This window comes from Homo sapiens, chromosome 3, assembly GCF_000001405.40.
Source record: "Homo sapiens chromosome 3, GRCh38.p14 Primary Assembly".
NCBI classification, from domain to species: Eukaryota; Metazoa; Chordata; class Mammalia; order Primates; family Hominidae; genus Homo; species Homo sapiens.
In genome coordinates this window covers 58712187-59288902 of record NC_000003.12, presented here as the reverse complement: position 1 = coordinate 59288902, position 576716 = coordinate 58712187, and the positions used below count along the sequence as shown (strand labels likewise).

The 576716-nt window shown below is 38.7% G+C and overlaps 1 protein-coding gene and 2 long non-coding RNA genes across 35 annotated transcripts in view, besides 12 other annotated features; 1 reads left to right on the top strand and 2 right to left on the bottom strand.

Annotated features, from left to right (window-relative positions):
- Positions 1–202063, bottom strand: part of CFAP20DC-DT (CFAP20DC divergent transcript) — a 724471-nt gene extending 522408 nt beyond the window's left edge. Inside the window, exons 1-5 of one of the 2 annotated variants that reach the window (XR_007095934.1) lie at positions 201981–202059; positions 198518–198570; positions 169814–169957; positions 164292–164366; positions 11505–11575 (exon numbers count right to left, since the gene is read on the bottom strand). This is a non-coding gene — a long non-coding RNA (CFAP20DC divergent transcript). Of the gene's footprint in view, positions 1–11504; positions 11576–164291; positions 164367–169061; positions 169958–198517; positions 198571–201980 lie in introns of those variants that run through there. The other variant, XR_002959675.2, reaches the window with a different exon arrangement.
- Positions 159603–160126: an enhancer, noted in NCBI's record as "OCT4-NANOG-H3K27ac hESC enhancer chr3:59114503-59115026 (GRCh37/hg19 assembly coordinates)". NCBI's record gives its function as "activates a minimal SCP1, AML or CMV promoter by ChIP-STARR-seq in primed H9 embryonic stem cells {active_cell/tissue: H9 hESC(primed)}" and the evidence as "EXISTENCE:reporter gene assay evidence [ECO:0000049][PMID:30033119]".
- Positions 160127–160651: an enhancer, noted in NCBI's record as "OCT4-NANOG-H3K27ac hESC enhancer chr3:59113978-59114502 (GRCh37/hg19 assembly coordinates)". NCBI's record gives its function as "activates a minimal SCP1, AML or CMV promoter by ChIP-STARR-seq in primed H9 embryonic stem cells {active_cell/tissue: H9 hESC(primed)}" and the evidence as "EXISTENCE:reporter gene assay evidence [ECO:0000049][PMID:30033119]".
- Positions 230294–230544: a silencer, noted in NCBI's record as "fragment chr3:59044085-59044335 (GRCh37/hg19 assembly coordinates)". NCBI's record gives its function as "represses an EF-1alpha promoter that drives an FKBP-Casp9 reporter gene in an ReSE screen in HepG2 liver carcinoma cells {active_cell/tissue: HepG2}" and the evidence as "EXISTENCE:reporter gene assay evidence [ECO:0000049][PMID:32094911]".
- Positions 238878–572730, top strand: CFAP20DC (CFAP20 domain containing). Of its 32 annotated transcripts, none has more exons than XR_001740051.3 (18): positions 238878–239292; positions 241649–241738; positions 242581–242674; positions 249274–249346; positions 351141–351255; positions 375039–375195; positions 404194–404358; positions 418594–418730; positions 419413–419575; positions 420967–421086; positions 422215–422337; positions 425011–425345; positions 439494–439871; positions 457014–457217; positions 482447–482508; positions 535040–535134; positions 554345–554431; positions 571275–572730. XR_001740051.3 is itself a non-coding variant. In XM_011533456.3 (17 exons), the coding sequence occupies exons 5-17, from the start codon at positions 351238–351240 to the stop codon at positions 546441–546443; spliced, it is 2070 nt and encodes a 689-aa protein (XP_011531758.1). In that variant the 5' UTR covers positions 238878–238968; positions 241649–241738; positions 242581–242674; positions 249274–249346; positions 351141–351237; the 3' UTR covers positions 546444–546895. The 32 variants fall into 32 exon arrangements, 21 of the variants coding, with proteins under 21 accessions (XP_011531758.1, XP_005264986.1, NP_001380992.1 ...); XR_001740052.2 differs by lacking the exon at positions 571275–572730 and adding an exon at positions 560766–565560; XR_001740053.3 differs by lacking the exon at positions 571275–572730 and adding an exon at positions 558893–560187.
- Positions 256399–257231: an enhancer, noted in NCBI's record as "H3K27ac-H3K4me1 hESC enhancer chr3:59017398-59018230 (GRCh37/hg19 assembly coordinates)". NCBI's record gives its function as "activates a minimal SCP1, AML or CMV promoter by ChIP-STARR-seq in naive H9 embryonic stem cells {active_cell/tissue: H9 hESC(naive)}" and the evidence as "EXISTENCE:reporter gene assay evidence [ECO:0000049][PMID:30033119]".
- Positions 269810–464432, bottom strand: CFAP20DC-AS1 (CFAP20DC antisense RNA 1). The gene is made up of 3 exons (NR_110820.1): positions 464328–464432; positions 318335–318545; positions 269810–271696 (listed from the first exon to the last, which is right to left on the bottom strand). It is a non-coding gene; the product is annotated as a CFAP20DC antisense RNA 1 (long non-coding RNA).
- Positions 289726–290925: an enhancer, noted in NCBI's record as "P300/CBP strongly-dependent group 1 enhancer chr3:58983704-58984903 (GRCh37/hg19 assembly coordinates)". NCBI's record gives its function as "activates an origin of replication core promoter dependent on BRD2, BRD4, P300/CBP, MED14 and CDK7 cofactors, with strong dependence on P300/CBP, by STARR-seq in HCT116 cells {active_cell/tissue: HCT116}" and the evidence as "EXISTENCE:reporter gene assay evidence [ECO:0000049][PMID:35650434]".
- Positions 333147–333746: an enhancer, noted in NCBI's record as "NANOG-H3K27ac hESC enhancer chr3:58940883-58941482 (GRCh37/hg19 assembly coordinates)". NCBI's record gives its function as "activates a minimal SCP1, AML or CMV promoter by ChIP-STARR-seq in naive H9 embryonic stem cells {active_cell/tissue: H9 hESC(naive)}" and the evidence as "EXISTENCE:reporter gene assay evidence [ECO:0000049][PMID:30033119]".
- Positions 389098–389337: an enhancer, noted in NCBI's record as "active region_20014". NCBI's record gives its function as "activates an Ori minimal core promoter by ATAC-STARR-seq in GM12878 lymphoblastoid cells {active_cell/tissue: GM12878}" and the evidence as "EXISTENCE:reporter gene assay evidence [ECO:0000049][PMID:35858748]".
- Positions 389509–390010: an enhancer, noted in NCBI's record as "H3K27ac hESC enhancer chr3:58884619-58885120 (GRCh37/hg19 assembly coordinates)". NCBI's record gives its function as "activates a minimal SCP1, AML or CMV promoter by ChIP-STARR-seq in primed H9 embryonic stem cells {active_cell/tissue: H9 hESC(primed)}" and the evidence as "EXISTENCE:reporter gene assay evidence [ECO:0000049][PMID:30033119]".
- Positions 397805–398344: an enhancer, noted in NCBI's record as "H3K27ac-H3K4me1 hESC enhancer chr3:58876285-58876824 (GRCh37/hg19 assembly coordinates)". NCBI's record gives its function as "activates a minimal SCP1, AML or CMV promoter by ChIP-STARR-seq in naive H9 embryonic stem cells {active_cell/tissue: H9 hESC(naive)}" and the evidence as "EXISTENCE:reporter gene assay evidence [ECO:0000049][PMID:30033119]".
- Positions 413599–414798: an enhancer, noted in NCBI's record as "MED14-independent group 3 enhancer chr3:58859831-58861030 (GRCh37/hg19 assembly coordinates)". NCBI's record gives its function as "activates an origin of replication core promoter dependent on BRD2, BRD4, P300/CBP and CDK7 cofactors, and independent of MED14, by STARR-seq in HCT116 cells {active_cell/tissue: HCT116}" and the evidence as "EXISTENCE:reporter gene assay evidence [ECO:0000049][PMID:35650434]".
- Positions 445844–446460: an enhancer, noted in NCBI's record as "OCT4-NANOG-H3K27ac-H3K4me1 hESC enhancer chr3:58828169-58828785 (GRCh37/hg19 assembly coordinates)". NCBI's record gives its function as "activates a minimal SCP1, AML or CMV promoter by ChIP-STARR-seq in naive H9 embryonic stem cells {active_cell/tissue: H9 hESC(naive)}" and the evidence as "EXISTENCE:reporter gene assay evidence [ECO:0000049][PMID:30033119]".
- Positions 481673–482173: an enhancer, noted in NCBI's record as "H3K4me1 hESC enhancer chr3:58792456-58792956 (GRCh37/hg19 assembly coordinates)". NCBI's record gives its function as "activates a minimal SCP1, AML or CMV promoter by ChIP-STARR-seq in naive H9 embryonic stem cells {active_cell/tissue: H9 hESC(naive)}" and the evidence as "EXISTENCE:reporter gene assay evidence [ECO:0000049][PMID:30033119]".
- Positions 572731–576716: the final 3986 nt, after the last annotated feature.

Genomic DNA, 576716 nt, shown 5'->3' with positions numbered 1-576716 from the left:
TAACACTGACAGTGATGAGGATGTTGGGAAAAACCTCTACTCCCTGACTGGCCAAAAATTTGATTGCAAAGAGGCTCAATAATTGTGCATAGGGCTGTGGAGTGGAGCTGCATTAGGCCCTAGGCCCTATTCCCTAGGTCTTGACTCCTTCATTCAACCAACCAGAACTGTTTGAGTTTGTACTGCTGGACCAGGCAGGGTGGAGATGAGAAAATGAAGCAGAGATAAATCCTATCATCAAGAGGTCTGAGCAGAAAATTTAACAGGAGTAAAAGGACCAGTGGTTTTCAAACTTGTAACAAAAGTAATCTCATATAGAACCTCACCAAGTAAAACAGACAAAAATGCAGCTTTTCCAGTTGAAGTCAAGGTCAAAGTCCTGGGTTCCAGCTAATTTAGCATCTCAAGCCCCAGAACTTTCGGGCCCTGAATTACACCCAGGGACCCCTTGGGCTCTACATAGCATCATTTGAAAACAGTCATTCTGACACAACCAATCAATGTAGAAAATGACATGTTTCATACAGGAGCAAAGAAGGTTGTATGAGAAGATAGAGAAAGTTGAGTTTCATTTTATTTAATTTTAATTAAATAAACAAAAATCTCTTTTTTTGGTGATTTTACAATTACTAGGATAGGGGTCTACTTTAGATAGGGAGCTCAGGAAAGGAATCTTTAGGTCGTATATTTGCTTTCAGACTCTAAATTCCAAAAGATGAGAGGAAGAACATTCCAACCACAGCTGGCAGCACATTCAAAAAGCTCTGCAATGACAAGTTTGATGGGGTTGTGGGAAACAAGAGGAGAAATGGTAGGAGATGGGCTCTGACTGGTGAGCAGCAGCCATGAAGGGAGTTTGGATTCTAGTCTAGATGCAGCAGGAAACCGCTGCAAGATTTTTAAGCACTAGAGTCTCAAGGTATGATTTATATTTCCAAAAGGTTGCTTTGGCTGTAATGTGGAGAATAGATTATAAGGGTCATGAGTAAAAGCAAAGGCTGCTGTAGTTGCACAGTCAGAGGCTATCAGATTTGAATGTATGAATGGAGACCAGCAGACAGATTCATGAAGTATTTTGGAGACAGAGCTGACAGACTTCTGGATTGGAAAGGAGGGTAGGGAGGACAATGGGGTAGAAAGTGGAATTAAGGATGACATCTAGTTACTGACTTGAACAATGAATGGGTGGATAGGTTACCCTTTGTTGAGGGGAGAAAGGCTAGAAGAGGAGCAGGGTTGGGGCATGGGAAGGAGAAAGAATGAAGAGTTTGAGAGAAAAGAAAGGTTCCTAGGTTTGGCTTGAACAAATAGCCCATTACCTCATTGACTCTTTAGAGCAACCCTAAAAAGTGATTCCCATTTTTCACCTGAGGAGATTGAATTTCAAGCAAGTTACATAACTAATGTGTCCAAGGACACTCAGCAAGGAAGTGCCAGGGCTTGGATTTGAGCCAAGGTGTCTGACTCTAGAGTTGACATGTGTAATTTCTACATACTACCTCCCACTACAGAAAGAGGTGGAGTTATACAGAGGTTTCATCTCAATGAGCTTATCTTTCCATACTGATAAAATTAGGCAAATCATCCTCACTGCATAGGAGTTGTGAAATTCACAGTGATAAATGTGGAAGTTCTCCCTGCACTGTACAGTTGTTTATAAGAATGAAAAATATATTTTCAGCCATTGAATCCTGGCATATATTCTTGATTCTGTGAACTCTGACTATTCTGGTTTTGACTATGGCCACATCCTAGCCTGGTAGATTTCTGCTGCCTTATTCAGTTTCCAGTCACAGGGCTTTCCAGATCCCACTCCTGGGGGCTCTAAAGGGGTCTGAGAGACTCTAGTCTGAGTCTGGGGCAGTGCCTTACTCTTAAGTATTTCTGGAGAACTTTGGAATCCCCCTGCTTCCAGGCTGCCATTTGTGATTTACCTTCACAACATAATATGTCGTGCTGAGCCTGGGGTTGACATTTCAACACACACAGGGATGCTGTCATGTCCACAGTGGTAATGACTCATGTCCTCTGTGGGAAGCTTTCTCATGACACTTTACAAACCGTAGGAGCCACTCTTAGCCTGTAGCTGAGACAGTCCTTGACAACTGCCAAGCCACTGTCTCCTTGAGCTAGGAAGTGAGGAGAAGGGAAAGGGAGAAAGAAAGAGGTGACCATCTGGCAAATCCTACTGGGTCCTGGGCCCCAATGGCAGGGACTGTTACTCAGATTGTCTCTTTTAACCCTTATAACAATCTTGGGAGACAACAATTAGTATTCTCATTTACAAAATCAAGAACCTGGAGCTCAGAGTTCATTTAGCTTGCCAAAATCCACAAGCTAGTTTAGAGGGAGAGTCAAAGCTCTGAACTACATAGACCTGACTCTAAAATACAATGGTTTGATTCCACTAGGCCATAGTGCCAAAGCATAGAATCAAGAGAGAGGGGAGGCAGAAAAGAGGACAAAAGGGTCTTCTTAGAGTGTGCTCTCAGAATCCTATCAAAAACATGAAGTCATGAGTCCACAGTGACTGAAAACTCATTTGATTTTCAGCTCAGGCATGTCAGAAAAAAAATCTAGTTTCAGTTATTGTTATACATATAGAATGTAGGCTATCAAACTATAATGAAAACCATCAGCCATATTTAACCAGCCAGATTTTTATTTCCCAAGGCCACGATAAGGAAGATGACTGAAATTTAGTTTGCATAACTATAAAGAAACTATGTTAGCAAAAGGACAAGGAGGGCAGCTTATTCCATTGCTAAGAGAATCAATTCTTCTACCCAAATGAGAATGCCAGGTGAGAAATGGGGATTTACATGGCTACCTTTCACCAGAATGATTTGATTTATGTAAGTAAATTCTATACTTTGCCGGCTCCTAAATCCAGAGTGGTGCAGTTAAGCTGATGCATATCAGAGCCGACTCCCTTTCTCATTTCAAGTTGATAATTTAAATGCTTACTAAAGTTTCTATGTTAACTTTCAGGGTTTTAAAAATGAAGCAAGTTTCTGTTCTCCACCAGACTCAGGAGCAATGGGAATTAATATAATATTGTCTTTAATGAAACGTAGTGGGCATGTGTGATTCATGTTTGTTCTCAATTCTTTCGTTCTCTTTAAAACATCATAAAATGAAAAATACAACAGCTGTTTCATATTAAAGAGAAATGCAAATGTGCACTAATGCAGCTCAAGAAATATTTTATGTGTTCAGAGAATTTATTATTTATATAAATGGAATCAATCTACATTTTCCCCATTCAATAAAATGGCATTTATTTCAATGGCTTAGCCAGTTATTTAAACCAAAGCACAAAATAGGGATGGTGTAGAATTTAAGTAAAGGGTGCATTTCTTTTTCCTAAAAGTACAGAATAAAGAAGAAAAGAATTCAGATGCTTTTTGCTCACCAAAGATATAAAAACACCACATTCTGTTTATGCCTAGTTTACTAAACACCACATTCTGTTTATGCCTAGTTTACTAGATTAACAAGTTTCTGTTGCATGGGAAATAATCTCATCAGAAGAGTCAATTGTTTAGGCTGAGCTTTGTCGGGGGGGTGAACAGTGTTCAAACCCAGGTACTTCTTGTGCTGGTAAATTGTGTTTGGAAAAGGCCTCCTGGTGAGCAGTAATGCTTTCTCATTATTACACTCCTTCTATTATCTACTTTGGATGCAGATATAAATTATTTAAAACAGGAGAGGTTTCCCTTGCTAATTAAAGGCAGGCTGCCTAACCAGCTCCCATCAATGCCGAGGGCTTCATTCCATGCACAATCCTTCAACCAGTATAACAGCCCACTCCCATGGTTTTCTAAGTAATTTTAATCAGTCATGTGTGTACCATGGAAACCCAACAGCTGTGCTCTTGGATGACCTTATTATCATTAGCAGCAAATTAGTTGTTGAGTGGGGAATTTTTCATCAGGAAAGACTACATGATTTCATAAACTTGGGAATGGCCAGGTTCTATTTATTTTTTCTAACTGTAATTTACAACGTAGGAAATGAGCACATTTAGAGTGAAATTCACACTTTAATGAAGAGGGATATATCTGAAGTTTCTTTCTAACACATTTTCTACATTCCTTTATTCTATTCTAGGGAATAAGAGAATTGCTATCATTTAGAAATTTTCCCAGTGAATGAACAAGAGGAGTTTTTTAAGTGTCGTTTGCTTTTGGCTTTGGAAGCAACAAAAGTTGCCTCCTGGTGGTCAGGAGATCAACAATTCTCTGGGATATTGGGAAAATCATTTAAATAATTGCCCCGAAAAGGAGCTCTATAGGTCCCCATGATGAAAGAAGCACATTTTGGTATTAAGATTACCCCAGAAAGAGTCACAAAACCTGCTGAAGACATGATCACTCACTAGATCATGTTTCAAACAGGTCAGTGGACATTAATTTTACAGCCCTGGTTGTACAGCCCAAACAGCACTTTTCTATCAGGCATCCCAACACTCCATATATTAGAACAGAGCTGTCATTGTTTTCACCTCTCAGACTTTTAAATTTTCCTGTATTGCCTTTAATTTCATATTTAAGCAAGCTCTTATGCTTCAAAAAATACTCCTAATGGAAGATTTCACTGCTATTTCTTCTGTAAGAGTAGCTTCTCTAGAGGAGGGAGCAGTTTTGTCATAATTAGCCCCTCAACAATCCGATAATTACCAAAAGCTCATTCTCCTGGCTGTTAGCCTCCATGTGCTATGTAGATCAATTTCTTTGTAATTGCACAGCAGTGTTGCCAAATAAGACAACAACCCCGTAAATATTAAAGACGACCTGTGGGTGTGCAGTTAAGGGTAGAGTGAGTGGTATAGACTGCACAACTGCCTTCCCTTTCTTTCCTGAACCCTCAAGGTGATGTCCATATTGTTACACCAGCCTCAGTTCTCTGTGAGCAAAATGGTGCAGGATGTAAAACAAGACTTCGGCCTTCTCCTGCATTCTCTGTAGCCTCTCTCTATTCATCTCTCATCTCATCCCAACACTACTGCCCTCAAAAGGAACCAGAGGCAAGCTGGAGAGTGCTAAGGTAAGCCCCTTGAGGGGAGGGGAGTAGACACTGTGGTGCTCTGTCATGGGCTGCTCTCCAGGACCAACACACTCATCCTCATCTGTTGGGAATGTCAGCTAGTGAAGGCTCCCCACAGCCTCCACCCCTGGATATTCCTTGCCCAAGTTTGCACCCACTCCCAGGGAGCAGCCCACAGTTAATGACTGGCTAATGCCGAGATACAAAGGTCTGACTCCTTAGCCTCATTTGGAACAACTCTAAAGGGCCATCCCAACTCCAGGGCCCCCATAGGGTTGGCTGACGCCACAGGTGCAATCTCCCTGCACATCAGCTTCTCCCTCTGCTCAGTGTTGCCTTTCTCACCTCCAAGAGTGCTCCCCAATAAACCTTCAGCGCCAAACTTCTCATCTTTAATTGTGTTTCCAGGAAACCCAATGGAAGGCAGAGGGTTACCCCCAGTAGTCTTAGACTGCTGTGTCATAAGGAGAGGCAGCAGAACCATTCCCTAAAGAGGTAAGACTCACAACCAGGAATACAAAGTGGTTAGATCCAAAACGTGAGCTAGGAACTAAATTCAATAATCCAAAATAAAATGAAATGAGGTTCAAGACAAGCAGAATCAAGTGCTTTAGGACTATTTGCAAAAACAGAGAGTACACAGGTTTTTACATCTGAATCTATCATACCTCCTTAAATGAGCTGGTCCCTTATGGCATCTTCTGGTTGCTCAGAACGCTCACTAAAGTGTACTTTAATCGACCTTCACTCTGAGGCTCCAATAGTCCAGGCACACTGAACATAACCGTTTCCACTGTCCACACCATAACACGGGATCGTGCAAACATGGCCCACCCTCCACCCCCTCCAGAGTTTCATTTGGAATTCCAAGGCTGAGTAGCCCATTCTGTCCTATATGTCTTCATCCCAACTCTCTGCCTCTCCTCACTGTCTTCCATAGTCCAGGCTATGGGTCAACCCCTCTAGACATCTGTCAAAATTCTCTGAGCACTTTGGAAGCTCAGTCTATTGCCAAGAAATTACCTTAGATTCTCAATGTTGCTTATTCTGCATACAGATGCAGGGGGAAGAGGACCTAACACATTTGCTTTAAATGAGGACATGTTTTTCTCTCAGGCATTTGTTTTTTCTGCTTCTCAGCAGGAAGGAGATCCAATATTCTCCTGCCACCTTCCCAGGCCACAAACAATGCTTATATCTCCTCTGAGTTATGATGGTGAATATTGACTGGGCACTTGCTATGGACTAGGCACTATTCTGAGTGCTTTACATGCTTTATCTCAGTGATCTTTATAACAACCTTGTGACACAGTTAATATGACCCCTGTTCTACTGATGAGGAAACAGGGGTACAGAGGGGTGACCTACCTTCTCCCACAATCAGAAAGTTGGTGGAGCCAGGTTTTGAACTCAGCCAGTGACCCCAGCCAATAAGCTCTTTTGTCTTGCCCCACACCTAGCATCCACTGACATCCATTTTGCCCTCCATATGTTGAGGGTTTCCTCTCCACTCTGGATGCTGCCAGTACCCAGTAATGACATCCGCAGTAATGTAATATCAACATCCCAGGGATGACCCCACCAAAGCCCTCGCTTTCCAGTTCCTCTGGAACTGTTTCAATGGTATACACCCTAGGCCTTCAGTAATTGACTCCCAGGGTCATACGCTTCTCAAATACTCAGCTCTGAAAGGTCCCTCTGACCACCTGCTCTCCTCCACTTGTCTTGCCTCCTCATTCCTTCCAAACTGCTCTTTGGCCCCACTTCCTCCTCTGTGGGTATGGCCTACCCTCTCTCTGCCTTTCAATTTCCTCCCTTCCCTGACCAGCCTGTGTTCCTATCTCCCCTTCAATCCCTCTTTCATCGGCACCTGAAAGTCCCTCACTTTCCTCTCATTGCACACATTATGCTAATCCCCTGTCTTGCACTTTTCTGTCTTTTTTTTTTCAGTGACTCCCATTCCCTGAGTAAAGGGAAAAATCCAAGTTCCTAAGCAAGACCTTGAAGCTACTGCATGGTCTTCCTCAACCTGCTCACATCCCACCACCGCTGTCCCCCACGACTTGGTATTCTGGCCACAGTGAGCACCAGTCTCAAACGTGCCATGCCTCTCCATATCTTCTTGTCAGAAATTGTCTTCCCTTCTGCCCCTCTGGAAAGAAGCAACAGAGCCTGGTGACTTCTTGGACAGAGGAATGGGGGAGAAGAAGGAGGAAGGGAGGGATGAGAGTAGTGGATGAAATAGAAGATGACTTAGAGATGTTTACTCTGAGCACCTGCAAAGAGGAGAGTGCCGTTATACTGCAGGGACTCCTTCAAGGAGGAAAAGCAGGCAAGATACAGAGTCAAACTGGGCCTTCTCCGACCAGAGGTGTAGATGAAACACCCATGTAAGAGCATCATAAAAACAATCATAATCACAGTTCAACATTGATGCCCCCAAACAATTATGCACATTTTACTCTGATTATGTGCCAATAATTAGCCATGACATATAGTTTATATGGATTACAAAAGCAAATCGGCCAGGCGTGGTGGCTCATGCCTGTAATCCCAACACTTTGGGAGGCCAAGGTGGGCGGATCACTTGAGGTCAGGAGTTCGAGACCAGCCTGGCCAACATGGTGAAACCCCATCTCTACTAAAAATACAAAAATTAGCCAAGCGTGGTGGCACATACCTGTAGTACTGGCTACTCAAAAGACCGAGGTGGGAGAATCACTTGAACCCAGGAGGCAGAGGTTGCAGTGAGCCAAAATTGCACCACTGCACTCCAGCCTGGGCGACAGAGCAAGACTCCATCTCAAAAAAAAAAAAGAAAAAAAAACAGCAAATGAATTTAAGAATATTTTAGAATATAATGACATTCAGATAGGTAATAAAATATGAAGAAATCAATAAAACTTATCTATATAGCTGCAAGCTACTTGGAAATATGATAAATATCCTTGATGAAAATAAATATGTTAGTGGACTAATAAAGCTAGTTATCTCACATTTCACTAATAATTTATGAGATGTACTTCCAAATACTTGTAATATTACCAGGAAATTTATATATAGATTATTATAATGAACTTCGCCATTAGGCCTAATGATGTTATATATTAAAACCAAATTTATCTTAGTCACTAATTTGAGATGCTTCAAAAAGGACATTTATGTATACTGTTTTAATTATCCATTGCCTACCTTTAAAATTACTTCAAAATCTTAGCTTTAGAATTTTATATATTTTGAAATTTTGATTTTCTAGAGAAAACATGGAAGTAAAAACATAAAAGGGTAAGAACCAAGGTCAGCTGACAAGCAGAAACATGCCCTTTATGCCCTAGAAACCAGGGACCACATAGTGTTTACTTATTGAAAGAATTTAAGCTTTATCATATGTCTATTTTTATCACAAAAAATATTTTCCTGCCAGAGGTAAAGTGTTCTTTAAATGCTTTGTGGACTCTCTTATATCAGAAGCTCAGAAAAGAGGTTGCTAGTTGTTCTTGCAGAAACAAGGGCCACTTAACGCCAAAGACTCACATTATGACATTGTAGTTAGTCTAAGTTCAAGGAAACCCACAGAGTAAACATGTTGCTTGTAAAAATCACATATACTGCAAAAGATTCAGGTTTTATTAGGTTAATAACAGCGATGTAGGAAAGTTGCACAATTACATACAAAACCATTGACAAATGAGGATCTGACAAAGCTAGACCTGTTAACAATAAAAAAGAAAACCTATAAGCATGGTAATAGAATAAAAATATCAGAGATGAAAAATATGAATATCAAAAGATCAAGGGAGATCTTTAAGGAAATTGATGAAGTCTGCAAACATTTTTGTGCCGTGAAGTTTAAGGATAAAGTAAAGGCTGTTGCATTATGCTATCATACCATTTCACTACATAAAAATATCAACACTAGATTTAGTCTCAACAAATATCAATTCTCAATAAATATCAATTGTATTATTATTGGTAATATTATCGTTATTCATTAGAGTAATGGGGGGATGAAGTTCATTTTGACTTAGTGGGGAGGAAAACCCTCGAATAAACACTGGAACCTCATTATCCTTCTATCCTCACATCTCCCCTTGGCTGAACCCAACCTAAAGCCATTGATCTACATATAGATCAGCATCTTCAGCCCGGAAGCAAGTAGAGAAGGGAAAAGAGTGGGTCTAGAGTGGCAAACTGAAGATGTCCATCACACACAAACACACACACACACACACATGCACACACACACCACACACAACCTGAGTTCCATGAGGCCAGATCCCCAAATTCTCAAGACACTGACATTTATCTGGATAACAAATGTTTTTGGAGGGCTTTCTAGACATCAGGTATAGTTCCAGGTGCTGGAGACACTGTGGCGAACAAAGTTGACAGACTCACTTCTATGGCTATATTATGATTTCTATCAGTCTCTACCTCCATAAAAAAAAATTTAAATATTATTTTATGGCCAGGCGTGGTAGCTCATGCCTGTAATCCCAGTACTTTCGGAGGCCGAGGCGGGTGGATCACAAGGTCAAGAGATGGAAACCATCCTGGCCAACATGGGGAAACCCTGTCTCTACTGAAAATACAAAAATTAGCTGGGCATGGTGGTGCATGCCTGTAGTCCCAGCTACTCAGGAGGCTGAGGCAGGAGAATCGCTTGAACCTGGGAGGTGGAGGTTGCAGTGAGCCGAGATCATGCCACTGCATTCCAGCCTGGGCAACAGAATGAGACTCCATCTCAAAAAAAAAAAAAAACAAAAAAAATTATTTTATGACCACATATGAAGACAAATTTACTCCAGGCTGAATTCATTATTCTGTATTTGTGATTCTTATATTTATTTTTTCTTCTAATTTTTAAGTAAATGAAAATTAAAACATTTTTGTGGACCCCAGAAAGTATCATGGATTCTAGGCACTGTGCCTACTGTGCCTAATGAATAAATTGGTCCACCCCAGCCCCTGCTATTACAGAACTGATGTTCCAGTCGGGGAGACAACAAAAAACAAGTAATAATTAAATCATGGCAAAAATATTAGAGAAGTGCAACGAGGGCCATTGAATAGGACATCTTAGAAGGTGACCAGTGGAGAGGGGCTGGACAGACACAATGTCCACAGCAGGCTACCTGAGGGGGTCACACTGCAGATAAGAACCTTGATGACTAGAGGACTCCATCTTCTGAAAATCTAGAGGCGTCACAGAAGGAACAGCTGGCGTAAAGGCCCTCAGACAAGAAAGAGTGTGGTGTGTCCGAGAAAAGCGAGAAGGCCAGTGAAGCTGAAGCATAGAAGATGGGAGGAAGGGCAAAATGAAAGAGGTGATCACGCAAAGTCCTGCAGGTAAGAACATGGGTTGTGCTCTATGCTGGGTAGTTACATGGCTTGATTTGGAGACTGGATTACAGGGAGAAACAGGGAGACTGTTGGCTACTGCAGGCTACCCAGGCAAGAGAAGATGCTGCCTAGTACCAGGAGGATAAGAGTGGAGACAAAGAAAGGATCGTGGATGTAAGATATCCTTTTGTGAGTTGACAGGGCTCCTGAAGAACTGGCCAAAGTAAAGAGAGGAATCAAGGATGACTTTGGGGGTTTGGGCTTGAGAACTTTGCGGGAGGTGAGTGGCATTTATTAGTGCAGACTTTCAAAAACAGTGTTTCTCCAGTTGGACTAGTAGCTAATAAAATATGGTCTGATGTACCAGGCTGTGACTCTCACACATCTTGTCAGGAGCATGTTTGTTGTGGGAGCACACCAAATTTGTTATTTCCAGTGTCATGTAAATGACTGCTTTGGCCACCATGCTGCTTGCTGCAACTCTGCCAACTGTTTTAGCAACAAAACCTTGACCCTTGCTTCCTCATCTTGCCTTTTAACCAAGTGTGAGTGCTTGGCTAGCCCACACTTGCTTTTTCGACAGAACTGTTCCTTCTAGAAGGACCTAATTGGTTCAAGATTAACTACCCTATCTGGTCTTCAAACAATCTTTTTTCCTGGCACAATGAATCTCCTTTCTGTGCTCCTGATAAGAATTTATTGTTTGGGGCTGGGTGCATTGTTTCGTGCCTGTAATCTCAGAGCTTTGGGAAGCAGAGGCGGGAGGATTACTTGAGGCCCGGAGTTTGAGACCACCCTGGGCAATATAGCAAGACTCTGTCTCTACAAAAAAATAAAAATAAATAAAACATTTTTAGAGAAATAATATTTGGATCTGAATTTATCTTTGTTCCTTGAAGTAAATTTCAAAGCAACTGAATTCTTATAGAACTAGAATACTAACATTCTAAGGAATAATAAACTCAGGTTTTTATTCTTATTCTTCTTGTCTTCTCATTCCGTATACTTTCTCTGAGTAATCTCATTGATTCATTCATTCTACAAATATTTGCTTAGCACTTTTTAGATATAATGACAATGATAATGAAAGCTCACATTCACACAGTGCTTACTATGTGTGTGCCAGGCATTTATTGAATCTTCGAGATGATCCTGTGAGATAGGTACTCCTGTTATCTCCAAGCTAAAGATGAGGAAACAGGAGATTAGGACATATTAAGAAACTCGACCAAGGTCATACAGCTGATGCCTGGTGGAACCAGGATTCAAACCGAATAATGGACCTCCAGTGTCTATGTGTTATAACAACCACCCTCTACTGTCATCTCATTAGCTTTGCTTGTGCATCTAAATTACAGACACAGAGATTCAATTTCTTGCTAGATATCTCTGTTTGGATGGCCCACAGAAACCTAAAACTCAAAGTACTTTAAAATGAGCTCATCCCTGTCTCCACAAGCCCTCTTCTTTCTCGCAAACCTCAGTGAAGTATATTACCATCCATCCAATTACCCAGGCTAGAAACCTTGATGTGATCCCTGACTTTGTCCCAGCAACTTCCATCCTCAGCCACCGTGCAATCATTTAAAATATTGTCTTTTACCTATTTACTATCTTTTGAATTTATTCACTTCCCTATGCCCACTTTTCAAGCTTCATTCCAACTCTCACCCTGTGTTAACTGACTTTACTGCAATAGCCTCCATCTGGTCTCTGCCAATAGTAGGATCTGCACCTGTGCTGAAAAATCCACTATGGCCATGACCAGAAGCAGTAGGAAGAGAGCTATAATTGATTGGTAATGTCTGTCATGGGAACAATTGCTGGCATTGGTACCAGGATGTGCCAGCCTTGCCCTAGCATCTTAACACAATATCTCATACATGGAGGGCACATAATAAATGATGTTAAATGGATTAAAATATTAATATTAATGTCTTTTTATCTCTCTGATCCTAAGCACAATGTTCTGTACTATATATAGTCAACAGTTTTGTGTGGGGCCATTCTTGACAATGATAATGAATAATTTTTACCAACTCAATCAAATTTAAAATTTTTGAAAGCCCATTCTTATTTCTTGCTATGCTCTGTTAATTTATATCAAGTCTCTAAAGTTTCTTCCTCCTCTCTGCTTATCATCATCCCCCACGTCCCCATGCACCACCTTCTGTCTTCTCCAGGTTTTGGGAGCCAGATCACGTGAAATTTTGACAATCTACCCATGGGAAATTCTATATATCTATTTTATTATATGCCCTCAATAATAAAAATGTTCCACTTCTCATGTGAACATACGACATACAGGAAGAACCAGTGATGTGCGGAAATCCCAGTCTCTTAGTCCTTTATAGGTTTAGATATGACTGTTATACTATAGATCTTCACCTTGATTTGGAGACATATGTCTTTCTGGCACCATATCCTATCCACTAAACTCTTGAAATTATGTTCTGACCTTATTATAGGGTTTTCTTCTTCTTTGACTATCAGTCTACTCCCTAAACATGTCAGATATTTCCCATGCATATGATGAATATTTTATATTTGGCTGACTGCTTTATTTTTACCTCTCAGGCAAAGCAAGCTTTTACATGTTAAATTATTTGGTAGATATAAAAAGGATGTTATTTTTATTCCATGTCCTTGTTCTTGATACTCACCATCAACACGCATAGTCACTAATTCTCATTTAATTTATAAAGGTTATAAAGGTTACAATGGTTTGTTGAGCTGCCTCCCAAAAGATTCAAGGTACTTACTAATAGTAAAGCAGAACTGCTGAACCATAGCATCTATTGGTCCATAAAACTAAAGACATTTTAGCATTTGCAGGACTCCAGTCTGCTGCAATTAATTCTGATGAGATATCCACAGTCCAGAGTTATTATCAGCTGGAGAGTGTCAGAAAGCTACTGGCCATTTTGAAGGTGAATCTTTACAAATGCATTTTGTTGTTGCCAAATAATTAGGAGTTAACATTCAAGTTTATATAAGTAATTGCGAATGGATAAAAAAAGTAATTTAGCAATTAGTCCATTTTTTGCCATTCTGAATTTTCTTTTGCAATGGAAACCCAACCTGCCTACATAACTCACACGTGTCAAACAACATAAGTGTTCTGAAGTTATGACTAACTCAGTTGACAGAAAGGGAGCCCTTCAGATATCAGGGAAAAGAGGTGGCATGACCAAAGAATTAAATGCACTGTAGTCCCAGCTACTTGGGAGGCTGAGGCAGGAGAATGGCGTGAACCCGGGAGGTGGAGCTTGCAGTGAGCCGAGATCGCGCCACTGCACTCCAGGCTGGGTGACAGAGCAAGACTCCGTCTCAACAACAACAACAAAAAAATTAAATGCATCCACATCTCTCTCTAGCAGGGACACTTGGATCATCATTAGCATCTGAAATGAGGTGTTGGGTCCTAGATTTCATACAGGGTCTTCTCTCTGAAGTTCCTGGGTGCTGGAGGAGCCCAGAGATACCAGGGAAATAAAGTCCGAGGACCACCTGCTAAAAATCAGACACAAGTTTAGAGTGGGGCCATGCAGTGTCAGACAGGTAAGGGACAAGTTTGGAAGCCGCTGGATGTTGTCAGGCCAGTGGATATGATGATATTTAGGAATTCTCATAACGTTTCATTGGTCAGTTATGAGGTAGGTGGGGGCAGAGTCAGGTACACAGAATTCACAAAATACCATGAGGAAACATGGAACTTACTATATGCAAGGAAGCTTAGTAGTTTAAGTGGAACATATAAAGGTGATTATGATACCATCCTGTCCTGAAGATGCTTCCAGACATAGTCAGGAAGACAGTGGTAAACAGAGCAGCTACAGAAGGGCCGCACAGGCACCAGGAAGCCCTTAGCACAAGGAGGAGCATGGTATCAGAGCCTCACCCTCCCGGATTCTGTTCCATTCAGTTCTGAGTCTGGCAGCAACTCTATGTGACCTCCAGCCAGAAAACAACACAATACCTGAGGCTAATTTCATGAGGTTAAGATTAAATGAAGTGAGGGAAGAGATTTTTTTTAATATTTTTTATATATATAAATACAAATACATAACACATTTATATAATTAATAACTATGATAACATAAACACTAGGGCAGTAGGCAGTGAGTGAGCACTCAATGATAGGTATCTAGAATAGCAGCAGCAGTCACTGTAAAAAGACTGACTTCTGATGAAGCAGAGATATAAACCAAGCACCACTTCAGCATACGAGCAGAAGAAATCTACTTAAACTAGGGTTTGTATCATGATATTTCACAATACCTAGTCTTTCCTGTCTCCATGAATGCCAATTCTATTTGCACAGGCCAAAAGCCTTTGACTCTTCTTTCTCTCACACCACATGCCCTAACTATCCGCAAATCCTGTTGGCTCTATCTTCAAATATTTTTAGAATTCACTCACTGCTCACTCCCTCCCCTACTACCACTTTCTTCAAACACTATCATCTTTGGTCTGGATTCTTCAGTGGCATCTCTGCTTCTGATCTCCCTGCCCTTTTCACCTATAACCTTCCCTCCATGCAGCAGGGACAACTATCCTTTTAAAATGTTGGATCATATCACCCAATCCTGGTCATCCCCTTCCAAAGGTGACCTCGTGTTACTCAGAGAAAAACTCCAGGTCCTTATGATGCTTGCCCGGCCCTCCAGATTTGACCTCTGTCTCTGCCTGTCCTCATGTTCTGCCACCCTGCCCCTTTCTAAGCCTGCTCCTGCCACACAGATCTTGCCGTTCCTCAATGACATCAAGCGTGCTCCTGCCTCGGGCCATTGCCTTTGCTGCTTGTGTTTGTTTGGGCTCTCCAAGAAGCAAATGCTAAGATGGAATTAGATGTGCGTGAAATGTATGGAGGGGAAGTGCAGGTGAACGATAAAAGGGAGGGAGGGGGAGAAGGTAGGAGGAGCCTTTGACAGCAATGCCAACCTGACATCTGTGAGGAAGAGGATATGGAAGACAGATTGTGCAAGAAGGGTTCAGACTGCAGTGCAGTCCTAAGGAAGTTTCCAGAAGGCCAGATGGGTGTCTATCCCTGCCTCACAAGAGTGGCCTGAATTAGGATCTCACTGTGCTCCCACAATGGGTTAGAGTGGCTCAGTGGAAATGTGGCTTCCACATGAATGTGACAGTGGACCCAGAGGGAAGCAGCTAGGATGTGGCCAACAACCAACACCGCTCCTCTCAGCAGAAGATCCATGTCAATCACGCTGTTTCCTCTCACTGGAATGCCTTTTACCTGATGTCAGCGTGGCTAGTCTCCCCCTTCCTTTAGGTCTGTGTTCAAATGTCACCTTGTCAGTGAGATCACTCTGACCACTCAAAGAAAATAGTGTCCTCCACTCTGGCATTCCCTACCCACCTTACCCTGGTTTATTTTTCTTTATAGTATTTTTCTCCATCTAATATATTATACAATAGCTTGTTTGTTATGTCTCCTCCCACTGGAATATAAGCTTCATGAGGGCAGGAATCTGTCTAGTTTGTTAACTGCCTTACTCCCAGTGTTTAGAATAATATGTGGCACATAGCACATACTCAATACATAGGAATTGTGAATAAGTGAACTTTAGAAGACACAGGTTAATTTCATCATTGCACATGCAGTTAACTTCCCTGCTGACTGTGGAACCTGACCTCACCACAAAATCTTAATCTCCCCAAAACAACAAACAAATCTATTAACATGTTTTCCAATTATTCAGGCTTAATACTAAAACATAATGAAATAAACCATGTAGTCAAGCAGAACCCTTTAAAATTCTCCATCCATCCTTATTTACTACATGAAATTTGCAAACTATCTTTAAGGACCTAGGCATCTTTACACAGAATCTTATCTTACTCTTTGCTTGATGTGTTTTAGTGGTTCTCAAGGTGTAGTGTGCGAAAACAATTTTTAGGGTTGTGTATGTAAGCTATGGGTCTTGTACTTATGGGATATACAATTAATTTCTTAAGGTGATTTTGACATTGCTCTCAGTAGAGCAGGTTCCCCAGGAGTGGATACTGACATGAGGATTCATGTGAAAATGATGTATCATAAACTGTTCCCTGGAAAAACTGACTGGGTCACGGGGAAATGTGGCCGAGCAAAAAGATGACATACCAAGCAAGCTCCCATGGAAGGTAACTTTGGCCTAATTCTGCAGGGGAGGTCAAGAAACAGAAGAGGTCACTCCTCAGAGTTGTCCTTGGAGTACTTATATTCTTGATCCATTCAGCCATTGATGAGAGGCTGACACTCAAAGGATGTAAATTCCCAGGTACTTTAACTCTCAGTGCATGCCAGCAAAGTAGGCGGCCCTCCAGCAAGAGATCCTGGTGCTAGCTGTTGGAATTGAAAGTGCAGTGAAAGCCTGAGGGCACGAAAATAGTAAAGGGATTGGAGATAATGTAGTAAAGGGATGAAGGGCATATGGGTGAAGCACTGATAATGCCTGCTGCACCTGCTGACTACATGTATGCCTCAATGGGCACAGTTCCAGAAGGGGAATATATATATATATTTGCAAACTATCTTTAAGGACCTAGGCATCTTTACACAGAATCTTATCTTACTCTTTGCTTGATGTGTTTTAGTGGTTCTCAAAGTGTAGTGTGCAAAAACAATTTTTTAGGGTTGTGTATATAATCTATGGGTCTTGTACTTATGGGATATACAATTAATTTCTTAAGGTGATTTTGACAAAAAAAATTATTTTTGCACACTACACTTTGAGAACCACTAAAACACATCAAGCAAAGAGTAAGATAAGATTCTGTGTAAAGATGCCTAGGTCCTTAAAGATAGTTTGCAAATTTCATGTAGCAAATAAGGATGGATGGAGAATTTTAAAGGGTTCTGCTTGACTACATGGTTTATTTCATTATGTTTTAGTATTAAGCCTGAATAATTGGAAAACATGTTCATAGATTTGTTTGTTATTTTGGGGAGATTAAGTAAGATTTTGTGGTGAGGTCAGGTTCCACAGTCAGCAGGGAAGTTAACTGCAGTTATATATATATGGGGAAAAAAAAAATACACACACACACACACACACACACACACACACACAGCAAAACTAATCAGAATTAAACTTGTAATACATTTTTCAGTTTTCTGATTTCCGTTATTATCCATGAGTGTGTATTTATGTGAGCAGTGGAATCTCTTTAAATCACTTGGTATAGCGATCCAAACATTGTGCTTGGGATCACATCTAATGCCTTTTTGAGTAGGGTTGTGTTACCACACATTTATATGAAGAAACCACACTAATGCGGTATGTATGCTTCCCTTTCCCCACTCAGTTGTTAACATGAAATATTACATCTTCTTATCATAACATGCTAATCTTAAGATCTCAGGTAATTGCTTGAGGCTACTAAACCTGAACAACTGCTCCGCTCTGAGCCAGATGGAAAGGTCAAACATCTTCACTAGTTTGCATCAAATTTTGATCCCATTTTCCGCACTTGGAATTCCATTCACAACTGTTTATGGGAAATGAAAGAATATAGTGATGCTGCACATTGTAGACCATGAAACAAGCATTGCTGCTAGCGGCAGAAGACCAGCATTCAGTAAGCAACCTCAAGCATGATAATTCCCAAAAGCTTCAGTATTTTGGGGGGTTAACAGAACGAACTAGATTCTCTCCAAATTTCTTTTTTGTGATAAAAGTACATTGTTCAATAATTCTGTAAGAAATGCCCCAATTCACTGCTCAATACTTCTGCAGGAGGTTCCCCCACTATAGTATCTATTTGGGGAAGCTTCTGTGGCCTTCTCAAGACCAGTGACAATTTTGCCACTGCCTAAACTGACAGAACATCACAGACAGGTGAAAAATACTAGTTGTTGAGTGCCAGGTGCTGTGTTAAGTATATATAGTAGCTCATTTAATGTTCACAATAACATTATAAGGAGGTATTATTATACACTTTTTATAAACAATGAACCCGGGGCCCAGAGACATGAAATAACTTGCACCGAGTCACATAGCTAGTAAATATGGAGTCAGTATTCAAACCCAGGGAGGTCTGATTCTTTGCACTCTGCTAATGTAATGGGAAGAATTTCTAGAGCAGGAGTCATTTCCAGGAAGCAACACAGAGCCCTGGTCAGGAAATGTTCTTGTCCCCAGAAAAGACAGAATTGATAAACTGTGCCTGGCTGGGTTTCAGAATTGCTGTGGACAACTGATTGCCATGTACTCTTTCCCCTCCTTTGGGATGGCATTGTCTACTGTGGTTGTACAATACCTTTTTTACCACTGAATATTGGATGTGTGGAGATATTATATAAATAGTTTGTTTCTGTAGTTCACAGGTCTTCAGAACAAAAAAAAATTGTATGCAAGGAGCTGTACTCAAAGATTCACATGTGAGGAGACACATCCATACCTGGATCTGATTTTGACAGGGAGAATCTTGACAGCCATCGTTGTAATAAGATGCGATTTGTGAGGGAGATTCCTTACAGAACAGTGAGTGTATTTTCCATGTGGAACATGGGTAAATAACTTGTGGCCAGAGGGCAGACTGTGGTAGATTAAAGATTGCCATAATATTTTTGCTACTACTCTCATTTAGGAATAATGCTCAAGTCCTTGATTTTGAGATGGCTTTAGTGGCTTGCTTGACTAATTAAATCCAACAAATATGACATTATGGGTCTTCCAAGTATAGGTCATAAGAAGCTTTGCAGCTTCCACCTCTTGAAGTATTTGCTCAGGGTAAAGCCAGCCACCAAATATGAAATCTAATTGCTCTGAGACTGCCTTGCTGCTCAAGCTGGACATATGAAAAAACTATGAGGAGAAAAAGAAAGAGATAGGTACCTGGTCAGCCCCAGATCTTCTACCAAGCCCAGCCCAGGCACCAGAAGTGAGGCTGAAGAAGCCATCTTGAACATTCAAGCTCCACCAGACACAAGGTGTAAAAGCAAGGAACTCATCTACAGCCAGAACCAAAGTCCTGGGCACAAGACCCCAGTGGAGCTCTCAGCCATCTCTTGCCATTGAGTATCCCTGCTGAGACCCCAGTGATCAAGGAGCTCTCACTATGTCCAGTCTGAATTCCTGATCCACAAAATCATGGGCATAATAAGATGGTTGTTTTCTGTGACTAAAATTTGGGGTGGTTTGTTAGACAGCAACTGATAGCCGGAACACACTGTTCTAGGGACTCCTAAAGGAAAGTGACTGAGTTGCTCAATCATTTACTAGCTGTTTGCAATGGTCATTTTAATAAAATTAGTAGTATTATATATATGATATATATATCATATATATATCATATATATATTATATATGTAAAGACTGGGTCTCACTCTCTTGCCTAGGCTGGAGTGGAGTGGCATATTATAGCTCACTGCAGCCTTGACCTCCTGGGCTCAAGCAATCCTCTCACATCAGCCTCCTGAGTAGCTGGGACTCTAGGTGCATGCCACCACCTAGCTAATTTTTTAACTTTTCTTAGAGACAAGTTCCCACTATTTTGCCCAAGCTAGTCTCCAACTCATGAGCTCAAGTGATCCTCCTGCCTCAGCCCCCCAGGTGCCAGGATTAGAGGAATGAGCCCCCACACCCAGCCTATTATTAATCTTAACATTAAAGTTATGCATGTTTATTAGAAAATATATAAAATTTTTAAAAAACAAAATTACCTACAATTGCACCACCCAGAAATACATTTACATATTTAAAGTGTCTGTATGCATATAGGCTGATCCTATATATAACCATTATCTATTCATGCATAAAAGCATACCCAAATTAAAGCTTTAAACTGATTTTCTCATTGCTCACAAGTCTGTGGATTAACTGGGTGATTCTGCAAGCAGCTGGTGGGTCAACTGGAGCTAGCAGTCCCAGGCAGTCTCACTCACACGAATGGGCTGTGGGCAGGCTGACTGGTTTGTGGAGCCTAAGCTGGGATGTCTCTGCTCCATGTGGTCCCTCACCCTCAAGGAGGCTAGCCCAGGCCTCTTTACATGGAGGTCTCAGGACAGCAAGAGCATGAGAAGATTAACTGCAAGACCTCCTGAAGCCTAGACTGGGAAATTCCTATGTCACCACTTCTGCCCCACTCTGCTGGTCCGAAAAGCCTCAAGGCCAGTCAGATGCAAGTGAATAGGGAGAATGACTCCAACTCTTGACAGGAAGGGCAGCCAGTTCACATTGCAAAAGTAGATGTATACAGGAATGAAAGGAATCTGTGGCTATATTTTTTTCTTTTTGCAATCTACAACACTGTACTTGAAAAAAAAAATTTTAAAAAAAAGCTTTTAGGCTTGAACAATATAATGAAAACCCTTTGAGTAAGTAAACTCTGCCCATTATCCTGTTAGGAAGACTCTGTACCATGTCTCAGATAGATGAGTTCTTGTCTCAAAATTGGGAACAGAGTCCCTTTTGTCTAAGGAAAAATCTCCTTGAAGCTCCTAGAGCCAATTTTTGAAATGAAGAGAAAAATTAATTTAATTTCCATTTTTCCTGCCCCAAACTGGTGGTTATTTATCTGGCCTGTTGAGTTACTACTGCATCACATAGAGGCATGAGGTCCCCCCACTAGAGTTTCCCCATCCTCTGAACTGGATAACTGAGAGATGTAATGATAGTGACAGGGTCACTGAGCCTAAAGATGACTTTTCTTGCCATATTCTGATTGAGCGTTTATCTCAAAGACTTGTAAATACCTTAAACTGCAGTACAATAGTCACCAAGATTTATTTCTAAGAGAAATGAATACCTCTGTCCTGCTTTGGGCAAAAACATCTCATGAGCTGAGGTTATACACCCTGAATAAATTAAATTCCAGAGATATATAAAGGTTAAATGAAAAATCAAAGTAAGTAGGTGATCCAGGTAAGTGGGCCACTTTGGCAAACGTGTGGGAAGTGAGGGTGAGAGCTGTATCCCTGTCTTCAGCCATAAAGTGGGCGCCTGTTCTCCATGGACAGAGCCATTAATCAAATAGGTTATTTATAGAATATCCTAGAAAAAAAAGCTTCCCTCTGGGTTGCAATTGTCCTCACTTAGGTCAATGATACATGACAGGCTTATCATAAAGTCTCTTAAGGAAAAAATCTACAATGTTCTTTGTTTCTTGAAGCACAGAAACTTCAACCTGGCTAAGGTCTATACTCTATCAAAATTCTTTCAGCAAACTTCTTGATCAAAAGCTTATTTTGACAGTTTGCAGTGTGCCCATTTTAATGTGATGTAGGTAGTCTAATAGCTCTGGTATTAAATGGTAACCAAACCAGGATGGCTATTATCCAAAAAACAAATAAAAAATGTTGGTAAGAATGTGGAGAAAAGGGAATCCTCCAACTCTGCTGGTAAGAATGTAAATTGGTGTAGCCACTAAGGAAAACAGTATGAAGATTCCTCCAAAAACTAAAAGTAGAATTACCATATAACCCTGCACTCTCACTTCTGAAATACATCCAAAGCAACTGAAATCAGTACGTTAAACAGATATCCGCACACCCATGTTCACTGCAGCATTATTAAAGTAGCCAAGACACATAAACAACCTAAATGTCCATTGATGAATGGATACAGAAAATGTGGTATATACATACAATGACTATTATTCAGTTTTTTTAAAAGAAGGATATCCTGCCATTTGTGACAATAGCGGATGAACCTGGAGGACATCATGCTAAGTGAAATAAGCCAGACGCAGAAAGACATATACTGCATGATACCACTCATGCGATGAGTCAGTAATAGTCAAACTCACAGAAACAAAGAGTGGAATGGTGGGTGGTTTCCAGGGGCTGGTAGTGGAGAGCAGGGAATTTGTAGTCAAAGGGCACAGTGTTTCTGTTTTATGAGATGAGTAAGGTCTAGAGGTCTACAGCATAGTGCCTACAGTTAACAATACTCTGTTGTATTCTAAAAATGTTCTAAGAAAGTAAATATTATGTTAGGCATTTTTAACACACACATAAAAATAATAATAATACATAAGGAGCAGCTGGACATGGTGGCTCATGTCTGTATTCCCAGAACTTTGGGAGGCTGAGGTGGGAGGATCACTTGAGCCCAGGAGGTCAAGGCTGCAGTAATCTATGATTGCTCCATTGTACTCCAGCCTGGGTGGCAGAACAAGATCTAAATAAATAAATGAATAAATAAAAATAAATTAATAAGAAGGGTGGAAGGAAGGAAATTCTTGAAGGTGTTAGATACGTTTACGGCATAGATTGTGGTGATAGTTTCACACATGTATACAGTTATCCCTTGGTATCCATAAGAGATTGGTTCCAGGATCTCCCATGGATACCAAAATCCAAGTCCCTCATATAAAATGGCATAGTATTTGTATATAACCAATGCATATCCTCTCATGTACTTTAAATCATCTCTGCATTACTTACAATACCTAATACGCCACAATGCTAGGTAAACGGTGGTCATACTGTATTGTTCAGGAAATACTGAGAAGAAAAAAACTGTACATGTTCAGTACAGATGGCTTTATTTCCCAAAATCTTTTTGATCAGCAGTTGGTTGAATCCTCAGATGTGGAACCCACAGACACAAAGGGCCAACTGCATTTATCTCCAGACTCATTCAGGCTGTATACATTACATGTGTATAGCTTTCTGTATGTCAATCATATCTTTAAAAAGTAGTTTAAATAAAATGACAATCAGAGAGAGGTAGTTGAAAACAGGAATGATAAGCGTGAGCCCTAGCAAGAACTGACTTGGTTTCACATTCTAGCTTCTGGCTTCGTGCCACTGTCTGTGTAGGCTTGAGTGTGTGCTAATTCACCTTTGGTTCTCCATCTGTGACATGGCAATAAGTCGGTTAGATAATTGATTAGATAATGCAAGCAAAGTGCTTAACACAGTGTCTGGCACATGGTGGGCCCTGAATAAATGTAAGCAATGTTTGTTATTAGAAAAGTAAGCACAATTTGGGGCCAAGGACCTCTTTGTCCCAGGGCTGACAGCGAGACCAAGAAGAGCACAGCAATAGACGTTTTCTACACTGAGAAATCCACTATGTGCCATACACACAGGACATGACATGACCTGCAGTGGAAACAGAGTCATGGGGACAGCCAGGTACATTATAACAAGTTTAACTAAGTTTGTGAAGTGCTAAGTCTCTGTAACTATAGAAATTAAATCATTCTCACTAGATATATATATAATAAAAATTGATAATAGAGAAATTGAACAAACCCTAATGCCATTTACTAAAATTCAGAAAAACAGGCCGGGTGTGGTGACTCATGCCTGTAATCCCAGCACTGTGGGAGGCCAAGGCAGGCAGATCACTTGAGGTCAGGAGTTTAAGACCAGCCTGGCCAACATGGTAAAACCCCATCTCTACTAAAAATACAAAAATTAGCTGGATGTGGTGGTGGGCACCTATAATCCCAGCTACTCAGGAGGCTGAGGCAGGAGAATCACTTGAATTCAGGAGGCAGAGGCTGCAGTGAGCCGAGATCACACCACTGCACTCCAGCCTGGGCACCACGGTGAGACTGTCTCAAAAATAAATAAATTAATAAAATAAAATAAAATTCAGAAAAACAAAGAAAACCTAGGCATTATGGCTCTGAGGAATCTAGCTAACACCAAAAGTTATTTTTTTCCCACTCCTCAAAATATTCACTTTCCCTCACAGGCAAGGAAACATTGTGCTGCTGCTCCTAACCAAACAGAAGCTCCAAGCACGAACTTCAACAGGTCAACTTCCCTCTCCCTCACCAATCAACCATGAAGAAAAGATCAATTTCACTAATCAAAGGACAATTAATGACTCGTGTTTATCTAGTGTATTAGTCCATTGTCATACTGCTATGAAGCAATACCCGAGACTAGATAATTTATAAAGAAAAAGAGGCTTAATGGACTTAGAGCTCCACCTGGCTGGGGATTTCTCACAATCATGGCAGAAGGTGAAGGAGGACCAAAGGCACATCTTACATGGTGGCAGGCAAGAGAGTGTGTGCAGGGGAACTGCCCTTTATAAAACCATCAAATCTGGTAAGACTTATTCACCATCACAAGAACAGCACAGAAAAACCCACCTCCATGATTCAATTACCTCCCACCAGCTCCCTCCCACAACATGTGGGGATTATAGGAGCTACAATTCAAGATGAGATTTGGATCAGGACACAGCCAAACTATATCACCTATACTCAAAATAATGTGTTGAAAAGTAAATATGTTGTTCTATGTAATTTTGTGGAGAGAAAACTGTTATTTTAGTGCATTCTAACTTACTTTTCCTCAGTTCATTCATAACATCTCATGAATATGTATATTTTAATCTGGGAGATTTATTTAGTTATTTATAACTATATCTCTCAGGTGTTATTTTCCCATGTTGCTCCTTCATTTTAAAACAAATGCATTTTTTGGGCCTGTATACACACTGGGGTTCCCAACTTGCATCCTATTATTGCAGCTATAATGTTTTTGGAGATTTGAACTTGTGTATGATATCATATCCAGCTTGGTTAAAGGATATAATTAAAAAAGGATTAAAATCATGAGTACAGCAGATTAAAGGTGAAAGAGGGGATTAAAAGCATGAGTATAGCATAAGGATATTCCTAGCTGGGAAGAGAATCCTGTAGTACGTGGAGCACAGAGCCGATGTCCAGTGTCTAATTTCCTCGCGCAGGGAAACTGCATAGAAGAAAATCAAGGCACCAAGAGTGAACTATCTTCTGCAGGCATTCATCAATGATGACATTTAGAGGAGTCCACTGAGAGACTCCAATGGGGGCCACCTAGGCTATCTCCTCACCAAACATTTAATGGATTTGTTTCCAGAGTGTATGTCTGTAGTTTTATAAAGTAAATCAATGGGGAAATGTGATTTACTTTATACAATGCACTTTACTGGCCATTCCCTGGAACGTACCTATTCCATAAATGTCAAGGATAGCTGCCCTGTATCTGATCCAAACTTTGAGAGAGATGTGGGTCAAACTCCATGAGCTACAATATGGTTGGAAGGTTTAACACTCCTAGAAAACAAGCTACAGCCTTAATGATGACAAATACTTCAGCTCATGTCTCATAAGTGCTGAGGCTGGCAATGCTGCCAGGCAGCAAGGCAACTCCCCTGGATGGGGTGCCGAAGCAAGACTCGTGGTACACACTTCCAGCAAACATTTCATCAGTGATGTCCAACCCACTCAGCAAACCATTTCTTTGCTCACTGATCTGTATCCTATTTGCCATGTAGACCCAGCAAAACAAACATTTTCAGTGACATGATTGCAAATGTTTCTGTCACGTAGGCCCATTCCAAACAATCCTGAGTTTGGATTTATTCTTGGCAAGCAGGAGACAGCTCCAGGAGCCTATGAGGATTTCTCTTAACCATCCACATCTCAGAGGGTATCTCTCCTGGGAGACCCATGAGATTTCTTCCACGGCAAAAACAGCAGCCTGGGAGCCTCCTGAGAACCGATGTCCCACCTAAAATATTCATGGCTCAGATTCCCACAGGCTGATAAAGCAGTGCCTCACCTAATGACATTTCCCCTAATACACCATCAAAAACATGGGGGTCCCAGGGATATGGTAAGAATGCTTTACTCTTTTGCAACATTATTAATCTTCAGTGTTTCGCTGCTACTGAATCATATCTTTTAATAAAAACATATGAAACCATGAAAAAATTATTCCAGCTCATTTTATGGACTGATCTGATTCTGCTACTCATAAATTATGGATGGTTACATCCTGTGGCATTTTAGTTCTGCTCACTTTATAATTTAGTCTGACATTTGGATAGCCCTGGCCTTCTGCACTAAAGTACTTTTGAATCACTTAATTATAACCATTATATCTTGGGGCAAAATGTGTACCTGTAATGACTTGCCACTATTAAGCAGCCAATTGACAACAGTAAAAGTAAGTTTTTTTATACAAAAGAAAGAAGAGTCACTCTATCTAAAAAGAATTGTCCAAAGTTAAAAACTTTGGGTGGCAAATTATAGAAACCTATTCAGACTGAAGCAAAATAAACAGAACTAACTTGGGGCATCCACTGCTGTCTCATTGAACCCAGAAGCAGCAAGTTCAGCCAAGCTTGGAGAACAGGAAGTTAGAATTTGCAAGCCAATGGGAACCAAAATAGCCAACCTCATCACCTCTCACTTTCTCTCTTTCCCTCCCTTGGATCATATGATTTCATGTTTCTGTATTCTTTATTTGCATTTGCTTTATCTTTTCTTTTGCCCATTGGTGTTTTCAGTTTCCCCACTACAGCATGAAAGTGGCTGCCCCAGCTTCACAGCTCGGGTACCTCCTAGCTCCAGAAAGACCACTGGTACCACACTCTGAGAGAGAATCTGATTGAGTCGGCTTGGTTTAGGTGTTCACTCCTGACCCAAGCAGCTATAGCTGCTTCACCAGTGAAACATACAAACCTTAAATCCAGTTAATCATTAACCCTTTGGTGATACCTTAAAGACAAATATCTATGTTTAAGGATAAAGTAGGAGACACAATACCTAATGAATGAAGTAGTAGAATCTTAAAGTTGGAAAGGACACTAGAAGTCATCCAGTGGATTTTTCCACCAATGTAGAAATTCCCCATCAGCTCAGCTTTCCTGATGGAAAGCCACAGAAGCATTCTCAGCTTGAATATGTTCTATAACTGGGTGCTTACTTTTTGGCAGAGGTCCATTCTACTGGTGGGCAGATTTCACCTTCAGGCAGGTCTTACTTGTATTGTACAGAAACTGTCTCCCTCCACTGTCCATTCAAACACTTGGGGCTGTTCTCTGGGGTTCACAGGAATCCAATTCTAACTTCTAGATGGTAAATATTTGAAGACGGCTGTCTCATCATATGTCCTCTACTCCAATCTTGACATTTTCATGTCCCCCGGACATCCCTTTAGATGACATCATCCTGATGATCCTTTTCTATTTGCTCTCTGGTTTGTCAGGGTTCCTCAATACTTGGATATGACAGTTTAAAATTTGTAGAATATCCACAGGGATGTTGACTGAGACTCTTATTAATTCTCACCTGGATGCAATATTTCTATTGACATGGCCAAAAACTGTGTTAGCTTTTTGAGCAATGCACTATGGGGTAGCATTAAACAGGCCAAACTGCCTGGGCTCATAGGCTGCCTCCTCCATTTACCAGCTGTGTGACTTTGGGGAAAAAAAGTCTCTCTACAACTCAATTTTCTTACCTGTAAAGGGAGACTATGTCCAGTGCCTACTCCAGATAGTTGCTGTGCAAATTATATAACTCATGTAAAGAGCTTAAAATAGTACCTGGCACATGGTAAGTGCTCAATCAGTGTTAGGCATTAGTTTGGAATGAACTGACTACCATTGTCTTTTATGTGACTTTCTAAAGTGGTTACATTTTATCTTGAAGGACTTAATCTGTTAGTTCAGCCTACAGATATCATTATATGTCCTGATTACCTCACTCAACAAATTAGTTATCCTTCCCAGGAGTGTGTCAGAAATTTGTTGATTATGACCTACATGTCTTTAAGATAATGAAAACATTGAATAAGATAGAACCAAGGAGAGAATTTGCAGCACGCTGATGAAGCCCATTCACAGAGTATCTTTAATTATAAAATGCTTTCCCATCATCTCATTCAAGTTACGAATCATTAGCCCTGTTTTTTAGATGAGGATATTAGGACCCCAAACTGTGAAGCTGCTTGTTTGAGAACACAAAAGTAGTGAGTGAGTAAGCCTAAACTGAAACCTAACTCTCCTTTTTACCTTACTGTCCTTTGGCTACTCTTGGTGAAACCGCTAAAAATTCTTATCAACTTTATCTCCCGCATTTTGTAAAATCTTCTTACAGGGAATAAAGGATACTGAGTTGAGAATGTTGAGATGGGAATGATAAAGATCTGCATCGAAATCTCAGTTCTGCCACTGAGTCACCAAGACAACTCTGAACATGTTAATTTATCTCAACCTCAGTTTTCTCATCTGTAAAATGGATATGATGACAGTGCCTAGCTCATAGGTTTACTGTGAAGGTGAAATGAAGTAATCACATGGACTGATTGATCATCATAGTACTTGTGCACTCATTACACAGTAATTGTGATCATCCTCGTTTTTATTATTATTCACAAGAGGCTGTCAAGTAGCCCACTAAAGGCAAGAAGCATTACTTCTTTGGGCATTATTCTGACTAAATTACTTGCATTAAATAAACAACAAGCAAATAAAATGTGAAAATCAACCCTTAGGGAGAGCCAGCTTTTTGGACCATACTGTCCAAAGTTAATCACTGAATATGTTCAATATCAATATGAAAGAGGAAAATGCACACTTTAACAATATACAATTTTTCATCTTTTAGAATGAAAAAATTAAAGTGATCATAATATCCAATTTTGTAGAACAAAAAAAGAAAAAAATACCAAAAAAAAGAAATTTGGTTATATTAGCAAATTCTCTTAAAAAGATCATTAATATCCAATTTCGTAGAGCAAAATAAAAAGAAAAGAATACCAAAGTTGTACTACTGAATTCTCCTAAAGTTAGAATAGTGTCCGTTTTTAAAGATAGAAGCTTGTTGCAATTTGCAAATAATTTTATTACCTTTCCCCACACTACTTCTACGATCAAATTTTCAAAAATAATAATGTCTACTCACCATTATTATTGTTATTATTATTATTACTGCTGCCATGGGCTAAAGTGTGACACTGCGGGATGGTTTTAAGGAACAGTATGATAACCAGGCTGGAGCATCATTTTGGACACAAAGCTGGACTCTAGCTTTAGCCATTCCACACATGTGTGTCACTGGCCATTCATTGTAAGAGCAACTCGTTAAAGAGTGTGTGGATATTGGCAGTAACCATTCCTACTACTGGAAATACAAGCCCAAAGCCATGTTCTACCAACTGTGGGCCTCTGACACCACTGGACACCCAACAACTGCACATGACAAAAGACCCACCGCTGCTGTCTGGGTCTCAAGTAATGGAAAACACTTTATTAATAGAAACTGCTCACCTAGATACACCGCAAAAACCAAGGAGCTCCTATTCATCTCCCCAGTATTTACTAAATAGATTGTGTGTGAGAAAAGGAGCAGGCCCTGAGTAACATGTTAAGGAGAAAATTAGAAGAAAATGAAATAATAAAAACTACTTTTATTTGCCTATGTGCTCTTATTTCTGCCTTATGTCTGAAAAGTGAATATCGCTTGACAGAAATAAAATTGTAATAGCATGAATATAAATTTAATATAAGGTTCAAATGCAATTTTAATATTTATTTTGTGGAGATAAACAGTAGCAGCACATATCTGGATAGAAAATGTATTATAAATCAAGCCAAGGACTCACAAACGAATCCCATTTTAAATATATTTATTCAGTGTGGCAGAGAGAATGAGGCAGTGTCAACAATTTGGCACTGAGGGCTTCCCTTGCAGGAGTAGAAAGGAGTCCTTCAACACATCATTATTTTACTCCCATGTACAGCCTGTGCTTTGTGGGGGAATCCTCTGGCAGAGGCAGCTGAGTCTAGCGGCTTCTACTCTGCTGGGGGCTGGAGACAGAGGAATAATGCGAAGGAGGGAGTATTTTATAATCTAAGGGCCTTTTTCCAGGTGGCTGCTCTGAAGACAGAGTTGAAAACCAGCTGGCCACCGAGAAGAGAGGGACGTAGGAGACCCCAGGCATGAAGATGACCAATACCTAAAGTGGCCATCAGGTGGACACAGCAAAGGACCAGTTCCAGGGAAGGCCAATTATACCAACATCCTCAGGTCACAAGCGGGATAAAAACTTAGCATTGCAAATAAAAAGGCAAGATGAGAAAGGGAGGATTCAGCCCCTGGCCGTCTGCTATGATTTCCTCAGATTCGGTTGGCTTGTACCAGAGCCTTTTCCAACAAGGAGGATCCACCTCTGTGAGAGAGTCTTTGCAAGACTTGAAATTGTCATTCTCTGTCTTAGCTTCATGACTCCTACCTCCCTAGGAAATGATTTTCTATATGGTGCGCATTTTCTTTATTTCTCTTTTTGTTAATTTCCCCAACTAGGTTCCCCAAAAAATGTCTGTTTTCTTTACTATTGTATCTCTAGGCTCTACAAGAGTGCCTGGCACCCAGCAAGTATGTGTTCATTAAATATTTGTCAAAGGAATGAGTGAATTCTCTATCTAGAGTACCTATAAAGTAACACCGTAAGCCAGGGATGACATATTTGCTTCATTTTGTATGTCAGGTTTGATCAGTCAGCAGCAGCTTCTAGGAGAAGGTGAATCTCTGCTCAGTGGAAAAGCATGCTGCAATCCCAAATTCCTGGCAGGTGTGGCTCTGGGGACAAGAACGGGACAGCATTCCCCCACGACTCCTATCTTCTACCCCTGTTTTTGCCTCTGCAGTCAGTGCAATCCTGGTAGCACATTGCCCTGAAATCTCTGGGGGTGGGGCCAGACATCTGCAGTTTTTAAAGCTCCCTGGGTGATTCTCACATGCAGCCAGGGTTGAGAACCACTGAACTACCAGCTACTTGGGAATTTATTTAGCTAAACCCAGCAACAATCTCTGTTGGAGATGGGAGGAGGAATGAGTTAAAGGGGAGAAAGTTAAGTTGGCCTAGACCAGAACCCTTCCCAGAGACACAGACCAGTCCACCGGGCCACAAAAGGGGGTTCTCTGTGTGTCAGCAGTCATTGAATTCATGGTTCGGCCAGTGTGTACAGCCCATGCAACCTCCATTCTCCACAGCAATAGCTCCTGCAGTAATGACAAAGCCTCGGATTTCTTACTACTAACTGGGAGTAAGAAAACAGCATTTATCTGAAATTCTTGACTTGTGGTAAACCAGATGTAAACATCAAGAAGAATTAATCTCATGTGTGTAGTGAAAATTTTTGCTCAAACCCACAGAATGTCCAAGAAAAGTAAATAATGAGTGTCTAATTTTCCTCTGTATAATTTGGCTAATTATACAACTCTCAGATTATAACAGTGCTTGGGTAAACATAGTGATATCGTATTTGAAACAGATTCCCTTAGTTTCATTAACCAATTACTTTTCTAATTCTTCAGGTATCATTAAAGCCATCCTAATTTAAGAATAAGCAGATGTGTATCATAACAGAGATCCAAATTTAACCCCAGATACCTAATAAATGTATAAAAGGGAAAAAATTATCTATTCCTAATATGCTATTTAATTACAAGGTTTGGGGAAGAAATAATACATGCTAATAATGAAATTAAAGGCTTTAAGATCTAATTTGATTACATTCTCTGAACATTGGTTATAGCTTGGCTTGCAGCTAAATTTATCATGATGACTTTCCCATTCACATGGGGCTAAAAGCAATTTTCAAGCAAGCAAAAGGCTAGAGTCATGGTGGATTGTTAGTGTTGGATAACTTTTATCAAACAGTACTTCATGTTCTGAATCTATTAGTTGGTAACAAGCATATACAAAACTAACATGAGCCCATAAATAGTGCCATTAGTTGCTTGTATATAAGAATAAAGGTGTCTAATGGACCAATATCACACACTTTCCCACAGCAGCAGGGCTTATTTTACGATGGGTTATTATGCTAATAGATTGTAAAATAGTATACAAGAACGCGGCTTTAATGTATTTACCCCTGTAGACAAGGAGGGGGAAAATGCTTTGCAAGCAATTATCATGAATTATTACACTATCTAAAAAACAATTACTATAGACTCATGTGTTTCAGTTTTCCAAGTTTATTACCGTTAGCATGCACACAGTGAAAGTAATTGAGCAAGCCACTCAAATCTGCACTTACAACACCCTGAGTAAGGTGATAAGAGTACCTATGCATCCATTCCCTCCTTCTGCCCCTCATCGATCCCCCACTCCAGAAAGGACTTTCCTTCTTGAATGCATCAAGTACTTTTAAGAAATTGAACAATGGATGTAATTTAGAATACAATTAGGTGAGCCACTTTTCCTTTTTTACCTCCAATTATCCACAGCAACATGCACACAGCCACCACTGTCTCCTTCCCTCAGTGCCAGCTGTTGCTCTTGAGCATCAGATCAGGGCGATGTAACTCAGCCAGAGAAGCCCAGTCAGAGAGGTCTCCAGAGGAATGTGGCTAAACTGAAGCTCTTCTCCTCCTCCTGCCTTACTGATAACATCTGTTAGGCCTGTTCCCTAGGGCCTTATGCATCTTCATTGAAAACCCTCCACAGATTTGGAGTTCACAATCTAGTCCAGCCAACTCTCTTCCCTGGCACATCTCAAAAGTGTATGCTCAATGAGAGGGAGTTGGCTGTGTGAAGTCAGGTTAAATAAACAGAATCTTTTCAAAAGATCAGTGTGACCATGGTTCCCTCCTCCACCCTTTTTAAAACTCCCTCATTAGCAGGGTGGTCTGCAAACCCTGCACGTTTAGATCTCTGCCGACCCCTGGCTTTTTCTGACACCAAGTTCCTTGATCTCTTTCACCACAGGGCCTTTGCACATGCTCTTTCTGCTGCTCAGAAAGCCCTTCATTTAGCCCCTGCAACTAGTTAACATCTAACCAGACTTCATATTTCAACTCATTTCCCTTCTGACCTCCCTAATTAGTTTCCTCACTCTCCCCTCACTGCCCCACCCATGATATTCTCTCAGGATACTATGGTCCTCCCCTTCAAAGCCCTAACCACATTTGCAAATTCGACTTTTATTTGTGTGATTATTGGTCTTCCCTAGCAAATCATAATCTTCATGAAGGCAGGAATTCATTTGTTTTACTCACCATTTTATCCCTATGACTAGCACAATGACTGGCACACAGTAGGTGCTCAATGAATATTTCTGAATGCATGAACTTATAAGCCATGTCAGAAAAGTAAAAATAAACATCATGCATAAGAGAAGAGTGCAGGAATTGAAAGATCAAAATAGAGTTAGTATATTGGGGCCTGGTTAGAGACCGAATGATGTAGATAGGAAAGAACAAATGGTATTCATTAAAAATATGGGCTAAATTATAACTATTTCAAAAAACGATCAACAAGGATGAAAGAGTATGAAGGATTTTGAGGACAGATTGCCTAGAAACCAGGTGGAAAATGAGTTTTAAATCATGAGAGGAGTGGGGGTAGTACCTGTGTGTCTGATATAGAAGGAACCAAGAAGAATGGCTTAGGAAAGAGCAGAGAATTTGTCTAAAAGGGAGAGAGAGAAAGGCCAACTTGACTGCAGTTTTTGACAGAATATTGGGGATAGAACCAGACTGCAAGGACTTTGGAGGAAATAAGAGGTAGGAAAATGAAAGCATCTGGATACATACGGAGAGATGGGAATCAGCCAATATTTACCAGGTGCATAGTGTTAAGTGAAAGAGTGTTTCAAGATGGAAGAGGTGGATCTATGAAGAGGCTGTTTGGCCACGCAGCAGATAGGGAGCAGCAAGGTCCCTCAGGAAACCACAGGATATAGACATCGATGGAAGGATTGGCTGTGAGAAGAAGCAGGCTGCCTCCCAGGAAAGCACTAGCAAGGAGAGGCAAGAGAAAGCAGGAGAGGCCAGAGGAAGCAATGGGCAGATCATGGCATAGACTTAGCCTTTTACAGGAAGAGACAAGGACTTCAGCTGGAAATCAAGTCTGGGGAGAGGAAAGGGATGGCAGGTTACCAAGAAAGGAAGCGTGAAGCATATGCTTTTCATGTTTTGTTCTGCAGAAGAAGACAGGAATCAACCCACCCAACGGAACTTGGAAGGTGAAGGCCTATTCTCGTCCATGCCAGAGACAAATAAGAACTTTTAGAAGTCATGTGTTGGAAGCACCAGTTGCTACAAAAGAGCCGAGTTCCCCTGGAAGGTCACTCTCGGCCATCTGTTAGTGGCAGGGCTGAGCATTAGTAACGTGGACAGCAACCCAGCTGCCTGAGGAGGCCCGGCCAGTGCTTCTCCACTGCCAGGATGTGTTAGCCGGGTAACCTCATTCTAATCAAATGATGGATGGCCAAGCTGTGAAGGAGAACTGCAGTGCCTCAGACCTGGAAGTCCTGGCCATCTGAACCTCACTTGGCACTGAGTGGGGCTGCACCATGCTCCTAGGTGGCATCAGGAAACATTAGGAAAGGAGGGCAGGCATTCCACACACAATGTGCAACTTGGCAGCCTTAAAAAGGAGGGTTTGGGTGAAGAAGAATTACAACAGACAGCCCCGGAGTTTTTTCCTAACCTACTTTTAATTGATGATTCCATTATATCCTTTCTAAAGGCATTTTTAAACTTAATAAATGACTGCTTACTATAGAGCACAATACAATCCCTTACAAGTTAAGCTGTTCTCGTGAATCACTTGTAATTACTGGGCATTTTCGAGCCCAAGGGATGTATAACTATATTATTGTATCCCTGTGATTTTTATGAAGTCAAGGCAAGGAAACAAATCATGGTGGCTGAATTAATCTCTTCACCAGAGCTCTTAATAATCAGCAGAAAACTTTAAAATAACATAAACCAAAAACCTATCACTATTAAATCATCAGGTATTTTACTAACTGCTACTTGGTTTGTTTACTCCCAAAAGGGAAAGGGTAAATAGAAGAAGGGGAAGGAGAAGAGGAAGGAAGGAAGGGGCTTAGGGAAAGAGAGAGGGAATGAGTGGACAGAGGGAGACAGAAAGGGTAGAAGAATAAGGGAAAAGGAAAGAAGGAAGGAAGGAAGGAGGGAAGGGAGGGAGGGGGATGGGGAGGGAAGGGGAAGGGAAAGGGGAGGGGAGGGAGGATATTCTATTCATTTCCAATTGCTACCGTAATAAATTACTACAAACTTAGTGGCTTAAAACAAAATGTATTCTTTTACAGTTTTGGAAGTAAGCAGCTTAAAATTTATTCCCTTACAGTTTTGGGGGTAAGAAACGTAAAATCAAGGTGCTGGGAGGGTTGCACTCCTTCTGGAAGTCTCAGGGGAGAATCTGTTTCCTTGTCTTTTGCAGCTTCTAGCAGCCACCTGCATTCCTTGGCTCCTGGCTCTTTCCTCCATCTTCAAAGCACATCACTCCAACCTCTGCTTCCTTCTTCTCATCTCCTTCTTCTACCTTTGGTTTTATTTCCCTCTTCTAAGAACCCTTCTGATTACACGGGGCCACTCAGATAATCTGCCCATTTCAAGATTAGCTGAATTACATCTGCAAAGTCCCTTTTGCCATATAAGGTGACATATGCACAGGTTCCAGGCCTTAGCATCTGAACATCTTTAAGGGCCATTATTCAGCCTCCCACAGACATTTAAAAAGGAAAAGAAGAGGGATTTCCAACTGAATGTGAAACATACACCATAGTAGAACCTCTAAGCCATTTTGATATCGAATGAACTTCAAGTTGTGCTGCAGGAATGGTCTTTTTTTTTTTTTTTTTTTTTTTTTTTGAGACGGAGTCTCACTCTGTCACCCAGGCTGGAGTGCAGTGGCACAATCTCGGCTCACGGCAACTTACACCCCCTGGGTTCAAGCAGTTCTCCTGCCTCAGTCTCCTGAGTAGCTGGGATTACAGGTACCTGCCACCACGCCTGGCTAATTTTTGTATTTTTAGTAGAGTTGGGGGTTTCACCATCTTGGCCAGGCTGGTCTTGAACTCTTGACCTCGTGATCCACCCACCTTGGCCTCCCAAAGTGCTAGGATTACAGGTGTGAGCCACCATGCCCAGCCCAGGAATGGCTTTTAAAAATTGTCCACTCCAAAAAAAAGCAGACTATGCCTTGGTGCCACTTTTATAATGTTTTCAAAACACATTCACACCTATTATCTGATTTTCTCCTCCAAAGATATCTTGTTAGAAAAAAAAGGCAACTTATCCCAAATTGTAGATAAGACTGAAGGAGACAGCCTGCTGACGTGAGCACAACCCTGCCCCCCATTCCCCTGATGAGTCACCAGCAGTTGAATAGGACCAGCCCACCTCTGGACAGTTGTCCACTTCTCTTCCCATTTCAGGACAACCTGTCAGACCTACTTCCATTATAGCATTGTGTAAGAAAAAACAAGGAATCAAAGGCTCTTAGGTCTTTTACATCATTTGAAAGAGAGATCATATAGTTCACCCTGGTTCACCCTTCTTCACCAATGTGCCCTTCTGGCCAAGCATTCTTGTCACCTGAGCATTGTCACCCTGCAAAGATATTTCCAGGGACTTAGAGCTCTGTGCTCTACAAGTTAACCCACACATAGGCATTACTCTCCAGGATCTATTTCCAAAAATGGACCCAATGAATCCTGGGGCCTGCACAAAGGTGGTGCCTTACAAAGAAGTGAGAGCCAGGCTGGATGGCACATAGATGTGGCTCAGGCCCCAAGGTCATCTTGCAGGACACGCCTCACAAAAGGACCATTGGCAATGCACTGGACAGAGAGTCTGAAGCCCAGAATCCGTTCCTTTGTATTCTCGTGCTAGTGACTCATTGATTGGTGCAGGTTAAACCACCCTCCCTTCATAAGGAGCTGGTCCAAGGCCAGGCTTGACAAGAAGCTTTTGCATGGTGGTTAAGAGGATGAAGCATAGAGCCAGCCTAGCTACTACTTACTTAATGCTGAGGAAATTCCTTAATCTCCCTGAGTTTCCTCAGCTGTAAAAGTGGGAAAGTAAACCTCACCACTATCACAGGATCCTTAAGAGGATTGAAGAGATGGTGTGTGTGCAGAGTGCTCAAAACAGAGTCTGCAATGGGAGCTCTTACTCAGAGACCTGGGCTCTCATTCTATGCCTGACTATCGAGCTTTTCCTCCTCCACCCACATAAATTTTAACTGGGGGTATCCTCCCTCAGCAAAGTCCCTTTGCTCCAGATGAAACCTCTCCACACACACACACACACACACACACACACGTGTGCACACACCATAACTGCTGTGCCTACCAATGCTGTCAGGATGCTACTAGTTCATTAAGCATTTTACTGTGCTGGGTGCAACAGGGCACACAAACTCTGCTTTCTCAGAATTCCAAGTTTAGGCAAAAATAGCCCATGGGCAAATAACTGTAGTGCAAGATAAAGTGTTACAAGTGTTCTGAACAGGTTTGTGTAAATAACGTGCAGTGGGTTCTCACAGGCCAGTGAGAACGGTATTGTCTGGGAGTGAAAAAGAGAGCATCATAAAACACAGCATGCGTTGGGCTTGACCCTAAAGCAAGGCTCGAAGATACACAGTTGACGGAAAGAACATTGCAAGCACGGTAGAGGCTCACAGGGAATGAACATTATGTTGCTATATTTACTGGAGCTCAATCCAGTCTTCCACTCTGCTAACCCAGAAACCAGATTTATTATATTCTGGAGCCTGAGAATCAAATAGACTCAGGGTAGACTCTAACTAACCACACTCAGGAGCCTGATGTATAACACCAGATGGTCAATATATTGTTTCCTATGAGCAGTAACTTGGATTAGAGTAAATTAGTACGGCCATCATGTTTTCCCTGAAGGCAAATTATAATTAAAAAGAAGATACTTGGACATGAAAGCAGATCAAGGAGAGTTATGTAACACGATTGTTTTCTGACATTAAACTGAGGTAGTCTGATATGCCTTTGTTTCCTCTGATAAGAACAGAGGCCTTAGAGAGATGGACCAAAATGTCCTCTCTCCTTCTTTTCTTTGTGGTTGACTAACACACCTCCTTCTCATCAATGTCATCTCTGTATTTTTTCCTGAGGTCAGTTATTTTAATCACCTCCTACTGATTTTGCTGATCTGGAAAACAGCCAATTTTTTGAAATGGTTTTGCATATCTCTGTTCAGACTCATAACTCTCATATGGAATTAGAAAAAAGTTCAGTATGATTTAGGGAGATAGGGATGAAAACTCTGATGAGGCCAGACCCCAGGGAGGAGTTGGACCTCACAAAGAGGGTTGTAAAAGGGGAGACCACATGGTATCCTAGTAACCCACTGATGGGCCATTCTGCTGCCTCTCCTACTGAACCACTGCTTTTCCACATGCAAGGGATGGCCCAGGCAAGGCCTGTGCCATTCCCAGATATGGGCTGACAAGAGGAGGGGTTTTTTCAGCATTTTGAGTGCTCCTAAATCAGAGGAGCATTTTCTGACCCATAAGGCTGTGTATTGCATCCTGGTTCACTCTATACAAAAGTTGGAAGAGCTATACTCTTGGGAAAGAAAGGAGGATAAGTGAATGTAGGTATATGCATGGGAGAGGGAATAACAATAAAAATGGCAAAATGTTCCCAGTCCCTTGTGTTACCTCTCAGACTTGCCTTCTTCAACCTCCTAAACACAGTTCAGACACAGCACCCTCTGGCAGCCTTCCTGTTCCCTCAGAGTTGACCCCTCCTTCCTCTGTGCCAGCAGTCAGCAAACATTTTCTGGTAAGGACCAGATAGTATGTGTTTCAGAATTTGTGGGCCATATGGTCTCTGTTGCAACAACAATCAATTCTGCTCTAACACTTGTTTAGAAATGTGCATTTGTTCCAATACGATTAATATATTAGGGAACAATATGGGCGTGACATGAATTTCACGTTTGCTTATGTGCAATTTCCTCTGTGAGAAACACTAAGTAAAAGCAAAAAAACTGAACACATCTGTAACAAGACACGTAAGAAATTATACAATGCACACACACACACCCCCATCAAACATCTGCCATCCACCCTCATTTCAGCATGAGTGTATAAGCCACACCATGCACATCCACTGCTACAACTTTCCCTGGGATTCCAGATAACCCCCTCTGACCGCTCCACAATAGCTCATGAGCTGCAGCGCTTCTCACTCCCACTTCTACAGGCTAATGCCAGGGCTTTTTCAAGGCAAGTGGCCATATTTGTGGTAGTATTGTTATATGTTTCTTAACCATTTTACATGTGTAGAAATATGTTGTCATCTTTTTCAGGTTATCCATTTTTTTATGTGTCACTGGCCAAGTTCTTGAGTGCTGTGCCCAGTGCCATTTCCCCCATAGGCCTTGTGTTTTTTATTACACAATCGTGTATAGTGTGGTGATTTTCAGAAACGCATGTGCATCCTTAGAGCAGAACCGACTGCACTCACCGTAAGGGTAAAAGTGGCCATAGACAATAGGTAAATGAATGAGCAGGCTATGTTCCAATAAAACTTCATTTACCAAAACAGACAGCAGATCAGACTGAACCCATGACCTTACATTGTTGACCTTACTTTCTTTGTGTTATCTCTCTACCCTGCACATGATTCAGTTGCTGCACTCAGCACCAGATAGTGATTTATTTATTTAAATGTCCCTCTCCCCAACCAGGCCATGAGCTCCATGTGAGCTGAGATTCTTTTATTCATCCCTCTCCCCAGCATCCAGCATTGTGCCTGGAACACAATGGGCTCTCAGTGAAGTTTGCTGAGTAATTTAATGAGGAAGTGCCCTCCTCACCCAGCAGATATGCCAACCCCACAAAACAAGAATTGTCCTCTTGCATTTCCCATTCCAGCATTACACTTTAACATTCAGATTCAGATGTAAGTAATATTTAATGAACCCTGTCTACTCAGCACATTGGAGTAACAACATGATTTTCTGTAATTTCATGTTATCCATCAAGAGAAACCCAAAAGATATATATTATTATTTTCATTTCATGGGTGAGGGAATTAAATCTCTGAGTCTTTAAATAATTGCCCTAAGTCACACAGCTAGCTACAGTGTACTTCAGAAATGTTCTGTGTAATAGTCCATTATCACGCTGTGATAAAGACATACCTGAGACTGGGTAATTTATAAAGTAAAAGAGGTTTATTGGATTCACAGTTCCACGTGGCTGGGGAGGCCTCACAATTATGGTGGAAGGTGAAAGGCACATCTTACATGGCAGCAGGCAAGAGAGAATGAGAAGCAAGCAAAAGGGATTTCCCCTTATAAAACCATTAGATCTCATGAGACTTATTCACTACCACAAAAACAGTGTGGGTGCAACCGCCTCCATGATTCAATTATCTCCCACTGGGTCCCTCCCACGACAGGTGAGAATTACAGGATCCACAATTCCAGATGAGATTTGGGTGGGAACACAGACAAACCATATCATCACTATGGGTCCTGGAGGGAGAACATATAACCCTGTCTGAGGGTACCCTCTCCTTGACTTCCTTTCCTCTCTCTCCACAGCAAATGTGTCATGGTGCTGACTTTCTATAAGATAGGTTTGCCTAACAAAAAGGAATGCCAAAGGAGGAAATTTTCCTACAGAAATAGTTTCTTAAAATCTCTTCCTTCAAAGCTGTTGAGGATATTATAGTAACCTAAACAAGGAAGCTTTTGAAACAAAATAGATGAGGTTCCTGTTACCTACAAAAAATAAAGGTTAATATTGTCTAAAATAATCATTAATTTTCAGAAGGCTCTAGAAGTTCTTTGGTTCTTATGCAATGGCTTGGTTTTATAGGATCACACTGGTTTTTACTCAGCCTTAAGCATTCCTACATTTTGTATACTGTTTACAGAATGCGAAAGGGTTTCAGTTTCACCTGATTTTCTTCAACACACAATAGCAAGAAAGTATTTATTTGGCTCATTCTTTATTTATGTAAGAAATTTAAGGGACTATGAACAGCATCTTGCCTGAAGTGGCAAAATTACCATCTGGAGTCTGCAAATGTGAGTCAAAGGAATCTCCGAGAAAAGCAGAATGCTTAAAACCCACCTGGCCCCATTACTGCTACAGAACCTTGTTCAAAGGCCCATGATCCAGCCAGCTCCTAAAGGTATGAAGTCTTGGCAAGACGGCCCAAGGCATTTCCTTGTAGGCCACCCTGGCCCTGCCTGGTTCTTAGCAGAGCATATCACCAATAGCCCGAGGGAGGAGAAGGTTTTCTGCTCCTTGGTATGCTTCCACCGTGGCTGAATGCCTGCAGTGCAGTGTGTACACAATCCACCTTATGAGACAGATGGAAATTGAGTTATAGCAAATAAATCATATGGCACTGCTTTTAGTGATGTCTTTCTATAGGGACTCTTCCTGTTGACTAAGTGTGGCCTTGTAGCTCCTTGATTAGCCACACAGATGTTTGGTTGATATTTGACTCCTGTGAGACATTTCTTACTTAAAGACTTGTGGTTTCTCAACATACAGAGTTCTGCCCCTTAGTGTGAGGAGTTTTGTGAGTGGGTTATTATAATTACATTCATGCTGCAGATACACACCCATGCCAACACACACATAAACACACAGTTATGAACCAAATCACCCACACCCCCAAAGTTGCCATACCTCACCCTATCCAAATATTTCATGGAAATGTTGGAGCTTGTGAAAGCAGATGATGAATTGCACTTTGTAGTTCAAGTATCTCTTTTACTATTCTCTGAATAGATATCCTACCAAAAAGCCAAAAGATGCCTACTGAAGAGGTAACCATTTTTGGAATCAGAGAGATAAGGGTTGGAATTCCAGCTTTACTAATTAGTGGCCGTGTATCCGTGGGCAAATTAGATCCTCTAAGTCTCAAATCCAAATCTATAAGGTTAGAATATTAATGCTGCCTACCTCATGAAGTTTTTGTGAGGAAAGTCCCTAGTAGCACAGTTCATTGAGTATTGTGTGTGTGTGTGTGTGTGTGTGCATGCATGCATGAGTGCACACACACGCATATCTTGTTTTATGGGGTGGGGTGGAGTATTAATAAATACTATTTCCCTTCCCAGGTGACTTGCAGTTTTAAGGGCTGGCCACATTCTGGGTAGTTTCTGGTCAGAATATACAGAGCTCAGGAAACTGCATTGTTGGGTAACCAGATCTATTTAATGAGAACAAAGATAACACAGTCAGGTTTATCTAAGTAGTGAATAGTATTTGAATCATGTTACACCAAATTTAGAAAAACCAAGAAAAAGAGACTAACATTGAGCACCCATAGTGTGCCAGAGACTTAAATTGCTTTATTTAGTCCTCAAACCAAATGAGGAGACTGAGGCTCAAAGAGATGAAGTATTTTAGCTCAGAATACCCAGCTTGTGCTGCCAACTCCAACACCGGCAAGTGGGTCTGAAAGACTGGGCTTAGTTTTGCCTGGGTGCCTCTCACCTCCTCAAAGCCAATTATTTAAAATGTGGGCAGTTACACAATAATGACGCACATGAATAGAGACAAACAACATAGGACTAGAATCCCGGGAAGGCCTGTCTGAGGCAGCAGAGACAAGGAATAACAAATCAAGCATCAGCACTGGTGAAAAAATACACACAGACTTGATGAAGAGGCACTACTAGAGTCCGAAGAAGTCAATTCATGACTGAACATTGCTGATGTGCGTACAACAGACAATTCCATCACTTTTCTGAGATGCGAGCATGAGAAGTAGCCACACAGTTGGAGACCTGGAGACGTGCCAATTCCTTTGCAGATGAGGCAGAAAAGATAAATGGAACAGTCAAAACTTTGTGCTTCAAAACTTTAAACAAAGAGCGGAGATTCACTGATTGGGGTCAATTCTTAGGATGAACCAAAAAAGAGTCAACCTTGATTAACATCCTTTTGCATCATCAAAAGGAGATAGGTCAAGATAAGGTAATTGTAAGGTAAACTGCTGACCACACACAGCTGTTAAAGGAGTCATGCGCCAGCCAAAAGTGGGCAGATTTATTTCCTCAGGGGGCCTAGAAGCTCTGCCATCCCATAATTCTTCATAAAAAGCTAAATTCCTCTGCAATGACTTTTAAACTCCCATGATTTTTTTTCTAACGACATGACAGGACAGCAAAACAAAGACATAATTCTTTTCTATCTTATGAGCTAAACTGCTCCTTCTCTTGATTAGTGGCTAATTGCATATTATTTCCTCTCTGCCGAGGGAAACTGCAATGGAGAACCCCTAAGCTGCATGGTAGAATCACCCAGGGAGCTTTTAAAAAAATGATTCCTGGCCCTGCCCCAGACCTAAGGACTCAGAATATCTGAGAGAGATGAGTCCAGGAATTTGTATTTTTAAAAATCTCCCCAGGTAATTCAAATATGCAGGAGGGTACAGAACACTGGATAATGCCAAGCACCTCGACTTCGTGATAAGAAACAGGTCTGTGGCTGGGATTCAAATTCTGGCTTCACCACTGATTAACTCTATGACAACAGACAAAACACTGCCCTTTCTAAGAACTTCCTCTCCAATGTCCAATAAAATAAAGATATTCCGGCTGCAAGGTCAAATGACAGAGCATACTGAAGACTTTTATAAAAATAGTTAAGTATTACCATAATGTCAATCATATGTAATAGTTAAATTGAGTATGTTTTACAGATAAAGATAACCTACCTTTCCTAGGAAACTGTACAGCAGCTTTTATTCCGGTAATTTTTTTTTATTTTATTCTGAGACTTTGAGTAAGGCCATCTTAGGCTAGCTGACTTGGATGAATAAATAAAAATAATTGGGATCTCTTTAAACTTTTAGTGGCAAGCAAATTAAAAAGTGTATTTCTCTAGATGACGAAAAGGATAGTCCCTGAAGCTAATGAAGCTCTGATTTATGCTCAGGTTCATGCTACTAAGGAGCTTATCCTCCTACAGAGAAAAACATTTCCCCTCAGGACACAGCAAGTTCCTATGCTAGTAACTGAGGCACGCAGTTCTTGTTGCATGCTAAAAGTGAGAACACTTAGTTATTCCTAAACAGTCACTTATTGGTCACTAGGTAGGAAATGAAAACAGATGTTTTCTCTAAATTGCCTCTGATCAATTGATTTGAGAGGTGCTAAAGATTAAGTCATAGGCAGGAGCTTCCATAAAATTAGCAAAATAAAATAAGCTATATTCCTATATTATCAACCAAAATCTCCTAAGGGAAAAAAGTTTGCAGTTTCAGCCCAGGATGCACGTCCTATTAGGCGAAGTATTGAAATGCAGTACTCAACAAAACTGGATGGTGGTTTGGAAAAGGAAAGGAAACCAGAGGCGCAACATTTGGGTAGCTATGGGAAGTTTATAAAGCAAGGAATCCAAAGGCCCAGAGACAATGCCACAAGTTTGTACGTGCCAGCAGAGCTCCAGGCCTGCCAGCTTTCCAGTTGCAGTGTTAGTCCACAGAATGAAAGAGAGAGTGCATCAGAAAGGGATGTGCGTTCAAGTGGTCATCTTTGTTATAAAAATTTTGCACACCATCAAAAGGGGCATTAGAGAATTAAATGAATTATTGTGCATCTCTAAAATAGAATATCGAGAAGTCATTATGCAAAATGTTATAGAATAATATTTTTGATATGGGAAATTGTTGACAATTTATTAGGTTTTAAAAAGCAAGCTATGTTTATATGATGCCATTTTATTAAAAGTGAATTGGATATATAATATAAAGAATACTAGAGTCATTCATTTATTTATTCATAACCACAAATTCTTACTGGGTCCATTTCATAATTCTGGACGTGGGACATAACAGTAGAAAAATAAGTTCCCTGCTTCACGGAGCTTAGATTCTAGAGACAGGCTATAGAAAATAAACAAATGAGCATGTAAACATGAAGTATGTTACACAGTGATACGTGCCATGGAGAAAAACAGAGCAGGACAGGGAGAAGCACTCCAGGAACTCCCAGCACAGAAGGCAAGACTCACTGCTAACAGAACAGAAGAAAGTAAGGTGGGGAGCCATACTGATGATTAGAGAAAAGCTTTGGCAGAGAGAACAGCAAACAGTAAAGGCTTTGGTGGGCAGGAGAGTGCTTGGTATATTCAAGAGAGAGCAAAGGGGCCAGAGTGGCCAGAACAGAGTAAATGAGGGAAAGTGGCAGTGAGGTCAAAGTGAGGTAGCAAATGGCCAGATCACACCAGTTCATGGAAATCATTATTTAATCACAGGGCTTTCTTGGAAGGCTGTGGGCAGTTTGTTGAACAAATGTGGATGTGACCTGTTTTAAGATTGAGTCACTCTGGCTACTATGTTGGGAATATGCTGGAAAGGGGTAAGGACTTGTCTTCGTCCTTTCAAGCAGCTATAACAAAATATCATAGACTGGTGGCTTATAAACAACATAATTCATTTCTCATTGTCTAGAGGCTGGGAAGTCCAAGATCAAGACACCAGCAGATTTGGTGTCTGGTGAGGGCCTGGATCCTTATAGACGGCCATTTTCTCACTGACCTCACAAGGCAGAAGGAGTGAGGGATCTCTCTGGGGTCTCTTTTATAGGGAAACTAATCCCATTCATGGGACTTCATCACCATGACCTAATTAACTGGCAAAGGCCCCGCCTCCTAATACCATCACCTTGGGAGTGAAGGTTTCAATACGGGAATTTTTGGGGAATGTAAACGTTGAGACAATAGCAGGGATGGAAGCAAAAGAGCAGTTAGGAGGTTACTGCAATCATCTCAGTCAACAGTGGGATGCCTTGGACCTGGATGGTAGTAGAACATGGGATGAGAAGGGTCAGATTCTGGGCGTATTTTGCAGGTGGAGCTGATGTGGTTTGGTGAAGAATGTGGAATGTGAGGGAGAGGAGTCCAGGGTGACCCCAAGGTGTGGGTGTCCTAATAAGGCTCCTAAAAAGGCAAGTAGGAAGAGCACTGAAAACTGTCATTGGATGTGAGGACCCAGATGGCATGGTGGAGAAGAAGCCCTGACTGAAGAGGACTGAAGGGAGGATGGGGGCAGAGGGACAGCAGAGAGTGAGTGTAGACGGCTCTTCTGGGGATTTTCACCAGGAAGAGGTAGGAAATGGAGTGGTGTGAGATGTGGGCTCTAGCAACTGAAACAAAACCTTAACAGGGATTGGTTTCAGCTGGTGGGAGTTTGAGTAAATATCTCCCTTCCCCAGGCCCCCCACCCTTTTGTGGAAAATACTAAATCCTGAAAAATATGATTTCTTGACTTAAAGGGGCTATCTGTACAATATACCAAAGATAGGGGGTTAGGAAATTAGAACAGAAGTAAAAACAGAAAAAGAGGAGAAAAAGGAGGGGAAACCATAACCCTCCTATGAAGCATATCATGCTAACATGTACGTACATTAAAAATCCACACTGTAAAATAACACTGATATTGTTTGGCTGTGTCCGCACCCAAATCTCATCTTCACTTGTAGTTCCCATAACCCCACATGTTGTGGGAGGGACCAGGTGGAGATAATTGAATTACTGGGGCAGTTTTCCCCATCCTGTTCTTGTGATAGTGAGTTCTCATGAGATCTGATGGTTTTAAAAGGGGCTTTTCCCCATTTTGCTCAGCACTTCTCCTTGCTGCCTCCATGTGAAGAAGGACATGTTTGCTTCCCCTTCTGCCATGATTGTAAGTTTCCTGAGGCCTCTCCAGCCCTGTGGAACTGTGAGTCAGTTAAACCTCTTTTCTTTATAAATTACCCAGTTTCAGGCATGTCTTTATTAGCATTGTGAGAACAGACTAATACAAATACTATAGCTATGGGTGCCAAAGCTTAAAAGAATAAACTAGAAGGATTTGCATCAAATCCACAACCATGGCTACTTTTGGATTGTGGGAAAAGAGTTTTGGCCTGGGCATGGAGAAATAAGAAATGATTTTATTTTCATTTTTTGCTCAAAAATCAAAGATCTGAAGCAAATATAAAAACTAAATGTAAAAATAATCAGGCCTGCATAGTGACTAAAATTTTTTAAATATTATTTACCATGTTTTAAAAAATCTCTCTGAACTTGCACCAAAAAATCAAACATATTCTTCCCACACCACATCCTCATCCCATCCCATCTCTTTATAATCTTTTCTTGGTTTCCAATAGAATATACTTATAATAAAATCATATGATGGCATCAAAGTAATTCATTAAATTAAAATCAACAAAATCAACTTTTTAGCATTATTCTCTCACTCATCCATTCGTTCACTAAATATTAATCATGTTCTCACTTATATGCAAACAAGGTCTTTCAGCTGTAGCTATATTGTAATGATCAGGATAAACAACTTCAGAAAACGAATGTCATATGCCCTTCAGAAACTTGGAGTTGAGAACATAAAAGAAATGAAAGTGAGTGAATTTATCAATAGAAGGTAAATTCAGGAAATTCTGCACAACATATAGGATTTTGATGAGATTAGGACTTTTGATAAATCTTCCACACGTAATTATAGTATATATTAGCTTGACAAATTGAAATTCAAGGAAAAAATTGTATATGCCTTGCTGATTTTTAAAACATTTCTCTCCTCTATTATAAAAGTCATTGTTTTGATTCAGAAAGAGAACATAAAATTATTTCTAGTGTGAACGACAGTAGCAGCTTTTATGGCTAGTCAAAGGAAGAGGAAAGAAATATTAGTGGAAATGTACACTTGCTAAACTTGTCCTTTTTTTTTTTTTTTTTTTTTTACAAAACAAAAGAATAAATATATAAGCTAATGAATTTCAGCAGAACTAGAATGGGGGTGTGCATGCATGTTTCCCTGCCCAGAATTTCTGACACCTGCACCAATCCCACTGAAAACTAGCATTTCCTCAGAAGAGAGCAGACAAGGTTGTGACTAATGTTTGCAGAACAAGAAGCTCAATAAACAGGATGACTTGAGTTCAGAGAAGTCCTGCAATCATTTCCTACCACACTTCACTGACAGGATAAAACTGAATAAATAATAGATTGGTGAGGGTTAGACTGCAGAAGGAACTACAGCAAGATCAGGAGCCCATGCCTTCTCCAGACTGTGTATACATTCGCATTTTATCCATTCCAGAGTGACTATGGAACCCAATAGTCAAACTCTTTACCATAATTTAAATCAGCTTTTTCATATGTTTATAACCTCTTATTCACTCATTCCCTTACCCATTCCCTTTTTTTTTTTTTTTTTAAGATGGAATCTTGCTCTGTCGCCCAGGCTGGAATGCAGTGGTGTAATCTCAGCTTCCCACAACCTCTGCCTCCTGGGTTCCAGCAATTCCCCTGCCTCAGCCTCCCAAGTAGTTGGGATTAGAGGCTTGTGCCCCCATGCCCAGCTAATTTTTGTATTTTTAGTAGAGATGAGGTTTTGCCCTATTGGCCAGGCTGGTCTCAGGTGATCTACCCACCTCGGCCTCCCAAAGTTCTGGGATTACAGGAGTGAGCCAAACCCATTACTCTTTCTTTCTCTCTTGCTCTCTCCTTTCCAATTTTTTTCCCATCAAGTATATCGTAACAGACTATTGAAAGAGCAGAATTCTAAACTGCCTCTTTAAGGAGCTTTGGTATAACTCACATAGATTTTTAAAAATTAAAACCTAAGTGACATAAGATTAACCTGAAAGAATATTCTCAATAAAAAATATTTCCTACACTTCTTGTTATTTCTACTATTAAAGTCAGAGATAAGTCAGTTTCTCTAATAAATTCTCTGCAAGAATTATAATTGCATTTTTTATTTAAAAATAATCTTTCTTTAAAAAAAGCATATTCTGTAATCACCCAGATGACCATTTTCTAGTTAAGTCCTGCTATGTGAATTCAGAGTCAGTATCTGCATTGGGACCAAGTAGTAACATTTTCACTGTCTTAAACAAATGAGAAAAGATGTGAAATTAGCAAGATTTCAAGGCAAGTAAAAGCCAAATTATGTCAGAGCATCCTATCTGTACAAAAATTTTATCACTATTTGGAAGGGGAAAGAAGGATGAATTGAGTTCTTACATAACAGACAATAGCATAGGCGTGTTAAACTCAGAAGAAACTGAACCCCTATGGTCAGCACCCTACTTATATTTTCTGATCATTTCCATTTTCAATAAAACCACATCCTCAGTCACATTAAATAAATGTACTTAATTTAAATTTTGTTCATTTTATGGCTTGTTTGTATTTAAGTGGTAAACTTGTTTTAGTTTTATTGTTGTATAAGAGTTACAAACATGAGGAGTTTATATGCAGTTTAATGCTTATATGTACATAACAATTTAATAAACATAAGTCAGTATGGAGGGTGTTCTATAAAATTCTATTGTTTTGAAAGGGGGTCTATATATTAGTCAGCTTCCAGAAACACTGATTTAAGAAGTATCTACCCTGAATAGTACTTGTAGTAGGCTGAATAACAGCTCCCAAAGATGTCCATATCCTGTCTCTGGAATCTATGAATGAGTTAACTTCTGTAACCAAAAGAACTATGCAGATATCAAGTTAAGGATTTTGTGGCCAGGAGGTTAGCCCCCCACAAGGGCTAGTATGAAGTCCCCTTACTTCATTAAGGTCCTCACAGGAGGAGACAGATCAGAGTGCACAGTAGGAGATGTGAGGACAGACACGAGGGTGGAGTGACACAAGGAAGGGTCCGCAAGCCAAGGCAGGCAGCCAGCCTCTAGAAGATAAAAGAGGGTTGGAAATAGGTCTTCCTCTGCAGCCTCCAAAAGGAACACAACTCTGCCAACACTTTGATTTTAGACTTCTGGCCTCCAGAACTCGGTGTATTGTTTTAAACCACTACATTTGTGGTAAATTGTTATAGCAGCTGTTTTATTCTTTTAAAAGGGGGTTTATCTATTGTATATTAGTGTACACTACTTAATCCACTTGCACAGAATGATTTTTAGCTCCACGTTTCCCACTGTATTTTCTGGCAAGCAGATCCGTTTGTGATCACCAAACAGGCTCTCAGATTGTGAGCAAAACAGAGATAGAGTTCAGTGGAGGAAAGAGAGGGAGATGTGGAAGTGCAGAGGAGGCCAGAAGGAGGCTCCACCGGAAGGCCCTTTGTGGGGAATGGAACTGGGTGCAAGTCCTGGGTTGCTCATTAGCCAGTGGGGGTTGGCACAGAAGAAAAGGAAGTTGGGGTCCATTGAGCAGTCAGCTGGAAGAGAGTGAAACTGGATGGGGCAGCATTGTCCTGGGGATGCTGACCCTCCCTCTGAATCTGGAAGTTTGCCCTCAAACTTTTTTTCCAGCATTTACATTCCCTGGGTAAGTGAGGCTCCCCCAAGATTGCTCTGGGGAACAAAGCAGATTCTGAGGGCACTCAAGACTTAAGGCAAATCCTCCCAAATCGGAGCTCATCCCCACTGAAATCGACAAAGGCTATCAGGCAAGGCCAAGGGCACCCAGGCAAGTGAAGGAAGTCCTTTTCTTGGTCCTGGCTGAGGGGTTTGGGCAGGAAATCAGGTTAAGGGCCAAGCGGACTCTGGGATAATTGTGCTGAAAGCAGGAGAAAATGCATCTCAGGCACCGCCATTTTGTTGTTTTATCCCCTAAGAAACTAGGAAAAACGATTACACCCTAGGGTCTGGCAAGATGCATGCAAAAGCCAAATAAGAGATCACATGGGCTGACAGGGAGACAGCCACGGAGGAAAGTTGATTTATTATGTGTAAGTTAAATGCTATCTAGCAACAAGTAGTGGTGTATCCTGCTGCCCTGGAATTCTCTTCTCCACCCTTCTGCCATTTTCACCGCTTTCTGGGCTTTCTTTGCCCTACCTACCCTGGGAGGCAGGATTAAATTGTCCTCAATTATCTGTCCTCTGATTCTGTTAGGTTTACTGTCCTCCCGAGCAGGCAATTGGGCCAGGATACACTGGTCCACTGTGCAAGGAAGGATTTCACCGCTATGGGCTTGAATAAAAATAGAGCTAACGTGTTCTATGTTGTCACTCAATACTTTCTCACTGCACCTCGCATCAGCATTTGAGTAAGAACCTATTCCGGGGCCCTGAAGTGCCTTTTCATTAGAGCTATCACTTAATAATCAAAAAATAATGTATTACCTAACAGGTAAAGATGCTAATTCTGTTCTAGAGCCTAAAATCATCTCATGTCAGGAGGCTATTTTAAGTTATGAAAACTCTAGTGACACCATAACTATCCTCTCACAACACAGAATATTTAGAATACAAATGCTGCATAGGCAATTCTGAATCCATTCTATAGATGGTTTAAACCCTTTAAAATATGACATCTTACTCTTAAACAAGTGTTTAAAGTGGCGATGATCATTATCATCATCATCATCCCTTTTCTCATTTCAAAAGCAAATTCATTAAATTTTAGCTACCGCAGAATCCCTGATACATTTAAATTTGACTAGAATGAGGTTTACATCATAATATCTAAGAAGAAAAGGGTTGTAAAGATCGTAACAGTAGAATCTGTGAAATATTTAAGAAAAATGATTTTCCTATGGAGTACTGGCATTCGTTTGGACGCTAATGACAAAATATGTCTCATCCTCTTGAAGAAATAAATCCAGTCCCATAAAACCACACAACATTTGAATTGGGAGGGACCTAGAGTTATTCTTCAATTGTTCAGGCATGAGTAAGTCCCTGCCACAATAACTCCATTTAATGCCCAGCCCTTCCCTGGACACCTCCACAGAAATGGAATGCACTCTGATCTTTGACGGCTCATTTTTCCTCTCCTTCCTTTCTTCACTTAGGGTCAGGTCTAAGTGAAATTGCGAAGACAGCCATGCAGTCAGCCTCTCCAGCACAGTTCGTCCTCAGTCAGAAAAGACTTAACACTCTATCTTGGTGTTCCTACCTTTCACCCTTGGGTCACACCTCTGTCCCCTACAGCCATGCAGAATAATGTGACTCCCTCTTAGCCAAGTGAGGTCTCCAAAGAGTTCTCTCTTTTGACCTTGCCCATGAGGTTTGGATGTGAACCTCCTCACCATCCTTGTCACTCTACTCTGGGTCTACTCCAATTTGTTTCTGTCTCTCCTGCCATCTGACACCCACAACTCAACCTGGTACTCCAGCTGTGGTTTGGCCCCTACTTGGAGCACTTGGTTGAACTTAGAAATTTCTATTTTTTTTAAAAAAGGATATGATTACATTCATCAGACACGACTTCTAATTCACACTTGCCATTGAGAATAGCCTGCCCTCCAATGACCCATATTTTCAGATTTTTTTTTTTTTACTGTGCCTCTCTCAAGAGTCCAAATTGTCTTTCATGTCATCCTGAGTTGTAAAAGTCAAAACAAAACAAAACTACAGTTGCCTAAGAATTACTCCTAGAAATACAGAAGTACAAAAAAAAAAAAAAAAAAAAAAAAACAAGCACAATCAGGTGTACTGCTTGCTCAGTGTACAGTCCCTGAAAAACAGGCTGGGGAGCTGGGGAGCGTCTCCTAACTTGATAAAGCTCCTTTTAAAAACTTTCCCATCTGGAGATAGATTGAAAGTAAAGTCGTCTTTGTGACTGAAGCTCAGAAAAGTTTATTTTGATATTTTCAACTTTTTTTTTTTTTTTTTGAGACACAGTCTCACTCTGTCACCCAGGCTGGAGTGCAGTGGTGCAATCTTGGCTCACTGCAAGCTCTGCCTCTTGGGTTCACGCCATTCTCCTGCCTCAGCCTCCCGAGTAGCTGGGACTAGAGGTGCCCGCCACCACGCCCAGCTAATTTTTTTTTTTTTTTGTATTTTTAGTGGAGACAGGTTTCACTGTGTTAGCCAGGATGGTCTCGATCTCCTGACCTCCTGATCTGCCCCTCTCAGCCTCCCAAAGTGCTGGGATTACAGGCAAAAGCCACCGCACCCGGCCAATATTTTCAACTTTTGAAAAGAACTCTGAAATGTACTAGCAAAATATTTGCTAGGCCAGGTTTCCAAATCATTTCTTTATTACTCTTGTCTTTAACTCTCAGAACTTAGTAGGGGAGGCAGTGAATGTTGAAGGTAGAATAGCAGATGAGAGAGGAAAGGGGGGCCACACTACTGGGGAGAGGCTGGGTCATTCATTCCTGATGGTGACTAGAGCTCCTTCTGGGAGTGGGGGCATGGGTTTGGCAGGTGCCCCAGGCTGAGAATGAGCAATTCACTTCCATTCTAACACTACGTTTTATAATGAAACAAAAGACAATTCCCCCCCTGAGAAGCTGGGTGTTGTGGTTTCACACCTTCTCATTTCGGTGTTTTTGCTTAGCCATAAACAAGGACTGATTGAAAAAGAAAAACTCACAGAAATTTCAATTACTGTTAATGTCGCTTGAGTGTTTTCACTGTCACAGTCTAGGGCTTCAACTTTTTAATAAGTTTACTGTAATTATTACAAGTTTTTGGTCTAATTCCAGCTGAGGATTTAATGGGACTCATTCTGACAAGATATAGGATATTGTCCCAATAGATGCTCATTTGGAAATGGGCCACTTGCAATTTCAAGTGTGCAGAGCTGTGCAAGATTAAAAGTACTGGCAGTGTAATTTCCACCTTGTGTCCCAGGCTCTGTGGATTTGTAGCTCATCCAGGCTGTCCATCTGGGGAGCAAACAGCATGTACTCCTTGATGAGAAACTCTGGCCAACCGACCAGCTGTGAAAAAAATAGATTACTCTTGTCATTTTTTTCTCCTAGGTAATTTGCTAGGAGTAAAAATATAATTTCTTAGAAGGTCTGCAGTTAAAAGCAAATTCTAGCGATGTGCCTGATTTTTATTTAAAACTTCACTGCACTTTTATTTGTTAAATTTAATTTCTCAACAATACCCTGGCTGTGATAATATTTCCTAACTCACAGGAAATAGAAAGGTTGGTTTCTGGTATTTGGACACTAGAGAAACACAGGAAGGAGGGTGTAGAGGAGGAAAAAGAGAAGTACTCAGCTGGCAGGCTAAGCTGAGCACAAAGAAATATACTGCTGTTCTCCCTATAGGTAAAGGAGATATTATGATGGAATTAAGTAACTGTTGGGAAAATAGATCTTCCTATTGCCACCAGGAAGCTAAACTGCAAACTGCATCTTTTTAATCCCCTGACATGTATCTTCATCCTTATGAGAATTCAGAAGGTCATGCTAGATAATCAGGGTAATTCTAGATGAATTGAGCTGAAGAGCTGAGAGAAGGATTGTTAATAACCATCTGAATTGTGAAGCAGTATGTAACATCTATAGGTTTAATATGTTCACCAGGCTATGTGATTTCAGCAAGCCAAAAGGAATGGAAGAAATGTGCCAAGTAAAATTAAGCTGTTCAGTCTGCAACCAGTGGAGAGTTAATGATATAATTTGAAATTAAAGAATTTGCAATAATACTTCTGCACGGTGAGTTACAAAATATTTAGACATCAGTGAGTGCTGCACAGTAATCTTCTGTCCGGAATTTCAGTGTTAAAGTGCTATACCTCGTACACTCTATTGTCCTGACCCTTAAACTGTTTATTTTAAAAATACAGCTCCAGCCCAGGTGCTCACACATGTAATCCCACCACTTTGGGAGGCCAAGGCGGGCAGATCACAAGGTCAAGAGATCGAGACCATCCTGGCCAATATGGTGAAAACCCGTCTCTACTGAAAATACAAAAATTGGCTGGGCGTGGTGGCATGCTCCTGTAGTCCCAGCTACTCAGGAGGCTGAGGCAGGAGAATCGCTTGAACCCGGGAGGCAGAGGGTGCAGTGAGCTGAGATCATGCCACTGAACTCAGCCTGGTGACAAAGCAAGACTCCATCTCAAAAAAAAAAAAAAACAAAAAAAACACAACTCCAAACAAGTGTTAGCATTTTTTGAAAATTGATGTACTGTTACACATTATTATAGTGTTACATATTATTTGATTTATTTTGATATTGGGTATAGTTAACTATTATTACTATATATGTATGAGTATATATGTATAAGTACATATATTAAGTATACATACACACAAGACAAAGGACTTTTGTCTAGAATATATAAGGATTCCTACAATTTAATAAAGGAAGGATTCTTACGATTCAATTTTTTTAAAAAAGCCAAACAGCCAGGCACAGTGGCTCACATCTGTAATCCCGACATTTTGGGAGACCAAGGTAGGTGGATGGCTTGAGGCCGGGATTTTGGGACCAGCCTGGGCAGCATGGTGAAACTCCGTCTCTTCAAAAAAAAAAAAAAATAGCAGGTTATGGTACCACACGCCTGTAGCCACAGCTACTTGGAAGGCTGAGGTGGGAAGATCAAATGAGCCCAGGAGGTTGAGGCTGCAGTGAGTCATGATCGTGCCACTGCAGTCCAGCCTGGGCAACAGAGCAAGATCCTATCTCAAAAAAAAAGAAAGAAAGGAAAAGAAAGAGAAGAAAAGAAAAGCCAAACAAACAAATAAAAAGAATAGACAAAGATTTGAACAGAATCTGTACAAAAAAAGACATGCTTATAGGTAATAAGCACATGAAGAGGTAGTTAACATCACGCGTTATCAGGGAAATGCACATTAACACCATAATGAGATATCACTCCACATCTGTTAGAATGACCAAAATTTAGAAGCCTGACAATACCAAGTGTTGATGAGGATATGAAGTAATGGGAACTCTCCAACATTGCTGGTGGAAAAATAAAGTAGTTCAATCATCTTGGAAAATAGTTTGATTCTCTCTTATAAAGCTAAACATTCTCTTACTATATGATCCAGCCATTCCACTCCTAGATATATGTGTCTCAGTCTTCTTGTGCTGCTATAACAAAACACCACACACTGGGTAATTTATAAAGAACAGAAATGTATTGTGTCAGAGTTCTGGAGGCTAGGAAGTCCAAGATAAAAAAGCCAGCAAGTTTGTTGTTGGGTGCAGGCTGTTCTCTGCTTCCAACATGGCGCCTTGTGCTGTATTCTCTGGAGGGGACAAAAATTGTGTCCTCACATGGCAGAAAGGACAGAAGGACTAAAAAAATGCTCCTTTCAACCTCAAGCCCCTTTATAAGGATGCGAATTCCATGCATGAGGGTAGAACACTCATGACTTAATAACCTCTCAAAATCCACACCTCATAATACTGTTGCATTGGAGATTCACTGCCAACATGAATTGGGAGGGAACACCATCATTCAAGCCATAGAAGTATTTATCCTGAATGAAAGACAAATGAAAACAGATGTCCACACAAAGACTTGCAGATGGATGTTCATGACAGCTTTATTTATAATAGTCAAAAATTAGAAACTGCCCAAATGTCCATCACCAGGTAAGTAGCTAATTAAATTGAGGTATATTCATACAATGGAATGTTATTCAGCAATAAAAAGGAAACAAACTACTGATAGACACAACAACATGGGTGAGTTCAAAAACATTATGTTGAGCAACAGAAGCCAGACACCAAAGGAAACAGTATAATTCCATTTTTATGAAAGTCTGGGAAAGACAAATCTAATCATTAGTGACAGAAAGAAGATCAGTGGTTGCCTGGAGTCAGGGATGAGGGCTGATTATTGACTAAGAAGGGCACAAGGAATTTACTGGGTAATGATAATTTTCTATATCTTGATAATAGTGGTAGTTACAGATTATATAAATCTATGAAAACTCATCAGTGTACATTTCATTATATATCAATGTATACCTCAATAAATTTGATTAAATTAAAAAAATTATAACCATCATTAAAGTCTTTTAAATGATTATCAAGCTTCTCTCTAACCTCATTTCTTTCTTTCATCTTCTTCTCCGTCAAACTTCCCATATTAGCCTTCTTGATAGCCTTGAACATGCCAGACACACTAAAACCTTGCACAACGGCCATTCCTTCTGCCTACAAAACTATCATCTCACATGCCCAATCAGCTTACTTTCTCACTCCCTTCTATTCTTAACAGTCATTTTCTCTGTGAGGGCTTACTCTGCCCACCTTACTTAAATTGTAACCCCACAACATTGCCCGTAACCTTACCCTATTTTATTTTTCTGTATAAACTTTATCATCTTCGAATATACTCAATATTTTACTTACTTATTATATTTAGTATTTTTAACCTCTCAATATAAATGTCATGAGTTTGGGATTTCATCTGTTTTGTTCATTGCTGAACCCCTAGTACATTTGACACTTAGTAGTCACTTAACACTTGTTTGTTGAATAAATGAATAAATAAATAATGCATGAAAAGAATGAAATCAACTACATAGTTGTGATACCAAATATGAGAGAACTGCATTCTCACATGAAAAAAAAGAGACTGTCATAATAAGGTATAAAGCAAAACCCTAAAACATTTGCCTAACTAAAATAAAAAAAAGGTTAAAAATCACTTTATACTAGACCAATGCAGACAAACAAAGGCAAAAGCAGCAGCAGCGATGTCAGTATTAGCAAGGAGACTTATATGGTTTGGCTGTGTCCCCACACAAATCTTATCTTATCTGGAATTATAGCTCCCATCATCCCCACATGTCATGGGAGGGACTCAGTGTTCTAAATCATGGGGGCAGGTTTTTCTTGTGCTGTTCTCATGATAGTGAAAGAGTCTCATGAGATCTGATGATTTTATAAAGGGCAGCTCCCCTGCACATGCCCTCTTGCCTGCCACCATGTAAGATGTGCCTTTGTTCCTCCATTGCCTTCTGCCATGATTGTGAGGCCTCCCCAACCATGTGGGACTGAGTCCATTAAACTTCTTTTGCTTTATAAATTACCCAGTCTCAATTATGTCTTTATTAGCAGCATGAGAACAAACTAATATAGTAAGTTGGTACCAGATAGTGGGGCATTGCTGTAAAGATACCTGAAAATGTGGAAGCAACTTTGGAATTGGGTAACAGGCAGAGGTTGGAACCTTTTGGAGGGCTCAGAAGAAGACAGGAAGATGTGGGAAAGATAGGAATTTCCTAGAGACTTGTTGAATGGCTTTGACCAAAATGCTGATAGTGATATGGACAATAAACTCCAGGCTGAGGTGGTATCAAATGGAGATAAGCAACTTGTTGTGAACTGTTCCAAAGGAGACTCTTGTTATGCTTTAGCAAAGAGGCTGGCAGCATTTTGCTCTTGCCCTAGAGATCTGTGGAACTTTGAACTTGAGAAAGATGATTTAGGGTATCTGCTGGAAGAAATTTCTAAGCAACAAAGCATTCAAGTGGAAGCAGAGCATAAAAGTTTGGAAAATTTGCAGCCTGACAATGCAATAGAAAAGAAAAACCCATTTTCTGGGGAGAAATTCAAGCCTGCTGCAGAAATTTGCATAAGTAACAAGAAGCCAAATGTTAATCACCAAGACAATGGGGAAAATGTCTCCAGGGCATGTCAGAGATCTTTGTGGCAGCCCTTCCCATCACAGGCCCAGAGGCCTAGGAGGAAAAAATGGTTTCCTGGGCTGGGCCCAGGCACCCCTGCTGCCGTGTGTAGCCTAGGAACTTGGTGTCCTGCATCCCAGCTACCCCAGCCATAGCTAAAACGGGTCAAGGTACAGCTCAGGCTGTGGCTTCAGAGGGTGCAAGCCCCAAGCCTTGGCAGCTTCCATGTGGTGTTGAGCCTGCAGGTACACAGAAGTCAAGAATTGAGGTTTGGGAACCTCTGCCTGGATTTCAGAGGATGTATGGAAATGCCTGGATGTCCAGGCAAAAGTTTGCTGTAGGGTTGGGGTCCTCATGGAGAACATCTGCTAAGGCACTGTGGAAGGAAAATGTGGGGTTGGGGCCCCCACACAGAGTCCCTACTGGGGCACCACTGAGTGTTGCTCTAAGAGGGCTACCATCCTTCAGACTCCAGAATGGTAGATCCACTGACAGCTTGCACTGGGCACCTGGAAAAGCCCCAGGTACTGAATGCCAGCCTGTGAAAGCAGCCAGGAGGGTGGCTGTACCCTCAGAGCCACAGAGGCAGAGCTGCCCAAGGCCATGGGAGCCCACTTCTTGCATCATTGTTATGTGGATGTGAGACATGGAGTCAAAGGAGATCATTTTGGAGCTTTAAGATTTGAGGGCTCTGCTGGATTTTGGACTTCCATGGGGTTTGTAGTGTCTTCATTTTGGCCAATTTCTCTCATTCAAAATGGCTGTGTTTGCCCAATTCCTGTACCCCCATTGTATCTAGGAAGTAACTAACTTGCTTTTTTTATTTTATATGCACATAGACGGAAGGGTCTTGCCTTGTCTCAGATGAGACTTTGGACCTGGAATTTTGAGTTAATTCTGAAATTCGACTTAGACTAATTCAGACTGAGGGACTGTTGGGAAGGCAAGATTGGTTTTGAAATGTGAGGGCATGAGATTTGGGAGGGGCTGGGGTGGAATAATATGGTTTGGCTGTGTCTCCATCCAAATCTCATCTGAAATTGTAGCTCCCATAAACCCCATTTGTTGTGGGAGGGACCTGGTGGGAGGTAATTGAATCATGGGGGTGGTTTTTCTCTGTGCTGTTCTCATGATAGTGAGTAAGTCTCATGGGATCTGATGGTTTCATAAAGGGCAGTTCCCCTGCACACGTCCTCTTCCCTGCTGCCATGTAAGATGTGCCTTGCTCCTTCTTCATCTTCTGCCATAATTGTGAGGCCTCCCCAGCCATGTGGAACTGAGTCCATTAAACTTCTTGTTTTAAATAAATTACACAGTCTCAGGTATGTCTTTGTTAGCAGCATGGGAACAGACTTAATACAGAGACTAAATCTAATATAGCGGATATCACATAATTATTAAAAGTATAATTTATGAAGAGTCTCTAGCAGTTATAAATCAGTAGTCATCAAAAAACAAAGCACCTAAAATATACAGCAAAAATATTACAAATAAAGTAGAGCTTGATGAACAAGAAAAACAGTGAAAAACTTTTTAGAGTTGAGTAGATGTAGTTATATTTAAAAAATAAGTATAAACATGGGGGAATTGAATGAAAAAATAAATTTGATCATATATTTCTTTCTCAATGGAATACTGTAACTTCATTAAAATGTAAATTCCATGAGGTGAGATATATGTCTGTGCTCTTCACTGCTGTATCACCAGCACTTTGAAAAGGGCCTGGCATGGTCCAGGCGTGGTGGCTCATGCCTGTAATCCCAGCACTTTGGGAGGGTGAGGCGGGCGGATCACGAGGTCAGGATATTGAGACCATCCTGGCTAACACAGTGAAACTGCGTCTCTACTAAACATACAAAAATAATTAGCCAGGCATGGTGGTGGGCACCTGTAGTCCCAGCTACTCGGGAGGCTGAGGCAGGAGAATGGCATGAACCTGGGAGGCGGAGCTTGCAGTGAGCCAAGATCAAGCCACTGCACTCCAGCCTGGGGGACAGAGCAAGATTCCATCTCAAAAAAAAAAAAAGAAAAAGAAAAGAGCCTGTCATGGAATTGAGTTCAATGAACATTTGTTGAATGAATATTTTCATTCATAAAATCTGACTCCATACTTGATTTTAAAAACTTTTAAGAAAATATTTTTTAACAAATGTTTTAAAGTAGAGCATATATAAGCCACTTGCTCTGACCATGACCCAATAATACTGAAAATAAATCATGAAGCAGAGAGTAAAGTAATATTCAATATTTGGAGATCAAGAAGCACAAACCCATATAATGCCTTGTGTCAAAGAATAAATCAAAAGTGAGATTAAAAATTATCTAGATAACAAGGCTAGAACACCTGTAGCCAAAAATCCACATTTTACTGGACACAGTAAAAGAAATACATATAGCATTAAATTCCTTCATTTGAAGCTATAAAATTATGTTATATCAAAATATAAATTATCAAAACTATCATAAGATAAAGTAAAAAATTTAAATTAACTGGCATACAAAATAATGTATTTATTATTAAAAGGATATTTTAAAAGTTACCAGGACTAGAGGGATTGACAGCTAAATTCAGCTAGGTAAAGAAGAGTTTGTTCTGGTGTGATGTAAATTATCACAATTCATAGAATAAAAAAAAAATTCATCCATTCATCTTTTAAAACAACTGAGCATGATTCCAAATCAAAAACAACAGAGAATTGTAGAGCAATACAATTTATGAATAAGGATTAAAATTGGTAAATAACATATTAGCAATGAAATTCAACAATTGACCAAAAAATAATAATTCCAAGTAATCAACTAAGGCATAGTCCAGGAATGCAACATATCACTAAATAAAGGGAAAAAACCATATGATTATACCAATATTTGCAGGCATTTGATAAAACAGGGCAGCCATCACTGACATGAAAGCTACATAAAAATAGAATGCAAGCCAATGCCTTAAGTAGAATAAAGATGATTTACCAATGACTGAAAAATATCATCCTAAATCATGAAACACTGAAAGCATTTTAATTGAAGTTGGGAACTGGACAGATACTTGTTATCATCTTTAGTGTTTAATAGTAATGTTGGGGTTTGAGAGAATATAACAGAGCAAGAAAATAAAATAATAGGTATAAATATTAGAAAATAAGAAATAATATGTTTTGGTTATAGGATTATGCCTTGAAAATCCAAGAGACTCTACTAAACTACTCATTAAAATTAATGAGAGAATTTAGCAAAGAACTAGATACCATATAAATACATAGAAGTCAAGATCTTTCTGAACAAATGGAAAGAACTATTATATTATTGAATGAGAAGACTTAAAAATAAACAAAAGACTGCCAAAATAAATATACAAATTCAATGCAATTAAAACTGACATGAGACACTTTTAAGAAATAGACCCATTCATCTTAAAACTTAGACCTAAGGGGAAATACCCCAGAATTAACTAAGAAAAATATGAAGAAGAACAATGAAGGATGACTTGTCTTATTATATGTTGGAACTTACTTCACTTCTACCATCATCAAAATCATATCATAATGACACTAGAATATATACTGGGATATCAGTGTAATAAATAGACTCCAGAGCCAGGTCCCTATAAGTCCTCTAAATACAAATATTAAACACACATACACACACACACACATGATATTATATATAAAATATGATGGGTATAAATATAGATCTACAGATATATGATATATAGAGATATACTAGAAATTTTATTTCAATTCAGCTAGGAAGGATGGATGGTTTAAATGGTACAGACCAAATTAACTATCCATCTGAAACAAAATATAGGTGGAATTTTAGATAAAGACTAAAATATAAAAAATAAAACTCATAAATCTTGGGGTCTTCCTATATAATCTAGAAGGTATGGAAGACTTTCCTAGCCAAGGGAAGCCATGACAGACTACCTGGAAAAACGGGACACTCCCGCTCAATACTGTGCTGTTCCCAAGGTCTTAGCAACTGGCAGACAAGGTGATTCTCTCCTGTGCCTGGCTCAGTGGCTCCCACACCCACAGAGCCTTGCTCACTGCTAGCACAGCAGTCTGAAATCAATCTGCAAGATGGCAGCCTGGCTGGGGGAGGGGCATCTGCCATTGCTGAGGCTTCAGTAGGTAAACAAAGCAGCCAGGAAGCTCGAACTGGGCAGAGCCCACCACAGCTCAACAAGGACTGCTGCATCTAGACTCCACCTCTGTAGGCAGGGCATAGCTGAACAAAAGGCAGCAGACAACTTCTGCAGACTTAAACATCCCTGTCTGACAGCTCTGAAGAGAGCAGTGGTTCTCCTGGCATGACATTGGAGCTCTGAGAACGGACAGACTGCCTCCTCAAGTGGGTCCCTGACCCCCATGTAGCCTAACTGGGAGACACCTCCCAGTAGGGGCCGACAGACACCTCATATGGGAGGCTGCCCCTCTGGGATGAAGCTTCCAGAGGAAGGATCAGGCAGTAATATTTGCTGTACTGCAATATTTGCTGTTCTGCAGCCTCTGCTGGTGATACCCAGGCAAACAGTGTCTGGAGTGGACCTCCAGCAAACTCCAACAGACCTGCAGCTGAGGGAACTGACTGTTAGAAGGAAAACTAACAAACAGAAAGGAATAGCATCAACGTCAACAAAAAGGTCATCTACACCAAAACCCCATCTGTAGGTCACCAACATCAAAGACCAAAGGTAGATAGAACCACAAAGATGGGGAGAAACCAGAGCAGAAAAGCTGAAAATTCCAAAATTCAGAGCGCCTCTTTGCCTCCAAAGGATCACAGCTCCTCGCCAGCAACAGAACAAAGCTGGATGGACAATGACTTTGATGAGTTGACAGAAGTAGGCTTCAGAAAGTCAGTAATAACAAACTTCTCCAAGCTAAAGGAGGATGTTCGAACCCATCTCAAGGAAGTTAAAACCTTTAAAAAAGATTAGATGAATGGCTAACTAGAATAAACAGTGTAGAGAAGACCTTAAATGACCTGACGGAGCTGAAAACCATGGCACGAGAACTTCGCGATGAATGCACAAGCTTCAGTAGCTGATTCGATCAAGTGGAAAAAAGGGTATCAATGATTGAAGATCAAATTAATGAAATAAAGCAAGAAAACAAGGTTACAGAAAAGAGTAAAAAGAAATGAACAAAGCTTCCAAGAAATATGGGACTATGTGAAAAGACCAAATCTACGTTTGATTGGTGTACCTGAAAGTGATGGGGAGAATGGAACCAAGTTGGAAAACACTCTTCAGGATATTATCCAGGAGAACTTACCCAACATAGCAAGGCAGGCGAACATTCAAATTCAGGAAATACAGAGAACACCACTAAGATATTCCTTGAGAAGAGCAACCCCAAGACATATAATCATCAGATTCACCAAGGTTGAAATGAAGGAAAAAGTGTGAAGGGCAGCCAGAGAGGAAGGTCGAGTTACCCACAAAGGGAAGCCCATCAGACTAACAGTGGACATCTCAGCAGAAACCCTACAAGCCAGAAGAGAGTGGGGGCCAATATTCAACATTCTTAAAAAGAATTTTCAACCCAGAATTTCATATCCAGCCAAACTAAGCTTCATAAGTGAAGGAGAAATAAAATCCCTTACAGACAAGCAAATGCTCAGAGATTTTGTCACCAGAAGGCCTGCCTTACAAGAGCTCCTGAAGGAAGCACTAAACGCAGAAAGAAACAACCAGTACCAGCCACTGAAAAAAAAGGCCAAATTGTAAAGACCATCGATGCTATGAAGAAACTGCAACAATTAACAGGCAAAATAACCAGTGAACATCATAATGAAAGGATCAAATTCACACATAACAATATTAACCTTAAATGTAAATGAGCTCAATGCCCCAATTAAAAGACATAGACTAGCAAATAGGATAAAGAGTCAAGACCCATCAGTGTGCTGTATTCAGGAGACCCAGGTCACGTGCAAAGACGCACATAGGCTCAAAATAAAGGGATGGAGGAAGATCTACCAAGCAAATGGAAAGCAAAAAAAAAAAAGCAGGGGTTGCGATCCCAGTCTCTGATAAAACAGACTTTAAACCAACAAAGATCAAAAGAGACAAAGAAGGCTACTACATAATGGTAAAGGGATCAATTCAACAAGAAGAGCTAACTGTCCTAAATATATATGCACCCAAAACAGGAGCACCCAGATTCATAAAGCAAGTCCTTAGAGACCTACAAAGAGACTTAGACTCCCACACAATAATAAAAGGAGACTTTCACACCCCACTGTCAATATTAAACAGATCAACGAGACAGAAGGTTAACAAGGATATCCAGGACCTGAACACAACTCTGGACCAAGCAGGCCTAACAGACATCTAGAGAACTCTCCACCCCAAATCAACAGAATATACATTCTTCTCAGCACTGCATCACCCTTATTCTAAAATTGACCACATAATTGGAAGTAAAGCACTCCTCAGCAAATGTAAAAGAATGGAAATCACAACAAACTGTCTCTCAGACCACCAGGCAATCAAATTAGAACTCAGGATTAAGAAACTCACTCAAAACCACACAACTACATGGAAACTGAACAACTTGCTCCTGAATGACTACTGGGTAAATAAGGAAATGAAGGCAGAAATAAAGATGTTCTTTGAAACCAATGAGAACAAAGATACAATGTACCAGAATCTCTGGGACACATTTAAAGCAGTGTGTAGAGGGAAATTTATAGCACTAAATGCCCACAAGTGAAAGCAGGAAAGATCTAAAATCAACACCGTAATATCACAATTAAAAGAACTAGAGAAGCAAGAGCAAACACATTCAAAAGCTACCAGAAGGCAAGAAATAACTAAGATCAGAGCAGAACTGAAAGAGATAGAGACATGAAAAACCCTTCAAAAAAATCAATGAATCCAGGAGCTGGTTTTTTGAAAAGATCAACAAAATTGATAGACCACTAGCAAGACTAATGAAGAGAAGAGAGAAGAATCAAATACACGCAATAAAAAATGATAAAGGGATATCACCTCTGATCCCACAGAAATATAAACTACCATCAGAGAATACTATAAACACCTCTATGCAAATAAACTAGAAAATCTAGAAGAAATGGATAAATTCCTGGACACATACACCCTCCCAAGACTAAACCAGAAAGAAGTTGAATCTCTGAATAGACCAATAACAGGCTCTGAAATTGAGGCAACAATTAAGAGCCTACCAACCAAAAAAAGCCCAGGACCAGATGGATTCACAGCTGAATTCTACCAGAGGTACAAAGAGGAGCTGGTACCATTCCTTCTGAAACTATTCCAATCAATAGAAAAAGAGGGACTCCTACCTAACTCATTTTATGAGGTAAACATCATCCTGATACCAAAACCTGGCAGAGACACAACCAAAAAAGAGAATTTTAGACCAGTATCCCTGATGAACATCGATGCAAAAATCCTCAATAAAATACTGACAAACCGAATCCAGCAGCACATCAAAAAGCTTCTCCACCACGGTCAAGTTGACTTCATCCCTGGGATGCAAGGCTGGTTCAACATACACAAATCAATAAATGTAATCCATCACATAAACAGAACCAACAACAAAAACCACATGATTATCTCAATAGAGGCAGAAAAGGCCTTTGAAAATTTCAACAGCCCTTCATGCTAAAAACTCTCAATAAACTGGGTATTGATGGAACGCATCTCAAAATAATAAGAGCTATCTATGACACACCCACAGTCAACAAATGGGGAAAAACTGGAAGCATTCCCTTTGAAAACCGGCCCAAGACAGGGATGTCCTCTCTCACCACTCCTATTCAACATAGTGTTGGAAGTTCTGGCCAGAGCAATCAGGCAAGAGAAATAAATAAATGGTATTCAATTAGGAAATGAGGAAGTCAAATTGTCCCTGTTTGCAGATGACATGACTTCATATTTAGAAACCCCATCGTCTCAGCCCAAAATCTCCTTGAGCTGATAAACAACTTCAGCAAAGTCTCAGGATACAAAATCAATGTCCAAAAATCACAAGCATTCCTATACACCATTAACAGACAAACAGAGAGCCAAATCATGAGTGAACTCCCATTCACAATTGCTACAAAGAGAATAAAATGCCTAGGAATCCAACTAACAAGGGATGTGAAGGACCTCTTCAAGGAGAACTACAAACCACTGCTCAAGGAAATAAAAGAGGACACAAATAAATGGAAGAATATTCCATGCTCATGGATAGGAAGAGTCAATATCGTGAAAATGGCCATACTGCCCAAAGTAATTTATAGATTCAATGCCATCCCCATCAAGTTACCAATGACTTTCTTCACAGAATTGGAAAAAAACTACTTTAAAGTTCATATGGAAGCAAAAAAGAGCCCACATTGCCAAGACAATCCTAAGCAAAAAGAACAAAGCTGGAGGCATCAGGCTACCTGACTTCGAACTATACTACAAGGCTACAGTAACCAAAACAGCACAGTACTGATACCAAAACAGAGATATAGACCAATGGAACAGAACAGAGGCCTCAGAAATAACACCATTCATCTACAACCATCTGATCTTTGACAAACCTGACAAAAACAAGAAATGGGGAAAGGATTCCCTATTTAATAAATGGTGCTGGGAAAACTGGCTAGCCATATGTAGAAAGCTGAAACTGGATCTCTTCCTTACACCTTATACTAAAATTAATTCAAGATGGATTAAAGACTTAAATGTTAGACCTAAAACCATAAAAACCCTGGAAGAAAACCTAGGCAATACCATTTAGGGCACAGGCATGGGCAAGGACTTCATGTCTAAAACACCAAAAGCAATGGCAACAAAAGCCAAAATTGACAAATGGGATCTAATTAAACTAAAGAGCTTCTGCACAGCAAAAGAAACTACCATCAGAGTGAACAGGCAACCCACAGAATGGGAGAAAATTTTTTGCAATCTACCCATCTGACAAAGGGCTAATATCCAGAATCTACAAAGAACTCAAACAAATTTACAAGAAAAAAACAACCAACCCCATCAAAAAGCGGGCAAAGGATGCGAAGAGACACTTCTCAAAAGAAGACATCTATGCAGCCAACAGACACATGAAAAAATGCTCATCATCACTGGTCATCAGAGAAATGAAAATCAAAGCCACAATGAGATACCATCTCACGCCAGTTAGAATGGCGATCATTAAAAACTCAGGAAACAACAGGTGCTGGAGAGGATGTGGAGAAATAGTAACACTTTTACACAGTTGGAGGGAGTGTAAATTAGTTCAACAGTTGTGGAAGACAGTGTGGCAATTCCTCAAGGATCTAGAAGTAGAATTACCATTTGACCCAGCAATCCCATTACTGGGTATATACCCAAAGGATTATAAATCATGCTACTATAAAGACATATGCACATGTATGTTTATTGCGGCACTATTCACAATAGCAAAGACTTGGAACCAACCCAAATGTCCATCAGTGATAGACTGGATTAAGAAAATGTGGCGCATATACATCATGGAATACTATGCAGCCATAAAAAAGGATGAGCTCATGTCCTTTGCAGGGACATGGATGAAGCTGGAAACCATCATTCTCAGCAAACTATTACAAGGACAGAAAACCAAACACTGCATGTTCTCACTCATAAGTGGGAACTGAACAATGAGATCACTTGGACACAGAGAGGGGAACATCACACACCGGAGCCTGTGTGTGGGGGTTGGGGGGCAAGGGGAGGGATAGCAATAGGAGAAATACCTAATGTAAATGATAAGTTGATGGATGCAGCAAACCAACCTGGCACATGTATACCTATGTATCAAACCTGCATGTTGTGCACATGTACCCTAGAACTTAAAGTATAAAAAATTTTTAAAAAGACCCCGAACTGTAAAATTCCTAGAAGAAAACATAGGGAGAAAGCTACTGACATTGGTCTTACGTGATGACACCGAAAGCACAGACACCAAAAAGAAAAAATAGACATATGAAACTGTCATTTGTACAGCAGAGGAAACAATAAACAGAATGAAAAGGCAACTTATGGAATGGAAGAAAAGATTTACAAACCATATATCTGATAATAGGTTAATATCTAAAATAACAAAGCGACAACCACAACTGAATAGCAAAAAACAAATAACCAATTTAAAAATGGGCAAATGATGAATAGACATTTCTCCAAATAAGACATACAAATAACCAAGAAATACACAAAAATATGTCAACATCACTAAGACTAGAAAAATGCAAATCAAAACTACATGTGATATCATCTTACCCCAATTAGGATAGCTACCATTAAAAAATAAAATAAAAATAAAAAGGTAAGAAAATAAGAGTTTGGTGAAGATGTGGAGAAATTAGAACTCTTCTACACTGTTGGTGGGAATGTAAAATTGTACAGCTGCTGTGGAGAAAGTATAGAGATTCCTCAAAAAAATGAAAATAGAACTAACACCTTATCCGGCAACCCTGCTTCTGGGAATGTGCCCAAAATAATTGAAATCAGGATCTCAAAAAGATATCTGCACCCCCATGTTCCTGGCAGCAGTATTTACAATAGACAAGTTGTAAAAATAACCCAAATATCCATCAACTGATAAAGACAATGTGATATGTACATCAAATGGAATATTATTCAGTATTAAAAAAGAAGGTGTCATGCTGGACCCCTATTGACTCATGTCTGAGAGGCCGAAGAAGAGACCCAGAGACAGTGAATGAGACATGGGGTTTATTGTAGGGGCTTACATACAAAGATAGTCCAGTGGTGGTGAGCTAGACAGGAGAAATGCTACTGTTTGTAAAAAACAGGCTGTTTTATATAGCATTTTTTACTTAGCGCCCTCCACCTAGCAACCTTCATTTAATTCAAAACAAAAGCCTCAATTCCCAGTATGTCCTTATTCCAAAGGGTTGGCCAGGATGTCCTTCATATATCGGAGTGAATCTCTGGGTGGCCACTCCCACATTCCTTAATTCAGAAATCCCAATACCATTCTTTTTAGACCATAGGGTCATCCTCAGGGTTTGCTTAAGTTACGCTATTGCTGTCAGATGCATCTTCCATATGGAAGGAAATCTTGCCATTTGCAACGACATGGATGAACCTGAAAGATTTTAGGCTAAACAAAATAAGCCAGTCACAAAAGGACAAATACTGTATAATTTCACGTGTATGAGGTAGGTGAAATAGTCAAGGTCTTAGAATCAGAGAATAGAATGGTGGTTACCAGTGCCCAGGGTAAGGGGGAAATGGGGAGTTGCTCTCTTGGTAGAAAGTTTTAGTTATCCAAGATAAATTAGCTCTAGAGGTACAGCATAGTGCTGTCAACAATACTGTATTATACACCTAAACATTTGCCAAGAGGGTAGATTTCATGTTAAGTTTTCCTAGCATGTGCACACACACACACACACACAATAGAGATACAATAAAACTTTTGGAGGTGATGCAATGAGATACCATCTCACACCATTTAGAATGGCGATCATTAAAAAGTCAGGAAACAACAGGTGCTGGAGAGGATGTGGAGAAATAGGAACACTTTTACACGTTGCTGGGACTGTAAACTAGTTCAACCATTGTGGAAGTCAGTGTGGCGATTCCTCAGGGATCTAGAACTAGAAATACCATTTGACCCAGCCATCCCATTACTGAGTATATACCCAAAGGATTATAAATCATGCTGCTATAAAGACACATGCATATGTATGTTTATTGCGGCACTATTCACAATAGCAAAGACTTGGAACCAACCCAAATGTCCAACAATGATAGACTGGATTAAGAAAATGTGGTACATATACACCATGGAATACTATGCAGCCATAAAAAATGATGAGTTCATGTCCTTTGTAGGGACATGGATGAAGCTGGAAACCATCATTCTCAGCAAACTATTGCAAGGACAAAAAACCAAACACCGCATGTTCTCACTTATAGGTGGGAATTGAACAATGAGAACACATGGACACAGGAAGGGGAACATCACACACCGGGGCCTGTTGTGGGGTGGGGGGTGGGGGGAGGGATAGCATTAGGAGATATACCTAATGTTAAATGACGAGTTAATGGGTGCAGCACACCAACATGGCACATATATACATATGTAACTAACCTGCACGTTGTGCACATGTACCCTAAAACTTACAGTATAATAAAAAAAAAACTTTTGGAGGTGATGGATATATCTATTAATTACTTTGATTGTGGTGATGGTTTCATGGGTGTATGCATATATGTCCAAACTCAGATTTTAAACATTAAATATGTGCAGTTTATTGCATATCAATTATAAGTCAATAAAGCTATTTTTAAAAATGAAGGTGAAATAAAGGCATTTGGAGATAAAAGAAAATGAAAAGACTCCATTATCAAAAGATTTTCACTTTAAAAGCTCACAGTTCTTAAGGCTAAAGAAAAATCACACCAGATGAAAACTTAGAGCCTCAAAAAAACAAGAAGAAGCATTAGAAGTGGTAAATGCCTATGTATATGCAAAAAATTTTATTTTCATTTTGCTTTCCTCCTGATTTAAATAAACCATACAAGTGTTTAAAGCAAAAATAATAACATTGTTTTACAAGGTTTATCACATATATATATCTAACTAATAAAATATTTGCTTAAAAACATAAAACATGAAAGATGAGGGATATGGAGTTGCAAGATTTCTACATTTTACACAAAGAGTTATGAGGTTAACTGTAGGTAGACTGTGAACACCAAAGGAGTTTCAGTATGATTCCCAAAGCAGCCACTGAAATAATAATACAAATAAGTATTGTTTAAAAATTAATAAGAAAATCCAAATGGAGCAAAATTCTACAAAATATTCAAGTAATCCCCTCAAAAAGACCAGAAATAAGAGTTACAAAAAAATAGAGCAGACTAGTTAAAACAGATAATGAAATGGTAGGTCTAACCTCAACCACATCAGTAATTACACTAGACATTAATTGTCTAAACACTCCAACGTAAAAGGAAAGAGTATCAGAAAGTTTTCTTTCAAAACCCATGTGTATATATGTATATATACACATACATATACTGCCTACAGAAGATGCCCTTTAAATATAAAGACACATAGAGGTCGAAAGTAAATGCTTGAAAAAAAAATCTATCAGGTAAACAGTAATACAAGAAGGATGGAATGGCTAGCTTTTGGATGCCTGTCTGTAAGAGCAGTGTTCCAACAAGATGGTATCCTGTCTTCAGGAGGTGGTTGCATGAGGTCGATCGGGACAGCTCTTGTACATGGTGATCTGCCCTGTACCACCAGCCTCAAATTCATCAGATAGTCCCTAAACTCCAAATGTGATAGTTCACACTTGAATTCATGCCTGAAATGTCTTTGAAATTCAAAAGCATTTTCTTTATTCTGGTAATCTTTGGAATCATTTACATATCAAATATCAATTCAATTCTAAAATATTCAGTAAGCATCAACTGTGCCCAAGGTTTAGTGCTACAAAGGAGCACTAAAGGAAAAACAAATTTTTTCTATACTCACTCAAAAAACACACCACCAAATGTTTAAGAGTTTCCACCACACCAACAAATTCTCCAATTCTTAGGGAACACCTAATGGGCATCCTATCACTTAATTCTGACACTAAATTCCCAGAGTTAGCACTGACCCCACAAGTGAAGGGTTCAATCCCATAAGACTACCTCTCACTTTAGATGCCAATCACAAGTAGTGGGTCCCGAGGTTACCCACAACTTCTGTCCAATTTGGTCACAAATCAGAGGTTCCCATGATCCCCTCCTCAGGTACCAAAATGTGCTAGAATAGCTCACTTACTATTACCAATTTATTATAGAGGATATTTTAAAGGATGTAAATGAATAGCCAGATGAAGAGGGACATAAGGTAAGGTCTGGAAGGGTCTTGGGCACAGGAGCTTCTGTCGCTATGGAGTCTGGGGTGCACCACCCTCCCAGCACATAGATGCACACTTTTTCACTGAGCCAAAAGTTCTCCAAACCTCATTTGGGGTTTTTATGAAGGCTTCATTACATAGGCATGGTTGACTAGATTGTTGGTCACCAGTGACTAAGGAGGTCAGAGGGTGGGGTTAAAAGTTCTAGGCTTCCAATCACACGGTTGGTTCCTTCGGCTACCGGCCCCCATCCTCCCGAGAGTACTTCATTAGCACTAGCTCAGGTATGGTTGGAAGGGGCTTATTATGAATAATAAAAGATGCTCCTATATTCCTTATCATTAATTTCTTAATTCCAAGGGTTTTAGGATCTCTGTGCCAGAAACTAGGAATAAAGATCAAATATATATTTATTATATCATAATATTACAGGTACTAAGTCTATAAGGCTAGAAAGATGACTAAGGAAATCATTTCATAACCTTTGTGAAACAAGAAATAAACAAGAATGAAGTTCCCCTTTGCTTGGTATCTAGTAAGAATAAGCTAAGTACATACCAATTATAAAAATTTTATATTATATATGAAGCACCATAACACTCAGTACCCAAGATTTTCAACTGTGGGTGCAGAAGGATATGTCTTTTTTAACCCAAACATATTCCACTGGAGAGTCGGATATGCCCACCACATCCTCATCTCCCACCAAGAGATGGAGAGAATAACTACCATAGTGGTTTACTACCTTTAAAAGAAGAGTTTCATATCCCTCATGTTTGACAGAGCTAAAAAAAAAATGGTGAAAATGTCAGCCATATATAATAATTTTCCAATTAAATACACATGTATTAATAGTATACTGAAGTTTCATATGAAATACAATGTAGTAATACAGAAAAAATTATGATGCAGTAAAAATGGGCATTTACCCTTTTGAATTTTTTACTCCTTTAACTCAAATTCCATGGTTACATTTTCAACAGAGCACTAATACCAACCACTGACCCATTAACGTTTGTATAAAAGTCTTAGGAATATCCAAACTATGTGTATAGATCCACAGGCAAAATGACTTAAATAGACCTTGGCGGGGGTTACCTTCATAGAGCAAAATGTATAACCTAGGTCACAGTTAATTGAGTGACCCTGGAGACCTTTGGGACAGCAACATCCTGGCTCACTGGCTGTACCTTGAATTGCCACATGTTGTAGAAGTCAATTTCCAGGAGAGATAAGTTGTTTCTATAAGTTGTGGTATTTACATACAAGCACACATTATTCACTGGAGTTTATATATATATATATATTATACATATAATATATATTTTATTATACATATATTATACATATAATATATATTTTATTATACATACATTATACATATAATATGTTTTATTATACATATATTATACATATAATATATATTTTATTATATATATTATACATATAATATATATTTTATTATATATATTATACATATAATATATATTTTATTATATATATTATACATATAATATATATTTTATTATATATATTATACATATATATTTTATTATATATATAATACATATATATTTTATTATATATATTATACATATAATATATATTTTATTATATATTATACACATAATATATATTTTATTATATATTATATACATATATTAAATATATATTTTTTATTATATATATTACATATATTAAATATATATATTTTATATATATATATAGTTTTGTTTTTGGTTTTTTTTTCCTGAGATGGGGTCTCACTCTGTCACCCAGGCTGGAATGCAGTGGTGTGATCTCAGCTCACTGCAGCATTTGCCTCCTGGGTTCAAGCGATTCCCTGCCTTAGCCTCCTGAGTAGCTGGGATTACAGGTGCCCACCACCACACCTGGCTAATTTTTGTATTTTTTGAGATGGAGTCTCACTCTGTCGCCAAGGCTGGAATGCAGTGGTGCAATCTCGGTTCACTGCAACTTCCACCTCCCAGGATCAAGTGATTCTCCTGCCTCAGCCTCCTGACTAGCTAGGATTACAGGCACCCACAACCATGCCTGGCTAATTTTTTGTATTTTTAGTAGAGATGGGGTTTCACTATGTTGGCCAGGCTGGTCTTGAACTCGTGACCTCAGGTGATCCACCCATTTGGGAGCGATCAGCCTCCCAAATTGCTGGGATTACAGGCGTAAGCCACCGCGGCCAGCCAGGAGTTATATTTTTATGGGAAACATAAACAGTCATGGCTTAACTATTCCCAGAGTTACCGATAAGGCAGAGACTAATGTGAGGCAAACACCTCACTAACTTTATCCTAGTCCCAGATCCATGCCTGAAAAATGCCTGCCTACTAGATCCACAGAGGCAAAATCAAACTTCTACCATCTACCTAGTGGGCACCATCCCAATAACAAGGGTTACTGTTCTTGTTTAGCTGCACAGGCCCAGTCTCCTGTGCATACCTTAAAAAAACTAAAACAAAATAAACTAAAATGGTAGCACAGGTGCTAGGGAGAGTCTGTTTGGTCATTAATTGATCCAAATATTTTTAGTTACTTGCATTGTGCTTTCATGATAGAGAGGTCATCAGTTGACTGGGTTAATTTAGTCCAAGAATTGGCTTACCCAAAAACAGAAAGAAAGAAGAGTGATACTAGCTATTTTATTGAATTGTAGTCAGATAGGTGTCAGCCCTTTAGCTGTGGTTACAGAATGCTGAATAGGGATGGACACTACTATGAAAATGGTAACTTCAGGATTCAAATCAATATTCATGTGTATGTAGCAAGGCAACCCTTAGAAATTGGACACTGTTGAGTTGAAGTTGATTTTTAAATGTTAAATCCATAAATGCATATGACCATTTACATTTTAAAACTTTTGCCTTTAAATGCTAAAATCTGGTATCTGTAACAAGATGATGTTGAGAAACTTCCTATTAAATTGCTTTGACTATTTCAGTTTGCACAGGACAAGCTATTTTTTCTTTTCTAATTATAAACATAACATATTCTCATTGTAAATAATTTGAACAGTACAGAAGTGTCAAAAAGCAGAAAGAAATCTCCCATAATCATACCATCCAGAGGCAATGGCATTGTTCATTTAGGCATATTTTCTTCTCATCTTTTTCCTTACATTTTAAACATAGATAAAATTATGATGAGCCATTCACACATCCTGAGGCTGATGTTACCATTTTCTTTGTACTTACTTTCTTATATAAGAGGCAACCCTTCATATTTTCAGATGTTGTTAATTAAAAATCATGATAGTATATAATTAGAAAGATTCATGGAAGGCCGGACACAGTGGCTCAAGCCTGTAATCCCAGCACTTTGGGAGGCCGAGACCAGTGGATCACCTGAGGTCAGGAGTTCAAGACCAGCCTGGCCAACATAGTGAAACCCCGTCTCTACTAAAAATACAAAAAATTAGCCAGGTGTGGTGGCAGCCACCTGTAATCCCAGCTACTAGGGAGGCTGAGGCAGGAGACTCGCTTGAACCTGGGAGGCAGACGTTGCAGTAAGCCAAGATCATGCCATTGCACTCCAGCCTGGGCAACAAGAGCAAAACTTCATCTCAAAAAAAAAGAAAAGAAAAGAAAAAACAAAAAAGATTCATGGGAAAACTCTGAAATCTGAAATCTGAAATGCACGGTGTTAACAAGAGAGTATCAATAAACTCCTAGCTGTTTACCATGTCAATTCCACACTTGAGAAATCTGACATTGAACATGTATTTCTGTATCTATGCAACTATAACCAAAAACAAATATATCTCCAAAGAAGTTTCAGACAAGTATTTCATGTATGTCTTGCTCTTTCCTTGCATGGTCTATGTAAGATGATTCATTAGCAATAAGCTTTCAGGATAAAGGGCTTTTTGTTATTGTTATTGATTCGGTTGTATGTGTGACTTTTTAAAGAATTAGTTAGAAAGGACAACACATACATATTTTTTCCAGTGAAAATCTAATACCTCAACAGTACCAATTTGGGGGCCTAAATAACATCTAGAGGATGATCGTGTCTTCCTCCTTAGAGCCAGAGTGTAATTAAGCCCCAAAACAATAACCCCAGTCCAGGAAAGCAGGAAAGAAAGTTGGGAATAAGCCAGCTGTACCCCAGATGTTAAGGCTGGGAACATTCCAGAGCTCTGCATCTGCAGGCATCTACTGCCAAACCTGTCCCATCTGTAACAAAGGTGATAAACTCCTCCCTCAGAGGAGAGAACATTTGGAAAAGGTAAGGCAATATTCCTTAGTCAGTTTTTCAACATGCTGGCAACTTCTTCCTCTGTGAACTTTCTGTTTATTCACTTGTACTAAGAAAGGTGTGAAGAGAATCCAGGAATTCAAGAATTGAACTAGGGTGCTAATAAAATTCAAAAGAAAAAGCAAATTACCAGGACATATAATGGTTGGAAAGAACATTGTTCTGTTCCTTTTCTTCCTCCCCACCAACCCCAAGCAATAAATAAGATACAACAGTGCACCCTTCTGGTTGAAATACAGAACTGACACTCAGATAAGGGTCTAGTTACTAGTCTGTAGTTGTGTGGGGAGAACTTCAACAAAAGAGTTCCTAGTTTCCTCATATAGCAAGACAGTTCATAGCAATTACTTCACTTGCAGCCTTTTTTAAAGTAAAGAATGCCAGAGATTTTCAAATACATAAACCTGTTTCCATAAGGGATCTTTTTGGCTCTGAATGAGGCAAACACGGTACCAAAGAAAACTGCAGAAATCTACGATGCTGTATTGATTTAATATAGGTATCTGGATCCCCATTCCACTGACTTTCTTGGAGCTTTCCCTTGAGGACTTGAAGGTGATAAATACTCATTAAGTATTTTTTAATATACTAATCAGGCAAGATTACCAATTTCTGAAAATGGTCCTCAGTAAAATCTGATAACCTACTGTATTTTGTCACAAGTACAATAGCTCTGGAACTTTCAATAAAGGGACTCCAAGTATTGTACGATGAAAAAGCAAGTAAGAAAATGCCTAGCCCTTCTTGTTACAAATCCAACCAAATGTATTAACAACAGCATGGAGTTTATGAGCAACAGAATCTGGTCTACATAGGTCTGGTTGTTATCCTTATTATCCTGCAAGGGAAGGACACCATTAATTACTACTAGAAAACTCTGAATACTTGCCCTGATGAAACCGTGCAAGGAAATTCACAAACAGCTTTGTGGGAAAAAGGCTGCTTCCAGCCCACCTGCCCACTTCTGCAATCTGTAGGTGATGGAGGGCACAAAGGGAGATCATGGAGCATCTCCGAAGAACAAAGGAGAGCGTTTCAGAAAGTCACAGTCCTATTTTTGGAAGTAGCTATAGGTATGCTGCCACCTACTTTCAAAAAGTTAAAGGGCAATGAGGACACTACTTCCTGAAGAGTCATTAATAATGTGAAAGGTCCACTTCCTCCCTAACCCAAATGAAAATAATACAGACAGCATAGTAAGCCTTCCTTCTCTTTAGGCCTGCCCAGAATAAACCTTAGTATGTTCACGGCATGTATTCCTTCACATATTATACTTTTTTGGTGATATAAATGAAAATATCAAAAGTCTAAAGACAAGATTGTAAAAAGACAGAAATACTTACAAAACATGAAGTATCACAAAAAATAATCATGTTTCACACCCCTATAGGAGTGTCTATGGCCATCCTACTACCCTTAGCCACCTTACACAACTCTCTCTGAGAACTGTTTTCTGCCTTGACCACAATCCCTTAGAATTAAGGAAGGTAAGAATCAACGTTCCAGTAAATGGAAACCCTTTCTTTGACACTAAATTGACATTATGCTATACTTTGAAATGCACGTTTGCCACAAGCAGCACCCCAAAGTATAGTGCATTATACGATCTGTTCAGGTCAACAATTCATGTGACAAACAACACCCTAACAGCAAAACTGTATGACTCAATGTTAGCAAAATTAAATTTTAAACATTGACCAAAGTTTGAGGACATTCCTGTAAGAAGTCCAGGCGCACCAGTTTAGAACCACCATATTGATCATATATAAAGAGAAAGGCTTATTAAACATTCTAGAGCTAAAAATAGTCTCAAAGAATTGACTGCTGATTTACAAAAAGAGATATTAGGCTGGAACTCTTTGCAAATATCACTCAGCCACAGGAAATCAATGAAAGCAGGAAAGAAGGTCTCTCCTAAAATCTACACCAAAAGAAAAAAACAGTTTCTTAAGACACTTTTGGGATTCAATTTTCCACAATAAATCATCTCACCTATAAAGATTACTGCCAGCAAGTCCAAGCCAAGCAGATATCAGACACTATAATGCTAGCATAAAAATGTATCACGGTGCAATGGTAGGAAGCAAAGTTCATCTGACAAAAGATCCAGACTTCATAAGGATATCAGCAGGATGTAATCAGAGAAGAAGGAGGAAGAGAGACTTCCTGAAGACATGAAAGCCTCTGCTCCCTGGCTTATAAGGGCAGTAGAAAAAAAAAACACATTTAAAGCTGAAAAATGCAGCCAAAGAGAGCAATCAAGAGTTAATGCTTATTGAAACAGCGATGAAACTTAGAACCATGAAAAAAGCAAAGAAGGTTTCAAGAGCAGATAACCTGCATCTCCAAATCTTCAGAATGCAGGCAGTGAAAGTATTCATATATTATAAAACACCCTGCCTATCTCAGAAACACCTGCATCCAAGGGCAACAAACCTGAAGTGGTGTCCATAGCAAGTGAAAGCTGAAAAAGAGCATCAAAAAATAGCAAGCCGGCTTTGTGGAGTTAGAGTGTTGTGATCGGGAAATAATATAAAATGGGCGACTGGAAGTGGGTCTATGGGGAATAGCCATGGACAGGTGGGGGAGATTTATTTCAAAGAGGTCATGCTCAGGAAATATTTTGTAAAATTAACTTAGAGGTCTGTCAGAAGTTAAACAGACAATACAATAAGCTAGGACTTTTAAGACAGTGATAATAGATGCTTAAGACTTTTAATTGATAAGACTTATTAAGACTTAATAGACTTTTAATACTCTATTAATAGAATGTTGCATGAAAGGTAAGTTGAGAGGGGTGTGCAAGTATAGAAACAATGGGAAAATATCTGACAAGATGCAAAAGTCTGACAATAAACTGAGGTCAATCTGTATGCCTACTGGGTGCTTAAGCACTGTGGTAGATGTCAATAGCATAAAGGAGTAAGACACTTTCTCTGCCCTCCAGCAACCTAGGAAGTAAGAAAAGTACAGTGATGTAATCCTTACAAAAATCCTGTGAAGTAGATATCATCTGAATTCTACACATAAGAAAACTGAGGCTCAGAGAGGTTAAGTATCTTGCCCAAAATGCACAGCTAGGAAATTGCTTACCCAGAATCCAAAATACATGATCTTTTCACTGTATCACACTTTCTGATAGATTTCAGAATACTAGGTGGCATTTTTTAAAGTAGCAACAATACAAAACGCAAGTAATACATTAAACACTAAGAAAAACTGGTACCTCATACCTGTAATCCTAACACTTCGGGAGGCCAAGATGGGAAGATTTGTTGAGCCTAGCAGCTCGAGAACAGCTTAGGCAAGATTAGGGAGACTCTATCTCTTCAAAATATGTGAAAATTTCGCTGATGTAATGGCAAGCGCCTACAGTCCCAGCTACTCAGGAGGCTGAGGTGGGAGGATCACTTAAGCGTGGGAGGTCAAGGCTGCAGTAAGCCGTGATCACACCACTGTACTCCATCCTGGATGGCAGAGCAAGACCCTGTCTCGAAAAGAAAAGGAAAAAGAAAAGGGGAGAGGACGGGAGGCAAGGGGAAAAGCTAGTATTATGTAGCACAGATGAAATGTATGAATATAATGGAGTGCTAATTGTGTCTCCTGGACATCAATGCTGGAGCTAATCAGAGAAGATGAAGAACAGAGAGGGCAGAGGTAATCAAGAAAAGCACTGGAAGAGGGGATAGTTTCCTGGGAAAGGAACATCTCCTGCAGTTAGAAAACTGAGCACAGCCTCAGGAAGTCAGGGGTCAGGAAGAGGAGTAGCCTGATCACCCAGCAAGGAGGGGCCACTATTGAGAACAACATGGGAAGGGTACACATAATCTGAAGAGCTGGGCAGGAAAATTGAGATTGAAAGCAGTGGGAAAGAGGATGCTAAAGATTTCTGAGCAGGTGCAACTCGTACTGCCTTCATGTAGTCTAAATCTCTCCCTATATTAGTTTTATGAAGTTGCTGTAACAAATTACCATAAGTTTAGTGGATTAAAACAACACAAATTTACCTCTTCCAGGTCTGTAGTCCAGCATGGGTCTCACTGGACTAAAATCGGGGTGTCAGCAGGACTGCATTCCTTTCTGGAGACTCTAGGGAAAATTTCTTGCCTTTTTCAGCTTCTAGAGACCACTCACCTACCTTTGGCTTCTGGCCACCTTCCTTCATCTTCAAAGGCAGCAACACTGCACCTTTCTTACTGTTCTCCTGTAGTCACGTGTCTCTTGGGCTACAGCTGTCAAAGTTCCATGCTTTCAAGCATTTGTGTGATTAGATTGGGGCCATCTGGTTAATCCAAACTCATCTTTCCTGTGATTAAGGTGCTTAATGTTAATCAAATCTGCAAAGACCCTTTTGCCATGTAAGGTAACATATTCATAGGTTCCAGGGATAAGGACATGAATATTTGGGGCAGCCATTATTTTGCCAACCACACTCTTGAATATCACCTGGCCACTCATGTATCTCCAGTCTCCATATCTGTAAGGCATCGTTCTCCCTACTTCCTGGATGACCATCCTCTGCTCAAAAACCCCAATCGTTTCCCACTCACTGAACACCAAGCTGCTTAGCTTGGCATTCCTGTCGAATAACTGGAAACACTCATTTACCAACCAAATAAAATAATAAAAGTAGTGTCTAAGGGAGACCTGTGAAAGGTGAAGACGAGGCAGAGGTGAAGGAGCGATGGGTGGGAGGCAGTGATCCAGAGTTGAGTTGAGAGGGGCAGACAGCCACCCTGTGGCTTTAGAGCCAAGCTCCATCACTGGGAGCTGTGACATCGGAAAGTGACATAATCTCTTTGAGCTCCAGTTACTTTGCCTATTGAAAAGGGGACAATAGTAGGACCTGCTTCACTGGATTGTTGTGTCAGTTAATAATACACAGCAAGCATTTATCACAAAGTAAGCATTCAATAAATGTTAGTTCTCTTTTCTCAGTACAAGAAAAAAATAAAGCAGTAGAATTATAGTAAAAGATTCAGGAGAACCATCTAAGGAATGCAGAGGTATTAAACTTCAGACTTAGTTTAGGATAATTGGTCTTTCCACATGGGTAGAAGATGCCATGTTGCTTCTTTTTATGTGTGACCATATTTCTATAAAGAACTAATGAAAAAATATCATTAGCAATGAATGTTTAATTGAAGAATTAAAATTTAGAGAAACAGAGCCTAAATGGATGTGATAAGTATGGAATGAAAGTTCTTAAACATGTGTGTATGTATGTTGTATAATATCATCATTAAAAACTGAATGATATTCATAACCATTGAGCATTAGAAAATTTGTGAATTATTTATTTATTCATTCAAAAATACTCATTGAACTCAGTGAGATGTAGCTTAAACACTTTAAGATACACCATGTCCTCTTGGAACTTACATTCAAGAGAAGGATGAAAGATAATAAATACGTATAAGTGAACTACTCTTCTCTCCAAGAATTTTTTCACAGGCCCTTAATAAATGAAGCATATATGCCGTTCTAAATTATATTCTAACTTCATACATTTTTTCATATTAAAGCAGGAAGAAAGCTTAAATATTATATCAAGATAAAATCTATAAATAAGGTAGGAAGTCTTAATAATCCATTACTGTTAAGAGTATTTGCACACATTAAAGTATACTTCTTATTTTTATACCCCCACATCATTCTTAACATGTTTAGAGATAGCTAAAAGAAATCCATTAATGCAACAACATAGAACCAAAGAAAGAGAAAAAGAAAAGAGAAAGAGAGAGAAAGGAAACAGAAGGAAAGGAAGGACAGGAGGGGAAGGAAGGAAGGAAGGAAGGAAGGAAGAGGCTAAATAAAAACAACAAGAAGGAAATAAGAAGGTTCCTGGAACACATTTCTTTTTGTAAAAGGTGCTGAAGATTTGGTTCTGAGCTACTTAGCAGTGAACATGAAGATGAAACATAACTGTTAGCAATAAGCATGAGGTTCTAAAAATAAAAATAAGCACGTACCTGAAGAGAAGTACATCTTTATTTGCTTTTGAGCCCTAAGGGGAATCTCTTCCATAGATTCTCTTAATCGCTGTAACATAATATCTTCAATAACATACAGTAGTGAGCTGTTAGATATTTCACAACTGGGTTTTGGGGTGTGGGGCAGGGTGCTGATTCGATGCACTATAGTGTGAATACTTCAACCTTGGCCAATTTCATGCTACCAACATGACACCTCTGAACTTGCAGTTGGACAGTGGCTTACTTTATATAACATTTCCTTCACACTAATACAATAGTCATGAACAACCTCAAGAGCATAGTTAAGAGTAAAATGTAGTCAAATAATTAGGAAGTGATGCATTTTACATATTTATTAACTTTCTTTTTGATATAATGTATTTAATGGTAACTTCATATAATTTATTTGTTAATAATGGCTTAGCAACCAGATTGCACACCACTGAACATCCTAGACTACATAGTACATTTCTCATGGTTATTCCTTTAAAGTTCCTCAACGTAGGCTTATGGTCCAACACCAAAGAGCAATTCAAAGGGAGTGATTTTATGAAGGGTCAAAACCATGCAGTCCTGCAAGATCAGCAACATCCAAGAATAAAATGGTAAAAGTTTAGATACAATCATTTTAATGATGGTGTTCTCAATACAATGGATGGCTGCAGGTGAGTGTCAGTGAAAGGGGTGGATTTCCAGCCAGCACTTCAAGATTGACACCTACTCGCTGTGCCACAGATTACACACAGCCAGCACCCTCAGCCATGCAAGTGTGTTGCACCATCCATGCTTTCCTCTGCTTCTCTGTGAGCAGAAAGCCTGGACGCTACTGATCTTGAAAAATGGATGGAACAGAGACCCTTTGGGCATTCATAAGTGTGAGTATAGTTAAGCCACTGAGCTTGGTAAGACCAGGGTAATGGGGAATTTGAGCGTATGTCCTCTTCCAGGAGCCTGGAAGATAAATCTTCTAGTCAACTGGATGCAGGCAGAGAGAGTTAGCATCCTCTTATGAAAGTCAAGGAATATCCCAAAACACCTGCCTGACCAGAAGACCGCCCTACCTGTGCACGGAGGGCAGCTGAACTAATATATGTGACCATAGCAGCGTCCTGTTGGGGACATTTGCTATAGGCTAAATGTCTCTCTTGAACAAGACATTCAAATGTTCAAATAAATCATATGTTTGGGGAAAACAGTCTCAGGAAAATTTAATTCTACTACCACAGTTTCATTGATTTTTTATGTTCCTTTACTTTTAAAAGACATTCAAAATAATTAACCCTGGTGGATTTTGACATTCGCTGTCCCTTAGAGTACTATCAACTTTAATTAGATTCTAGAAATGAAGTAACAATATCTTATCAACAGAAAGACATTTTGAGGATGGTAAAGTCAATATCAGATACGACTAACTTTAAGAAAACATTAAAAGCCGAATGTATAAAACAGATGAATTAGCAGGATATAACTTACGTTTCCAGAATTATTCCTGACTTTACAAAAGCATTCACTGCAGGGATCCTTTAAATAGCAGATTCGTTTTGTGCATTTGAAATATTAACTAATTTATACAAACTCCATTTTGAGGATGTACATATGATGTTAATCTAGGCACACTGCAATCAGCAAAGCTTATCTGTTCTACATGTTAGCTGTGTAATTGGAGGCAAGTGTGAATTTCTCTGATACGTGGTTTTCACATCTCTACCTGCACAGAATACCACTCAGAGTTGCTGTGTTAAATATATCTTATTTTTGCAAGTGTTTTATATAAAGTTCTTTTGGAATGTTCCTTGTTCAGGAAGGATGAAAGGGTTCTAGTAGTTACTTAGTGCCTCACATATACCAAGTGTGCTCACATACATTGTTTTATTTTCTCTTCACTGCATTGTTACTGAAGTCTCATCATTACTAAATTAAGACACTATGGGCCGGGCGCGGTGGCTCACGCCTGTAATCCCAGCACTTTGGGAGGCCGAGGCGGGCGGATCACGAGGTCAGGAGATCGAGACCATCCTGGCTAACACGGTGAAACCCCGTCTCTACTAAAAATACAAAAAAAAATTAGCCGGGCGTGGTAGCGGGCGCCTGTAGTCCCAGCTACTCGGGAGGCTGAGGCAGGAGAATGGCGTGAACCCGGGAGGCGGAGCTTGCAGTGAGCCGAGATCACGCCACTGCACTCCAGCCTGGGCGACAGAGCGAGACTCCGTCTCAAAAAAAAAAAAAAAAAAAAAAAAAAAAAAAAAGACACTATGACTCAGAGAGGACCTTGCTCCAAGTCACACAGCTAATCAGCGACAATGCCAGAATATTAGGCTTGGTCTGTCTGACTCCAAATATCACTCTTCATTCTGCTGCATCACACAGGTTCAAGTGCTTGTTCTGTCACTACTAATAGTGTGACTTGGGCAAATTAATGAACCTCTCTGAAACACAGCTTCCTTGTCTCAAAATTAAGATGATAAAATATCTAACCTGAGAGCGTCGCCGTGAGGACTGAATGAGTTGATGCACATAAAATCCATGGCACTATATCTGACCAACTAAGTACCCAATATGTGTGGATTACTTAAAATTTTTGAGCCCAAACAAAATCTAGCATGCTTGCCAGCATAAATAGAATTTAAATATTTATAGATGGAAAAGAATGCTTCTTCTAAGCAGAATCTGCAATATCAAAAGAATATGATTCCTGATAAGACTGAAGTATTTCTACTGTGTATATCAGATGAAAGCAATAGATTCTGTATCAGTAGTCCAAAAACTGGATTCTTAATTCAGCTGGGTCGTTAACTAGGAATTTAACCTGAAGCAAAATTTCTATTTCTGTTTTCTTTACCATCAAACAGAGATAAAAGTATGAGAAAATAACAGAAATGGGAACAACATAGAAATCTAAGCAGTGCTGACTTTTCCCTTCCCAAAAATGGCAGAGTAGCTTATTTGAAATGAAACTTACTGCTATTAACCATTAGTAAGGCTGAAGAAAATTAAAACAAGGAAGCAAACACCTGTCAAAGACATCAGAGAGCTGCTCAAATAGGATTTATAGGGCCAAGATCTTAGAGAGAGGAGAAACCCAGAATATTGAACTGGTATTTGACACCGCTTTTCCCTTTGAGGCATTTGCAAATTTTTAAGGAACAACTGAGATGAGAAAAACTGTGCAGAAAGTAGTGTCTGAAAGGCTGTAGAGCTGAGAGTATACTGAAATTTCACCAGGCTTGGGAGAGGGGGTGAAGAGGGGATTGAGTTCATACAGGAGAAGAGGCTCAAGTGAAAACCTGGGTTTTAAGTTGTTACCCTTGAAGTGCTGTAACTAGGGGTATGAACTCTAAACAGAGCAGCCCTCACAGAAACTGAACCCCAGTTTTGAATCTACTCAACTCATGAACGGATTAAATTAATATGTTCCTATGCTACCCACCTGCTAGAAACGAATAGAAATCCTCTCTAAAGTAAGATATGATCCAGATATAAATTGTCTCTATAATTTTCATACACAGCAACCAGCATTCAATTAAAAGTAACAAAGCATGCCAAAATATTAGCTAAAAATCAAAATAACAAAAGACAATAGAAATAGATCCATAAAAGATACAGATATTCTACGTATCATATTGGAATTCAAGATCAGCCTGGGCAACATGGCAAAACCCCATCTCTACAAAAAATACAAAAATTATCTGGGCATGTTAGTGCCCAGCTGCTCAGGAGGCTGAAGTGAGAGAATCACTTGAGCCTGTCTGGAGGTCAAGGCCGCAGTGAGCTGTAATCAGAGCACTGCTCTCCAGCCTGGGTGACAGAGTGAGATTCTGAGGAAGAAAAGAAGGAAAGAAGGAAGGCAGGAAGACAGGAAAGCAGGAAGGCAGGAAGGCAGGAAGGGAGGGAGGGAGGGAATTTCAGCAAAGACCTGAAAACCATAAAGAGAAAACCAAATGGAATTGTAGAACTAAAAAAAGAAATTCAACAAAATAAAGAACTCAATTAATAGGCTAAAAAGCAAAATAAACCCAGTCAAAAAAAAAAGAGAGAGAGAATCGATAAACTGGAAGATAAAGTAGAAGAAAAAATCCAACTGAAGAAGAGAAGGGGGAAATACTAAAGAGAATAAGAGCCATGTAGAACATGAGGAAAGGTCTAATATGTATAATTACAGTCCTAAAAGAAAGAAAGAGATAGAATGTGGCAAAAACAATATTTGGAGAGATAATATTTGAGATTAAAAAATATTGGATGCAGACATTAAGCCCATAGACTAAAAAAGTGTTACAAACCTGAAGCAGGATAAATACAAAGAAAATTACGCCTGCATATATCTTAGTGAAACTGCTAAAAACCAATGACAAAGAGAAAAGTTGAAAACTATCAGAGGAAAAAATTCACCTAACTTATGGGAGACCAACAGTAACACTAACAGCTTATTAACAATAAAAGCCAAAGACAGTGGTAACAGGTATTTGAAGTGCCATGGGGAAAATAAAAGCGCTTACCACATGTACAATTCTAATCCCAGCCAAAGTATTCTTCAAAAATGAAGTTGAAATAAAATATAAAAATTTGCAGACAAACAAAAACTAGAGAATTTGTCAGCAGCATCTTTGTACTAATGAGTACTGTGCAGTAGATTTGCACTAATAAGTATTCTTCAGTGAAGGAAAATGATCACATTTAGGAGCAAGAAGATAGAAGAAAGAACAGCAATGGAAAGAATTAGTTTTGGGGTAAATCTAAGTGAATAGCATCTCTATAAAACAATAATAAAAATATAGGGCTTAAAATATCTCCAACATTAAATATATTCACAACAGGTGGAGATAAATGGAGTTAGCAGGTTCTAAAGTTACTGCATTGTCCAGGAGATCGTAAATATATGAAATCATACTAAATGTAATAAATCAAGGATTTGTGTTGTGATTTATAGAGTAACTACTATAAGAATAGTAAAAGAGGCCGGGCACAGTGGCACATGCCTGTAATCCCAACGTTTTGGGAGGCCGAGGTGGGCAGATCACCTAAGGTCAGGAGTTCAAGAGCAGCCAACATGGTGAAACCCTGTCTCTACTAAAAATACAAAAATTAGCCAGGCATGGTGGTGGGCACCTGCAATCCCAGCTACTCAGGAGGCTGAGGCAGGAGAATCGCTTGAACCCAGGAAGCAGAGGTTGCAGTGAGATGAGATCACACCATTGCACTCCAGCCTGGGCAACAGAAGCAAAACTCTGTCTCAAAAAAAAAAAAAATATATATATATATATATAAGCAAAAAGAATAAACTGGAGGAATCACATTACCTGACTTCAAATTATGCTACAGAGCTATAGTAACCAAAACAGCATCATACTGGCATTAAAATAGATACATTGACCAATGGAACAAAATAGAGAGCCCAGAAATAAATTGATACATCTACAGCAAATGTATTTTTGACCAAGGTGCCAAGAACATACACTAGGGGAAGGGAAATCTTTTCTATAAATGGTACTGGAAAAAATGGATATCCATATGCAAAAGAATGAAATTAGACCCCTATCTCTCACCATATACAAAAAATCAACTCAAAATGGATCAAGGGCTTACATCTAAGACCTCAAACTATGGAGCTACTAAGAGAAAATATTGCGGGAGCCCCAGGACATTGGTCTGGGCAAAAATTTGTGATTATTACCTCACAAACACAAGCAACCAATGCAAAAATTGACAAATAGGATCACAACAAGTTAAAAAGCTTCTGCACAGCAAAGAAAACAATCAACAGAATGAAGAAACAGCCCACAGAATGGGAAAAAATACTTGCAAACTATCCATCTGATTAGGGGTTAATAACCAGAATACATAAGGAGCTCAAACAACTCTGTAGGAAATCATCTAATAATCTGATTTTTAAATGGGCAGAAGATTTGAATAGATGTTTCTCAAAAGAAGACCAACGTACAGCAAACAAACAGGTCTATGAAAAAGTGCTCACCATCGTTGACCGTCAGAGAAATGCAAATCAAAACTACAATGAGGTATTATTTTACCCCAGTTAAAATGGCTTTTATCCAAAGACAGGCAATAACAAATATGGGCGAGAGTGTGGAGAAAAGGAACACTTGTACACTCTTGGTGGGAATGTAGATTAGTACAATCTCTATGGTGCAGAGTTTGGAGATCCCTCAAAAAACTAAAAATAGAGCTACCATATAATCCAGCAATCTGACTGCTAGGTATATACCCAAAAGAAAGGAAACCAGTATATTGAAGAGATAACTACACTTCCATGTTTATTGCAGCATTTACAATAGCCAAGATTTGGAAATAACCTAAGTGTCCATTAACAGAGGAATGTGTAAGGAAAATGTGGCCCGTATACACAATGGAGTACTATTCAGTCTTAAAAACAAATAAGATCCTGTCATTTGCAACAACATGGATGCAGGTCATTACATGAAATAAGCCAGGCACAGAAAGACTAACTTTGCATGTTCTTACTTATTTGTGGAAGCTAAAATTTTAAACAATTAAACTCATGGAGATAGAGAGCAGGACAGTTACCAGAGGCTGGAAAGGATAGTAGCAGGGGAGGGAAATGTGGGGATGGTCAATGGGTACAAACATGTAGTTAGATAGAATGAACAATATCTAGTATTTGATAGCACAATAGGGTGATTACAGGCAACAATAATTTATTGTACATTTTAAGATAACTAAAGGGTATAATTGGATTGTTTGTAACACAAAGAAAGGATAAATGCTTGAGGTGATGAATACCTCATTTATCCTGATGTGAATATTGCATGCCTGTATCAAAGCATCTTATGTACTACATAAATATACACATCTACTATGTGCCCACAAAGATTAAAAATAAATTTAAATAAAATAAATAAAAATATAACTAATTTTTTAAATGAGAGAATAAGAGAAATAAGAGAAAAAAATGAGCCATGAAAAATTTTGCTGACACAAAATGTAACTGACTTTTTTGCATATAATCTTGAATCCTGACACCTTGGTAAATGTATTTGTAACTCTAAAGTAGTTTTAATGTAGATTCTACAGATTTTCTACATAGATAACCATATCGTCTGTGGATAAAAACAGTTTTACCTCTTCCTTTCCAATCTGGATAACTTGTATTTCTTTTTCTTACTTGATTGCACGGGGAAGAACCTCTAGTACAATGCTGAACAGGAGTGGTGAGAGTAGAAATCCTTGCTTTGTTTTTGATCTTAGAAGGCAGGCATTTATTCTTTTACCACTGAGTATGATATTAGCTGGAGGTTTTTCTTACAAGCCACTTACCCAGTTGAGAAAGCTCCCTTCTAGTCCTGGTTTGCTGAGAGTTTTTAATCACAAATAAATACTGGATTTCGTCAATTTTTTTTTCCTTGAATCTATTCAGTGGAAGTTTAAAAATATCTTAAAATTTATTGTACTTCAAATGTTGCATGTTAAAAAAAGATTATTATGCTGCTAAAGCCATACTTACAGGGAATTCTTTTGCCTTAAACTCACATATTTAAAAAAGAAGACTGAATATCATTCATCTATTTCAGAAAGCAGGGGAAACACCAGCTCCACCCACCCTGGATCCTCAGAGTCAGTGCACTTATATACCAGGAGAACTTTTGCTTTCCAGAGCAGCTCATCATACCTTTCAAGGGTGTCCTGGCTCACCTACTTGGAAATACACATTTCCAGCCTATCAGCCATGCACACAGGTCCCCAAATCATCCCCGGGAACTACCAGCCTGAACTCACAATGCCTGGAATTCCACCAAAGATTGGATAACTCAAAATTGAGATTTTTGAAAATAAAAAATATCTGTGAATTTCTCAGGAGTAATAGCCTCATCTCAAAACACAACAATATAAAAAAGTCTATGTATATTGTAAATTTTATCTTTTCTTCATTTTTTTACAAATGAAATTTTTTTATCCTAAAAGACACAATATAGTGTTTAATATGCTAAGGAGAAGGCAGATACTCACAGAAATATTAAGATGTAATTATGGTTAGACTTGTATTTATTAAGAAACCATCAGATCTTATATTTAATACTAAGTTCTTAAACAGTTTGGAAGGTATTTTGTATAGTCTTGAGAATCATGAAAGATATAGTATTTGTAATGTCCTTCGAATTAAAATATCTGTTTTTTTATCCCTCAGAATAAGTTCTGATTATAATGTTGAATGGGAATTTATAAATTGAATATAATAAAGGTGACATCAACAATGAATGTTTATAGTGTGACATTAATATTTCTTAAATAATAGAAAGTCTTATGTGTTTTAAACTATATTAAGCTATATAACTTAAATTTTTTAATTTATTTGCAAATGTGCATATATTTGAAGAGCCAGAAGATTTATACCTTCAAATTTAACAAAAATCTTCATATTTAATATTTTCTATCAAATTGAGTTATCATTGAAAAAATTTTTCAAAAAAAGAAGTTTTTAAAATAGCAAATTAGAGTGAAAGGAAGTAGAAATAAAGAAATAGTAAAGATAGAAGCATAAATCAACAAAATACAAAGCAATTTTAAGATAGAGAAGATCAACAAATTCAAAAGTTGTTCTTATCTAAAGAGACTAGAATTGGCAGTATCCCAGAAAGACTAATCATGTAAAAAGAGATAAAAGGATAAATCAGCACTATCAAGAATGAAAATGGAGAAATGACTAAAGATCCTAAGACATTAAAGTGATGATAAAGAAGTTATGATGCACAAGTTTATGCCAATAAATTTGAAAATGTATATAAAATGGGCACATTTCTCAAAGGATAGTTATAAAACTGACATAAGGCTGGACACGGTGGCTCATGCCTGTAATCCCAGCACTTTGGGAGGCCAAGGGGGGGCAGATCACAAGGTCAGTTCGAGACCAGCCTGGCCAACATGGTGAAACTCCATCTCTACTAAAAATACAAAAATTAGCCGCGCACGGTGGTGCACACCTGTAGTCCCAGCTACTCAGGAGGCTGAGGCAGAAGAATTGCTTGAACCCGGGAGGGTGAGGTTGCAGTGAGCCAAGATCACGCCACTGCACCCCAGCCTGGGCAACAGAGCGAGACTCTGCCTCAAAAAAAAAATTAAAAAAACCTGACATAAAAATAAAATATCTCAATAACCCTGTATATTAAAGAAATTGAGCCATAGAACACAAATCTTTACAGTGAACACAGAGAATACTTCCCAATTTGATGACAAAATCCAATTTTAAAAATATTACAAGAAATGAAATTAAAGACCAATATCATCCACAGGCACAGACACACAAAAATCTTAGCAAAAGATTAGCAAACCAGTGATATGTGAAATAAAAATATACTGTGATTAAATTGACTTTATTCCAATAATTTGAGGTTGACTTAACATTTGCAGACCAATCAATAAAATTATGACATTAACAGAGGAAAGGAAAGAAATCATATATCTCAGTAGATACATGACCAAGTATAGAGCTAATGCAATTAAGATAGGGTGATATTAGTGCAAGAATAAATAGACCAATATAACAAAATAGAGAGCCTGGAATCTAAACCATGGCATATACCTCTTTTATAACAAAGGTCAGGAGTGAAGTGTTGTGGGTAAAAGCAGTTCTTCCAATACATGATGCTGTGTCAAAAGGCTATCCTCACAGAAAAAAAAAAAAAAAAAAGAATTTCAGCATCTCCCCACTCATCATATTCACATGATACACAAAATTTAATTATAAATACCTCATGGATCTACAGGCAAAAGGCAAAAACATAAAAGTACTAGAAGATAACACAGGCAAATATCTTCAGGACTTTGGGATAAGCCAACAGTTCCTAAACCGAACATAAAAGCACTAGCCATAGAGAAAAGGAATGATGAATTACACTACATTAAAATTAGATTTTCGTTTATCAAGAGGCACCATTAAGACAGTAAGAAAAACAAGGCCACTGAATGGGAATATTTTTTGGAATCCCTGTATTCCACAAAGGCTCCAGGATAAAGAACCCCTATAAATCAACAAGAAAAATAAAAAGACAATCCAATAGAAAAATGAATAAAAGGTACTTCACACAAAACAGGATATCCAAATGGCCAATGCACTTACTGAAAGAAGTTAAACATCATTAATCATTAGGAAAATATAAATTAAATTAAAACTGCAATGAGATATCACCATGAGCCGACTGCAATAGCTAAACAAACAAAAGAATCCTCGAGAAGTGATAAGGACATGAAACAACTGGAGCTCTCACACACTGTGGTAGGCCTACCAATGATCAGCAATTCTTCTCTTAGAGATACACACATATCCACTAGAAATATGTTCCTGTGTCACCAACACCAAAAGACACATACAAAAATATTCACAGCAAGGCCAGGCACGGTGGCTCATGCCTGTAATCCCAGCACTTTGGGAGGCTGAGGCAAATGGATCGCTCGAGGTCAAGAGTCCAAGACCATCCTGGCCAACATGGTGAAACCCTGTCTCTACTAAAAATACAAAAATTAGCCAGGCATGGTGGCGGGTGCCTGTAATCCCAGCTCAGGAGGCTGAGGCAGGAGAATCGCTTGAACTGGGGAGGTGGAGGTGGCAGTGAGCCAAGATTGCGCCATTGCACTCCAGCCTGGGCGACAGAGTGAGACTCTGTCTCAAAAATAAATAAATAAATTATATATATATATATATATATATATATATATATATATATATATATATATATATATTCATAGCAGCCTTGTCGAAAAAAGCAAAGTAAGCAAACAAAGAATAAATGAATGGAATCAATGTCCATCAACAGGAAAATATAGTTTATCCATATTAACCAATACGTTAAAGCTATGAAAATAAACAGATTACAACAATCACATGCACCAACATGATAAATTTTACAAAGAATAATGGTGAGGCAAAGAAGCCAGAGACAAAAGAAGATATACTGTATAATTCAATTTGCATAAAGTACAGAACAAATAAAGAATTTAAAAGTTAGGAAAATCACCACCTTTTTCTAGTAAAATATACATAACATAAAATTTATTATTTTAACCATTTTTACTGTACAGTTTAGTAGCATTAAGTACATTCACATTGTTGTACAAGCATTATTACCCTTTATCTCAGAACTTTTTCATCCATCCCAAACTGAAACTCTGTGCCCATTGAAGAGCAATACTTGATTTTTGTTCTCTACCTCCCAGCCTCTGGTAACTGCTAGTCTACTTTCTATGTCTATGTATTTGATTATTCTAGATACCTCACATAAATGGAATCATACAGTATTTATCCTTTTTGTTTCCAGCTTCTTTCACTTAGCATAGTGTCTTTAAGGTGCATCCATGTTGTAGCATGTTTCAGAATTTCATTCCTTTATAGGGCTGAATAATATTCTATTGTACCTGTTGTAGGGGAGACAAAAACTTTATCTCTCCCCCTTCCCCCCCCCCTTTTTTTTTTTTTTTTGGAAAGAGTCTCACTCTGTCACCCAGGCTGGAGTGCAGAGGCACAATATTGACTTACTGCAACCTCCACCTGCCAGGTTCAAGCAATTCTCCCACCTGGGATTACAGGAATGTGCCACCACGCATGGCTAGTTTTTGTATTTTTTAGTAGAGACAGGGTTTCGCCATGTTGGCCAGGCTGGTCTCAAACCCCTCACCTCGGGTGATCCGCCGGCCTCGGACTCCCAAGTGCTAGGATTACTGACGTGAACCACCACGCCCGGCCATCTTTCCCCTCTTAGAGTCCTGGGCTGAGTCTGAGAATTAAGGTGACACAAGTAAGATTAACAGGAGAAACGCATACACATTTATTTAATAAGTCTTATGTGACACTAGCGAGTCATGATGATCTTTGATAAGTGAGGAGATAGCAACTGAACAAAGGCCTGAGAGGGGCTTCTGAGGTGCTGCTTGTCTTCCATACATTGATAATTTGTGCATTTTTCTAGTTACACATTTTGTGTTTATGACTGGCAAACAAGATAAAAGAATAGTCAAGTTCATGGGTTTGGCCTGGTTTAATGATCAATACAGATACTGCTGTACTAAGTCCATTTACTTTGCAGAAATGTGTCACTAAGTAGGACCAAAAATCAGACTTACTTAAAGAGAACTATTTTTAAATGCTTATTTTTAAAATATTTTAAAATAAATACATTTTAAATGTGCTTTTTACAAATGCATTGCTTAGGTAAAGTTATTTTGCTGCTAAATTGTAACAATTCGCTCTTCAAAAGGTTTTTATAGCTAAACATTGTCCTCTTAGCTTGTCAGTTTCCTAGCATCAGGAATTTATATGCCTCCTTCACTCTTATAGTGCATACTGAATACTCAATGAATTGTGTACTGACAGGCACACCATTTCTGAAAGGCAATTTGGCAAAATGTATCAAAAAAATTTTAGTGTACTTTCTCCTTGACTCATCTATTCTAGTTTTAGAAATCTATCTAGAGGAATAACTGAGCAAGTCAACAAACACATGTTCAAGGATATTCCCTGAATCATTGCCTATAAGAGCAAACATTTGGGAACAATCACAGAACAACAGGGAATTGGTTAAATAAAACTGGTCTATACATGGTATAGAAAAGTATACATCCATCAATTTTATTACATATATTAAAAAGAAAAGATAAAAGAAATAATTATATTATAAACACAGTTTAGAAAATCAGGCCGGGCACGGTGGCTCACGCCTGTAATCCCAGCACTTTGGGAGGCTGAGGCAGGAGGGTCACGGAGGTCAGGAGATCGAGACCATCCTGGCTAACACTGTGAAACCCCTTCTCTACTAAAAATACAAAAAAATTAGCCGGGAGTGGTGGCGGGCGCCTGTAGTCCCAGCTACTCAGGAGGCTGAGGCAGGAGAATGGTATGAACCCAGGAGGCGGAGCTTGCAGTGAGCCAAGATTGGGCCACTGCACTCCAGCCTGGGCCACAGAGCGAGACTCCATCTCAAAAAAAAAAAAGAAAAAAGGAAAACCAGTCTTTATGGTATAATCTCATATTCTAATGTAAGGGAAACATCTGGAAAGATATACGTTACCATTGTAGTGGGGTTCTATCTGGGTGGTGAAATTACAGTTAATTATTCCCTTAATTTGCCTATTTACAATTCTAAAGTTTCTACAGTGAGACATATCATTTGGTATTAAAAACACTCAAAAATGTCTTTCCCAGTGTCATCTTAGATCAAGCTTATCATAATGGAGTTAGATTATAAGCTGGCATTTTGTAATTTTCATCCAGTGGATCTGTATACACACTTACATGTGTACAGAAGCACACATATAAGTATGAGGAAAGGACAGGCTTCACGCCAAGCCAATTTTTTTTTTTTTTTTTTTAGAAAGAGTCTCACTCTTTTGCCCAGGCTGGAGTGCAGTGGCACGATCACAGCTCACTGCAACCTCAGCCTCCCGGGTTCAAGCGATTCTCCTGCCTCAGCCTCTTGAGTAGCTGGGATTACAGGTGCGAGCCACCACACCTGGCTAATTTTTGTATTTTTAGTAGAGATGGAGTTTCACCATGTTGGTCAGGCTGGTCTCAAACTCCTGACCTCATCATCTGCCCGCCTCGGCCTCCCAAAGTGCTGGGATTACAGGCATGAGCCACCACGCCTGGCCAAGCCAATACTTTTTTAGAATAAAATTTCAGTGCAACCTTGCAAATAAGTTCTCAGTATCTACAAGTCCATACCAGGGCATCACTAGTACATTAACAAAATCAAAAGAGAAAACAAAAGTTATTTTGATTTATTGCATGAACACCTAATGGGAAATGAGTATTTCAATTATAGGTATTCATTTTATACTCTGTTCTGATTTTTGTTTGTCAGTTGGATGGTTGTTTATCTGATTTATGACTATGTTGTTATGACTGGAAAACAGAGGACCAAAGGATAGCTAATTTACTGGGTTTGATCTGGTTTAAGGTCAATTCAGCTCATTGCTATGTTGAGTCAACTGACTTTGCAGAAACTTGCCATTAAGTAGACCCAACAATCAGATCAACTCTACCACATTTAATTTGGATGAATCACCCAGATACAACCTTTGGCAAGAAGATCTCACTTACTCAGCTTCTCCAGTCTTGCTTTCTTAGATTTTCCTTTCTTTATTCCTAGTTGGTAAGCTTGCTGCCACAAAGGACAAAAAAATAAAATTGGAAGGAAGGAATTACATATTTTTTCATTTCCATTACAAAATCTTGACAACACAAGGAGAGATCAAACAGGGGCCTTTAACATAGCAATTGTCTTTTCTCTCTCTATGGGGAATGGCTATCTTTGGTGAATTATTAGAATGGACAGATTCTACTCTATTTAGTTTCTGTCAGAAGTCATGTTAACAGAAAGACCATGTAGTTTTTACCAAAATGTCAACAATGTGGCATTTCCCTGGGATGTATAACCAATGGATTTTGTGCTGGGGGAAATGTCTGGGTGAAGGCCTGAGAACCATTTTGAGTTACTCAAAGCACAGAGCTGCGATTCTGTTGTTCCAAGTGTGAGATTGATGTCTTCAGAGGAGAGACTCACACTCTGGAATAGGTGGACTAACAGAAAGCTCATTTGAGGCTTATGACACTGTGGCTTACACCTAGATATCTCCTGGATGCCTTTATAACAAGGACTTCTGAATATAATAAATGGTAGCATTTATCACTGGAGTAACTCCCAGCTCAATTGCTTTCTGGAATTTATCATTTCCCAGAGTGTAGGTCCTTTAAGTGGTATATTCTTCTGTCAAAATATGACTTATCAACTAGTAATTCTACGCCATTCATCACTGGATTTCTCTCTGTGTCACCACCCAAACGGACAAGCCCATTACAAGTACTTATTTTTTAAATGAATCATTTTGGTAAATCCAGTGGATCTCAATTTTTTTTTAATCAAACTTTTCAAGATTTGGTGAATTATATTTAAGCAATACAATTACATTTTAAAACCTATCAGTGTTGATTTTATTTAGAAAAACAAGGAAAAATCCAGAAAATGAATGGAAGCCTGGCCTTGTGAATTAAAACCTCTTCTGCCATCAGTGCCTTTGTGCCAAGTTCCTAGATGAGCAGCACAGTGCATCACTTTACTTGGATATTAGCAAAGGGTGTTCCAAGAGGGCTCCTAGTAAAAGTGATCTGGGAAACACTGTGAACAATTCCTATCTTCATGAAAATTCGCATTTCTAAGTAACATATTAAAGACTCTGTGAATACAACGATAAACTTTAAACCTTTACTTAAATCTGTCTTCCTGTCTACTAAAAACCATATTTGAGAAACACCAGCTAAGTATAAAGGAGGTATCTAGAAGAATACTGCCCAACAGAAATATAATGTAAGGTATATAGGGACCAAACTTTCTTATGATCCCATAAATACAAATAAAAGGAAAGAGCAGAAACTAATTTTATTAATGTTTCATTTAATTCAATATATTCAAAATATTATTGAACATAAAATCAATGTAAAATTAAGAGATATTTTATATTACTTTCTTAAAATAAATCTTTGAAATCTAGTATGTGTTTTACACTTAAGAAACATCTCATTTCAGACTACTCACATTCCAAGTGCTCAATAGCTACATGTGACCAGTGGCTACCTTACTGGACAGTGCACATATAGAAGATTAATGATTATATAAATTTAAATGCTTAAAATATCATCATATTTAACAAAAATGATTATAATGTGATTATAATGCCTGACTGCTAATCCACAAATTATTGCAGGATAATAACTTATTAACGATGGTTATTTAGACAACAATACTAGGTTGCACCTTAACTCTGGTTTCCAAAGGAAACCAGGATCGGTTAGAAATGTCCAGTGGCTTTTTTGAAGATAGGAATTTTTAAGTATTTTGTTAATTGCCATATTCACAGCACCTAAAACAATGCCAGGGTTATAGTAGATGCTCAATATGTTTTTGTAAAATGAATGCCATTTTCACTTAGGAGAAAATCATGTTTTATATCAAAAGGCTAAGAAATGCTTTAAGCTTGCAGCACTCAATTCAATGAACTGACTGTGTCCTATTCAGAGCACTAACTATGTGCCATTTGCTAAGAATTGTGGATAGGCAGCTCCGATGTGGATGGACAGAGCAGCGTGCGAAGGCTCACATTGTGAATTTTAGCTCCAGATCGACTGGAAGAACAAACCAGCAATCCCAAGTGGACCCACAGACCCTCTGAAGGAAGCAGACTGCTCCTGCAGGACCTGGGAGAAACCTCAAATACTGTGAGTGTCCCAACTGCAGAAGTGGGAAAGGGAGAGCCTCCTCTCCCGAACACACACCCCCACTGGAGAAACTGAAGGTCTGTTTGCGGGAGAAGTTTCTGACCTTACCTGGAACTGAGTCAATTTAAAGAGCCGAGCAAAGTACAGGGGTAGAGGAAGCAGCAGGAAGGCCCTGGGAGCTCACTGTGTCCCCAAGCAGGCCATTCCTTTCTGGCACCAGAAGGATCCACTGGGAGGGTGGCCAGAGGAGTGGGCAAGGAACACCAGGGAGAAGGAAATCTCCAGCTGAACTTTGTAACAATTTCAACGGGGTGAGAAGCCTCCTGGCCAGAACTCGAAGTAGGGTGAGAATCTGGTGTGCACACTCCACAGGCAGGGGAAGAACCAAGGCTTTTTCTTTTGCAGCTGGGAGGCAGGTAGCCTGGGGCAAGTTTTCAAGGCCAGCTGATCCACCTCCTGGAAACAGACTCAGGGCTATTGCGGCGGCACTATGGGAATGAGACTGGCCCTTCAGTCTATTTGGGAGCTGGGTGAAGCCTGTGACTGCCAGCTTTCCCTGGCTTCCCTGACAGCTTGCATGACTCAGCAGAGGCAGACATAATCCTCCTAGATACACAACTCCATTGACCTGGGAACTTCACCTCCATCCCCCACAGCCGCCACAGCAACACCCGCCCAAGGAGAGTCTGAGCTCAGACATGCCTAGCCCTGCCCCCACCTGATGGTCCTTCCCTACCCACCTGGGTAGCTGAGGACAAAGGTCATATAATCTTGGGAGTTCTAGGGCCCCACCCACCACTGGTTCCTCTCCATACTACCACCGCTGATGCTCTCTAGAAAGTGCCACCTTCCTGCAAGAGGCCAACCACCACAAAAATAGAGTATTAAACCACCAAAGCTAAGAACCCTCAGGGAGTCCATTGCACCCCCCGCTGCCTCCCCTGGAACAGGTATTGGTATCTATGGTTGAGAGACCTATAAATGGTTCACAACACAGGACTCCATGCAGACAATCCCCAGTACCAGCCTGGAGCCGGGTAAATTCACTGGGTGGCTAGACCCAGAAGAGAGACAACAATCACTGCAGTTTGGCTTACAGGAAGCCACATCCATAGGAAAAGGGGGAGAGTACTACATCAAGTAGTAGTTTGTACTCCGTGGGACAAAAGAATCTGAACAATAGCCTTCAGCCCTAGACTTTTCCCCGGACAGAGCCTACCCAAATGAGAAGGAACCAGAAAATCAAATCTGGTAATACGACAAAACAGAGCTCTTTAACACCCCCAAAAAAATCACACTAGTTCACCAGCAATGAATACAAACCAAGAAGAAATCCCTGATTTACCTGAAAAAGAATTCAGGAGGTTAGATATTAAGCTAATCAGAGAGGCACCAGAGAAAGGCGAAGCCCAATGCAAGGAAATCCAAAAAAATGATACAAGAAGTGAAGGGAGAAATCTTCAAGGAAATAGATAGCTTAAAGAAAAAACAATCAAACATTCAGGAAACACTAGACACACTTATGGAATGCAAAATGCTCTGGGAAGTCTCAGCGATAGAATTGAACAAGTAGAAGAAAGAAATGCAGAGCTCAAAGACAAGGTCTTTAAATTAACCCAGTTCAACAAAGACAAAGAAAAAAGAATAAGGAAATATGAACAGTCTCCAAGAAGTCTGAGATGATGTTGAACAACTAAACCTAAGAATAATTGGTGTTCCCAAGGAAGAAGATAAATCTAAAATTTTGGCAAACATATTTGAGGGAATAATTAAGGAAAACTTCCCCGCTCTTGCTAGAGATCTAGACATCCAAATAACAAAAAGCTCAAAGAAAATCCGGAAAATTCATTGCAAAAAGATCATTGCCTAGGCACACAGTCATTAGGTTATCTAAAGTCAAGATGACAGAAGGAATTTTAATATCTGTGAAGCAAAAGCAACAGTAAACCTATGAAAGAAAACCTATCCGATTAACAGCAGATTTCTCAGCAGAAACCCTACAAGCTAGAAGGGATTGGGGCCCTATTTTCAGCCCCCCTCAAACAAAACAATTATCAGTCAAGAATTTTGTATCCAGTGAAACTAAGCATATATATGAAGGAAAGATAGTCTTTTTCAGACAAACAAATGCTGAGAGAATTCGCCACTACCAAGCCAGCACTACAAGAGCTGCTAAAAGAAGCTCTAAATTTTGAAACAAATCCTGGAAACACATCAAAACAGAATCTCTTTAAAGCATAGATCACACAGGACCTATAAAACAAAAATACAAGTTAAAAAGCAAAAACAAAAAAACAAAAAAACCAACATACACAGGCAACAAATAGCACAATTAATGCAACAGGACCTCACATCTCAATACTAACATTGAATGTAAATGGCCTAAATGCTTCACTTAGATACAGAACCACAGAATGGATAAGAACTCATCAACCAACTAACCTGCTGCCTTCAGGAGACTCACCTAGCACATAAGGACTTCCATAAACATAAAGTAAAGGGGTGGAAAAAGGCATTTCATGCAAATGGACGCCAAAAGCAAGTAGGGATAGCTATTCTTATATCAGACAAAACAAACCTTAAAGCAACAGTAAAAGACACAGAAGAACATCATATAATGGTAAAAGGCCTTTTCTAACAGGAAAATATCACAATTCTAAACATATATGCACACAAACATATATAGTATGTTACCATTTGTGTAAAGAAGAGAAGATAGATACTAACATATGTAACATATATGTATATATTCTTGTATATGCTAAAATATTTCTGGAAGGATAAAAAATAACATTGGTTTTGTTTCTGTTTTTTTCTTTTCTTTCTTTCTTTTTTTTGGGGGGGGAGTTGTTGTTTTTGAGATAGGGTCTTGTTCTTTCACCCAGGCTGGAGGACAGTGGCACAATCACAGCTCACTGTAGCCTCAACGTCCCGGGCTCAAGTGATATTCCTGTCTGAGTAGGTGGGACTACAGGTGTGCACCACCAGGCTTAGCTAATTTTTGTATTTTTTGTAGAGACAGGATTTCAACATGTTGCCCAGGCTTGTCTCAAACATCTGGGCTCAAGCAATCCTCCCACCTCGGCCTTCCAAAATTCTGGGATTACAGGCATGATCCACCGCACCCAGCCAATAACACTGGATTCTTATGGACAGAGGAAGTGGGCAATTGGTGAACAATGGTAGTGGGAGGAAGGCTTTTCACTGTATACTTTACCTTTTGATTTTGAACCTATTCAAAAAATATGTTGAATTAACTAATAATGAAACAACGTGGCATGAAATGAATGCTAAACAAAAGTACAAGCAGCATAATATAAAAGTGTAAAGAAATGAAGGTTACTTTGATGAGATGAAGCATCCTTCTGAGATCAGCATATTCCCTTCACTTGTAATGTCAGCTGGAGATGTTTCATGTGGTCACAGACAGAACCACATGTGAAGATGTGAAGGGAATCAAAAGATAGCCTCTATCCCTATCTGCCTTGCAACTCACTCCTGACTGTCCTTACTTGGCCTGAAATGACTGTAATTGACAGCTATACCACAAATTGGCAGCTATAAAATCATATGATAAATTTTTCCATCTTATCATCAAGGAAATAATGGGAGACTTTGTCAAATGCCTTGCTGAAATAATCACCATTTCTCACATGAATATTTTAGAGAGTACTTGCACCAAAAAAATGTACTTAAGCAATATTCATTCATTGAATGGGCACTTACTGAGTGCTTGTTGTGTGGTAGTACACTGTTTAAGATGGTAGAAATATAAAGAAGGCCAAAACACTTGGGATTTCAATTCCATGGAGTTTGCATTCTAGTGGGAAAGAGGCCAGACTGTCAACAAAGTCATTGCAATATGATATTTAGATATTAACAAATGTTTTTAACAAAAACCATAAAGTAACTTTTTATGGCTACATCTGGGTAACTGCTTAAGACCAGGTGCTCATGAATTGCTCTTCTAAAGAGGTGACTGTCCACATGGAGCTCTGAATGATGAGATTCTACACTATCTATGACATTTCCTTACTCCACTGGTCTAACAAATAATCATCAAGAGATAAAAAACAATACTAATTTGGCATGACTTGAGAAACCTATGTTAAGAATGAATCATCACCACTTTTTTTCCAGTTACTCACAAATAGTCACTTTGAATTACTTCAGTTCAAGGTCAAGCTTATTAGCCAGCTGTTTCTTTTATCCTTTCTTTTTGAAAATTGGAATGCTCGCCCCTCTCCAGGGTTCTGAAAACTCTCACGCTCCATGATTTCTCAGATTACCAACTACAGTTCTTTGATCAGGGCTATGAAATAGGAGCTGTCTATGACTTTTGATCTGGGCTCTTGTAAAGGCCAAAATGCTCTTCTCCAAATGTCTCTTGGACTTTAATTCTTTTTCACTGATTCTTTAGTTTATCCTTCTTACTTGAAAATTGTTCTCATGCATGGGGAAAAAAAAAAAAATCAAAGCAAAATCCAAGTTGGGAGGCACTGCCTTTCCTCCCTTATTTGTTAAACATGACATTGTCTGCCCCAAGCAGGTCCAGCCCTTTGTGCTGCAAATGGAGCTGGGAAAGTCCTTTTGGCTGTTCTGAACAAACATATTATGCTGTAAGAGTTGATCTTCTAAGAAATAAGCTCTCATCAGTTCTTTTCTATGAGGTTTCTTTTTAACCTTTTGAGGCAAGTTTGATCATCTCACAACTCTGATAATCGCATTAATAGATCATTCATTGTCAGGTCATTGTTTAGTATGATCACATATACAACCCCCACCCCAAACTCATTTCAAAAAAATAAAATTCATCAAAAAGGGAAGCCAATCTACCTGTCATTTTATTCACTCCCGTGGCCTTGTGTGACTTTTTCCTAATTACAACAAAATGCCTGGTGGGCACAATACGCCTCTAGAAATTTTTTTTTGTCTTTTTTAGAGCATGGGTATTGTTGGTTGAAACAAAGCACTGTGATCTTTCTGTTTCTCTCTGGAGCTTGCTTTCCTTCTGATTTGATACTTTATTAAGACAAAAGGCGAACAGATTTTCCTTCATTTTTTCTTCTTACACAGAAGTTCAAACACAGAAGTTCACAAGTCGTACCCAAAAGGATAATATATTTGACCTTAGGGAAGTGATCAGGCCTGAAGCATGTGTACCCTCTTTTGCCAGCTCTCTCTGGGTCTTTGCAGATGACCGTCTGAGTACAGGAAAGGGATAAAAAAACTCACATGAAAATAGGTTTTTTAAAATAGAGCTAAAATTAACTGAAGGGACCATCTGAACAGTCAGAAAAAATAAAGCTGCCTTTCATTGTGATCTCTCAGCTGAAAGAAAGAACTTTAGCAAAAAGAACAATAGGGCCACCCATTCCACCTCTGAGGAAGTATCCCCCAAGCCCACTGCAAATGCATAGACCAAAGCCATCTCCCATTCTGTTTGTCGGCCAATCACCCCGGCTCAAGCTCTCTATTCTCTCTCTCTTCTAATACAAATAATTTTCAAGACTCTAAAATTTTCAGAGAAAGAAGTTCATCTCTGAGTACTTTATTTCACCATACCAGAGTCACAGAGATGAAGCTGCACAAAATTTACTCATACATGAACAAAAATTTAATGTAAACCTCAAAGCTAACACTATTTATTGACATTCTTTCTCTGGAAATTTCTTACCAAAGAGAGATGCTATCTAGTAAAATAAATTGGCCTTTTAGCTTGATTTTGTTGAGAGATGGATTTATCTTTTTAAGTTTTTCTATCATCACCATGGATTCTTCTTTTCTGCATGCCTCCTTGCTTGCTTCCTTCTTCCTTCCTTTTTTTCACTTTGGGTGTCTTTGTTGAGGACAGTCTAAGTACTACTAGTCAGGCACCACACGAAAGCAAAGGGTGAATCCGTTAATCCAACTTGAAAGCCCTGACTCCTTTCGTTTCCTAATAAATCACATTTATTTGTTCTTAATCCAGATTTTGATTCCACTAAAACATCTCTGTGTATTTTGAGGAAGAAAATACAAATGTCAAAATTAAGGTCTTCGAAGAAAAATAAAAAGAAACATCTCCAAATGAAAAAGTCAAAAGTGGCTGGGCACGATGGCTCATGACTGTAATCCCAGCACTTTGGGAGGCCGAGGTGGGTAGATCACTTGAGGTCAGGAGTTGGAGACCAGCCTGGCCAACATAGCAAAACCCTGTCTCTACTAAAAATACAAAACATTTAGCTGGGCGTGGTGGCCTGGCCTGTAATCCCAGCTACTGGGGAGGCTGAGGCAGGAGAATCGCTGGAACCCAGGAGGCAGAGGTTGCAGTGAGCTGAGATCATGCCACTGCACTCCAGCCTGGGTGACAGAACGAGACTCCGTCTCAAAAAAAAAAAAAAGTCAAACGTTTGGAAGACAAATAAATGACTAGGATGAGAACAGATACTGCAATCCATCTTAATTCAAAGAATACTCACAAGAATCAAATCTACTCAAGCATCTCATTGTGAAATGAAGCCATACACTTAGTGAAGAGTTGCAGAATTAGCTTTTAAGTTATATTACAATGCATTTAAGTAGTCTTAAAAGAACACAAATAGAGGTTTGTATTTTCAGTTTAGCTAAGAAAAAAAGTCATTAAAATTACACTTTAGGGACCATGTTGTTTTTCAGTTGGTATATCTTTATCATAGGATATAATATCTCTGTGGGTCAGGTCATTTTTATTCCTCCTCTTAACCCCAGTACCTGGCAAATATCTGATAATACAGTAGAAAAATAGCAAACATGTAATTGTATTGAAACTGTGCCACCTCTGGCTCGAGGCGTGGTAGCTCACGCCTGTAATCCCAGAACTTTGGGAGGCCAAGGCGGGCAGATCACTTGAGGTCAGGAGTTCGAGACCAGCCTGGCCAATGTGGAGAAAGCCCATCTCTACAAAAAAAAAATACAAAAATTAGCCAGGCGTGGTTGTGTGTGCCTGTAATCCCAGCTACTCGGGAGGCTGAGGTGGAGAATCACTTGAACCCAGAAACAGTGAGCTGATATCATGCCACTGCATTCTAGCCTGGGTGACAGAGGGAAATCCTGTCTCCAAAAAAACAAACAAAAATAAAACTATGCTACTTCTTCTACTTACTGTAAGGGTCCCCTCTCTAAATGTAATCTGATTGCTGGATGTTCCCAAATCTTTTAGCCTTGAGGATAGAAATGGAGGGGAGGGGCTGTTCTTTGAACTTAAACTTAAGTGGTTCAAGCCCCCATCACAGGTATTACCAGCCCAATGGCCCATCTCACCCTGGTTTTTAGAACCCTGGTCCTTTTGGAATGAGTTGCACTTCCCATCTTAGGGCTGCTTTCTTCACTCCATATTATGGCAAAAGATGAAACATAGCCAGTTTTATTGGATTTCCCCCAAAGACAACTTTCAGTGGGTATGTATAAATAGCACTTTTACTATTGTTCAAAAGTAGCAATGGAGGAGAGCTTTAGACAGGGATATATTGCAGTGCACCACTGCCAACAAATTAAAACACAAGCTTAAACACACTGCAAGCCTTTCCCACTTCTGCACTATTTCACTGGCCATCTCCTGTCTTCACATTGGTTCCTCTCCGTCCACACCCTTAACTCTACTTCTTTCTAGACCCCTCAGCTGTTCTCTCTGGCTGTGCCCACCACCACTACCACTGCCTTCCAGGAAACTCAGAGTTCCTATATATCTTCTTTTTCTATTATTCATTTATTTTTATATTTTAAGAGATAGGATCTTGCTCTGTCACTCAGGCTGGAGTACAGTCACACAGTCATGGCTCACTGCAGCCTCCATTCCTGGGCTCAAGTGATCCTTTCACCTCTGCCTCCCAAGTAGCTGGTAGAATACAGGCACCAAGTAGCTGGTAGATACAGGCACACACCATCACACCTGCTAATTTATTTTTATTTTTATTTCTTGTAGACAAAGGGGTCTCACTATGTTTTTCAAGGTGGTCTCAAACTCCTGGTGTCAAGCAATCCCCTTACCTCTGCCTCCCAAAGTGCTAGGATTACAGGTGTGAGCCATCACAACCAGCCTCTTACACACTTTTGAATGCAGAACAATTCCCCTCTTTCTTTTTCTGACCTCTTCTTATTCTAGGCCTGCAATATCCAGTACATTAACCATTTGCCACATATGACTACTGAACACTGCTAGAAAGGTGGCTAATCCAAATTGAGAGGTGTGGAAGAGTAAAACACACACCATATTTTGAATAGTCTTCAAATAGGTAATAAAATATCTCATTAATAATGTTAATATTGATTATATCCTAAATGATAATATATTTTATTAAATAAGTATATTGAATAATAGGTTAAATAAGATGATAATATATTGCATTAAATTAAAAGTATTATTAAAACTGACCTCACCTGCTTTTGACTTTCTAAATGTAACTGTTAGCAAATTTAAAGTTACATGTGTGGCTTGCATCCTGTGTCTTTGAGACAGTGCTGGTCTAGACCCTAGGGTCTCAGCCTTCCACAGCAAGACAGACCCATTAAGGTGGTTTGTTAAACAAATTGCCATTTGTAACCCTAGAGATGAGCTATGCAACTCCAAGAAGAGGAAGGTTACAGCTAGTGTTTCCTTTGAATATCAACTATTTATTTTCTTCTATAGAACATTTCAACTATTGTTCATGAAAATGTATACATGTGAATGTTGAACTGAGCTGGCCAAGGCCACATTCTGTCTTCTCATTAGCAAGGACTTAAGGATGTGTCATGGATGAAATAGTCCTCTTCTGGAAAGAGAACTACACGTGGTTTACTCTTAAACATAATTCAGCATAATCTCACCTTTCCACCCCGCTCCCAAATACCCTATAATTTTCAAACAGTGGTAAAGTGGATTCTCATATTAATATCTATTCTCATTTTGAGAAAATGTTGAAAATACTCAACCAGCTGTGATTAAAAGAACTGCATTTTGATTCAGTGTGGTTCTTTGGTTTGGATAGGTATTTTAGTGCTGTGGTGAAAAGCATGGGTTTAGGAACCAGACTTTATTCTAATCCCAACTATTTGAATGGAGCTGACTTCTCCTCTAGGCACAATAGGCCTACTGCCCACAACAATGTTTTCATTTTATTTTTTTAATCAGAAGAAAAATGAATATAATAAAAATGAATCTAGCCTGGATTATTTTCATCTTTATACGAATGCATTCATAATATATATATTATATGTATATATAAATACATATATATTTGCCCATTTTTAAATCTGATTATTAGTTTTTTTTGCTATTGAGTTGTTTGAGTTCCTTATATATTCTGGTTATTAATCCCTTATTGAAGGATAGTTTGAAAATATTTTCTCCCATTCTCTAGGTTGTCTCTTCAACATAATTCAGCATAATCTAACTACATAAATATATATGTGTATACATATATATATATATATATATATATATATATATATATATATATATATTTAGAGAGAGAGAGAGAGAGTCTCACTCTGCCATCAGGCTGGAGTGCAGTGGCACAATCATGGCTCACTGCACCCTGAACCTCCCTGGGCTCAGGTGATCCTCCCATCTCAGCTTCCTGAGTAGCTGGGACTACAAGTGCGCCACCACCATGCCATGCTAATGCTAATTTTTGCTTGTTTTTTTTTTTGTTGTTGTTGTTGTTGTTTTGTAGAGATAGGGTTTTGCCATGTTGCCTAGGCTGGTCTCAAACTCCTGGGGCTCAAGTGATCTGCCCACCTCAGCCTCCCAAAGTGTTGGGATTACAGGAATGAGCCACCTTAATATTTAAGGCAGGAATGCCCAGCCTTGAATATTTTTTTTTAATGGAGGAAGAGGGCAACTGAAGGCAAAGTGCCTGGAACCCAAAAGTCATGATGCATCCCTGTAGCAGAGTGGCCTTGAATGTGTGTTTTTAATCTGAGTGTTGGCTTAACCATCTGTAAGGGAACATAATTATGGTACTTACATCACTGACAGACATAAAGATATTCTCCAAGATCTGGTTCCCTTTCCTTCTGGGCACTTCAGAGAACTGCACTTCCCTACTTTCCTGTTGTTAGTCATGGCCATGTGACTTGTTCTAGCTAATGAGATGTGAGCAGCTTTGATGTATGTCACTTCCAGGTGGGAGCATTTAAGCACAGACGTTTGATACTCCACCGCTCTCTTCCCCAGCCTTGGTGATCATGGCAGGTTGCATTGATATGGAAATGTGATATGACTGAAGCAGGCTGGAATTCCAAGCTGAAACAGAACACCACTTCCCTACAGAGTTATCTGGGACCTCCAACAAATTTTATGTAAGCAAGAAATGGGCATTTCGTGTGCTAAACCACCAGAATTTGAGGGTTATTTATTATTGCAGCATAACTTAGGTGAACCTAGTTGACACAATAGGGCTGTAGTCATGTTTAAATAAGATGATTATATTAAAAGCTCTTACATTATCAACATCATTAGATGGTGTCTAATAATACAGTACAAAATAATAACAGTTATTAAGCTCTTTGCACATAATTCGAGCTTAATAAATGGTTGTGTTTATTATTGTTGTTACTATTTCGCTCCTCCATGTCACAGGCTGCTCTTGACCGACTCTTATTTCCATTGTTAGGGAGTTTATTACAATGGTAGAAATATCTTGATCTCTTAGTACAGAATATGTGTCAATAGGTGTATTTAAGTAAGTCTGGCTTTGTTCCAGTGTAGCCTGCCAAATGCTAGTTGGAATTATCATCCCCTATTTATGAACCACAGCAATCTTCTCTCTCTCTCGCTCTCTCTCTCTGTCCTAGCTATATGTCCCAGTCCAGTCTGTCTTTCGGATTTTGCACCTTCGTTTTATGCCTTGTGATGATGGGATGTTTCCTTCCTTATTTCTTGACAAAAAGAGTCACTGTTAAGTAGAATCTAAATTAGAAAGCATCCCTCATTAAGCATAAAACAAGAATTCCATGCCATTGCTCTCAGGGTCCCAGAGGTTTCAATTTAGCTATTTTATACTCACCATCATATGGTGTATAAATGCTCAATCTAAGCAAAAGAGATGGTAGTAATGTCAAAAAAAATTGAGAGAGAAGGAAGAAGGAAGAAATTTAAAGTGGGGGGAATTGCATTTTTGAATATTTATGGATCAGTTATTGAATGTGTATTATACATACATTATCTTTTCTTTCTTTTTTGTATTTTTTTTTTTTTTTTTTTTTTTTGTAGAGACAAGGTTTCACTATGTTACCCAGGCTGGTCTTGAACTCCTAGCCTCAAGCAATCCTCTTACCTCAGCCTCCCAAAGTGCTAGGATTATAGGCATGAGCCACCACACCTGGCCTTCATTATCTATTTCTGAATAGAGGACTTTGATGGGCAACTCTAAACAATTCCTAGAACTGTTGGATAGACCTCTAAGTATCATAAATTAAAGCAAACACATGGGAAAGAGCCATTTGTCAGTGGTTGTCAAAAGTGACATGTGCCACCAGAGGATATGGAGAAACTTAAACTCTTAAGCATTGCTGGGGGGAATACAAAATGGTATAGCCACTATGGAAAACAGTATGACAGTTCCTCAAAAAAGTAAGCATTGCATTACTATAGGAATTCAGGAATTCTACCTCTGAATATACCCAAAATAACTGAAAGTAGGAACTCAAACAGACACTTGTACAGCAGTGTTCATAGCAGCATTATCGCAATAACCAAAAGACAGAAACAACTCAAATGCCTGTTCACAAATAAAAGAACAAACAAATTCTGGCATATACGTACAATAGAATATTATTCATCCTTAAAAAGGAAGAAAATTTTAGTACATGCTACAATGTGAATGAAACCCTGAAAACGTTAAGTGAAATAAGGGCATCACAAAAGACAAATATATGATTAGTAGTCAAATTCATAGAGACAGAAAATACACTGGTGGTTGCCAGGAGCTGAAGAGAGATGGGAATGCAGGATTTTTAATGGAACAGTCCCAGTTTTGTAAGATAAACAAAGTTCTGGAGATGAATGGTGGTGAGATTTGTATAATGATGTGAATGTAGTTAAAATCACTGAACTGTACACTTGAAATGGTTCTGCACAGCAAACCAAACAGTCAACAGAGTGAAGAGACAACCTAGAGAATGGGAGAAAATATTTGCAAACTATCCTTCAATAAGAAATTAATAACCAGGGCCAGGCGTGATGGCTTACACCTGTAATCCCAGCACTTTGGGAGGCCGAGGCAGGTGGATCACTAAGTCAGGAGTTCAAGACCAGCCTGGTCAACATGGTGAAAACCCATCTCTACTAAAAATACAAAAAATTAGCTGGGCATAGTGGCGTGTACCTGTAATCCCAGCTACTCAGGAGGCTGAGGCAGAAGAATGGCTTAAACCCAGGAGGCAGAAGCTGCAGTGAGCCGAGATAGTGCTACTGCACTCCAGCCCGGATGACAGAGCGAGACTCAGTCTCAAAAAAAAAAAAAAAAAAAAAAAAAGAAGGAAAAAGAAATTAATAACCAGAATATATAAGAAACTCAAACAACTCAATAGCAAATAAAAACTAATAATCAAATTTAAAAATGGGCAAAGGATCTGAATAGACATTTCTCAAAAGAAGACATACAAATAGACAAGAGGCATATAAAAAATGCTCAACATTACTAATCATCATGGAAATGCAAATCAAAACCGCAATGAGATATTATCTTACCCCAATTAAAATGGCTATTTTCTACACACGTATCTCCTCAGCACATGGATCATTCTCAATGATAGACCATATATTAAGCCACAAAACAAGTTCTTTAAACATTTTTTAAAACTGAAATAATATCAAGTATCCTCTCTGATCACGATGGAATAAGACTAGAAATCAATAATAGGAGGAGTTTTGGAAACTATACAAACTCAGGGGAATTAAACAACGTGCTCCAGAGTGACCAGTAGGTCAATGTAGAAATTAAGAAAAATTTAAAATTTCTTGAAACAAATGAAATTGGAAATACAACATATTAAAACCTGTGGGATACAGTCACAAATCAGTACTAAGAGGAAAGTTCATAGTAATAAGCACCTACATCAAAAAAGCAGAAAAACTTCAAATAAACAACCTAATGATGCATCTTAAAGAACTAGAAAAGCAAGAGCAAACCAAACCCCAATCAGCAAAAGAAAACAAATAATAAAGATCAGAGCAGAAGTAAATGAAATTGAAAAAAAATACAAAAGATCAACGAAATGAAACGTTGTTTTTTCTTAAAAAAAAAAAATTGAAAAACTGCTAGCCAGACTAAGAAAAAAAGAGAGAAGACCCAAATAAATAAATCTGAGATAACAAAAAGGGGGACATTACAACTGATACTGCAGAAATTCAAAGGATCATTAGAGGCTACTATGACCAACTATATGCCAATAAATTGGAAAACCTAGAAGAAATGGATAAATTCCTAGAAACATAAACTTACCAAGAATGAACCATGAAGCAATCCAAAACCTGAACAAACCAATAATAAGTAATGTAATCGAAGCCATAATAAAAAGTCTTCCAGGGAAGTAAAAAAAAAAAAGCCCAGGCCCTGAACTTTACCAAATATTTAAAGAAGAACTAATACCAATCCTACTCAAACTATTCTGAAAAATGGAGGAGGGGATACTTCTAAACTCATTCTATGAGGCCAATATTACCCTGATATCAAAACCAGACAAGGACAAGAGAAGAAAACTACAAGCCAATATTCCTGATGAACATTGATGTAAAAATCCTCAATAAAATACTAGCAAACTGAATTTAACAACACATTAAAAAGATTATTCATCATGATCAAATGGGATTTATCCCAGGGATAAATGCAAGATGGTTTAGCATATGCAAATCAATCAATGTCCTACATCATATCAACAGAATGAAGGACAAAAACTATATGATCACTTCAATTGATTCTGAAAAAGCATTTGATAAAATTCAACATCCCTTCATGATAGAAACCCTCAAAAAACTGGGTATAGAAGGAACATACTTCAACACAATAAAAGCCATATAGTACAGACCCATACCTAGTATCATAATGAATGCAGAAAAACTGAAAGTCTTTTATCTAAGATCTGAAATAAGACAAGAATGCCCACTTTCACCACTATTATTCAACATAGCAGTGGAAGTCCTGGCTGGAGTGATCAGATAAAAGAAAGAAATAAAAGGCATCCAAATTGGAAAGAAGTCAAATTATGCTTGTTTGCACATGATCTTATATTTGGAAAAACCTAAAGACTCCACCAAAAAACTATTAGTACTGATAAATACATTCAGTAAAGTTGCAAGATACAAAATCAACATACAAAAATCATTAGCATTTCTATAGGCCAAAAATGAACAATCTGGAAAAGAAATAAAGAAATCAATCCCATTTACAATAGCTACAAATACAACTAAATACTTCGGAATTAACCAAAAAATTGAAATATCTTTACAATAAAAACTTTAAAACACTGATGCAAAATTGAAGAGGACACCAAAAAAATGGAAAGATAGTCCATGTTCATGGATAGGAAGAATAAATATTCTTAAAATGTCCATGTACTCAAAGTAATCTACAGATTCAATGCAATCCCTATCAAAATACCAATAATATTCTTCACAGAAATAGAAAAAATAATCCTAAAATTTATATGGAGCCATAAAAGACCCAGAATAGCTAAAGTTATCCTGAGGGGGGAAAAAAACACTGAAGGAATCACATTACCTGACTTCAAATTATACTACAGAAATATAGAAACTATAACAGTATGGAACAGTCATAAAAACAGACACATTGAACAGTAGCACATAATAAGGAACTCAGAAATACATCCATACATCTACAACGAACTCATTTTTTAAAAAAGTGCCAAGAACATACACTGGGGAAAAGAAAGTCTTTTCTATAAATGGTGCTGGGAAAACCAGATATCCATGGATATCCATATGCAGAAGAATGAAACTAGACCCCTGTCTCTTGCCATTTACAAAAATCAACTCAAAATGGATTAAAGACCTAAGTCTAAGATCTCAACCTAAGAAACTACTACAAGGAAACTTTGGGGAAACTCTCCAGGACATTGGTGTTTCCCTAACGTTTTAATCCTTAAAGCACAGGCAACCAAGGAAAAATGGACAAATGGGATCACACCAAGTTACAAAGTTTCTGTGCAGCAAAATAAATAAGCAACAAAGTAAAGAGACTGTCCACAGAATGGATATTTGCAAACTATCCATCTGACAAGGGATTATAACCAGAATATATAAGGAGTTCAAACAACTCAATAGGAAAAAATCTAATAATCCGAATGAAAAACAGGCAAAAGATTTCAATAGACATTTCTCAAAAGAAGACATACAAATGGCAAACAGGTCTGTGAAAAGGTGCTCAACGTCATTGATTATCAGAGAGATGCCAATCAAAACTACAATGAGATAATATCATATTATCATCACCCCAGTTAAAATGGCTTATATCCAAAGACAGGCAATAACAAATGCTGGTGAGGATGTGGAGAAAAGGGAACCCTCATACACTGTTGGTGGGAATGTAAATTAGTACAACCACTATGGAGAGCAATTTGGAAGTTCCTCAAAAATACTAAAAAGAGAGCTAGTATATGATCCAGTAATCCCACTGCTAGGTATATACCCCAAAGAAAGGAAATCAATATATCAAAGAGGTATCTGCACTACTAAGTTTGTTGCAGCACTGTTTACAATAGCAAAGATTTGGAAGCCACTTAAGTGTCCATCATCAGAGGGATGGGTAAAGAAAATGTGGTACATATACACAATGGAATACTATTTAGCCATAAAAGAGAATGAGATCCTGTCATTTGCAGCAACATGGATGGAACTGGAGGTCATTATGTTAAGTGAAATAAGCCAGGCACAGAAAGACGATCTTCATATGTTCTTATGTATTTGCAGGAGCTAAAAATTGTAACAATTGAAATCATGGAGATAGAGGTGGGGAAGAGTAGTGGGGGGGAGGAGGAAGTAGGGGGTGAGGTGGAAGTGAGAGGAAATGTGTACAAAAATATAGTTAGTGGCTCACGCCTGTAATCCCAGCACTTTGGGAGGCCGAGGCGGGTGGATCATGAGGTCAGGAGATCGAGACCATCCTGGCTAACAAGGTGAAACCCCGTCTCTACTAAAAATACAAAAAATTAGCCGGGCGCTGTGGCGGGCGCCTGTAGTCCCAGCTACTTGGGAGGCTGAGGCAGGAGAATGGCGTGAACCCGGGAAGCGGAGCTTGCAGTGAGCCGAGATTGCGCCACTGCAGTCCGCAGTCCGGCCTGGGCGACAGAGCGAGACTCCGTCTCAAAAAAAAAAAAAAAAAAAAAAAAAAAAAAAATATATATATATATATAGTTAGATAGAATGAAGAAGATCTAGTATTTGATACCACAACAGAGTGGCTAAAGTCAACAATAATTTATTACACATTTTAAATTAACTAAAAGAGTATAATTGGATTGTTTGTAACACAAAGAAAGGATAAATGCTTGAGGTAATGGATACTACATTCACCCTGATGTGATTGTTGTATTGTATACCTGTATCAACATATCTCATGTACCTTATAAATACATACACCTACTATGTACCCACAATTTTCTAAAATGTCTGTTATCAAAAAGACAAAAAATAACAGACACTGGTGAGGATGCAGAGAAAGGGGAACACTAGCACCCAGCAGATGCGAATGTAAACTAGTACAGAAACAGTATGTAGTTTCCTCACAAAACTATAATTAACATATGATCCAGCAATCCTGATGCTGGGTATATAGCCAAAAGAAAGGAAATCAGTATGTCAGAGATGCATACCTATGTTTATTGCAGCATCATTCACAATAGCCAAGATATGGAATCAATCCAAGTGTTCACCACCACTGGGTTCATGGATTAAAAATGTGGCATATATACACCATAGAATAATATCTAATCATAAATAATGAAATCCTGCCATTTTCAACAGCATGAGTGAAACTGGAGGACATTATGTTAAGTGAAATAGGTCAGGCACAAAAATGCAAATATTGCATGTTCTCACTCATATGTGGGAGCTAAAAATGTTGACCTCATGGAGATAAAGAGTAGACTGATAGTTACCAGAGGCTGGAAAGGATTGGCAGGGGGTGAAGAGAGGTTGGTTAATGGATACAAAAATACAGTTAGGTAGAAGGAATAGATTTTGGTGTTCAACAGCACAGTAAGGTGACTATAGTTAATATCGGGGGAACCCGCCCCCAATATTTCAACGTATTTGGGAACTGATAAATTCCACGAAACCTTCACAATTTACGTTCCTCTGCCGCGGCTCCAGCCGGTCCCTCCGTTCGGGGTCCCTGACTTCCCACAACAAGTTAATAATAATTTAGTGTATATTTTGAAAAAGTTAGAAGATTTGGAAAGTTCTCCACACAAAGAAATGATAAATGTTTGAGATAACGGACATCCTAATTACCCTGATTTGATCATTACATGTGGTATGCAGGCATCAAAATATCACATGTACCTCATAAATATGTATAATTACTATAGATCAATTTAAAATTGTTAAAATGGTAAATTTTGTTATATTATATATATATATATAGTGGTAAAATATATATTTTTAATATATATAAAAAATATAGGCCAGGTTCAGTGGCTCAAGCCTGTAATCCCAGCACTTTGGGAGGCCGAGGCAGGCAGATCACGAGGTCAGGAGTTCAAGACCAGTCTGGCCAAAGTAGTGAAACCCCATCTCTACTAAAAATACAAAAATTAGCCAGGCGTGGTGGTGGGTGCCTGAGGTCCCAGCTATTCAAGAGGCTGCGGCAGGAGAAACACTTGAACCCGGGAGGCAGAGGTTGCAGTGAGCCGAGATCGTGCCACTGCACTCCAGCTTGGGTGACAGAGTGAAACTTTGTCTCAAAAAAATTAATTAATATAATATGTTCTATATATTTAAAAATATTTATTTTATTTTACATATAAAATATATTTTATTTTATTAATTTTATATAAAACATATATTTTATATTTTATATAAACATATATATTTATTATATGTATAAAACATATTTTTATATATTTATGTTTATATATGATAAATGATAATTTATAATAAATTTATATAATATATAAAAATATATTATAAAAATATATTATTAAAAATATAAAAATGTTTTATAGATATAAAATATATATTATACTTTTTTATATATTTTTTAACCACAATTTTTTTAAAAAGAAAACTTACATGTGTCACAGACAATGCAAATAGAGGCCGACAAGAAAGATCAGCCTGTGGGAGCCCAGCACTCTCCTCCAACGTGTGGCTGAATAGCAGTCATGAGGAAAGGATGAAGATGTGGACAATACCGGCTAAAGCAGAGTAGCCAGGTAATTCATTGGAAAGTATTTTGACATTTAATTTAACTGCAATTTCCCAAACGTATGATGCTTTCTTCTTTTAAGGGAAACAGACAATTCCATTTCCTTGACTGTTCTGTCCAGTGGAGTTTGTAACTTCTTTCCAGCTTCACTTCAGAAAGGAGATACAGATGGTATCATTTCTTTTTTGCTTGTCTTTATCACCCTTGCCAATAAATGCAGCTTCCCTTCCAAGGCACCCATGTTGCACATGTCATGCTTTTCCCACTCCTCTCTCCTTTTATTAATTTTTCTGCTGGAGACATATGGAGGGGCATGTGTTGGTGCAGGCACAGTTTTCTGTGCCACTGCCAAAGCTAAAGGTGGCTCTGAAACTTAAGGAATTAATCTTAGACCTGTCGAAGTAATTAAGAGGCTAGAATAAGTCTAAAAATGAGAAATAAGAGTGATAAGTGGCCAAACTGTAGCCTGCTAAAACCAGGAAGTAACTCAGGCCATGTTGGGGCAAAGACTCCACAAGTTAATCGGTGTCACCCACCATTAAAAATATCACAAGACTGTTCACTACGATGTTGGTTGTATTAGTGGAGAAAAAGGCTAGGAAAAATATACCTACCAATGAGAGACCCATTAAATATACAGGCATACCTTAGAGATATTGCAGGATCAGCTCCACACTGCTGCAATAAAGTGAATATCGCAGTAACAAGAGTCACACAAACTTTTTGGCTTCCCAGTGCACATAAAAGTTATGCTTATATTATACTGTCATCTATAAAGTGTGCAATAACATTATGTCTAAAAAACCATGTACATCTCTTACTTAAAAAATATTTTATTGCTAAAAAGTGCTAACAGTCTTCTAAGCCTTCAGAGAGTTCCACACTTTCTGCTGGTGGAGAGTTTTGCCTCTGTGTTGATGACTGTGGACTGATCAGGATGGCGGTTGCTGAAAGTTGGGGTGGCTGTGGCCTTTTTTAAAAATAAGACATGAAGGTTGCTGCATTGACTGACTCTTCTTTTCACAAAAGATGTCTCTGTAGCATGTTTGATGGCATTCTACACACAGTAACATGTCTTCAAAAACTAGACTTAACCCTCTCAAACCCTGCCACCACTTCATCAACTAAATTCATGTCATATTCTACGTTCTCTGTTGTCATTTCAACAATGTTCACAGCATCTTCCCCGGGAGTAGTTTCCATATCAAGAAACCACTTTCTTTGCTCTTCCATAGGAAGCAACTCCTCATTTATTCAACTTTTATCATGAAATTGTAGCAATTCAATCACATCTTCGAGCTCCACTTCTGATTCTACTTCTCTTGCTATTTCTACCACATTTCCACTACAGTTATTTCCTCCACAGACATCTTGGACCCTTCAAAGTTATCCACGATGGAATCAATTTCTTCCAAACTCCTTGCATTAATCCATTTTCACACTGCTACAAAGAACTACCCGAGACTGGGTAATTTACAAGGAAAGAAGTTTAACTGACTCAGTTCCACATGGCTGGGGAGGCCTCAGGAAACTTATAATTATGGCAGAAGGCAAAGGGGAAGCAAGCACATCTTACCACAGCAAAGCAGGAGAGACAGCAAAGTGGGAAGTGCAACATTTTTTTTTTTTTTTTGAGATAGAGTCTCCCTCTATTGCCCAAGCTGGAGAGCAGTGGTGCAGTCTGGGCTCACTGCAACCTCCGCCTCCTGGGTTCAAGTGATCTTCCTGCCTCAGCCTCCTGAGTAGCTGGGATTACAGGCACACATACCATACCTGATTAATTTTTGTATTTTTAGTAGAGACCGGGTTTCACCATGTTGGCCAGGCTGGTCTCGAACTCCTGACCTCAAGTGATCCAACTGCCTCAGCCTCCCAAAGTGCTGGGATTACAGGGGTAAGCCACCACACCCAGCCTGGAAGTGCCACTTTTAAACCATCAGATCTCATGAGAACTCACTATCACAAAACCAGCATGGGGAAAACTGTCCCCATGATCCAATCACCTCCCACCAGATCCCTACCTCAACACATGGGGATTACAATTCAAGATGAAACTTGGGTGGGGACACAGAGGCAAACCATATCACTCCCGTTAATGTTAATATTTTGACCTCCTCCCATGAATCATGAATATTCTTTTTGGTATCTAGAATGGTAAATCCTTTCCAGAAGATTTTCAATTTACTTTGGCCAGATCCATCAGAGAAATCACTATCTATAGCAGCTATAGCCCCATGAAATGTATTTCTTAAATAATAAGACTTGAAAGTTGAAATTATTCCTAGACCCATGAGGTGCAAAATGGTTGTTGTGTTAGCAGGTGGGAAAACAACATTCATCTCCTTGTACGTCTGCATCAGAGTTCTTAAGTGACTAAGTGCATTGTCAGTGAGCAGTAATATTTTGAAAGGAATCTTTTTTTTCTGAGCAGTAGGTCTCAACAATAAGCTCAAAGTATTCAGTAAACCATGCTATAAACAAATATGCAGTTACCCAAGCTTTGTTGTTCTATTTATAGAGCACAGGCAGAGTAGATTTAGCATAATTCTTAAAGGCCCTAGGATTTTCAGAATGGTAAATGAGCATTGGCTTCAACTTAAAGATGCCAGCTTCATAACTTCCTAACAAGACAGTCAGCCTGTGCTTTGAAGTTTTGAAGCCTAGCATTGACTTCTCCTCTCTAGTAGTGAAAGCCCTGGATGTCATCTTCTTCCAACAGAAGTCTTTTTCATCTGCATTGAAGATCTGTTGTTTAGTGTAGCCACCTTCATTAGTTATCTTAACTAGATCTTCTGGATAACTTGGTGCAGTTTCTCCATCAGCACTTTCTACCTCACCTTGTACTTTTATGTTATTGAGACAGCTTCTTTCCTTAAACTTCATGAACCAACCTCTGCTAGCTTCCAACTTTTCTTCTGCAGCTTCCTCATCTCTCTGGGACTTCATAGAATCGAAGAGATTTAGGATCTTGCTCTGGATTAGGCACTGGCTTAAGGGAATGTTGTGCTGGTTTTATCTTGTATCCAGACCACTCAAACATTCTCCACATCAGCAGTAAGACTGTTTTGCTTCCTATCATTTATATTCACTGGAGTAGCACTTACAATTTAATTCAAAAACTTTCCCTTTGCATTCACCAGTTGGCTAACTTTTTGGTACAATGGGCCTGGCTTTTAACCTATGTAGGCTTTCAACATGCCTTCCTCACTAAGCTTAATTATTTCTGGGTTTGATTGAAAGTGAGAGACATGCGACTCACCCTTTCACTTGAACACATGGAGGCAATTGTAGGGTTATTAATTGTCCTAATTTTAATACTGTGTTTCTCAGAGAATAGGCAGGCCTGAGGAGAGGGAGAGAGATGAAGAGCAGCTGTCACTGGGGCAGTCAGAACACACACAACATTGATCAATTTAGTTCATCATCTTATATGAGTGCAGTTCATGGTACCTCAAAACAATTACAAAATAACGTCAAAGCTCACTGGTCACAGATCAACATACCAGATACAATAATAATGAAAAAGTTAGAAACATTGCCTCCTCCTGGTTCTCACAGTCCCATGTCAGTGGTACACAGGCTGGATTTCAGCCCTTTGGACACATGATCAACTATAATTAGCCCAAATCCATACAATGCAATGCATAGAACCATTAAAAAAGAAAGACCTTCAAGATACATTTTTAAGTGAGAAAGAAAGATATAGAAGAGCTACTTTTACATACAAGTATATGCATGAGATATTTCTGGAAAATATGCAAGAAATAGGGTATCTTAAATGATACCCATTTAATGGTAGTTACTTAAATGATAACTCTGTGGCTTGGAGTTTCAGGCTACAAGTGAGTGGGCTTTGGAAAATGGAATAGGAAGCCAAATGTGCTGGCTGGGGCAGTAATAGTGAGTTTTTTCCTCCTTCTCTTCCTCCTTCCTTTCTTCCTTCTTCTCTTTCTTTTCTTCCTCCTTTTCTTCTTTCTATGTGTGTGTGTGTGTGTGGTGTTTTATTTATTTATTTATTTATTTATTTATTTATTTACTTTGGTTACATGACCTTGCATGCATTGAATTGGAGATCACACGATCTCTGTTCATGTAATGTCCCTTATTTTCTGGGATAGGGCAAATATTTCTGGGACAGGGGAAATATTAAAAGCCCACAGCCAGGGACCTGGATCTTTCTGACTCAAGAGTATCCCTGACAAGGATTCACAAAGGTGAGGTCTTGCTGTGGTTCATATCCTTTAAAATTACCTACAAATATCTGAGGAAAATCTAGAAGAGCTACTGGGATGGCATCTTATTAAGTAATACCTCTGCTTTATAAAGACACATCATCTAATCAATACAAATAAGGCATTTGTTGAGTGCTTACAATATGCTAGATGCTGGTATAGTTAATGATACCATACAGTGGGAAATTTCTCTAGTGTAAAATCTTTGGTTCTGTCTTTTTCTTCCATTATGGTTTCTGTTTCTTTTTTCTTATGCCCTTAAACATTTTAATACAGTAAAAGGTCTCACTTTCACCCCTGATCTCCCACCTACAGACATGCAGAGGTAATCATTCTTCTGAGTACATATATCCCTCTTAATTGTTAGACAATCAATATGTATACTCCTGCTTTTCCCTTTCTAAACATAAGTGATAGTGCACCATACACTGTTCTATTCATCTTACTTTTTCTCTCTCACACACAAACATACATGCAAACTTTAGCTTTGAGTTCATTTCATATTCACACATAGAGAGCTTGCTTACTCTTTTTTTACAGTTGCATTTTATTACTTTGAATGGATATGCGTAACTATTTTAATTAACCAGTTTCCTATTGATGACCATTTAGGTTATTTCCATTCTTTTGCACTTACAAACAAATGTCATTATTACATTATGGATAAGTGATTTCACACGTGGGTATAAATATAGCCCTAACTAAATTCCTAGAAAAATAATTACTGGGTTATAGATTATATACATTTGTAGTATTCGTAGATATCAGAAAAACTGCTCTAAATTCATAGATATCAGAGAAACTGCTTTAAAATTGCTCCAAATTACACTTTCACCAATAGATAGTTCTGTTTGCTCCAGCACCATCAACAAAATGTTATCAAAATTTTAATTTTTGCCCATATCATTGCTGAAAACTGGTATATAAGAACATTTTAATTTTTGTTTCACTTTATTAGAAGTATAGTTAAGGATCTCAATATTTAAGATATGTTTTGCTTCTCTTTTTATGAACAGTTCACATCTTTTTGCTCATTTTGCTGTTGAGTTAGTTGTTAATCTTTATTTTAATTTTTAGGATCTCTTTTCATATTAGAAAAATTAAACCTCTGTTCTGTGATATGAGTTGCAAATTTTTTTACAATTTGTTGCTCCTCTTTTGACTTTACTTATAGTGGTTTTTGCCATGCAGAAGTTTGGGGTTTTTAAAAAAAGTTATCGAATGTATTAATCTTTTATGTCTTCTGGATTTAAAATAATTGGTAACAAGACTTCTCATATATTATTTTAGTTGTTTATGTTTTATACTTTACCTTACACCTTTGATCAATTTGGAGTTTATTCTGGTACAAGTCTGAAGTATAGATCCATCTTGTCCTTCTCCAGATGGCTAATCAGTGCTCTCAGAACCATTTATCAAATAGTCCAGTTTTTTCTCTGCTAACTTGGTATGCTGGATATCACAGATCAGCAAACATTTTCCATAAAGGGCTAGATAGCAAATATTTTAGACTTTCTAGATCCCTGTCCCAATTGTTCAATTCTGCCATCATCATGCAAAAACAACCATAGATGATTCATAAACAAATGAGTGTGTCTGTATTTCAATAACATTTTATTTGCAAAAGTAGGCTGAAGGCTGGTTTTGACCTGTTGACCATAATTTTCCAACCCTTGCCATCTATTCAATTCTCATATGTACTTTTTTCTCTGGCCTGTATGCCTATATATAGGCCAGTACTACACTGTTTTATTTACTGAAATTTTGTAATATGCCTTATTATTCATGACAGTTAATTTTATGTGTCAATGTGGCTGGGCCAAATTGTGGTCCAACATTGTTCTAGGTGTTTCTGTGAAAGTATTTTTTGAATATTTTAACTTCTAAATGAGTAGACTTTGAGTAAAGCAGATTACTTTCCAAAATGTGGGTGGGCCTCCTCCCATCACTTGAGGGCCTTTAATAGAACAAAGACTGACTCCCCACCCCCACCCCACATTTCCTTAGAGCAAGAAGAAATTTTGCCAGAAGACTGCCTTTGGACTCAAAACTGCAACTCTTTCCTGGGTCTCTAGCCTGCCAGCCTACCCTAAAGATTTTGGATTTACTAAGCCGCAACAATCACCTAAGCCAATTCCTTAAACTCTCTCTCTCTCCCCCTCTCTCCATACACAAACATACACACATAGTTTGTTCTGTTTCTTTGGAGAACCTGTTACACTATCTGATAGGCTAGTCTTCCTTCATTGATCCAGAGTTTTCCTTATTATTCATGTTGTTATTTTTCCATGTAAATTCATAAGGAGCTAGTCTAGTTAAAATTAAAAACTGATACTTGTTATTGGAAGGCTATTCAATGTATAACTTTATAACACATTTTAAATTTATAACTTGTAAATTTAAGGAGAATTGAAATCTTTATAATATTGAATCTTTCTGTGATTGAGGCTTATTTTATATCTTCTAGGGGTATTTTATATTTTTTATGCTTATCCAAACATTTTATGTTAAGATTCCTGTGTTGTCTTTTTGAATATCATCATAAATGATATATTTTGCCCACTAAAAATTTTGTTTACTGATTGTTTGCATACAGGAAAGCTATTAATTGCCAAATACTCATTTTGTCCCACACAACAGTTTGAAATCTAATGACATTCAACATCATTAGTCATCAGTGAAATACAAATTAGAATGACAATGAAATACTACTACATAACTTTTAGAATGGCCAAAATAAAAAAGGCTGACAATATCAAGCATTGGTGAAGACATGAAACAACAGCAGCTCTCAAACATTGCTGGTGGTTATGTAAAATGATAAAACCACACTGGAAAGTTGCTTTGCAGTTTCTTAACTACATATGACCCAGCCATTATAAATGAAAAGCCTGTGTTGGTATGGTTCACCAGATACATGAAAGCATATGTTCGTACAAAGACTTATATACAAGTGTTTATAGCAGCTTTAGTTGCAATAGCTAAAAACTGGAAACAACCTAAATACTTATCAAAAGATGAGTAGCCACAATTTGTGGTATGTCTGTAAAATGGAATACTAATGAGCAAAATACACAGAGCAATATAAATGAACTTGAATGTAATTATGCTACACAAAAGAGGCCAAAGAGGAATACATAGTGTATGATTCCATTTATATATAATTCTAGAAAATACAGGCTGACAAATCAGGTAAATGATGTTTTGGGATGGGGGCATGGGCAGACGGGATGGTAGGAAGCAATTTATAAAGGGGCACAAGGAAACCTCAGGAAGTGATAGATATGTTCATTATCTTGATTTTGGTGATGGTTTAACTGGTATAGACATATTGCTTTCATCTCACTACATTTATAAAACTTGTCAAATTCCATATTTTAAACCTGTGCAATTTATTATATATCAACTGTACCTCAAACAGCAGCAGCAACAACAACAACAAGAACCATTATTTATTTTTTGGTGATGGTGATGGTGTTATGTTTTGGCTTAGTCAATCCATAAGTCTTTAGATTGAGCAGTTTTACTAATCTGGGCCAAGCTCATCACTCTGCATGTGTGATCAGTGATGAGTCACCAGTGGTCTAGTGTTCTAGCATGGACTGAGATAAGACAATTCGGATAGTTCTCTGTGGTCGCTCATCCCCTGCAATTTAGCTCAAGCTCATTCTCATGGAAGTCACAAGGGTCCAAGAGGAAAAGTGGAGTCACATAAAGACTCTTGAGGTCTAGGCTTCAAATCATCACATCACATGTGCTAAGAGAAATCAGAAGGCCATGGCCATTTCAGACTCAAGGGGTGAGTAAATATATTTTATCTCTCTTTTTTTTTTTTTTTTTTTTTTTTGAGATGGAGTCTTGCTCTGTCACCAGGCCAGAGTGTAGTGGTGCAATCTCTGTTCGCTGCAACCTCCGCCTCCCGGGTTCAAGAGATTCTCCTGCCTCAGCCTCCTGATTAGCTGGGACAACAGGTGCATGCCACCACGCCCAGCTAATTTTTTGTGTTTTTAGTAGAGACGGGTTTTCATCCTGTTGGCCAGGATGGCCTCGATCTCTTGACCTTGTGATCTGCCCGCCTTGGCCTCCCAAAGTGTTGGGATTACAGGTGTGAGCCACCACACCCAGCCTATTTTATCTCTTGATGGGAGGAACTTTAAAGTCATATTTCAAAGGGTGTGGGTACAGTAAAGAATACGGAATCATGGTCATTTTTACAATTAAGGCACCATACTCATTAAGTAGCAGGAATGGATACATACTATCCTCATTACAACTCAAATTGTTAGGTAGAATCCTGATTTTGAAGATGAAGAAACAGGGCTGGGGAGAAGTTAAGAAATATGCCCAAAGCCCATAGCCAAACAGTTGCAGAGGTGGGATTGGAGCTTACTCTGACTAAATCCACAGCACCTGCTCTTAGTAGCTATGTGTCACTACTTCTCCTTACTGCTAGACTGATCATTCCAAAAGTGATGACCTATCTGCCTAGGAGTCCAGGCCTCCTGGATTCCTCCATCTAAATGCCACTTCAGAAAAATGCACCAGAAATGGTTTCACAGATCAAATAGATAAGATAGGGATGAGGGGCTTTCTCTATTCCTAGCGTCTATGAATCAAACTTTACACAGGTAATAAATTTCAGTTTAAGGATGATATCTCTGAAGCAGTCTGAATTTCAACCACAACCAATAAAAACTTTGTTGTATATTCAAAGGTTGCAAACTAAATGTCCAAAGTCATTTTACAATGCATGAAAAAGATTGCCCTATTTAAAAAATTCACTACAACTATTTGATCTACTGAAGGTTGATTATTACCATCATCTACCTGTTTCTACTTATTTGTATAGGCAAATTCCAGGTCATTTATGGATTGTGTTCCTAAAGTTCATATGTAAGTCAATGACCTAGAAATCAGATTGCAGTTTTTGTAGAAATAAAATAACAAATACTTTCAGGGTTGTCTATTAAAGCCCATTTAACACATAATGGCTGAAATATAGTACGAAGAATGAAAGAGTACTTCTCTACAGTTTTTTAAAAATAAAATGCTTCTGAATAAAATGCCTGACAAGATCCAATTCAGTAGTCCATGAGTAGAATTATCTCCATGTCCTTTAAAAATGGAAGAGAGCAATATAACACATATAAACTAAGTCACTTGCTTTAGAAGACAAAGTAAACTGTAGTCATACTTGGTTTTAAATAATTATTGTTTTCATCTCACTTACACATATAAAGGACAGTCAGACAACCTATGCATTAAAAAAATATTTCCAAAGGCAAAATATAGTTCAGATTTTCTACACTGTCTTAGTGTATTCAGGCTTCCATAACAAGATACCATAGAGTGAGCTGCTTAAACAACAAAAACTATTTTCTCACAGTTACGGATGCTGGGAAGTTTAAGATCAAGGTGTTGACTATTTTGGTTCCTCATAAGTGCTCTTTTCCTGGCTTGCAGACAGCCACCTTCTGATTGTGTCCTCACATAACAGAGAGAAAGAAACCCTTCTCTTCGTATAGGCCAAAAATCCTATTAGATTAAGACCTTACCTTTATGACCTAATTTAACCTTAATAACCTAGAAGTTTTATCTCCAAATACAGTCATATTAGGGACTGGGCTTCGACATATGAATTAGGGGAGACACAATTCACTCTACAGCACTAACACTGAAAATCAGAGTCGGCTCCAAATTTTAAGCCCTATTCTCAAAATTTTCTAATGGCATCTCATCCCACTCATAAGAAGCCAAAGTCATTAAATGTCCCATAATACTAAGCATGATTTACTCTAGGCCTCTCTTCTCTGTGGCTTGATAACCGACTACTTTCCCTCACTTCATTCCAACTAATTCTTACCTCCACACTGTTTCCCAAATACAATAAGCACAGAGGCACTGCCTCAGGGCCCTGCCCTCCATAGCCATCTCATTTAACATAGCAACCACCATTCTCCTCCTACCACTGGCCTTGCCCCCTACCACTCTTTCTTATTTAATCTTCTCCATTTAATTTTTCACAGTTAAATATATTGTGCAATTCATTTATTATTTCTTTCTTTTTTTTCTTTTTTTGAGACGAAGTCTCACCTTATCAACCAGGCTGGAGTGCAATGGCACGATCTTGGCTCACTGCAACCTCTGCCTCCCAGGTTCAAATGATTCTCCTGCCTCAGCCTCCCGAGTAGCTGGGATTACAGGTGCCCACGACCACACCCAGCTAACATTTGTATTTTTAGTGGAGACGGGGTTTCACCATGTTGGCCAGGCTGATCTTGAACTCCTGACCTCATGATCCGCCCGCCTTTGTCTCCCAAAGTGCTGGGATTACAGGTGTGAGCCGCCGCACCCAGCCCTCACTTATTATTTCTTTGTCATCTCACCAATACCAGCACTAACATGTCAACTCCATGACCGTGGGGATTTCATATCTTTTATCCTTTCTGTAGGACTCCACACCTCTGGGTTCCAGAACTCTGCATGAACAAATTTCTAAGTTATTTCGCAATCTACTTATTTACACACAGATTTCTTCCATATGTATATTTTTTATTTGACTGCCTCCTTTAAGTCTTCTGCATACATAAAATAAACCTTGTTCTCTTTGGCAAAAGATTTATCTGAAAATAACTAATGAGCCATCAGAATTGCAGATAGAACATTTACTGTCGCAATGGTTGGTGCAACAACCTTTCAAATAATTCTTGGTTTTCAAATCATTCTCAAAAAATTCATGTTTTCTATATTGCTGTAGAATGGCATAAATATGTTTGAGGCTGTTCTCCAATCAATACTCATTTGGGTTGTACAACTGTGTAATGTTTTAGCACCCTGTAGAATTATATCTGCTGTCAATAAAGTAGCCATTCATGAATAGCCTGTATTGTATTATTTCAACCTAAAATTACATCTAGTATGCAAAAGATCCAGTTCAATAATTTTTGTCATTTGATTTCATTAAATTAAAATTTTACTACTTCTTTAAATCTGCTTTTTATCAACTAACCTAGATAAAAACCAACCCTCATCATTGTCATGAATAAATCTATATTATTTCTTCCAAATATTTTTAGTATAGCAACTCTGTCATTCGTTGGTGTCATTTCTGTAATGCAGCTCTGCTCATGTGTTGCTGTCTTAATATCCATTCACTCTGATTTTGAATTCATTGGATCTGGTTGAGCAGACACTGTGGCTTCCAATCCAGCTGCTAATGGTGCCAAATTGAGAAATGGTTTTGCAAGGCGTATAAAATCAGAGGTGGGATACGAATTCAAATTTCTTTTCAACTTAGCTTGGGAGCTGGAGAAAATATATTATGTTCTGCATATATTCTCATACCAACCATCTACATTGTATGAATTTGGTATTTGACGTAAGTCCTCCCCACCCCTTTTGATTGTGCATCACTCAGAATGCAACCCTGAGTTGACAGATTCTGAAGCATTCTCCTTTGTAAGGCTCTGCTGAATTCTGGAAATGAGACCACAAATGTACTTTAAAATCCTTTTAAAGTTAAATAAATTTGTATTGTAACTCACAGTGTGTCTTTGATAATTACTTAGGGCAGAGATTCAAAAAAATATGGAAATGATACTTTAGCAGCAACATCAAAAATCTATGGAAATAGAATTTACATTGAGTAGCTGCCTGCTGTGCCTATTCTCAGCCTCACATGTAATACAAATGTGAACAACACTCATACCCTGACTCAAGGAAATTATAACCTACACATATATATTAAAAAGTATCCTACAAGACAAAATATGGCAAGTGTCATAAAAATTGTATTCTGTTGGTGCTGATATTGAGCAAACAACGAATAAATGAATGAATATTATAAACTTTCCCATAAACTTTGTAACTTGCTTCCAAGAGATCTGACTCTTCTTAAAAAGTTTCTGCCTATACAGAATATAAAAATGTGGAATGTGTGCTCAACTGTGTGAAAGTAATTTACTCATCCTTAAGTAAAAACATTTTCAGTTCATCATTTCAGCATGTGGAAGTTCTCTCTCCAATTTTCTTGCAATTATTTTCATTGCTATTCTTTAGTAACTCTAGGAACTCACAGAGCAGCAATAAATTATATATACTTTTTGTTCTCATTTATCTTCATAAGAAAAGTTAATCCTGTCCTTTTCCGTCTAAAACAAGTTTGTTATTAAATAAAAGTCACATAATAAAGAGATTATAAATATGTTTGATAAATATTTCAGCATGTCTTACTATCATCATATTTTCAAAAAGGATTACTTTAATCTCTACATTAAAACATAAGAGATTGAGGCAAAGCCCCAAGAATTTTATCTCAGATAATAAAATAGACAAAAACAGAGAAATTTCAGAAACAGTAAATCAATAAAAACATCTAGGGCATAGAATGTAAGTCTATTTTCATGGAAATGCTTTTTATTAAAAAAAGACAAAATTCTTAATTCTCTTAGTATAGAATTATAATGAAGTTAGAAGTACTTGGATAATATCCACTTAAGTATTTGCCAGTTTATACATTATTTTTAAGCATTAGAATATTTTAAATCTACCTTTCAAAAACCTCACATTTCTTTAGAGATGCAGGGTGTCTCCTGGAGATTTGCTTATTGTTTGAAAGCCCCTTCATCTGCCAGTATGTACCATTTTACTGGTTATAAATTAAACTGTACACTCTGAGAATCTGCACACATCAGGGATTTTATAAATAATCACCTGCTTTCAAGCACCACCATGGCTGTAAATACTGTGATGGATAGGGTGGCATATTTTGAGAAAAGTCAAAACCATAGCATTTGATTGATCAACATCTGGATTCTATCATTGCTGACCTATACTTTGATGTCACAAATTAAAGGTAAGATGTCATTTAAACCAAGAAGCAGAGACCAGTTATATCTGTCTTCAAATATTTGAAAATTTGTCAGGTTGAAGATGAGTTAATTTCAATCCAAGGTTGTAGTGAGCCACACTTGGACTAGAAGAAGGATCAGGAAGGTAGATTTCAGCTCAAATTCAGGAAAGGCTTGAATTAGAACCAACTGGAAATGGAATAGCTCACCTTATGGGGTAGGCATTGCTGGTCTACTGATGTGTGTAACCATTTATTAAGACGTTATAAAAGAATCAGAGCACAAATTTTAGATAAAAGTTATCCAAGTACCACTTTCCGCATCTCAGGGCCCCTTGCACTTCATGAGACTCTAGTCTATGAACAGTGCTATTCACCACTAACCTAACTTATATTTTATATTTGTTCAACATGAATTGATAAATTTACATTCATCCCACATATTGAATAAAGCAGCTCTTGGTAACATCAAATTTCCAACCAATTTCCATGGGTAAATAAATGCCCTTGGAAGTGGTGTCTTTGATGAACTAGAAAATGTTAGCAGAAGTTACAGAGGACCATGGACACAGAGAAATGAGATAAAAGGCCAAAGGCCAAAGGCCAAAGGTAGATAAGGAAATACAGGAATGTACTACTATTCTGCTAGCAAGTTCCAAGAACTCACCCTTTTCCCTGTTTCTCTTGATAAATTTATAGGGCAAACTTTGACAGCACCAATAATCTCTCCACCATCAATGTTCAAGGTGAAGAGTTGTTGAGGTCACTGAAGGCCAAAAAGAAGACATTTTCGTGTAGTTAAGTGGCAGATTAATAGAATGTTTTGACACAGCTACTCCAATAGTGTCACATTGACTGATATGAGTCAGAACTTAAAAACGTGATTTTTAAAATTACAAATAATTTCTGCAGTGATATTTCTAACCATTACCTTGTGAAAGAGCCTCATTTCACCCTTCATCCTAACTTGCCCCTAATCCACACTCCATCCCTCACCCATCCCTGAGTGTCCAGCACCTCAGTGAGAGATGGAGTAAGACACAGAGTATGGCTCTGGAGTTGAATGGAAAGCACAGGTTGAATGAAGCTCAAGGACAGAATGAGGTTTGGTGTGGATTATGCAAGGGATGGGGTGAGGAACAGGACAAATCAGAAGAATAAAGTGAAGCTACTAATAGACACATAATAATTTATTTTAAAAAAAACTAATATAGATGTAAAGGTCCCTATTTCAAGCAATGTCTAAATCCACTCCCAACCTACTCATGTAGGGATACTTACATTGGCAGAGCCTTTTGCTGGCACCTCTGGAAACTCTGTAGTCCCTTCCAGAATGTGCACCACTAAGAGGGTGGCTGAGACATGACATCTTATCACTAGACCTACTAGAAGAGGCATACCAGGAGGAGAAGCAGCTCATTCACTCCACTTCCTGAAAACAAATGGGTCTTAACTACTGCGGTATTGGGTAGATTTGCCACTTAAGTTGTCAATACTGGCGAGTTCCTGTCTTTGGGGAAATATAGCACCCTGTTGTTGCTTATGTGGTTTCACAGAATACCATTACTCCTCTTACAAGGACTCTGCGCTATATAATATTAAAATAAATGAAAATTAAGTAGGATTGGAGTCTTGCGAATTTCGCAACATGCTTTGACCTAAGTAGAGAGATGCTAAATTGCATGCTTGGGGATTCAGTTAGTGATAGTAACTGAATCTGTAGGAACACAAAGAGGTATTGTTCTTTGTCTTATTCACTGCCTAATTAATACAGGATACCAGAGAAAGGAGTGAGCAAGAAATAAGAAAGAATGGAAGGCTAAGAAAATGAATCCAGTTATTGTAGGATTCGTTTACGTCTAGAGCAGTCAACCGTCAATGAACAGTGTCCAGAGAAGTCTTGTCACTTTGGACCTCCTTCTTGCAGTTGGCACCTTGCAAGGAGATCTAAGTTTGTGTGAGAGCTTAGGTGAAGGGATGGAAGTGGACATGATAAATAAATTTCAACTGACTTTCATGAGTTTCATAATTGAAAAGCATTCACATCTTGAAATCAAAGAGCAGATGGAATTTACGGAAATTCAGCTGACCTGACATAATGCACATTATTCTTCAAGATCCTAATAATTATTAATAAAATATAAATGAATTTTAGTAACATATCCATAAAGTTTACTATTAGCAAGATTAAATACCTAATGTTTCTTAGATACACTATGTGATTCCAAGAATTACACTTTTGAATTGTCCACACTCGACGGGTTTTTAAAGGTCTGAATAGATAAAGTCAAAATCTGTCCCTGGAAATTGTGAATGGTACTCAAACAGCTAAATGTATGAGAAACTAGATTCTTTTGATTATGAGAGTATATTTGTATCCAGTGGTGCAATATGTAAATGTAATGTGCAATGATGATTTCTATTTATTTCAGGGCTCACATATTATATTATAATAAAGTACATACCATAATATATATCACATTTTGTATTACACATATTACATGTTTATAACTGTATTATATGAAACATGTATATATTATGTAATGTATATTATAATAAAATCACATTATAACATACTTATTGTATTATGTTCTTCTACATGATTGCAATTTACAATCATTTATGTGTGTTCTTCTATTTCTTTAGTCCTGTGAAGTTTTTCTCTTCTTGTTCCAAGTCACTGTTCTTTCTTCATCGAAGTTTTTCTACAGTGTGATGAACTTCTTTTAGACTTTTGATGTATTTGATCTGTCCTTTAATATTTTATTAGCATTTATTTTAGGTAGTCTCAAGTTCTCAGGGTTAGGCCATTTTATAGTTCTTTAAACGTTTAAATACTTCATTGCATAAGTAAACACTGAAAATACCAAAAATTCTTTTAGTAAAAAATCTTCATCAACACATGTAATTTTTATAAACATGCTTAGAGATTATTTTAAGTTCAAATTATATGGCATCTATTAAATTTTGAGCTTATTACTCAGAAATTTACACAATTCTTAAAATGATCATTACCTACTTCTCACCCTTTGATATCAATATTTATAAGTTACCAGGCCCGGTGGCTCATGCCTGTAATCCCAATACTTTGGGAGGCCAAGGCATGTAAATTGCTTGAGGCCAGGAGTTCAAGACCAGCCTAGGCAACAGAGCAAGACCCTGTCTGTAAATAAATAAATCAATTTATAAGTTCTTAGATGTGGCTTTCACATACCACCTAAGGCCCATTCTAATAAGATGATCTTATAAAAACCACACAGTTAAAAACCAAAAACCACCACAGTTAAATCCTGGAGAAGCAGGTCTAAGGTTTGTGTTGTTTTTTATCTTTCATTGTAATTGAAAGATAACATCCACCTCCAGGTATAAAAGACTGACAAAGGTGGGCTAACAGCATTCCAATGGGGAAAAAGAGTGTGACGCAGGGTATGTAAGGAAAGCACCATGTTGAGTGGCCTCATCCAGCTTTTAAAGCTTTTCCTAAGTACAATGAAAAATAATTCTATGGTAACACAACTACACTCAGATACCACTGACTGGCAAAATTGAGGTGCTGAGTGTACCTCCTGCCTTCATCAAAACTGGCTCAAAATCTGAACCAGGCTATGCTTCCTGGGGGAAGGTGTCAGAAACTACAGTAGATGGAACTGGGGAAAGTAGACACTGATAGATCTAGGCAAAACGATCATGTCAGAGAAGATTTGGTGATAATCAATTTTTAAAATTTGCTTCGCAGAAATGAAGTCCTGACCCACTCATCGATGAGATCTTTGCAAAACATGATCCTAAGACTTCTCTAATCCTTCCCTCCTCCTCTCCACTGCATTTCCTATCACCTTACCCACTCCAGAGTTCTATAGAAAAGGATCAGGCTGTGGGTTGAAATATTGTCTTATTACTTTTAATATTAATATGTTATGAATATAGTGCATCCCATTGGTCTGCAGTAAGATTTTTTTTCAATATTAGTTCAATTCATGGGGGTGTTCAGCTTGTAAAATTATGAATCAAACCCCTTGAAATATTAATGGTAAAAAATTCAATGTGTATTCATGGTGGTTATATATAAGGGACTGTCAGATCCCAACCCCAATATGTGTGCTTACTGAAAACACATTCTCAAATGAATAGAACTCAAGATCATAAGTTCTACTAATTTTAATGCTCCCAAGATGAGTGAGAATGTTTAAAGAGAAAGGCTCATTTGCTTGGATCCTTGGCTCTGGAAGTTGTTTTAAATTAGTGAAATTGGTTGTCTTGAAATGTTTAAGTTGATGTAGAGTTTTCCTTCCACTTCTGAGGATTCTTCCCACTGATTTAGGAGGTTTTCATTTTATTCTATTATTAAATAAAAATTTGCCCTCTATAACTTAATATTTTTAAGTGAATATGCATGATTTGCCTAGCTTTAGTCAGTTCAAAATGATATATAAACTATTATAGGCTGAATTTCATTCGTGTTCTGATTTCTCTATGAGATGCTGTATCTCCCCACTGTTCAAACCTAAAATATTATGTGGCAATAAATATTTAAGAGGACAAATTCCATAGAAATTTTGGTTCACCGAATTCACCACAACTAAAGAAAATATTACAATAAATATGCATTAAGATACAATTCACCAAATCCTAGAATATTAAACATTCACAAATGCCCCTAAAGTTTACATAAAACATTCTTATATACTAGAATAAGTTGTGAAATTTATCATCCAGAGAAATAGCACAAGCAAAAAAATAAGCTGATGTACAGAAAAAGCTGTTTTATAATCACTAATTCTTAACTTTCCACTCACAGTTAAATTCAGATAAATGTGGCTCTGCAAATAGATATCTATTTTGATGTTAAAGGAAATGTAATATATTTGGGCATGAGATTTTGCTGGTCTTCTTTTACTCATCCAATAACTTATTCATATATATGCATAGCATGTGTGTATCATATATATTCATATATACAGCATTTCTAATGTTTCAAGCACTGTGTTGGCCCTGAAAAGCACAATAGACGTGTTTTACATGTCTAGAGCTGACTGTCCAATTCAGTACTAGCTGCTATTCATTTGTGGCTGAGTACTTGAAATGTAGCCAGTCTGAATAGAGATGTGTTGTGAGTACAAAATATACACCAGACAGATTTAGGAGACTTTGTACCCCCCAAAAAAGCAAAACCTCTCAGTAATAATTTTCATATTGATTTCATGTTTAAATGATAATATTTTGCATACATTCAGTTAAATAAAATATGCTATTATACTTAACTTCACTTGTTTCTTTTCACTTTTTAATGTGGCTGCTAGAAAATTTAAAGCTATATATGTGGCTCTCATTACATTTCTATTGCATAGCACTGGCATAAAGAAAACTGACGATAAACTAGAAAATAAAAAATAAATATAAAATTTATTTTGTATAGAAAAATTATTCTGAATTTGATGATCAGAAAGCCAGATAGAGTATGTAGTAGGTTGAATAATGGCCACCCAAAGACATCAAGTCATAATCTCTGAAATGTGTTAATGTTCTTATTTGGGAAAAGGGTCTATGCAGATGTGATTGAAAAAAGGATCTTGAGTTAAGATTACCTCAAATTATCTGGTGGCCCAAAATGCCATCACAAGTACTCTTTTTACTTCTTCTTCTACATAACTTATTTTGCTCAGGGTATAATTAAGGGAAGGACTTGGCACTTATGTTTGAAAGAGGGTGTGGAACTCATCAACACATTTTGAATATTCATCCATTCAGGTTTCTGTGTCTGAATAAAGATACTAGTTAAGATTTCGTTCATGCACATGAAATGCAGCCTGAAGAGGCTCAATTCACAATTATCACAGTTTATACCTTGTTTATATCTTTCCTCTTCATCCTATGATATAATGCAAGACCGCTTCATACCACCTCAAAAGAAGGAACCCCAAGGTATCTAAAGAGAAAAAAGTTGTGCTTTTTAATCATTTTAAAATGTGAAGTGTAGGGTGCAACTGAGTTTTTTCCTTTTATTTTTAGTAGAAACATAATACCTGTACATATTTATGGGATACAGGGTGATATTTCAATACATGTATACAATGGTCATCGCAAGTATTCTTATATGAGAAAAGCAAAGAAAGATAACACAAACAGAAGGTGGGAGGCAATGTGACCATGGAGGCAGAGACTGGAGTGATGCAGCCACAAGTCAAGGAATGCTGACAGTGACCAGAAGCTGGAAGAGGCAAAGCATGGATTCTTCCTTAAAGCTTCTGGAAGGAGTATGTCCCTGCCAACACCTTCATTTTGGACATCTGCCCTCAAGAACTGTGAGGGAATAAGATTCTGTTGTTTTAAGCATTCTAGTTTGTGGTAATTTGTTATAGCAGCCCCAGGAAACTAAGACAGAGAATAACAGTGGAAAGAGGTGGTTTGCAGTGGCATTTAGAATAAGTGGGGAGAAGAACACACTTGAATAGAATGACCAGGAAAAATCTGAGAAAGCCACTAGACTGAGATTTAAACAGTGAGAAGATATTAACCATTTAAAGAGCCTTGGGAGAGCATTCTAGTCATAGGAAAGAAGATATAGGCAGGCTCTGAGATGGGGAAAATCTTCACCTCTTCTAGGAACGGAAAGAAGGACAGAGTGTCTGAAACATGGTGAGCAAAGGAGAGTGTGGCTCAAGTGGAAAATAGGTGAGCAGGAGGTGCTATGCAGGTCCATTTTGTTGTGAGGAGGAGTATGGATTTTGTTTTAATTATACTAAACTTTATTAAGCAGAAACGTATCATTGTTAGATCTACATTTACAGGAAGACTTCTGTAGCTGATTGGTAGATGCTATATTGAAAGACAGCAAGTTGAGAAGTGGGAAAATCAATTAGGAAGCTGTTGCAGTAGACCAGGCAATAGAAGTAGATAATCTAGGCTGAGCGCAGTGGCTCATGCCTGTAATCCCAGCACTTTGGGAGACTGAAGTGGGCAGATCACCTGAGGTCAGGAGTTCAAGACCAGCCTGACCAACATGGTGAAAGCCCATCTCTACGAAAACACAAAAATTAGCCGGGCATGATGGCAGGTGCCTGTAATCCCAGCTACTCGGGAGGCTGAGGCGGGAAAATCGCTTGAACCCAGGAGGCAGAGGTTGCGGTGAGCCAAGATTGTGCTATTGCACTCCAGCCTCGGTGACACAGCGAGACTCTTATTAAAAAAAAAAAAAAAAGTAGATAATCTGGACAAAGGTGGTGGCAGTAGAGATGGTGAAAAGCAGAACCTGAGATACATTATGAGGACTATATATGAGAAATTCCATGAATTGAGTGCAGTGAGCAAGAGTACCCCAAATAAAGTAAAATTCTCAGGTTTCTGACTTGAGCAACTAAATAGATTGTTGAGATGAAGAAGACTGAGAGGGGAGCAGTTTCACAAAAATATTATGAGTTCGGTTGCGATAATATTAATTTTTGAAGTGTTTGGTGTACACCCAAGTGTATAAAACCAGAGATATATGTTGATTTATACATGAGTTTTGAGGTCCAAGGAAAACGCTAGATTCAAGGTGTAAATTCAGAAGTCATCAGCAGGTAGTGGCATATAAATCCATGGGCATGAATTAGATTATCTGACGAGAAATTATGAAAGGATAAGGGAGGGGAACCTAGGATTGAGCACCGAGGAGCTCCGAAATGTAGAGATTGGGTAGAAAAGTAAATGCCAAGGTGAAGACTGGGTAGGAAAGGCCATGGAGAAAGACAATAGACCAGAACAGAGCAATATCACAGAAGCTGAAAGGAAGACGACTTTGAGAAAAAAACATTTGCTATGATGAGTAGTCCTGAAAGGCCAACTAGGATAACGAGAGGAGAGTGGACATTGGATCTGACACAGGAGAGGTCAGTGGACATTTTGTCAAGATTGGTTTTCGTAAAATAGTCAAAGCAGAAGTCCAATTGGCATGGGATAAAGAGTAAGGAAATTGACTTGGGGGTATGGACTAAAGTAAGGATTCAATTTTATTTGTTTTCAATGTGGACAATCACTTGAGCTTGAAAACAGGTAAAACTAAGGAATATATTTTGTAGGGATGCATACTTATGTGGAAAAATGTTTTTCAATGTAAGAAAGTCATAAATGAGAAATGTGTGCTGGTAGTAAACTCTTAAAGAGGAAGCAAAAGGATGGGATTGAGGAGCAGCATGATGTTTTTGTCATTAAGTTGGCTGTAGCTTCATAAGAGTCTATTTCATAATTTACATTACAGTGATGTATTTTATATGTAAAATATAATATAGGCAGAGGGTTCTGGGAAGTTGGCAGAGTCGGAAGCACCAGGACTCTGTCTCCCCACCTAGACAATTGCACTGGCAGAATCTGTGTGATGTAACTATTTTGGAACTCTGGAGCCTATTGAAGGCTTGCAAGGTCCAGAGGAAGCACTGAACAGTAAATTGCAGTTAATCTTGGTCAATTTTAGCTCTTATCTAAGCAGCAGCTACCCATCCCTCACCCCAGCCTCCTAGCAAGCAGTCATGCCCATGTTCCTAGAGCAGCTAGCACACAGCTTGCAGGAGCAAGGTGGGCGATAAGGAGGACCCTGTTCCCTAAATATCAGGGATCCGTGTTTTGGTAGCTAATTACTGCCTCTGATCATGGAGTTGCAGACACAGCAGCAGGTGGCCTTTGTTGCAACCCTCTTTCATAGTTGCAAGCCCCGCCTACTCAGGCTGAGACAACTTCCAGGATATTTAAAGGGCCAGCAATCTTTCCCCACTTCATTCTGTTCTTTCCCTTTTGACAGCCAGATGTTAAACACTAGGACATTCAAAAATAACTACATATATGAGGGACATTTCAAGTCACTGCTTATGCCTGAGGAAAGAAGTAGGCTCAGAAAAAATGAGCAAATACATTAACTTTACACCTCAGTTTGATTCTTGGCATGGAGACAGCCTACAATAATCAAATCAAAACAAAACGAAACAAAAGCAAAAAATGGCAAACTCCAGGGAAAGGGAGAAAATCCAATTACCATAATTATCACATTATTAGATCCAAACGACCAGTTTTCAACAGCAAAAAAAGAAAAAAGCACGGGGAATTAAAAAAAAAAAAACAGAAAAGTATAGCCCATTCAAAAAAAATAAGACAACAGTAATCATCTCTGAGAAAGACCAGATGGCAAACCTACTAAACAAAGATTTTAAAACAACTATCTTAAAGATGCTCAAAGAACTAAAGGAATATGTGGAGGAAGTCAAGAAAACAATGCATTACAAATGGAAATATCAATAAACAGAAAATACAAAATGAAATCAAAAAGAAAATTCTAGAGCTATAAAATACGATAACTGAAATGAAAAAATTCACTAGAGGGACACAAAGGCAGATCTGAGCAGACAGAAGAAAGGATCAGTAAACTTGAAAATAGGAAAATTGAAATTATTGAGTCTGAGGAAAAGAAAGAAAAAAGATTAAAGAAAAGTTAAGACAACCAAGAGACTTGTGCAATACCATCAATCAAACCAACATACACATTGCAGGAGACCCAGAAGGAGGATGGAGAGTGAAAGGGACAGAGATCGTTTGAAGAAATGGCTAAAAACTTCCCAAGTTTGGCTGGGTACACTGGCTCACACCTGTAATGACAGTACTTTGGGAAGCCAAAGTGGCAGGAAGTACCAAAGTGGCAGCTGTACTTTGGAAAGCCAAAGCACAGCTGCAGGCTGTGCAGGCTAGGAGTTCAAGACAGTCCTGGGCAACATAGTGAGACCAGAGGCCCTGTCTCTACAAAAAGATTTTTTAAAAAAAATAGCCAGATGTGAAGACATATGCCTGTAGTCCCAGCTACTTGGGAGACTGAGGTGGGAGGATCACTTGAGCCCAGGAGTTCGAGGCTGTGGTAGGCTGTGATTGTGCCACTGCACTTCAGCCTGGGCAGCAGACCAAGACCCTGTCTCTATTTAAAACAAAACAAAATAAAAAACCCCACAAATTTCCAAGTTTGACAAAAGACATTAAGGTTCAAGAAACTCAATAAATTCCAAGTAGGATGAATTCAAAGAGATCCACACTGAGACATATTATAATCAAATTGTCAAAAGTCAAGACAAAAAGAGACTCTTGAAAGCAACAAGAGAGAAGCCACTCACCACATGCAAGTTATCATCAATACAATTAGCAGCAGATTCCTCAGAAGAAACTTTGAAGGACAGAAGGCAGTAGGCTGAAATACTTAACATGCTAAAAGAGAAAAAAAACCCTGTAAATCAAGAATCCTGTTCTTGATTTGCTGATGGACAGCAAAACTGTCCATAAAAAGTGAGGGAGAAATTAACATTCCCAGAAAAATAAAAGCTAAGGAAGTTCATTATCACTAGACCTGCTCTGCAAGAAATGCTAAAGAGGATCCTACAGGATGAAATTAAAGGATGGATACTAGACAATAACTAAAAACTTTATGAAGAAATAGAGATCTCGGTAAATGTAAATATATGGGCTATTACAAGAGCCAATATTATTGTAATGACAGTTTGTAACTCCACTTTTTGTTTTCTATGTGATTTCAAAGACTAACATATATTTTAAAAACAAGTATTAATCTAAAAGCTTGTGTTTTGATAATGTTTTTCTATAATTTCATTTTTTGTTTTCTACGTAATTTAAGAGAGTAACATATTTTAAAAACCAATTATTAGTTTATGTTTATGGATACTCAATGTAAAAAGATGTAATGTGGTGATATCAGTAACTAAAGGGATACGGACAAGGCTGTAAGGAAGCAGAGTATTTGTATGCTATTGAAATTAAGCTAGTCTAAATTCAAATTTGAGAGTTATAACTTTAGGGTGTTAAATGTAATTTCCATAGTAACCACAAAGAAAGTCATTTTGGAATATACACAAAAAGGGATGAGAAGAGAATTAAAACATTTCACTACAGAAAAAAATCAGTCAAACACAAAAGAAGACAATAATGCAAGAAATGAGGAATAAAATAGTTGTAAGGCATTATAGAAAATAAGAGGCAAAGTGACAGAAGTTCCTCTTTATCAGTAATTACTTTAAATGTAAATGGATTAAACTCTCCATTTAAGAGACAGAGATTGGCATAATAAATTTTTAAATGATCCCACTACATGCAATCTGCAAGTGACTCACTTTAGTTCCAAAGATACAAATAGCCTGAAAGTGAAAGGATAGAGACATTCCATGCAGATAATTCTCAAAAGAGAACAAGTGTGGCTATCCTAATATCAGACAAAAATGAGTTTAAATCAAAAAAGTTTACAAGACACAAAGAAGGACATTGTATATCAATAAAAAATTCCATAAAGAAAGAAGATATAACAAATACAGTAATAGTCGAAGACTTCAACACCCCACTCTAAATAATAGATAGATCAACCAGACAGAGGATAGGTAAGGAAATAGAGAACTTGAACAACACAATACAACTAGATCAACACAATACAGCTTATGCAGAACACTATACCCAACAACAATAGAATACATATTCTTCTCAAGGTCACATGGGACATTTTCCAGGATAGACCTTATATTATAATAGGCCACAAATGAAATCTCAATAGATTTGAAAGAGATCACTACCATACAAAGTATGTTCTCTGACCGCAAAAGGATGAACACACAAAAATCAGTTGTATTTATATACACTAATAATGAACAATCTGAAAAGGAAATTAAGAAAACAATTCCATTAACAGTACTATCAGAAAAAATAAAATACTTAGGACTTAACCAAAGAGGTGAAGATTTGTACAATAAAAACTACAAAACATTGATGAAATTTTAAAAGACATAAATAAATGAAAAGGTATCCCTGCTCATGTACTGAAATGCAATACTGTTAAAATGTCAATACCACCCAATATTATCTAAAGATCCAATGCAATCCCTATCAAAATCCCAACTATATTTTTTGTAGAAATCAAAAAATCCATGGTAGAATTCATATGAAATCGCAAGAAACCCCAAATATCCAAAACAATCTTGAAAAAGAACAACAAAGCTGGAGGAATCATACTTCTTTATCTCAAAACTTATTACAAAGCAGCTCCAGTAATCCAAACAATGTAACCCTTACTAACACTGTATACAAAAATTAACTCAAAATGAATTAAATACTTAAATGTAAGAGCTAAAACTATAGAAGTCTTAAGTAGAAAACATAGGGCAAAAGCTTCTCCACACGGGATTTCACAATGATTTCTTGAATATGACACCAAAGGCACAGGCAACAACAACAAAATACAGACAAATCAGACTGCATAAAATTAAAAGCTTTTGTACATCAAACAACATTATCAACAAAGTGAAAATGCAACCTAAAGAATGGAAGAAAGTCCTTGCAAATTGTATATCTGATAAGTGATTAAAATACAGAATATATAGAGAACTCCGAACTCAACAACAACAAAATCAAATGACTCAATTTAAAAATGGGCAGAGAATTTGGATAGACATTTCTCCAAAGAAGATACATGAATGGCATTAAACACATGAATAGATGTTTAGCATCACTAATCATTAGGGAAATGCAAATCGAAACCACAATGAGATACCACCTTACACTCATGTGGATATTATGTGTATTTTACCACAATAAAAAATGTAATTATCTGAGACTTCAAAAACAATGAATGAATATATAAATAAAATGCATTTTAAGAATAAATATATATTATAATTTTTAAAAGAATAAATAGAGAGTCACAAGACACTGCCACCTCAAACCTAGCCATTAAAACAAGCTCAACAATTTACAAGTTTACATTTTTTTAAAGGTTCATCAGATTGCTGAGGATGCAAAGAAACCCAAATAAACTAAACTCCAGAAAGTGATTAATCCATCTGGGAGAGAAGAGAGCCACTGTTTCTTTACTCCCTGACAGAACAGCCAAAAGAAGACAAATCTGCCAAAGACAGGGATAAGGAGAAACTAGCCAAACTTTGAAGGAACCTTTAATGACCCCGTGGGATGGTGTGATGAATGAGAACCTCAGGAACCCTAATCACAGGCAAGTCTTCCCCAACCTGTGAGCTCGTTTCCATGGGACTTGAGTGTCAAGGGTAGGTAAGGAGAGCTGAGAGAGCCTTCGCCAAAGACAAATACCAGGAAGCCTGAGGGCAAGCCAGAAAAATGGAAAGAAATCCCTCCAAGTCACTCCAGACCTTCACCAAGTGAAGGGCATGGACTCTGAAAACTGAGAGCAGGGCACAACACCAACAGAAACCTCCAAAACATTATGCTAAGTCATAGAAGCCAGACAGAAAGCATTGTGTATTTTATGATTCCATTTATATGAAATATCTAGAACATATAAATCCATAGAGACGGAGCACACATTGGTGGTTGCCACAGGCTGGAGAGAGGGTGCTAGTTGGGACAAACTGCTTAATGGGTAAAGAGTTTAATTTTGGAATGATGGAAATGTTTTGGAACTAGATAGAGGTGGTATTTGCAAAATATTGTGAATACACTAAATGCTACTGAATCCTTCATTTTAAAGTGGTTAATTTCATATTATGTGAATTTTACCTCAACTTATTAAAGTATCTTACATAAATAACGAAGTGCCTGAAGCAGTTCTCTTAATGCCAAGAAAAATCTCTCCAAAGTACTCTGGGCCTTAACAGAGGATAGTTCAACAGTCCTCCAGAGGCAAGGGCAGGGCAGCTAGGGGGAGAGAGGTCTCTGCAGTGCAGAAAATTAGGGGCAGGACTAAAAGTCAAAGAGAACTCCCAGTGACACTTAAAGCTGGCAAACAGGATCTCTGGAGTCTCACCAGACTCTGCCGAAGGACACATCTTAAACCTAATTTCAAACATGTGAAGCCAGCAGTAACTGCGTGTAACTAAAAGTGGACAAAGCCTAGATCCAGTACAACTACAGATTAGATTGATTTTGTTCCTCACATTAACAGCTTGAAAGAAGAAGCAATATCACTTGTATGGTGGTAAGTATTGTTTATACTACTCTTTTGCGTATAATGCTTGGCATAAAATTTATAAAATTATGAGATGTGAAGAAGCAAGAAAAATGTGGCCCATGATCCAGAAGGAGAAAAATGGGAATAAAAGCAAATCTGGAGAGAGTTCAGATATTGGATTTACCAAACAGGGACTTTAAAATAATTATGATAAATACATAAAAGAAACTAGTTATAAAATTTTAACATATATGAGCTGATAAGGAATTTTAGCAGAGACAGAAACTATAGTCAAGAACCAACTGGAAGAGCTGGTGGGGGCAAGAATTGAATTACACTGACATAAGCTTCTAACATTTTCATGTGCTTTTAAAGAGTTTACCTTCAAATTACATTATCTCTAGAGCAACCACTAAAAATTACACAAAGAGGTATAAATAAGACATCAATAGAGCAAATTAAAAGAAATGCTGAATACAGTGATTCAAAGAATCAGAAAAGAAGGCATCAAGGGTTAAGGAAAAGATGGGACAAATAGAATCAAATACCAAGATGGCAGACCAAAATTCAACCACATCAATAATTACATTAACCATAAAGAAAGTAAGCACTCCATGTAAAAGGCAAACATTTTCAGACTGGTTAAAAAGCACAAGACCCAAATATTTGCCATTTAATAAAAAAGCACCTTATATTAAAGACAGATAGGTTGAAAATAAAGACTTAGCATATATTTCCCATTCTAAGAGTTATATATCCACATAGAAAATATGTAAAATGCATGAAGAAATATATCCCAAAAAGATTTTATTTACAATTTCTAGATAATAGCATCAAAATAGACGACAAAGAAAAAGCTAAGGTCATTCTGAATTCTGCACATTTTGAGACATAGAAGTGAGAGAACAAATACCATATTCTCTTCCCCACAATTCCCCTTGGCTCTTTGCTAAGAAAACTGAATACTGGGCTGGAAGACCCATTCCCATTGGCATACTCAGTATAAATTTTTGTGATTTTACATCTTTCATATATATATATATATATATATATATAAAATAAATATATATACCCATTTATACTTACACATATACACACACATATGTATAACTCCCCCTCCATCACCTCCCATTGCAGATAGACACTAAGTGATTAAATAATACTGACCTGAGCTAATGTTGATCCACAGGAAGTGCTGAAGCTTGAGGAAAGAACAGTTGAGTTTTAAGACAAGACTCTAAGCAGAAAAAGATTCTTCCCATGAAAGTAGTATTCACTTCTCCCTCCAGTGGCCACAGCATTAAGAGCACTTCACTACCCAAGCATGATCCTGCAAAGAGTGTGCAGCACCAAAGAACTACCAATACAAACTTGGGTGCTCAGGGAAAGACATAGAACTGTAGTGCTCCATAGAACAATCTGCAGAGCATACCTAGGGGACCCAAGCTTTACACAGGCCTTAATTGATAAAACCTCAGGACTTAAAGACCATACTTTGAATAAGTGTATGAATACATAGCAGTATTCAGCAATAAAGGCCTGGAGGCAAGAAACGGGCATCACAATTCAGAACAGACCAATTAGAAAAAGAAAAGAGTATCCATACTGCAACAAAATATTCATTTAGCCATACTTGTTAGGGTTATCATGTTACCTTACTAAGGAAGTAGTCAACAATACCAGAACCCACTTGTATACTCAATTGTATATATGTATCAATAAGAATGTGGATTCAAATATGCTCAACCAACAATAGTTATGGAGTTATTATTGAAAGAAGACTATGAATTGCATGGACCCTGAGTGTTTCTTTCTGGGTGACATATACATATTACACACATTTGGCCAAACACAGAGGAAAAGGAATCAAACCATGAGGCCATTAACAACCATGCCCAAAAATGTCCAAAGCCTTGTGACATAACTGATCACTGACAGGAAAACATGCACACATAGAATGTGAATAAAATGTGAAACCAAATTACAGCATAATCCCATAGATGTTAAAATATATTATACACATTTCCCTAAGTCACATTTTTTCCCCTTCTAGGTTAAGATTATACCTCTCAACGCTGAATCACATAAATTAACACCATCCCTTCATGTTCCCGTAACGCCGCTTTCCAATGGTAAGAGTCATCCACTGGATAGAGAACAAAGATGCCATTGTTGAAGGACTCCAGATTTAAAAGCCCACAGAGATGGATAAAGATGACACAGAGGCACATTTAATGGAACAGCGTAAAAGAGTAGGTGGTCACTTGCCCCTGAAATGCTTCTCTGAACAGATCCATGTTGAAAGAAGAGGAGCAGGCTTTGATACAAATTAATTGGCAGGCATGTGAACCAGAGAAAGAAAACACATACCTTTAGAAAAGATGTGAGACGATAAAAAGCAGGAAGTCAAACTTCCTAAGACAGAAGTCTGAATCAGAGTTGAGCTGCTTTTTCCCAAACTGACTTGAACTTATTAAAGTCTTGAATCTGAACACCAGGACTGAAAGTTTCAGAAAAGCTCACTGATTTTTAGTACTTTTGCTTGAAGCCAGAAATGCAGCAAGGACAAAAATACAGCAGGCATGCTTTATATATATGCATCCACCATTTTAATCTGAACCAAAGTGAAGAACTACTTATCTGAACCCTGCATTGCCTCCCATGTTGGGACTCTGTTTCTCAAGGTATTTACTTACCCACTTCTACTGTCCGGGGAAGAAGTGGACACTAGATCCAAGAGGAAGCTGAATTTTGGAATGATACTGTTATTGTGGACAGTAGGAATCACTAAATTTCATGCTAGTTTTTAAAACATTTTCTAAAGTAGTATCAAAATAATCATGCACATAATAACTGAAAACAGAACAAAATGCACCTGGGAAGTTTTGATTTGAAAATTACTTTGCTTACTTTTCTGGGTTTTTTTGTTTATGAAAAATAGCACTTCCTTGGCTCCCGCCTCTAATTTTTTCCCTCCTGAAGGCAATCATTTGCATCTCTTTTGAGTAATTATTTTAGACTATCTATCCCAGCTCTAAATAATATGTTTATACTATTTTGATTTTTCCATGTGTTATCTCCAATTATGGAAGACAAAGATCTGCATCCTCCTGCTCCTGCCACACACTGGGCCCTGTCCATTTTCTCACCACTAATAAAGTAATACAAGGAAGATCAACAATCATGGACTTCGATAGTACAGTTATATAAATACCATCCATAGATGAGCTATGACATGAACTGTATTCATTTTTCCTTTCATGCATTTTTTAATTTTCTCTGGAAGGTGAAGTAATTTTGTTACTGTTTAATCATTTGCTTTGTGTTCTACATATTTACCACTAATTCTAGCCCTAATTCTGTCAGTTTCCTCAGTCTCCTCTCGGGACAATCAGACACATCTGATTTCTAACAGTTTCATCCTCCTGAAGAAGCCTGTCTTGGATATTTCTGACCTGCTCTAATCCACACTGGTTTTCATCTCTGCCTGATGCACCACGCCTCTCCTGGGCTCTTCCTTCACAACCTCCTGGGGGCTTCCTTTGCCTCTCTCCTCTAGTGCATTGCTCTTTCTGGTATCCCTTGTTTTCCTCTATATTGGTCTTTTCCCTGACTTTTTTGGAGGGCAGTAGCTTTCCAAGAAAGAGTGCATGAGGTAAGTATTTTGGAATCTTGCATGTCTTAAACTGCCTGTATTCTATCACCACACTTGACTGATCATTCCTCTGCAACAGAATTTCTAGATTAGAAACATTTTCCTCCATATTTTTAAAGATGTTGCCTCCAGTGCCTTCTAGCTTCCTGGGTTAGTTATTCTGAAATTATCCTGATTTGGGATACTTTGTATTTGACTTGTTTGGTCTGGATACCCACAGGATCTTTCCTTTGTCCAGGGGGCCAATCAATGTGATATTTGTGCAGGAACAAAGAGATCAGTAGAACGGAATCGACAATCAAGAAATAGCATCCCATTATAAATGATAATAAAATTTAAAGCAAAGTACTATTTTTAATTTAACAAGTAGAAATGGTTTATTTTGTGAGTAATACTTAGAACTGGCTGGCTATTCATATGGAAGAAAATAATGCCTATCACATTACTTTAAAAAAATTACAGATGCATAGAGATCAAGTGTAAAATATAAATAATTTTTTATTTTTTATTCTTTATTTCAATAGCTTTATGGGTTTTGGTTACATGGATGAATTGTATAGTGGCAAAGTCTGGGATTTTATTGTACCCATCACCTTACATCCATTAGGTGTACCTTATATCCATTAGGTAGATTTTTATGTCTCTCCCCTGCCACCCTCCCCACTCCTGAGTCTCCAGTGTCCATTATACCACTCTGTATGCCGTTGCATACCCATAACTTAGCTACCCCTTATAAGTGAGAACATGTGGTACTTGGTTTTCTAAGAATTGTTTTTAATCTTGGAAAAAAATTCAAGAGACTACATGTAAAATACAGAAATAGTAGAGACTTTCTTAACCAAGAGAGGAAGCCTGACATTTATCAAAAGGATATCTGGACATATTTAACTATATAAAAATTTAAAATTATTTGGATGAAGAATTATAAAGCAAAACACAAATTATAGACGTAAAGTAAATAGACAAAAAATACTTTAAAGTAAATAGACAAATGGTCTCATAAATTGACAAGAGAAAAACAGCAAAATAGAAAAATGGACAAAAGAAATAAATGAGCAGTAAGCTTCCCTAAATACCCTCTCCTATCCTGGCAAAATAGCTTATTTTTTAAATTTTGGAGATGGTAAAATAAGAGGACACCAAGTGTAGTTGAGAATGGGATGGGGCATCATACTGAAAACAGAACAATTCATTAAATGTATCCATACTATACATTAAGACTTCCAGATTTTTCCCCCATGCAGTTACCAGAAAGTTGGCGACAAAGCCTTTACTTTCCCTGAAGAGTTTTAGCAGGCCAAAAGACCTAAAACTATTGACGTTATAATTTTCCACAACTAAACGGTCCAACTTGATCTTCTCACAGTGCTGCTAACAGGAATCACTGCTAGTCAGAAAAATGCAAATTCAAGTAACAATGTGCATGGAAATTGGCCTTCCAGAGCACTGGCAACTGGAGGCAAAGATCTTCTTTTTTTTTTTTTTTTTTTTTTTTTTTTTTTTTGAGACGGAGTCTCGCTCTGTCGCCCAGGCTGGAGTGCAGTGGCGGGATCTCGGCTCACTGCAAGCTCCGCCTCCCGGGTTCACGCCATTCTCCTGCCTCAGCCTCCCAAGTAGCTGGGACTACAGGCGCCCGCCACTACGCCCGGCTAATTTTTTTTTGTATTTTTAGTAGAGACGGGGTTTCACCGTTTTAGCCGGGATGGTCTCGATCTCTTGACCTCGTGATCCGCCCGCCTCGGCCTCCCAAAGTGCTGGGATTACAGGCGTGAGCCACCGCGCCCGGCCAAAGATCTTCTTTAGAAGCATCTGTTCTGTGACTATGTCCTTGCCCCAGATGAGAATGTGGCCTGCTGATGATATATGATTCACAATGAAAAGCATAAGGCTTATCAACCTTCCCTTAAACAGAAATAAAAGTTCTGCTGGAAAAATGATGTAAGCTTTGATCATGAAAGATACATGGTATAACAGAAGTGCCCCAGTCTGCAGGACCTGTTGTGCTTCAACAGGGAACTAGGGGCCATGAATAAGCCTTGCCATGATATCTGTGGCCATCCTACTTCCAATTAGTTTCTATGTCCTTCTCTATTTAAATCAGGCACTGGCTGTGTGTGTGTGTGCGCGCGCGCGCGCCTGTGTGTGTGTGTGTGTGTGTGTGTGTGTGTCTTTTTGTCAATCTATAACTGGAATGTTGCAAATTGGGTCAAGAGTGGGCTAGAAATAAAATCCATACAACCTCAGTGATTTTCCAAGGGGTACCAAGGATCTGAAGGAAAGTATAAGCTGAGTATGCCATGGATAGAAACTAACGAGTCCAAAGTATGAGACCACTGGGTCACAAGGTATGAGACCACTGAGGAAGGTTGCTGTTTATGTGTGTCGTATCAGTGGAAATTCGTACAATGATTTCTATCAACAGCCAGTTGAGCTTGTTAGATGAATTTTTTACTGGTTCAAACAAGGCCCCTCTTTTGTTTGTGTAATTTATTTATTCCCTTTCGTACCCATTTCCCATCCTCACAGGCAACCACTTCTGACATGTTTAATATGAATTATGTATTCCTATAAAAATATATAGTTATTTTGTGAATATGTATATTAAATTTATGTATATCTCATTCTAATCTTTTTAGTCAGTACTATGTTTTTAAGATCAATCTATGTGGTTATGGGTATGACTGTGCCAGAAGTGCAGATAATAAGTGTTTACCCTATTTTACCTATTTCCCCAGCACTGAACACTCAGATTGCCTCTAACAGATGCCCCCACAAATAATAATGAGACAAACATCAGCACCCATGCCCTCTGATGTGAACTTGCTGGGTCATATGACACGCATATACTGAATTGGACTAGGTCCTGCCAAAGAGTTCTCCATAATGGCTGCACCAGTCTACACTCCCACTAGTAATAACAAATTTAAAAAAAAAAAAAATCTGCCTTCACAGAACTTCTATGATAAAAGCCCCAAGAAAAAGATGAATTTCAAGTTGAAGTTTTTGACAGTAACTACATTGTGTGAGCTAAATCTTCCCCTTGGCAAGCAATTTTGGCTTTGAGACACTGTAACTTATACAAAGGTCTTTGAAAATATCCTCAAATGAAAATTAACATTTGACCTGACTAAAGGGTAAGGATACTTTAAATAGATATACATATGAGATCTACATGGATGTTTGCAATTTTTTAAACGTTCTAAGTTGCATTATGTCCAGTATGATTTTTCTTCCTAATTGAAATGGTTGTAGGAAAATTCAACTAGAGTATTAAATAACTAAACTCTGTGGTTTTAACTTCATTTAATTTTCAGATTGATGACCTGAGCCAGCTGAGACAATGGCAAGCCTTGGCCTATGCATGCAGCTGGGAAGGGCAGGATACAGGCTTAGCTGAGAAAAGCCCAGCATGTCATACTCTTCCAAAAGGAAAGCTGTCCATCCTTGCACTAAGATAGACTTAGAGTGAGGCCAAGCTCTCTCTGCATTCTCACTCTCAGGAGACCAATGACCCTTCCAGAAGTAACAGTAAATTGGTCTGGAGTGGGACTGCATAGAATATTAAGGAAATGCTGTCTTCCCTCTGCCTAAATGCATGTGCTAAGTGGCCATGCAAAATGGAAACTTCACTGTTACTGGAAGACAGGTCATCCATATTAGGTAAGTGGGAAACACATGGGTAGGGGTCACCCTGACATACTACAGGCAATTAAGAATAAATTATTGTCTCTGATCTCATCCAGGTTCATACTGAAAGTCCAATGTCTGCTCAGCCTATTTGGCTTTTAACTAAATGACAAACAAGGTTTTATTATCCAGAACAAGCGGTTTAAAAAAAAAAACAAGTTTCTTTTCACTGATGACCACAGAATTACTACCACAAAAGGCAAAATTGATATGGTGCTTTCAATTTATATCAGAACTTGGATCTTTACAACAAGACCTAAAATAGCTGCATTCTTCTTTCTTATTACACTGAAGGATTTTGCTACCCAGACTAAGATTGGAGATATATAAATATGATGTAAACATAAAATTACAACTGAAATACATTATAGACTAAATATCCTTTTGTATTAGCTGCTTCTTATGAAGCCTAGATAATGTTATAAAAATTATATAAGCCTAGTTAATATTTTTTAAATTATAGAATTGAATGTTTAAGATAAATATTAAAAGTCTGAGGTTTCTTGGCCATAATCTGATTATGTTCTATGGCATTCTTACTTAGGTTTTGGAAAGTTAAACTAGTATATTCCCAAGATAAAGAAGAGTAGTAGTCATCAAAGGCCGTAAAGAAATCAGAGTTTTACAATAATCCAGAGAGAAAAAATAATGACACTAGGACATATCTATCTCTTTTAACTCTTAATTCTCTGAACCCTAGTGTCATTACTATTTCTCTCTGGATCATTGTAAAACTGATTTCTTTCTCAAAGAGATATTTGTTTTTAGTCCCCATTTTCTTGCTGTTGTCCATCAACAGTTTGGGACTTTATGTAAGCATCTAAGTATCTAAGAATCTAAGTGTCTATTACCTTTGAAACATTGAGGGCCCATAACTGTTTTTTTAATTAATAGACATTATTTCATAATTTTAGGTTTATTTAAAACTTGAGCAAAAAGTACAGAAAATTCCCATATATATCCTTCTTGTCCATGTCTCCCCACCCAGTTGCCCCTATTGTTAATATCTTTTGTTAGTGTAGTACCTTTGTTAATGACTAATAAGCCAATATTGATATATTATTACTACCTAAAGTCCATAGTTTATATTAGGATTCACTCTTGATGCACATTCTATGGGTTTTGACAAGTGCATAATGGCATGTGTCTTCATGTATCATACTATTACGGTATTATACAGATCAGTTTCACTGCTCTAAAAATCCTCTGTGCTCAAACTAGTAGTCATCCCTCCCTTCCTCACTCTTCCCAAGCCATTCTCATCCATCAATCTTTCTACTGTCTTGAGAGTTTCGCCTCTTGGACCAGACTTTTTATTGCTTTAGTATTCCCCTTGGAAATAAGTTGGCCTGATTTTCTTCTTTAGGCAGTTGTTGTTCTAGTGATGCCTCACACAGGGGAAAAATGAGATCTGCACACTAAATTCTCAGGATGCTTGAGCCAAAAATTCAAAAGAAAGTAAACTTGGGGTAGCATAGAAATTTAAACACACAATTTGGTAAGACAATATATATAGGGAGAAATACCAAAGCTAGTGATCAAAGGTTAAAATGTAGCTCAAAACAATAGCAAATTGCATTAATGAACAATCATTTTAAGTAACATTTTAAAGTGATAAATATGACATAGCAACGTTAATTCATTCATATTGAAAGAAACATAAATGTCTGTTCTATCACTAAAAGCCTGGAGGCCTTTGTCATTAGGCTCTATCCCCTGCTCATACAACACAACATAATATGCAATCCTAATATCCACATTTAATTTCTAGAAACTGATTCTGTTTCTGGGATGGGATAGCTCAAGCTGGGGCTGGCAAATCTAGTGAAAAGACAGCAAAAATACTTTCAAAATTTCTTTCATTGGCCAAAATGTGATGACTATGAATGTGGATCAAAAATCAATTGTTCATAGCTGTAGACTGGAATTATTTGGGTCTATGAAAGGTCATAAGTATATCATGATGTTCAAAAGGGATAAATAATGGAAATTATGCTAGATAAACTTACAGGTGACCCCTTATAAACTTACAAACTCACAGCAGCTATGTATAACCATACATCAAAGAACTGATATATCTCTAGACCTTTGCTTAAGTGGCAGCATGTAGATTATTAGTAGAAGCTATTCTGGAATGGTGTGGGCCCTACAAAAACAATTAGAACAGAAAAAGTTCTGTGGTTTCCTAAGAGGATGCAGGATTCCACCGTGTATGGACATTATCACTGGTGGCTGTGCATCCCACTAAGGAACTTGAGGTCAGGGAAAAAACAGGAAATGTTGTGCTTGCCCTGCCCATTGTGAACACCCAACCTCCAATATGTTTCTGCATTCTTGGGTAACGAAATGGAGAACTACAGTGTGCATGTGTGTGAGAGAGAGATCACTGCAAGTCAATCCGCAGCTCCTCTTAAACACTGCATGGTGTGACATCACTTTACACACAAAACAGTTTAGGAGGGTAGATACCAAGATGTAAACAGTGACTTTACCTGGAAAGTTGGGTTTAACATGTGTTTTACTATCTTTTTTATAAAATAATATTAGCCAAGAAAAAGTCATTTTAATTTTGAAAATTAAAAGATTAAACATTCCATGAAGTTCTTCAAATACAATGAAAATAGCATTAGTTATTTAAGAGCTACAGAATTCTGTCCAGACATTTCAGTACAGAAGTGCAAAAGTAATTGTGGTTTTTGCCATTAAAAGTAATTGCTAAGGTTATACCAAAAAATATTACTAGTGCAAAAAAAGAGACTTTAAATCCTGCCTCTAACAATGTATGACCTTGGGGCATGTTTAAACTCCCTTGAGCCTCAGTTTCTTCATATGTAAAATGTTGAAAATATCACTTACTTTATTGTTACCATTGAAGATACATTAATGATATGCCATGTATATATGTCTCATAAGCATGAAACATAATATACCACTCATAAAATACTTCACAATAGTAAGAAAGGGGAAATATGAATGAATATATAGTTGTATTTGCTTAAATTTGCAAAAAGAAACTATGGAGGGATAAATATATAGCAAACATAGTTTCTTGGCCTGAGGAGAAAAAAATAGGATGGATTGGAGAAGGTAAAAGTGAGACTTTCTATTATACCTTCTTATATTGTTTCGATTGATTTTAAAATAAAATCAGCTTCATAATAAATTCAAAAATTTATCCTCCAAACTCTATGCACCAGGACTAAATATTTTTTATGACAGTCATTTCTCATGTTTCTGATAATAAAGTACTCTTACAGATTCAGTTACATATCCATGCTTTTCATTTTCTGTGACCTTCTATAATTGCCAGTTAGCACCACAAAATAAAATGTAGTTCTTCCTGTCTGTATCAGACTTCCAACTTCCTAGGAAACGCCTTCTCTGTGTTCTTTGTGTCACATCCACAGCCAGAGGTAAATCACAGATATATTGATTTTAGGTATCCACATGTTTGTTACTATTTTAGATCCCTCCTTTGATTTCTTATGAATTAATTTTTTAAAAAATACTTAGGACACTGGATTTCTTTGGGAATACCTAATTACCTAACGTGGAAATCTTCAACCAAAACAATCTTTGAAATGTAGCATCTAACATTAATTTCAATTTCTACTAATGCCAATTATTCAACTACCTTGATGAGAAATTCTAATGTTGAGAATTCAAAAATTCAGACAAGAAAATGAGTTAATAATGCTTTGATGCATTACAATAGGAGAGCTATTAATTTTTTTCACAGATAATTAATTTCTCCTATGTAGGTAGAGGAAGGAATATAGGTGAAATTGCTTTCAGTTTGTATTCAGTTTTGATGTGAAAACTTTCCCTCCTATCAAGGAATCTATAGAAATAATTACTACTTGTAATAAGTTCTTTATGTTCAAAATTTGACATGTTACAAGGTCTACTAATGACAACGTCCATGCAGACCCAAAGCCCTTCTGCTTTCTGTGCTGTGTCGGAGGCATTGTTTCTTTAAAAAGATTTGAGAATCTGACTGAATTGCACAACTGTGCTTATTTTTTTAACTCATAATTCAGGGAACAAAAATGTAAGCTGTTCATACCTAAAATGAAGACGTACTATAATTGGAAATCCAGGAAAAGCACTAACCTAGTTAAAACATATGTCTTTCATTAGGGGAGGAGCAGAAATGAAAAAAAAATAGTTTAAAGTTATGTTTTCAATATTTCTGACTTCATTTTCATATTTCACAGCACCAAATTGTGATGATCTTATAATTTGGAGAAGAAAATGCCAATTTAGAGAAGAAAACGAAGACATTCAACAATCTTGGGAGTTTTTCTAGTGGACTTTTTAATTCCAAGAATACAGTGTCCAAAATGCAGCTTGGCTAAAGTGATAGGCCTAAGCTCTAAAGAGACAATCTTTAAATTCAGGCCTTTCATTTCCAGTTGAAGTTAATTAAAATGAAAGATACGTATGACATAGAAACTGTTTTCACATCTATAAGTATATTAGTCTTCTCCTTTAGGAAAAACAATCTTTTTCTTCCACTGCCCTTGTAAAATATCCCTTAGGATAGAAAATAGCCCAACGTATGTTTCTGTTGAAACGTTGAACAGTCATTCATTAACCTTGAGTACGTTGTGCCGTGAAGAAGACAGTATCCAAATGTATTTTCTCAGTTTCTCACTCTTCACCTGTCTGAAAACGACTTTCAAATGTACAGTGCTCACGCACATTTTTGTTCTTTGGTGAGAGTCATTTGTATACTCATTCCTATGCCCACTATCTTGTCCCACTTCAAAGCATTGTACAGTTTTTTTCTTCTGCTTGAAACACTGTTTCCTGGATGGGCACATGCCTGCTTCTGTATAATTCAGGCTTTAATTCAAAGAGAGGCCTTCCCTTCATGCCACTTTACCCTATATGATCCTCATATGGTACATATAGTGTCTGAAATTGCCCTTTATATATGGTTATTTATGTGTTGACTTCTGTTTCACTCTAACTAGAATCTTTGCTCATCAAGGCCAGGACATCTGTCTTGTGTACCCCTGTTGCTGGTGCTTAAAATAGCACCTGGCCCATTATAAACAAATAAGTGATCCTAAACTCTTTGACAACAGGAATACAGTCTTCTGTTCTCTGAAATGCTATGCATTAGTAGGTAGCCAAAAGTTATCATTCTCCAAGGATTCTACCATCACTCTAAATGTGAACAAACAAAATTAAGCACTGAAATCCAGTTTAAAACCAAAATAAATACTTAGAAAACATTGAGTCCTCAGGTCCAGATTCAAAGTGTTTAGAAAGTGAAAGACAACAAATTTTGAAACTAAATGACCTTATTTTGCTAACTGAATGCCATAAAATCTGAAAGAAAAATACACAATAAACTGAGCAATTGAACCATAAGTCATGTTATCAAAATTTGAATTCATGCCTGAATCATTTGTTAGAAGGAAGATATTTTAACTTGTTCAGTGTACTATGATGGTAAACCTTAATAATGTAAGTACTAACTTATTACTAATTTAGCAGAAAGAATTAATAATCTTTAAAAGTACTTTGATACTAAAATTTATCTTCAAAACAGGAAGAAGTGGGTTCATTTTATAGTCAGAACAAGTGACAAAAAAGAAAATAAAGGTACTTATATATGAACCTGGCTAAAAAGGTTAAATTTAATTTTAATTACATAGTTTTATTAGGTATATGGATATACTAGGTGTTATATTAGGTAAGAAATAGCTGTTTTGTAGGTAAAAAGCAGCTGAAAATCAGCTATTATCATCTACTGAAGATTTCCTAAATGCCAAACACTGTAATGGCAACTGCACATTATATCATTTAATTCTCCCAACAAATCTATGAGCATTATCCCTATTTTTACAAATAAAAAATAGTAGGCTTATAGAAATTAATCAACTTCTGCAAGGTCAAAGACTTAACCAGTGCCCCAATCTCTCAATCTCCACAACCCATTCTGATTCCACTATGCTACCCTACACTCTGGAAGCATATGCTTTTCATTAATTACCAACATGTTTGCCTAAAGGTTTCAATTTCTACTGCTGGCTGGATATCTGTGGTTGGACACATAAAACTCAGCATTCTAATTAATTTTTTGTGTATTAGCATTGACAAAATAGGAAAAGAAAAGTGCCTCTGAGGACCCATCAGGACAGTAGCCAAGCTATTTCTCAGACCAATATTTATTTTTCCATGAGGTCAAGGGCAAGCTTTGTTTTCATCTTTAAAAGTTTATTTTTCTGCTATTAATTTGGAGGCTGCATGGAAAGCCAGTTTACAGGCTAAGTTAAATTGTGAAAAGCAAGATGCAATGAGAAATAATGCGCTTGGAGTCAGATGAATCATTAGGGCTTTGGGACTAATGTACAGCAAATTGAGCCCAGTCCAAGAAAATGTAGATAAAATGAGTTTATAATCAAATAATAGAAGGTGGAAATCCATTTAAATGGAATAATGCTTCTGTTTAGTAGATAAGAATCCGTTTTAAGAATTAAGGTGAAAAATTAACATAGAATTTACATTTCTATACAATAGGCATAGCAGAACAAACGCTTATGGTAGATAAGGTGATGTCTATGTTGCTAGAGGTTTACAGGTGAAATTAAAAAATTATATTGACAATTGTTTGGTATGGTGAATGGTATTTAGTAGGGGTTTACCTACCTTCCCATCACAAACATTTTCAAACATCAACAGAAGGTTAAATGCTCGCTAAAGGCATGGATGAGTAAGACAGGCCAACTCCTAATCTTGACTCTACCTTTGCCAGCTTTGTGGTGAAGGGAAAGCCTCAACCTCTTTACACTTCCTGGTCAACTACAATAGAGTTAACAATAACCACCTGATAAAATGTCTAAGCATAAATAAGATGGTGTATGTGACAGGAGTTTGTCATCTATAAAGCATTATGCAAATGAAAATCAATATAATGTTAATAATAATAATAGAAGTTATAATAAAATGAAAAGCTAATTCCCTACAGGAAGGGTTGTGATCCCACTTCTGTAAAATTAAAATACCTGTGTTTATGAATGAATTAAAAAATTAGAAATAAAGATGTTAGTCCCTTAACTACTGACTTGCAGAGATGTCCATGATATTAAGTGAAAAAAGCAAATTGCGTACAATATAATTCTAATTTAAGGACCGCAAACAATGCATTCATGCTTATATGCTTGAATATAGTTGTATAAAGATACAGCAGGTTGTGGAATGGATCACTTCAGACTTAAGGGATTGAGATGGGAAGATGCTGAACTTTGATACGATGCACATGTGCACATGGGTACATGCCTGAACACAAGCGCGCACACACACACACCCATACACACAACCCTAACTGAACATCATTTGCGTTTTAACCACAAACCCATATTATTTTTGTAATTTGAGAAACAAAGAAAATTTTTAAAAATAATATGAGTAATATAAACCCTTGGAAATAGTATTAATGTTACCAAAAAATGTCACCAAGGTGTGTACCAGCACCCAAACCTACAGAATCACATAACTTATTAGCAATGTTCTAGCACAGTATTCAACATACTTTAATTTGCATTGTGCTGCCAATCCAAGCTGACAACCCAATCCAACTATCCACTGAAACCACCCCCACATTGTCAAATTAAGGGGTCCACTCTGAGATCCAAATCTAGCCTAGGGACCAGAGACCCCTGGGGCATCTGAACTCTGGTAGAATAACTCAGAGGAGCTAGGGGAGAGAGAGGTTGTTAAAGACCTCAATACATAACAGAAAACCTATGATTCCATAAGTTTGGGAGTATCTAAGCCACTGCAGAGCTTAATCTACTTGAATGGCACAAGGAAGCCCTTGTAGTGATATGCTTACTTCAAACCATTTCAGACGTACTTTCCACTTACAGATAGTAGGGGGAAATTAGGACCATGTTCTCTATTTCTTTCTAATTTCCTTAGAAAAGTCTCTGCAAAGTGTAGAAATGCTGTAATGGAATGTTGACTGGGTATATAAAATAAACACATCCTAAGGGCTCCAACTGAAAGAAATCCTAGTAAGAATCAAAAAATGAGTTTTAAAGAAATGTGTCGCACTTTGCTTCTCTTCTGTAATCCTTTGTTTTTCATTCTTATGAAAGTCTAATTCTATGAAGAGAAATTACAGTGTTTCCACAGCAGATGTTTACATAATAAATCAAAGAAGGAGTTGGGGATACTTGGGAAGGGAAGTGAAAATCTTTGTAAGCAAGGCAGCATTTATTGACCATTAGTGACTTCTCGAAACTATTCATAAGGCTTCCACAGGTATTTGGAGTGGTCTGCCAGGCCTTATCCCTGCTCAGGAAGAGATCTCTGCCCACAGATGAAATGTTCTCTCAATTTCTCAGGTAAGAGTGAAATGTTGTCACTCATTAGATGTGTTTCCATTCCCTCCAGATACAGTTCTTTGAACTTAGACCCCTCTTTATTTTCACCAAAGAATCCTAAGATGCTTTACTTTAGTGGCAATTTGAGGAAGAAACCTAGCTAGGCCTTTGGTTTTCTAGCTGATACTGTCACATCTTCAGAGCAGCTTTGAAAGGGGTCTTCTTCTATCTAAATTGAGAGATGACCTGGCACAGAGAGGAATGCTCTTCTAATCTATTTAAACACGTAATACAGAAGGGAGCAAGTGTTAAGCAAATGAGGGCTGCTCTTTGTGAGGCAAATTGTTCCAGCTGTGCAACAGAATAGCCTCCACGTGAAAGGCTCTGGACCCAGCAACGGTCCTTTGAAAATGAAATGTCTTCTGCAGACCACATAGGATGGATACACTGGATTCTGCTTCAGCAATACTGAGCCTAGCAGGACTGGGGCCCTGCCAGGAGGAAGGCCTAACTGGGGGGCAACTGAAGGAACACATTTAAAGTCAGTCTCTCCTTTACCTTCAAGGTATAAGTACAGCTCCAGTAATTCACAGGATTGTTCTCAAAAAGCCTACAAGTTACATAAAAGGAAAAGTTTGAGGGGGAAAGATCTCCAAAGGTGAGCAAGGAAGAAAAAATAAATTCAGATAGTAGAAGAGCTGCCAATTCAGTAAGTTGAGCCTTTCCAAATCTAACCATATTTCTCAGTAGCATCCAATATTGAAAATGCTGCCACCCCAGAAACTTTTACATTTTCTTCCCAATGAGGTATTAAGGAAGATTAACATCCCCTCACAGGCTTAGGGTCAAGGGAGAAAAAAGAAGCTTGTAACAGAGACAAAGTTGGAAGCAAATAAAAATTTTCATGAAAATTGAAATATGAGGCCGGGCGCAGTGGCTCACGCCTGTAATCCCAGCACTTTGGGAGGCCGAGGCGGGCAGATCACGAGGTCAGGAGATCGAGACCATCCCGGCTAAAACGGTGAAACCCCGTCTCTACTAAAAATACAAAAAATTAGCCGGGCGTAGTGGCGGGCGCCTGTGGTCCCAGCTACTTGGGAGGCTGAGGCAGGAGAATGGCGTGAACCCGGGAGGAGGAGCTTGCAGTGAGCCGAGATCCCGCCACTGCACTCCAGCCTGGGCGACAGAGCGAGACTCCGTCTCAAAAAAAAAAAAAAAAAAAAAAAGAAAAAAAAAAAAAAAAAAGAAATATGAACTGATAGTATATTTAAACTTGCCATCCATTTATTGGTCTGTTTTATAAAAATATGCTAAAAATAGCTTTAAAGAAGCTCCTGAATCTCAAAGAATGAGATTTTATATAAAATCCAAAGGAGCTTTAGAAAGTCTTAAGGTTTGTCTAAGATGATGAAATGCGACTAGATGAGTTTGGAGAGGTGACAAGTTCAAATGTTAAAGCAATAATGAGCTTGAGAGGATGCCAGGAGATAAAAGAGATGCTTTGGCACTTTGGGGAGAAAAAAAGCTACTCTTTTTCTCGGTACATAATATGTAGCATCTTTTTATATAGTTTACAAAGGAAAAAGTTCTTCATTTCCCGGAGTAAAAGCTTGATATAAAGCCTTGTTGGCTGTCTCTTTGAAAAGCAACGATTATAGCTACTGTAATTAAAATAATTATAAGAGAAATGGGTACAAATTCTTAGCCATGATGTAACTTTAAAATGCCATTTTCAGGAAAAATCGAAGAAATTAGGCATTCATACACACATATTTAGACCATTTAGACAAACAACTTTTATTTTGCAAGAGTTAGTATTCATGCAGCAAGATGTTAAGGTTTGAACAGTGCCACCCATACATTTATTTCTTCATGACAGATCAAACTTGAAAGAATTAAAACTCTAATCCAGCTCAGTGTCTGGCTTATTTTTTTTTTATGAGAATGAGTCATTCAGAACTCCACTAAATGTCTGCAGTGAGAGAACTCCTGGAGAGCTGGGCAGAGTGTGGGAAAGCTGTCATAGCTACTTTTGCTGTCAAGTTAACAATGCTGTATCAGTGCAACTAAAATGGTCAACTAGCCTTTCACACTGACAAATAGTAGCTCCTGAGAATAAATAAGCTTTCTTCCCATCTACAGAGTAAAACTATGTGTCATCATTGGACTCATAATTTCTTTTATACATATTACAGAGAACCTGGGAAAAGAAAAGAGCCCAGGCCATTTTTATTAATTGTTCAGGTAACTTGGTAGTCCTTGCCTCACTAAATTTCTTTGCTAGGTTAGAACTTTGTTTATCTTTTATTTGTGTAGAAAGCATTTTCTAGTGAGGATGCATTTCTGGTGAAGTGGCTATGTGAGGTTTACCCTGGAATAAACTGATTGCAAGAACCCTGGCAGATCATCTGAGACTGATCCAGGCTCTCTATTCTCTGCACCCTTTCTTTCCTTCTTAGCCTCCTCCTTTGTGGATGAGGCCCTTTGGGGCATAATTACATCAAAGTTGTGCTATGAGGTTGATCATTCTTAGCACCAGAGAGGCTGGTTTTATAGAACAAACATTCCACTCCAAAGAAGCTGAAAAATTTAAGCCAAATCCCATGGAGGGCTGTGAGGTGCCACCAGCTCTGATTCCTCATTGCCCCAGGGTGGACCAAGGAGCAGTGGTTTCCTCAGTTTTGACCACACGGGAAGTTGGAAGGGTAGAAAAGAAGGAGGAAGACCAAGGGAGAAAGGTCCTAAGGCTGACTCAGGTTAAAAGAGCCCAGTGAGGGCCGGGCGTGGTGGCTCACGCCTGTAATCCCAGCACTTCGGGAGGAGGAGGTGGGCGGATCATGAGGTCAAGAGATCGAGACCATCCTGGCCAACATGGTGAAACCCCGTCTCTACTAAAAATACAAAAATTACTGGGGTATGGTGGTGCATGCCTACCAGCTACTTGGGAGGCTGAGGCAGGAGAATTGCTTGAACCTGGGAGGCGGAGTTTGCAGTGAGCCCAGATAACACACCACTGCACTCCAGCCTGGTGACAGAGCGAGACTCCCTCTCAAAAGACAAGCAAACCACCCCCCCACAAAAAAAAAAGAACCCAGTGAGAATAGTAAAAACAAAACAAAAAAGTTGCGCATCACATCCTGGACTCTGTCTGCAGTGAACTACTAGTAAGACTATTTTTTTTTCTGGCAATGGACTATAAGTGCATGCTTCCGTAGAAATTACAGGGCATTTTAGAGGGTTACATGCAGAAGGTGAAATAAACTCCTAACTGTTCAGAAAATAAACGCTCCTGTTGTACACATGGCTGTGTATTCTTACTTCGTTGCAATGTGGACTTTTGAGAATTATTTAAATGAACAGTAACAGCAAGACGGCTTTAAATTCTTCTTGCCTCTAAAGAAGACTGGGCCCCCGAGTGTCCCTTTATTAAAAATAAACTTAAATGGATAAGCTAGTATGGTGGAAGTAGTGGTCAAAGTTAGAAAGCCAAACAAACAATGTCAGCTATAAGATGCTGATTTTCGGCCACGCGGGGTGGCTTACGCCTATAATCCCAGCACTTTGGGAGGCCAACGTGGGCAGATCATGAGGTCAGGAGATCTAGACCATCCTGGCTAACACGGTGAAACGCCGTCTCTACTAAAAAAAAAAAATACAAAAAATTAGCCGGGCGTGGTGGCGGGCGCCTGTAGTCCCGGCTACTAGGGAGGCTGAGGGAGGAGAATGGCGTGAACCCGGGAGATGGAGCTTGCAGTGAGCCGAGATGGCGCCACTGCACTCCAGCCTGGGCGACAGAGTGAGACTCCATCTCAAAAAAAAAAAAAAAAAAAATGCTGATTTTCATGTTTCCTGTGTATAGTAGGAGATACTGTGTATAGATAGGAGCTCTTTATGCAGTGTTTATGTGACTTGTGATTGCCTTTACGCAGACTGCACTATGACTGCATTTTGTATCATGCTGTGTTAGCAGCTCCTACAGCATGATCTGTAAAATCAGGAGAGAGTGAGTCCCGCTGAACTCTAATTATTGTAATTATTACAATCATATGCAAAGAATGGGAAAAACGACACATAGTAATTATCTTTTTATTTGATCCTCAAACAAGCATAGATATTTCCTTTACCCCACTAAGTGGCCAGGCATGTTAGGAACTTAAGGAGGAACATTATTCTTTCATCCCTCTGATTTTAGCACAGTCTTCGTGAGTGAAACCAAAATGAAAGCAACTTTCAGACCCAGAGGCTGTTACAGCTCAGCTGAACAGGCTGCTCCGATAGGTTACAATAATGGCATTTTACACTCTGCCTCTATTGGAAATATGATATCGTCAATAGCTTGTGGATATCTTTTCCCTCCAGGCTTTGAGTAAAAGGTCACTTCCTGAGAGAGGCTTCCTGATCTAAGTAAGTCTTCCAAATACACATGTCTTCTTCATTATTGTCTCTCACTGCATCCTATTTTAATCATACTTATAATATATTATAATCAGAATTTTATTTTTCCATGTATATAGCAGCAAATGCAACAGCCTGGCATGTGGCAGGTAGTTGAAAGAGGGAATATTACCAATGGTGGCTCCATGAGGCTCTCTGTATCAGGCAGAGAAATCCTCAGTGCATGGGTGTGAACGACAAAGAGCACCTCCCCACGTACCTGAAGCACCTTCCTGCCCTTTGTCATCTCCAGAAGAATTGCGCCTGAAACTGCCATGTGGGACAACCTCAGTACCTAGGAGAAAGTTTTTTAAAACCCAGATGTCAATATTCTGCCCAGAACTTAGGAATTGAATAACTCAACAAGCAGCTCTACTGAGCAAAGTGTATAAGCAGACAGCTCACGACAGAGAAAATAAAATTAATAAATGAATGCAAAAATATATACAACATCAAGAGACATTAAATAAAAGCATGTTAGATTCTCTATTTTCACCTTCTAAAAATACATATTTTAAACATAACCACTAATGCTAATGAGTTTGAGTTTGAAGTGAAACAGGTATACTCATCCACTGAAAACTGTCCCTACCCTTTTGGAAATGACAACATGGAGGAAGAGTGATGATGATGTTAATACTCTTTGGCCCAATCCTTCAAATTTACACTAAGGAGATAATGCAAAGGAAATTAAAAAGTTAATATGCACAAAACATTATTTCAGTATTTTGTGGGTCATTGTAAACATATGGAAAACATGTAAATGTCCAAAGAATGGCTGTGGTACAAAAAAGTGATTTTTTAAAAAGTTAGCAGACATTAAAGATTGATCAAATGAAATGAGTGCTAGGGAAAAGAGTCTATGTAGAAACAGAATACAAAATAATATGTCTATCATACATTCATTCAATCAATAGTAAGCACCTATTGTATACCAGACAGTATTCTAAGAGCTGAGAATGTATCAGCAAACAAAACAAATTCCCTTCCCTCATTGAACTTTTACTCCAGCTAATAAAGATAGACAATAAACCAATAAGGAATAAAGTTGCTTATGATTTCCATCAAAGACAATAGCTCGTTACATTCAACCTCCCAGATATATGTCCATAAGTAAGTAAAGTAAAATAATTTTATTTTTAAAATTCTAGCATTTGTGTTCCAAAGTAAATGTGTCTAGGTTACCAATAAAATGAAAAATGCTAAATGTATCTATTGCAGAGGACACAAACCCAGGAAAATTCTGCTTCTCAAAAAAGATAACAGGAATGAAATTAATTCCAGAGGCAAGCATACCTGACTTCATCAGTGGAGTTTAATCTACCTTTTCTCTTGCTATCTTGGTTGAAATTTTACCTGGTTTAAATAAAACTATATTTTTACAGAGCTCAAATCCTTGGAAACTATATATAAAGTAGATCTCTTTCAGTACCCTGTTTGTTACTCTCCTAGTACTTACCATAATTGGCAATCATTTTATTTATTTGGCATGCTTAGTTGCTTTCGGTCTGTCTTCCTCTCTGGAAGGTCAGCCCCAAGGTGGCCATGGCCTGTGATATAGTTTGGATATTTGTTCCCTCCAAATCTCAAGTTGAAATTTGATCCCCAGTGTTGGAGATAGGGCCTAGTGGGAGGTTTTTGGGTCATGGAGGCGGATCCCTCATGAACAGCATGGTGATGTCCTCTTGGTAATGAGTAAGTGCTCACTCTACTAGTTTTCCCATGAGCTTATTAGGAAGCTCCTCTCTCTCTGTCTCTCTCTCCTTCTCTTCCTGCTCTCTCCATGTGGTGGTTCCCCTTTGCCTTCTGCCATGAGTGGAAGCAGCCTAAGGCGCTCACCAGAAGCAGATGCTGGCACCAAGTTTCTTGTACAGTCTGCAGAACCATGAGCCAAATAAACCTCTTTTCCTTGTAGATTACCCAGCCTCAGTTATTCCTTTTTGGACTCTCTTTCTCTTACATCCCACCTCTGATCTGGGTTCTGCCTACAAAATACTTCCAGAATTCAGTCACTTCACACTACATCCTTTTTGGAAGACAATTCTCCATGGGTATTTCATGTTTATTTCTACCCAACTTTCAAGTGGAGGCGCTGATAAATTTTGTGCTGACCTATCTTTTCAAGGAGGCTGTATAGCAAATAGCCTTGGAAGATAGTGATTGATAGTGTTACCCTCTGGAGAAGTGGTCGTTTGTTTGCCCTCCAGTATAATAAAGATAATGTCACCTCATAAAAAAGATCACAGGTTAGGCGAGTTTACTTGTAGTCCATTATAAAAGATTGGGGTTTCCTAAGCTTGGGGCCCCTCTGTTGTGACACAAACTCACTGTATGCACAACATTCACCCAGGCCACTCTGCATCCCCTCATTGAGACTTGAGAGACAAGGAGAAAGAGATAATCATGAAGCTCTGCTGACTGCTAAGTCATGAGAAGTAAAGTCCTTTGTAATCCAGAAGTCTCATGTGTCTTTTACCAGCATTCATGAAACTGTTCCAGGCTAACTTGCTAACTTGCAAGTAGTGGGGTAAAACTCAGGTCCTGACCGTTTTTTCTTTTTCTTTTTCTTTTCTTTTTTTCTTTGTTGTTGTTGTTGTTCTTCTAAGATAGGGTCTGTCTCTGTTGCCCAGACTGGAATGGAGTGGCACGATCTCAGCTAACTGCAACCTCTGCCTCCCAGGCTCAAGCTATCCTCCTGCCTCAGCCTCCCAGAGTAGCTGGGACAACAGGCACTTACCACACCCAGCTAAGTCCCCACAGTTTTTGACAGTCCTCTACTCCACCTCTGCCACAATCAACCATCATCTGTCACTACTAAGTCTCCTAAAGGGTCTCCTGCTTCCATCTTGGTGGAAAATCCCCTACGGAAAATCCCCTACAGGATTTTCTGCACATTGCAGCCAGGATCCATTGAAAACCAAATCAGTTATAGCAACTCCTCTGCTTAAAACCCTCCAGTGACCTCTGTCTTTACAATGCTTTACAATGCCCAAAGTGCCTGACTCCTTGCTATTTTCCTTTATCTCATTTTGCTCCACTCTCCCTACTGCCCCATCAGCTCTAACCATGCTGTTCTTACTCTTCCTCTAGGTGTGCCCCCATCTCAAGGCCTTTACTCTTACTGCTCTCTCTGCCGGAAATGACCTCTCTCAGAGTTAGATCATTTCCTCACCGCTATTAGGCCTCTACTGAAACACTGCTTTCTTAGCAAGGTTTTCCCGATCACCCTATTTAGAATTGCAATCCCCCCTTCCTACCGTGCATGCTTGTCCCCTTTCTCTGCTTTATTTGTCTATGTAGCACTTTTTAGCTTCTAATATATCATTTGACATTTCTTTTTGATTATGTCGCCTTGCACTGGAATGTAAGCTCCACGAAGGCAAAGACTTTGCTTTGTCCATTTCAGTATCTCTTACCTAGAACAATTTCCTAATCTATAACAACTTATTAAGTCAGTGCTTAATAAATTGTTGTTAAAAGATTGAATATAGACTTCTAAATCAAGCTAGGCTCAATATCTTATTAATTATGCCACTTTGGACAAGTTGCATAGCCTCTCTGAGACCTAGTTTCCTGATGGTAAGAAGAGAATTATCTTCCTCATATGATTGTTGAGTGGATTAGATGGACACATGAAAAGCACCTACTAAGCATTTAATGAAGTTAATTATATTTCATCTTAATAAAATCCAGATGAAATTTATTTTAATTACACACTAGTAATTAATTTGCATCAATTATATACCAGTGATTTTGGTATTGCCAGGGAAAACCTGATGTATTATGTATCACTAAGCATATCTTTTCAGCTTTTTATCCTCAGTACACAGCCCAGCTTCTAGCAAACACTAGTCACTCAATAAGTGTTTGTTGGTTTGTTTTGTCTCTTCTCATCCTAAAATCCCCTATAGGATTTTAGGGGAAAATTGAAAAATGTAGAGAAAAACTAAGTCACCTATAGTCCTTTTATGATCATGATTATTATTTTACTGTATTTTCTTCTGGATTTTTTCCTATGACTATTTTTAAACAGTAATTGTAGTATACATATATTTTTATATCTTGCTTTTTTCCACTTACTTTTTTGACACAAACATTTTTCTATACAGCTATGTTGTCTTTCCAACCATTAGTTTCTGATAGTTGTGTCATTTTGTCAAGTAGATGTATCATAGTTTACTTGACCATTTTCTCATTATTGGATATTTAAGTAATTTACTGTTCATTTTAATATATTTTAAATGACTTTTAAAAAGAGAGAGGAAAGAACCACCCACCTGCTTCTAAACTACAGCATGTCTGACCCTTTTTGGGGAAGAGAAACTGAATTCCTCTACTCTTCATTTGCAAGAGACACTTCTGAATAATTCATGAGTACACAAAGATGAAAAAGATATATATCATCTAGCTGATTATTAACATAATACAGCCAAATGAAACATTATCCTAAAAAGTCACTTAATTGCAGCTGTGGAAATGAGACTTTGAACATTTTAGAAAGAAATCATATTTGAGACGTAAATAAATACACTTCAAAATTATTTTAAGACATTGCCTAGTGAAAATTCTTCCCTGTAAATGGTGGTTATTGGGTTTTTTTCCCCACAAAAATGGAAAATCAGTCCTTCCAATTAGCTAAGTTAGCGAACAATCTAAAGAATAATGTAGTAAATTTCAAAAATATCTGTAAATAAAATGTAACGAAATTACCTACCTTTTTGTATATAAATGTTAGTAGGGCCTTTTTTTGTTTGTTGTGTTTTATTTTTTAATTAGGTCATATGGAAAGTAACTCAGATGGTAATATGAAAACTATGTGCTAATTACTTCAATCGCTTGTAATTTTTTAATTATATAATTCCTAAAAGAAAATTATATTTCTCATATGAAAAATGAAAACATAAACAGAGAAAAAGATAAGTATAATGACATTTGTTTTACACAGGGCCAACGAAAGTAAAAAGAAATGGAAGGTCGGAGGACTACTCACAGACTCTTTGTAGGTTTCTGAATGCACATAAGATTCAAAAACTCAGAAGATACATGAGTTCCATTTTTTTTTTAACCTACAGTCCTCCATCCTGAGCCCCCGTGTCCCGATCGATCTCTGTCAGCTGCGTTCTAGGCCTGATTGTGTAGTTGCATCCTGAATATCCTTTTGCAGGTCTCCCGTGTTCTAATCCCTGTTTCCTGAATTCAGTGTCCTTATGATTCTTGGTTTATCCCCTTATTTTGGTTAAAGTATATCTTCTACTTGCTTCCTAAGAAGGCAAATGTTTTGAGGACTTCCATAGTTGATAAATACGTTTTTTTTTTTTTTTAGACAAGGTCTTACTCTGTCACCCAGGCTGGAGTGCAGTGGCACCATCCTGGCTCACTGCAACTTTGACTTCCCGGATTAAAGCGATCCTCACGCCTCACCCTATGAGTAGCTGGGACCACAGGCGCATGCCACCACGCTCAGCTAATTTTTTAAAATTTTGTGGAGACAGAATCTTCCTATGTTGCCCAGGCTGGTCCCAAACTCCTCGGCTCAAGCAATCTTCCAGCCTTGGTCTCCCAAAGTTCTGGGATCACAGGTGTGAGCTACCACACCTGGCCAGGGAAAAATCTTTATTCTACCCTTTATGCTACTTGTCAACAGTTTAGTTGGGTGTATACTCTTACAATTTTGAAGACATTGCTCCAATATTTTTCGGCATCACTTTTTGGAGTTGCGAAATTCCTGCCACTTAGACTTACAGGTGAAGGTAGAGGGTCTGGGGGAATACAACTGGCTGTCAGATTTCTGAGATCAGACTGTAAAGGGAAGTTGGTACTGAGAGTTCCATTGTTCAACTTCAAGCCTCCTCCAGTTCAAATCCTCTAGAGGAAAGTCAGTTGTTCCTGAAAGACAAGAGGATAGGATTGTTGCCTGGTGGAGATGAGGGGATTTGGAAAGTCCACCCACTTATGTTCCTTCTCCTTTTATCTCTACTTATACTTCTCCCCAAACTTCTGCAATACCTGGTTCTTCCAAGAGCTGAGCCTCCAGAGGTTGCCCAGGGCAAATTAGCATACTTCTAGTCTCATCAGATCCAACTTCTCATCTTTTTTCTGTCTTTTAAAAATTTTCATTCACTCCTATCTCTTATCTGTGCTCTATGTCCTTGTGAAATAATAACTTTAACAATAACAAACAAAGACATTGTCTTTTTCTTAAAAGTGCTGAAGAGAAACAGCCTCTTTATTCTTCAGATGATGGCCTCTCAGAGCCTCCTTGACTCCGGGCTCCTCTGGTCCACTGTTCTAGTTCCCCCTTTAAGCTCTTGGAGTGCTGTGAACAGATCTCTAGTAGCTATTTTCTGTTCTTTGCTGATGTCTTCTTCTAAAAATACTACATTACACTCTGTATCACACAGTTGAGCACTTGATCACATCCCATCTTGATTCACCTTCTATTTCATGCATATTAACTGTAAGCATCTCACTGCAAGAACAAAGACTAATATTTCTTATGCAGGCCTACAATGCCTAAAGTAGGCTATCTCTGTTATTAGTGTGCTTACAGATCACTTACAGAACTTGTTTAAAATGAAGATTCCCAGACTTCAGCTCTAAGAAATTGAGTATGACTGTGGCAAGGTGCCAGAGACTGGATATCTAACAGGCACAACCATATGATTCTGACACAGGTAGCCTTGGTCTATATACCTTGAGACATATTGTCTAAGGGCAGTCCTGAGCACTTGTTTAATAAACAGATGAGTTATTGCATTGGTTCATTTGTTGTTTTCCCCCATTTTATCTTACAAGGTTGAAAATCTGGTTTCCTTTAATATACCATCATAAATCTGACATCCATGAATTTATCTGAGTCTTTTATTAGACTTATATTTTTTCAAATTTAATAAGAATTTAGGATTGCAAATTTAATAAGTTTACAGTCAGCTGTATATAGTTCTAATTTTGTTGCCCTTGATTTATTTCTTACAGGATTCACAAGGATTTTATTTGTAAAATTTTTTGATTTGGCAAATGTATTAGTCAGCTTGAACTGCCATTAATACCATAGACTGGGTGGTTTAAACAACAGAAATTTATTCTGTTCAGTGGAGTCTGGGAAGTCTAAGATCAGGACACTAGCATAGTCAAATGCTGGTGAGGGCTCTTTTCCTGGGTGTGCCTGCGTGTTCTTTCCTAGGTATGTGCATGTAGAAAGACAGAGAGCAAGATCTCTCTCGCTCTTCCTCTTCTTAGAAGGCCACCAATCCTACTGAATTATGGCCCCACCCTTATGATCTCATTTAACCTTAATTACTGCCTACACATTCCATCTCCAAATATAGTCACATTGGGGTTAGGGCTTCAACGTATGAATTTCAGAGGGACACAATTCAGTCCACAGCAGCAAACTACCCACAATATTTAGGTACAGTTACAGCTACACATAAATATGGGAACCCAGGACTTCCATGTGGCAAGTGCTCAGTAAACATTTGTTTGACAAGTGAAATAGCCAACTTCTAGAAAAGATGCTACAGCTAAGGGAAAAAGAATATCTGGTGAAAGAATATTCGGTGTGCTCTGCTTTAAACAGAGTCAATGTATGAAATGGAGGAAATATGCATACCGATATATTTACTGTATAAAATAATTTACTAAGACTTCCTTTGGGCATAGGAAACATTAAAAATTCCATTTATGTGTATTTTCTTTCTGAAAAACCTCTATTAAGTAAATTGATATATGTGTATAAATAGGTAATAACTCAGATAAAGTTAGTAAAAGAAACAGTCAGACTGACAGTCTGAAGTGGTTTATCCTCAAAGGTTTTATGAAGTGAGATTTTTGATAGGCTGGAGAAGAGAGAGGCAGAAATTCGAGCACTGGAAATTAAACACATCCACCACAGTTCACTGGCCAAAGTCAAGTCCCATGATCACATCTGACTTTCGGGGTGGAGGGAGTACAATTCTCCCTGGTATAAGAAGTGGACTGGTCTCACACCTGTAATCCCAGCACTTTGGGAGGCCGAGACAGGCGGATCATGAGGTCAGGAGATCGAGACCATCCTGGCTAACACGGTGAAACCCCATCTCTACTAAAAATACAAAAAATTAGCCGGGCATGTTGGTGGGCGCCTGTAGTCCCAGCTATTTGGGAGGCTGAGGCAGGAGAATGGCGTGAACCCAGGAGGCGGAGCTTGCAGTGAGCCGAGATCGCGCCACTGCACTCCAGCCTGGATGACAGAGCGAGACTCTGTCCCAAATAAAAAAAAAAAAAAAAAAAAAAAAAAAAAAAAAAAGAAGTGGACTGGTCAATGAATTGTAGTAAAGCCTGTCACAATGACTGTAGAGACGTTTTCAATGAAAAATCGACCCTATTCTCCAAGGTATTTGTTGAAACATTTTATTTTTACTTATTTGAGTGTTAGCAACAATGCTTGACTGCTGCATAGAAAATAAAAGCAAAAGATGGCTTAGAGTCCTACAGCTGCTGGTAGATGTGCAGCAATTTCTCTTCCACACCTCTCTTTGGCATCTGAGTGGATCTGAAGAGACAATTTTGGTCTTTGAGGTTTCAGAATTGATTGAAAGTGAAATAATTAGGGTTTCTTGCTTCGTTGGAAAAAGCCAGAACCTGAAAGGTGCCCCGAAGGGAGGAGTAGCATTTAAGTGCAGCATCCTCTAGAGAAGAAAGATGCTGGCGCTTACAAATCTGCTGAAAGCCCCTCTCAACAGTTTTCTTATCCTCCTTTACTTGGAGAGCTGAGCAGCGAGTTCAATGAACAGAGACAGAAATCTAATCCAGCTGTCTGGCATGCCACTTACAAGAAACAGACCCCCATCTTCCTCAGGACAGCATTCTCAGGGCTCACGAAGCAGGCAACCTTTCTTTTTTTGAAAGTGAAAGCTAAACCGTTCAATACTGCTTCAATAGACTCAGAATTTCATTGTAGTTGTCTCAGAAATGGTCCACAAGTACTACTAATTAACAAGTATGAAATTTATGATTCTATGCCACAGTCCCAGGAGATACTGGTCCAGTACCCAAATAACATAACTTCAAAATGAACAGCTTCATATTAGTGGGGATGGGGGTGAGTCACAGAATAAAAGGAAAGAAAAGTAACCTAAATGTGCCCATTTGTAACTGCTATGGGGTCTGAAGCCATTTTATTTAGCTTGACTGGGGGAAGGGCCTTGGCACTAATCTAAACAGAAGAGAATATTCATAAAGTAATTTGACCAGGGCGTGTAGCTATGGGCAGAATTTCACTGTATATGAGCAATTTGGAATCGTGTTGCAACATAGGCCTAGTGAGTATTTCACTATAGTAGAACTTTTCTAACTAATTTCTACTCAAGCAATCTACCAGGTTAAGCAACTGTCTACAGTTTTACTGTAAAATATCCCAACTGGATACTATAGCCACTAAAAACTGGCAACTGGTAGGCTAATCTCTTATAATCCATGTACTTCTTCATTACCCACCAGTTGAGTTGTATACTTGCCAAGAGTGAGCTGCTGTATTTGTCCCCAGACTTACTAATATCAGTTGTACTTGTTTTAATTATAATATTTAATTACATATGTAAACTGATGAAATGTAAATGTGAGAAGAAAGAGTTGCTTGTTCTCTAAAAACAGGCCTGAATGCCTTGGAAAGATTCAATAAAAGGAAATTGCAGGAGAGATAAAGGTAAAAGATTAAAGGGAAAAATAAAATAAATTTAGAAGAATTCTGTATTCATTGCTTTGCAGGTGACTTTATTTCATATTACAGTTACTGAAAATGGACATCTTTATAATTATAAAGTGATTTATGCAAGATAGACACAGAACTTCAATCCTTTACTCAAAGAGAAGCACTCGGTCCTACATTAAAAGACTGAAAATTAATGCATAGTAATAAGCTCTAAGTAAACACAAAATTTTTAAGCTAAGTGATCTGTTTGTTTTTCTTTCATTTTTTTCAATTTTTTATTAGAAAAAATATTCAAATCTACAGAAAAAATATACAGAGCTTCAGGACAATAAATGCCTGTATACCTTCACCATGTTTCATCAATTTTAATATTCTGCCACATTTTTAGTCTCTCTTAATACATATATACATGTATATACACATGCAGATATTTTAAGAACTATTTGAAGGCAAATTGAAGACACTGTAATACTTTACCCCTAAATATTCCAGCCAGCATCTCCTAAGAGTAAAGATATTCTCCTATATAACCACAATGCCATGACCATTTTTAGAAAATTGATAATTTAGTAACATCACCTAATATACTGTCTTTATATATCCCCAGAAGCCTCCAATATGTCTTTTATAGCATTTTCTCCACACTTAGAATCCAAATCAAGTTTCACCCATTGCATTTCCTTGTTATGTCTCTTTATCCTCTTTTAATTTAGAATAGCATTTTTACATTATCTGTTTTTTATGACATTGAGTTTTAAGAGTCTAGACCAGTTGTCTTACTGATCACTCTATATAATGGATTTGTCTGATTATTTCCTCATTATTAGATTCAGTTGAAACATCTTTTTTGTAAGAACACTGGATAAGTGATATGTACTTGCATCTGAAAAAAAGATTGAAATACTATCGTCATTGGTATCAGTACCTTTCCTCACAAAAGTAAATGTAATCACTTGCTGAAGATACATTTTTTTGTAATTAGCAGTTTATCTGTGAGAAGGTATTTCACTATCATGTGAATACTCTATTCTCCAACAACTTTGATCCAATAGTTATAGCTTCTATCAACAGTCTTTGCCAAGCTCAAGTGTTACATAGATAACTGCAAAAGAAAGATTTCCTAATTCTGCAATTCCTTCTACTTTTATTGGCTGACATATTTATGCTCCTACTGTCTCCAAATAAGAGCTTTCCCTCATATTTCCCTTTCTCTATTTCTCTTTCATTCTTTAAATATCTCATGAACTCAGAAATTTCTTTTATTCAATGTGCTATAATCTATTACTTTCATAATTTTTTGATGCTCAAATTGTCCCAGATTTTCACAGTGGAAGGCCATTGTATTCAGCTTCTGTGATTGTTCACATCTCCATTAGTCCCTGAACAGTTGTGTTATAGCACCAGACTTCTTTGTATTTTCACTGACATCAGTCGTTTTTTCCAAAGAAACTTGATTCCTTTACTAAGAAATGATATTTGGAAACTAAGATCTGGGTACTAGATGTGCCCATTACTACTTGTGTGTCTTGTTTCTAGTCTATAATAATTCCTTAATATTATCAAATATTCAGTCAATGTTCGAGTTTCTACAGGTGTTGAAATTCTACAAGCACTGCCTGACTCTTTCTCTCTGTCTTTTCCCCTCATCTTTTTTTGTGTGTTAAAACCAGGACCCAAATAAGGCCAGTACCTACAGGTGGTTGATATTTGTCCCCTCTTGTTTCTCCTTTACTTTTCTTACAGTGAATTTGTTCATGCAGTGACATTTATTCCCCTCTGGAGTATCCTACAGTACGGGTTTTGCTGATCACATCCCCAGTGGTGTGATTCAACATGTTCTTCTGTATCTAGTATGTCCTGTAAGTTGGTTGTTAGATCCAGAGGGTTTATTTTTTGGCAAGAATAGCTCATAAGGTATGTCACATATTTCCATCAGAAGGCAAATAATGCCTAGTTGATTCTTTGTATGGGATGTCAGCAACAATTGGTGATCACTGCCGAGATCCACTAACTTGTTAGGATTGCAAAATAGTGATATTCAAATTCCACCTTCTTCATTTATTCTTTGGAATACCCATAAGTAGACATTTTTCCTCACCAAATATTTGGTTACCCAGGGATATAGTTTGAAAGGAAAGATAAGAATATTTTTAGCTTGGTCGGGTGTAGTGGCTCATGCCTGTAATCCCAGCACTTTGGGGAGCCGAGGAGGGTGGATCACTTGAGGTCAGGAGTTCAAGACCAGCCTGGCCAGCATGCTGAAACCTGTCTCCACTAAAAATACAAAAATTAGCCAGGCATGGTGGCGCACGCCTATAATCCCAGCTATCTGGGAGGCTGAGACAGGAGAATCACTCGAACCTGGGAGGCAGAGGTTGCAGTGAGCCAAGATCACACCATCGCACTCCAGCCTGGGCAACATAGTGAGACTCCATCTCAAAAAAAAAAAAACGAAAAACAAAGAATATTCTTAGCTTTTTTTTTTTCCAGAACAATGAGTTGATTACCTAGAATTTTCCAAAAGTGACCAATAATTTCTTTGCTATCATTATAAACTCATGAATTTAAACCTATTTCATATGCTTCAATTTGCTGCTATTATTTTCCTAATTATGTTCAAAGTGTTCCAGATTTTGTCCAGGAAAAAAAACCTGCTCAAGATGATTCCTGCACCCTTTTGTCACAATCCCAGTTGTTTTTAATATTTAGCTTACTTTCTGGTAGGACAAGATGTTCCAGGCTTATCTTGTAAACTTTTTGCCCTAGATTCTAGAATCTGCCATTTACTCATCAAATTCTGGTTCCTTTTAATGAGAATGAAGATACAGAGACCACAATTAGGACAGTAGAGGTGTTCACTGCTGTGAGGTTATCATTGTTTTTCAGGTTATTTTAGGGAAAGGGCTACAACATACTTTTTACAAAGCAATAAAATAGAGCACGTGTTCATACTGATACTTCCAATTCAAATCCAAGACTGTAGAACTTTTCTTAAGCTCATCAATCTTATTACTTCTATCTGTATCTCTTTTATCCTATACCAAATGTCCCAGCTTGCAGCATCTCATTATCATATTATATCCTATTTACTTTATCCCACAATATATACTCCTCAGTTTGAGAACAGCACTTACATTACCATCGATAACATGATTACCAAAAACAGTTTAAGATTATTTTGTCCTTTTTGTTTTTTCAGTTGGTCCTTTAGATATAATCCACTAGGAATGTAAAGAAAGCTTTAATATAGTTAACCATAATTTAAACTTACTTAAAATAATTCCCCTCTCTGTGGGTATGCCACCAACTCAATACATTTAGATTCATTTGCTTTAGTTTGCTTCTGATTTTTAGGATCATTTTTATTTTGTTTTATAATTATATAAAATATTTACATTGTTACAAAGTCAAATCTAAAAGTCAAATTATGTTCAGGGAAATCTACCTCCTATCTCTGTCTCCTTCACACTATTTTCTCCCTCCTAAAGAATAATCAATATGTTTTATCATCAAATAAATGTATTATGTAACTATATATTATAAATGCAAACATAGATGTATTTCTTTTTTTTTCTTTTTTCTTTTTTTTTTTTGAGATGGAGTCTTGCACTGTCGCCTGGGCTGGAGTGCAATGGCATGATCTTGGCTAACTGCAACCTCTGCCTCCTGGGTTCATGCTATTCTCCTGTCTCAGCCTCCTGAACAGCTGGGATTACAGGTGCACACCACCACACCCAGCTAATTTTTTGTATTTTTAGTAGAGACAGGGTTTCACTATGTTGGCCAGACTGGTCTTGAACTCCTGACCTCATGATCTGCCCGCCTTGGCCTCCCAAAGTACTGGGATTACAGGCGTGAGCCACACCGCACCTGGCCCAAACATAGATGTATTTTTACCTCACCTGTCTTAGTTTGTTTTGTGTTACTGTAACAGAATACCATAGACTGAGTGATTTATAAAGAAAATAAAATTATTTCTTAACAGTTCTGGAGGCTGGGAAGTCCAAGGTTGAGGGACCCACATCTGGTGAAGGCCCTCTTACTGCGTCATCCCATGGAAGAAGGAAGAAGGGCAAGAGATCACATGTGCATGAGAAAGGAAGGGGGCCAAACTCATCCATTTATTAGGAACCCACTCTGTGATAACTAACCCACTCCCACAATAATGACATTAATTCATTCATGAGAGCAGAGCCCTCAGGACCTAATCACCTCTTAATAGTCCCAGCTCTTGACACTGCTGCATTGGGAATTAACCTTTCAATACATAGACTTTGTGAGACATACCAAAACCACAACGTCCACCCTTTAAAAGTGGTAACATACAATACATACTACTTTTCTCTACCTTTCTTTTCTTCATATATAATACATATACTAAAGATCCTCTATAGAAGATATACCTTATTCTCTTTACAAACTCATAATTTACTGTGCTGCTATAATGAAGGTTATTTAACAAGTGCATGCTCTACTGATGAATATTTGGAAAGCCCAATGTTTTGCTACTACACATAATACTAGAATAAAGAGTTTTTTTAGTTTTACCCTCTACTTGAATGTTCAATTTCTAATTTTACATGCTCCAAACCGAACTATGTTGATCTCTTCTCTAAATTCATTCCTCCTTTGTTTTCACCACCTCAATTAGTGTCACCATGAATCCAATTGCTCAGGCCAAAAACCTAGGAATCATGGCTGATTATCTTCTTTCTTATATACGCTGCATCTAAACTGAAATCTTTCTCCTGCTCAAAACCTTCCAAATGCCTCCCATCATACTTAGAATAAAAACCCAAATCTTTATATGACCTTAAGAATTATAATGTGACTTTTCATAACCTTTTTGATCTCATTTCCTCCATTGTTCCCTCTGTCTTAGTCTGTTCTGTGTTGCTATAAAAGAATACCTAAGACTGGGACACTTTATTTTATTATTTTATTTTATTATTATTATTATTTTTTGAGATGGAGTTTCGCTCTTGTTGCCCAGGCTGGAGTGCAATGGCACGATCTCAGCTCACCGCAACCTCCGCCTCAAGACTGGAAAATTTTTAAAGAGAAGTGGTTTATTTAGCTCATGGTTCTGCAGGCTGGGAAGTCTAAGGAGAGAGTTCTGGTTTCTGGTGAGGGCTTTTGTGGTGACAGCATAGTGGAAAAGGTCAAAAGGGAAGCAGACACATGTGAAGAGAGAAAACAAAAGGGATGCCCTGGCTTTATAACAACCCACTCTTGAAGCAACTAATCAATTCTCATAAGAACTAAGCTAGTCTTGCCAGAGTAAGAACTAACTATTGTAAGAATACCATGAAGCCATTCATGAGGGATCTACCCCTGTGACCTAAACACCTCTCACTAGGCCCCACCTCCCAATACCACGACATTAGGAATCAAATTTCAACATGAGTTTTGTCGGGGACAATCCATATCCAAACTATAGCACCTTTCTCACTGTAGCTTAGCAGCACTGGCTTCCTTGCTGTTCCTGGAAGATGCATGATGCCCACCACAGAATCTTTGCACTTGCTTCCCTGTGCCTAAAAGGCTCTTTATGCCAGATATTTTCCCAGATTACTCCCTCACTTCCTTGGGGCACTGCTCAAATATTCCCATACTGAGAGATCTTTCTTCATGGTGGAGCTAAGACAGCTCTTGTCGTTGCTCTATGGCTTTTGTGATTTTTTTTTTTTTTTTTTTTTTTTGAGACGGAGTCTCACTCTGTTGCCAGGCTGGAGTGCAGTGGCGCGATCTCGGCTCACTGGGTTCAAGCGATTCTCCTGCTTCAGCCTCCCGAGTAGCTGGGATTACAGGCACATGCCACCACACCCAGCTAATTTTTGTATTTTTAGTAGAGATGGGGTTTCACTATATTGGCCAGGATAGTCTCGATCTCCTGACCTCATGATCCGCCCACCTCCACCTCCCAAAGTGCTGGGATTACAGGTGTGAGCCACCACACCCAGCTCTATGGCTTTTTATCCCTGTCTGTTTTTAATAATAATACTTATCACTACTGACAATGCATTATTTATTTATTTATGTGTTTATTCATTTATGCCTTCACCACTATATTGTAAACCCCTAAAGGGTTGTCTATTGTGTTAAGTATCTAGACACTTAATTATTATCCCATGAATGAATGAATAAATGAATGAACATGATTGTCAGTGTCCAACTATTTTGAATTATCTGGCAATTTGAAGTCTTCATGTGATTTGACTTTGATTAGGAAGTAAGTTACATATTTAATAACTAATTTTAAAAGAGATGTAATTTTTAATGATTAGCTACGAATAATTATGAATCTGTGCAAACCAATTGTAAAGAAAAATAAAAGCTTTATTGTTGTGGTTTCTTAATTGGTTTACAAAACTTCAAGGTCAGACAAATTGTTCTTTGATTGTATTCCTTTGATTGTTTTGATTGTTTCCTTCCTCTGCAAAGACTGTCATAATACTCATGACAGTACTACGGCAATAATACTGTCTGTCACGGAAAGATTATTTAATTTATAAGAAAACATACACTAGCTTTCAAAACAGTAAAATCATTAAGTGATTCATCCAGTTTATTTACTGAGTGATTATTCAGTAAGTAAAGCTTAACAGATGGACAGAAGCTCATGGTTAATGTTTTTTCTTTATAACATCCTACCCTTAACACCAAAGAATTACATTCTGATTCAAGAAAGAAATGACAGGCAAATTAACACTGTATTTTTTATTTTAGATGAGGAATACCTTACCCTCAAATTTCTATCCAGAGGAGAGCTAAGAGAACTCTCTTTAAGAAGCAACACATGCACATCCACTTACTTGAACGAGTCAGAAAGCCAGGAGTCAGCTTGGACACGCCTCTTCCCCATTTCCTGCAGTCTCCTCCACCCAGTCAGTCAGAGTCCTAGCAGTTTTATTTACTAAATATGTCTCAAGGTCATCAGTTTATGCCATTAGACAGTCACTGCCTCAGTTCTCTTACTTGGATTAAAAAGTAGCTCCCTGAAAGGTCTTCTCACATTCACCCTTTTCCCTTCAGATCCATTCTCCAGTCTACAACAGAGTGATATTCCAATATGTAAATCCAGTAATACAGTGGTTTCTGTTACTCTTTGGCAGAAGATCCTGGTCCTTAATATGACCTAAAGTCACATGTGTTTGGTCTCCGACTAACTCCCCTACCTCATTTTGAATCATTCTTGCCTTAGCTCTTTCCACTGGAGCCACATCATCCTCCTGTTAGTTCCTTGAAAATGCAAACTCTTTCTTGCCTCTGAGCCCTGACACAAGAGGCTCTGATTTCAAGTCAAAGACTGCTTCACTGGGGAAGCTTCTCAGTCCCTCCAGAGTAAGAGAGGTCCTCCTGTTACAAATTCTCATAGTTCACGGAACTTTTCCATACTAATTCATGTCACAAGTACAGATTTAATTTGCTCATTTGTTTAATATTTCTCTTGTATATTAGTGTAAGCACCTTAAAGCAGAAAGCACAGTATTGATGCTCACCATTATATCCCAACACCTAACATAAAATCTAGTATATAGTAGGGAGTCAATAAATATTTATTGTATAATAACAGCATGAGATGAAACAGTCAAACACTGGCAATAGGGACTTAGGGTACATTTGAGAGCATTTTTAGAGCATCACTGAAAACTGGAATGGGGTCCCAGAAAAAAGTTGAAGAATTATCTCCTATGGAGACTCCTAAAAACAGGATATTTTATATATGACTAGAACTGTACTATCCAATATGGTAGCCATTAGCCGCATGCATGTGGCTATTGAGCTCTTAGAATATGGCTAGTCCTAATTGAGGTGTGCTGTAAGTACGAAAGAAATGGCATATTTCAGACTTGGCAAAAAAAAAAAAAGTAAAATTTCTCAATAATTTTTTACAAGATTATATATCGAAATAATGTTTTGGATATACTGGGGTCAACAAAATATATTGATAAAATTAATTTTATCTCTTTCTACCATTTTTAATGTAACTACTAAACATTTTTATGTGGCTTATGTTGTATTTCTACTAGAACTTAATGGTCTGTGGTATTTCAGGACCACTGTGGTTTGAATATTCGTGTTTCCTCCAAAATTCATGCCGGAACTAAATCCCCAATGCAACAGTGTTCACAGACGGGTCCTTTAGGAGGTGATGAGGCCATGAGGGCTCCATTTTAATGGATGGGCTCAGTGCCTTATAAAAGGTCTGGAGGGAATGAGCTAGGCTCTTTTTGCCCTTCCATCTTTTCAGCTATGTAAGGACATAGTGTTTGTCCCCTTGGGAGGATACAGTAACAAGTTGCCATCTTGGAATCAAAGAATGAGTCCTTACAGACACTGAATCTGCTGTCACCTTGATCTTTGGCTTCCCAACCACCAAAACTATGAGAACTAAATTTATGTTATTTATAAATTACGCAGTCTAAGGTATTTTAGCATAGCAATAGTCTTAGTCCATTCCATAGCTTATTCCATAGCAACAGGAATTCCTATTGCTTATTCCATAGCAATAGGAATGGACTAAAACAAGGACAATATTGCCTGAAGCTGGACATGACAGTGGGACACGTCAGTAACATGAGTTTGGATACTGCAAGAAGTTATGAAGAATCTTCTTCTGTTAGCAATGTGTTTCTGTTTTACCACCAGTCTCACTTGACTGTGCCTGTGCTACTTTACCACATATTCAAATATTTGCTCAATATATTGCCCTCCTTGGTCAAATAGCCTTTACAAACTGAATTTCAAAGCCCTTCTTCATGCTTTTATTTAATCAGTGTCCTGAAAGGTTGCATAAAGTTTGCAAAGTTTGGCCTTCTTACTTTACTGAATTCTAAAGGGTCAGTTTGTTGATAGAAGGCTTGGCATGAAGTTTGGCATGATGAATCATTTTTACTCAAAGAAACTGGAAACTAGACATTGAAAGTAGCAGTTGTGTCTAGAACTGTCAACACAGGTTTTTATGGATTCTCTTCATATTTCTGAAAGTTTCATCCCTTTTTGGAGCTTTCTTTTTACTCTTACAGCAGTTTGCTCTTTTTTTTTTTTTTTTTTTTCAAAATGAAAGCAAGTTTATTAAGAAAGTAAAGGAATAAAGAATGGCTACTCTATAGAGCAGCCCCAAGGGCTGCTGGATGCCCATTTTTATGGTTATTTCTTGATGATATGCTAAACAAGGGGTGGATTATTCATGCCTCCCCTTTTTAGACCATATAGGGTAACTTCCTGACGTTGCCATGGCATTTGTAAACTGTTATGGTGCTAGTGGGAGAGCAGCAGTGAGGACGACCAGAAGTCACTCTCGTGGCCATTTTGGTTTTGTTTGGTTTTGGCTGGCTCCTTTACTGCAACCTGTTTTATCAGCAAGGTCTTTATGACCCGTATTTTATGCTGACCTCCTAACTTATCCTGTGACTTAGAATGCCTTAACCATCTGGGAATGCAGCCCAGTAGGTTTCACCCTCATTTTACCCAGCTCCTGTTTAAGATAAAGTTGCTCTGGCTCACAGGCCTCTGACATTTCCCCCCTCCCTTTTATAAAAGAATCCTTAATCCTAAGGTTTGCAGAGGGACAAACATCTGTCTTCTGTAACTTCTTCAGGCTGAATAGGGGTAATAATATTTCTTCCTAACTATGAGGGTCTCTTGCATTCAGGGTAGAGAGGAGCTCAGTTGGAAAGCATCAGTATGGTAAGGTCCATTTATAAACTCTTGAGTTGCGACAGAAGGTGATATCTGGAAGATTAATAAGTGTATAATTTAAGAAAGCACTCAGTAAGCTTGTCCTGTATTCCTGCACAAACAGTATAACAGCAATATATTCCACAAGATTAAAGCAAAATAAGTGAAGTTATTCCAAGTAAACTAAATTAGAAGGCTTTTCATGAACTGGGCAACTGTTGGAACTAAGCTGATATGGGGTTGTTAGCTGATTGTAATGTGCCCGGAATTAGAATACCGATCCAGATTTTTACATTACCCATCCCTCTTGTTTCTTCTGAGGAACAGTCAAAAATCACTGGTTGGTTTACAGGAATAAGCAGGGTTAGCCTAAATTGCAGAAACAAACTTAAAAACAACTGATACTAGAATTCAATAACCAGTGTGCTATAATTCTTGAAACATAATATTTCTCTCTCCAGTTTCCCATTTTTACTAAAGACAAATCATGGTAAAGCTGAAGGCAGACAGATCCCCAAAATTAAGGGTGCCATTTTATACTGGTTCCTGGATCCCCAAAAGGAGGGAAATACTATGGGAGAAGACAGTGCAGTGCTTCTACTCTGCATTTCTTGCAAGGCAATCCAAAGCCAAGTTTCCCATAACTTTGGAACATAACACATTTATGCAAATATAGTCCAAAGAAAGCAAAACACTACTTCACATTCGATAATGCTTTCTGTATGATTTTTATACCAAATGAGCCAAATTTCTCCTTTATAATAATGTACTATTAACATTAAACTCAATTTTTAATAAAACCTTATAGATATATTTACCCAATTTTAATGTTTAACCATAACATAAGATTCTTATAAACCTTTTATAACCCTTTACATTTTTTTGTGAAAGAGCAGATCAGTGCTTTAAGAAAAACCTGTTGTGCTTCTATTTCAGTGTTTAATTTACAGAAAAACTGAATAATAGCCAATATGTTCACACATAGAATCTCTTAGAATTAATTTTTACAAATCTTTCACAACTTGTTTAAACCTTTAGATTTTTTTTCTTACTTAAAACAATCCTTTAACACTTTAATCTAGGCTGAAGAAATTCCACATTCCCATGCCTTCTTGTAATCTTTTTTTACCAAAAACTCATTTCACTTTTCTTATACATCTTGCATGTAAAACTGTTTCTTCAGTAGGCCGGGCCCGGTGGCTCATGCCTGTAATGCCAGCACTTTGGGAGGCCGAGGTGGGCAGATCACGAGGTCAGGAGATCGAGACCATCCTGGCTAACACAGTGAAACCCCGTCTCTACTAAAAACGCAAAAAATTAGCCGGGGATCGTGGTGGGTGCCTGTAACCCCAGCTATTCGAGAGGCTGAGGCAGGAGAGTCGCTTGAACCTGGGAGGCAGAGGTTACAGTGAGCTGAGATCCTGCCACTGCACTCCAGCCCGGGCGACAGTGAGAGACTCCAAGACTCCGTCTCAAATAAACAAACAAACAACAACAAAAAAAAAACACTGTTTCTTCAGTAGTCTTAATTACATGTTACAATGTTAACTTTTAGTGACTTTCATTTTTGGTGAAAACCCTGGTTAATAAGCTATTTTAATTGTGTACTAGGTGGGGAGTCTAGCCTAGGACACACCAGGCAGAAGTGCAGATAGGAGCTGACTGCTAACTCTCAGGCTAACTCCACATGTTCCCAGGCCCTATCTAGAATCTAATGGCTTTAAGGTAGGTAAATTAAACAGTTTTCAAAAGTCAAATAAACAGTTCAACCTTAAAGCATTTAGCAAATCTGATATCTGACGTTAATTTAGACCAAATGTCTACATTTTCAAGATAATTTTACTAATAATCTTTAAAACTATTTCCAAAAGATTACTAAAGTTACATGAACAAAAAGGCATTAAAGTTTCTATTTTTCTGACAAAATATTTGATTTAAGTGCTTATTTTTCTAAGCCAATTAATTAGAGCTCTTTTATATGTAAACATATAACACATATAAATACACAGACAGACAGATTCAGCACTTGTAAGATTTTTCGTTTGCCAGTTTCTTAATTGAATTACTGGCTTCAGGATGGAGCCCTTGGAGGAACAGGGCCAGAAAAGCATGCGTTCTTACGGCCAAATAAGCAGCAAATAAGCAGCTGAAGGCAGACAGATCCCCAAAATTAAGGGTGTCATTTTATACTGGTTCCTGGATCCCCAAAAGGAGGGAAATACTATGGAAGAAGATAGCGCAGTGCTTCTACTCTGCATTTCTTGCAAGGCAACCCAAAGCCAATCAGCCCATTTTGTCATCAGCCTATCCCTCAAGGGTGTCTCATCTCCCAGTGGGGGGTGGGGATGTTTCCTTATCTCCCAAGTGGCCAAGAGCATGCTTGTCTGAGCTGAGTGTACAAAGAGTCAAGTATCCCTCCATAACTACTATTAGCCATCCCTTAAAGTATATTTCCTACCTAGTTCTTACACACGAAAGCTCTCTCATAATGCAAAGTAATTTCTGATACCCCAAAACTCAAAACCGTTAGATAACACAATGCAAAACAGAACAGTGCCTTTGAGTTTTAGAGGGATCTATTTGCTTTTAATTCCTGGGGTTTCATGAGGGAAACAGAGGGTTTTTTTCCCCAAAACGGGGTCTGTGGCGCCTCCTCTGTTTCTCCCAAGGAGTCCCAGGCTACCCGAAGTTATCTTAGGGTCTCTCATGTGTGCTTGAAGAGTGGCAAGACAAAAAAAAAAAAAAATTGGAGAAAAAATAATTCAATTGACAGAGAAGAAACACCTTTTTCCAGAAAAAAAAAGTTCCAAGGAGACAAAAACATAACGGCCTTTAAAATATATGTATAGCTTGTTTATCCACTTTTAATTAAGCTGATTTTTAACCATGGTGCTCTTTAAAAAAGAAATCCTTCCAGATCTCTTATTACCCGACTTCGGCCATGCCAAGTGGCCAATATTTCTAGTTTCTGAACTTTGCCAAAGGTAACCTCCTAGGTGCTTAGAGAAACAAAAAATTAAGGCAGTCCATGGAGAAGAGAATAGACAAGGTCACACAGATATTAAACCAGAAATGACTTACTTCCTAGGTGGGGAATTGAACTCAGACCGCCACTGTGAAAGTGCAAAACATTAGCTACTAGGCAGCTAGTACTAGCAGCTACTGGGCAGAAGTAGCAAACAAATTCAAAAGCTAACAGGAGACATAACTACAGCACAGGGCAGTCTCCAGTTCCTTTCCCACGAGGAATCTAGAGTAGTGAATCCTGAGCTTGCAGAGGCTTTTAACTATGTGATAGGATTTTTAGAGCTAACTCTGACATGAACCCTAAAATTCCTGTTTCCTGAAGACAGAGACCAAAAGAAAGTACCACCACCTGGTTAAAAGGCCAAGCTCCCAAGGACATAAAACAACGTGGAGACTTCATTCAGTTTTTCGTTTGTTTCAGGGACCTGCAGCCAAGTTTGTTATGGACCAGCTTGCTGGGTGGTCTTGAAAAGTGGGCTTACAAGTGTTCTAAGCCAGTGTTTGCACCTAAAGTACCCCTTGACACAGAAAAACACATTCATAGCACAAAATACACCAGCTTAAGACTAGCCTTAGAATTCTTTTTCGCATTAATCAAAACTTTACAGAGGAGATAAACACTGATTATTTATTTATTTATTTATTTACCATCCATTCAACTGCACAGAGAGCAGCCAGAAATCTGACTGGTAAGAAATTCTTACCCTTTTGCCAGCATGCCAGGCTTCTGGTTTCCCTTTCCCTGAGCAACCCTAGTGATTCAGCTTGTGACACCATAGCCCTGGGGGCCAAGCCGCATTATAAAGGAGAATAATTTTTTTTTGCTCTGGCCAGAGCAAAATACATGTGATAAAACATAGACATTAGTCATTCTGCTTAGCACCCAATATCAGACTGGCAAGGCTTAAATTTGCCCCCAGAAGGGCCCTGTCATCTTTAATCCAACCTCTGGCTAGGAGTTTCAACACATGGTCTCTGGGCAAGTTGGTTGCCCTGAGTAATAGAAAAGATAACAAAGGGAAATAAAAAGTAGAGAAGAAAAGCATTGCCTGTTGGCAGGGTGGGGAAGGTGAAATGATCAGGGAGGCCAGGAGAAAGACCCACACATTGCGGCGACACTGAAAAGTTCAGGCAGCTGCAGCTGCTGTCGTAAAGGGATTTTTTTCCAGCAGTCTCATCACCTCTCAAGTTTCCTCTTTTAGGGAGGAAAAAACTCCTCATGTCCCACAATCCTGTCCATGCCTGTCACCCACAGCCATCAGCAAAGAGTACAAGGCAGATTAATCCAAAGAGAATAGCAGTTAGCACCCCATAGTGCAAAACCTGTTCTTAAAGGGACTTTACCAAGAGGTGCCTCTAACCCCCTAAATCGTAGAAGAGACTCTAACCCTCCTAAACTGGGCCTCTAACCGAGGTCCAACAAGTGTCCTTGCCTTTTATTAAGAGTGGCCTTGCGGGGGAGGGGCCAAGATGGCTGAATAGGAATTGCTCTGGTCTCTAGCTCCCAGGGAGACCAATGCCTAAGGCAGGTGATTTCTACATTTCCAACTGAGGTACCCAGTTCATCTCATTAGGACTGGTTAGGCAATGGGTGCAACCCACAGAGAGCAATCAGAAGCAGGGTGGGGCGTTGCCTTACTCAAGGAGTGCAAGGAGCAGGGGGCCTCCCTTTCCCAGCCAAGGGAAGCCATGAGGGTCTGTGTTACCTGGCCCGGGTACTATGCTTTTCCCACGGTTTCTGCAATCCGGAGATCAAGAGATTCCCTCGTTTGCCTACACCACCAGGGCCATGGGTTTCAAGCACAAAACTGGGTAGCTGTTTGGGCAGACACTGAGCTAGCTGTAGGAGCTTTTTTCATATCCCAGTGGCACCTGGAACCTTAGCAAGACAGAACCATTCACTCCTCTGAAAAAGCGGCTGAAGCCAGAGACCCAAGTTCTCACTGAGCAGGTCCCACTCCCATGGAGCCCAGCAAGCTAAGAAACACTGGCTTGAAATTCTCACTGCCAACACAGCAGTCTGAAGTCGACCTGGGACAGTCAATCTTGGTTGGGGGAGGGGAGTCTGCCATTACTGAGGTTTTAGTAGGTGGTTTTCTCCTGAGAGTGCTAAGGAGGCTGGGAGGTTAGGACTGGGCAGAATTCCCCACAGTGCGGCAAAGCAGCTGTGGCCAGACTATTTCTCTAGATTCCTCCTCACTGGGCAGGGCATCTCTGAAGGAAAGACAGCAGCCCAAGTCAGGGGCTTACAGATAAAACTCTTATCTCCCTGGGACAGAGCACCTGGGGGAAGGGGCAACTGTGGGCACAGCTTCAACGGATTTAATTGTTCCTGCCTGCCAGCTCTCAAGACAGCAGCTGATCCTGACAAGGGTGATTCTCCCAGCACAGCGCACCAGCTCTGCTAAGGCACAGACTGCCTCCTCAAGTGGGTCCCTGATCCCTGTGCCTCCTGACTGGGAGAGACCTCCCAACAAGGTTAACAGACACCTCCTACAGGAGAGCTCCAGTTGGCATTACATTGGTGCCCCTCTGGGATAAAGCTTCCAGAGGAAGGGGCAGGCAGCAATCTTTCCTGTTCCGCAGCCGCCACTGGTGACACCCAGGCAAACAGGGTCTGGAGTGGACCTCTAGCAAACTGCAGCAGACCTGCAGAAGAGGGACCTTACTGTTAGAGGAAAAACTAACAAACAGAAAACAACGTCAACATCAACAAAAAAATACCCCCACACAAAAACCCCATCCAAAGGTCTTCAGCCTCAAAGATCAAAGGCAGATAAATCCATGAAGATGAAGAAAAACCAGTGCAAAAATGCTGAAAATTCCAAAAACCAGAATGCCTCTTCTCCTCCCAATGATCATAACTCCTCTCCAGCAAGAGCACAAAACTGGATGGAGAATGACACTGACAAATTGACAGAAGTAGGCTTCAGAAGGTGGGTAACAACAAATTCCTCTGAGCTAAAGGAGCATGTTCTAACCCAATGCAAGGAAGCTAAGAACCTCGATAAAAAGGTTACAAGAAGTGCTAACTAAAATAACCAGTTTAGAGAGGAATAATTTTAAATCACTAGATGAAGCTGAAAAATACAGCACAAGAACTTCATGAAGTATACACAAGTATCAATAGCCAAATCGATCGAGTGGAAGAAAGGATATCAGAAATTGAAGATCACCTTACTGAAATAAGACATGAAGATAAGATTAGAGAAAAATGAATGAAAAGGAACAAACAAAGCCTCCAAGAAATATGGGACTATGTGAAAAGACCAAACCTAAGACTGATTGGTGTACCTGAAAGTGATGGGGAGAATGGAACAAAGTTGGAGAACACACTTCAGGATATTATCCAGGAGAACTTACCCAACCTAGCAAGACAGGCCAACATTCAAATTCAGGAAATACAGAGAACACCAATAAGATACTCCTCAAGAAGAGCAACCCCAAGACACATAATTGTCAGATTCTCCAAGGTTGAAAAGAAGGAAAAAATGTTAAGGGCAGCCAGAGAGAAAGGTTGGGTTACCTACAAAGGGAAGCCCATCAGACTAACAGCAGATATCTCTGCAGAAACCCTACAAGCCAGAAGAGAGTGGGGGTCAATATTCAACATTTTTAAAGAAAAGAATTTTCAACCCAGAATTTCATATCCAGCCAAACTAAGCTTCATAGCAATGGAGTAATAAAATCCTTTACAGACAAGGAAATGCTGAGGGATTTCGTCACCACCAGGCCTGCCTTACAAGAGCTCCTTAGGGAAGCACTAAATATAGAAAGAAAAAAACTGTACTAGCCACAGCAAAAACACATCAAAATGTAAAGACCAATGACACTATAAAGTAACTGCATCAACTAATGTGAAAAATAACCAGCTAGAATCATAATGACAGGATCAAATTCACACATAACAATATTAACCTTAAATGTAAGTGGGCTAAATGCCCCAGTTAAAAGACACAGACTGGCAAATTGAATAAACAGTCAAGACCCATCAGCGTGCTGTATTCAGGAGACCCATCTAACATGCAAAGACACACATAGGCTCAAAATAAAGGGATGGAGGAAGATTTACCAAGCAAATGGAAAGAAAAAAAAAAGCAGGGGTTGCAATCCTAGTCTCTGTTAAAACAGACTTTAAACCAACAAAGATCAAAAAAAGACAAAGAAGGGCATTAGATAATGGTAAAGGGATCAATGCAACAAGAAGAGGTAACTATCCCAAATATACATGCACCCAATACAGGAGCACCCAGATTCATATAACAAGTTCTTAGCCACCTACGAAGAGACTTAGACTCCCACACAATACTAGTGGGAGATTTTAGCCCCCACTGTCAATATTAGACAGATCAATGAGACAAAAAATTAACAAGGATATTCAGGACTTGAATTCGGCTCTGGATCAAGCAAGCCTAATAGATATCTACAGAACTCTCCACCCCAAATCAACAGAGTATACATTCTTCTCAGCACCACATAGCACTTATTCTAAAATCGACCACATAATTGGAAGTAAAACACTCCTCAGCAAATGCAAAAGAATGGAAATCATAACAAACAGTCACTCAGACCACAGTGCAATCAAATAAGAACTCAGGATTAAGAAACTCACTCAAAACCACACAACTACATGGAAATTGAACAATCTGCTCCTCAATGACTACTGGGTATATAACGAAATTAATGCAGAAATAAAGAAGTTCTTTCAAACCAATAAGAAAAAAGAGACAATGTACCAGAATCCCTGGGACACAGCTAAAGCAGTGTTTAGAGGGAAATTTATAGCACTAAATACCCACATCAAAAGTAGGAAAGGTCTGAAATTGACACTCTAAAATCACACTTAAAAGAACTAGAGAAGCAAGAGCAAACAAATTCAAAAGCTAGCAGAAGACATAACTAAGATCAGAGCAGACCTGAAGAAGATAGAGACATGAAAAACCCTTCAAAAAACAATGAATCCAGGAGTTGGTTTTTGGAAAAGATTAACAAAATAAATAGACCGCTAGGTAGACTAATAAAGAAGAAAAGAGAAGAATCAAATCGACACAATAAAAAATGACAAAGGGGATATCACCACTGATCCCACAGAAATACAAACTACCATCAGAGAATACTACAAACACCTCTATGCAAATAAACTGGAAAATCTAGAAGAAATGGATAAATTCCTGGACACATACACCCTCCCAAGACTAAACCAGGAAGGAGTCAAATCCCTGAGTAGACTAATAACAAGTTCTGAAATTGAGGCAGTAATTAATAGCCTACCAACCAAAAAAGCCCAAGACCAGACAGACTCACAGCCAAATTCTACCAGAGGTGCAAAGAGGAGCTGGTACCATTCCTTCTGAAACTACTCCAAACAGTAGAAATAGAGGGACTCCTTCCTAACTCATTTTATGAGGCCAACATCATCCTGAGACCAAAACCTGGCAGAGACACAACAAAAAAAGAAAATTTCAGGCCAATATCCCTGATGAACATCCATGTGAAAATCCTCAATAAAATACTGGCAAACCAAATCCAGCAGCACATCAAAAAGCTTCTCCACTACGATCAAGTTGGCTTCATCCCGGCAATGCAAGGCTGGTTCAATATACAAAAACATGGATAAAGCTGGAAGGCATCATTCTCAGCAAACTAACACAGGAACAGAAAACCAAACACCACATATTCTCACTCATAAGTGGGAGTTGAACAATGAGAACACATGGACACAGTAAGGGGAACATCATACACCAGGGCCTGTTGGGTTGTTGGGGGGAAGGGGAGGGAGAGCATTAGGACAAATACCTAATGTATGCAGGGCTTAAAACCTAGATGGCAGGTTGATAGGTGCAGCAAACCACCATGGCACATGGTATGTAACAAACCTGCAGGTTCTGCACATGTATCCCAGACCTTAAAGTAATATAAAAACAAAAAGAGGGGCCTCTAACCCACTCTGTTTTAGGAGAGACTCTAACTCCTCTAAGTTGGGCCTCTAACCCAATCCCATTCTTTACCCAGGTATATGCACCCCACTTACCCAAAGTCAGCCAACTGATGCACACAGATTATTTTCCTTTGGGTTGGGGGTCTCTTCAGTATTGTCCCTTCCATGGTCCACCAGAAACGTGTTACAGGACCCAAAGGTAGCCGTTGGGTCAGGGTTTCTGCTCTATAATCACTTCTGTGGTCACCAGAAATATGTTACAGGAAAGGGACCCTGATCCAGACCCCAAGAGAGGGTTATTGGATCTTGCACAAGAAAGAATTCAGGGTGAGTCTGGAGTGCAAAGTGAAAGCAAGTTCATTAAAGTAAAGCAATAAAAGAATGGCTACTCCACAGACAGAGCAGCCGCTCATGTAATTCTTATATACTGTCTTCTTCTTAAGATTCTGAGGCAAGTGAACATATGGATTTATTTTGTTAACCCCAACATCTAACCTAGCACAGTGCTTTGCACAAGTTAGGTACTCAATAAATATTTTCTTGAATTTGTTGAATGAATGAACTTTTCCTCATTCTGATCACTCCTTGACTTCAAGCTCAGCATTTACTACAAATTTAACTTAAAGGCTTGTACTTAATGGGATCGTTTTAGGACCATTTCATGAGTATGTATTTTGAGTGGCTAACACAATCATAGAGTCTTTAACTTCCTTATAATGCCTATGCCAATGCTTTAAACATTTTAGAGGTTCAATATATGATAACCAACTAACAAGTTACAATCCTTAGACCAAATATTATCTCCCATAGAGGTGAAAGACCAGACCAGGCATTGCTCTTAGCATACCCACTACCTGGTCAACAGGCTAAGCTTAAGCATAAAACTATTATTCACACAACTTGGTAAGCATGCCTCTAAACTGTAAGCTATAGTTTAATAATTTAGTATAAGCTGCTACCGCTAAAATATGAAGGCAAAATGATTTCTTTTGCACATAAACTCTATAGGACATAAAGATGATTGAAAAACTACATCAAGAGTGTACTGAAAAACTTACCTTAGCCGATTAGGTCTAGGTGAATAGAGCAACAAAGTAGCTGCATGTACCTGATGCACTAATAAAACAACCTTCATGTTTGACCAGCAGCAACCAAGCCCTTGTTGCTGCACAAGGACACTGAAAGACACAGCAGCATGCCTGTTGACTGCCAAAAATCAACATGAGGAGACAGATAACCTTGGTACCTGGCAGCCCAAGAGAGTTGCTTTGTTTCAGCAAAAGCATCAGGCAGCCTAAATAGGTGAAGAACAGTGAAGCAAACAGCCACAGTTTTAGAACTTCTGCCAATCAGAGGGCAGTCCAAATGTACTCTTGAGGTGGGTCAACATGAATCTGAACATTAACCACTCAGATACCAGTAAATTGCCAATTCAGTTTTTGAGAGTTCAACTCTCATCAAGGAGTCACAACCTCAAGGCAGAAGAGACTTTGCATCATAGAACGTTTTTCTTTCACACTGATAACCCAGGAAGCAATACTGTCAGCAAAATAACTTTTAATCATAACAGGTTAACAGGTGTGTGTGTGTGTCTGCGTGGCGTGTGTGTGTGTGTACTTCCCCAGGTTTTATAAACTTGAATAATCAACATTTGTACATATAAATGGCTGACCTGGCCTGTGCCTGGTTCATTATTACTTTTATCCTTAGTGACCGCGAAGTACCTTAGCAATGGTCTAGAAAAAACATATACAGAAAAATTGCAATCTCATTTCAGTAACTGACAGTGGGTCATAGGCATTGTAGCAATCACAACCTCTAGCCGTTCCAGTTTTCCATAAACAAAGAAATAGTCAATTGGCCAACTGATGTGGATTCAACTAGAATATAAACATTATCTGTGCCACCACATTCTCTTCTTGCTAAGAATGGCAATTTGCCATTCCCCAAATAAACAATGTTGCAAAGAGGTCCCAAACTCACAAAACCCTATTTAACCTATAATGGGGCTGAGATGCTATAGAAGAAAATGAGAGATAAACAGGGAACGGGCAGAAAGGAAAATTGAGATTTTTATAGAGCAATGATAATAGGTAGGAAAATTCCAAGGGGAATTATTAATTAAGATATGAGTTATTAACAATATTAAATTATCTGAGAACATAAGTACAATTTGTAATAACGTTTCCATGGCGAAATGTGTCTGAAACGATTTTCTGAAATAAACTCTGCTTTAAATCAATTCTTGCCTAGAAAAAAATTAAAATGAAGGGTAGCAGAGAGGGTAGTTATGGCTCATTAAAAATCCAAGGAATTCATGTATTCAGTAAGTGCTTATTGGGGAGATAGGCAAGTAAACAATACATTTTGTTTGCTAAGTGCTTTAACAGGATATGGGTGCTATGGGAGCACAAAGGAAGGGCATCTAACCAATCCTGATGGGGGTAGAAAGGTGGTCAAGGAAGACATGGGGGAATGACTTGAGAGAACTGAAAGAAGGGGAAGGGCAGACAAGAGTATTATAGGCAAAAAATAAAATAAAATATTTCTGGAGGCAAGAGAAAATATAAATTTAGAAGAAGAAGCTGGCAACAGATGAGGCCTGACAAATAATCCAGGCTCAGGTAGGGCTTGTGAATCCAGATTAGAATTTTGTGTTTTAGACTAAGGACCACTGGAGCAATTGAAGGAAGGGATTTGTTCCCATTTGCATTTGGAAGTCAAACAAGCAGCATGTGGAGAATTGATTAGTGGGGAACAAGATTAGAGGCAGAGAACACAATTAGAAGGCTATTGTCATAATCCTGCTGAGAGATAAAGGGTTTCAGAGAGGATAAACATAAATAGAAAGGCTTGAGCGCTATTAAGAAGTAGAATCAGCAATTCTTGATGTGGCTTCTTATTTGAGAAATAAAAGAGTCAAGAAAGACTTCCCCTCCACCCCTGGGTTTCTAATTTTAGCTACAGGGAGATTGTGATACTTTTCACCAACAGAAGCATCAAAGAGGAGGTCCTGCTTGAGGAGCCAGATGTAGAGTTTAGTTGTAGATGTATACATCCGGGTTACTTAAGGAACATTCAAGTGTTGGTATGAAGGGGGCAAAGAGATACCTGTGGCTGAGGCCCATGAGAGATGTCTAGGCTTGAAATGAAAATTTTTAAGCCACGGAATAGTAGTTGAAGATAAATTTCCCCAGAAATGTATGTGATATGAGATGGGGATCTAGATCAGAACCCTGAAGAATATGTAAAGAAAGAGGAACAGCCAGAATAATTAGAGGAAAAATAAAAGATGTCACTGAAGCAAAATAAAATGAGGATTTTAAGAAGGGAGTGTGATCAACAAGGATGATCAAGTAAGGTGAGGACTGATAAGTACCCACTGGATTTAGTTATGTGGAGGCCATTGGCAACTTTGGTAAGAGCAATGTAGTGAAATAGTGCAAGAAGACAGAAGCTGAATCATAGTGGACTAAGAAGTAGAAGACAGGTAGTACACAATCCTCAAAATGTGTGCCTGTTAAGGGGCAAATAAATGTAATGGATGTACTTAGAGGGTAACATGGACTTGAGGAAGGGCCTTTGTTTCATTTTGCTTTCTTTACATGCTCAAGTAAAGGAGGCAGCAGGAGAAAGGAAGAATTTGAAGATATGGTAGATAGAAGGATAATCATGAGACTGGGTGGTTAGAAAAGAGGGAGAGAATGGGATTCAGAACCCCGGTGGAGGAGATTAGCCTTACATAGGAATATGACCAAATCCTTTATGGGAGGAACAAGAGTAAAGGAGGAAGATATAAGAGGAGGATAGGTAAGATCATCAGTTTGTTGCTGGAGTTGAGGGTGTTCTTTCTGATGATTTCTATTGTCTCTGTGCAGCAAGAGATGAGCTCATCAGCTGCTAACAGCCTAACAAGGTTGCGTGCTTTGGACTGGTAGCACCCAGGACTGATCAAAGTTCTGGCCCACGGGCTCTAAGTGCTAAGCTCTATGAATTGGTAGAAAATAGAGAAGCGAAGAGATTGAAGGCTCCTATGAGACAAAGAACAATTGTTGGGGGAAGAGACTGAGAGACCAGGAAGAACTGAATATTTGAATCTGATATTACAAAAGTAGAGCAATTCCAGATGATGATAAAATCCAGCACTAGGCCACTTCAGTGGCTGAAGTCAAGTGGAGGTAACTATCATGGGAGCTGATGAGGTTGCAGAATTGAGATATTACTGCTATTGGATGAGTTGTTTATATAGGCATGGAAGATACCAGCACAATGTTACAAATTGCAATGGAAGAAATAATTAATAAGATGGCTTTAATTAATAAATAGAAAAATTTTGATGAATACCAAAAAGGAGGTGCTTTAAAAAAGACAAAAGAATGAGATGTCTTAGAATACAAAAAAAAAAAAAAACCCTAAAATATCTCCAATGGGCAAAGCTTTTTGAGCAATGAAACAACGGCACTGCATTATAGCACAAAAAAGTAAAATAAATATCCATAACTTCATACTCATGAATACCTACATGTAAATAAATGGTTCAATAAATAAAGAAATAGGGCTGCATGGTCACTTACACCTGTAATCCCAGGATTTTGTGAGGCCAAAGCAGGAGGATCACTTGATGTCAGGAGTTCAAGACCAGCCTGGGTAGCACAGGGAGACCCCTCCTCTACAAAAAAAATAAAATTTAGCCAGGCATGGTGATACACGCCTGTAGTCCTAGCTACTTGGGAGGCTGAGGTAAGAGGATGTCTTGAGCTCGGGAGTTTGAGGTTACAGTGAACTATGATTGCCTCACTGCACTACAGCCTGGGTGACAGAGCAAGACCCTGTCTCTAAAATAAATAAGTGACAAACCTTTCATACAGAATAATTATAAATAATAAGTGTAGGAGGAACAAGGCAAATAGAAAATTACCCAGCAATATTTGCTTTCACAAGATTCATGGGTGAATACTAAAAGTAGTAGGAAAATATCAAAGAGAAAGAGAAACAGGTATTTACATAGTCTCAGTCTTTTCTTCAATATATTTACTATGGTAGTTTTAACATATATCCACAAGCTTTTTTTAATATTACTACCTCAAAGAGGTAGAATTTCTACCTCTAATTCTCCTCTCCTTAAACGTAGGCTAGACTTGGTGATTTCCTTCTAAGTACATGAGTATTAAAAGGCAAAATGTAGTAACTTTATAGTGAGAAAACTTGGCACACATCACCTTAATCAAGTGATCAAAGTTTACCTCACCAATACTGTGAGATGATGGAAATCATTTACCCCCTGACATGATATGATGGGAAGGGCACTTCACTTCTGTGGCAGTGTTCTGTAACCCCAGTATAGTCATGAGAAAATATTAGCTAAAACCCAAACTGAGGGACATTCTGCAAAACACCTGGCCAGTAATCTTCCGAAGTGTCAAGACTGAGAAATAAGGACAGGTTGTGAAGCAAAGAAAGACAGATTAGAGGAGACTAAGGAAACATGACAAATAAATGCAATGTGGTACTGGATTGGATTTTGGAAAAAAGAACATAGTGAAGAAGCTCATGTAATTCAAATAAAGTCTGTTGTTTAGTTAATAGGGTTGTGCCACTGTTGATTTCTAGTTTTGATAAATGTGCCATGTTAGATAAAAGGTTAACATCAGGGGAAGATGGCTGATGGGTATGTGGAGAATCTATATACTATCTTTACAACTCTTTCATAAATATGAATTATTTCAAAAAAAAAGCTTAAGAGAAAAGGTTTAATGAATAACAATGAGTAGCTAAGAAAATAGCATATTGTCAGTAAAAGATGGAGGGTGTAATGAGTGTTGGAGCTGGATGGCATGAGGCCTAATGAAGTAGAAGGTTTCACAGAAAGGTGAATAAGGAATGGTTTCGAACAGCCTTATGGAGAGAGAAGTAAAGGCCAGACTATCAACTCAGCCTTCCAGTCTAACATTTATTTGACTTGATGCTGTTGCTATGTCTGGAGATCAAATAAGAACTGAAAAGTGTTCACTGCGTTTGGCAATTATCTGATCCAAGTATTACGTGGTCCACTGGTCCTGATTGGAAGGGCCATCATCCTTGAAATCTGCCAATATCAATCACTTACCTTCCATTATCCGTGGCAAATCTATGCTATTTCCTCTTCAAAGTTTGCAGCCTCTGTGAACAAAGTTTTACAAGTGATCTCAGGAAGGCCACAAATCCTAAGTTTTGTGTAATAAGGATGATTGACATATTTGGAACCTAGTAAATAATCAGGTCCTCTGCTCATATTTCTAGCTTTTCTCATCTTTGAGTGCCTCCTATCGAGGGGAATGTTTTTCTACAAGGTGTCATAAACATTAGCTCAAAATCGCCAGAATTTTAACAAGAAAAGAATTTTTCTAATCAAAAAACTAAACTTTATTGAGTCCCTTTTAAGTGTTCAAACTGGTAATATATAATTTTATATAAATTATCTCAGCCAGGGATAATTTTTAATGTGTGAAAAAGAAACCATGTAAAATTAGAGACACTGGTAAATACTATTCACTGTACTAATTGAAAAAATTAAAAAATGTTCACTACAATAAATTTAAGGTTTGGGAAAAGTAGGGGTCAAAAAGAACAGAAAGAAAAAAGTTTTAAGGGACTGACATGTGGATTCTTACACAATAGTTTTAGATACTTTTTTTTTCTTTTTTTTGAGACGGAGTCTTGATCTGTCACCCAGGCTGGAGTGCAGTGGCATGAATTCGGCTCACTGCAACATCTGCCTCCTGGGTTCAAGCTATTCTCCTGCCACCACGTCCTGCTAATTTTTTGTATTTTTTTTAGTAGAGATGGGGTTTAACCACGTTGGCCAGGCTGGTCTCGAACTCCTGACCTCAAGTGATCCACCCACCTCAGCCTCCCAAAATGCTGGGATTACAGGTGTGAGCCACTGTGCCAGGCCTAGACACTTTTAAAAATCCAACCCATGGTTTACTGATGGTGGTGAAGTGCCAGCACACACCCACAGCAGAGTCATAACTGCAAAAGGATGGCCATGCAACAAGGGAGAGAGGCAAAGGAACACAAAGCAAATACTGCTCACTACAACCAGCAAAACAACTCAACTCTGCACTAATATTCATCACAAAGTTCCAAAGAGAAAAAAACTCCAACTTTTCAGAATGGTCTCCCTTGATAGATCTGTCTGACAAATGCGACCAGAAGTAAAATGTAATTTTGATAGACACATGAAAGATAGATGTTATGATTAGATATAGACAGATAAAATGATAATAAATGTGTTTTAGGCACTAAATGTAAAATTTCAGTTTATAATATCCATTAGGGTAAAAAAATGAAAAGACCTTTCCTAAGATCAAATTTGAATGCTTAAATAATAGAAAAACAGCTACAATGAAACAACAGAACACTTTCTTCAGTGCTTCACTCCAGAATAAAGTGCTTTATATGTAATATCAGTCCTGCTCCCAGAGAATTAAGTTGGAGTCAGCATCATGAATAGATAAACTAATCTGTTTAAAAGCACATAGCAAAAACGACTGGGCCAAATCAAATCCTACTAGATTACTGTATGCAGGATAGGAGACTTCCATTGAAAATGTGGACAGGCATGCTGAGACTGTCCTAAAAGATATATTTTACATTTTTTTAAGAGGTAAAAAAATTACAAGCTAGACACAAAAGCAAATGAAGAATTTGAACAGATGGAACTTACAGGCTTTATTTTAGATGGTCCCTGACTAATAACAGATACTTTAATAACTATCAACCGGGCACGGTGGCTCACGCCTGTAATCCCAGCACTCTGGGAGGCCAAGGCGGGCAGATCACGAGGTCAGGAGATCGAGATCATCCTGGCCAAAATGGTGAAACCCCATCTCTACTAAAAAAATACAAAAAAAATTAGCTGGATGTGGTGGTGTGGACCTGTAATCCCAGCTACTAGGGAGACTGAGGCAGAAGAATTGCTTGAACCCGGGAGGCAAAGGTTGCAGTGAGCTGAGATCGCGCCACTGCACTCCAGCCTGTCAACAGAGTGAGACTCCATCTAAAAAAAAAAAAAATCACATTCAGATTTCTGTAGTAATTATCTCCAAATGAAATATATGCAACATTCTCATACAACTCAAAATTTTAGCCAAATTTAACACATATACTGGGCCATATAATTTATTGGGATAAGAGACATATAATTACATTTTGAAATTATTCCATTTAAATAAATATATATACACAGATAATTTTATTCAGTTTTGACATTGTAATAACTGGGATTTTAAAAATCCTTGTATTGAAATATACATATAGAAAAGTGTATGTATATTAATTAGGGCAACAAATTTTCACACATATTAAATATATCCAAATAACCATGTTTTGAATAATATGAGTACATCCAACTAAAGAGGAACTCTTTGGTCTTTCTTATACATGTCCAAATATTATCGAAAACATTTGCTGGTATTTTTATCCTTTAGAAATATGTAATGATTTTCGTCTTTCCTGAATTTCTTTTTTTAACCTACCAATTTGGAGAAGATGGACCCAACTGTAGGAAAATAAAAGTATCCGGTAACCTATGAATTTTACACTGAGCATATTCCCCATCCTAGTTCATTATGTACCTCACCCAATACCAGATTAAGACTCGCTAATTTACAACCCAGTTGAGAGAGCTTTATTCCAGATTCTTTCTACAAGTCACTTCAGACACTAACGACAATTCCAATCATGTAAACTCTGAATTCTGGAGGATGAACTATGAAGGAATGGTGATCTGATCCTAAGACTTTATCTACATTTCTTGTAGCTACAAGTGGGACAGGGTTGGCCAAGCTTGGGACTAAACTAGAATGAGAATTCACTTCTGAAACTTTCAAAGTCTTCGCAAAGAGGTGGGATCCTGGGCTGCAGGTGAACCAGGAGGGATTCCAAACTGTGTCAGTGATGCCTCAATCTCAGCAAACACATCTTCAACCCTTACCCATATACTTCTTCACACCCTCTATGCTGTATCAGTCGTTTGTTCCAACCCTAACTAGATGATGCAAAATGAGAATTGCTTATATAGCGAAAAAATCCAGTGGGGCAAATCTGACTATAGGCATCGCTGGACCCAAGGACTCAGACAAAGCCACCCAAATCCAACTTCTCTCTCCCCATCTCTGCATACACACCATTGTCAGACAGGCTCTCACAGTGTTCCTAAGATGGCTCCTCCTCATCCATATTCAATAGAAAAGACTGGGAGCTCTCGCCCCAGCATTCCCAGCCAGCCAAAGGTTCATTCTGTCTCATTGGTTCCAATCTGGTGGCAAGGCTTTCTCTGAACAAATCACTGTGACCAGGAAATATGATATGCTAATTGGCTGAAACCCAGGTAAATGTTCAACTCTTGAGTGGGGCATTGAACTAATACTACTTAATGGGCTAAAAGATAAATGGGTATATAATTACCAGGAGAAGGGAAAATAGGCAGTAAAAGAAAAATATTTCAATGGTACTGTAACAACTTCCATTGGTAACCCTGTTAGGCACTATGAGTTAGTGAACCTGATTAATTTGTAAACACTTACACTCAAGATGACAAGCCCCTGTCAGTATTATTCTCTTCTCACTAAGGGTGGGGAGTCTTTCTTAGCACTGCTCCCCAAAACACCTGTAAGTAAAAGGAAAAGAAGGAAGCTTGATTTGTTTGGGATGTTTTCACCAGAGAGATTAATGAATGTTATGTAAAAGATGAACTGACATAATTAATACATAAAATACTAACCTCTCAGATTCCCAAAAGAGAACCCATGGAAGTCAGAGCTCTGGTCTGCAAAGTATTTGATTGCTCATTGAAAAGCTATGAAATGCATTTGTTGTGGGTATAAAGAGAAATAAAAAGAGAACTCCTAGAGAAGTAAAGATTCAAGAATAATATTACAACACAGGACATTCATTAATGTTATTTATATTAAAATGAACCTGCCTGCTACTGTGGCCTGAGCTGGGTATAGAGACCTATTGAGGTGGAGCAACTACCCAAAAGGACCCCCTTCCAACCTAACAATTGCTACAAAGGCAAACATTCAGAACAGGTTTTCTTCAAAGGGTAAATAGAAAACAGTGGAGCTAGGTGCTAATCAAAGGCTAGCTTTTTCTTAGCAGCTATTCCGAAAACACTAAGCAAGTTTTCAACAATCCATCTAAAAGTGCAGTGTTATAAATTAATGGGTAATCATGATAATATGCATGTAATCACACAGTGATAGCATATAATAGCAATGGGTTAACTTTTACTCACTGTTTATGGAACGCCCTCTGAAATTCTTTATATCTTAGATCAGCAGTGGAACTATTTATTATGTGTATTGAATGAATAGATGCACGCATGAATAAAGGAAATGAATTAACTAGTAATTGAACTTTGGAAGTTTTCACACAGGGTAAATTTTCTATTACAAACTTTTATGTGTAAGAGTTGGAGTGTTTACTTATTGTTGGAAAACAGATTTGTTCTGTAAGCTCATTTCAGGCTGTGTTATGATGTTATTATTTAGTAAGGCTATAACACCTATACCATCCTAGCCTATACAGGATTTTTGGACAAGTTAGAAAGGTGTCCCTTAAGAATAGATGCAGCCCCCAGGGCATGTGACTTGGTGAAAAGATGGAGTCTTTGTATAAAGATAAAAGGTGGTTCATTCTCCGTAAGACTTGGGGAGATGGAGAGGGACCCGGCTGGATTTTTACCCCCATTATATCATCTGCGTTGAAAGCATTAAGTGGTACAGCTTTGGCCATCCTATAAAAATACAGAAAAATTATTAAGAAAGGAGCAAAAATCATGAATTTCTTGCTATTTTTGTATTGTGGAGTCACCTCCCTCAGGCTGCATTTTATTAGTAAAAGATATAGTCAATAGTTGTTTTAAAAAAACCTAATAGAATATATTTGAATGTTAAAAATTCAGATTTCCCTTTAATTATTTTTTCAACCTACTTTTTTTACTCAACCTGATTTTTCCTGACTGCTAGGTGAAATACAAATCTCAAAAAGGGTCATACACCTACAATTTATATATGATCACAAAAGCTCTCTAGTCTAATTTTATGGAAATTTTTCAAATTAAAATGTTATTGGGTTCAAGCAATTCTCCCGCCTCAGCCTCCTGAGTAGCTGGGATTACAAGCATGCCACCAAGCCTGGCTAATTTTTGTATTTTTAATAGAGACAGGGTTTCATCACGTTGGCCAGGCTGGTCTTGAACTCCTGACCTCAAGTGATGCATCTGCCTCGGAGGCTGCAGCGAGCCAAGATCGCACCACTGTACTCCAGCCTGGGCAACAGAGTGGGGAGACTCCGACTGAAAAAAAAGTGTTACTGGTATCCCAAAGATTATTTTTTACTCCTTCTTTTTTATCAGTAAAGGTTATTTTTCTTTGTTTACCCTATAACTTCCCAATGGCTACTGTGATCAACCAAAGTTCCCATTCTAATTCTAAGAGATGGGATACACTGAGAGCAAGAAAAATGGAGAAATAGTGATGGAGAATGGTAATGGAATCTATTTTATCCTGAAGCAATAACAAAATGAATTCAATTTGCACAAAAAGATTCTGATTTGCAGCCAAAGGACTAAAAAGGTCTTTCTGTTTACTTTTCATTAAGTAAGTATACATGCCATATTCTTTTCTGGCTAGCTTATAGCCATAAAATGAGCTTGCTCCTCCCAGATGTTAGATTCTGCAAGCTGAGGCTTGTTCTGCGTGTTGGAATGGAAAGAAGTGAACTGTGAGCCAGGACATTTTGAGTTCAGCTTTTTAATAGTTGTCTCCCAGTTTTCTTAGCTGTAAGATGGGTGGGAATTGGGCTAATAGGTGATCATCATAATAACAGCAGCTACCATTTTTGACAGCCTACTATGCCACACACCTACCACTAAATGAATACTTGAAATTATCTTATCTATTTCTTAGAAATCTAGTGAAGTAGGTGATTGCACAGGAGAGAAGCTAAAGCTTGGACCTGCCAGAGTCCCAGAACTTGTCAGGGCCCAAGATAGGGTCAGAGGTTTCAAAAGTCAGTCTTGGATTGCTTCTTGCCTATTTACATGCTGACTGACAAAGCAATCTGACAGGAATCTCAGACTAGAGCCGAGAAAAATGCAGGCTTTCTTTTTTCACATACCTAAATGTGTTTATTCTAGAAGCATATATGGAGCTTTCCTAACATGTTAGCTAGAAAGAAACATGATTTCTCTCTTAATAAGCACACTAAGGATGGCTGTGTAGAGTCGGGGAATATAAATAATCACTGCCAAATACACTGCTGTGTCATATACCAGATATTTACATTTATCATAGTGTAGATTCGGATTTCATTTTACACAACTCATATTTTTCTTAAGAATTGATAGGATGCAAAGAAGAAAATGACACAGGCTGTAAAGCCAATTCCAAAAGAAGCATTCTAGAGATATTTTGCAAAATTGTAGCATCATGAAACAAATGGATGGTTTCTGAAGTGGTTGCTCTAGATGGGAGATGGTAGGTAGGTTGAGGCAGGTTTGATTTTTAAAATCTGTCACCTGACCTCAAAGACACATTGATATATGAGTGCTTATTTATTTACTCATTCATTTAACAGAATGTATGGAGTGTTTATTGTTCTGGGCACTGGAGATACAACAGCAACCACAATGGAAATGGTTCCTCTGTCTTCACAGAACATACACGAAGACACAGAAAATAAACAAACAGAAAAATACAGAAAATAACTCCAGATTGAGATAAATTATTTGAAGGATCTACAATGCCCTTCCAGAGAATAATGCATAGAGAATGCAATACATTTTAGCTGGGGTAGTCAGAAAAGGCTTTCCTGAAATTTGAAGGATGAGAAGAAACTAAATATGAGAAGAACCACACTTGCAAAGGCCCCAGGTGGGAAAGTGTGGCAAGTTCTGGAAACTGTGATTGGCGTATAAGAAACTAGGGGTAAAAACCCATAACTAAGATCAGGAGCAAGACAAGGATGTCCACTCTCACCACTTTCATTCATAGGCCAGAAAAACAAAAAAAAAGCCATCAAGACTGAAAAAGACAATTTAAAACTATCTCTATTTGCAGATGACATGATCTTACACATAGAAAATCCTAAGGAACCACAAAAAAAACTATTAGAGGTAATAAATGAGTACAGGATAGTAAGATCAATATACAAAAATCAGTTGTATTCTATACACTTGCAACAAAAAATCTGAAAATGAAGAAAACATTAATTTATCATAGCATCAAAAAATTAGGCTGGGTGCAGTGGCTCATGCCTGTAATCCCCAGCACTTTGGAAGGCTAAGATGGGTGGATCACTTGAGGTCAGGAGTTCGAGACCAGCCTGGCCAACATGGTGAAACCTTGTCTCTACTAAAAATACAAAAAATAGCTGGGCATTGTGACGTGTGCCTGTAATCTCAGCTACTCGAGAAGCTGGGCAGGAGAACTGCTTGAACCCTCATTGGAGGTTGCAGTGAGCCGAAATCATGCCACTGCACTCCAACCTGGGTGACAGAATGAGATTCTGTCCCAAAAGAAAAGAAAATATTGTGGAGTAAATTTAACAAAGAAATGCAAAACTTGTACATTGAAAACAACAAAACATCATTAAAATTAATGAAGACCTAAATAAATGGAAGACATTCCATGTTGGAAGACTAATATTAAGATGACAATACTCCCCAGATTGACTGCCAAATTCAATACAATTGTTATTAAAATCTTGGGCTGGGTGCAGTGGCTCACGCCTGTAATCCTAGCACTTTGGAAGGCTGAGGTGGGCGGATCATGAGGTCAGGAGAGCGAGACCAGCCTGACCAACAAGTTGAAACCCCGTCTTTACTAAAAATACAAAAATCAGCTGGATGTGGTGGCACATGCTCATAATGCCAGCTACTCATGAGGCTGAGGCAGGAGAATCGCTTGAACCCAGGAGGTGGAGGTTGCAGTGAGCCAAGACCGCGCTCTGCATTCCAGTCTGGGTGACAGAATGAGACTCCGTCTCAAAAAAAAAAAAAAAAAAAAATATATATATATATATATATATATATATATATATGTTGCCATTTTTAAAAAGAAATTGACAAGCTGATCTTACAATTCACACAAAAATTCAAGAAAACCAGAATAGCCAAAAACAATCTTGAAAAAGGGGAACAAAGCAGGAGGACTCATACTTCCTGATTTCAAAACTTACTACAAAGTCATAATAATCAAGATAGTGCAGTACTGACAGACATAAGTATGGATTTATAGATTACTGGAATAGATTTGAGAGTCCAGAAATAAACCCGTGTGTCTATAATCAATTGATTTTTCACAAGGGTGCCAAGACCATTGAATGAGGAAAGAATAAATCATCTTTTCAACAAATGGTGCTGAGACAATCCACATGCAAAAGAATGAAGTTCTACCTCTTCCTCATACCATCTATAAAAACTAATTCAAAATGTCTTAAAGACCTAAATGTAAAAGCTAAAACTAAAACACAGAAGAAAAGAGAAGTTTAAATCTTTGTAATTTTGGGTCAGGACATGGTTTTTTGGCTATGACACCAAAAGCATAAAAAGAAAAAATGGATAAATTTGTCTTCATCAAAATTATGAACCTTTGTTCCTCAAAAGATATCATCAAAAAAAGGAAAAGACAATTCACAGAATGGGGAAAAATTTGAAAATAATTTATCTGATAAGGGACTTGTATCAAGGATAGGAGATTTGTATCAAGGGATTTGTATCAAGAACTCTTGACTTGTATCAAGAATTTTTAAAATATATATATAGATAGATTCAGGGGGTACATATGCAGGTGTGTTACATAGATGTATTGTATAATGTTAGGGCTTGGGCTTCTAGTGAACCCATCACTCAGATAGTGAACATAGTACTCAATATGTAGTTTTTCCAACTTTTGAGTCCCAAAGTCCCCAGTGTCTACTGTTTCCACCCAAGAATATGTAAAGAACTTACAACTCAATAATAGAAAGACAAATAACCCAATTTTAAAAATTGCCAAAGGATTGGAATCAATATTTATCCTAAGAAGATATATGGCCAATATAAGCACATGGAAAGATGTTCAACAACATTAGCCACCAGAGAAATGCAAATCCAATCTACAATGAGAGAACACTTTACACACACTAGGATGGCTATAATAAGAAAGATGGGTAAGTGACAAGTACTGGCAAGAATGTGGAGAAACTGGAACTTTTACAATGGCTGGCGGGAATATAAAATGGTACAGATGCTTTGGAAAACAGTTTGGCAGTTCCTGTAAAGATTAAACGTAGAGTTACCATATGACCCAGCAATTCTACTCCTAGGTATACACCCAAGATAAATGAAAATATATGTTCACAGAAAAACATGCCTATAGAAGCATTATTCTTAATAGCCAAAAAGCGGGGGAAAGAACTCAAATATCCATCAACTGGAGATAAGTTACATAATGCAGTAGATCCACACAATGGACTATTATTCAGCAATAAAAAGGAATGAAGTGCTAAAACATGCTACAAGATGATAAACCTTGAAAACATTATGATAAGTCAATATTACTATATCAAAAAAAAAATGCAGAGAGGGGAAAAAGAGACTAGAGGTAGAGATAAAGTTGAAGATGCAGGTACCTGAGAGAGCCTAGAGGGCTTTGCTGGCCATATTTGTGAAACTAGGATTTATATGCTAAGGGCAGAGAGAAGCCCCAGAAGGATTTTAAGGGGAAAAAAATGATATATGATTGACACATATTCATTCTGGCTGCCGTGTACAGAAGGCTTGGAGGAAGGCAAAAGAGGAAGCAGGGAGAGTGGTAGAAGGCAACGGCAGTAGCCCAGGTTATTTGATTTAGCAGATATTCCAAGAGAAATAGAGCAAAATGAATAGATTTGAGATGTGTTTTGGAAATAAAACACTTATTTATATATTTTTAGTATATATATATATAAAATAATCATTTAAATTAAGCCAAAAAATTTAAACAACTATTGGTTTAAAAAGTTGTTTTTGTTTTAAAAATACAACGTTTGACATTTAACTAAGAATTTGTAATGGACTAGATAATTTTCCTGGAGTCTCAATTCATTTAACTTTATTCTTTTAATAAAGGTAATTTACTCTAAAGAATAAGCATATTCTTTAAATTTTATCCAGTTCTAAACATTAGAGATGGAATTAAATTCACCACAAGAAAAAAAGTATTTGTTAAACTATGAGTTCTAATTTGGTAACTCTAACAGTACACATCACAGATGCTCACAATATTTCAAAATTGGAAGGGATCCTAAAATTCACTTATTCAGTCCACCAATGATTTAATTTTCGTACAACATTCCTGACAGTCAGCCAGATCTAGATGTCCTGTTAATGCTGAATATTTATTAACAAAGAGATACTCAAATTTTGACATTTCTAAAGACTTGCTTTGAACATTAACATTTGTAATGGATGCTTTAAAACATAAACATTTTGAAGCTATACCTATAGAAAAACCAGGAAGATATAATACAGAAATTAATAGTTAAATCAATTATAGTTGCTGTTACAAATATTTTGTCGAATGTGTTTTTTGATTGATTGTATCTTTACATGTAAAGGAAGTAAATGAAGTCAGGAATCAGAGTTTCTTCTCTATTAAATAAGCTGATCATCCATGAAAGTTTACATATAGCTACCAGCAAAAATTTGCTACTGAAAAATTTAAACTGAAATAAATGAATCAGTTATCTGGCACCTGCAGCAACAGCAGATTTATCTGGCAATGTTGAGCAATGAGTTATACCATACAAGTGAGTTTTACAAATAAACTTCTGTTGTAATCACTTGATGGAGACTTTTTATCTTAAACCATTTCTCACTAAAATCTCTCTAAATCTGTCTAAGGTGTTGCAAAACTTCACTATCATAGCAAATCAATGAACATAATTTAAAAGATCCTGATGACTCAGGATCATTATAAAATACTTCCATGTAATAATGCTAGCGCAGTGAATAAAAATTAGCTTTCCCATCCACTAAATATTTCCACAGACAACAGGGTTGATGGACTTTATTGCCACATCAGGTCCCTACAGAGGTGATCTCTTTTCCTGTGAAAGCCCTATGGCAAAATCTTTTGTGCCCCAATTATTTCAAAACTCTTTATTCTGATTTACTCCTTAGGTATACTCCCCTCAGTTCCATGCAAAAGTACCTGTATTCTATCTACAGAAAGGGCATCTCCTTTTCACTGGCAGTTCTCTGTAGCAGTTAGGGCTTCTAGCTGCAAGTAACAGAAACCGAAAAGGATATTGGAAAGCTTGCAGAATTGGTAGGAGGAGTAGTGACTAGGACTAGGAGGATTCCATTTAAAACTGAATTCCAGGATAAAGGACTGAAACCATCCTGCAGAACCGACAGGGTGAAAAACTACCACTGCTGTTTATGCAATACTAATGTCACTCAGTCCCAGTAACTGGACATTGCAACCACCAGCATCCTTCAAAGCCAAATTCTTACCCACTACATCACCAGCTAAAAGGATTCTATAGAGAACCTCATTATTTAAATTGCCTATTGCTGAATTGAAATCTAGCATGGGAGAATCTACGTGGTGGAGTTTAGAATGCATGCCTATGTTGTAGATGTACAGGATGTTGGAATTTGAGTTTTATGGGTCTACCGTGGGGAGGTAGGAATTATCTATTAGTTATCTAGTACTGCGTAACAAATCAGATGAAAACTTTGTGCCTTAAAACAACAAACACTTATTATCTCATTGTTGGAGGGTTAGGAATCCAGGAATGGGAAGACTGGAGCTAGAGGAACCACTTTCAACCTCATGCTCATGGCTACTGATTGGAGTCCTCAGTCCCTTGCTGGCTGATGACTGGAAGCCTTAGTTATTCACCAGGTAGACATCTCCATGGGGCTTCTTGAGGGTCCCCATGACACAAACTTGGTATTTTCCAGAGTGATCCATCCCATGGAGGGAGGCGGCGGGGAGACAGAGAGAGAGAGAGAGAGACTAAGACGGCCAAGTCTTAAAACCTAATCTTAGGAGTAACGTATCATTGTATCTACCATATTCTATTGGTCACATAGACTGACCATTGTGTGATGTGAGAAAAGACTACATGAGCACATGAATACTGGAGGTGATGACCACTGAAAGACAACTTGGAGGCTAGCTACTCTGTCCACTACATCCCCTCAGTTCAACACAGGCTTTTTACTTGTTAAGCTCTAGTCATGTTTCTCTCTATCTAATATCCTCCAGGGGGAAGAGGAAGGCTTTGTTTCTCCTTTCCCTACCATATATTATTGTTGTACACCCTCACATAAGAAAAAAAATTTAAGCATAAATTAAGGCTATACATAACATTTATTTAATCTGAGAAACAGTTTATTCTCTAAACTATAAAATCTTAATATCCTTTTTTAATGCTCTCTTAAAACCACTCTATTACTTTTAAAATTAGACTGCACAATGACCATAAGCGAGAGAAAACTTGAATTTTAGATGGTATAAAATAAGGCTGTTTTATGTACCCTCATTTTTAACTTGAGCCTATTTTTAATGAAATGGATACAAACTCCAGTATTCCTATACTCCTCTGCAAAAACAAGGTCTTTTTACATTTTGTTATCACAACATTAAGCCTACAGTAAATATCCAAAATATTCTTATTCATTCAACATATAGGTATTTAACACCTATTATGTTTCTTGAATTGAATTAAAAACTCTAGTATCCTAATGTATAAAAGGAGATTCTATGGGGTGGGTGTGTGTGTGTGTGTGTGTGTGTGTGTGTGTGTGTTTGATATAGAGTCTTGCTCTGTCACCCAGGCTGGAGTGCAGTGGCAAGATCTGGGCTCACTGCAACCTCCACCTCCTGGGTTCAAGTGATTCTCATGTCTCAGCCTCCCTAGTAGCTGGGATTACAGGTGCACACCACCATGTATTTTTAGAAGAGACGGGGTTGCACCATGTTGGCCAGGCTGGTCTTGAACTCCTGGCCTCAAGTGATCCACCCACCTCAGACTTCCAAATTGCTGGGATTACAGGTGTGAGCCACTGCGCCCAGCCCATATGTTTTTTTTTTAATGTATATTACATGTTGAAGCACAAAATATCGGACTGACATGAATAGTTTAAGATGTTTGTGTTCCCTGTGAACTAAAGAATTGAGTTTGGCAACAAGTAATGTGGCCTGAAATCCATGTACATCTCAATTGCAAGCATTAGCTGTAGCTTTCAATTAACTAAGGGAGTAGGAAAACTACTATGTATATTAATATAAGGCTCACCTTAAACTAACGAGATAATCATTTTAAGAACTCTACACGTGGTGTGTCTGTGTGTGTGTGTGTGTGTGTGTGCGCGCGCTCAGATTGGAAGAGGCTGGTAAACAGTTACATTTTATGCTTGGTTAATGCCAACCTCAGTTACCTTTCCTGGATAAAAATAAATGCACAAGCATTGATAGAGACTTTATTTCAGCTGTTTATTTCAAAACAGTGTTGTTTTAAAGACAATGAAGGCTTAAGATCTTCATATACATAAATCACTCAGATCCAAGTCAGAAACCCAAATGGACTCAGATATAGACAACTTGAAGGCCTGTATAGAGAGAAAGCACCTAAGTGAGAGCCTCTGGGAACAGGAGCTCAGATCAAATTAGCTGCAGCTACAGCAGAAAAAAAGGCAAGTTATGATCCTGTCCCTATCACTGGCCCTTGTCGTCTGGCTAGAGATTTCTGGCCCGAGGTTTCTGGCCAAACTCCTGATCTTGCTGTAAACATAGGGGAATACAGTTTTCCCTCACCTCAGGCTCAGCAGAGCGTTGCTTGGTTCATCATACTGTCAGCCTCAACAGGCTGAAACAAAACTATCAGCTTGAACCAAATGAATTTCATGTTTTGGTAGATCCAAAATAGCTGATTAGGCTGGGTGTGGTGGCTCACGCCTGTAATCCCAGTACTTTGGGAGGCTGAGGAGTGTAGACTGCCTGAGCCCAGGTTTTGAGATCAGCTTGGGCAACACAGCAAAACCCTGTCTCTAAAAGAAAATACAACAATTAGCCAGGCATGGTGGCACACGCCTCTGGTCCCCAGCTACTTGAGAGGCTGACAGTGGGAGGATTGCTTGAGGCCCTGGGAGGCAGAGGTTGCAGTGAGCCATAATTGTGCCACTAAACTCCAGTAAGACCCTGTCTGAAAAAAAGGCTTATTATCAGTAATTTCAAATGGTTAAATCTAACATTCATACTTCAGATCCACAGGATTTAGTCAATTTAGTATTCTGTTAAATTATAATTACCATGCCTTACACTGGGTCATAGACGTTTACTTTTAATAATACAAAAAATGAGGCCCAGAAAAGTTTAAGTGCCATGTGGTTAGGTTAAAACTACGACTGGATGGCCGGTTCAATGGGATTTTCATACTAGAATGCTTTATGGTGGAACTCCTAATGCTTTGGCCAACATTGCATTTTTTAACTTTTTAACTAACTAGCCAACATATTTAAAATGTGAGATTTCACACCAAAATCTGGATTGTCAGTTTCTCTTTAAAAATGGGGAAAATTCTGCCCTGAGTCCAGGATCAGGATTATGATGAAGCAAACCAAATATTCTGTGGGTGCAAAATGTCAAGGGGTGTGAGATAACTCAGTAATCAAGATAATACTTTATGTTAAAAAATTAGCCAAGCATAATTGTGTGCACCTGTAGTCCCAGTTACTCTGGACGCTGAGGTGGGAGGATTGCTTGAGCCGAGTAGTTCAAGGCTACGTGAGTGATGATCATGCCACTGCACTCCAGCCTGGGTGGCAAGGCAAGATCCTGTCTCTAATAATAATAATAATATTTTAATGCAATCTTTACGTAATCAATATTAATGCAAAAAATCTGTGATAAAAAACAATTTTAAATGAAGTGAGGCTGTTGTTCATGTGTTTTACAACCCTCCATTACTGTGCCATGGGAAGTCATTTCTAATCAGCCCTGTACACTGAGGTCACTTGCCCATCAAGCCCTGCCACTGGGCAGGTTTCTGAGCATTGAAGATGATATACAAACAGATTGGATAACAGAGCTTTAGATATAGTCACTTTTTATTGTAAAACTTTAATTAACTTCTTCCACTTAGTTCAAAATATGGGAAGATATTTTGGTAAGTGTATATAGAAATACACATTTTCCCTTTTGCCTCAGGCTTCAATACAACTCCTTATGGCACTGCCTAGCAACACACAGGTGGAGCTGAGCGGCAGCAGAGCCTTTGGATGGAGATGCACTTTCTAGGCAACATAGTCTCCACTCAACCTGCTTCACTTATTTGGCTTTCTTTGCATTCTTTCTACTCATCTTTTAAGTGTTTGTGAGCCCCAGAATTAGAGCTGAGCACTTTTCTCTTCCCTAGGTGATCTCCTCCAGAGACTGAAATTATGGATTTAAAAATGCCATCTATATGCAGTAACTCTCAAACTTATGTGTTCATTCCTGACCTTTCCTTTGAGCTCCAGATTTAAATACTATGATACTTGATATTCTACTAGGATGACTAATATGATTTTATATTTGACCTATTAAAAACAGAAGAATTTTTGATTTTTTTCAAATCTGTTTCTTCTCCTATCTTCCCCATCTCAGCAAATGATACCACTATCCTTCCAGTTATTGAGATTAAATATCTAAAGGTCCTCTTTGATTTATCTAATTTCATCCTCCACCTTTAAACCATTAAGAAGTACCAAAGAAAAAAAATAGAAATCTAGTCATTTCTTTCCATCGCTATTGCTACTACCGTGGTCCAAGATATAACTATCTCCTTTCCTAAGTGTTGGAAAAGTCTTTCAATTGGTCTTTCTGTTAACTATGCACTTCATCCCCTACCCCATTCTGTTTTCCATTTAACAACCAAACTGATCTAAATAATACATCAGATTGTTACTGCCTTCTTAAAAACCTTTCCCCTGTTCAAAAAGTCTTTCTGTTGTGATTAGACTCAATTCATACTTCTTACTATGACCTATAATACATATGCTATGATCCTGCATCATCATACTCCAACAACATTTGCTTCCATATTCTCAGAAACACTCGAGACCCAATCAATCTCTCCTAGAGGTCTTTTGTTTTATACTCTCTAGGCCTGTTTTACTCTCTCCCCAGATCCTCACATGGTTAGTTTCTTCCCATCATTCAGACCTTAGCTCACATCTGACCTCCACACACAGACTTCTCTCATCAGCCTATCTACAATAGTTCCTTTGGCTGTTGTTTCTCATGTCAACTGCTGTCTTGTGAAATTACCCTGCTTATGTTATTGTTTATTTATTTTTTCTTTCATCAGGTGGAGTTCACTGATACACTCCCAGAACGTAGATTAGTGCTAAGTAATGAGACGCTCAATAAAATTTGCTGAATGAATGCCTATGTCCATGAATAAGTAAATGAGATCAACAAATAGAAGGCTCCTTATCTCAAGAAGACCTTAACAAGGATCATTAGCTGTTATAAACTAACTAATAAACCATCCAAATTAATTTTGCTCCAGAAACACAAGGCTTAGTTTTTAGGACAGTTATTTCCATAAGCTCATTTCAGAGTGAACTATTTCACTTCAGAGAACATACAAATCCTTACTTAAAACCAACTGAAACAGTATCTGGCTCCTGGAAACTGACCTTAGAGAAAATGTAGAGTCAACAACAACCACATGAAACTCTGTGAATTATACAGTGACAAAATGAAGACTTCAAAAGATTATGGTAGCAGCTGGTGAAACTTTTAGAGAACAAAAAGATGCTCTTGTAGCTTTTATCTGTGACCTTTTTTTCAATCTTTTTAGAGAGCACCGGTCTCTGTCTACATTTATGTTTCCTAAATGACAGAGGCTATCTAGCCACCACAGAATGTGGCCACCAAAAACAGAAATAACACCAGAAGATAAATTGTTTTAAACCAATTTGGTCATCTCATTGTGATCCTCCTAAACTGTTAGGAAAGCCCAAGATGACATTTTTAATTGTTCTGTCTTCATCTCCTTATGTGTTTTGGCATATCACCACATGTGATCTCCAAGAACAGTTTTATTCATATATGTAAAATGTGTAATAAAATTCACCAATTTCAAGCATACAATTTAAATGATTTTTAGCAGGTTTACTGGGTGGTGCAAACGTAGCCATAAATCAGTTTTAGCCATCTTCATCCTCCCCCCAACAAAAGATCCCTCATGCCCATTGACAGTTAATCCAGCTTCCCACCCCTAGATCCGGGCAACCACTAAGCTACTTTCTAACTCAATAAATTAGCCTTTTCTGAACATATCATATAAATTATATCCTTCTTATAATTAGCATAATTTTTTAGGTTTATCCATGATGGAGAATTTGTAAGTAGCTCACTATTTTAATTGGTGAATAATATTCAATTATATGAATATAACACATTTTGTCTATTAACTAGTCGACATTTGGGTCGTTTTTAGTTTTTGGCTATTGTAAATAATGCTGCTATGAGCATTCACATACAAGCCTTTGTGTGGACTTTTTTCATTTCACTTGGATAGATACCAAGGAGTGGGGCTGCTGGCTTGTATCGTAGTTTCATGTTTAACTTTTTGAGAAACTTCCAAACTGTTTTCGAAAATAGCTACATTTTACGTTCCCACCAGCAATGTATGAGCGTTTCCATTTCTCTACATTCTCACAAACATTTGTTACTGTAATTTATTATAGTCATTCCAGCAGGGGTGAAATGATGTCTCATTGTGGTTTTAATTTGCACTTTTCTAAGGAGTAATGCTGTCGAGCATTTTATCTGCGTGCTCAGTAGCCATTCCTGTATCTTCTCTGGTAAAATATGTTTATATATTTTGCCCAATCTTGACTGGGTTATTTATCTTATTGAGTTGTACAAGTTATTTGTATATTCTGGATGCAAGTCCTTTATCAGCTATGTGTTTTGACCCTGTCTATTGCTTGTATTCTTATTTTCAAACTTAAAGTGAAAAAGTTTTGAATTTTGATGAAGTTCAACTTATCATTTTTTCTTTTGTGGGCTGAGCCTTTGGTCATATGTAAGAAATCTTTGCCTAACCCAAGGTCTCAAAGATCTTCTACAATATTTTATTCTAAAAGTTGTATTGTTTTAGCATACATTTAAGACTATGATTTTTATGTACGGCATAAGGTAAAGGTATAAGTTCATCTTTTTTTGCATGTGGATATTCAATTGGACCAGTGACCATTTGTTGAAAAGATTATCCTTTCCCCAATGACTTTTCTTGCCATATTTGTCAAATATCAATTCGCTATAAAGATTTATTTCTGAACTCTTGTGTTTCATTGACCTATATGTACCCTTATGCCAGTACCACTCTGTCTTAATAATTGTTATTAATAGTAAGTTTTGAAATTGGGAAGCAAAAGTCTTCCAACTTTGTCTTTCTCAAAATAACTTTGTCTATTCTGTGTGTTTTGCATTTCTTCATAAATTTTAGTATCTGCTTGTCAATTTATGCAAAAAGCCCAGCCAGAATTTTGATGGGGACTGTATTGTATCCAGAGCTCAATTAGTGGAGAATTTTCATCTTAATATTGAATCTTCCAATCCACAAAGATGGAACATCTCTCCATTTATTTAGGTCTTCTTTAATTGCTTTCAGCAAAGTTTTGTAATTTTCAACGTACAAGTCTTACACTTCTTTTGTTAGTCATACCTGAGACTGGGAAGAAAAAGACGTTTAATTGGACTTACAGTTCCACATGGCTGGGGAGGCCTCAGAATCACGGCAGGAGGTGAAAGGCATTTCCTGAGTTATTTGACTCAGTTAACGTTATCTTCAAGGAACAGGTTTCTTCTTCCTCTCCTTTATTCATTCTGCAATTTTGGCTCCATCATCAGAATGTTATAAACATTTCTTTTACAATTCTAGCAACACATTGACATGCAACAACTTCTAGGGAAAAAAAATGACAGAGCATAACTTCCAACATAAACTCTCTGTATACTAATACTTTGCATATCCAGTTAGAACAAATTCAGATGAAGAGGCAGACAAAACATAAGACAGAAATAAATAAATGTTGATGTGATTTTATTCTGCACAAAAAAGCGGATGGCTGGGGTAGATTGTATTATTGACCAAAATATTTACTGCTCCTTGCAGAAGGATTACAGATTCTCATATCCTTTATCCTTGATGTCATACTTGGCTATGTGATTTAATTTGGCCAAGTGTACATTTCACTTCCAAACATAAGCCATAAAACTCACTGAATGGTTCTATTGCATTGTTTTCCTTCTGCCACAATACAAAAAACAAACAAACAAAACAAAACAAAACAAAAAACAGAAAAAAAACCCCACAATGTCCCAAATAGCAGCTGTTTGGGAATGAAGGTGATGGGAAAAGCCACAGCTAGCCCTTGAAAAACAAGCAAAGAAAGAAATAAACCTTTGTTAATTATGAGTTTGTGAAATTTGGAAATTGTTTGTTAGCACTATATAACTTTGTATAAGCTGACTGACATAGAAATTGGTACCAGGAGCGGGTGCTGCTTGAACAGAACTTCACATGGCATTGGCTTTAGGATTAGGCAGCAGGTGGAAGGGAGATGGTTACTGGCAGATAGAAACAGGTGACATGTTTTGCAGTAGCAAAACTGGGGAAAATTGATACCCAAACTTTAAAAGTTAGATAATGGAAACAATAAGCATGTGGCCTTAGGTGAAAAAGTTGAAATAACAAATGTTAGGAGCACATTTTCTTGCTGTTGCCTGCATTCATCAAGCAACAAAACAATTCAGAAAAGAACTGGCCAGTGTGCAAGCAGAAATGAAACAGAGAATATCAGAATTTCTGAGAGTTGCAGAATTGGCAAATGCAATCAGTTCTCAAATCTCACCACTAAGCTCTAACTATAAATCTAGAATTGAGGAAACTTTAAGTTCAATACTTAATGTAAACATTGCATTCAACAAATACCTGAATAATTAAGATGGCATTCAGTAAGTCATTTTAGTTGAAAAGGATAGCTTTGGAAAGAGGTAAAGATGTGATTATGCACAAAACCAATGAATTATCCACATATCAGTTATATGTCCATAGAGACAGTGACATGTCTAGAGATAGAGAGAGATGAAAAAACTTGACATGACTATTGGCACATGGAATTGACAAGAATCAAATATTAAATCTAAGATGTTTATGAGAAATTTTGTACTGACAAAAGAGCCATATGCTGCATTAAAAGATGCTGTTTCAGACTTAAATCAACTTTTACATTACAACTTTCATGAGTAGGAGGGAAGCTGAGGAAGCCACAAAACCCCCAAGGAAGGCATATTCTCCAGTCTCCTTTTCAGATGTGGCCAAGAAGGATCATGAAAAAGAAGATGAGCAAAAAGCCACGGAGAAAAATGTCCTCAGAAGCTACTCTTAGGCAGCATAAACAGTGACTAATCAAGAAACATGCCTCACCCCCAGGTTAAGCGGCCCTTATGGAGTCTGCAGGATTTCAGAATATATATGACCTAATGACTGTTATGCCTCCCATTCTTCCCCTTTCAAGCATGAGAGACTTTATTCCAATTTGTTGAAATGAAATTACCCATCCCTGTTCCACCTTTGTATATTAAACTTATGGAAAATAGATAATTCACCTTTTTTAGCTCTTAAGTCTCTGGATCAGAGGAATCACATTCATGTTTTATAGAGAGACTATCACAATATCTTGAACTTTGAGCCTGATACTATGATTGAATGAGACAATTGAGTTGTCTTCTTTAGGCAGAGAATGAGTATATTTTGCATGTAGAAAAGAAGCAATGAAAAACCAAATGTCATATGTTCTTACAAGCAGGAGCTAAGCTATGAGGACACAAAGGAATAAGAATAATATAATGGGCTTTGGGGATTGTTGGGAAGGTTGGAAGAGGGATAAGAGATAAAAGACTACATATTGGGTAGAGTGTACACTGCTCTGATGATATGTGCACTAAAATCTCAGAAATCACCACTAAAGAACTTACCTATGTAAACAAAACCCACCTGTACCCTATAAACTATTGAAATTTTTAAAAATTTAAGTTAAAAAAAACAAAGAAAAAAACCACAAACATATTGTATAGCTGTACAAAAATATTTTTTCTTTATATCCTTATGCTATAAGATTTTTTCTACTTTTAACTTTTTTGTTTACTTTTTAAATGTTTTTGTTAAAAATTAAGACACAAACATTAGCCTAAGTCTGCATAGGGCCAGGATCATCAAGACACCACCATGCTGCAGAAATTTTTCAGCCCCATTGCAATCTTATGGGACCACCATCATACACGGTCACGACAATCAGTTGTTGACCAGAACATCATTATGCAGCACCTGAATGAATTTCTGACCTTTGGATTCTTTAAATACATCTATGGAGGCCATAATATACGAAGGAATACTTTGTTTCTATAATGAATTCCAAAGTCTAAAAAGTTAGAAAAAGACATCTTTTAGGGCAGGGCCGGACTCAACTCTTATCTGCCCACCCAAATCTACACAAATTACTATCATCCTTTCTTGTTAAATATATCTAACATCTGAATAAGTGATACTCTTATCTCAAAATTCAACCAGAAAACCTGCAGTTCCCACTACTCTGAATAAATGACGCTATTATAATAATCATCTCAAAATTTTTAACTCAAAATTTCAAAAATGATGCTATTATCTCAAAATTCAGCTAGAAAACTTGCAGTTCCCAATACACTCAAACAGTTTAAATGAACCTTATAATACACAAGCCCTGTATACTATATTCATATTTGCATGCATTCCCAAATTAAAATAATTTGTTATAGATTAAAAAGCCAAAATGCATCCTTTGGGTTTCTTTTATACAAATGGTTTTTAATATCATATATTGAATATTTTTTATACACCAAGGAAGCTTCTAAATTAAATCCATTCTGTTTGCAGCATGTTGCAACTAAATACAACTATTTGAGGCAAAAAAGGAGGCAGATTGCCCATAACAATCTACATTTTGGTTGAATATGGCAATGAAAGGAAGTGCTTGTTAGAGCACTAATGGCATATCTATCAGTATATTCCAACTTGCAATGGAAATCAATATGTGTAAATTTCATATTTTATTGGATTAACATTATTTATAACACTATCTAGGTGTTCTTATATGTTGAAAAGTTTACCTAAGATTATATTATAAAGAAAATCATATTTCCAGCACTGGTTCTACTATTTATAAACAGGATTGCTTTCTGGCAAACTAAAGAACGAATTCCTAAACAAGTAAATAAACAGAAAACAAAGCTGTCAAAATCTCTTTGCAGATTTACATTTCTCCATTTAGTGTTTACATTTTACCCTAAAGGACTTAGAAGGAATATTATTGTGAAAAATACAAGGACTGGAAAAAGCCCAAACAAGACAATGAAAGAGATAAACAAATGAGGGGAAAAAGTAAGGAGGGTAAACGAAAAAGCTAAAAAAATTCAGTAAGTGTTAAGTAACCTCATTCTAATGTCATATCAGGAGAATAGCAGACTGCCTAAGCAATACAATACAGAGATTAATTTTTGCTCTATACAAGTCTGAGCCCTATTTTCAATAGAACCATTTTATTATCTAAATATAGCTACAATTAATTTCAATTTAGCTGAATGCATTATCCACAATCATCCACTTGAAAGATTGTCTGTAGTCTCCTGCCTTTGCTATTAAAATTGTCAGGCCAACCGAGAAAGAGTAGAACTAGGTAGAAACCAAAGATAGCAGTGGTGGACAGTACCAGTGCCTGTGTATTTCCAATCACATCCCCAGCAAATGCAGCACAACATCACTCACTTGAACATGGGATCTGAATTATAAAATATTTTAAAATAATCATGTTTTGTACTTTAGATATATAAAATAAAGCTAGTTGATGACAGCGGCAGCAAAAAAGATATAATTTTGAGGCCGGGCGCAGTGGCTCACTCCTGTAATCCCAGCACTTTGGGAGGCTGAGGCGGGTGGATCACGAGGTCAGGAGATCGAGACCATCCTGGCTAACACGGTGAAACCCCGTTTCTACTAAAAAATAGAAAAAAATAGCCAGGCGTGGTGGCGGGCGCCTGTAGTCCCAGCTACTCAGGAGGCTGAGGCAGGAGAATGGCATGAACCTGGGAGGTGGAGCTTGCAGTGAGCCGAGATCCCGTCACTGCACTCCAGACTGGGCGACAGAGCAAGACTCCGTCTCAAAAAAAAAAAGATATGATTTGGGGTAAATATGTTTCGACACACAGCATATTATATGCAAGTGGTACATCTTTTACTCTGCACTCTCACCCCCATGCTGATAGCCACATTTGAAAATTTCATCCAGGCTGGGCATGGTGGCTCATGCCTGTAATCCCAGCACTTTGGGAGGCCAAGATGGGCTGATCACCTGAGGTCTGGAATTCAAGACCAGCCTGGCCAACATGGTAAAACCCTGTCTCTACTAAAAATACAAAAATTAGCTAGGCTTGGTGGTGTGCGCCTGTAATCCCAGCTACTCGGGAGGCTGAGGTAGGAGAATCACTTGAACCCAGGAGGCAGAGGTTGCAGTGAGCCAAGATTGCACCACTGCCCTCCACCCTGGGCAATAGAGCGAGACTCCATCTCAAAAAATAAAAAAATTCATCCATTCCATTCTACAAGATACATCACCTCCTCCCAGAAGGCCTAATTTATACATCTCATGGCATTTTTCGAAAAGCAGTGCAGGTAATTTAGCATGGGCTTACCTCTTAATGTATGACTTTGAGCAAGTTGCTTATTCTGTCTCTGCCCTATGGTTGTGAGAATTAGAAGAATGAATGTACATAAGGCACCTAGATTAGGACCTCACACATATTAGTTCTTGGTTAATTTTAGCTCTCTTAATTGGAGAGAAAGCAGAGGATAAAGCTGCATTGTTGACTGTTGTATTCCATACCTAACACAGCATCTGGCATCTAGTGGCTCTCAAATATTACCTTTGAATGAAAAAAGACCTCTTTCTGGAATACTTATAATTACAGGGTGAAAGGAGGAAGAAGAGCCAGCAAAATAGTTCCAGATGGAGGTAAGCAGTTAACAGCTTTTAAAACTGAAGAAAGTTCAGAGTCTGAGCTTCTGAGGGTAGGGGTGGTGGCACTTGATTCTATGGTCAGTGAATTAAAGCAACTTGTTTCCCCTGGGGATTATATTTGAAGAAAATGGATCACAGTAATAAATTATAAACAGACCCAAAATCTCTGGTTAAATCTGGTTAACACAAACTGTTCATCAGGAAAGAGTAGCAAATTTATTACCATAAAGTGTTGTGTAATAAATACGGCTAGAATATACTTTAGATATATCCAAAGACCATTAAAAATGGTTTTACAGAAAGTTTGTTAAAACTTCAGGCCGGGCGCGGTGGCTCACGCCTGTAATCCCAGCACTTTGGGAGGCCGAGGCGGGTGGATCATGAGGTCAGGAGATCGAGACCATCCTGGATAACAAGGTGAAACCCCGTCTCTACTAAAAATACAAAAAAAAAATTAGCCGGGCGCGGTGGCGGGCGCCTGTAGTCCCAGCTACTCGGGAGGCTGAGGCAGGAGAATGGCGTGAACCCGGGAAGCGGAGCTTGCAGTGAGCCGAGATTGCGCCACTGCAGTCCGCAGTCCGGCCTGGGCGACAGAGCGAGACTCCGTCTCAAAAAAAAAAAAAAAAAAAGAACTTCACAGTCTTTTCATGAAAGGTTGCCTTACCCAAATTATCAGTGAAGAGACCTTTATCTTGAAATACTTTCTTTGACTTTTTCTTGCTTTTTCAAGGGCTTTTCAGTTAATTAAGATGTATTTAAAGGCTACAACTAAAAAAAAAAAAAAAAATTGTGGGTTTGAAGATGGCGGATAGGCGGCAGGACTAACTTGCAACTCCCACTCAGACGCACAGAGCAGCACGTGGACACTCACACCGTGACCTTTTGCTTTAAGAACTACCGCAGGAACATACCAGGAAAGCCAAGGGAATCCCCAGACCCTTTGAAGGAAGTGGCTTGCTGCTGCAGACTCTATGAGACAGCCAAAAAACTGTGAGTGCCCAAGTGTGAGCAGGGGGGAAAAATCCGCCCCTGAACACACATCCTCATTGGGGACCTTAAAGTCCAGATTACAGGAGAAGGAGCTGACCTTACCTGTAGCTGTGATGAATTTAGAGAGCCAAGTGAAATATAGATGAAGAGGAAGCAGCGGGAAGAGCAGTGTGGGCCCTCTTGGTCCCCAGGGAAGCCATTTCTGACTTTCCCTCACAGGAGTCCTTGGGGAGGGCTGCCAGTGGAATTGGGGAAGGACCACAGGAAGAAGCTAAACTTTGTAATAATTTTGACTGAACATGAATTTTCCTGGACAGAATCCCAGGGAGGGAGGCAAACGGGGAGCACAGATACGAGCACAGAAGCTGTGGCAGGCAGGGAGGTGTGAAACCTGAAAGCCCTACTTGCTTTCTCAGTGGAGAGGCTTGTAGCCTTTGCCAGAATCTCAGCCCTGCTCACTGGCTGCCTGGATATAAACACGGTGCTGTTGGTGAGGCACAGTGGAAGTGAGACTGGCCTTTCTGGCTGTGTGGGAGCTGGATGAGGCCTGTTACTGCTAGCTTTCCCTCACTTCCCTGGTGACCTGTATGACATAGCACAGGAGCCATAATCCTTCTGGGAACATAACTCCATTGGTCTGAGAATCACACCCCCATCCCCCACAGTGGCCATAGAAAACCGCCCCCCGCAAGGAAAATCTGAGCTCAAACACACCTAATCCTGCCCCAACCTGATGATCTTTCTCTGTTCACCCTGGTAGCCAAAGACAAAAGACATAATCTTTCAAGAGCCCTATGGCCTTACCCACCACCTCAGAAACCTGAATACTTATCTAGGCAACCCTAGGGTATACTTGTTTCCTCCCAGGAAGCCCTCTGCTGATGCTCTCTTGAAAGCGCCACCTCCTGGCTGGAGACCAGCCAACATAAAACATTACAGCAACTCATAAAAGAACAACCCTGCCCCAAGAAAGGAGAAAATAACAACTAATTTCATTGCCTGTAACAACCTGGCTAACCAGAGATCCTGAGTCTGTCCATGTGACAACTTTACTGCCAGCACAATCAGCACTGGACGTGGCTCACTAAACAAAACTACAACCAAGGACTCATTTCACTCCCCTCCTACCTCCACCCGAGCAGGTGCTAGTATCCACAGCCGAGAGACCTGGAGACCTGAAGACAGATCACATCACAGGACTCTTTGCAGACACTCCCCAGTACCAGCCTGGAGACTGGAAGCTCTGCTGGGTGGCTAGATCCAGAAGGGAAATAACAATCACTGCAGTTCGGCTCCCAGGAAGCCCCATCCCTAGAGATGGAGAGACTACCACATGAAAGGAGCACTCCGTGGACAAAAGAATCTGAACAGCCCCTGAGCCCCAGATCTTTCCTCTGACATAGTCTACCTAAATGGGAAAGAACCAGAAAAACCGTTTTGGTAATATGACAAAGCAAGGTTCTTTAATACCCCCAAAAGATCACACTAGCTCACCAGCAATGATGCAAACCAAGATGAAATCTCTTGAATTGGTAGAAAAAGAATTCAGAAGGCCAATTATTAAGCTACTCAAGGAAGGACCAGAGAAAGGTGAATACCAACTTAAAGAAATAAAACAAAAAAATACAAGATATGGACAAAAAAATCTCCAGATAAAGAGACAGCGTAAATAAAAACCACAACCTCTGGAATTGAAGGTCACACTTAGAGAAATGCAAAATACACTGGAAAGTCTCAACAACAGAACCAAACAAGTAGAAGAAAGAACTTCAGAACACAAAGACAAGGCTTTTGAATTTACCCAATCCAGCAAATAAAAAAAAAATGTTCATTTTTTAAAATTCTAAGTCTCCAAGAAGTTTGAAATGATGTTAAACAACCAAACCTAAGAATTGCCATTCCCAAGGAAGAAGATAAATCTAAAAGTATGGCAAACATATTTAAGGGAATAATTAAGGAAAACTTCCCTGCCCTTGCTAAAGATCTAGACATCCAAATACAAGAAGTTCAAAGAACATCTGGAAAATTCATTAGAAAAAGATCATTGCATAGGCACATAGTCTTCAGGTTATCTAAAGTCAAGATGAAGGAAAGAATCTTAAGAGCTGTGAGGCAAAAGGATCAGGTAACCTATAAAGAAAAACCTATCAGATTAATAGCAGATTTCTCAGGAGAAACCCTACAAGCTAGAAGGGACTGAGGTCCTATCTCTAGCCTCCTGAAACAAAACAATTATCAGCCAAGAATTTTGTATCCAGCAAAACTACGCTTCATAAATGAAGGAAAGATACAGTCTTTTTCAGACAAATAAATGCTGACAGAATTCACCACTACCAAGCCAGCACTACAAGAACTGCTAAAAGGAGCTCTAAATCTTGAAACAAATCCTCAAAATACACCAAAATATAACCTCCTTAAAGCATAAATCTCAGGGGACCTATAAAACAATAACAACAAAATTGAAAAACAAAAACAAGGTATTCAGGGCAACAACTAGCATGATGAATAGAATAGTACCTTCATCCTGAATGTAAATGGCCTAAATGCTCCACTTAAAAGATGCAGAATGGCAGAATGAATACAAATCCACAATCAAGTATCCGCTGTCTTCAAGAGACTCACCTAACACATAATGACTGACATAAACTTAAGGTAAAGGGGTGGAAAAAGACATTCCATGCAAACGTACACTAAAAGCAAGCAGGAGTAGCTATTCTTCTATCAGACAAAACAGACTTTAAATCAACAACAGTTTAAAAAGACAATAAGGAACATTATACAATGATAAAAGGATTACTCTAACAGAAAAATATCACAGTTGTAAATCAATATATACCTAATACTGGAGCTCCCAAATTTATAGAAAAATTAATACTAGACCTAAGAAATGAGATAGATGGCAACACAATAATAGTGGGGGACTTCAATGCTCCACTGACAGCACTAGACAGATCATCCAGACAGAATGTCAACAAAGAAACAATAGACTTAAACTATATCCTAGAAAAATGGACTTAACAGATATTTAAAGAATAAATGCAGAATACACATTTTATTCAGCAGCACAAGGAACATTCTCCAAGATAGACCATATAATAGGCCACAAAACAAGTCTCAATAAATTTAAGAAAATCAAAATTATATCAAGTACTCCCTCAAACCACAGTGGAATAAAACTGGAAATCAACTCCAAAAGAAGCTTTCAAAACCATGCAAATACATGAAAATTAACCTGCTACTGAATGATTGTTGGATCGACAATGAAATCAATATGAAAATTTAAAAATTCTTTGAACTGAATGATAATAGTGACACAACCTATTAAAACCTCTGGGATACAGCAAAAGCAGTGCTAAGAGGAAAGTTCATGGCATTAAATGACTAACTCAAAAAGTCTGAAAGAGCACAAATAGACAATCTAAGGTCACATCTCAAGAAACTAAAGAAGCAAGAACAACCAAACCCACACCCAGAAGAAGAAAAGGAATAACAAAGATCAGAGCAGAACTAAATGAAATGAAAACAAACAAACAAAAAACCCCACAAAAGATAAATGAAACAAAAAACTCATTCTTTGAAAAAATAACCAAAATTGAAAGACTATTAGTAAGATTAACCAAGAAAAGAAAAGAGAAGATCCAAATAAGCTTGATTAGAAATGAAACAGGAGATATTACAACTGATACTTCAGAAATACAAAAGATCATTCAAGGCTACTATGAACACCTTTATGCAAAGAAACTAGAAAACCTAGAGGAGATGGGTAAATTCCTAGAAATATACAACCTCCTAGATTAAACCAGAAAGAAATAGAAACTATGAACAGATGAGATTGAAGCGAGACTGAAATGGTAATAAAAACACTGCCAACCAAAAAAATTCCAGAACCAGACCAATTCACAGCTGAAGTCAGCTGAGTTCTCTCAAACATTCAGAGAATAACTGGTACCAATCCTATTGACACTATTCCAAAAGATAGAGAAAGTGGGAATCCTCCCTAAATCATTTTGTGAAATCAGTATCACCCTAATAACAAAATCAGGACAGGACATAACAACAACAACAACAACAACTACAGACCAATGTCTTTGATGAACACAGATGCAAAAACCTTCAACAAAATACTTGCTAACCAAATCCAACAGCATATCAAAAAGATAATCCACCATTATCAACTGAGTTTCATACCAGGGATGCAGGGATGGTTTAACATACGCAAGTCAATAAATGTGATACGCCACATAAACAGAAGTAAAAACAAAAACCACATGATCATCTCAATAGATGCAGAAAAAGCATTTGACAAAATCCACCATTGCTTTACAATAAAACCCTCAGCAAAATCAGCATAGAAGGGACATACCTTAAGGTAATAAAAGCCATCTATGAGAAACACACAGCCAACATCATACTGAATGGGGAAAAGATGAAAGCATTCCCCCTGAGAACTAGAACAAGACAAGGATGGCCACTTGTACCACTTCTATTCAACATAGTACTAAAAGTCCTAGCCAGAGTAATCAGACAAGAGAAAGAAATAAAGGGCAACCAAATTGGTAAAGAGGTAGTCAAACTGTCACTGTTTGCTGATGATATAATCATATACCTAGAAAACCCTAAAGACTCATCCAAAAAGCTTCAGAACTGATAAGTGAATTCACTACAATTTCAGGATACAAAATCAATGTATGCAAATCAGTAGCTCTGCTATACACCAACAACAACCACGCTGAGAATAAAATCAAGAATTCAACCCCTTTCACAATAGCTGCCAAAAAAAAAAAAAAACTTAAGAATATACTTAACCAAGTAGGTAAAATATTTCGACAAGAAAAAAACACTGCTGAAAGAAATCATAGATGACACAAACAAATGGAAACAAATTCCATGCTTGTGGATGGGAAGAATCAATATTGTGAAAATGATGATACTGCCAAAAGCAATCTACAGATTCAATGCATTTCCCTTCAAAATACCACCATCATTCTTCACAGAACTAGAAAAAAATCCTAAAATTCATATGGAAACAAAAAAGAACCTGCATAGCCAAATCAAGACTAAGCAAAAAGAACAAATCTGGAGGCATCACATTACCCAACTTCAACCAATACTTGAAGTCTACAATCAACAAAACAGCATGGAACTTGTATAAAAATAGGACATAGAACAATGGAACAGAATAGAGAACCCAGAAATAAAGCCAAATGCTTACATTCAACTGATCTTTGACAAAGCAAGCAAAAACATAAAGTGGGGAAAGGACATCCGATTCAACAAATGGTGCTGGGATAATTGGCAAGCCACATGTTGAAGAATGAAATTGGATCCTCATCTCTCACCTTATACAAAAATCAACTCAAGATGGATCAAAGACTTAAATCTAAGACTTTAAACCATAAAAATTCTAGAAGATAACATCAGAAAAACCCTTCTAGACATTGGTTTGGGCAAAGACTTTATGACCAAGAGCCCAAAAGCAAATGCAACAAAAACAAAGATCAACAGATGGAACTTAATTAAACTAAAAAGCTTCTGCACAGCAAAAGAAATAATCAGCAGAGTAAACAGACAACCCACAGAATGGGAGACTATATTTGCAAACTATGCATCTGACAAAAGACTACTATCCAGCATCTACAAGGAATTGAAACAAATCAGCAAGAAAAACAATCCCATTAAAAAATGGACAAATGGTATGAATAGACATTTTTCAAAAGAAGATATACAAATGGCTAACAAGCATATGAAAAAATGTTCAGCATCACTAATTATCAGGGAAATGCAAATCAAAACTACAATGCAATACCACCTTACTCCTGTAAGAATGGCCATAAGGAAAAAATCAAAAAATAATAAACATTGGCATGGATGTGATGAAAAGGAAACACTTTTACACTGCTAGTGGGAATATAAACTAGTACAAGCGCTGTGGAAACAGTGTGGAGATTCCTTAAAGAACTAAAAGTAGATCTACCATTTGATCCAGCAATCCCAGTACCAGGTATGTACCCAAAGGAAAAAAATCCTTATATGAAAAAGACACTTGCACATGCATGTTTATAGCAGCAAAATTCACAACTGCAAACACATGGAACCAGCCCAAATGCCCATCAATCAATAAGTGGATGAACAAAATGTTATATATATAGACACACACACACACACACATACCATGGAATACTACTTAGGCATAAAAAGGAATGAAATAATGGCATTTGCAGCAACCTGGATGGAATTGGAGACCATTATCCTAAGGGCAGTTACTCAGGAATGGAAAACTAAACATCGTATGTTCTCCCTCATAAGTGGAAGCTAAGATATGAGGATACAAAGGCATAAGAATGATACAATGGACTTTGGGGACTTGTAGGAAAGGGTGTGAAGGGGATGAGGGATAAAAGACTACACATTGGGTATAGTGTATGCTGCTTAGGTGATGGGCATACCAAAATCTCAGAAATCACCACTAAAGAACTTATCCATGTAACCAAACACCACCTGTTTCCCAAAAACCTATTGAAATAAGAAATAATAATAATGGTTATTATTCATATGTGTTCTGAAAAGGTGTTCTGAATGTGTTTGTATGCATTAGGCACACACTATCAGCACACATGCAGAAGTCTGTGTGAATGGCAAGAAAATATCCTTTCCATTAACTTATCAGAAACACAAAAAATATCAGACATCAGAAGACCTTGCAAGATGAACATCCTGGATTCCCTTCTACTGCCTTTTTCCCACTTCGCATTTATCTTGTCTTCCCTCTTCTTTGTAGCTTTTTCTATCCCTCTGAACTCCCTCCTGGGTTCCAGTTCCATCCTAGAAGCATAGCTGAAGGAGAATTCTAAGTTTCACCTGTCTCTCTATCCTAGTGGTCATGGTAGGTCCTTACCCTGGGCCCTGGGGTAAGAGGTGGGTGAGGTGGGGTTGAGAAGTCCTTCGGGTTCTTCACACTGGAACTTCTATGAGATGAATAGACTTTTCTCTACATATTATTGACTGTGTTCCATAGCTTAACGGCATTTAATATGCTAAACAAAATATCTGCCTCCTGTGGGGTGAGAAAGGGGAAAAGAGAGAAGGAAATCCCATTCTTCTGCACATATTCTTGGTGGTGAAATATAAGCTAGTACTAGGGCACTTGAGTGGAGGTGGAACTCAGATGCTTTTGGACAGTTGAGTTAGACAACTTCCCTCTCTATGTGGTCTAATTTGAACTAAGATTAGATATTTTAGGGGACTGGTGTGAATTTCTTCATACACATAACCTATTTGCATCTGGTGGTTTTATTGAGGGCCAAGAGCCTCCCAGGAGAAAAATATTTAAACTCTGTTGACATATGTATGCCTACCTGACAGAGCTATGCCTAACTGACAGAAAATTGGGGAAATCAGATTTTAGGAGGGGCTTCAGAAAAGAATTCACCATTAGGAAAGAATATACAATGAGTTAGATGAGTAACAGGACCTGAAATGATAAGGAAATATTGGTATGGGTAGGGCAAATAGTCAAACTTGTCCCAACCCAACCAACCTCATGGAATAGGCCTGTGAGTGTGTGTGTGTGTATGTATGTATGTATGTGTGAATTTTTTAAATTACAGAACTTTGGGACCCAGTCAGCTTCGCTGTGGGGACTTCCCCACCCCAAACACCTTATCTTACCTGGAAAAGACATCTTTCTCTTGGTAAATGAAAGAAGATACACATCGAAAAATCAGTATGGACAATGATGGTGGTAGGCAGTGTAAGTGGTACTCAGGGCGACAGTGTAGATCACTTTATTTAAATAGTTCCAATTGGGGTCTGGGCTTCAGAGTTAGGTCTGGACTAGCTGCATCATTTGAGTGCAATAGCTTTATTGCTAACCACTGAATACTGGGGCTCAAATAATTTTGCAGAAAAGACTTTTCTTCTTCCTGGCAACTGAGTGAAATTCACAATAACCATTCAGTTTGCTTCCTAAGAATAAAAACACAAAATTCTAGATTTACTGGTGTTAATGCCCCCCAGCCAAAGAACATCAGGGATATATCAGTAGTTGAAGAAGCTGGGTTCATTACTCATTGCAACAAGGAAGAAAATACACCATTGGGGAACCTTGGGTATGCTAGTAAGAGGATGTTAGAACTTACTATAGGATTTGGGCTTATGTTAGCTGATTTAGGGGAGGGTTTAGGGAAGTAGAGCTTTGCTCTGGATTGGATCCTGTCAGGAACCAAGAGTATTTCAATGATTGGGAATATTAATAAATCTTATATATAAGACAGGAAGAATGAAGTAAGGCTTAGCTATAATTGGTAAAGAAGCAGCAGTCACTCATATTAACCACGATAGGGAAATGTTTAGTCATCTTTTTGATTTGGACCATATTCATGTTTTTATCTTGATTCATCATGGTCACAGAGTGGTTTTGTATGATGTTGATATTCTGTGAAACTGTTGGTGTTCAGTAACAATAGCAACAACAAAACACCAAAACCTAGCTGTGAGTGTCAGGCCAGCTTCCAGATGTCTTTGCTTCACTGGTGACATTAGCGAAAGCAGTTACATTCTAATTTCAACAACTTCAAACATGGCAGGTATTCTTTGGCAATAGTGGTAACAATGGCAACTAAGTGGAATCCCTCATAAAAATGTTTGGTCTGAGAAAAAAATGCAGTTAAGTAATCACTTCTGAAGTGATTCCTGGCTACTTAGTATCCTCTTAAAGATCCTGGAAATACACAGGCATCCAATAACATTGGATTTCCTGTTACTAAGCAGGTAAGAGCTTAAAAAATCCAGGCTTGAATATTAAGAGTTAATGAGGCTGGGCGCGGTGGCTCATGCCTGTAATCCCAGCACTTTGGGAGGCTGAGGTGGGCAGATCACGAGGTCAGGAGATCGAGACCATCCTGGCTAACACGGTGAAAACCCGTCGCTACTAAATATACAAAAAATTAGCCAGGCGTAGTGGCGGGCGTCTGTATTCCCAGCTACTCGGGAGGCTGAGGCAGGAGAATGGCGTGAACCCAGGGGGTGGAGCTTGCAGTGAGCCGAGATCGCTGCACTGCACTCCAGCCTGGGCGACAGAGCCACACTCCGTCTCAAAAAAAAAAAAAAAAAAGGAGTTAATGTAAATCCTGGGATAATGAAAAGGGCCTATGATATTTGAATTACACATATGTACATCAAATCATTTAAAGAATGTTAGCGAACCTTTCTTTCATATTAAATTATTCATGTATAGTTAGAGTTTTTAAAAAATATGTCTGGTGTCTGTTATTTGTAAAAAAAAAAAAAAAATCATTATAGTAGATATCTCCTTTTGGCTGCCCAATATCCATCTTCCTCCTTCCCTAGAAGAGGACCCAGAGTTTCCTTTGGGAAACAATCCTTCCCCATTCCTAGTTACATGTTTGGGTGGTACCCCATTCCCAGCCAATCAATATATCTCATCTCCTTGTTTGCCGGGACTGGTTTAAGAATAAGCACTTAATCTAGCCTTAAGCTTATTTATCTGACCAAAGTGTTTATTTCAGAGATAGGCATATCCCCTGAACTGATCCAAATGAAGGTAAACTTCAGGACTTTAGCCCCAAATGCTCTATTTAGCGATATCAGAATGTAAAATTGAGAATGCTATAGCCATTTTGTAAACCTAAAGAGAGCCAGCCTAACGACTGAGGCAACCTAGAGGAAGCAGTGTGGAGAAAGGAAACCTGATGATGTTTCTGACCTCTAGATGCAGCTGGATCTACTCTAGGTTGTTAAGAAATCAATGCCAAGTCCAATGTCATTAAGTTTTCCCCTTATGTTTTCTTATAAGAGTTTTATAATTTTAGGTCTTATGTCTTTGATTCATTTTGAGTTAATTCATGTATATACATTTAAAAAGTAAAGCAAGAGTCCAATTTCATTCTTTCTCATGTAAACATCTAGTTTTCTACAGCCCTTTTATCACAAATCAACACTAACTGGCTTTAGGTTAGAGAAAGTTATCCAAGAAAAACTTGCTACTTAGATCTAACTTGTCTGTTAAAAACCTTGATCATTTATGTCATTGTAAAACAAATTAATACTAAATATCCACTCAATAAATGTATTCCTTTCAAAGATGCATTTGGCAAACGGTCGTTTTTCTAAACCTAAGTGCTTGCTATGTAAAGCTACTTTATTTAGGAAAGTATTCATACCTAATTATCAAACTACTGGGATAGTTTTTTTGTTTTGTCTTGTTTTCCTGAGAAAGCTTTCAAGTGGTTTTGGAAATTTTAAAATGATGCATGACTTTTGAAGTACTTGGTCATCTATAGGTACAGGCAAGAAATAGTCCCCATAGGATCTCATGGACCTGAGAAGGGGGAAAAACCCATTTGAGGAGAAAATCTAAAAACAGTAAAGCCCTCAAAAACTTTCACCATTCCATACTTTCTGGAAAAAAGAAGACACTACTATTTTCAAATCACCTGTCAAATGAATAACTTTGGTATCATTAATTTTTCTTGCTTAAAACTATAAAATAGGCCCAGTTTCAAAACTTTCCTATCAACTCAACATTATCATTCATAAAGCTATTCCATAATGTATAAAAAATTAACCCTTCAAGTATTAAACATTTCTAGATTACTGTGTAGCAAATTCTCATGAAACAGATATCTTATTTCTTCCCATTAGCCAAATAATTAGATTATGTACTGTAATCAAAATATAAACTACAACAATATTGTGGTAAATACAGTACATTCTTAGTTCAAAAGATATTATTTCTCGTCAAATTGATAATCATACTCATCTAAGTGGAATGGCTATATTGGCATACGAAGACTGCCACTCTTTAAAAACTGTTTCTAGTCTATTCCATTTTAAATACTATCCAATATCCTTTAATATTAATATACCAACAAATTATTTTTTTCAATCACTTTCTTTGTAGAACAAAGACAAGCACTTTACAGCTTGTAAAGTGACTAATCTTAAAGTTATCAAATTAAGTTAAGCAATTTAACGCAATTACTAAATGTACCAACTTCTTAAAAAATTGTAGCAATTAAAGAAATTGTTTCACTGTCTTTTATAGGGAACATAAATAACTTGGTTTATCTTTTATAATGAACATAAATAACTTGGTTTAAGCCAAGTTGTTTGGGCAGGCTGGCTTTTTTCTTTTTTTTTCTTTTTTTCAGAATTCTGCTAGATATCCTTGAAGTCATAGTCAAATCCAAGTTTTTGTTCATAGCTTGCATTCAATCAAATTGAAGAGTACTTGCTATTGTAAAGTTGGATTTCCACCTTTCTCTGATTTTGAATTCATACTGTTAAAGTACTGCACATTCTTATTTTTGTTTTATTGCTACCATTGTCATTGTTAATGGTGGCTCTCACCATAGGCAAAATACCATTGATAAACTTGGGCAGCTTTCAGATTTGCCCATTTCCTGGACAAGCAGTATATCATACTTGCTAATGAAAATCCAACTCTGAGTCTCCTGAACTTGTTAGAAATTAGGACGGTCAGATGACAATGTTTGGCTTTGGACTATTACTTTCTCTTTAGGAAGTGAGGACACTGAAATAAATGGACACTGTTTCCTTCTAGTCTTAAGTTGAATAAACAGGTGATCAAAACCAAAAACACCTGAGTAATAAGACTTACTGATTCACTGTAATTATTCATTTTCAATTCTGTAGCTCATTTTTTCATTGACAAATTGAGGTTATTAATTCACCCTTTTAGTTGTAGATAAATGATAAACATATTAACTCATGTAATCATAAGAGGAAGAAAAAAATAAAGTAGGGCAAAGTTGTGGATTTCACTTCAACTATGGTGTCAAAAGACCCTTTTCAGAGACCCAAGTAGATTGTTAGAAGCCTTAAGATGTCCCCTAGATTCTTCCCAGATTTTCATTATACCTTTTGCCATCCTTATTATTAACAGCTGCCCAAAGAAGATATTCACATCAACCCCCGGAGCATGTAAATGTTTCCTTATTTGGAAAAATTGGTCTTTGGAGATGTGATTAAATTATCTTGAAATAAAGAGATTGCCTTGGATTATCAAAGTTGGCCCTAAATACTATTACAACCTCTTTATAAGAGACACACAGGGAAAACACACACAGAAGAGAAGACAATGTGACCACGGAGGTGAGACAGAGACTGGAGAAATGGAGCCACAATTCAAGGGGTGCCAACAGCTGCCAAAAGCTGATGAGGCAAAGAATGGATTCTCCTCTAAAGCCACTAGAGGAGTGTGGCCCTACTGACACTTTGATTTTGGACTTCTGGCCTCCAAATGAAGCCACAATTCAAGGGGTGCCAACAGCTACCAGAAGCTGGATGAGGCAAAGAATGGATCCTCCTCTAAAGCCACTAGGGGGAGTGTGGCCCTACTGATACTTTGATTTTGGACTTCTGGCCTCCAGAACTATGAGAGAATAAATTTCTGTTGTTTTAAGCTACTCCTTTTGAGGTAATGTTACAGCAGCCACAGGAAACTAATATACCCGCCCAATGTTACTCCCTGTGATTGAATTCATGATATTTATCACAAGTTGTAATTATTTGCTATTTTATTTATCATCTGTCTCACTCCCCTGTGTAAGCTCCATGAAGGTAGGGCCATTCACTGCACACCCAGTCTCTTAGCATAGTATTTGAAGTATCTTATGTTCCTAGAAACTGTTAAAAAGAATTAGTGGATAAATGTCCCCCACAGATAAGTCTTGTAAGACAGAGACCATGTCTATTGATCACAATTGTCAAAGCCTCCAGCACAGAGCCTTACAAGAAACTGCTGTTGAACTAAGTTTGCCAGTCTAGAAATCAGGAATTTTGGATTCTAGACACTATACTGCAATGTATAGCTGTGCCATGGCCCCCACCTCTATTTCCTTTCCATCTATTATTTGGCTTAGAATGTTCAAGAAGGTTTGTTCCTTATCTGCTCTTCTTATCCTTGATAAGGAGCAGGTCCAAATATCATTTATTTTCGCGTCCCTTACATAATCCATAATAGTTGGCATATGATACGACAATAAATGTTTGAGGTTTTTGGGTGAAGTGGAATGATTCCAGGCTTTAGACTCAAACATAAATGAAACTCAATATTGCATCCTTGAGTAAATTCCTAATCGACTCTGAATCTCAATCTTCTCAAATGAAAGGAGACTAACCCTTACCTCACAGAATCGTGAACCTGTGAGCCACTCTGCCTATAGCAGGAATTTTATGAGTGGTACCTGATTAGCATTAACCTATGCCATTGACCTAACTCAACCATGAGTGCAGCATCAGATAAGAGTTCCTAACTGGTGCTGTGTCCGGAATCGGTGGGTTCTTGGTCTCACTGACTTCACGAATGAAGCCGCGGACCCTCGCGGTGAGTGTTACAGCTCTTAAGGTGGCGCGTCTGGAGTTTGTTCCTTCTGATGTTCGGATGTGTTCGGAGTTTCTTCCTTCTGGTGGGTTCGTGGTCTCACCGGCTCAGGAGTGAAACTGCAGACCTTCGCGGTGAGTGTTACAGCTCTTAAGGCAGCACGTCTGGAGTTGTTTGTTCCTCCTGGTGGGCTCGTGGTCTCGCTGGCTTCAGGAGAGAAGCTGCAGATCTTCGCGGTGAGTGTTACAGCTCATAAAAGCAGTGTGGACCCAAAGAGTGAGCAGTAGCAAGATTTATTGCAAAGAGTGAAAGAACAAAGCTTCCACAGTGTGGAAGTGGACCCCCAGCTAGTTGCCAATGCTGGCTCGGGCAGCCTGCTTTTATTCTCTTATCTGGCCCCACCCACATCCTGCTGATTGGTAGAGCCCAGTGGCCTGTTTTGTCAGGGCGCTGATTGGTGCGTTTACAATCCCTGAGCTAGACACGAAGGTTCTCCACGTCCCCATCAGATTAGCTGGATACAGAGTTTGGACACACAGGTTCTCCAAGGCCCCACCAGAGCAGCTAGACACAGAGTGTCAATTGGTGTACTCACAAACCTTGAGCTAAACACAGGGTGCTGATTGGTTATTTACAATCCCTGAGCTAGACGTAAAGACTCTCCACCTCCCCACCAGACTCAGGAGCCCAGCTGGCTTCACCTAGTGGATCCCGCACTGGGGCCGCAGGTGGAGCTGCCTGCCAGTCCCGCACCGTGCGCTCACACTACTCAGCCGTTGGGTGGTCGATGGGACTGGGCGCCGTGGAGCAGGGGGCGGCGCTCATCGGGGAGGCTCGGGCTGCACAGGAACACACGGAGTGGGTGGGAGGCTCAGGCATGGCGGGCTGCAGGTTCTGAGCCCTGCCCCGCGGGAAGGCAGCTAAGGCCTGGCGAGAAATCGAGCACAGTGCCGGTGGGCCAGCACGCTGGGGGACCCAGTAGACCCTCTGCAGCCACTGGCCCGGGTGCTAAGTCCCTCATTGCCCGGGGCCAGCAGGGCTGGCCGGCTGCTCCGAGTGCGGGGCCTGCCAAGTCCACGCCCACCCGGAACTCCAGCTGGCCTGCAAGCGCGGCACGTAGCCCGGGTTCCCGCTCGCGCCTCTCCCTCCACACCTCCCTGCAAGCTGAGGGAGTGGGCTCCAGCCTTGGCCAACCCAGAAAGGGGCTCCCACAGTGCAGTGGGGGGCTGAAGGGCTCCTCAAATGCCGCCAAAGTGGGAGCCCAGGCAGGGGAGGTGCCGAGAGCAAGCGAGGGCTCTGAGGACTGCCAGCATGCTGTCACCTCTCAGTGCCATATGACTTTGGCCAAGCCATTTAACCTTTCTGAGCCACAGTTCCTTAGCCAAAAATTGGCAATAGTACCTTCCATGTAAGAAGTGGCTCTGATCTAGAAACTAAATAAAGTAACTTAATAGTTACACTTAAGCCAGTGCTAGTCTCAATAAGTTATTATTTTCTACAAAAAAATCTTGGCTTCCTAGGGTCTTCTGAAACAATGAAAGGGTCCAGCAGACCCTCTTACTGCCTCAACGAACCCAAATTTGGGAACCTTCTAAGCAAAGGCCGCGTGAGGGTTCCATGAGTCCATGACTGTATCCCTCAGGAACCTACCAGTTATCTGTTTACCACGAGGAGAGACCAAACCGATGTGACAGTACTCTAGAAGAGTCCAGTACCTGGTATAGCCCTAATCCACGCTGAGTTTAGCCTTTTTAGTCGGCAGAGGTCATGACCTAAGTAAGGAGCGTGCTGCTCACCGTTTGGACCGCCCACCATTTCTCCAGGAGTCCCGCGGTTGCCTGGGCAACGCTACGTCACCGCGTATCCTCCCGTGCCCGTCGGCGAGAAGCCTAGAGAGCGCAACGCGCAGGCGCCCAGTGGGAACCAATGGGCGCGGCCGGAACGCGGGTGGCGCTCGGCGCTGCTCTTTCGCGGTTTGATTCTGGGGTGGGGCGGCAGCGGGAGCGCGCCCGCTTTTCCTAGGCCAGCGGGCGGTTGTCTGTGGCTCCGCGACTGGGCGCCCCGTCACGTAGGTTACACACACAATCACTCCCCAGGGACGGCCCGGAGTCCGTCCAGGCAGCTGCGCCCTCCCCAGACCCGGGCACCGCGGAGGCTGGAGCCGCAATGGTGCTGATGGAGGGCGGGAGATGGAGCTGACCAGGGGCCGGAGGGGCTGAGAAGAGCCTGCCCAAGTCTGGGCCAAGCACGAAGCCCTTTCCCACCCGTCGGGCTCCTGGGTTCCCGCCAGCCGATTTCCAGCCGTCAGGGTCACGCCACTCGCTGGAAACCCTGAACTCTGTGCCCCCCAAGCCCTGGGCCCCCTGCGGGAATGTTCAAAAATGAGTACCAGGTAACCCGAAACGGTTCTCCAACCTGTCTATACCTTTCTCCTCTTGGGTGAGGTAGTCCGTGATCGGGGTGAGGATAAAGTGCACCCTCTATCCCCATAATAAGGTCTTTTTCAGGGGTAAGACAGAATTAATGGGTGAATGCTGTTGACCCAGAGAGAAGGAAAAATTTACCAATGTCTAGGCGTATGATTTGGCTTTTGTTCACTCTCCAACTCAGTGTTTCTTAAGATGAATTAATTGTCTGTGATTCTACCTAAAATGGAGATCTTAAGCCCCACTGAAACCTCCTGAATCAGAATCTTGAGGGCAGGGCCCAGAAATCTTGAGTTTTAACAAAGCGCTTTGGAGACTCAGTATTCATGCAACACTGGTATCTCAGAAGCGATTTAGAAGAGTGAATGAGTGAATGCATGCATTGTTACATCAAGAAAGAAAATAAGCACTTTGGCTATGTGCTGTTTTATTTTTACAGAACTGGGAGTCAGTGAATCTCAGACGTTGGAGTACATCAGGCTTTCTTGGGGTGCTTGTAAACGTGCAGATTTCCTGACCCGCATCCCAGATCTGGTGAATCCGAATCTCTGGATGGGGGTCACTTGATTAAGCTTTTTAACTAGTTCCCCCAAGTGATTCCTATGCAGGGGGTCCAAGGATCACACTTGGAGAAACACTGCTTCTGGGTCGTCCTCAGTCACTTTGAGTATCCTAGAGTGTCTCGACCTGCTTTCCTCACCTCACTGGACACCTCCCTTCCTGGTCTCCTCTCCTCGCCTTTGCAAGAGGTTACACTCCTTGTTTACAGTCTGTTTACCATGCTAGTCCTGCTGTTCTGATGAACGTTTGTTACTGTATCTAATCAGTTCTCTACCCGTCTCCACCTCTTTATTGCTTCTGCCTTTTCATTCACCTAACACTACTTGCCTCATTATGAGTGCTCTCGGAGTAGTCTGCAGTTCTCTTTCTTCTGTCCCATTCGTTATCACTAATTGGGCTAGAACACTTTTAGAGAGTTTGTCTCACTTCTTATAGGTAAAATATATTATCAAAAAAACATGTGCCCACTACAGGAAACTTGGAGGACATGGGAAAGCAAAAAGCAGCAGGGAGAGTTTGCCGTCTCACCGAGTATGAGGGCTTTTGTCTTTTAAAACAACTAGCTGTCTCAAATTTAAATTCATAGTGAAATATTACCTGCCCTCACAAGCTATAGTAATTCTATCCCATATACAGTTTGCACGTAATACTGCCTAAGGAAGAAGACATTAAATGTCTTACCTCCAAGTGATCGTGTGTTATAACTGAGAGGCAAAAATATCTTTATATTACTGAGAAAAATTAAAAGCTGGAAATTCCTTACAGAAATTAGATTTGCTCACATATTGTTTATAATTCAAACCGTATTTAATCCTCATATAGGATTCTCATTTTTTGCAATAAATTCTTCCTTAGAGATAATTATCTTATTTAATTCCCCTTTCTTAAATAATTAAAGCTTATGGACATTCAGTAATATCTTCAGTGTGCTTACATAAGTGTGTCCTTCCATGTTCTCATGTTTACAATGGGGAACCAGTAGGCTGTCTGTAGACACAATATTTTATTTCTCTTATACAGATTTTATAGATCTTCACATTAATTTGTATTACATACGTAAAAATATCTTGTAGGAATGCTCAAAATAGGAATTTCCAAATCCCTCCCAGGCCTTTTTATTGACCAGTACTAAACTGTTTAATTTCCCTTCCCATTTTTTGAATAAACTTTGATGGTGCTGTTGAGCCCCTGCTGTGAGCTGAGTATTATGCTCAAGGTTTAATGTTTAGTATCTTATGTAATCCAACAACCCATTTTACAGATGGAGAATCAAGAAGTTAAGTAACTCCAAGTTCAGATAGTTAAAAAGCCAGTGTTGGAGCCTCAGTCAGTATGACTAGAAAGCTTGTATTTGGAGATAACTACCTGAATGTATTGGCCTGATTCAAGAATTGCGTTTAAACCCTTTAGTGTGGTTGCAAAACACAGTCTGTAAAACATAAAATGTTTTGCAAGAATGATCTGTATGTGTCAAGTAAACGAGTCCCCCACTGAGATACTGTAGGGTTTGTATGGCACAATTGATTTAATGTTTGTCATGCTTTAAAAACAGATTCTTTAAACCATTAATCCAAGGTGATCCAAATCAGAATGGTTGTGGTTTAGATACAATCAAGGTATAAAGTAGGAGTAATAACAGGGAGAATGTTTCATCCCAGATCAGCTTAACTGACAGATGCCGGGAACACTGGTTATAGACTATGTGGTGGATAATACTTCCTCGTTAGCATTGTCTTTTAATATTTTATTTTCATTTTCTAGGGAGGTGCATTTGTTGAAATTTTCAGTGCTCAAGGAAAAAATCCTGGAGCAAAATGGAAGATCCTTGGTAGTCCATCTGTGATTTGGAAAGTAAGTATTAGAAATTAGAGCCACATAAATCAGGGGAAGAAATGTGAGTGAAGCTTATAGAAGAAAGGGCGTGATCAAATTTCAGAGCTGTTTTTCCTGTTCTTTCACTCCAAAACCCTTTCATGACATTGTTGGCTGCAGCTGTCCTGGACACCACTCTTCAGTTGTCTAAGACTTTGGCACACAGGTCATAACCCTTCTATGTACTCCATGCCCTGCTGTGTATCATTTTAGATGACTTCAGTATCTGTAAGAAAAATCTCTCCTAGTCCTGGGCTTCTCAGTTTCTTGATTTCTTCATCTTTAACAACCTCTTCCGCTCTACTTCAGCATTCATCCCTACTGTCTTACCCTGCTCCCTGTCACCACAAACTATAGGACCTCTGAAGTTACTGAGACATTAAAATGTCCCTTTCTGATCCCAATCTTTATTCTTAAGGTCGCTTGCTCAATTACTCCACTCTCTTCTTCAACTTCATTGGGAACTTTAGGCCATTGACTGTTCTACTTTTCCTGTGTTTTGTTTTGCTTTATTTATTGATTTAATTAATTTATTTATTTATTTTATTTATCTCCCTTTTCTCTCCAGCCCAGAATCCATCATCCATAATTTCAGTCACTTTCCAGTCCACACCTTGAATGCCCTTGCTCTTTGTCCTTTCACCATGCCTCCGTATTCTAGTTCCCAGCAAGTCTTGGAATAAAAGTACTAAGGCCTGAGCCTGCTTTTAAGTTATTTGAATATGGGATTTTTTTTTCCCTGTAGATCTGAAGTTTCAATTTTATAGTAGAAGCCAAATAAAATATCCTGTGATAACTACTGTTTTCATTTTGTTCTATAGGAGTTTGATAAAGAAGTTAAAAGTTTTGTGTTTGTCCTGGAAGGCAGCAGCCAAACAAACAAAATTCAGTTACCAAAGGAGAATAAGCAAAGCCGTAAGTAATATTTTTAATATTGAAACTTAACATTTTGTACTCAAAGTTCTGCTTTTATGTCTCATAAACAGGCACATTAGTATGACTTCTACTGACATCTATTTATGTAAGATGATAGAATTTTTTTTTTAATTTAGAGGGCAACTAACTATGCTAGGCACTATGCTAGGCCTTTAAAAAAATATATTCTACCTCACCATCTTCTAGAAATCTAGTAGTATCTTAAAGAAGATTTAGAAGAGTATTTGGCAGCCATTAATTATGATAATAATAGCATTTATTGAGCACTTACTATGTGCCAGGAGCTTTGTAAACATTTAATATTTATGAACTCTTTTAATCCTCCTAATAGCTCTTTTACAAATGAACAAACTGAGGTTGGTTCCTCATCAGGGCTAAACTTTGAAATAAAATCAGCATTCCTAAATACAAGAAATTAATTTGTGAGAAAAAATGTATCAGAAGTAAGATATAAAGCATAATTTAGTGACATGTCAACTCATATACTTATTACCTTTTAATATTAATCATAAAGTATATATATGAATATGTGATTTAACAAAGACCCATAGAATCTATTTCAATTCTTGTTTACTTTAGAAATTAAGATCAGCATTTCAAAGCAGAAGAAACCCTGAGAGATAACGCAGATTTATCAGAAGCCCAGTTATTAGCAGAGACAGGGTTACAATTCAAGGCTCTGCTACTAAATTAGACCTTGAGTAAACTGATTGATTTAAGGAATATGATTTATCAGAATGATTAACTAGATTTTTCATCAACTACGTCCTATGTTTTAAATATAAATTTCAGGTGATTTAGCAAATATAAAGTTTTTTTTTTACATTCATCATTTACTTATTCCTTCTTTCATTCATTAGAACATTTATCGAATACCTACCATGCATGAAGCTCTATAAAAAGACCTGTTGTTGGTACCTGATTTTATCATTTTAATTCAGTTTTCTAAACTTATATAGGTTCTGTGCTTTATGTGCCATTTCAAGCTACTACATGCATATTTTAGATTTCTAAGACATAAACTAGCCATAGAAGTTATAAGTGAAAGATGATTTATTTTAAAGTGGTTTGCCAGTGTTTCTTTCTAAACTACGAAAGAGACCGGAAAAAAAAAGAAGAGATATCATCATTAAAGATAGTTTTTAATTTATTGCCACTTAAAGATTATGCTTTCCTAATAGTTTCTGCGTGTGTGTGTGTGTGTGTGTGTGTGTGTGTGTCTGTAATAGGAGGTTTTTTGCATTTCCATATATATTTGTACTTATAAATGAGGTGAACTAAGATGATCCAGGGAAACCTGTCTGAAACTGTGGTTTCATCTTCTTGCAAGAGGCACAGGACATCTTTTTAAGGATATTGGTTTTGTAAGACATGTAGATACATTTGACTTTCAGGAATATGACTTTGTTCTAAGCCAGTGTTAGTTCTTTTGTTTTTTTCTGAACTTATAAAGCCCACCTGTATTTTCATTTAATGCCCTCAGTATGTATGCACATGGTTACCTTATTAAAAAAATCAATCACTTTTAGTAACCTTTCTCATTTGATTCTGAGATAGATTCCTTCTCTACTAAAGACTGAATGATTAAATACAAGCTCTGCTTTTCCATTTTTATCTGAAGTTTTTTTTTTAAGAAATAAACCAAGTTTAATGTATCATAATTACTTTTTTAAATGGAAAGATGATCGTTTTAATTGTAAAAAAACAGAAAAATCTTTTAATGTATTTCTTGTACAATGCCTTATAATTAAAAGTTAATCTGGCTTTTCTATATCATGTGTAGCACTGTAACAAATGAAACAGTTTATATAGTCTGCCCTGCACTGATGCCTTTAAGGTTATTTGGAATTTTTGATAACAGAAATTTATAGCTATTTTTACTTGTGTAAAATGACCTTCTATGTGAAGTTTGTATGGTTAAATTTAAATTGAATGACATGCCTTGAATAGATAATTGGCTTTTAATTAACATTTATAAATTCAATTACCGTTATGTATTCCTATTTTAAGAGTAAACATCCACTTTATTTATGCAAACTTGACATTAGGTACCCTATTTGTGTTTCTGTCTGTATTAGGTACTACTTAGGAAGAAAGTTTAGTAATGAAATTAAGTATGTTTTTTGTTTTAAAAAATAATATTTCTGATTTAACTTGTATTTGAGGATCTCAAACACATAAAATAAAGGAAATTGTGATATTACTTATCAGAATTGTGCACTTCTCTAGGGCAGGGATCTTCCTGAATCATCTTCTTTGTACCCTTAACTCAGTGCCTGGTACATGGTTGGTGTTCAATAAGTTTGTTAAATTTGCCATACTATGAAACTATGACAATTTGGGTCATAATTTTTCATTGTAACCAGTTGGCCTTGATAATGAGACTTGAGTAAACTCTTCACCAGCTAAATAAATAAATCCCTGCTGCTCTTCACTCTGGAACACATTATGTAGAGTTGCCCATATGAGGAGCAGCTCTGTCACACATAAACATATGTCATTTGGAGGGTCTTCTTCAGAGCTTTCTGTTGGAGGCTCATGTTTGAAACCATTGTTTTCTCTGCCTGTGGCATCTGAATCAAATGATGTGTCTCGGGGGAGTAGCATCCCTGAAGCCTGGCATTGTTCTGCATTTCAGCTGCTCTGGAGGATGAGGTCACCTTTATGAGGTTTCCCCAGGCCTCCTCAAGCCCCCACTTTAGTATCATTTTTATCTTGTCATGACTTCCTCTGTTTAAAACCCCTCAGTGGCTTTGATCTGCCTCTATTTTCCTGAATCCGGTGGACAGTTCTCAGCCCTCATCTTACTTCACATATTAGCATCATTTGAGAAAGTTGACACCTCCTTCTTATATTTTCCTCACTCATACCCAAGATGTCCATACTCCTAGTTTTCTTCCCATTTCACTGTTCTTCTTTCTTAGCCTCCTTTTGTGGTTCTTCCTCTTTTCCCCAACTTGAATTAATGTTGCAGCGTCCCTGGACTCAGTCGTTGGCACTCTATCTACACTTACTCCCTTGGTTATCAGCTTCCAGCTCATGGATTTAAATGCCATCTCTGTCTTACTCTAGCTTACATTTCCAGCTCAGACTTCTCTCCTAACTCTAGACTTCTTGAATATCATCTTACTTACTTGACATTTCTACGCTTGGACAGCTGAAATACAATATGTCCAAAGCCTAACTTCTGGTCTTTACTCCTCGAAATTCCTTCTCCTGCAGGCTGCCCCATTTCTGCTGTTAGCAACTTATCTTTTCAGTTGCTTAGAAAAAAAGCTTTTAAATCAGCTTTGATTTTTCTTTCTCTTCATTCAGTCTATCTGGAAGGTCTTGTTGGCACTATGTTTAAAATAGGTTGAGAGTCTGATCACTTCTTGGTACCTCCAGTGCTACTGGCCAAAGCCACCAGTATCTCATGCTTGGATTATTGTAGTAACCTAATTGGTCTCCCTGTTTCTGACTTGGCCTCTGTATTACAGTCTATTGTCAAATTAGCAGCCAGAGTAATACTTTTAAATTGTAAGAAACACATAAGTAATGTTACTCCTCCACTAAAAATGTCCCATCTCTCTCAGATTAAAACTCAAAAACCTACAGGACTCTGCAGTATCTGGTGCCCTTCTTAGTTCTGACCTATTTCCTATTACTCTTTTTCTCGTTCGTGCTTTTGCAACCATACAGGTCCCATTGCTGTTTTGAAACATAGTCCAGTGCACTATCACCTTGGCACCCATGCACAGACTGTACCCTCTACCTACAGCATTTACCCCCGAGAATAGACATTCAGTAAATCTTTGTCGAATAAATGAATTAATGTACGAGGGGTTTACCATTGATTTTAGGATGACTTATATTCTTCACATGGTCTTCAAGACCCCACATAATTGGTTTCCTCTCTACTTTGCCAAACCCGTCTCCTGCTGCATTTCCTCTTCTGTCTCTCCTATCAGCCCATTAAGCCCTTTTTAGGTTTATCCAATCTACTCCATCCTTTTCCATCATAGGATGGAGTACTCCCTCTGCCAGCAACGTTTGTTCCTCTCTCCTACACCCATCCCGCTTGCCCAGTCAATTCCTGTGTATTCATCCCAGCTGAGTTTCAATGCTTGTCCTTCAAGAAAAGCTTCACTAATCATCCTCTTCTCCTGCAAGGACCCAGGGTTATATGCTTTCATAGCACCCTGACTTTCTCCTTCATGGAGCTAGAATATAAATTCTAAAAGGTCAGAGAGCATGTATGTCTTATTTACTGCAAAAACTTCAGCATTGAGTCTTGTACGTAGTAGGTGCTCAGTAATCTTCGTTGCATGGTAGACCTAATTTAATCCATATAAATAATCCTATGAGTTGTAAATCTAAACTATTAACCCAGTTTTTACAGATGAAAAGTAAAAGGGCCCACACAGGTTTTCTAATTTGCTCAAGGGATATGGAATAGCCCATGATGAACAGATAACTAATTCCTGTTTTGTGTGTTGAAGTGGGAGAAAAAAAGTAGGTAGTTTGTTTCTGACAGACAACAGATTATAAAACTGTAAAAAGCTGCATATTTCAGGAAGAAACTAAATTTTTATGAATTTTATGTACTTGATGGACATTTTTGACTAACAGAATTTCCACATTCAACATTACTTAGAGAGAGTGATTTTAAATATAATGTAGACATGAATAGTCAGTTTAAATATACTAAGCCACTGGAAAAAAATGTTACTATAGAATTTATTTAGCATCTGACACACAGGATCAGTCTGTGTCAAATGTTATTAAAGTACTTTTTTTTTGTCAGATCATCACCATATGGTATCATAATATTTCTTTTAATCTTAGAAGTGAAACGTTTTGGAAACTGGGGCTTCTATATGTGAGAAAGTTGAATTACAAAACTTTCTTTTTTTGAGGGTAAGAACTCTTTTATATCTAAAAATGCTCATATAAAAATGCCCTATGTGTGTAACTCTTTGTGTTTGAAGAGAACAGTGCTGATTCAGTGAGATTTGTGACATAAATTAGGGACCTTTTTTAAAGACTGATTTCACTTATCCTGCTGTTCTCTCAGCTCTATTTACAGAGGCCATTGTGCAATGGAAAAATACTGTGGGGCCAATCAATGCAAGATGCAAGAGAGATTCATTGAGGATGGTTTATTTAAGTTGGCCTCATTTTGGTATCTCACTTTGCTTTTGTAGACCAGAGCTCTGCTTGCCTCACTGGCTTTTCCCATAAATATGGTAAAGTCAGATTTCTAGAGAATTTTCTAGGATCAAGGCCTGTGATCTCTTATTTCTGTTACATTGCTTACACTACTGATGGCCCTCTGGAGAGTACTAAGCAGAAGCTTAGTACTTTTAAGTAAAGGTTATCCCTGTATGTTTGATAAAAATGTTATGCATATTTGATCAAATATGTTTATTGTTTAGAATGTAAATCTGGGATAAAACATAGGAACTGTTATAAGTTGTTCAGGAATGTTGCAAAATGGGAATCATATACCAGAAGTTCTTTATATAGACTATCCAAAAACGTGTTGTTACTTTAAAATCCCTTAATTTGTTAAGCGTACTAAGTTGGAATAATATAAAATAGCATGAGTTTTAGACTAGTTGCCTTTTTTTTGTCTTTAATCCACGTGTTGGTCTGTACTATTGGCTTTGTAGGAGAGGTTCACAGATAAATCAAGACATCTCCATTTTCTACCCAAAAAGTCCCACAGCAGGAAAATATGTTTGTAAATTGCATGTTTTAGGAAGTGTCATACTAAAAACATCTGTTAAGAGCACCATAATTGAGAGATCAAGCAAAAGTTCAAAACCTAAGAGGAAAGGCATTAAGTGAACAGATCTGGAGAGGTAATATAAAATCAATTGATTTTTTAAGCAGTTGTAGAATTTAGCTGTCAAAAATGCTGTAGGGACTGGTTTCTCTGCAAATATTTTTAATCCAGATGAAGCTAGTAATAGGGAATAAAAGCTATCAGTTCTCAGTGAACATTAAATTAATTAAATATATGTTAATTAACAAAAGGTTTAAATGAAAATATGATCCTCTATTCATCTCATTGTGGACACATTTAAAACCATATGAATTAGCTATGGCTCATCAAACCTTCAGTTGTAGTTGTCATAATTAGAATTGTTTTCTTGATCTATTGTTTTTTATTAAGTTGTTTAGTACAGTTAAAACTGCCAGTGAATAAAAATAATTGCCACATGCTTTTATGGCTGCCTTGAATGGAATTTATAGTTCAATTTTATATGTCTCTGTTGAATGCAGTTCTATGTGTACATTCTCTTGCAACCTAATAAAAATAATAAAAACTTATTATTTTTGAAATTTTAATAAAAATTTCACGAAGGCCACAGATGGAACTTTAAAAGACATTTGTTGTAAGTTTGATTTTATTTTCATCAATTTTTTTTGCTTTCGTAATGAGGTTGTAACTCATAGGTAGTGCTATTTGCAGTTCTATGTATTACTGAAATGCTAAAATCTTCAGCTTGTTCGTGGTTTGTGATTGTGTTTGTTTATATGCACATATAAATGCTTCGAACATTTGAATGTGTATTTCCTCTTCATTCTAGTTGGATTGATCCAGAGGTTTCTTGTACTTCAGATTTACGTACCCCTGGGACAAGACTTCTCCACTGAATTGCTGTAAGATATACAGAACTTCTTTGAATGTTTTGTGTGTATTAGACATTTGATCAATTGAAGCAGTACCAACAATCATTAATTGCAAGTGACAGTTTTTGCATTAAAGAGCAGTGACTTACATCAAGTCAACATCAAGTAATTAAACTAATTTAATCATATTTCTTGGATATCACTATAGTCTGGCATTTCCCTAGGAAAAGAAAGCAAATTTCATCTGTTTAAGAAAATATCAAAGGATTATTATTTTGACAATAAATGACCTATAACTTGAAGAAATATATAATCCAAAAGTTTGAGATTTTGGTTTGAATGAAGGGCGATGTTATGTTTTGTACGGTCTGCTATTCAAAACTATGGTTGGTCAAAAATTGATTGAAATATCTTATTTTAATAATATTTACTTTGTCTAGAAGTATTACTCCTTCCTATTTACATATAGCAGCTAGCAATATATTTGTTTTAAATGGAGATTGTTTAGCAAAAATGAAAATATACAACCTTTACTCAGTTGAGCTATCTATTATGTGAGATGTTATTGAGAATGAAAATAACATTTGATTGGTACGCTTGCATAGAATTGAGTATTGTTGAAGATTTTATTAATAAATTTATATACTTTAAATTAACCATTACATTTAAGGTATGCTATTTTCTTATTCTTCTTTGTAATTAATAGCTGTCCAAGGTCTGAGCTTAGGTTTTTATTTTCCATGCCAGAATAAATGATTTTTCTTATTAAGGAAGATGATTCTATACTGCTTTTACTAAGTAAAAGATGATTTTTTTTCAGTGAAGCCATCAAACACACAATATTTATTAATCAAGTTCACCATCTTATATGGGGTTTGTTCATGGCACCCCAAAACAATTACAACATGAAAGATCACTATCATAGGTCACCCTAACAGATAAATAATACTGAAAAAGTTTGAAATATTGCAGGAATTACAAAAATGTGACCTACAGACACAAAGTGAGCACATGCTGTTATAAAAATGGCACTGATAGATTTCTTGACACAGGGTTGCTACAAACCTTCAATTTGTAACAAACATAATATCTGCAAAGTGCAATAAAGCAAAGCTCAGTAAAACAAGATATGCCTGTAGCTATGTAAGACATCTTTCCATTCCATCTAGGTAGTTCTGCATCACTCTTTTGGATGTTACACAATTTCAATCCATTGGCCAAGCTGGTCTATTTTCAAACTTCATGGTTTTCCACACTTATATTTCTTCACATTCTTCTTTTTGCTTGGGACAGGATTCTTATTATTATTATACTTTAAGTTATGGGATACATGTGCAGAACGTGCAGGTTTGTTACATGGGTATACACGTGCCATGGTGGTTCGCTGCACCCATCAACCCGTCATCTACATTATTATTGGCATTTCTCCTAATGCTATCCCTCCCCTAGCCCCCCAGCCCCTGATAGGCCCTGGTGTGTGATGTTCCCCTCCCTGTGTCCATGTTTTCTCATTGTTCACCTCTTACTTATGAGTGAGAACATGTGGTGTTTCGCTTTCTGTTCCTGTGTTAGTTTACTGAGAGTGATGGTTTCCAGCTTCATCCATGTCCCTGCAAAGGACATGAACTCATCCTCTTTTACAGCTGCATAGTATTCCGTGGTGCATATGTGCTACATTTTCTTTATCCAGTCTATCATTGACGGGCATTTGGATTGGTTCCAAGTCTTTGCTGTTGTGAACAGTGCCGTAATAAACATACGTGTGCATGTGTCTTTATAGTGGAATGATTTATAATCCTTTGGGTATATACCAGGTAATGGGATTGCTGGGTCAAATGGTATTTCTGGTTCTAGATTCTTGAGGAATCGCCACATTTATTCTACAGTGGTTTAATTTAGACTCCCACCAACAGTATAAAAGCGTTCCTGTTTGTCCACATCCTCTCCAGCATCTGTTGTTTCCTGACGTTTTAATGATCGCCATTCTAACTGGCATGAGATGGTATCTCATTGTGGTTTTGATTTGCATTTCTCTCAAGACCAGTGATGATGAGCTTTTTTTCGCATATTTGTTGCCCACATAAATGTCTTCTTTTGAGAAGTGTCTGTTCATATCCTTTGCCCAGTTTTTGCTGGAGTTTTTTTTTTTTTATTGTAAATTGGTTTAAGTTCCTGGTAGATTCTGGATATTAGCCCTTTGTCAGATGGGTAGATTGCAAAAATTTTCTCCCATTCTGTAGGTTGCCTGTTCACTCTGATGATAGTTTCTTTTGCTGTGCAGAAGCTCTTTAGTTTAATTAGATCCCATTTGTCAATTTTGGCTTTTGTTGCCATTGCTTTTGGTGTTTTAGTCATGAAGTCTTTGCCCATGCCTATGTCCTGAATGGTATTGCCTAGGTTTTCTTCTAGGGTTTGTATGGTTTTAGGTTTTACATTTAAGTCTTTAATCTATCTTGAGTTAATTTTTGTATAAGGTGTAAGGAAGGGGTCCAGTTTCAGTATTCTGCATTTGGCTATCCAGTTTCCCAACTCCATTTATTAAATAGGGAATCCTTTCCCCATTTCTTGTTTTTGTCAGGTTTGTCAAAAATCAACTGGTTGTGGATGTGTAGCATCATTTCTGAGGCCTCTGTTCTGTTCCATTGGTCTATATATCTGTTTTGGTACCAGTACCATACTGTTTTGGTTACTGTAGCCTTGTGGTATAGGTAGAAGTCAGGTAGCATGATGCCTCCAGCTTTGTTCTTTTTGCTTAGGATTGTTTTGGCTATATGGGCTCTTTTTTGGTTCCATATGAAATTTAAAGTAGTTTTTTCTAATTCAGTGGTAGCTTGATGGGAATGACATTGAATCTATAAATTACCTTGGGCAGTAAGGCCATTTTCACAATATTGATTCTTCCTATCCATGAGCATGGGATGTTTTTCCATTTGTTTGTGTCCTCTCTTATTTCCTTGAGCAGTGGTTTATAGTTCTCCTTGAAGAGGTCCTTCACATCCCTTGTAAGTTTTATTCCTAGATATTTTATTCTCTTTGTAGCACTTGTGAATGGGAGTTCACTCATGATTTGGCTCTCTGTTTGTCTATTATTGGTGTATAGGAGTGCTTATGATTTTTGCACATTGATTTTGTATCCTGAGACTTTGTTGAAGTTGGTTATCAGCTTAAGTTTTTGGGCTGAGACGATGGGGTTTTCTAAATATGCAATCATGTCATCTGCAAAGAGGGACAATTTGACTCCCTCTCTCCCTATTTGAATACCCTTTATTTCTTTCTCTTGCCTGATTGCTCTGGCCAGAACTACCAATACTGTGTTGAATAAGAGTGATGAGAGGGCATCCTTGTCTTGTGCCAGTTTTCAAAGGGAATGCTTCCAGCTTTTGACCATTCAGTATGATATTGGCTATGGGTTTGTCATAAATACCTCTTATTATTTTGAGATACATTCCATCAATACCTAGTTTATGGAGAACTTTTAGCACAAAGGGATATTGAATTTTATCGAAGGCCTTTTCTGCATCTGTTGAGATCATGAGGTATTTGTCATTGGTTCTGTTTATGTGATGGATTATGTTGATTGATTTGCGTATGTTGAACCAGCCTTGCATCCCAGGGATGAAGCCAACTTGATTGTGGTGGATAAGCTTTTTGCATCCATGTTCATCAGGGATATTGGCCTGAAATTTTCTCTTTTTTGTTGTGTCTCTGTCAGGTTTTGGTATCAGGATGATGCTGGCCTCATAAAATGAGTTAGGGAGGAGTCCCTCTTTTTCTGTTGTTTGGAATAGTTTCAGAAGAACTGGTACCAGATCCTCTTTGTACCTCTGGTAGAATTTGGCTGTGAATCTGTCTGGTTCTGGGCTTTCTTTGGTTGGTAGGGTATTAATTACTGCCTCAATTTCAGGAATTGTTATTAGTCTACTCAGGGATTCAACTTCTTCCTGGTTTAGTCTTGGGAGGTTATATGTGTCCAGGAATTTATCCATTTCTTCTAGATTTTCTAGTTGTTTTATTGCATAGAAGTGTTTATAGTATTCTCTGATGATAGTTTGTTTTTCTGTGGGATCAGTGGTGAAATCCCCTTTATCCTTTTTTATTGTGTCTTTTTGATTCTTCTGTCTTTTCTTCTTTAGTAGTCTGGCTAGTGGTCTATCTATTTTGTTAATCTTTTCAAAAAACTAGCTCCTGAAGTCATTGGTTTTTTGAAGGGTTCTTCATGTCTCTATCTCCTTCAGTTCTGCTCTGATCTTAGTTATTTCTTGCCTTCTGCTAGCTTTTGAATTTGTTTGCTCTTGCTTCTCTAGTTCTTTTAATTGTGATGTTAGGGTGTCGATTTTAGATCTTTCCCGCTTTCTGATGTGGGCATTTAGTGCTATAAATTTACTTCTAAACACTGCTTTAGCTGTGTTTCAGAGATTCTGGTACATTGTGTCTTTGTTCTCATTGGTTTCAAAGAACTTATTTATTTCTGCCTTGATTTCATTATTTACCCAGTAGTCATTCAAGAGCAGGTTGTTCAGTTTCCATGTAGTTGTGGGGTTTTGAGTGAGTTTCTTAATCCTGAATTCTAATTTGATTGCACTGTGGTCTGAGAGACTGTGTTATGATTTCCATTCTTTTGCATTTGCTGAGGAATGTTTTACTTCCTATTATGTGGTTGATATTAGAATAAGTGCAATGTGGTACTGAGAAGAATGTATATTCTGTTGATTTGGGGTGGCGAGTTCTGTAGATGTCTATTAGTTCTGGTTGGTCCAGAGCTGAGTTCAAGTCCTAAATATCCTTGTTAATTTTCTGTCTCATTGAGCTGTCTAATATTGACAGTGGGGTGTTAAAGTCTCCCACTATTATTTTGTGGAGTCTAAGTCTCTTTGTTGGTCTCTAAGAACTTGCTTTATGAATCTGAGTACTCCTGTATTGGGTGTATATATATTTGGGGTAGTTAGCTCTTCTTGTTGCGTTTATCCCTTTACCATTATGTAATGCCCTTCTTTGTCTTTTTTGATCTTTGATAGTTTAAAGTCTGTTTTATCAGAGACTAGGATTGCAACCCCTGCTTTTGTTTTCTTTCCATTTTCTTGGTAAATATTCCTCCATCCCTTTATTTTGAGCCTATGTGTGTCTTTGCATGGAAGATGAATCTGCTGAATACAGCACACTGATGGTTCTTGACTCTTCATCCAATTTGCCAGACTGTGTCTTAATTGGGGGCATTTAGCTTGTTTACATTTAAGGTTAATATTGTTATGTGTGAATTTGATCCTGTCATTATGATGCTAGCTGGTTATTTTGCCCCTTAGTTGATGCAATTTCTTCATAGTGTCAATGATCTTTAAAATTTTGTATGTTTTTGCAGTGGCTGGTACCAGTTTTTCCTTTTCATATTTAGTGCTTCCTTGAGGAGCTCTTGTAAGGCAGGCCTTGTGGTGACAAAATCGCTCAGCATTTGCTTGTCTGTAGAGGATTTTATTTCTCCTTTGCTTATGAAGCTTAGTTTGACTGGATATGAAATTCCGGGTTGAAAAGTCTTTAAGAATATTGAATATTGGCCCCCATTCTCTTCTGGCTTGTAGAGTTTCTGCAGAGAGATCCATTGTTAGTCTGATGGGCTTCCCTTTGTGGGTAATCTAACCTTTCTCTCTGGCTGCCCTTAACATTTTTTCCTTCATTTCAGCCTTGGAGAATCTGATAATTATGTGTCTTGGGGTTGCTCTTCTCAAGGAATATCTTTGTGGTGTTCTCTGTATTTCCTGAATTTGAATGTTGGCCTGTCTTGCTAGGTTGGGGAAGTTCTCCTGGTTAATATCCTGAAAAGTGTTTTCCAACTTGATTCCATTCTCCCCATCACTTTCAGGTACACCAATCAAACATAGGTTTGGTATTTTCACATAGTCTCATATTTTTGGAGGCTCTTTTCGTTCATTTTCATTCTTTTTAATCTAATTTTGTCTTCACCCTTTATTTCCTTAAGTTGATCTTCAATCTCTGATATCCTTTCTTTTGCTTGAATGATTTGGCTGTTGATAGCTGTGTACGCTTCACGAAATTCTTGTGCTGTGTTTTTCAGCTCCATCAGGTCATTTATGTTCTTCTCTAAACTGGTTATTCTAGTTAGCAATTCCTCCAACCTTTTTTCAAGGTTCTTAGCTTCCTTGCATTGGGTAAGAAACATGCTCCTTTAGCTTGGAGGAGTTTGTTATTACCCACCTTCTCAAGCCTACTTCTGTCAGTTCATCAAACTCATTCTCCATCCAGTTTTATTCCCTTGCTGGCAAGGAGTTGTGATTCTTTGGAGGAGAAGAGGCATTCTGGTTTTTGGAATTTTCAGCCTTTTGCGCTGGTTTTTCCTCATCTTTGTGGATTTATCTACCTTTGGTCTTTGATGTTGGTGACCTTCGGATGGGTTTTTGTGTGGACATCCTTTTTGTTGATGTTGATACTATTCCTTTCTGCTTGTTAGTTTTTCTTCTAACAGTCAGGCCCCTCTGCTGCAGGTCTGCTGGAGTTTGCAGTGGTCCACTTCAGACCCTGTTTGCCTAGGTATCACCAGTGGAGGCTGCAGAACAGCAAAGATTGCCGCCTGTTCCTTTCTCTGGGAGCTTCATCCCAGAGGCACACCTGCCAGATGCCAGCTGGAGCTCTCCTGTATGAGGTGTCTGTTGACCACTGCTGGGAGGTGTCTCCTAGTCAGGAGGTATGGGAGTCAGGGACCCACTTGAGGAGGCAGTCTGTCCCTTAGCAGAGCTCGAGTGCTGTGCTGGGAGATCCACTGCTCTCATCAGAGCCAGCAGGCAGGAACGTTTAAGTCTGCTGAAGCTGTGCCCACAGCCGCCCCTTCCCCCAGGTGCTCCATCCCAGGAAGATGGGGGTTTTATCTATAAGTGCCTGACTGGGGCTGCTGCCTTTCTTTTGGAGATGCCCTGCCTGGAGAGGAGGAATCTGGAGAGGCAGTCTGGCTACAGAAGCTTTGCCCAGCTGCAGTGGTCTCTGCCTAGTTCGAATTTCCAGGTGGCTTTGTTTTCACTGTGAGGGGAAACCGCCTACTCAAGCCTCAGTAATGGTGGATGCCCCTCCCCCCACCAAGCTCGAGTGTTCCAGATTGACTTTAGACTGCTGTGCTGGCAGCGAGAATTTCAAGCCAGTGGATCTTAGCTTGCTGGACTCTGTAGGGGTGGGATCTGCTGAGCTAGACCACTTGGCTTCCTGGCTTCAGCCCCCTTTCCCGGGGAGTGAATGGTTCTGTCTCGCTGGCATTCCAGGTGCCACTGGGATATGAAAAAAAAACTCCTGCAGCTATCTCGGTGTTTGCCCAAACAGCTGCCCAGTTTTGGGCCTGAAACCTAGGGCCCTGGTGGTGTAGGCACCCAAGGAAATCTCCTGGTCTGCAGGTTGTGAAGACCGTGGGAAAAGTGTAGTATCTGGGCTGGAATGCATTGCTCCCCATGGCTCAGTCCCTCACCGCTTCCCTTGGCTAGGGGAAGGAGTTCCCCGAACCCTTGTGCTTCCCAGGTGAGGTGACACCCTACCCTGCTTTGGCTCGCCCTCCTTGGGCTGCACCCATTGTACAACCAGTCTCAGTGAGATGAGCTGGGTACCTCAGTTGGAAATGCAGAAATTACCTGCCTTCTGGGTTGATCTCACTGGGAGCTGCAGACCAGAGCTGTTCCTATTCAGCCATATTGCCAGCCACCTCTTGAAAGATGATTTTATACTACTTTTACTAAGTAAGTTTGGTACAAACTAAGAAGAAGAGCTTTCTTAATAAAATGAGAGTGACATAAATTTGAGAAATATTCATTTCTTTTAATTTATATGAATTTAGATATTAATGATTTGTTTATATGTTGTTAACATATGAATTTTAGCTATCAATATACAATCTTGTCTTCTTGGGTGATAAAAGATAGATAGAACAATTTATACGTTTGTTTTATTCAGTCTTAAATCTCAGTAAACTTTTTACTAAGATCTTCTTTCATCATCTGCCATGGTCACTAGGTTTCTTTAAAATAGCTCTTAGAGTAACAGGACTAAAGCATTGTTTGATGCACTCACGTATCACTTTCTGGTTCTGCAGAAAAAGCATTTTCAAGACTCCAAAGGCATGCTAAAGGTAGAGGGGATCACACAAAACTTTATTTTCAGTGTAGGGAAAAGTGGTTCCTGCCAAATGGAAGAAGGTAAATTATACTTTATTTTTAAGCTCCTTAACAACCCATAGAATCCCATATAGGCCCAGTTATTCTTCTTATCTCCCTATCAGAAGCAGTGGTGAGGGTGCTGGTAGTTGGCCTTTTGATCAAAATTGTACAAGACATTTGGCTGAACCTTAGAACAGAATCTTTTGCCGATGAGCCCTCTTTTTCTATGCAAAATTAAGCTTCATTTGTGCCCCCAAACACTAGAGCTTATTACTTTAGCCAAGGCAATAGACTGTCTTAACTAATTTAAAAAAACTTAAAGCTGGCCAGGCACGGCGGCTCAAGCCTGTAATCCCAGCACTTTGGGAGGCCAAGGTGTGTGGATCACGAGGTCAGGAGATCGAGACTATCCTGGCTAACATGGTGAAACCCCATCTCTACTAAAAATACAAAAATTAGCCGGGAGTGGTGGCGGGCGCCTGTAGTCCCAGCTACTCGGGAGGCTGAGGCAGGAGAATGGCGTGAACCCGGGAGGCGGAGCTTGCAGTGAGCCGAGATTGCTCCACTGCACTCCAGCCTGGGTGACAGAGCGAGACTCCGTCTCAAAAAAAACAAAAACAAAAACAAAAACAAAAAAAAACTTAAAGCTTTAATTATTGAGAAATCAATGAATATCTTAGGTTTAACTTAGTCCTAGCCAGAGAGCAGTTGATATCTGAGTCAACCTGATGACTTCTTTCTTATCCTATTACTGATGCTCTTGACCTATTTAAGGATAGGAAAACATTTCGAGGGGTGTTGGGGATAATGACTATATTTTAAATTCAGTTGACTATAGAAGTAGATTACCTTGTTCTCTTATCTACATGGACAAACATTTGGATTTTCCAAATGGTTTCAGTTTTATAGTTTTAACAAAATAGATATCTTATGGATTAAAGATCAAAATTATTAAATAACATGGGGAAGACATTCTCTCTCCTGACCTTGGGAATTTATCAGATTGTGAGAAAATATGCTAACTCTCTATTTGAATTTGTTACTGATAGACAATCAAAATATAGTGCTGTTTTAGGAAGTAGTGACAGAGATCATGTTTTTACAGGAAGGAAAGTGGAATAACAAGTATGGATTGTCTTTCTATGCATTGCTGCACTGCTTTTTTTCCCCCTTAAATGAAAGGGCTTTCTTTCAGCACCCTCAGTGTTTTACTATGTTTCTGGCAGCATAGCTCTAGGCTATTTTAAATAATACATTTCTCTAACAAGCTTGGAAAGTCACATAACAGAAAGGTATCTGGCTTCTAAAATTTTTCATTGTCAGAATGGGAGAGGCATTTTGTTTCACAAAGATACATTTATACATCAAGAAGTTTTCATAAGTGAAGTCTTGCCAGCTGGTTTACAGATTTAGTCATCATTTCCTCAGCATCTTTCTATGTCTCCCATGCCCACTGGATGATTATGCATATGGGGTAGTTGGGGCTTGATAACCAGCAACAGCTCTGCTTGAGGAATTACTCGTTCATTCAGTCGATAGGTAATTGAATTCCTCTTATTGTCAGGCATCGTGTTAGGCATGGGGGATTTGATATACCTCGAATTTGTATACTTCTCCCCACGCTTGCTACTACCCTGCTAGTCCCAAACCACCATCACATTTGCCTGCCCCACTCTTAGAGCTTCCCAGTGGACTTCCAGCTTCTTCTCTTGTCCTCTTTCATTCTAGTCTCCAGACTGCAGTAGAGTGGTCTTTCTAAAAACCAACTGAAGTTCCCATTGAACTGAGGATAAACTCCCAATTCACAGTACTCCTGGGTGTTCTGGTCTCACCTCTCCCTTCTCATCTCATAGCACTCACTCTGCTGGTAGCTCACAATTTGGCTGCCAACCTGCTTCTTTGCTTCCTCACGCACCAGGTGAAGTCTCTTCTTAGGGTCCTGTGCACAGTGGTTTCTGTCCCCATCTCTTTGCCTGGCTAACTCCTCCTCTTCAGCCTCCTCATCTCAGCTTAAGTGTCCCTTCTTCAGAAAGCCCTTTTATGATTTTCCGCCAACTGAATGAAGTTCATCTCTTATGCCTTTTCTAGTACCCTTTTCTTTTCCTTCATTACAACTGTAACAGTTTATAATTATTATATGTTTATTTAATTATGTGTCTTTTTGGGTGGACTTCAAGTTTCATGAAGACATGGAGCCTGTTCTATTCAGCTTGATATCCCAGCGCCCAGCACAAGGCATGACACGTAATAGGCTCTGAAATACGGACATACGGGCGGAAGGATGGGTGGACTAATGAATGAAGGGAGAAGCAGCACCCAGTCTCTGTTCTCAGAGGTTACTCTGTGAGTGAAAGATCCATTTAAAAGGAAATCTAAATATATCTTGATGAATGTTATGATAACATAAGAGCAAGATCAGTGGGGAACATATGAAGTATTAGGGGGAACTAAGATTATAGGCTGGGAACTGGACAGATCTGTAGGCAAATTCTGCTTTACCTCTGTGGGACTTTGGTCAAATTACTTAACCTGCCTCACCTTATGGGGTGAGAGTAATAATACTTACCTCACAGGTCTGTCATAAGCATTAAATGAGAAAGCTAATGTAAAGTAATAATAATGGCTAACATTAAGCACTTATGACATCAGCATTGTTCTAAGCACTTTGTTATAGCTCAATTAATCCTCAGAATTAGCCTGGATAGTAGGCATAATTATTACCTCTGTTTTATTATTTGAGGGAACTGAAACCTAGAAAGGATAAGGAACTTGCCAGCTACTAACTCTTAGAGCTAAGATTCAAACATGTAGCCTGAATCTAGAACCTGTGCTCTCTACTCCCTTGCCACGCTGCCTTACTTGTAAATATTGTTATTTTTCTATTTGACTATACATATATGCATAAGTAGTAGATATATAGTAAATATTTTATTTGAATTTTAATATAAGTTGAAAGAGCTAAGCCTTTTATATCTTCTCAAGAGGCTTCTCATAAGACAGTTTTGTCTGTAGAGTTTCAGGAAGGAAAGGTCTTTCTTTCATGCTGAGATATTTCTATCTTTACCTTTATAAGAGCTAAATGCCTGCGAATTAAAGGAAGGACTTTACTGAAATCTTTATTTTGTTTTAGCATTTTGCATCCCAAATGTGATGAATTCATTTTAGACTTTTTTAAATGAAAACTAAGAAACAACTTTAACTCTTCTTTATTGATTCCTCTTTTTTCTTTAAGATCAAAAATTGTATTATTCAGGATCATATGCCTGTGGATAAGGTTGTTTCAGAACTTCATGACCTGACCAGCAATTATCTAAGCACATTACATTTTGCATGTGGAGCAAAGGGAGTGTTTACTGTACTAACACATAGAATGATGAGCAGTGAAGTAACAGAATTCTCTCATTTTCAGGGTCGAGGTGTCAACCCACAAAAGACCTACTTGCTTTTTACAAAAATCATCTTGACTTGCTTATTTCATAATATTAGTTGCAGTTTTCTTTTCCAAAATATTTTAGTGTAACTGTGTCTAATGGTTTCACTTGAAGGTAAAACAACAGGTTTTAACATTTATTTTATTTTTGGTACCTTCCAAACTGCATCATCAAGGCATTGGGAGGCCCGTGGCTTCCCTGTGTGGTTTGCTAGGTGTTTCAGAGCCTGGGGGCAGACATCTGGTGCACAGGAGGAGCACTACAAACATGAGCTCTTAGAAAAGAAGCAACTGCATCTTGAAATAGAAGTTCATTTTCCCTTATTTGATGCTGCCAATCACACTAAATGATTTTGGGATATTATATTTTTGACAGGAATTGTATTCATCTTCTGAATATTGTTGAGCTGCATTAATTCCTTTTTCTATCCTGATTTTGTCATTATCTCAATGAATTTTGATAGACATTTTGTACTGTTGTGCCTCTAGTGAACTGATGTTATTTTTCTCATTTTCATGCAGCTCAGCAAGTGCTTTTTCAATAAATGGGTTGAAAACACTGAGACCCTCTGGTGTGCATCATGTGCTGTTTGGAGAGGTTAGGATTCTTAGCCCTTGGGTCATGGAGAATATTATTGCTATGTACAAGCTTTCATGTGTTGAGCCCTTAGCTGTTTGAAGTACTACTTCCATTTGGAATCTGATAAAGGTTGAAAGCAAAAGTTAAATTCTTTAAAAAAGAAAAAAAACCCTGAAAGTGTACCTCATCCTTACAAATTTTAACTGATCCTTTGTGATCCTTGCATAGCAGTATTCTGAATTTGAAATTGTATCTGAATGGAGTTTGATGATTTTAACCTGGAATTCAATACAGAATTTATGATGCTCATTCCAGAGTTTTTGTCTTTTCCTTTTGCTCTGCTTCCTAGTTGTGTGGCTGTGGACTCAACACTTTAATTTGGTGTTTCCGTTTCCTCACAGTAAATGGTAATGCTAACTCTTTTATTTTAATGGCTGGAGTTAATTGAAGACATTGGTCTTTTTCTAAGAATTTTACGGAGTTTAGGTCCACGTAGACCTCAAAGCTTCCTTTTTCATTTCTATAATATGGAAAATTGGACATGCTTCCAAACAAAGCTTTAGCCTCAAGCCAATTTAATGAAAGTTACTCTTATGTTATTTTTTCCGTACTGTTACTAGTGAGCTAGACAGCGGTCAGAAAATAAATCTAATAGAAGTTTCAGAGTCTTCTACCCTATTGAATTTTGCTCCTACCTTTCCTTCTTCAGTGACGTTAGAGACAGTAGGCTCCTTTGAAACTTTAAACTAAGTAAAGTGAATATGGCCTCACAGCTGCAGACCTGATCTTTTCATATGTCATCGGTCTTCCTCAGCCTCTTTAAAGCCACTGGAGTTGAGAGCATACCTAAATTTGATATCTTTAGGTCACGATGACATTAGTGACAGCTTTTGAGATTGTATCCATGTAACTATGCACAACTCTTCCTGTGGAAAATTTGCTTTCTTATCTTTTTGGTCATTCATTGCCTTCCTTTAAAGAAAATAGTGGTTGCTTTGTAGCTTTTTAAGTTATTTGTAAAAGAGATGTTAACCAAATGCAAAGAATTATTATGTTATCCAGTGAAATCTTTTATGTCACCAAGGGAATACATCTCTAAACTATGTGTTGAGAACTAGACAACAATGGCCAGTAGCAGCTCTTTTTTAAACTAGAAGTATTGTACACTAAAGTGGTAATAACATTTCATTAATATTTTGAACGCATCTCGTGGCTAATTTCAATTTCTATTTTTTCTTTTTAAAAAAATCAGTATTTAAACCTCATTATTTTAATTATGTCAAATTAAATGTACTTGCATAATCAGTATATTTTGTTACACGCATTAGTGAAGAGAGCACTTTAAGATACTTTGCATACTGACTTTCTTAATATATTAAATTTGCATGCCTTAAAATAGGTTTTATGTGGAAGTTTTTGATAACATATGTGGTAGGTATATAAATCAGCTGCATATCCTTTATCTATTAAACATATGTTTATGAAAAGTTTTTTTTTCCTGTTTCTTAGTTTGGTTCATTTTACTTTTCTAAATTATTTTTACAATATTCTTTAAACAAACTAGATGCATGTTCAAAGCTAAAAGAAAAGAAAAGAAAAAATGCACATATACAAATATTTGGAAGTGTTTTTAGTATGTAAAACAAAATAATAAAAGGCCATACATTTGTTAAACCACTGTGCAGTTAAATGATTGCCATATCAATTATCAGGGCACAAGTCAGGGTCCTGTGATGGGACAGATTATAGACTAGGGAGTTACTGGCTCTACCACTTATTAGCATGGTGACCTGGGACAAGTTTCTGAACACCTTTGTATGTCAAAGCCTCATCTGTACAATGGGGCTGATATTATATGTGTTTTTTGGGTAGTTAAGAGGGTTAAATTCAATAATGCCAAATTCTAAGTGCACAGTATATTTTAATTTATAAGTTTTATATTCTTTAAATATAGATAAGAGTACATTGCTGTTTAATTTTTAAATTGTTCTTGTGAAACATTTCGAGACAAATTGGGCATGTCTGCTTTCCTTGTGAAATTTTCATGCTACTTGTCCCTAAAGACAGATGGAGCCTGTCTACTTTCATGCTACTTGTCCCTAAAGACAGATGCAGCTTTTCCTTGGGAGCCTCCTTGACTATTGACTTATGCAAGTTCTCTATCTGGAAAGAAATGATGGGCATAAACATGAAGAAAAAAGTGATTGCTGTTGTTTTGGTATGGATGCTAGTTATTTATTTAAAAGACAACTGCAAGAAGTCCTGGCATCAGAGTTCTGGTATGAAGGGAGTTACAGGTGACCAGACCAAAGTAGAACCATAGATAGAAATGTTCAACTGTGAAGAAGCAGGACCTGGGAAAAACAGATATAACAGATAGACTTCCAATGAATTAAGGCATAATAAACAGGGCTTTCTCATTTTCCACTGCCCCTGTTTGCCTTCACTAACAGTGATGATTGAAGACAATTCACAGCAAATCACAGATCCTCCAAATGCACTCCCTTTTTTGATATGGCAGTGCCAAGTAGATATGTTTCTTTGATCCCATGAGATGTAGCTCACTGTTTTTTTCCTTTGGTCAAGAGAAATGTCTCCTCTGGTTTGGTTCTTCTTCCCTTTCACTGTATTTCATTTGTATTCTGGTAGTTAATTAAATTTATTGTTAGCAATTCAAGTATATCATGGAATCTTATGAAGTCATTTGGCATTTGGCTTTGATAAGTTGGGTAGTTGTAAATACAAGAAGAATCCCCCTTTGGGAAGGGCTGGTGTCTCTAGGGTTCCTCATTTCTGTATTTTTTTTTCTCATAAATTGTGAAGTTTCTGATTTGGATGTAAAAATATCTCAGACTCTTTGGATTCATAGAAATGACTGATAGAATGGCATACATGTAGTAAATTACAAACATATCTTACAATAGCACTTACACATGTCTGTTAATGGCATTTATTACATAATGGTCTTATTATTTAGACATCTCAACAACCAACTCTCCACCTCCAAATAGACCATGAGATCTTGAGGGGCCAGAGCAATTAGATCCCAATGAGGCTACTGTTGAACTTTCCATTTCTAAGCCCCATTTGTAAAAGACATTGCCCAGATATTACAATAGACATCAGTAGATTTCATTGGACTTTAGATTGGTTACAGTATAGTACCTGCCATGGTAGTACATGATCAGTAAATGTTAATTTCCTTCTTTCAGTAGTTTTCTAATTCTTTGCATTATTAGACTCCCTTTAATTTGGCTTCAGTTTGTTCTGTGGTATACTTCTTTTGGGAGACAGAATGAAGATATGGGTGGCCTAAAATTGGCAAGGTAGTAATACATTTAGAATTTCCATTCATAGAAAAGGAGTTTTGGAGCTAGCTGGAGTTAGATAATTAAAAATCATCCAATCCATTGCTTTTTAGACACTTCTGAATCCCCTCTGTTACTTCAAACAAAAGAATTCATCCTCCCTTTTTTCAATCTTATGTACATTTTGGGATGAAAATGTTTATATGTTTTACGTAAATAGAGGATGCCATTGCTCCCTCATAAGGTTGAAATCCACTGATATGGTTCAACCTTCTTTTTAAAATTGGGTAATAATACAAAGTCAAATAAAGCTGATGTTGCAGTTTTCAACCACATTTAAATTCTGTGTTTCGAGGTACTCTAACATTTGTTTTTACTTTTTAAATGATCAGTATTTGAATTTTAAGTTTTAGATATTGGTCTTAGCCCAAGTCCGTAGGAAAAAAATTAGGATTTCCTGCAGCCCAAGCTGCTTTATCCAGTTGCCCCACAAAGTTGGTGGTCACTGGCACCCTAGGCTTCTGGTTCTGATCTCAGGCACCTCTCTCTCCATAATTCATTCCACTCCTCCTCCTTGCCATAGCCACCTTGGTTGCTGAGCACCTTACAAGCTCTCAGCTTTTGGCTCAAGTTTTTCATCCAACCTAATCCCATCTCTCCACTTTTTGAACCCTAATCGTTCTTTAAGGTCAAACTCAAATGCATTATCTTTCATAAATACTTCCCATATCCTCCAGTTGTAGTAACATCTCTGTTTCCTCGGTGTTCTCACAATTGTGTACATGATTACTTTGAGGGCAGGGACTACATCTTGTCATCAGTATAATCCGTACAGCACCTAGAAGAATTCTCTGTGCATGGTTGGTCTTCAGTAGTGCTTGTTATTTTGTATTGTACTGAAATGTGTTGATATACTGTTGGTGTTGTTCTTTGATTAGAAAAAGACAGGAAAACAAACAAAAAAAAAAAACAAGAGAGTAGAAAGCAGGTGAACAGGACTAAGAAAGTGTTCTGCTTTCCTTTTCTCAACTCTTAGTTCCTGGAATACTAATAACTGGGCCTTAATTTAACCTTTTAATTTGCTCTGCCATGTATGAAGTGCATTTCTCTCCACCACACCTCTACTGGCAGTATGGTAACTATATTAAAGAATATGTAAAGGCAGGAGAATTTAGGTAATGAGTGAATTTTCTTGAAATGGTCATGTATTTCTTGAAATATATTCAAGTAAATGTTTTCAAGGCCATACTAAAGCTATGGAACACCACAGTTGGCTCTTAGATAAAAACTCTGAGTTTGAATATAAGCCTATAATAGAACTCCCCAAGGACAACTTTAATAAAATCAAGTCATCTGCCCTTGTTTATTAGAACACATTAGTGATCTTTGTTTTATGTCATTTCTTATTTAAAATATATTATAATAAACTATTTCAAACAATGACAGTAATGTGAAATTCTCAGTATAGTAGGTGGTTGGTTGCATTTATTAGCAGTAAGTAGGAACAACCTTTCTGTTTCATGTACATAGACATTACCATTCTCTTTTTTTTAAGGTTAAATGCCATTGATCTATAACTTGGAAAGTAAACTATTTCTTAGCATTATTTAAAACCATATATGATTATTGATATGCTACAAGCAAGGATTTGAAATAAATATACAAATTCACTGTATTTAGAAACTAATGTGTTAGCATAAACTTTTAAAAAGCTTTGGCAGCTCAATTCTCTATTATAGAGCATCTACAAATCTTATCCAATTCCCTGTTTTTTTTTAGGAAAAATCCTGAAGCCCAGAAAAGGGGTATGACATCTCTCAGGATGCAGTTTCTTAGTGGCAAAACGAGGACTAAAGCTCTGGACTTCTTACTCTCTAGCCTCTATTCTTTATATCTTTGCTGCCTTTTAGTGCTTGAGTTGCAAAAAGGTGAACATGTAATTATGATTTCATAATCATGATTTCTGACACTTTTAAAAAATGAATTTATTTCTGCAAATACTTTGGACTCTCAAATGCAGAAGGTCAGTTCTGTTATGATACCTCAGGTTTCTACTTCTCTCCCATTCCTCCCCTTCAAAAATCAACAGAAATAAGTCAGATTCTTTGCTTGGGTCAGGATTAGCAAGGCAAAAAACAAAGCAACTTATTTTAATGATCATTTGATTGTTAAGGTCAGAAATCTATTTATATTATTTCAAGTAAAAAGATATGTACTCGAAGAACATGGAGAGATCTTAAGGAACCCAACTGCAAAAGTTGGTCCAGCCCTCGTGGGAGGTGAGAGTTGTCAACAGGTCTCTCTCTCTCTCTGTCTCTCTCTTCCCCGCAGCTACTCTCATCTCTGATTTTGTTTGTAAGTCTGCTGCTCAGTTCTTCAGTTTCGTTCTGTATACCAGCTTTTTCTGATTGCTTACCATTGTGCATATGGACAATAATGGCTGCCAGTACATCACTCTATCTCATCATTGTGTGACCAGGTTCAATCTGTGTAGCTGCTGGTTCAGAGATTTGAAATAATAATCAGGATTGGTCCTTGGCCAATCATTGGCTTTAAGCTAAGTGCTCTAAAGCTGGTTTCAATTTTAGAGGTTGTAAGCTGGAGGAGATTCCCTAAGAAGGCAGTGTAGGCAGGGTGGGCAGATGGACTGATACACCCACTCCACTGCTCTTTAATTATAGACACTTGACAGTCACCTTAGAACTTATTTTTCTCTCAGTCACCTGCCAGTGACTTCTACAGATATTCCTGAGCCCCTCTACTGGCATTCATGGGTAAATGGTTGCTGAAATTTTTCGTTGTAGTCAGATCTATTATACTTCGATGCCACTCTTGTCCTAGGTCATGTACTTTATTTACCTGGAATCCTAAGGTTGTCTTAATGATACTATCTAAATTGTCTTAATTTAGATGCACTGTGCAGTCATTTAAGCACTAAGCTACAGTTCTTTAGTGTTTCTCTAGCTAAATAATAACACTGATTAGAATGGTTGGGTTTATTGAACATCTATAATACATTAGGCCAAGGAACCTGGACTGTTTCCATCTTCCATCTAGGGCCTTAGAGTCCTCTACTGGATCCTCTATATCTTGTCAGCAAGCAAAAGAAGAGAGAGCCTGGAGGAACACATGGGAAGATGTTTGGGGTCACAAATATAAAGCTGTATTTGCCAGGTTTGCTAAGATGGTTTACAAAATTTCATACATAGCTGTCTCACATTACCTGAGAGCTACAGGTAGGATGAAGCTCTGCTTTATCTATAGGGTGACTATGTATCTGGTCTGGGTCTTCTCGTTCCAGAATGTGGATAGAACAAACAGCCCCTATTTGGGACATACTGTCCATAAGGTGAGAGCAGAAGAGCAAGAGTCTCATCAGAACCACACAATTGAGTTTAAAGCTTCTCCTCATATATGTGTGGCACATGTTACTTCTACTTGCATTCATTGGCCAGCCCAGTTAACATGGCCAAGCCTAGAATCAACAGGGCAGAGATGTATTCAATCTCCTACGTAAAAGGGAGATAGCCAATAATTGTGAACAGTGATAACCTACTATAAACACAGACACACACACACACACATTATTTCATGCAATTATCACAGCACTGTTAAAAGTGGATATTACCACTATTACACAATTTATTAACTTAACAAATATATATGAGCACCTATTGTGTTCTAGATCCTGTGGCTTTTGAGTAAACAAGAGTCAAGTGAGGACCCTCCTATCCTTGTCTCTTGTGCATTGGTAATACGGGTTTATTTTATTTAAAATGTTATGTCTATAAGATATACTCATACTTTATTGTAAAACAAACAGAATTCTCAACTCTTTGGGATCAGGATCCCTCCACACTCTTAATAAGCATTGAGAGCCCAAAAGAGCTTTTCTTTATGTGGGTTGTAGCTCAATATTTACCATGTTGGAAATTAACACTGAGTGATTTAAAACGTATTTATTATTTAGAAATAATAATAAATCCATGTCATGTTAGCATAAATACCTATAAAAACATATACATAAAATATCTATGTTTTCCAAAATTATACTTACAAAAATAATTTAGTGAAGAGTGGCATTATTTTATATTTTTGCAAATCTTTTTAATCTCTGGCTAAATATTATAGAAGACAGGTAGATTTTCCTGTCTGCCTCTAATTCAATCTGTTGTGATATAATACATCATGTTACCTTTTAAAAAACTCTACTATATGCTGTGAGACAGTGAGAGTGAAAAACAAATAACATGTTAGTATTGTTATGAAAATGGTTTTGACTTCACTGAGTTCCTGAAGGGATCTTGCAGACCCTTAGCTATCCCCAAACTACCCTTTGAGAATCAAGAATCCCTTAACCACATTTTGAAAACTGCTATCTTAAAGTATACACCAAAAGCAAATACATGACATCCTCAGTACATTTTGAAAGTGTCACCATTCTGCTAATCTGTTTTATAAATTAGGTAGTTATATCAGTCAGGTGGGCTAACTGCTCTAACAGATAATCCCCAAATCCCAGTGGCTTACTTAACACAGTAAAGCTTCATTTCTTGTTCATATTACAATTCATTGCAGGCCAACGATAGGAGCTCTGTCCTGCAGGGTCATTTAGGGGGACCTAGGCTGCTTTCATCTTCTAATCTAGGGCTGCATAGTCTTCTGCTGGATCTTCCACATCCCTCAACAAACAAGGGAAGAGAGAGCCTGGAGAATCACTTGGGAGGATGTTTGGGATCATGTTCCCCTGGCCAGAACTCGTGCGTCACCTGTAACAGCATTGCGGGCTAGGAAATGTAGTCTGGTTGTATGCTCAGGAGAAAAGGAAACAACCAGGCTTAGCCAAGACACAACTGCCTCCACCAGAATAACGAATTTATTCTGATTATTCTTGTTCTATACATAAATAAGTTAAAACTTGATTATTTGTTTTCAGCTTTTTCGCTCTTACAAAACTTAAGTGGCATGCAGTGTAAAATAACACTTATGGTTTGAGACAAGTTATAGGGTCATGCAATCTAAAGTTAATTTTTTAAAAAACTTTTTATTTTGAAGTAATTTCAAACTTAAAGAAAAGTTACAAAAATAGTACAAAGAACTACCATATACCTTTCACGCATATTCACCAATTATTAACATTTTGCCACATTTGCCTTTACAGTTTTTCTGTATGTGTGTGATTGTGTGTGTGTGTGTATACACATTTTTTTCCTCAAGCTATTTGAGAGTATGTTGCACACTTCATACTCCTTTATTAAACACTTCAGTGTATATTTACTAAGGACAAAGACGTTCACTACATGACCACAGTACAATTTTCAAAACCATTTAACATTGATGCAGTACTACTATCTATGATATAGACATACTGTCCTTCATAGCAATTATGTTTTTGATCCAGAATTACACACTACCTTTAGTTTTCACTTGTCTCCATTAATTTGTAATGTTTCCTCAGCCTTTCTGTGTCTTTCACATCAGTGACACTGCTGAAAAGTACAGGTCAGTTATTTTGTAGAATGCCCCTTAATTGAGTTTGTCTGATGTTTTCTTAGGATTAGATTCATGTTATGCATCTTTGGTGAAATGTACTATAAAGTGATGTTGTGTCCTTCTCAGTGCAGTTTATCAGGAGGCTTATGATGTTTACAGCTGATGTTAACTTCAATCACTTGGTTAAGGTGGTCTCTACCAGGTTTTCTCATAGTAAAGTTACTATGTTTTTACTTTAATATTAGTTGAGTCATTTGTGGGGATATAATTTGAGACTTTATAAATATCTTCTTCCTCATTAAGCTCTCATTCACCAGTTTAGCATGATGATTCTTGCCTGAACTAATTATTACTGTAATGGTTACAAAATAAAGTGGAATTTTAAAGTTATTTTCTAGTAACACATGGAAGAACCAAGTGTGGTAGACATTTATTAGTTGTCTACCTAGCATAGTTTGCCACATGTTTCTCCTCCAAAAATTATCTGATCTTTGTTTGGGTATCTCCCCTGGCCAGTGCAGCCTATGTGTGTCTAGTAAAATGGATCACACTCTAGCCCCTGGAGTGGGCTTTGATTGATAGGTCAATTAGTGCATTTCATTTATTTAGCCACATTATTCTTTTAGGAATGGGAATCTGACCTATGCTGGGCCAATTGAGTGACTTTTATGACTCTTGTTTGGGATGCTAGACTGGGCTGCACTCTGTTTGTAGCTGGCACCCGTCCTGTGACCATGAGGACAGAGCTGACACCAGATGGCAGAAAGGGAGAAACAAAGAAATTGGGTCATTGATGACAGCTTTGAGCTGCCGAATCAATCATTCCTGAAGCCTGCCCTACCTCTGTGGTTTCCAATAATGTGAGCATTCCATTTAGGTGAACTAGCTCAAGTTGGATTTTCTATTAACTTTTGACATAAAAGAGTCCTAACTGATACTCTCACAAGTAAACAGTAATAGCTGTTTAACCTGGAATTTAAAAAATTGTAAGGAGGATGTATGAGACTTTTCTGGTATCCAACAACAACCAAAAAATGGATGTAGGGTTTTTTGTTTTGTTTGTTTCTCCTCAGCTCGGTGATGGAACCATGTCATAGGTCACTAAAGATTACAATATCAGAATCAGCAGTGTATATTCCATTTGCCAAAAGGCACTTGAGTTAATTTTTAGCAGTAAAGTTGCGAAAGTTGTGGGGTGGGACTAGTGTCATTTGGACTCATTTCTGTTCACCACATCAACTGGAGTGAATTAAAGCACAGCGGGAGCTTCAATCGCAAGTTTTTTGGGATGTCACGGGAAGCTCAAGGGGCAGTGATGCAGCTGGGCATGGAAGCCAGTACTAGTTCCCCTTAAGCACTCTCCATCTTTCATCTCAGGTTTTTCTGTGTTTTGCTTCATTTCTAGTCCACCAGGCAATTTCAAAATTCCTAGAGGGAGAATATGATTGTGTTAGTTTGGATCAGGCATTTACCCCTATTCAGTTCAGTTGTGCTCATTAGTGTAAACATGGTTTTAGAAGACCTAGCCCTGTGGGTAAAGAGAAGATTTCAGAGGGTAAGTCAGGAAGAGACTCCAGAGTTGGCTACTAGAGAGACATTTGTGGATGCCACAGCAGCTGAGGGCATAATTGTAAATAGGAAACATTGGTTTGTGATGCCTTTCTTCTTCCCTTTCAGGACCCCTCTCTTCATCATTAGCCTGTGTTTCTCTCATTTGCATTCTTGCTAAGATGCTAACTAATAAGATCTTAAGAATTGGATTATAAGCACTTCCAGGATGTTTTCTGTTGTTGTTTTATTAAGGCAGTAGTTCTTAAAGTGTAGTTCCTGCATGAGCAACATTGGCAACCTTGGAACTTGTTAGAACTCCAGATTCTCAGGCCCCACCCCAGACCTACTGAGAGAAACTCTGGAGATGACCCAGCAATCTGTGGGTTAAAAAACTGTTTTTAAACCTTTTTAGTTAACAAGTAACAATTGTACATACCTATGGGATACAGATTCCATATACATGTATTTCAATGTGTATATACAATGTGTAATGATTACAGTAATTAACACTCATCACCTCATTTATTATTTCTTTGTATAATAAACATTCACAATCCTCTCTTCTAGCTTTTTTAAAATATACAATAAATTACAATTAATTGTCTTCACCCTACAGTGCCACAAAACACCAAAACTCATTTCTCCTATCTAGCTGTAGTTTTGTATCTGTTAACCAACTGCTCCCCATACCCTTCCCATCCTCTCATACCCAAAATTCTACTCTCTGTTTCCATGAGCTCAGATTTTTTGTTGGTCCTCACATATGAGTGACAACATCTTTCTGTTGTCACTTAGTTCACTTAACATAATGTCTGACTTAGTTCACTTAACATAATATCCTCCAGCCTCATCCATGTTGCTGCCAATGACAGGATTTCATCCCTTTTATGGCTGGATAGTATTCCATTGTGTATATATACCACATTTTCTTTATTCATTCATTCATTGATGGACACTTAAGTTGATTCCATATCTTAGCTATCTCTCAGCAATCCATATTTTTAGCAGGTCATTCAGGTGATTCTGATACACTTGAAGTTTAAGAACCACTCAGGTAGGGAATTCCCAAAAACCCACAAGGTAGCCAGAACCCAGGATCTGGCTTCTTCCCAGCATTTTGTCCCAGCCTGGGCATCCATTGGTACTGCTTAGATATGGAAATGTGGCCATATGTTCCTCGCCCATTGCTTCAAAAGAGAATCCCAACCTCAGGCTTCTAAAGAGTAAAACAGACTTAACAGCAGAAAGGTTGTTGTCCCCAGCTCTACAGCCTCCATCTCTTTTGTTTAGCCTTGGGAACAGACCACCATGTGTCTGGCATTTTTTAGAAATTTGCCATCTTATGGAAAGAAGTCTGGATGTCTGTGAGGCCTCGTTCTAAGACTGTATTATGTACTTTTATGAAAGACATTCAGGAATGCAACTAATTCCTAAAGTGATGTAAATGTGAATAAACTAGAGGATTAGATATGCTGTTTCTAGGGATCTATAGCCCTTCTTCCTCCTCCACCCTCCAACCCTCCTCCTTCCTCTTTCCTTCTTTTCCTCTTCCTTTTTCTTTCTCCCCTTTTCTGCCATTTTGTTTCTTCTTTCTCTTCCTTTTCTCCCTCATCCTTTTCCCTCTTTCTCTTGTTTTTCTTCTTTGTCCTCTCTTCCCTTCCATCTATCTTTATTCTTGCCCTTTGCCTTTTACTTCTTTTATTCTTCTTCTTCCTAATTTTTCTTTTCCTTCTTCCTTTCCTTCTCATTTCTTATCACTCTCCAGCTGCTTCTCTTCCTTCTCTCACTTCTACTCCTGTGGGAGTAAACTTACTCAAGAAGAGAAAGTGGGTGCCTGAGGGCCACAGGAAATGGTAAATGCTAGTTCTATCATCCTGGCTGCTAACTACAGACATCTTTAGACACCCAAGGCACCTGCAGGATTATTCAGGGTCCAAGCCTGCCTCCTCCCGCACCTGTTCAGCAAGAACTCAACCTTAGGCTCTTCAGCCCTTAGTCCCTTCATTGTCACTACTCCATCCACATCCTAACCTCAGAAATGAGCTCGCAAAATGTTCTGTACTGGTAAATGTTTAACACTTGTCTCTGGGGTGGTAATGGAGTATTGAGGGTCCTGATGCTTACTTAGTACTTGCTAGTTTCTGTGGTGTAAATATTCCCACCATGGCTGCTTTCAAGCTACCAATCTGACATCACTGAATGTGGAGCTGGGAGGAGATGCTCACCACGGAGCCTCACAAACCAGTCAAGCATACTGCTAAGGAGTAGTACTACATATAGCCATGGTCCATATGTAGTACTACTGCCTTCCACCATTATGTAGTACTACCACCATATGTAGTACTACTGACTTCCACAATTAATGCAGATAATTGAGGGTTAGCCGTTAGTAAATAAATTACTCTCACTTCAAACATCAGATGTCTGTTAACTCCTTAACAGACTCATTTTTTGACAGCCATTGAGATAATTAAAGGCAGCAGCATATTATAATTACCACAACACTACCTTTTAGTTTGCTTAAATAAAATTTAACTGCAAGTACTGTCAGAAAAATTCAGGCTTTTCAACTGTTACCCTCTTTTTACTTGTGAGTCTGAGCTTGATATCCCTATGAATTGACAACACTATTTGGATTATAGATATCATAAAGTTTCAGTTAATATTTAGTTAAAAAGTAGAACATTATCCAGTCACCTTATCTTTTTTATTTGCATTCTACATCATCTCTGGTGGATTTTTATTATTTTTAAGTAGCTTCACATTATGTTTTATGATACATTTCTTCCTGCAACAGTTTTGCATACAGATGGAAATGTTGGAAATCTAGTTTAAGGTCGATCTTTTTTTCCCATTTTGTTATGTGATTGATCTGGTCAGTGAACAAGAAATTCTTCAAGGCCATCCATCACTCTAGGCAGCAGCTGAGCTAAACCTTCTAACTCACTGCTTGCAGTCAGTCATGCAAGATTTGGGTTATAAATATTGAATGTGCAAACAACTGTTTAAATTAGCTGTCCTATCTGTTTTATGCAATTTCAGTAGAAAAGCAAGCTGATATGTTGTTTAGTGGCAAGAAGTAGAAGACAGTGAATTCAGTATTATCCTTCCATACGTCATTGAATTCATCCTGTTGGCAAATATTTAAAATAGATCAAATTAATTCTTGTTCCCTGAAGTTAAATGAGAACTAAGGCAACTGAGCATGTAATTTATGTAGTTTTTTTGTTTTTTATATTCAAACAGTAGGAAGACTGTTAGTAATTGTGCATGTAGCCATCTGTCATAAATATGGTAGCCAATTGTTAAATGCTTAGTTCTGTGAATTTTGTTACCTCTTTGCAATAACAAAAATAGCTTAATATTTGGAAAATATTTGGTCAGGAAAGAAAATAGCAACTGGCTTATCCTACTATTCCTGGTAAGCATCTAGAATATTGAATATGTGCAGGTGTTAGTACTTCTGCTAGTTGGAGTTGTAACAAGTCTGCATACATTCACTGGTATTGATATATGTAATAGGTAAAATGCAAACAATTTGTAGTGACTCCCAAAAGCCTTTCTGTGTGTAATGAATTTAGGTAAACTTCCATAATTGCTATCTGTGTTTAAAATTTATTTTTCAATTATATGATGCTGGGAACATCCTTTCAAGTAGCAGACATGTATCTAAGCCTACATTAATAACATAAGTGAACTGCTTACCAGAGAGAAGAGTGTTCAGTAGCATGTGTCTCTTAGTAGTTGGATCACAATCTAACATAAAAGTTGGACAAGATTATAAGTTACTTCCTGTGACAAACGCTCCTCCATTTTTCTCTTCTTTCTTGAACAGAATTTTGGTCAGGACAGCAAAGAGCCCAGCTAAATAGACTCACCTTCCTAGAGCCCTTGTAGCTAGCCGTGGTCATGTAACCTAGCAATGATCGATGAAATGCAAGTGGAATTCTATGGCTGGGACTCCGAAGAGAGCATTTTAAAAGGGACAGACTCAGCTAATTTGCTCCTTTAGCCCTTTGTCTTTTGGTGTGTTGCTCTCTCCTCTGATACACTTCTTTTTATGATTTAATGTCTAAGTCTTCATGAAATTATGCGTTCTTTTAAAACAGTGTCTACTTTAGAATTATAAAATTAAACTTTTACTTATGTCCTTATGTAGAAATAAATTGAACCAGCCTTGCCATATTAATAAACCACATTACATACAAATGTAAGAACAGTATTGGTGAATAATTTTAGTGATAACAATCGCAACTGCAAGGAAAAAAAATAATTTTCTTAATCTCATCTCTCAAGTCTTATTTCTCTTTTTAATTTCTACTTCCTTTTTCTTTGATCAATTGCTATGTTTTCTTACCCTTCAAGTGCCTGTAGTCTGGTGGAAGAGGCCAATTTGTAAAAAATTATAATGCAGTTTTATAAGTTCTAGAAATACATGTCTAAAATGCAAATCTGATTTTATTATTTTCCTACTTAAAAGCCTTCCATGAGCTTTACTGTGGTATTGAAGGTCTTTTCATTCTGGCTCCAATAGCCTTGTCCAGTCTTCACTCCTTTCTTTCTCTCAGCATATTTCCTCAGCCTTACGCTGTCTAAAACCACTGGACTCTTGGTAGGATCCGGAAACTATCACATACTGTCATTGAAGGTCTTTTCATTCTGGCTCCAATAGCCTTGTCCAGTCTTCACTCCTTTCTTTCTCTCAGCATATTTCCTCAGCCTTATGCTGTCTAAAACCACTGGACTCTTGGTAGGATCCGGAAACTATCACATACTGTCATTCTTTCATATCCTTGTGTATCCTTTCACTTCTGTACCCTTTTTTTCATCTCCATCTGTGAAATCCCACTCATTCTTCAAAACTGACTTATCTTTAAGGCGTTCCGTGACTCTTCCAAGTTGAATTAATGACTACTTCATCTTCTGTGCTTCTCATAAAATTCTTTTTATACTTCTATGATATCATTTATTCAGTCAATTTATAGTTACAGGTCTGTCTTTCTTAATAGACTGTGAGTTCTATGAAGAGATAAGCTATGCTTTATTTCGAAGCGCCAGTGTCTTAGCAAGTGCCTGGAAAGGAGTAAATACTCAAGATTGTTGGTATGTTTTTATAACAAGTAAATAAATTTAAACTCTCTGCACCTTTCATTGAGTACTAGGATTAATTATTCATAATTAATTATTTACCTGTTCCTTAAATGTATCCCTGTGAAAGAAATGCTGCTGGTGATGAAATAATCTTCATCAATTACCTAACAAATAATTGTCCATTTGGGTCATATCTGCATCTGCTTTTACTGTAACCCATGACTATGGTTGTAATATCTCCTGTTTTATTTCTAATTGAGCTTATTTGGATCTTCTCTCTTCTTTTCTTGGTTAATCTCATTAATGGTCTGTCAATTTTATCTTTTCAAAGAGACTTATCTTTCGTATTTTTTTTGTTTCCATTTCGTTTAATTCTGCTCTGATCTTTGTTATTTCTTTTCTTCTGCTGAGTTTGGGTTTGATTTGTTCTTCTTTCTCTAGTTCCTTCCGCTGAGTTTGGGTTTGATTTGTTCTTGTTTTCTAGTTCCTTCTGCTGAGTTTGGGTTTGATTTGTTCTTGTTTCTCTAGTTCCTTGAGGTGTGACATATATTGTCTGTTGTTCTGTTGTGCTCTTTCAGACTTTTTTTTTTTTTTTGAGATGGAGCCTTGCTCTGTCACCCAGGCTGGAGTGTAGTGGTGCAATCTTGACTCACTTCAACCTCCACCTCCCAGGTTCAAGCAGTTCTCCTGCTTCAGCCTCCCGAGTAGCTGGGACTACAGGTATGCACCACTATGCCCAGCTAATTTTTGTATTTTTAGTAGAGACAGGGTTTCACCATGTTGGCCAGGCTGGTTTTGAGCTACTGACCTCAAGTGATTCTCCCGCCTTGGGCTTCCAGAGTGCTGGGATTACAGGCGTGAGCCACCATGCCTGGCCTCATTCAGACTTTTTGATGCAGGCATTTAATGCTGCGAACTTTTCTCTTAAGACCACTTTTGTTGTATCCCAGAGGTTTTGAGAAGTTGTGCCACTATTATAGTCCAGTTGAAAGAATTTTTTCATTTCCATCTTGATTTTATTGTTGACCCAAAGATCATTCTATAGCAGCTTATTTAATTTCCATTTATTTGTATCATTTTGAGGCTCCTTTTGGAGTTTAATTTCCAGTTTTATTCCACTGTGGTCTGAGAGGTTATTTAAAAAGATTGTGATTTTCTTAAATGTATTGAGACTTGTTTTTTGGCCTATTATATGGTGTTTCTTGGAGAATGTTCCATGTGCTGATGAGCAGAATGTATATCCTGCATTTGTTGGGTAAAATGTTCTGTAAATATCTGTGAAATCCATTTGTTCTAGAGTATAGTTTAAGTTCATTGTTTCTTTGTTGACTTTCTGTCTTGATGACCTGTCTAATGTTGTCAGTGGAGTATTAAAGTCCCCCATTATTATTGTGTTGTCATCTACCTCATTTCTTAGGCCTAGTAGTAATTGTTGTATGAATTTGGGAGCTTCAGTATTAGGTGCATATATATTTAGGATTGTGATATTTTCCTGTTGGACTAATCCTTTTATCATTATGTAATATCCCTTATTGCCTTTTTTTACTGTTGTTGCTTTAGAGTCTGTTTTGTCTGATAAAAGAATAGCTACTTCTGCTTGCTTTTGGTTTCCATTTACATGGAATATCTCTTTCCACACCTTTACCCAAAGTTTATGTGAGTCCTTATGTGTTAGGTAAGTCTCTTGAAGACAGCAGATACTTGGTTGGTGGATTTGTATTCATTCTGCCATTCTGCATCTTTTAAGTGGAGCATTTAGGCAAGTTACATTCAATGTTAGTATTCAGATGTGAGGTACTATTCTATTTGTCATGTTAGCTGTTGCCTAAAGACCTTGTTTTTTTTCATTGTTACTGTTTTCTAGGCCCTGTGAGATTTATGCTTTAAGGAGGTTCTATTTTGGTGTATTTCAGGGTTTTGTTTCAAGATTTAGAACTCCTTTCAGCATTTCTTGTAGTACTGGGTTGGTAGTGGTGAATTCTCTCAGCATTTGTTTGTCTGAAAAAGATTTATTCTCCCCTTCATTTATGAAGCTTAGTTTCACCAGATACAAAATTCTTGGCTATTATTTTGTTTAAGGAGTCTACAGATAAGACGCCAATCCCTTCTGGCTTGTAAAGTTTCTGCTAGAAACTTTATAGGTTTTCCTTTATAGATTACCTGATGCTTTTGTTTCACAGCTCTTAAGATTCTTTCCTTTGTCTTGACTTTAGATGTCCTGATGACTGTGTGCCTAGGTGATGATCTTTGTGCTATGAATTTCCCCAGAGTTCTTTGAGCTTCTTGTATTTGGTAGTCTAGGTCTCTGACAAGGCCAGGGAAGCCCTCCTCAATTATTCCCTCAAATAAGTTCTCCAAATGTGTATATTTCTCTTCTTCCTCGGGAACACCAATTGTTCTTCTGTTTGGCTGTTTAACATAATCCCAAATTTCTTCTACTTGTTCTAGTATATTGTTGAGACTTCACTGCATTTTGTATTTCCCTAAATGTGTCTTTCATTCCAGAAGTTGTGATTGTTTTTTCTTTATATTTATTCCTCTGGAAAGTTTTTCATTCATATCCTGTATGTTTTTTTAATTTAAGTTGGTTTTTACCTTTCTTTGGTATCTCCTTGAGTAGCTTAATAATCAACCTTCTGAATTTTTTATCTGGCAATTCAGAGATTTCTACTTCAATCCATTGCTGGGGAGCTAGTGTGATCTTTTTGGGGTATTGTAGGACCCTGTTTTGTCATATTACCAGAATTATTTTTCTGGTTCCCTCTCATTTGGCTAGACTATTTCTTAAAATTGTTCTTGAATTTATTTTTGGTTGGACTGTGGTTTTTTAAATTTAAATTTCTTTTTTCCTCTCCTAAGGACCAGACTTTGATGTTTATTTTAGCCTAATTTGATTCTTGGTGCTTGTAGGAGTGAAGACTTTGTATGAGATCCTTAGTTATAGAAAGTCTTTGTGTACTGGCTTTCCCCAATGCTGGTGAGTGGTAGTAGTTATATTCTTGGTGTGTGGGTGGGTTCACTGTCTCCTGTGGAGTTATAATGGCAGGGATCTCTTGAAGCTTATCTTGTTCTCTCATGGTGTACACTTTATTTGTTTACTGTTTTCTCACTTTTTTTTTAAATTTTATTATTATTATACTTTAAGTTTTAGGGTACATGTGCACAATGTGCAGGTTTGTTACATATGTATACATGTGCCATGTTGGTGTGCTGCACCCATTAACTCGTCATTTAGCATTAGGTATATCTCCTAATGCTATCCCTCCCCCCTCCTCCCACCCCACAACAGTCCCCGAAGTGTGATGTTCCCCTTCCTGTGTCCATGTGTTCTCATTGTTCAATTCCCACCTATGAGTGAGAACATGCTGTGTTTGGTTTTTTGTCCTTGTGATAGTTTTGCTGAGAATGATGGTTTCCAGTTTCATACATGTCCCTACAAAGGACATGAACTCTTCATTTTTTATGGCTGCATAGTATTCCATGGTGTGTATGTGCCACATTTTCTTAATCCAGTCTATCGTTCAGGCTTCAAGTCAATAGCGAAGGTATTCCTGGGTAGGCACCAGTTGTGGTGAAGGCAGGTGGGTAGATGTAATACTCAGTGGTGGGCTGAGGTCCCAGCCTTGATGAGTGTGGCTGGGGAAGCTCTTAATTAGGTTTTATCAGGGTTAAGAGTAGGAACTACCAGAGCTCCCATGCCAGGTCACCAGGAAAGCTGTTCACCTCACAGCCTCGCTCCTGTCCTTGTGTTTTAGCTATTCACATCAGACAGGCATCTCTTTTCATCTGTAGGAATGTTGATGTTCCAAGTAGGGAGGAATTGTGACTCTTCCTCTGTCGGCCTGAATCTGGGGTGTGCTTCTTCTGTGGGGCTGCACTCACCCTGGATTTTTCCAGAAAGGCTGTCTATAAGTGCATCCAGTGTTTCTGTTGGGGAAGCCCCAGCTGTGTCTGCAATGGAGTGCTGGGGGGAACAAGGACCCTTTCTCTAATGCCTTTCATGATCACAGAGGCTGCCTGTCTGTTGGGATATAGGTGCAGATTTTCCCTATTGCTCCCCACATTGCAATTGTTTCTCTGCTATGAGAAACTACCTACCAGTGGAAAGATCTGAAACCCAAGTCCTGCTGTTCAGAGTTTTTTGTCCCACAGGGTTTTTCCTTGATAGGGTGCTCTCCCACTTCCCCTAGGGATGAGGCTTCCTGAGAGCTGTACTTCAGTGATTGTTACTGCCCTTCTGGGTCTAGCCACCCAGCAGGGCTACCAGGCTCCAGACTGCTGCTGGGGAATGTCTGCAAAGAGTCCTGTGATGTGATCTGTCGTCAGGTCTCCCAGCCATGATACCAGCACCTGCTCTGGTGGAGGTAGCACGGCAGTGATGTAGGCTCTGTGAGAGTCCTTAGTTGTAGACATGTTTAGTTTTCTGGCTTTCTCAAATGCTGGTTATGCTAGCAGTGAAGTTGTCGCATGGACAGACTCAGGCCCTCTTGTTAGCCATAGCTGTTGTTTTCTCCTTGCTGGGAGCCAGATTATTCTGTCATGAGTTGCTGTAATGGCTTGAGTTGGTTGGCCTCCAGCCAGGAGGTGGTGCTTTCCAGAGAGCGCCAGCTGCAGTAGTAGAAGGGAGATCTAAGCTTACTCTTAAGTTGGCCAGGGGAAGTATTCTGGTTTCTTAGGTGATGGGCAGAGCCACAAAGCTCCCAAGAGTTTATGTCTTTTGTGTTCAGCTACCAGGGCGGGTAGAGGAGTACCTTCAGATGGGGGCAGGATTAGGTGAGTATGAGCTCAGACTCTCCTGGGGCGGGGCTTGCCACAGCCACTGTTGGGGAGTTGGGGGTGGTTCTCAGGCCAATGGGGTTTTGTTCCAGAGGGAAGTATGGCTACCTCTGCTGTGCAGTATAGTTTGCCAGGGAAGTGGGTGACATCCAGTAGCAAAAGGCCTCACCCAGCTCCACACAGTTGGCAAGGCCAGTCTCGCTCTCGCAGTGCCCCACTAACAGCACTGAGTTTAGCTCCAGTTAGCCTGCTCACAAAACTCAGACCTGCCCCAGGCCATAAGCTTCCACGCTGAGAAAGCAAGCAAGGCTTTCAGGCCTTGCCTCCCAGTCTGCCTACAATGTCAGCAGCTCCTGTGTTTGCATCTGTAACAGTTCCCATTTGCTCCCCACCCAGATTCTGATCAAGAAAGCTTGTGTCCAGTTGAAACTATTACAAAATTTAGTTGGAAGCTTCATTCATCTTGTGACCCCTCCCTAATTCTGCTGGCTGTCTTCCCCTAGGGCCTCTATGAGATATTGTCAGGGTTGGCTTCCCTGGGCTCAAGCTGGAGAATGGGACTGCCTACGAGGCTCTTCCTGCCACTGCTTCTACTTTTATATTTCATTCAGCTCCCCAAATCTGTTTTAGCTGTAGGTAAGGTTAAGTCCTTCTCCCGTGATCTGGATTTTCAGATTCCCCAGTGGGGATGTGTGTTCAGAGGCAGGATTCCCCACCTCACACTTTGGGAACTCACAGTTTTTTGCCTGTCTCGCAGAATTTGCAGCAGCATGCTGCTTCTTTCAAAGGATCTGTGAATTCTTCCAGTTTTCCTGGTAGATTCCTGCAGTGGTACTTGGAAAGAAAGTTCATGGTGTGAGTCTCCACACATTATTCAGTCTCTCCAAGTGAGAGGTGCACATTAGCCCTGCCTCCTGGGCACCATCTTCCTCCCATCTCCTTCTGATGGCTTTTTAACGTCATGATTTTATAGTTTTCTTGGCTTATTCTGGTTGCTGGGATGACAGTAGCAGCCTTTTGCCACTGTCTACATTCTAACCTATTCGCCCCTCCTCCCCGTCCATCCATCCATCCATCCATCCATCCTTCCATGTATAGATGTGTGTATATATACATATACACAGTATATTACATATTTATAAAAACACATATAAATGTAGGGATATTTAAAAGTACTTTTCATTGAGGAGTAATTCCATCTTGTGAATTATTTCCCTTCCTCTATATGCCCAAATTACTATAAGGTGTTAGTTTTAGCTTTCCTAAATAAATGAGAGATTTGAGTCACTGAAAACCACATTTGTTTTCATCTAATTCTATGTATCTAGGATATTTTGTAAATGAGGATTTACTACTTCATATCTTTTCAGCCTCATCAAATCTAGAAATGAAAGTAATCAATACTTAAATTTGATTAGTTCGCAAATAATGTAGTCTCTATCGACCACCAAAGAAGACTAAGAAACAGATGATGAAGACATTTAATTACATTAATATATTGAAATTTTTATGACAATAAGAGCTAATGATAGTTATGTAACAGTTATTGTCTGTCTAGAAATATAGTGGTGGGATATTAAGCAAGATGTTATCAGTATTCACATCATTTTAGTTTATCTAAAGTGATATAAAATGAATATAAGCGGAAAGCTTAATTCATATAAAAATTATATGACAGAAAAATTTACACATGGTACACTTTAAGTATATTATAGTCTCTCAGAGTAGTTTTTACCACAGAACATAGTGTTATGTAAGGTGACTTTGTCTGAAACTTGTCTGTATCAGCTAGCTTCTTCTGCATAACAAACTACTCCAAGAGTCAGTAGCTTAAAAGTATTATGTATTGTTTCTCATTTATCTGTGGGCAGGTTGGAGTTACTAGGCCTGGCTAGGCAAATAGGCTTGAACTGTGCATGTGGCTGGACTTGCTTCCTCAATGAGGTTTGGAGTAAGGTCTGCTCCACATGTTTTCATTCTAGAGCTGAGGCCAAGGAAAACAGAAGCCACCAAGGCCCCTCCCATGGCATTGGTAGAGACACAACTGAATGAACAAAAACACACAAGGTCTCTTGAGATCTAGGCTCAGAATTAGCATACCATCCCTTCTGCCTCATTTTGTTGGTCAAAGCAAGTTCATGGCCATACCCCAAGTTAAAAAATAGCAAATAATACCGTGCCCAAGGAGAAGGCATTACAAAATTACAGGACAAAAGGTATGGATAGAGTAAGGGGTAAAAAATCAGGGCTATCCTACCATTGTAGCCAAAGGGGATTGGTTACATAGGTAGTTAGGAATCTCATTGTTATAAGGTACTTTCTCTGGCCTAGAACTAGATGTTGGAGACAGAGTTCTGTGGTTGGTATCCACTAATGTGGGGATGCTCAAATCACAAGTTTACACAGGACTAGCCAGATATTGGAAATGAACAAAACAGAGCTGTGGGGATTATGCAGTGGAAAATTTGTACCCCAGTTAAAGAGGTGGGGGCCTCTATGCAGCCACAGCTGACTGTTACCAAGTAGAAAAGCAGATCATGTTTACCAAATCTTCAGATTTCTCAAGAGAATCAAGAAATTAACAATTTTTAATGACGACTTCTAATTTTTAGAGGTTGGTAACTAATTTTTTTAAAAGATAATAACTTGTTGACCAAATCCAAGAGTCAGATTTGGAACGTGGGCCTCTAGTTGGTAATCTGTGCAAAGCCAGAGGTTGCTTGGAGACTCTGGAACATTTTCCATTATAGTGGCCTTATCTGTAAATGCTAGAGGGCATTACAAATCTTACCATAATAATTAATGTTAATAATAGTAACTCCTTAAATTAGTATGTCACTTTATATTTTATAAAACACTTCCATGCTCTCATTTGTTTATGGTTGAAAAATATGTCTCTTGCTTCCTCCAAGAAGCAGGAAGAGCCTTCTTCCTGTGCCTCAGATGCATGTTGGGTGCTACAGACTTTTGCTTGTTTACCAGATACTTATTGAACACCTGCTATACATCAGGAATTGATCCAGGTTATTAACATACATCAGTGAACAAAACAGATGAAAATTCCTGTCCTCATGGAGTTTATGTTCTTTCTCTTTCTAGCTTGACCCCCTTGTCCTAAAACTGGATCAGCACCTCATTCATAGGTTTGCCCTATTTGAAAGTATTTACAGTAAAAGCCCTGTCCTGTAACTATATCAAGACATTTATGAGGTGAGAATAGCCAAGGGCACCAAAAGTAGGTATGTTTCACAAAGAGAAGAGTGTCCATTAATCCAATGGGTCTGTTAGGAGAGCTCCTTCTGCACTTAGTTTAAACAAAAGCAAGTCTGAAAAGAGCCCTTAGTAATTGGTGGAAATTAAAGTGAAATTAGAAAACCTTCATCCTATTGTATGTACTATGTGTTGTTTTCATTATAGGTTCCTCTACTTTCTTCCCGCAAGTTAGTTTCAAACTTTTCCTGGAATGCTATAATGTGGCAAAGTCAGGATTGACCAACTTTTACCATTATCAGGCATAGTCTGTCACTTAGGCAATTACATCAGTTGTTCCATTTTCATATCATGTCTGGAAAACAGATAACAGATGTCTTTAGACTTTTGTCCTAGTAAGTTGAGATTTCGTCTGTTTGTATATAGGCTTATAACCACACTGTATCTCTGATATTCTTAACTTGGATCTTTTATGGGGATACCTATGGATTGTTTTGGCATACATCTGACTTTGGGTTTAGAAAGGTAATGAATAGTACTATAAATATAATCCAACTATAAAAGCAGTCTTTAGCTTGCTATTCTAAAGCACATCTAAAAGCAGCCTATAACTTGCTATTCTGAAGCACATCTGACTTGCCAGATATTAAGTCTGTGTCTGAATCTCTTAAATAGATTAGGCTGCATAACACCTACAACCACCAATAAGTTGTTTCTGTTTAATAGATGTGCAGCAAAAGTTCATTCCCTCCATCCACCCATTCTATCTGTTGTCTTATAAAAAAAATAGAGAGAAATAAGCAACTAGGTTGTTACAATGTATAAAACAAATATCTACCTTCAGATGACTGAGAGTGGTATCTACACTATTTCATAATTTTTAAAGCCTTTCATTTTTTTCATCCCTTCTGTGCTGCATTTTTAGTGTGATTAATCAGTATATTTCTCCCCCTCTGGTATCTCTTGAAACGCTTATAAAATAAGTCTTTTAGATTCATCATATAACTGTAGGGAAGAACATTGGATATTCAGTCAGAAATCTTGGATGCATTATAGCTCTGTCAGTAACCAAGACCTTGGGCAAGTGACTTCATTTTCTGGGAGCCTCAGTTTCTTTAGATGTAAAAGGAGAAAATGAAAATGCCTCCTTAATGTGAGGATAAGTTTGATGATAAGAAGTGCTTTTCAAACTAGGCAAATACTAGTTCTTGTTAAAAGAAGGTCACAAATGCTCTCTTTTTTATATTTACTTAAAATAACATCTCTTTGAGTGAGGAAGAAAGTTGAAGAAAAATAGAACCAATCCTCATTGATAAGTCTGAGAACATTGATTTGGCATCTTTTGCTGCACTTGGAGATAACACCAGACATATCAGATCAGATTTGTGGTTGAGAGAAAGAATAATGGAACATAAAATTTAGTACTTTCTGTGATGTTAATTTGTGAGTAACTTTTATTTTCTTTTTGTTATGATGACCAGGGTGTACATGGATATTTTTAAAAATCAAAATGGTAGTATCATCAGTGATAGTTCTTAGTATGTAAGTTACTGAATAGATGTTTTGTAGATGTTTTCACATTTAGAAATACTTCTACTTGCTTTGCTTGCATAAAGTCATTTTGGTTATGCCATTTAGAAGCATTAATTTTTCCAAATGATTTTTGTTTAGAAATTGGAGATATGTCCCTTAAGGTGGGATCATGTATCCCTTAGGAGGGAAGCTAATTATTCAGCATGTGTGTGTGCCACACACTCATCTTATCATATCCTCAACTACTGGGAGTAAGAGGTATTTATTCCCCTTTGTTCCATTTTGTAGATGAGGAAACAGAGGCTCTGCGAGTAACTTTGTGAAGGCTTGTCAGTGGGATAACAGAGCTGGGATCCCCAACTCAGTTCTTTCAGGCTCTGACAATCCATGGACTTTTAACTTCATGATATTGCCTCCTAGGTAAACGATTAAGATGGTGGCCAACCACACGGCATTTTAGTATATACCCGGTATTAAAAAATGCCAAAAGTTACTTACATTTTTGTTTAATAGTTCACTTTTTCAATTTAGAATGTCTCTGTTTTGGAATCTCTTCTTTACCACATGTCACGTTTTTGTCCTTCCGCTCAAGCCACACTAATTGGCAGAGAGCCCAGGAAGCCCACTGATTACTATAGTAACATCAGGTACTTCCCTTTCTTCCCTGAGGCCACCCCTAATCAGACTACTGCCTGGCTAATTCCCTGCTTTTGCGAGATTAGAAAAAGGTTGTCTGTGCCGGGCACAGTGGCTCACACCTGTAATCCCGGCACAGTGGCTCACACCTGTAACCCCAGCACTTTGGGAGGCCAAGGCAGGTGGATCACCTGAGGTCGGGAGTTCGAGACCAACCTGACCAACATGGAGAAACCCCATCTCTACTAAAAATACAAAATTAGCTGGGCGTGGTGGCGCATGCCTATAATCCCAGCTATTCGGGAGGCTGAGGCAGGAGAATCACTTGAACCTGGGAGGCGGAGGTTGGGGTGAGATCGAGGCTGAGATTGAGCCATTGCACTCCAGCCTGGACAATAAGTGTGAAACTTAAGAGAGGAGAGAGAGAAGGAGAGAGGGAGAGAGGGAGAGAGGGAGAGACTGTTTCAAAGGCCAAACTCCTAAGCATAAGATTACCACCCCCTTTCCTCTAGTGGTATGCCTTCTTGGTGATCTATACAGTCCTATAGAGGCAGTCTATCAGGCCTTGTATTTTTATAGTAGTATCAAAGAATCTTCAAGGATAAAGTATAGAAATTAAGTACATAAATTATAATTTACAATGTGTGTTATTTTACCATTGATTTAAATCTCTTAGGTCTCTTTCCTTTCTTTCTCTTTCCCTTTGGCAGGCTTCAGCTCTTTGAATTTGCTCTCTTTACTAACTCTTACTGCTGTAATTCCAATATGCACCCTATTTTAGTAACATTTAATTTTTTTTAAGCTTCTTGGAATTAATAAGTTAATTCTTATTTTTCATCATTTAATTTAAATCCATTTTCCTTTTTCCCCCTATCAAGTTTTCTTTTATACTTTCTCACTGGGTGATGTCTTTTTATGATTGAATTTCCAGTCAGTGACCTTAATTTGAGTTCCAAACTGTGATATTTTTCATATATTATTCACCTAAATATCAACTCAGTTGGTATCTCTTGAGGTTTCTGTTCCAGAAACTCTCCAAATGGGCCTTCCTGTTTGTGGAGGGGAACACACTCTACTCTCATCCCTGGAACAAAACCTTCTGTGTTGTTCTTCACATCCTGTATGCCCTCCAATTGCCACCCACTCTCTGCCTCCATTTCTGTTCATCTGAATTTTCAACCTCTCAAATCTTCCCGATTCTCCTTGAGTGCCCACTGTCTCATGACTTGACAGGCCCTGAAATATTTCCAGTTTCCCCTGACTTCAAGTTGGAGGGCCTCCATCAGCATTTCCAAATCTCTTCATAGTCCCCTGTCTACCTTGGTAAAGATTTTATTTCCAGATCTTACTATCAGGTTATTGTTTCCTTTATTTAAAAAATTAACACAAGCATTACTGTCTTTACCATGATCATGCTCAGATTCCCTGACTCCAGCTAGATTCGACTGCTAAAGATTTTGACTGGAATTTGAAGCTGAAACATCTCTTCTTCACCACCACACCTCTGCCTTAAGCTTTATCCATACCCACTCCTGGCCATCTCAGTAATCTCATGCAGATGGAGGGTATTGTAGTATCAACCTAAATAACAGAGAGAGCCTCGCTAAAAGAAAAGATGTTTATTTGGGAATGAAGCATTGCAATGAGAATATACATATGCCATGGTAAAGTATGTGTGTTTTCAGAGAGATAAAGGAAGACAAAAGTTTTTAAAGGAAGAAATGAAGGAGATTACATAATTGTTTTGAAATAATTATCTCTGGCTGCAAGATCAAGGGTGACACCAGTTCAAGGTTGGACAGGCAGTTTCTGGGCAGATGTTCTTGCAGAGTTTTTTTATTCCATATGGTTGTGATGGCCTTCATGCAAGGTTGTGGTTTCTGTAGAGCCTGTTTAATTATGAGGCATACAAGCATAAGCAAGCATAAGAACCCTCTCTCTTTGTGGCCTTCCCGTGCTCTGTCAGGTTCTTTTTTTTTTTTTTTTTTTTTTTTACATTAGTGACTCCCTTTTGGCTCTGACAGTTTTCATGGCAACAGTAAATAGAATACACTGCAAAAGAGCAAAGGAAGAAAATTCAGATGTAGTATTTCTATACTAAATTTTCAGAGTTGAAACTGTATTTTCTAGTGTGTCAATTGCCAACTACCACCAGGTACAATCCCTGAAGTCCTGTTAAGATCTATTAAGACCCTTTTTGAGTCAGCTCTAGTGATTCACTGTAACAGTCCAAGGAGAGGGCCAAGAGTCCATTTAATTGTGCAAGATCTATAACTCCAGGCCTGGATACCATCATTATGGTATTAGTTGTCCCAGGCTTGAGTCTTTAGGCCCCTTTGTCTATCCCTCACTCCTTTCGTTTAACAAGCATGGCTGGATATGTGACTCTTGTTACATTCAGATAGTCAGTGAAGGTCTCCTGTTACTCAGTGGGCCTCTGTTGACACTGCCACTGTCCCCACCCTATCTTAGCTCCTTGTCTGAAGCCTGGAGCAGCCTCCTTGCTGCTATCTCTAGTCGGCATTTTTCAAGGCCATTTGGCTGCCTGTTTGTCTTATGGCTTCTTGCCTGGCCTCCCAGACATCACTGGCTTCTAATTTTCCACCACATAAAGCATATGTTCCACTGACCTTGTTCAAGTCTCCCATAATCTGTGTGTTCACAATAACATCCACTCTTACCATACTTACAGATCTGCAGCTCTATCACATTTAAATACCAGGACTGCTGATCTGCTTTCTTCTCTTCCTCTAGCATCACTGGATCTCCCTCTCATGTCTGTCTGCTAATAAACTTTCCCTAGGTGTCTCAGTCCTCATCAGTGAAGATGATGGTAACAGAGGTTAATGTGCAGGAGTTTGGAGTTTAACTGTCCACCAGCTGTGTGAGTTTGGACAAAGGACTTAACCTCTGTGTGCCTTAATTTCTTCCACAGAAAATGAAGTTAGTAATAATACCAAATAATCCACAAGTCTCCATAATTTTTAATGGCTAGCATTTATTTCTTGCTCATGACATGTGGGCAATAGGTAGACTGCATCTTTGTTCTTTTTCATTCTACGGTGCAGAGTGAAGAGTAGCTCCTGTTTCTGGGACACGTCATCATCAGGGCCAGTATCGTGATGAGAGTTTCTGTTGAGTCATGTCTGCTCAGTTCCACTGACTAATGTCTATCACATGGCTTACCCTAGAGTCACAGGGTGGGGCTATATCCTCCTCCACAAAGATAGGAGCAGGGGCTGTTTGTGATTAATAATGTAGTCAACCATGCTGCCTCATAGGATTATTGTGAAGTATAAATTAGTTAATAGGCATGAGAGCTTAAAAGGGTTCCTGGCACATGGTAAGGACGCAGTAAAGCATCAGTTGTTTTGTTAAGTCTGTGGCATGTTCTATGCTAAGTACTGTATGGGTGGGTGTCATATAGTTTAATCCCATGAGTTTGATATTGTTATCACCCATTTACAAACGAGTAAACTTAGGCTTACAGAGGATAGCTAAATTCTCCACAGTCATATACAGTTTGCAAGGAACAAAATGGGCATTTAAAACAGACCTATGAGACTTCAGAATCTTTGCTCCTAATCTTTTACTACTTCAGAAGACATGTATTGAGAGGGTCCCTCCTAAACTTAATGAGCTTATTTCACTGCTGCTACTGCAGTCTGTACCACTTCTGCAGAATCTGCCATGACCTTGAAGGACTTGCCCGTAGACAGCTGTCTACCCCACAGCTACCAAAGTCCAAAGACTTTGGTTACAGTAACCTTCAAGCTTGGGCTAGTGCTTTTGATCACTTTATTCAAATCACAGAGGCCAACTCTGTGGAAGACTGACTGTGGACTCTGAAGCTCTCAATCCCACTTTTGGAGAGTAGGATAAATTTACGTACTGTCTTGACCTTGCCTTCTATGGGATCTTATTTGTCTAATTCTTTGCTGGACCCCCCTATACCCACTCCCCAAGGCAGAAGACAGACCCTACAGTCTGTACATTGCTATCGAGAGTTACTTATTTGTCCCTCTTCCTGTATCTCATTAGTGTACAAATGGTAGAATAAGACATGTGGGCATTTACAGTCTTACAAGACTAGACCTGTTTACTTTCAAGGCTTAGAGGTCCTTAAAATAATTTTTTGATCCTCACATTCATTCTTCCAAGCCCAGGGCAGAGCAGCCCTTCCACTTTGTACTTGGTAGTATCTCTTCCATGAGGTTGTGAGCTTCATGAGAGTAGAAGGCCATGTTTCATGACACTTCTGCATTTCTCTACAATGCCTATGAGCTTGAGGCCATCATTAGAGGCTTCTAGAGAGAATATGCAGAATCAATTAGTACAGCCTTTGTCTTTGGGAAGCTAACAATCTAGGAGTGCTGTCTCTCAACTCTTAAATGGCGACATTGTTTTCCTCACTGAATTGTCATGAGGATTCAGATTTCAAAGGAGGCAGTATAGTGAAGTGGTAAGAGCATGTTCTAGAGCCAGATCCCAGCTCATTACTTACTATGTTTAACATTTGTGCTTCCATTTTTCTCATCTATAGGGTAGAGATAATAATATTAATAGTACTTATTTCACAAGTTTTTTAATGAGGATTAAATGAGTTAGTACAAGTATTGGGCACATAGAATTAAATAAATGTTAGCCATTGTAAATAACAAAATAATACATCTGAAAGTGTTGCAGGACTTTTCCTTAGTTCAGCTAAAGACAGCGTCCTTGTCTGTCCCAGGGACATGAAAATTTAGGCTCACAGAAAGTTTGAAGGGTGAGTAAAGCAGGAGTTTTTTGGGTGAAAAGGGGAAACAGTAATCCTCCACAAGGCCAGAGTCCCTCCTGGAGTGCTTCCCACCACAGCTTGAATCCCAGATTCCACACAGGAAGAGGAGGGGCCAGGCTCCTCCCGGCTGCAAAAGGTGCGAACCTCTGTGGCTCCACCCCGGTGTGCGCTCTTCCCAGTGGGCATGCCTGTTGGAGAACCCCTCCCACCTGGCTGTCTCAAAAGCATCTAGAATTACCTAGAACAATGCTACTCAAAGTTGCCATTACAGTGAGATAAGGAACTTGGGCCACAATATAAATCAGCACTCTCCTTCCTTCTTTGGAAAATTCTTGCTAGGAAAAAAATGTTTGCTTATTGATAAATTTAATTTACGTTCCAGCTCTAGCTTCTTTTTTTCTCTGTAGATCAGCAATAAACAGTTCACATAGCACACTTTTTGTTTTCCTGGCCCAGGATATAGTAGGCAGTCAGTACATTTGTTTATATACTCTGACCTGAAAAGGCTGTCTATGTAAAGGAACTTATTAAGAGGAAGCAAATAACGAAGTTTGTGGATTTCAAGTTGTGTGTATGTCATACATTATACATCTATTTGTAATCTATCTGTATCTTAAAAATTACAAACAAGATAAATCACAGCTGTTTTTTTGGTAAAGGTTTTAAATATTTTTCTGGTAGGAAGAGTAGATAAAGGCAGCCATGTGGGTTGTTACGTGAAGCCTAGAATGGGCTTTCCCAGATATCAGGAAGACACAGAGGTGATATCCTCATTCTCTTTTGCTACCATATTAGCATCTATTTATAGTCAAATATATAAAAATAAGCACAGTTATTACAGGTGAGATTTATTTGTATAAATAAGTTTGGAAACTATGCCTGTTGTTTACTGGAAAACCCAATTATGGTGTTGTTACCTAGAAGGGAATATTGTAAGTAAACACTTTTTTTTTTCTGCTTCATTTATACCAAAGCAATTTAACATGAAATTAGTAATTATATTAATCTGGGCTCTCCAGAGCAACAGAAACAATAGATAGATAGATAGATAGATAGATAGATAGATAGATAGATAGATAGATTTATTATACAGAATTGGCTCATGTGGTCATGGAGGCTGAGAAGTCCCATGACCTACAGTCTGGCAAGCTGAAAAGTCAGAAGAACCAATAGATAGTTCCAGGTTGAGTCTGAAGGCCTGACAACTGGAAGAGCCAATGGTATAAGCTCCAGTCCAAGTTGGAAGGGTCCCAAGGCAAAAGACCTATGTTCCAACTAAAAAGACAGAGAGAGCAAATTCTCCCTTACTCCACCATTTTATTCTGTTCAGGGCTCCAATTGATTGGATGAGACCTAACCACATTTGAGAGGCAATTTACTTCACTCAGTCTACTGATTTGTGTGTTAATCTCGGCCAAAAACACCTTCACAGATACACCCAAAATAATGTTTAACCAAATCTCTGGGGACCCAAGAGCCCATTCAGTTGAAAAAAAATTGATCTTCACAGTAATGTTAGATGCAGCCTTATATAAGGATGAAATTCTTTGATTCCTATAAACTCTTAAAAAAGATTTTTTTCTACTCAAAATTAATTACTTAGACTACTTTTGGAAACATTTTAATTTATTATTTGAATAAATTTTTTAAAATTTCTACAAATAGTGTTTTTTTTTTTTTTAGTGAGATATTTTTGACAATCATTTCTGATGGATTGCAACTGAAAATGTAAAGACATGTGCCAGTGGTTGTTCTGGGAATTTTTCAGTTGCAGGAGAGTCCTCTTTTTGGGCTAAAAAATAGATTTGATAAATTATGGAGGAAACCTATAGAGTGATGGGGCAGAGGAAGGCAGGCTGCTTTGTGCAACTGTATCTCCTAATATCTTTATCAAAATGACATCATAAGGATGTACAGCGAAGGTGGTAACCCTCTGTCATTCCAGAGAAAAAGGGATATAGGTAGTGCAGCCTGAGGTTCTCAAGGCATGGAGGAAAAACGTTTCAAAAACAGAAAAGAACCATTTGAAAATGCAAAAGAAAATGGATATCCTAGGAGCGAATTGGATTATTTTTTCAGACTTGTTGTCTTCCTGTAACCTTAACGAATAGTACCATAGCTCCCCCTGCTGCATAAGGAGGCAAAGAGGCAAAACCCTGTCACAAAGAACCTTCTTCCCTCACCTGCCGGAATTGTTGGTTTTGCTTTTTGTTTTTTTTTTTAAGTCTTTTGGTTCTTTACCCGAGCAAAGTCATTGAAACTGTTCTTTTTTTTTTATTTCCAACCATCCTTTCTCTCCTCTTCCTGCTAATTGCATGTTTGAAAGATTTATGGATATCATTTTAAAAGCTAACATTTCAAATAAAACATAATAGGAAATTATAATTTGATGATTGGAGGTGTCTAGAAATGCATAAAATACAATTTAGATATATATTGTACTTGGATAACAAGTGTGGGAAAAACTGGGGGAAGGGGGAAGGCATTATTGTTATTTGACGAGGAGAAGAACACAGTTTTAAAGACCTGAATTCTCTGACACCAATTTGCTTGGTGCCTTGGGCAAGTTACTTAACTTTCTTTGTGTGCTGCAGTTTCCCCATTAAAAAAAAAATGAGGATAATGGCATATGCCTTTTCTCTGCCTCATAGAATTCTTACCAGAATGATAGAAGATCAAGTAATGCCCCACTTATCCAGCCATCATACTTCCAGCCTTAGCCATCTGTAATGAATCTCAGAAGCAGGCAGAAAAAGGCCTGTGAGCAATGAGAGCACTGCAGGCTTTAAGAAAATGCAAAGTCCATTGACTTGGAATTTTGTGTCAGTTAAGCTCAGTGTGTGCTGAGCTTGCAAGGTATACATGTGTTTGTGTGCATGTATGTTTCTTTTCTCTGTAGTTCTTCCCTCTCTGTAGTTACCTAGGAAGATAGGTTTTTATTTAAATGGAAAGGCAAGAAAGGGAAAGGTTGATTGAGGCAGATGAAAGTGTCTCCTTGGAAATTCACCATGAAGTTGGTGTAAGTTAGTTCAACCATTGTGGAAGACAGTGTCATGATTCCTCAAAGACCTAGAGGCAGAAATACCATTTGACCCAGCAATCCCATTACTGGGTATATACCCAAAGGAATATAAATCATTCTATCACAAACATATTTGCACATGTATGCTCATTGCAGCACTATTCACAATAACAAAGACATGGAATCAGCCCAAATGCCCATCATTGATAGACTGGATAAAGAAAGAATGGTACATATACACCATGGAATACTATGCAGCCATAAAAAGGAACAAGATCATATCCTTTCCAGGGACACAGATGTAGCTGGAAGCCATTATCCTCGGCAAACTAATGCAGGAACAGAAAACCAAATACACATTCTCACTTATAAGTGGGAGCTGAATGATGAGGACACATGGATGCGTGGAAGGAAACAACACACACTAGGGCCTGTTGGAGGATGGGGAATGGGAGGAGGGAGAGCATCAGGAAGAATAGCTAATGGGTGATGAGCTTAATACCTAGGTGATGGGATGTTCTGTGCAGCAAACCACCATGACACACGTTTACCTATGTAACAAACACACACTCTGCACAGGTACCCCTGAACTTAAAAGTTGGAAATAAAAAAAAAAGAAATTCACCATGAAGATAACTAGAGAAGAGGCCAGAATTAGGGGTAAACAGCGTTCTCTATTTCAGTCAATCACACGGTACTGGTTTCCTGCTTCAGAGTTTACAGGCTTTGTTGAAAGTTTTCTGAATCACGGACAGAATGCTCTTTTTACAAAGAAGTTTGTAATGCATTTACAAAAAAAAGAAATATGTACTGCATTTTAGGAAGCATTCTATTAAAAATGAAGGGAATAATGCATAGTTTATGTAGAAAATCAATATATACGGAATATTTCATTTTTTCCTCTGTGGTGTTAGATATATTCAACACTACTATTCTATTTTAGAAACAGTTTGAATTCCTCAATTGGAAAAGTACTCCCCACGTTTTTCTCCTTTGTAGCTCCGGATCTGATTTAAATCACTTGCCAAATCATTTTAAAGCCAAAACAAGGAGTTAGATTCTTGAAATTTGTTTTTGAGGGACAGGGGTGTTTTATAAATTAAAAATGTAAATTATATATGTATTTTTATTTTAAATAAGCTTTAAAATAAAGTATGTATTTTATTTTAAAATAAGCTTTCCCCTTTTTTGGATAAAACTGAAAACTTCCAGTTCTGGATGGATATTTATGTAGATATTTTTTACATACCTTACCTGACTAAGCATTATATTTTCATGCAGTAAGAGCAACAAATTATTTATATATTACATATTCAAATGTTTTTATATAATGTCTTCATTAAAATATGTACTAAATTTATAAATGTAAATTTGAACAAATTTCAAAATTATTTTTGTATTTATTGTCTGATGGAGGCAGGCAAAATGTGATACTCCAGCATTCTTTTCCCAAGAGATATGAAGATCTTCTGACAATTCAAATGAGATTAGTGTAGACTAGGACTTCTCAAACCATTTGAAGAACGAGGTGAGGTTTTTTTCTTTCATTTTAATTTCTTGTTTTTCTGACCAATATGTCATTCAACTGACTGTACATAGTGCCAGTACATAGTTAGGGCCATATGCCACTCACTCCCCATGTGCCTTTGACAACCCCAATCACCCTGTCCAGTGGATGAGCCCAGTGATCACATACTTGGATGTTACAGCAATGTCAAATTGGTATATAAGTTTCTGAACAATCTAAATTTTTGTGCTTAACCTGGTCAGGTACTGGTAATAATACATTTGCAGGCAGGCATCTTAGAATCGCACTGGGTAAATTAGTGATTAACAGCACACAACCTGGAATCAGACTGCTTGGGTTTGAATCTCAGCTTTACCATTTGCTGGCTGAGACCCTAGGCATGTCATTTAACCTCTTGTGCCCCAGGTTTCTTATTGGTAAAATGAGGATAACAATGCTAACCCATTTCATAGGGTTGCCACAAGCATTATAGAAACAAAATACTTAATACTGTAGAACTTAATAACAATAGTTTGCTTACTATGTGTTTAGCAGCAGTAATAATGTTGCTAAATCAGTAACATTTTGAACCTACTTGAAATTTCCTTATTTTGCTGACTTATCTAGAATAATTGTTGTAAAACCTAATTTACTTTTAAGTCAGGGGTCCCCGAGCCCTGGGCCACAGACCAGTACCTGTAGGTGACCTGTTAGGAACGGGCCGCACAGCAGGGGGTGAACAGGGGCTAGAGGATTACCACCTGACCTCCGCCTCCTGTCAGATCAACAGTGGTATTAGATTCTCGTAGGAGAGCAGACCCTATTGTGAACTGCACATGTGAGGGATCTAGGTTGTGTGCTCCTTATGAGAATCTAATGCCTGAGATCTCAGGTGGAACAGTTTCATCCTGAAACCATCCCCTCCCTGTACTACCATAACTTCCCCCTACCCCGTTCATAGAAAAATTGTCTTCCACAAAACTAGTCTCTGGTGCCAAAAAGGTTGGGAACTGATGTTTTAAGGGATATATTTTAAGCAAATATAGACCATGAAGGTAATCGAAGTCAAGTATATTATTTGAGGGGAGTGTGATTCATTCATATTGAGGTTCAAACATTCAAGAATATTTAATATTCAGTGAATATTTATTGAACATGCTGTTTCATATGTAGCCTTTAGAAGACATCATTAATTTCCTAGGAGGAGGTAAGCAGTTTGTTACTGAGCCTCTGTCAGAGGTCACAGCTGAAGAAATCTGGTTGGAGATGGTTACTGATGAGTATTTGGTTCAACTACAGTTTGTTAAGGATGTGGACCACAATTGGAATTTATATAATGTAGACCTCAAGGGAAAGAAAATATTGTAAATGCTTTCCTTTGAAAAAAGACATACTGATTCATTCAAGTGTTCATGATTGTGTACCTAGAAAAGATATTTTTAATGTTTTCTTTATATTGGAAATTCATTCATTTGATAAATATGTATTAGAGCCCACTATGTGCCAAGTAAAGTTGCTGAGAATATTTTCAGTTATCAAGGCAGATAAAATCTCTGTCTTCATGAAGTTTGCATTCTGGTATGGAGCCAGGAAAGAAAAGCAGGTTTTTAAAAAAAATAACAAAGTGAGTGTTAAGAAATAAGTGCGCAGAGCACAGGTTGAATATTCCTATTTGAAATGCTTGGTACCAAAGATGTTTCAGGTTTTAGACTTTTTTAGATTTTGGAATATTTGCATTACACACACACACACACACACACACACACACACACACCAGCTGAGCATCCTAAATCTGAAAATCTGAAATTCAAAATGCTCCAGTGAGCATTTCCTTTGAGCATCACGTTGGCATTGAAAAAGTTTCAGATTTTAGAGAATTTCAGAATTCTGATCTTTGGATTTGGGATGCTCAGCCCTGCAATAAGAAAGTACACAGAAAGATCTACTTTAGGAAAAATGGTCAGGATAAGTACCTCTAAGAAAGTAACATTTGAACTGAGACTCAAAGGATGAGGAGCAAGCCATATAAAGAGCATTCTAGGACCTGGAAAAGCTCCTGTTTACTCTGTGCAGTACTTCAGGTATTTCAAAGAACTCCTCAGCAGCAGTAGATGCAGTGTCTTTTCTCTAGCAACAAGACAAAAACCGGGCATTTTTAATACACGTATACAAAACCAACTACAACTCATTAGTTATTCTTGGGAAGAAGAATAAATAAACAAAGAATTCCAGCTCTATTTTACATCTTCATAGCAGAAGCTAGTAGCCTTAGTAGCAGAGGCTAGACATTGTTTGAAGGCATTTCTACTTTAATTTACTATGCCAGTATTTCTGTCTCTTTGGAGTTGTTAATTTCTTCATCTCAGGACCTCTCTGAGGGCTGATCAGGACTGCAGTTCAGAGTGTTTCCAGGGCATTGTGAGAACACAAAATGCATTCCTTGTGCTCCTGTCTTTATTACATGCTGTTCATCAGTACATTGCAGGCACCTCTTAGGCATTTAATTCCATTGGGAGTTTCTCTTGATACAAATTACTTTCATTTACTATAATTTTTATACTTTATCCACAGGATTAACTCTTGACTCTTTTGAAACTCTTGACCACCACCTTTCTCAGAGGTCATGATTTTTTCTGTTTCTGCTATAGCTCATGCCTTGTCTTGTGCTTTGCTAATAATAAATCAATAAATGGCTCATTTCTTGCTCTCATCCAAATGAAGCCATATATGGTAAGCATTAATTTTGTAATAAATTTTCTTCGTCAGAATATCTTACTGCCATTTAAATTTTTTACATAGACTATGGAAATAATTTACTTCCAATATTGAAAAATAATCATCTGCTTGTGAAGTATAAACTGAGCCTCTGTTTATTTTATCTAAAGCAGTATACAAGTCAAACTTTACTTTTTTATTCATAAGTTCACTTTTATAGATTTGTTTGGAATGTACTTATATTACAAAATTTTATCTTCCTTAGGTAGAGTGGAATATCTAAAAAAGTTTATTAATGAATCTTGAAATCTTTGGTCATGAACTACTTATAGTGTCATCTTTGCATACTTCAGTGATATTGAATACTTCTTAAAAACAGGAAATGAGTAATGCTGTATCCAGTGAAACTCTAGGAAGAATTTAAAATGTAATCATCATTAGCAAAAATTCTAAAAACAGCATGTTCTTACTAAGTACATTGGCTTCCTTGCTATCTTAATTCTGTATATTTGCTTTCTTTACATAAGAAGCTCTGCTATTAGTATTGCAGATCTAGAGCCAATGATAGAATGACCTAGATTCTGTGTGTCTTATACATCATCATCTGGATTTTTCAACTAGTCCTAATTTTAGTAACAGTAAGAGTAAATCTCTAAAAGAAAAAAAGGCACAGTGGAAATTTCGGATTTTGATTGATTTCAGTGATGAAAGGACTAAAATATTGACTTTTACTCATGATTTTTCATTATTTCTGCCAGTTTATCATTAATTTTACATTTAGTATTGTTTAAATGCAATGCACTAATTTCATCTTGTGTTATCTAACCTGGAAAAATAGTTTTTAAAAAAACACAGAATGTAAATATTTTAGAAATGAACTCCTGGCAAAAGACATCATCATAACATTTGGAACCATGGGTATTGATGGTCTCTTGGCAAATTATCATTTTTTCTTCAGGCTTCCATTTGCAAAGTAATAATCAGAAATCAGACTAAAATGGGAAATATTTTTAAATGACAGTGATTTAGAAAAAAGACTAGAGGTTGAAGAAAATTTAGAAGTAATAATGGCTACATATTTTATATTTACATTTCTCTTTAGGAGAAACTGAAGATTCAGAAATATTGTCTTAATCCATTTGGGCTGCTTTAACGAAGTATCATAAACTGAGTAGCTTACAAACTACAGAAATCTTTGTCACAGTTGACAAGGAAATATGGTGAAGTAGTTGCTTTAGCCAGTGAAGATGAGTATGAGCTGACATATGTCACTTTAGGAAGATGCTTTAGAAATGTCCCTGTTCCCATCTCAATGCTCTGCTGATTATGGAAGAATGTACCAGCCTAAGTCCCTGAGTTACCAGAATAAGCAGAACCTCCTGCTGCCCCATGGAACATGTAGTGCGAAGAAGACATAATCTTTTACATGTTAAGTTTCCGAAATTTGGGAGTTATTTATTACTTTGGTATAACCCGTCTTGACTGATACAGGATCTAAAAATATAACTTAGTCATAGATTAAAGTGCTTACTTTTCTAGTTTGCTAAAGCTTGTTATTATTCATGGGTGTTGAATTTCATTGAATGCTTTTTTTCTGCACCTGTCCAGTTGATCATATGTTTTTGATTTTAGTCTGTTAATGTCATGGATGACATTACAGATATTCTCATATTTAAACTTCCTTCCATTCTTGACCATAACCTCTGTTGGTCATCAAATATGGTATTTTTATACATTGTTAGACTGAGTTTTCTTTCCTTTATTTAAGACTTGTAGACACATACATTCATTATTAGATTATTTTATAATTTTTCTAGTCATCCTCACATAGTTTTATGATAAAATTATATTTGATAAATTAAGTTGGGGTGTTTTAATCCTTTTTATATCTCAAACAATCTGTATTGGGTTCCTTAAAGGTTTGGTAGAACTTGTCTTTAAAACCTCTGGACCTGGTGCTTTTTAGTGGATAGATTTTTAACCACCAATACCATTTCTTTAATGGTTATAGGTATTTTTAAGTTTTCTATTTTTTTCTCTTGTCAATTCTAATAATTATAATATTCTAGAAGTGTCATTTTGTTTCCAGTTTAATAGTATAGAGTTATAAGAGTTATGTGAGAGTTTATAGATAGCTATATATGTAAAAGTATATACAGTTTTTTGTTCTCTGCTGTATCTGTACAATGCTGATACTGTATTTTTAAATTTCTAATATTGTATATTTTTCTTACTTAATCTTTTCAGAGGTTTTGCATTTCATTGGTCTGTTCAAAGAATCATATTTTTGCTCTAGGTAATACTCTCAAAGTTTCCATTTCAATTATTTTCTTAATCCTTCTTTCCACTTTTGTAATATATTGTTTTTCCAACTTTTTGAGTTGAATGCTTAACCCAGGAAGCTTAATCTTACTTTTTTTAATAGGCAATTTAAGGCTATACATTTAGATTAATTTCAAGTTGTTATATGTAGTACATGATTCTTATTTTTTAACCTTGACCACTTGGAAGTTATATTTTATTTCTGTTCTTTTAGTGGTTACCCTTAAATTTATAACACTCATATTTGACTTAAAGTAGGAAATTAATAGCTCATTCTCTTATAACACAAACATCTTACCTAAGAAAGCTTTAACTCCAGTTGTATCCCATCCATCTCCTTGTTTCTTCCTTTATCTCTCTGTGTTCCATTCTGAGTAATTTCTTTCAGATCACTAAGTTTTTAGCTCTGTTTAATATGTTGTTTGCAGGTCCTTTTTTATTAAAAAATTATTTCAATTTCTAGAACCCTATTTGGCTCTTTTTCAAATTTGTTGTTTATGGTATCCTATTTACTTATTATAGTTTTAAACATATTTTACAGTGACTTTCAAATTGCTCTGTTCTCTGAAGTTCTAAAGAAGTGACTCTTCCTATTATAAATACTGACTCTCCCTCATGGTGTATCATTTCCTTGTGTAGTTAGTAACTTTGGAATGTGACTTTATGTTTATTGGGGGTCGTTTTTTCCGTGAGAGTACCTGTAGCATGGATTGCTGGTATGTCCCCCTAGAAAAGCTTTGCATTTTATTCAAAGGGTACGTCAAGGCTTTTACTGACATAGAACGAGTTTTTAAATGTCTTTCTCAGCTTGGGATTCCCTCACAAGGGTAGTTTAAAGTCAAACTCAGGTCATGTACATGGTTTGGTCTTAAGGACTTAATTTCTCACAGTCGACTTTTTACTCAACCCAACCCAAAGCCTGGACAGAGACAAGCTTATTTATTTTTTATTTATTTTTTGCTAGTTTGTTTTTGATTTTCCATACAGAAGTTTCTAGAACTCCTTTCACAGAGGGAGCAGTAATTCCAAGGTCTGGCTTTCTGCAGGAGGCTCAGTTCTAGCTTCCCACCTTATTTAAGCCCAAGGCCACATCTACTGTCTCACTATAGATGTTACAATCCTGAGGCCCCCATCTATAATTTTATGTGTCTGTGCACACATGCACACATATTAACCCTCTGGTTCCTGTATACATTTAGGCTAGATAGCTCATCCCCCAATAAACACATACCCTACTTTGGCATCAACTGATAGCTGACTGGCCCTGGCTTTTATTTCCTCTTTATTCTGATACTCAATCAACTTCCTATTTTATCTTTCAAACTTACGTATGAATTGAAGGTTCATTTTTCTTATATTTTCGCAGACTATGTATTTGTAGCAGTTAGGGAATATTCATTAGCTCAGTTCATGTTGATAAAATCCCTTAGTTTCTAATAAAGGAAAACAAATGGTTAGCCAAAAGTGAGAAATGTAATTATAGCTTACAGGCTGAACTGGGAATGAGAGTGAACTATTAGAGAAAACTGTCTGGACATTCTCTCATCCAGTGTCTGTTCAATGTGTACTGTATAAGATTCCAGAGACTGTTCCAGACCCTGGCGATACAAAGATGAATAAGAAATAATTCCCTTCCTTAGTGAGTTCATAGACTATCAAATAGAATAATATAGAACAAATAGAATGCAGTGAGAGAAATGCTAACAGAAGTATATATAATTGCTATGAAGACTTTAAATAAAATAGAGTTTTTATTTTTGCCTTTTAGTTAGAGGTATGTTGATGGAATAGGGGATGTTGCTAACGGGTTTCATAGAACAAGTAAAAAATCACAAATGGTAAGCACGGCATTTTTGGATGAGAGATAAACATGTATAAAAGCCACACTACTAGTGTAGTATATTGGTTTGGCTGGAGAATAAGGAGTGAGTGGAGAAGTGATGATAGATGGATCTGAAGAAATAGGCACCGATTTTTTAATTTTATTCTGTAGGCAAGGGATTGATAGTTTTTATGAATTAGGAAGATAACATTGCTGGTTATTTTTCTAAAGATGTGTTAAGTTGCTGAGAAAAAAAAACTAGATATGGTGAGTGTAATTAGGAGGTTGTTGCAGTCAATCAGGCCAGGGATGATGGATATTGAAAAGCAAGAGTAGAGTTGAAGAGGAAGGAATATACTTCAGAAATGGGGACTCTCAGAGAAATTTTTCAGTGTTAGTATAAAAAGAGAATAGGAAGAATATTAATAAATGAACCACAATTGGCCCAGCACAGTGGCTCACACCTGTAATCCCAACACTTTGGGAGGCCAAGGCAGGAGGATGGCTTGAGCACAAGAGTTCAAGACTAGTCTGGGCAACATAGCAAAACCCTGTCTACAAAAATAAAGTTAAGAAAAATCAGCTGGCCATTGTGGGCGCTCCTGTAGTCCCAGTCCTCCAGTCCTAGTGCCTCAGTCCTACTCAGGAGGCTGAGGCAGGAGGATCACTTGAGCCCAGGACGTCAAGGCTGCAGTGGGCTGTGATCATGCCACTCTAGCCTGGGTGATGGAGAGAGATCCTGTCCCCTCAGCCCCCCAAAAAAAGTAACCAAAATTTATTGAGCAATCACACCATGCCAGCAACTTTACCAAGTTCCTTTAACTCTCACAAAACTCTGTAAGTGATAATTTATAAATGAGAAAGCCTCAGAGAAGTTCAGTAATAGCCCACCCAACATCACACCTGTGGTGCTATATCCAAATGCTGTCTGATTCCCATGCTGGTTTTCTTTTCACTCTTTTTGTTCCTTCTCTGTAGAGATTTTGTTTTAATGCTAATCATTTTTTCCATGGGACTCTCCTTATATTGCAGTTTTATCAGGTGAAATGATGAGCAATTCAAGAGTCTTTAAATAACTATAATTTGAAATGTCAAATTACTTCTCAACTGTAAGCTAATTAAATCTTGCAAGGCAAGACCCTCTAAAGTTAAAAATGATTTGGCATCTCTTTCCATGTCATTAGGCTACATCTCTCTGCAGTGTGATGATTCTGCTCGTTGCATTTCAGAGTTTGCTGGTGTCACCATGTGGTTTGGTGGGGCTAAGAATAATAATTATTCCTAAATCCTCTGGCAAAAGTTGTCAGAAACCAATTCAGAAGCTATACCATCACCACTAAGTTCACAGTTCAAAAAACAGTGACCACTCAGGGATATTCTGACAAATATAGTGTCACAACAAAGAAATAGGAAGCCAATAACAATTATTGATGATTTACTGCAGAAGTTCTCTTGGGCACTTCAAAAGAAAGGTTTTATCTAAGTAGAGAAAATTTAATTTTAGTAAGCAGGATGGAATGCTATCACCAACTTGTCCTGCCAACTGGATTCTTCCTTTCCTCCCCAGCCAAACTTATAAGCATTCTTTCCCTTTTCCATTTAAACATTAATGACAGGCAAAGAAATGGTGAGATATCATTATAAAGTTCAGAAATAGCCCAACTTAACTCCTGAAATCATGCCTTACACATATGCATTAGAATTTCTGGGTCAAGGGTGAAGACAGTATATATCAAAGTGGTTTAAATGACAGATGCTAGGGCCAGACTGCCTGGGTTGGAATTCTGGTTCTGATACTCACTAGCCATGTGATCCTAGGTAGGTTACTTAGTGTCCTTGTGCCTCAGTTTCCTCATCCATAAAATGGGAATAATAAAAGGACATATCCCATGGGGTTGCTTGAAGATTAAACAACATCCATAAAGCATTTTGAATAGCACTTGGCACAGATTAAGCCATATATAGGTATTTATTATTATAATTATTACTGTTGATATTTATAACAATTTCTATTTTGGTGTGTTATGGTGATTATTATTAAATTTGGATGATAAAATATTTACCCTATTTCCAATAAGCAAATCTTTGAGTAGAATAAGAATAGGCAGTCTCTTTTATGCTTTCCCATTAGAGTGTTTTGCTCTGATTTTGTTGTGTAAATCTTTCAAATAGAAAATATATAAAACTGAACCATAAGTTCTAAAACTGCCATCTAAATTGAGTATGGTTTTCGTGCTTTAAAAAAACATGTTTTGTTTGTTAAATTGGAAACAATTTAGTGCACCCACATTCCTTCTGGTTTAAGTAATCTATAGAATTAAAATGACAAAAAAGTAGGATTAGCCAGATTTATATTTGGCAAAGGAGCGTTGCAAACAGCTTCCATAAAACAGGTGTAGCTGTTTTAATAGATGTACCAGACTGGCCCATAAAACCCACCCAGTTGCCATAGCACTCCACAGATGTCCACTTAAACAATTTAATATCACTGAAATGATTCTGGCAAAGAATTTCTTAAAACAAACTGTAATGATTTATCATTTTGAGCTGTCTCAAGTACCATCATTATCCTAATGGCCCATGATCAGAATATTTTTCTTCAAATTCTTTCCCCCCACTTTGGCTCTCCTTTTTCTGTTCAGACCCTCTTCATCTGCATATGCTTAATACCACTAATCAGGCTCTTTCATTCATATTATCCAACCCACACTAAATTTCCTTACCTTACTCTTTTCGCTTTCATTTGAGAAAAATCCTGTCTTCCAATCTCCTCCTGTGTGAATTGATTCTAGAAACTTTTTTTGTTTTTATTATTATACTTTAATTTTTAGGGTACATGTGCACAATGTGCAGGTTTATTACATATGTATACATGTGCCATGTTGGTGTGCTGCACCCATTAACTCGTCATTTAGCATTAGGTATGTCTCCTAATGCTATCCCTCCCCCCTCCCCCCACCCCACAACAGTCTCCGAAGTGTGATGTTCCCCTTCCTGTGTCCATGTGTTCTCATTGTTCAATTCCCGCCTATGAGTGAGAACATGCGGTGTTTGTTTTTTTTGTCCTTGTGATAGTTTGCTTAGAATAATGGTTTCCAGTTTCATCCATGTCCCTACAAAGGACATGAACTCTTCATTTTTTATGGCTGCATAGTATTCCATGGTGTATATGTGCCACATTTTCTTAATCCAGTCTATCATTGTTGGACATTTGGTTCCAAGTCTTTGCTATTGTGAATAGTGCCGCAATAAACATACGTGTGCATGTGTCTTTATAACAGCAAGATTTCTAATCCTTTGGGTATATACCCAGTAATGGGATGGCTGGGTCAAATGGTATTTCTAGTTCTAGATCCCTGAGGAATCGCCACACTGACTTCCAAAATGGTTTACAAACTAGTTTACAGTCCCAGCAACAGTGTAAAAGTGTTCCTATTTCTCCACATCCTCTCCAGCACCTGTTGTTTCCTGACTTTTTAATGATTGCCATTCTAACTGGTGTGAGGTGGTATCTCATTGTGGTTTTGATTTGCATTTCTCTGATGGCCAGTGATGGTGAGCATTTTTTCATGTGTCTTTTGGCTGCATAAATGTCTTCTTTTGAGAAGTGTCTGTTCATGTCCTTCACCCACTTTTTGATGGGGTTGTTTGTTTTTTTCTTGTAAATTTGTTTGAGTTCATTGTAGATTCTGGATATTAGCCCTTTGTCAGATGAGCAGGTTGCGAAAATTTTCTCCCATTTTGTAGGTTGCCTGTTCACTCTGATGGTAGTTTCTTTTGCTGTGCAGAAGCTCTTCAGTTTAATTAGATCCCATTTGTCAATTTTGGCTTTTGTTGCCATTGCTTTTGGTGTTTTAGACATGAAGTCCTTGCCCATGCCTATGTCCTGAATGGTATTGCCTAGGTTTTCTTCTAGGGTTTTTATGGTTTTAGGTCTAACATGTAAGTCTTCAATCCATCTTGAATTACTTTTTGTTTAAGGTGTAAGGAAGTGATCCAGTTTCAGCTTTCTACATATGGCTAGCCAGTTTTCCCAGCACCGTTTATTAAATAGGGAATCCTTTCCCCATTGCTTGTTTTTCTCAGGTTTGTCAAAGACCAGATGGTTGTAGACATGCAGCATCATTTCTGAGGGCTCTGTTCTGTTCCGTTGATCTATATCTCTGTTTTGGTACCAGTACCATGCTGTTTTGGTTACTGTAGCCTTGTAGTATAGTTTGAAGTCAGGTAGTGTGATGCCTCCGGCTTTGTTCTTTTGGCTTAGGATTGACTTGGCGATGCGGGCTCTTTTTTGGTTCCATATGAACTTTAAAGTAGTTTTTTCCAATTCTGTGAAGAAAGTCATTGGTAGCTTGATGGGGATGGCATTGAATCTATAAATTACCTTGGGCAGTATGGCCATTTTCACGATATTGATTCTTCCTACCCATGAGCATGGAATGTTCTTTCATTTGTTTGTATTCTTTTTTATTTCATTGAGCAGTGGTTTGTAGTTCTCCTTAAAGAGATCCTTCACATCCCTTGTAAGTTGGATTCCTAGGTGTTTTATTCTCTTTGAAGCAATTGTGAATGGGAGTTCACTCATGATTTGGCTCTCTGTTTGTCTGTTATTGGTGTATAAGGATGCTTGTGATTTTTGCACATTGATTTTGTATCCTGAGACTTTGCTGAAGTTGCTTATCAGCTTAAGGAGATTTTGGGCTGAGACAATGGGGTTTTCTAGATATACAATCATGTCATCTGCAAACAGGGACAATTTGTCTTCCTGTTTTCCTAATTGAATACCCTTTATTTCCTTCTCCTGCCTAATTGCCCTGGCCAGAACTTCCAACACTATGTTGAATAGGAGTGGTGAGAGAGGGCATCCCTGTCTTGTGCCAGTTTTCAAAGGTAATGCCTCTAGTTTTTGCCCATTCAGTATGATATTCGCTGTGGGTTTGTCATAGATGGCTCTTATTATTTTGAGATACATCCCATCAATACCTAATTTATTGAGAGTTTTTAGCATGAAGCATTGTTGAATTTTGTCAAAGGCCTTTTCTGCATCTATTGAGATAATCATGTGGTTTTTGTCTTTGGTTCTGTTTATATGCTCAATTACATTTATTGATTTGTGTATATTGAACCAGCCTTGCATCCCAGGGATGAAGCCCACTTGATCATGGTGGATAAGCTTTTTGATGTGCTGCTGGATTTGGTTTGCCAGTATTTTATTGAGGATTTTTGCATCAATGTTCATCAAGGATATTGGTCTAAAATTCTCTTTTTTTGTTGTGTCTCTGCCGTCCTTTGGTATCAGGATGATGCTGGCCTCATAAAATGAGTTAGGGAGGATTCCCTCTTTTTCTGTTGATTGGAATAGTTTCAGAAGGAATGGTACCAGCTCCTCCTTGTACCTCTGGTAGTCTAGAAACTTTTAAGGTAACTTTATCTTCAAGTTTGGAGGGCTACTTGATGATGGGAGGCAGACAACTCAGACAGAGGCATTAAGAGCTATCAAGCTCGGTAGTGGGAAGCCAATGGCATTGAATTTAAGAAGGGATATATACATTTAGCAGGTCCTTACATTACAGATAATGCATCAGGCTTTCAACTATGGCAGTGGTAGGGTGGATAACTTTATCACTAAGGCAACATACTTCCTCAGTGATGTCCGAGGCAAACAGTGCTAATCGATCATTTCAACCTTGCTGTCCTTCTTAACAGAGCACTCCAGACAGTCACTACCAATCATTTGACACTGGAACTTAAGACGAAACCTATTTGCTGTCCAGGATATGATTTTTACAAAAGACATAAAGTTTCCTTCAAATGGATTTTTGTTATATTGATTCTCCATAAAAAAAAAAAAAGAAAAAGAAACAAGGACAAAACATTAAATCTCAACTTTGTGAAGGCACTTCTTTAGGGAGAAAATATAATATGGTTCAGAAAATGAGGCATTTCAAGCAATCCTTTGGCAAGTGCTAAATTCAGCCAGTTCGTAGTTGAATTTTTGACAAGCGCCTAAAGTGCTGAAACTCAGTGCTGTTGCTTAAGGTAGGATCAATATACTTTAGATACCAGACCGGAAGCAGAGTTGACGTTCTCTTATGGAAGTTCAGAGCCTGAATTTCATTCTTGTCATACTGACAGCCATCTTCTTTTTGTGGAAAGCTGGATTAACAAAGGTGGCTCATTCCTCAGTATTTGAATAAATACTTTGTTGTAACCTCAAAGTTCTAGAATATGAATAAAACTTAGTAACAGCTAACACATAGTGCACACAAATACCTTATTCAGACTATACTAAGCAATTTACATACATTATTGCATTCAATCCTTATAGCAATTTTACAAGATAGAGACTACTTTTATTCCTAGATTAAAGGTGAGGAAATTGAGAAGAGGGAGCCCTAACTTGCCCCAAGTACTACAGGCTAATGGGTGGAAGAACCATGATTTGTGCCTATGCAGTCTGACTGCAAAGCCTGTTGTTAGCTTAGCTTCCACTCTGTCCTTCCTCTTTCACTTGCAGGCCAGGTTTTGTGATTCTCTTTGCTTGACAGAACATATCATCTAGTCATGACCTTGGCTGCAAAGAATCAATCTTCTGGGACCTTTGTGGAAAGTAACTTAGCTGTAGCCCTGGAGTTAAGGTATCTGGTAAATCACAGCATCACCACTATCACTGGGATAATACAGAACTAGGTTAAGGTTAGGCTTGAAGAATATAGCAAGAATGCATCAGGACCTGGGATTAGAGTGGATATTGCTGAGTTTAGCCAAGAAAAGGCAGAAATTGATGAAAACTAAAAGCCAGAGGAGTGCTTCTCTAGTGAAGTCAGCCATGTTTCTCATGTGCTCCTTGAACTATCTGCATTAGAAATGGTAGGAAGCCCCAAGTCCAGAAATATCTCCCTCATATTTCTTTGTTTTAATGAACAGAGTAAGACTTTTTTTTTTTTTTTTTTGCAGACAGGGAGATAGTCTCTCTCTTGTCACCCAGGCTGGAGTGCAGTGGGGCGATCTTGGCCCACTGCAACCTCCACCTCCCAGGTTCAAGCAATTCTCATGCCTCAGCCTCCAGAGCAGCTGGGATTACAGACGTGTACCACCAAGCCTGGCTAATTTTTGTATTTTTAGCAGAGATGGGGTTTCACCATGTTGATCAGAATGGTCTCGAACTCCTAGCATCATGTGATCTGCCCAACTCGGCCTCCCAAAGTGCTGGGATTAGAGGTGTGAGCCACTGCACCTGGCAAGAATAATACTTTTCTTGAGTAACACTCATAGTTTGAGGGAGCTGTCAACTATGAGGCAATTAGGTTGCTTTTCGTAGAGATTTGCAATCTTGAGAAAATATAGACAAGGAAAAGCCTTTGGCTCTCTTGACGCGTAGAAAGAAGATGGGAAGTATGAAGGTCAGGGATAGGATGCTATTATAAGGCAGGGGAGTGGGGAAGCCAGTGGTGGCAAAAGAGCTGGGAAGAACCTGGAAGAAGGCTAGGAAGGAAGGTAAATGGTAGGGTGCTAATGAAGCTGCCTGATGCTTCCCCGCATTTTTTTCTCTCTTTTTGCTCCACCCAGGAACAAAGAGCTATGCAGGCCTTGGCACTCACTAGCCTACTTCCGGATCCTTTCCTCTTCAGTTCCATTCATTCTAGGGAGGAACCACCTCATGCCTTTCCCCATTCAGTTCCTGAGAGGAAGGGGCTGGGCTTTCCCCAGGCAAAATTGTACTTTGGTGACAGGTTCCTCTCCTCTTCTTGCATCCTCCTTCCCACACTTCTTTCAGGTTCTTATGCAGAGTTCTAGCCTTGGTACCAGGGTAGAGTGGGGAGAGACAAACACGGAAGGTGTGAGGCTGCTCCTGCTTGCCAAGGGGAGCTGAGTTTATATTGTCTCCTTCAGTTTTCAAATTTCCTGACTCCTTTCCTCCCACTTTTTTTTTTTTTTTTTACTTCGCCACTCTAAATATCTGACAAAAAGTTATAAAACTTTTACCAGAGAATAGGCCATGTCCAGAATTCTTATATCCCCAATGTCTTGCCAGTGGTATGTAAACCCTCAGTAAGTATTAATTTTCAGGGAGCACTGCTTGTGAGATACAGGATACCAGAAAAGGCCAGTATTTGCCTGTCAGATATGCCAGCTACACATGCACTATAGCTTCCTGGCTACAGTCAGGGCTTACCTCAGTGTTTTCTAAAATGTCAGAAGTTACTCTGTGTTTCATGATTAGGTTGCTCATGAAAAATATTTGCTTCAACTGTTTAATTTATATCCTTTAATTCTGATTGTAAGCCTTCGCACATCCACATGTGACTTCCTACCTGAGAAAGGCTAATCATTTGGTTATTTTGGTTCCATTTAAGTAATTTAGTTGGGCAGGGGAACAGATCCTAAAGAGGCTAGCCTCCTGTTTTTACAGTAACTTGGCAAATTAGGTTTTAGCCTCATTTAACAGAAGAAGAAACTACAGTAATTTCTCACCTAATGTCATCAATAGGTTCTTAGAAATTGAGACTTCAAGCAAAACAACCTATAACAGAACCAACTTCACCATAAGTTAATTGATTCAAACAATACTTAAGTTCTTATATCCTATTTCTGGTCACAAAAATATCACCAGGCTTCTAAATAAAGACCCCAAACACTTGTACTATTAATCACTTCTAATATTGAAATAAATGTGAGCTATACATTTAAGAAACATCAGTTAAAGCAAGTAAGACAATTATTTCCCCAAATAGTTTAGTTCAGGGTTGTGGGTGGCCAGAGCTTGTCCCATCAGCACAGGGCACAAGGCAGGAACCCACCTGGACAGGACACCATCCCATCACAGGCAGAACGCACTCACACACACCCTACTCACTACAGCTGGGCCATGTAGACCTGCTGGTGAACCTGACATGCGTGTCTTTGGGATGTGGGAGGAAACCAGAGTGCACAGAGAAAACCCATGCAGACATGGGGAGAATGTATGGACTCCACACAGACAGGGGCCCCAGCTGGGAATCTGTTTTTTTCCCCATCAGCACTATGAGGGAATGATGTTGAATGAAAAGATGTTATTAGAGGACCTCTTGTGATGCTTTGACAATGACTTGCTCAAGTTTTGCAAATAGTGTAAGTGGCAGAGCCAGAATTTAAAACCAATTCCACCTGCCTCCATGGTCTTTGCTCACCCCAGGCACTTTCAGGACACAGGTGATGGCAAAAATGGTCATCATAACATGCATAGCTTTCCTCAGCTGGTGCTGCTGCCCTTTCTTATTCAGCAAGAACCATCATGTCATCAGGCCTGCTCTAGCCACCCAGTGTCTTGGCAACAATCATTTTCATTTACCTGTTAGCCATCCAGTATTCCTTGATCCTCCTCTGCTATTTCCCCACCTACCTTTACTTTCACTTTTGCCTCCTTCCAGAATTAGGATATTTCCTGGCATTTCCACTCCTGCCATCACTGAAGATTAACTTTAATCTCTGTTAACAGCTTAGATGTTAAGGTGTACCTTGTTGAATAGGTCTTAAGTGGAGATCAGTCATTATAAATGCAGCTGCCTTTAAAAATAATGTGGTGTATAAGTGAAGTCAAAGGTTGCTTCTTACAGACTGTTTCTGCAAAAGCGAATAGACCCCTGCCATTCATAATGAAAGTTAAAATGCTTTGAGGTGTAGCATTACCTGGTGCTCCTCTTTCACAGGAGATAAGAGAAGCACTTCGGTGTTTAAATATACAATCATGTGAAAGTGTTGTCACCACTGTAGAATGTGTTTTGCAGTTACCATCTCATCACATCTAAAAAATGGTATGTACAGCCAAATATTCATATACTCAGAGCTACTCCCTGTTCCTTAGTTCACTTTCTTCAATTAAAAAAAAAAGGAAAAAAGATGTGAAAATGACTAATATGTTAGTACCAACAGTATCACATACCAAAACAGGTGATTTTAGGCTATTGCTATAGAAAAAGCAGTAAAAGAAATGAGCATAACCTTGCTTTTAAATGATGCAGTTATTCTCTTTTAGACCATTGGACCATAATAGACATTCTCCTTTTAAGTAAACAAGGAATGGAGCATTTATCAATGCAAATTTTTACTTTACATAAAGACTTTTCATTTTTTTAAGCTAAGATTATGCTGTATAGAAAAATAAAGAGTAAGTGCATTTTCTTCAGTGCTGCCTCAGTTTAGAATTCCTGGATATATTTCTATAAATTCATTGTCTCTACACATAGTCTTATGATTTTGCTATATAATTTGGCCAACATTTATTCAGTTACTATTTATTCAACACCTACTGTGAGGCAGGCATTTGCTAGACAGATTGTTGCTGCCCTCATATTCTGGAGGAGAAGACAGAAAAGCAAGCAAATAAAATAGTTACAAATTGTGGTAAGTACTCTGAAAAAAACTGGCAAAGGACTTACCAACGAGATACCTACTTAGATAAGGTGATAAGAATATTTAAATTAAGATCTGAAGAAGAATGAAGAACTAGTCATGTGAAGAGTAGAAAGCATAGTGTACCCGCTGAAAAAAAAAGCTTGTGCAAATCCCTGTGATAAGGACACACCAAGTGTGAAGCTGGCGAGAGTGAGACTGGCACATATGCTGATTAATCTCCCTTCCACCTACTGGATAAAGAAACTGTGTTTGCCGAACTCCTACTAACCTCAGTAGGGAAGGCACCAGGTTCAAGAGGCCGAAGAAGAGACCAATAGCCAGCAAAGGAGACATGGGGTTTTATTCGGTGCTTCCATACAGAGGAGAGTGTCCAGTGGTGGTGGGCTGGACAGGAGAACTGCCTAACATACATAAACAGTCCAGTGGTGGCGGGCTGGATAACATATTCACCTGGCCCAGTAGCAGTGGGCTGGGCAAGAGAACCAGGACCACTTGCAAATGGCATGGAATTTATGTAGCATTTTCACTAACCACCCTCCCCCTAACAACCTCCACCTGGAAACCTTCATTTAACCCAGAATTCGAGGCCCCAATCCCCTGTACAGCCTATGTTCCATGGGATGGGACGGGCATTTAAATGTTTATCATAGATAAGGAATGAATCTTCAGGTTGGCCATTCCAGGATTCCCTAGCTCTGAACACATATTCAGGTGCATCTGCCATACAGGATCATTCTAAGGGTATGCTTAAATTATGCTATCAGGTGCACTCATCCTACAATGTGGTACATATAACATATATACCATGGAATACTATGTAGCCATAAAAAAGAACAAAACCATGTCCTTTGCAGCAACATGGATGCAGCTGGGGTCCATTTTCCTAAGTGAATTAACACCAGAACAGAAAACCAAATACCACATATTCTCACTTAAAGTGGGAGCTAAACATTGAGTACACACAGACACAAAGAGGGGAACAAAAGACACTGAGGACTACTAGTAGGGGGAAGGTGGGAGGACGGCGAGGGTTGAAAAACTACATGTTAGGTAGGTACTATGCTCACTACCTAGGTGACAAGATCATTTGTACACCAAACTTCAGTGACACGCAACTCACCCATGTAACAAACTTTCACATGTACCCCCAAAACAAAAAGAAAAATCCTCCCTTCCACCCCTCTAGATCTGTTCCCTGCCATTCTCTCACTTGCTCTGTGTCCTGGGAGGTAGCCCGCTCCTGTCCTCCTACGTCATACCATATGAATCACCCAGACTCCCTTGACCTCAGGCTTTTGATTTCCTCAAGCCTCCCAGCCAGTGAGAAGTACCAGCAAGAGATCAGAAGACAGGATGAGAGAGAAGCCAGGGTATTCCTTCCCTCTTTTTTTGCTTTGGACTTCCTACTGATGACCCTTTCTATAAGGATCCAATTGCTCTGACTCTAGTTCCTTCCCTTGCCCCTTTATACCTAGGAATGGTAAAGGCTGCCCATTGTTTCTATTTTGGGGGTGCCTAACCATCCCTTTGTTTCCTCAACCTTGCCCACACCTGTGTAAGGAATTGTTTCATGATAGTCTCTTCATTTTAACTATGTGGGATGAATTCTGTTTCCTTTGAGTCTCTGACTATAGAGAATGACACCTGGTGAGTGAGGCAGGATAATTTCTAGTCCTTTTTAGCTAGGAATTTAGATTCCATTCTCAGAGCAGTGTGAGGCCAATGAAATACGGTGAGATAATCTGATCCCCATGTAAGATGGTCATCCTGGATGCTCTTGAGGGTATTGACTAGAGGAGTAAGAATGGAAGCAGGGAGACCAGCTAGAAGGCTGTGAAGCCAGGAACTGTGTGGTGCCTGGGCAAGAGTGATAGTATAGGAGAAAGAGAAATGAGTGGATTCAACATGTAACTGATAAACTTTTAGCACAGAAATGTGAGTCAAGCATGACTTAAGTTAATGATTTGAGCCATTGGGAGGTGGTGTTGGTAAGGAATTAAGGATTCTTTGTCTTTGGTGGGTTTCATTTGAAATATCTGTGAAATATCCAGGAAGAGATTCAATTAAACAGTTTGGAGTTCAAGGAATGAGTTAGGGCTGAATATCTAGATTGAGTTATGAACATATAAAAAACATTTAAAACTCGGGTGAGAATGGACATAATCCCCATGGAAAAGAATTTCTAAAAAATTAAAAAGAGAGCCTGGGAGCTGCTAACATTTAATCAACCTTAGAAACAATTTGAATGCATATTTTAATTCATCCCCAAATATTGTTTAAATAATATGTAAATCCAGTTTTAGAGAAAAGGAAAATGAAAATAAGGGATGCTTCAGAAATCAAATGTGAAAATGCTGTGTACTGTATTATACTTCTCCCCATAAAATGAACGTGATATCTAGTTGAACATATTTTTTAAAAGACTAATAGACTGTGCCTTCTAGGAATACTGCCTTACTTATGCTTTGAACATTGGCACAAATATAACTCGTGTAAACACTTTAGCTTTGTTCTGGAAACTTACAAATTGAGTATAGAACTGAGTGAGTTAATTTACCTCCTCATTACAGTCTCTTATTTTGAACCAACAGGATTATGCCCAGGTGGTGAGTTCTGCATATTGTCTAACTTAATTGGGAAATGTGTTTACATTGATAAGCTTCCAGCCTAATTCAAATTAGAAGAAAAGCTTTCTAATTTCACCTTTCATTTACTAGAATTTTATAAGATAAAAGAATATATAAAAATGGCACCAGTGTATTTCACTAATGCAATCCATAATAACCAAAACCATCATTAAGCCCTGCAAGAAGACATTTCTTGGTGTTTTTCTTCAGGTCCTCTACAAATGATCATCCTCTGACTCCAGGGACCTATAGATTTTATTATATGGCCTTCCAGCTTTTATATTATAGCATTGAGCTGTCATCTGTAGCATCTATTAGAATGCTATTGACAAAATGTCCACTCATATTGAACTAAGTACTCAATAAACCACTATAAGTAAATTGTTGTGTTCTAACCTTGAAGGATAGTCTATTGATTCCCCTCATGGGTATGAGCCTAGCAGAACGCCCCTATCTGCAGTTCCTTTGTGCTACCTATAATATGTTGTGTAATGTCTTTTTTGAGATCCCAGATTATAAAGGAACTTTTTTTATATTCTTTATTAAAACCAAATATTGTTTTCGCATATTTATTTTATTTCAAATAAATAGTTAACCACTAATCATTGCTTTTTTCTTATGCTCTAAAACTCTGCCATTTTAAAATTGCATACAGAATTAAAGTAATCCACACCTATAATAAGAAAGTTTGGAGTCATTTTCCAAAGGTAATTGTTTTTAGCAGGATTTTTTGGGAGTACCTCTAGAGCTTAATTGTGTGTGTGTGTGTGTGTGTGTGTGTGTATGTGTGCGTGTGTATGATATTACAGTCCTTTTTCCCACAAGTGGAATCATACCATTCACACTTTTTGGCATTTGGTTTGGTAGTGACAGTGGGGCTTTCTCTGTTACCTGCCTTGAGACGATTTCCATACTACTAAATCTGTCTCACTCTTTTTAATAGCGCTATATATACCATTGCATGGCTAGAACATAACCTATTTATCTAGATCCTTATGGTGGACCTCCAAGTTTTCCCTCTGTTTTGCTATTAGTGTTACCATGAATATCCATGTGTGTATCTTTGTGTACCTGTGAAATGTCCTCTATTTAAATATGTGTGAGATTTTCGTGTAAAAATGAAAAAGAGAATGTATATATTGCCTAAGGAATAAAAATCTTCTGCAATTATAGTGATACATTCTGGAGAGCATAGGTGAGGAAGGATAGAAAGATCTAAAGAGTGAATGTCGGAGATATTTTAAAACATTTGACAGATTTTCCTCTTGTTGGATACTGTCAAATTTTGATTGGTGCGCAATTTATTTTAAACTTTAAAAAAAAGTTTTCAAGACTATAAATAATTGGAAATATCTTATAATCATAGTTTGTGTTGATAATTGTGAATCCTTAACTGATTTGTGATTTGTGAAAAACGTACTTTCAGTGCCAAATATCTTCTTTATGGTAAGCTTCAGAAAGTGATCGTTTGTGATGGTACTGTTAGGCTCAACAGAATAGTCAATTAGCTGGAACAAGCAATGTCCTACATCTGTGTATTAACAAAAGGTTACAGTGCTTGATATCTCCTAAAATGAAGGGTGAATTTGTTGTCAATTTATGGCAAAGTGTATGCTTGGGAGGTTAGGAGAGTGGGTGGTGTTACAGATGTATAATTTGAATTCTCACTTTTATGCTAGAGATGGTTATTTTTTAAATAAGCAACTTAACACCCAAACAGTAACTTCTCCAAGGAAGGCAAATGTTACTTGAAAATAGATGATCTTAAAGAAAGGGAAAGAGAACAACGCAATAAATTAGAGCTGACAAAGCAATTAGAAGCATACATCCGAAAGAGTAATACCCTGCATTTATAAATCAGTTTCTTAGTATTTTTATGATCATTTTCTCAGTACAATGGAAGGACAGATGTTATTATTCCCAATTTATAGGGGAGGAAATTGAAACTCCAAGAGGTTGACTCCTGTTCCTATAACCTTTTTCTTCAAGACTGATGATGTGGAAATTACTGTATTGGTTTCTGAGGGCTGCCATAACAAGTCACCACAAACTGGATAGCTTAAAACAATGTATATTTACTGTTTCTGGAAGCTGAAAGTCCAAAATCAAGGTTTCGGCAGGATTGGTTCCTTCTGGAGGCACTGAGGGAGAATCTGTACCATCCCTCTGTCCTAGTCTCTGGCAATTGCCAGCAGTCTTTCGGATTCCTTTGTTTGTAGGTGTATCACTCCAATCTCTGCTTCCATTGTCGCACAGCATCCTCTCCGTCTGTCTTTGTTCAGATTTCCCCCTATTTATAAAGACACCAGTCATTGGATTTAAGCCCACTCTAATCCATTCTGACTTCATGTTAATTTGATTACATCTACAAATACCTTATTCACAAATAAGGTCACAATCACATGTACCAGGGTTAGGACTTGAACATATCTTTGTGGGGGACACAGTTCAACCCACAATGACTAACATTTCAGGACATCACCAAGAAACTAGTGTGTTTCATAGTAATGGAATAAAAATAGTAGTTCTCATTTTATCTATACCTTTCTCCTAAAATTCCATTTACCCAAAGTCTCATCATCAATAAATGACTAAACTAGTAATAGCTTTTTTAAATTCAGTTATAATCCACATATCATAAAATTTATCCTTTTAAAGTGGATGATTCTGTCATTTTTAGTATAATTCACAGTTATGAAACCACCACCACTATGTAATTTTTGAATGTTTTCATCACCCTGAAAAGTACCTGTACCCATTAGCAGGTACTCTCCACTCCCTGCTACCCTTAGCCCTTTCTCTCTGTCTCTCTAGATTTGCCTATTTCAAATACTTCATGTAAGTGGAACCATACTATATGTGGTCTTTTGTGTCTGGCTTCTTTCACTTAGCATAATGTTTTCAAGGTTTATCCATATTGTAGAGTGGAATAGATAAGAATAAGAACTATTGTTTCCATTCTATTGCTATGAAAGACACAACATGGATATTAGTGATTTATTCCTTTTTAGGCCTGAAGAATAATACATTGTATGGATATACCATATTTTATTAGTTAACTTATCAGTTGATGGACATTTGGGTTGTTTCCATTTTGGCTATTATTAATAATGCTGCTATGAACAATTCATATACCAGTTTGTGTGTGGACATATGTTTTCAATCCTCTTGGAGCTCACCTACGAGTGAAATTGCTGGGTCATATGGAACTTTACGTATTTGAAACTGTTTCCAAAGAGGCTGTATCGTTTAATATTCCCATCAGCAATGATGAGGATTCTCATTTCTCCACATCCTCATCAAGACATATTATTGTTAGTCTTTTTTTATTATACCCATCCCAGTGGGTGCGAAATGGTATCTCATGGTTTTGATTTACATTTCACTGTTGATTAATAATGTTGAGCATCTTTCCATTTGCTTATTGGCCATTTGTATACCTTCTTGAAGAAATTTCTATTTAAATTATTTGCCCATACTAAGCAAGAAGAACAAAGCTGCAGGCATCATGTTACCTGACATCAACTATACTACAGGGCTACAGTAACCAAAACGCATGGTACTGGTACAAAAACAGGCACACAGACCAGTGGAGGAGAATAGAGAGCCTAGAAATAAGGCCACACATCTACAGCCATCTGATCTTCAACAAAGCTGACAAAATCAAGGAATGGGGAAAAGACTTTGTATTCAATAAATGGTGCTAGAATAACTAGCTAGCCATTTGGAACAGATTGAAGCTGAACCCCTTCCTTACACCATATACAGAAACCAACTCAAAATGGATTAAACACTTAAATGTAAATCCCAAAACTATAAAAGCCCTGAAAAACAACCTAGGCAATATTATCCTGGATATAGGAACGGGCAAAGATTTCATGACAAAGACACCAAAAGCAATTGCAACAGAAGCAAAAATTGACAAGTGGATCTAATTAACCTTAAGAGCTTCTGCACAGTGAAAGAAACTATCAGCAGGGTGAGCAGACAACCTACAGAATGGGAGAAAATATTTACAAACAATGCATCTGACAAAGGTCTTATATCCAGAATATATAAGGAACTTAAACAAATTTACAAGAGAAAAACAACCCCATTAAAGTGTGGGCAAAGGACATGAAGAGACACATCTCAAAAGAAGACATACATGTAGCCAATAAACATATGAAAAAAAGCTCAATATCAACTGATTATTAGAGAAATGCAGATAAAAACCACAATGAGATACCATCTCACACCACTCAGAATGGCTATTGTTAAAAAGTAAAAAAAGTAACATGCTGGCAAGGTTGTGGAGAAAAGGGAACACTTATACACTGTTGATGGGAATGTAAATTAGTTCAACCATTGTGGAAAGCAGTATGGTGATTCCTCAAAGAGCTAAAAGCAGAACTACCATTTGACCCAGCAATCCCATTTCTGGGTATATATCCAAAGGAATACAAATCATCCTACCATAAAGGCACATGCACGTGAATGTTCATGGCAGCACTATTCACAATAGCAAAGACATGAAATCAACCTAAATGCCCATCAGTGACTGACTGGATGAAGAAAATGTGGTACATATACTACATGGAATACTATGCAGCCATAAAAAAGAACAAGATCATGTCTTTTGCAGGAATATGGATGGAGCTGGAGGCTATTATCTTTAGCAGACTATCACAGGAACAGAAAACTAAATGCTGCATGTTCTCACTTATAAGTGGGAGCTAAATAATGAGACCTTATGAACACAAAGAAGGAAACAACAGACACTGGGGTCTACTTGAGGGTGGAGGGTGGGAGGAGGGAGAGGAGCAGAAAAGATAACTATTGGGTACTGGGCTTAACACCTGGGTGATGAAATAATCTGTACAACAAACCCCCATGACATGAGTTTACCTATGTAACAAACCTTCACATGTACCCCTAAACCTAAAATAGAAGTTCAAAAATTAAAAATAAATTATTTGCCCATTTTTAATTGGATTATCTTTTCGTTGTTGATTCATATGAGTTTTTAAATCTATTCTATGTACTATACCCTTATCAGATATATGATTTGTAAAAATTTCCTCCCATTCTATGGGTTGTCTTCTTACTTTCTTGATAGCATCCTTTGAGGACAAAAGTTTTTAATTTTTATGAAGTCTAGTTTATTTTTTCTTTTATTGCTTGTGCTTTGGCCATCCTATCTAAGAAACTACTACCTATCCTGAGGGCATGAAGATTTTCACTTATTTTATTCTAAGAGATGTATAGTTTTAGCTCTTAAATGTAGGCCTTTGATCCATTTTGAGTTAATTTGTGTATATGATGTGAGATGGGGATCAAATTTTTTTCTTTTGCATGTGGATATTCAGTTGTTTCAGTAGCACTGTAAAAAGACTATTCTTTCCCCCATTAAATTGTCTTGGTGCCCTTGTTAGAACTCAATTATCTGTAGTTTTATTTCTGAATGTAGTTTTATTTCTAAACTTTCAATTTTTTTCCACTGATTTATATGCCTGTCATTATGCTGATACCACACTGTCATGTTTACTATAGCTTTGTGATAAGTTTTAAATCGGGAAATGGGAGTCCTCCAACTTTGTTCATGCTTTTCAAGATTGCTCTGGGTCCTTTGCATTTCCATATTTTAGAATCAGCTTGTCAGTTTCTCAAAGAAGTCAGCTCGGATTCTGATAGGGATAGATTAAATCTGTAGATCATTTGTGGAGTGGGGGGTATTGTCATTTTAACAATGTAGGAATATTGCCATCTTAAAAATATTGTCTTCCAGTCCATTAACATGGCATATCTTTCTATTTATTTCATTTTTTAAAAAATATATTTTTCAGCCAGTTGCGATGGCTCACGCCTGTAATCGCAGCATCCTGGGAGGCTGAGGCAGGTGGATCACCTGAGGTCAGAAGTTTGAGACCAGGCTGGCCAACATGCTGAAACCCCGTCTCTACTAAAAATACAAAAAATTAGCCAGGCATGGTGGTGGGCACCTGTGATCCCAGCTACTCGGGAGGCTGAGGTAGGAGAATCGCTTGAACCCGGGAGGCTGAGGTTATAGTGAGCTGAGATCATACCATTGCACTCCAGCCTGAGCTACAGAGTGAGACTCTGTCTAAAAAAAATATATATATATATTTATATATATACACACACACACACATATGTGTATATATATATATATACACATATGTATATTTCAATGATATTTTGTAGTTTTCAATGTATATGTTTTGCACTTCTTTTGTTAAATTTATTTCTCAGTATTTATTTCTTAGTATTTACTTCAGGCCAAGCCTGACGTAGGGACACGTTTCAGGAGGGAGTGGAATTACAGGGTCAAATAAGGACATAGTGGTCTGGCCCCAGCCAAGACCTCCTCTCTGCCTCTGTTCTTAGAAAACAAGGGCCATTCCCTGGCTTTAAGGGTCACTTCTGGGACAAAGGTCAGGGAAGGCATGGAGAAAGCTGTAAGGGATGCTCAGGAAGGAACCTGTCAAGCTTGTGTGTGGCAGGACCACATGAGCACATTTAGGAAGGGACAAAGTAGGATGGGAGCCCCGGCCTTGCCAGCCCCAAGGCCCTGTACTTTACTGATACTCAGCCGTTTTTCTTGAATACTTCCCAGACTGATGCAATCCTTTGGTTAATTTCCAGTGTTTTGAAAAGTTGATCCTGACCATTTTTGTCAGTGTTCTCACTGCTTTTATGGAGCAAAAATGTTCAGAGGTCTTTTCTCTACCATTTTCACAGGCATACAATAACATTCAGTAATAGCTAACACCAAGTGCTTCTTCATCTATGCCACGTAACTCTTTTTTGAATGTTGTACATCAGCTTGTTACAGTATCTTATGTTCTATCAATCAAGTAAACTAATTCTACTTTATGTATAGGAGTCTATTTGAAATACATTTAGAAACATTATTTTAATAATTGTGAAAGTTAATGTAATTCATTTAGCTATACAGATAACATTTGAGCATTTACTGTATGGCAGGAATTAAATTATTTTAAAAAGTTTTAATTCTTTTATCTATATGAAATAAATATTATTATTATTGTCCTCATTTACAACTATGTAAAGCTCAGACAGGATAAGTAAATTGTCCCAGATTAAATGCTAGGATGTGGCACATCTGAGATTGGTACCTAATACCCTTGTCTCCAGAACCTAAACTTTAGCCTGAACTTTGAACAATTTAAAAAAAAGATTTATTGAGGTATAATACTGTTTAAATGCCATAATTACAAGGAGGTTTTATGCTTCCACTTATCCCCAAATGCTCATGTTTTTCACTCTTTTAAAATCAGAGAAGTAAACAAATCATTTTATTATTTTAGATTACTTCACCTATGGAAAGAAATATAATGGCAAAAACATAAACTTTTAGAGTGGTAAAATCTAGGTTTGAAACCCATTCCCACCATTTACTGGGTTTATGACATTCAGCAACTTAACACCTTCGAGCCTTGGTGTCTTTATTTGTAAAATAGCAGCTCAGCTCATAATGCCAACCTCGCTGGATGGTTGTTGCAGGGCCCTGGACAGGAAGAACCACTGTGACCCTTTTAAATGAAATGGTAGAGGTATGAAGACAAATTTCACAGATAAAGAGCATATGAAACACAAATAAATGCAAACCTTGGTAAGCAAAGAAATGAAAATGAAAATGAATTAAATTCCAAAGATGTGAGTATGTGAGTAGTAGGTTGGGCAGAACCTTTTTAGAAAATATTTCAGTAGTGGTTTCAAGTGTCCACTATTGTGTTAGACTGTCCATATCATTTGGACAGGCAAGTCTACATCCAGCAACCTATCTTTAGAAAATAGAAATACCTGCAAAAATCAGTATACAATGATGTAATCACCAAAATCTAATAGGAGCTATGTTAATTATGGTTCCGTTTTAGGTTAGAAATATTTTGTCATGAATGCATAATACAAAAATGTGTGTGCAATTTGATGTACACACAAAACCAAAAATATGTAAATAAGTAGTTCAAATTATTATTAGTAAGTGGTAGGTGTTAACTTAAAAATCACAGCATTTATAAGTCTAGAAAAGAGAACTTTATTTCTTAAAAAGGGGATTACAAGCCACAGGCGAGAGCATTGTTTCCAGCTTAAAACCCAAAGCAAGCACTTCGAGGAAGGAAGGGATAAGATAGGAATTTAAGTGGACCAGGTTAACCAAATATACATATTCAACAAGATATAGGGGGAGCTATGAATATTCATGAAAAGGGTTGTGTGCATGAGTGATAAGGAAACATACACGTTACATGCCCACCTTGGGGTGGAGACTTAACATTCAAATGTATTACAGTTAGGCCCTGTACCTCAAAAGGTCTTTTCAGGACATGAAGGCATTTGAGTGACCAGCCTCCCTAAACTGGCCAGAACCAGTCCATAGTGGGTAGTCTTCTTAACAGGAGAAGGTTATTGAAATCAGTCTCTTGTCCGATTGAAGCTATAGTTATGACATCTGGAATAAGGAACTCAGAAAGTGTCTGGTGGTTGGCAAGCTGCAGCTGCTTCAGTATTGCTTATCACAAGGCCAGTGCTTGTTTAACTGCTAGAGAAAAAGAAAAACCTTGTGACAGCTAGAACAGAGTTCATTCTTTAAGTGTAATAGTGCATAACTTAACCCTTGCCTAGATGGCCTTAGGTCCTGTCTATAATTTGGTATCTTATTGCCACAGAGTCTGTTCTTTCAGTCTTATAACTTCTATTTTAACATAAATGCTGGTCAGTTGTGTGTAAACTGCAAAAGGGAGGGGTTATAGTGAGGTGTGTCTGACCTCCTGTCCTGTCATGGCTGTAAACTCAGTTTGGGGTCCCCTTGGCCAAGAGGTAATCTGTTCAATCAGTTCTGGGGCTTAGGATTTTATTTTTAGTTTACATAGGATTTGGATGATTTTTAGGTATTTAATCTTTCTTTCCTCTTTTCCATGTTTTCCAGATTTTCCAAAATGAGCATACATTACTTTTTATGAATAATGAAAGTATCTTAAAAATTCTGGAAGGGGGATTAAAAAAACAGTGGTTCTTATTTTGAGGCTTCTCTGTTACCATCTAATGGGTCTTTAAGGGAATATATAAAAATCATTTTTAGTTTATTATCTTTCCCAAGGGTAGTAGGGCCACATTCATCCTTGATTTCAGGATAATTGACAATGACATGTTTTACTTGATCATGCTGTGATCACAAGTATTCTTGTGATTTGAGCAAAAGACTGGAAAATAAGACAGAGGTTAAAATGAGAGGTGGCAGGAATTACAAAATGGTAGAGTAAGGAACTCAGCAAATTATCTTCCAAAAAAGCAATAGTAAAACTGGACAAAATAGTCAATAATAACCATTTCAGGACTATGGACATCAACTCTTACAACAAATTAGGAAGCATTTATTAAAACACACACACACACACACACACACACACACACACACACACACACACACACAAACTACTGAACCTTGAGAAGAAGTATGAAAGCCTGTGGCAACTTTGTCTGGGGCTGCTGCAGTCCCTCCTTTTTTTCCCCAGCTCTGTCAGTACAGTCAATGAAAATCAGCAGCTCCATTGCCAGAGCGAGCTGACTTGATTTGGAGCACAGTGGAAATACCCCATGACTCTGCCTGTGTTGAAACCTTAGCAATGTTGGTGGTATATGAATAGAAAAGGCCAACATCACAGCTGGCCTGAGTTTGAGATCCTGGTTGGGGCAAGCAGTAGACTGGCATGTTAGCCACTCCAGGGAAGGAGTCAGCCATACTGAGCTTTAATAAGTACCTGCGTATCCCTGGGGGTCAGGAAGCTACGTGCTCACATTCTGGAGAGACTGAAAAGAGCCTTTGCTATCAACACATTTCTGGTTAAATGACAGGCCTTGTGCAGTTACAGAGGAGACACAAGAGGGCCTAGCAGAGAGTAAAAGCTGGGCCAGGCTCGTTCACGGCCTGAGCTTTGAATTGTCCCATAATCGATGCATAGATCCATCAGCAAGGGTAGAAGCTTTACTAGTACAAAGTGTTTGAGCACAGCCTCTGACCAATTGTTGGTGACCACCAAGCAATGCTAACACAGCAGTGACCCCTAGGAAGCCAGGCTTAAAAGTAAAGTAATAACAAAAATACTGAACAGAGAATTTGTGGTCACAAATCTCAGAATACAGATTCTCTTTCAGTGCACATGGAATTTTCTCTGGGAGAAGTCTTAATGCTAGGCCATGAAACGAGTTTCAATAAATTTAAAATGATTGAAATTATACAAAGTATGTTATCTGACCATAAAGGAATTAAATTAAAAATAAACATGAGATAAAAAATTGAGGAAATCCTCACATACTTATAAATTAAATAGTGTGTGTCTTAATAGCCAATGAGTCAAAGGATGAATAATAAGGAAAATACTTTAAAGATCAGAACTGAAGGAAAACGAAAATGCAGCATACCAAAATGTATGAAATGTAGCCAAAGTAGTGGTTAAAGGGAAACTTGGAGCTGTAAATTCATATGTTAAGAAAGAAAAAAGATTCCCAAATCAATAACCTAAGTTTCCACCCTAAGAAACTAGAAAGAGAACAGCAAACTAAATGCAAAGAAAGCAGAAGGAAAATACTGGAGTAGAAATCACAGATCAGAAAAGAGTAAAAACAGAACAGTAAATCAATGAAACCAAAGTTGGTTCTTTGAAAAGATGGACAAAACTTACAAACCTTTTGTTAAACTGTCCAAGAAAATAAGAGAGGAGACACAAATGACCAAAATCAGTAAAACAGGAGAACACTGCTCATAACCCTTTAGAAATTAAAATGATAAGAGAATACTGTGAACAACTTTATGCCAACTCCATAGACAATTTGGTTGACATGGAAAAATTCCTTGAAAGGTAGAAACTTATCACAACTGAATCAAGAAAAAAAAAACAGAAAATTTCAATAGACATATAACAAGTAAAGAAATTGAGTTAATAATTTAAAAATCTTCCCACCAAGAAAAATTCTAGCCCAGGTTACTTTGCTGTTGAAATATATCAAATGTCAAATATTTCAGAAAATAGAAAAGGACAGGCACAGTTTTTGTTTTTGTTTTTGTTTTTTTGAGACAGTCTTGTTCTTGTTGCCCAGGCTGGAGTGCAGTGGCGTGATCTTCGCTCACTGCAACCTCTGCCTCCTGGGTTCAAGCAATTCACCTGCCTCAGCCTCCCAAGTAGCTGGGATTATAGACACCCGCCACCACATCAGGCTAATTTTTGTACTTTTAGTAGAGACGGGGTTTCACCATGTTGGCCAGGCTTGTCTCAAACTCCTGACCTCAGGTAATCCACCCACCTTGGCCTCCCAAAGTGCTGGGATTACAGGCGTGAGCCACCGCACCTGGCCAAGGCACAGTTTTATTCATTATGAGACCGCTATTATCCTGATACCAAAGACAATGAAGACATCACAAGAAAACTGCAGACTAATATTCTTCATAAATACACATATAAAAACCTTCAACAAAAATATTAGAAAACAAAATCTAGAAACATACAAAAATGATTATATACCACGGCCAAGTGGGATTTATCCCAGTAATGAAAGGTTGGGTCTATATCCAAAAATTAATTAACGTAGTATGCCCTGTTAGTAGAATGAAGAACAAGAAACACATAATCACCATAATAGGGACAGATAAAGCATATAACAAAATCTAACATCCATTTCTGATGAAAACTTTCCACAAACTAGGATAAGAAGGAAAACTATGAAAAACATATAGCTTATCATACTAAATGAAAGACTGAATGCTGTCTCTCTAAGATTAGGAACAAAACAAGGATGACTTCATTCATTATTTATATTTACCATTGTATTCTAGTATAATGAAATAAGACAAGAAAAATAAATATTATAAGTCATCCTTATTGCAAAGGAAAAAGGAAAGCTGTCTTTAATCATAAACATGTGTCCATAGGAAATCCAATGTAATGCATTTTTTAAACTACTAAAATGAATGAACAAGTTCAGCAAAGTTGCAGAATATGAAAGTCAATATATGCAGAAATGATTGCATTTCTACTACCAAAGAGCAATTGAAAAATGAAATTAAGAAAACAATTCCAATCCCAGTAACAATAACATCATCAAAAAAATAAAATAGGAATTTTTTTTTTTTTTTTTGAGACAGAGTCTTGCTGTGTCACCCAGGCTGGAGTGCAGTGGTGTGATCTCGGCTCACTGCAACCTCCGTCTCCTGAATTCAAGCGATTCTTCTGCCTCAGCCTCCTGAGTAGCTGGGATTACAGGCATGCACCACCACGCCCGGCTAATTTTGTATTTTCAGTAGAGATGGGGTTTCTCCATGTTGGTCAGGCTAGTCCCGAACTCCCGACCTCAGGTGATCCACCCACCTCGGCCTCCCAAAGTGCTGGGATTACAGGCATGAGCCACCACGCCCGGCCTAGGAATAGATGGACAAAATTTACAAACCTTTTGTTAAACTGTCTAAGAAAATAAGAGAGGAGACACAAATGACCAAAATCAGTGAAACAGGAGAACACTGCTCATAACCCTTTAGAAATTAAAACGATAAGAGAATACTGTGAACAACTTTATGCCAACTCCATAGACAATTTGGTTGACATGGAAAAATTCCTTGAAAGGCAGAAGCTTATCACAACTGAATCAAGAAAAAAAACCAGAAAATTTAACAAAGGTAGTGCAAGATTTGTATGCTGAAAATTACAGAACACTGCTGAGAGAAATTAAACATCTAAATAAATGCAGAGACATTGATTTGGAAGATTCAGTATTGTTAAGATGACAATCTTCTGCAAATTCATTAGACTTTTTTGATAGGAAAAATCCCAGTGAGCACTTGTTGTTTTTGTCGAAATTGATGAGCTGATTCTAAAATTTATATGGAATTCAAAGGTAAAATAATTTTATAAAAGAACAACAAAGGTGGCAAAATTACAATTAGTGATTCCAGAATTTACTGTAAAGCTACAGTAATCAAGTTAGTATGTTACTGGCATGAAGAGGACATGTAGATCAATGCAGCAGCATGACAGTCAAGAAACAAATCCTTACATTTATGGCCAGTTGATTTTTGACAGAAGTGCTAAAGCAATTTAATGGGCAGAAGACTAGGTTTTTTTCAACAAATAGTGCTGAGACCTTTGGATAGTCACATATATAAAACTTATTTTAGAACCTTGCCTCACACTGTAAACAAAAATAAACTCAAATGGATTTTGGACTCAAATATAAGACTTTGGCCAGACGCAGTGGCTTACGCCTGTAATCCCAACACTTTGGGAGGCTGAGGCAGGTGTATGACCTAAGGTCAGGAGTTCAAGACCAGCCTGACCAACATGGTGAAACCCTGTCCCTACTAAAAATACAAAATTAGCCGGGCATGGTGGCACATGCCTGTAATCCCAGCTATTTGGGAGGCTGAGGCAGGAGAATTGCTTAAACTGGGGAGGCGGAGGTTGCAGTGAGCGGAGATGGCACCATTGCACTCCAGCCTGGGCAACGAGAGTGAAACTCCATCTCAAAAAAGAGAAAAAAATAAATGTTAGAGTTAAAATTATAAAACTTCTAGAAGAAAATAGAAGGAAATATTTATGACCCTGGGTTAGTGAAGGGGTTTGTAGATATAATACTAAAATATGATTAGTATAAGAAAAAAATGATAAATTGGACATTATCAACATTTTAAAATGTTGTGTTTCAAAAGACATAAGTAAATGAAGACAAACCACAGACTGGTGAAAATATTTGCAAATCATATGTATGATAAAGTTCTTGTACACAAAATATTTTAAAATTTTTACAATTACAATTAATAATATGAAAATATATCATCCAGTTTAAAATTTGGTAAAAGGTTTGAATAGGCATTTCACAGAAAAAAAAGACAAAGGGCTAAAAACCACATGACAGTATTTTCAATACTATGTATCATTGAAGAAATGTAAATTAAAGCCATAATGAGATAATACCTCACACCCACTATAATGGCTGTGATCAAAAATATAATATCAGGTGTTGGTGAGGATGTGAAGAGAATGAAACTCTCATACTTTGCTGATGGAATATGAAACAGCACAGCCACTTTTCCTGATATGTACCTATGAACAGTGAAAACGTGTCCACATAAAGAGTTGAACATGAATACTCATAGCAGCATCATTCAGGTTGGCCAAACGTGGAAACAGCCTGCAGTTCCATCAACTCATTTGGTGAATAGATCAACAAAATGTGATACATCCATATAGTAGAATACTATTCTGTAATAAAAAGTTACCATACATTCTGCAATATGAATGAATCTTAAAACGTTATGCTAAGTGAAAGAAGCCAGATGCAAAATATTTTATATATTTTTTTACGTTTATATGAAATATCCAGAAAAGGTGAATTTAGAGACCAAAACCAGATTGGTATTGTCTGGGGCTGGGAGTTTGAGTAGAGGTGGTCTGCAAACAAGCATAAGGGATTTTTTAAAAATAATTTTTAAAAAATTTGTGGGTGCATAATAGGCATATATATTTATGGTGTACCTGAGATGTTTTGATACAGGCATGTGTAATATGTAATAATTACATCATGGAAACTAGGTTATTTATCCTCTCAAGCATTATCTTTTGTTTTACAAATAATCTAATTATACTTTTAGTTTTTAAATGTACAATTAAATTATTATTGACTATAGTCACCCTATGTGATATCAAATACTAAGTCCTATTCATTCATTCTATTTTTTTGGTAATCATTAACCATTCCCATGTCCTCACCACCTGCCCGCTACACTTCCCAGCCTCTAGTAACTATCCTTCTACTCTGTCTCCATGAGTTCAATTGTTTTGATTTTCAGATTCCACAAATAGGTCAGAACATTCAATGTTTGTCTTGTGCTTGGCTTTTTTTTACTGAATAAATGACCTCCAATTCCATATATTGTTGGAAATGACTAAATCTCATTCTATTTTATGGCTGAATAATACTCCATTGTATGTAAGTACCACATTGTCTTTATCCATTAATCTGTTGATGGACACTTGGTTTGCTTCCAAATCTTGGCTATTGTGAAGAGTGCTGCAACATACACGGGAGTTCAGATATCTCTTTGATATACTGATTTCCCTTCTTCTAGGTATATACCCAGTGGTGAGATTGCTGGATCATGTGAGAGCTCTATTTTTAGTTTTTTGAGGAACCTCAAAACTGTTCTCCATAGTGGCTGTACTAATTTACATTCCCACCAACAGTGTACAAGGGTTACCATTTCTCCACATCCTTGATAGCATTTGTTATTGCCTATCTTTTGGATATAAATTATTTGAACTGGGGGAAGGTATCTCACTATAGTTTTGATTTGCGTTTCTCTGATGATCAGTGATATTGAGCACATTTTTATATGTGTGTTTGCTATTTGTAGATCTTCTTTTGAGAAATGTTTGTTCAAATCTTTTACCCATTTTTAAATCAGATAATTAGATGTTTTCCTATAGAGTTGTTTGAGCTCCTTATATATTCTAATTATTAGTCCCTTGTCACATGGGTAGTTTGCAAGTATTTTCTCCTGTTCTGTGGACTATCCCTTCAGTTTGTTGATTGTTTCCTGATATGGTTTGGCTGTGTCCCCACCCAAATCTCTTCTTGAATTGTAGTTCCCATAATCCCCTTGTGTTGTGGGAGGGACCAGGTGGAGACAGTTGGATCATGGGTGTGGTTTCCCCCATCATATTCTCGTGATAGTGAGTTCTCACGAGATATGATGGTTTTATAAGGGGCTTCCCCCTTTGCTGGGCAGTCATTGTTCCCCTTGCTCCTACCATGTGAAGAAGAATGTGTCTGCTTCCCCTTCTGCCATGATGGTAAGTTTCTTGAGGCCTCCCAACCCAAGCTGAACTGTGAGTCAATTAAACCTCTTTCCTGTATAAATTACCCAGTCTTGGGTATGTCTTTATTAGCAGTGTGAGAATGGACTAATATATTTCCTTTGCTGTGCAGAAGCTTGTGCACCAGTGAATTGCCTTCCCTTCAGGGTGGCAAGTTCTTCCATGTTCTGTGCCAGTCCAGAGGTGCCATCCGGGAGCCAGGGACTAAAGTCAAAAACCTTAGCTGTCTACCTGGTGTTCTATTGTATTGCAGCTGAGAAGGCACTCAAACCACAAGATGTAGTCTTTCCCACTCTTCTCTCCCCTTTCCAAAGGCAGAGGTGTCTTGCCCTGTGGCTACAGCCACCTCATGCCCACTGGGAGTACTGCTAGACTGCTGCTGATGTTCCCTTAAGGCCCAGGTGCTCTTTATTCAGCTTGTGGTGAGTGCTGCCTGGTCTGGGACTCACCCTCCAGGAAAATGGGCTCCCCTCTGGCCTAGGGAAGATTCAGAAATGCCTTCCAAGAGCCAAGTCCTGGAATTGTGGGCCCCAAGAACATGCTTGGTGCTCTTCCCCCTTGTAGCCAACCTGGTACCTAAGATACAAGACGAAATCCCATTACTTTTCCTTTCATTTTTCTCAAGCAGAAGAAGTCTCACCCCATAGCCACTACAACTGGGAATATACTGACTCTCATGTGAAGTCAGCAAGTCTTAGGCCCTCAGTGTAGTATGTTGGTATCACTGCTGGTTATTCAGTGCCAAAGGACTCTTCAGTTAGCTGGTGAAGAATCCTGCCCATACTGAATCTTTCCTCCAAGGCAGTGGGTTCCCTTCTGGCCCAGAGTGTGTCTAGAAAGGTCATCCAGGAGCCAGGGCCTGGAAAGGGGGCCTCATGCCTCTGACTGTTGCCCTATCCTACTGCTGCTGAGCTGGTATCCAAGGTGCAAGACAGAATCCTCCCCAGTCTTCCTCAAGCAGAAGAAAAGGAGCTACAAACTGTGCAGCCTGGGGTCAGAGGAGTGATACCAGCATGCCCTTAGCTATTCCAGCTGGTGTCTCAAGAGGTCACATGCCCCCCCAGTTCACTGCCTCTGAGACCAGTTCAGCACTAGGACTTGCCTAGGAGTTGCAGACTTTGTGGCCTAGACTGCTGTTGAAGTTTATTTGGGGCCCCAGAGCACTTTAGTCCATGGTGGCTAGGCTTGCAGGAACTTAAGTTTTAATTGCTGGGATCAGTGATTTGCCTCTGGCTAGGGCTGGTTTAAATGCTCCCTCTGTGGGTGGGCATCAGCTGAGTTTGGTCTGGTTTTGCTTTCTTCTATAACAAAGGCAACACTGAGTTAAATGCCTCACAATTGCTGGCTGTTCCTCTACCTGACACACAGAAATACTGTCTGCACCGTGCTGCCACAACCGAACATGGGGGAGGGGTGGCATCAGTGATTTAAGATGTTTTTCCTACCTCTTTAGTGCTTTTTTCAGCAATATGAAGTTAAAACCAGGTACTGTGAGTGCTCACCTAATTTTTTGGTTCTTATGAAGGTGTTTTTTTCTGTGTATAGTTGTTAAATTGGTGTACTTGCAGAGGGGATGATCAGTGGAGCCTTTTGTTCTGCCCTTCTTGGTCTAAGGGATCTTTTTGAGATGATGGGATTGTTCTACAGTTGGACTCTGGTGATGGTTGCATAAGTCCTTAAATATACTAAAAATCATTGAATTTTACACAAAATATGGTAAATTTTGTGGCATGTAAATTATACCTCAGTAAAGTTTTTTTTTTTTAGTTTTTATTTCAATAGTTTTTTGGGTACAAGTGGTTTTTTGCTACCTTAATGAATTATATAGTGGTGAATTCTGAAATAAAGCTGTTTTTAAAAAGGGAATCAAATGGTATTCAAAGAAAGGTTCCAAGAGTGCCAGTTATTAATTTAAAATCATAGGTGTAAAATATGCATTGTAAAGAATGTTAACCATTAAAAAAAGAAATGAGCTACAGTGTATTTTAATAAGCACACTAAAGTGTCTTGGGTTCAGAATTGCTTCTCTTCTCTTTTAAAGACAGAAGAATCTTCAGTGAATTTAAACTTCAGCAGAAGGGAAAACTAATGGAATGAAATTCCCTATACTAATCATGCAACATTAGAATGAATGTGTAAGGGAGGCCACAGAACCATCTTCTATTGGCCGTTAAACTCAGTACACAGCCATATAATATATATCGAAACGTTTTACATATTTAAACAGGCTATTTTGCAATCTCACTATTTCCTTGTAACTGTACCTAGAGCTATTTGATACCATCACTGAAAATGTGCATCCTAATTTTGTAATTTTTAGGTCATGATGAGGAAAAATAAAAACCATTTTGGCTTAAAGAACAGATGATTCTATAAATGAATCAAATCATCAGAAGTCTGAGATCAGTTTTACAAGTTCACTCTAACCTGAAGTGAGCATTTGCAAATGATTGTAAATGATTGTACATACAGAAGAAAGGTGAATAGGTAATCTGAATAAATGAGTTTATCTACACTCTTGGATGGGTGCTACCATTTACTCAAATTCTCATGGAGCTGCCATTGTGGAAAAAAACTGTCAATCAAAGATGAAGCTCTAAAAGCAAATTGAAAATTGAATTGAAAAGTAATTTTACTTTCAAGTGGTTTGCAAATGTAGATGTTAAGTTTGAAATGAATGCTGTTAATGACCATAGCTGAGTTATAAACCTGCTGATCACTAGAATATTATTATAAATGAGGTTGATTTTCCCGTCAACTACCCCATTTTCTCTCAACATAGTCTCATTACTTTTTCTATCACATTGCTGACCCTTAGCTGTGAATGCTCACTTACGTATGTAACAATGTATTAACTCATATATGGTGTTTTTTAAAAATGAATCCTTAAGTACAAGAGGAGTAATGCTAGTGTTACTTGTCTCTTTCTTCTTTGTTAGGTTACAGGAGGTTTTTGATGGTGAAAATCAAGCCTGTATTACAAGTGAAGAGCTGTTTTACAAGCAGCCTCCTTGCAGCAACTAAATTGCCCCCAAAAAAGCACATAAGTGTAATGAAGCTTTTAAGTAGTCACACATATGCATTTATATTCTCTCTCTCATGAATGACTAATTTTAATTTTTTTAAAGTAGCAATTCAGCTTGCTTTTAGAACCATTTAAGCTTTGCACATGATTTTGTTTTCCCCCCAAAGCCAACTATTCTTGATTATGAGATAGGGGAAGGTTTGCATATTTATTTTTGCAAAGACAGTAGCATAAGCCCTCATCACCATATGGATGGCTTAGTCCTAATATCTCTGTCTTAAGCTGGGCACATGATCATTTAGAAATTCTTCCAGACATCGGAGCCATAATGATTAGACTTAACTGAGAACTATTTTGTGCAAACCAAAATCTGAGTTCTGTGAAGATAAACCTCATGCTGTGAGCCTAGCATTTGATTCCTATTGAGTTTTGCAGTCTAGAGGACCCACCTCTTAATAAATGTGTTGGATTACGTTGAAAGATACACTATAGCAGAGGAGTGAATCTTTCTTTTGGCTTTTCACACAGTCTTCTGTCTTGCATGCTTTTCCCCTAGATGTGTGCATGGTTCCTACCTCTACTTCGCTCAACTCAGCTTAAACGTTGCCTTATGTGAGAGGCCTTCCCTAACTACCCTTTCTAAAATAATACTTCCCACCCCTATCAGTCTGTATCACTTTTTCATCCTTTATTTTTATTCCATAGTCCTTATTGGGAATTGACATACTATATGTGGACTAGTTTATTTATTACTATCTTCTCCATTAGAACAAGCTGGAGACCTTGTTTTTTTCACTGTGAAATCCCCAGTATCTACGTCCAGACTTGAGAGCAAGTAGGTGCTCAATAAGAAGATGAGCCAATATGTAACTCTGGTAGGGCTTCAAAAAAGGCCACTTAGCAAATATTTCCTAATTAATTATAAACCCCTGAACCTAGCTCTGTGAGAGTACTGTGATAAGCAGGATGTGATCTCAGTTCCCTGGGGTGCTTACAGGCTAGTAGAAGAGTTTATATATAACAGCCTGACGCCCACACTTTTTTTTTTAAATCAAGACTCACTGGAGCAGAATAAAAGATGTCATAGCCTGCAACCCCACCCATTCCCACTTTCCAGTAAGGAGGTTGGGACATTGATAGAGAGAGGATTACATAGGCATCTATGAGCCACTTATGTTTTAGTTAATAGAAAATTAAAGGCCAGAATTCCACAGGGTTCAATGAACAATCCACAGCCACCCAAGTTGATGATGGTTACTTGAATACAAGCACTGCAATACGGTGACAGTCAATCTGATCACCCAAGACAGCTGCTAAATGACTAACAGGTGGGTGGCATCTACAGTGTGGAGACTGGAAAAAGGGAGAATTCACATCCAGGGTGGGATGGAGTAGGATGATGAGAAATTTTATCACACTACTCAGAGCAGCATGCAATTTAAAACTTATGAATTATTTATTTCTGGTATTTTCCACTTAATATTTTTGGATCCTGAGTAACTGAAACCACTGGAACATGAAACCACAGATGAGGGGGACTACTGTAATAACGTATCACTGAAAACTAAGAATAGCACTACTTGAAAACTACAATGAACTCAACGCTGATGATGAATTTGTAATAAATGGTTTTCCTCCCAAATTTCCAGAAATTCCATCCCTACCCTACCCCCTAACCATCATGTTTTATATGTGTCCACTAGGAACTTTGCAAATTGCCCAGCCTTTCGGGGCACTCAGACGTTTTTGTGGAAGTTAACATGAGGAACTTATCTAAACTCTAAAGTGAGCTTTGGAACACCAAATTCTAGTAACCCTTTTTTTTATTATTATACTTTAAGTTTTAGGGTACATGTGCACAACGTGCAGGTTTGTTACATATGTATACATGTGCCATGTTGGTGTGCTGCACCCAGTAACTCGTCATTTAACATTAGGTGTATCTCCTAATGTTATCCCTCCCCTCTCCCCCCACCCCACAACAGGCCCCGGTGTGTGATGTTCCCCTTCCTGTGTCCATGTGATCTCATTGTTCAATTCCCACCTATGAGTGAGAACATGAGGTGTTTGGTTTTTTGTCCCTGCAATAGTTTGCTGAGAATGATGGTTTCCAGCTTCATCCATGTCCCTACAAATGACATGAACTCTTCATTTTTTATGGCTGCATAGTATTCCATGGTGTATATGTGCCACATTTTCTTAATCCAGTCTATCATTGTTGGACATTTGGCTTGGCTCCAAGTCTTTGCTATTGTGAATAGTGCTGCAATAAACATACGTGTGCATGTGTCTTTATAGCAGCATGATTTCTAATCCTTTGGGTATATACCCAGTAATGGGATGGCTGGGTCAAATGGTATTTCTAGTCCTAGATCCCTGAGGAATCGCCATACTGACTTCCACAATGGTTGAACTAGTTTACAGTCCCACCAACAGTGTAAAAGTGTTCCTATTTCTCCACATCCTCTCCAGCACCTGTTGTTTTCTAACTTTTTAATGATCACCATTCTAACTGGTGTGAGATGGTATCTCATTGTGGTTTTGATTTGCATTTCTCTGATGGCCAGTGATGATGAGCATTTTTTCATGTGTCTTTTGGCTGCATAAATGTCTTCTTTTGAGAAGTGTCTGTTCATATCCTTCACCCACTTGTTGATGGGGTTGTTTTTTTCTTGTAAATTTGTTTGAGTTCATTGTAGATTCTGGATATTAGCCCTTTGTCAGATGAGTAGATTGCAAAAATTTTCTCCCATTTTGTAGGTTGCCTGTTCACTCTGATGGTAGTTTCTTTTGCTGTGCAGAAGCTTTTAGTTTAATTAGATCCCATTTGTCAATTTTGGCTTTTGTTGCCATTGCTTTTGGTGTTTTAGACATGAAGTCCTTGCCCATGCCTATGTCCTGAATGGTAATGCCTAGGTTTTCTTCTAGGGTTTTTATGGTTTTAGGTCTAACATTTAAGTCCTTAATCCATCTTGAATTAATTTTTGTATGAGCTGTAAGGAAGAGATCCAGCTTCAGCTTTCTACATATGGCTAGCCAGTTTTCCCAGCACCATTTGTTAAATAGGGAATCGTTTCCCTATTTCTTGTTTTTCTCAGGTTTGTCAAAGATCAGATGGTTGTAGATATGCGGTGTTATTTCTGAGAGTTCTGTTCTGTTCCATTGGTCTATATCTCTGTTTTGATACCAGTACCATGCTGTTTTGGTTACTGTAGCCTTGTAGTGTAGTTTGAAGTCAGGTAGCATGATGCCTCCAGCTTTGTTCTTTTGGCTTAGGATTGACTTGGCAATGCAGGCTCTTTTTTGGTTCCATATGAACTTTAAAGTAGTTTTTTCCAATTCTGTGAAGAAAGTCATTGGTAGCTTGATGGGGTTGGCATTGAATATATAAATTACCTTGGGCAGTATGGCCATTTTCACAATATTGATTCTTCCTACCCATGAGCATGGAATGTTCTTCCATTTGTTTGTATCCTCTTTTATTTTGTTGAGCAGTGGTTTGTAGTTCTCCTTGAAGAGGTCCTTGTAAGTTGGATCCTAGGTATTTTCTTCTCTTTGAAGCAATTGTGAATGGGAGTTCACTCATGATTTGGCTCTCCGTTTGTCTGTTATTGGTGTATAAGAATGCTTGTGATTTTTGCACATTGATTTTGTATCCTGAGACTTTGCTGAAGTTGCCTATCAGCTTAAGGAGATTTTGGGCTGAGACGATGGGGTTTTCTAGATATACAATCATGTCATCTGCAAACAGGGACAACTGGACTCCCTCTTTTCCTAATTGAATGCCCTTTATTTCCTTCTCCTGCCTAATTGCCCTGGCCAGAACTTCCAACACTATGTTGAATAGGAGTGGTGAGAGAGGGCATCCCTGTCTTGTGCGAGTTTTCAAAGGGAATGCTTCCAGTTTTTGCCCATTCAGTATGATACTGGCTGTGGGTTTGTCATAGATAGCTCTTATTATTTTGAGATACATCCCATCAAAACCTAATTTTTTATTGAGAGTTTTTAGCATGAAGGGTTTTTGAATTTTGTCAAAGGCCTTTTCTGCATCTATTGAGATAATCATATGGTTTTTGTCATTGGTTCTGTTTATATGCTGGATTGTGCAATCAAACTATAACTCAGGATTAAGAAACTCACTCAAAACCTCAACTACATGGAAACTGAACAACCTGCTCCTGAATGACTACTGGATACATAACGAAATGAAGGCAGAAATAAAGATGTTCTTTGAAACCAACGAGAACAAAGACACAACATACCAGAATCTCTGGGACGCATTCAAAGCAGTGTGTAGAGGGAAATTTATAGCTCTAAATGCCCACAAGTGAAAGCAGGAAAGATCTAAAATTGACACCGTAACATCACAATTAAAAGAACTAGAGAAGCAAGAGCAAACACATTCAAAAGCCAGCAGAAGGCAAGAAATAACTAAGATCAGAGCAGAACTGAAGGAAATAGAGACAAAAAAAACCTTCAAAAAATCGATGAATCCAGGAGCTGGTTTTTTGAAAAGATCAACAAAATTGATAGACCTCTAGCAAGACTAATAAAGAAGAGAGAAGAATCAAATAGACACAATAAAAAATGATAAAGGGGATATCACCACCAATCCCACAGAAATACAAACTACCATCAGAGAATACTATAAACACCTCTACGCAAATAAACTAGAAAATCTAGAAGAAATGGATAAATTCCTCGACACATACACCCTCCCAAGACTAAACCAGGAAGAAGTTGAATCTCTGAATAGACCAATAACAGGTTCTGAAATTGAGGCAATAATTAATAGCTTACCAACCAAAAAAAGTCCAGGACCAGAAGGATTCACAGCCGAATTCTACCAGAGGTACAAAGAGGAGCTGGTACCATTCCTTCTGAAACTATTCCAATCAATAGAAAAAGAGGGAATCCTCCCTAACTCATTTTAAGAGGCCAGCATCATCCTGATACCAAAGCTGGGCAGAGACACAACAAAAAAAGAGAATTTTAGACCAATATCCCTGATGAACATCGATGCAAAAATCCTCAATAAAATACGGGCAAACCGAATCCAGCAGCACATCAAAAAGCTTATCCACCATGATCAAGTGGGCTTCATCCCTGGGATGCAAGGCTGGTTCAACAAACGCTAGTAACCCTTTTAAACTCAATTAGAACATTACTACCAAGTGACAAAACTGGAATATATGGGACTACATGTTATTTAACTGTGAAAACAAAGGAAAAGATGTGCATATTTGCATCAGTTCATGGCTCATAAAGTGGACTATAGTCATGGACCAAAACCACAAAGGGGAATGAAAAAATTCAGTAATAGAAGTTAAAAAACATGCTGTAGCAAGTCAATAAAAAATGTGATTAAAATCTGGAGATCGAAGAAGTTTTCAGGGAGGAGCTGGCATTTCAACTCAAACTGTGATAGATGAATATAATTTCAGTTGGCATAATAAAGAGAGAAGGGGCTTTCCAAGGGAAGTGCATAAGCAAAGGCATGAAAATAGAAAAGAATGTCATACATTTAAGTAGCAGGAAGCATACTGGTATTGTCATTGTGGCAGTCCACTCCAGTGTCCCATGTCATGTCCTCTGGACCCACCTCTGCTATCAGCTGCACTTGACAGTTTGGTGCAAGTTAGTGCAAGTGCACCCTAGAGCCTCCTTTGATGCTGTGGAGGCCCACTTCACCCATGGACCCAAGTTCCAATATACAACTTGGAAATACTGGGGAGTTAAGGCCCCTAAAGGCAGCCCGTAACCCTTGGGGATTGGGAGTCAGTGATTATGTGCTCCCATCTCCCACCCTTCAGGTGGTCCATTCTGTAGGCTGTTCTGTACATGTCTTCAGAAGTCCCAGTGGAATGGAGCCCCTGTGACTTGTAGTGCTGTCACTGATAGTACATTCTTATATTGCCTTTTCCTCCTTTGTTGTCCTATTCTCCCTGCTCCCTCACTCCTGCTTCATGAGATTACCTCTGAAATAGACTACTTGCACCGTATTTTAAATTCTACTTTTGGAGATGTGCTTCCTAAAGACGCTGCACAACACAGCCAAGTATATGAGATATCTCTAAGGATTGCATTGGCCAAAAAACTCACAAGAATTGGAGACCTTACTCAGTATTGAATTTTATAAATATTCTCAAGGATATAAGTCATGAAGTACACATGAAGCAGAAGGAGATCCAGTCCTTTCTAAATGCACATGGCCCAGATTTAATGGGTAAGTTCTCCGAGCAATACCTGAGGGAGAGCTACCAGCCCAAAGAGAGCTTATTTTGGCTACTTCATATATTTGTAGCTTATGTGGCATTTTTCGGGGAGCGATGCCCCCATAAGCCCATGGATTCCAGGTTTGTTGACTACAAGCAGTCCTAGACGTATCAGGTATATCCTGCAAAAGGCTTTCCATTAATAACTTTTCCCCTAATACCACTGGTGCATTTGCCAGGGAAGTTCGCTCATGTTTACAGGGAGTTTTGGCTGGTCTTATATCTTTTTTTTCTGGAATGCCCTTTAGTAAAGTAAAGTAAATGGTTGCAGGCCTGCTGCTCTCTTTCCTTCCCAGAGGAAGCATGCAACCTTTTAAAAACACTGAGCCAGGTAACTACTAACCTTGGAGTTGTCAGATAGACTTGTAAATAATTTACCATTATTGCTCTTGCCTCATCATTTTAGGCTTTAGTAGGTCTCCTGGCTCTGCTACGTACTATCTATGAGACCTTGAACAAGTTGCTTAATGTCTCTGAGCCTCTCACTACATTGGTAAAATGTAAATATTCATTCCTATTTCAAAGAGTTGTTGGGAGGAATAAATGAGATAACACAGGTAAAATGGTATGCAGGTTCTGGCACATGGTAGGGATTTAGATGTTGCTCTTCCATGTCCCATCCTCTTCTAACTATTTATAATTATATCCTTGATTTCTCCCCTGCTGAGGTCTTCTTGATGTCTCATATTAAAACTCCCAGCAACCAATCTTGGCTTTCTTCTGCGTTTCCTCTCTTCCTCTTGTACCAATTCGGATGTTCTCTCCTGGAGTCTCGGGTGCTAACCCCCTGGTTTCTGTCCTGCACATTTTTCTTCATGGGGTTTGACAGGAGCAGAGGGTAGCATACAGGAATGTGGTGACAGGCGATACTGGGGTAGTGGATAAGGGTCAGAATTTGGAGGTCCCTGAATAACAAACAAGACAAGAAACTTGGACTTTATTCCATAGACTATAAGATGCCAAAAAAGAAATTGGAACTTAGGGGTGACATTCAGTCTCCATGGCTGGTCCACATGAAGAATGGACTGAGAGATAAAACACTGGGGGCTGGGTTGGGTGGCCCACGCTGTAATCCCAGCACTTTGGGAGGCCAAGGTGGGCGGATCACCTGAGGTCAGGAGTTCGAGACCAGCCTGGCCAACATAGTGAAACCTGTCTCTACTAAAAATACAAAAAATTAGCCGGGCATGGTGGCACATGCCTGTAGTCCCAGCTACTTAGGAGACTGAGACACGAGAATCGCTTGAACCTGGGAGGCAGAGGTTGCAGTGAGCCGAGATCACGTCACTGCACTCCAGCCTGGGTGACAAAGTGAGACTCCATCTCAAAAAAAAAAAAAAAAAAAAATTGGGGCAGTTGAGAAACCAGTAAAAGAGGCCATTTCAAGCAACAAATGACCTGAACTTTGTAACTGTAAGAAACCAAAGGAAAAAAATAGATATGAAACCACTAAGAAAGTGACTTTGGGCTGGTCGTGGTGGCTTATGCCTGTAATCCCAGCACTTTGGGAGGTCGAGGTGGGCCGATCACGAGGTCAGGAGATTGAGACCATCCTGGCCAACGTGGTGAAACCTCATCTGTACTAAAAATACAAAAATTAGCTGGGTATGGTGGTGTGCGCCTGTAGTCCTAGTTACTGGGGAGGCTGAGGCAGGAGAATCGCTTGAACCAGGGAGGCGGAGGTTGCAGTGAGCCGACATCGCGCCACTGGACTCCAGCCCAGTGACAGAACGAGACTCCGTCTCAGAAAAAAAAAAAAAAAAGAAAGTGACTTTGACAGCATGTGGCAGCTAATTGGATTGGTGAAGTTCAGATGCTCATGATGACCAGCAATCAGTGATTCTCAGGAGTCCTCGCTAATAACTGAGAGGATTTGAAGTAAGTATGTGAGGCCTATTGTGAGGTATGAGGTTACCCCCAGGAGCCTGGGAATGAGGAAAATAAGATTAGCCTCCAAAATTTTAGTTGTAAGATAATAATCATTGGATCAGAGCTTTTTTTTACCTATCAAAAGGAAGGATTTGTGGATGGAAAGAAGATAATCTCATACACACATACACACAAAAGGTAAACATGAACTGTGTCCATTCAAACACAGTGTAGGGTAGGCATCTTAGCCATTAGATATTAAATATCTTGTTCCCAGGAGGAAAGGTCATTCTACTATGCATGTGTTTATAGGGATCACCTGCCCCAAAAAGAAAGCAAGCATGTACTTCAGAAGGTGGATACTGGGATTAATTAGATCTGAGTTTAAATCTGCACTCTGCTGAATGTGTGGTTTGGGGAGAGATACCTAGCCTTACTAACTAAGCTTTAGATTCCTCATCTGTAAAATAGATGATAATAATAATAGTAGATATCTTGTAGGGTTTATGGGAGGATTAAATTAGATAAAGTATATAGAGTGCTTAATACATTGTTGGCATATAGAGAATGTTCAATAATTGATATTTAATAATGATATTTTTGGAAAATGTATGCATCTTACACTGAAGTCTAAGTCAGTCATTTGGATTATATGCTAAGTCAACAAATCCTTCTGATACTTGATAGATTTTTTTTCTTTACACGAATTAACACATTTCAGTAGTTTACACTCCAGTCTTGCTAGCTTGGAGATCATCCTTCTGGAAGGCCTTACACAGGATCATGGATGGAGGCACAAATTTGTAACCTATTGGAAAACTGGATCCAGAATGAAGCAGGAAGAGGTTCTAAAGCAGTGAGAGAGAGGGAGAAGTGAAAGGGGAGTGGTTTTCAGCAGAGAAACAAGTATTATCTTAAGAATATAATATGGTTCTGTGGTTCTCACCATACTGTAAACTCTATAAGGACAGAAACCAGGGAATCCTTGGTACTGCTGTATTCGGAGCACTTAGCACGATGTCTATACTAGTCTCTTGGTAAACAGTGAACAAATGAAACTGCTTCAGCCTGGAATAGTAGTCGGCATAGTGTTGCATGACAGAAATGGCAGTGGATTTTAAGTTCAAAGACAGAATGGTAACACTTGTCTCTGCTACTTACTAACTGTATATCCATGGGCTGGTAATTTCTGGAGTCTTATTTTCTCATCTGTAAAATAGAAAATGAATAAAAGTGTTAAAAACAACTATTTAAGAATAGTTACTTCTCTCTGGCTGCCCTTAACATTTTTTCCTTCATTTCAACCTTGGAGAATCTGAGGATTATGTGTCTTCAGGTTGCTCTTCTCGAGGAGTATCTTTGTGGTGGTCTCTGTATTTCCTGAATTTGAAAGTTGGCCTGTCTTGGCTAGGTTGGGTAAGTTCTCCTAGATAATATCCTGAAGAGTGTTTTCCTACTTGGTTCCATTCTCCCCGTCACTTTCAGGTATACCAATCAAATGTAGGTTTGGTCATTTTACATAGTTCCATCTTTCTTGGAGGCTTTGTTCATTCTCTTTCATTCTTTTTTCTCTAATCTTGTCTTCACGCTTTATTTCATTAAGTTGATCCTCATTTTCTGATATCCTTTCTTCCGCTTGATTGATTCGGCTATTGATACTTGCGTATGCTTCACAACATTCTTGTGCTGTGTTTTTCAGCTCCATCAGGTCATTTATATTCTTTTCTAAACTCGTTATTCTAGTTAGCAATTCCTCTAACTATTTTTAAGGTTCTTAGCTACCTTGCATTGGGTTAAAACATGCTCCTTTAGCTTAGAGTAGTTTATTATTACCCACCTTCTGAAGCGTACTTCTGTCAAGTCCTCAAACTCATTCTCTGTCCAGTTTTGTTTCCTTGCTGGCGAGGAGTTGTGATCCTTTGGAGTAAAAGAAGTGTTCTGGTTTTTGGAATTTTCAGCCTTTTTGTGCTGGTTTTTCCTCATCTTCGCGGATTTATCTACCTTTGGTCTTCGATGTTAGTGACCTTTGGATGGGGTTTTTGTGTGGACATCCTTTTCATTCATGTTGATTCTATTCCTTTCTGTTTGTTAGTTTTTTGCTAACAGTCAGGCCTCTCTGCTGTAGGTCTGCTGAAGTTTTCTGAAGGTCCACTCCAGACCCTCTTTCCCTGGGTATCACCAGCAGAGGCTGCAGAACGGCAAAGATTCCTGCCTGTTCCTTCCTCTGGAAGCTTCATCCCAGAGGGGCACCTGCCAGACGCCAGGCAGAGCTCTCCTGTATGACGTGTCTATTGACCCCTGCTGGGAGGTGTCTCCCAGTCAGGAGGCACAGGGGTCAGGGACCCACTTGAGGCGTCTGTCCCTTAGCAGAGCTCGAGCACTGTGCTGAGAGATCTGCTGCTCTCTTCAGAGCCGGCAGGCAGGAACATTTAAGTCTGCTGAAGCTGCACCCACAGCCACCACTTTCCCCAGGTGCTCTGTCCCAAAGAGATGGGAATTTTATCTATAAGTGCCTGACTGGAGCTGCTGCCTTTCTTTCAGAGATGCCCTGCCCAGAGAGGAGGAATCTAGAGAAGCAGTCTGGCTACAGCGGCTTTGCAGAGCTGCACTGAGCTCTGCCCAGTTCGAAATTCCTGGTGGCTTTGTTTTCACTGTGAGGGGAAGACTGCTTACTTGAGCCTTAGTAATGGCAGACGCCGCTTCCCCCACCAAACTCTAGTGCCCTGGGTTGATTTTAGACTGCTGTGTTCTCAGTGAGAATTTCAAATCAGTGGATCTTAGCTTGCTGGCCTCCATGGGGGTGGGATCCACTGAGCAAGACCACTTGGTTCCCTGGCTTTAACCCCCTTTCCAGGGGAGTGAAGGGTTCTGTCTCACTGGTGTTCCAGGTGCCACTAGGGTACGAAAAAAGACTCCTGCAGCTAGCTCGATGTCTGCCCAAACAGCTGCCCTGTTTTTTGCCTGAAACCCAGGGCCCTGGTGGTGTAGGCACCTGAGGGAATTTCCTGGTTTGTGGGTTGCAAAGACCATGGGAAAAGCATAGTATCTGGGCCAGAATGCACCGTTCCTCATGGCACAGTCCCTCACGGCTTCCTTTGGCTAGGGGAGGGAGTTCCCTGACACCTTGCACTTCCCAGGTGAGGCAACGCCCCACCCTGCTTTGGCTTGCCCTCCATGGACTGCAACCACTGTCTAACCAGTCCCAGTGAAATGAGCCGGGTACCTCAGTTGGAAATGCAGAAATCACCTGCCTTCTGCATTTATCTCACTGGGAACTGCAGACCGAAACTGTTCCTATTCAGCCATCTGCTGGCACATATCATTTTATTTTTTCTTTTACAGCATAAAAATCTTCAACAAAATACTAGCCCAATTGAAATTTCCTCCAAGAATACAAAGTTCATTTCACATTTGAAGATCAATGAGTATAATTAAATATATAGACAGAATAAAGGTGAAAAACAACAGGATAATTTCAACCAGTATAGAAAAGGCATTTAACAAAATTCTGCAACCTTTCATGATTGAAAAAAGAATGTCTAAAAAAGTAGAATGGAAAACAACATCCTCAGTGTGATAAAGTAAACTACGCTCTAACATCATACTTAATAAGGTCATAATGAACACTTTCTCCCTGTGATTGGGAATAAAGCAAGGGTATATATTGTAATGATTTCTATTTAAGATGTGCTGAAGGCCCTAGCCATTGCGGTAATGCAAGAAAAAGAAATGAAAGGGCCGGGCACAGTGGCTCACGTCTGTAATCCCAGCACTTTGGGAGGCCGAGGCGGGCGGATCACGAGGTCAGGAGATCGAGACCACGGTGAAACCCCATCGCTACTAAAAATACAAAAAATTAGCCGAGGGCAGTGGCGGGCGCCTGTAGTCCCAGCTACTCGGGAGGCTGAGGCAGGAGAATGGCGTGAACCCAGGAGGCGGAGCTTGCAGTGAGCCAAGATCATGCCACTGCACTCCAGCCTGGGCCACAGAGCGAGATTCTATCTCAAAAAAAAAAGAAAAAGAAATGAAAGTTATAAAGTTGAAAAAGCAGAAGTAAAACAGTCTTTATTCACTCCGGGACATGATTGTTTATGTATAAAATCCTCAGGAATCTACAAAACAACTACTGGAACTCAAGAGTGAATTAAGCAAAGGTCAGAGGAAACAAGTACCATATAGAGAAATCAATTGAATGTCTATATACTAGAACCAAATGACTGGGAAGTGAAATTTTCTTTTTTTTTTTTTTTTTTTTTTTTTTTTTGAGACGGAGTCTCGCTCTGTCGCCAGGCTGGAGTGCAGTGGCACAATCTCAGCTCACTGCAGCCTCCACCTCCCGGGTTCAAGCGATTCTCCTGCCTCACCCTCCTGAGTAGCTGGGATTATAGGCATGTGCCACTACACCCAGCTAATTTCTGTATTTTTAGTAGAGACGAGGTTTCACCATGTTGACCAGGATCATCTAAATCTCTTGACCTCGTGATCCACCCGCCTCAGCCTCCCAAAGTGCTGGGATTTCAGGCATGAGCCACTGCGCCTGGCCCTGGGAAATGAAATTTTGAAATTCATTTTCAATTGTGTCAGAAGACAAAATACTTAGGAATAAATTTAACAAAAGATGTGCAGGGCTTCTAAAATGAAAACTATAAAACATTAAAAAAGAAATTAAGCAAAGCCTAAATAATTGGAGATACATATCATGTGAGTAGACATGATCAGTATCATTCTCCTGAAATTGGTCTATAGATTCAACACAATCCAAGTTAAACTCTCAACACTTCTTTTTAATAGAAAATGATAAATGGATTCTAAAATCTATATGAAAAAGCAAAACCCAAACAAATCTTGAACAAAACTAAAGTTGAAGAGTTTCTTTACCTGGTTTCAAGACTTACTCTAAATCTACAGTAATCAAGATAGTGTATTATTGGTATAAGAATAGACAAATGGATCAATGAAAAAAATGAATCAACAGACAGTCCAGAAATACAACCTCACACACATATATTTATGGTCAACTGATTTTCAACAAAGTACCAGGGCATTTCAGTGAAAAAAGGAGAGTCTTCAATAAATGGTGTTGGGACAATTGTATAAACATACAGAAAGAAAAGAACTCCAACCCCTATGTCATACAACTCACAGAAACTAATTTGGGACGAACTAAATGTAAAAACAAACTATAAAGATGTAGAAGGAAACATAAGAAAGTATTTGTGCAACTTTAGCCTGGGCAGGGATTCTTCAGGACACAGAAAGCACTAGCATAAATAATGGTAAACTATATTTCATGAAAATTCACCTGCCTTTTGCACAAGAATAGAGGCTCCAGTAGGATAGGAACCTTGTCTTTTTCATCGCTGTCTCCCTGACGTACTCCCAGCAATTTTCCTGGCTCAGTCTTTGTTGAATGTATGAATGAACAAATGAATGTTCTTGTAGTTCCATATGAAGTGATAGTATACTCAATCATTCCTCCATTTGGAGTTTGACTCTTAACTATTTAGATTAAAAATATGTAGTTTGGCTGGGCACAGTGGCTCACGCCTGTAATCCCAACATTTTGGGAGGCCCAGGCGGGCCGATCACCTGAGGTCAGTAGTTCTAGACCAGCTTGGCCAACATGATGAAACCCTGTCTCTACTAAAAATACAAAAATTAGCTGGGCATAATGTCACGCGCTGGTAATCCCAGCTACTCAGGAGGCTCAGGCAGGAGAATCGCTTGAACCTGGGAGGCGGAGGTTACAGTAAGCCACGATTGCACCATTGCACTCCAGCCTGGGCGACAAGGGCGAGACTCCATCTCAAAAAAAAAAAAAAAAAAAAAAAATGGGCCGGGCACGGTGACTCACACCTGTAATCCCAGCACTTTGGGAGGGCGAGGCAGGCGGATCACGAGGTCAGGAGATTGAGACCATCCTGACTAACATCATGAAACCCTGTCTCTACTAAAAATACGAAAAATTAGCCAGGCATGGTGGCGGGTGCCTGTAGTCCCAGCTACTCGGGAGACTGAGGCAGGAGAATGGCGTGAACCCGGGAGGTGGAGCTTGCAGTGAGCCGAGATTGCGCCACTGCACTCCAGCCTGGGTGACAGAGCTAGACTCTGTCTCAAAAAAATAAAAAATAAAAATAAAATTTTAAAAAATGTAGTTTTATTCATGAAAGCACAGTAGCCCTTTAATAAAACTGTGATAGATGAATTTTTGGTTAATGCAGTCCCTCTTTTTGTTCCCTTTTCCTTTCTAGAATCCCAGTAGTCTTTCCTTTTATTTCCTAATGAGAACTTACAGAAGAGACCTAATAGCGTCTCTGATGACATGATTTTCCAAACATATTTGATCCTGTACCCCATTAGTAAAATATTTGTACATACCTGCCATATAGGGGCATTTATTTAGAAAATATATAAATATGTTACTATACTACTGTATAATGAGACATGCACAAAAATAACATTTTAAGGGGATGAGGTGAAAGTTCTAATGTTTTCTTCCTGCACTTCAGTGGATTGTTGCATATCACTCCCCCTCCCCATGTGTTCATCCCACTTTGAAGACATTGCCTTAGGGTAAATGTGATACTATGTTTACATATATGTATATACATCAGGGTATAATACTGCCATAGTGTTAATACTTCTGCATTTTAAACCTTAGCTCTGACTATGGATTGAAAGACGTTGTATTTTAAATGAATTTATGATATCATTTAGTGCAAGTAGGGTGGAATTTTTAGGTCTGGAGCATACTCTGAAATCATCTTACCTAATTTTTACTGTATTTATTCTTAACATTGTTTAATGATAGTTTTTTTTCACTGAAAGATATGTAGAGTAGTTTAGAGAGGAGCAATACCGAGATTAGAAAAGTGGGAAGGAGGGGGAACGGAAGTGCTGTAGAAAAGACAATGCCAATTTTAAAAACAGTTAATTACACTATAAATATTGACAATGATGCGTTTGAATGAGATGTTGTCTTCTTGGGGATTACTAAATATAGAAAATTAGCAGTGTAATGTGTCTAAACAAAGTTTTTCCCTAATAACGGGGAAAAATCATTCTCAAATAAAAAGTTTTTAAAGAAGCATCAATTCTATAATATAGCAGTGTGAGACAGGTTTGGAGATTTTAAGCCTGCTGTGTTACCTCTGAGACCTAAAGGAAGGAGAACATAAAAATGAGCCTCTATCAATTTGAAGCAAACCTAATCTTTGTGATCATGGCTGTGGTCTAAATCTATTAAAGATGTTCAGATTCAGTGTCCTTGGTATCACTGTGGGTTGACCTGAATAGTGAGCGATAAAGTTGTGTATTATAATTCTGGTTGGAAGATATGTGCTTAGGAAGTGAAACCGACAGCCAGGGTTTTGTGTCTGTCTCTAAGCAGACTAAGAGCCTATACAAAATGACAGATGCATTTTTAGGGAAAGAAACCCATAATGTTTTCCTATTTAGTAGGTGACAGTATGTCCCAAGATAACACAAGCTTAAGGGGCTGGAACAAGTATGGTTATTAAAGGCTAACAGTTTCTCAGTTCATCCAAATTGAATTCTTTCATAGGCTGGAGGACTGTGGAAATCTAGTGTAGAGTACTGAAATAAATTAGCATATTAAGTGAATTTATACATTCAGGCTTCTGAGCACTTTGAATTTAAGAAAGAAATTTTATTACTTCTTGAAAGAAAAAGGCAATTCTTAAATTCTGTGTTTGATCTTCCTGTTGAAAAGGGTCTGTATGATAAATTATATCATTTTGATGATTATCCAAAGAAGTGGTTATTAAATTGATGGGAATCTTTCTGTCTTCTCTCCTCCATGTTTTCAGAATTACTGATTTAGGGAACATCAAAAGAAGATTATATTTATCAACGGTCCATAAGGAACTATCCTCCACCCCTCTTCATGCAAAAATTCCACTCTTCATGATCAAACGTAAAATTGTAAGTATCACATGAATGTTGCCTAAAATATTAAATTCAATTCAACAAATATTACTTATGGGCTGACTCCATATGTGAGGTACTTTGTTAAGTACGATGGTGGTATAAAAAATGAATAAAATTCATGGCCTTCCTTCCCCTCTCTTGAAAGAGCTTAACATCTAAGTGGAATAACGTAATTATTTGAACATCTATAAAATCACCAAAACTGTGTTACAAAGCACAGTGGAGAGAGAAAGTGCTATTGGTAATGTGAAAGGGAAAGGAATCCATCTGACTGGGGATGGGGGAAGGCTTTCTGAAGGAGATAGCACTTAGAGTGGACTTGGGAGAACTCTAAGATTTCAACAGGGAGAGATAGGAAGCCAGGCATTCCAGCAAAAGCAACAGCATGGACAGAAGCGTGGACGCTGGAAAGAGGTAACCTCCGGAGAACAGTGAACAATTAATCTTGTTGCCAGATTGAAAAAGAGCCCTAAGGAAACATTGGTCTGACAGTACAAGAGCCTGATATGGGTTCAGACATTTTAAGTACGTTGTATAACTTCTGAAGGGCCTGATTTTTCTGACAAGTCGTTCTCAAACTTCAGTCATTTCAATATTACTCTCAGTACCCTGTTTGTGTACTACCCATTCTGGTATGCACTTGATACTTTCCTTTAAATCAACACTATCTCTCTTTTTTTTTTTTGGCTTAAATTTATTTTTTTTTAATTTTGTTATTATTATACTTTAAGTTTTAGGGTACGTGTGCACAATGTGCAGGTTAGTTACATATGTATACATGTGCCATGCTGGTGTGCTGCACCCAGTAACTCGTCATTTAGCATTAGGTATATCTCCTAAAGCTATCCCTCCCCGTCCCCTAACCCCACAACAGTCCCCAGAGTGTGATGTTCCCCTTCCTGTGTCCATGTGTTCTCATTGTTCAATTCCCACCTGTGCGGGAGAACATGCGGTGTTTGGTTTTCCGTCCTTGCGATAGTTTACTGAGAATGATGGTTTCCAGCTTCATCCATGTCCCTACAAACGACATGAACTCTTCATTTTTTATGGCTGCATAGTATTCCATGGTGTATATGTGCCACATTTTTTTAATCCAGTCTATCATTGTTGGACATTTGGCTTGGTTCCAAGTCTTTGCTATTGTGAATAGTGCCGCAATAAACATACGTGTGCATGTGTCTTTATAGCAGCATGATTTCTAACCCTTTGGGTATATACCCAGTAATGGGATGGCTGGGTCAAATGGTATTTCTAGTTCTAGATCCCTGAGGAATCGCCACACTGACTTCCACAATGGTTGAACTAGTTTACAGTCCCAGCAACAGTGTAAAATTGTTCCTATTTCTCCACATCCTCTCCAGCACCTGTTGTTTCCTGACTTTTTAATGATTGCCATTCTAACTGGTGTGAGATGGTATCTCATTGTGGTTTTGATTTGCATTTCTCTGATGGCCAGTGATGATGAGCATTTTTTCATGTGTGTTTTGGCTGCATAAATGTCTTCTTTTGAGAAGTGTCTGTTCATGTCCTTCGCCCACTTTTTGATGGGGTTGTTTGTTTTTTTCTTGTAAATTTGTTTGAGTTCATTGTAGATTCTGGATATTAGCCCTTTGTCAGATAAGTAGGTTGTGAAAATTTTCTCCCATTTTGTAGGTTGCCTGTTCACTCTGATGGTAGTTTCTTTTGCTGTGCAGAAGCTCTTCAGTTTAATTAGATCCAATTTGTCAATTTTGGCTTTTGTTGCCATTGCTTTTGGTGTTTCAGACATGAAGTCCTTGCCCATGCCTATGTCCTGAATGGTAATGCCTAGGTTTTCTTCTAGGGTTTTTATGGTTTTAGATCTAACGTTTAAGTCTTTAATCCACCTTGAATTAATTTTTGTATAAGATGTAAGGAAGGGATCCAGTTTCAGCTTTCTACATATGGCTAGCCAGTTTTCCCAGCACCATTTATTAAATAGGGAATCCTTTCCCCATTGCTGTTTTTCTCAGGTTTGTCAAAGATCAGATAGTTGTAGATATGCGGCGTTATTTCTGAGGGCTCTGTTCTATTCCATTGATCTATATCTCTGTTTTGGTACCAGTACCATGCTGTTTTGGTTACTGTAGCCTTGTAGTATAGTTTGAAGTCAGGTAGCGCGATACCTCCAGCTTTGTTCTTTTGGCTTAGGATTGACTTGGCGATGCGGGCTCTTTTTTGGTTCCATATGAACTTTAAAGTAGTTTTTTCCAATTCTGTGAAGAAAGTCATTGGTAGCTTGATGGGGATGGCATTGAATCTATAAATTACCTTGGGCAGTATGGCCATTTTCACAATATTGATTCTTCCTACCCATGAGCATGGAATGTTCTTCCATTTGTTTGTATCCTCTTTTATTTCCTTGAGCAGTGGTTTGTAGTTCTCCTTGAAGAGGTCCTTCACATCCCTTGTAAGTTGGATTCCTAGGTGTTTTCTTCTCTTTGAAGCAATTGTGAATGGGAGTTCACTCATGATTTGGCTCTCTGATTGTCTGTTATTGGTATATAAGAATGCTTGTGATTTTTGCACATTGATTTTGTATCCTGAGACTTTGCTGAAGTTGCTTATCAGCTTAAGGAGATTTTGGGCTGAGACAATGGGGTTTTCTAGATATACAATCATGTCATCTGCAAACAGGGACAATTTGACTTCCTCTTTTCCTAATGGAATACCCCTTATTTCCTTCTCCTGCCTAATTGCCCTGGCCAGAACTTCCAACACTATGTTGAATAGGAGTGGTGAGAGAGGGCATCCCTGTCTTGTGCCAGTTTTCAAAGGGAATGCTTCCAGTTTTTGCCCATTCAGTATGACATTGGCTGTGGGTTTGTCATAGATAGCTCTTATTATTTTCAGATATGTCCCATCAATACCTAATTTATTGAGAGTTTTTAGCATGAAGGGCTGTTGAATTTTGTCAAAGGCCTTTTCTGCATCTATTGAAATAATCATGTGGTTTTTGTCTTTGGTTCTGTTTATATGCTGGATTACATTTATTGATTTGCATATATTGGACCAGCCTTGTATCCCAGGGAAGAAGCCCACTTGATCATGGTGGATAAGCTTTTTGATATGCTGCTGGATTCGGTTTGCCAGTATTTTATTGAGGATTTTTGCATCAATGTTCATCAAGGATATTGGTCTAAAATTCTCTTTTTTGGTTGTGTCTCTGCCCAGCTTTGGTATCAGGATGATGCTGGCCTCATAAAATGAGTTAGGGAGGATTCCTTCTTTTTCTATTGATTGGAATAGTTTCAGAAGGAATGGTACCAGTTCCTCCTTGTACCTCTGGTAGAATTCGGCTGTGAGTCCATCTGGTCCTGGACTCTTTTTCGTTAGTAAGCTATTGATTATTGCCACAATTTCAGAGCCTGTTATTGGTCTATTCAGAGATTCAGCTTCTTCCTGGTTTAGTCTTGGGAGGGTGTATGTGTCGAGGAATTTATCCATTACTTCTAAATTTTCTAGTTTATTTGCATAGAGGTGTTTGTAGTATTCTCTGATGGTAGTTTGTATTTCTGTGGGATCGATGGTGATATCCCCTTTATCATTTTTTATTCCACCTATTTGATTCTTCTCTGTTTTCTTCTTTATTAGTCTTGCTAGTGGTCTATCAATTTTGTTGATCCTTTCAAAAAACCAGCTCCTGGATTCATTAATTTTTTGAAGGGTTTTTTGTGTCTCTATTTCCTTCAGTTCTGCTCTGATTTTAGTTATTTCTCGCCTTCTGCTAGCTTTTGAATGTGTTTGCTCTTGCTTTTCTAGTTGTTTTAATTGTGATGTTAGGGTGTCAATTTTGGATCTTTCCTGCTTTCTTTTTGGGCATTTAGTGCTATAAATTTCCCTCTACACACTGCTTTGAACGTGTCCCAGAGATTCTGGTATGTTGTGTCTTTGTTCTCATTGGTTTCAAAGAACATCTTTATTTCTGCCTTCATTTCATTATGTACCCAGTAGTCATTCAGGAGCAGGTTGTTCAGTTTCCATGTAGTTGAGTGGTTTTGAGTGAGTTTCTTAATCCTGAGTTCTGGTTTGATTTCACTGTGGTCTGAGAGACAGTTTGTTATAATTTCTATTCTTTTACATTTGCTGAGGAGAGCTTTACTTCCAACTATGTGGTCAATTTTGGAATAGGTGTGGTGTGGTGCTGAAAAGAATGTGTATTCTGTTGATTTGGGGTGGAGAGTTCTGTAGATGTCTATTAGGTCCGCTTGGTGCAGAGCTGAGTTCAATTCCTGGGTATCCTTGTTAACTTTCTGTCTCGTTGATCTGTCTAATGTTGACAGTGGGGTGTTAAAGTCTCCCATTATTATTGTGTGGGAGTCTAAGTCTCTTTGTAGGTCACTCAGGACTTGCTTTATGAATCTGGGTGCTCCTGTATTGGGTGCATATATATTTAGGATAGTTAGCTGTTCTTGTTGAATTGATCCCTTTACCATTATGTAATGGCCTTCTTTGTCTCTTTTGATCTTTGTTGGTTTAAAGTCTGTTTTATCAGAGACTAGGATTGCAACCCCTGCCTTTTCTTGTTTTCCATTTGCTTGGTAGATCTTCCTCCATCCTTTTATTTTGAGCCTATGTGTGTCTCTGCACGTGAGATGGGTTTCCTGAATATAGCACACTGATGGGTCTTGTCTCTATCCAATTTGCCAGTCTGTGTTTTTTAATTGGAGCATTTAGTCCATTTACATTTAAAGTTGATATTGTTATGTCTGAATTTGATCCTGTCATTATGATGTTAGCTGGGTATTTTGCTCATTAGTTGATGCAGTTTCTTCCTAGCCTCGATGGTCTTTACAATTTGGCATGATTTTGCAGTTGCTGGTACTGGTTGTTCCTTTCCATGTTTAGTGCTTCCTTCAGGAGCTCTTTTAGGGCAAGCTTGGTGGTGACAAAATGTCTCAGCATTTGCTTGTCTGTAAAGGATTTTATTTCTCCTTCACTTATGAAGCTTAGTTTGGCTGGATATGAAATTCTGGGTTGAAAATTCTTTTCTTTAAGAATGTTGAATATTGGCCCCCACTCTCTTCTGGCTTGTAGAGTTTCTGCCGAGAGAACAGCTGTTAGTCTGATGGGCTTCCCTTTGTAGGTAATGCGACCTTTCTCTCTGGCTGCCCTTAACATTTTTTCCTTCATTTCAACTTTGGTGAATCTGACAATTATGTGTCTTGGAGTTGCTCTTCTTGAGGAGTATCTTTGTGGCATTCTCTGTATTTCCTGAATCTGAATGTTGGCCTGCCTTGCTAGATTGGGGAAGTTCTCCTGGATAATATCCTGCAGAGTGTTTTCCAACTTTGTTCCATTCTCCCCATCACTTTCAGGTACACCAATCAAACGTAGATTTGGTCTTTTCACATAGTCCCATATTTCTTGGAGGCTTTGTTTGTTTCTTTTTATTCTTTTTTCTCTAAACTTCCCTACTCACTTCATTTCATTCATTTCATCTTCCATCACTGATACCCTTTCTTCCAGTTGATCGCATGGGCTCCTGAGGCTTCTGCATTCTTCACGTAGTTCTCAAGCCTTGGCTTTCACCTCCATCAGCTCCTTTAAGCACTTCTCTGTATTGGTTATTCTAGTTATACATTCGTCTAAATTTTTTTCCAAGTTTTTAACTTCTTTGCCTTTGGTTTGAATTTCCTCCTGTAGCTCGGAGTAGTTTGATCATCTGAAGCCTTCTTCCTCAACTCGTCAAAGTCATTCTCCGTCCAGCTTTGTTCCGTTGCTGGAGAGGAACTGCGTTCCTTTGGAGGAGGAGAGGTGCTCTGCTTTTTAGAGTTTCCAGTCTTTGTGCTCTGTTTTTTCCCCATCTTTGTGGTTTTATCTACTTTTGGTCTTTGATGATGGTGATGTACAGATGGGTTTTTGGTGTCGATGTCCTTTCTGTTTGTTAGTTTTCCTTCTAACAGACAGGAGCCTCAGCTGCAGGTCCGTTGGAGTTTGCTAGAGGTCCACTCCAGACCCTATTTGCCTGGGTATCCGCAGCGGTGGCTGCAGAACAGCAGATTTTCATGAACCGCGAATGCTGCTGTCTGATCGTTCCTCTGGAAGTTTTGTCTCAGAGGAGTACCCGCCCGTGTGAAGTGTCAGTCTGCCCCTACTGGGGGGTGCCTCCCAGTTAGGCTGCTCAGGGGTCAGGGGTCAGGGACCCACTTGAGGAGGCAGTCTGCCCGTTCTTAGATCTCCAGCTGTGTGCTGGGAGAACCACTGCTCTCTTCAAAGCTGTCAGACAGGGACATTTAAGTCTGCAGAGGTTACTGCTGTCTTTTTGTTTGTCTGTGCCCTGCCCCCAAAGGTGGAGCCTACAGAGGCAGGCAGGCCTCCTTGAGTTGTGGTGGTCTCCACCCAGTTCGAGCTTCCTGGCTGCTTTGTTTACCTAAGCAAGCCTGGGCAATGGCGCGCACCCCTCCCCCAGCCTCGCTTCCACCTTGCAGTTTGATCTCAGACTGCTGTGCTAGCATTCAGTGAGACTCCGTGGGCGTAGGACCCTCCGAGCCAGGTGTGTGATATAATCTCCTGGTGCGCCGTTTTTTAAGCCCCATCGGAAAAGCGCAGTATTCGGGTGGGAGTGACCCAATTTTCCAGGTGCCATTTGTCACCCCTTTCTTTTACTAGGAAAGGGAACTCCCTGACCCCTTGTGCTTCCCGAGTGAGGCAATGCCTCGCCCTGCTTCGGCTCGCTCACAGTGCGCTGCACCCACTGTCCTGCGCCCACTGTCTGACACTCCCTAGTGAGATGAACCCGGTACCTCAGGTGGAAATGCAGAAATCACCCGTCTTCTGCGTCGCTCACGCTGGGAGCTGTAGACCGGAGCTGTTCCTATTCGGCCATCTTGGCTGCCAGTCCTGCTTAAATTTAATTTAAAAGAAAACTTTATACCACTTTTATAAGTGGAAAACCAGTGTAATTTTCCCAAAATACAACATAAAAATAAACATACTGAAAACAAAACAATATTTTGAGGTCTAACTGGGTACTGTTTCTTGTTTAAGGCTCTGTCCTGAGGGCTGCTGTTTGTTAAAAAGAGTTTATCAAGGATTAGATACATGTTCAGCTATTCTCCCTGTCATAGTTAGGACTGAAGGAAAACTGACAAAGGGACATTTTTATTCTGGGATCCAGAGTTATTTAATGCCACACCCATGTACCGTCTAAAATCATTTCACAAAAGGTACATGTTCCACTCTTTGGGAACTACTGTGGTGGATTTGAAAAGGAAGCCATTAAAGCTTTTGGGCTAGAGAAGGACCACACAGTCAGTTCTGTGCTTTGGGAAGATTAATCTGATAGTAATATTTGCAGTGATTTGGAGGGTGTAGAAATTGGAAGTGAGGAAGTTTTTTGCAGTCATCCAGATTAGGGTTAGTGAGGACTGTGGGGGCAGTCGGGGGAGCAGTGGAGGAATGGATGTGAAGCAACATCAGAAACTTAAAGTCAGATGAGCTAAGACATGTATGTAAACAGACCTTTTCCATACAATGTGGTACATTCTGTGAGAGCAAGAGTCAGAATGAACTACAGAGTAAAAGGAGAGTGGTCAGAGAAGGCCCTCTGAAGAAGTGGGTGCCTGAGCTTGGCCTTGAAAGACAGGAAGGCATTAACCAGTTGAAGAAGGGGAGAGTAGTGCTCCTGGAAGAGAACAAGCAGCATTAAGGGTAGCTGTGTGGTGTGCAGACAAACCCAGTGATCTAGTGTTGCTGAAGAGAACCAAGGAGGTTCCAACAAGGGAGAACAGTTGATATTGGAAAGTATTTAGGGAGCGTGGCAATCATAAGTAACTTCAATAAGAAGTTCTGGTATATCAGGAAAGAGACAGGGCCATGAGCTAAGAGAATGGAAAGTGGCAGCATGGAGTGCATACTGACCATTTCTTTCAGTAGGCAGATCCACTGGGCTTGCTGTTCATGTAGACATAAGTAAAGAATGGGAATTAAATATAACTTTGGAGATTGGCAGCCCTGTAATAAAAATGAGCTTGATTATGGAATAAATGGATGGTTTCTGTTTGCAGTAGAAGTTTTAAAAATTCATTTAATATTAAATATCCATAAATGCTTGAACATTAAATGTGACTCCAGTTATTGAAGTTAAACCATTTAAGACATTTAGGGAAATGCCTTACAAATAAAATTGTATTCATCATTTTATGTTTAGGTATTGATTTCCTTATTCATGTAAGATTCTTCAGAGTTCAGTGTTAGGTGGTTTCTAAGAGTTAAAGCCCATGTGAGATAAATACACTATTCAGTGTGTAGTTAATAAATCAAATTTGTCACTACCTTGCTTTTGTGAGTTCAGTCACCCTTGTCAGTTAACTAACTCTGAAGTCTAGATATTTCATCAAAATCTGAGTATTATGTATGTGGCTGTAACCCACACACATAGTGCACATTCATGAAAATCCAGTATTTGAAAATAAAATGCCATCTTTCCATTATAAGTGAACCACACAAGTATCTTGATGAGATAGGAAGTGAACTTGACTGAAAGGTCTTTCATATTCGATAAATGAGTTTTTCAGATGAATGTGTGTTACGTGTTTACAGTGCTGGGTGTGTAATGACATAAACAATTTAGTATTTAAACTATAAAGAAAGGAGCTATAATAGGTACTGTGGAGCAAAGTTTCCTAATCCTTTTCAATTCATCTGTCTTCCTCATGTTTCTACCCCTGGGCAAGTGGCTCAATAGAGAATATAAAAAAAAGGAGATATAGGCAAGAAAGATAAATATGGCTGTTAAAAAATTAGTGATATGAAGAAATCATATTAGTGACTACCCTAGGTGACTTCAGCTCATGTTATGCTAAATTTTAAAAAGCAAAACAGTCATAGCATATCTAGAACTTTCCTTCTGAATATGGGTAAATCTAGAAAAAATTTGAAGCAGTCTAAACAATAAGAAACAGATAGGGCATTTGTTTCCGTAGTGTTCTCCTCAGGCCCATATGCCAATGCAGTGAGATCATCAAGTCATAATTACTCATAATATGTTCTAATTACTCTATATTTTATTACATATATAACATATAAATAGTATGTAGGGGTTAAGAACGTAGAATCTGGATTCTGATACTTACTAGTTTTGTGAGCCTGTGCAAAGTTCCTGTATCATTTTCCTCATCTATAAAATGCAGTTACCTGAAGTATACACACCATTAAGGTTGTTGTGGGGATTTACATGAATTAATAAGCATAAAGCTCTTAGAACAGTGCCTGGCATAGAGTAAGTCCTAGATAAGGATTATAAGTCCTGTCTGATCTATAGATGCTACTTCTTCCAGGAAGCGCACTATGGTTTTCCCTCTGCAGAGTAGATATTTTGGGCATAGCTCATCATTGCCATTCACAATTTCATAACCCTCATAATACCTCTCCACCTTGCACTTTAACAATCTATTTACTTGTCTGTTTTCCCCAGTAGACTACAAGCATATCTTATTTTACCAGTAGACTACAAGTGTATCATCTCCAGTCCCTATTAGTGCATGGCATATAGTAAGTGATCAATAAATGTTTATTGAACAAATTGACAAATCTTAATGTATCTCCTGACATGGGAGAAAAAAAATGAGTTTATCATGGTCAAATTATATAAGCTTTCTAAATGTGCTTGGTGATTCCACAAATGCCGAGGAGTATTCAAATATTAAGAAATTTGGTTTGAAAACTTGCTCTCATTCCTCCCAATCCAAGAGGTGCTTGGCAGCAGAGGGTCTTTCCTTTCCACTGCTAGTATACTCTATTCCCAAAGAGCCCTTATTTAATTAAAGCTGAGTTGTGTTTTAGGGGAAATTTCTCCAGAGAGCAGCAAGGTGGCAGAGAGCATCTCACCCATTCAAGATGCCATCTCTAGTGGCCTTCCTGTTGTTGATGTGGTATTGGCCCCAGTTCTCTGTTTTTGCCAAAGCACTCTTCACTTCTTTCTACCCCTTAGGAACTAGTAGAATATTTTGTTGGCAAACCTCAAAACAGCATTCTAAAAGCATTTCAGCTAGCACTTATAAATCAGGAAATTTCACGTAAAATTCCTAATTTCAGACCTTCCTTGAAAAAGGTCAGATTTCTCAACATTGAACCTGCCTTATCTCACACAAGCACTTGGTGGGAGCTAAGTAGTAATGGCACACTTCTAAGAAGCTGCAAGCTCTTCTGTAAAGTTGAATCCTCTGTGTACTCATAAGGTATGCAGGTGGACTCAGACCCTTCTTGCTTCACTCATTTCAGTTTTCTGCCTGGGCCTTCTAGGTGTACATTGGCAACCCTTGATTTACAGGATAATTGCCGAATGGTCCACTTTGCCTTGGTTTTTTAGCTAAAGCCTTTAGTTAGCCAGAGGCTGCAAATAAAGTTAATATTCTTCTAGCCACACCAAAATGAATATTTATATATGGGCCACTTTCTGTCCCAAATGCCTTTAAATGTTTCTTTCAAATAAAAATTTTTATATTTCATGTTATTTTTAGCTGTGAAGAGTCACTTTAATATTTAAGTTATAATAATTTATGCTTTTAACTTGGGTTTTCAATGGCAAGAACAATTTTAAAAATTAAAAACTATCCGATTAAATAGAAGTACCCACTTAGTTGAGACTCACTAGAATCAATCTTACTTCTTTAATGTAATTTCAATTAGTTGATGCTGGTGTCAGATGAACATCAATGTCTCGTTACCAAAGTATGTATTAATGTACAGTAAGTTTAATTCCATTTGAATAAGAAGTTCAATTATGAGATATCATTCAGCATAAATCATTCATTGGAGATATAACAAAGTGATATGATAAATTACAATGCCAGAGTCTTTTAGTAACCTCTAGAATTCAGATACCCAGTGTTTGTCATTTAAATGGATAAAATTACTCTTTAGGAGCTATTCCATCTTGAACCACAGCTCTGATGGAATATTTTATAACTTTTATTACAAACTGGAAGTCTGGTATAATGTTTTTAAAACTTCCCCTCATGGATCATTTTTCCCATAGAGCCAATGATGTAGAAGTTTGAGGTTTTTAATAGTGTTTAATTTTTTGAGTGTCATTGAATGAGAAGGGAATGGAGGAGGCAGGTTTATTCAGACAAAAGGTCGTTTAGAAATACGTACAAAATACAATTAGAGAATGTGTCTTAATGATGTCATTCTAACCTAGAATTCATTGTAATGTTGATGGTACTTGATTGAGAGTTTTTTAATGTTTTCATCTCATTTATGTGAATATTATTATTTTTTCTTTTTTTCTTCTTCTTCTTCTTTTTTTTTAATGGAGTCTCACGCACTCTGTCGCCCAGGCTGGAGTATAGTGGCATGATCTCGGCTCACTGCAACCTCTGCCTCTCAGGTTCAAACAATTCTCCTGCCTCAGCCTCCTGAGTATCTGGGACTATAGGCGGCTGCCATCACACCTGGCTAGTTTTTGTATTTTTAGTAGAGACAGGGTTTCACCATGTTGGGCAGGCTGGTCTCTAACTCCTGACCTCAAATGATCCACCTTCCTCAGCCTCCCAAAGTGCTGGGATTACAGGTATGAGCCACTGTGCCTGGCCTGAATATTATTTTTAAATATCTTTTTTCTTTCCCTACTTACTCAGTCTAATATGGGTATTGAAGAAATCTGGAGAAAGGAGAACTGTCTTATGCCTTCTTATGCTGGTCCTGAATGGTTAAGTAGGCATAACTAATTCAAAATAAGTTTATTCTGGAAAACAGATGATTACCTAGCTTTAGTTTTAGGGTCACCCCATTTTTAAAATACTTAAATTGGCAGAATGCTGTTAAGATTAACATGTGACCTCTGGAGCTAGATTCTATGGGTTCAGATTCTGGTTCTGTCACTTCCTGACTATAGGCCCTTGAGCAAATCAGTTGATCTCTCTGATTTAGTTTCCTCAACAGTTAGACAGTGCAATAATAGAACTTGCTTAATAGACCAGTTGTTAGGATTGAGTAGCCTATGACTTAAAAACAGTGCCATACTCATAGTAAGTGCTCAGTCTGTTAGTTGATGTTGTTATTACTTTACTATTTTCTATTGACATGAATCCATGCTTATTAACTTGTAAATATGGTATCATCATAAACCTCTGAACTTACAGTTTATTTTAATTAGCAAATATTGATCGAGTTCCTGCTGTGGGCCAAGGTCTGTGCCAGATGATATGAACCCAAAGGTGAATGGAACATGGTCTTTCTCCTTGAGGAGATTATAATATGGCAGAAAAGGCAAACATGTAAATAATTATTGATAACGGGCTATGGTAAACACCAAACTAGTCTTATAAGTACTACTGGAGGAAAATATCAGACTTTCCTAGCCATGTTGGGGATGATTGTAAGTAAATTAATTTTCTCTTGGAGCAACATTTAAAAACTCTTTTTAGGAATGATAACAACATCTAGAAACTCAACAACACAGTAGTCACAATGTCCAGCATAGGATAAAAACAAAATTTCTAGATATACAAAGTGGGGAAACCCCATAACTAGCAGAAAAAAAAATCAGGGACTAGAAACAGACCCAGACATGACAAAGATAATAGGATGAGGAGACAAGGGCTTTAAAACAATTATTATAAATATATTAAAGGATTTAAAGAAAATATGTTCATAATGAGAAAACAAGGGGGGAACATAAATAGAGAAATAAAAACTATAAAAATAAAATTCACAATCTACAAAGATCTCAGATAACAAGAAAAAAACAAATAACCCCATTAAAAAGTGAGCTATGGGTGTGAACAGGCACTTCTCAAAAGAAGACAAACAGTGGCCAACAAAAATATGAAAAAAATCCTCCACATCAATAATCGTCAAAGAAATGCAAATTAAAACCACAGTGAAATACCATCACACATGAGTCAGAATAGCTATTATTAAAAAGTCAAAAAACAACAGATGTTGGTGAGGTTATGGAGAAATGAGAATGGTTATACACTGTTGGTAGGAATATAAATTAGCACAACCTCTATGGAAAACACTGTGGACATTTCTCAAAGAACTGAAAATAGAACTACCATTTGGCCCAGTAATCCCACTACTGGATGTCTACCCTAAGGAAAAGAAATCCTCATATCAAAAAGACATCTGCCCTAATATGTTTATTACAGAACTATTCACAATAGCAAAGACATGGAATCAACCTAAGTGTCCATCATCAGATGATTGGGTAAAGAAAATGTGGTATGTATACCATGAAATACTGCACAGCCATAAAAAAAGAATGAAATCATATATTTTGCAGCAACATGATGGAACTGAAGGCCATTATCCTAAACAAAATAACTCAGAAAATCAAATACCATGCATTCTTACTCATAAATGGGAGCTAAACAATGGATACACATGTACATATGGAGAGAAACAATAGACACTGGCTAGTCTAAAAGTCGGGGGAGGCTAGAAGCGGGGTAATGGTTGAAAAATTACCTATTGGTTGCAATGTTTACTATTTAGGTGATGGGCACACTAGAAGCCCAAACCTCACCATAAGCAATATATTCATGTAACAAATCTGGATGTGTACCCCTTAATCTATAATTTTAAAAAATTTTTTGCATTCTAGAACTGAAAAAAAATACGGTATCTGAAATAAAAGATTCACTGGATGGGTATAACACCAGGTTAAACACTGGAGAATGTCAGTAAAATTGAAATCAGGAATATAGAAACTATGCAAACTAAAGCACAGAGAGGGAGAAAAAACCTAAAACAAAATGAGCAGAGTCTGACTGAACTGTGAAACAGTATCACACAGTCTAGTATGTATGTGATTGCAGTACCAGAAGGCAAGCAGAGAGAGAGTAAGAGAAGAAAATTTATAGAAGTAATATTTGAAATTGTTTGAAATTTTAAAAATATACAGATTGAATAAGCTCAACAAATCATAAGCTGAGGAAATAATACAGGCACACACATACAAAAACAACACCATAGTATATCATAATCAAGTTGCTGAAAAAAGAGTGATAAAGAAAGAATCTTAAAAGCAGCCAGAGGTAAAAGATACATTATATGCCAGAAAACAGTAATAAGCTTGTTACCAACTTCCCATCATAAACTTCCTGTCATAAAATAAGAAGATAATGGAATGGTGTAGTTGGTGGGAGATTGGGGGATGTATTTGTCAATCTAGAATTCTTTAGCCAGTGAAGACATTCTTCAAAAATTGGGACAAAATAAAGACATTTTCAGACTAAAAAGCTGAGAGAATCCATTGCCAGTAAACTGATGCTACGAAAATATTAAAGGAAGTTGTCAAAACTGAAAAAAATTATATATACTACATGGAAATTTGGATCTAAATCAAAGAACAAAGAATGCCAGTAATGGTAAATATATAGCTAAATCTAAAAAGAAATCATTCATTATTACAATTCGTTTAAAAGTATTTGATTGTTTAAAGCAAAATTAGTAATGTATTTTGGGGCTGGGTGCAGTGGCTCACACCTGTAATCCCAGCACTATGGGAGGCTGAGGTGGGTGGATTACCTGAGCTCAGGAATTCAAGACTAACCTGGGCAGCATGGCGAAACCCCATCTCTACTAAAAATATAAAAATTAGCCAGGTGTGGTGGCACACACCTGTAGTCCCAGCTACTTGGGGGACTGAGATCGGAGAATGATGCATATATATATAATTTTATAACATGTAGAAGTAAAATATATGACAATGACACAAACAGTGGTGGAGATGGTAATATACTTTTATGAGCTTCTTGTCTATGACATATTCTAATATTATGTCATGGATAATATGACATAGCTAAATTGTGATAAGTTAAAGATCCACATTGCAAACCCTAATGAAACGATTGAAAAAAAAACAGAACAAAGAAGTATAACTATCTTCGCCCATTTGTGTTGCTATAAAGGAATATCTGAAGCTGGATAATTTATAAACAAAAAAGGTTTATTTGGCTTATGGTTCTTCAGGCTGTACAAGAAGTATGGCACTGGCATCTGAATCTGGGAAGAGCCTCGGACTGCATCCACTCTTGGTGGAAGGGGGAGAGGAGCTAGCCTGTGCACAGATAGTGAGAGTTGAAACAAGGGAGACAGAGAAAGAAAGAGGAGGCATTGTCAGACTCTTTTCATCAACCAGTTCTCATGAGAACTAAGAGTGAGAACTCATTCACTCCCGTGAGAATGGCACCAAGCCATTCATGAGGGATCTGCCTCCATGACCCAAACACCCCCACCAGGCCCCATCTCTAACATTGGGCACGAACTTTCAACATGAGACTTGGTGGGGCCAAATAAGCCATATCCAAACCGTAGCAATAACTAGTCAGCCAATTGAGGAGGTTAACGGAATGCTAAAAAATGTTTTCAATCCAAAAGATTGTAGGAATAGAGAACTGAACAAAGAACAGATGGGACAAATTGAAAACAAAGAGCAAGATGGTAGCCTTCAACTCAAACGTATCAAAGTCATTATATTAAGTGGAAATGGACTAAATGCTCCAATTAAAAGGCAGAGATTGTTAGGTTGAATTAAAAGCAAGGGACAATTGCATGCTATTTATAAAAAGTGCACATTAAATCTAAAGACACAGGTTACAAATAAAAAGATGAAAGTAAGATGATATACCATGCAAATACTAATCATAAAAAAGCTAGAGTACGTATACTAATAGCAGACAAATTAGACTTCAGGACAAGGAATATTATGTAATGAGAGATGTTTCACAATGATAAGGAGGTTAAATGATGAAGAAGATATAACAGTGCTAAATGTGCACACATCTAATAACAAAGCTTCAAAATGCAAGAAGCAAAAACTAACAAAACTAAACACAGAATGGTAAATATGCAAGTGTAGCTGGAAATTTCAAGACTCCTTCCTCAGAAATTGACAATCACTAAAGATATAGACTTGAAAAACACTACCAATCTGACCTATTTGACATTTGTAGAACACCTGACAAGTGCAGAATACACATAATTTTCAAGTGCACATTGGACATTCACCAAAATATATGATATGTTAGGCCATATTTAACAAATTTAAAAGATTGAAATCATACATAGGATGCCCTGTGCTATAAGGGAATTAAATTATGTATCAATAAAAAAGATAATTGGATAATCCCCAAGCACTTTGAAATAAAGTAACATACTTCTAAGTCATCTATATGTAAAAAAAAATTAGAATATTAGAAAACAGTATAGCTGATTTTAAATGATATTGAAAATAAAGCACACCAAAATGTGTGGGATGTATCTGAAGCAGTCACTGCCTAAAGGGAAATTTATAGCTTTTAATGATTACATTCAAAAAGAAAAAAGTCTTAAAATTAATTATATAAGCATCTAAGAAAGGTAGAAAAACAAGGAAATTAAACTGATGTGTACAGAAAGATAGAAGTAATTAAATAATAATTCAATGAAATAAAAAATGGGTGATGGAGAAATTAATGAAACCAAAAATTGGTTCTTTGAAATGATTAATAAAAGTGATAAATCACTAGCTAGACTAATCAAGAAAAAAAAGAACATACACATTGCCAATACCAAGAATGAAAGTGGGGAAAAAGGAAACTAAAGGAATATTATTAACAATTTTATGCCAGTGAATTTGACAACTTAGATAAGTGGGAAAATTCTTTTAAAGACACAAATTGCTAAAATTGATACTAGAAGAAATAGAAAATGTGGATAGCCTTATAACTATTTTTAGAAAGTGAATTTGAAAAACATTCCAAAAAATAAAATCCAGGTCCAGTTTGCTTTACAGATAATTCTTCTAAAATTTAAGGAAGTAATAATACCAACTTTAAACATTTTTCTCAAATAATAAATAAGGAGGAACATTTCCCAACTTATACATCAGGCCAGTGTAATTGATACAAAATCAGACAAAGATAGTAAAAGTTCTCAAAAGAGCTATAAATCAGTATCCCTCATGAACGTGGACATATGGCTCCTTAACACCATGATCCAGTGGCATTTATTCCAGGATTTCAAGGTTGGTCTTGATTTGAAAGTCAATGTAATTTTATCACATTAGCATAATAAAGGGGGAAAATCGTAAGATTATCTCAATAGATACAGAGAAATTATTTGAACAAATTTATGAGCACTTTATGATAAATATTTACATTAAACTAGGAATAGAAGGAAACTTCTTGAACTTGGTAAAGGGCCTTTGTGAAAAGCCTACAATTAAATCACACTTACGATAAAATATTGACTGCTTACTCCCTAAGATGGGAAACAAGGCAAGACTATCCACTATGGCTGGGCATGGTGGCTCATGCCTGTATTCCCAACACTTTAAGAGGTTGAGACAGGAGGATTGTTTGAGCCCAGGAGTTCGAGACCAGCCTGGACCACATATGGAGACCCCCATCTCTACAAATAATTTTTTAAAATTAGCCAGACATGTTGGCTTATGGCTGTGGTCCCAGCTGTTTGGGAAGCTGAAGTGGGAGGATCACCTGAGCCTGGGAAGCGGAGGCTGCAGTCAGCCTCCACTGGCAGTGATCATGTCACTACACTCCAGCCTGGGCTACAGAGCAAAGCCCTGTCTCAAAAAAAAAAAAAAAAAAAAAAAAAAGAATATCCACCCTAACCACTTGTATTCAGCATTGTATTAGAGGACTAGAGGACCCAGCCTATGCAGAAAGAGAATTAAAAAATTAAAAATAGACAGATTGGAAAGGAAAATGTAAAACTTTCTTTGCAAACAACGTCATCATTTATGTAAACAATTCTAAGGAATCTATAAAAACAAAACAACCTACTAGAGTAAATGAGTTTAGCAGAGTGACAGCATATAAGATAAGTCAATATACCAAAATCAGTTGTATTTCTATACACTAGCAATAAACAATTAAAAATTTCAGGGTTTAAAGATATTTACAATATCATTAAAACTCTGAATACTCATGAATAAATTCAACAATGTATATGTATATAGATGTTTACATTGAAAACTGTAGAACTGCTGAGAGAAATCGAAGAAGACCTACATAAATGGAGAGAGATACTGTGTTCATGGATTGCAAGACTATTTGTTTGTTAAGATGCCAGTGCTCTCTATATTGATCCGTAGATTCAATCTAATTCCAGTTGAAATCTCAGCAGGCTGTTTTTGCAGAAATTAGCAGACCAATTCTAAAATTTATATGGAAAGTCAAAAGACCTAGAATAGTCAAAACAATTTCCAAAAATTACTTATACCTCATGATTTCAAGGCTTGGTTTAAAGCATAAGTAATTAAGACACTGTGGTATTGGCACAGATACCAATAAACAACAGCTTTATTCATAATAGCCAAAACCTTGAAATAATCTAACTGTTCAAAACAGAAGAACGAGCAAATTGTGGTGTATTCACCAAGTGGAGTACTACTCAGCAAAATAAAAAAAAAACTACCAATATACACAACACTCATGAGCCTTAAATATTATGCTGAGTGAAAGACACCATTTACTGTGATTCCATTTATATAAAGTTATAGAACAAACACAAATCATCTAAGGTGAAAGAAATCAGTGGTTGCCCCTATGATGGGTGAGTTCTCAGATTATTTGGGAAGCTGCACAGGATCTGTCTGGGGCAATTAAAACATCCTATGTCTTGATGGGTGGTGGTATGCAGGAGTATGATGTGGTCAAAACTAATTGAATTCTATCCTTAACATCTGTGCATTTCATAGTATGAAAGCCAGAAAGATTTTGTGATTGACATTTATTGAGCACAAATGATGTCCCAGGTACTTTTATAAGTGTTTGCATGTACTTAAATATTTAATCCAAACAACTCTATGAGGAATGTACATTATTATCACCATTTTATAAATGAGGAAAAGGAGGCCCAGAGAGGTTCAGTAACTGGGAACATTATGTAACTAGTAAGTGGTGAGGCTAGTACCTAAATCCAGACAGTTTGGCTCCAGAGCCCAGACTCTTGCATCCCTGGGAAGAATATATTTCAAAGGAGTTGCCAGTATGGTTTAACTAGAGGCAGTTGCCAAACAGATTAAAAAAAAAAATAGACTGTGTGACTTGATAATTAAAATAACGTCCAGTTCAAAATTTTAAAAGTGAATGACTTCAGAATAATGAAGTTAAGTCTCAGAATGTAGCCCTATGAGTGGATTCAGAATAGAGGAGAGGCAGGTTTTTGAAGGAAAAAGAGTTAAAGGACCATTAGCATGTTGAACAGGATGTTAGAAGATGAGATGAACCTGGTTCCAGCTTTTTTCAGGAATGTGATTAGAGGATGGTGTGGATGCATCTGTAGGAGTGACAGGAATGACCAGGGAGTGATTGAATGAAGATTGATGAAGCTAAAAGGGTAGTAGAGCCTGTCTTTGCAATGCCTTGAACTTCAAAGATGATAGAATTCCAAGTCAGAAACGTACACCCTCTCCCACTGCCTCCCAGCCCCTTGGCCTCAATTAGAGGGCTGTAGAAGCACAAATGGACCCCATAAGTGAACTTCAACTCCAGAGTTGAAGGAGAAGTAATATCTCAGAAAAAAAGCTATGTTTCACTGACGGTAATGTGTCTAAGACTCTTAGAAAAATGCAGAGAATGTAAGTACTTTTCGTAAGTAAGAATTTTAGGGAGCATGGTGAAAGAGTGGCTTGAGTATGAAACTATGATTTCAGTAAGAGATAGTTTGCTCCATGTGGGTAGGAATTGGGAGGTACACATGGATTGCTGAACAGGTATTGTGACAATACTTCTGCAAGAAACTTGCCCTTTCTTGGTTCAGCCAAGAGCAAGGTCTGGCAGCTCTGGCAGCCCCAGCTTTCCTTCCTCTCCTCTCCTCTCTCCATAGAAGGACTTGTCATGATTTGCTTTTCCTAGGGAAATTGTTTTTAATACATTAGTAATAGGTAATTGCTTCTTCTAACCTTGTAAATATAGAATTACAATTTCAATCTCTGCTTATACCACTTATTAAACACAATATAGTAATAGGGATGAATAAGGTCATTGTAAGCTGATTTTCTATCGAGAAATTATAACTAAAGTGAAAAATTATTTTTAAAGACACAAGAATAAACATCATAAGACCCTGGTCTCTGTATACCATTATGGGAGTGAGAAAACAGAATGAGGTTCTAAAACTCTGGGAAGAGATGTACTTTAGGATTGCCAGGGTATGAAATTGTGGTTTCTTGTTTGTCATTTCCTTTTGGAAGGACAGCGCTGGCTAGAACTGTGCACTGTTAGTAAAACAGGCTTTTTCTGCACTAACAAATGTAACTAATTTCTTGAGATCTTTTCTATAGTAATGGCAGAGAATAGGAGCATAGGGAATCAAAAATATGCTCCCAAGGATTTATTATTTCATGCACCAGAACTTGTGGGGTGTGTGTGTGTGTGTTCACAGAATTTGCATTCCTTTCAACAGTATAATAAAGCCATATTCCAAACATGAGTTAGTAAAAACTAGAAATTCATGCTTTGAATCATTCTGTCACCCTTTGCCAGCCAACTCCTTTATGCTGGAAATAAATAGCATAAACTGACTTATTAATCCAAGCAACATACTAAATAGAACTGTCTTTTCTCTATCAGATTTCTGTCTTTCTGGTACATACTTCTTAAGGACCAATAATTATAGATATTTTAGATCAAGTTATTTCCTGCTGGATAGAGTTGTACATAGAAATATAGTAATTAGAGATCAAGAAAAATGTCAAAAAGGGACTTTTAAGAGTGAATATCATCAAGAATATTGAAAATAATATTTTATAAAGTTCAGCTGTAACTCAGATAATCCACCTGTTGGTAGTAGAGAGTTTATACACTTCTCCAATACTTCAGAAAATATATCACAGCATTTATATGAACAATGAGTTATTTGTTGAAGCATATGAGTATTGGAAGCTTTATCAATATCAGCTAAATCAAAAAATAATTTCTGTTTCCTCTAGCCAAGGGGGATTTGTGAAAGTTATTTCCATCTTTTTTAGAAACCACCCCCATCTGTTTTCCCAGGAAATTGATTCATTAAATAAAGTTATCAATTCCCAGCCATTTATTTCTTGAATGATTATTAAATGAAAGATTGAGTGTATGTGTGTAGGCATGTACACATATACTCAATGCCCACAGTCAGTGCACATACACACACATCTTAATGTGTTCATACACACACACACATATGCATACCCTTATTTGTTTAGTACATTCCATGAAGCATGAGTCCAGGTTGACAGAATAAAAGGAGCGTGACCATGATGGATAAGAAAAGTGTACAGTGGGTAAGGATCTGGTTTCTTAGGACTCAGAGTTTTTGAAGGAGGTTGGAACTGACTCCCAAGCAGAGCTGGTGGTGTAACCAGCTGGAGATGGTCTAAACAGGTAATAAAGGGGCAGGATCCTGAGAAGAAATCCCCAGCATGTCATGTCCATGCCATGCTGGGCCTGGAAAATGTATTTGTTGCTCAAAACCAAACTCAGATGTCACCTCCAAGTCTTTCCTAGATGGGAAGACTTAGAGTCAAAGAAAATAAAGCAGATAATATTAAAAAACAATGGTTAACTGCAAAAATGTTTTTAAAGTTGTATAAGGAAGGAAAAGGTAATCATAGAGAGCCACTTGGCTCAGATGTATACAGTATTTACATGGCCACAAGAAAGAAAACACAGAATATGGATGTTGAGGGAAAAAATGAGAGCAAATGAGAGAACAAATAATTATCCAGGGAGGATGAAGTAGGGGAAGCAGGGTATTAGCTAGCTAAGTCTTATCTACCATATTAGGAAGTCAGTAGATAGTGTCCAAAATTGATGAATCAAGAGGCATTACTTTAAAATACAGAGGGAAGAAACAGTTAAATGAGTTGACAGTATGATTAGATGAGGGGTAGGGTGACAAAGAACTGTATTTCGTATCAAACTTTTGGTGCTATCTGGCTTATATTTGCATATAATACCATAATACAATTTTTAAAATGTTTTTTTCAAATAAAGCTTTCCTAAGCCTCCCCACATACCCACCATGAGCCCCCTCAGTAGTAACTGTATTGGGTAGATACCACATGTCTGCCTTCCTTCCCAGACTGAAAGGACTCTCTTATTTATGTCTGTACCCCTGGAGCCAAGCCCAGAGTCTAACACATGATAGGTACTTAGTATGTGTGGGGAAGAATGGGTCACTGGAATTGCTGACTGATGAACCAGCTGAATGGTTGAGATTGGGGCATGATAAGAAGTCTTTTAGGACTAGGAACCACGTTTATACAACAATAATAATGCTAATATTATAATAAGGTTAATAATTATGATTGGATATCTAGAAACCCCAACACTTCCATCCCCTATAACCTGCATTTCACCAAGCCACAGTGTTCCACTCTGTGGCGTATCTACTGGATTTGTCCCTTACACTCTACTTCCTACATAAGCTTCCTAGCCAGCCCTCCTCACTTCGTGTTTAGATGACTGACAGGGACCAAACTAGTCTTTCTGTGCCTTGGTGCTCTCCATTCTGCCTCATTCCCCCGCCCAACCCCATCTCCCACCTCAAAATATTCCTGCATCATGGTTAGTCCGAACTTCTCAACACTCTGCTTTTGCACATTCTTTTGTAAAGAACCGCAGTGATGCTTTACCCTCTCCAGATGCTCTGAAACCTGGCCTCACTGGGCCATCTTACATTACTTCATTCCGCTCCAGTGTTCACCATTCTGCCAGTCAAGCCAATCACACTATTACTTGACTCTCAGTTTACCTGCTGCCTTTGCTGACACCAGGCTCCTCTCTCCACAAAGACCAGAGCGTTGCCACAGCCTGCAAATGTAATTTTACTGTTGAGACATCTACATAGAAAATACTCTTCATGTATTTAATAAATAATGTATTTCGGTCTCTTTTACTTTTTCTACTGTGGAAGCAACCTAAGGTTCACCTCCATATTAAAATCAGCATTCCTAGATATATAAGATTTGTCTTTAAAAAAAAGAAAAAAAATATATATATATATATTTATATATACAGGACCTTATGTAAACCTTGCTTCTAAACAAATAATGGAAGAGCCCAATATTTTAAAAGAAGCACATAAAACTTTAATACTACTTTTCATTTCAAAAATTATTTTTCTGGCTTTTGTCCTACAGTCTTAAATATGTCTTTGTTTCTTGCCAAATGATTTTTTTTCATTTTCTTTAACCATTCAGAAAATTCATTTGATGAAGTATTGAGGGGCCTAATTATTTAATGCGCAGAAATTAGTCCCTGCAAGAGTACTTTAAAAACTGGCAAATACCCAGCATAATTACAAATTCTTTAGAAGAATCTGTTTCCGTACAATAGGTTAATTGGTTATAAGTAGACAGCACTGACCATAATTTAAACCCAGCTTCTAATTTCATCCATGCCTTTTTCAACAAATACGAGTGGCTAATTGTGATCAAATTAGTCCCCTTGAAGGAACAATTGGCTACTTATCTCTGATTTTCAAGATGTCACTGGTCTAACACACCTGCAATTAGCTTCCTGCTGGCATACTGCCTACAGATAGAGAGTTATTTCCCAAAGTTGTCATAGTCTTGTCTCATGATGGGAATTCTGTAGTCAGATGACCAATGTGTAATTTAGAATTATGGTGATTTCTTTGGAAAGATCAAGTCAGTTTTTAAGCCAAAACAGAGATAAGTTTACCTAAAGAGGAAAATTAGTTTGGGGCTTGTTGATCAGGATAACTGCCTCAACTCTTTGAATGTCTACATATAGATGGTTTGTTCATTTATGTGTTGATGAAAGGTCCTTACTCTTCTTTGCATCTCTCTATTTTAGTGGTGCAATCTATGCATTGACTTAGTAGCATTCACCAGTGAAATATTCAAGGGGGCAGTTTTCCAGTCATTGGATGGAATTGTTGTCTCAGCTAACTGTAAGCTACGGAAGATCTTCACCTTAAAATCAAAGCCACAAGACACTGCTGATAAGGATGGTATGTTCAGGTTGCTATCAAGATTTTTTAATTCTCTGATGTATTTTTAAAATTAGCCATACCTTTGGGATAGTATGAGTGTGTGGTAGCAGTTTGATGTTATGTCTGCTAAAGTAAATTTGTCAACAGTCATGCTGATTTCTTTGTTCTAGATCAAATGTTTATTTTTACTATAGCTGAATGTCACAAAAAAGGTATTAATCTTCTTTTTGTGGTTGTTTTCTTTTTTCTTTATGGTAACACTTGCTATCTGTCTTAGGCTCCTTAGTTACAAACAACATAATCCTCTTTAGGTGGTTGAAAAAGAACAGGAATTTATTTAAGGAAATCAGACAGTTCATAGAATCTCAAGGATATTTAGAGAGTCAGCTGAGAGCCTATAGTCAAGAAGAATCCAGCCTCTCCCACAAGACTTATCTAAGGACAACCCCATCCATTTGCCACCTCCACCCACTGCCAGTAGCTACTGCAACTATACAGAGACTCCATAAGTCACATCATAATGCTGGGCTATAAGTTCCATAATTTCTGTTACAGCAGCCCCTGAAAGTAGGATGTTTTCTTCCCTGCCACCCTTATCAGAAGTAGATATATTTTTCTTCATGTTTGTCTCCACTGAAAACGTTTGGTGTGGCTGTTTCTGTCCTGTGGAGTCTAGGTTGCATGCTGCAAGGAAGGCAGGCAAAGCAATGTCTGATTCCTGACTAAGGAGGCAGGACTCATTGTGTGGGAAAGTCATCAAATTAGGAAGGGTGTGCAAAAGATGTTGGGCATTCAAAAATCTCTGTCCATTATGCTGTCTTATTACTCTGTGTACATTTCAGGAAGTCATTTGGGAGAAATCATATTAATTTTCTAGTGATCAAGTTAAAATGGAAAGAGTTGAGTTCTTCCTCATATTTCTAGAGAGACTAGAAATATTTACATTAATTGTTCATAATTTGATTTATAAATATACTCTGCAGGTAACTCAGCTCCCTGGAATTCATAAGGTAGCACACCATACTGCTCAGATGGTTTTAAACAACCAAAAGTATTGAAAGAATACTGATGCCTCCTTTTGATTTTCATCTGGGATTATTATTTGTTAAATCAATTCTTCTAGAAGTCCAGGAAGCAGGGCTGCATATAAGATGTCAAAGGTGATTACTTAGAAGTTTCTATCTAGACTTCAGATTTGTGCTCCATCTGGGTGTGTGCCTGAGAAATCTTGATGTGGCTCACTCTGTGGAACAGGACACTGTGCCTATAAATTTCATTTGATAATAAAGCACAGCAGTGTATTAACAGCTCTCCAAAGAGATCACACACCACAGTGTGGCTGCTCATCTTATGTACCCACTTACAGACTATACGAGAAAGTGAAAGATTTCATTTTTTTAAATGGCACCCAGCTAATAAGAAGCCTCAAAATTTATAGAAATATTTGTGCAGTGTACATCAGATCATAGGAGGTGAATCATAACCTGATTAATATTTTAAAATAAATGTAAAGAAAAAAGTGGATCAAACATAGCAAAGTAAATGCATGTTTCAATCTCTGATCCTTCCTCAAGCTCCACTGAAATTACTATATAGGAATAAAAAAGGCATAAATCCACCAGAATAAAGAATATGGGAGGGGAGACAATAACGGACAAGAGACGTTTGTAAATTTTATAAGATTAAGCAATGACTTAGAAGAGCAAAGAAAACTGAAACCTTTAGGTTTATAGAGAAGTTTGCCAAGGAGTTTCAGAGAGGCTCAAGAATTTGCAGCTTTACATACTGGCAAAGGCAGGCTAAGGATGAGGGCTGAAAACAGGGAGATTGGCCAAAATTCTGTACGGGTTGCTATAGGAGGACCCCAGGTTCCTGCTCTAACTCCATATAACCAAGCCACAGGAGATTTAGTCTCTGGAGAAACTGAATCAGAGAGCTTTTGAACATGGGTGCATCAGGCACTTGATAGACATCAAAATTAACAAGAAGGAAATAGATATGACAGGGAATATCCATGGTTTTTTTCAGAGTTAAGATACTGCATCTATAAAATAAGAATAATGTGTTTTTATTTTACTTCAATAAACATTTAATTGAGGTGTATTATAAGTGTTACTATATTATAGATTTTATATACATATAGAAACATGCAGAAATCATAAGTGTACAACTGGAGGTATTACCACAAAGTGAACACATTTCTGTAACCACCACCCAGATCAAGCATTACAAGCATCCTACAAGCCTGCTTATGTCTCCTCCCAATCATCACTTCCTTCCTTCTCCTAAGAGATAACCTCTATACTGACTTCTAACAGATTAATATTACCTATCTTTTACATTTATATAAATGGAATCACATAGTACATATTTCATGTATGCATTCTTGTACTAAACATTCTTTGTGAGATTCATTTATGTTGTGGCACATAACAGTAATTTTCTGATTTCCAGTACTGTATAGTATGCTATTGAATGGATATACCTGATTTTATTTATCTGTTTTCAGCTGTTATGAATAATGGTGCTAGAAGCATTCTTCTTTACTTCTCTTGGGGCATTCATGTAGGCATTTATCTCAGAGCAGAATGAATGCATACTTCAGCATTCTTAATTTCAGTTACTATATTTTTTGATTCTAGAATTTGCATTTGGTTCTTTTTTATAGTTTCCATTCATAAGATGGAGTTCTACATCTTGTTAACACATTTCTCAAATATGTTAATCAAACTTATTTTAAAGCATTTAGCTCACAACTCCAATATTTGGATCTATATGTAGGCCTAGTTCTATTATCTGTTTATTTTTCCCTTGGTCTTGTCTCTTGGTATGCCTGATAAGTTTTGAGTTAATGATGGACATTGGGTATCAAAACTTAGGAAATATTTTGAGGCTCTAGGTGGTGTTTTCTTCCTCTGAAGATATAAAACCAAAAAATAAGAGAAATAAGTGCAAAAGACTAAAAATAGGATGGAAATGCTACCAATATTAGGTATTAGTCCACGGAGTTCACCATCAGAGTAAAAGGATTCCAGAAAGAGAGACTAGAAGAAACAGAAATATAAGATTTCCCAAAATTCAAGGACAGATATTTTCAGATTGAGATAGCTCATCACATGCCAGAACAACTAATGAAAAAGACTTAGCACTGTGAAATTTTAGAACAGGAAAGATAAAGAGAAGATCCTTTAAACTTCCACAATTTAAAAAAATACAATTTATGTACAAAGGATTGGGAATAAGAATGATATCTAACTTCTTAATAGCAATGTTAGATGATAGAAGACCTTGAAACTACCTTTAAAAGTCTAAGGAAAAATTATTATCAACCTAAAGTTCTATATGCATCCAATCTATCAATCAAATGATGCAGAATGAAGATACAAGGCCTCAAAAATTTATTTACATCGTTTCTCAGAAAATATCTCGAAGATATTCTCCACAAAAATGAGTGAGTGGGTGAAGAAAAAGAAGTATATAGGATTCAAGAAACAGAAAATTTCATCCAGGAGAAAAGCAAAGAGAGAAGCTGCTCCAAAAAAGTAAAGTCTTAATAGCAAATACATGGAATCAACCCAAATGCCCATCAGTGATAGACTGAATAAAGAAAATGTGGTACAGATACACCAGGGAATAATACTATGCAGCCATAAAAGGAATGAGATCATGTCCTTTGCAGGGACGTGGATGAAGTTGGAAGCCATCATCCTCAGCTAACTAGCACAGGAATAGAAAACCAAACACTGCATGTTCTCACTCATAAGTGGGAGCTGAGCAATGAAAACATATGGACACAGGGAGGGGAACAACACACACTGGGGCCTGTTGGGGAGTAGGGAACAAGAGGAGGGAGAACTTCAGGCAAAATAGCTAATGTATGCTGGGCTTAATACTTAGATGATGAGTTGATAGATGCAACCAACCACCATGGCACATGTTTACCTATGTAACAAACCTGCACATCCTGCCCATGTACCCCAGAACTTAAAATTAAATTAAACTTAATTTAATTTAAAACAAGAAAGTTAAGTCTTTAAGAAAAGAAAGCAAAAGGATTTCTAGAATTAAGCACAAAAGAATTCAAAGGATGACTCTTGGACAGCACATCTATAGGCAGACTGTCCAGAGTTTAGCAGAAAAATGGAAACTTTCAGGAGAAAAGTTTCCAGGAAAAAAATGTATCTGATAGAGTATGATGTGTTTGAACATGAAGAATAAAATTGATTGTGGTGTTGTAGTGCTAATGGAGGATTTAGAAAGAATTAATGTTAGAAGTGTAGAAAACCTACAACAAAACAAAGCAATAATCAACATCAAGAAAAACAAAAAGTTGTACAAGAGAAGAAATATCGTAATATATCATGTAGCTCAGATATGCACAACTTTTTTTTTAAGTAGACTTTATTTTTTTAGCAGTTTTAGGCTCATAGTAAAATGAAGCGGACAGTATAGAGTTTTCATCATGTCCTTTGTCCCCACATGCATGTAGCCTTCCCCACTGTGAACATGCATAACAGAATGGTACATATGTTACAATCGATGAACTTACACTGAGACATCATTATCATCCAAAGTCTATAGTTTACATTAGAATTCATTCTTGGTACTATACGCTCTTTGGGTTCTTGCAAATAGGTAAAGACCTGTGTCTAGCTAGTACTATAGTATCACACAGAATAGGTTCACTGCCCTAAAGGTCTTCTGTGCTCCAGCTATTTCTTTCTTTCTTCCCCTAACCCCTGGCAACCACTCATTTTTTTAAATTGTCTTCCTAATTTTCCTTCTCCAGAATGTCATAGTTAAAAGTATATAGTATGTAGCCTTTTCAGATTGGCTTCTTTCACTTAGTAATACGCATTTAAGGTCCCTCCATATCTGTTAATGCCGTCATAGCTCAATTCTTTTTAACACCGGATAATATTCCATTGTATACATGTACCACAGTTTATTCATCCATTCACCTATTGAAAGACATCTTCATTGCTTCCAGGCTTTTGCAATTATGAATAAAACTGTTATAAACATTTTTGTGTGGGGTTTTTTTGTGGATACACTTTTCAACTCATTTGGATATACCAAGGATTGTGGTTGCTGGACTGTATGGTAACAGCATGTTTAGTTTTGTAAGAAACTTGCAAACTGTCTTCCAAAGTGGCTGTACCATATTTCATTTCCCCCAGCAGTGAATACGAGTTCCTATTACTCCACATTCTCACCGGCATTTGGTGTTGTCACTGTTTTGGATATTTCACCGTTCTAATATGTGTGTAGTATAAACTTTTTAGTATGATCTTAGTAATGTAAAACACTGAATAAGAATTTATCCAAAAATTATGAAAAATCATATTAGAAGGATGAGAGAAGGGAAGGAAAACGGGGTGGTGGCTTAAGAATGGTGAATCCTCTTTCTTTCAAAATAGGAAGTCAGAGATATTATCCAAAACTGAAAAGTGAAAAAATATTAGTATAAAGCTACTATGTATAATTATGGAAATAAACACTAGAAGATGTAGAAGATATAACTGAAAGGCTTGAAAATACTTGCCTCTGCATTGCAAGACTTTGGGATAAGGGAGGTGGAAGGGCAGCCTTAGGTGAAAGGGTAACAGTGATTTTTTTCTTATAATTTTGTAGTACCACTGGAGCTTTTAAATAATATAGATGTATTATTTTGTTTAAAAATTAATTTTATTAAAAATGAATGGATTATCCGTAAGGGAGTCTAAGAACGAGCATTGGTGTGATTTCTTTCAGGTATTTGGAAGGCCTGAAAAGAAACCTTATGAATGTAGCCTCTCAGATGGCCTGAAATGTTCTGAATAGACACGGGGAAGCACACTATGGTTCAAGGTGCTGTGGTGTATAACCCCGTATTCCTTTCATCTTAGCTGCCAGTACTTCGCCTTGTACGCACCCTATCTTTATGCTTCAGCTTCCTTATCAGTAAAATGAGGATAATACTTATGCCTTGATTAGGTAAAATGCTATTATCATATTTCCAGTGCAAACACAAAGTGTGTAAACCAAGTACATCTTAGAAAAGTTAAGTTGGTATTGTAGCGCCTAAGACATGGAGTAATGTTCCCACACAGTACATTGCTGTGATCCTGCACCAACTTTGTGGGTTTGTATGAGTTCTGAACATCTCTGAGCTTTGCTTTCTCATTGATTGCTATAAGGTTATTGTAGAGATCCAATCAAATACAAAAATAGATGTGCATAAATGATAATGCAGTGTGCAGATGTTAAACATTTATCTGTCTTCTGTTCACCAGACCCCGGGATGATGCAGCCCCTGCTTCCCTGCTCAGGGTCTGGCAAGAAACCTTACATGTAATAGTGTATTAAATCCCAATGGTAACTTCACTAATGAGCTTACTTAGCAGTAAGAGGAGAGTCTGGAGCACTTGCCCCTTACTTGAGAGAGCCATTTGGTGAGGTTCTTGGATTTCACAGACCTGTCAGGTTAAGAAAAATTTGACTACCATAGGTTGCCGACATATAAATTTGTCAAATCAGAAGATTAAAACACACAAACAAGAAAAACTTCAGTTATTCTGATTGTTTCATTAAATGAAAGGACATTTACACAGACACACACACATACATACACACACACACACACACACACGAGGCACAAAGTAGGAAGGTCTTAATTTAGGAATGGAGGCTGACATTTTCACCATAGACTAGTGAAAATGACTTCCTGGATCAGTATCTGTCCATAGCCACTGTTTAGGAGATACTGACCTAAGAAGTTTACTTTCCAGACTGCATCTTGTTTTTTGCTTTTGTTTTTGAGAGGATCTCACTCCGTTGCCCAGGCTGTAGTGCAGTGGCGTGATCACAGCTCACTGCAGCCTCAGCCTCCATGGGCTCAAGCTATCCTCCTGCCTCAGCCTCCTGATGAGCTGGGACTACAGGTGTGTACCACCTGCCTAGCTAATTTTTTTCTATTTTGAGTAGAGGCAGGGCATCACTATGTTCCCTAGGCTGGTCTTGAACTCCTAGACTCAAGTGATCCCACCTTGGCCTCCCAAAGTGCTGGGATTACAGTTGTGAGCCACTGCACCTAGCCCTGTACTGCATCTTGAAGGAAAAGTATTAATAATTATTTTCCCAACAATGAAAATAGGACAATGAGTAGAAAAAGCATTTCAGGCAGAGGAAAGGGCATATATGTATAAAGCCATGGCATCATGAAAGGATCTCATATGCTCAAGGAACAAGTTCAGTATGGTGGCAGGGTAGAAGGTATAATACAATATTGCCACACTAGGCTGCATATTTGGGTTGACATAAAGATGTAGAGCTCAGTTCCTGTCCTGTGAGTTCTGTGTGTAATTATAGACGTTAGAAAAGTTAATACAAGAGTTCATTATGAAGACAATTACACATAAAAGGACAAAGGATAACATAGTATAGGACAAATTGAGTGTCCTTGGTCAAGGAGGTGGGCAGTAGAAGTGATGCAATGATTGTGATAATAATGACGGTAGTGGGGATGGTGATGATGATTGTGGTGCTGATTACAGCATTACTTCTTGATGTGACCTAGGCAGAGTTCTAAACACTTATAGATATGAACTTACCTAGTGTTCATAACAACTCTGTGAGATGGATGTTGCCATTATCACCATTTTATATGTAGGAAAACTGAGGCATGGAGAGGTCAAGTAAGGTGCACAATGTCACACTATTCTTCAGTAGTACAGCCAGGACTTGAACCTTGCAGTAGGGTTCCAGAGCTTATATTCCTAATTATTTCAGTTTGCTGCTTCTCATGTGCTGGTAGAAGAGAGACAGATTTAAAAAGGAAAGATACAAGAGATGCCATGGAGTAAGAATGCCAAGATTTGGTGACTGGCTGTGTTGAGGGTATCTATATTGCAATAAGTAACAGATATCTTTTGTCTTTATTCTGCAAAGACTGATGAGGCTGTGTTGAGAACTTTTTCATAGGAAGCTTTTTAACCTATTTCTTAAATTCCACACTGGGATTTGATTTAAAAATTTTGAATTAAGTGCTTACTTGAGCTCAGTACTTTATTGTCCTTGGATTACTTAAACTGCTATCATTTCAGTCTAGAACTTCTTAAACTCACCCAAGCTAGGAGATTTTGCCTGATTCCTCTCTATTCTCTCTTTACACAGTGGGATATAATAGAAAGTGAATTTTTTGGAATCTTGCATCAAGCAATTAATCAGTTTTCACTTTTCCAGAAGAATGACTTTTGCTGGACAAGTAGTAAAGCGTACTGATTCAATTTACTTTATTACTTTTATGGCTCCTGAGGAGACATGAGCTGGCATTTTTAGGCATTTCTATGACTGAATTATTGATTAACTCATATCATTCTGTGTTTAAGATAAAAACCAGAATGCATATTTAGATAGATAAGAGAAAGAGGAGAAAAACAAGGGGAGTAGAACAAGCAATGATAATATCTGTGTAGATTGTTAAGTAAAAGGAAGACAGAGGAGAGAAATGAGAAGAGAGAAGATCAAATGATGATCCATGAAGCAAGATATGATACACCAGTGATGATGATACAGGTCTCCTTACTCCCCAGTTCAGGTCTCTTTCTCAAATATTCTGTGCTCTGTGTTCTGTGTATTCTGTGTTCAGAAATGTGAGAAAAGAAAAATTAAGGTATGATTTCAGACTAAGAGGCCCTGGAAGGCATAGACCCTGTATTTTCATGTTTTTGTCTCTAGCAAATGACCTGGCACTGGTAACTTATCATAAGTGTTTGATTAATTAATGAATTAAAGATTGGCTATTTATTTAACTATTCATCCATTCACTGTCTCCGTTCAATAAACCTTTATAGAGTGTCAAGCAATGTGAAGAAAATTTATTCCTTCAGAAGCCACGGAGAATCTAGAAACACTGACATCTAGCCTTAATAGACTCACTGAACAGGGAGGGACCTTAGAGATGCTCTAATCCAATGTCTTAATTAGACAAATAAGGAAAAGAAAGCCCATGGAAGTGAGGCATTTTGTGCTGCAGTCACACAAGATGGAATTCAAGACCTCAACAGTGCACAAGTTTACCTCCACCAATAATCAGAATGATTTTGTGGTTTTAGTATTTATTATTAGTTGTAATAATATTTGGTATTCTTATGTTGGGTGTTTCCTCACCTCTATTTTCATCTCCAAATCAGGTGAATGCACATCATACCCAAATCTCATTAGTTTAAGGCTCTATTTCTATACCTTCCTGTAGTGGAGATGAACTCAAAATGCCCTTTCCTAGCAAATCTCCTCAGGACAAGATAGGGGGTATGGTCTTAGTATAACAGAGGTGCCCAGCAGCCAATAGTAGAACCACCAAAAATGGGTCATGAATATCTGTATATCAAGACTCACAATTATTCTGATTCAAATATCTATTATATTTTAAAATTAAACATTTATAAAATATTATTTATAATAGAACCTCATCTCTCAGAAACTCTAAAAATAACAATTCCATTTACAATAGCATCCAAAATAGTTAACTACCTAGGAATAAATGTAATGAAGAAGAAGAAAGTACACTGAAAACTACAAAACGTTCCTGCAAGAAATTAAAGAAGACCTAAATAAATGGAAAGACATCTCACATGCATGGATTAGAAGATTTAATATTGTTGAGATACAGATTCAATGCAATTTCTCCAAAAATTCCAATGGGCTTTTTTGCAGAAATGGAAAAGTTGATCTGAAATTCCTGTGGAATAGCAAGGGGACCCAAATAGCCAAAACAGTCTTGAAAATGAAGATCAAAGTTGAAGGATTCACACTTCCCAATTTCAAAACTTACTGCGAAGCTACAGTAACCAAAACAATTTGGCTTTGGAATAAGGATTGACATATAGACCAACTGAATAGAATTGGGTCGAGAAACAAACTGATATGGTTTGGCTGTGTCCCCACCCAAATCTCATCTTGAGTTGTAGTTCTCGTAATCCCCATGTGTTGTGGTGGGAGAGACCCGGTGAGAGGTAATTGAATCATGGCTGCAGTTACCCTCATGCTCTTCTTGTGATAGTAAGCTCTCATGAGATCTGATTGTTTTATAAGAGGCTTTCCCCTCTTTGCTCAGCACTTCTCTCTCCTGCTGCTTTATGAAGAAGAACATGTTTGCTTCCCCTTCCACCATGATTGTAAGTTTCCTGAGGCCTTGTCAGCCATGCAGAACTGTGAGTCAATTAAACCTCTTTCCTTTATAAATTACCCAGTCTTGGATATTTCTTCATAGCAGCCTGAGAAGGAACTAATACACAAACCATACATTTGATTTCAAAAAGGGCTATAAGACCATTTAATAGAAGGAGAATAGTCTCTTCAACAGATGATTCTGTATATCCACATGCAAAAAAATGAGGTGGACTCCTACCACATATCGTATACAAAAATTAACTAAAAATGTTTCCTTGACCTAAATATAAGAGCTGAAACTGTAAAACTCTTAGAGAAAAAAAGGTAAATCTTCATGACCTTGCATTGTCAATAGTATTAGATATGATACCAAAAGCACAGCAACAAAGTTTTTAAAAATAGATAAATTGTACTTCATCAAAATGTAAAACTTTTGTGTATCAAAGAACACCATCAAGAAAGTGAAGAGAAAACCTACAGCATGTGAGAAAATATTTGCAAATCATATATCTGATACGATATGTATCCTGGTTTATATATGAATATATAGAGAGAAAACATTCTAGTATATTCTAGTACCCGGAATATAGTCAGCCCACCCTCCATATCTGCAGCTTCCCCATTCACAGATTTTCAACCAAGTGCAGATGAAAAATATTCAGGGGAAAAAAATTAAAAAAACAATATAACAATAAAAGTAATACAAATAAACAGTGTGTATAACTATTTCCTAGCATTTTCATTGTATTAGGTATTGTAGGTAATATAGAGATGATTTAAGGTATACTGGAAGATGTGCATAGGTTATATGTAAATACTGTGCTGTTTTACATAAGGGACTTGAGCATCTGCAGATTTTGGTATCTGTGTAGAGTCCTAGGAACCAATCCCTTGTGGATACCAAGGGATGACTGTATAAAGAACTCTTAAAACTCAACAACAAAAAGACAAACAACTCAATTTAAAAATAATCAAAGGACTTGAATAGACATTTCTTCAAATAAGATATCCAAATGGTAGACAAACACGTGAAAAAATGTTCAATATCATTAGCCATTAGGGAAATGCAAGTTAAAATCACAGTGAGGTACCACTTAATACCCACTAGGATGGGAATAAGGGTTGGCAAGGATGTAGAGAAATTGGAACCCCTGTACATTACTGGTAGGAACATAAAATCGTTCACCCGCTGTGGGGAAACAGTGTGGCAGTTCCTCAGAAAGTGAAATGTAGAATTACCATGTAACCCTACATTTCCATTCCTAGGTATATACCCAAAAGAATGGAAAACAGGTATTCAAACAAGTGCATGTACATACATAATCATAGCAGCACAATTCACATTAGCCAAAATGTGAAAACAGCCCAAGTGTTCATCAACAAATGAATGGATTAAAAAATGATGTATGTATTACAGTGGAATAGCACTCAGCCATTTGTATGTATTGCAATGGAATGGCATTCAGCCATAAGAAGGAATGCAGTACTGACACTTGCTACAATGTGGAGGAACCTCCAAAACATGCTCAGTGAAAGAAGCCAGACAAAAAAAGGTCACATAATGTATGATTCCACTTTTATGAAATATCCAGAATAGGCAAATCCACAGAGACAGAAGAGATTTGTGGCTGCCAGGGACTGGAGACTTGAGAGATTGGGGAGAAGCTACTTAATGGATAAGGGGTTTTATTTTGGAGTGATAGAAATGTCTGAAAGTAGATAGAGGTGGTAGTTGCACAACATTATGAATGTACTAAGTCCCATTGAATAGTTCACTTTGAAATGGTCAATTTTCTGTTAATGTGAATTTCTCTTCAATAAAGCATTTTTTTAAAAAAGCTCTAAAGGCATGATTCATTCAGGATAGCCAAGTTTTAGGTGTAGCTCAGGTTTATTTACCCCTTCAGACATCAAAACCTTTTGTTATTAAAAAAATCACTTAGTAAGATGTAGTGCTTTTTTCACCATTGTAATGAAATAATTTACATAAACACTTACGTAGCACTTGCTGTATACCAGGCACTATTCTTATCCCCTCATTTACATTAATCATTACTTAAACCTCATTTAATTATCACAATAGCCCTTTGAGGTAAGTATTATTTTTGTGTCCATGATTTACAGATAAGGAGAGCAGGGTACATACAACAAGGTAGAGTTGTTGTGCCAAGGTCACACAGCTAATAAGTGGTGGAGCCAGAATATGAGCCCAGGAAGCCTTGCCCCAGAGCCTGTGCTCTTAACCACTATAATATACTGCTTCTTAATGTTTTCCAGCATTCTATAGCAAACTCAGAGAAAATCTGAGAGTTACATGGCAAATGAATGAGTGAATGAACAAAAAATGAACACACTTTATCGCAATATTTTGGCAGAGAACTTTGTGTTTTATACTTGGCCCTCACTGTTGTTTCAGAGAGGTGAAATTCCACATAACTAAAGCACTGTGCTAGGCACTGCAGGCTCTTACCAAATAAATAAGATGAACGTAGATGAGTCTGAGACCAGCAAACTATTACAAAATTAGTCATTATTTAAACTATATTAATTAGAAGGAGACGTATACCAAAACCGATCTATAAATCTCACTCTCTACAAGCCATTCCCCCTAATAAAATGGGGATGATGATTTTTAATACATAAAGTGCTTTACATATGTGTTAAAATTGATGACTTAATTCTTACAGCTAGTTAAGATCCTCTTCAAAGATATTAAACACCTACAGAATGGATCATTTTATGATGGCTTTATGGCCAAAGAAAGGGGAACAGGGTTACAAAGTCACTCAAACATTCCAATAATACACTACCTCATATTGGGAGCAAAGACATCAAGAAACCCACCATCTGGTTGTGCTTGGACGCTGCATGAGCTGTCAGCTTTCTCATAGCCTTCTCTTTCATGTGCCATTTAGCCATTCTCAACTGGCCATTCCAGCCAACATTACATGCTTTCATATTTGTTAGCAAAAGCAGTTTAGATTCAGCTATGTCCTTATCTAGATGTTAATCAGGCAGTCTGTATGTTTCCATACACAGTCCCTTCCAGAAGATAGAACATGTCTGAAAGAACAATGCAGACAGGCCCTGGTCCCTTAATATCTGATTGATTTGTTATTTGCCATCTGGGAGAAAGTTGTAATATCCAAATAAAATGTGTATGGAGTACTTTTCAGGATATAGCTGAACAAAGACTAACCAAAGGAAGAAAAGGGAAGACGTGGCAGCTGCATTTAATCTAGTCCAGGCTGTTATTAAGGGGCTTCTGTCCATAAGGGGATTACTTTGCATCCCCTTTGAACCAGGTGCTGTACTAAATATATCATTAGGATTCTCCAGTCATTCACTTCCAGGCTAACAATCCTTTGGCAGAACTTTATCTCAGTTCCTAGAATGCACCAGAGTCCTTCTGCCTTCACAGTCTTCGATGATCTATTCCTTTCACCTCACTGATCACTCCCACCCATTTTATCAGGCTACTTTCTACTTATCTTTTATGACTCAACTTAAATGTCTCTTTATCACACAGGACTTTCCCTGACGCCTTATGCTATTAGATTCTCCCATTATGCTGTTTCTTCACCTTGAACTTTTCCCTCAGAGTACTTAGCAAAATTTTAATTAAAGAATTATCTGTGGGGAGAGAGGGCCAGGATGGCTGATTAAAAGCAGCTGTGGTCTGCAGCACTCGTGGAGAGGAGTGAAAGTGGCAAGTGAGTTCAGCACCCTCAGCTGAAATATCCAGGTTCTCACATTACTGACTAGGCAAACAGCTTGACCTGCAGAGAATGGAAAAAAAGCAGGGTGGGGTGATGGCCCATCCGGGAGTGGCATGAAGCCAACAGTCCCCCCACCCCAGCCAAGGGAAGCGGTGAGTGATTGTGCAGTCCTGCCCAGGAAACCACACCCCTCCCACGGATCTTTGCAACCAGCAGATTAGGAGATCCCCTCATAAGCGCATGCCACCAGGGTACTGGGTCCAATAAACAGAGCTGTGTGGAGTCCCAGCAGAGCAGCCACTCAGGCACACACAGAGACCCAGGAGTTTTGCATACTCCACCCCCAGGATTCTCAGCAAGGTGGGAGATCCATCCCTAGGAAGGGAACTGAATCCCGGAAGCCAAGCAGCATGTTCTGCAGGCCCCCCTTCCACAGTGTCTCACAAATTAAGACCTAATGGCAAATTCCAGCCAGTCAGCAGCAGCAGGCTTGAGTCTGCCTGAGAAGGACCGAGTCCCCAGTGGGAGGGGTGGCCAACATCTCTGTGGTTTAGGCAACTCAGCAGTTCCAACCTGCCAGCTCTGGAGAGTCCAGACAGCCTGGACAAGGAAGGGTCTCCCACAACGCAGCACAGCTGCACTACTAGAAAGCAGCCAGACTGTTTTTCTAAGTGGGTCCCTGATCCTGTTACTCCTGACTGGATGAGACCTCCCAACAGGGGTCTCCAGCCTCCTCCTACAGGTGCAGTTCAGGCTGGCAACAGGTCAGTACCCCCCTGGGATGGAGATTCCAGAGGAAAGAACAGGCTGACATTTTTGCTGTTTCATGGCCTTCACTGGTGGTAACCTTGGTATGGGAAAAGACAAGGCAACTAGGGTCTGGAGTGGACCCTCAGAAAACCACAGCAGCCCTATGGAAGAATAGCCTGACTGTTAAAAAAAAAAACAAAGAGAAAACAACAATAACATAAACAAAAAGGACCCCACAAAAACCCAACTCAAAGATGAGCAATCTGAAAGATCAAAGGTAGATAAACCCACAAAAGTGAGAAATAATCAATGCAAAAATACTGAAAACTCAAAAAGCCAGAGTGCCTAGTTGCTTCCACATGACCACAACAGCTCTCCAGCAATGGCACAAAATGGGACTGAGACTGAGATGACTAAACTGACAAGTAGGCTTCAGAAGGTGGGTAATAACGAACTTTGCTGAGCTAAAGGAGCATGTTGTAACCCAAAGCAAAGAAGCTAAGAATCATGATAAAACAATACAGGACCTGATAGCCAAAATAGCCAGTTTAAAGAAGAACGTAACTGAACTGATGGAGGTGAAAAACACAACATGAGAACTTCACAATGCAATCACAGGTATCAATAGCAGGCCAGTTACAGTGGCTAACACCTATAATCTCAGCACTTTGGGAGGCCAAAGCATGTGGATCACTTGAGCTCAGGAGTTTCAGACCAGACTGGCCAACATGGTGAAACCCTGTCTCTACTAAAAATACAAAAATTAGCCGGGCATGCTGATGCGCTTACGTAGTTCCAGTTACTTGGGAGGCTAAGGCAGGGGAATCGCTTAAACCTGGGAGGCAGTGGTTGCCATGAGATGAGATCACACCACTGCACTGTAGCCTGGGTGACAGAGTGAGACACTATCTCACAAAAAAAAAAAAAAGTATCAGTAACAGAATAGACCAAGTGGAGGAAAGAATCTCAGAGCTTGAAGACTATCTTTCCAAAATAAGAAAGGCAGACAAGAATAGAGGGAAAAAAAGGAATGAACAAAACCTCCAAGAAATATGGGGATTATGGAAAGAGACTGAACTTACAACTGACTGAGGTACCTGAAAGAGACCGGGAGATGGAACCAAGTTGGAAAACATATTTCAGGATAGCATCCAGGAGAAATTCCCCAACCTAGTAAGCCAGGCCAACATTTAAATTCAGGAAATGCAGACAACCCCAATAAGATACTCCATGAGACGATCAATGCCAAGGCACATAATCGTCAGATTCTCCAAGGTCAAAATGAAAGAGAAAATGTTAAGGGCAGCCAGAGGGCAAGGCCAGTTCGCATACAAAGGGAAGCCCATCAGACTAGCAGCAGAACTCCCAGCAGAAACCCTACAAGCCAGAAGAGATTGGGAAACAAATTCAACATTCTTAAGAAAAGAATTTCCCCAATCCTGAATTTCATATCTGGCCAAACTAACCTTCAAAAGTGAAAAGAAATAAGATAATTTTCAGACAAGCAAATGCTGAGGGAACTCATCACCACGAGGCTTGCCTTGCAAGCACTTCTGAAGGAAGCACTAAATATGGAAAGGAAATACCATTACCAGCCACTACAAAAACACACTGAAGTACAGTGTATCTGAAGTACACAGCCCAGTAACATTGAAGCAACCACATAAACAAATCTGCAAAATAACCAGCTATCATGTTGACAGGATCAAATTCCCACGTAACAATACTAACCTTAGATGTAAATGGGCTTAGTGTCCCCATTAAAAGACACAATGGCAAGCTGGATAATGAGCCAAGATTCATGGTATGCTGCCATCTCATGTGCAAAGACACACACATAGGCTTAAAATAAAGGAATGGAGGAAAATTTACCAAGCAAATGGAAAACAGAAAAAAGCAGGGGTTGCAATCCTAGTTTCTGACAAATAGACTTTAAACCAACAAATATCAAAAAAGACAAAGAAGGGCATTATGTAGTGGTAAAGGGTTCAATTCAAGAAGTGCTAACAATCCTAAATACATATGCACCCAATACAGGAGCATGCAGGTTCATAAAGCAGGTTCTTAGAGACTTTCAAAGAGACTTAGACTCCCATACAATAATAATGGGAGACTTTAACACCCTGCTGACAATATTAGACAGATCATCAAAGCAAAAAATTCACAAAGATATTTAGGACTTGAACCCAGCTCTGGATCAAGTGGACCTGATAGATATATACAGAACTCTCCACCCAGAAACAACAGAGTATACATTCTTCTCATCCCCACATGACACTCACTCTAAAATTGATCACATAAATCAGAAGTAAAACACTCCTAAGCAAATGCAAAAGAATTGAAATTGTAACAAACAGTCCCTCAGACAACAGCACAACCAAATTAGAACTCAAAATTAAGAAATTCACTCAAAACTACACAAGTACTTGGAAATTGAACAACCGGATCCTGAGTTACTCTTAGGTAAATAATGGGATTAAGGCAGAAATCAAGAAGTTTTTTGAAACTAATGAGAACAAAGAGACAATGTAGCAGAATTTCTGGGATGCAGCTAAAGCACTGTTAAAAGGGAAATTTATAACACTAAATGCCCACATCAAAAAGCTAGAAAGATCACAAGTTAACAAGCTAAATCACAATGAAACAAACTAGAGAAACAAGAGCAAACAAACCCCAAAGCTAGCAGGAGACAAGAAATAACCAAGATCAGAGCTGAAATGAAGGAGATAGAGACACAAAATACCTTTCAAAAAATCAACGAGTCCAGGAGCTGGTTTCTTGAAAAAAATTAATAAAGTAGATAGACCACTAGCTAGAGTAATAAAGATGAAAAGACAAATGAATCAAATAAACTTGAGCAGAAATGGTAACCACTGACCCCACAAAATTGCAAACAACCATCAGAGAATAGTATAAACACCTCTATGCACAAAAACTAGAAAATCCAGTAGAAATGGATAAATTCATGGATGCATACACCCTCCCAAGAGTGAACCAGGAAGAAATTGAGTCACTGAACAGGCGAATAACAAGTTCTGAAATTGAAGCAGTGATACGGATTGGCTGTGTCCCCACCCAGATCTCATCTTGAATTCCCACATGTTGTGGGATGGATCTGGTAGGAGGTAACTGAATCATGGGGGCAGGTCGTTCTTGTGCTGTTCTTGTAATAGCGAATAAGTCTCACAAGATCTGATGGTTTTAAAAAGGGGAGTTTCCCTAGACAAACTCTCTTTGCGTGCTGCCATCCATGTAAGATGTGACTTGCTCCTCCTTGCCTTTCACCATGATTCTGAGGCCTCCCCAGCCATGTAGAACTGTGAGTTCCCCATTAAGCCTCTTTCTTTTGTAAATTGCCCAGTCTCGGGTATGTCTTTATCAGTAGCATGAAAACAGCCTAATACAGTAAATTGGTACCAATAGAGTTGGGGCACTGCTGAAAAGATACCTGAAAATGTAGAAACAACTTTGGAACTAACAGGAGTGCCCAGAAGAAGAAAGGAAAATGTGGGAAAGTTTAGAACTTCCTGAAGACTTGTTGAATGGCTTTAAACAAAATGCTGATAGCGATATGGACAATAAAGTCCAGGCTGAGGTGGTCTCAGAAGGAAATGAGGAACTTGTTGAGAACTGGAGCAAAGGTGATTCTTGTTATGTTTTAGCAAAGAGACTGGTGGCATTTTGCCCATATCCTAGATTTGTGGAACTTTGACCTTGAGAGGGATGATTTAGGGTATCTGGTGGAAGAAATTTCTAAGCAGCAAAGCATTCAAGAGTTGACTTGGGTGCTGTTAAAGGCATTCAGTTTTAAAAGGGAAGCAGAACATGAAAGTTCTGAAAAGTTGCAGCCTGACAATGCGATAGAAAAGAAAATCCCATTTTCTGAGGAGAAATTCAAGCCAGCTGGCTGCAGAAATTGCACAAGTGATGAGGAGCTGAATGTTAACCCCTAAGACAATGGGGAAAATGTCTCTGGGGCATATCAGAGATCTTCTTGGAAACCCCTCCCATCACAGGCCCTAAGGCCTAGAAGGAAAAAATGGTTTCATGGGCCAGGCCCAGGGTCACCATGTTGTGTGCAGCCTGGGGACTTGGTGCCCTGTGACCCAGCTGCTCCAGCCATGGCTACAAGGGGCCAACATAGAGCTTAGGCCATGGCTTCAGAGGGTGCAAGCCCAAAGCCATGGCAGCTTCCACATAGTGTTGAGCCTGCAAGTGCACAGAAGTCAAGAATTGAGGTTTGGGAACCTCCACCTTGATTTCAGAGGACATATGGAAACGCCTGGATGCCCAGGCACAAGTTTGTTGCAGGGGCAGGGCCCTCATGAGAACCTCAGCTAGGGCAGTGCAGAAGGGAAATGTGGGATTGGAGCCACCACACAGACTCCCTACTGGGGCACCATCTAGTGGAGCTGTAAGAAGAGGGCCACCATCCTCCAAACCCCGGAATGGTAGATCCACTGACAGCTTGCACTGTGTGCCTGGAAAACCCACAGACAGTGCCAGCCCATGAAAGCATCTAAGATGGGGACTATACCCTGCAGAGCCACAGGGGTGGAGCTGCCAAAGGCCGTAGGAACCCACCTTCTGCATCAGCGTGTCCTGAATGTGAGACATGGAGTCAAAGGAGATCATTTTGGAGCTTTGAGATTTGACTGCCCTGCTGGATTTTGGACTTGCATGGGGCCTGTAGCTTCTTTGTTTTTGCCAATTTCTCTCATTTGGAATAGGTACCTGTACCCCTGTTGTATCTAGGAAGTAACTAACTTGCTTTTGATTTTACAGGCTCATAGGCAGAAGGGACTTGCCTTGTCTCAGAAGAGACTTTGGACTGTAGTCTTTTTGAGTTAATGCTGAAATGAGTTAAGACTTCGGGGGACTGTTGGGAAGGCATAATTGGCTTTGAAATGTGAGGACGTGAGATTTGGGAGGGGCCAAGGGGAGAATGATATGGTTTGGCTGTGTCCTCACCCAAGTCTCATCTTGAATTCCCACGTGTTGTGGGAGGGACTCAGTAGGAGGTAATTGCATCATGGGGGCAGGTACTTCCCATGCTGTTCTCATGATAGCAAGTAAGTCTTTTGAGATCTGATGGTTTTAAAAAGGGGAGTTTCCCTGCACAAGCTTTTTTTGCCTGCTGCCATCCATGTAACAGGTGACTTGCTCCTTTTCCTTCCACCATGATTGTGAGGCCTCTCCAGCCACGTGGAACTCTGAGTTCTCCATTAAACCTCTTTCTTTTATAAATTGCCCAGTCTCAGGTATGTCTTTATCAGCAGCATGAAAACAGACTAATACAGGCTCCAATAAACAGCCTACCAGCCAAAAAAAAAAAGCCCAGGAACAGATGGATTCACACCTGGATTCTGCCAGAGGTACAAAAAAAGAGCTGGTACCATTTCTAATAAAACTATTCCAAACAATTGAAAAGGAGGGACTCCTCCCTAACTCATTCTGTGAGGCCATCATCCTGATACCAAAACCTGGCAGATATACCACAAAAAAAGAAAACTTAAGGCCAATATCCTTGATGAACATTGATGCAAAAATCTTCACAAAAATATTGGCAAACCAAATCCAGCAGCTTATCAAAAAGCTTGTCCACTGCAATCAAATTGGCTTTATCCCCAGTATGCAAGGTTAGTTCAACATACACAAATCAATAAATGTCATTCATCACATACACAGAACCAAAGACAAAAACCACATGATTATCTTAATAGATGCAGAAAAGGCCTCTGATAAAATTCAACGTTCCTTTGGCCGGGCACGGTGGCTCACGCCTTTAATCCCAGCACTTTGGGAGGCCAAGACAGGCAGATTGCGAGGTCAGGAGATCGAGACCATCCTGGCTAACACAGTGAAACCCCGTCTCTACTAAAAATACAAAAAAATTAGCTGGGCGTAGTGGCAGGCACCTGTAGTCCCAGCTACTCAGGAGGCTGAGGCAGGAGAATGGCATGAACCCGGGAGGCAGAGATTGCAGTGAGCTGAGATTGCACCACTGCACTCCAGCCTGGGCGACTGAGCGAGACTCCATCTCAAAAAAAAAAAAAAAAAATCCTTCATGTTAAAAACTCTCAATAAACCAGGTGTTGAAGAAACACACCTCAAAATAATAAGAACTGTATATGACAAACCCACAGCCAATATCATACTGAACAGGCAAAAGCTGAAAGCATTCCCCTTGGAAACCAGCACAAGACAAGAATGCCCTCTCTCACCACTCCTATGCAATATAGTATTGGAAGTTCTGGCGAGGACAATCAGGCAAGAGAAAAAAATAAAGAGTATTCAAATAGGAAGAGAGGAAGTCAAATTACCTTTTTGCAGATGACATGATCCTATATCTAGAAAACCGCATCATCTCAGCCTAAAGCTTTTTAAGCTGATAAGCAACTTCTGCAAAATCTCAGGATACAAAATAAATGTGCAAACATTGCTAGCATTCCTATACACCAACAACAGGCAAGCAGAGAGCCAAATCATGAATGAACTCCCATTCACAATTGCCACAAAAAGAATAAAATATCTAGGAATACAATTAACAAAGGAATTGAAGGACCTCTTCAAGGAGGACTACAGTCCACTCTCAGAGAAATCAGAGAGGACACAAACAAATGGAAAAACATTCCATGCTCATGGATAGGAAGAATCAATATCATGAAAATGGCCATACTGCTCAAAGTAATTTATAGATTCAGTGCTATTCCCATTAAACTGCCATTGATGTTCTTCACAGAATTAGAAAGAAACTACTTTAAAATTCATGTGGAACCAAAAAAGAATCTGTATAGCCAAGACAATCTTAAGCAAAAAGAACAAAGCTGGAGGCATCATGCTATCCAACTTCAATGTATACTACAAGTCTACAGTAACCAAAAGAGCATGGTACTGATACGAAAACAGGCACATAGACCAGTGGAAGAGAATAGAGAGCCTAGAAATAAGGCCACACATCTACAGCCATCTGATCTTCAACAAAACTGACAAAATCAATGAATGGGGAAAATACTCCCTGTTCAATAAATGATGCTGGGATAACTGGTTAGCCATATGCATCAGATTGAAGCTGGACCCCTTTCTTACACCATATACAAAAATCAACTCAAGATGGATTAAAGACTTAAATGTAAAACCCAAAACTTAAAACCCTAGAAGAAAATCTGGGTATTCAGGACAAGACACAGGCAAAGATTTGTCCACTCAGGACACAGGCATGTGCAAAGATTTCATGATGAAAACACCAAAAGCAATTGCAACAAAAGCGTTTCAAAATAGACAAATGGGCTCTATTAAACTAAGCTTCTGCACAGCAAAAGAAACTATCATCAGAGTGAACAGACAACTTAGAGAATGGGAGAATATTTTTGCAACCTATCCATCTGACAAAGGTTCAATATTCAGAGTCTACAAGGAACTTAAGAAATTTACAAGAAAAAAAAACAAATAACCCCATTAAAAAGTGGGCAAAGGACATGAACAGACACTTCTCAAAAGAAGCCGTACATGCAGCCAACGAACATGAAAAAAAGCTCAGTATCACTGATCATTAGAGAAATGCAAATCAAAAGCACAATGAGATACCATCTCACACCAGTCAGAACGGCCACTATTAAAAAGTAAAAAAGCTCTCTCCCTCTCCCTCTCCCTCTCCCTCTCCCTCTCCCTCTCCCTCTCCCCACGGTCTCCCTCTCTTTCCACGGTCTCCCTCTCATGCGGAGCCGAAGCTGGACTGTACTGCTGCCATCTCGGCTCACTGCAACCTCCCTGCCTGATTCTCCTGCCTCAGCCTGCAGAGTGCCTGCCATTGCAGGCACGCGCCGCCACGCCTGACTGGTTTTGGTGGAGACGGGGTTTCGCTGTGTTGGCCGGGCCGGTCTCCAGCCCCTAACCGCGAGTGATCCGCCAGCCTCGGCCTCCCAAGGTGCCGGGATTGCAGACGGAGTCTCGTTCACTCAGTGCTCAATGGTGCCCAGGCTGGAGTGCAGTGGCGTGATCTCGGCTCACTACAACCTACACCTCCCAGCCGCCTGCCTTGGCCTCCCAAAGTGCCGAGATTGCAGCCTCTGCCCGGCCGCCACCCCGTCTGGGAAGTGAGGAGTGTCTCTGCCTGGCCGCCCATCGTCTGGGATGTGAGGAGCCCCTCTGCCTGGCTGCCCAGTCTGGAAAGTGAGGAGCGTCTCCGCCCGGCCGCCATCCCATCTAGGAAGTGAGGAGCGCCTCTTCCCAGCCACCATCACATCTAGGAAGTGAGGAGCGTCTCTGCCCGGCGGCCCATCGTCTGAGATGTGGGGAGCGCCTCTGCCCCGCCGCCCCATCTGGGATGTGAGGAGCGCCTCTGCCCGGCCGCAACCCCGTCTGGGAGGTGAGGAGCGTCTCTGCCCGGCCGCCCCGTCTGAGAAGTGAGGAGACCCTCTGCCTGGCAACCACCCCGTCTGAAAAGAGGAGCCCCTCCGCCCAGCAGCCACCCCATCTGGGAAGTGAGGAGCGTCTCCGCCCGGCAGCCACCCCGTCCGGGAGGGAGGTGGGGGGGTCAGCCCCCCACCCGGCTAGCCGCCCCGTCTGGGAGGTGAGGGGCGCCTCTGCCCGGCTGCCCCTACTGGGAAGTGAGGAGCCCCTCTGCCCGACCAGCCGCCCCGTCCGGGAGGGACGTGGGGGGGGTCAGCCCCCCCGCCCGGCCAGCCACCCCGTCCGGGAGGTGAGGGGCGCCTCTGCCCGGCCGCCCCTACTGGGAAGTGAGGAGCCCCTCTGCCCGGCCAGCCGCCCCGTCCGGGAGGGAGGTGGGGGGGTCAGCCCCCCGCCCGGACAGCCGCCCCGTCCGGGAGGTGAGGGGTGCCTCTGCCCGGCGGCCCCTACTGGGAAGTGAAGAGCCCCTCTGCCCGGCCAGCCGCCCCGTCCGGGAGGGAGGTGGGGGGGTCAGCCCCCTGCCCAGCCAGCCGCCCCGTCCGGGAGGTGAGGGGCGCCTCTGCCCGGCCGCCCCTACTGGGAAGTGAAGAGCCCCTCTGCCCGGCCACCACCCCGTCTGGGAGGTGTGCCCAACAGCTCATTGAGAACGGGCCAGGATGACAATGGCGGCTTTGTGGAATAGAAAGGCGGGAAAGGTGGGGAAAAGATTGAGAAATCGGATGGTTGCCGTGTCTGTGTAGAAAGAAGTAGACATGGGAGACTTTTCATTTTGTTCTGCACTAAGAAAAATTCTTCTGCCTTGGGATCCTGTTGATCTGTGACCTTACCCCCAACCCTGTGCTCTCTGAAACATGTGCTGTGTCCACTCAGGGTTAAATGGATTAAGGGCGGTGCAAGATGTGCTTTGTTAAACACATGCTTGAAGGCAGCATGCTCGTTAAGAGTCATCACCAATCCCTAATCTCAAGTAATCAGGGACACAAACACTGCGGAAGGCCGCAGGGTCCTCTGCCTAGGAAAACCAGAGACCTTTGTTCACTTGTTTATCTGCTGACCTTCCCTCCACTATTGTCCCATGACCCTGCCAAATCCCCCTCTGTGAGAAACACCCAAGAATTATCAATAAAAAAATAAATTTAAAAAAAGAAAAAAAGAAAAAAAGAAAAAAAAAAGATTGGCGAATGAGCATACTTATGGTTTGGTAAATAGAGGTAATGATTCCTCTCAGTTCTGTTTGCATGGGGGTTGTGGAGCTAGGTCAGCTTCCTCCTGACTGTCTTTGAAGTTTCACTGACAATTCTGGACACTCAGATTCCAGCTTTCCAAGCTTTCCTATTGGCCACTGGGTTAGGTTTCATACTGCTTCTATTGGTTGCTGTGATGGGGTTTGTAAATGGAACGGAGGCAAATCATACTTGTACCCTACTATTGTCATTTATGTGAAAAGTTGTCTAGAACTACGCTGCCCAGTTCAGTAAACACCAGCCACATGTCTAGTCGGCCCTTGAAATGTGGCTAGCCTGAATTGAGACATTCTCTAAGTATAAAATTCACATTGGATTTTGAAGAGCTAGAATGAAATAAAGAATGTGAAATATTCTGTGAGAAAGTTAATAATTTTAATATTGATAACATGTTGAATTAAGATTTTGTATATGTTGGATTAAACAAAATACTAAAATTAAAAAAAAAAGTAAAAAAAAAAAACAATAGATGCTGGTGAGGTTGTGGAGAAAAACGGAATGATTTTACACTGTTGATGGGAGTGCAAATTAGTTCATAGTTCATCCATCATGGAAGACAGCGTGGTGATTCCTCAAGGAACTAGAGGCAGAAATATCATTTGACCCAGCAATCCCATTACTAGGTATATACCCAAAGGAGTATAAATAATTCTACTATAAGGATACATGCACGCATATGTTCACTGCAGCACTATTTGCAATAGCAACGACATGGAACCAGATCTTGTCCTTTGCAGGGACATGGAGCTGGAAGCCATTATCCTCAGCAAACTAATGCAGGAACAGAAAACCAAATACTGCATGCTCTCATAAGTGGGAGCTGAATGATGAGAACACGTGGACACATGGAGGGAGGATAACACACACTAGGGCTTGTCAGGGGTTGGGGAAAGGAGAGCATCAGGAAGTATACCTAATGGATGCTGGGCTTAATACCTGGGTGATGGGATGGTCTGTGCAGCGAGCCACCTTGGCACATACTTACCTATGTAATAAACCTGCACACCCTCCACATGTATCCCTGAACTTAAAATAAAAGTTGAAAAAAAAAGAATTATTTGTGATTTTATTTGTTTCATATTCTCTGCTAGGTGTAAGCTTCAAGGAGGCAAGGACAGGGTCACTCTGGCTCACTGCTAGATTCCCAGCCATTAGACATACGCCTGGCACATAGTAGAGCCTCAATAAATATTTGTTGAATGACACAATGAGTAAATAAATGAAACTGGACCATGCTTTCTGTGAACTCACAATGAAGCGCTATTTAATGTTTATGTAGGGTCTATTCTATTTTCACACTTCACCTTTATTTTAAAATTAAGCTGTATATGCTAAAAATACAATGACTTAGTAATTGGACATAGAAAAGATGGTGATTGGTTAGTGGTGAGGTGGGGAGATGAGTGAATTTCCATTTAGTGCTAGAGAACATCCAGCTGCCAGGTAATAGATGGTCCTAAAGCTCTTTCATAGTTTGGTTTCACAAAAATGAGACTAAAGTCCCTTTTCCAAGTATTCCACCATGAAATCTCAGAGAAACCTTTAGAGCTAGTAGTTCTAGATGGGCTTAATGGTTAGTCTTCATTTTAAAATAATCAACCAGTGTTTTTTAAAAAACATTTCTCCTTTTATTGCAGGTTTTATACTGCTCACAGTTTCCCTCAAAGAATAATCCAGTAAGTGGTGAAACAGTTCTAGGTGCAAAGGGGGAGTAGATATACAGAAAGGAAAGATGTTGGGTGATGCAGATTAGATTTGAGCCTTTTAATGTGAAATCTGATCTGCATGTCAACCACGTTTAAGATTCAGATTGCAGTTTTGTGATAGTCCCTGCCTTGTTGTATCTTCCATAAAAGCTTAGGAATTTACGATTACTAGAGATTTGCTATCTGTCTCTTGTTAGTTGTAAATTCAAGTTTTGTGTTCATACATTTCAAATTTTGTATGCCACTGTATCCTTGTACTTGTCACACAAGCCCGCTAAGCTAAAGTTTTCATGATTCTCGTCATAGGGTTCAGAAGACAGCATTTTATTTCAGGTTTTCACTGGCCTCCAGAATTCTCTTCATCTTCTAATTTAAAAAACCTTCATTTATTAATATTGGCATTGACATGGAAATTATCTTCTTCTATCTCAAAGGAGTTTTGAAGTATATGTCAAATATATCTGAAGTTAGGTAAATATTTACTATTTTGAGAGTTCATTTGCTCAGTTACTTTATATAGATTTTCTAAATGTTGATGACAAAGAATGGATGGACAAAACATCTGAAAACTAATATTTATAAATCTAGTGCATTTTTAATGACTAGAGCATTAGGACATTTAGAAATCATTGCATTGCTGATGAGTATTTAAGTTTTTAGTTAGATGACTGATTTTCCTTTTTCAGATTAGGACATTAGGATCTAATTAGAAAAATGTCATGGCTAGGATGCACAGAAACCTCTTCTATTTGCTTTTATAAATTGTGAGAATTGTACATAAGGAAGTTTTTTGGGGGATGATTGGTTGAATTTTCCTGACTACATACAGTCACATATATACACACAAAATTTCCCACTACATTCTAAAAACAGAAACTTTACTCATAAAAATCAAACATATATAGAAATTATTGTGAAGAATAAAATTAAAAACTATGCTTGAGCTAACCACCTAAGTTAGTTTCATTTGGTATATTTCCTTTCAGTCTTTTTTGCCATTCACACTTTTTTTTCTTTTTCTTTTTCTTTTTTTTAAGACAGGGTCTTTCTCCATCTCCCAGGCTGAAGTGCAGTCGTGCAGTCATAGCTCACTGCAGCCTCCACCGCCCAGGCTCAGGTGATTCTCTCACCTCAGCTTCCTGGGTGGCTGGGACTATGCCCAGCTAATTTTTTTGTTTTTTTTTTAAAGATATATGGGGTATGGCTATGTTACCCAGGCTGGTCTTGAACTTGGGTCTGAAATCCTCCCACCTCAGCCTCCCAAAGTGCTGGGATTACACACTGGAGCCACCACACCCAACCCATTCATACATTTTATAAATTTATTTTCTATGGTTGAGATAGAGTTTTTTGTATCTGTTTTTTTCATTTAACTTTTTATCTCAAGCCTTTCCCATATCGTGAAAACATCTTCATAAATTCAATTTATTGTGGCTCTTTACTGTCTCATCCCATGAAACACTGTTATGTACTTAACACTCCTCAAGTGCTGGAAATTTAAGTTGTTTATTTTTCAGAAATTATAAACGCTTATTTGCATAGATCCTTGAGTTTCTAATTTTTTTAATTTTAGAATAGATTCATAAAATGAAATTACTGAGTAAAATGGTATGAACATTTTTAAGACTTTGGTACACATAGTAAAGTCTTTCTAGGATATTAATACTAATTTATATTCCCACTTGCTACAAATGACAAAGCTTAATATATTTACTATAAAAGAGGTCATATAAGTAAATAGGAAAAATGTACTAATAGTAAAATGGCTTACAAACATGAACAGAAAATTTACTAAAAAGAAAATTACAGAGAGACATCTGCACTCCCATGTTTATTGCAGCACTATTCATAATAGCTGAGATACAGAATCAACATAGGTGTCCAACAACAGATGAATGAATAAAGAAAATGTGGTATACAAACACCATGGAATACTATTCAGCCATAAAAAAGAATGAAATCCTGTCATTTGCAGCAACATGGATAGAAGTGGACATTATGTTAAGTGAAATAAGCCAGGAACAGAAAGTTGAATGCCACGTGTTCTCACTCGTGTGGAAGCTTTAAAAAGTTGATCTCTTAGAAGTAAAAAGAAGTACAGAGGATACTAGATGCTGGAAATGGTAGGGGGAAGGGAGGGGTAGGGAAAGATGTATTAAAGAATACAAATGTATGGCTAGATAAGAGGAATACCACTGTAAGAGGACTATAGTTAACAATAATATGTTATATACTTTCAAATAGATAGGAAGATATTGAGTGTACCCACCAAAAAGGAATGATAAATGTTTGAGATGATGAATATGCTCATTACCCTGATCTGTTCACCATATATTATGTGTATGTAAACATCACTATGAATATGTACAATTCCTATTTGTCAATTAAAAAGCAATTTTTAAGAGACAATTAATATATCCATATAAATATACATGAATGAAATTAAAATAAAATATCATTATAAGTATAATAAGCTATTATTTTGAAAATATTAAAAGGTAAGATGTTAACAGAGGAAGCTGGGTAAAGGGTAACAAGAAACTCTGAACTTTTTTTTAACTTTTCTAAAAGTCTAAAATTATTTCAAATAAGTTAAAAAATTAATTTACCCATATAATGGCTGTGGGTGCTTAGGTTATTCAATATCTTTGTACTTATTGATCTCATATAAATAAGCTGATGTACTCCCAGAAATCTTAAATGGCACATACCTAACTAGTTCTCTCAAGTCACACCTCTAGTATTGAAAAGAAAATATGGAATATTTCCAATGCATGCTCTTATTTATTGTATAGTTCTCTGAACTTGCTCCATATAGTGTAAGCTTTATCTCATTTAATCATGTCTACCCTAGGAAGTAAGCAGTAAAATTATCATGCTCATTTCACAGATGAGAAAATCAGGGCTGAAAGGTTGAATAACTCGTACAAAGTCATACGCTAAAATCTTTAATTTTAATTGATTTCATTTATATGATAGGTCCATTTGGCAGAAATGGCTTACATTTTGAAAATGAATGTTTGTCTTTATTTCCAGCTGTCTATGGTGTTCCCTTTTCAACAGATGAGCCTACAGATATTATACCACGAAGCTGTCAACTAATGACAGATGTTCCACATGTCACACAGCTGCTAAACATGACTAAACTTCGCCAAACTGAAATAAAATTCGGAGGCCATCCTCTAAGATCAGCAGAATCAGGTAGACACTCAGGCACCTAAATTATAAGTGTAATATGTCTGCATCTCTCCCATAAAGTGTGACTTCCTCCAAAAAGGGCACTGTACCTCATTCTTCTATATCCTTCGCACTTAACAGAGTATACTTGCCACATACCACGCCAGGGGCTACAAACTCAGATTACTAACAAGGCCAGGAGGATAACATAAATGAATAAAGTGGGCCGGTTGCCTGAGTATTTGACACATAGAAATATTTTCAACTTCAGCAGTGAGAGAAATGGTTATGGTATTACGGGAAACAGTAACTTTAACCACTGTGCAAATAGTACATTAAATTGCAGTTAACACTTAGCCCCTGTGAGGGAGTTGTAGGGAGTAGTGGGGACTGAAGCCAACTGGAAGCTCCCTCAGTCTAGAAGGGAGAGCCACAATTCAGTTCTAGCCAGTGTTGCCTTTCAAAAAGGCAGGCCCAGTCTCACCAGATCTCCCATTTTTTTTCAAGAGGAGCTGGATACGTGAATGTTTATGATAAATCTCCCAATTTTAAAACATTGTCTGAAATTTTTTTTAAACACTCCATGGGCCAAACAAAACATGTCAGGGCTGCCAGTGTTCTACCTCTGTGATAGACACCAGAGCTGTTGACCAAATTAATGAGTAGTACTTACAAATGAAGAAATTTAATATTGTCTAGATGAGTGGTTCTCAACTACCTATATGTTAGAATCACCTCCTTACAGGTTAGAGACATTTTTAATGTCAAAAATTTTTTTTCTGATGTCTATGCCCCAGGGATTCTGATTTAATTGGTCTAGGATGGACCACTGGATCACTTATCCCATAGAAGTCATGTCGTTCAGGTGACACTCACAAACACTGAAGTATTTGAATGAAAGGTAAAATGATGATGGTAATCACAGGACATGTATGGAGGAAGAAGTAGATCTTGAAAGTATCCAACCTATACTTATATAAATAAGTACTTATAATAAATAAATAGATGTGAGGTTGTTGGAAGTGTAAGATGGAGCAGAAGACTGAGCAAAAACAAAGAGACAGCAAAATGGGTAGATAAGTTTACTGAGGGATTAATAAGAAGGGCCTTAGTATAAGCAGAGTGACTGTGTTAGAAGAATACAAGAGAAATGGGCTTCAGTATCCTAAGGTAGAGAAATGATAACTTCTGTTTTAGGAAGTTGAATTTAACAGCAGGATTCAAGGTGAATTTTGAAATCAAGTGATAGCAGAGATTAAGGAGCACAACTAAGATGTCTCTGCAGCAATCCAGGCTTAAAATGGCAAAGGCCCAGACTCACAGTAGCTTTGAAAGTGGAAAGCAATGGCCCTGAGAGCAATTGCCAGGAAAACTGGCAAGACTCAGTGATTCTCAGGTAATAGATGGGGATGAGAGAGTGGTCAAAGTTTGAAGGAGGTCAAGGAGAAACAAGAGATAACCATGATATGAAAATTTCAAAAGTGAACTCATTTTATTCTCTATACTTATTCCATGTTCATTTATTCTTGGGATATTTTCTATATGTCAATCTTCATCATATTGCATGTCCTAAATTGTATATTCCCAGAGAACTGGGACCTATTTGGTAACCTTTTCAGTATAAATCCTGCAGATGACTATGTATAAATAAGCAGTACATTATTTAGTCCTTTATTATGACATTTCCAAACTTACAGAAAATTCGAGAGAATGTATGATGAACAACCCCTGTGTACCCAATCACCTGCTTCCACAGTTACCAACTTTAGGTAGGACTTTTTGATAGCAATGCAGGCACACACAATGGGAATTTGTATGCTTACTATATATACTATATTTAGACAGAGAGAGACTGTATACAATCCATGGTCATTAAAGAGCCTTGAGAAAATAAATACATAAAAGGATTAAAAAGATCTGACTACCCAGACAGCTACTGTAAACACTTTGGGTCACAATTCAATCTGAATGGAAGATGTACCACAGAATAAAATAAGAGTGTGTTCTATAACAAATGCTATATCTGTATCTAATATGCTATGATAACTTTCAATAACGAATGCTAAACTATAAAGCATATCAGATAATTGTTTGCCATTGTAAATGCTTTTATTCTCTAGCTTAATGTTTTAAGAATTAATTATGTCTTTAAATGAAAGTGCAAGTCTATATCCCGATATTTTAAGTGTCTTTTTCAATTTAAATTTGAAGGACACTTATAATGTGTGAAATTAAATGGGAATTTGGATAAATATTAATTGCATCACTAACTCAATGTTATAATTAAACACAAACTTTTTCATGGGCCATATTTGAACCCAACTCATAAAAGAGGATATTAATATATATTTTGCAATTTCCATAAAAGGGCTCTCAATGCATAGTAGTGAACTTGAGTCATATATACAGAAATGAATAATTGTCATCTAATAGCATATTTCTTCTGCTCTGTGAATCCCAATTATATTCGTTTGTAACCATAGGGTTTATGATTGCACTTCTTAAATAAATCTCATTGCACATGTATGCCAGCTAAGATTACACAAACATAAATTGCACTTTGTGGTTCTCTTTCTGTAAATACTTTTCAATTGCTGATTTTGACATTTGTGAGCTTTGAAGCTTACTATCAGTGAATATTGTAATAATTATTGTTCTTTGTGTAAGCCATTTGAAAGGTGTAGCTAATGAATAATGCCCAAGGACAGGCTTTTTAATCATGGGAAAGCCAAGAGATATTTCTTCATTTGAACTACTTGTTTTTGTGTCTTTCTAAAAAGTAGACTCCCCACAGTGAGATTTGAATTGCATGAGAAAATGTGTTCTCTTTAATTAACTATGGGCTACTCATGTAAATTGTGATATTTTATTATGAATGCACATATTGAGAGATCCCAGTGAAACCTCTGGAGAAAGAAGTAGCTGTTTTCTGTGGGTGCTTTCTAGTGTTTTCACACAAGCTGAAAAGGAAACCTTAAAACTTGTAACTATTTTGGAGTGCATTTTGTTGAATAGCATATAACTTGATCAAGAGCTTTTAATGAAACTAATAAAATAATTGTGTTTCCAAAAACCACACATTCACACTCTTCACTTTGTCAATTCCCAGTGCACATTAACTAATAACTATTGTAGAAGACTGTGGAATCTGATGATCTTATTTTCATTAATGGGACCCCGGTTTAAATGAACCAGAGAATCAGATCTGGTTATTGAAGTTGAGCATTCAGCTACTAGTGACAAGATGCAGTGGTCCACTAAGCACAAATCAAAACTAGTAACTTACTTAAAAATTACAAGGCAGTTTTCCCAAGTGCCCTCCTGTCCACAGCAGCCATCTTATTGGATTTTTACTCCTTTTTAAATGAGAAGAGACTGACATCCCTAGCTCCTAGCACAATTGCAAATGGGTAAATTAATGCATCGAGCAAAAAAACATGAAATAATCATCTAACTATTTTTGGCAATGGTGAAATCCTTACTAAAAATTCTTCTTTTGGTTCCACAATATGAAAGTAAGATTCAAATTTTTAAAAATCTGCTGTGAAGTAGGAGAACTTAAAAGGAGAAGGAGTTAGATTCTGACTTCAAAATAAATCAAGACACTCTTTAATTTCTTCTTTTCTAAACTCAGACTTTTTCTTAGCCTTGTCTTAGGATTGTTGGTTAAAGATATCTCACAATCTTTAGTTCCAATGTGTGAAAATTCACAATAAACTCAGTCATCTCTTACGTTTGAATCATATATCCTTTTTCCCTATCTTCAATAAAAGTGAAACATAACTAGTCACATTCTTTTGTCAAAAAAATTTTAAGTGTGAAATAATATCTGTTGAATATGGATCTTGTTGATCAATATCTGTGGAATCTGTTACAACAAAGATGACACAAACCATTTATAGAGTGAATTTTAATTTTTCTGTAAAATTTCTGCCAAATATTGAAAAAACTTTAATAATATAAAACATAATATTAAATATTAAATTCATTTAATCAGTTTGACAATTGTGTTACTTTTGCAGGATTGACTCATACCTATTTTTACATTTCTCCTTTAGATATTTATGACTACATTGCTTGTAATAACAAAAATCCAGAGACAAACTACTTGTGTACAGTAGGGAATTGACTCAATAACCACACAATAAGATATCATGCAGCTATACGAAGAATGACCTGCTCTGCCTGTGATGGCCTGGAAAGGTCTCAAAGCTGTGTCAGTCAGTGAAAAATAGAAACCAAGAATGTTGTTTCAGTATGATCTCATTGATAGAAATAAAAAAGATAGTTACCTACATATGATATATGCATAAAATTTTTAAGGAAACACAGGAAACTTGATAATTACCTTTGAAAACAGGGACTAGTAGAGACAGGGGCAGTGAGAAAAGACTTTTACTTCTAGTATCATATCCTTCTCTATTACAGAATTTTAATTTTCCAACTATATTCATGATTGATGTCAATGATTGTATGATGTCAGAGTAATTATGGGACATTTCTAGTTTCTTCTTTATACTCTTCTGTATTTTGAAAAATTCTAAGACTTGCTATAAAATTAAAATATATTTTTCTGTTTAATATCAATATTTTTAATTAAAATATATAATAAGAAGGAAATCGAGAATTATTAACAAAGAAAGTCTATGTATAGTTAAATATTAAACAACTTTTTAGTTTATGGTTTAATAGGGAAATACATAATATACGGTTATCTACACTATATGAGTATGAATTTTGAGATATTTTAGTTGAACTGTGAATTTTCAGATACTTTTTCACTACTGGTGAACTCGGGGCTCTAATAATCAATGCCCTCCACCAACCCCCAAGACACTCTTTCTGTCACATCACTCAGTTTTTACTTTCAGCACAGCATTTATCACTACCTGATATTTTCTTATTTACTTGATTGCTTCCTTGTTGCTGTCTCCCCCACTAAAATGTAAGCCTGAGAACTGCAGGGTCCTATTTATTGTTGTATTCCTAGCACCTAACTCAATGCTTAGTACTTACCAGGAGCTCAGTAAATATTTGTTGATTGAGTGATTAAATGAATGAATGATAGCCAAATAATTTGAGCAGATTAGGGTATTTAGCAATAAATCATCATCATCATCCGAACTACCATTTAGTAGTTGTTATTGCGTTCTAAGCACTGAACCCTTTACATAGTCTATACATTTAATCCTCTTTCACACCCTTTTATGTAGATACCATCATAATCACCCTTTTTATGATTGACACATAATAATTGTACAAATTTATGGGGTACAACATGATATTTCAATGCATGTACACACTGTGTAATGATCAAATCAGAGAAGTTAACATATCCATCATCTTAAGCATTTATTGTTTCTTGGTGATGAGAACATCCAAAACCTTTCTTCTAGCTGTTTTGAAATATACAATAGATTATTGTTAACTCTACTCAGTAATCACTATTTTGTAGATGAGGGAACTGAGGCTTGCAGAGATCAAATAGTGAGCATTGGGCCTAGGATTTGACCAGGCAGGCTGGTTTCAGAGGTGCATTCTTTTGTTTTTTTTTTTTTTCGGAGACGAAGTCTCGCTCTGTTGCCCAGGCTGGAGTGCAGTGGCACAATCTTGGCTCGCTGCAAGCTCCGCCTCCCGGGTTCACGCCGTTCTCCCGCCTCAGCCTCCTGAGTAGCTGGGACTACAGGTGCCCACCACCACGCCCGGCTAATTTTTTGTATTTTTAGTAGAGATGGAGTTTCACCATTCACAGGATGGTCTCGATCTCCTGACCTTGTGATCCGCCCCCCTCAGCCTCCCAAAGTGATGGGATTACAGGCGTGAGCCACCCCGCCCAGCACAGAGGTGCATTCTTAATTACTGACTCCCTTTAAGCAATTTCTCATGACCGTAATAGTTTTAAGCATCATCTTCCTGGGAAGCTTTCTTCTCTTCTTCTCTTGCCTTATTTCCAAGCCCAAATGATGGAAATTATCTACCACGGCTTGTAAATAAGCTGTGCTAGTGATTCAAAATGGAAAGTTTTCTTGAAATGATAAACTTGTTTCCCTAAAAAAAAGTTTCTTTGCTCATTAAGAGTAAAGAAAAAAAGTAGGCTAATTCTGACTTTTTAATAAATTAAGGGTTTATGAAGAAAAGCAATATCCTGTGCTTTATTACTTTTTATCTTGTCTAAATATCCTAACTTTACCCACAAAATGATATGTATACATTGTCTAAGGTCCTACTCCAGTTCAGAGGAGAAAGAGATCTAATTTTAGTTTTTAATATTATTTTATTGCCTTTCAAAAAGTGTCTTAAACTTTTTATTAATGAGGTAAGGCTACGTTCTGGTTTTAATTATTTGCAAAAGTTGAAGACATTTTAATTGCCTAGGGCCCTTCCTGCTTTAGTCATTTGCCTATTTGCTTTTCTTTTCGTTGTGTTTTCTGGGTTTACAGACTGACAGTCCTCCAACAGGTCTAAGAAAGTTTTTAATTAAAATAGTTTACATTGGGCTTGCACTCTCAAATTAGCCACAGTTCCCCTACATTCTGCATGTGCCTGCTTGCCACGTATGTGTTACCTGCCTGGCACTGAAGCCACTTCAATTTGCCCTGCTCCCTTTTCCATGCCCTCCCCAGTCCCCACAGCACTATTTTTTTTCCATCTGAAAATGGATATTATGGTATTATGTTCTGTGTTGGATTCCTCATAAACCCCATTAGTCCTCATCACATGCACTTAATTATCATATTCGTGCAGTTTCAATACTTATCTATACAATCATTAATAAACCCAGTTTTTCAGGTAGCAAAACAAAAATTTTTAGTTAAGTAGCTTTACAAAATTGCATAGGAAGTAAGTGGAAGAATTGGAAAATATGGGAAGAACCTGCTTCAATGTCCTCCTGATCCACAGAGGGCATCATCATATGTAATTTAAAACACACACACACACAAAGAGGCATTGGGGTGCTTGGCTTCTGAGCCCCCGCTCAGAGCATGGACAGATCTCTAAACATTGCAAGCCTCAGTTTCTTCTTCTGCAGTCATGAAATCATAACACCACACAGGTGATTGGAAATTGCAGAAAGATTGAGCATGTATCCTGATATCCATCATCCTTTAAGTCTCAAGTTGAACATTATTTCTCTGACCCCAAAGACTAGATATGAAGCTCCTGTTAAACACACTTAGAACCTTTCAGACTGTTCCTTCATAGCTCTTATCACAGCTATAATCATGTAGTTATTTATAAATTATTTGCTTTAACATCTGTCTGCCCGTCAGACTGTGAGCTCTTTGAAGGAGGTGGCTGTGTCCACCTTACTCCCTGTCTTACACAGTACTAGAGCAATACATGCCCGACTAAATGCCTGGTCACTGCTCAAAGTGTGGATGAAGGAAGGAATAAATGACTGTGAACAGACTTACTAAACTGTTAAATACTATTCACGGTGGAAGGTGTTAATAGCATATTTACTAGGTATTAATAGCATTACTCCCTACTGGGCACAGTGTTTAACATGTTACATGCATTGTTTCATGTGCTCTAACAAAAATGCCATGACTTCAGTACTACGATTATCCCAGTCTTACGGATGAAGAGGTGAGGCTTAGAAAGGTTAAGTACCTTTTCTAAAATAATACTGCTGTACAAGATCAGCCTTTTTTGTATTTGTTACATTCTTAATAGCAATGCACATATACTACAATGAAAAGTAATCCAAGTTTGGACTTTTGGTACCAGCTTTAATTCTAATTTGATTGTTAGATAATAGATGTAAGTCTTGAGCATGACCCCTCAGTGATTAGATATGAAAATTCAACAGGTTTTTCTGGTTAAGCTTTGAAAACCGTGCAAATTTAAATGACTATAATAATTAGAACATTGTATCTTGAGACAAAAATGAATGTTTATTTTTCTAAAAGACAATTAGAGAGTAGACCCTCAGGTTTTACAATCTAACTACAAAGGCATGTACCCCTCAGTAAAATAGGAAAATAATTAGTGGTAACATCTCTGACCTACACCAAGTTCATTTTCCACAAACTCAAGGAAATGAAATGCCTAGAACATGACTTTAATCTAATCTTGATTTTTAACCTTATATTATGCATATTGATATCAGCTCTTAAAAGAGCTCCTTTTAGAATTCAAAAGCATGCATTTCTGCTTGTAGTTTTCTTTTATTAAGATTTTTCTCATTATGGAAACTTTGTCTCATCTACTTTTTATTTTAGAAACCAAAGTTCTAAATTACTTTTCTTAGTAGGTGTTAATTAGGACCCGATTATGGTAGATGCATAGCACAATACGTGTTTATAGAGATAATTGTGACAATTAATATGATTATACACAGATTTTTTAAAGTGAAGCAGGACTTAAGAATTGGTGTGTTCATTATAATAACAAGTTTAACGAGGTCTATTAAAGAGATACTAAATAGTGGAATATTGGTATACTTTGCTTTGTGAAAAATAAAGTGTACCAAATGTGCAAAATTTTTAAAAATAAACATTAATTTAAATATACTGTGGTAGATTACTCTTTAAATAAATTCTATAGTAGATAGGATTATGAAATATAGAATGTCTGTTTTCTGTGATTTGGGAATAATAGCATATCGGGTGTGGGTGTATCTTTAATAGACACTGGGTGTCCACTACTAAGCAAGAGATTCCTCTAAGAAATTTGAAGTATTTAGTTTTAATTTTGTTAATAACTATGAACTGGTTAATATGTTCATTTTGTCAAATTTTAGTTGGAACTGTGTATGATTTCTAAAATACTCCCTCCCCACAAAAGTTCTTTTTAATTTTTAATTTTCCATAATTTGGTGAGATTTATCCATTATCTACAATAGGCTAAGCTGGGCTCAGCTGATGGAGGTACCTACTGTGCCAAATTAATGGTCTTTCTACAAAAGAACTTACATCGATTGAGGGGAAACTTCCTTATAGAGAAAGAATATGAAAAAACATCAGGAAATTGTTCTTGTAAAATATTTGAACAGAAAAATGGCCCTTAGCTGAACATTGAGCTCCCAGGATTGGAAGAGGGAAGAAAGGCCACGTGCTGGTACAGAAATCCCTCCCAGGCCCACACCATGTCCCACAGAGCCCTTCATTACTCTCCGCACCCATTTTTCTCTGAAAAAATCAACATTTGAGAACCAAATGAATAGTCTAGAATTTGTTCTACTTAGTCACAAAAGGCACAAATATTGACTATAATAGATTTTTCCAATTGCTCTGGAATGTGAATGTCATTTCTTCCTATTGTCAATCGTGAGAGACTGTTTTGTTGACTCCAGTTGAATATAAATAGCTGGTAAAAAAAAATACATATGCACACATAACCAAGTCTATTTGGTGACACTAGGAAATTTCATGTGTAATCCAAATAGCATCTGACTGCAGTGCCATAGCACTGCTACTGTTGAGAGCATCATCATTTATGAGAACATCAACGTTTTGTTCATTGTTATCCCTTCTCTCTCATCCCTCACGTCCTGGAGTTGCCCAGACCTGCCTAGTCTTCCTTTTTGATTCACACATAGAACTCCCAGGTAGATTTCTCTTAAAATGAACTTCAAACCATAGTTAGACATTTTTGAGTCATTTAATCCAACTTCCCTTCTGACTCATTTCATTTAATGAATCATTCATTTTGCTCAGCAAGGAACTATTATGTGCCTATTCTGTGTCAAGCACTGGGCTAGGTGCTGGCAGTTCAGGGTGACAGAAGCAGGCCACTGAGTTTATGTCTACTGAAGCACACATTAATTAGAGAATCCCATGGACATGTGTAAAAGTTCAATTCTGACAAGTTCTATGAGGGAAAATTTATGGAAGAGCCTATATTGGAGGAACTTACCCTAATCAGAAAGGTCTGCAAAGACTTGTCTGAGGAAATGATATGTGAACTGAGGCATAAAGGTCAAGAGGGAAAGGAAAAGCCTTCTTGCCATGAACAGCATACACAAACACTCTAGTAGGCAGGAAGAACTGAGAAGGCCCGTCTACCGAGAGGGCAGAAAACGAGAGGTGTAAGATACTCAGACATGTCAGAACATGCAGGGTTTTGCGGGCAATGTTAAGAGCCTTCATCTTACTCCTGAGAGCAGCAGAGAAGCCACTGAAGAACTTTAAGTGAAGGAAAGGAAATGACTCAATTAGATTTATGTTTGTATAAAACCTCTCTGGCTGCATTTTGGAGGAGGGATGGCATGGGGCACCAGCGTGGACACAGTAAGTCACACAGTAAGGCTTTGTCATCATCCAGGAGGAAGAGGATGTCAGTGCTGGTGGAGGAGATGGAAGGAAGTGGACATGGATGGGATATGGAGAGATCAGGGGAAGGTGTCAAGCATGACACCTAGATTCTGACTTTTCAAACCAGATGGATTGTGGTCCCATTCATTAGACCAGGTTTCCAGTTTGAAGTGCCTTTCAGACACTGAAGAGGAGCTGGTAAAGAGGCTACTGGATATAAGGAGTGGAGCTCAGAAGAGAGGACAAGGCTAAGAGATATAAATTAAGGAGTCACCTGATGTCTGAATCTGCCTTACGGCATCCAGAATAGCTATCCAGACTTCTGCTTCAACACCTGCCTTACAGCATCCAGAACAGCTATCCAGACTTCTGCTTGAACACCTGCCTGACAACATCTAGAACAGCTATCCAGACTTCTGCTTCAACACCTGCCTGACAACATCTAGAACAGCTATCCAGACTTCTGCTTCAACACCTGCCTGACAGCATCCAGAACAGCTATCCAGACTTCAGCTTGAACGCCTGCCTGACAACATCTAGAACAGCTATCCAGACTTCTGCTTCAACACCTGCCTAACTGCATCCAGAATAGCTATCCAGACTTCTACTTGAGCACCTGCCTGACAGCATCCAGCATAACTATCCAGACTTCTGCTTGAACACCTGCCTGACAACATCCAGAATAGCTATCCAGACTTCTGCTTGAACACCTGCCTGACAGCATCCACCATAGCTATCCAGACTTCTGCTTGAGCACCCGCCTTATACCATCCAGCATAGCTGATCCAGACTTCTGCTTGAACACCTGCCTGACAGCATCCAGCATAGCTGGTCCAGACTTCTGCTTGAGCACCTGCCTTACAGCATCCAGAATGGCTATCCAGACTTCTGCTTGAGCACCTGCCTGACAGCATCCAGAATAGCTATCCGGAATTCTGCTTGAACAGCTGCCTTACAGCATCCAGCATAGCTATCCAGACTTCTGCTTGAGCACCTGCCTTACAGCATCCAGCACAGCTATCCAGACTTCTGCTTGAGCACTTGCCTTACAGCATCCAGAATAGCTATCCAGACTTCTGCTTGAGCACCCGCCTTACAGCATCCAGAATGGCTATCCAGACTTCTGCTTGAACATCTGCCTTACAGCATCCAGAATAGCTATCCAGACTTCTGCTTGAGCACCTGCCTTACAGCATCCAGAATAGCTATGCAGACTTCTGCTTGAGCACCCGCCTTACAGCATCCAGAATGGCTATCCAGACTTCTGCTTGAGCACCCGCCTTACAGCATCCAGCACAGCTATCCAGACTTCTGCTTGAGGACCTGCCTGACAGCATCCAGAATAGCTATCCAGACTTCTGCCTGAGGACCTGCCTGACAGTATCCAGAATAGGAATCCGGAATTCTGCTTGAACAGCTGCCTTACAGCATCCAGCATAGCTATCCAGACTTCTGCTTGAGCACCTGCCTTACAGCATCCAGCATAGCTCTCCAGACTTCTGCTCAAATGCCTTCAAAATGACAAAAAATTTATCACCTCAACAGCCAGACATATTTAGAGAAAGATAACCCTTGTGTTGGACTAAAAGCTTCCTGAAGTAAATTCTTCTCATTAGTTCTGATTCTGCCCTTTAGACAAATGGAATTTCTCTCCTACCTAATAGGGCTTCCAGAATTTCAAGAAAAATGACATGGTTTTTACCTCCTCACGACTTCAACATCTACCTCATGTCTCCTGTTCAGCAAAAATTCTTTCAGTTCACTTCAGCAATCTAGCCCTTGCCTTTATCTTCAGATTTATCTATTACAAACACAAAAACAGACCCAAAACACACCCATACATACACACACTACTTCCACTCAGACCTAAATATCTGGATCTTGCTGAGTATGGTATATTTTCACAAACCCATGTGTCTTTTTTTTTTTAAGACTGATGCATAGGAGTGGTTTTTAATCCCCCTACATGTAAAATTATAGCTCTACAGCAGAGGCTAATGAGACCAACTAGCTAGCTAGAGGAATTTTTGCAGGGAGTAGGTCAGGCAGGAAGTGGCCAGTAGCTTATATATGTCCAGGACTGGTGGGCAAATGTGGACTTACTTGGGACCATCATTGTAATGTTTAAGTTGGTCCTGTCTTACAGGTGGGTCACAGCAGAAGGCTTTCTAGGTAATGGGCAGTGTTTTCAGTTAAAGGCTATCACCCTCACCTGCCCTGTTAGTCAGAGGAGGCTAATTGCAGTCACAAAGAACCCCTCAGTTGTAGTCCAATCAGGAGTTCCTTGGGAAGCCTTTTATGTCGTCATTCAGGGACCTGCATCTAGTGGCTTCCCTGGAGCCCTGAAAGTCCTCCACAAGATCTTCTGCATCTAGTCAGGAGGCGAGGGAATAGAGAGCATGGGGGATTCTGCTGGGAGTTTTGGGGGCCAGGAAATGGCTGAAACTTCTCACAGTTCATTAGCCAGAATTCAATCCTATGGGGCCAGGTGCGGTGGCTCACACCCATAATCCCAACACTTTGGGAAGCTGAGTCAGGTGGATCACTTGAGGTCAGGAGTTCGAGACCAGCCTGGCCGACAGGGTGAAACCCCATCCTACTAAAAATACAAAACTTAGCTGGGCATGGTGGCGTGTACCTCTAGTCCCAGCTACTCAGGGGGCTGAGGCATGAGAATCGCTTGAACCCAGGAGGCGGCGGTTGCAGTGAGCCAAGAACATGCCACTGCACTCCAGCTCGTGTGACAAAAGCAAGACTGTCTCAAAAAAAAAAAAAAAAGAAAAGTCGGAATTCAGTCATGCGGCCCATATAACGACAGGGTATGCTCAGAAATGTAATTTAGCTGTGTGTGCAGAAGGGAAGGCAGCAGGATTTGGTGAGCACACCTGCCCTATCCTGAAGGTGACACTGTTTTGCTCTCTTTCTCTCTAAAACCTTCAGGGATTCCTTGTTGCCTACCAAATTTAGAATAGGCTCTTCACATTTTAAGGCTCTTTTCAGTATGACCCTAGCCTCTCCTTCCAGCTAAACCAGCCACTTCCTGACTCCCAGGTACACCCTGCCCTTCCCTTCTTCCATGCCTTTACTCTGGTACTTTCTTCTGCCTAGGGCATCCTACATCTCTTATTCTTGAAATTGTATCCATCATTCAGGGTCCATGAAGGGGTCACTTATTCTTCATTGCCACTGGCCTGCCTTACATTGGTGACCTGTTTACTGGTCTTATCCGCCTCTCCATTCTCCATTTTGTGTCACTGACGGCCTCTAGGAAATGCCTGAGAGAGTACTCAGTTAAATATTTGTTAGGTTGAGTTGAATAATTATATTTAAATTATTTCCTTAAAGAGAAAATAAGATGTATTTTTTAGTAGCTTTTCCTTTTTTCTTTTTTTTTTTTTTTTTTTTTTTTTTTTTTGAGACGGAGTCTCGCTCTGTCGCCCAGGCCGGACTGCGGACTGCAGTGGCGCAATCTCGGCTCACTGCAAGCTCCGCTTCCCGGGTTCACGCCATTCTCCTGCCTCAGCCTCCCGAGTAGCTGGGACTACAGGCGCCCGCCACCGCGCCTGGCTAATTTTTTGTATTTTTAGTAGAGACGGGGTTTCACCTTGTTAGCCAGGATGGTCTCGATCTCCTGACCTCATGATCCACCCGCCTCGGCCTCCCAAAGTGCTGGGATTACAGGCGTGAGCCACCGCGCCCGGCCCTTTCTTTTTTTTTTTAAAGAAAAACTTTGTGGTGGTGGTTCTCAAATGATGGTGAGTATAAAAATTACTTGGGGGGACTTATTAAAAGTACTGTGATACTGCCGAGATCCTAATTCTATACGTCTTGTATGTATCTCTGATGTTGGGCCCTAGTATCTGTGTTTTTAATACATGCTGAGGGGGGAGGGGGGATTTGGATCCTATGGCACCTGGACTGGATTTTTAGAAAGATTGCAGTGTGATGTTTGTCATTACACCCATTAATGGACTATTATTACCTTCCTTTAACAAAACAGATCAGTTCATTAACAGAGGAACAAGTATTACACGGAACAGTAAAAATCAAGATGTTTGTCATATCGCATTTGGATCCAAAGTTCTTGGGCCACCTCCACTCTCTGGCAGAAGGAATAACATGAAGATATCCAGCGAGGTAGGAGCAAGGTTTGGAGAGCTTATCTAAGCACAAGTGACCTGGTAAGGGAAGAGTGTCTTCCCCTTGTAGAGGGAGGGAGGGAGGGAAAGACAGACAGACAGACAGACAGACAGACACTACATGCCAAAAGCAGAAGGCTTGAATAAATTTGGAACAGAAATTCTGGATTTTAAAAGACTTCAAAAGTGTTTCCTTTTTGTCATATCAACATAATTAACATTTTCGAGTATTCTTTTCATTAAATATGTTCACAAAATTTAAAGGCAAATATAAGTGAGCACATTTTGCTGTCTCTTTCAGAGGAGTTGGATCATAACCAGACACCTTAGGATGAACAGATTCTCAAATGTTAGGTTTTTTATTTTTAATTTCCTCCGAATTTCTGACATACGCGTGATTTTTAATTCGGCTTCTACCTACTGAAGATGGAGTGTAGCAAATAAGCACATTTTAATTTATGTGTCTAGGAGACTTGCATGTCTTCTATTTTATCTCGTTATTTTTCTCCTTCCATTTCTAATTTCCTATAATAATTTCCTTTTTCTTCACATCTTAACCTCATTTCCTCTAGTTTTTTTCTCACTCTTCATTGGTCCAAATATTATGTTTTCTATATAGCTTCTACAGAAAACAAATGTAGTTGCTATATTTTAAAATGTACAGATTAATTCCTTTACAGACAGTGAGATCCGTTGGGTCCAAAAATAACCGATCATGCCAGCCGTCCACTGTAGAGAAGTGTGTTAATGGTACAGAAATGTCAGCCTTGCTGATACCTGAGTCTGAGGAACAAGGAAATAAAGAAAATATTCACCAAATAAAGCAGACTGTACCTATTCATGGTAAGAAATAATCATGCATAAAGATTGATAGCTAGTGAAAATAGTGAGAAATGTTCTTGTTAAGATAAATCAGCAGTTATATTCAAGTCTAGATCTTAAGTCTAGAGAATTGTCATTTAATAATGAAAAGGGTGGTTGATTTTGAAATATATTTGAAATTCTTATATTAGCTTCTGAAATCTATCATTCTGTTTTCTCCATTATTTCAAATTGCTATAATACCCTGTGTTTTATTTTATGGCAACTGATGTAGAAATAAAATAGCATTCCATTATCACTGTATTTTGGAAATGCCATGTGCATTTTAAGTGTTCTTAGCTTAATATTATCTTTTAATTAATCTCTTCCATTTGTAAGGTACTCTTTCTTTTCTCTCACTGATCCAACAACAAAAATAAAATAAACCCTGTAAGTGAAAAAGGATTTTTGTTCCATTTTACAGATAGAGATTTAAAGTCAAGCAAAGAGGTAAAGTGATTTGCAGTTTGTAACCTTTAGAAATAATTTAGACCAGAACCCAAGACTTAGAATTCCCTGTCACTTTTTCTACCCTTACTGATCTGACTTTACTGAGAGTTGAAAAGGGAGGACATTTAAGTTCATTTTATATTATTTACAAATTAATGATCACTGTCACAGAAAATTTCCCTCGTGGAGTATGAAACTGAAATAAGGAAATGGATAGATAGAAATCCAGCCCTAGCTGCCTGTCAGTGAGGCCTTGATCAAGTTTCTTAAACGCTGTGAACCTTAGTTTTCTCCTCTGTAAAATGGGAATGGCATTACTACTGGCACTAATACTAATAATAAATAACAGGTGCCTCAAAGGGTCATTGTGAGGATTCAGGGGAAAAGCCAGTTAAGTGTATCATATTGCACCAAGAAATTAAGCATTCAGGAAATGTTAAATGCTGCTATGATTATTATTATTGCTAAATTAAATCGTACTTAGAAGTTCTTCTTCAGCTTGACCTCAGTTCTCCAGGGCTCTTTTGGAAGCTGCTCTCTATGCTCTTGTTGAAAGTATAGTTATCGACACTTCCTCTTTTAAAGGAAGAAGTAATTTTTCTGTGTTGGCTGTCAGTTTCATTTTGTAATGTTTTTTAATATGCCATGTTGTATGATTAACATTAGTCAAATTACTTTAGCCCTCTATAAGGTTATATTACATGAATAAAGTGTTTCAGTAATTTTGAAAGCCTGATAGGATCCCAATATCGGAATAGGAATAAATGCCTATTTTCTATGAAGTTGTATTTTTGATGTATCTTCACATTATGTCAAAATTATACATGAATATTCTCATTATAGTGATAATTATATTTACTGAGTTACTTCAAGCCATATAGCACTTTCTGTTCTGGCTTTTGTGCTTTGATATGAAAATGTAGCAGCCAATCTACATATTATGCATCCGCATCCCCCTCAAGAACCATCAGCAGATAAGAATAATAACAGAAGAAGATTACGGTTAAAAAGTACCAGCAGAGAAAGGACAGAGACACCCAGCGGTATGGCACTATTTCAATCCTATCTTATATCTGTATATTATTCAGGGCAATCGAATCTCTCTCTGCAGGTTGTAAATTTCAAAGGATTATGAACCAATCCATTTAAAATATAAATGTCTGTTCTACAAGGATTATGGAAATCAAATTTTCTGCAAAAGAATTGCTCTAGATCCCTAATGGAGATTTGCTGGATTAAATAGACAGTACCACAGAAATAAAGGAATTCCTACTTTTACTCTCAAAGACTGAATAAGCTTAAATTATTGTTTTTGAAAAAAATGGCCCAAATGTGATAGAAGTTCCCACTAGCAGACTTTACTAAAATGGAACTTTATTGTAATTTTTATGTTTCATTTGTGTCTTTTTAAATTGAGCTCTTTTCAGATTGTTGTTTATATTTGCTGTCTCTCCCTTTGGATTATTCACCATATGTTATACTCTAGGTTAAAATTTAAACTCTTTGCAACTGGTAAAGCATTAGACAAATACGTGGCCATTATAGTTATTCCCTTAAATATTGGATTCGAGGCATGTATATGTAGATTAGTATACACATATATCAGTCTATCCTGAATCCCACCCAGTGTATCATGTACACATCTGTTAGCCTAATTTCTCAAAAATGTAAGATTCCTGGGTTGGCTGAAATTTAGCCTGCTAGGTTTCATGCTTTTTATAAAAGAGTAGATAGAAAAATTAATTTTGCAATAATGCCTTAAGATCCATTTTCTTAACATGCTGATGAAAAAAGCTTGGCCAAAAAGAGTCCCATTTAGTAAGAATTATAATTTAAAGAAAACTCACTTCATTTCATGTGGAACCCAAGGGAAAAAATATAAGATCCTTTAAAAATTTTATGGGTTTTGGCATTCTTTTTATCACATATTGCAAAACTTTAATCTAAAATATCCCTGTGTAAGTATCAAAGAATTTTAAGGTGAACCTCTATAAAAATGCAGCTTAAAACAGTCTACTGAAAAAAAAAACTGCATGTAATTCATATTGTTACCTCTAATTTGCTTTTAAATGATCAAATAGTAAAGTATACCAAAGTAAACCATTCTTCTAAAATTACTTTTTATAAATTTCAAAAGAAGTAATAGAGGGAAAATATTTATCTCAATAAAGGTAGCTCTTCAGGAAATAATAGGATTGAAGATAAAGCATCAACTATCCTCACCACTGTGTCCCAACAAGGAGCAGAGCTGTTGAACTCCGGCACTCTAGGACCCCAGTCTCCTGATCAATCAGGTTGGCATCTTTATTACACCATATCTGTTAATAATGAATAAAATGTAAATATGGTAAATATTTCAAATCCAGTCATTTTGAAAAGTGGTGATGCAGCCGATTTGCTAAAATGTGTAAGTTTGTGTAAATCTTCTTATTTAACCTCAATTTTATGTCAAACTTTAATGGATGAAAGAGTATTTTTTTATTTTCAAGTTTTAATGCACTGGTCATCCTGTTCAGAATGAAAGTTTAAAACTGACATTTTCCCATGGCATGGTCACCCTCCCCAAAGATGACCAGTTGTTGGGTTTCTCCAGTCCTCTTTATAATGGAGATGGTTGGAGCTGAGAGCATTGAGCCCATCAACATATCTTGCCTAGCAGGTGTGTGCTACTTTTACAAAGGCAAATTGTTTTTGAGCAAGGGAAAAAAGAAAATAAATGAAAATTGTTTGTGGTTTGTCAATCTTATTTATGCAACGTTGAAACCTTCATTAAAATGTTAGGTGCAATTAGTGTCTCTAGCATAAATCTGACTGTGTGGAAAAACTAATTAGATGTTTAGGTGATCATTCTTGCATTTATCTTGTTTGCTGCAATATTGTGATTACACAGTAATTTACATATTTTTCTAAGAAAACACACCAAATTATTCATTACAATTGATATGGAAATACTTGAGGTAAAACTGCAAATTCCATAAAAAGCATGTGGCAGTGAGATAATTAGAGTTAGTTTGGTGTAAAACACTCCTTTTACTTTGACTTTTTGACAGTTGATAATATGTTTGGCAATAGGTCATACAAATTGTTTAAGTGCATAATGAAGATTCTCAGTATATTTTCCTCTGTTTTCTTCACATATCCATATACATAATGCAACCTATTGACTTTTGTAACATTTCTCAGCATTTGTAAAGCACCTAATTTGCTTACAAAGCACTGTCATGTACCCAGCACCATGCAAAAGGGTTTGCTGTCCAAAATAGGGGAGCCCAGTGAATCCGTTGAGTTCACTGGCCCAAAGCTACAGTGACTCAGGACCATATGCCCCTGCACCCCTCTGTGAAGGTGGTCAGAAGAACTAGACTCAGCCTGCCATTGGCCATATGCCTACAGACTCATGTCCCTCAATATATGAAAGCCTTGTCCCTAGTAGGTTTTCTCTAGGAAGTATACATTGATCACCCTTTTTACAGGTAAGTTATGTTATGTAATGGTAGCCGTAAGTTAAGAAACAGATAAAGGCAATTGTGTTTTATTTGTACCATCAAAGTTATTTTTATTAAAGATTTTTATGGGTTCTTTTGCTTTTGCTTTTGCATTGTAGGCTTTAGAGTTGCAAATCTTAGATCTCTCTTGGTTACTTTTATTGTGATCATAAATATAATATGATTCAAGAATCAGGTGTAAAATTACCATGTCCACACTGTGATTCTGCAAGATTTTACCAATGAAATAAGCTGCAAAAAAAAAAAAAGCAAATTTAAAAAAAAAAGACTACATTGAGAAAATGCTCACCTTTTTCCTACTGTCATTCTAAAGAAGAAAGCATGCTTTCAACGATATCATTATAAAGATCTGTCTTTTTCAATTCATCAGGATCATAGAGCTATAAACTCTATCTCAATGTGATATGAAAGATTGAAGTCTTTAAAAGTTTTGAAAAAATATATATTTCCCTGTAGTGTATGGTATTTTAAAGAAAACAATAATGTGCTAAAAGGTTTTTATATCAAAACATTGTCTCTTGTAAACTTAAAGACCTTTTTCACCCAGCAGAATCCACTGCTTGGATTAGCAAATATTTCTGTGAATTTACTATTACTTGAAAAGTCTGCTTGGTTTAGTCTGTGAATTGTCCTGTTTGAATCAGTAGAATAGAGAGGAAATGACTGCCAACCTTGTCATGGCTTCCTCTCCTCCATGATTTGTAATCTGAATTAAGACCAGATATTTTTTTAAAGAAGCTGGTTAAGTACTCTGTCCTCCTGCAGTTAAAAGGAGATATTAGTAACTCAACCCCTTTTAAATTTGGAAGACTTTCCCCCTCTGGAATGTCAAATTAATAAGGTTGTCCTGTAAAGAACTTGCTGCAAGACAGGTGATAATTATTTCAGACTTACAAATTTCCTGGTCAGTGTTTCAACTCAAATGGAGAGGAAGTGCAAATGAGTTGCCCATAGCTATAGGCACTGATGTATGGGTTGAGTGTTTAGCAGGTTACAAGATGGTCTATAAATTGCCTTCCTTTGCTTTGCGTTATTTGATAAATCTGTTTCAACAACAAGAAATTTTAGCCTAACTACCTGCCTAAAATAACACTTTTGGCCAGGCGCGGTGGCTCATGCCTGTAATCCCAGCTTTTTGGGAGGCCGAGGCGGGCAGATCATGAAGTCAGGAGTTCAAGACCAGCCTGACCAACATGGTGAAACCCCATCTCTACTAAAAATACAAAAATTAGCCGGGCATGATGGCGTGCACCTGTAATCCCACCTACTCAGGAGGCTCAGGCAGGAGAATCACTTGAAGGTTGGGAGGCGGAGGTTGCAGTGAGCCGAGATCGCGTGACTGCACTGCAGCCTAGGCGGCAGAGTGAGACTGTCTCAAAAACTAAAACTAAAAATAAATAAATAAAAATAACACTTTTATGGATTACTGCTCTAATTTTTGTCATCTTTTCCAACTGTCAGATGAGTGGATTTTTCCTGAAAATGCTGATCACATTTCATATCTGGCATCCAGCAGACAGTCTCTACTTCTGGGTGATGACTCCTGCAACCCATCACACCTGTGGCTGGAAGCCAGCAAAGAGAGTGAACACGACCAGCAGGCAGAGGAATCCCAGAGTGTTCCAAAGGACATTTTCACTTTTTCATCAAGACCACGATCAGCACCTCATGGAAAGACTCAGACTATGTCCCCAGAGGAGCTCTCATTTATTTTGGATCTAAAAGAGGATAACAGTGTGACAAGCAGAGACACCCAATCAGAGGATGATTTTTACGGCGGCGACAGCAGTGAAGAGGTACACTGCTTGATAAGTGAAGTAGTCTTGAAGCACAGTTGTTTCCTTAGCTCCAATAAGCACTAAAACAAGTTGAAATGAAAGAGGGAAAATCAACTGCTATTTATAAAAATGCAACAGATTGCCATGTCAGTCCACAGTTGCATCAGGTTGTTATGGTAACTTTAAACTGTCTTTTTTTTTTTTTAATTAACAGTCAGCCAATTTCACTTTTACTTATAGAAACCAGTTTTGGGTTTCTTTCTGTTTTTTCATTTTAATCTTTGAATCACAGGATGAGAAACGATATGCAGTTTAGTGCTATGATAGCAAGACCAGTAAAACACTGAGAATATACTGTTCTAGATCTCTGGAGAAATTGTGTTGCAGTTGCTAAGCATTCTAAATTGATGGTTTTCTGGCTTCCTTACTCCCCTGCCATCTTTTCACCTTAGACCTATTAGGACTCATTATTTTCCATATGGTCCCAGAATTTGAAGAGTTGTGCCAATTAAAGTTTAGATAATGAGTCGTGGATTAGTGCTGGGACTTGCCTTACAGGAGATTTTCTGTTTGCAATTATTTAGAATATGGATATATCCTATAAATTAGCAAATTCGTAAAAAGTTTTAAAATGTTTCAAATCAAACTGAATATAATTTGGAAATATTTGTTTAAAACCTAATACATTGATAACTTTTTCCCCATAGGAAGTGCATTTAGTCGTGGATTTTCTTCAGCATTATTTTTAACGATGGTCATTCATACTTTCTGGAAAAATTTATTCTAAAAGCAGAATACGAACAACTTTAGGGTTAGTGAAAATGTACAAAGCTTTTCTATATAGAAATTATAGAAATAACTAGAAAACCTTTTTATATGTGCCCACAAAATATTTTTATAACGTAACTGATTAAGAATCCTTTTTGGACAGTGAGGCACAGATTAAGTCCATAGCACCAACCTTCGGAGGCAGTTGAGAATATAGTGGGATTGTTTAAGCAGTAATTCTGGGTTTTTTCAACTTTTAATGAGTTTCTTCAGCAAAGCGCGTAGAGGATCGTCTTTTCACAATATTCTTGCTTCTGAGTGTCATGAAACAATTAGTCATACCAAACATAACCTACTGCAAATCCTTTTATACATAAATAGTGCATTTGATGCTAGCATTTTAAGTGTTGCTGCTGGACACATTTGTTCCTTTCACCTTTAATAACATAAAGCTATAAAAACATGGACATTTGTCTTCAGCACCTAATAGTGTCCTCATCCCAGCTGATAATCCTTCCATGGTCTAAACTGGCTGATTAATTCAGTTCATTTTATGAATAGAATAGACTCATCCCCTTCCCATATGCACAGCACAATCTCTCTTACTAATGCAAAAGCATTACTCTAATAGTGGGCATTTCATGGTAGGTGGGAAATGGTAGTTCTCTGGAAAACTATGAGAGAAGTATTATGGATAATCTGCCCTTTAAATACACCACATGAAGAACTTACCTCTTCCATCTATAGGAAGGCTAAGCCTTTAGAAGAAACAGTAGAGCTTCATGGGAAAATGAAGAATACTAGCTCTGAATATTTTAATTTGATATCACTTAATGCTTTCTTTTGCTGTAGCTACTCTGCCTCTGACATCCTTCAACGTTTATTATGCAGATGTGTATTTGTTACCAACTACATAAAATTGAAAACAAATTTATCATGCATTACCCAAGCTTTCACTGGCAGGGCTATCTGGTCACCCCTGTGCCATGCCCATCAAGGTGACCAGTAGCATACGGCTAGAGTCTGTGGTGAGACCATCCCATTGCCAACACTGGCACTCACCACCCTTTAATCAGAGCCTACTAAGAGTGGCAGCCAGAGAGAGGGGAAACACCTGCCACATTATCAAGCTTTGGGGTTTGCTGGTACAGAGACTAACGAGATACAAGCTAAGATACAAAAATAGGACCAACAAAAATGCTAGGCTATATTTAAACAAGTTTTAGCATGTGTAATGATACCTTCTTAACAAAATTGGATTTTTTCTTTTGTACTTTTGGTAATTTCTTTTCCTGTAGGATAGCTTCTTCTATTTATTAATTGTATAAATCAATGGGAAATTAGGCTACATATTTACAATGTTTATTTACATATAGTCTTTGAAGAAAAATCAGTTTAGTTAATTAAGGCATCCTTACTATTAATTGCATTATTTTAGAATGTTACATCCTTATCTTTGTATAATTATACTTCAGGAAAACATAATGTCAAGTTGTAAATAATGGTGGACAAGTGAATAACAATTATATTATTATGCTTGAAGTTTATAAAGTGTAATTAAAAGACTTTATTTGATGTTAGCCCATTGAGTATTTTTAAAGGAAAATGAGATGTATTTAGTAACATATAAACTAGGCAAAATCAAATCATATTATTAGGATAGAAGACAAGTACCCATACAACAGTAAAAGCTAATTAAAATTAGCTTTCAGCAATACATTGTCATTGTAATTGAAGTTGCTAATCATTAATTCACATCTGAGATCTTAGTGTTGGAGCCTCAAAAGTATGAATTTTTTGCATATAACCTTACCTTACTCTTTGCTTTATCATATATTTTATTCCGTAGGCAGCCATATATACTAATATTTCTGGTACTCTATTAATTTTGAAGTTGTTCTTATTTGAAAAATATACTACAGAAACAATATTTCCTAGTGAGCTATAAAATCAAGACTACCATGTAAAATGAATTTTTTAGGAAAGCTATTAAAATAGAGTGCTTTTCATATTATTGCAACATCTGAAAGAAACGAAAGCATGCAACTGTTATTGTCTCTATTTTGTATTTTATGTTATTATTCCCATCGTGGCTTCTAGTGTATACACCTGGTTTTGCAGCTTGAAATCATTAGCCTTATGTTAATATTTTATTATTCCCCTAATTCAAGTTTTCACCTAGAAATACTACCATTTTTTCCCTGAATTCTGGTTGTGTATCACATATTGAAGCAGATATTTGCAAGGCCAAGTAATTTGTCTTGTGTAACAGTCCAAATTGGAACATTTGGACCCCCGAATTTATTCATATTTGGACATGAATTATGTGGACTGACTACCTGTAGTGTTCAGATTAGCCGGAAGGCTTTTGTATCTTCTCTCCTTCTAACTCTATGGAAGCCTGCAAAGGATAAATATACAAACAGCAGATTAAAATGACCATTTTCGTCCACCCTCCCAGCTTTCTTGTCATTGCTTTCAAGAGTTTTTTTTAGCAGTCAGTAGTTAAGCTATTTCATTTTAAATACTTTTTGTTAGCATATATTTCTGGATTATACTATAAACACTCACCCCTACATACTTGAGTAATGATTTTTTTTTCTTTTTTCTTTCTTTTTTTTTTTTTTTTTTTGAGATGGAGTTTTGCCCTGTAGCCAGGCTGGAGTGCAGTGGTGGGATCTCTGCTCATTGCAACCTCCGACTCCCTGGTTCAAGCAATTCTCCTGCTTAAGCCTCCCAAGTAGCTGGGATTACAGGTACACACCACCACGCCTGGCTAATTTTTGTATTTTTAGTAGAGACGGGGTTTCACCATGTTGGCCAGGATGGTCTCGATCTCCTGACCTCGTGATCTGCCTGCCTCGGCTTCCGAAAGTGCTGGGATTACAGGCATGAGCCATCGCGCCTGGCCAAGTAATGATTTTTAATTGCTTTCTCACACACACTTACATACACACGGTGGAAAGGAATATTTAGTTGACAGTAGTCTTCTTATATTTCTATGTAGCCTTCAGATACTTTTAAATTTAGTTTATGTGTTGGGAAAAAATGAAAAGACTCTATTTTGAATATACTGCCTTGCATTTTTATTCCTATGTATTATGAATTAGAACATAACATATTCTGTATACCTACCAGGCAAATTAATGTTTACTCAGTATGAGTAATCTTTTTAGGCTGTTCACATCTACATGTCTTTATTATTATCTATTGAAGCTCTTCTCTGAAAAAGTCACAGGTCTCTTGGTCCTTGTGACTTGGCTTTGTATTGTTATAGGCAGATGAAGAAAGTTACAAAATGCTTGTCTATTTGCAATCTAATATTCTACCATTTTTGCTAAATGATAGACATCTTGCAGATAAGCATTTGCTTGTAGATAGTTTTCACAAGAAATCTTTAAAGTGTTGTCAGTTAAAAGAACATGAAGTCTAACTTATAGAAAAATATGTTTTGCCTTGAAAAATTAGAAAAGCCTAATCACTTTGCCAAAATATTCATATGATGATTGTGCCCTTCCCACACAGTACCTGTAACTTATGCTATGATTTGTCTGTAAAGTATCATTTGCTATAGGTAAAGATGTCATGAAAGTAATTTGGCCAAACCTTTTTAATATCAGGCATGCTGCAGGTTAGTTACTTGTTTAAAACTGTGGTATCTTCCTTTTATTTTATTTGTTTACAAACTCGTAAAATGTATTATAAGACACAACTATCACTTATCTTTGTCACCCAGAGGAAATTGTATTACTTTCATCATTTGCTACAAAATTCAAGTAGAAGCACAAGTACTTCTTGGGATGGTTGTTATGAAAACTTTTAAGATACATTTGAATTGCCAGTCTTGTTATCATCAAAGAAGAAATTATTTTTTTCATTCTGTTAGGACTGTCTTTAGCTGAATTTGTGCAAATAACTGTGCTCTTTAGTCAACAACAGAAGTATACATATACTAGCTCTGTTGTTTGCTAGTGCTGATGTTCAACTAAAAGGTGCTGTCAATCCACACACTTAGTTACTAACATGATGGACAAAACTAAAAACTCCTGTTGACTCAATCTCAATTACAAATTCAAAACTACCATCAAAAGTGTATTTTGAATATTGCAGATGTGTTTTTTTACAGAATTTTTAAGACTTTTACATAAGATTTTTTTCATGGTGGATTGAATTTAAAACTCCATTGAAATATGAATAAATATTATCATCCACTTTTACAAAGGCTAAATAGAGTTCTATTCTGATTCACTCAACATTAAAGTTGTGGTACAAAGAGCCTGGGTCCCATCTGCTCCAAGTAGGTGGCCCTCAAGAGTCATTAAAATTATCTGTTTAAAATTACAACTCAGCAAGAGCAATCCATTTTGTGTAGCCAGAAATTATTGTCTAAATGCCCATCTGCATGTCCTTTTAAGAAATGTAGTTCAGCAGAGGAAGTGCTGGCTCCTTGGGGAAATCATTCTCATCTTCGGCATACATATGCTGTGCTACAGTTAATCAGGCAAACTCTATTGATGTTCCTGGCACTGGGGCGTGACTGAATATTTAACAAACAAATGTTTCTGAGCCCAGAAGACAAACGGTTCAAGAGATTTGGGACTTTAAAAAAACATATTAAGTTAAATCAAAAGCATTTTGTATTTGTTCTTCTGAGAAACAGATGAACAAATGATTGGAATGTGAAAATGGCATGACAACTTCTTTGCTACTCTGACAAATTATATTCAATTGCTGTACAGGTTTTCAGTAGCTAAATGATAAACTAAAAGGAGAAAGGTGGTTATTTTTCAACCAGGTCATGATACACTAACTTCTCATGCACATAATAAATTTATATGTTATATAGAAAAAAATTCATCCCAGAACATGTTGAGCCCAAATGAATTACATACGTGAAATCAATAAACATCATCTCTACCTTATTAAAGAGGCAAAAGCATGCCTCTTCTTCTCATAACAATGCAAAGAGAGGAATAGGGTTATGCCAGTGCACCCACTCCTAATAAATACTGTACTTTTTTTAATTCTCCATTTATTTCTTCTCTAAATGAGAAGCTGACCCAATGCAAATTAGAACACTACTCAAATATAGTCTCCTATGTCATCTTGCCTTTCTCATTCATCCCAGTTTCTCTTTCAGAATCTGAAACCAGAATTAGCAGTTCTAGGGCAGCCAAGGCAAACAAGCCTTTGTACCCTGTCCAGATTCTCCAGTTATTTATTCTTTCCATATATTTAAAATAGCATGGAAATGTATTACTGTGGAAATGCAGTGCAACCAGGAGAATGCTCATCAGGGTACACAGCTAAATCCATCTGCTTCTCGGCTGATCTCCAAACCAGAGTATTCCTTAGGAAAAATGTAAGATGAATGTCCATGTACATACTCATGAATATGTCTATGTATATAATCAACTGCTCATGCCAAGCAAAGAGAAATGCTTTCCACCTGAGTAAACTGCTAGAAGGAAGAAAAGGCTGTACTCTGACCCATCACAGGTGGAAAAATACACTTCTTACCAAATGCATTGATTTTAAGGTGTTTTCTGAATGATGTGACAAACATCTAGTTTTCCATGCAGCCCTCTAAATTCCCAAAATAGTACATCTGAAATTCCTAAAATGACATTTACTATCTTCTACCTTATGATGTTATCACTTTTTAGGTATCATTTCTCTGTTAGACTTTATATGTCTTGAAGGAGTGGCCCTGTCCTTACCTGTGTATCTTGTATAGTGTCTAGAAATTGCCTCACACAGAGTAGGAGCTTAATAAACATCTATTGCATTAATGTTTACTGAAAACACCTCCAGTTTCTACCTACGTCATATACAGAATAACAAGTCTTCATTTTTTATGATGGAAATGAATGAGTAGAGGATCTTTTGATCACAGAAATCCCACTGCCAATTGTGTATGACAATTACAGGAAAATAAACTGCAATATTTTAAAAAATTAGAGAAAAGATAGCCCTGTCTCGCTACCAGACTAAATTAAAAAACATCTATGCTAGTTCTACCAATACCATCTTAGAACTAGGACTTGGGGAATGTTTACTCTATTTTTTGTTTACCATCTTCTCTAGACAAAGACTAAGCTTTTATTCTTTATCTCTATGAAAAAAAAATTGCAAGAGTCACCACTCTATTACCTAGTGATTTAGAACACTGGGCATTTTTTCAGATAGCTCTGACAGTCTTTCGAGTTTTCTGCCTGAAGGCAGAGTTCTTCAACCATATGAACATCCTAGGGTGCCCAGACTGGTGGGGAAGGACAAGCTCACCCCATAAGTGGCCTACAGCAGAGAGGGTTGCCCAGTGCCTGCAGCTGAGGTCATGCAGGGATTGTTACATTTGCAAAAATATTTTCGCCTGTCTTATTTTTTCACTTGGGCCACAAAGTAACGGCCCACAGATTGGCACCCAATCTTAAAGAAACATCTTTTCTTTACCCTATCTGGAACACTGAAAGATAAGTATCTCCATCAGTTATGTGTGTGTGTGTGTGTGTGTGTGTGTGTGTGTGTGTGTGTGTGTGTGTCAGAAGATGAAGCTAGTGTAGACAAAGACAATGTATGCCCAGGATGAATACCAAGAAGAAATATTTATAAAAGATCCTTAACAATGCAGTTCTCATCCTTAGTGTACTGGAGGTACACTATTTGTTAGGAGAGGGGTTTTTTTTTAGTATTATTGATTATTTTAATTTACTCCTTTAGCTATTTCAGTATTATATTTTTAACTGGAAAATCTCTACTTTATTTTGAAGTTTTTTTTCCTACAGTCATTCCTTTTTTTCTTTCTTTTTTTTATTTTTTTTTATTATACTTTAAGTTTTAGGGTACATGTGCACATTGTGCAGGTTAGTTACATATGTATACATGTGCCATGCTGGTGCGCTGCACCCACTAACTCATCATCTAGCATTAGGTATATCTCCCAATGCTATCCCTCCCCCCTCCCCCCACCCCACAATAGTCCCCAGACTGTGATGTTCCCCTTTCTGTGTCCATGTGTTCTCATTGTTCATTTCCCACCTATGAGTGAGAATATGTGGTGTTTAGTTTTTTCTTCTTGTGATAGTTTACTGAGAATGATGATTTCCAATTTCATCCATGTCCCTACAAAGGACATGAACTCATCATTTTTTATGGCTGCATAGTATTCCATGGTGTATCTGTGCCACATTTTCTTAATCCATTCTATCATTGTTGGACATTTGGGTTGGTTCCAAGTCTTTGCTATTGTGAATAATGCCGCAATAAACATGTGTGCACGTGTCTTTATAGCAGCATGATTTATAGTCCTTTGGGTATATACCCAGTAATGGGATGGCTGGGTCAAATGGTATTTCTAGTTCTAGATCCCTGAGGAATCGCCACACTGACTTCCACAGTGGTTGAACTAGTTTACAGTCCCAGCAACAGTGTAAAAGTGTTCCTATTTCTCCACATCCTCTCCAGCACCTGTTGTTTCCTGACTTTTTAATGATCGCCATTCTAACTGGGGTGAGATGGTATCTCATTGTGGTTCTGAGTTGCATTTCTCTGATGGCCAGTGATGGTGAGCATTTTTTCATGTGTTTTTTGGCTGCATTAATGTCTTCTTTTGAGAAGTGTCTGTTCATGTCCTTCACCCACTTTTTGATGGGGTTGTTTGTTTTTTTCTGGTAAATTTGTTTGAGTTCATTGTAGATTCTGGATATTAGCCCTTTGTCAGATGAGTAGGTTGCGAAAATTTTCTCCCATTTTGTAGGTTGCCTGTTCACTCTGATGGTAGTTTCTTTTGCTGTGCAGAAGCTCTTTAGTTTAATTAGATCCCATTTGTCAATTTTGGCTTTTGTTGCCATTGCTTTTGGTGTTTTAGACATGAAGTCCTTGCCCATGCCTATGTCCTGAATGGTAATGCCTAGGTTTTCTTCTAGGGTTTTTATGGTTTTAGGTCTAACGTTTAAGTCTTTAATCCATCTTGAATTGATTTTTGTATAAGGTGTAAGGAAGGGATCCAGTTTCAGCTTTCTACATATGGCTAGCCAGTTTTCCCAGCACCATTTATTAAATAGAGAATCCTTTCCCCATTGCTTGTTTTTCTCAGGTTTGTCAAAGATCAGATAGTTGTAGATATGTGGCATTATTTCTGAGGGCTCTATTCTGTTCCATTGATCTATATCTCTGTTTTGGTACCAGTACCATGCTGTTTTGGTTACTGTAGCCTTGTAGTATAGTTTGAACTCAGGTAGCCTGATGCCTCCAGCTTTGTTCTTTTGGCTCAGGATTGACTTGGCAATGTGGGCTCTTTTTTGGTGCCATATGAACTTTAAAGTAGTTTTTTCCAATTCTGTGAAGAAAGTCATTGGTAGCTTGATGGGGATGGCATTGAATCTGTAAATTACCTTGGGCAGTATGGCCATTTTCACGATATTGATTCTTCCTACCCATGAGCATGGAATGTTCTTCCATTTGTTTGTATCCTCTTTTATTTCCTTGAGCAGTGGTTTGTAGTTCTCCTTGAAGAGGTCCTTCACATCCCTTGTAAGTTGGATTCCTAGGTATTTTCTTCTCTTTGAAGCAATTGTGAATGGGAGTTCACTCATGATTTGGCTCTCTGTTTGTCTGTTGTTGGTGTATCAGAATGCTTGTGATTTTTGTACATTGATTTTGTATCCTGAGACTTTGCTGAAGTTGTTCATCAGCTTAAGGAGATTTTGGGCTGAGACAATGGGGTTTTCTAGATATACAATCATGTCGTCTGCAAACAGGGACAATTTGACTTCCTCTTTTCCTGATTGAATACCCTTTATTTCCTTCTCCTGCCTCATTGCCCTGGCCAGAACTTCCAACACTATGTTGAATAGGAGTGGTGAGAGAGGGCATCCCTGTCTTGTGCCAGTTTTCAAAGGGAATGCTTCCAGTTTTTGCCCATTCAGTATGATATTGGCTGTGGGTTTGTCATAGATAGCTCTTATTATTTTGAAATATGTCCCATCAATACCTAATTTATTGAGAGTTCTTAGCATGAAGCGTTGTTGAATTTTGTCTAAGGCCTTTTCTGCATCTATTGAGATAATCATGTGGTTTTTGTCTTTGGTTCTGTTTATGTGCTGGATTACATTTATTGATTTGTGTATATTGAACCAGCCTTGCATCCCAGGGATGAAGCCCACTTGATCATGGTGGATAAGCATTTTGATGTGCTGCTGGATTCGGTTTGCCAGTATTTTATTGAGGATTTTTGCATCAATGTTCATCAAGGATATTGGTCTAAAATTCTCTTTTTTGGTTGTGTCTCTGCCCAGCTTTGGTATCAGGATGATGCTGGCCTCATAAAATGATTTAGGGAGGATTCCCTCTTTTTCTATTGATTGGAATAGTTTCAGAAGGAATGGTACCAGTTCTTCCTTGTACCTCTGGTAGAATTCGGCTGTGAGTCCATCTGGTCCTGGACTCTTTTTGGTTGGTAAGCTATTGATTATTGCCACAATTTCAGAGCCTGTTATTGGTCTATTCAGAGATTCAACTTCTTCCTGGTTTAGTCTTGGGAGAGTGTATGTGTCGAGAAATTTATCCATTTCTTCTAGATTTTCTAGTTTATTTGCGTAGAGGTGTTTGTAGTATTCTCTGATGGTAGTTTGTATTTCTGTGGGATCAGTGGTGATATCCCCTTCATCATTTCTTATTGTGTCTATTTGATTCTTCTCTCTTTTCTTCTTTATTAGTCTTGCTAGCGGTCTATCAATTTTGTTGATCCTTTCAAAAAACCAGCTCCTGGATTCATTAATTTTTGAAGGGTTTTTTGTGTTTCTATTTCCTTGAGTTCTGCTCTGATTTTAGTTATTTCTTGCCTTCTGCTAGCTTTCGTATGTGTTTACTCTTGCTTTTCTAGTTCTTTTAATTGTGATGTTAGGGTGTCAATTTTGGATCTTTCCTGCTTTCTCTTGTGGGCATTTAGTGCTATAAATTTCCCTCTACACACTGCTTTGAATGCATCCCAGAGATTCTGGTATGTTGTGTCTTTGTTCTCGTTGGTTTCAAAGAACATCTTTATTTCTCCCTTCATTTCGTTATGTACCCAGTAGTCATTCAGGAGCAGGTTGTTCAGTTTCCATGTAGTTGAGCGGTTTTGAGTGAGATTCTTAATCCTGAGTTCTAGTTTGATTGCACTGTGGTCTGAGAGATAGTTTGTTATAATTTCTGTTCTTTTACATTTGCTGAGGAGAGCTTTACTTCCAAGTATGTGGTCAATTTTGGAATAGGTGTGGTGCTGAAAAAAATGTGTATTCTGTTGATTTGGGGTGGAGAGTTCTGTAGATGTCTATTAGGTCCGCTTGGTGCAGAGCTGAGTTCAATTCCTGGGTATCCTTGTTGACTTTCTGTCTCGTTGATCTGTCTAATGTTGACAGTGGGGTGTTAAAGTCTCTCATTATTAATGTGTGGGAGTCTAAGTCTCTTTGTAGGTCACTCAGGACTTGCTTTATGAATCTGGGTGCTCCTGTATTGGTTGCATATATATTTAGGATAGTTAGCTCTTCTAACTATCACCTGCAGACAAGAGCAGAGCTTTCAATGGAAATTTTAAACAAGTGGGATCAAGATCCTGAAGCATTTCCTTGAAGAATTGTCACAGGAGAAGAAACATGGCTTTACCACTATGATCCTGAAGACAAAGCACAATCAGAGCAATGGCTACTAAGAGGTTGGAGTGGCCCAGTCAAAGCAAAAGTGGACCAGTCAGCAGCAAAGGTCATGGCAATGGTTTTGGGCATTGGTCAAGGCATTTTGCTGTTGACTTTCTGGAGGGTGAAAGAACAAGAACATCTGCTTATTATAAGAGTGGTTTGAGAAAGTTAGCCAAAGCTTTCGCTGAAAAACACCCACAAAAGCTTCCCCACAGTCTTTCTCCACCACGACAATGCTCCTACTCACTTCTCTCATCAAAAAGTTCAAATTTGCAAGAGTTTTGTTGGGAAATCATTAGGTATCCACCTTATAACCCTGGTTTGACTCCTTCTGACTCCTTTTTGTTTTATAATCTTAAAAATCTTTAAGAGGCATGTTTTTTTTTCAGTTAGTAATATAAAAAAAGAGTACATCGACGTGGTTATATTCCCAGGATCCTCAGTTTCTTAGGGATGGACTAAATGGCTGACATCCTGGCTTACAAAAGTGTCTTGAACTTGGTGGAGCTTATGTTGAGAAATAAAGTTTATATTTTTTGTTTTTATCTTTTAATTTCCTGGAGCTTTTTGAAGTCCAACTTTGGACCTTTCTTGAGAGCACAGTTGTCTGCTAATCTCAACTACATTTCACAAAAAGAAAAAATTATAACAGGGCATGGGTTAAGGATCTCATACTCTGTGTAAGAGACTGCAAGAATTACTCAGTATGATATACTCTGCCTTTGACATACTGACTTGAACTCTCAAACCAGTCCAGCTTCTATATCATCACTGCCATTGCCTTAATTCAGGCACCTCAACAATCCTAATAACAATACAATAGTCTACTGATTGGCCTCCAGTTCTACTGTCTCCACAAGCCAACCCAGACACTCCACAAACAGTATCCATAAACGTATACCCATGCCTTCTATTGTGTGTCATTGTGACATTCCCCTACTTCACACAATGACTCCTCTTTGCCTTCAGAATACAGTCCCTGGATGGCAGGGATTATGTTCTGGTCTATCATTACATTCCGAGAATCTGCAGCACCTAGATGTACTTGGCCCGTGATGAAGAAGAAAGGAAAACAGAAAAATGATAAGATAGATCCCCTCTAATTAAAAGCTTTTGTAGATCTCTCCCTTGTCCCCTGCCCAACTGAGAGCAAACCCTCTCACCTTTACCCATGCTTCACTTCTGAAAGGAAGATTTCACCGGAGACTGCCACCATTATGTTGAGTGTGTATGATGGTAAAACATTCAGGAAGAAATTGAACAGTTCAATCAGTCACCCAAATATTTGTTTTTAAAATGCCAACCCTTAGAAATAACTAGATTCTGGGTTCTGTGTGTCTATAAATTGAAGGGTGAAGGAATAGCTTACTGAAACTGAATGTCAAGATACGCATTGTCAGACACCAAATAATGTCTTCAAAATGGACTGTGCTTTTTTGTTTTTTCTCTATTCTAAGTTTATCATTTCACATCCATTTATTATATATTTTGTTTGGTTGGTTGGTTGGTTTTTTTTGTTGTTTTGTCTTTTTTTTTTTTTTTTGAGATGGAGTTTTGCTGTTGTTGCCCAGGCTGGGGTGCAATGGCATGATCTTGCCTCACTGCAACCTCCGCCTCCCAGGTTCAAGCAATTCTCCTGCCTCAGTCTCCCGAGTAGCTGGGATTACAGGCAAGCATCACCACGCCCAGATAATTTTGTATTTTTTCAGTAGAGACAGGGTTTCTCCATGTTGGTCAGGCTGGTCTCGAACTCCCGACCTCAGGTGATCCACCTGCCTTGGCCTCTGAAAGTGCTGGGATTACAGGCATAAGCTGCCATGCCTGGCCATATATATTTAAATAAATGAGTCAAATTCGAAGAATCTACCATGACAAGTATATGCAGTGATCACACAGTTTAAATGTATTATTTTATAACATAAAAATCTACCAATTGAAATAGCACTACATTTCTCATTTTCATTATCTACTTTCATTGCCATTGATTTCATGTTTGTAATTCTGCCTTTATCAGATTTTAAAAATTTAAACTTTTGCATTTCTATGGAAAATCACAGAACTGTGGACTTGTAAAATTATTGTAGCTTTCATTTTCAGCTTTCCAAGTATTTATATTTAATGACGTTCATATTTTGTGGAAAAATATACTTTCTAAAACTAAAATTTTCATGTAAGAAAAATACTTTATAAAACATGTTCCATTATCCATTGCTCTTGAAAAACAAAACTGCCCTACAATAAGGTAAAAATGCTTCCCTAGACCCACTTGTATTTATTAATAGAGTACCATTTCTCTGCTTAAGTAGGCTAAATACCATAAGTTTTAGTTGTTTCTTTTTCCATGGAGTTAACTTATCAGAAAGTCAAAGTATACGATTCTTAGATGTTTTAGATGACTTGCTCTGGATCCTCTTCTTTTAGACATTTTTTGGAATGAATATGAGTAACTACTTCTTAAATGTTCTCTTGTTTTTCATGAGTAAAAAATATGCCTTATCCAGACCAAATACCGTATAGCAGGACATTTTAGCAAATGGCTTATAACTGTTTGCATTGCTACTTTTAGTTACTCATGTTTTTCTTTGCAGATTAAAGTAAAATCTATATATAGATGCTTTTGCTTTATTCATAGAAAATATGAATTTATTAAGAACTTGTACTCAGTAACTTATTCACCACAAATTTCTGCTCAAAATTATTTTTACTTTGTTCCCCAACATAGGGTAACCACAGTATCCAGGGTTCTCGAGGCCCAACAACTGGTCCTTCAGAGTTAACTCAGTTAACATTAGAGAGCCTGCTGGGGAAGGCTGCAAAGCGGACAAGTAAGGAATATCTAAGGAGCGCCTACACAGAAGCAGGAGCAACAGAAAGCCAGGATTCCTCGATGGAGCAAATAGATAGAAATAACTTTGAAATGAGTTTGTTGCCTACAACATGCCTTTCTCCAACTGGAAGAAGGTGTGGGTCCTGTCAGAAAACTCCAGAGCCCGTAATCAAAGCGAAGGATCTATCAGCCCAGCAAGTGCCAGCTTCACTAAACAAAACCTCCCTGAAAGAAATCTCAGGGGAAAGGCTGAGCTCGATCCCCGAAGCATCTGTAAGTGGTTCCCGTGTGGTTTACAGATGCCGGCAATACATCCTGCTGTGTTCCGTTCTGTTCCACCCATGTTTTTAGCAGTATCTCTTTTTCATCATTTGGGTGATGAGTGTTGTATTTTCTTTCCTGTTCTGATGTGTTTTAGTTTGGTAATAGCAGCTGTTAAAGAGTCTACTGCACATCCCAAGGATAATAGAATACCTCATGTTTTTAATGAGAAAGATAATTATGTAATTTTCATCATAACAGTTATTTTATTTTCTAGTTACTTCCCATAATTTGTAGTTATCACTGCCTGCAAATTATAAATGATGATCTTATTTTTGAGCCAAAAGCTTGCCAGTAAAATTGACAGATTTTCAATAACAATCTACATTAGGAGCCATAAAAACACCATTATTCTATTCACTTTCTACAGCAGTTCCCCAAATAATAAATGATATGAGTGAAGGTTAACATTAAAACAGTGTCATCGAATAAATCCCTCGGCTAGTTTGGTGGCTGTATTCGTGTCCATCAGATTGATTTTTTCCTTCCTGTATTAGTACTTTTCTTCCTTCAATTCCCCTATAAGCTGCACTTAGAAACTAGAGAACAAATGAGGCTATGCATAACAAATGACATGTACATTCCATTTTTTAAAACATTTAAGATTTTCTCTATGTTTCATGTCCTAAATATTCTGTGGGTGTTGCATTGTAAAGCTTTGGTTCAAGTATGTTCTAAGCAAGTTAGAGTGGATTAATTGTTACCTGGTGTAGGTAGTAGATATATTCATGATTATCATCAGCAAAATAGAAGTAGCTAATATTTTGTGAACATTCATCATGTACCAGTCTCTGTACCAAGCCCTTTTTTTTTTTAATTATACTTTAAGTTTTAGGGTACATGTGCACATTGTGCAGGTTAGTTACATATGTATACATGTGCCATGCTGGTGCACTGCACCCACTAACTCGTCATCTAGCATTAGGTATATCTCCCGATGCTATCCCTCCCCCCTCCCCCCACCCCACAACAGTCCCCAGAGTGTGATATTCCCCTTCCTGTGTCCATGTGATCTCATTGTTCAATTCCCACCTATGAGTGAGAATATGCGGTGTTTGGTTTTTTGTTCTTGCGATAGTTTACTGAGAATGATGATTTCCAATTTCATCCATGTCCCTACAAAGGACATGAACTCATCATTTTTTATGGCTGCATAGTATTCCATGGTGTATATGTGCCACATTTTCTTAATCCAGTCTATCATTGTTGGACATTTGGGTTGGTTCCAAGTCTTTGCTATTGTGAATAATGCCGCAATAAACATACGTGTGCATGTGTCTTTATAGCAGCATGATTTATAGTCCTTTGGGTATATACCCAGTAATGGGATGGCTGGGTCAAATGGTATTTCCAGTTCTAGATCCCTGAGGAATGGCCACACTGACTTCCACAACGGTTGAACTAGTTTACAGTCCCAGCAACAGTGTAAAAGTGTTCCTATTTCTCCACATCTTCTCCAGCACCTGTTGTTTCCTGACTTTTTAATGATTGCCATTCTAACTGGTGTGAGATGGTATCTCATTGTGGTTTTGATTTGCATTTCTCTGATGGCCAGTGATGGTGAGCATTTTTTCATGTGTTTTTTTGGCTGCATAAATGTCTTCTTTTGAGAAGTGTCTGTTCATGTCCTTCACCCACTTTTTGATGGGGTTGTTTGTTTTTTTCTTGTAAATTTGTTTGAGTTCATTGTAGATTCTGGATATTAGCCCTTTGTCAGATGAGTAGGTTGCGAAAATTTTCTCCCATTTTGTAGGTTGCCTGTTCACTCTGATGGTAGTTTCTTTTGCTGTGCAGAAGCTCTTTAGTTTAATTAGATCCCATTTGTCAATTTTGGCTTTTGTTGCCATTGCTTTTGGTGTTTTAGACATGAAGTCCTTGCCCATGCCTATGTCCTGAATGGTAATGCCTAGGTTTTCTTCTAGGGTTTTTATGGTTTTAGGTCTAACGTTTAAGTCTTTAATCCATCTTGAATTGATTTTTGTATAAGGTGTAAGGAAGGGATCCAGTTTCAGCTTTCTACATATGGCTAGCCAGTTTTCCCAGCACCATTTATTAAATAGGGAATCCTTTCCCCATTGTTTGTTTTTCTCAGGTTTGTCAAAGATCAGATAATTGTAGATATGCGGCGTTATTTCTGAGGGCTCTGTTCTGTTCCATTGATCTATATCTCTGTTTTGGTACCAGTACCATGCTGTTTTGGTTACTGTAGCCTTGTAGTATAGTTTGAAGTCAGGTAGTGTGATGCCTCCAGCTTTGTTCTTTTGGCTTAGGATTGACTTGGCGATGCGGGCTCTTTTTTGGTTCCATATAAACTTTAAAGTGGTTTTTTCCAATTCTGTGAAGAAAGTCATTGGTAGCTTGATGGGGATGGCATTGAATCTGTAAATTACCTTGGGCAGTATGGCCATTTTCACGATATTGATTCTTCCTACCCATGAGCATGGAATGTTCTTCCATTTGTTTGTATCCTCTTTTATTTCCTTGAGCAGTGGTTTGTAGTTCTCCCTGAAGAGGTCCTTCACATCCCTTGTAGGTTGGATTCCTAGGTATTTTCTTCTCTTTGAAGCAATTGTGAATGGGAGTTCACTCATGATTTGGCTCTCTGTTTGTCTGTTGTTGGTGTATCAGAATGCTTGTGATTTTTGTACATTGATTTTGTATCCTGAGACTTTGCTGAAGTTGCTTATCAGCTTAAGGAGATTTTGGGCTGAGACAATGGGATTTTCTAGATATACAATCATGTCATCTGCAAACAGGGACAATTTGACTTCCTCTTTTCCTAATTGAATACCCTTTATTTCCTTCTCCTGCCTCATTGCCCTGGCCAGAACTTCCAACACTATGTTGAATAGGAGTGGTGAGAGAGGGCATCCCTGTCTTGTGCCAGTTTTCAAAGGGAATGCTTCCAGTTTTTGCCCATTCAGTATGATATTGGCTGTGGGTTTGTCATAGATAGCTCTTATTATTTTGAAATACGTCCCATCAATACTTAATTTATTGAGAGTTTTTAGCATGAAGGGTTGTTGAATTTTGTCAAAGGCTTTTTCTGCATCTATTGAGATAATCATGTGGTTTTTGTCTTTGGCTCTGTTTATATGCTGGATTACATTTATTGATTTGCGTATATTGAACCAGCCTTGCAACCCAGGGATGAAGCCCACTTGATCATGGTGGATAAGCTTTTTGATGTGCTGCTGGATTCGTTTTGCCAGTATTTTATTGAGGATTTTTGCATCAATGTTCATCAAGGATATTGGTCTAAAATTCTCTTTTTTGGTTGTGTCTCTGCCCGGCTTTGGTATCAGGATGATGCTGGCCTCATCAAATGAGTTAGGGAGGATTCCCTCTTTTTGTATTGATTGGAATAGTTTCAGAAGGAAAGGTACCAGTTCCTCCTTGTACCTCTGGTAGAATTCGGCTGTGAATCCATCTGGTCCTGGACTCTTTTTGGTTGGTAAGCTATTGATTATTGCCACAATTTCAGCTCCTGTTATTGGTCTATTCAGAGATTCAACTTCTTCCTGGTTTAGTCTTGGGAGAGTGTATGTGTCCAGGAATTTATCCATTTCTTCTAGATTTTCTAGTTTATTTGCGTAGAGTTGTTTGTAGTATTCCCTGATGGTAGTTTGTATTTCTGTGGGATCGGTGGTGATATCCCCTTTATCATTTTTTATTGCATCTATTTGATTCTTCTCTCTTTTTTTCTTTATTAGTCTTGCTAGAGGTCTATCAATTTTGTTGATCCTTTCAAAAAACCAGCTCCTGGATTCATTAATTTTTTGAAGGGTTTTTTGTGTCTCTATTTCCTTCAGTTCTGCTCTGATTTTAGTTATTTCTCGCCTTCTGCTAGCTTTTGAATGTGTTTGCTCTTGCTTTTCTAGTTCTTTTAATTGTGATGTTAGGGTGTCAATTTTGGATCTTTCCTGCTTTCTCTTGTGGGCATTTAGTGCTATAAATTTCCCTCTACACACTGCTTTGAATGCGTCCCAGAGATTCTGGTATGTTGTGTCTTTGTTCTCATTGGTTTCAAAGAACATCTTTATTTCTGCCTTCATTTCGTTATGTACCCAGTAGTCATTCAGGAGCAGGTTGTTCAGTTTCCACGTAGTTGAGCGGTTTTGAGTGAGATTCTTAATCCTGAGTTCTAGTTTGATTGCACTGTGGTCTGAGAGATAGTTTGTTATAATTTCTGTTCTTTTACATTTGCTGAGGAGAGCTTTACTTCCCAGTATGTGGTCAATTTTGGACTAGGTGTGGTGTGGTGCTGAAAAAAATGTATATTCTGTTGATTTGGGGTGGAGAGTTCTGTAGATGTCTATTAGGTCCGCTTGGTGCAGAGCTGAGTTCAATTCCTGGGTATCCTTGTTGACTTTCTGTCTCGTTGATCTGTCTAATGTTGACAGTGGGGTGTTAAAGTCTCCCATTATTAATGTGTGGGAGTCTAAGTCTCTTTGTAGGTCACTCAGGACTTGCTTTATGAATCTGGGTGCTCCTGTATTGGGTGCATATATGTTTACGATAGTTAGCTCTTCTTGTTGAATTGATCCCTTTACCATTATGTAATGGCCTTCTTTGTCTCTTTTGATCTTTGTTGGTTTAAAGTCTGTTTTATCAGAGACTAGGATTGCAACCCCTGCCTTTTTTTGTTTTCCATTTGCTTGGTAGATCTTCCTCCATCCTTTTATTTTGAGCCTATGTGTCTCTGCACGTGAGATGGGTTTCCTGAATACAGCACACTGATGGGTCTTGACTCTTTATCCAATTTGCCAGTCTGTGTCTTTTAATTGGAGCATTTAGTCCATTTACATTTAAAGTTAATATTGTTATGTGTGAATTTGATCCTGTCATTATGATGTTAGCTGGTGATTTTGCTCGTTAGTTGATGCAGTTTCTTCCTAGTCTCGATGGTCTTTACATTTTGGCATGATTTTGCAGCGGCTGGTACCGGTTGTTCCTTTCCATGTTTAGCGCTTCCTTCAGGAGCTCTTTTAGGGCAGGCCTGGTGGTGACAAAATCTCTCAGCATTTGCTTGTCTGTAAAGTATTTTATTTCTCCTTCACTTATGAAGCTTAGTTTGGCTGGATATGAAATTCTGGGTTGAAAATTCTTTTCTTTAAGAATGTTGAATATTGGCCCCCACTCTCTTCTGGCTTGTAGGGTTTCTGCCGAGAGATCCGCTGTTAGTCTGATGGGCTTCCCTTTGAGGGTAACCTGACCTTTCTCTCTGGCTTCCCTTAACATTTTTTCCTTCATTTCAACTTTGGTGAATCTGACAATTATGTGTCTTGGAGTTGCTCTTCTCGAGGAGTATCTTTGTGGCATTCTCTGTATTTCCTGAATCTGAACGTTGGCCTGCCTTTCTAGATTGGGGAAGTTCTCCTGGATAATATCCTGCAGAGTGTTTTCCAACTTGGTTCCATTCTCCCCATTACTTTCAGGTACACCAATCAGACGTAGATTTGGTCTTTTCACATAGTCCCATATTTCTTGGAGGCTTTGCTCATTTCTTTTTATTCTTTTTTCTCTAAACTTCCCTTCTCGCTTCATTTCATTCATTTCATCTTCCATTGCTGATACCCTTTCTTCCAGTTGATCACATGGGCTCCTGAGGCTTCTGCATTCTTCACGTAGTTCTCGAGCCTTGGTTTTCAGCTCCATCAGCTCCTTTAAGCACTTCTCTGTATTGGTTATTCTAGTTATACATTCTTCTAAATTTTTTTCAAAGTTTTTAACTTCTTTGCCTTTGGTTTGAATGTCCTCCCGTAGCTCAGAGTCATTTGATCATCTGAAGCCTTCTTCTCTCAGCTCATCAAAGTCATTCTCCATCCAGCTTTATTCCGTTGCTGGTGAGGAACTGTGTTCCTTTGGAGGAAGAGAGGCGCTCTGCGTTTTAGAGTTTCCAGTTTTTCTGTTCTGTTTTTTCCCCATCTTTGTGGTTTTATCTACTTTTGGTCTTTGACGATGGTGATGTACAGATGGGTTTTCGGTGTGGATGTCCTTTCTGTTTGTTAGTTTTCCTTCTAACAGACAGGACCCTCAGCTGCAGGTCTGTTGGAATACGCTGCCGTGTGAGGTGTCAGTGTGCCCCTGCTGGGGGTTGCCTCCCAGTTAGGCTGCTCGGGGGTCAGGGGTCAGGGACCCACTTGAGGAGGCAGTCTGCCGGTTGTCAGATCTCCAGCTGCGTGCTGGGAGAACCACTGCTCCTTCAAAGCTGTCAGACAGGGACACTTAAGTCTGCAGAGGTTACTGCTGTCTTTTTGTTTGTCTGTGCCCTGCCCCCAGAGGTGGAGCCTACAGTGGCAGGCAGGCCTCCTTGAGCTGTGGCGGGCTCCACCCAGTTAGAGCTTCCTGGCTGCTTTGTTTCCCTAATCAAGCCTGGGCAATGGCGGGCGCCCCTCCCCCAGCTCGCTGCCGCCTTGCAGTTTGATCTCAGACTGCTGTGCTAGCAATCAGCGAGATTCCGTGGGCGTAGGACCCTCCGAGCCAGGTGTGGGATATAGTCTCGTGGTGCGCCGTTTTTTAAGCCGGTCTGAAAAGCGCAATATTCGGGTGGGAGTGACCCGATTTTCCAGGTGCGTCTGTCACCCCTTTCTTTGACTCGGAAAGGGAACTCCCTGACCCCTTGCGCTTCCCAGGTGAGGCAATGCCTCGCCCTGCTTCAGCTCGCGCACGGTGCGCGCACCCACTGGCCTGCGCCCACTGTCTGGCACTCCCTAGTGAGATGAACCCGGTACCTCAGATGGAAATGCAGAAATCACCCGTCTTCTGCGTCGCTCACGCTGGGAGCTGTAGACCGGAGCTGTTCCTATTCGGCCATCTTGGCTCCTCCGAGTACTGGTAATTCTTAAGGAATGCTTACTGAAAATGATTTGCTAAGTGCTGGGTAAACTTGTTCTTTGCAATGTTTTATTCATACTTTAATAGAGTTATCTATTACTACGTTCAAATATTTTTAATTAGGAAAGAAGTACAACCCTCTGGGTAATATTGCAACCATGTAGATAGCTGGTAATTAAACTTTTTCGCACGTATAACTGTATTCAAGCAATTTTGAACGAATCATTTTAAACTGGCAAATGTCATTATGTGTTTCTTTAAACAAACAAACAAAAGACTTATATAACAGACTTTATAGCTCCAGAAAAAGTTTGAGCTTATTGAAGAATGCGTAGTTTCATAAGAAAGACAAAGCATGCTACCAATTATAAATTCAGGTATTGTCTTTAGAAAAGAAAGAGACATGACTTTTAATAGGAAAAGAATTGTAAAATGAGCCATATAACTTTTGACTTTAACCTTCACATCTCCATTTTTGAAAATCAAAACTGAATTATGGAAAGACACTTTTGAATATATTTTAGGCCATAGAATAGTGTGAGCACATTTTTCCCTTTAATTATCAAGCCATTTCCTTTGGATAATGTAAAAGAATTAGTTTTGTTTCTGCCCCGATATATTTAAACTCAGTATTGGAGTAGAGAATATCATCACATTTTTAAAGTAATAAAAGTCTCTGCAATTTGTGCTCCATAAACTTAGAGAAAAAATGAATTTGTAAATTATTTTAGTATTTTTAAAGCATTGCTTCATTATATAAAATTCTGCCTTTTCTAGGGTATATAATACTCTTTGTTCAAGCCATCTCTCTCTCTTTCCATTTGCCACTCAAATGTGCCATTTGCAGCTGTTTTTCCAACAATACCCCATTGTTTGAAGAATCCATAAATGTCTTTCTGACCCTTCTCTCCCTTCAGCTACAACAACATTGCATTATTTCAAAACACCTGTTTGAGAGTCAGGTCACCCTGTGTGTTAGACATATGTTCATTGCCCTGGCTAACTGTGCAGGTTCACTTAGGGGTGGTTCTCCCTCCTTTGGCAGTTTCTACCACATGTGCCCACTGGCCTCATGCTGCTCTAGGTCATTTGATAAATAGCCTTCCCCAAACAGAACCCTCTGTCAAAGCTATCTGCATTTTCATTCTCCATGACTGAAAAGTCAAAAGCAGTGGAAACCATGGCTCAGAGCACCAGCTGGAATCAGACAGGCCTGGTGTTGAGTCCTGGCTTTGTTCTTTCTTATCTATGCAACCTTGGACACATTTCTTAATGTCTTGGAGCCTCAGTTACCTCATCTATAAAATGGAGAAAATAATACCTATCCCACAAGGTTGTTTTGAGTGTAAAATTAGATAGCGCATGTAGAACACCTAGCCCCTAATCTGAAGTATACTTTCTTCTACCTTTTGCTGAGTGGTTAGGCAGAAATATAAACCAGTATGGCTGGCATTCTAAAGCAAATGAAACCTTCTCAAATTCATAAAGTTCCATAAATTAATTACAGGTACTGTTCTACAGGGGTGGTGGCTCTGTGGTTGTGTGCTTCCTGCTCTTTATTTATAGTTGAATCAAGTGCTAACACAGTGAATTTCTGTGTGCTTTCTGCCAGGTAACATATTGGCATGTTCTCAGGGATAACCTAAAGAGAGAAAAATATTTATTTATAAGCAGGAAGCAGTGTCTATCTGATAATTTCCCGGAGACCACCCTCTGTGTGTCTACCTTGTTCACACAGCTAAATTGCAGATGTGTAGCTTCCTGCTTGAGGTCTTGAATTGAATTTGGGCATAACTAGTAGCAGTTCATAAACCATAATGCTAACCATAGTGAGAATGTTTCCTTTACTAAGTGGGACACTCCTACCAATAGCTTTTGGAAAACAGTCTGATATTTGATGTTTTGTCAAAACTGCACTCTTTCCTTGTCTCAGAAAAGACAAGTTTATTATCTCAGTTTTATCTGTCAATGCACTGCTGGGGATATTGCTGAAACTGCAGAATTTGGTGATTAAATAACATTTCCACTGCCAGTAAAAGTATTTGAATTAGGCATAGAAATTTTCCAGGTGTAACTTGTTCCTGTCCCTCTGCTCTCTTTTTAAATATTTTTCAGACGGAACCCTGGCTGTGCTACAGAATGGTTTGTTTCTTTCATTTTCTTTGTATCCAGTGTTTAATGCAATGGTTGCAAAGGCAAAATGGTGTGGAGTAGAAGTATTTTTAAATAAGTAAAATGGAATTATGGTTCAAATTTTGGGTAATGGTATGGAATAGCAGTAGTCACTAAGACATTTTGATATCTCCATTTCTGAGCAGCTTTGTATGCAAACAGTGCGCCCATTACTCTAATGAAGAGGAGAAATTTCAAGTTCTCAAAAGTTTCGGAAATTCTAGGTAGAAAGACTTGACAGACATTAAGGTGCTATCAGAAGTATGAGTTGGCTGTTTAGCCAACACTATGATGGTTCACTGTCAATTCTTTAATATTCTAGTGCTAAGGTTAGCATCCTACTCATCAAATGTTTATTGAAGACATTTATCTTCTCTGCTGTCTTGGTTTTCCAAGTTTTAAATAGAAGCAAGTCTTACTCACCTCTTCATGGAAAAGGTACTAAGCTGAGTGTATTTCCTAAAAGCACTAAGATCTGAAATCCTTGACTCAGAAGCTTTTATGTGACTTTAATGGTTTGAGGTATCTCCCATATGCCAGGCCTTCCACAAGGTGCTCCTTACTTTATCTTATCTTCATCTCCAACCCTCACAAGAGGCCTTATTATTCCTCTTTGACAGACAGGAAGCAGAAAGGCTCCACCTCACTCTCATCTAAATTGTGACAAAGCAGTGTCAAATCCAGGAGTTAGGGACAGAAAAGCCAGGGCACCTTCCACCACAATGGGCTGCTACCCCCAATTAGAGGCCACTGAAAACATTCCATGATCATGTGACAACTTCTCTTGCCACTTTATGCTTTAACGTATTTTAATGTGCAAAAGCACACACAAATGTTGGTATATCTGTCATTACTCTATTCAACCAAAGCTTTACATTCTAAAACAGTTCAAGCTTACTTAAAGTTATCATCTTCCCACTCCAGATATATCAGTTGGCTTACCTCCTCTATTTTCATTTCTGTAAACAGTCTCAGTAATAATTTTCCTCCTGGTTCTTTAAATAATATCTTAAACTACCATTTATTGAATGGCTACTATACTTGTCCTATGTACAAGGCTATAGTTGCCCTGTAGATGGCATATCCTTGAATATAGTATGAAACCTATTCGATTAGATTTTACTATATTCCTTCTAGTGTATAGTTAATTGTTAAGCTTGAGACATACCCTGAACTCAGAAGATAGGTGCGGGAAACTTAAAATTTGTTTTTCAATTCACTTTAAGGTTAATAAGAGTTCAGCTCTATTTGTCAGAGAATTCTTTCTGAAAATTAGCAGGCTATCACAGCAAAATGTATGGAAGTATATTTCTATTTAGGTCATAGAGTAAAAAGTTATTCTATATAAATATAGCACATCAATATAAAGATCTTTTTTTACAAAACCTTTCATGCATGCTCCTCCCCAAAAAAGAGAGACACATATGTGAGATGGAAAGTTATCTATCTCTTTACAAGGAATTTTGCCACCAATTGGTTTAATTACCCAAGAATCTTCTACCTGAGACATTCTTAAGTGAGTGGTGTGCATAGTTAATGAAGTATGAGTTGAGCCAGGCTTATGAAATGTCTTCAGGGTCGCATGCTAAAATGCTTATGACAGATATTTCAAAGGCAGCATCAAGTCTGGTTATGCCTAGGTCCATGTGCCTGCCATGAACATAATACACGATCTAGATTCTGACCAGCTGGTTATGGCCTAACTCCTGATTCCTGCTATGTAACTCAATATAGCAACCCTTAAATTTAGTAAAATTTTTCAAGTTGTGCCGTGGCTTGGTCTTTAAGCTTTAATTTACTCCTTTGCATGGTAGAGACACGTGCTAAAAGCTACCATAAATTGTGAATGAGCTATGCGCACAAATATGTGTCACTTACAGCTTGTGCTTGTGGCTACTGTCTTCTCTCCATTCCTTTTATTATTGGACCTACATCCCCAATGAGTCAGGTTAAACTCTTGGGTATGATGCCTAGCTTGAGAATCTGAAACAAGTTTTCAGGAATGCTAGTAAAGAGGTGCCCTGGAACACTAATTTACCATCAGCTATTATTTAAAATGTCACTGTGGAGATTAAACACTGTCTGCAAATAGCAATAGAGAGAAGATTAATCCTCGAATTCAAATGGCAGTTGAAGTTTAAAATTAGCTTTGGAAAATGGACTTCTAGTACTTTTCTTACTGTCATGTTGGGGTCCAAAAACATCTTCCAAAACTTTCTAATGACAGCTATAAAGTTTTTAATAAATATAAATTTCAAACCACCAGTGATACTGACTCTCCAGCTGTATTTACAAAATACTTTTTTTCACTGCTAAGACTGTTTAGATTGAGTTTTCCAGTGATTCACAAGTGAGCCTTAGACTTTGTTGTTGATCAGAGAGAAGTGTGCATATTATAAGCCTGTATGTTGATGAGTTTTCACAAACTGAACACACCCATGCAACCATTTTCTGGATCAAGAAAGAGCAAGATCAGTACCCCAGAAGCCCCACTGTGCTCCCTCCCTGTCACTATTCGTTCCTCACAACTAATTATCCCCACATTTGGTTTTACCAATATGTACTCTTCTGTGTCTGGCTTCTCTCACTTAGCATTTTGTTCATTAGCTTCAATACATCACTCATTTCACTGCTGTGTCGTGTTCCACTGTGTGATTATATCATCCTTTATGTATCCATTCTACTGTTGATGGGCATGTGGGCGATTTCCATTTAGAAGCTATTAAGAATATATCTTTTGGTAGAATCTTAGACTTTTAATAAAACTTGGGCAGGGAAAGGGAAGCCATCTGGTCTCTTAAGGTTTAGAGTAAATTACAGGCATTCTTATCCTTGATGCTTTGGAACGGTATTACTGGCTTCATTGCTGAAACAGTAATGTATAAGTATTACTTGATAGTCTATTTAATTATTTGATATGAACACAAGCTCCCTACTTCCAGGTTGCCCCATGCTTTTCTGCCTGATGGCTGGAACGTGCTGCCATATTACCCTCCTTCTCCTTCAAGCCCCTTCTTAGGGACCGTCTCCTCCATCCTTTATGAAGCTTTAACTGATCCTCCACAAAACGACCTTTCTCTTTTCTGAAATGCCAAACCATTTTGTATATCTCCCTTCTCTTATGTTGTTTTTAATATTATATCCCAACAGCCACCATTTCCTTTGTAATAGTGCTTTTTTAAAAAGTTACACTGGGAATAATTTTTTTTTTAAATACAGAGGTGGAGATTGTTCGATAGTCCTTGTATTGAAAGTTTTTGCAACATGATGTCTCCTGGGCCATGACTATCAGGCACTGTCACAATGCAAGCCTGATACTGACAAGAGAGTCTCACAGATTTTGTAGGCTCCAGAACAAAAGTAACATCCCAGTTTTCTCTCAATTCTATCCCCCTTCAGCCCATGAAGAACAGAATGAGATTCTTGGTCTGATCTTATCCCATGGCCATGTCTCATTTTTCTCCACACCTCCACTGTAGATTTAGCCTTGTGTCACCCAATGTTTAGCAGAACTGGTTCCTATCTGAGGCTCAAAAAGTTCTATCATCAGATGTTTGATTGATTAAACTATTCTGTCCTAGCAGCTTAAGGAATAGATTGGGCGAAGGACATCAAGTTGAAAGGTTGTTTCTGTTTGTTGTGTTTTATGTTTTTGCTGGAGTTATCAGTTTTCCTTTTAATCATTATCAAGGACCTGTGTGATCATTAATACTATACCTCAACATATACTATCCTATTTTAGAGTTCCTTCTTTATAGCTCTCAATTGCCCTGATAGATGTAAGGTTTATGAAAGCAAGGCCATATCTTAATTGTCTTTGTAACTTCACTGGTGTAGGCTCCCAATAATGTCTGGAGAAAGATCAGTGAAAATGAATGGATTGAATGGCTTGGAGAGAGAAGGACTGGCCTGCGAATCTGAGCACAGCTGAATTGTACATAGCCTTCAGCCCATTGCCTCGTTCCTAGGACAAATCTGATTGATAATGTCTCCCCTCTTTCCTACAAGGATATTTTGAGATGAAATTGAATTATACATAACATTTTGAGCCTTTCAGAGATAGTATTACATAAGCCACTTTGCCTCTCAGCAGTAGTGTAATTTAGTTAGATGACATCTTGTGCTGGAGTCCACTTTAATGCAAAGACTTTATTGCAAAGCTTCTTAAAAATAACAAATAAATGATTTAGCCTTTCTGGTGATTTTGAAATGATTTGGGAGATTGCAAATCAAAAACATTTCGCAGGACTAAGTTAATTACCTGACTCCATCACCAGTTGCTCTATTAGTGATGCTGGAGAAAGTTGCTTTCTTCTCTCTGCTGGATTTTGGCTGCCCCTTCCAGGGTGTTGTCAGAATACATTTTACTGTTGTATGAAATAAAGTCATGGAAATGCAGCATTTTAAGCAAATATAGCATCAGCAGTGCCTGGCACATAATAGGGTCTCAGTAAGTTTCTACAGAATAAATTAACGAATCAATCTATTTCTATTACTGCAGTGGAATACAGGGAATATCGCAGCCACATATTCCTTCAGCCTCAGCTTCAATACTGCCTGCCAGTGGTGGGAGTCCCTCTGAAGGCCACTAACTCCATTTGTCAACAAATTTAATTACTCTCAAATGCCACCTTAGACTTCTGTGAGGTTTTTTCTAATTCCACTGGGCGGTTAGTCACATCTGTGCTGCATTCCTCAGGCATCTTATTCATACTTCTGTTGTCATATTTCTCACAGTACATTAGAATTCCAGTTATATAATACCTCTCAGGTCTCCCTTTGTAGACTGTGAACTCCATGACGACAGAAGTATGTCTTGTTTTCTTTGTGCTCCCAGTTCCTAGCATTTACAGAATGGATGAAAGACTGGAAGAAGGGGGACAGAGAAGATGAGAGGAAAAAATAATAAGAACAGGGATATATGTATTGACTGCCAACTCAGCAGTCTCTTAAGAGGGCTGTGCTCATCCCTGAAAGTGTGTACCAAAGACAACCCATTCAGATTCAGGAAGAAAAATTGAAAACAAGTTTGTTTTTTTAATCCTAAGCACTTTAATTCCAATTTTTTATGTATGTTTTGTACTCTACATACTATTTTAAAATGTTTGTGCATATATTTAGTTCATAAATAAACATATATTACAAAGTACACATTCAAAAATTTTCCATTAAAGGTACAAATCACGCATTTGGAGACCCCCCTAGTATATTTGTTTGTCAGGTGCCTCTACTAAGCATTCAATGTAATATTATTTCATTTAGTTCACCAAAAATCCTGTGAGGTATGTACTGTGGTCCCCATGATGAAGAAGTTGATGCATAGAGAGGTTAGGTAATTTTCCTAGTCATTTAAAGCTGGTAAGTGGTGGAACGAAGGCCCAGGCTTAGATTTTTCTGGCTTAACCACTGCCACATCCTCTCTTATTCTTCTCTCCTAGAACCCAGTGTTGTTCTTCAGGCACACTACAGCCTTGTGGATTAAATAAGTAAATTGAATGAATGACTCAATCATATGAAGTACATATTAAAGCTTTCTTCTTAAGAAAAATTATGAAAATTAAAATAAAATGTGTTTTTCATTGTAAAAGTGTGTATTGGCAATGATGAGCCAACTAACATACCTATGTGACACATTAGAACGCTTAATCCCACTTCTTGACCGAAAAACTGAAGAACAGCAAGTCACTTGCTCACTGCTGCAGCTAAAGTCAAGCAGCTGGTATTCTCATGTGCACATCTGATTACCAAACTCCTTTTTTTAAATTGAAATATAATTTGTATGCCATAAAATTCACTCTTTTAAAGTAAGGAATTCGGGAGTTCTTAGTATATTCACAAGATTCTGTAACCATCATTTTGACCTAATTTCAGAACATTTTAATCACTCCAAAAGGAAAACATGCACCCACTAGTAGTCACTTCCCGTTTCCCTTTCCTCCAGCCCCACCATCCGCTAATCTATTTTCTGTCTCTGTGAATTTGCCTATTCTGGACATTTCATATAAAGTAAATCACACAATATGTGGCCTTTTGTGCCTGGCTTCTTTCAGATAGCATAATATTTTCAAAGTTCATCCAGCCCTTCATTACTCTTTAGGCTGAGTAATATTCCATTATGTGGATAAACAAAAACTCATCCATCAGTTGATAGACACTTGGTTGTTTTCACTTTTTGGCTATTATGGATAATGCTTCTTTGAACATTTGTGTGCAAGTTTTGTGTGAACATATGTTTTCAGTTTTCTTGGTATATGCTTAGGAGTGAATTGCTGGGTCACATGGTAACTCAGATGTTTAACATTTTGAGGAACTGCCAAACTGTTTTCCAAAGTGGCTGCAACATTCTACTTTTCTGCCAACACTGTATGAGGGTTTCAGTTTCTCCACATCCTTGCCAATACGTGTTATTGTCTCTTTTTTATTGTAACCATCCTAATGGGTGTGAAGGTATCTCATTGTGGTTTTGATTTGTATTTCTCTAATGACAAGGATGTTGAACATCTTTGTATGTGTTTATTGTCCCCTCAACTACTTCTTTTGAATTTAAATTATTTCTGTTTCCTTTTTTATTTTTGCATTTTTCATTGGGATATACATTTTATTCTTCTTCTTGTGATACGTATTTTGGCCCAAGAACTCTGAAAGCATATTAAATGCTCATGAAATACCTTATTAAAGATTGCCTGGCCTCTCACAGTGCCAAGCTGCTTGTGCCATGAACTATAAGGATTTAACTGAGTTTCCACTGGCAACTTTTTAGGAAGTCTCCACATCACATTATCAGATAACAAGCTTTTATAAACCCCAAATTATGAAGATAATAATGTTTTATTATAAAGCATTTAATGTCATAGGAACTCCAAGAATTTTTTTCAAAATTATGTATTTTTAAATTTTTTACACTCCTATGAGGCAGAAAAGAAGCCAGAGAGTCCTCCAAGAAAGTGTATGTAGAGATATAAACATCTAAAAAATTCTAAGGTGTCTTGGAAAAAAATCCTTATTAGTACAACCAGTGTTTCCAGATGTACAAGAAAATTTTCAAATTGCTTTTAAGTTATATGGCAGTTCTGCGTGTAAATCACACTGCTCATATGTGATTCTAATATTTTAGTAATGTTGAAATTAATGTTTGTTATCAAATCTAGTTTAGGCCAGAGAGAAAGAAAGGGAAAATTTTGAAAAGTCTACATGCCAATTTCCACCTATACCATGAAATAATATTTATACTAGCATCTAAAGATCTGTAGTAGTATTCTTTTTCAAAAAGTACCTGACAGATGACATATACAGTAAATCCACCTTGGTTGGAGCTATGAGATCTTCCAGGCTTTCAGAACTGACAGGTTCCCATCTTACATTCAAATTTTACTTGATGGCTTTTACCAATACTAGTCATTCTCAATCTTACTGCAAGTTGAATATATTTGGTCATTATGTTTACAATGATGAAATTCATCAATTCACTCATAAGCTGTGCTTTTTTAAATGGCAAATTTAAAAAAAAAACTACTTTGAGTTTTTGTTTATTTACTTAATCTACAAAAACTGGTTGGGCACCTACTAGGCACCAGACCTAGGAAAGGCAGTGAGAGCAAAACAGTCATGGTGCTTGCCGTTGTAGAGCTCCCAGCAAACCTGCCAACTCCAGAAACAATTCCATCAGTGCAACTGTGATCAATGCTAAAAGTGAAAATTTTAAGATTCTGAGAGGGCATCATAAAGGAGCTGACCCAGTTTATGGTTGTCAGGAAAGGCTTCCCTGAGGAAGTCATCATAACTGAGGACCTGAAGGGAGCCTAAGCATTACCCAGAACACGAGGCAGAGGGGACTTGCATGTGCACAGGACTAAGAGAGGACTGATGCTTTTGAGGACCTTAATGAAGGACAAAGTGGCTGGCATGTGAGGAGCAAATGGACAGGAGGTGGTATAATGGATGGGGCAGGTAGCGCATGGAGGCATGTTAGGGATTTGGGCCTCTGTCAGTTGGGGGAGCTGCTGTAGGGGTTAAGGCTGTGGCATTTGTTAGTAGCCGTAGAATTAGGCCAAATGACCCTTTGTTATTTTCCTCTCTCTTGGTCAGGAATATGACTGGCGAAACTATCAGCCAAGCCAGATGAGTGAATCCGAGTTACAGATGCTAGCAAGCCTACGGTGGCAACAAAATGAAGAACTGGAGGATGCTGGGACCTCCCATGGCCTGAGTGCCTCCCAGGTGGACAACTGTAATGTCAGCATAAGTACCAGCAGTGACGACACAACCACCTGGAACTCCTGCCTGCCACCCGTGAGTCCCTGGCTTTGCAGCTTCCTCTCATTGCTTAACAAGGAGCAAGCTTTTTTCTAACAAATCCCAGCTTTGCCTGGAAAAGCCAGGACCAAAATGAGAACTCTCCCTATGAGAAATAATCAGAGTCCATTCTGAAATAGTGTTTGAGAAAGGACAGAAATTAGAAGATGACAGTCTTTTCTTAAATTGTCTTATTTACCTTCAGAAAATGTATATATGATGATATATCAAATCACACATTGAAAGAACAAAAAGAACAATTTTACTGTAGACACTGGGTGTCCCATTGTATCCCCTAGTACAAGCCCTGTGGCACATACAAGAGGCTCAATATTTGTTAAATAAGTATTTATGAAATGAATGAACACAGAGGAAAAGACTATAGATACACAAGTATTGCTTGGATATGAAGACAGAAAAGAACCTTCTGTAGAAGTCACCAGATGTTCACTGATTGCTCCCTGTGTCTGATGGGCTACGATAGGCACTGTGGATGCTTCAGAAGCTTATATTCCCATGTGTTTCCATAGTTAAAGCACTTCAGTATGGCCCATTGCCCTCACTATGGCCCAGCAGAGGAGTTGGAACAGGTCTTAGTCTTCCTGTTTTTCAGGTGAAGAAACTAAAGCCTGGGTCCAAGCTTCCACACCTGGTCAGTGGTGGAGCCCAGAGCAGAGCCCAGTTTTTAAACTCAGTCCATTCTCTACAATACTGTCCTCAAGGACCTTACAACTTAATTGGAAAGACAGAGCGTAAACAACAGTCGAACAGTTCAGTACAGCACAAGAAATGTCATAAGGCAGAATAATAAAATCATTGGTATAATAATGATAATTAGAGCTACCATTTCTTTAAGTACCTAGAGCCATTTTAAGACCTCCACAGGCCTGAGAAACATTTACTTATAAGGCTACATTCAATATCATAGCAAACAGACTAAAATATACTTTCATCCAAAAGTAAATATGTTTTTGCTATACAATTTTTAAAGAAAATATAAAATAACTTTTACTCATTTATATATAACTATATAAAGATTGAGTTGAAGTATAGTTGACGCGGATAAGTTAGGTTTTAAGTATTTAATTAAATACATATGAATTTTGTGACTTGCTTTTCATATTTTAAAGCCAGTTTTTTCCAGGTCTCCAACATCTTTGTAGATCTTGGAAATCTCAGAGGCCCTGGCACCTAATGCCTTACATGTTATCTAGTTTACTCCTTACGGCTACTCTGTGTGGTAAGCACTGTTGCAGAGCTCTTGAGTAATGGAGGCTCTTGAGTAAAGTGAATCAGATCTAACTTGGTCTGACTCCTAAGTCTGGGCTCCTGACCACCATGATGTGGTGACTCAGTTGTCAAATGAGTGTTATCCAGTGGATATCTGGATATCCCATGGAAGGTGAGATTTCTGTGCTCTGGGGAGAACTTACACAAGTCTTCATGGAGAAGAATTCCAGTTGGTTTGATGGGGGGATTAGTGCTCTTTATCCCTACCTTGCATACCTTCAGGTTTCTCTTGCCTCAGTTGTGCTTTCATTAAACACAACTATCAAATATACATAACACCTCTGGCAGCCTTGGTGCCAAAAAGTATCCACGCACCCAGAAAAATATCTGACTTCTGGTTACTCTGGTTAGAGTATTCTTGTAGCCAAGCTAAGATCATAAGAGTCAGTTGCAGATTTTTACCAGTACAATTTGCAGTAGAATTGAAACATTGCCTTTCTTATAAAATACTCTGCAGCAGTCATTTAAACTGCAAGTAAGAAAGAGAACAGTGGCCTCCTGATCGAGCTGATTCTGTCATGAAGTAGCTTGGAGACCAACATTACAAAGGGCAAGCTGAGGAATGATTATTTATGGACTGAAAAGGCTGAACTCTTGGTTGCCCTGGATACAGTGTTCTCATCGCTGTCCTGTTCTGGCAAGGACTGAAGTCTCCTGCATGACATCTATTCCACTCGAAAAGTATACAGCCAAAAATAAGGCCTTTGGTAATGAACTTAATAACCCCTCTATTTGACCAAATGAGAAACTGAAAATGGTCTGATATTTTTTAGACAGAGAAAATATTGAAAAGCCTACCTTTGGTATTCATAAGATATGTTTATTATTGCATCAGAGTCAGTCTATCTAACATTGGAACTACCGCCAAATGGAAAATTGTATTCCTTAATGAACTCTGTGTCTTGCTGCTTGTATAGAGTTTAGATAGAGCAATTTTGCAAGCATCATTGTGGTCTTTTTGAGAGCTCATGCCTTTCTCTTTAAAAGTTGCACAGGGACAGTGAAAAAGAAGAAATAAAAGAATTCATAACTTTATTCATCACAATAATATCCCTTTTTTTTTTTTTTTTTTGAGACTGAGTCTCACCCTATTACCCAGGCTGGAGTGCAGTGGCTCGATCTTGGCTCACTGCAACCTCTGCCTCCCAAGTAGCTGGGATTACAGGCACCCATCAGGGATTACAGGCACCCATCACCATGCCCAGCTAATTTTTTGTATTTTTAGTAGAGACAGGATTTCACCATGTTGGCCAGGCTGGTCTCAAACTCCTGACCTCAAATGATCCACCCACCTTGGCCTCCCAAAGTGCTGGGATTACAGGTGAGCCACCATGCCCGGCCTGTCCCACTCTTCTTTTATCTCAGTGAATAATGTCAACATCCATATTGATCCTTTAGCCAGGAATTTGGAAGGCATCTTCATTTCTCCCGCTTCTTTATCCCACATCCAGCTGGTCTCCAAATCCTAAGAATCCTCTCTCCTTTTTATCTCTTAACCCACCCTTCCTAATACCACAGCCTTGGCACTTTTCCTTTTTTCTTTTTTCCCCTTAATCCCATGACAGATTATGCACTTTTTTTTTTCAGTATTTATTTTAGATTGAGGAGGTACATGTGCACATTTGTCACCAGGGTACATTGCATGATACTGAAGACTGGGGTACAAATGATTCATTCATGCAGGTATTGAGCATAGTACCCAATAGTTACTTTTTCAATCCCTGTCCCCTTCCTCCCTCTCTCCTTTAGCAGTCCCCAGTTTCTATTGTTGACATATTTATTTCCATGAGTACCTGATGTTTAGCTCCTGCTTATAAGTGAGAACATGCAGTATTTGGTTTTCTGTTCCTGCATTAATTTGCTTAGGATAATGGCCTCCAGCTGCATCCATGTTGCTGCAAAGGACATGATTTCACTCTTTTTTATGGTTTATGCACTTTATTTTTCATCTGAATTCCTTCAATAGTCCCCTAACATCTCTGTGCCTCCAGTCAAAGCACTGTAACCTGGTGGTTAGGAGCCTCAGCTCTGACGTCAAATTTCCACGGTTGAGATCCAAGCTGTGACCCTTATAAAATGCTTGGCACTGTATCTGAGACATAAGTACTTAATAAATGAAGTTTAGCTGTCATTATTATTATCATTATTATTCACATTAGTGATCTTCCTAAAGCCCAAATCTGATCTGATCTGATCTCTTCATTAGGTAAAGCCTTTCAGTGACTCCCCATCACCTCTTTACCTTGGCATACAGGAGCCCCCATGATCTGAGACTTGCCCTCTCTCCAGCCTCATCTCTCACTGCACCCCACCTTTCACTCCATTCTGTAGTCCCTAGATGCACTCTGCACATTATCCCTGTACCGTGGACCTGATTATCCTCAAGACTTAGCTCTAAAGTCACTGTAGCCCTTCTCCAGGCCTCGTTGTGAAGGATACACCTTCTCTGCCACAAGAGTCAGGAGTATCTCCCTGATAACTCTCACCACAAGCTTGCTTGTCTGTCTCACATTCACTCATTCCACACATATGTTTTTGAGTGGCACACATGTGCTGTGAACTAGGCTGGCTACTGAGGATACAGATAAAGCCTTATCCAAGCTTGAGGTATTCACAGTTTTGGTGGGGAAGCCCAGGTAAACGGCTCACTGTAACTCAGGGTGGCAAGTGATAGAATAACGAGTTATGGGAACACGTGAGAGGGAGTGATTCCGCATGTGGGTTTCAGGGATGCTTTCACAGAGAAGACAACAGTTAAGCCAAAGTTCAAGAATGAGTTCAAGTTTACCATGCAGACAAGAGGGGACTGGAATTCCAAGTTCCAAAAGGAAGCCAAATTAAGTCTGTGGTGGAGGGGACAGTGGGGAGTCTCTCCTTTAGCAAGATAACCTCCTCTTAGTGCCTTCGTTTCTCTGTCAGCTTGCGTAGCACTTGAAATGAGTTTTGCTTGTCTCGCTACCCACCCCCCACCCAACATACACACAAGTGAGCCACTCTGCTCCTGCCACACTGTCAACTTGGCTGTCAGTTGGTGAGCCATGCCCTGTGTTCAGATCAGGCCATGCTCATCTCTTCTCTGTCTGGCAGCTCCTTCTCTATTTAGAAAATGGCTCTTTAATTTCTGTTTTGGTTTTTTGGTTTTTGGCTAATTTTTTATTAAAGACTTATAATTGTTTTGAGCCGTTTTGGGTTCACAGCAAAATTGAGACGAACCCTATTATCAGTGTCCCCCACCAGAGTGGTAATTTGTTACAATTAATGAACCTCCATTGACACATCATTGTCACATTATCAGGGTTCACTCTTGGTGTTGTGCATTTTATGGATTTAGACAAAGGTATAGTGACATGTATCTACCATTATAGTATCATACAGAGTAGTTTCACTGCCCCTAAAATTCTCTGTACTCTGACTGTTTATCCCTCCTTTTGCTTATTTCTGAAGGCCCCAACTCACTTGTCACTGCTTCATGAAACTCTCCCCAACCCTCATCCCACCCTGAACAGAATTATTCGCTTCCCTCTCTGGGTCCCTGTTATCTTCTGGCTCAATTACAGCACTTATGACATTAGCCAACCACTGTTACCACTATCCCCAGGCCTGGTTGTGAATTCCTTGAAGGCAGAACCCTGCCTGTGTTCTTTCATACCTTCTGTGTTGGAGCACAAAGGCTAGCACAAGGCATCACAGCTAGTTGTCAGTCATTACTTGAATGAATCAATCAATAATATTTTTAAAAATTCCTTGTTTACGGATGAGTTTAGGTCCTTTGCAGGGACATGGATGAAGCCGGAAACCATCATTCTCAGCAAACTAATACAGGAACAGAAAACCAAACACTGCATATTCTCACTCATAAGTGAGAGTTGAACAGTGAGAACACATGGACACAGGGAGGGAAACATCACACAGCAGTGCCCGTCGGAGTGTAGGGGGCTAGGGGAGGGATAGATAGCATTAGGAGAAATACCTAATGTAGATGACGGGTTGATGGGTGCAGCAAACCACCATGACACATGTGTACCTATGTAACAAACCTACACATTCTGCCCATGTATCCCAAAACTTAAAGTATAATTTTTAAAAATTCATTTTTTACTCTAAAATAATTTTCGTCAAGATTCCAAAATAAACATCAGCTTTGCTTTGCTTAAATAAATCCTGAGTGATGCATGTAATATTTTCAATTCAAGATTTGATAAATGGATATTAAATATACACCCAAAGGAAAATCTCCTTCTGAGCAGGGCCTGATTGCAAATAGGAAGAAAAAGATGTAGTCCGGTCCCATTCAGTTTAGCATTTTTACCTGACGACTTCACACACATTGCAGTCTGAAGCCAGAAAGCCTACGCAGAGTAAAATGAAGAGTCTTTAGCAAAATCCTTTGTGTTTAACACAAACTTTGATTCCTCAGCATCTGTACAGTTCAGAGTAATATGTACTGTTTAAAAGGTGTTTAGATATAACAAATTAGTCATTTAAAAGTGTAATTAAATGTAACCACATTCCTCATAGCAAATTGGCTTTTGTAGGCATCTCTTGCTAAATAAATCAAGCCTACTGAGAAATCCATTGGCCTTTGACAGACAAATTTTTCAAAGTTTCTAACTTAGAACCAAATTCAATTAAAACAATACTTTACAACTTCTGTGGAAACCAGGCTACAATCAATCAATTTTGGAGAGTTTCTGTTAGGAGTAGCCCTCGTGAGATTTATTCAAAAACTGGGCTCTCGGCAGCCTTTGGAAGGGCACTAGGAGTTAGTTATAATGAATTTTAAGTGAATTTTATCTTGGTGAGGGATTTTGATTGACAATAGCATAAAGCCATGTTGTGTGTGTGTGTGTGTGTTTTCTTTTTTTAAGGAACAGGAACAGCTATCAATGGACACTGCTTCATGGGATGCCCAAACAAATATAAACTCTAGATCAGTCAACCTGGGCTCAAATTCCAGCTCTGCCATTTATGGACATGATCATCTTTGAAATGGAAATAATAAAAGAACCTTCCTAATATTGGCATTATGCAAATCGAATGAGTACATGAAATGCATGTGCCTGGTGCTTAGCAGAGTAAGCTCACACTGACTGTCAACTGCTGTTTCCCCAAGGTTATTCTCCTCAAAGGGCCACTTGAGTGATCAGAACAGAATTTCTAGGACATTTTCCCTTTTTATGACGACTGAGACCTGAAAGAGTAAGCAGAGATTCTGTAGTGTTTGTTTTGATGTGAGTTTAACCATCAGCATACAGACTGACTCCCTCAGATCCTTCCAAATAAACTCCTTCATTATCTCATTATTTCAATATTTCATTTCACTGTCTCTCCTCAAATGTAGATTCAAGAAAAGTAGGTTTATTGTGCAGCTACCCTGTGAGCAGATGCCCCAAAGCTGTCATTCCTTCAGGTTAATAATTAACATAACCTGAACGGGGGCATGGTGGCACAGGTCTGTATTCCCAGCTAATTGGGAGGCTAAGGCAGGAGGATTTTAGCCCAGGAATTCAAGGCCAGTGTGGGTAACACAATGAGACCCCATCTCTTAAAAAAAAAAAAAAGAATTCCCATACCTAATATCAAGCACATAAGTCTCTTTAGCTTACAAAAAAGAAAAGAAAAGCTCATTGCATGCATCCATCAACATGGCATGTTGCAGAGCATAATATTCGGAGAATAACGAGGCAAAATACACTTAATAAAACTGCAGGCATATGGTGAGGTTCTCAGACAAGTTATTTATGGTCTTGATTAACCTTGCAACATTATCGCCATTTTCATAGGTTTTACATAACAACATAAAAATATTATCTTTACCTTTTAACATGGCAGGATTATCTTATCTCCGGTTCTTTTATTTAGCCTTCATTTCGCTCCCTCACCCCAAAATCTCTAGCAGCTTGATCATGGAAAAGCAAAGCTGCTTGTGCTCCGTGGTAGTTAATTATATATGAATACTGTTTTCCTGGCACTAGCACATAGCAACAGCGCCACCAAAAGGCCGAGGTCCTGAGTTTCTGGGATCTGTTCCATTTCTTTGCTCCACAGCATATCAGCGTTTTTGCATGATATTCCTGGTTGCTGTGTATTCAAAATATAATATATTGGCATTTCAGACTCCTTATAATTAATAGGTTTTAATTTGTTCTGATCTACAGATTCATTAACTTCTCAGCTCTCTTTGGGTAGAATGAGTTTTCTTTTAATCCTCCTGAACTAAAAAGGTATGCAGTTGATTGTGCTAAGCTGCAGATAAATCATATGAGCAGATGTTCTTATACAACTATAGAAATGATATACGAAAACTGATATTAGAGTCAGTGTAATAGTGACAATAGAGACAGTATCTGTACTGTCAGGAGGAAATATTGAAATGTGCAAGTTGTTCTGTGTTTAGTGACTATGAAAGTCACCCCAGGAAATAAACTTTTCTTATTCTCAGAGTACTGTCTATTACATTTTATGATTGTCCCAAATTTAGTAACGTGGCAAAACTGATTTTTTAAATTGTAAATACATAGTGACATGTCATGAGAATGAAAACAATGAAATTAATTTATGGTAAGGAGATAGTCATATATATTTCAAATAAATGTATTTCTTCAGGGTCACTTTTTTTTCCTGCCACAAACAGAACTGATTTTGTCATTTTGTTATTCAAAAACTTAAATAGTCACCACTCTAGATGCACTCTCGAGCTGGAATAAACACTACAGACTAGTGGTTGAGAGGGTAAGCTGTGGACTCAGACTGCCTGGGTTCACATTCTAGCTCCACTCTTTCCTGGCAGGCACGATCCTGGGTTAATACCCAGTGTCAATTTCCTCTTCTGTTGAATGTAGTTGTTCATCCTATTTATTTCATAGAATTGCTCTGAGGATCAAATAAGATCATATCTACCAAGAATTAGCATAAGTACTCAATAAATGTCAATCGCCGCTATTATGATGATGGTCGTAGTTCATTGTAGATACTGGTTGTCATCCCTTTGCATCTACTTACGATATTCTCTAGGTATGACTGAATGCCAAAATCAAAACAAATTCTATATTATTTCATTGGTGCTTTCACAGGATGCTACCTACCTAGAAATAGGTTTACTGCTACATATGTTTATAAGCATATTGTAGGGGAGGAAAAATATCTTTTTCTCACCCACCCTGGATTCATCGCCAAGGCCTCTGTTGCAACAAAAGACAGATTAGCAAAAGAAAAACATACAAATTTATTTCATGTAAGTTTTCCATGATACAGGAGTCTTTATAAGGAAATGAAGAACTGAACAAACAGTGAAACTTGAATATTTTTACTCCAGGTTTGATGAAGAGAGGAAAGTGGTGGAGAAATATGATTGGGCAAAGGAGATATGAGCTAATGGAAATAAACGAAGAAAATCAGCAAGGCTTTTGTTCAGATTCTTCTCTGTGTCCCTGTGTCTTCAGAGATAAGGATGTTCCTTTCTTCAGGGGATAGGGACGGCATCTCTCAAATGAGTATCTTATGACCTGCTCCAGGGGGTGTTCAGAAAATCCTAGCTATGTTTTATGACCAGCTGCAGGGGAGAACAGGAGAAGGTGAGAGTGACCTTCCTGCTACTGTAAATGCCATGTCCTGAACTCCATCAATATCCATTTGTAGGTGAGGATGTCTAGCCTCAGACAGCTAGTTGTTCACCTTTCTATGTGTTCGTGTCAGCAGTTTTTATTTGAAAAGTTTCCATTGGTTACTTTTTTGTTTTCTAACACTTAAAAATCACTATGAGCAAAGATGGAAAGGGATCAGTCTGTATAGTCTTTTTTTTTTTTATTATACTTTAAGTTTTAGGGTACATGTGCACATTGTGCAGGTTAGTTACATATGTATACATGTGCCATGCTGGTGCACTACACCCACTAACACGTCATCTAGCATTAGGTATATCTCCTGATGCTATCCCTTCCCCCTCCCACCACCCCACAACAGTCCCCAGAGTGTGATATTCCCCTTCCTGTGTCCATGTGATCTCATTGTTCAGTTCCCACCTATGAGTGAGAATATGCGGTGTTTGGTTTTTTTTGTTTGTTTGTTTGTTTGTTTGTTTTTTCATGATTTTTTTTTATTATACTTTAAGTTTTACGGTACATGTGCACATTGTGCAGGTTAGTTACATATGTATACATGTGCCATGCTGATGTGCTGCACCCACTAACTCCTCATCTAGCATTAGGTATATCTCCCAATGCTATCCTTCCCCCCTCCCCCCACCCCACAACAGTCCCCAGAGTATGATATTCCCCTTCCTGTGTCCATGTGATCTCATTGTTCAATTCCCACCTATGAGTGAGAATATGCGGTGTTTGGTTTTTTGTTCTTGCGATAGTTTACTGAGAATGATGATTTCCAATTTCATCCATGTCCCTACAAAGGACATGAACTCTTCATTTTTTATGGCTGCATAGTATTCCATGGTGTATATGTGCCACATTTTCTTAATCCAGTCTATCATTGTTGGACATTTGGGTTGGTTCCAAGTCTTTGCTATTGTGAATAATGCCGCAATAAACATACGTGTGCATGTGTCTTTATAGCAGCATGATTTATAGTCCTTTGGGTATATACCCAGTAATGGGATGGCTGGGTCAAATGGTATTTCTAGTTCTAGATCCCTGAGGAATCGCCACACTGACTTCCACAGTGGTTGAACTAGTTTACAGTCCCAGCAACAGTGTAAAAGTGTTCCTATTTCTCCACATCCTCTCCAGCACCTGTTGTTTCCTGACTTTTTAATGATTGCCATTCTAACTGGTGTGAGATGGTATCTCATAGTGGTTTTGATTTGCATTTCTCTGATGGCCAGTGATGATGAGCATTTTTTCATGTGTTTTTTGGCTGCATAAATGTCTTCTTTTGAGAAGTGTCTGTTCATGTCCTTTGCCCACTTTTTGATGGGGTTGTTTGTTTTTTTCTTGTGAATTTGTTTGTGTTCATTGTAGATTCTGGATATTAGCCCTTTGTCAGATGAGTAGGTTGCAAAAATTTTCTCCCATTTTGTAGGTTGCCTGTTCACTCTGATGGTAGTTTCTTTTGCTGTGCAGAAGCTCTTTAGTTTAACTAGATCCCATTTGTCAATTTTGTCTTTTGTTGCCATTGCTTTTGTTGTTTTGTACATGAAGTCCTTGCCCATGCCTATGTCCTGAATGGTAATGCCTAGGTTTTCTTCTAGGGTTTTTATGGTTTTAGGTCTAACGTTTAAATCTTTAATCCATCTTGAATTGATTTTTATATAAGGTGTAAGGAAGGGATCCAGTTTCAGCTTTCTACATATGGCTAGCCAGTTTTCCCAGCACCATTTATTAAATAGGGAATCCTTTCCCCATTGCTTGTTTTTCTCAGGTTTGTCAAAGATCAGATAATTGTAGATATGTGGCGTTATTTCTGAGGGCTCTATTCTGTTCCATTGATCTATATCTCTGTTTTGGTACCAGTACCATGCTGTTTTGGTTACTGTAGCCTTGTAGTATAGTTTGAAGTCAGGTAGTGTGATGGCTCCAGCTTTCTTCTTTTGGCTTAGGATTGACTTGGCGATGCGGGCTCTTTTTTGGTTCCATATGAACTTTAAAGTAGTTTTTTCCAATTCTGTGAAGAAAGTCATTGGTAGCTTGATGGGGATGGCATTGAATCTGTAAATTACCTTGGGCAGTATGGCCATTTTCACGATATTGATTCTTCCTACCCATGAGCATGGAATGTTCTTCCATTTGTTTGTATCTTCTTTTATTTCCTTGAGCAGTGGTTTGTAGTTCTCCCTGAAGAGGTCCTTCACATCCCTTGTAAGTTGGATTCCTAGGTATTTTCTTCTCTTTGAAGCAATTGTGAATGGGAGTTCACTCATGATTTGGCTCTCTGTTTGTCTGTTGTTGGTGTATCAGAATGCTTGTGATTTTTGTACATTGATTTTGTATCCTGAGACTTTGCTGAAGTTGCTTATCAGCTTAAGGAGATTTTGGGCTGAGACAATGGGGTTTTCTAGATATACAATCATGTCGTCTGCAAACAGGGACAATTTGACTTCCTCTTTTCCTAATTGAATACCCTTTATTTCCTTCTCCTGCCTCATTGCCCTGGCCAGAACTTCCAACACTATGTTGAATAGGAGTGGTGAGAGAGGGCATCCCTGTCTTGTGCCAGTTTTCAAAGGGAATGCTTCCAGTTTTTTCCCATTCAGTATGATATTGGCTGTGGGTTTGTCATAGATAGCTCTTATTATTTTGAAATATGTCCCATCAATACCTAATTTATTCAGAGTTCTTAGCATGAAGGGTTGTTGAATTTTGTCAAAGGCTTTTTCTGCATCTATTGAGATAATCATGTGGTTTTTGTCTTTGGCTCTGTTTATATGCTGGATTACATTTATTGATTTGCGTATATTGAACCAGCCTTGCATCCCAGGGATGAAGCCCACTTGATCATGGTGGATAAGCTTTTTGATGTGCTGCTGGATTCGTTTTGCCAGTATTTTATTGAGGATTTTTGCATCAATGTTCATCAAGGATATTGGTCTAAAATTCTCTTTTTTGGCTGTGTCTCTGCCCGGCTTTGGTATCAGGATGATGCTGGCCTCATAAAATGAGTTAGGGAGGATTCCCTCTTTTTCTATTGATTGGAATAGTTTCAGAAGGAATGGTACCCGTTCCTCCTTGTACCTCTGGTAGAATTCGGCTGTGAATCCATCTGGTCCTGGACTCTTTTTGGTTGGTAAGCTATTGATTATTGCCACAATTTCAGATCCTGTTATTGGTCTATTCAGAGATTCAACTTCTTCCTGGTTTAGTCTTGGGAGAGTGTATGTGTTGAGGAATTTATCCATTTCTTCTAGATTTTCTAGTTTATTTGCGTAGAGGTGTTTGTAGTATTCTCTGATGGTAGTTTGTATTTCTGTGGGATCGGTGGTGATATCCCCTTTATCATTTTTTATTGTGTCTATTTGATTCTTCTCTCTTTTTTTCTTTATTAGTCTTGCTGGAGGTCTATCAATTTTGTTGATCCTTTCAAAAAACCAGCTCCTGGATTCATTGATTTTTTGAAGGGTTTTTTGTGTCTCTATTTCCTTCAGTTCTGCTCTTATGTTAGTTATCTCTTGCCTTCTGCTAGCTTTTGAATGTGTTTGCTCTTGCTTTTCTAGTTCTTTTAATTGTGATGTTAGGGTGTCAATTTTGGATCTTTCCTGCTTTCTCTTGTGGGCATTTAGTGCTATAAATTTCCCTCTACACATTGCTTTGAATGCGTCCCAGAGATTCTGGTATGTTGTGTCTTTGTTCTCGTTGGTTTCAAAGAACATCTTTATTTCTGCCTTCATTTCGTTATGTACCCAGTAGTCATTCAGGAGCAGGTTGTTCAGTTTCCACGTAGTTGAGCGGGTTTGAGTGAGATTCTTAATCCTGAGTTCTAGTTTGATTGCACTGTGGTCTGAGAGATAGTTTGTTATAATTTCTGTTCTTTTACATTTGCTGAGGAGAGCTTTACTTCCCAGTATGTGGTCAATTTTGGAATAGGTGTGGTGTGGTGCTGAAAAAAATGTATATTCTGTTGATTTGGGGTGGAGAGTTCTGTAGATGTCTATTAGGTCCGCTTGGTGCAGAGCTGAGTTCAATTCCTGGGTATCCTTGTTGACTTTCTGTCTCGTTGATCTGTCTAATGTTGACAGTGGGGTGTTAAAGTCTCCCATTATTAATGTGTGGGAGTCTAAGTCTCTTTGTAGGTCACTCAGGACTTGCTTTATGAATCTGGGTGCTCCTGTATTGGGTGCATATATATTTAGGTTAGTTAGCTCTTCTTGTTGAATTGATCCCTTTACCATTATGTAATGGCCTTCTTTGTCTCTTTTGATCTTTGTTGGTTTAAAGTCTGTTTTATCAGAGACTAGGATTGCAACCCCTGCCTTTTTCAGTTTTCCATTTGCTTGGTAGATCTTCCTCCATCCTTTTATTTTGAGCCTATCTGTGTCTCTGCACGTGAGATGGGTTTCCTGAATACAGCACACTGATGGGTCTTGACTCTTTATCCAATTTGCCAGTCTGTGTCTTTTAATTGGAGCATTTAGTCCATTTACATTTAAAGTTAATATTGTTATGTGTGAATTTGATCCTGTCATTATGATGTTAGCTGGTGATTTTGCTCATTAGTCGATGCAGTTTCTTTCTAGTCTCGATGGTCTTTACATTTTGGCATGATTTTGCAGCGGCTGGTACCGGTTGTTCCTTTCCATGTTTAGCGCTTCCTTCAGGAGCTCTTTTAGGGCAGGCCTGGTGGTGACAAAATCTCTCAGCATTTGCTTGTCTGTGAAGTATTTTATTTCTCCTTCACTTATGAAGCTTAGTTTGGCTGGATATGAAATTCTGGGTTGAAAATTCTTTTCTTTAAGAATGTTGAATATTGGCTCCCACTCTCTTCTGGCTTGTAGAGTTTCTGCCGAGAGATCCGCTGTTAGTCTGATGGGCTTCCCTTTGAGGGTAACCCGACCTTTCTCTCTGGCTGCCCTTAACATTTTTTCCTTCATTTCAACTTTGGTGAATCTGACAATTATGTGTCTTGAAGTTGCTCTTCTTGAGGAGTATCTTTGTGGCATTCTCTGTATTTCCTGAATCTGAACGTTGGCCTGCCTTTCTAGATTGGGGAAGTTCTCCTGGATAATATCCTGCAGAGTGTTTTCCAACTTGGTTCCATTCTCCCCATCACTTTCAGGTACACCAATCAGACGTAGATTTGGTCTTTTCACATAGTCCCATATTTCTTGGAGGCTTTGCTCATTTCTTTTTATTCTTTTTTCTCTAAACTTCCCTTCTCGCTTCATTTCATTCATTTCATCTTCCATTGCTGATACCCTTTCTTCCAGTTGATCGCATCGGCTCCTGAGGCTTCTGCATTCTTCACGTAGTTCTCGAGCCTTGGTTTTCAGCTCCATCAGCTCCTTTAAGCACTTCTCTGTATTGGTTATTCTAGTTATACATTCTTCTAAATTTTTTTCGAAGTTTTCAACTTCTTTGCCTTTGGTTTGAATGTCCTCCCATAGCTCAGAGTAATTTGATCGTCTGAAGCTTTCTTCTCTCAGCTCATCAAAGTCATTCTCCATCCAGCTTTGTTCCGTTGCTCTTGAGGAACTGCGTTCCTTTGGAGGAAGAGAGGCGCTCTGCGTTTTAGAGTTTCCAGTTTTTCTGTTCTGTTTTTTCCCCATCTTTGTGGTTTTATCTACTTTTGGTCTTTGATGATGGTGATGTACAGATGGGTTTTCGGTGTGGATGTCCTTTCTGTTTGTTAGTTTTCCTTCTAACAGACAAGACCCTCAGCTGCAGGTCTGTTGGAATACCCTGCCGTGTGAGGTGTCAGTGTGCTGCTGCTGGGGGGTGCCTCCCAGTTAGGCTGCTCGGGGGTCAGGGGCCAGGGACCCACTTGAGGAGGCAGTCTGCTGGTTCTCAGATCTCCAGCTGCGTGCTGGGAGAACCACTGCTCTCTTCCAAGCTGTCAGACAGGGACACTTAAGTCTGCAGAGGTTACTGCTGTCTTTTTGTTTGTCTGTGCCCTGCCCCCAGAGGTGGAGCCTACAGAGGCAGGCAGGCCTCCTTGAGCTGTGGTGGGCTCCACCCAGTTCGAGCTTCCTGGCTGCTTTGTTTACCTAAGCAAGCCTGGGCAATGGCGGGCGCCCCTCCCCCAGCCTCGCTTCCACCTTGCAGTTTGATCTCAGACTGCTGTGCTAGCAATCAGCAAGATTCCGTGGGCGTAGGACCCTCGAGCCAGGTGTGGGATATAATCTCGTGGTTCACCGTTTTTTAAGCCGGTCTGAAAAGTGCAATATTCGGGTGGGAGTCACCCGATTTTCCAGATGCGTCCGTCACCCCTTTCTTTGACTCGGAAAGGGAACTCCCTGACCCCTTGCGCTTCCCAGGTGAGGCAATGCCTCGCCCTGCTTCGGCTCGCGCACGGTGCACGCACCCACTGGCCTGTGCCCACTGTCTGGCACTCCCTAGTGAGATAAACCCGGTACCTCAGATGGAAATGCAGAAGTCACCCGTCTTCTGCGTCGCTCACTCTGGGAGCTGTAGACCAGAGCTGTTCCTATTCGGCCATCTTGGCTCCTCCCCGCGGTGTTTGGTTTTTTGTTCTTGCGATAGTTTACTGAGAATGATGATTTCCAGTCTCATCCATGTCCCTACAAAGGACATGAACTCATCATTTTTTATGGCTGCATAGTATTCCATGGTGTATGTGTGCCACATTTTCTTAATCCAGTCTATCATTGTTGGACATTTGGGTTGGTTCCCAGTCTTTGCTATTGTGAATAATGCCACAATAAATATACGTGTGCATGTGTCTTTATAGCAGCATGATTTATAGTCCTTTGGGTATATACCCAGTAATGGGATGGCTGGGTCAAATGATATTTCCAGTTCTAGATCCCTGAGGAGTCGCCACACTGACTTCCACAATGGTTGAACTAGTTTACAGTCCCAGCAACAGTGTAAAAGTGTTCCTATTTCTCCACATCCTCTCCAGCACCTGTTGTTTCCTGACTTTTTAATGATTGCCATTCTAACTGGTGTGAGATGGTATCTCATTGTGGTTTTGATTTGCATTTCTCTGATGGCCAGTGATGATGAGCATTTTTTCATGTGTTTTTTGGCTGCATAAATGTCTTCTTTTGAGAAGTGTCTGTTCATGTCCTTCGCCCACTTTTTGATGGGGTTGTTTGTTTTTTTTCTTGTAAATTTGTTTGAGTTCATTGTAGATTCTGGATATTAGCCCTTTGTCAGATGAGCAGGTTGTGAAAATTTTCTCCCATTTTGTAGGTTGCCTGTTCACTCTGATGGTAGTTTCTTTTGCTGTGCAGAAGGTCTTTAGTTTAATTAGATCCCATTTGTCAATTTTGGCTTTTGTTGCCATTGCTTTTGGTGTTTTAGACATGAAGTCCTTGCCCATGCCTATGTCCTGAATGGTAATGCCTAGGTTTTCTTCTAGGGTTTTTATGGTTTTAGGTCTAACGTTTAAGTCTTTAATCCATCTTGAATTGATTTTTGTATAAGGTGTAAGGAAGGGATCCAGTTTCAGCTTTCTACATATGGCTAGCCAGTTTTCCCAGCACCATTTATTAAATAGGGAATCCTTTCCCCATTGCTTGTTTTTCTCAGGTTTGTCAAAGATTAGATAGTTGTAGATATGCAGCGTTATTTCTGAGGGCTGTGTTCTGTTCCATTGATCTATATCTCTGTTTTGGTACCAGTACCATGCTGTTTTGGTTACTGTAGCCTTGTAGTATAGTTTGAAGTCAGGTAGTGTGATGCCTCCAGCTTTGTTCTTTTGGCTTAGGATTGCTTTGGCGATGCGGGCTCTTTTTTGGTTCCATATGAACTTTAAAGTAGTTTTTTCCAATTCTGTGAAGAAAGTCATTGGTAGCTTGATGGGGATGGCATTGAATCTATAAATTACCTTGGGCAGTATGGCCATTTTCACGATATTGATTCTTCCTACCCATGAGCATGGAATGTTCTTCCATTTGTTTGTATCCTCTTTTATTTCCTTGAGCAGTGGTTTGTAGTTCTCCTTGAAGAGGTCCTTCACATCCCTTGTAGGTTGGATTCCTAGGTATTTTCTTCTCTTTGAAGCAATTGTGAATGGGAGTTCACTCATGATTTGGCTCTCTGTTTGTCTGTTGTTGGTGTATCAGAATGCTTGTGATTTTTGTACATTGATTTTGTATCCTGAGACTTTGCTGAAGTTGATTATCAGCTTAAGGAGATTTTGGGCTGAGACAATGGGGTTTTCTAGATATACAATCATGTCATCTGCAAACAGAGACAATTTGACTTCCTCTTTTCCTAATTGAATACCCTTTATTTCCTTCTCCTGCCTAATTGCCCTGGCCAGAACTTCCAACACTATGTTGAATAGGAGTGGTGAGAGAGGGCATCCCTGTCTTGTGCCAGTTTTCAAAGGGAATGCTTCCAGTTTTTGCCCATTCAGTATGATACTGGCTGTGGGTTTGTCATAGATAGCTCTTATTATTTTGAAATACGTCCCATCAATACCTAATTTATTGAGAGTTTTTAGTCTAAAGCAAGGAGGGGCTGAGTCACTAACAAGATAGGATTCTGTAACCACTTCTATTTTCCAAGGGATGGAGTAAGTCATTTGGAATAGAGGTTTGGGCATTGGTGTAAGTAGAATTAATAGTATAAAATTAAGAAATGGAAATTCACCTGAATATCAGGTCTGTGATGCTTAGAGAGTCATGGAAATGCCTCTAAAAATAAATAGGCAGAGGTCCATTCACTGGAGACCTGAGTACAGCTGAAATACTGGACGAATACCAATGAATTTGTTATTGGGAGTATTTCTATACCAGTGTGAGTTTGTCCAGAGAACCTGTTAGGCCCTTTGCTTGCTAATTTCTTTTTTGCTGTGAAATAATAAAGCCTAAATCATAGAACCAAATTTCACTTGCAAATTGCCGAAAGTCTTATTTCTCTAGTGAGATCAAATATGTCTTATGACATGTTTTTCCTTCCACTGTTCTCCCAGCTGTTGTTTCTTATTACTGAAATGGTGATGCATTGATATTGGTTCAATTACCAAAGTATCTGAGTACATTTAAATTCATGGTGCATAACAGGTAGTCAGGCTAAGTGACTGTGATTATCAGATGGGGTGTTTGATTTAAATTAAAGGAACACTTCCAAGAGATAATTTATAGAGGAAGACAGTTTACTCTGAAGAATTCCCATCACCTACATCATTAATATTTTGAGACTTCTTTTAATGAGAAATATCTGGAAGCTAAGGAGTATGAGCTCTGTATATACAGGCACCATGGCTACGTTGTTCTCCTCAGTCAGGGGCCACATTATGATGGGTGAGAAACCCTTAACACCAACCCCACTGGGTTTGGAAGTAGCTAAAGCTCTTTGAATGCAATTTAAACATGTATAGCAAACTCTAAATTGTAATAAAATGAGAATGTTGAAAATGATTTCTTATTAGAATCGCATTGTTGCTAACCACATAAATACTTAGAGCTGATGTTCAAAAAGAGGATGGAATTTTTTCCCGTTATAGAACAAAGGAAAAAGATCAAGTTCCATTGGAAGCAAGTGTTTAGGGCTACATGAGATATAGTTGTTCAGCTATGTTTTGAAATGTAACTGAAAGGTTTCCTGTGGAGGGAAAATTTGAGATTTCACATTTTTGTTAGGTATTGGCATCATTTTTTTCAGCTTATTGATCAGTACTTGAGGTTGTGTTATACACTTGGGGAAAATGACTGCCTTGACCTAAGATTTACATGTGTAATTCTCATTCGTGGTAATAGAAATTATATTTACACACTTACTAACACTGAGACTAAATGTATTTTCTGTGTGTCTGGGTTTCTGTTATTAATGATGGTTGAACTGCAGCATTAGTTCCATGAGATATCTTGTTTGGTTTTGTTTTCCTGTCTGAAAATATCAACCAATGTTAACAGCATAAAAATTCCACAAAGAGGAAAATTTCAATACATGAACTTTAATTACATCATAGATGCTATGAGGTCCAATGACTGGGCCACTAAAATAATAATAATGATAAATGTGATTTCTCATTTATACCACTCTGCTATTTGCTGGATCTGTAAAATAAACCCATACCCTTCTTTTCTTTTTTTATTTTATTTTACTATTATTATACTTTAAGTTTTAGAGTACATGTGCACAATGTGCAGGTTAGTTACACATGTATACATGTGCCATGCTGGTGTGCTGCACCCATTAACTCGTCATTTAGCATTAGTTATATCTCCTAATGCTATCCCTCCCCGCTCCCCCCACCCCACAACAGTCCCCAGACTGTGATGTTCCCCTTCCTGTGTCCATGTGTTCTCATTGTTCATTTCCCACCTATGACTGAGAATATGCGGTGTTTGGTTTTTTGTTCTTGCGATAGTTTACTGAGAATGATGATTTCCAATTTCATCCATGTCCCTACAAAGGACATGAACTCATCATTTTTTATGGCTGCATAGTATTCCATGGTGTTTATGTGCCACAATTTCTTAATCCATTCTATCATTGTTGGACATTTGGGTTGGTTCCAAGTCTTTGCTATTGTGAATAGAGCCGCAATAAACATACGTGTGCATGTGTCTTTATAGCAGCATGATTTATAGTCCTTTGGGTATATACCCAGTAATGGGATGGCTGGGTCAAATGGTATTTCTAGTTCTAGATCCCTAAGGAATCGCCACACTGACTTCCACAATGGTCGAGCTAGTTTACAGTCCCAGCAACAGTGTAAAAGTGTTCCTATTTCTCCACATCCTCTCCAGCACCTGTTGTTTCCTGACTTTTTAATGATTGCCATTCTAACTGGTGTGAGATGGTATCTCATTGTGGTTTTGATTTGCATTTCTCTGATGGCCAGTGATGGTAAGCATTTTTTCATGTGTTTTTTGGCTGCATAAATGTCTCTTTTGAGAAGTGTCTGTTCATGTCCTTCGCCCACTTTTTGATGGGGTCGTTTCTTTTTTTCTTGTAAATTTGTTTGGGCTCATTGTAGATTCTGGATATTAGCCCTTTGTCAGATGAGCAGGTTGCGAAAATTTTCTCCCATTTTGTAGGTTGTCTGTTCACTCTGATGGTAGTTTCTTTTGCTATGCAGAAGCTCTTTAGTTTAATTAGATCCCATTTGTCAATTTTGGCTTTTGTTGCCATTGACTTTGGTGTTTTAGACATGAAGTCCTTGCCCATGCCTATGTCCTGAATGGTAATGCCTAGGTTTTCTTCTAGGGTTTTTATGGTTTTAGGTCTAACGTTTAAGTCTTTAATCCATCTTGAATTAATTTTTTTATAAGGTATAAGGAAGGAATCCAGTTTCAACTTTCTACATATGGCTAGCCAGTTTTCCCAGCACCATTTATTAAATAGGGAATCCTTTCCCCATTGCTTGTTTTTCTCAGGTTTGTCAAAGATCAGATAGTTGTAGATATGCGGCGTTATTTCTGAGGGCTCTGTTCTGTTCCATTGATCTATATCTCTGTTTTGGTACCAGTACCATGCTGTTTTGGTTACTGTAGCCTTGTAGTATACTTTGCAGTCAGGTAACGTGATGCCTCCAGCTTTGTTCTTTTGGCTTAGGATGGACTTGGCAATGCGGGCTCTTTTTTGGTTCCGTATGAACTTTAAAGTAGTTTTTTCCAATTCTGTGAAGAAAGTCATTGGTAGCTTGATGGGGATGGCATTGCATCTATAAATTACCTTGGGCAGTATGGCCATTTTCACGATATTGATTCTTCCTACCCATGAGCATGGAATGTTGTTCCATTTGTTTGTGTCCTCTTTTATTTCACTGAGCAGTGATTTGTAGTACTCCTTGAAGAGGTCCTTCACATCCCTTGTAAGTTGGATTCCTAGGTATTTTCTTCTCTTTGAAGCAATTGTGCATGGGAGTTCACTCATGATTTGGCTCTCTGTTTGCCTGTTATTGGTGTATAAGAATGCTTGTGATTTTTGTACATTGATTTTGTATCCTGAGACTTTGCTGAAGTTGCTTATCAGCTTAAGGAGATTTTGGACTGAGACAATGGGGTTTTCTAGATATACAATCATGTCATCTGCAAACAGGGACAATTTGACTTCCTCTTTTCCTAATTGAATACCCTTTATTTTCTTCTCCTGCCTAATTGCCCTGGCCAGAACTTCCAACACTATGTTGAATAGGAGTGGTGAGAGAGGGCATCCCTGTCTTGTGCCAGTTTTCAAAGGGAATGCTTCCAGTTTTTGCCCATTCAGTATGATACTGGCTGTGGGTTTGTCATAGATAGCTCTTATTATTTTGAAATACGTCCCATCAATACCTAATTTATTGAGAGTTTTTAGCATGGAGGGTTGTTGAATTTTGTCAGAGGCCTTTTCTGCATCTATTGGGATTATGATGTGGTTTTTGTCTTCAGTTCTGTTTATATGCTGGATTACATTTATTGATTTGCGTATATTGAACCAGCCTTGCATCCCAGGGATGAAGCCCACTTGATCATGGTGGATAAGCTTTTTGATATGCTGCTGGATTTGGTTTGCCAGTATTTTATTGAGGATTTTTGCATCAATGTTCATCAAGGATATTGGTCTAAAATTCTCTTTTTTGGTTGTGTCTCTGCCCAACTTTGGTATCAGGATGATGCTGGCCTCATAAAATGAGTTAGGGAGGATTCCCTCTTTTTCTATTGATTGGAATAGTTTCAGAAGGAATGGTACCAGTTCCTCCTTGTACCTCTGATAGAATTCGGCTGTGAGTCCATCTGGTCCTGGATTCTTTTTGATTGGTAAGCTATTGATTATTGCCACAATTTCAGAGCCTGTTATTGGTCTATTCAGAGATTCAACTTCTTCCTGGTTTAGTCGTGGGATGGTGTATGTGTCCAGGAATTTATCCATTTCTTCTAGATTTTCTAGTTTATTTGCGTGGAGGTTTTTGTACTATTCCCTGATGGTAGTTTGTATTTCTGAGGGATCGGTGGTGATATCCCCTTTATCATTTTTTATTGTGTCTATTTGATTCTTCTCTCTTTTTTTCTTTATTAGTCTTGCTGGAGGTCTATCAATTTTGTTGATCCTTTCAAAAAACCAGCTCCTGGATTCATTAATTTTTGAAAGCGTTTTTTGTGTTTCTATTTCCCTCAGTCCTGCTCTGATTTTAGTTATGTCTTGCCTTCTGCTAGCTTTCGTATGTGTTTGCTCTTGCTTTTCTAGTTCTTTTAATTGTGATGTTAGGGTGTCAATTTTGGATCTTTCCTGCTTTCTCTTGTGGGCATTTAGTGCTATAAATTTCCCTCTACACACTGCTTTGAATGCGTCCCAGAGATTCTGGTATGTTATGTCTTTGTTCTCGTTGGTTTCAAAGAACATCTTTATTTCTGCCTTCATTTCGTTATGTACCCAGTAGTCATTCAGGAGCAGGTTGTTCAGTTTCCATGTAGTTGAGCGGTTTTAAGTGAGTTTCTTAATCCTGAGTTCTAGTTTGATTGCACTGTGGTCTGAGAGACAATTTATTATAATTTCTGTTCTTTTACATTTGCTGAGGAGAGCTTTACTTCCCAGTATGGGGTCAATTTTGGAATAGGTGTGGTGTGGTGCTGAAAAAAATGTATATTCTGTTGATTTGGGGTGGAGAGTTCTGTAGATGTCTATTAGGTCCGCTTGGTGCAGAGCTGAGTTCAATTCCTGGGTATCCTTGTTAACTTTCTGTCTAATGTTGACAGTGGGGTGCTAAAGTCTCCCATTATTATTGTGTGGGAGTCTAAGTCTCTTTGTAGGTCACTCAGGACTTGCTTTATGAATCTGGGTGCTCCTGTATTGGGTGCATATATATTTAGGATAGTTAGCTCTTCTTGTTGAATTCATCCCTTTACCATTATGTAATGGCCTTCTTTGTCTCTTTTGATCTTTGTTGGTTTAAAGTCTGTTTTGTCAGAGACTAGGATTGCAACCCCTGCCTTTTTTTGTTTTCCGTTTGCTTGGTAGATCTTCCTCCATCCTCTTATTTTGAGCCTATGTGTGTCTCTGCATGTGAGATGGGTTTCCTGAATACAGCACACTGATGGGTCTTGACTCTTTATCCAATTTGCCAGTCTGTGTCTTTTAATTGGAGCATTTAGTCCATTTACATTTAAGGTTAATATAGTTATGTGTGAATTTGATCCTGTCATTATGATGTTAGCTGGTTATTTTGCTCATTAGTTGATGGAGTTTCTTCCTAGCCTCGATGGTCTTTACAATTTGGCATGATTTTGCAGTGGCTGGTACTGGTTGGTCCTTTCCATGTTTAGCGGTTCCTTCAGGAGCTCTTTTAGGGCAGGGCTGGTGGTGACAAAATGTCTCAGCATTTGCTTGTCTGTAAAGGATTTTATTTCTCCTTCACTTATGAAGCTTAGTTTGGCTGGATATGAAATTCTGGGTTGAAAATTCTTTTCTTTAAGAATGTTGAATATTGGTCCCCACTCTTTTCTGGCTTGTAGAATTTCTGCTGAGAGATCAGCTGTTAGTCTGATGGGCTTCCCTTTGTGGGTACCCCGACCTTTCTCTCTGGCTGCCCTTAACATTTTTTCCTTCATTTCAACTTTGGTGAATCTGACAATTATGTGTCTTGGAGTTGCTCTTCTGGAGGAGTGTCTTTGTGGCGTTCTCTGTATTTCCTGAATCTGAATGTTAGCCTGCCTTGCTAGATTGGGGAAGTTCTCCTGGATAATATCTTGCAGAGTGTTTTCCAACTTGGTTCCATTCTCCCTGTCACTTTCAAGTACACCAATCATACATAGATTTGGTCTTTTCACGTAGTCCCATATTTCTTGGAGGCTTTGTTCATTTCTTTTTATTCTTTTTTCTCTAAACTTCCCATCTCACTTCATTTCATTCATTTCATCTTCCATCACTGATACCCTTTCTTCCAGTTGATCACATGGGCTCCTGAGGCTTCTACATTCTTCACGTAGTTCTCGAGCCTTGGCTTTCAGCTCCATCAGCTCCTTTAAGCACTTCTCTGTATTGGTTATTCTAGTTATACATTCTTCTAAATTTTTTTCAAAGTTTTTAACTTCTTTGCCTTTGGTTTGAATTTCCTCCTGTAGCTCGGAGTAGTTTGATCATCTGAAGCCTTCTTCTCGCAACTCGTCAAAGTCATTCTCCATCCAGCTTTGTTCCGTTGCTGAGGAACTGCGTTCCTTTGGATGAGGAGACGCGCTCTGCTTTTTAGAGTTTCCAGTTTTTGTGCTCTGTTTTTTCCCCATCTTTGTGGTTTTATCTACTTTTGGTCTTTGATGATGGTGATGTACAGATGGGGTTTTGGTATGGATGTCCTTTCTGTTTGTTAGTTTTCCTTCTAACAGACAGGACCCTCAGCTGCAGGTCTGTTGGAGTTTGCTAGAGGTCCACTCCAGACCCTATTTGCCTGGGTATCCGCAGCGGTGGCTGCAGAACAGCGGATTTTCATGAACCACGAATGCTGCTGTCTGATCGTTCCTCTGGAAGTTTTATCTCAGAGGAGTACCCGCCCGTGTGAAGTGTCAGTCTGCCCCTACTGGGGGGTGCCTCCCAGTTAGGCTGCTTGGAGGTCAGGGGTCAGGGACCCACTTGAGGAGGCAGTCTGCCCATTCTCAGATCTCCAGCTGCGTGCTGGGAGAACCACTGCTCTCTTCAAAGCTGTCAGACAGGGACACTTACGTCTGCAGAGGTTACTGCTGTCTTTTTGTCTGTGCCCCGCCCCCAGAGGTGGAGCCTACAGAGGCAGGCAGGCCTCCTTGAGTTGTGGTGGGCTCCACCCAGGTCGAGCTTCCTGGCTGCTTTGTTTACCTAAGCAAGTCTGGGCAATGGCGGGCACCCCTCCCCCAGCCTCACTGCCGCCTTGCAGTTTGATCTCAGACTGCTGTGCTAGCAGTCAGTGAGACTCCGTGGGCGTAGGACCCTTCAAGCCATGTGCGGGATATAATCTCCTGGTGCGCCGTTTTTTAAGCCCGTTGGAAAAGTGCAGTATTAGGGTGGGAGTGACCCGATTTTCCAGGTGCCATCTGTCACCCCTTTCTTTGACTAGGAAAGGGAACTCCCTGATCCCTTGCGCTTCCCGAGTGAGGCAATGCTTCGCCCTGCTTCGGCTCGCACACGGTGCGCTGCACCCACTGTCCTGCACCCACTATCTGGCACTCCCTAGTGAGATGAACCCGGTACCTCAGGTGGAAATGCAGAAATCACCCGTCTTCTGCATCGCTCACGCTGGGAGCTGTACACTGGAGCTGTTCCTATTCGGCCGTCTTGGCTGCCCTCCCACCCATACCCTTCTTGTGGGTTGTGTCTGAGGAAACAGTTACAGTAATGAGAGTGCATGTGAATGTCTATGTAAACAGCTTTGTGCTGATTAAACATTCACAAATGTTTTGTCTTTTCCAGCCTGTCAACCAGGGTCGCCACTATCAGAAAGAAATGAACCCACCTTCTCCTTCTAATCCCCGGTAAGAATCATTAATAATCTACATTTAAGAAAAAAAAAAACTTAGTTGGAAGATTGTACATTTTTCTTGGTTTTCTGAAATTGTTTTCCAAAACTTCTAGCTTCCAAACTTATGTTCTTTCAAAGTCCTAGTTCATCTACTTGTCTTCTTTGGACTTTAGAATAGTGGTAACAGTCTACCTAGGTTTAAATATCTACCTTTTACTAGCTGTGGAATTTTGGGTAAGTCATTTGACTCCATGTAATTCAGGCATAAGAATTACTTCATAGTATTTTGGAAAGATTCAAATGAAAAATTCTTAGAACAGTTCTTGGCACATGGCAAGTTCTCACTAAGTGTTAATTTATTCATTACTTTATTTGCATAACTATTTTATTTTAATAGGTGTCTGATGTTTGGTAAATTTTAGGCATAAATCTTTTTTATATCATCTGGTGCCCTTAAATTTATCAAGATAGCTTATAAAAGTTCAAATGACCAGTCTCTTTTTTCATAACTTTAAAAGTTTATAATCTCAAAATTATTTTATTTCAAAAATGTCATTGGTGTATGAGTCATTTGTCACTAAGGAAAAACCTCATTATTTTTGGTTCATTAGGAACAAGTGGATCTGAATTTGAGTTTTGAAATACATGCTGTATTATTCTACAACTTTCTGATAAATAAGTATATAAGCTAGTTTATCCATATAAATTAGTATTACCTTATCAGTATTTATCATATATTAGGAAATTATTGAAAAGTCCATATATCGTGAGCCTACCTACAAAGTCTTAGTTACTGTGATGCACCTCATTATCCAAACGCATCTGACCTGTACTGTGGGCTGTCCTATGGAGGGTGTGTTAACTATTGCATGGTGTCTGAATTAAGACTCTTTGGTTACACACTACAAAACAGCTTAGCTAGTATTAAAAGACAGAAAGAGATAGGGAGAAAGAGTAAGAAAGGCGGTTTGGCAGGTGGTTGTTAAGTAAGATACGGGGCTGTATTCTAGAACCCAAAGGCCGCCAGGCCTCAGGAGGGGCCTGAAACTAGGAACTAGAAAGGCAAGAGGCAGCCAGGCAGTCTCTTCACTCCATCTCTGCTTGCTTCCTCCCATCTGCTCCATTCTTCTCTCTAAGGACCAGCTTTCTCTGCTCCATAGTCCACATATGGCCATTTGACAGCTCTTGAGTTTACATATCACAGTTCAATATACATGTAGAGGCTAACAGACTACGTCTGAACTTCCTTTTTCAAGAAAGAGAATGTGATTAGTGTAGCTTGAGCCAAGTGCCCATTCTGGTCCAGTCAGCAATAAACAATGAACCAAGCCATGAAAAATGAACATGGCTTCCAGGAAACCACGTAAGTGGTTTACAGGACTTTTATTGGGACCCAGAATATTCATGACACAGATGAGTAAATGTTCTTTACTAGTAATCTCTTCTAAATGTTTCTATTCTGTACACCTGCTCTGGTTATTTGTTCATGTTACCTAGTAGGGTGAATTGTCACTATCACAAATAGATACACTAAAGAGTTTAAAACTGAGGTTAGAATTTCAATATATATAAGAAGGTATTTTAACATTCTTAGAATTAGCTATCTCTCAATAGGTGAACACGTCAGTAAGAATCTTGCAGCTCATCTAGATTTGCCTAACAAATTATTTTTTCTATATGTGAGTAAGCTTTCAAGGTAACTGGAAATCCAACTGTGGTCCAAATTATAACAAGTTAAGAATTTGGGCCAGGCATGGTGGCTCATGCCTATAATCCCAGCACTTTGGGAGACTAAGGCAGATGGATCACCTGAAATCAGGAGTTTGAGACAAGACTAGCCAACATGGTGAAACCACATCTCTAATAAAAATACAAAAATTAGCAGGGTGTGGTGGCATATGCCTATAATCCCAGCTACTCAGGAGGCTGAGGCACAAGAATCTCTTGAACCCAGGAAGCAGAGGTTACAGTGGGCCGAGATCACACAACTGCACTCCAGCCTGGGCGACAGAGTGAGACTCTGTCTCAAAAAAAAAAAAAAAAGAACTAATTTGTAGTCTGAACAAATGAGAGTGATAGTAAGATATGTTAGACAGTGGAGCCATTTGTTTCAATAAAAGGAGAAAGGGGACCTAATTCTCATCCTAATTCTATAACATAGTATATAATCTCAGACAAGCCTCTGACCTCTCCAGACCTTTTTAATAATATGAATACCCTCATGTGTAAAAGAAAGGAGTTGAGTTGCATGCTCTCTGAGGCCAATTCCAACTTTATGATTCTGTGACTTTTACAAGACTCATTATAGCCTTTACTTCATAAACCAGTCTCGCCATTGAAGGATCACACTACTTTTATTTCATTGTCCTATATAGAAAGCATACTTCATAAATATTGGCTAGATAATTGAATGAATGAATATCTAGATGTGGTAATATGCAACTTTAAATATCTCTTTTACAAATTGATTTCCAAAGATATACTGTCAAGATAGAATATGAAATAATTCACCAGTTAGACAGCATTATCTTATGCAACCAATTAAATGTTTATTTATTTAAGAAAAATTAATTTACACTTCTGCATAATGAAATAAAAAGAACAAATTCTAAAGCCAAAAATTAAATACCACCAACCCCATTTACCAGCAAGTTATCTACCAGTTTCCTAAAAAATTATCATATAACTGTTCAGAAAACCTGCAGATGATGTGACTTGGCTCTTGGCTCATAAATTCAACAGCTTAGGAGAATTGGCAGGAAGGCATTATTGGGCCATAAATACAGAAGATGATAAAATTATGAGGTCAGTATATATCATCATATAAAAATGGAATAAATTGAATCATGTAACGCATATAATTTAACTTAAAATTGAAAGTTCTGATTCTTCTTAAGATCTGTATTTATTGTATTTCTTACAATTAGTATCCCAATGCTTTAGACCCTAAAATATAGAACTTTAAATTTAAGGGATATTGATAATTAATATGAAAAAATATAAGAAATGAGAAGGTAATTCTCTGAAGTCCACCCTGTTGGATAAATGAACATCTAACTTGAACCCGTGATTGAAAATTCTGGTATGGAGGCTCTGAACAATACATAAAAAGCAGGTAGGCTCTTGGTTTCCTGAATGAAGTGTGGCTGTGATTAGAGTAATGCCAATATGGCAGAGACGGGGTGGTGTGGACAAGCACTTCCACAGAGAGGAAAGCGTGATGGTGACCTCTGGAAAGTGTGGTGGCCACATGAGCCTCAGTGAGACATCTGCAACTATTCCAGAGACCGAAGATCCTAAGGTTTTTAAATTACATAAACTAGTGCCCACATGTATACATGTTTAGAGAGTCACCTTTCAAATAGCTTTATTAATGTAACAGAATAACCAATATCCCCAGTCTTTCATGCACATTTTTTTTCTTTTTTTTTTTGGAGACAGTCTCACTCTGTCACCTGGACTGGAGTGCAGTGGAGTGATCACTCATGCACATTTTATTCTGGAAAGACTTTTATTTCTGCAACATAACTATCTTCTTAATTTTTTGTGTGCAGGATTAAAATTAAAGACAATATGCAATCCATAAGCAGGCAAATTTGGGTTTTAAAGAGTTAGCTCTAGGATGAAAATAGCTAAAGTGCTGCATATATTCATATATTGTTTTTCTCACAGTAAAGTCATTCACTTTCACTCACAGGGCAGTGTTTGACATTGGATCAAGGTGGGATGCAACAGTAATCATTTTTCTCAGAAGTTTACAATCTAGGAATTGAAATATATATGGTTCACTTAATCATATTCCCTTGCGTGTCTAGATTTGCAACAAAGCCATTTCCCCTTACGCTGTTAGGCATGGGGTGGTATTTTCCATTATTTTTTCCTAACACACTAACTGATATTTAAACAGCATCACAGATGCTGGGGCCCTTGCCTCCAGCGTCCACCAAACATTGCCTCTTAGGGCACTGACAGCCTCTATGACAAGGTGCAGAAATGGCTAACATAATCTCACATAATGTAGAGAAGTGTGGGGTAGGAGGAAACAATTTCACAGTTCATTCATGTTGAGAAACGTTTCCTAACATGTACACTTGCATGCTGCCAAGCAGAGCAAAATGGATGCCATTTGCAGCTTCAAGTCATTTATTTTAAAATGCCATCTATTGGTTTGTGGGGTTTAGAGCTGTCCCTTAGGCACATTTATTTAGATGCTTGTGTAGATTCTTCAGAAAAACGTAAGATATTCCTGCTCAGGAATGAGTTTTATGAAATAAGCTGTGATTACCTTCTGGTTGTCTGTTCATAGGGATGGAGTCAATAACCAGTCTTTCGTTTCAAATGATGATTATACTTGCTATTTTTACAACTCATTGGAAAATTAGGGGGAGGGAGGAAGGAATGTAGTCAAAGGCTTTGCAAGGTTCTAAATGTTCATGGAAATATATAATATACAAAATAATTCAGAATACCCAAACAGCAAGAATGGCATGATTTTCTAAAGTGTTTGCTCAATGATTTGTCACTTATCTGTAGTTTTTAAAAATGTCATTGCAGATTGTGTTAGGGCCTGAATCCTTTGCAGCCTTGCCACATGTTTGTGTGATAAACACACTTATAACCATAATTATCTGATAAAGCCCTGCAGTCTTTGACAAATGATTAATAACCACTGACCTCAGTTCCCGCTGGCTCAGCTGGCCTGGCCAAGGCAATCTGGCCTGTCGTTGTAACCCGTGTGGCTCCTCCAGACTGACCACGGTGGTATCGTTTTGTTTTTTTTTTTCCTCTCCAGTTGTCACGATGCAACCTGATGGGCATCTCTTCTATTGATTAAGCTTTTTAGTTTCCCATCACAAAAGAGAGAAAATGTATAAATTAATAAAATTAAGTACAGAACTTTAATGTTCCTCTTCAAATGATTAAGTTTCGCTCATTTTAAAACAAGTAAGTTGAATTTTTAACAAATAGTCCTCCTTCAAACCAAGACATGACAGAGGATTTCCTTATTAACTAAGCAAACATTTTGTTTCTCAAAACATAGTGTTATTACTGTTTCCTGTTATCCAGATTTTTGCACTAAATCGTAATGATTTGATTATGAAACCAAAGGCATCAGTTGTTGTTTTTATCATTTCTCTTGTTGGCTTCAACTAGGAAAAGATTCATTACCTCTTCTTTCATAATCTCATTCCCACAGATTTCACACCTGCTCTTTTGAGGGCCCTGATGCTCCACATTTAGAACCCACGGGTCTGGCTGAAAGCTCATTTACTGATGACCTGTCTGGCTGTTCACCAAGTTCCTCTAAGGCAGGAACTTACTCTCTCTCACTTTCTCTCTCTCTCTCTCTCTCTCTCACTTACTCCCCACCCCCACCCCACCCCACCCCAGTGTTATTCAACACACGCCTGTCAAGGGCAGGAGTTTTTTCAGTATTTGAGTTGAGGGAGGGCATGAGCAAGTGAGTAGGTATACACCTGGACACCATGGAAAATGAAAATCTTCATCCTAAATGTTAACCAGTTAAACTTCAGATTTTTTTTCTTGTGTCTCTGCAAGAATTGCCCTTTCCTTTCCTGGAAATAGGAGGACAGTGATATTGTTTCATTCATAACCAGATAAAATTGTGTTTTGATGAGAGGCCCTGGTTTGGACAGAGTTTAAATCTGATTTTCATGCATGTACCACTCCCTGCTGATGCAAAGATCCATAGGCACTGGTAACATTTGGAATAGCCCTAGTCTTTAAGACATAATAATTAATAATAGTTTCTAATATTCCTATATTCCAACAACTCTCAAATTTATATCTCCAGTCCTGACCCTCCCTGAATTCCAAACTGATCTATGTAGCTGCCATCATGCCTAAAATCCAGCCATTGAAAAGGTAACTTGATTTTCTTCTGCAAATCTATTCTTTCTTCACTCTTCTCCATCTCAGAAAATGCCATCAATACCCCTCTCCACCTTTGCTTAAGCCAGAAACCAAGGGTGATCCCTGTTCTGTCTCTCTGATACACCTGAATGTCCAGACTCAGCAAGTGTTCCCTTCAAAGATAGTATATGCCAAATCCAGCCTCTTTTCTCTGTTTTCACTGCTATAGTCTGAGTGCAGGTTGCCATCACCTCTCACCTGGGCAAATACTGTAAACCTCCAAACCTGCCTTCTCTGCTTCTCTGGCCTCTGTAGTCTTTTCTCTGCTTAGCAACCAAGTGGTATACAGGCCTCAATCAGATGCAGGCATTGCCCCTTGTAAAACTTCCCAGTGGTTTCCCATTGCCCTTAGGACCAAATTACGCTTACCCTGGCTTTTGGGGCCCTGGAAGCCCACCTCTCAGATGGTGTTTCACACCACTGAGCACCTTGCTCGATCTCTACTGGTTCCTTCTCTTTCCCTCTGATACTCCAGGCTTGGTCCCCACTTAGGAGTGCTGCCTGGATGGAGTTCTCTTAACCAAGGTTGCTTCCCAGCTGCCTCTCCCTGTCAGTAGAGTCTCCACGTAAATAAACATCCTCTCCTCAGGAGGCCCTTTCTTAGTGTCCACCCTAAAATAGCCCTCAGTCACCTTTAGCACATTATCTTTTTTGTTTTCATCACATTATTCCACTAACTGATGTTTCCTTGTTTGTCTGTTTTCTACACACACACACACACACACACACACACACACACAGACACACACACAGACACACACACACTGCTCCTTCTCGAATGCTGGAATGTAAACTGCATGCATGTGAAAACCTTATCTCACTTGTTCAGTGTCTCCCTAGTTTCAAGGGATATACTTGCCAAGCACATAGGAGACACATAAAAAATAGGCACATAAGAGACACATAAAAAATAGGTGTTGAATTCAGTGAATCTCACCACTTAAAAATGAACTTCCCTCATCTCTCTACACTAGCTACGTCACTGTGTATTCCACTAGCTGGAGCCCATGAGCACCTGTATACTTCTCTACCTTAAGAGTCTCTAGTACCTGGCCCTGTTCCCATTTATAATAAACGAAACCTTTTTTGTGAGTTTGTTTTAAAGATCCCTTAAAAGATATCCAGAATATAAAGTATCTGATATCATTTTACACCTTTAAATAGAGACAGTTTTCTAAAATTGAATTAGTGTGTTCGCCCTGTATTCTTACTGGCAGTTGCTTATTTGTATGGGCCTATTCACACGTATTTTATGGAGTCAGAGTACCACTTGCTAGAAATCTGGTTGGGTTGCCACTGCTGCAGAAGGTGTACTCAGTTCTCACCAGGCTAATAGAATCTGGGTAAGCAAATAGAAAAAAAAAACCATTATTTATATGCATACACATACATATATACACATTATATATATACATACAAGCGTACCTCAGAGATATTGTAGGTTGAGTTTCAGACCACCACAGTAAAGCAAAAATCACAAGAATTTTCAGCTTCCCAGTGCATGTAAAAGTTATGTTACTATTCTTTAGTCTGTTAGGTGTACAATAGCATTATGCCTAAAAAGAACAATATACATGCCTTAATTTGAAAATACTTTATTGCTAAAAAACTGCTAACAATCACTGAGCCTTCAATAAGTCATAATCTTTTTGCTGGTGGAGGGTCTTGTCTGGATGTTGATGGCTGCTGAATGATCAGACTGGTTGTTGCTGAAGGTTGGGGTGGCTCTGGCAGTTTCTTAAAATAAGACAACAATGAAGTTTGCCACATCACTGGACTCTTCCTTTCGTGAAAGACTCCTCTGTGGCATGCAATGCTGTTTGATGGCATTTTACCCACAGTAGAACTTCTTTCAAAATTGGAGTTAATCTTGCCCAACCATGCTGCTGCTTTATCAACTCAGTGTATGTAATATTTCAAATACTTTGTTGTCATTACAACTAGTGTTTACATCATCTTCACCAGGAGTTGATTCATTTCAAGAAACCACTTTCTTTGCTTACCATAAGAAGCAGTTCCTCATCTATTCAGGTTTGATCATGAGATTACAGCAATTCAGCCACATCTTCGAGCTTTATTTCTAACTCTAGTTCTCTTGCTATTTCCACCACATCTGTAGTTCTGTCTGCCACTGAAAGTCATCCATGATGGTTGGAACTGATTTCTCCCAAACTTCTGGTCATGTTGATATTTTGACCTCCTCCCATGAATGCTGCATGTTTTTAGTGGCATCTGGAATGGTGAATTCTTTCCAGAAAGTTTTCAATTTACTTTGCCCAGATTTATCAGAGGAATCACTATCTATGGCAGCCATAGCCTTACAAAATGTATTTCTTAAGAAGACTTGAAAGCTTAAATTACTCCTTGATCCATGAGCTGCAGAATAGATGTCGTGTTAGCTGGCATGAAAACAATATTCATCTCCTTGTACATCTTCATTGGAGCTCATGGGTGACCAGGTGCATTGCCAATGACCAGTAATCTTTTGAAAGGAGTCTCTTTTTTTCTGAGCAGTAGATCTCAGTAGTAGGCTCAAGATATTCAGTATACTGTGCTATAAGCAGATGTGCCTTCATCCAGGCTTTGTTGGTCCTTTTATACAACACAGGCAGAGTAGGATTTATTAATAGCATCACTCTTAAGAACCCTAGGATTTCTGGAATAGTCAATGACCACTGGCTTCAACTTAAAGTCACCAGCTGCATTAGCCCCCAACAACAGAGTCATCCTGTGCTTTGAAGCTTTGAAGCCAGACATTGACTTCTCCTCTAGTAATGGAAGTCCTAGATGTCATCTTCTTCCAATAGAAGACTGTTTTGTCTACATTGAAAACCTATTATTTAATGTAGTCACCTTCATCAATGATTGTAGCTAGATCTCCTGGATAACTTGCTGCAGCTTCTACATCAGTACTTGTTGCTTCAGCTTGCATTTTTATGTTACCGAGATGGCTTCTTTCCTTAAACCCCAGGAATCAACCTCTGCTAACTCAAAACTTTTATTCTCCAGCTTCCTTACCTCTCTCAATCTTCAAAGAATTGAAGAGAGTTAGGGCCTTGTTCTGGATTAGGCTTTGGCTTAAGGGAATGTTGTGGCTGGTTTGATGTTCCATCCAGACCACTCAAACTTTCTCCATATCACCAATTAAAGCTGTTTCACTTTCTTACCATTTGTGTGTTCTCTGGAGTAAGTACTTCGAATTTCCTTCGAGAACTTTTCCTTTGCATTCCCATCTTAGCTTTTGGTGCAAGAGGCCTAGCTTTCAGCCTGTGTTGGCTTTAGGCATGCTTTCCTCACTAAGCTTAACCATTTCTAGCTTTTGATTGAAAGTGAGAGACACGTGACTCTTCCTTTCACGTGAACACTCAGGGTCCACTGTAGGGTTATTATCAATAATCGGCCTAATTTCAATATTGCTGTGCCTCAGGGAATAGGTAGGCCCAAGGAGGGAGAGAGAGATGGGATGAATGGTTGATCAAGTGGAATTAGTCAGAATACAAACCGCATTTACTAAATTTGCCATCTTATATGGGCATGGTTCCTGGTGTCCCAAAACAATTTGATAGTAACATCAAAGATCACTGTCACGTATCACCGTAACAGATAGAACAGTAATGAAAAAATTTGAAATATTTAGAGAATTACCAGAATGTGGCACAGAGACACAAAGTGAGCCCATGCTGTTGGATAAATGACACTGATAAACTCGCTCAACACAGGGTGCCATAAACCTTCAATTTGTGAGAATTCAGCATCTGTGAAGAACAATATAGCAAAACACAATAAAACAAGGCATGCCTGTGTGTGTGTATGTGTGTGTCTCAAGAGCTAGAGAGAGAGAACCTGAAGCTGTGGTGCTGGTGCACTGTCAAATTTAACTGACTCCCCACCCCTTCTGTTCCTGGAGAGGTCCTTAGTCAACTGCTCTACCTTTAAAATAAACGTTTAAAGCACTTGATACAAAAAGCCTCCAGCTGGGCCTCTTTCCTCCCCGATCCACAGCAGAGGCAAAGCCCCAGAATGACTTTTCTAACCTCTTGAACCCTGCCTGCCCCAGAGAAAGCCTCAGTTAAGGGCACCCCTAGTAGCAAACTGAATCCCTCGAGAATCATCCTGCTTTTCACCTCTGACCACTCTTAACCCTGGACCACACCTTGCACAACTCCAGGGGGCACTATTCCCATGGGTTCCAGGAGACCCAGCAATTCACCAGCAGTACAATGTGAGTGGACAGTGCTGGGCAGCTGGTGGTCCCCTGACCCATCACTCCTCCTCCCTCCTCTGCTCTTGGTACTTGTTGACCTGCCAAGCCCACTTTCAGTCCTGGTTTTGATTATTTCTTCTACCTAAGTGAGTTTGCTCAAATTGTATCCCTGGTCCAGTTACACTGACCCGGGCACCAACTAGCCATCACAACAGATGTCTTGGTCCCCACCCCTGCCCACCTGCCCAAGATTTATTTGTCTTCACTCTCTCCATGTTCGTGTCTGGACCCGCCTGCCTGAGCATCAGCTAACCCCACCCTCCAGTTTCCTTAGTTGAGACACCTGCCTCCTCTCTGACCAGGTCTCTTTTGGGCCACTGGGACTTCCACCTGAGTTTCCTAGTTTTCCCTTTGTACTCTGTGAGAGTCTAAAGGCATTAAGACTGGGAAATACTAATTAATTTTCAGTTATTGTCATGTTTTCGAAAATTATAAACTTATGAAACCCATTCCCCTAGGAGTTTCAGAACAATAGATCACATCTTCTCCCCTCACCTCCCAAAGGCTTCTGTGTCTGAAAAGACAGATACCTGAAGAATCTTGGCTTTCGCTATTACTTTTGCTTTTTCTATGTTTTCCTTTTTGAAGACAGGATCTCAGTCTGTCACCCAGGCTGAAGTGCAGTGGCACAATCATGGCTCATTGCAGCCTCGGCCTCCCGGGCTCAGGTAACTCTCCCACTCCAGCTTCCCATGTAGCCGAGACCACAGGCACAAGCCAAGCTGATTTTTTTGTAGAAATGGGGTCTTGCCCTGTTGCCCAAGCTGGTCTCGTACTCCTGGGCTCAAGCAACCGTCCCTCCACCTTGGCCTCCCAAAGGGCTGGGTTACAGGCGTGAGCCACGGCACCTGGCAGAATCTTGACATCTTTAACCAGTGGAGAGCGGGGCTCCTGAGATTACTGAAGCCTCCCCAGCAATTGTTATCCATCCAGATGCTGAACTCAGATTACCTTTGGCCCACAATCCAGTTAAAGAAGGTAATTACCAAAGCAATTATTTACCATTCTAATGTTTTATAGTTTCAGCTTTTAATTAAAAGATTCAGCTTCCCCCTCAAGAGTAATGAGAACCTTTAAAAAAATAGAAGTACTAATTCTAGTTTATAACAATCACCTCCATTCTGTCTGGAGGTGGGGAGGGAATGCAAGTTGAGGTTTAGGAGAATAACATTAACCTAAAAAATGGAAGACCGTAATTATTGTTAAATGGCTACAGCCAGTCACATCCGTAGACTCATGATCTCATTATTCATTTTGTAATCTAATACAGGATAGCTTCCCTGTCATTTAAACAGGGAACCCCTACAGCATAAAATGATTCACAGAGTATTGTAGCTCATACTTTCAGCAACGCTCGATGAGTATTTTTGAAGTACCTACTATGTGACTTTAATGAGCTTGTGGCCTTCCAGCAGAACCAGGTCCACACTGCATGTCATTAGGCAGTGTGTGGGCATCTTCAGAACAGTGCCAAAGAGAGTTGGAGCATCTACTGAGCCTGGCTCAGGAGAAATCACTGCTTTTCCAGAAATGTGTCCACTCACAGACTCTGCTTTTGTTGCCAGTTGGTTACTTCTTCCCTGTAATTTTTTTGTTTCTGTTGTTAATGAAAAACATTACATTTTGAAATTGATTAAAGTTAAAACACATAATTTTTCACTCTAGCAATGCATTGTTTACCAGCATTCACAGCTTCATATTATGCTGTTCATTACCATATAAAAACCCGCTCAGTATAATAAATACCATAGAAGTCAACAGTCCAGGCTGTTTAAGATGACTTGAAGGCAAAAAGGCAAACATCTTTTAGTGTATTTGACTGAATTAACACTATCATTATTGTTCTGTTGACTCTTTCTTGTCCATTGATTTTTAAAAGCCTTTAGGTCCTTTGCCATCCATTAAGACAAATCAGATGCAATTTGGTGCTCAGGACAAGAAAATGCTGTTGGATGTTTGGTGTAGGCATGGGAAAAAAAAACTATATTCTGAAACAAGACTGGTTAGAAGGCAGCTTCCCACATTTTGAGGTAAACAACTTATTTGCTTTTGACTTTTGAGGCTAACAACAGTAGTGACCTTTGAATTACTGTGTGGACACTGGCTCAGTAACAAGCGAGACCAAATGGCGATTTGTAGATAATGTACTTTGTTATCGCTTATTTATGATGAAAGTAAGTGAGTTAGAATTGTACATACTCTCATATTTTTCAGTCTTTGATTCTCTTTATTTGCAGAACTAATAAACTAAAAAGCAACTGTAATCTGTTGCAAGAAAAGAAGAGTAAAATATTTTCTGTTGAATTAGTAGTGAACAATTTTAAAGCAGTGGAACCATTTGTATTATCAAAATAGCAGTGAACAAGAAACCTGAGATCTGGCCTGGTCTGATCTCAATACTACGATAAAATGAAAGTCTCAGCTTAAGTAAAATCACAGTATTGCTTTCAATTAAACAGTGACATTTATGGTAATGAAACTACATTTTTTGTTGAGGGGCAGCTCATCTCTAAACTACCAAAAGAATATCTTTTCCTTGACACCTTAGTAAGGGTTGAGGGTAGGGGGTGAGAATCTATACATTGGCCACTAACATTGAAAGAAAATTACATTATGATCAGTGTTTTAACTTGGTGAAGGATGCACTTTGTTTTTTTTGCCATCTGCCCTCTTCCAACCTTTTCAACAACACTCCTATTGAAACCTGAAACTGCCTTCATTTTGGAAATACTACTAATTCACATTAAAAGTCCAGAAAAATTTTAGTTTCTTTTGCTGGAATAACAGAAGAAATGGAAGCAAACAAAAACAACCAGCCATGTGACATTCTCTAAATTTGCTTGTGAATTTCTAAATTTCAGTGCTAGCAAAAAAGAAAGTTGCAGCAAGGCATACAGTAAATGAAGATATTATGTATTAGGAAAGGAATGAATCTGTCACTTTGACGGATTGTGAGGCGAAGAGTAGATTAACAGATTACTCATAGTCAGAAGGCAGCTTGGTGTGAAAAATGTGTAGGAAATGATAAGTGCAGGTTTGTGCTGATTTAATGATATTTTTAAACTACAATAACACTCTGGTAGTATAATATAATAAAGCACTTGGCTTACATTTTTGTAAATCATCAACATATTTCCAGTTTGACCTTAAAAACATTTTGGGCCATTCTCTATTAAAATATGTAGCTTTCAAATTAGAAAAAGGTACCATCTATTATAAAATACCACAGCAGTGCCCTTACAGGAAACATCATTGGCTTTTAAAATCAGTTCTTCTCTAAACTAGCATTTGTAATATACATTTTAATTACATTTTTAGCATACCAACACCACATGTACTTTTTCTTCAAGCATTTAAATCACTTACAACAAGAATTTATCTTCTAACAGCCATTTCCAGTGAAATGCTTCAAAGATGCCACTGATTTGTCTTTATATTTTCATTGTCAGTTTTTAGTTTTGTAGTTGAACTCATGGAGTATTTATAAATAAAACAACTATATTTTGTCACAGATACTAGATAAAAGTAGTTCAAATTTCAATTGAGTACTCTGAGAGTCTCTGCAAGAAATAAGATGAATTACTTATTTTATTTTGTATTATTACAAATATTTATCAGAAAGTAAAAGTTTTTAAGAGGTTTATATTTTTATATAAGTAAAATAGAGATTTTAATAGCACACTTGTAGTTAATTTGACAGTGATGGACTTGCCTTGCCAAGGATTTTCAGAATAAAATTCCTATGAAGCATTGAAATAGTTTTTATTCTAATATCTTAATATTCAAAACCTAATGTAAGGCTTGGGTTGTTTAGTATTCTCTTCTCCCAATTCACCAATAATGGCTTTACTTAAGTAGGTACAATGAAACTCGGAGTAAAATACTGCATTTACCATCTAAACATTTGTATCTAGCCCAAACGCAAATAAATATACTACTTTGGCATGTCCAGGGCTTGAATCCCAGACATGATTATGATTCAAGTTATATTTTACATATACAGTGAAGAACTTTACCAGAATTCAGCATGTTTTCTAGATTTCCTCTCTTCTAACGTTCTCTCAACTTGGGGTAAATAAACAATGAGAATAGTCTATATTCTTGGTAGAAATTCTGAAATATATGTAGCAAAAGTTGTTTGCATGTTTTCTGACATCCTTGAAGATTTATTGTCTATAGTAGTTACTGACACTGTTCCCCAAATATTCCCAGCTCTCCAGATTCCAAGTACATGGTTGTATTGCACTTCTAGGTTTCCTTGTTTGGGGGTGGAGCCAACTAACCCAACTAATTCTAGCCAACTAATTAGGAGCATAAGGGCCTACGTTATTTCTTGGCAAGAACATTTACATTGTAGGTGTGAAACCTTCCAGATTATCTTTTCCTCTGACACTGTGACCAGAAACATTCAAGATGATGGTGGTTCAGTCAACCCAGTCACTTAATGACTGTGACAAACAGAGTCCCTATAATGATCTGTTATAAAAACTTAACATGAGCAAGAAATTAACATTTGTTGTTTTTAAGTCACTGAGATTTGAGGGTTTTTTGTTATCAAGCATAACATACCCTTATTCTGACTGACACAGTTGCTAACTGTGACATTGAATATACATTGTCATTGGAAATACAGCATTTCATATATTTTCATATTTGAATGTTAAAAATTGGTTAAACTATTCACTCAGTATGAGATTAATTGGCATATAGTAGAATAAGGGGTTTCATGAGGTGGTATAATGCACTAGTTTAAAAAACTGTCTCTAGAATCAAAAGGTTGGGTTTATATCCTTATGACATTAGTTAACCTCTCCAAGCCCCAATTAAGTTATCTAAAAATAGGAATTGTATTTTACTACCCACCATAAAGTGTTATTGCAAAGATTAAATGAAATAATACTCATAACATGTTTTGCATAGGGCCTGGCATATATATTTTTATTAAATGGTAGAAAGTGATGATAGTATTGGTAGGGATATTAATAGTAATATTAGGAATAATTTTTCAAAAAAAATCATACTTTAACAGAATCAGAGAATCTTAAAGGGTTTGATGAGATCAGGGAGATGATTTAACCCAGCATCTCTTCAAACTTTACACATCTCTGCCAGGGAAGCAGGCTCAGTGCAGCAGAAGACAGCCCATTCCATTATTGGGCAACTCCAACCATGGGAAATCTTCCTTATACTGAGCTGATGTAGGCTTCTCTATAGCTTCTTCCCATTGATCCTAGTTCTGTTTCCAGAACAATAAGTAGAACCATCACTTTTCATAAAATACCTCTTGAATTTTTTAATATCACTTCTGGGTTGCTCTGTTTTCTCCTCTAGTCTCACATTTTCTCACTCCAGTCCCAACTCCATTTTGCCATTCCTGGTCCTGGCATAGTCCTAATCACCGTCCTTTGGATACCTTTTAATTTATCAAATTGGAATTCTCTAAAATGAACACAATAATCTAGATGTAATCCAAAGAGTTCAGACTACAGTTACACCATTGACTAGTATAGTACATTGCTTAAATCACATTCATAGTTTTAGTTCCCATATCCCACTAATGTCTTACATTTGGCTTTTGGTCACCTAAAAAATCACCATCTTTCTCCTGGACTATTGCTATAGCCTTCTAAGTAGCCTCCATGGATCCACATGTCCTTTTCACCACTACTCCTCTCCTTCTCTGCTGCTCTTCTGCTCTTCTGTTCATCTGCTCATGGAACCTGGGGTTTGAGGTTTATATGGGTACATGATAGGGGACATGGCAGGCCAAATGGCAACTTTTGGGCGAGAAAACAGGAATGCCTGTTCCCATTTAGGGCCACAGGTTTCCAGGCTTGAGAGTGGGGCCTTTGCCAGGGAACCACCCTCTTCTACCCATTATTTCCCTGTCTCCGGTCCATATCAAAGATATACAACTGAGAATAAATACATATTGTATGATTCCATTCATATGGAATTCAAAAACAGACAAACTGAGCCATGGGTATTAGAAGTCACCAGGCTCACTTGTAGGGAGAAGAGAGTGTAATAATTAGAAGAAGGAGGAAGGGACGCTTTTACCTCTTGACCCAGGTGGGGATTATGGCTCACTGTGGGATCATTCATTGAGCCATACAGCTATGATTTGTGCATTTTTCTCTGTTTACATTACACATCAATATTAATAAGAATAATTAGTATAATTGTTAATAAGGATAATTGGTATAATTCTTAGTCTAAAATAGTTTGCTTTTTCTAATATTTTAACATTTCTGTATCTTTCTACCTTTTTTATAATTTATGTAAGCTTTCTGTAGAATGAGACTATATTTAAGTGGAATAGCAGCTCAGTAACACCATGAATAATTATGATGATGGTAGCCTGGTGATTTGAGTAAATTATTTCCTTCCTGGGAAGCCTAATTTACTCACAATAATGGTCCAATCAACAAAAGAGTTTTTATTATTTCCTCCCAATGTTTTTAAAATAGCATTTTACCATCATCTGTTCAAAAATCCATTTATCACCCATATCAGTGTTTAATCACAATATTTTTCATTAACTGAAGTGTTACAATTAACACACCCTGAAAATGCTGGGAAATAAATCTAGTCAACTAAAGATCCTGTCAACTTGCTCCAGTTCCTTATTTTCTCATGCAACCAGCCAACACTGGGGGAAATTGAATTGTCATTCACCTCACAGAGCCTTTTTAGCATATCATTGTTTTATTTGACTTCTGAACAGAAAGGTATAACCAAACTTTGAAAAGAAAATGGAAATCAGTACATAAATAAGGTATCTGATAATCTGACACAATAATGAAAATGATACCCTGTAGTTATTCTTTACAAAAGCCCAGAGAGCTAAATTAAAGCACTAAATTAAATCCCACCTACTCTTTCTGCACCATTAAGTCCCATCATTCCACAGAAAGATTTGGATGGTTTTATTTTGTATTCTAATTTTAAGGCAATTATTCTCTCGTTAAAGTTAGAAAAGGCTGCAAAGTTTTTTGCTCTTGATTTGCTAATGACTTAGTTACAAAGCATTTAACCTACAGTTGCCTTATAACTCTCTAAAAGGTGTTATATAAAGTTGCTTGGGATTGAACTTTTTTCTGTAATTTTAAACAATAATAACTACTAATGCTATTACTGTGTGGTGAGTTTTATACTGTGTGCCACTGTGTGGAATTGATACATTTTATGTTACAGTTGACCCTTGAACAACATGGGTTTGAACTATATGGGTTCCCTTACAAATTATGACACAGATTTTTTCCAACCCATTTTTCATATATGTGGGTTCTGCATGGCCAACTTGAGGATTTTGGTATATGTGGGGAGGGGGAACTGAAACCTAATCCCCACTCCTACTGAGGGATGACTAGTTTATTTAATCCCTGCTACAACCCAGTAGGGTCAGTTCTCTTATTCCCATATTCCAGATGTGGAAACAAGAGACACAGAGTTTGGCTCAAAGGTCACAAGGCTAAAAGGAAGTTTAAGCTGAGATTAAAAACTGTGCAATTTATATACTAGATTAGTGCCCTAAATGTGTGTCTAATATACAGTTCCACATTGGATTGTCAAAGTGTTTTCCACTGTGGTGGTGGTAGTCATTGCTGTTGCTACAATCCCAGCCTAGCCATGTGTTCATCCAGACATGCAGCACGGGAATATGTTAGCATCCCATTTTGTGACCAGCCACGTCTTGCTGAGATTTAGGAAAGTCGTGCTAGAAGTTGAGGTGATAAACTAAAGGTAAGAAATTTTTCTCGTTGATTCCCCATTTGCTCCCCATTACTTCTCATACAGCGCTGTCCACATTAGAAGCTCAAAAATGTCTGTGGATTCTCACCAATAGGATTTCCCCGGTAACCGTGGTTTAAATGTGAATTTAATTTGTTCATCTGAGGGGCCCATTATATTAGAAACATCCATCTCCAATAGACGGCCCCAAATCAACCATGCTGTGGTTCCCTTTCTCACTGCGTGCTCAGAATCTGTCTGTATGCAGTGAGTTGGAGTTTTGTTTTGTTTTGCTTTGTTTTTTAGTGTTTTCTTCCTCTTTTTTTTTTTTAAATTGTACTTTAAGTTCTGGGACAAATGTGCAGAACATGCAGGTTTGTTATATATGTATAGGTATACACATGCCATGGTGGTTTGCTGCACCTATCAACCCATCATCTACATTAGGTGTTTCTCCTAATGCTATCCCTCCCCTAGCACCCCACCCCCCAACAGGCCCCAGTGTGTGATGTTCCCCTCCCTGTGTCTGTGTGTTCTCATTGTTCAACTCCCACTTATGAGTGAGAACATGCAGTGTTTGGTTTCCTGTTTGTGTGTTAATTTGCTGAGAATGATGGTGTCCGGCTTCATCCATGTCCCTGCAAAGGACATGAACTCATCCGTTTTTATGGCTGCATAGTATTTCATGGTGTATACATGCCACATTTTCTTAATCCATTCTATCATTGATGGGCATTTGAGTTGGTTCCAAGTCTTTGCTATTGTAAATAGTGCTGCAATAAACATGCATGTGCATCTTTATAGTAGAATGATTTATAATCCTTTGGGTATATACTCGGTAATGGGATTGCTGGGTCAAATGGTATTTCTGGTTCTAGATCCTTGAGGAATCGCCACACTGTCCTCCACCATGGTTGAACTAATTAACACAATGAATTGGAGTTTTTTGTTTGTTTGTTTGTTGGTTTTTTAATTTATTCTTTTTTATTATACTTTAAGTTTTAGGGTACATGTGCACATTGTGCAGGTTAGTTACATACGTATACATGTGCCATGCTGGTGTGCTGCACCCACTAACTCGTCATCTAGCATTAGGTATATCTCCCAATGCTATCCCTCCCCCCTCCCCCCACCCCACAACAGTCCCCAGAGTGTGATGTTCCCCTTCCTGTGTCCATGTGATCTCATTGTTCAATTCCCACCTATGAGTGAGAATATGCAGTGTTTGGTTTTTTGTTCTTGCGATAGTTTACTGAGAATGATGAATTGGAGTTTTTATGAAATCTTGTATCAGCGTTACTCTGTGCTAGAGCTGTTAATAAGAAATACTCATCAAATCTTTTTATTTTTAAAATTACTTTTATATAAAATTACTTTTATATTTTTATAGCACTGTTTTCTATCTGAAATAATATTCTTTCTTTGTATATTTACAGTAATGCCCCCCCTTATCTACAGGGGGTACATTCCAAGACTCCAGTGGATGTCTAAAACGACAGATAGTGCCAAACCCTATATATGCTATATTTTTTTCTATATATGCATACCTATGATAAAGTTAATTTATAAATTGACACAGTAAGATATTAACAAGAATAATAATAAAATAGAACAATTATAGTAATATACTGTTCATAACTTCACAGATTTATTCTTACCATAGATCTTAGCAACCTCAGTATATGATTTTTTTCTTTCCTTATTAAGTCGGGAACTTTTGCGGTTTTTACTTAAAGGAAACACTTTGAAGCTTCTCTTTGGCATATCTTAATTGCCAACATCACTATTCTTGCTCTTTGGGGCCATTATTTAGTAAAATAAGAGTTACTTGAACACAAGCACTGTGATACTATCACGGACGATCTGATAATGGAGACGGCTACTAAGAAACTAATGGGTGTGGATACACCAGAAAAGGGATTCAGGTCTGGGACAAGACAGACAGGGACAGCACAAGATTTCACAAATTCAGAACAGTACTTGATTTAAAATTTATGAATTGTTTATTGCTGAAATTTTCCATTTAATATTTTTGGACCATGATTGACCTCAGGTAGCTAAAACCACAGAAAATAAAACCAAGGACAAGGAGGGACTACTGTATTTACTGTCTGCCTCCATCTCTGGATTGTAAGCTCCATGGGAGCAGAGACTCTGTGTTTTTGATACCACTCTTGTGAATACCTAGAACACAAATATAAAGTGGGATAGAGCAGGCATTCAAGTAATTTTCTTAATGTTTTCAAAGATATCACCACGGAGGAAATATAATTTTCTACAACCTCCATGAGTTGTTAGTTGGGATGGACCCTGTAATAAAAGAAGGATTAGCAAGAGAAAAACGAGTTTATTAACATTTGCAGCACACATCCTGTGGGAGAAACCTCAATGAAAAGTAACTCAAAGCAGTGGCTTAGAACTCTGGCTTACGTAACATCTTTCACAAAGAACAGTACATTTGTGGAGAAACAACAGGACAAATGTAAGCAGTTTTTGGCTTTCAAGGGCCAGAAACTGTGAGAAGGTAAATATATGGGAGGAAACCAATGGAGTGAGGTTTCCTTGCAGATTCCTCTGTGGCCATCTCTGAGCTCCTAAAAGTCTAGAGTTGTCTCCAGTAAAGGAGACTTGATATCCTGTCTTTAGGCAGATAAGAGGGAAAGTAGAGAGAGTTTTTCCTGTGTTTGCTTCTTCTTAATTGCCTTTGGCTCGAAAACAATTTTTAGGTCACGGAAGCATATTTTGGGGGACATATTTTGGTTTCCTTCCATATGAAGCAAACCCGTTATGGGAGGGAGGCAGTTACTTCCCCTACATCTTCAATGATGCTGTGTTTATCAGAGATGAGGTCTTCATTCTATGTGTATCCTTCTGGTGGGTAAAAAGATAGTTTTTTTTCTGTTTTAAACCGATACATAATATTTTACATTTATGGAGTACATATGATCTTTTGTTACATGTATGGAATGTGTGATGACCAAGACAGAATATTTGGGGTATCCATCTTGAATATTTATCATTTCTGTGTGTTGGTATCATTTCAAGTCCTCCCTTCTAGCTACTTTGACATATACATTTTTGCTAAATATAGTTACCTTACTCTGCTATCAAACTTTGGAATTTATACCTTCTATCTAATTGTATGTTTATACCCATTAACAAACCTGTCTTCATCCCCGCTCCTACCCACACAGCCTTCCCAGCCTCCGGTATCTATCATTCTACTCTCTACCTCCATGAGATCCACTTTTTGAACTCTCACATATGAGTGAGAACATGAGGTATTTGTCTTTCTGTGCTTGGTTTATTTCACTTAACATAACGACCTCTGGTCCCACCCATGTTGCTGCAAAGACAATAATAGTATTCAGCCATAAAAGAGAACAATAGTATATTGTGTATGTATACCATATTTTCTTTATCCATTCATTCGTTGATGGACACTTAGGTTGATTCCTTATCTTTGCTATTGTGAATAGTGCCGCAATAAACAGGTAAGTGCAGGTATCCCTTTGATATACTGATTTCTTTTCCTTTGGATAAATACCCAGTCGTGGGATTGCTGGATCGAATGGTAGTTCTGTTTTTAGCTTTTTGAGAAATCTCTCATACTGTTTTCCATAGTGGCTGTACTAATTTACATTACTACCAACAGTTTATAAGACTTCCCTTTTCAGAAAGCTTATATACTTTTGGTGGGAATATAAGTTAGTTCAGCGACTGTGGAAAGCAGTTTGGACATTTCTCAAGAACTTCAAACAGAACTACCATTTGACCCAGCAGTCTCATTACTGGGTATATATCCAAAAGCAAACAAACCATTCTTCCAAAAAGACACATGCGCTGTCATGTTCATCACAGCACTATTCACAATAGCAAATACATGTAGTCAACCTAGGTGTCCATGAACAGTGGACTGAATAAAGAATATTATCTCATTCCTACCTATGGCTTTTATTTTAGATTCAGAGGATACATGTGCAGATTTGTTACGTGGGTATATTGCATGATGCTGAGGTTTGGGGTATGAATGATCCCATTACGCAGGTACTGAGCATAGAACTCAATAGTTTTTTTAACCCTTGCCTCCCTCCCTTCCTTCTACCTATAGTAGTCCCCAGTTTCTATTGTTGCTATAGTCTTTCATGATGTATATGTATCATGGAATATTTGGTACATATACATGATGGAGTACTGTGCAGCCATAAAAAAGAATGAAATCATGTCCTTTTTAGCAACATGGGTGCAGCTGGAGGTCATTATCCTAAGCAAATTAACCCAGGAATAGAAAACCAATACCATATGTTCTCACTCATAAGTGGGCACTAAACACTGGATACCCATGGACATAAAAATGGCAACAAGATCACACTGCTGCCGCACTTCAGCCTGGGCAACAGAGTAAGGCGCTGTCTTAAAAAAAAAAAATGGCAACAATAGAAACAATAGGTACCCCTAGTGGTGGAAGGGAGGGAAGGAGGCAAGGGTTTAAAGAACTATTGTGTACCATGCTCAGTACCTGCATAATGGGATCATTCATACCCCAAACCTCAGCATCACACAATATACCCACATAACAAATCTGCACATGTATCCCCTGAATCTAAAATAAAAGTTGAAAAAATAAGGAATACCCTTTCTCCACATCCTTGCCATCATGTTTTTTGTTTTTGGGGTTTTGTTTTGTTTTGTTTTTTTAGTAATAGCCATTCTGACTGGGGTCAGACGATATCTCATTGTGGTTTTGATTTACATTTCCCTGACGATTACTGATGTTCAGTACTTTTTCATATATCTGTTGGCCGTTTGTATGTCTTCTTTTGAAAAATATGTATTCGTGGTTTTTGCACATGTTTTAATGGGATAATTTGGTTTCTTCTTGCTGAGTTCTTTGTATATTCTGGATATTCTCTTGTCAAATGAGTAGTTTGCAAATATTTTTATTTTCTTTCATTCAACAGGTTGTCTCTTCACTCTTGTTTTTTGTTTGGTTGGTTGGTTTTTGTTCTTCTGTTTTGCTGTGCAGAAGCTTTTTTATTTAATATAGTCCTATTTATCTATTTTTGGTTTTGTTTGTGCTTTTGAGGACTTGGCCATAACATTTTTGCCTATACCAGTGTCTTGAGGTGTTTTTCCTGTTTTTTTCTACCAGTTTTATGTTTTCAGGTCTTAGATTTAAGTCTTGAATCCATCTTGAGTTGATTTTTGTATATGATGAGAAGTAGGCATCTAGTTTTATTCTTCTGCATATGGATATCCAATTTTCCCAGCACCATTTATTGAAGGGGTTATCCTTTCCTGAATGTATGTTCTTGGCATCTTTGTTGGAAATCAGTTGACTATTAAATATATGGATTTATTTCTGGATTCCCTATTCTGTTCCATTGGTCTATATGTCTCTTTTTATACCAATACCATGCTGTTTGGTTACTATAGCCTTGTAATATATTTTGAAGTCAGGTAATATGATGCCTCACAGCTTTGTTTTTGTTTTGTTTTGTTTTGTTTTTTGCTCAAAATTTCTTTTGCTATTCAGGTTCTTACGTGGCTGAATACAAACTTTAGGATTTTTTTCTTTTTGTGAAAAATGACATTGGCATTTTGATAGAGATTGCATTGAATCTGTAGATTGCTTTTGGCATTACAGTCATTTTAATAATATTAATTCTTCCAATCCATGATCATGGGCTGTCTTTCCATTTGTTTATATCCTTTTCAATTTCTTTCATCAGTGTTTTGTAGTTTTCCTTATGGAAATTCTTCACATCCTTGGTTAAATTTATTCCCAGATATTTTTGTAGCTCTTGTAAATGGAATTGCTTTCTTATTTCTTAGCTAGTTCATTATTGGTGTATAGAAATGATACTAATATTTGTATGTTGACTTTGTATCCTTCAACTTTACTGAATTTATCAAATCTTAGAGTTTTTCTGGAGTCTTTAGGTTTTTCTAGAGTTAAGATTATATCATTAGCAAACAGGAACAATTTGACTTATACTTTTCCAATTTAGATGCCTTTATTTTTTCCTTTTGCCTGATTACTCTGGCTAGGACTTCCAGTATTACGTTGAACAGGAGTGGTAAAAGTGGGCATCCTTGTCTTGTTCTAGTTCTTAGGGGAAAGGCTTCCAGCTTTTCCCTATTCAGTATGATGTTAGCTCTGGGTGTGTCATATATGGCCTTTATTATTTTGAAGTATATTATTTCTATGCCTAGTTTGTTGTTTTTATCATGAAGGGATGTTGAATTTTGTCAAATGCTACTTCTGCATCTATTGAGTTGATTATAAACCTTCATTCTTCATAGATCATTTCTTCATTCTGTTAATGCGATGTATCACATTTACTGATTTGCATAGGTTGATCCTTGCATCCCTAGGATAAATCCCGCTTGATCTTTGTATATTAATTTTTTTAATATAATGTTGGATTCAGTTTGCCAGTATTGAGTTGAGAATTTTTGCATCTATATTCATCACGGATATTGGCCTCTAGTTTTCTTATCTTTGTTGTGTCATTGTCTGATTTTGGTATGGTGATGCTGGTCTCATAGAATGAGTCAGGGAGAATTCTCTCCTTTTCCAATTTTTGGGATAGTTCAAGAAGAATTCATGTTCTTTGAAAGCTTGGTGGAATTTGGCAGTGAAGCCATCTGGTACTGGACTTTTCTTCATTGGTAGACTTTTTATTACTGATTCAGTCTCATAACTTGTTATTGTTCTGTTCAGGTTTCTGTTTCTTCTTGATTTAATCTTGATAGTTTGTATGTGTTTAGGAATTTATCCATTTCTTCTAGGTTTTCTAGTTTGTTATTGTATAGTTGTTCATAATAGTCTCTAATGATCTTTTGTATTTCCATGGTAACAATTGTAATATCTTCGGTTTCATTTCTGATTTTATTTGGGTATTCTCTTTTTATGGCTAGTCTAGCAAGTGGTTTATCAATTTTATCTTTCAAAAAGCCAACTTTTTGTTTTGTTGATCCTTTTTATTATTTTTTAGCATCCAGTTCATTTAGTTCTTCTCTGATCTTTATTATTTCTTTCCTTCTATTAATTTTAGATTTGGTTTGTTCTTGCTTTTCTAGTTCCTAAAAGTGCATCATTAGATTGGTTATTTGAAATCTACTTTTATTTTATTTGCTACTTTTTTGATGTAGATGTTCATTGCTGTAAACTTCTCTCAGCACCACTTTTGCTGTATTCCATAGGTTTTGGTACACTGTGTTTTTATTTTGTTTTTTTCAAGAAATGTTTTATTTCCTCTGTAACTTTTTCTTTGATCCAGTGGTCATTCAAAAGTATGTTGTTTAATTCCCATGTATTTGTACAGTTTCCAGAGTTCCTCTTGTTATTGATTTCTAGGTTTACTCTATTGTTGTCTGAGAAGATACTGAATAAGATTTTGATGTTTAAAAATGTATTGACACTTATTTTATATTCTAATATATATTCTATCCTGGAGAATGTTGTGTGTGCTGATTAGAAGGATATCTATTCTGTAGCTGTTGAATGAAATGTTCTTTAAATTTCCGTTGGGTTCATTTGGTCTAATGTGTAATTCAAATCCAGTGGGTTTTTTAAATTAATTTTCTGTCTAGATGATCTGACTAATGCTGGGAGTGGGGTGTTGAAATTCCCAGCTATTATTATATTGGAGTCTATCTCTCCCTTTAGATTTAGTAATATTTGCATTACATATCTAGGTGTTCAGATGTTGGCTGCATATATATTTAGATAGTTATATCTTCTAGCTTACTTTTGTCATTACATAATGATCTCGTTTGTCTCTTTTTAGTGTTTTTATCTTAAAATCTGTTCTGTGTGATATAAGCATAGCTAATCCTGCTTACTTTTGGCTTCCATTTGTGTGAAATATCCTTTTTCATCCCTTTATTTTCAGTCTATATGTTTCTTTACAGATAAGATGAGATTCTTGTAGGCAGCATATACTTGGATCTTTTTTTTTATTCATTCAGCCAGTCTATACCTTTTAAATGGAAACATTAATTCATTCACATTCAAGGTTATTACTGACACATGTGGGCTTATTTCTGTTATTTCATTACTTGATTTTCCGTTGTTTTACATATCCTTTGTTCCTTTATTTTGCTCTTACTATTTACCATTGTGGCTTGGTGATATTCTGTAATCATAACATTTTATCTTCTTTGTTTGTTTACCCTACCAGTGTTTTTTATATATTTGTGTGTTTTCATGACAATAGTAATTGTTCTTTCACTTCCAGGTGTGAGACTTCCTTAAGCATTGCTTGTAGGGCTGGTCTAGTGGTGACAAATTCCCTCAGCTTTTGCTTGTCTGACAAAGATTTTATTTACTTCTCTTTCATTTATGAAGGATATTTTGCTGGGTATAGTATCCTTGGCTGACAGTTTTTTTAAATCTTTCAACTCTTTGAATATATCATCCCATTCTCTCCTGGCCTGTAAAGTTTCTGCTGAGAAATCCACTGTTAGTCTGATAGGGGTTCCCTTATAAATGACTAGATGCATTTATCTTGCTGGTTTTATAATTCTCTCTTTGTTTTTGATTTTTGACATTTTTTACTATACTGTGCCAGGGAGAAGAGCTTTTTGAATTATACCTGTTTGGGGATCTCTGAACTTGTATCTGGATATCTGAATCTCTTGCTAGAATTTGGAATTTTTCCATTATCAATTTGCTAAATAGATTTTTCTAACCCTTTCATCTCCTCTTCACCTTCTGGGACACCCAAAATTCAAATATTTGGTCACTTTATGGTGTCCTATAAGTCATGAATGTTTTGCTCCTTCTTTTTTATTCTTTTTTATTTTTGTCAGACTGGGTCATTTCAAAATAGCTACCTTTCAGTTCTGAGATTCTTTCTTCTGCTCGATCTAGTCTGTTGATGAAGCTTTGAAATGTATTTTCTATTTCATTCAATGAATTTTTAATTCCAGAATTTTCTATCTACTAATATTTGCTTTATATATCTGTGTGCTCTGATGTTGGGTGCACAGATATTTAGATGGTTGTATCCTCTAGCTGAATTGATCATTTTATCATTACAGTGACCTTGTTTGTCTTCTTTTAGTGTTTTGCTTAAAGTCTATTCTATTTGATATAAGCATAGTTACTCCTGCCCACCTTTGGTTTCCATTTGCATGGAATATTCTTTTCCATCCCTTTATTTTTAGTCTATGTGTGTTTGGTTCCTTTTTATGATATCTGTCCCTTTGGTAAATTTCTCACTCATATCCTGAATTGTTTTTCTGATATTTTTATATTGTTTTTCAGAATTATCTTGTATTTCATTGAGCATCTTTAATATCAATATTTTGAATTCTGTTTCCAGGACTTTATGAATTTCTTTTTGATTGGGATCTGTTGCTGAATAATTATCCTGTTCCTATGGAGTTGTCATATTTCTTTACTTTTTTATGTTTTCTGGATCCTGACATTGATTATCTGCACATCTGGTGTAACTGTCACTTCTTCCAATAATTTGAATGTGCTTTTATTGGGGAGAAATTTTTCCTGAATATGTATCTATGGTGTTGGTTGGGTGGGACACTTGGCTTTGATTCTGGGTGCATGCAGTAGTGTAGTCTCTGTATGATATCTTGGGCTATAAACAGTGTCAGTGGTGTCTGTTATTTCCTCAGTGGCTTAAGATATGTTTGTTAGTGAAGACTTAGTGAAGTTTTGCTGGGAACTGGGATGCCAGGTGAGCCAGTCTCCGGACCTCAATAGTGGCAGCAGTGGGCTGACCATGCCTGTATTTGGGCCCCAGGGCAGCATACACTGGATCCTGTGTTAGTGGGTCCAGGCAGGCCAATTCTTGGGCCTCTAAGTGGCTTACTTGGGTGCCAGAAATAGCAGCAAGGGATCAGGTTGGTGTGTGGGTTCTCAAGTTCCTGGGCAGTGACTGTGGCATAAATGATGGTAGTAGCAGTGGTAGAACAACTCTCTGGGACCCAAGTGGTCCACACTGGTGTTGGCAGTAGCTGCAAGGGGTTGAGCAGTAGTCAGTCCCCATATCTGCAGGTGGCATGCAGGTGGGTGCCAGCTGTTGTGGTAGCAGCAGGTAGAGAACGCCCCACCTCACACCCGAAGAGGAATACCCAGTTTCCTCTAGTGATGCACTGTGCTGGGTGATTCCCAGCCCCCTAGACAGTGTGCTCAGGTACCTGGGGTTGTAAAGCCAGGCTGGGAAGATCTGCCCTCAGGCCCTCCACAGTGATGCATGCAGGCACTTAACTGTGGTAGACAAGGACGAGGTGATCCTCAGGCCACTGGCAAAATGCGCAGGTGGGGGTGGCTGTAGCTGCACTTTGGTCCTTCTACTGAGCAGGCTGGGGTTGCTTTCTCTGGAAGCAGCCATTAGGATGGCAGCTGGAAAACCTGTAGCAGTAGCAGTCCAGGTCATGAGCAGTGGAATTTGTCCTTGGGACACATGAAAATGCACAGCCACACCTCTGCTGGAGGCAGGATATGGGATTACTACCTGTGGCTTCCACCTCAGCCCCAGTGGCAGAGTAGGACACAGTTTAGTGAGGGTAACACTCTCAAAATGGCACCATGCTGCAGCTCCTTAGGACTTGGTGGTTTGTAGGATTGAGCATGAACTGTCTCTCTGCAGCATGCCTTCACGCAGTCTCCAGACAGCGCCTTGTCTTAGCCTTGAGGCCGGCCCTCAAGGGTCAACAGGCTCTACTGTGGCTAGGATTACAGGAGTCTGTGGCAGGATTATGGACCAGTAGGGGCCTCCCACTTACTTTTTCCCCACATTAGGAAGCCACTCCAGACTCCCAGAACAAGATAATATTTAAGTCTGTCCTGTAGAAATGTAGAGATTCTAAAGGACCTCCTGAGAAATATCGTAACTTCATCAGTTTTTCTTAGCCTTTATTTTTCTGTTGGGAAAATATATTCCATAGATATCATTCATTTGTGCATACTTTGATTGACATGAGTGAGGACCCTATTAGTTACAAGTCACACATTTATAGGCTGCTGTGGAACCCAAATATCTGAAACAGGTCTCAGTCAATTTAGGAAGTTTATTTTGCCAAAGTTAATGATGCACGCCTGTGACACAGCCTCAGGAGGTCCTGACAACATGTGCCCAAGGTGGTTGTGGCACAACTTGGTTTTATACATTTTAAGGAGACTTCAGACATCAATCAGTACATGTAAGATGTACATTGGTTGCGTCCAAAAAGGGAAGACAACACAAAGCGGGGAGGGGGCTTCCAGGTCATAGGTAGGTAAGAGACAAATGGTTGCATTCTTTTGAGTTTCTGATTAAACTTTCCAAAGAAAGCAGTTAGATATGCATTTATCTCAGTGAACAGAAGAATGACTTTGAGTTCTGTCTGTTCTTTATCCACAAGGAAATTATTTGTGAGGGAGATAAGTAGCTATATTTTTTTTAATCTTAATAGCTCTCTTTCTTAGGAATAGAATGGGAGGCAGGTTTGCCCTAAGCAGTTCTGAGCTTGGCTCTTCCATTTGGCTTAGTGATTTGGGGGTCTGAAGATTTATTTTCCTTTCACACTCCCACAGTGGAAGAGTCCAGAGGTTGATCTGCAGGCAAGATTGAATCCCAGACCTCAAATGGTGAAGGGACTGTCTCTTCATCTCTTTACTGTTCTTTCTGTTGCCTTTTTTCTAACCAGGCCTCTACATAGTTCCTGTTTGCATTGTAAGGGAGGAAAAATAATTTTTTCCCTCAATCCTCTTAAGTTCTTAGTTGGAATGAACCCTTGTAACATAAAACAGATTAGCAAGAGAAAAACAGTTAATTAACATGTATATTTTTAAATATGTATGTAATACATACGAGATACCTGGGAAATGAGTAGTTCTCAAAGAAGTGGCTTTGAATTCTAGCTTATATATTATCTTCAACAAAGAACAGTAAATTTTGAAAGAAGTGACAAGATAAAGGAAAAGGATTTAAGTCTCTAAGGGCAGCAATTTGTAGGAAGGCAAATAAATGGCAGATAAAGGCCAGTAAGTAAAGCTTGTTCATGTCGATTCCTCTGGTGCCATCTTCAGGCCCATAAGGGTCTCACGTTGTCTTCAGTGGTTAACCTTTGTCCTCCCTGGTAGAAGAGGGACCAAGATACCTTTTATCTTTATAAATCTATGTCCTACTTTTAGGCAAATAGAGGACAGAGAGTTTTCCTGCATCTGTGTCTTCATAACTGTCTTTAGCTCAACAATCTCAGTGCTAAAAAGGCATGTTTGGGAGTGGCATATTCTGGCCTCCCACAGCATTATGCTCACTGCTTATAAACCCAGCAAAATTCCAAGAGTGGACTGTTGCTCAGCTTGGGTCTCATGCTCACCCCCATATTGGGAGTTAAGGGAGGCTTAGCCCCTCAAACCACATGAAATGAGTTGCCCTTAGGAAAGAAGCGCCAAGTTCTCAGAAAAGGGAGAGGAAGGCTGGGCACAGTGGCTCACGCCTGTAATCCCAGCACTTTAGGAGGCCAAGGCAGGCAGATCACCTGAAGTCGGGAGTCCAAGAGCCTGACCAACATGGAGAAACCCAGTCTCTACTAAAAATACAAAATTAGCCAGGCATGGTGGTGCATGCCTGTAATCCCAGCTACTTAGGAGGCTGAGGCAGGAGAATCGCTTGAACCCGGGAGGTGGAGGTTGTGGTGAGACGAGATCACGCCACTGCACTCCAGCCTGGGCAACAAGAGCAAAACTCCATCTCAAAAAAAAAAAAAAAAAGACAGAAAAGGGAGAGGAAAAGTATGTTAGACTGACCAGAATTATAGTTGCCATAATATATAACCAGCAGATAGGCTTTAACAGTTCATAAGTATTTATTGAGTGACTACTATATACCATGTTTACCCTTCTCTTTCTACTTCCCTTCCACTTCCCTTTAAGAAAACATATGTGAATATGAATAGTATTAAGATCAACTTGAATTCTTTCCCATTTATTTTTAGGTGAATTATTTACATATTTTCATAATGAAACTATTTGTGGTAGTTAGTTAGCAAATAAATACTTGCTAACTAATGTGTTGCAATCACACTAGTGTGAAAGGAAATTATCTTGAGCCCCCAAAATCGCTAAGGAAAATTCAAGCTGAAAACTTCTCAGGGCACACCTGCCTCTCATTCTATTCAAAGTGATCCCTCTGCTCACTGAAATAGATGCATATTCTGATTGTCTACTTTGGAAAAGCTTATCAGACACTCAAAAGAAGGCAAGCATTTGTCTCTCACCTACCTGTGACCTGAAAGCCCCCTCCTTGCTTCTAGTTGTCCTCGCCTTTCTGGACAGAACCAACGTATGTCTTACTCATATTGATTGATGTCTCATGTCTCCTTAAAATGTATAAAACCAAGCTGTGCCCCGACCACCTTGGACACACGTCGTCAGGACTTCCTGAGGCTGCGTCATGGGTGCACATCCTCAACCTTGGCAAAATAAACCTTCTAAGTTAACTGAGACCTGTCTCAGATTGTCTGGGTTTACAATAGTTAGCAAGTATTTATTTGTGCTTTTACTAAATTTTAAGAACAAAAAGAGAATGGATCTTTACCCTCAAAAGATTGAGAATTGCTGTTTTAACAGATAAAACTCCAGACAGCGTTTGGCCACACAAAATATAGCCATCACTTTATAGCTAAAACTGTGATTTTTAAGAGTGAGAAACACACCATTAATAAACCAATCTTGTATTAGATATTTTGACATTTAAATTGACTTTATGCAAATAAAATAAGCAGATTTAATTTTCTGATTTGCTCATCATACAGTATATAGATGCACTTCACATTCACATCTTAAAAATCTAATAAGGACATTTCATCTCTTTTTGCCTGGCGTGTCTTTTCCTGATGAATTCCATCACCAACTAGGATGACACTAAACTGAGAAGTCTCACATCACATTCTTGTGCTTCTATTTTATTGTGTGATCTTTCCAGGTAGTTGATTTTTTGTGTGTGCCTTTATGGAAGCATTCTGAAGTTACTAACCATTTCTACAACTTAAATAAAATGTATTTTTCCTACAAGGGAATATCAAGGGGAAGAATTGAAATGTTCACGCCTACGGTCCTCATCATAAGAAATAAAGTGTAAAAGAATTTTCACTTTATCCTGACCTGACTTTGAATATTTAGGGAAAATGCTCAATTTGTAGCTCTAGCTAGTGGCACTACAATGTCACACTTTACTGTTTAACATTCAGCTTTGTTAATCAAGAAAACCATAGATTGGTTCTTTGCATGTTGATTAAATTGATTACAGCTGTAGGCCTTGATAGCATTTTTTTTCAAGTGTCTGTAATTAATCAGACAATGCTTGATTAGTTTTTTCTGTTTTAAGCAGATAAACTGACTTCCTTGAGAATTTTCACCCCTGAAATGATTCCCCTCCAATGAAAGGTAAAAGATAAGTGAGTCACTGTATAGTTTTCCATGATGTTTAGACCTTTTATCCTCCAGCAACTAAAAAAAAAAAAATTTGAAAGGAAAATTAAAACATAATATTAAACTTTTCACAAACTCATGTAAATATATCTCCTAAAATGGAAAAAGTCTATGAGTTTCCTCTGAGATTTTAGCTAGGCTGCCCCTCTATTGTAGAGCATCTTCTAGCTTTGCCATTGTAACATTCTTTGTCAAGTTATATCATTGAATAGACAGAACTGACATTGCAGATATCAGCCCAGGAACCATTATTTTTAATAAATCAGGCTCTTGAATGATGTATTTTTAAAAATTAAATTAAAAAGTTAGCACCTACTTGTTTTAGTCATATCTATAGCATTAGATAAAGTAACTGTTATTTATGCAAATGAAAACTTGACAATTTCCAGGAACATGAGCAATATTTGTAAAGACCCAAAATGTTTAGCTTTCATCATTGGCGTTTACTTTTTTAAAAATTTATTTATTTTTGAGACCAGGTCTCATTCTGTCACCCAAGCTGGAGTGCAGTGGCACAATCATACCTCACTATAGCCTCGACCCTCCAGGCTCAAGCAGTCCTCCCACTTCAGCCCCCCAAGTAGCCCAAGCAGCTGGGACTACTTTTTTTTCTTTTTCTTTTTCTTTTTTTTTTTTTTGCTAGAGATGAGGTCTCACTATATTGCCCATGCTGGTCTTGAACTCCGGGGCATAAGTGATCCCCCAGCCTCAGCCTCCCAAAGTGCTGGGATTACAGGCATGAGCCACTGCACCTGGCCAAATTCATATTTTTAATGGTGAAAGCTGCTAGGATCAATTTAGACCATGCAAGTTAGTATGAGGAAGAAAACCCACTTCACTCTCTCCTTAGTTGGTCAAGGGACCAATCTAACACCTATGTTTCATAAGCATTTGTCACCTAAAATACTTTATAAAGATATTTTGAAGCTGTATTTCAGAAGGGTTTTCTTATAGATCTCATCAAATTAGAAGCTCCTAAAGAGAGAAACTGCTTTAAGAAAAAAAAAAAGGAGTAAAAAAAATTCAACCAGCATAGAAAAGTAGAAAGTAAAAAATAAGTCTTACTCCTCCCATGCCCAACCCTACATTTCTACTGCCAGATGTGATTATGGTTAACAGTTTCTTGGGCATTCTTCAGAAATTTTCTATGCATATATTAGAAAATACATTGTTATGCATATATTTTTTCTATATAAAAAGGATAAGACTATACTGTTCTACAACTTTTTTAAATTTTTTGGATTTGTACAGATAGATTGACAACATTCTACTTTGGCTGCTAGATATTATTTCATTGTTTGGGTGTACCATAATTTATTCAGCCAGTTCCCTGGTAATGGACATTTATCTAGGTGGTTTCCAGCTCTTTGTTGCTGTAGACAGTGCTGTAATAAACATCTTCATTTGCATATATTTATGAGGTAGGGCAAGTATGTGTTTACAGCTAATTTCTAGCAGTGGAATTACTTGGTCAAAAGGTAATTTTGAAAGATATTACCAAACTGTTCACCAATTTACACTCTGGCAGTATATGCTGCTAGTGTCCCATCTCCTTAATTTTACCCTATTTTATCAAATGTTAGAACTTTTGCCAAGCTACTATGTATCAATAGTATATCATTATTTTAATTTGTATTTCTATAATTATATACAAGCTCAAGCATTTTTCTGTATTTTGGGGACATTTATATTTCTTTTCTTTTGACCTGCACATTCACATATGTGCCTACTTTTCTGGGACCATGCCTTGTAATTGTTCAGTATCCTTACATATCCAACACAGTGTTGGGCACAAAGACACTCAATAACTATGAGACACATAAAAATAATCTAAAATATTCCTTATTAGAGTGTAAGACCCTTGAGGCAAACTGCCATCACTTAAGATCCTCGCTCTCACAGAATGACAAAAACAAGAAACAAAATTTCTCTGGAAATTTCTGTGCATTGTGAAGGGGAGGAAAGACTTTCTCTGCCTTCTTAGTTTCTGTTGCTGGGGTCCATGAGTCAAACTAACAAAAGAAAAATTAACAGGAGAAAAGCACGCAAATTTTACTTGATGTTAATATTTTAATTTTTACATGTGCATGGAAGTCTTCATAGAAAAGAAATTAAGACTCAAAGAAGGGCTAGACCCAGAAGACTATATACCATTATAACGATGAGAGATAAGTCGTGGAGATGTGACAAGACAACAGGAAATGGGGTTTGGGCTAGGGGCAGCAAATTGTGGGGATGTGATTAAGAAATGTATGGGGAAAACTAATGGAAGACAGGGATTGTTTTAGTAAGATTTGTTCGTAGAGATTGATCTCAGTGTTACCTCCCCATCTCTGGTGATAAGAATGTTCTCCTCTCCTGGTACAGGAAGAATGTCCTTCTCAGGGAAAATTTATGCCCTGTTTTTAAGGACAAAGTAGAAGGTCAGAGAGCTCTTCTTGCATCTACTGTTTCCCAATGGTCTTTAGCTCAAACTCAATATGCTAATATGGCATATTTGGGGGTAGCTTGTTCCGATCCCCTTATAACGTTATTTTGACACACTGGGAAATGGATATTGTTAACGGGAAGGCTCTATGTTTCTTTTTTGTTTGTTTTTGTTTTTTGCTTGTTTTTTTTTGTTTTTTATTATACTTTAAGTTCTGGGTTACATGTGCAGAATATGCAGGTTTGTTACATAGGTATACACATGCCATGGTGGTTTGCTGCAGCCATCAACCCATCACCTACATTAGGTATTTCTCCTAATGTTATCCCTCCCCTAGTCCCCCACCCCTCAACAGGCCCCAGTGTGTGATGTTCCCCTCCCTGTGTCCATGTGTTCTCATTATTCAACTCCCACTTATGAGTGAGAACACGCAGTGTTTGGTTCGTGATCTTGTGATAGTTTGCTGAGAATGACAGTTTCCAGCTTCATCCATGTCCCTGCAAAGGACATGAACTCATGCTTTTTTATGGCTGCATAGTATTCCATGGTGTATATGTGCCACATTTTCTTAATCCAGTCTATCATTGTTGGACATTTGGGTTGGTTCCAAGTCTTTGCTATTGTGAATAGTGCCGCGATAAACATACGTGGGCATGTGTCTTTATTGCAGAATGATTTCAAACACCTATGTACTAAATTCCCACAATAACACTATTCTATTTTGCCTAAATTACACAAAAACAAGCACCTAACTGACCTTCCTGGTCCCTATCTTATTCTCCACTAATTCAGTCTCCCACCACTGCCACTGTGAGCTTTCTCAAATGCAAATCCAAGATTCTTCTATCTTAAAATCCTTCAGTAGGTCCCCAGCGCCTTCATAATAAGGTAAGAACTCCTTAGTTTGCCATCTAAGCATCCTGCTTCTTCAACAACTGACTACAGTTGCTGGGAGTACCCCAAGGTCTCTCTCACACCTTTCTACTGTACTTCATGCTGTTCCTTCTAGAATATTCTTCCATCTCTTCACTATCTGGCTGCCTCATTCTCATCCTTCAGGAATAACCCTTTCATGACTTTTGCTAGAAAGCCTTCCCTGAACTATTCTCCTGACTATAAGAGGTTCCTTGGGCTTACCTCTATCTAACACTTACTTCACTCTCTTATAAATATTGGTCTAGTGACCTGTTCCCAGTAGTCCAAATTCCTCAAAGGCGGGAACCATGTCTTACTCCTCAGTACCCCGCATAAAGTCTGCAACAGCACAGGGGCTCGATAAACATCTACTAAGTGTAAAATTATAAAGCAACTATGATGATAACAGTCTATAGAAGGAAAGGAAAGGGTCAGCTTTCTTTCATATTATCTCAAGTAGATGGGATATTACTGTTCACGTATTCTTGAGTTCAATGCCTGATGTCTGGATTTGTGCCTCCAGAGTTGAATTATCTACATATGTAATAGTTCAGTGTCTAGAAAATAGTCCCAAGATGCTTTGTCATTAATATTTTCTTAACCTGAGGGAAAGTACTGGCATACAGGAAAGATAGAAAGATATTCTGCAGAGAACATATAAAGTATATTTAATAGAGTATAGAGAAGATGGTGCTTGTGGTTTCTTAGAGCACTGAGCACTTGTGGGAAACTGGATCCTCTCTGTTTTGTGGATTTATCTAATAAAGACATAGGCAGGAGAGGTGATTTTGTAGAAACCAGAAGAAAGAGTATGATTTCCCATTTGTATGAGTGTTTATTGCATACCTCCATATAAACCTGGATTGATGTGAGATGAAAACACAGTAGTAGTTGTTTATGCATCGTGTTTCCCGCCTTTTGCTATGGTAGAGATGTGATCCTATTCCAGATGTCACGATAATGTAAACATCCTCTGGGAGCACTTTTAGGAGGGGAGACATGTCTGGCAAGCGTAATTCTCATGTCATTCTCAACTAGCTGCCTTTTCAGCTCCTGTTATTCCTCCCGCCACTCTCAGAGCATGCTCTCCTGACCTTCTCCTTACAAGTTCTTCCTCAGAGAACTCATCCATTTTCCCATCTTTTTGCTCTCATCTATATGTCTTTCTCTTTTAGCCCTGGCCCTCCTGAGAGCATTCATTCAGCAAACATTTATTGAGAATTCAATATGTGAAGAAGTCAGACATGATGGCCAGACACGATTCAGTCACACAAATGGGCAGGTCATTACACACTGAGATGACTGATCTGTAGTAACCATGGAATCTTTCCGGACATCTTCTCTCAGCCCTGCTATATCCACCCTTCATGCTGCTCTCTGTCCAGAGAGGCTGATAGACATAAACTACATCAATGGACTTCCTTGTCCTCTGGCTTCTGATGGCACTCAGCCAATGAAGATCAGAGGAGGAGGGAGAAGGAAGTCAGGGGCACTCTTCCCCATCTCCCTCCCTGTAGGACTAACTCGGGCTTACTGCAAAATTCGGCCCAGGGTCACAGCTCCTATCAAGGAGGCCCTCTCTCCACACCTTTTGCTTTCTGGGTCTGGCCACTGCCCCTTCCTTTTCCCTTAAGGTCTAAGGGTGGCAGCAGCCCTGGTATTCATACGGTTCCATTTGGATCCCCTGCCTGTTCTTACCTTTTTATAAGCCCTCCCTCAAATTCTCCCCAGTTCCTCCTAATGTGAGTATGCCAAGTGTTTCCTGCTGGGATATTGACTGGGAGAACTTGTGGTAGACTTAGAACTCAAGCAAGGCTCCTCTAAAGTAACATTTGAGCTGAAAGCTGAAGACTTGAGGATAAAGAGAGTCAACTAGGCCATTGTAAGAAGAGAGACTACGGATGTGGCTTTCATGTGAAGCCTGAGGGGAGTGTGGTGGTGACTGTAAGGGAAAGATACAAAAAATGCTGGGGCAATAGAACCAGGCTAGTCAAGGCTTTAAGCCAATGTGGTAATTTGGGATTTTACCGTAAAAACAAATTTTGAAAAGCTTACTCTGGTTTGGATTATATAGAGACCAGATTGGCTAGAGGAAGAGCATGGGAGCGGTGCTAGAAACATAGACTAGGATAATGGCAATGGGTTTGGAGACACATATTCAAGAGCTAAGTGTAAGACTTAGTAAGGTATCCCTAAATATTTCCAGCACATCGCCACATGGAGAAACTTTCAAGACCTCAGATTCCCGCTCGTGTTAAACCAAGCACTTCCATCATCCCAAACTGGTTTCCTCTTCCCAGTTTTCCAATTAATTCAGTGGTGCCAATACTGTTTCATTCCCCTAGAATCCAGATTTTAAACTTCCTCATTCTCTCTTCAGAGTGGCTTCCTCCATGTGACAGGAAATGGGATCACCAGTGGCATCTGAATTTCACTTTGTTTAGCTCCCATCTTCATTGTGAGAATCTCTCTTTTTCAGATCCAGTTTGAGAAGTTCCAGGGAAGCACAGCAGCTGGCCCTTATTAGGTTGGGTGTCCACCTCTGGACCAATCTGCTCCAGAAAGCCATGTGCTTAGAGGTGGCTATTCCAAGGAGAAGGGGGAGGAGGGAGTCTTGAACAGTCCCTTAGCTCTCTCCTACTGTATCTTGAAAAAAGATTAGAATTATTCCTTAGCCATAAGGGGTAAGGGTAGGAGAAACGCATACAAGTAAAAGGAAAATGGATTTTACCTCAACATGAGGAAAAACTGTTGAACAGCCAAAACTACTTGAAGATGAAATGTGATATTTGAAAGCAGTAGGTAGACAGTTTCTGATGGTAATCAAGCATAGATTAGATAAACACTTGGTGGGAATGTTGTGGAAGGGTTTCAGAACATCAATGGGGGTTATTCTTCAATATTAAGAATCTGGTTAGAGACTTCTGAGGAAAACAAACAAAAATTAAACAACAGCATCTTAATACTTATTCAAGTCCAGAGATATATGAAAGAGGGCATGGTGGTCCACACCTGTAATCCCAACACTTTGGGAGGCTGAGGTGGGAGAATCGCTTGAAGCTAGGAGTTAGAGTCCAGGCTGGGAAACATAGCAAGACCCTGTCTCTACAGAAAGTTTTAAACATAGGAAAAAAAGAGATATGCAAAAGAGTTCCCAACTTATATTTTAAGATCCCTTCTTGAAGTGGGAGATGAATTCTATGAAGAAATGCTATTGAGAGCACTTTCTATATGTTTTAGTTTTTTAAAAAAGGAACACAAATTTTCTTAGTTTTTTTAAGCTAGTAAATATGTTTCTGAATAAACATTCTGCTTCCTGAGGTAGAAAATTAAATTTTTCTTTCTTGGCTATAAAGAAGCAGGTGTGTGTCCCTGACCTGTGTGTGTATATTGAATACATGGTAAGGAAACAAAAGCATGCTTTTAGCAAGGGGAGAAAGAGCAAGATGAAAGAAGAATGCAGAGTGGGTTACAACAGCAGCATTATTTATTGTTATGGAGACTTTCAATATCAAGTACCACTCAGTATTCTTGGCTAAGAAAGACACTATTTCAATAGTCATACATTTGGCAAATATTGAGGGAGCAGCTACTGTGTGCCAGGAACTCTACTAGGAGCTAGAGTCTAATGGGGTTGCGACATTCATCAAATGATCAAACAAACGAGGTTGTAATTATGAGCTGAGACGAGAGCTCTTAACGAGAAGATCACAGTTGCTCTAAAAGAAGGAGTGAAAGGAGCTCGACTAGATTGAAGAGGGGATGTCAGCGAAGATTTCCCAAGAGTGTGATGCTTTAGCCAAAATACAAAGGCTGGGTATGAATTCACCAGGCCAAGGGACAGTAGAAAGAGGGGAGGAAAGCATGGTCTAGACAAGGGGGCACAGCCTGGGCAAAGGCCCAGTGATGGTAGGGAGCATGGCACACTCTAGGAACAGAGAAGACCAGCGTGGCCAGAGCATAGGGAGTGTGATGGAACATTGTACCACATGAGGTTGGAAAAATACGTAGAGACTAGTCTATGGAAAGCCTCAAAGGCTAAGGTAATGGTCCTGGTCTTTCTCCTGAGGATGATGGCTTCCCGATGACACTGGGAAGACACTTTGAAACAAGAGATGGACATATTATCAAGTAATTTTGGCTATAGTGTGGAGAACAGAGGAGAAATGAAGCCAGGATGAGTGAATATGAGGAGATCAAGTAAGAGCTTTTGCTACAGATGACACAAGCCAAGATAGTTGCTTAGACCTTGGTGGTGGAAGGGGAGATGGTGAGAAAGGTAGATTCAAAGCTATTTAGGAGAAAAATTGGCAGGAATTTTCATAAGAACCTCAAGCATTGTCTACTTCACAGTTCCTTTCACTAAGGCATGGGTCATTGAACTATATAGCCTGTAGGCCCAAATCCTACCCACTGCCTGTTTTTGTAAATAAGGCTTTATTAGAATCCAGCCATGCCCATTCGTAAACCTATTGTTTATGCCTGTTTTTGCAGTACAACAGCAGAGTTAAACAGTTGTGACAGAGACCTTTATGGCTCATAAAACTAACACATTTTCTATCTGGCCCTTTACAGAAAAACTTTGCAAAGCATGGATTTTTCACTACTTGAAATACCATTTCCATGATATCCCATGATGCATAAGTTCTTTATTTGGAGCCCAGAGGTTCACATATGGGCTTTAGACTATCTCTGACCTCCTGAAATTGGAAGTAAAATTTGATATTTATGTATATATTTTTGGGAAACAGTTTTCACCAGCTTTTAATAAGAATCTATGAATTGTCCCCAAAAATGAGCTATCTCCTAGTCCTCTCCCCAGTCTGTTCTCTGGCCATAAAAGATTTTTAAAATCTAAATTTCTTTCAGTGAATAAGAAATGTACACTGATACTAAATGATAAATATCATTAAGTATGGATAGACATTGCTGCAAATTGTTAAATTCCTAATATAAGATCCCCAGTGAAAATGACCCAGAGCTTTATGATAGCAGGTAGCTCAATGCTGTAATTGAAAGATATATAATAATTATTGCCATGTTTTAGATTTCTGAAATAGTGACTACGCCAAATAATTACTTAAATGTATACAAGATTGTAGATAGCTCTTTTGCAAGTAAATTCCTTCACAGGAACAAATGGATGGGTACAGCTCATGTTTTGTGTTTCTGTTTGTTTTTTTTTTTTTTTTTGGTTTTTTTTTTTTTTTTTGGCTAGAATGTGTTCTCCATCAGACCATGACTCTTTAAGTGTAGGAACCAAGAATAATTTATCCTGAAATCCCCACACAGCCTGGCACACAGCAGTTCAGTAAATGCTTACTGTATACATAAAGAGATGATTAAGCTAACTTGCTCTTATATAATGTTATGTGTATATGTGTGTGCGTGTGTGTGTGTGTAGATGTATATATGTGTGTATACACATACAGTATACTTATAGGAAGCACATTAATAAAATAAATGTATATAAAATTGTCTCGTAAACACAATCTTGTTTTTAGACAAAGGAACTGAAGCCATAGTCTGTCTTAACTGAGGACATTGTCTTCAGTTCTATAGGTAACTGATTCAGCCCTACTCAGGTAATGTCCACTGTCTAGCATGCAGGTTGAATGAAAACAATGTGGTATTCCTTTACGGCCAAGATTTTAGTATTAAATCAATCTGTTCATTATAAAAATTCACAAGATAGTATTTATTCTTCATCTGTTCAATATTTTTACTTGTGTATTTAATACAAATCCATGGTCTCGACTCTTGAATACAGCACCTCTTCTTGCAGAGTACTCAATATGTGCAGGTGTGCCCAGTAGCCCTCTCCCTCCAGTTTCAAGAGGAGGGTAAGGGTGGGAGACATACCTGAGTCCTCAAGAGGAAGGAGGAAGAGGAGGCTCCTTCCTGCATGTGCTCAGAGAGAAGGCCTGACTGAAAGGATGTTTATCTACCCAAGGAAATGGAGGCTTTTCATTACAGGGAGATAGAGTCAGTCCATGGCATAAAAGGATTATAGTCGGGTGGAGCCAAGATGGCCGAATAGGAACAGCTCCAGTCTACAGCTCCCAGTGTGAGCGATGCAGAAGACGGGTGATTTCTGCATTTCCAACTGAGGTACCGGGTTCATCTCACTGAGGAGTATCGGACAGTGGGTGCAGTACACCGACCGTGAGCTGAAGCAGGGCGAGGCATCGCCTCACCTGGGAAGCGCAAGGGGTCAGGGAATTCCCTTTCCTAGTCAAAGAAAGGGGTGACAGATGGCACCTGGAAGATCAGGTCACTCCCACCCTAATACTGCGCTTTTCCAACAGTCTTAGCAAACGGCACACCAGGAGATTATATCCCACGCCTGGCTCGGAGGATCCTACACCAACGGAGCCTCGCTTATTGCTAGCACAGCAGTCTGAGATCAAACTACAAGGTGGCAGCAAGGCTGGAGGAGGGGCGCCCTCCATTGCTGAGGCTAGAGTAGGTAAACAAAGCAGCTGGGAAGCTCAAACTGGGTGGAGCCCACTGCAGCTCACGGAGGCCTGCCTGTCTCTGTAGACTCCACCTCTGGGGGGCAGGGCATAGCCAAACAAAAGGCAGCAGAAACCTCTGGAGACTTAAATGTCCCTGTCTGACAGCTTTGAAGAGAGTAGTGGTTCTCCCAGCATGCAGCTTGAGATCTGAGAACCAACAAACTGCCTCAAGTGGGTCCCTGACCCCTGAGTAGCCTAACTGGGAGGAACCCCCGAGTAGGGGCAGACTGACACCTCACATGGCCAGGTATGCCTCTGAGATAAAACTTCCAGAGGAACTATCAGGCAGCAACATTTGCTGTTCACCAATATCCACTGTTCTGCAGCCTCCGCTGCTGATACCCAGGCAAACAGGGTCTGGAGTGCACCTCCAGCAAACTCCAACAGACCTGCAGCTGAGGGTCCTGACTGTTACAAGGAAAACTAACAAACAGAAAGGACATCCACACCAAAACCTCATCTGTACATCACCATCATCAAAGACCAAAGGTAGATAAAACCACAAAGATGGGGAAAAAACAGAACAGAAAAACTGGAAACTCTAAAAATCAGAGTGCCTCTCCTCCTCTAAAGGAATGCAGCTTCTCACCAGCAACGGAACAAAGCTGGACGGAGAATGACTTTGACGAGTTGAGAAAAGAAGGCTTCAGACAATCAAACTACTCTGAGCTAAAGGAGGAAGTTCAAACCCATGGCAAAGAAGTTAAAAACCTTGAAAAAAAATTAGACGAATGGCTAACTAGAATAACCAATGCAGAGAAGTCCTTAAAGGACCTGATGGAGCTGAAAACCAAGGCACAAGAACTACGTGATGAATACACAAGCCTCAGTAGCCGATTCGATCAACTGGAAGAAAGGGTGTCAGTGATGGAAGATCAAATGAATGAAATGAAGCGACAAGAAAAGTTTAGAGAAAAAAGAATAAAAAGAAATGAAGAAAGCCTCCAAGAAATATGGGACTATGTGAAAAGACCAAATCTACGTCTGATTGGTGTACCTGAAAGTGATGGGGAGAATGGAACCAAGTTGGAAAACACTCTGCAGGATATTATCCAGGAGAACTTCCCCAATCTAGCAAGGCAGGCCAACATTCAGATTCAGGAAATACAGAGAACGCCACAAAGATACTCCTCCAGAAGAGCAACTCCAAGACACATCATTGTCAGATTCACCAAAGTTGAAATGAAGGAAAAAATGTTAAGGGCAGCCAGAGAGAAAGGTCAGGTTAGCCACAAAGGGAAGCCCATCAGACTAACAGCTGATTTCTCCGCAGAAACTCTACAAGCCAGAAGAGAGTGGGGGCCAATATTCAACATTATTAAAGAAAATAATTTTCAACCCAGAATTTCATATCCAGCCAAACTAAGCTTCATAAGTGAAGGAGAAATAAAATCCTTTACAGACAAGCAAATGCTGAGAGATTTTGTCACCACCAGGTCTGCCCTAAAAGAGCTCCTGAAGGAAGCACTAAACATGGAAAGGAACAACCAGTACCAGCCACGGCAAAAACATGACAAATTGTAAAGACCGTCAAGGCTAGGAAGAAACTGCATCAACTAACGAGCAAAATAATCAGCTAACATCATAATGACAGGATCAAATTCACACATAACAATATTAACCTTAAATGTAAATGGGCTAAATGCTCCAATTAAAAGACACAGACTGGCAAATTGGATAAAGAGTCAAGACCCATCAGTGTGCTGTATTCAGGAAACCCATCTCATGTGCAGAGACACACACAGGCTCAAAATAAAAGGATGGAGGGAGATCTACCAAGCAAATGGAAAACAAAAAAATGCGGGGGTTGCAATCCTCATCCCTGATAAAACAGACTTTAAACCAACAAAGATCAGAAGAGACAAAGAAGGCCATTACATAATGGTAAAGGGATCAATTCAATAAGAAGAGCTAACTATCCTAAATATATATGCACCCAATACAGGAGCACCCAGATTCATAAAGCAAGTCCTTAGAGACCTACAAAGAGACTTAGACTCCCACACAATAATAATGGGAGACTTTAACACCCCACTGTCAACATTAGACAGATCCATGAGACAGAAAGTTAACAAGCATATCCAGGAATTGAACTCAGCTCTGCACCAAGCAGACCTAATAGACATCTACAGAACTCTCCACCCCAAATCAACAGAATATACATTCTTTTCAGCACCACACCACACCTATTCCAAAATTGACCACATAGTTGGAAGTAAAGCACTCCTCAGCAAATGTAAAAGAACAGAAATTATAACAAACTGTCTCTCAGACCACAGTGCAATCAAACTAGAACTCAGGATTAAGAAACTCACTCAAAACCGCTCAACTACATGGAAACTGAACAACCTGCTCCTGAATGACTACTGCATACATAACAACATGAAGGCAGGAATAAAGATGTTCTTTGAAACCAAAGAGAACAAAGACACAACATACCAGAATCTCTGGGACACATTCAAAGCAGTGTGTAGACGGAAATTTATAGCACTAAATGCCCACAAGAGAAAGCAAGAAAGATCTAAAATTGACACCCTAACATCACAATTAAAAGAACTAGAGAAGCAAGAGCAAACACATTCAAAAGCTAGCAGAAGGCAAGAAATAATGAAGATCAGAGCAGAACTGAAGGAAATAGAGACACAAAAAACCCTTCAAAAAAATCAATGAATCCAGGAGCTGGTTTTTTGAGAAGATCAACAAAATTGATAGACCACTAGCAAGACTAATAAAGAAGAAAACAGAGAAGAATCAAATAGGTGCAATAAAAAATGATAAAGGGGATATCACCACCAATCCCACAGAAATACAAACTACCATCAGAGAATACTATAAACACCTCTACACAAATAAACTAGAAAATCTAGAAGAAATGGATAAATTCCTCGACACATACACCCTCCCAAGACTAAACCAGGAAGAAGTTGAATCTCTGAATAGACCAATGACAGGCTCTGAAATTGAGGCAATAATTAATAGCTTACCAACCAAAAAAAGTCCAGAACCAGATGGATTCACAGCTGAATTGTACCAGAGGTACAAGGAGGAGCTGCTACCATTCCTTCTGAAACTATTCCAATCAATAGAAAAAGAGGGAATCCTCCCTAACTCATTTTATGAGGCCAGCATCATCCTGATACCAAAGCCTGGCAGAGACACAACAAAAAAAGAGCATCTTAGACCAATATCCCTGATGAACATCGATGCAAAAATCCTCAATAAAATACTGGCAAAGCAAATCCAGCAACACATCAAAAAGCTTATCCACCATGATCAAGTGGGCTTCATCCCTGGGATGCAAGGCTGGTTCAACATACGCAAATAAATAAATGTAATCCAGCATGTAAACAGAACCAATGACAAAAACCACATGATTATCTCAATAGATGCAGAAAAGTCCTTTGACAAAATTCAACAACCCTTCATGCTAAAAACTCTCAATAAATTAGGTATTGCTGGGATGTATCTCAAAATAATAAGAGCTATTTATGACAATCCCACAGCCAATATCATACTGAATGGGCAAAAACTGGAAGCATTCCCTTTGAAAACTGGCCCAAGACAGGGATGCCCTCTCTCACCACTCCTATTCAACATAGTGTTGGAAGTTCTGGCCAGGGCAATCAGGCAGGAGAAGGAAATAAAGGGTATTCAATTAGGAAAAGAGGAAGTCAAATTGTCCCTGTTTGCAGATGACATGATTGTATATCTAGAAAACCCCATCATCTCAGCCCAAAATCTCCTTAAGCTGATAGGCAACTTCAGCAAAGTCTCAGGATACAAAATCGATGTGCAAAAATCACAAGCATTCTTATACACCAATAACAGACAAACAGAGAGCAAAATCATGAGTGAACTCCCATTCACAATTGCTTCAAAGAGAAGAAAATACCTAGGAATCCAACTTACAAGGGATGTGAAGGACCTCTTCAAGGAGAACTACAAACCACTGCTCAACAAAACAAAAGAGGATACAAAGAAATAGAAGAACATTGCATGCTCATGGGTAGGAAGAATCAGTATGTGAAAATGGCCATACTGCCCAAGGTAATTTATAGATTCAGTGCCATCCCCATCAAGCTACCAATGACTTTCTTCACAGAATTGGAAAGAACTACTTTAAAGTTCATATGAAACCAAAAAGGAGCCCGCATTGCCAAGTCAATCCTAAGCCAAAAGAACAAAGCTGGAGGCATCATGCTACCTGACTTCAAACTATACTACAAGGCTACAGTAACCAAAACAGCATGGTACTGGTACCAAAACAGAGATATAGATCAATGGAACAGAACAGAGCCCTCAGAAATAATGCCGCATATCTACAACCATCTGATCTTTGATAAACCTGGGAAAAACAAGCAATGGGGAAAGGATTACCTATTTAAGAAATGGTGCTGGGAAAACTGGCTAGCCATATGTAGAAAGCTGAAATTGGATCCCTTCCTTGCACCTTGTACAAAAATTAATTCAAGATGGGTTAAAGACTTAAACGTTAGACCTAAAACCATAAAAACCCTAGAAGAAAACCTAGGCAATACCATCCAGGACATAGGCATGGGCAAGGACTTCATGTCTAAAACACCAAAATCAGTGGCAACAAAAGCCAAAATTGACAAATGGGATCTAATTAAACTGAAGAGCTTCTGCACAGCAAAAGAAACTTCCATCAGAGTGAACAGGCAACCTACAAAATGGGAGAAAATTTTTGCAATCTACTCATCTGACAAAGGGCTAATATCCAGAATCTACAATGAACTCAAACAAATTTACAAGAAAAAAACAACCCCATCAACAAGTGGGTGAAGGATATGAACAGACACTTCTCAAAAGAAGACATTTATGCAGCCAAAAGACATATGAAAAAATGCTCACCATCACTGGCCATCAGAGAAATGCAAATCAAAACCACAATGAGATACCATCTCACACCAGTTAGAATGGCAATCCTTAAAAAGTCAGGAAACAACAGGTGCTGGAGAGGATGTGGAGAAATAGGAACACTTTTACACTGTTGGTGGGACTGTAAACTAGTTCAACCATTGTGGAAGTCAGTGTGGCGATTCCTCAGGGATCTAGAACTAGAAATACCATTTGACCCAACCATCCCATTACTGGGTATATACCCAAAGGACTATAAATTATGCTGCTATAAAGACACATGCACATGTATGTTTATTGCAGCACTATTCACAATAGCAAAGACTTGGAACCAACCCAAATGTCCAACAATGATAGACTGGATTAAGAAAATGTGGCACATATACACCATGGAATACTATGCAGCCATAAAAAAGGATGAGTTCTTGTCCTTTGTAGGGACATGGATGAAGCTGGAAACCATCATTCTCAGCAAACTATCGCAAGGTCAAAAAACCAAACACCGCATGTTCTCCCTCATAGGTGGGAATTGAACAATGAGAACACACGGACACAGGAAGGGAAAAATCACACACTGGGGCCTGTTGTGGGTGAGGGGAAGGGGGAGGGATAGCATTAGGAGATATACCTAATGCTAAATGACGAGTTAATGGGTGCAGCACACCAACATGGCACATGTGTACATATGTAACAAACCTGCACGTTGTGCACATGTACCCTAAAACTTAAAGTATAATAAATAAATAAATAAATAAGGATTATAGTCAGAGCTGAGGAAACCAACCAGAGTATCAAGTCCAAGGGGCAAGTATGGAAATGGTGGAACAGCAAGCAGGAGTAGATTCTGAAGCACAGGTGTCTGGGTAAGAAGCCAACCCACGAAATGGTTCAGAACTAAAGCTAAGACTGGCATGTGGTGAAGGAGCCTCAGCTAGAACTCCCCATTCCTTGAATGTTTGCTGCTTATGTAGGGGAAAGCATGGAGGTTTAAAGGAGTTGATCAAGGATCAAGACAATGGGCCAGCATTAAATATCACATATAAAAATGTAAACATGTAAGATACAGATGCTGGACTGCACATTTCTGCTTAAAAATAAAATTATTAAACATACATAAAGTAAAATAAAAAACAAAACAAACAAACAAAATGCCACCAGAGTGGGGAAATTGTATAACTTGGAGCATCATTTCCCAAGGTGTGTTCTGTGGTCCCAAAAGATGTAACAGTTCTAGATACATAAATTTGGGCAATGCTGCATACTCCAGCCTCCTCTTGGGATACTCACAGTGTTTTCAAAGCTCTGAAAAGTCCTGCAAGAAAAGTCCTGGTTGATTTTGTTTAGCCCAAAGTTTTTTATATTTTAGTTAAAATAGAAACCTTTCTTTTTACATTATACTTTGTAAATGCTTACTTAGTAAAAAGCTAAACAAATGAGTTAGTTGCTTTGATTAAAAATTTCTTAATTGTATAAAATCTTCTAAATCTGTGTTAAAATAACATTATTTGTCAAAATAACTCTATGGTTATTTTAAAGAGGTAAAATTAGATATACCTTATACCAGAACAAACTCACACCATATACCAGAATAAACTAAAAATGGACCAGAAATCTAATTGTGAAAAATGAATCCATTTAAGTAAATGGAAGAAAACATGGGTGCATTTCCACAGAACTTGGTTGTAGGGAAAGGCTTTATAAAAATGACCCAAAATACAGAGACAATTTTTTTTAAATGGCTGATACCTTTGACTACATAAAAATAAAACCTTTTGTATGGCACAAAGAAAAACCACCATAAACAAAGACAAACTATAAAGTGAGGGAAAGATAAAAAATCTGATAGAAGAAAGGGCAAAAGATGTGAACAATCATATATATGGCACATGCATATATATATGTGTGTGTGTGTATGTATGTACACATGTGTATTACATACATGCCCTTAAATATATGAAAATACAGTCAACTCCACGTATAATGAGAACAAATTCAAATCAAGCCTGCTTTAAAGTATCAGTTCTCACCTCTCATATCAGAAAGCATTAAAATATTCACAACATATTCCTCTAAAGTTGCTCTCGGGAAATCAGCATTCTCATACATTGCTGGTGAGAATGAAGACAGGTACAACCCTTGTGAAGAGAATTTGCCAATATCTAACAAAGACAAGTATACATTTATCTTTTGTTCTGGGAATCCCACTTTTAGAAATTTACCTTTTCAGGATTTACCTCTAAGTATACAAAAATAAACATACCCAAGGTTATTCATTTAAGTGTTCATTGCAATCATTGCAAAACATTGAAAACATGCTCAAACATAGAAGAGGGTGAAATGAATGATAGTACCTCCATAGGGTAACGTATTATGCTGCTGTAAAAAAAGGATGAGGAAGCTCTCCATGAACTGGTATGGAATGATTTCCAGGATAAATTATAAGCTGAAAAGATAAAAGTACAAAGGAGTATTATAATATGCTACCTTTTGCTTAAGAAAGGGAATAAAAAACAGACATGTATCTGTTCAGTTTTTGCAAAATGAAACACAGAAAGGCAACACCAGAACTAATGAAATTTATTACCTCTAGAGGTGAGGGTAGGAATAGAGTAGAAGTTATGAGGGGATGGGAACAAACAGGAAGAGATAGGAGGATGTGACTCTTACCCCAAATGTGCCCTTCTGTAGTTTTGACTTTTGATTGTTAATGTTGTATGTAATCCACAACAACAACAAAAGTAATAAAAATCAACAAGAAAGGAGAAAAAAGCCTAAAATGTAACACAAAAGGAAGCAGATGACTTTCGTTGTATTTCGAATGACTAATATACTCACATTGAAAATGGGGAAAAAAAGAACCGAAGTCAGTTTTGAATATAGTATTTTAACCAGAGAAGAAAAATATCTGTAAGCAAATTGAGAACTTGAGAGAGTAGGTTTAGGGTAAGTGTTTCTTGTTTGTTTTGCTTGGGAATTCTGAAGCTACTTTCGGTAACTTCCATAATTCAGGAAGTAGGTAAATATCTTGAGGATACTGAGGGCCAGTTTCCTCACTGTCAGAGGGGGGTTACAAATACGGAAAGAAGAAAGATGAGAATGAACCTGTGGTGTTGGATTAGTATTGGAGGAACCAATGTGAGTGCACAGTTACAGAGGTCAGGGATCATCAGATGTTTTCAGTAAAGGAGCAGATAATAAATTACTTAACTCTGCCATTGTAGCACAAAAGCAGCCATAGACAAAATGTAAGCAAATGAGCATGGCTGTATTCCCATACATTTTTATTTATGGACACTGAATTTCGAATTTTATATAATTTTCATCTGTCATGAAACATTATTTTAATTTTTTTAACCATTTAAAAATGTAAAAACCATTCTTAGTTTGCAAGCTAGACATAAACAGGCAGTGGGCCAGACTTGGCCCATGGGCCATAGTTTGCTGATTCCTGTTTAGATAGATATATAGTTAGGTCAGTAGATACATAGATTAAGAGATAGAGAGCAAATATGATAAAATGTTAAAGGTGGGGAAACTGGGTGAAGGATATACAGTAGTTCTTTATACTCTTCTTGCAACTTTTCTATAAATCTAAAATTTTTTTAATCACAAAAAGAAGAGCCCTGTATTTTTCATAGCTAGTGCTGAAAAGGAAAAACATTGATCAAATTATTGACCTAAGAAGTGAGTGTCTTACATTTCGTAACATTCACACAACTCCCACCTACACTTTCCCCACTGGGGTAGCTCCTACTGTGATTATATAGTTTCTGATTTGTAGCTGGGGGTGTCATGATGTGATTACATTATTTTCTCCTGTTCATCCTTGTTCTTCATCACCCTTATTGAGTAATGAGGTCACTGCGCTGGTAATTTGTATATGACCTTGTAATTTCCTATAGTGCAGGAAGTTTTTGGTCTGCTATAATTAAGTAGCCTAAATAAACAGTGCTTATCAGAAATGCCCCATTAGCTTGGAAGTCTGTGACAAATCCTTTCTGATGCCCTTAATGTGTTATTATGAAATTCAATTACACAGCATGCTCACCTTGCATATTTCACCAGCCACAATGTAGTGATAGCTGTGGTGAGCAGTGACTGAAAGTATCGTAAAATATTATAAGTAGGAATTAGGTAATTTTGACATTAATATGCTTTTTATGCTGGAAAAGCAAATAGTTTGTAAGGAAAATCTCTGTTGTATAGACTGTTAATCATTCTACCATCCTTTACCGGTTTAGTTCCAACAAAGTCCATTTCTACCTTGGTTTATTTATCATTGTAGGTAAGTCCACACCATGATCTTCATTGATAATGAAGATGATAGTGGTCAAAGCTGAAATTTATTGAGTGCTAATTCTGTACCCATATTCACACCAAATGTTTTTCTTCCATTTGTTTCTGTTTAATCCTAACACTCAACTCTTTTGTTATTATCTCCTTTTCACACATGAATCTTAGCAATGCTAAGTGACGTGGCCAAGTTCTTACTGTAGGAAGCACGGAGCTGGAACTGGCCTGCAGAGCCAGTGCTCTTAGCTGTTGTCTAGAACTGTCTCCCATTGTAGATTAATACCGTAGGAAGTACAGAAATTTAGAAAGAAATTATTTAGTTATAAAGACATACTTCTATTGAGAAGAATAAGGTAAATGATAACGGGCACTAATAGCAGTGCAAGAAATAGAATTCACATTGGAAAATCTTTTACATCCTCCTGCCTGCTCCTTACCACTAGTGAAGCTCAGTGGTAAGTTTAGAGATGAGAAGGGCTTAAAGTAGAATATGCAGTGACTCAAGCCTTCTGGATGTCACCAGCTTGAATTCTACCCCCCAGGTATCTACGAGAGGAAGCAAGAGACTGGGGAAGAGTGCAGTAGGAAGGAAAGTAAAGAGATGGGGAAATGCCCTCACTCCCCCTTCCTTTGCCTTCACTGCTCAAAAGCCCCGAGTTAAGAGAGACTGACTCCCACCACTGCTGGGGTCCATGGCAGCTCCAAGACTGACTTCAGTTCTGAGTCACCTTGTGGAGTGTGACCATCCATGACATGTGGCATGTGACTTTGTCACGCTTTCTTACCCAAAGCTCATAAGGAGCTTCATCTCAGCTACGTTTCCTCTGAGTTATTGAAATAATTTCTTATGTGAAAAGAACTCTGCTGTAATTTAATAACAACAATAATAAACTTTTGAGTGGAATATTCATTTAGTTGAAGTATTTCTCAAACTGGCTAGTTAAGTGATTGACTCCATATTAACCAATTTACAAAACTGGATATTGATATCTGGACATCTGTCTTTCTGAAATATGAAGGAGGAAAAAAAGTGTTTCTTTTTGGAAGCCCCAAGGAACTGAAAATCCATGGGAAACCTAAAATCTATATATGGAATTCCAGACATGCTCATTCACTTTGTTTTCTTTTTAGGGACTGGTTAAATATGTTGAGCCCACCAATCGTTCCTCCCAGTCAACAGCCGGCTGAGCAGCGTCCAGATTCCTGTGAAAGTTTGAGTGTTCAAGGTGGGACTATGAAAAACGATATGCATAAGAAAATAAAAATAATTTACTATAAATAGAGAGAATCCATCACTTTGAGATGCCACTGTTTTTATTAAATGTTGATCACTTAGTCTTACACACCCTAAATGAGGTAACCTGAGCCTCATTTTTTAGAATAATGGGTTCTTTACAACTAAAAAGAAGATGAGAGAAACTACCCTTGTTCTTCTAAAGGTTAATACCAGGGCAAAATACAGTTTAAGGTATAAGAATATGGTTTGGATGTCAAATTGACCTTCATCTGAATTTCAGCACTACCAGTTCCCACTGTGTGACCTTTATGAATTTTGATTACTACATCTATAAAATAACACGAATAATAGTTAGTGCCTCCCCGATTATTCCTTGTGAAGATTCAATGAGGTGCTGTATATGAAGCACTTAGAATAGTGCCTACCAAATACCAGCTGTTGGCATTATTATACAGCAGACACGATATTTCAACATCACTCAGATACCTGTTTCCATGAATGCAAAGATACAACCTTTGCATTAAAGCAGAAGTTGTCACGTAGCTACAATAGGTATTAGTAAGATAAAAATCAGAAGGAACCAGCAATGAAAATTTGCCAGGTGTTCGTTTGGTTGGCATGAGCCATAAAGATGAACCATTAGTTTCTGGTTGTGAGCAGGGAACTTGACTGTCAGGTGTGCGTGGTAGAGGAACATAAGAGAATCTCTGGTGAAAACTGAGGAGTTGAGATGGCAGAGGCATGGGGTAATCTCAAGTGCATAATTGGAGTGACAAATAACCTCAGAGTGGGACTCTCTCAGACAGTTTTCTGGGTGGAATTTTGAAGATAGAAATGTTATATCTGAAGCTTTAAAAAAAGTGGGAGTGAAACCAATATAAATTGCTCCAACAAAAGTGCCAGGTTTTGTTTTTTTTCCTAACTGCCCCAGGGAAAAAAGTAGAGCATCGCATTTTTCTTTAGGTATGGAGAATTCAGAGTGAGAGCCCATACATCTGAGTTGTACGTTTTGGCCGCCCAAGGGATGGAGATGTCTCTGTGATTTATTATCTAAAATAGATTATGCCCCTCAAATTGGGAATCTTTTTAGAGGTGTGCATTTATAATTACTTATGACAGAAAAATAGAATCTTGGCTGTCAGGAGGAGACCTTGCTGTGAGGGAACAAATAATGTGTTATGTTAGGTGTCCTAAATAAGCCACAGGAACTGAGAGCGTGGTCCTTGAGCAAAGGCACCCAAGGTATATATTAGCAAGAAACAGCTGGAAGGATGTCTTAAAGTCACCATTGCCAAGCCCGGTTCTGACAGCAGGAGCTCAGTTATGTTGAAGCTAAACAGAACTTCCATTGTAGAAGTGTGCTGGCCATTCTACAGCACATTGTAGAAATGTGCTGGCCAGTGTTATCCAGATCAAGCATCCCTTCTGCCTGTCACCCTGGATTTTTATCAGCTGTCCCCTGGCCCTTTTCTTATATGCTTGGGTGGTTTGTAGTTGATTAATGCCTCCAAAAACAAGCATTTTCTATTTACTCATCTTCCCCTTTTCTGATATGCTTGAGTGGTTTGTAGTTAATTAACACCATCAAAAAACAGTGTTTCCTATTTGGTTAATGGCATGTTAATTGCATAGTTTTAGGCAGCATAAGACAGTCCATACTTAACCAGTATGCTGAGATAGTGTTTCCATCTGTTCTGCTAAAGTGTCAAAGAAAAATTATGGGCTCAAGTTTCCAGTTTATATCATCAGAAGGGGAAGGGAAGTATGGTTGTGAGCAGTCTGGAACCCTTCCTGGGTTCTTGTTGCACGACACCATTCATTTAGCACTTACTTTATGCCAGACACCAAGTCATTACATTTAGCCCTCACACCACCACCAGGAGGAAATTTTGTGTGTGTGTGTGTGTGTGTGTGTGTTACAGCTGAGGAAACTGAGACACAAAGTTCTCAAGTGACTTGCCCAAGGTCCCACAACTACTGAGTCACAAAGTTAGGATTTGAACCCAAGCAGCCTGGCCCCAGAGCCCAGCCATTATATTTTTATCCTTTGTGGATTTTGAACTGGGTAAGTAGATTACCTACTAAAAATATATGTATATATAAAACCAGGAGTTGAAATATTATTTTTCCATTAAGAGTTTCTGATCTACAGGAAAAGCATTAATTAAAATATCTCAAGGGCTCAGTGACTAAGTTCTTTAAAAAAGAGAGAGATACCTCTGGTCACCTGTCAGCCCTCAGCCGGCCCCCTCTCCTCCCACCCATGCTTGTTAGAAATGACAGGGAGCCGCAGTTGACCAGATCTAAGGCAAGGCCAAGGGAGTGAACAGCTGAATGAAGGGTAGGATCGTTGGATATGGAACTGCCGGGCCTGGGTATTTGCATGTTGTTTATCTTCTTACAGGCCTTCCCAGACAGTCTTACCTAAGTAGATCAGTCTGCCACTCACTGTGTTCTCTCACTTCACCTTCTAACATAATCTGCATGCCTTTTAACAGTTTCTAAATCTTGATTTGTCTACTTGTTTATTGTCTTTCCTCCTAAGTAGCCTCTGAGTTTTTAGGAGACTGTCAGTTTGCTCACTCCTGGATCCTTGGTGCCCTGTGCAAATTCCAGCATATATTAGATTCTCTATGTTCTCATTAGAAAGGAGAAGAGAAGGAATAAAGGGAGGAAAGGAGGTTGAGAAATACTCTTTAACTCGTCCTTTTTTTTATTACAAGCGTGGGGGAAAAAAGTAGAGCAATTCATTGAAATCTGACTTTCAATTTTCCCCCCATTCCAATTTTTTTGGTATATTTGGTATATTTCTAAAATTTAATTATGAGAGTATTGAACTTTGACCCATATATTTTGGCAGTTAAAGAGTTATAGATCACCTTATGCCGTGGCTCTTAAACTTTATTCATAAGCAGTAACAACTTTTCTTTCAAGTGAAATCTCATATGGATTCCTCATGTATGGAAGAGATAAAAGCTCTGCTCTGGCTAAAGTGGGGGTTAGGATCTCAGAATCCTGCCCTGGGGCTCTGATGAACCAGTTAAAAACACTGATGTGGTCCAACCCCTCAATTTGCCTAAAGAGGTAAATGACTTGACCAAGATCAAATGCCCAGTCAGAGCCCTAGCTGGGATTAGGGCCCAGGCTTCCCCCACATCATTGCCCTTTCTACAGAACCATTTCACTGAGGTGTGAATGTGGTGCCTGAGGGCTCATTCACAGGGAAAGGTATCGCCCACCTTTGGACTTCTAGGATATAAATAATAATAGCTATTTATTTAATCTTCCTGTGTTCCGGGCCTACATGTGCACTTGAATTCTCACAATAGCCTAGTGAGGTGTGGATGCTATTATTATCCCATCTTCCACATGGTTACATTGGGACTTAGGGCAGTGCAGTGATGTGCTGAGCCATCATACCTCTATCAGAGATGGAGAAGCCAAGATGCATTTCTGCAGCTGGAGGAATTACTGCATTTTATCAGCAGGGAAATATACTCTGCCTGATACATAATTCTAGAAAACTTGCCCCAGGCCATACAAAAGTAAATGCATGAGTTATATCTGGCCCTTGAGTCAGAGGTTCCTGTCCCTACTTTATTCAGTAGGAGTTTGTGTCACAGCCAGTTTCTGCTCAGCCAGAATGTCTCAAGTGCATGAATGCCACATTCATGTGAACAGCCCGGTTTCCATCACAGCCGGCCAGCAGGAAGAGCACTGCATTCGGATCTCTGACATCCCACTGGATGGGAAATGATCAGCTCTTCACAGCTCCTCCTGGGCTATAACACACTTGCTGAATATCAATTACTATCGGACATGGTGCCCTTAACACTTACTAAAATGTGTTTTCCTGGAACTTGTGTGAAATGTAAAAATGGGAAGTTAAGATTTCAGAACTTATTTGAGAAAACTACTAAAATGACCTTTTGAAAATGAACCATACTTTGCTCAAAGAATAGTTGTCAATTTGTTTTTGACATTTGTTCCTTTACAGTTATGACCCTTAAATTATTCATGCTTACCAGCTCCAAAATGGAATAATAACCTCTGTCTTCAGGCCTGTAGCCCTGTCTTGTAGTTTACATAGATTTTGAGTAAGAAAGGCATTCAGAAGGAGTTTGGGAGTTGCCTGATTCTCATAAAAATAATATTCTTATACCTTTTTTATGGCAAAGCCACACCAAATATTCCCATATGGTTGTTGATTAATCTCCCATGAGATATAAATGGGTAGCAGATGCTTATTTTATAGATGTAATATCCAAATTACTAGTAAAGAGTTTACAGAAATGTTATGGCTTCTCACAGCTAACCAGAAAGAAGGAATCCTCCTGTATTGAGGAGATAGAAGCTCTGTTCTGTGGGTAAAAGCTCTGTTCTGTGGGTAAAGTGGGGGTTAGGATCTGGCTGCCTGCTCTTCTCCAACAGAGGAATTCTTTCATGCCCTCCTATTAACTGCCACATAATTCTTTGACATTTACCTAATACTCTGAGTCTAAAAGTTGCTGAACAACTCTGGTATCCCCAATGCCTAGTGTGGCTTCTAGGACACAGTAAATGCCCCATAAATATTTGATGAGTGAATGAGTGACTCTACTGGCCATAGGAAATATGAGAATGATTTGATCTATTCTTTTGATCTTTTTTGTACCTCGAAGATTTATTTCAGATGCAAAGGAGACTTTTCCCAAAAGAGCAATATTGGTCATATGAAAATAATAAGCCAGCATTAATAAAGCACCATTGTGTACCCGGCACTGTTTGGAATTTTTCTGTGCATTACCTCATACCTCCTCCCAACACTGCTTAGTGTGGGGTTATATTATGTTCCCACTTTACAGATGAGGTAAGGGGCTAGCCTGGGTCACAGACCCTGAGTGTGCATCAGGACACTGACCCAGACCTGTCTGACCAGGGTGTCCACACCCTTAAATCCCACACTGTAGTGTGACCACAGAATCCCTATTTAGGTGGATAAGAACCACATGAGTGAAATATCCACTGCAATTTTTTTAATTTAGGAAGTTGTATTTTCTTGAAGCTTTCTGGATAAAATAGTGTTTACCTTGGTACTCTTCTTAGACCCATAGCACCCCCACCTCAACTCTCAGATTATAAAATGATTCCTGGTTTTTCTAACATTCCTTTAATGCAGAGACCCCGCCCCTTCCCCTGTGAGTAGGGTGATATTTTCTCTTACATAGCTCTCAGGGTCCTGGGGGAGTCTTCTCTGCAGGAAGTGATTACAGACGGGGGAAATCAGTGCCTCACTAGTATCAAGAGGTGCCTTCTTTTCAGGGCCACTAGAAGTGAACTCTCCAGTAGAGCGAAACACATTGCAGGTGTCTGAGGCTCTTTCTCCTATTCCAGAACCACCCCACCTACCTATCCACCACGTGCAACCCAGAAGGCTGGTCCCAGCTTTCCTTGCTGGAATTGGGATGCATTTTCCCATAGCTCAACGTTGATACCTTGCTTAAAATCAGGCTCCTAAGAGATTATGGGCTCTGTTGGCTTCAGAGCTCAGTACCTTGGAGAGGTGCCCTCCTTCACGTGTAACAAAGTGCGTTTAGAGTTGTAAACCACAGGGTTACAACTGCACATCTGAATCACTGCATATTTGTAAGTAGAGACTACCTGAAAATAATGAAATTGTAATAATTCCTAATTAATGATCCAAGTTCTTCAACATGTTCCCTAAAATGGCATTTTCCAAGTAAAATATAGCCACCAGTTTTTACAAAAGGGGTAATGTACCTATTGCCCAAATGACACCTGAAATATAATAATGCAATGTTATTTACCTTTCAAAAACAATATAGCCCTCTAATTGGAAGAAAGTAGCATTTCATTGTTTTCTTTCCATTGTTGGTTATTTATCTTTCTCCCATTTGAGGGTACATGTTTGCTGAGAACTGAAATTCAGCAGTTCACAGTGGACTTTCTCAGACTTTAGTGTGAGTTAATTTTGCCCTACTGTGAGATATGTTGGTGGTAGAGTTTGCAAGCACCCAGTACTCAGCAGAAACTTATCTAAAATGTCATCTTCATTGATCCTAAGGCTGACTGCTCCAAATGGTGATCCCTCACTGTTGAACTGCTTAAACAATAGTGTATTAGTATGCACATAAAAATACAGTCAATCAGTTCTCAAGATCTATAGGAGAGAAAATACATTAACTTTAAAAAAAATGTAGACGGCAGTGTCAGAAAATCGAAAATCCAGTTCAATGTCTTGATTCAGAGATTTTAAATCTGATAAACTAGTGCCACATCATTTATTTTCAAGCTTGAAGAGACATCTTGGGTGTGTAGGTTTTCTATTATCTACAGTTAAAATGCATTAAATATAGATAATTAAACATTTATATTAATTGACTTTCAGAAGGTGAACTGGAGGGATTATTTACCCGAGCTGATCTACCCAGAGAAGGGCAGCCCGTATTGCTGCATTTGGTCTGGCTCCATTGGTTTTTCTTCTGTTATTGCCGTTAACCAATTTCAGAGTGGATGAGGCTGAAAGTTTGTAAATAGATTATTATCTGAAAGGTAATTTTATTTCACTAGAAATGGCTTTATTGTGTGTAGAAGAGAAAAAAATGTAATTTGGACCCCTATCCAGATGCTCTTAGTCTAGTAGCAGAAAATGGTTTTATTTGTTAATTTGTCCTTCTAGAGTTTCTGTAGCCAATCTTTAAATAGAGCAATTTAGCATTTTGAGGAAAAACAAACTCAGCTCTATCCAAGAATATAATTGAAAATTACCCCATACCCATCCACGATAATTACCTTTCAAAACATTTCCCAATGCTTGACATCATAGTGGTAATTGCGTAATGATATTATAATTTCATTACGTAGGGATTATAATGGCAAAATGATGTAAGTTGGAGGCTTTGAAAATTAAGTTACAATGAAAACAAAACCTTTTATGTAAGCTTAAAGCACTTACTTCAACATAAAATTATACATAATCTCACCCAATTTTTGTATGAATGTCATTGTTGGTAGTTTTAAAATTCATCCATTTGAAGCTTTGGTACTAAAAAAACCAAAAAACCTATCTTAGTCCCCATGGTTATAATGCGCGAGGGTCCCATTCTATAGTGATATGTATTGGAATGAATGCATTTATATCGCAGTTATTGCTCCAGTTTGTATGCATTATGTAGCAAAACCTCTACTAATGAATTGGATCTACCTCGATCCCTTTGCAAATGGGTGATAAAGACCCATGGCCATTACAATGGTTGTTTTCATCTTGAAAGATTCCCAACTGGTTGTAAATATATTTTGTTTTCTCATTTAATAGCACCAGCTTAAAAATGTATCTTTTTTGCAAACATAGGCACAGAATACACTGAATAATTATATAGCATATAACTCTTACGTGCCAGAGGTCTGAGTTCCCCATGATGTGCTGATGGAGTAAGACAGAATCCAATGGCAGGTCCCTGAGAGTTTCACTTATAATCATTTACCTCAGGGATATGTGATTTAAACATTACACCTGATGGAAAAAATTAGTTTTACTTTTGGAAACATACACAATTTTTGGTATAAGAACTGTTTTTTTATTTAAAGATGAATTTATCCTAATGTTCTATATAAAACTAATTGGGGGTCTTTCTGTTTCTTTCAAATCCACTATGTTTTGGGGTTGTAAAAAAAATCAAACAGATTGAGTTTTCAGGTAGGGAATAAGGTATAAACGTACATAACCCTTTTTGTGTCTGGCTCACATATCCTGTTTTCCATGATGATGGTGATAACATTTACTGAGTACTTACTGTGTACATGTGCTGAGTGTTATTTAGTCCTCATAGGAACAATGACAGGTACTTTTATTATCTGTACTTTACATATGAGGAAGCTGGGGCTCAGAGCAGTGAATTTCCCAATATCCCACAGCTGTGATATGGTAGAAATGGGATTTGGACCTGAGTTTGTCTGACTCCATTGTCTAAACATCATCCTTCCTGCCTCTATGAAGCCTTTTCTTCACACTTTAAGCGACATCAGTACTTCCATCCTGAGTTACTAAGAAAGTTATAGCCTATAGTTCATGATTTATTATATTATCATCCCTAATAGTAACTATCATTTATTAAACAACTACTATGTGTGCTGTGTTATGCATATTACCAGTGTCTAATTTAATCTTCCTCAAAACCCTACCAAATAGGCATTGTTATTCCCATTTTGTAAACAAGGAAACCAAGGTCCGATGAGGTGAAATGATCTGTAGCCAGCTTTAGGCAGTAAGCAGCCCAGCTTCCATTCGCCCCCAGTGTATTGGATTCTAGAGCCCTTGAGTGCTCTTAGCCACTCAGCAGTAGAGCCTTCCAGTTTAACTCCTCATTAATCTTTAGTAGCTGCTTTTGCTTCATGTGTTTGTGTCACATTCACAACTAGACTATGCCCAGCTCAATCACATAGCAGATACTAATTGATAAACTAACTTTATTCATTTCTCTCAAGTAGTCCAAACTTTAAAGGCATAATGGATTGAATATCTGAAAGTAGAGGATGTACATACTCTCCTTTGATGTGAAAAAGTGATCTAAAGGGGGTCATTTTCAATATGGAATGACCATTTGAGGAATACTCTCAAGGATAGAGGCAGGGCCCTGGGGACTCTGAAGACAACAGAAGAAGATAAAGGAAACGCAGCCTTCCTTCTCTGAGTTCCTGTTCTTAATTAGAAACTGTGCAGGGTGGTCAGGTCAGCTACCATTATTAATGTGGTTGTTAGCAAAGTCCTTTCATACTTCAAAGATATAAACTGCTGCAGCCCAGAGTCACAGAAGCTCATCAAAAGCACTACAGGGATCATTGGATCTGGTCCCCTGTTCTAAGCACAGTTCATCTACAAAATTCTGCACAAATCGTTGCCCCACTCTCTGCTTCACCCTTTCCAGAGTACATGTTTCATTTGCTGGTCAGCTCTAATGCTTAGAAAATTCTTCCTTGTGCTAAGCCTCCCCAAAAAAATGGCTCCTCTTAGCTTCCACCTGTTGATCCTATGGCTTCCTCCTGGAACCCCAGATTTTCTTAACTTCTCACTCCTATGCCACCCTTCATATGCTTGAATCCAGAAGGGCTGCTGTCACCTCATCAAGCTTTCTCTTTTCTGGAGTTAACAAGCCCATTTCCTTTGGACTTATTGAACTGTTTGCCTCTGCCCTCCCCCAGGGACTCTCTCATCTTTAACAATATTTTTGAACTATGAGAAATCAGATTTCTTTGTTTCCAAACCTGACTTATTAAAATGTAGGACACTTTTAAATTTTTTATTAGTCTTTTCTATGTCTAAATTCCTTCAATGTAATAGCTCCGAATTAAACATGTTACACCACTCCTTTAGCATAATCAAGGTCCGACTGAATAGACTGGTACAAAGTACTCTGACTGGTAGAAAGAACACTGAACTCTTACTCTGGAAACTGAGAGTGTCCCCAGCTCTGCCTCTAACTCACCAACAAACCTCAGATGAGCTGTTCAACTTTGTGAACCCTGGTTTCCTCATCTATAAAATGGGCATGATAATTCCTGCGTATTCCACAGGGTCATGAGGGCCAAATGAACTACTACATGAGAAAGAGCTTTCTAAACCATCAAGGGCTCTACCAATGAGGTATTAGCAACCAAGGCAGATGTAATCATTCCTCAGTTGAACTCCACTTTTAAAGACTGCTAGCACTGCACTCAACTCACAAGAATCAGCAGATTTCACATTTCACCTGTTTCTCTGCATAGTCCATTAGAATAGGGATTGTTTCTTGTCATCATGTCCTGAACACCTAACTCAGTGTCCGGCTCATGGAAGGATCACACTAAATGTGTTTTTGGATGGTTAGGAGAAAAGTGGGCAGAGGAGTGGCTGTGGTACAGTTTTAAACCCCCACTTCACCATGTAGGCACCACTCCCTTGGACTTAACTCCAGTTTGTCAATGTCCTGACAATGTTCAGGCACCAGCTTGGTCTGATTTTGGCTGAGTAAGATGGAACCCCACAACCACCACCACCATCCTCCCTTCCTCTAGGCAGTGACACTTAAGATCATGGGCTTTTATTTACACCTTCAACAAACATTCCATTTTTATTGCACCTCTATTATGAGTGAGCCCTGCACCATACCCACCATCCAAACTCTTCTGAAGCTCACCCTGGTGAGCACATAGCCCAAAGCTTCAGGGTTGGGTTGGGTTTGGGGTTTGGTTTTGGTTTGGTTTCGGTCTTTAATAGCCTGTGCTATTGAAGGGAGAGGAGTGTTTTCTTATTACCTCTTTCTACCTGAGCCTACTCTCTGATCTTCTCTGGCTGGGAAGGTCTTGACCTCTCAGTCCCTGAACTCATTACATGAACTTTCAGAAGTACTCAGAATGCACTCACTTTTGAATACAAAAGTACTTAGCACAACACTGAACACATAAAAGGTGCTCAGGAAACATCTTTGTAGAACAGTTGTTTTTTTTTTTTCATTTCATGCCATTTGTTGGAAGCCAGCAGGCCTCGATAATGACTTAGACAGTTGTCCTCTCTGTCCAATCCATCTAAATGGCTGTCACGAGAGAAAACATCAAGCCATGTTCTATCCCCAAAACACTGAGCAGACTTCCCGCCACCACTAATAAAACTACAAATCACCTGACATTTTTTTTCTGTGTATGTTGTCTGTTCTATGTATCTTATAGTTCTATTATTTTAATTCATATTTGTTTGGTAGCCTTTTTAGGATGATTGAATGCGGATCAAGTTTTCTATTTTATTAGTTAGTTTGCACTGTTTTGCATTTTGTACAGCTCTGGCCCATGAAGAAGTTTAGAACTGTGACAATTAGTTTTGGATCCTGGCAAGTTTCCTAATCCTAATAAGCATAACTCTTAAGTCTTTTGGCCCTCTCCCTTTCTTCCTTCCCCTCCTGCCAGTTCTCCACACTCAGTTTTTCTTGTCCTTTGTCAAGAAGTTGGTCCTTCTGGTCACTGGTGTTTCTTCTCCACCTGGAACCACATGTTTAGAGTCTCACCACTTCCACAGTGCTCTTCCTTCAGGCCTAAACCTTCTACCTGCATAAAGAAAATCCCCCAGGAGAGATGGTGATTCCTGCTTCGTTGCCCTTGTTTGGGGATTCCGGGCCAAGCCAACAGCTAATGTGTCTGTGGTTCCCCTTCCCCACAGGTGAAGAAGACCTCAGTGTGGAAGAGGACGAGGAAGTACTGACTTTGTTGTATGACCCTTGTCTGAACTGTTACTTTGACCCCCAAACAGGGAAATACTATGAGTTGGTATAATGCCTCCTTCCGGGGCAGAGAGCAGGCACTCCCAGCTGGAGCAGAATAGCAGTTCAGGGTCGCTTAAGGAGTCACCACAACTTATGTGTTGGGTGACCACAAAATCAACAGTAACTGAGAGAAACGAATTCATTTTGTAAATAATGTTCAACGTTAAGAATACCTATATTCCTTTTGTAGATGAGTATGATTTTGAAACTGAAGAAATTAATACAGAGGCAAGATTTTAGGAGTTTGAATTGGTTCTTGTTTGTTCTCATTCTACATATAATTTTGTTTATTTCAGATAATTTTATGTAAACAAATTAAGAGTTATTCATTCAAATTTTTTGCAGTGTTAATCTGTAAATGATGGCTTGATGTACAGAAAATGTATTTTTGCTTAAAAGATGCCTGGGTACCTTTTATTTTATGGCATTTGTATTAAAAATAAAGTATGATGGTAAGAAGAATAGCTTTTAAACTGCTTCTTTTCATTCACCCCACTTTCTTTTCCAGAATATTCCTATATGATACTTTCCTTCTCTTCGACTCTTAGAAAAAGAAACATTGTGAACTGGTCAGACTTTATGATCACATTTTATTGGCACTGGACCCACTATTTCCATTTCATTATTGTTCATCCAGAGTTTGCTGGAGATCACAACATTGTTCATCACTTAAGCTGCTTAGCACTGTATTTTTCTTTTAAAAAAAAAAATCTTGGGAGGCAGAGGTGGGTGAATCACGAGGTCAGGAGATCGAGACCATCCTGGCTAACACAGTGAAACCCCATCTCTACTAAAAATACAAAAAATTAGCCGGGTGTGGTGGAGGGCGCCTGTAGTCCCAGCTACTCAGGAGGCTGAGGCAGGAGAATGGCGCGAACCCAGGAGTCAGAGCTTGCAGTGAGCCAAGATCGCCCCACTGTACTCCAGCCTGGGCAACAGAGCGAGACTCTGTCTCAAAAAAAAAAAAAAATATTTTGACAATTATCTCTGAATTCTAATAATAGATTCATCTAGATCTATATAGAAATAACCTCTTTGAAATCCCCCCACTGCCACACACACACACTCATCACCACTCCTGTGACCTGCCTGGGCCTGAAGAAATCCCAGAGGCTTTCTTTGGTTTTTCAGTTGATGTCCGTCTAACTCTGCTTGCCGGATCACAAGGAAAAAGTCATGTGCTTCTGCATTCGGGTAGACAGCCTCGAATTGTGTGCCAACTATATTAATATTGAGCTCAAGGAAGTACTTATTATATTAGCTGGCATATTTTGTTATTTAATAAAGATTTTTTAATAAAGAAGAGTACCATTGGAAATGAAAATTTATTGGTGTACAGTTGGATTTAATGGTGGTACTATAATTTCATTTAATATTGCTTGATAGAGGAAGTAAGAGCTCTTTTTACAGGAGTAGATTTGGACTCCTGTTCCAAGTATCATACATTATTTAGAACCATATTTGTGTTTGATAAGCTTTTAATCCTGTTGTTCACAAAGTATGCCTTTGTTATGAATTTCTCTCCAAGATCTTCATACTTAACAAAATGAAAATGAATAAATTAAGCTTTCCAAAGCATGCAAAATGATAAAAGAGTTGGGTTTGTTGATTATGACCTTAAAGATTGTAATAGGGCTTGGAAGGCCTTGTTTCTGCTTTAAATAGTCTCAGGACCATATATAAGGGACATATGACATAAATAAGAGAGTCAATTAAAATTTATATTCGTGAAGACTTGTAGTTATAAATATCAAAAACAACATGAGCTAGATGAAGAAAAAAAAAATTAGGATACAGGAATGCCTCAAATGCCCCAAAACAGAATGCTGTAAGGCTATAAGGCCTCTGAATAGATTTGGGCTGGGACCTAGAGGACTGTAGTGAACTCTGTTGGGATTCTTAAATTGCAAGCAACAGACACCCTTGATCCCAGAATTCAAAGACTTGCTGAACAATCAAGCTCTGGGAGGCACAGACATCAGAGCAGCCCCAGAGATCCCTATAGCAGCAACCAACAGTTTCTCATGATGATGGCCACCAAATTGACAGCACCACTTTTTTCTGCCTCAGGTCTCTGCTCAAGGAGCAAGAGGATGGTAGGATTAACTCATCAGTTATCCCCAGGACCGCATGGAATGGGAATGAGATACTCCCTGAAGGAGAAGAGGGCACTGTTAAGAAAATGGGGAGGGGTGTCAGACAGGCAAAAACCACAGATGTCTATCCTGGCAGTCTAGAAGCATTGGCTCTGCCGCTCATCTCTGATTGATTTTGCCATCTCTTCTCTCTTCTCTCTTTTCTCTTCTCTCTTCTCATACATTTCTCAGCTACTCAGTCCACCTGCCAGAGCACCCAACCACTCCAGTGCCCACATACCCAACCATGCAGAAATGTTAACTCCCAATGTCAATTCAAAAATCCCAGAATTGGGATTCCAGTTCACCAGTTTGTTTGTTCCAGGGGCCACCAGGACCCTCTTCTGTGGATGAAGGAGGAAAGCAATTAAGGAGTCCCTGTGATCTGAGTAGACATTCTAAAGGTGTCTACCACAAGGTCTTATTATCCCCTTTTTATAGCTTCATTTCTGTTGAGATTTCTACAGAAGAGTTGAAAAACAAAAATAGATGTGCTTCCCAGTGCCAATTTTAAATTAAATTGGTACCACCAGTTTACTTGGAAATTCATTAACTAGGCTATACATGTTCACTGGTTATCAAATTTCATTGCATATTAGAATCTTCTGGAAAGTTAATAAAAATACCGATGCCCAGGTTCTACACCCAGAGAGTCTAACTTGCTTAGTTTCAGGTGTAGCCTGGGCACTGGAAATTTTTAAAACCTCCCCAGCCATGCCAATATGCAGTCAGGGTTGAGACCATTGCTATAGATTAGATCTGACATGCAGAGAAGGCAGGAGCTTTGCCTAATGGCATATGCACCTGTGAGGAAGAGCCTGTATTATTAGTTTTCATTTTAAGACTTTAATTTCTACTTTTCTAATCAAGTGTGTACCAAACATTTTTATCCAAAATGATTGCAAATGGAGACTAAAAAAAATAGATTGATTCAATGTAGAAGTACATCTTAAGATAATTTGGTATCAGTTTGGGGACTGATTCAAACAGTTCCTTGTTTCATATAATCGGGATGCAACTTACAAGTGACTTTTAAGTCATCAATCTCAAAATTATCATGTAATTACAGAGGCTGGTTAGTGGGAATTATGGGAAAACAACTGTCAGCAATAGTGGCATCAGATCAATGATTTAGTTTCCCTGGTAATTATAAGTTCTTGCTATCTCCAATTAATTTAACTTTTATTAAAGGAAAATACTGATATATTCATAATACATAGACACTTTTGCCAAAAAAATCTTGCCCTATTATATTTTCTTGATTTTTAGATTAGTTTCATTTAAATCAGTCATTTCAATAACATCTTGATCCTTCTTTAGGCGCAAACTGTGTTTAATAAGAATAATGTAGTCACAGAATGTACAACCTGAAGCACAATTAATTGAAAGAATTAATTTAAAAATTGTCCCATGGTTTTAATTAAAGATCTTGCTTCTGGAAGTTTCTGAGCTGTTCTTTTTTAAAAACTGTGGAATGACATCAAGTACACTATCAAAACATGGTTTGTTCCAGGTTACACCCTGTGACTGTCAAACTTCAATCAAAATGGCCAGAATAATGAAAATTAAGAATCACCTTCCTCAAAGACCTAGAACCAGAAATACCATTTGACCCAGCAATCCCATTACTGGGTATATACCCAAAGGAATATAAATCATTCTACTACAAGGATACCTGCACACATATGTTCATTGCAGCACTATTCACAATAGCAAAGACATGGAATCAACCCAAATGCCCATCAATGGTAGACTGGACAAAGAAATTGTGGTACATATACACCATGGAATACTATGTAGCCATAAAAAGGAAGGAGATCATGCCCTTTGCAGGGACATTGATGGAGCTGGAAGCCATTATCCTCAGCAAACTAATGCAGGAACAGAAAACTAAACATGCATGTTCTAACTTATAAGTGGGAGCTGAACAATGAGAACACATGGACACAGGGAAGAGAACAGCACACACTGGGGCCTGTTGGGGGTGGGGTGAGGGGAGGGAGAGCATCAGGAAGAATAGCCAATGCATGCTGGGCTTAATAACCTAGGTGATGGGTTGATAGGTACAGCAAACCACCATGGCACACGTTTACCTACATAACAAACCTGCACATCCTGTACATGTACCCTGGAACTTAAAAATTAAAAAAAAAGAATTGCCTGTTATCACCTGTTCACATATGGTTTTATCATAGGATTTCTATTTCGTACATCATTCATTTTGCATTCCAGAAAAGTTAGTCATAAAGAGAATTCTTGTCAAGCAAATTCTATTTTCTCTTTTTCTCCATTATACTAGTTAAGATAAAATTGTCTAATTGGGCCTAGAAAGGACAATCAAGATCATTCTTTAAATGCTCTGATTTTACAATTGAGAAAAGTGAGATTCAGATTGAGAAGTCCTGTCAAGGTGGGAATTGAGAAGAGAATGCAAATGACAGATGGAGATGGACATCACAAACCCGGAACAGAGGTCACCTGAGGACACTGGCACCCTTTCAGGAGTCTGGGATTTCTGGTTCTCACTGAGCATTTCCGTTTCTTTTGCTCCATGCACACTCTTTTTTCCCTCAGTTGTCAGCCTTTACACCTCAAGGATCAGCGTTTCCCAAAATGTTTTCCAAGAAACAGAACTTCCACTAAATGTTAATAAATGCAGTGGGAGTGGGGAAGAGGTCCATTGTCAAACCAAGGTGGAAAATACTGGACTAGTGGTAATTGTCATTTGTCTTTACTGGAGTAGTTCTCAGTGGCTTTAATAGACTAACATGCACAGGTAATCTCCAGTGGGTGAGTGACACTTCTCCAATTTGTCTACAGAACTCTTTTTCTGTAGAACATCTCAAGGGTTTTATCCACTCACATCCTTTGAGAAATGCTGCTGTAGATCACTCCTCCAGAGCTGGGAGCCCTGACTCCCACCAGAACTCAAGAAATGTGTCCCCCATCCTCAGTTTGTTTGTTTGTTTGCTTGCTTGCTTGTTTGGTTAGTTGGGTGGGTGGGTGTGTGTCTGTGTGTGTGTGTGTGTGAGAGAGATTTGGTAGTGGGGTGGGGGGTGGTTAGTGGAATTTTGTGTGTTTCTTTGCTTTTTGTTTTTTGCTTTGCCCAGATATTTCACACACTCCTGACCAGGCTGTAACAAGATGATTTTTTAGACCCACTTTTCATCCAAAACAAGGTATGCTGAAGCCTGAACATTTCTTAAGTCTGAGGCTTTGGTCTCTTGCAGATATTTTCTTTGTCATATTTTAAATTATACAAACTTATAACTGTAGGTAATATGGTTAACTTATAACAAAGGATAAATCTAAATGAAAGTTCATTCATCATGAATATTGGAGTCTTACATCTTAATGAATATTTTGGTTCTGGTTTGCGTGGTTTTAATGTAATTTAGAATCACATTAAGTCAAAATAATTTGACTTATAAGAATTAAATGACCAATAAACATGGACCACAGATAACACTAATTTTTACTGCTGACATATTCTTCTGCAGTTAATCACCTGTAATTCTGTGAGGCATTACGAAAGTGATGTGTAGGAAATAGTATTGATTGGTTTTCATCAGCCCAACTTATCATTGTCAATGTTTATGCTGAACCTGGCAAGATTTAAGCATATAAACTTGCTCCTAATGGTAATAAGTACGGTCAATATTTTAACAGGTGGATCAGGAGAAATTAGCTCTAATGTGCTGTAGCGGATACTTCCAAAGCCATGGGAGTGAGGTGCTCTTGAGACCTTAAAAACTGAGATAAGCAAAATTATATGAGAGTATTTGGCTTAAGAATTCCAGGAGGGAAAAACTCTCTTTATTTATTCTGATAGTATGCCAGTCTGAAGTATAACTTTTATTAATGATGGAGTTTTAGTAATCTATAAATAAATCATGAGATTAATAATGGGATTAGAATCATCCCCAGTTTTGCTTTATGGCTTCATAAACCAAAGATTATCTCAAAGAAAATCAATCAAAATTTCACCATTTGTTTTTTCCACTACTTGCAAAAATGATTCAGACATTTCAGACCCTGAAAACTTACAAACCTTTTAGCCAACTCAGTTGAAGAGAGCTTCCTTTTTCCTTTAAAACTTTTTTGGCCAAAGAAATTGATATTACTAGCATCTTCTTGTGGGTTAATCTTAGTAAGCATAGTATCTTTTTCCCTCCAATACTTGTGTTTTCTTTGACTTTTGATATCTATGTAGTTCTAAAATTCATCTCAGTACCTAGGTCTGGACAGTATACTTATAATATCTTTTCAATTCACCTGTTTCAAGAGATTTTAATCTTCTCAGGTCAGGTACTTCTCAAGAACATCACCATTATCAAGAGATATTTGATTTAAGTTAAAAAAAATGGTGGCGCCATTTTTTAGCTAAGCATAAGAATCTATGAGTGTTACAAAGTCCAGATAAATAGTAAGTCCAGAGATTCCTGTTATAATCGGCTGTGGTCAGCAAATACATTATCACTGGTAATGTTTATATCCTTAATTTATAAGGGACATCACTGTTTGCATTTTTAATACATTTTTGATCACCTTTTCCATGTTTTGCTAGTTGTTGCTTTCAATCTAATATAGTGGCTGTCAGCATTGACTGCACATTGCATTATCTGGGGACTCTAAGATATGCTGCTGCCTGGGTCCCATTCATGGAGATTCCTACCTCCTCTGGCCTGAGCTGTGGCCTGGGCATCATGATATATAAAAGCTCCCCCAAGTGATCCTAATGTGTGCCAAGGCTGAGACCCTCTGGCTTAACCTATTCTCATTTCTTGTCTTTATTGCTCTTCTTCACTTCCTGTGGTGCCAGAATGAGCAGTTTGGGAATTCCCAAAGGCACATGGTAGCAGTGACGTTTGAGAGTTTCAATCAACAGACTAACCATCACTTGATGGATTTCATTTGTGGGCAATCCAATAATGTTCTGACAACTTGCCTTAACCCCATGTGGTTGATGATCACTAGAATGGAAAACATGACCTATTTTGTTTTGTTTGGCTTTCTTCACTCTGTCTTGTACGCATTTTGAGCAAAACTCATTTTCGTTCCCAGGTGTCAGATTATATGCTATGTGAACATAGCTAGGTTTCAGCTTCCAAATTAACAAAGGGAGAAAGGTTTATTAAGTGACCACGTGAAAATGATGGAAGCCACTGGTTTAGACTATTAAAATTAGTATGTGTGTGTCTGTGTGTATCTGTTTTATTACTAGGATCCACCAGTTTACAAAACCTTTGTGACTTAGCATTATTAAGTTAAATATTATTAGGAGGTTTTGGAGTCTTTCCATTTATAGTAGCCCCTGGTGAGTCAGGTCTCTTTTTTCCCACATAAAGATGCCATCTATTTCAATCTGAGCAAAGGTGTAGACCTGTGGCTTTCAATTTCCCATTATCTGTAGCGTTCTTCTAAATACGAGATGATGGGAGAGCACTAGGAATTTAAAATCTTGCTTCAATAACTCCCCTCAAAGTTGTAAGCCTTTTGTAAAGTCTGTTTTGTACACAGCCTTGAATGGTAAGTGCTTTGGGCTGTGAAGGAACTGAAACAGTGGATGCACAGTGAGGTGACATGGTGCAGAAAAGAGAGGGCAAGAGGGGAAAGGGAAAGGAAGAATGGAGGCCAAGAGACAGGAAGGCAATCACCAAGTTAGAGGGAACTTGGGGACCATAGGCACCTGCCCAGGGAGCTTTGCAGAGCAGAAATGGGATGACATCCATTTGTGAAGTGAGACTGAGTTTGTTTTTTTTCTAAAACCTTAAAGGATGATTTAATCCCAGAAAGCTGGAGAGCTTGGAGACATCCAAGATGCTGACAAATGGACCACCGAAGAAAAAGCACTTAGCACATGGTAAGCACTCAGTAAATGTTCACTGGTGTGATTATTATTTAAGCCTAGGCCTGTCAGACCGAGGACTTTCAGGTTTGGAACTCTGGTGATAAACAATGACTATAGCATCATTCCTGAAAGTATATATGGGCACATACATACTGTGTTAGTGCATTCTCACACTGCTTTAAACAACTACCTGAAACTTGGTAATTCATGAATAAAAGAAATTTAATTAACTCACCGTTCTGCAGGCTGTACAGGAAGCATGGCTGAGAGGCCTCATGAAACTTATAATCATGGCAGAAGGCAAAAGGGAAGCCACCATGTCTCACCATGGCAGAGCAGGAGAGAGAGAGAGAGTGAATGTGGATGTGCTACACACTTTTATTAAACAACCAGATATTCTGAGAATTCACTCACTATCATGAGAACAGCATAGGGGAAATCTGCCCCATGACCAATCACCTCCCACCAGGTTCCTCCCCCAACACGGGCTTACAGTTCAACATGAGATTTGGGTGGGGACACAGCAAAACCGTATCACATGCTTTAATATATTAAAGTTAGAGCTTCATATTTTACCCTATTATAAGACTAAGCTAAAACAAATGTTTTATTAATACTCTGAAAAAAATGGGACCATTAGTTTCATGCAATAAGTTGTAAAGAAAACTAACAATTTCCTGAGAATTTGGAGAAATAGGGGCAACCCTGATTATAGATTAACACCTGGGGCCATGTAGTTAGAAAATAGATACTCCAGAAATTCTTTGAAGCTGTATTTATTTAGTATTTGTAATATTTCGGGTCTGACCCATATGATTAAAATAATTGACTCCACTATAAATGTTCAGAATCCTACTCCTGAGTAAAATAATAAGAATCCAAGACCAAATCAACAGTGTCTTTTTAAAACAAGGTTTTCAGAAATGATCAGTTCTGGGCCAAGCAGCTCATGTATGTTAAAGGGTTTTTTTTACTTTTATTCTTCATGGTATGGTGTAGGATTATTCCAAATCACCTCATCTTTATCTGTTAATACATTTTTTCCCTCAGAGTATATGACGAATGTTTGAAATAAGGTATATTTGTTTAAACAGAGTCTGTAATCAAGTTTTTTTTTGTTTTTTTTATTATTATACTTTAAGTTTTAGGGTACATGTGCAGTCTTGCCCTATCACCCAGGCTGGAGTGCAGTGGCGCAATCTTGGCTCACTGCAACCTCTGCCTCCTGCGTTCAAGTGATTCTCCTGCCTCAGCCTCCCGAGTAGCTGGGACTACAGGCATGCGCCACCACGCCCAGCTATTTTTTGTATTTTTAGTTGACACGGGGTTTCACCATGTTAGCCAGGCTGGTCTCAAACACCTGACCTCAGGCAATCCACCTGCCTCGGCCTCCCAAAGTGTTGGAATTACAGGCGTGAGCCACCACGCCTGCCCTATAATCAAGATTTTATACAATTTCAGACTGGCTCTCTTCCCCGTAGACAAAATTAATGAGGTTTTTCTAATGATTGGATAAGATTATGTTAAGAAATTATAGAAATAATCCTCTTCAGCTTTGCATTTATTTTCTACTCGGAAGGTCAGCCATCCCCTACAAATGGTTCTCTCCAAATGTCTATCCTGAGCTTAATCACAAGTTATAGATATAGAACATTTCACCAAAGACATACCAGTGTCTTCAAAACCATGGTTTTCCATCTCTTTCTGAGGTATTTTCTGCCTTTGGCAAGAAAATAGAGAAGAGGAGGGAAATTTACAATTCCTTTGAGTAACTGTTTTTGCCACGGCTTTCGTGCCACGTTGGGTGTTATAAACCCATTAGAGTGAGAAGCAGTTTTTCTCCTTACTCTCTTAATTCTCCTACTAATTCTAGCACCATTCGGTTTTATTTCCATTTTCAATACTGAGCTGGAAAAAGAACTGTACATGTCAGCCTCTAAAATAGTGTGCACTATAAATTTATTATAATGCTTTCTGAAAGTTATAATTTCATCCACGTGAAATGATAAAGGTCAGTGAAAGCATCTCTTGATTCATCCTGGACCACTCGAGGTTCAGGTTGTCACTCTGCCACCTGATCACATTCTATAAACAATATCTACAACTTTATCATAACAAGTACTACTTAGGTTTCTATGCAAAGCTCAGTAGTTTTTAAAAATGCATTTTGTGTTATTCCTGTGGCATTTCTACTGAGCTGAATTTGACAAATACCATCAGTTTCTATATCAATGAGAAATTGTCCTCTTTTTTTAATTGACCTAACGAGTCATTAGGGTAGGCCTTGGACCGTGACTCTGCTGAATGCTTTATTCTGCCCTGGAAATTGTAATCTTACCACTGAGTTGAAATGACTCTCTTGATGATTGTCCTCATCATCTTTATTGTCAGCACAACCATTTATTGAGCTCTCACTGCACTCCCAAGCATCGCACTGAACTGTATGTGCATATTTTCTCATTTAATCCTCGCAACTGTGTTCATCTACTTTACAAATTAAGAAACTGAGGCACAAACAGGCTCAGGAATTGTCCTGAGTGGTGATGCAGGAATCTATCAGACCTAGCTGATGTCAAACCTCATGACTTAACTGTTGGTGGCACTATTGACCAACAATGGTTCTATTGATGGCTAAAGTCCAAATTGCTTATTAATAGATGGAGCATTAATCATGGCGCCTTTCTTCCTGCTTAGTTGTTAGCTCCGTGGTTGCAGCTTGAAAAATATTTTGTTCTGTTTATCTGCTGTACCGCATACTTAAAAAGAATCTATATTTTTTAAAAGCCCTTGAGAATTTACCTTCACATATACCTAAATACATTTCAAGGTTATTGATATTTTTGCATATTAGCAGCATTCTTCTTATTACCTATGAATTTAATGAAAGGAAAACATTAGACGTGGCATGCAGGTATTATTTCAGAAATTTATTTCTTCTCCACATGGCATCCTTTCACTCTTCCCATTCCCCTGGTGTTTTTATAGTAACCTAGCATCCTGAGCTACCACCTTTTTTGCTGGCACCAAAGGATCATTTATAATCAGCCCTCCACTTGTTCTGAAATGTGCCCTACAATTCATAACACAACAGACAGTGTGTAAGTTTAACAGGACTCGAAGCATTTCTTATCTTGAATTAAACTCACATGTTCAGAGGAGTGAAAATATCAAGAATTGTGGTGTTGTAGGATTCAGCTTTCAGCTTCACAACTAATAAAAAGAACAAACTGTTTTCTGGAATCTTGGGAGTCAGCCTAACCCTCTTTCCATCCTTCACTTTCCCCTACTGCATACACAGTGAAGACTACAACTGATAAGGGATACAGCCACATCCACGAAAGGAAAGTTTCAGAAAATTATCTTTGCTAAGATTAGTGTAATTTTTTTCTCCTGAAAAGCCTCTAGCTTTTTCATCTACGGAACAGGATATGACAAGGCTTTTCTGTTGTTGTTGCATTTAATAAACAAATAAGCTCTGTACTTAGGGCCTGTCATGGCAGAGGCAAAAGAGCCATTTGAGCTGGACCTCTTGACCACAGAGGCATCCGTGTTTTCTCCAAGCAGAGTTAGACACACACTCGCAGGGATACCCAACATCCCCTAGCAGAGAAAATGGTTGTCATTCACCTTTCAATTTGTGTTATCACTGAACCACACTGCTTACCGTGTATGATGAATTACTTTAAAAAAAAAAATTCTGTAGTTATTTTATGAATAGCCCAGTTACATGTGTTTGTCATTTGGGGAGGCTAAAATAATTTTTCAAATGTAAACATTCAAAATTCACCAAACCAGCTTCATTCATAGTCTTTCTCCAGCCATAGTCACCCCTACCTCAACGGATGGCAAATGCATCTGATTGCTGAGATAGGAAACTTGGAAAGACGCTTTGATTCCTCCTCTTATCTCATGTCCCACTTTCAAATGGTCAGGAGATCCTACTGGTTTTACTCTCAGTATATTCAGAATGCGATGCCTTTTCTCCTCCACCCCCCGGCCTTTATCACCTGGGACCACTACCACCATCATTTCTTATTGTCTCATTGAACAGCCTACTAACTCATCTGCCTGCTTCTACCACTGCCTGCAATCTATTTTCTTGTTTAACTTTTAATTGACAGATAATAATTCTACATATTTACGAAGTACAATGTGATGTTTTGATATATGCATACATGATGGAATGATTAATCAAGTTAATTAACATATTCATCATCTCCCATACAGTACTTACCAATTTTTGTGGTGAAAACATTTAAAATCTACTCTGAGCAATTTTGAAATATACATTACATTAGCTATAGACATCATGCTATGCAACAGATCTCAAAAGCTTATTTATTCTGTTTAATCCTCAACACAGCATTCAGAGTGAGCCTTAAAATGACAAAATGACAGCATATTGTGTCACCTGCTGAAAACCTTGCAGAGGATTTCAACTTTCTTTTTTTTTTTTTTTTTTTTTGGAGACAGGTTTCGCTCTCATTGCCCAGGCTGGAATGCAATGGCGTGATCTCAGTTCACCACAACCTCTGCCTCCTGGGTTCAAGTGATTCTCCTGCCTCAGCCTCCCAAGTAGCTGGGATTACAGGTGCGCACCATCATGCCCTGCTAATTTTGTATTTTTAGTAGAGACAGGGTTTCTCCGTGTTGGTCACGCTGGTCTCGAACTCCTGACCTCAGGCAATTCACCCTCCTCGGCCTCCCAAAGTGCTAGGAATTACAGGCATGAGCCACCGATCCCAGCCTCAACTTTCAATAATAGCAGACTAATTTGGTATAGACCAGGCCTTGCATTGGGAACAACTAAAAAGCTTATACAAATAAATACAAATAAAGCCAGAATTAAAAATAAAAGCCATATGAATTAGAAAGACACAACACTGTCATTATTTGCAGATGACATTATTGCATTCATAGAAAACCCAAGAAAATCTACAGATAAATTACTAAAATTAACAAACTTATCTAGTGTCTTAAAACAACTCTTTTATCTACACATAAATTAATAAAAGTTATAAGAATTCGTTAATGTTGTTGGATAAAAGTCATTATATAAAAATCAATTGTTTTACTGTATACAAGACACAAAATATTAATAAAATTTAAAGTATACAATTTATAGATGCATCAAAGAACATCAAATACCTAGAAATAAATCTAATAAAAATCTAATTAATTTTAAAAGTACAAGTTTTCTGTGCACAAAATTATGAAACATTTATTGATACGAATTAAAATATTATATTAGTTGTCTATTGCTGCATAACACATTACCCTAAAACTTAGTTGCTTAAAATAAGAATAAACAGGTCAGAAATTCAGGAGTGCTCTAACTGAGTGGTTCTGGCTTGGGGTCTCTCATGAGGTTGCAGTCAAGATTTTTTGGTCCAGACTGCAGCCATCTGAAGGTTTTACTTGAGCTGGGATATGGGCCTCTCCATATGACTGAGTGACTATGAAACATTGTGGTTGGCTTCCTTCAGAGAAATGATCCAAGAAGCCACAAAGGGAGCTGCAATGCCTTTTATGACCTAGCCCCAGCAGTCACACATCATCATCATCCATACTTGATTGGTCACACAGACCAGCTCTGAGTCAATGCGGTAGAGACTGCACCAAATTTACACAGGGTGTAAATTTCAGGAGGCTAGGGCTGTTGAGAGATGTCTTGGAAAGAGGCTACAACAAAGACCTAGTAATTGAAAGGATGTTCCATGTTCATAGATGAGAAGAATCAATATTATTAAAATGTCAGTTCTCTCCAATACGGTGTGTAGAGTTCATGCATTTACCAAAGCTCTGGCATATGATTTCCTCCACAATCAGCCTAAAATGAATGGAACTCTGACATTCATTCATTTATGTTTTTAAGTTACTGACTTAATTCTGTGCTAGCTCAGCACAGAATAATCAACTGACCCAATCTGTGCCTGCCTTCCATTTCATCCTAAGGCCATGTCCAATTTCCTCATTAACCCAAATAATATCTGAAAGAATATCTTCTCTTGCAGCCATGTGAAGTTTTTACAAATCACGTAAAGGTCTGAATAACACAAACATCAAAATTCTTTAGTCTTTGGCATAAATCCCATGGAACAACCAACTTTCAGGAATCTATTCATTTAGCCAGCTATTTCTCTAATATGAGGACGTGAATCTTCTTCCAATTTCCTCCCCAATGGGACAGCCAAAGGTATTTTCCTATGCAAAACTTTCAAGGCAGTCCCATTACATTATTACGTTATTTAATTATAATAACATGTTACTATAGACTTAGCCCACTTACCAGAATAATCAGTGGTCTTTACAGTTTAATCTCACTTTCTACTTTCTGTTTATGCAGCACATGCTCACCAAAATGCAATACCATGCTATGGTCGCTCATTCTGTCCACAAAGATTGCAGCTTTCTATGCACTCTAACTGCATTCTGCCACCTGCACCCTGTGGCCCACTTGAAATGAAGTTTGACTACATGACCTGCTTCTTTAGCCAATAAAATGTGAGCAGAAGTGATGCACTTCCAGGTGACAGATTTAAGAACTGGCATACTTTGCCACTTGATTTTTTTCCACTCTACATAGCAACTGTAATGTTCAAGATGCTGGCTTCTCCATCAGCCTGCATCCCAGAACGGGGAAAACAAAGTGGCCCTGGGAAAAAGATGAAAACACAACTTTTCTATCAAGCCCAATAGATTGAAGTCAAGAGAGAGCAACGCACGTCTTGAAAAGAACTGAGTGGGCTGGGCGCGGTGGCTCACGCTTGTAATCTCAGCACTTTGGGAGGCCGAGGCGGGTGGATCACCTGAGGTCCGGAGTTTGAGACCAGCCTGACCAACATGGTGAAACCCCGTCTCTACTGAAAAAATACAAAAATTAGCTTGGCATGGTGGCGTGCGCCTGTAGTCGCAGCTACTCGGGAGGCTGAGGCAGGAGAATGGCGTGAACCCAGGAGGCGGAGCTTCCAGTGAGCCGAGATTGCGCCACTGCACTCCAGCCTGGGCAACACAGCGAAACTCCGTCTCAAAAAAAAAGAAAAGAAAAGAACTGAGTGTAACTGTGGGCACATGAAGCTGATCAGAATTAAATAGATAAGAAGCCAATTAAGTTTTTGAGAGAGTTGTATAGCCAGAGAAATCAGGAGCCTGAACTAGAAATATTTACAACTGTTCAAAATTTAAAGCTACCCTGGGCCCTCCCCCTTTCCCCAGGCAGGAGGCAGGCTGAGAAAGCTGTTCTGCCCCCAAGGAGGACATATTCTTCAATGCTCACTTTAGATGTGGGCAAGGAAAGGTAAAGGAAAATTTGCAGAAGAAAGAACCAAATGGACTGAGGAGCAACAGAATGAGAACACTGTAGGATAGCACTTCCTGGCCCCCTATGGGAGGTGGAGCCAAGTCATCTCTTCTAATGGTGTGAGTGGAAGTGATGGGTCCTTCTCATCTTTTCTGATGGTGTGAGTGGAAGTGATGGGTCATTCTCATCTGTTCTGATGGTGTGAGTGGAAGGGATGGGTCGCTCTCATCTCTTCTGATGGCGTGAGTGGAAGGGATGGGTCGCTCTCATCTCTTCTGATGGCGCGAGTGGAAGTAATGGGTCATTCTTGTCTCTTCTGATGGTGTGAGTGGAAGTGATGGGTCCTTCTCATCTCTTCTGATGGCGTGAGTGGAAGTGATGGGTCATTCTTGTCTCTTCTGATGGTGTCAGTGGAAGTATTGGGTTGTTCTCATCTCTTCTGATGGTGTGAAGGGAAGTGATGGGTCCTTCTCATCTCTTCTGATGGTGTGAGTGCAAGTGATGGGTCCTTCTCATCTCTTCTGATGGTGTGAGTGGAAGTAATAGGTCATTCTCATCTCTTCTGATGGTGTGAGTGGAAGGGATGGGTCACTTTCATTTATTCTGATGGTGTGAGTGGAAGAGATGGGTCACTTTCATCTATTCTGATGGTGTGAGTGGAAGGGATGGGTTGCTTTCCTGCTGAGTGTGTTTCTTACTTTCCAGTGAGAGGTCCTGCAGAACACTTTATTCCTTCTGGCTTAAAGACTTTATCATTCTGCCAGACTGGATCCTTGAGAGCCTATGATAAGTAGAGTGCCCCTGCCAGCCCATGACAGCATGCTGTGTGGACAAGAAACAAACTTTCATTGTATTCAGCTTAGATTTGAGGGTCGTATGCTTCTGCATTACCTACTTATCACTGATACACCATTGGAGCAAAAAATCCCATCTATGAAGAAACTCCAATGATTTACCCTATATAGTTCTTTCTCTGAATATGTCGTATGCCTTACCTAGTGAATCCTGGGGCTAAAATGGTATTGAAATGGTCAGATCCAATCCTGAGCCCCTAGTCTTATGAACTAGGCCTCCTCTAACAGGCAGTGCTAAGCTTCCATCATTCCCAGACAGTGGCCCAAGATGAAAGAAGACTTCTCTTTCCCAGCTTAGCTTGAATCACAAAGCAATCCATTTGTTTTGGCCAAGGGGATGTGCTACTCTTTTAACTCAGGGTCGCAGGCTTTAGGGTGCACGCGATGGAAAAGAACTCACTTGTAACTGTTGCACCTTGAGTTCTTCTTGTTCCAAAAAGCTCCAGAAAGAAGCTCAGCCCCAAAAAAATAAAAACCAGATGGATCCAGAGATGCCTGAGTTGGAGATGAACTTTGGTGAACTCTCCTCATTACCATACTAAAAATCCAGTCCAGAGAGGAGTTTATTTGCCATTTTCTACACATGCAATGTATGAAGAAGCACGATGGGTGACTGCACCTGTGTGTGTTGCCTTTACTCCACCTCCACACACAATGACTCAGCCAACCAGCTCAAAAAAAGCCCTGTTTCACCTTTGTTTGTGGAGGCACTGCTTTGGGGAACTGTCGTGGGTGTCCTTACTTCTTGCAAGTAATAAAATCCCCTTGCTAAATCCTCCTTGATTGTGGTCATGCGACTGACACCTGTCAGGTGATTGAACCACCCGTCGTGTTGGTTACAGTCAGACTGTTACTGACCCAGTGACTAGTCACTGTGATAGCGAGGAGGTGGGACATGATCCATTGCCAGCAGAAGCAGGGGGAAAGGGTGCTGGGAAAAACCAAACCATAGCCACAACAACCGGCAACCCAGAAACAGTCCAAAGAGCTCCACTTCAGATCACTCCTTACCTTCTTTACTTCCCAAGGACACCAGGATAGTATGGGCTGTGGCCAGAGCTCTCCACTGATGACAGCTCACAGAAGCTGAGAGGAAGTTAATGACTCTCAAAACAGCTAAGGAACTTTCACTGATCTGCCTTCCTTGCACATAAAGGACATGGTAGAAAGAAAAGTCTGTCTTTGTGTCTGATAAAAATATAGATAACTTTGTTTCAAACTTGAAGTGATAATTCTTGAAGGCAATTATTGGGACTTCGAAGAATACTGCTACATACCAAGCTATTATTGCCATAATTGTCATTAATATCAACATAACCCAAATGTTTACTGGTTCGGTGGTCCCCTCCAAAGTAATAATAGCAGAACCTCTGCTCCCCTACCTCCATCAAAGTGTTGCTCAGCTCTTTCTGGGACTCCCCTGGCAATGCTCCACTAATCTGTTTGTTGGCTGCTTCCTGGGGCTGACTTCCAGATCCCAACTGCTGCTGTGTTGGGGACCAGCCTCAACACCACCCACCCGTAGGGTACCCGAAGTCCGGTGGCGACAAAGGATTGAGAAGAGACAGGTTAAGAGTTCATAAAGGTGGGAGCCAGGGGGCCAGTTGCAAAATGGAGGCTGCAAAAGGCGCCGAGCTCTGGTCTCCATGCTATATATTCAGTACAATCACTTAGATCTAAGAAGCAGATGTTCCGGGCGAAACAGTGAAAGGGTGGCAGTGCGTCATAGGCGTAATCTGTAGCAAGAGTGATTTAAACGAATCTCCTTTGTGCTCAAACAGCATATCTTTAACTTATCGGAGAGTAGCTAGTGGGAGCGGGCTTAAATAGGAGCCCACACGTCTGTCCACATTCCAGTGCTTCAAAGGAGTGCCTTTCTCCTTGAACACAGTGTTTACAGATAAGAGAGAGGGTCTCGCTCTAAGCATGGGAACATGAGGGCTATTAGGAGGCTTTCCTCCTCAGAGACCTCTTGTGGCTTTCCACAACTTATTGTCCCATATTTTTATGGCCAGTTTATACAGGCACCCCACAAGCCCTTTTCCCAACACTGCTGCTCCCAAGATTTTAGTCACCTTGCACGTCTCTTCCCCATGGTGATTTTCCAGTTTGCCTTCACCACCTTTGTGGTGTTAGAGGCCTCCCATCCTCCAGCCAGCCCCAGCAGGGAAAAGGAAGAACCTGCTTGACCCCCACAAACCAACTTGAGAATTCCCCAGGCCCCTCCACAGCATGGAGCACCCTCCTTTCAAAGGGATTAAACCTCAGCATCCTGGAATGAAGGATTTGTATCTATGTTACTTCCCCAAGAACAGAGACCAGCGAATGAATGTTTGTCCTCTATCCACGTGAGACAGGCTAGAACAACAAAAAATGTGCGCCTAAGGCACCTACCTCTTCTGTCAGAATTCACGGGCATATATTTAACCATGGTTGTCCTTTCCCATAAAAAAACATTTTTTATTAAACCCTATGCCACTCACTCAGTCACCTTAAATATAATGAAAACAGTGGTCATTGAATATGCCACATGCCAGGCATTACTTGCATTATTTAATCCTCTTACTAGCCCTAAGGGGAAGGTTACTACTTACACCCCACCTGACAAAGGCAAAAACTTGGTACCAGAAAGAGAATGGGATCTGCCAAAGGTCATCAAGCTAATGAGGAGCAGAGACCTGCCTGTCACCACAATCTGCTCCTAACCACCACTCACATTCATCCAGAAGCAAAGAGAATCATATAATAAATTGCTGCTTATTGATGCTCCCCACCTTCGTTTCCAATGAAGGTACAAGAATCCTTCTTGTTTTCAAACTCAGAAAAGTTCCCAAGAAAGGAAGAAAATGTTCTTGTAAAGAGAGAATATAAATACCATCTTATGTGTTCTTTCATCTTACTGTTGCGCAACTAGTAAAATTGTTGAAAGTGAAGTGGTATTTACATTACATGACTTAAGCTTTTCCATTAAAAAGTATAATATTGGATGACTATACGTTTTGTTTATGTGAAAGGTGGAGGAACCTCTACCCCTCTGAAATTGCAAATGTTACAAAGTGTTGCATATTTATTAGCCCATCTGCTGCTACAGCATTCAAGGGGAAAAAATCTTACTATAAGCAATTTATTCACAGTTACAGTTTTACCACCTGAAGTGCAAAATAACACTTGGTAAGTATTTATTATTGTGCTGAGTAATTTCAATTTAATTCATAACATTTTTTAAAGAGCACAAAAGTGAACATTTGCTTAGCATCAGGTTTTGTTTACATATTTTAGTTGAAAAGAATAATCACTAGTATTTCGGGTGATCAGGATAGGTTGCTCACCAGCATGGTTGTCAGGGATTTCGACTGTTTGAGAAACCTGATCATGTGCTCATGAATGTGGCAGCTGCATGTTACCAAAATTGACAAGGTAAAGATTTGAAAGGTGAATTTGAATCAGACCACCCAGGTATTTCCACCACAGACAGTTCTGCTGGGAGGCAGCTGCTATATTCTGCTGACACTGAATCCAAATGCAGTGCAAGATGAGACTGTTTATCTCTCTTGGCAGGATACCAGCAGTCTGTATCAGCTGGGGGATCTTTCAAAAGCAACTGATCCCAAAATAACAATTAAATAAGGACTCGGGCAGAAAATCACAGTCAGTGTGTAACTTTCACATCTGGGAAAAGGCAAACGAGAACTGTGGGAGTGACCTGTTTATTCCCTGTCTTGCCTTGACCCTGCGTCGAAGGGGAGAGCTGGGCTTTTGAGTTGAAGGTGGCATCTCTCAGGTTTCTACTCCATCACGAGAGAGAATTAGAGTCCTTTAAACAGAACCTCTGAGTTCCAATCTGATGATAGTTCAGATGATTGTAACCGACTCAGTTGCCACCCTGCTGCTCTGGGCAAAATTGCCTATCATGGCTCCTTTAACATGCGTCCCAGTTACCTCTCACTGCACAACAAACCACCCCAAACTTGAGTGATATAAGACCACTACCATAGTAGTACACGCATGGGTTCCGTGGACAGCTTAACTCAGCTTCATGATATCTGGGACCTCAGCTGGAAAGGCTCAAAGGGGTGGGGGTGACTGAACACTTGGTGGCTGGAATCACTGGGAGGCTTCTCACATGCCTGGTGCCTGGGCTGGGATGACCCGGAGGCTGGGCTTTAGCTGGGACCATTGACCAGAGGGTCTACATGTGGCCTCTCCACATGGCTTGACTCTCTCCCAGAATGGCAGCTGGCTCCCAAGAGGAGCATCCAGAAAGCAAATGTTCCAAGTGAGCTAGGTAAAAAGAAAACAAAGCTCATGACCTTTTCTGAACTAGTCCCAGAAGTCACACAGCTTCTCTTCCACCACATCCTCTTGGTTACAGTTCAGGCCAGCCCAGGCTCAAGGGAGCTGTGGCCAGGTCACATCACAGAAGGGCCTGTGGGATGGGAGTTCGTGTTGCCACAATCTTAGGAAAATAAAATCAACCCCAACATGACCAGAGCCTGGTGGTCTCCACTTTGGATTCCTGCCCTGGTTCTCTGAAAGGAATGTGTTGAGAAAAGAATAGAGATCCCAGGGCAGAAATCTCTGGGAAAATCCCTTCCCATTCAATCCACAAATTAGATGCTGTGCATCGTGGCCATCCAAGTCCTGTGGGATACAGTCCTCCCCCTCCCTCCAGATTTGTCTGGACCACATGGCTCTTCTCTCCCCAGCCACACTGCTCTTTAGGGTTCTTTTACTTTCCCCTGGGCTCTCCTACCCTGGGGTCTTGGGTGCTACGACTTGCTCCCTTCCTTCCCTGTTGCATGTATTAATGCCCCCGTATCCTTCAGATCTCAGCTTAAATATCGCTTCTTTGTGGAAAACTTCCCTGACCTTCTTCATTAGGTCAGACTCCTGGAATAAATATTCATAGCACTAGGTACCCTATCATGGTTGTAATTTTTAAAAAATGTCTATCTCTTCATTCTGACTATAAACTCCATGAGGTCATTAACTCTGATTTTGGTGACCATTGATAACCCCTGCCCCAACACATGCACCCAGAAGTACACAATCCCTGGCCCAGATAAGGTGTTTAATAAACGTGTTGGAACATATTTATATAGTGATTGAGTACCTCCTATCCACCGGACGCTGTGTTAGATGTGGGAATACAGTAGTGACTGGGACAATCCCACTCCCAGCATCTTGGAATTCACATGTGGATGGGGAGACAGAGGATAAACAGATAAACCCTCTGGAGGTATGTGTTGAAAGAAAAGCTCTGGGAGAGAAAAATGAGGAACCTAACCTAGCCTTGGAGTCTGAGGAGGTTTTCTTGAGGAAATGAGATTTCCACCAAGTGCTTCTCCTCTCCCGCCACCCTCCCCAAGTGCCGCATCCCAAGCAAGCATGTGGACACACAAGTCTCAATCTCTTCCTTTGTTATAGGAACAAATAATTACTCCTTTGTAATTTACATTTCTGTGTGTCATGGGATAAATCAATATAAGCCAAGGAAAGAGAAGTATAAATATTTCTCAGTGTGAATGGGCTGTTTAATATTGCCTTGTACACTAATTAAGTTGTATGTAATATGGAGAGTACTTTGACACTGTTAAACTTAATAACCCTCTGCTTAAAGAGGAAAGGCACATTTATAGTGAGATTATAGTCCGAGCTGTAATGCCTAGCCATGGGAATGCCTCCAAGAAGATTGTTTCCAAATTCCTCAAAGCACCAGCTTTGAAATAACAATAATGTGCGACTGGCAGCACTATCCTTTAAACAATTTAATTGTTGGCAAGGATATTTCTTCCGCCTGTTCCACCCAGCAGACTAAAAGTCAGAGCAGTTAATAAGCCTCTGGAGGTATCTACTGACCCTTAGAGCCCAGGGAGTATTAGATGGTCAAGAAGGTCCTCAGAGTCACCATGTTATATCAAGAACCTGTATCAAGGCCATCACTTCCATACATATCTCAATCTTGACAACTCTCTATGGTATGTTTATAGCCACTTGAGAGATGAGGAAACTGAGGCTCAGAGAACTTAAACAACTTTATTCATTTCTACATTCATTTCAACAATCAGGCTTTGTGTGTCTGCTTTCTGCCAGGCCTTGCTCTGAGCAGTGAACAAGACAGCCAAAGGCCCTGTCCTCACAGTACTTACATTCTAGTGGGGAATCCAATAAACACGTGGACAACAGCACAAGATGAAATTTGCTTGAAGAGCTTGAAGCAGGGAGCAGTTTAGAGAGGAACTCACAGGGAGGGTGGCCTTGACCTGAGATGGCAAGACAGGGAAGGTGGCCTCTACCTGAGATGGCATGGTCAGAAAAAGCCCCTCCAAGGAGACATTTAACCAGATTGGCAGCTCAGGGAAGAGGTTTCCAGGAAGAGATAACAGCCAGTACGAAGGCCTGGAGATGGACTGTGTTTGGCTTGTCCGAGGACAGGGGAAAGCCAGAGTGGTTTGCATGGGCAGAGTGCCAAGTGGTCTGTCTACTGGAATGTGGACTCCAGTCAGTTCTGTCTGACTCCTAAGCCCATGGTCTTAACCTCACCTCTGTGCTTTCAGCCTCTTACCCAAAAGTAGTAACACAGGGAAGCCTGAGCTGGCTCTTTGGGAAGAGAGAAGCCAAACCACTGTTTCCCCTTTTCTTGGGAGACACAGGCGGACAAACCAGAATTATAATGACATTTCAAGAGGTGGGTAAAAACAAGTTCATCAAGCCCAGCCCCAACCAGGTGAGACTCTGTCTTATCAAATAGTGCTATTTCCCAAAAGGACACTTAAAAAAATTGTAGCTGAAAAATCTGGGTAGAACACAGGATCTTCCATGCCTGCAAAGTAAACCGTTTGCTAACACAAGTCTATGCATTTTATTCATTCATTCACATACATGCTATTACAAAGCATCTACTACATGACAGGTAGTCACTGAAGCTGGTGTGCAAATTACATTCCACCCTTGCCCACACGAAGTTGACAGTGTATGTAGTAAGACCTCGATTAACTAGAACGCTACTCACTCAGTATAAAGGGGCCCATGGCAAAGTAAGCTTGCATCAGGGAAACAGTCACCAAAACAGCATTTTTCTTTTGTTGAGACAGGGTCTCACTCTGTCATCCAGGCTGGAGTACAGTGGCACAATCATGGCTCATTGCAGTCTCTACCTCCCCAGCTTAAGCAATCCTCCTACTCAGCCTCCCAAGTAGCTGAGACTACAGGCGTGTGCCACCATACCTGGCTAATTTTTTATTTTTTTGTAGAGACGAGGTTTCCCCTACGTTGCCCACTCTGGTCTCAAACTCCTAGGCCCAAGTGATCCTCCTTCCTTGGCCTCCCAAAGTGCTGGCATTACAAGCATGAGCCACCACACCTGGCCAAAAGCAGCATTTTTTCAAAAATTGTGGCTTTCCTTACTATCATCTTACTAAGAATGCTAAAACCAATCAGAACTTCATGTTCTAGCCCTCCCTCCCCAGATTAATTAGCCTTCTGGCTTGCAGGGAGAAGAGATCAGTATATAACTAACAAGATTTTCCTTAGCATACCAAGAGCAGGCCAATTGGACCAGGATATTTCCACAATGCCAGGTTAGGGAGAACTGGGGATATGGCAGAAAGAAATGGGGTACCCACCTCTTCAGGTTCAGGCAATTGAGGAGAAACAAAGGAAACAGATGGAGAGGCTGAGGTGAGGCTTCCCTCTTTGGGCCAAAGCTCCAGAATGAAGAGGTGCCTTAGGCAGATTGGCAGTGCCCGCAGGACAAGGGGCTTGTCAACCTCATATTCATGGCTCTGGGTGGAATTGGCTCTCAGGTGGATCTGCCCTAATTCTGATATACCAGGTGCCCCAGAGTGGACAGAGGATACAGACTGGAAGGCCCAGGGGAAGGGGAGGCCTGGAGTCTTAGCTTTTCTAAGCCTCCCACTGTTGCAGGGTCACATGGAGGAATCCTGCATTTCCACATGCTCTGGGGTGAGAAGGAATTAGCTGGGAGCCAATTAGCAATCTTGTCAGAAGCAAATGAATTTTGAATAAACTGGATACTTAAACTGAAATGAGACCATTGAAACCAGAAGAGCCTGAGATCCATCAGTTAGAGGAAATAAAAGAAGTGGCATTTTCCTTGCCATCTGGGTGCAGTGTGAGTGATTTTTATAATCCTACCACATTTTTATCCCTGCTTCCCTTAAACTGTAGGACCCAAGGAACCTGGCTGTTTTGTTCAACATGATGTGACCCCATACCTAACCAGGCCAGGCACAAAATTGGCCTCCAATAAGTAGTGGATCAAAGTATGAATGGATAAACTGAATGAATGAAGCCAAACTTGAATTTCTCCATAGCTTATCCAAATGGGAATGGTAAAAATCATAAGCTTTTGAGAAGAGAACTTATTAAGAAGCCCTACATCAGTCATGACTGGCATCATTGGTTAGTTTACCCAATTTTCTCCTTCCCTTCATCTTCCTAATGCAACTCTGGTTTGGGCTGCAGTATACCCAGTTAGAATACGCCCTCCCCAGAGTCTCATCCAGCTGGAGATGATCAAGTCACCAGTTCTAGCTAATAAGTTGCCAGCCAAAGTATTCAGGATGAGACTTCCAGAAAAAGCATTGTTTTCCTGATAACAATGGACAGACCCAGAATAAAAGGCATGTACCTTTTTTCTTTTTTTTTTTTCTTCTCTCTTCTCCTACCTGAAATGCAGAAGAAATGTCTGGAAGTGCTACAGCCATTTTGCAACTGTGAAGGCAAAACTCACACTCTAAAGATATCAGGACAAGAACCTGGAAGTGTGGGTCCTCACTTCTTCCTTGAGCATCTATACTCATCCTGAACTACAGTTTCCAGAACACATTTCACATGAGAAGAATAAGCATCTTTTGTCTACAGATCCCAAAGCATCCTTGGACACAATTCAGAGTTTCATGAACTTGAGCGGAAAGAGATTACATTTTCATTTTCACAAAGCCCTGAGATTCAGCATTCCCCTGCTTTGTGAGTGTGGACGGCAGACCAGGGTAGTATCAGCAATGCTTTTGGTTTTGTGTGATGGTTTGCTCTCAATTGGCAAGCCAGCAATACACCTTCATCGTCCTACCCTCAGGAATATATCAACCCTCCAGCCCTGTTATAATTTAGTTTGCAGGCATCTTGATCACCTTTTCCTTCCACAAGATGTCACACTGCTTCATTACATTGATGACATTACACTGATTGTATCTAGTGAGCCACAAGTAGCAACTACTCTTGACTGATTGATAAGGCATTTGCATGTCAGAGGATGGGGGAATAGCTGACTAAAATTCAGGGGCCTTTCATCTTAGTTAAATTTCTAGGGGTCCAGTGGTGTAGGGTACTTTAGAAGGTCTAAAGCAAAAGGTAAGTTGTTTCATCTGGCCACTCCTACAACCAAGAAAGAGGCACAATGCCTAGTGGGCCTATTTGGATTTTGGAGGAGACATATGCCTCGTTTGGGTATGTTACTCTGGCCCTTTTCCTGAGTGACCTGAAAAGCTGCTAGCTTTGAGTGAGGCCCAGAACAGGAGGAGGATCCCCAGTAGGGAGTTGCTGTGCAAGCTTCTCTGCCACCTGAGCCATAGGATCCAGCAGACCCAATGGTACCTGAAATGTCAGTGGCAGATAGGGATGCTGCTTGGAACCTTTAGCAGACCCCCATAGGAGAATCGCAGTGCAGGCCTTTAGGGTTTTGGAGCAAGGCCTGCCATAATTTACAGATGCTCTCCATGTGAGAGACCACTTTTGGCCTGCTACTGGGCCTTAATAGAAACTGAATACTTGAACAGGCCACCATGTTACCATGCGATCTGAGCTGCCTGTCATGACCTGGGTGTTAAAAATTATCTGACTGCAGGCCGGGCGCGGTGGCTCATGCCTGTAATCCCAGCACTTTGGGAGGCCGAGGCGGGTGGATCATGAGGTCAGGAGATCGAGACCATCCTGGCTAACAAGGTGAAACCCCGTCTCTACTAAAAATACAAAAAAAATTAGCCGGGCGTGGTGGCGGGCGCCTGTAGTCCCAGCTACTCGGGAGGCTGAGGCAGGAGAATGGCGTGAACCCGGGAAGCGGAGCTTGCAGTGAGCCGAGATTGCGCCACTGCAGTCCGCAGTCCCGCCTGGGCGACAGAGCGAGACTCCGTCTCAAAAAAAAAAAAAAAAAAAAAAAAAAAAAAAAAAATTATCTGACTGCATTAGTCCATTCTCATGCTGCTGTAAAGAACTGCCCAAGACTGGGTAATTTATTGAATAAATTGACTCACAGTTCTGCATTGCTGGGGAGACCTCAGGAAACTTACAATCATGGTGGAAGGCAAAGAGGAAGCAGGCACTTTCTTCACAAGGCAGCACAAGGGAGAAGTGCCAGGAGGGGAAATGCCAGATGCTTATAAAACCGTCAGATCTCATGAGAACTCACTCACTATCATGAGGACAGCATGGGGGAAACCTCACCCATGACCCAATCACTTCCCACCCCAGGTCTCTCCCATGACACATGGGGATTATGGGAACCACAATTGAAGACAAGATTTGGGTAGGGACACAGCCAAACCATATCACTGACCTACCAAGCCATGAAGTTGGGCATGCACAGCAGCACTCCATCACCAAATGAAAGTGGTGTATTCATGATCCAGTTTAAGCAGAACCTAAAGGCACAAATAAGTTACATGAAGAAGTGGCCCAAATGTCCGTGGTCCCCACTCCCGCTACACTGCCTTCTCTCTCCCAGCCTGCACCTATGGTGTCATGGAGAGATCCCCCTAATTAGTTGACAACTCAGGCCTAGTTTATAGATGGTGCTGCACAATATAAAGGCTGGTGCCACCTGAAAGTGGACAACTGTAGCACGACAGTTCCTCTCTGGGACATCCCTCTAAAGCACAGCGGTGAAGGGAAATCCTCCCAGTGGGCAATACTTCTGGCAGTACACCTGGTTGTGCACTTTTCTTAGAAGGAGAAATGGCCAGACATGCCATTATATACCAGTTTCCTGGGCTGTAGTCAATGGTTTGGCTGAATGGTCAGGGACTTCCAAAGAACATGTTTGATGACAAGTAAATGTAGGGGAAGGGGTATGTGGATGTTTCTCTCTGAATAGGCACAGGACATGAAGATATTTGTGTCCCACATGAATTCTCATCAAAGGGTGACTTTAGCAGAGGAGGATTTTGATGCCCAAGTGACTAGGATGAACCATTCTGTGGATACCACTCAGCCTCTTCCCCCAGCCACCCCCGTCATCACCCAATGGGCTCATGAACAAAGTGGCCATGGTAACAGGGATGGAGGTTATGCATGGGCTCAGCAGCATGGACTTTTGCTCACCAAGGCCAACCTGGCTATGGCCACTGCTGAGTGCCCAGTCTGCCATAATCAGAGACCAACACTGATCCCCTGACATGGCTCAGCATTCCCCCGGCAGATCAGCCAGCTACCTGGAGGCAGGTTGATTACATTAGACCACTTCCACCATGGAAGTTGCAGTGTTTTGTCCTAACTGGAATACATACTTACTCTGGGTATGAATTTGCCTTCCCTACACACAATGTTTCAGCCAAAACTACAATCCGTGGATTCATGGAATGCCGTATCCACCATCGTGGTATTCCATGGCATTGCTTCTGACCCAGAAACTCACTTCACAGCCAAAGAAGTGCAGCAATGGACCCGTGCTCGTGGAGTTCACTGGTCTTACCTTATTTCTTACCATCTTGAAGCAGCTGACTTGACAGAATAGTGGCATGACCTTTCAAAGACTCAGTTACAACACGAGCTAGGTGGTAACACCTCACAGAGCTGGGGCAGCGTTCTCCAGAAGGCCATATATGCTCTGAATCAGCATCCAATATATGGTGCTGTTTCTTCCATAGTCAGAATTCATAGGTCCAGGAATCAAGGAATGGAAATGGAAGTAACACCACTCACCACTACCTCTAGTTGCCCACTAGCAAAATTTTTGCTTCCTATTCCCTTGACTTTGTGCCCTGCTGGTTTAAAGGTCTTAGTTCCAGAGGAGGAATGCTTCCAGTAGGAGACACAACAATGATTCCATTGAACTGAAAGTTAAGACTAACACCCAGCCACTTAGGGCTTCTCTTGCCTCTGAGTCAACAGGCGGAGAAGGGAGTTATAGTGTTGGCTGGAGTGGCTAATCCAGACTACCTAGGGGAACTTGGGCTACCACTTCACATGAGGGTAAGGAAGAGTATGTCTGGAATACAAGAGAACCCTTAGAGTATCTCAGTATTACCATACCCTGGGATTAAGGTCAATGGAAAACTACAAGAACCCAATCCAGACAGGACTACAAATGGCCCATACACTTCAGGAATGAAGGATTGGGTCACCCCACCCCAGGTAAAGAACCATGACCAGATGAGGCGTTTGCTGAGGGCAAAGGGCATACAGAACAGGTAGTAGAAGAAGGTACAACCACGTGACCAGCTATGACCACATGACTGGTTACAGAAACAAAGACTGTAATTGTCATGAGTGTATCCTCCTTTTTTATTAATATTTTTGTGTGTACATATATGTATATTAAACATATATCTCATTTTTCTTTCTTCTCTTATTCCCCTATCATGTAAAATAAGATGTATTGACTTTGTTACCAGCATTTAAGCATTATTAGTTGTACATCATATATTTAAGTTATGGGATAGCATTAGAAGAGTAAACATCACTCTTCCAAGAAGGAATTAGTGTGTTTTCGGTTGTACACAGGATAGTTGTATCATGTCAGGAAGAATTATGACCTGGTTATTTGGAGATTACGTATGGCTTAAGCAGATGCATATGGGTGCCAACTTGACAAGGGGTGAACTTGCAATGGTTAATGTTATAGGTCAACTTGACTTGGTTAAGAGATACCCAGGTAGCTGGTAACACATTATTTCTGGGTGTGTCTGTGACGGTGTTAGTAAAAAAATTCCACTCTCACCAGTGTGGCAGGCAGCATCCAATCCATTGAGGTCCCGGATAGAAAAAAATGGCAGAGGAAGGGCCAAATTGCTCTCTTTTCTGGAACTGGAATATCCCCATGTTCTCCAAATCTCACGGTCATCACAAGTCCAGGTTCTTGGGCCTTTGGACCGCAGTGGCCCCCCACTTTCTCAGGCCCTCAGTCTCAGACCAAATCACACCACCAGTTCCCCTGGTTCTTCAGCTTGCAGATAGCAGATCGTGGGATTTCTTGGCTCCCATGATTGCATCTTAATAAAGATAGATAGATAGATGATAGATAGATAGATAGATAGATAGATAGATAGATAGATAGATAGATAGATTTTGTTCCTGTGGCGAGCCCTGACTAATCTAATACACTTTGTTAATAGAAATCACAGATGTTTTCCTAACATTACAGTTGTTGCCAATATCTCTATTTATCACCTACAGTTAGTTGTCACTATTTTGAAGTGCCAGTGGTAGGTTATTAGACACACTTCTTGACCTGGTTACTAACGCATTAATTAAAAAGCACATATACTACTATATCTCAAGTTTGGTCTTAAAAATATTGTGAAAATGGTTTTACTGTGATTGGTTTCCTTCTTCATCAGGTGTACTTTATTTTATGCATATATAAACGTTCTCTGAGAAGGAGTCCCCGGGCTTTGCAGACTGCCAAACGAGGTCACGGCACAAAAATAGTGGTTCAGAGCCTTTGTTGCATTGCACTGAGCACTGTGATCAGGTTTTCTTTAATGCTGCACAACAGAATTTCTAACTGATCCTCCCATTTTTCCCACCTGAAACACTGAAAACACTCAGGGAAGGGTAATTTCTGGAACCAAGGGCAGAGACACTGATGAACAGAGAACAACGCAGAGAACAACCTTTGTAGCTCATTTCTCTTTGACCTTGACCTTTTTCCTAACTCTAAGAGTCCTCTGTTGAAATTTCAGATACCCCTGGAAGATACTAGAGGAAGGTGGTCCGTGGTGTCTTTCCTCCTTCACAATCTTCCCTTGGGCTAGGCCTTTCTGCCATTCACAGGACAGTATCCAACCAATAAGGTAGAAAATGGCTTCCTCCTTGTGAGTGTGTGGTCCCCTAGGACTCGAAACGTCTGGAAATTAACGGAGGCTTTCCCCTACCTGTGCTATCATCCTCAGGCACGCCTCTC

Bases quoted from the DNA above. Each gene is read 5' to 3' on its own strand.
- CFAP20DC (NM_001394063.1), top strand. From the start codon at position 239,272: ATGTTCAAAAATGAGTACCAG. The intron at 351,256-375,038 runs GTAAGTATCACA...TCTCTATTTTAG, and splicing joins TCATGATCAAACGTAAAATT to TGGTGCAATCTATGCATTGA. The intron at 418,731-419,412 runs GTAGGAGCAAGG...ATTCCTTTACAG, and splicing joins ACATGAAGATATCCAGCGAG to ACAGTGAGATCCGTTGGGTC.